Here is a 572,801-nt window from a genome sequence, read left to right on the forward strand (position 1 = left end):
TAAAGGAAAATAACCCAATAAAAATTTTTTCCACCTTTAAATAGACTTTTATCCTGAAAAATTCATTTTTAAATCAATCAAATCTGTAGGAAGAATATGGAAATTAATCTTCAGGAGCCTAGCCGCAGTAGGAGACGCCAACTGCTCGAGTCCAAATTTCCATGACAGCCGCACATATGGGCAGATGTGAGCGGGGTCTCGGCTGGGATATGTACTTGAGTGTAAAACAAAACCTGACATCTGCTTGATAGACAATAAATTAGCAAGTTTGTCTGCAACTGAGGAATGACTCTCAAAACTAATTGCTGGCACACACACATATACACACAAGGCTAGACAGCAAATATAAATTATGAAAAATATAACCACACTTTATTGAGACAAGCTGTCATAAAGACAGAAAATAACAGTTAACTCTTTCAAGTCTTTTTTTTGTTGCAGTTTTGCCATTAATGTTGGTTTAATTCTATTAAATGTTAAAATGAAATTTAAAAGTGAAATAAACATGAATATGTTTTTTTTGTGGTTTAATTTTCAAGCACCCAAGCACTGTTAAAATGATTTAACAGTATTAAATCATTTTATTAAGAAAGAAGATAAAGGGACTGCCAAGAAGCAGCTAATATTAACTTACTGCATATTTTATAACTCTGAACATCAAAGTGCTGAGCAGTTCTAATTTATCAGACATACAAAAAAAAACGTTTTCTCATGAAGGGAACATTTTTATTTATTTAGTTATTAAACAGATGTTTCAACCAATAACTCATAAAATGGGATCTCGTCCTCCAACTTTTCTCCATCACAGTGTCATCACTGAATGATGATTTGCCAAATCTGCTCCAACAATCTGGTTAAGGACCAGAACAAACAAAAAATAATTTAAAACATTTGCAAACCCTAAATGGATCAGGCAGACCTGTCAGCTTGATGGCAAAATGATTTAGTTGTAATTGCATTCCAGTTGTACATCTGCCGGTGACCCACAGGAAGCAGAAATTGAGAAAATGCATCCCAAAATGCTGCAAGATCATTTGGCGAGTCAGAAGATTGAAAATGCAACACAACTAGAGACACGGAAATAATTTACATTGCCTTGCCAAACTATTCATCGCAGCCAAGCCTGGTTAAAAGGTGAATTTTGTTAGAAAGGTTCAGAGCTTACTTTGAGCTTTCATCTTTTTCTGAAAAGAATCTTCCTGCCAGATATTCAGCCGACTTCTTGTTTTACACCGCAGGTTAGAGCCGGACTGTTCAACAACAGTGTAGCTCCTAAACAGGGCTTCAAATGGCTAACCTCTTTCTTCATGTTGTCAAACTGGCTGCTGTTTGACATTCTCTTAGCTCCTTCCTCTGTCTTTCTCCAGTTCAACCTGATCAGAGGCTGCCTCCACTAAGCTAAACACTTGGCAGCTTCAGAGCTTCAATCTCCTCTTATTAAAAACTAGATTTTCTTCTTATGGCTCATCTGCTTTACCATGTGGCTGTGATTTTAAATGCCATTGGAGTCTGAGATAAAACCCAAATCCTTGTTTGGCTCAGAGAAACTGGAAGCAGGAGGTTTGTGTCTCCCTCTTGCATTGACAGAAGCCCACTGTTCTGCATTCAGAAGGCTTTATGACGGGAATCTTCGCAAACATGAAAATTAAAATTATTCTTATTGACATTTATTACCCCAGATACATTCAAGCTAATCTAACTTTCTTTTCTGTGTTTAAGCTACTCGGGTCACCGCTTGTTGAAATTATCTTACTGTACAGCGTGGAGGATCCACCCACATGAGGAGTTTCACTCCTGTGATGACATTTAGGCCTTCAGTCATTGACTGGGAGAGACTATATCGTTCCTCATGGTGTTTATTCTCTCAGTAGGAGACGGGCCAAATCCCAGACTGTAGCACCGTAAATTAACATTGCATGAGTTGACTCTTCACTTTCACAGCCATATGAGCAGCTATCAGAGTGACACAAGAGAGTCTTATTATGCATGGTAGTAAATGACTAATCTTTAATGAGACCCACATTTAACCTTCTAATGGCTCTTTATTAGACTAACGAGCTATGCCCCAGTGTGATGTGCATGTGTGGAAAAGACGAGCCGTGTGTGTAGGCGTGTGTGTGTGTGTGTGTGTGTGCAGTGTATGTGAGAGGAGTAGCGAAACACTAATTAAGCTGTCGGATGGTACGGCAGATCAGGCGGGGCCCCCTGCAGAGTTTTCGTCCCCTGTAGGCAAACAGGCTCCATCTCTCAGCCAGCCAACCCAAATACATCCGAGCTCAGGAGCAACACACCTCCGCTCGCTATGGTTAAAAAAGTGAAACCCAGACAGGCTCTGTTTTCTCACGAAACATCTCAAAGGTATTTTGCTGGTATTGTTGTGATGCTGTGAACCTTTGCCAGCTTTGTACATTTACAAATAGAATTAGCTCACTTTTCTTTGCAAAATAGCTGCCATTCAGATTTGATGGAGAACATCTGTAAAAATCAATTGTCAAGTTTTTAACAAGAGCTTTAGCTGAACCATTCTAACACGTAAATATAATCTTATCTTTATTGTGCTAAGAGTGTGTCTAATGTCTAATATCACGGGCAAGAAGAGGGCCCTCTATGGGCCACACGAGGAACTACAAGTCCAACAGCAGACCAGCCATCCAATGTCTACCATCTCCCAGTGCCAATGGGAGCTGCAAGCTCCTGATCTACATTATAATGCAGCTTCTGCATTTTTAGACCATAATATTAGGATTTCTAGGTGTCGTCGACACAAGCTGGGATCGGGGTCGACTGTAGCAGCATAACTGGTCCCACTAACACTGAAGCATGTCTACCTGTCTACCTTTCTTGGTGCAGCCGGTTGCCAACTTTTAGGGATTATTCCCTTACCGCACATCTCACTGCATCTTCCTGGCTGCTTGGCAAGCTATCTATGAACAAACTACGAACAAATGAAAGTGTAGGTCAACCTGTGGATCCCCTCTCTTCCACTAGCAACGATGAAAGAAAACTACTCAAATCAGAACATTAAAATATACAACCATAATGGACCAAATTTTACTAAAATTTATGAGTAATGTATAGTGTAAAACTAACTGGAGAGATTGTACTAGAAGTATGCAGAGCTTTTGTTCCAAGTCTACAGGAGGCCAAATGTTTCCAGCATACCTATATACTACGATAGTGGGTGTTTTTATTTTTACATCTCCTTCAGATCTACAAGTTCATCTGTTTGAGAATAACAAAGATAAAAGTAAGCCAAAGATAAAGGGTGCAACAGCTGCTATCACTGAGTTTGTTTTAACACAGAGGGCTTTTTGAGCAAATGACTTGCCCCACTCATTTATTAGATTATTGGGACTAAATAACTTCTAACTGCACTCTAGAAAAATTCTCGTCTGATTCAGATTTGCACATTTTGTCACATGTCAAATCTTAATTTATTCTCTCTGGCCTAAACCTGTGGAAGTGGCTTTCATGTATGTGTCATTTTTGCTTCAATTATACCGACGCACTTGACTCTAATTGAATGGACTCATAGCTTGCCCTTTTTTCCCACAGGTGCTCATGAATGCTGTTCGCCCCACACGCAAATAGTAGTTTCCCTTTTCAGTTGCACGTACCTTTGTGTTTCATAGTGTATCCATGTGAAATGTGTGCATGCATCACAGCATATGGCATCCTGCAGTGGTGCTCTGCAGGCCTCTTAAAATGGCTGCTGGGAGGCAGAGGGCTCCTTTTTATTAATGGTACACCTTTGATTGATCTCAGCAAATCTGTTCCCCATCCAGTGGCTGTCAAGTCTGGTTCTGAGGCACGGAAATACACACACACACACACACGCACACCCCTACGTACATATATATATATATATATGCACACACACATACTGTCAGTGAGTGTTGACACAGTCCAGATGTTGGCAGCTCAGTTCCAAATGAAAGCAGGGCAGTCGTCCAACAACCTGAACCACTCGCCCCATCAAATGATATGTTTACAATAATACTGTTCGGAGACTCTGGAGACACATGCACATGTGCAAACACACGCACATGCCTAAACCCACACACGTGCATCTAACACGCACGCTTTAGAAGCAATGGGAAATGAACTAATGGAAATCCAGTGTTCCACCAGTGTGTGAACTCTTACTGAGACACGAGAGACGGGCGACAAGAGAGGCAAAGAGAAACATCTTGCTGGGACAAATCGTCCCATCTCGTAGTATTACAGTCCTGTTTGTCTCTGTGCTTCTTCTGAGCGCCGGTGAGACAGTAACATTTAGGGAATGGAAAGGTTATAGTCTAGGTATGTTATGTGCCTCAGAGTGCTGGAAACAACACAGACAGAGGAAAAGTGATACACCTCTGCTTCCATGGAGAGGGGCTTGCACAGATCAGATGGGAGCTACTGTTTTCTATAAAAATGGCACTTAAATATTTACCTCTACTGGACCAACAAACACAAATTTTTGACTAATTTTACATGTTGTAAAACCAAGCATTAATTCCAGATGCTGAGTTGTTGACATTCTTTATACTTGGGAATTGAGTAATTAATTTCTATGGATAGCACACAAGCTTTATTTTCTTACAAGAAACAGAACAGAAAATACACAAGACATGTCTGCTGCTTTACATCAAAGGTCTGAATAGTAACTCTTGTGTATTTATACCATTTATATTGGAATTATGTGTGAAAAAAATCACATTTTATCACAAAATACCTAAATAATGTTACTTTCTCACTGAGTATGAAACCATTCACTGTTTTTTTTAACACCTATTGATCGTTTGTTTATTATTTGACCATTTTGGTAAAACTTAACCATGTTTTGATTTGCAACAGATGGGTTTGGATAAAGAGGAAATATTATGTTTTCCCTAGCCACACAGTGCTATTTTATAGCCCAATCTAGTAACTTTGTTACATTCAGTCGTCAAAAAATGCTGTAAATATCAAACATTAAAAAAAAGGATGACTCAGCTCCACCAGACTAGCTGCTGTTGCTAGTCTGGTGAAGCTGAGTGGGGGAGGAGTGGGAGTGGGGTCTTCTCACTCCAAATGGGTGCCAGGGCAAATTCAAGGATTTCTCAACATTCATGAAAGAATCAAGGCAACACTTTAGGTAGGTTTGTGATGAGTGGATAACATTATGAAATCATATAAAGCTTAAAAACAGTTGATTTTATATAATTCACCCCAATCCTCTAAAAATATCAAAACACTCTAGTCCAGTGGGTGGCGGAAGTGCACCCTTATGATGTTTTGCCAAGTGGAAGAAGTTTTTACTTGGAGCCCACTTCCAGCTAAGCTGGCAGGAGCAGCGAAATGTAACATATTGTTTATAGAATAGAACTGGTAGATCTGCCTGGGAAAGTCTTGGAGTGACCACATTGTTCATGATATCTCATGTCTGAGAACATGAAATGATGCAATGTTTCTCCTCCTCCAACTGTAGCTGCACACTGCTGGACAGCTTGCTGTAAAAAGGCTATTACAATACTCTTAAAGGAGTGACAAATTTGACTGTTTGGAAAAAATTGGGGGAAATATGGTGTGAAAATGCTCTGTTAAGTATTTTACAGCAGGCTGACCACCGGAGCAGACAGCCCAACTAACTAAGCAGATAATTTTGTTATAGCAATACTTAAATTATTTTGTGCAGTAAACAGTTGAAAACTATTTTTAGCAGGGTACTCAAGGTTATGAAACTATGTGAAACTCACACCAACACAACTTGAAAACTTGACTCTCTTAATCTAACTTTCAAATTATGATGGATGTCCATCCTATAAATTCAACTAGTACATCTGGAAACATGTTCAACGCAAATTAAGGTGCTTTTGGGAATCACAGGCCAGCAGGGGGCCCTAAATATGCGCAATGTTTGCTGATATCTAGGATTATAAACTAACTCTTTGCTTAATTTATTGTTTCATTGCCTTTAAAGCCTGATTTGTTGACTTCTTTTATGGACCAAAATGTAAAAAATATTAAATTTTATTTCCAAAGAAAATAAGAAAACCTGCTGAAAGCTTCCTGTGTCTTTCTGGTTGATTCAAGAGGACTCTGATAGGTCATGAGCTTTAAACTTTCAAACTACTCAGTAGAGACACAAAACTCAGTTACCAAAGTCTGAGAACATTTTTCATACACAATGCTGGTACCCAACTAATTATCGTCACATGAGAATGCTACTGAACTTCTCTTAAAAGAGATTCCTCTGAAACACAAGCAACTTCAGGTGAACTTTAACACACACTCTCTTTAGATAAACAAATGTGGGCAAGAAGTATGAAGACACTTATTTTCAGAAACATTTTCCTCAAAATTATCATTTTCATAAAGTAATGTTGCAAGACATTCTTTGAGAATTTCTAATCAGAGCAAGTTTTGCCGTCACTGGAGACAATAAAGCAAAGAACATGTCTGATAAAGAACTTGATATAATCACCTGTTCCAATTCAACAAAACAGGTGCTATCTTGTACTTTCTAGGATGTTGTTACTCATAAAGCACAGATTAAAATGACACTCCCACAGGATGTGCATGTTTTTAAAGAACTCCACCAAACATATTTCCGTAACTACTACCACTGATGTACCTATTAAAAATAATTATTTATTTATTGCAACAGAAAATCTCAAAACTAAAATCTGCTTGGCTGCACAACATGAGGAAATATTAAAAACACTGTGTTGTAATGTGAAATCATTAAGACTCATGGTGCCTAGTTTGGCACAGGGAAACATGCTGTTTTAGGATATATTGAGAAATTAATAAGCAATTAAAGTTGAGCTTTAACTTTTTCTGTAAAATGTTTAAAAATAATGCAGTTTTACCTATAATATTTACATATAGTTATATTTATTCTATGAGTTTAAACATAAAATAATAACTAAATAAAAGTAAGTTTAATATCAGCATAACAGTCTACATGGCACCAGGACCAGTAAGCATCACCATTCCAGGCATATTATACTTCCTGAAAAAAGGGATTCAAGCAAAATGATCTACTATCAGGTGAATGTTGGTCACTAACATCCTGCCAAATTCAGTTCCACAGGAAACAAAATTAAAGCAACAGTCTTCTGATAGCAAACACGTCTGCCAGTCTCTCTAGAGGTAACATTATTTGTCCGTTTGTCAGTCCCGCCTGAAAAGTTGCAGGCTAATGGGCGGATTACAACGTAGTTTCACAATCCCCAGAGGACTAATCCTAATTAGTCTGGTGATCCCCAGACTTCTCCTCTTGTGGCTCCATGAGTTTTACATTTGTGGTTTAGAGTGAAACATCTCAACAACAGCTTAATGGGCTGCAGTGAAATGTCGCATACAGATTGACTTCCTGTCAGTAAATGATGATTTTGGTGGATTTTGGTACGTTTATTTTACACTTAATGCAGTGTGGGGGGGTGGGGGGGGTTTAGCTCGTGTAGCTTAAGCATACAGACTTAAGAAGTCTGAGTTTAATGCATATTAGTTTGCAATGGTATTCAAATATGAACTCTATTGTTCTGTCAAGCTAAAGCCACTAATTTCAAGAAAACATGTCTTTCAACATTGTCGTTGAAAACATTTTTCAAATCATATTACCCTCTAGGTTAATATTTCCTACCTTTTGCTGCAGTTACATCTGGAACTCATTGGTTGCTTTGTCTCTACTCACTTTTCACATCTTTAATCTGAAATTATTGCCCATTTGCAAAATAGTCTAAGCTCTGTCAGACTGAATGGACAGAATCTCATGACATCAATTTTAAAATTTTGCTTTTGAGTCGCAATTCCATTTAGGATTGCATTTTGACATGAATATGGTTTGATCTAAACCATCTCACTGCAGCTCTGCTGTTACGTCCAGCATTGTTAAGTGCCTACATAGAGGAATTTAACTAGTAGCACCTTCCCTATTCCTGCTGACAGAAAGCGTCCCCACATCATTACACTGCCACCACCATGTTTCTCCAAGGAGATAGTATGTTCTGGGTGTCACTTTTTTTAGTTTTCCTCAGTAACCTTATCCCTGACCTGTCTGATGTGTTCGTTAGTCTTAATTTTAGGGTAAAGAGGTCTGAATGCATTTCTATTGAGTGACACCACTGCACACCTGCCAAGACACAGCCGTCTCTGTTGTCCACCTAAATAGAAAAGGAGAGCATTAATCAGAGAAGCAGAGAAAAGATGCAGCTGGTGGAGCTGAAAAGATCCACAACTTGGTGGGAACATCTGATGATACCAGAACTATTAGTTGTGCAAATTCTACAAATTTGGCCTTTATGGAAAGAGTTGGAGGAGAGCAATTAGTGAAAAAAAGGCTTGTGATAAGCCACGATGGGGAGACAGTAAATATGTGGAAGAAGGTGCAATAACAAGGTCAGATGAGACCAAAATGAAACGCTTTGGCCCACATGCAAAACATTAACGCTACAGATTTTACTGAACACGCAACTCCACTGTTAAAAATGGTTGTGGCATTATGTGGGAAAGCTTTACTTTCACACAGACAAGGAATGTGGCTAAAGCAGGTGTGAAGATGGATCAAGATAAATACATGGCAATGCAGGAAGAAAATCTATTAGATGCTGCAAGAGATTTGAGACCATTGTGGACGTTCGCCTTTCAGAAGGACAAGTCTATGCATACAAGCAGCCAGCTAATCTGCAAAGACGAATGGACAAACATTTCAGTCTTTTTATAGACTGAAATACCCCAGAATATTTTTCTCTTTAGATACAGCAAAAGGCAATACTACAAAGTATTGGAAAATGCACACATCGATTTTCTCGATTTTATTTGGAAAACAATAAAATTGAAGAGTCATTAGTCTTTTGCTTTCATTTCACAATTAAGTACTGCCTTCATTTTCTATCACATAACCCCCCCCACAAAACACAATTAAGTTTGTGGTTGTAACATGACAAAATGTGGAAAGCTTGAAGAGTTACAATAGTTTTGCAGAGAGTGTAAATAAAATGAAGGGAGAATACATAGGACCACGATTTTACAACAAACAATGTGACTTTCTTTGGAGCAGTGGGCTATGGAAACAATGCGGTGTTTGTGGAAAAAAAAATATATCTTTGGAGGAACAAACTTCACCAGGATTGCATAAAATGGCTGGCACTCCTGAAAACATGTGGTATGAATTATCTGCACAGCGCTGTGGGAGATAAAGACAGAGAGAGAGAGAGAGAAAGAGAAAGACATGAACATTTCCAAGAAATCTCCTTGTCTATAATTGAACGCTGTCTTCTATTTTGCTGTTTTCTGCCTTTTGAAGCCACACTGCTCGGCGCTATCTGAGAGCTGATGGATGTGTAATGAAGTGTGGAGGAGAACGACGGCAACTTCAGCTGAAATGCTTGTCGCTCAGCCTCTCAGCCCCAAACACTTAACAACCAAACAGACAAACCTTGCAGATGAGAACTGAAATCATTTTTTTAACACAGACATGCTTCCCGTGCGTCACATAATCTCATCCATTAAAAGGTGCGTGTGTGTTCGCTGCAGGGAGTCCATTAATAAAATATGACTGTACCATATAATAGACTTGTCTGCCAAATTACAGGAGACAGAGAGGTAGCTTGTTAGAAGAACTGAGGGGGAGGCATGAGTGTGTACGGGAGAGAAAGAGATGAAGCCTAAATGGACAGATTAAGTGGACCGCTCTCATCAAAAAGGCGCATTAACTAAGTGTTGGTATCGTTAATAAGACACAGGCGCAGGCAGGTCTAACAAGGGCTTTAAATACAACTGAGTGGACAATAAAGTGATGGATAATTGCTATATGTTTCAGCTTGTACTTTTACTGAAATGTGCAGTGCAATGACTTAGCTCCTTGCAGATTTCTTCTGTCTTAAATTGAATCTATTTAAAATGCAGTTTTCACAAAACGGTTTCATTTATTTAAAAGAAAAAATAGAGTATTAAATAAACATTGCCCTGTGTGAAAAATTAATTCCTCAGCAATTGTCACCAAGTAATTGCCTTAACTGGCAATGAGGCTATTACATCGCTGTGAGGCCATTTGGTTCACTGTTCTTCATAGAACTGCATTAATACTCTCATATTGGTGGGTTTTCTGGCATATTTAAAGTCATAAAATGGCAACTCCATCAGATTTAAGTCTGAACTTTGACTAGGTTATTCTTCATACCAAAAGTTATTTTTTTATATCCATGCAGAGTTGGACATTCTGGTGTGCTTTGGATAATTTTCCTGCAGTTTTACACAAGTTTCCTTTACCGTACAGTCACAAACTGATGGCATTCTTCTTCAGGATATTATGCCAGAGCGCAACGTTAATGTTAATTATGGCAGGTCCATGTTCTGAAGGAGCAAAAATGTGGTCACCGTAATGCTTGTGGCCGTGATGTGAGACCGGCCCTGGTGACGGGCCTGTGATATGGGTCAGCAGTGTGTCTCATCTATTTCCACCTGGTTTCTTCCTTGTGATTGAATCATGATGCTTTAGCCTACTTCATGTTGTCAGACAGGTTCTTTTTAAGTGATTTCTTGTTTTTACAGGTCTGGCAGCAAACAGATCTGCATGACACTGAACTCAGCTTTCCAAGAAACACGGGTAATCATCATTGATTGAATAATCTTACAATTACTTTTCACATTGGGCCAAATTTGCATTTTGTATACACTCAGGTTGTCTTTGTCCAATATTTATGTTTGTTTTAAGGAGCAAAGACTCCTTCGCAGCCCTGTGGATCTAACACTGGGAGCTTGTACACACAGAATGGAGAGCGCCTCTCTAAATCCAAATCAAACTGCCATGAGTCACACTGTCACTGTGGCAACAGTGACCGACTCCATGCAGAACACATTCTGTCATCTCTCTCTTCATTTCCCCGTGCGCCACACACAGTCACAACCATCGTTCGGCGGCACTAATTCCTGCACAGATCCCTCAAGTGCATCAATGCATAAAGCACTTCAGGTGTTCACATGTGACTACCACAGGTCGGCGAGCAGATTTATGTCCCTCAAATCTCCAGAAAGCTTCTTCCCTTTAGACCCCGCATAAAAAGGGGTAACATTTTCTGCTTTAACCCCGGTAAAAAGCTTTTCTTTCTTTTTTTCTCCTGTGGATGTGACATGAAGGTTTTGTTGTTTTGTTTTTTTTAAAGGGGGGAGCTGGATCCGCACTCTTACATTTCAGCCACCAGATGGTGTCTCCCATCACTGCGCAGAGAAGAATGAGAGAGGAGGGAGGGAGGAGGTGCTTTGGTTGCTGCCTGCTCTATCCATCTTCATAAACACAAGCAATAGTCATCCTCTGAAAACAGCAACAGAGATAAATTGAGAGAACGCTTGGTTAGGGCAGGCTTCCCGGTTAGTTGGCCAGGACTGCAGGACTATCTGTTGTAAATTTATGGCTCTGTTTGTTGTTGGTGGTCTCTGTGGCTTTGGATGTGCTTGAAACAGTCTCTGGCATTCATTGGCATTCAGTCATGCATCTTCACTCAGAAAATCATCACTGAGGGCGAAAGAGTCTGTTTAAGAAAACACACATGTGAACATGCTCTAGTCTAGCAAAAAAATAAGATTTTAATCTAATCTGATCTAGCTGGCAGTCTCACCTAGAGGATGGTTTTATTTTGGTTTTTGGTTTTGACATGTGCTTTCTGGAGCACTTGGGAGATTTTGGATGGAAAAATACATCTAAACCAGATGGTTCAACGTTTTTAAAGAATGCATTTATTTAGAAGCAGAAAATCAAATCAAAGGAACAATGCCAATTTAATTTTTTTTTTGTTAATACGGTGCAGAAGACCTTCTCCTCAGTTTACATAAAGATTAGAAGAAAAAAATGTTTTAATGGCAAATCATGTAGATTATATGAAAATCATTTATCCACAAAAAGTAAATGAACCTAATTTATGATCAAAATCAGTGGTTTACAGTGAAATATAAATATGGAGGGAAAGAGAAAAATAAAAAAAATGGAACATTTTGGAAGGGATGCAAAAGTAGACCAGACCAGCAAGTCTGCCTCTGACAACAACAAAATGACTCTTTATCAGTGGCCTAGTCAAAGTCTAAACAAAGCTGTAGCTTTGGATAGTTTTTTTTTTCACTTAAATAAAATTATTAGCAGCTGTTATTTGTATTTTTTAGTATTATATTTGTCTCACGTTAACATGTTTTTGATTATTGTAAATGTTTTAATGTAACAACCAAAAGTACTGACCGAGCATGAATTTTTGTGTACCCCTGTTTTTTATTATCAAATCTACAGAAAGACGTAATCTAATTTCTTTTTAACTCCCTCTTGGTATTCTCGGAAGGACAATCGGAGGCTATAAAACATTGTGATTTGTGGAGATTTAAGAGGCCAGATTTAGGACAACACAACTCTGACATATTTCTTTTCTTTTGAGATGTATTGAGCAACAAAGCTTAAGATCCAAAGTTCTCCTTTGTTGGGTTCTTTCCCAGAAAAAAAGAAGAGAAAATTACTAAATCAATAAGAGAGGAAATTTGCTTTGCATCATTGTGAGAACACCTCTGATGATTAATACAGATTTGTTGAGCATTAAATTGTTTTTTTTTTAAGTGTACAAAAAGAAGCACATGTAAAAAAGTGTACTGACACAACAGTGGGTACGATAAAAGCACAAAGAGAAATACACAAGAACCACAGAGCAACCAGTTCATTTAGCTATCAGTACAAAACTACTGTATATCTGCCTAATACTTTTTCAATTTACTGATTAAGTGTTTGGTGACTTCTTGTGACTGATGAAGGCCTGAGTTGAGATGCTTTATTTTACTAATAAAGTTGTTTACTTAGTATTTCAAGTAGAATTTGAGTTTCCACCTCAGCCAACACTAAATCCAACATTCCTTGGAGGGGAGGATCCACAGAGAGTTGGGAGGATGATGCTCCTAAATTTTGACCCTTTTCTTTATGGCGAGACGGGAACATTGGACCTTAAGGAGTCAGATATATGAGACAATTTATAACACCTGTCCTCCTCCCACACTATCTGAGAGCTGCATTCAAACACAACAGCTCTGAACTAATTCTGCAAATATTCACTTTCGTGCAATGCACAGATGTTGTGGGAGATGCAGGTTTCCAAACTTCAAAACGTTATCGAGCTAAGGGGGAAAATGTTGCTTACAATAGTGAAACAATAAGTTAGAACTACAGACCCAGTAAATAAATTGGAATATTATTGAAAAGCCTATTTATGTTAGGAACTTTGTCACTAGTAGAAACACATTATAATTACACACATTTGGATGTTTCAATACTTTTATTTCTGTTGATTGTTGATTATAATGATTTTTCACCTACATGTAATGAAAACATGACATTTAAAATTATAATATCAGACTAATAAGAAACTCTTTATAAAAAAGAAAAACGTCAGCTTAATGAAAAGTATGCTTAATACCTCCTTAAAGGTTATTTTCAAAAGGTACTTTTAATCTGACTAACAAGCCTCTGAATGTATATAATAATTTATTGAATATGGACATAATTTTGCAGGTTGATGTAGCAATTTAATGTTATCTTCACATATACTCCAGCCTTTAATAAACTTTATTTCTTTAATAAACTCATGCTTATGGTTTTGGATGATTGCAATTTATTTCTGAGTGTTATTGATCCCTTCATGAAGAACATGGATCTGAGACACTGATCAATTTTCAAACTAGTTTATGAGTTTAAAAAAGCCCTTTACCTCACTGCAGAACTGTAAGACCCGCATTAGTTAATGATTTGTCAAAATAATAAATCATAACTTGGTCTCCAAAAATCTCCAAAAGGTTAAGAAACATTCTCACAAGTACTCGAAATTTGATTCTGGAAAAGTATAGGATCCAAAATTTTAGGGAGCCCAGTCCAAAATTATTCATACATCTAACAAATTTAGTTGAAAATCATTTTCATTCATCAAAGGAGTTTGTTTCTGATAGGAAATAAAACGGTCATCTCACACATTATATTCTATCAGATTTAATTCAAGACCCTGGCTCGGTCACTCCAAAACCGTTATATTACTTCTAGTCCGAAGAAACATGTTGCCAAAATAAAGTAAAAAATCTTTAAACTTAAGTCTGCAAGGGGTATTCTGTAGGTATTTCCCTCTTTTTAAAAAAAGACTTTACTCATCAAGTTTCATGCTGTGGATGTTGACAGTATCCACAGTATTCTGTGGATGCATGTTTGTGTCCATGGAGGATGGAGGGTCATGGAACGAACTTTTATAGCAAAGTTGGTGGAAAAAAAACAAAAATCCATGCATTGAAGCTGAGATTGATGAGCCTGTTTTTCCCCCTGGTTAAGGAGCGCATCCATCATGCAGGATACATTTAGCACGGCTGTTTCACCTTCATCCATCTCATCCTCTCTCACGTGCAGAGGAGGGTGGAGACGAGCCATGTGGGCTCGTTTGCAGCCATCAGAACAGAGTGATTTGAGTGCAGGATCGCCTCTCCTCTGACTTCTTTCCATCGGAGTGTTTTTTTTTTTTTTTTTTTGCAGCACAACACCAGTGGTGCCAACAGCTCCATCAGCACCACCAGATGCACTGAGACACATTTGGGCAGCTCACTCTGCAACCATGGTAACAGGAGATTTTTACTAGTTGGCGGCAGCCAATAGCGGGGCACTTTTCGCTCACCTCCGTCCAATGACAGGACAGCCTCCAGCCCGGCCCACCTCGAGCTGACACCGAACGGGTTGTGCAAAAACGATTTCGAGATTGGCTAACGAGAACGAAGAGAGGATGTGTGTGTGTGTGTGTGTGTGTGCGCGTGTGTGTGTGTGTGTGAGAGAGAGAGATTCTGCAGTATAATCTGATGAGAGGATTCCCTCTCATTTACCTGCAACACTGTAGAGTAGGACTCATTCTCAGAGAGAGAATCTTAAATTCAGCAGTGCAGTAACCCCGCTGCCTGTCATCTCGCTCCATCACACCTCCTCACACACGCGCACACATGCAGGAACAGAGGCAAATCTCAGCATGTGACCAAGCAGTTTTTAGGGGAACAGAATAACAATACAATCTCTGACAGGAGGAAGAAAGCACGAACCACTGCGAGCTGTCAATAAAGTCATTTATTATTTCACACAATGGATAACATGAACAACTTCAACTGTAGTTCTTCTTAATAAGTGCTCAAGGCTGCCAGCCAACAGAAGGGTAGCAAAGAATGAGCATTTCTTTTTAAGGAAAGAGGAAATAAAATAAAAAAAGAACCTACAAGATCATGAAAGAGAAACATGACCAAAAGCATGCCAGCAGACATGGATATACATATATAATACAGGTATATATGTGCTTAAGACATATATCTGTATGCTGGCAAATGCAAATACAAAATATATGTGTATGCTTACACATACATACTGTGAGGAATATATGCATATGCATGTGCATCTAGTATTTACTCTATATGTCAAATATTTGCAGTTTTTAATATTCATACAATGTACAAAAATGCCTCATGAATTAAAAAATCCATTACAAAAAGAAACATATCAAACAATGTACAAGTCTTGGTTCAAATTCAATTGAAATTCAACTTGTCTAAAATATTTATGCATACAATCAAAATTGAGCATGCAAATAAAGGAGAGCCACTCTAGAAAAAGGTTCAAATACACAACGTATACAAATTAAAATATGCCCACGCTGTTAGAAGAGCTCACTTTGTGCTCTACAGAAGTACGTTTATTGGTTTTCTCAGTGCCTCGTCTGCACTCTCAGTTCGGAACAACGTTATAGCTTCGAATGGGAAACAGATGCTGGAAGGATGACAACTTTTATGACTCCATGATATGACCCCCCCTCCCTGCCCTCCCTCTCTCCAGGTGTAAGACAACCATCACTGCATGCGATCAGGGGAACAAGACCAGAACGTAGTTGCCAGTTTGTCTCGTCCTACATGATGTCCCTGTGGACTAATTGTACATTTAATGCAATATTACTATAAGCTCAAACGCTGCTTACAAGCTTGATTTCAGTGCCTTACAAAACTATACATACCCTTTCACATTTTATCCTGTTAAAACTGCGATTTTATGGAGATTTCATGCGACAGAGCTACATAAAGCAGCTCTTATTCGTGAAGCAGAAGGAAAATGATACATGGTTTTCAAAATAGTTTCCAAATAAAAACCCTGACAGTGCAGCACGCCTCAAATTTGATACTCTTAAATAAAATCAGATGACCCCAACAGCCTTTAGAAGCAAATTGCTGAGCAAAAGGATTTCACTTATCGTCAGTGTGAAGCCAAACTTTCTGTAAAGGCCTCAGATGTTTGTTAGAAAACACTGGTGAACAAACATCATGAAGACCAATTCCATTTAATTCATCATATGGAAATGGAAAGACTAAAACCTACCAAGACATGACCGTCTATCTAAACAGACAGGCTGGCCAAGGAGAGCACTAACAGGGGAGCAGCTGAGAGTCCTTTGGTAACACTTGAGGAGCTGCAGGAATACAGTTAACAAAGAAGCGTTTATCAACGGGTATCTTCATAATGGTGAGATACGGTGGTGGTAGCATCATGATGTGGGGACGTTTTACTTTAGCAGAGACAGGAAACATGGTAAAGGTTCAATTCCAGCAGGACAAAGACTAAACACAGAGTGAAAGGTAGATTCAAGCATATTCTTGTAGTAGAATGGCCTAGTCAAAGTCCAGACCTATAAACGAGCTGAGCTGTATAGACCTGCAGCACAAGGTGGCTCTTCAAAATATTGACTAACAGGGGCTGAATGCAAATGAAAACCACAATGTCCAGATTTTTGTTTTTGTAAAAGAAAAAGAAAAGATAACCATGTATCGTTTTCCTTTTATCTCACCAACATTAGTCTACAACAACATCCACTGACGTTTACGGCTATAAAGCAGCAAAACGTGAAAAGTTTGACCAACTGAGCCAGACGGGCTGCGAACAGGAGAGCATGAATCCCACTCACAACTTCATCCCCTCTGAAGTCTCCGTGTCGACTGAAAGCTCTGGGTTAGGACAATACTTGTCAGTGTTAAAAGGCACCGGAGCATCGGCTGGTAGAGGAAGAGACGAAACAGACAAGACAGCACAGACATTACCCGGGGCCTTTAACGCCACCATCAGAGACCACCACCCCACCGCAGCACGGAGGCGTCGGTACACAGCTAACCTCCACCACAGACCCACAGAAAGTCCTCTACCAAAGCAAGGTTAAGCATGATGACATTAGGTTGAGAGTATTTTTGGTGTTTTCCTTTGAGAACTCCCCCAACACACAACCCTTCTTCACGCTACAGCAACGCACCTTCAAGCTGCAGGCGGAAGGAGCCAAAAGTTAGCCGAGATCCCTATTTTTGGTCCAGTGTACTGCAGTCGGGCCTGTAAGAGCTTTCGCAAGGAAGCAAGGAAGATTATTTTAGAATTCTTTGTAAATTAATGAGCTGGAATAATGACTGTACCAAATAGGCATGGGTCGGTACGAGATTCTGATGATACGTCAGTAAAAATATCAGGCTAATAACAAAATATGTAAATTATAACACCATAGCCTAATTGCTTTAAATCAGACCAAAGAAGCAGTTAAAATAATATATTATTACATTTAAAATAACATTAATATTGGATTTTATAGCAAGTACTTACTACTTTCAATTTGATACATAGCTTAGACAAAAACAAGTGGTATGATGGGCTTATTGTAGCTTGCTCACTGTGATTTAAAATCATTATCATATTAACAAGAGTGCTGGGTCGTGCTCCTTTCCACTACATGGCTGTTTGCTGATTTAACTTTTCTTGTGAGCAAAAGTGATGAAACCGTCTTCTGTGAATTTAACAATGTAGACGAGGGAAAACCTTCAGCTGCTTTTTGAAGCTGTAATTTCTTAGAAGCTCGGAAACCGACCCATGCCTGATACAAAGGTACTTTATTTGTGTGTTGGTGGAGACAGATGGCGCTCTGGCAGGCTAATGGGGGCGGTCTGTGGTTGGTATCCATGCGCGATGGACACAAAAACACTATTTACAACAAACACGTCAATACTGTAGTTTTAAGGCTGTACTGCATAGAGAGGCAGTAAGTATAATTTTCTTGAAATGATAGTCACTTTCTGCACAACTTTGTCATTATTACAAATTATTACTGGTATTATTCACAATTCTCCTTACATGAACTCACTTTATTCAGCAAATAAGACCACTTGTTTCTCTTTGTCGCAAAGTGGACCCGGAGCATGAATTTCATTTAAGGTCATTGCCAGTGTAAATGGCCAGATGCATAGCAAACAATATACGCAAACGTGTTTTTTATTTTCTCCTGACAGCTGCTTCTGTTCCTCCATTTGTCAGATATTTTACTTGTTGGGAGCAAGTGATGTTCAATTTCACATCAAAGACAGCGAGAAGAATCGATATCTCCGGTCAGAAGCAGATCTGACTCGGAGGGTTTTATCTTCTTCTGCCACCGCTGCGCGGCGGTTTCTAGGTCAGAACATGATGCGCATTAAATACAGCGAGTCCCACCCTTCCAGCTCTGTCAGGATGAAACGATCAGAAAATGAGAAGAACGTCCAGAAACAGAGAGATGTGAGGGGACACAGGCAGCGTCAGGGTTCTGATGACGTAAGACACGAGGGTCGATATGCACAATCGTGAACATGCTTGGGTCACTCTCGGGAGGGCACTCCTTGCCACTTTCTGTTCCTTCAGTCAAATGCAATCCGTGATAGAAAGGAAACATAAGGCACAAGTTGAGCTGCTGCAACTGAGAATATCACCCGACCCAAAAAAAAAAATCCAACAAAAAAAAAAATCCATCTATCTGAAAACATTCCCAAAGAAACACTGAACTTTTGTTTATGTCTGGGAAAATTCCAACCGCGATCCAAAGTCCCATATACTGATTAAAAAAAGAAGAAAAAGGAGTGAAACAAAAGGCTCATTAACACCGAGATCCAACATGGCTACATTCTACAGTGCACATAGGAATGCTTTACATTGCTGCCAATGTGGAGAGTTTGCCAAACTTTAATACTTTCAAATACTACATCCTTATGGAGTTCTGAGACTTTGGTTTCAAAGTCAAAACACTGGATTTGCTTCACTGAAATCAGCTTAAGTAGAAACATAAAAAGCGAGGATGGGGCTGTTAATTGGACTGTCCAATTGTGACTTACACTCAGGCTTCACTTGTTTTGTTTTTTGTCGTTTTTATTTTAAAATGCTTTTTGGCTGCGCGGCCTGCATATATAAATTGATTAAAAAAATAACGCATGCTCTCTGGACCGGACGCCCAACCCAGCGGATGCAAAGAACACATAAGGCTAGAACAAGCATGTAAGTGCTGCATTTTGATTGATGCAAGTGAACGGTTCTTCATAGTGCATTTAACAAACTCTAAAGGTTCAGCAAAAAACACATCCGACATTCCTCTTTTACCCAGCACTCCCTCCCCGCCCCAACCCCTGGATACAAACACAATAATGAGCATATGAATGAATATATGTGGTATTCTTCTGTCTGAAAACATACTTGTCTTGAGTCACACCCATGTCTGTTTTTGGTTATAAAACAATACACACTTTCATTATCTACAATTCTATTTATTATACTGGAAGCCAGTACACATTTATGAGCTGGTTTTTTTCCCATTGTACAAGGCAGGCAACAGTGGACTTTTAGTTCTATGTACAGTCGGGGGACAAGTTTTATCCACCGTATTGCCTTTGATTCCCTGCCCAGGAGAGGCCTAAGCGAGACGGGAGAAATGCATGACAGACAGACTGAAACAAGGAAGCTCAAGGACTGCAGATTGAAAACATCAATAGGAGCAAATCTGAGGAGAATTGGGGGTTAAACGGGGAAGATGATGAGCTGCCAGGAAGTGTGAATTTCTTCGAAAAGTGGGCGAGAAACCTTAGAAAATGATAAGGGGAAAAAAATATCTCAGACAGGTTAGGGAGGGTAAATTACTGATGTATTATCCTGCATGTCTCACAAGCTTCCACAAAAAGGCATAAAATAAGCAGAGCTGCACAGTTTTATATGAACCACCCCCACCCACTTCCCCTTTGCTGGTAAATATATGGCTAAAGCCACATTCAGATACTGTATCGTAAAGTACCATACACGTCACTGTATCAGATACATAAAGAATCACATGAAATCCTACTCTATCATAAGTACCACACACTTTTATAGCGTCAGATTCAGTATCGTAGAGTACCGTAGAGTGCCGATGTGAGAGCAGGTCCGGAGGACGTTTGAAAAGCCCGTGTCTGGTCGGGGTTTCTGTAGTCAGAAGGAGGCTGTCGTTCCTCCGTTACCGCTCCGCCGCCTGGGCTCCTCTCCACCGGCCGGAGGAGGAGATACAAGTCAAAGTGCATCAAAGAGTTCCCGCTTTAAGGGCACTGCATCTGTTAGGCCTGAAGCAGTTCTGATTCTGTTAGCTGCTCTACCTTCAGTTCAGGGCATCTACTGACCGCCAGGGGCCCACAGTTGATCCCTGCTGTGGCCCCTGCCTCTGCGTTTGCCCTCTTTATTCCCGGGAGGAGGGACGCATCGTGCCTGGTGCACCACCGTCTCGATAGTCGCTGCGATGGAGTCATGAGCGGGGAGCTCCTGAGACTCCAGGGCCAGGCTCGGCCTGAGGCTGTGCCGACCCGGCAGGTTGTCGCACCTCTCCAGGACGGGCATCCCCAAAGTCCTGCCGTCGCCTTTCCTGCTGGCCGGAACATCCAGACCTCGAGCGTCGGCCCAGACTTCCTCCCTCATGCTGGCCGACTGCGACTCCTCCAGGGGCTGCTTTCGAGGCCGCCCGGGCCGCCGCTTGATGACATTATTTCCTGTTTTGGCTTGTCGCTGCAGACGCTTGGCACGCAGGATCTTCTGCACATGATCAAAGTTCAAAGAATGCATCCTCCTGACGTCCTTCTGGATCTGTTCCACCTCACTGCGTTTATACCTCCTCTTAGCGGGGACACCTGGGGAGTAAAAGGGAGCGATTTAGGTGAGTAAATAGGTTGCAAAGCAAGCAGGAGTTTTCGTGCAAGCATCGTGTAATTTAGCTCATGGAAGAAGGTCTAATTTTTTTTTGCCTCAAGAGCTTCCTGCTAATTTTGAGATATTCATGTAAGCTTTTCAAAGCCCAGCTGAGCCAGGAGAGCAGATCCTATCCTGTAATTGTCTGCTAGAGAGCAGAGAGGAGGAGATCCTATTCTGCTTGCAGGAAACCCAAAGAAATGTCTCCTTCAACCATTTAATATGTCGCCACACAGAAACAAACTGGTGCATCTGGAGAACAGGCAGCCAAAAAGTCACTCACACACAAACACACACACGCACACCCCCACACATCCAAATATCCCCCAGCATCACATAGACACAAAGAGAAAAACACATGTGCACGCATGCAGAAGGCCCCAACATGCAGGAATAATGAATTCAGCAGTTCAGAATGGCTGAGCAGAAGAAACTCGAGCCATATTGTTTCCTTCACACTGATGAACTGGGCAGTGTGCCCTTTACACGCTGTTCCATTCTTTTCCCTTCCCTCTTTCCCATCACTCTCTTTCTCCTCTCCTCTCCGCTCTTCATGGGAGGCAATATGCTGCTCTCTCATTTTCAATTAAACTGGAAACACTGCACCGTTTCATTTCCGTCTTCATTTCACAAACCGCTTCCTGATCTTGGGTCTGTTTCAGTCTCTCTTTTTGTTTTCGATCTTTGTCCCCTACACTGTAACCCCTCCTCCACACACACACACCCCCGCCCACCCACACACACACACACCTCAAAAAAAATTCCTCGTACCCTCTCCTCCCTGTCTGGGCACCATTCCCGGTGCTCAGATCTAGCAAAAGCCAAAATGGAGGGAGAAGCACAATTGGCCGCTGGTTCCCAAATGGTCATTTCTTGTTTTGGTCCACAGTCCTGCTGTTACAGCTTAGATGGTTTTTGTTGAGATCCAGCACTTCAATAAAAGTGTGGTAGGATTATAAAATAATAAAGTTTATGCACAAGTTAAATGAGAATAGGCATGATATCATAAAACTGAGTAAAAATATAAAAAATTAATGTATCAAAGATAACATTAGGAACAACGTACAACATAATCTAATTGTTTTTATTTAAAGCAGTTGGTCAATTAGCCAAAATCTTATCAACTTGTAACATTACTTTAATAAGAGCGATGCAGGGTGCTCAGCTAGTACCCACACCATGTCTGTCCACGCTGTTCACAACCACAAATATCCCCAAATGCTCAGTTTGATATTTCCTTTAAGCAGAGAAAAGGTATAGTAGCCTTCTTTCAGCCAGCTCCCTGACCGTATGCAGCAACAGGTGGGGGAGGTGCAGCTCTGTTTGATTCTATGCTCCGCAGAGCTGAAGAAAACTCAGGTGACTCCAGAACATTTGTTAATGTCTTACCTAAAGGACTTTAAATGGCAGCAGCGGTATGACAGAAATATGTTAAGAGCTTTTGAGACCAGCCCATGCCTGGTCTTTACTTAGGTTATAAAAAGTGTATTAAATAATTTGTGAAAACTCTGCTCCTTTTCTGCTCATGTCTTCTTATGTCATCACAGTTTACTGTAACTGGGTGAAACATTTTGCATAAATCTACGTTCAGATCCGTGTGAGGCTACGAGGCTCGTCAGAGAACGGTTCGCTGCGTATGCGTTTATTTTAGATTACTCCCACTTTCATAGGTTTTCCTCCTACAGTTTTCGATGGAGATAAAGATACTCTTCAATAATTGAAAATAATTTTTCAATTATTTTTTTTCTAAATTGTTTGTTTAACTATTTTCCCAATAATATCCCCATTTAATATCTTCTTGGTTCCGTTTCAGAGCCATAAACAATCCAAGTAGTAGCTCTGTACTTAAACCCAAACCGTTTCACATGAGGTTTGTTGCTGAGTATTCCCACAAATGATGGTGTGTTAAATAGTAGAAAAATGCTTAATTGTCTTCATTATTTAATTTCATTGTTAATTTTCTCAAATCTTTGTATTACACTTTATTTCAATCTATTTTGGTCTAATTGATTCTATTTAAATGACATGAATCATTATAATTGCTGATGAGGCCAAAGTCATCTTACGTGATTTTGTACAAACACTTTATTTTTACGACTTATTTGAGTAATATAACTATACTTACTTTAAGCAGTGTTTAGAAAATAACATTAAATCACTGTCAAAGCACATTAAAAAAAATTACTGCGTGGCTGAAACATGCATCTCATATCAGACCAGCACCAGTTCGTAATTATGAGTGGAAGTGCTCCCGTTGTGACTTCACAAATAATACAAGGAGGTGCGGAGTTTTGACTAATAACATTCAAGCTGCTTATATCAGATCTATGCTGTAAATTTTCACTTTACGGTTGCCAAAAAAGTTAGAAGGGGCAGTGAAATTAGTGACTGCAGAAAGCACTCAGTAGCAGCGGTTTATGAGCTGCACAGAAGTGAGCACACACGCACACATGCACACTACAAAGTAGCAGAAATTTATGAGCTCCATACACGGAACATAAAACCGATGACCTTCACCGGCGCGAGGGACTCTACAACGCCGAGGACCTGTTCCTCTGAAGAGCAGAGAGGCATCCCCACAACCCGCTTGGTATCTGACTAGCAGAATAAAGTCATCCTCCAAGCATGGACTATGATGAAGGTTATTTCAGATTCTGTCTGCGTGCAGATGTTGTAGCGTCATGTGAATCGTCCTTCCTGGCTGTTCTTGCTTCATTCCAGATGTTTTAGATATCGATCTTCGTCCTCCGGCGTTCTACTCTCGCTCTGTCATATATGCGCCTGTTTTCCTTATCGTCCTCTTCCCCTCAATATTTATGTCTGTTTATGTTTTTAAAAGCTACCTCTGCTGCGGTTGCACTTTTTCCCCTCCATCAGGTTTTCATGGGAAATGTGAACTAATCTCATTTAAGGATGAGGTAAGCAGACAGTGTTCTATGCTTTACAGATATAAAGCTTCATTTTTTATACTGCACCTTGGCTCTTCTTACTTATTACAGGAGCATTCTGTCATTTAGTAAATGAAATTGTGCATTTATGCAGTTATTCATGCAATAGATTGACCGAGTCCAGAGTAGTAAACAAAGCCAATTATATTTTCCACCGCATCATTCCTGCGGTTTAAAATGATTTTAATGACATACCAAAAAAAAAAAAAAAGACAGAGAAGTGATTTTTTTCTGCACTTACTATACAACTGTTACTAGAGAAACTCCAACCATGCTGGGCACTAATTAGTAATATTAACAAAACAACCTCATCGATGTCAATGTGGAAAGCAACTTTTGACACATTTGCTACTGCAATAAAAACAATAATAAATCAAGTGATTAGAATAGCTGTTCCCAAACGTACATCTGCCGCTAGAGTCAAAGTTTTAAAAAGTTTCGGTTTCACACCGGCAGAAACTTTCTGACTGCCTTTCCTCTGGTTTAGAACCGATTTAATGAGATTCCAGAGTAAACGCCTAAATAAACAAAAATGACTCCATCTTCAAGAGGCTTAAAGGGATCCAGCAATGCTCCAGCCCGCTGTTGCTGCACACTGCTGATCAGATGACTGAATAGACTACTACGCCTTTTTTTTTTTTTGCATATGATTTGGACTTTTGGAAATATTTCTGAAAGTAGAAAAACATAAAGTGCAGAAAATACTCATTAACCTCACTGTAAGAATGTTGTTTTAAATCGGTGTAACAAAGCAAAAATAATTATTAAAGATAATAAAAATATTTAAGTAACTATAATATTTTTAGAAACCATTCTGAAACATTTTACAGAGCAGCTCTGCTATTTTTACTGAACGTAAAAATAGATTTTCTAACTCCTGGATTTGAAATCTGCTGTGAATTTTGCAGGTTGCGGATGATGTTTTTTTTTTCCCCCATCCGTTTACGTGCCTGCATGTGCAAGCGCGCGCAGCAGAACTCATATGCACACGCGCCTGAATTTTAATTGGACTAAGGTGGTGAAGTGAAGCAGTAAGTCATGCTAGAGAAGGGGCAACGGGAATGGGGAATAGGGAAGGTAATCTGGGAGGAGGGAGAGACGGGGGTGAGGAGCAGAAAGAAAGTAAGTAGGAAGGAAAGAAGCAGGGGGAGAAGTGGATGTGAGAGCTGTGGGAGCAAGGTAGAGGAGGAGAGCAAGGGCAAGAGCCGCAGAAAAGGCAAAACTGGAAAAAAAGGGTAAGGATGTGCAGGAGTAGATGAGGTACTATAACGACAATATGGAAGAGGTGGGGGTGGGCTGAGGGGCCGCGCATATGAGTCATCCGTCCTGGATCCCCTGGGGTGAGGGGGGTGCGTTCTACCCGAGCCCCTGGCTTCTCCTCCCCACCACTGGACTGGGCCCCAGTCATTAAATCCCTGGCTCCCAGCCAGCTCTTTTAACACAGGCAAGAGCCTTTTACGGCGTGTCTGTAGAAAATAAATCACACTGTGTGAATAATATATCTCTGGCGAACGCATTGGCAGGAGAGAAGGAAGAGAGGGAGGGAGGGGGACGGAGAGATCGGTGAATTATAGTCGTCTCCCATGCATTACGTTCTCTTTATCCCCAGCCAGATGTGCTCAAAGACAGCCAAATACAGAATGTAACAAATTACACATTGCTCTGTGAGAACGTGGACCTAACCTGCACCCGAGTTTATTTATAAACAGTAGCATTTACAGGTACCGCATCTTTAGTCAAGAAAGCCCTATTAGCTCTGCCTCTATGGAGACACACAGCATAGCAGATGTCCATTATCACTGAGCTAGAGAGTGATCTCAATCTGCCCATGTTAACAGTCCAGTAACCTTGGCAGGTAAAGATCCCACACAGCTGCTTTGTAACAACACATGTGCATCCGTTCTCCCGTCGCTGGCGTCGGAGCAATTAGTGGCTATGCAGCAGATTGGGCTTTGTTGTTTACATGCAGTATTCATCAATGAGCACATGCGAGAGGGAAACTTCATTTCACTTTGAAAACTTCCTGGCTGCATGTGGGTTCAGTCAGGATCTCAGTGCAACTCAGTGCATTAGTTCATTTATTTTTAGGAATTTGGTTCAAAATGTTGAACTGATGCACATATTTCCATATTTCTGTTGATGAATATGGCTTACAGCTAATGAAAAGCAAGAATTTAGTTTCCCAGGCTATTAGAAGGTCTTATGAGATCATTAATAACAGGAATATTTTAATGCTGAAATATCTGTCTACTGAAAAGTAAGTATATGAACTGAGCCTTCAGTACTTGGTCAGGGCTCCCTTTGCATGAATAACTGCATCACTGCAGCAAGAAGTTGCTTTGAAAGCAGCCCTCAGCTGGTCTGCATTCCTGGATCTGGTGTCTCTTGTCTTCCTCTTGATGATGCGCCACAGATTCTCTGTTAACCCTGAACATCAGGCAACTCTCCAGCCTTCCTTCAGACTCTGAGAACTTGATTTCCAAATGAATCAATCAATCGTCAGTGGGGAAAAGGAGCAGATTGCCAATCCATTGCTGTTGATACTCAAGTTAAATGTAAAATGTTCTTTCATCTGAAGACGAGACTTTTGGGTTCTGATGATTGTCTCTGGTTCAGCAGTACTTTAAGACACGGACTGTGACTCCAGCTGCACCTTGTGAGTCTTCCCCCATGGGAGGGCATTTATTGTGTTTTTTAACATTTCTTATAATGCTAAGAATGTAGATCTATTATTATGACAAATTTCACTTCTTGATGGTAAATAAAAAAACAAAACTGACAGTGTGGTCGGAAATGTTATTTTCGCTATTTTCTCCACTGTTCCACAAGAGCATCAATAAATATCAGTAAATCTGAAAACACGATTAAAAGCGGTTACTGTGTAAAAGTTAGTGCTATAAATCACACTTTTTAAGTAAGTGGTGTCCTGAAGATGCCTGTTTCAAATGGGAATGGTTTCAGGAACTGTATTTGTGTTTGGGGTGCTATTACTGCTGTGCCATGCAGTCACAGTCATACCAAAAACAGAAATAAATAGTTTTTTTCTCTATCATCGTCATAACAGCACAAAGAGTAATATATCTATATCGCTCACCCTTATTTCCCCTTCACTTTCCTTTGGACTTTCAATGTAGTTTGGTAATCTTGGTCTATTTGTGGTGTTTGATGCTGTATTGATGTCCTATGTATTATCTTTCTTTTCCTCAGCTGTTCTGTCATCTACCACACCTTTGCTCTCTACCATTTTCCTTCCACTCAACTTTCCACTAACATGCCTGGAAACAGTAATCTAAACAGTCAGCTTCTCTTATAAGTACTTTCTGTGACTCATCCTTCTTGTGTGTCAATGACAGGTAATGAAGCCTTATGACTGTGTATAATAACATTTTACATTAGTAAGAATGTATAAATATTCTAATTTTATGAGCCATTACTGTTTCACTTTTTAGACCAAAGTACTAAAATAAGTTAACCTTTTAATGTCCTGACATATTCAAATGCACCTGTAGCATGCTGCACTGTTTAAAATCAAAGAGAGTGAGTGCTTTCTCTTCGGAAACAAACAGGAAGGTCATAATGTGACGCTTACCAGTGAGAGCTGGACTAGAGTGCTCGTTCATCTGCTCCGGCTCCTGCCTGGCAGTTTGGAATGACATTAAGCCCTGATCTCCGAAGACAGCGAGCCTAGTCCTTCTGCTCCTCCCGGCACAATCATCCTCCCGTAACCCCGAGAAAAGGTCAGAGGCCGCCTCCGACCGCTGCGATTGGCTGCTGTAGCTGCTCATGAAGCCCTTCGCAGGCTGTGCAGTCTGACGGGAGTGGAACTGGCCGTCGGCGAGCGCGTGGCCGGACAGCTGGTCCAACTCGAAAATCCCCAGGCCGGATCCCAGGTTGGGGCCCCTCGCGTTACCCCTCTGCTTCTCCAGATGCTTTGAGGAACCCTGACCAGCCAAGTCCCTCCTCTCGCTCAGCATGCCGAGCCGCACGTTGGTCTTGGCGCCGCTGAAAAGTCCGCCCAACTCCTGGCGGTCCCGCGGGGAAAGGAGAGGCTCGTCCTTGTGCTTGTGCTTGTGTTTGTGCTTTCTCTTATGAAGGCGGACCCCGGCCATACCGCCTGCACTGCCGGCGCTCAGGGAGCCCAGAGCCTCCGATCTCACAGTGGGGCCCTGCAGTGGGCCACTGGCACTGCGGATCTTCGCCCCCACCTGCAGTTTGGGGTGCCCACTCGAGAGGAAGGCCTTTGGTGGTGGGACAGCGGGCCTCATGAAAGGAGATGGGGGTGCAGGGCCAAGCGAGTGATGGGGCAGGTAAAACGGTGGCGTCGGGGGGAAGTAGCCTAGATTCAGAGGAGGTGCATAAGGCATCGCATATGGCGCTGCATAGTAATTCCCCCCTCCTAGCGCATAGCCATATCCAGGGACAAACGGCAGCTTGGATGTGATCGGTTCGCCGGCTTTGGCCGGACGACCACGCCTCCGTTTGGCCTTCAGATCTGCACTCCTGCGCAGGTACGAGCCGGAGTCGCAGGCATAAGAGTCGTAGCTGAGCGGGTAGTAATGGTGAAAATTCAGCCGGAAGATAGACGGGTACGGATGCTGAGGGTAGCAGGTGTACAGCCTGTGAGAAACCCGCAGCTGCTGGAACTTTAACACAACCTGGAAGGCACAACAACACCACACCGGCTTAGTGCTCGCAGTTTATCACAGATGAAACAATGTTTCATAACGCCGTTACAAACCTCTTCCAGTTCAGAGAGAAAGTGAAGATGGTCCCGAGTCTGCATGCATTTCCTCTTCCTCCGGTGATGTTTCTGCTTCTTTTCCTGCTGTGACAGATAGCTGTCCACGGCAGTAACCTTTCGTTCACAGCGCGGTCTGCTCCCCCTGGTGGAGGTGTCCAGAGCGGCAGCCTCTGGGGACTCGAACCCGCAAAGATCAAACGAGTACCTGCAAATACATGGCATGAAGTTAAGAAATTGTAAACATTAGAATGACCGTAACTTGAACAACAGTAGTTAGCAACTTTTCCAAACTTTGTCAGGTTACAAACACAAGTTTTAATATATATTAATGGGATTTTATGTGGAGAGCAAATTCAATATCGTTTCTAAAATGTTCAACAGATAAAAATATGGAAATGATCTCTTTTTAGGATGATACCCCTAAATTAGTGGTATGCAACTTTCGAAATCGAAAGAATCATTTTGCCCTCAGTAAGGCTAAATAAAACTTGTTTAAGGTCGCAAATGTTACACAATCCTTTGAAAAGAAGGCTGAGGTTTAAATTCGTAATTGGACTTAATGTGGAAACAGTAAAGGAGAAATGCAAGGGAATAAATTTACCAATGAAGGTTTCAATAAGCAGTTTACTGTACCTGCGGCGAGAGGCAGGACCCTTTTCGGTTTGATCAGAGGTGCTGTTGTTGTCTGTCCCAATCCCGCTGTCACTGGGGATAGTCTCCTCGCTGTGGGACTCGCTGATGGGGGACAGAGTCACCTCCTTCACCGACGCCCCCTCTGACAGGTGGGAGGGTGAGTTAGCCAGGAGGCGAGGGGGAGAAAGTTTCCAGCCGCCAGAGAGAAATCCTCTTCCTGACGGTTTGGTGGGCAGGGCTGAGATAGGCTGCAAACTTGGCATGGTGGCGTCTGTGTTGCTGGCTCTCAGCGACAGAGCGCATGAGCTGGGAGACGAGTTGGTGGAAGGCACTGCAGGGCTGTCGTAAAAACTGGACATGGACAGAGACATCTGGGGCTTGTCCCTGCTAGCTTTGAGGGTGACAGAGCCTTGGGTTTCCGCTCTGGGCTTACGCCCTCGCTTCTTACCGATGTAGATGGTTCCTCTCTTGCTGACATTAATCTGCTTACCCAATCGAGCTTCGATGGTCGTCGCCATGGCGCTCATAGCTGAGGTAACCGGAGCAGACGCCGACTTCAGAGCCAGGGAGCCGTTCTGACTGGATCCAGAGAGGATCTCGTTCAGGATGCTCTGCATTTTCCCAAGCTTGGTCTTGATCACCGCCCTGGGATGACCTCTGCCTCGTTTTACCTTCAGACTGTTGAAACCGTCGCTGGGAGATGAGGACGCTGCGTGCACCAGTGGGTTCAGGGTGTGCATCTTTCTCCTGCGGCTTATCCCCGGGTTTGACTCCTTCGCCAGCGGGCTTGGAGGTGAGGTGGACGTGCCCTCGTGAATCGTCTCGACGGTCAGGAGTGGCTGCTTCTTGGGACGTCCACGCTTCCTCTTGATGGGGGCGTGGACGGTCAGGCTGTCGGTGTTGGTGTAGAGTGGACTGGAGGGGGTGATTGGGAAGGCAGAGGGTGGATCTGACAGAGCAGAGGGGCTGCCCATGCTGTCTCTCTGAGGAGAGGTGAGACTCGTATGACTCTTAGCTTTCAGGTAGGACCACCTTTCGTTGGCCTTGGTCGGCCTGGAAGTGGCTGCAGGGCTGCCCCCAGTACTGGGACTGGGACTCAGGTCCATTCTGGGTCTGGGACTTGGACTTGGACTGATGTTAATTCTGGATTTAGGACTGGACGTCGGACTCAAGCTAACTCTAGAGCTGGGGCTAGGGAGTCTGGGGTTCATGCCAAGACTGGGTTTGTTGATCTGATTGTATGTTGCCTCTCTGAGTTTCAGGGAGTCTGTGAGGCTCTTGGGTCGGCCCACCGGGTTTTTCTTCACCCTGTTGGAGTTCAGATCGGTTTCCTGGTCAGGTCCGCATGTAGCTGCCTCTCCTCTTTCTGCCCTCTCTGCTTTATCCCTCCTATCAGCTTTTTCTGCCTTTTCTACCCTCTCTGTACTGCTGTCCCTCTGACTTGAAAGTCGAGAATCGCTTTTGTGGGCCTCTATCTTGTGCGCTATTTTAGGTTCTGGGGGTCCAGCCGGGGGCTTCTCTGGAGTATCCAGAGTCTGCTGCTGGGACCGCTCCTCCATGGAAAACGACTCATCAAATGAAGGCCTCCTCCGCCTTTTTCTTCCTTTCCCGTCCTCTGCCTGCACAGGCATTCCTCTCTCTTCTTCATCGCCTCTCCTCCCGATGTTTGCTTGTTCTCGTTCATCTTTCCTTCGTTCCTCCCTTGCTTCCTGGAACTGCTCAGCCGTCCCCTCTTGCCTGTATCTTTGCCTCTCTTCAGAGTTAGCAGGGCTCTCCAACTCCCTTTCCGACTGCCTTCCCCAAGGTGCATCAGCGCTCTGGGGGTTCGCGAACATCCTCTGAGAGTCTTTCCTTCCATACTTCCTCTTGATGTTTCCAAAGAGCTGTTCACTGACCTCCTGCAAACCCTTTCCCCTATGGAGAGGGGGATGCATGAAAGAAAGATTAAGTTAAGACTAATAAAAAAAGAAGGTTCAATAATCATCTCAAACAGTGTATCTACAGCAGGGTTGTCCAAACGTTTTGTAACATGGGCCAAAATTGTTGGGTGAAAACAACTCGAGGGCTAAAAAAATGTTTTGTTTTACCTACACAGTAATAAACTGAGCATGCATTTCCGTCAATTAAACATATAAAGTAGATTTGTTGCTGAAAAGGAATGTGTAAATTATTCTAGATCCAAAACTTAAAAAAGGGTTATGCACATTTGTCTTAAAAATAATTTTGCACATTTTCTAGGTATCACTTGGGAAAAAAATAGAATGCAATTTAGTCAAATATGATCAATAACATTAGGCTTTAGGTCACTCTTTCTTTGAAAAGGGTTACTGTATTAAATTTACAAAGTTAATTGAAAGCATTTTGGGGTCCAGCAAAGTTTGCTTTTGAGCAAAAGTTACTGGTTCTAGCAAGAGAATGCAAAAAGCATTGTTATTTAAAAACAAATACAATATTTTACTGTGAGATAATTTTGTCCTAATTGATAGAAAGTTTTCATCTACGTCAAATATCTGTGTTGGGGGGCCAAATTTGTATCAAGTGACTACAAGTGGCCCCCAGGCCGCATATTGGACACCATAGATGTCCATCAAACCCTACCTGCTCAGTGATGTGAGGTTGAGAATGCTGGCGTCTGTGACCACCGGTAGCTGCAGGTCCGGAGTCATGGATCTCTGGGGAGACGGGCTTGAAGTCGCCGCCCGGGAGTAAGGCTGCGTCGCGTCGAGCGATGAGCCTCTGCTCCCTCCCGCCAAGTCTCCAGATGACTCAATGCCAGCCGGTTGGCCCGGCGAGGAAAAAGCTGCCCCAGACGTGATCCAATCCGGACCTATTTGGTGCTGCTGCGTGTGACTGTGCTGGAACTTCTGAGTGAGGCCATGCTGCGTTTGCTGGGCGTTGGAGAGAAGAGCGCCGCGCGGCTGGTGTTTGGGTGGAGCGGGATCACCCAGTAGCTGCAGAAGACCCCCCTCTCTCTGGTCAGGCATTCTGAACTGGCGCTCGTAAGTCTGGAGACAAGAGAAGACAAAAGAATCTCACTGTTTACTCAAGAGAACCAGAAAACAACTTACAGCAAACAGCTGCAAGGGACAGACTGATAGCTGCATGAGTAAATAGAAATGACTACCATCACCATTCAGCCAGTTTAGTGTACATTTTTCATTTTGTAAGCACACTTTGAATGACTGAACCACGGAGTTCTGATATGACATTCATCTCTATTCATAGTAAAACCGAGGATTTTAATACGTCTTTTGTGCGAGAGCAAACAATGCGCAACAAAACAAAGGCCTTGTTTACAGAGCAATTAAATTCCTGTGGCAAGAATGTTTCATGCTGTGAGCATGGAGGGTAGAGTTGGAGATGTCTGAGCTCACGCAGTATCACAGTAGCTAAACCCAGCCTCATCGCCTCACCTTTCTGACTCAGATCTGGACTTCATTTGTATCTTCTTGACTGTCAGTCATGTGTCAAACAAATCGAATGTTTAACCGTGTGAAAGTACTTTTCAAAGTCATTCATCCCTTTGAACATTTCCACATTTTGTCATTGATAAGCTTCTATGCATGTTATTGGGATTTTGTATGGAGAGAAAGAAAAAAAAGTTTCTTTTACATTGTTTACTAATAGGATTTGTGCTTAGCATTTGTGTTCGCTTATGCTTGCTCTGGTAGCTCTAAATTCCACGTTTGACAAATTGTCAAGCGTTTCATTCTCTAGACGTGCATAGAAAATATTTACTCAAGAAAGACTCATTACAAATGCATGCCACACGTTTCAAGTTATCAGTTGCAAAATATGTTGAAAACCTATCTATGCTTTTAATTTGAAACTACTTTGAGCTGGTCAATCACATAACATTCCAATAAAGCACATTGAAGTTTATGGGTGTTAAGTGGCAAAAGCAATTGGTTTTAATACAGTATCAAGGCATTGTACTTAATACATAAATTACATGTGTAAGATCTCAATATGCTGCATCAGACAAGACAACCGTGCCTAATGTATCACTGCTGCATAATCAGTGCACCGCTGGAAGATGAGAAATAGAGCAGCGGATGGCATTTGTGGTTTAGCCTGTTATTAACAGACTCAGTATGACGCAACAAGACACTGTTCTGCTGCACAGCAGGGAGATGTAACCTAACCACAGGTTTGCCTCTCATGGTCATGCACACACACACGTCGACGCGCCAGTGCACACAGAAAGACACCCTCACACTTTCATACAGTCAATTTAAGTTTTGAACAGTTTAAAAAAGAAAAACAAAACGAGTTCTCTATACAGAAACGCAAAATGCGTAAATGCGAGCAGGTACTCTGCAAATACATTGTGTGAATATGTGTAATGCACACACAGGGCATTTGTACACCCTCCATTGTTCACTGTGTTAACGTTTGCTCCTGCTTTCATCTGCTCAATCCCCTCAACAACACTTTTCATGCCATCTTGTCTTCTATTGGAAGTCAAATAGTGGGAGTTGTTTCCAGAGTCTGTTCACTGGCAAAGCACAGAAACACACACACACAACCGCCAAGTTGCACAGCACATGGAAAAAAAAAAACAAAAAAAAAACACGCCCAAGCAAACAAACAGTAAGCAGCGTAAATGATTAACAAAGCCAGCAAATGCATGCACGTCAGCGCACACGCATGCTGCCATTTATCTCAAAGCTCACAGACTGTGTGCATGCGCATGCACTGACACCAGAGAGGAGAGCTGGAGAGTCCAGAGAGGAGTAAGATGACAGGCACCTGATACACACTCGCTTTCTCATTTAACCTGTCCTAGAAAACCTGCTGCTCCGGGTTAAAGGAGGGCAGCCATGACAGAGACAGATACAAAGGGGGGGAGGAGGGGAGGTCGGTTTAAGACAGACAGTCTCACACATATAAGCACCATACACATCCTCCCCACCAACCACAAAGCAACCACAGAGAGATAATAAAAACAAGGAAACATGGAGGCAAAAGAGGGGAAAAATAAGAAGATAAAAATACAAATGGTGCTCCACCACCACCAGTACACATACCTCCCCTTTTTCCTGGTTGAGCCTGGGTTATATTGGCACCAGTTCAGCTTTTTGTTCTTAGTTTCCTCCTCTCCCCCCACCCCCGTCTCTGTGTCTCTCTGTGTGAGGCATTTTCAGGGAAAACGCACACACTGTCTGATATTCACACAGTCAGATGTAAATAGCGGTCATAAAGAGTGAGCTGCCGGTACTCACGGCTGTGTTTTAGTCAACAAAGTGGATCTCAGAGTTGTGCTGGGCTCTTTGTTTCCAGATAAGGTCAACGTCAGCCTCAACCTGATGGGCGTTCAGCTGAGAATAGGCACGGGCTGCTAGGAGATGGATGAAATACCTCAGTTTCATCAAACAGTTATCACTGTAGAGAGGATTATTATGTCTAATATCAATCCAAAACCCTCTACTACTAATTTCCAAAAGCTTCATAGACAACCAGAACTTCAGGGAAACATCAGTGGCTTCTTATAGCAGACGAGGCCATTTAAGTCCTTCCTTCAGCCACATCAGGCTCCCTCTGTCTGTCTGCAGGACTGGTCTCTCCTGATACTGGCTTTTGGGCAGCCTTGCTTCTGCCAGTCTGTCCCAGGGTAGCTTTGGTTACCATGTAGTTCACCACCATCAGTGTGTGAGTGAAAGATTTGCTACATTTTCTTTTGATGCGCTTTGCTTTCACTCTGCACTGTGTAAGATTAACCCAACCCTTTGAAGAACCCGTTCACCTCCTCGCCTGTGGTGGCGCTGCACCACAAACCAGTGAAGGAAACGACATGATAACCTCTGAAGAAAGCATCAGCACAACTTCCGTCTTTATGAAATGTAAACAAAAAACTCGCAAGTTTGTTTTGGATGAATCTCCCCAGGATTCTGTCCCCTGTAGTCCACCTTCTGCTTTTGGAGCGGTCTCCGGTCTGCTTGGCGTTCATGCGAATTGCGTCTGAGTTTACTTTAACCGAACAGAGAAATACGTCTTTAGGCGGACCAGAGTTTGGTGTTTTTGGTCGGGATCAGAGTTTGATTGCGCGTTCACATCTCCCAAACCAGAGTTTGACTGAAGTGTGAGTGAGATCATGGTGTGAATGTATCCATTGGGTCCTTGCCCCTGGTAGATCCATTATCCAAAAATTAGAGATAAAAAAATAAAACATTGTTTTCTTCTCTTCTTCTGATCTTTGTTGCTACTTTCTCTAACAGCTGTGAGTTTGGCGTCGTCCTTGGAATGGAAGTGTTATTGTTACGGGGCCCAAACATCACCCCTCCATGCTCTCTGTTGCCCTTTAACAACTCTGACAGCGGGCTGAAAACTGCTAAACATGGAGCTGTTGCTCCTAACCAGAATATTCACAATTTCTTTGTGTGTTACTGTTAACCTGTAGGAGGGGGCAGCAGTCAGGAAATTAGGACATCAGCACAAGCGTGGACTCTGACCCTTTAACAAGCACAAGATCTGCCGTCCCCAACCTTTCCCACTGCCATCTACAGGTCTCAACCAGCAGAAAGAAGATAAGGATAAAGATCGCTGAAGCACATTCAGTCCTCAGTTCCTGTTGTGCATTTTCCTTCCTGTTGACAGTCTGCTCTGGTCCCAGATCTATGAACACCTGTAAGACGCCGCCACTGTTCCAACATCGACTCCATGACACCTGAGCGCCCGCCGTTTCTGAGCCGCACACATTCCTCCTTCAGTGGTGATGTAACCATCAGATAAGGTCAGCACGCAGCAGCTCAGGAGGTCATAGATAATATGTGACTAAGTGCTGCAATCACCCAACTGAAAGGCACTTTGCAAATGAGTCAGCATAAATTTACGGACAGATATGTGGGCGTGCGCCTGAATGCATCACTCTCAGCCTCTCAGTGGGCTTTTATAAATTGAGATCTGATCTGAAAGTTAAATATTGCTCTCAGGGTTCCCACAAATGTTCCAGTAAAAATTTCCACTCCTTCCCAGACTCAAGCCTTCAGATTTTTATGGCAGATTTTATGGCATTATGGACATTTCAGCACAAAACATTTAACTAGTTGGGTTTTATTATCTATGTGTTCCACAAATAAAGAAACAACACAAAGCTGAAGTTGGCTTCTGATTCAGCACGGCAATTAAGGGCTATTTCTCTGCTTGTTGGGATCTGGACGGATTAAGATGAGCTCAGTTTCAAATAATACTTGGACTCGCATCTGGACAGGGACATTCCGAGCTGAGCAGAGGATGTAAAGCCGCTCCAGTCAGCTGAGACTAAAACCAAGCGTTTTGGTCTGCACCCAAAATCGTGTGGTGGAAAATTAACACAGTAGTGGCAGCATCATGAAGGGGATGTTTATCTTCATGACATACTGAAACAACATCGTGAAACATCACAATGCCTAGATTTGCTTCACAATCTGTATTCTCTTAAAGGACTATTTCACTGCTTTTTAGCCTCTGGGGAAACCTAAATAATCTCTATTTCAAAGTCTACAACTCTTAGTATCAGATCTGTTCTGGGATATCAAGGCGATATAAAATAGAAACAAGAAGAAGAAAGAGTAATGACTGACAGACAGCTAAAGTCCTTTCAGATTACACCTTCAATCCACGATCCAGTTTAGTTTTTTGCAACCTGCAACCAACTGAAAAGTCCCCCAGTGGGACCTGGTGTGAAGAATGTGAAGAATATAGTTAACAGAGAAATTCTGGGATTAGCTGGTGGCAGTATCATGCAAAGTTTTTTCATGAAAATATTAGCAAGATGTTGAAGTTGGGTTGTAATTCTGCTTTGTGGTGAAGAATTATTTAACATCTTTTTTGGGATAACAGAAAATTAAAGTACCGTAATTTATTTTTCAAAATCTTTATGTCCCACCCAACATGTGCCCTGGAAAATGAAACAAAGCTTTTTGACCTGCATGTATGCTACTATGTGTGACTAAAAACCAACACTGCACATCACCACCCCCACTGTGACGCATGGTGGTGGGAGCATCATGCTGTGGGTACGGGTTTCAGATTATTTCCTATACACCTGAACAGAGACTGAAGACTGAAAACTCAAATACATTTTTCCATGCTCAATTTTATTTTATCTAGCCTTGGAAAATAAAATTCTGCTTTTCCAGACTTTTCGTGATCGCATATGAACCGCGTTCTCTCCTCTCCCAGTCGGATGGCGAGCTGAAGCCTCTTCCTGTCTCGCACAGGCGGACCGATCAGCCCACTGCACTGGGAAAAGAACACCCTAAACAGGCACACCCAAATCTCAACATCCCACCACACGCACACCGGCCCACGCAAACACACACAAACACAGAAATCCTCGTGCCCAGACACACACAATCGCGCTGCCCTTCAAATAGTTTTTCGCAGCCTTTTATTTGGCAGCGCGCCCAGCGGTTAGAGTGTTTCATTTTTCCTGTGTATGGAACTGGGCAGCTGTCCAGGCAAACACACAAAGAGAAAGAGGGAGTGCGGGGGAGGGAAGGAGGCAAAGGAGGAGGAGAGGAAGAGGAGGGGGGGTTGTTAGTAAAAGAATGAGAACAGCAGAATGAGGAGAAGAGGAGGGGGGGGCAGAAAAACAAGAACAGAGGTGCCTGGACTCGTTTACCGCCACTTTCCTCTGAAACCTTATGATTGATATGATCCTGTCTTTTTCCCTCGCTCTTACCTTGTTGTCTTGGTTTTAACACCATGTAGGAACCCAACATCCCCCCCACACATACACACACACACACACCATGCCCCTGTGCACCCCCCCCACCCTTCCTTTCACCCCCATCTCCTCGTCCTTTTCTCTTTTCTTTCGTCTATTCTGGAGCTGACCATTCTCCTCCTGTGGGAACCGCCACCCTCCTCCCCGACATGCCCGCTTCTCTCCAGCTCCATTCAGAGCGTTGCTTCCCTGTGATCTGTGTTTCTGACAGCTCCATGAACACACACACGCACACCCCCTCCCACACACACACACACGCACACATGCAGCTCCTCTGCAAACAAACACCATGAATACTAACAGGGCTTTGTATCCACAGCACTTAAAATCGGGGTAGGAAGAGGCGGGCGGGGCAAGAGGGGGGTAACAGAGAGGGGAAAAAGGAGGGAAAAAGCAGCAGAGTAGAAAAGAGGAGCTGTGGCACTGTGTTGATCTTGTGGCCACTCTCACAGACCCCCCCAACCCTCACCCATCCAACCAGCCCCATTCACCCCCCTCCACCGCCACCCTCATCCCTGTTCCTCGTTCGTTCGTTCTTCCCACCAGTTCTCCTGGGAATAAAGACTTCCATTCATGCGCCTGAGGAGACCCACAGCGGGGGAGAGAAAAGAGGGAGGAGAGAGAGAGGAGGGGGTGGGAAGAGGAGGGGTTGTCAAGGTGAACGGTTTGAGGATGGCTGGGATCAGACCCGCCGCTGCCTGAAACTGTACGTCTGTTTTTACTCAGCATGTTCCACTTCGACATGCTCTTCCCTACCTCAGATTCAAGCGGCTTCTGGGAAAGTTGGGTGGGAACATTTGAAAGTTTGGCCCCGAAGCCGAAAAGCTCACAAACTAAAAACTCCCCTCGCTAAAGTATCTATATTTTCTTCACTTTTCAGATTTTGTCAAGCTACAACTTGAAACCTTGATGGGATTTTTTAGTGACAGATCAGCAGAATGTAGAGCTTAATTATGAAGTGGGAGGAAATGGTTTTCAACTATTTTTTCTTTAGAGATAAAAATCTGAAAAGTGTGGCATGCATATATAATACTGCATTTTACTTAAGAAAAAGAAAAAAAAGAATCAAGAAACTGGGTTAATTTTGATTTGTATTGTCAGTGCAATAAGCTTCATAATTACACATTTTGATAATACAACTCTAGATTTACTGCTGTCAGCCATGAGATGCTCAAAGCTTGAAATATTGTCTTATAGCCCTTATATAAACTTCTTCACAGCGCTCTCCCTGTTCTATCTGCGCCAGATCAGACAGATTTAATCTGAGTGCGCAGGTTAAATCCGCTGCACTGGATTTCAATTAGATGGATCAAAGTAAATAAAGCTGAAAAAAAATGGATGTCAGACTTTTCTAATTTTCATTTGAACAAAATTTTGAATCAAGCCACATTCAGTTGCGCTACACAATGAAGGCTGTTGTAATACGCAACAGAAATATAAATAAAAATGTAATCACATGATAACTGCATTGGTCTCAACAAGCCCCTTTTTGAAGAGCAATTTTGCTTACAGAAACTGCAGCATCCATTTCGTTTGCTGTGTTATGTATTTGTTTTGGATATTTAAAATATCTTCCAGTTCCAGCGGTAAATGTTTGTTAGAAATGAAAGTTTATTAATCTTTGGGTACTTACATTATTATGCCTTCATTATTATATTACTTCAAACGGTCTCAAAACAACAATATTATCATTTATTTCAATAACTTTTGTGGCAATGTATGATCTATCAAAATTTATTATTGTGACACGCCTATTTGCAACCACACTGAGTTTTATTTTTTTCTCTAAAAACCCTGTTCTGCAGCACCATTGATGCTACACGCCGTCATGTACGGCACATTTTGATCCTCTTAGACACGATCAAACGCGGGAGCTTCGGCGCACACGCGAGGCGCAGTGGTGGGTCTGGAGTAAAACGGTCCCTCATACACCCTCAGCAGTAATCCTTGAGACTGGAGTGCTCCTAAAGATAGCAGCAAACCACCAAAGAGCCTCCTTGTCACGCTTTCTTCCGACACACTGAAAAGTTGATGACTCAATTTAAACAAGAACCTCTGATTGGCTGAGCCAGAGCATGTTATTATGAGGCAGTTTGAGGTTTCTACTCGCGCCTTAATAGCACACACATTTACATGCTACACAAAGTATGCATCTAATCCCCACTATTACCATTAATGGCGTGTTTGGGCCTTTGTATGTGCAGCCCGCCACAGAAAAGCACTAAGAGGCGCATTAGAGTCGTTTCACAGCGATCATGTACCAATCGTTCCTTTCATGGGAGTCAGTGAACTTCAGCTGAGGAACAGCACAGATGACAATCGGTACACACTCTCAACACAAAGACAACACACACAGACATTTAATACTCTTTGCAAGCCTCAAGTCAAAATTCACTTCCCCAACGCAAACACTCATGCAGCACAAAGTGTACAAACCAACAGAAAAAGTTGTTTCCATTCTCTGGGCACCATATGATCCAATCGCACCGCTTCTCTCCAACAGGAAACAATTAACAGCCAATGAGCTGCTTTAAGGGATGACTTCCTGTGTGGAATGATTGGTAATTCAAGACAGAAGCTGTGTGCTCAGATTAAACACTTCCTCTCTGCGGTCTGCAACAGCAAAGCCCCACTCACTGATTAGTTATTCACAAATTATGCAATCTCATGTATTTTATCTGCCTGTCTTAGCGGACAACAAAGATCTGATAGGAGTAGACGGTCACCACAACCATGAACCATGACGATTAGTTCATGTGTTCATGAGAGACAGTCTGTCTTAGCTGGAGATGTGCCATGTGGAGTATTATGAAAACATGCTTTACTCATTTATCAGTGGGTAAAGTGCACAAAATGCAGGCACCCAAGAAAGATCTGGGTGTTTCCAGCAAATTTGGACATGTGAGTAGTTAATATACATTTTAATTATACTAAAAATAATAGAATCAAACAATAAAACCAAAGAAAATACCTTTTAAAACTTCCCACACTACTTTAAATGAATATGATAAGAACATTCACTACTCAGAGTTTTAAAGGTTTGTCTCACTTCAACCTTAGTTTGTCTGTTTGTTGTGTTCCTGACTAGTGAACATGGTCAGATCCAAACAGTTGTCTGAGGACTTTAGAAAGACATTGGAGCAACTTATGAGTCAGTTATTCTACGGTACCAAAGAGGAGGAGATTCAGAATCACTGCCAACATGCCCTGGTCTTACCATTCAAGCAGGTTCACCCTGAAACCAGACTGAGATACTAAAATATGTCTCCAAAAACCTACAGAAGGTTTTTACTGCTGTTGATGTGAAAGTGGATTCCTCTACAATCAGAAAGAGGACAAAAAAAATCTACCTATAAGAGGTGTTAAAGGAGCGAACGTTTCCTTTCTAAAAACACATGAAGGTAAGACAGAGGTCTGTCAGCAGGTGCTTCAGGAAAATATGGGACCATGAGGAAAGAATAGCAAAGCTGGTGCAGAACTGGACCATGAAACATAACACCAAACACACCAATAAATTCACAGAATTTTATGAAAGCTAAGAAATGGAAAGTCCTTTGTGTTTCCATTGCAACAAGCTCTGGCAACAACAAACTGGTTTTTTGCAGAAAACCAACAATGTCGTCTGAAGCTTGTGGGTAGCTTTAGGAGACCAGCAACTTAACTTAATGTTGTGTAAAAAGCCAAATTAACAGAGTCCCTCAGTTAAAAGTGCTCAAGTGTTGAACTATGAACATAAATTAATTAATTTTAGTCTGGATGAAACAAATCTAGAACTGGATCTTGTTTTGGGATAAAAAGAACATAATGCTGTTGGTGACATTAGGGCATCTTTTTATAGGGACACTGAGGTTAATAATATAACTTGTGTCATTGAATTGCCTCCCTGGGAGGATCAAACATGAACTGGGTGAGTCATTTATAGTGATACGATGATGCGCCTTTCCACAGGGTATCTGCAGGTTTCAGCGAGTCAAATTTAAGACTTTTCTTTTTTTCCCATTTTTTTCTCCGAAGAGTTTTTGCGGTGCTAGTGGCTCGTATTTTTTCTACAGTAGGCAGACAGGAAGGAGGGTGAGGAGAGGGGGGAAGACATGCGGTAAAGGTCGTCGGGACCGGGAGTCGAACCCGCGACGTCCGCGTCGAGGACTAAGGCCTACAAACGTGGGGCGTGCTAACCCCCTGCGCCTCCACAGCACGCCCCAAATTTAAGACCTTTTTTTAGTGCCACCTTGAATGAAATTTAAGACGGAAAAAACTATAAATGTAGGGGATGGTTGGGAAAGTTTTCTGCATTACAATCGGGCAAAGAAAAAACTGAAATTTCTGAGGTTTGTTTGTGGCTCTTGGCAGCAGCTTTATGCTTCTCACACTGCATATGGTTCTCTACAGCTTTAACCCCGAAGTGCCAAGCTTTCCGCACAAAGGCAAAGACCAACGTCATCCAGTCAATAAATTTGCACTTATGCCATGATAGACGCAAAAAAAGTTGCCAGTCACACAACGCTATGAAGATGTCTGCAGGCCACTGTGCTTGACAAAAAGAAAAACTACATTAAACAGTCATGCCTCTCTTTTTTTTTTTAGAATTAAAGACTTTTAAAGACTTTTTATGGATGCACGGATACTCTGTCTCCAGTTGTGGAAAACTAGATCAGTTTAGATTTGGCTCCAGCACAATCCCTGGTTTAACAACCCCTAAATGTGTCTCAGACTCTTCTGTCCACCTTTGAAGTTTTGCAGTTGTGAGCAGACAGTTTCTTCCTTGATCATCTTGTGTCCTTACATGATCTTCAGCTTGCCAGCAGCAGGAAGAGGGAGAGAGTCAGAGAGGCACTGTAATGACATCCTCAGTGACAGGGAGAATGGGAAAAGTGAGACACAATAGTCTTAACCAATCAGGCTGCCTGCCTCCCCTTAGGCCCCCTCTTACCAACAATAATGCCTTTGTGCGAGGCTGCACTCCACTCGTGTGTTCACAGACACGCACGCAGACCAAAGTGAAGCATCATACACTTCCAGCAGCCACAAAGAGACACGGGTGAAGGAGAGCTGCAGGTACAGAGCTGGGCCAAGGCTTAGCAGACTGCAGGAATTAAAGTGTGTGTACATGATTTCAGAAATGTCTGTGTATGCGTGCCTGCGTGTTTCTCTCCAGACCCGGGCACATGACTGCAGCTGCCCCCTCGCTCCCTCGTCCAAACCAACACCCCCTCCTCGCAGTGGGTGAGAGGTCACACGGAGTGGCATTCCTCTCGGTCTGAGAGCGGACGAATATTTCACTGAGCGGTTTGGTCCAAAAGAGACCGACTGAGAAGGAGACACTGAACTGGAGGGGGAAAAAAGCAGAAGGTGAAAAAAATCGCAACAGAACAGGGCAGAGAAACGCAGGAGGAGCTGCAGCCGTGGCTGTGTGTGTGTGCGCACAGGCGTGGAGATGTCTGTGTCTTGAAATGAAGCAGCAAACAGAAAACCCTCGTGGCTTCTTCTCTGCTTCATAAACACTGCTGTTTGTTTAGTCTAAGCCGTGCCCAGGGACAGACACTCAGACATAAGGACAGACAGACACGTCCTATTCATGCTGGGATCCACACTTAAGAGACAGAGCATAAATATGCAGCCAAACTACAGCAGTAGTACTTCACAGAGCCTGGAGAGAAGACATGTGGAGCAATAATATGGTGTTAAGTGTAAGTTATGGTTATAACACAGTTACGTTTTATAAAAGAGAAAGCCAGAAAGTCCCTCTCTGTTATCAATTATCTACAGACTTAAAAAGAATCTAAATAATCTAAATGTTTACATGCAAATTGATAAGTAATAACTTATCAAAGAGATACGCATGGAAATTAGCTATTGATTGGAACGATCCTTGTCCTGACTTGTATGAAACCCAAAAAGTCCATTTTCATCCCGTCAGTGAATATTAAATATTTCGCTGAAATGTTTAAAAATTAAATCGGATGACGCGCCCAACATGGCCAACGTAGCCAAAATAAAATCGATTCAAAATAAAATCTGATTTTTTTCATACTAAATACAATTTCTGATTTTAATCAGAATTTTTCCCCTCTCCCTTTGTTTTCTTAAAAATAAATTACAAATTACCTAAAATATTTTCAAAAACTTGCTTTTATTTCAATCTTCCCCTCTGGGAGTTGACCTGAATTCAAAGTCCAAATAAGTTCAAGCTGTAAAACGTGCTTGTAAAACGAGATGGAAGGTCCTGGGTGGGCCGATATCACTCAGAAGTTCAGAAACCCAACTAGTGCAATGGTGAAAAAAGTGATTTTTCATAAATTAAATCTTCAAAAACAGAAAATGTCATAAATCGATCAAATCCAGCTCTAACTCACAAGTCAGAAGCATTTTTGACAGAGATACATCGCCTGTCCATTTAAGCCGAACAGAACATGACGGATTTAGCAACATAGGTAAAGATCTACACTCTACAAGAAAAGCAGACAATGTTTATAATCAATGCTAATATAGAACAATAAATACAGTTTAAAATGTCAACCTCAAATTGTTTTTATCTTTGTTTTGAAACAACAAAACCTGTTAATTCACACACATGGTGTGACATCTCCTCTGTTTCTGATATAACAAATATCAACTTTTTAGGACAGTGAAATATTCTGAAAGTTGTTCCTACGTGTGCAACATATCAATACATATGTATAGAGATCATAGATCTTAAAAACTTATTGCAAAGTGTATCCACGGGTCAAAGCTGCACAAACATTGGAAATTTGCCACAGATCTCTGGTTAGCCCATAGATTCATAAAAGTAACATTAAAGTCACACAAATATTAAATGTATACAAGAATTTTTTTTATTTTGAAATAGTTTTGAGGGCCAAACTAGCTTGGATCAAAAGAAAGGAAGGAAGAAGGAAGGAATGGTGCTGTAAGCAGTCAAGCAAGGTGGAGGTGGTATCATGTTGTGGGCTTGCTTTGATCCCAGAGTGCAAGGATTAACTGTACAAAAATTATGAAATCTTTAGGAGAAAGTTTGGATTAATGAGTGAAAACAATGTCTGAAGCAAGTTCTTTGGTACAGATGGCTATTTCTGTCAGATATTAAGTATCCTGAAAAACATATCAATAAGTGCACACGTTTCTGGAAAAAAAAGAAGAAGAAAGAAACGCTTGGAGAGACCTAAGATCGTTTTATTACTAAAAAGCCTTCTGCAGACTGAAAACAAGTTGAACACATTGCAACAACAGACACCAACAACCTGCCCACTTAGGGTTTGTCCTACAAACAAAATGTCCTCAATACCACTCCTTTGTATGTTTTGCTGTAACACTTTCACTCTGACACACCATGCATCTATTTCTGGAGACAATTTGATTTCAGGACCTTGTCGTTAGATTTCGGACACTTTAACGTCTTTTCTTTCAGTGATTTAGAAACACACACACACTGAGACACACACAGGCGTGCTCCAGACAGCTGATGGTGCCATCAGATTTCACTGACAAGCGCTTGTAGTGGGACTTAGTGAAAGTCGATACTCAGCACTTGCTTCTCTTTCTCCTTTGAATCCGCAGCCGTTTCCTGCTCTCCCAGCACCAATTCCTGCTGGATCTCCACACGCCGCCCCTTTCCTCCCTCACATGCACACACACCCACTCACTGACCAACCACAGAGGCTTGATGAAGATAATGAAGTGGCCCCACAAGTTCAAGATGGTATGACTCAACGTTATCTATGACCACAGAGAATATGAAACAAGGTCGCCCTCCACATTGTCCCTCAGTGATGTGAATCAGGCTGAATCGCCAGAATCAAAAGCCAGAATCGCTCAGCATCGGTCCAGTGTGTTGTGCTCCCACACACATCCCGAAAAACGTCCCAGCACCGACCTGTCAACACAGCAGGTCTCAGAACGTCTCAGCACAACGAGCTGATTTGTCACAGAGCCATTAGCATTTCTTTAAATGCGAGAGAGCGAACGCCTCAGGTCTTTATTAAAAAACGCACCTAAAGCCGGACCGGCTTTTATAGCAAGTCTGCATCTGCCGGAGGAGGAAGAGAGACCTACTGGGACCCGGACACAATAGAGAAAGAATAAGGCTTGACCTTTTGAGACCAAGTGAGAAGATGGTATGTGTGTGTGTCTGATTGAGAAATTAGCTACAGTTCCCACCAAATGGTCAGCACAACCACACACACGCCGACAGACAGGCATCAAATCCAGCCCTGAGGGTAAGAAAGCAAAGGCCAGACTCCAGTTGTCTCAACCCTGACCCAATCGTACAAACAACAATACAGCAGACACACACACACAAACACACAGGCTGGAGCTCAGCTATCACCTCTGCTTTTGAATGTCCAGCAGGGTCAAAGTTCACCTCTTCTTCTGCTTCCCCTCCAGCACTTCTTTGTGTGGCTCTGTGTGTGTGTGTTCACCATTACTAACCATGCATTCATTCAGTCATTCATTATAAATCCAAAGCAGTTAGAGCGCTGCTGCAGACCTCATTCAGTCAACCTTGCAGCGTGAGTATGTTTGTGTGTTTGAGTTTATGATCATTACTCATATTCTAGAGTCATTAATCATCGAACGCATCGTTATGTGAGGACTTGCCACTGTTTGGGGTCATCATCATTCTCAATTAGGCGTAGGACGATACGAGACTCTCACAGTTTCACGTTATCATGGTTTTCATACAGAAATTCAAAACAAAACTATGTAACATTTCAACGTGGAACTAATGTCTTTGACTTTAAAACAAACCAGGGATAACCATTCAAACTCCCGCAAAAACAATATTATCAAACCTTTCTGAAATGAACAAAACCATATTGTTTTGACATTTTTAAAATTGAAAGAATGCCCCTGTGATATTTAGCTGCTCAGTTAGCCAGGCTAAGAAAGAGAGATATAGATGATGATCTGTACAAAAATACTTGAAAACTACAATAGAAGAGACCACAGACATCCGCCAGTACTGGAGACGACCCATATTGTTTTTCATTGATCCCTGTAACTCTACATTTTAATAATTCAAGCACCAATTAAACTGTACTATGAATTAATGTGCTCAGTCTTAGCACTGCCATAGCAACTAATATCTAGAGTCTTTCTTATGTCAACTCTTTGAAGGTGCAGGCAAGGAGCACCAAAGAACATCAATGTTACGCCTGGATTGGCTGTTTGGCAAACACCACCCAATAGCATGTAAAGTAGTGTTGCACGTAGCTATTTCTACTTCCTGAGCTGAATTCACTTTCAAATATTTCAGAAAAAATATTTGCAAATGGGTGAATTTTCCAAAAATAATTTGAATCTATAAATAGGCGAATCCCTGAATACTGAACTGAGACTGGGGTCTCATGCTTTGCTTGTGCATTCTCGGCCTAAATATGTTTCTGAAACATAACAAATACATGGTGCAGGCAACACTATCAGTACTTTGTTTTACATAGGTTATATATTACACCAGACATATTTCGGTATAGTTAGCATCATAATTTAGCATTAAGATATTATGAGATTCTCCTCTGGGGCCAGGTCTAGTTTTGAAAAGCAAAACCTGTGACCAAGGTTAGTGCGGATCTCCAGGAAATAGATTTTAGAGAGGAAAACCTTGTGGATGTGATTGGCGAGTGAAAGACAAGTGAACAGATTGTATTTTGACTGGACTTTCTGCAGATTTTGGAGATACCGAGAAGCAGATCAGAGGTTAGATGCGATATGTGTGTGTGGGGGTGTGCGTGGGGGTGTGCTGGTGTGTGTGCATGGGGGTCAGACACAGATGGACAGCTGGTGTTTCCGTGGTGCTAAATCACTCACCCCCACTACCCCCCTCTAGCTCACATGCACACAAACACATTCACATCTACCATCCCCCAATCACTAAAGGGAGACGCCCCTTAAAGCTTTCCCAGATCAGAGACTCAAAGGCTGCAAACACTGACAGCAAGCATCCACACACCAAAAACATCTAAATGAACAATTTGGGGCTTTTAACCAAACGGACAGACACCAGAAACAGTCAATGGGCCGGAGGGTCAGACCACAGCAGAGGTGATCATTTTATATTTATACATATGCATAAATCAATCATGGATTGCTCTCTGTGGGCAAAGCATGATGTATCACACGCCCACACACGTACACACACACGCAAGCTGACACAGACGCTGCTGCTTTTATGAGCTCATCAAGTCCCTCAGGTCACCAACTGCCATCTCCGACAGAAATAAGAAAAACAACATCCACATCAAACGTCCAAGCATTCCCTGCGCACACACGTGCACGTATTGCGTGTACACACACTTGGCGTTGCGACTGTGACAGCATTAATTTCCCTGCATGCACTTGACTAACACATAATAATCCCAAACACTGCTGGGAGAAGACCACCAAGCAACAACACACACGCGCACACACACAGGCAGTAGGACCACCAAGCAGAGGGGCTGTCAAGACAAGATAAGTGTGTATTTAGCGTCAAGCTTTCGGATGCATCCACTAACACACCCACACACGCACACACACCCCAACAGCAACAACACAGACAGCCTGGCCCAGACTCCTGAAAAAGCTCTGGCTTATCTTTCCCCACAGATAGCAAAATGGATTAAGAGCCACATTTGGCACGTCCAGGGAACTGGACAGATAACCAGGAAAACACTCCCTCTGACTGCAATCACCGCTCAGCATGATTTGTGTGTGTGTATGTGTTTCTCTCTGAGAGCAAAAAGCAGCAAATGCTCTTTAGGTAGCTTCTGCCAAGTGATGGCATCAAACCTGCAAACTGTGTGCCTGCATGTGCGCGGCTGCACGAGCCTCCTCCATGTCCGTAGGAGTGATGCAGCGGTTGACCCGGGATCCGATCTATTAAATCACACACATTCATCTTCTGAGCGCACACGGCGTGGGCCAGACAAAGAGCTGCGTGCGAGAGGACATCCAGCATGTGTGTGATGTCAGCTGGAGACAGAGAAGGGGAGCCCATCATACTGCGTTAATGTGGGCCCCGTCCCCTGACACGGCACGCTCGCTCTATGAAGCCTCTGGTTATGGATGCCTGCTATGAAGATGATAGAAGAGTGAGATTCCCTTTTAAAAAAAGGAAATTACCCCCTTTGCACCTCCCCTTTCTGCGCTCCCTCTTTCATAATCCTCTGACTAATAGAATCGTTTATTGTAAAAAGCAAATAATGCTCAACTGTTATTACTGATAGCTGTAAAATTACGTGTATTTCTTGAGATGAAGAGATACAAAACCACATCTCTTCCACATTTAGCAAATTGCTACAGAAGAAACACTGTTTGGAAATTGGAAGCTGAAGTAAAATGGTGTGTTAGGTATACTTGATGTGAAACGTTAACATATTGAGAATAATAAGTAATAGGGATGTAACATTGCATCCAGCTAACTAGACACAACTAAGCATTAAATTGGATTCACAATCATCATTTTTTGTTTATCACAAGTAAGAGTGAAGGTTTGAAAACCCACACTATAAGTCATGCTTTTTTTCATAGATTTGCTGGTCTATCAACATATACAGATGTATTTAACCAGTTAGAGTCAGCATCGGTAGATCAAAAATCTACAAAAAAAATTAGAAATTCGCTACAAAGTTCTGAGCAGGGCTCTTTTTGTTATTCTTGTCTAATTCTGAGCCCCTAACTGTGAATGACTGTGAACTAAGCAGGGAAACCCAAGAAGTTCTTCTTTGCTTTCTTCAGAATAAGAATCTACACCAGTAATAAAACATGGTGCCACGGCTCTAGACTAACTTTTTGCACTGGTGGTGCTGTGTTTACTAAAGAACTTTAATAAACAAAGTTCTTTATTCGAAGCAGAATTACTGAAAAGGTGTTTAAAGAGCTTCTATGCACTAAAATTTAACATCTTAAGCTAGACGTCTTATTACGTTCAAGTAGTTAGTCAACCATTTTATTCTCCCAGTGTTTACAAATCCCTCATATATGGTTTGTCACAGTTTCTTCCTTTTTATACCAAGTACCTCAATTTAAAATTGGATTGGTGACATTTAATGACTGATGACAGTAGTTGAGAGTATCAAAACAACAATGCAACTCATAAACTTCCTTCGCTCTTACTTCAAACTAAGAGTCTCAAGCCGGGTGTCGAGCTTAAAGCACTCACTTTAATGTCTCGTTGCACCCTTACGATGTTCACATTTATATTTTGAACTATAGTTGATCAAACGATATAGTCCTTTTTATGACATTGGCTGCTAACAGTTAGCCAGTCGTGGCATTCTCACAGTGCTTACAATCAGTCTCATATGGCATAGTTCTATTTTTTTTGTTCTACTGAATACTATAAATGCCACATGAACGATTTAGAAGTGGTTGAAGCTTCTTTAATGTGTCGTTGGCTCGCCTGATGATGATCGTTAGCAGACTGTCAACACTCAACGAAATTCTAAAGATTTTTCCTAAGAGTTTTCGTTAGAGGTAGAACAAGGTGTGACGCTTAAAGCACTCACCCTCAAACCCGGAGGTCATAATAGCAGCTTACACTTACTTCATCAGATGAAGTCACGTGCTGACAGAAACCGGATAGGACTTCATATGAAAGAGTTCACGCTGTCTTTACACACCTGATATTTAGGTTTCCCAGTCTGCACATGCATGTTTTCTGATCTTTAATTTACTGTCAAAGGTATTAATTATATAATCCCTATTTAAATCATCTCACCTTCTTTGACTGGGTGACACCACACAAGAAAATAACTTATAAAAAAAGGCACCGTTTTCATCTCTTCCTACATGCTTAGCTTCTAATCAGGCCGGCCGTCTCTCCCGTTCTCTGTCTATTAGAGGCAAATCTCCTTCTTAATGGATTTCTATTGTATCCTCCCTCAGCCCCCTCCCGTATTCACCGCACTACCGCACGCACAAACACGCTCCCTCTGAGGGGGCCCCTTAACCAGGCTCTCCATATGCCTGACCTCCACCTCCTTTCTCCTCCTCTTTCCACAACCCCCTTCCCCTTCTCCTGCTCTGCCGCCGCTGCCCCGTGCTGCCATCTGGTAGGGGCTGAAAAGAGTGACGGAAAAAGTGGAAGATGCGAGGGAAGAAAAAAATGGCAGGGACAAGTGTGGAAAGAGAGATGGCTAAAAGAAATAAAGAGGGAGAGCGGGAAAAAGAAGTAGCTGCGGACACAATACAAGAGCGAGTGGAGAGGCTGTCCATCTGCTCTCCACCTCACTTCCCCTCCCCTTCTGACACACAGCCTCCCGTACACCACAAAGAGAGTATTTAACCTCGACACACACACATATCCAGGCATGCAGAGAGAGAGACAGAGAGAGAGAGTCTCTTTAACCCGTTCCTCTCCAGTGAGCCTGCCTGGGGTGGCAGGTGATGGGTGGATGCAGGCAGACGACGTGAGGCGAGGGGCTGGGGGGACGAGGGGTGGGAGGGTGTTGGTAATTGGAGGACGGAGCGGGTGGGGATGAAGGGTTGAAACCGATCTGAACCAACACCAACACGTTCTCCCCTCCCCTCAACAAAGCTCAGAAGACACCGGCGTTTCAGAGCCGTCACTATGACAACAATCTGTCAATCATCGCCAACCGGCGGGCTTCCTAATTAGGGGGCTGATGGCGCTGGATTATGAGCGGCTGCCCGGGCTTCAGAAAGCGAGGCTCAGCCCACCGTGCTTACTAACGGAGATAAACACTGACGTTCGTCCGTGCTACGCATATCTTGTCACGCTTTTTTATTTTCCTGCCTGAACAATCTCACAGGCAGGTCAGAAGGTTTACTGTGTGGTTAGACGACGAGTCCAAGAGAAAACCATCAGGAACTCTGGCTGTGGAGATGGATAAGCTTTCTCTGCCAGCTTCAAATCAAAAACCACATTTTGATTATTTCCAAGCAAACGTTCCAAATGTTTAAAAAAGTTAATAAACATGAACACGCTACGATGTTTCCTTCCATCTTTGCACGACTCTCCGCTTACATTAATTGCAAAGATTTACGATCAGCTAAAAAAAAAAAAGAAATAAATCTAGCAGCAGCACATAAACCAAACTAAGACAGCAGGAAGGTTTACTGGACAGCTACTGTCATGCACACTCACTTCGGGCCTTTATAGAAGAATGGCAAAAAGAAGCTTGCTACAACTAAGGGCAAGCAAGAGTTACAGATAATGACCTTCATGAAACACGGTGGTAGCAGAATGATACTGTGGGGATTGCTGTTTAAGCAGGGACAAAAAAGCTGGCCCTGCTGCTCAGAGCAAATGGGTGCATAAAGGTCAAAGGTCACTTTTAAACCACAAACATTAATGGGTTTTATTTAGATTTTATGAGATACACCAAGAAAAACAGCACAAAGCTGTAAACTGAAGAAAAATTCACTTTAAAAAAATCCGATATATAAAGAAAAAGTTTATGTATACATGCTCTGCTCTTTTTAAATTCAAATGTACTTTAAAAACTTCTTAAAAACTTGTGTTCACAGACTCTCTCCATGCAGTCTGACCCAGCTTGAGCAGAAATGTTCAGTTTCTGTATTTAAAAACCCAAAAGAAACAAAGTTCAGTTGTGACTGAAGCAAAAGGGGGCTCCACAATATGACACGTTAAACAGTTTGAAAGCCATGTACTTCTTTCCTTTCACCTCTCAATTACGCAAACATGTCTTGAAATCGTTAAAGTTTTGGGTTGCAAAAGTTTAAGGGGTGCGAGTGCTTTTGCATTTCTCAAAGTCTTGATAAACATTTCTTCCAACGTTCCAACTGCTGATGCGACTGTGTCGACCAATGAAGCGCCTCAAAGTGTGTGAGAGGAAGCCGGTTCAGACGCCTACCGAGGGCCTCTTTTACCTTGTGAGCCACTTGAGTTGGAGCGCAAACAACAGAGCAGAACACGACTCTGCAGCATGTTGACAACATGACACCGTTAGTCCTGCTGGGCCTGTCGCGCTCAACGCCGCAGAGATGGCTGTCAGGTTTGGACACACACACAGCACCGTGTAGGTCAACACAGCCCGCAAACACTAGATTCCCCCAAGGACTTGTACATACACAGTGTCACATACACCAGAAACCAGTATAGTGTGGGAAGAGTGATGGGAGGCGGCGGGGGAGGAGGAGGTGAAGGCTGTGACCCACAAAGGCTGATTTCATTAAAGGAGGGAATAGGAGAGGAAAGGAAACAAGTGGTGAGTGGAGGGGACTGGAGAGGTCTCCGAGTCTATGACCACAAATGGAGAGGGCAGACACCAGCTGTCACTTGCTTGTGTCAGCCCTATTCTCAGCTGCTGTGTGTGTGTGTTACTGTGTGATCTCAGTCAGACTGGTTTCAGTTACAGCAAACTTTGACTCTTTGTAAACGTAGCTGGAGGCGACGATCAACAAAAGCTACGGATTGAGATGTTAGGGTGGACAGAAGTGTGTTTTTCACTTAAACCCCATAAAGCGTACACAGCGTAGCCTACCTGGTGATTTATTACTGACTCTAAGTGAGTAAAGAAGAAGCAGGAAGAAAAGGGGGGGACTTACCCTTTTTCTCGGGGGACCTCGTTCTTCGTCCTTGGGGCCCCGCCCTGCTCCTGCCCCGCCTCCTGTCCGCCCTTGTCGCCCCCCTTTGCCCTCTCCAGCCGGAGGTCGGATGGTCATCCTGATCTCTGGCGGGCAAATATAGTTCTCGAGGCTCTTGGGCGGCTTCTTGGTGCGCTTGGTGGTCTGGATCTTCAACTTGAGACTTCCCTCCTGGAAACTCGCTTCCTTGATGGAGAACTCCTGCTCCTCCATAAGCCCCTCCCCTTGCTCCTCCAGCCCCTCCCCCTCACTGGCAGCGCCGTTAATCACGTCATCGCCGTGCACCGGCCCGGCGCCTCCCGCCGCCAGTTGATGCTCCTCGCTGGGCCCTGCCCTGCCTCCCCGAAGGTCCGCCTCTTTGGGTCGGGCTGAGCCAACCAGGTCCCTCGGCTCCATCCACACTCCCGCCAGAGCCAGTCAGGATGGGGGGGGCGAAGCTCTGGCAGTCGGCCAATGGGAAGACTCAGCGCAGGGGTCTGGTGGGCTGCTTGCTGCTGTCAGTCAGCTACTGGTACTGCGTCTGTTGTCCCACAGGAACGCAGCGAAGCCAGGGACAATCTGTGAGAGAAGAGCAGGGGAAGAACACGATTAGAGGGAGAAAAGGAGCTCTGCATCTTCTGTTCGCGTACAACCTCTCAGCACAGGCTTGCACGCTGTCAACAGCCTCACTGGCAGCCTGTTGAACTCGCAGACAGACAGGATCATCACAGAGCTGCGGAGGCATGCTGCCAGACTCTGATTTGCATTTTGAATTTCACATAAACTGATTTTTCACTTTTGTAGTGTTGTCTCAGTAGCTGCCTTCATCGTTTCCAGCAGATCTGAAGCAGAGCAGTGCTGGTGCGCATGATCAATTTCAAATAAAACATTCCTCTTCTCTGCTCTAGAGCCAGGCTCAAGTTATCCTGAGGACACAGGGCAGAAAATATGAACAAAAATGACTTTCTGCTTTAAATCCAAAGCAGGGGGGCAGAGGGACGGAGTCTTGCCGTGGAGGGGGAGAAGCAAATGCCAGCAGAGAAAGAAGGAGAAAAGGAATCTAAATTCCTTCCCCAGATGTGGTTTACGAGCTGGTCTGGAAAAACCAGCGTCTGAACTGTTTTACACACTCACATAGCAGCATTGCTGCACACATGCATTAAAAACCCGTTATGCACATAAATACACATCCAAATGACAGTGTTGCTGTCATGGAGCAGGCTGCACAGACACCGCTATTTAGAAGAGGAGAATTTCTCACAAGATTAAGGATTTTAGCATCGGATCATTGTATACGTGCATGCACATTGTCATCACTATCACGCACGCACATACTTACACAGGCCAAATACGCCGAGGCATAAACAGAAAGCAACCAAAACAAACACTAGACTACAGTTCTTACTACAGCTCCAGGGAATCCCATCAGTCAATATGACATGAGGCAGGACTGAGTGGAAGTGGGGAATGCTGTCTCACATGCTGAGTTGAGTCTGGCACCATTTACACTGATGTGAACCCGGACTGGACCACGGTCTGCAAACATGACTCAAGTAGGAGCTTTGCTGCTCGCTGGAGACACATAAAGACCTCAGTGTTCACAGCAAGCAGCCAAAAGAAAACATCCTCAACCCCTATTCAGGATTACACACTATGAGGGTTACTGCTGGAATACACCATCCATCCATCCATCCATCCATCCCACATCAGGTAATGGGGGGGAAAACGTCCAGGATGGGAATCCCAGACATCTATCTCCCAGCGTCACTCTCCAGCTCCTTCTGACGGTTCCCAAGGCAAATCCAGGCCACAAGGGATGCACAGTCCCTGCAGTGGGCTCTGGGTCTTCCCCAGAGTCTCCTCCCAGTTGCACATGCAGAGAAACTTCCAAAGAGAGAAACCCAGGAGGCGTCCTGATCAGCTGCCATAACCACCAGGAGGAGAGCTCCTCTCTCCATCTCTAAAGGTGAGTCAAGCCATCCCACAAGGGAGGCCCATTTCAGCCACTTGTTCTCATCTCATGAATAGGCCTGTCATGACAACAAATTCTGCTGGATGACAAACTGTCCCATTAATTATAGTAATAAACGATAATATCAATTTTTAAGTAATAAAAGGATATGGGCATAACAATGCAAGTACGCGCTCTCAAAGATCAGTGAGCTTTAATTTCTAACGAACATTTAATACTGGAACTGGAAGACATTTTAAATATCAAAATAAATAAAACAATCAAAACAACGAATAAAAACAGACACTGAAGTTTCTGTAAACAACATTGCCCTTTGAAAAACGAGCTAATTGAGATCAACAAACCGGAGTGAAGCTCTTTGTCATCCAGTTTTTGGTAAAAAGAGAGAAAGAGACAAGAGAAAGATAAACAATCATACAAATGGAAATGATCGAGCTCGTTTTAATTCACCACGTGATTAATTGATTTATTCCTTATGGTGACAAGCTTACTAATGACCATCGGTGAGTCTCAATATATATATAAATCTGTAAATTCAGAGCTTTTTGCTAACAGATTGAAGAGACCGCTATGGTTGCTATCCCACCTTCCACCCCATGATCACTTGAGAACAAGACGCCAAGATAAGGACAGCATTGACCTCATTGACCTCTTCCGTTCAAGAACCAGACCAGCCCCAGACTTTGGGAGCTGACTGCTATCCTGAAACAGGTCGGGTAAAACCCTGACGTTCCCAAACCAGAAACTTTCCTCTCTGCTATTACGCCTTGAGATCCTAAGCTTAGCATTATCTGGATGAGTTTTCTCAGTGTGCTTTGTCTGAGCAAGAGTAAAAAATAAATCCTCACCATCACAATACCCAAGAAACCTCCATAACACAAGCTCTTAGGAATAAATATCATAATTCAGGGATTTCATTTAAAGCAGAGATTAACTGTCTGTGCTGTTTTAAAGTTGAAAATCTTAAAAAAAAAACTTTACTTCTCTAGACTGAAACCACTTATAAGCTTTCCTGATATGGTTTTGGAAAATTAGAGAACAGTGGTTTTAATGTTAAGATGTACTTTAACATTAAATGTGCTTTTCCTTATTTGATTAGTAATATACTGTGAAGCTTAAAAAAAGTCCAAAGTGTTTCTACTGTGCCTATAGAACAACACTGCTTTTTTTAAGAAACACTAAGTTATTAAACAACAATCATTTTTCAGTGTAAAAAGAGGGAAAAGAGACAAGCTTTCTGAAAGCATCAGAGTGCTAAATATATTTAAATCCCCAGATATCACAAGGCAATAGTATGAAATGTTGATTTTAACGACTAATAATGGTCGCAGGTTTTTAACATCACAGACTTGTTCAATTGTTTTATAACTGTGCTGCCTTGAAGCACATCTGTCTCCAGTTGTAAGTCAGGCAGTCCATCACAGAGACACACAGGACAACCAGTCCAGCATGCACACACTTCAGGGCATTTTAGAGAGGCTAGCTGATTGTGTCTCAATGAGAAGCATCGTTGTCTTGAATCCTAAGTGTGTGGGTTCAGATCCAGCGTCCTACAGTCACATGTTGGTGTGTCTCTGGGCAAAGGACTTCTAACCAAGTGGCCTGATCTGCATGCATGGGTATGAATGTGTGACACAGTAGTGATTTTTGTCAATGGGGCTCTAATGTAAAGCACTTTGAGTGGTTGGTATAGCTAAAAATACCCATTTAACCTAACAGTAATGTTTTGGACTGTGGGAGAAATCCAGACAGAACCAGGCGTGCACAGAAAGAACAAAAAAAGAATTCAGGTCCGTTTTACCACCATGCAGCTTCGAATTATTTTTTTTGTAAAATTACATTGAAAACTTTGTTTCTCAAAGTCAAAAATGATTGATTAAGACCAAAACTTACTGAATCCCTTTTCAACTAAACATCCAATAAAAAATAATAAAGAGTAGAACCGTTTTCATTAACCAGCATAACAACCTCAGACACAACCAAATCTGAACCTGAAGAGAGATTTAAAAGGGAAAGGTGGCAGAAACTATCAGCAAACAAGCGTGAAAAGCTTCAATAAGCATGGAGTAGACATTTCTACCAAAGCCTTTCTATAAGAGTCACTTATGAAAACAGGAAAAGTCCTGAAGAATTGGTTTTATTTCGCACAGCCTGAGAGCAAAATGATCTATAACTTTTCTGTAAAGGATCAAGGGGAGTCATCTTACATTGGTCATGGTGCTTGTGTTTTTCTCCTCGAAGTCAATGTCTTAATTTATAGATCCACTCTAATTTGTAAACCCTGCTTAAAAAAGCAGAGTGTTATAAAGTTAAGCTGAAAGTTGATTTAGAAAAGCTACTTTAAGCAGGATATATCAAGTGAAAGAGTTCTCATCAACAGAGCTGCCAAACATTTAAAGATTCATTAAAAAGTGAAACTATGACTGTCACCCTATGCAAAACCATTCAGTGCATAAATGTTGATATTTCAACAAACACTAGGAGCAGCGATGCAGAGAGAAACTGCCTAGCAACAAGAATTGATCAACTGTCAGCTGTGGCTGGCCAAGAACTCAAAAAGCTGATCTCTATCAATAAATGAAAGCTAAACAATAAGTGCAACCAGATGACGCTAAAACAGCTCTTTTATGTGGATTCTGCTACTGTGTGAAGAAGATTCAAAGCTAACAATTTTCAGGTGTTAAAAATGCACTTTAGTAAAGCCATTTTAAAATGTATTTTCTAAAGCATGCTGTGAGGAGTCTGTGGTTCATTCAAGCGGTGACCGAGGGAAAAAATACAACAGGGAGGTCGAACAGAGTACAGATCATTTGCTCTGTTTCATCTTTTGGAGCTTTCAGCCCCTGTCTGTTAATGAACATGCAAGATTTAGAAAAAGTGGCAGCATTTTGGAGTTAAATCAAGGAAATTCTCTCAGCTAAACACAGAGAGCAGATCTGGCAATGCTAACTGCACTAAACACTGATATCACAATCTAAAGATAATGTGAATTCTAATCATTCTCCTTTTGTTTCAATATAACAATAAAAACCTGGATTGATAATTGCCTACTTCCAGTAGACTTTGGGGAAGAGGAGGGTTACACCCTGGACAGGTCACCTGTCCATTACAGGCCTCTGCTCTCAACAGTAGTTATACACAATGATAACATTTTAATTGGTGACTGGACTCTTTAACATCACCTTCAAGTTAACTTCAAGATTTGCTGCCGTCAAGCATGACATATCAACATATAAACACTGACATTGATGGAGTCAATGTTTTTATGCAGCTCAAACAGAAAGAACTGGTGCTAAACTACCACCACCTCCAGTTTAGCTCTGAAACTGATACTATTAAAAAAAACGAAAAGCAAGAGGAAGCCGTAATCAAAAGGCTCTGCACCACAATAAGAATTATGGATGCTCACAGCAGGGAGAAGAAAAACCATTTCAGAGAAGGTTTCTTCTTTTAATGAATAAATAAATCAAATGCTTAATTGCTTGATGCATAAGTTTTACTCTTCAGATTCAAGGCTACAGATTACTCAGAACTTTTATTTCCTTTTAAGAAAACTTCGGTTTTTAACAGATTTCTTTTTTAAGTTGCAGAAAGTATCCATCAGTCTTCCTGTGGCGAACATTATTTTCCTCTGTGGTAGATCTCCACATCTTAAATGCAAAGCCTTTTTGGCAGCCTGAAGTCTCGGATGTCACAGCCTCCATGATTTAAGTCTTCCCCTAAACAGTTCTCCAAACAAATCCAGCTCACTGTACGACCGCACATTGGGAAGGGTTACATCAGTCTGTAACAATGATACATAAATAAAGCAGCCAAGATGATCAGCTTGATGGATTACCCATCTCAGGGGTGTCTTTCATACCCCTCTAGAAAGAATGAAAGCCGCTCGCTTCCAGGAAGAAATCACTGCAAAAAAAGAACAAAAAAAAAAAGCTCTAAACCACCGCTGTGGTCGCTTCGATGGCTTCTGGGTTTGACAGAAATAACAGCAGATATTAGGTCCAGCCTGATCTCTCAGAGTGCCCACATGACCCACTTTGGTCCTCATGCCAGCCGAGTGACTCGCCCCCTGTGGTATGTATGAAAGCCACCCTGGCCATCATGTGACTGCGAACAATGAAAGGAAGAAAGACACCGATGCCAACCACAATGAGACACACACACAAACACACCCCCACAGATCAAAAACACATACTTTGAAGATTTGCGGCCTTTTACCACAATGACCCTATATGACAGCAGAGTGGTATTAAGCATTAGTCCAGGCTATTACTACGTAAACTACTTAGCTAGGTCATGGCTCCTTCTCCTCCCTCCCTGCTCAGCTGCCCTAAGAAGTGTTTAGTACAGTTACTGGCAGGCCCGGAGAGTTTATGTAAGCCTGACCCTTCCTCGGGCCTCCCTCACTTACTTAGCCCGAGCCTCCCTGTCTCCTCTCTCCTACACACACACACACACACACACACACACCGGCATACACATACACACCTCAGCTAGCCTCAAACAGCAGGCTGATTGTGAGAGGCCAGACTTGCAGCATAAATAGCTTTATTATGCTCTCAGAACTGCCAGAGCTAACCAGCTTCGCTCTCAAACAGCATAAGGTCGAGCGAGGAGGGCCACGCAACGTTTTGTCTAATGATGAAACACCGATAATGGAACACAGATGGACAGAGGAGAGAGACGGTGCATGATGCAAACGTACAGACAAAACTGAGGAAGAAAAGAGTGTTAGCAAAAAAAAAAAACAGAGAGAGTGAGGCAGAAGGAGGGAAGGAGGGGGGGATGGCAGCAGAAACACAACCTTTTAAGGCTGCATACCCAGCAGCTCAGTGCCTGAGGTGGACTCGCAAATAGCTCATACACACATGGAGACAAATGCATGCACACACACATTTAAAGATTCAGATGCACACCAAATGGCTGTTGTTGTTTTTTTTTATTTGCACAAGCCGGTGATTTTTTTTTTCCCCCATCTTTCTTTTTCATGTGAGAGAACCAGCACAGTCTATGGCTGCAGATGAGTATCTTAATGAGATGCACAACACTGTCTTTTCATTCATCTGCTCTACTCTTTTAATACAGGGCTGAAATGTTTCCAACAGGATGCAATCTTAGCTTGGAGGAAAATCCTAAGAGGTGGGCCCAGTCTTCTTCTGGTGTTCACAAGCAGAGCCTGCCTGATACATAAGCAAACTAAGCAGCTGTCACAGAAGTCAGGTGTACAAATGTAAATATTTACTGTTATGCAGTAACTACAGTTCTCATCTCTATTTTTAAAAGGTTGTATGTAAAATCTAATTAGTGTATGTAAAATCTATTTACTTTTTCTGAGTAAAATATTTTGGTTAGCACTTTCACCATCTTACTTTTCAACTTGGTATAACCACCTTTACTACAGAAACACAGAGAACCTGCTGAAGGCATGCTGATGAGAACTAAATTTCTGATCCCAAAATCTGATTTCTCTTTGAGAACTATAATATACAGAAGGATATAGGAACAGGTAGGAAAAAACAGCATTCAGAATATTTTTTATTCCCTTCCTACCGATACTGTCCCTCCAGTACTTTAAAAGCAGAGATGATGTCAGGCTAAAAAACATGTTTTCCTCATATTTCAAAGTTAAAAGATTAGAGAGTTAATCTATCTTTTGTAAAGCCTTGGAACCCATATTTGCAATTAGCAGAGTTAGCTCAGCTAGCATTAACATTAAGGTGGCCTCCATGTGTATTTCCTGGAGCAGTGGCTCCAAAGGTTGAGATGGAGATCCCAGTAGGTGAAAAGAATCAAGAAATGGGCTCTAAAAATTTACATCAGAAAAAAATTGATTGGGGAAGGAAAAAAGCTGCCTCGCGATAAAGTGCTAACCCCCTAAATAGATCAAGAATTAACTGTAAATAACTTGTGTATTTTTTGTTGGTTTTTTTTGAAAAACTGGGTTCAATGCACAAGGCCCAGTTACTGCTAGATCTGTGCAATCAAGAAGTCATTAAAACATAGGAGAAATCTAAAAGATCTAAACAGTAGCACATTATGGCCCAATTCTGGAAAAAATGGAAGAAAAGATGAGAAAGTAGCTGACATATACTAGTCTGGAAAAGGGTTAAAAAGTCATTTCTAAGTTTTTGGGACTCCAGAGAACCACGGTGAGTCATTATCCACACATGGAGAAAGCATGAAACAGTGGGGAACCTTCCCAGGAGTGGCTGGAAAGAACACCAAGACTCGTCTCACATTTGCTAAAAGCATCTTGATAAGTGTACACGGTGCATATTGCATTGCATGTTAGTACACTGATGAGACGAAGGCAAAACCTCTGGATGGTGTGTGTTCTGTTCATCTGGCATAAAACTAGCGCAGCATTTCAGAAAAAGAACATCTTAATGAGAGCGAAGCATGGAGGCGGAGGTATTATTGTCAGGGGCTGCTTTGAAGCAGCCATTGAAGAAACTCTGAATCCTCATCTCTACATGAAAATCCTGAAAAGGAATTTCTGGCCATTAGTTTGAGACCTTGCCCTAGTCAAAGTCCAGACTTCCATCTGAATGAGATGGTAAAAAAAAACCTTCCAATGTGGCTGAATTAAAATCAGTGAAGTGGATCAAAACTCGTCCAGAGGGATGTAAAATAACTCTCAAATGAAACCTGAGCAGATATGAGCTGCGAGGTATAGAGATGCAGTTACTTTCTCACATAAAGCCATGTTGGTTTCTATAGCTTTGTTCCCTCACAAAACAAAAACCTGCTTCTTGCATTTACTATGCCTCTTTTTTTGTTTGACGTCAACATTTGTTTAGTGATCTGAAACATTTAAGCTACAACAAAAAAGCCAAACAAGCTAACTCTGTAAGGGGGCAAATACTTTTCACAGGACTGCACTGCTACTAGAGGTATAGTGCATTAATGTTTGAACATGGATGATATAAAGGGGATATTAGGCGGGCTCTGATGATTTATGGTTGTTTGAAGGGGCCCCAAATCAAATTCAGCTTAAGGTCCCGGACAGCCTTGGACAGGCTCGGATCACAAATCACACAAGCGGAGAAGCGAGTTTCTAAGTTAGATGACCGGCAAGGTGAAAGAAGCCATCAAACGGATTATTCTAAAAATCATGACTCCTAGAACAAACGCTCCCATCTCCGCCTGCTCAACATGGATGGCACATGCATGAGCTCGACTATAAGGTGGCAGGAAGGACGACCATAAAACTCCACATGTGGGGCAGCCATAATTGAAAATGATGGTCCTTGGAGTTGGCTCATGAAGAGATGCACACACACACACATGCTGAGACACACACACACACACGCACACGCACACGCACACACACACACACACAAATCCCCAGGACAAACCATATGCCAGGTAGCAAGAAACCCATCCTCACCTAACTACACCCTGCACAAGCAGATGAATGTTAAACCATTTTAACTGCAGCAGAAGCCACAAAATGGCTGTCAGCAAAAAAAACACCTCCCCTACTCTCCCACTGTCTTCCTCCTTCCCCTCACCTCACCCCCCACCTCCGTTCTCTCCCTGTCTTCTCCCTCTGCTACGACTTTCCTTCGCCCTCCACCTCGCTCCCTCTCCTACCCCCCACTTCACTCCCTCTTTCTCTCAGAGCGCTCTGCCAAAAGGTGCTCCAGTGCCGATATTCTGTTCACAGAGACTGCCAACAGTTAGATTTGTCCTTGGATCCCGTTCACATTCCCTCCCTCCCCTCTCCTCTCCCTGTGATCCTATTTCGACCTGAGGTCCTCAGCCCAGAAGGGGATACACCTAATCGATTTCTCATGCTTTAATTTAAAGGTGGCACAGGCATCTTGTTACCTAATAGGGAGTAACAACAGCCAGCTTGGTACTTTTTATGCCGGGGAGAAAAAAAAAAAAAAAAAAGGGAAAAAAAGATGAAATTGCTGCCTTGTTTTGAGTGGGAGAGGGGAGCTGAAAGTGCTAACGAGACAGGATCGATAAAATTACCTCTATTATCCATCCTTCAACATGGTCATGCACTGCTTGCCCTTTATCACCCACATGAGCTCACTTCCACAACTTCACTCCCACATGTTCAGGAGAGCTGACCGAACGTCGGCTCTGCTCCCTCCACCCTACAGCTGCGCTCGTCTTCAGGTGGACCTGGACCGGACTGGAGTTTTAAAAAGGCTGACATTCTCCTTCATCAACGGCACAACACTAGTACGTGTATTCACTCGTTTCTATTTTCTCGTACCCAGAAAATAGAAAACCCGACCAGGTATTGATCCAGGGAGCACAAACTGGAAGAAACGTGCATGTTCTAGCATTTCTGCACCGAGGTGTAATGCATTTATGCTATGATGTATCTATTATGCACTCATCTTTAGGCTCAATTCACAGGTTTTCAATGAGTTAGCACTGCAGACTGAGATGGCCAGTGAAGACGGCTGATTTTGTGTCTGGCTAAAAGTGACAGTGATGACTCAGTCATGCTTTTTCAGATCACTGTCCTGTTAAGATACCAAATGAACAGAACCCAGCAGCTTTTTAACTTTAAACGATTTGGTATATCAAAGAATTTATAATGTATTTCACTTTAACAAGGCCCCACACTGTTTGGAAGAAAACAGTCCCGCAGCATCACAGAACCCTCACCATGCTGTGCAATGGATATGAGATGCTTTTCATTCTTTGTTTCAGCCCTGACTCATTCCTGGTGTTTCTTGCCAAAACACTCAGTCTATGGCCGACTCCCATTTTGCTACTTATCCTTCATCGTTAGCCTTCAACCCTACTTTTCTCTTGGAGTCCAGATAGTTTCTGGACTCCCAGTAGGGAGGAGGCGAAGGGGCCAAAGCGCCAACAAAGTGATGTTTTAATAGTGGAAACTACAGAACAAATCAGATTTATTACAAGAGTACATGAGGGTTTAGATTCTGGGACTTTTGGACTCGTTTATGCAACTCCAACAGAACAAATAGTAAATTCAGCAACCAGAAGGAACTTAATGTTATTTTACAGCCTGAAAAAGTCAGAAACATCTGTGGGGTTTTTATGCTCCACATAATGTGATGCTGTGCGATGAACTGTCAATGATAAATGAAGATGAAGGAAGTAGAAGAAGCATCTGATTAAAGCGCAGTGTTTGATTGGTGAGGTGGACATTTCCTTGGACCAAAGATGCCAAGCAGAACCTTGAATCCCATTTCCTAGTGTCACCTCTGACCCTTCACACTGAACTCAGGTAAAGACAGACATTCTAATGAAATGTCAGGAGCTCCTCGTGTTAAGAAGCTAAAAATGAACCGACTTCAATGTAATTGAAATAGTCAAGATTGTTTCTATGATCCATTATCAATAAAACACACTATAAGGTTCATGAATTAAATAGGAGAAATTAAGCACAGTATTTTTAAATGTCCTTCAAAAAGAACTGAGGTTTACTGATCTGACCGCAAGTATTGTGAAGCATGTCAAACTTTAAAATATTGAATTTAGTACATTTTTACACAAGGGTGAAACCTGAAATTACATCTAAGTAGACCTAACCAGGTTTGAAACTTGTTATTGTGACTGAAATAAGTAGAAACTAAATACATTGACATGAATCAAGCTACATCCTAGCAGTGGTTTGTGTATCTGTATTTATGCTTTTATTTCTCAACAAGCAAGAAAACGACATCCAATGCAGGATTCATAACAGTTTGCATGTCACATAAAGCCGTACGTTCAAGTACATGTAATCAGTAAGAGCTGATGCTGCATCATCTGATCACTATCCTGCTAAAAGATCAAGAGGCAACAGAGGCCACCACATTTCTTTTAAATTTATCGGTACTTTAAAGAGTCCAAGGCCACTGGAACAGAAAGTGGCCCACAGCATCACAAAACCTCCACTCTGTACTTAAGAGTAGGCATGAGGTGATATATTCATCCTTTGTTTCATGCACCTGGATTGGGTGTTTGTTGGGGAAAATTCTGATCTTTGGTTGACTCTGGTTTCATTTAATTCCCCTTAATGTTACTGTTAGCCTCCGGTCGTGTGTTTCTCAGCAGTAAGTCATCCTAATCGTTTCTGCAGTGTAATTAAAGGGAGCTGTGTTTTGGCTCTAGCAGGTCATGGCTGTCCACCTGAACTGACCAAACTAAAGATAATTTATCAGAGAACCACCTAGACAAGAGAGTCATGTTAACCCCAGAGGAGCAGCAGGTGTGGACGACTCAGGAGAGAGAATATGTTGATATTTAGTTTAGAGTGGCACAAAAGAAAGTCATAAGAAGTGACAAGCTTAAACTTTCAAAACTTTCAACATGCAAAATACCATGTGGGGTTGAAAACTAACGCTGACCCCCCCCCCCCCCCCAAACACATCCTCCTTGTGGTGAAACATGGCGGAGGTAGCGTCATGCTGCGGGGATGCTTTTCTTTGGTTGCACTGGATGGAGTTAAAAACAGAGCCATCCAGGAAAAAGAAAACCTGACCGAGGCTGCAAGATACTCCAGACTAAGGACAAACTTCAACAACAAGGCTGACCAAACAGCAGTTCAGATCAAAGCATGTGATAGGGTGGCCTAGTCAAAGTCCAAACCTAAGTTCAACCAATATTCTGCAGAGTAAAAACAAATGAGAATTCGGAACCATCTTTGCGAACTAAAAGCGTCGCAAAGATGTGAAAAGACGACTTCAAGCGTTTGAATTTCTGGAATCTTTCACAAAAAAAAAAATAATAAAAAAATCTCAAAAACGCAACGCCACAACAACACATCAAAACCCATAGAGCCCAAATCAGTTCAGTACAACTAAACACCCTAAAAAAGTAACAAACACCCCGTCCTCTCACCACCTTGCACAATATGACGGATTATCAATGTCAAATGAAGACGCAGGAGGCAGAGCCCAGCAGGAAAATATCTGATCTAGCAGCGGTTTTTGATGAGTGAGGTGAACCTTTCCTCCTGTGTTGGTAGAGAAGACCCAATCAAAGCCGCACAAGCGCCAAGGTGCTACCCAGCGATAACAAATGCTGCCTCCCTGGGTGATGCAGCCTTGTTTGGGTTGCCTACGTGCGTGAATCTGCCCGCTTATTTTGTGGGCATGTGACTGCAAGCAGCATTGTCAGCGCGCTCCCTGCGAGGAGCCGTACCTGAAGGCGCGCACGGCTCTCGCTTCAGACCTGCATGCAAAACAAGAAACACTTTCAACAGCAGCGCAGGCACGCCGACATGGACAGAAGAAGAGGTGCGTTCAGGTGCGGGGAATGTGCTCAGTCAAGCGGGGCTACTTACCCATGTCTAATGTTGTCACACAGTCGGCTCTAACGTGTGAATATTTCATCAAGATCATTTACAATCCATTTAGCCAAGACACGTCTTTTACACAAGCGACGGATGGGATGACAGCCTCCCGGGGAGCTGTCAAACGGTGCCGGGGAGTAAATGTGGATGGATTTTTCTCTGACAGAAAACCCCGGGGAAAATGGCGTCAACAGCGCGTTGGAAAGAGAGGAGCGAGGGGGGAAATAGGACTTGCGGGCGATCCGATGAGAATCGAGGTTGCAAAAAAAAAAAAAAAATAGAGATTAAGGGGGGGAAGAAAGAAAGAAGAAGAAGAAGAATCCAGCAGGAAACTTGGCGGTCGTGTCCAGGTTCTGCCAGAAAGGAGAACCGATCGGGGTCTCCTGCAGGCGGGAGCAGCCGGAGAGCCGCAGCGGTGCAGAGAGCGTGTCCCGGTGCCTTGCGGGATCGCTGGTGAGTCGGCGCTGAGATCCCTCGCAAATCCGCTACTCGGCTGGAAGGAGGGGAGGAGGAGGAGGAGGAGAGGAAGAAGAAGGAGGGGGAGCAGCTCTGTTACTGCAGTCAAAACAAGCAGCCCGCATCCGACTACAAGCCAAAAATCCAAACGAGGGGGGAAAAGACTTTCTGCGACAACAGAGCGCGCTTTGAGCCGTGTCCGTGCAGCGGAGGACCGGGGAGCTGAGGCTGCACACCGCGGGTTAGCTCGCTTTAGGTCGCCGGCTGCACTGGATCAAGGCTTTCTCTCGCTCTCTGAGCCTGTGTGCCTCTCTCTCGCTTTGCTTTTCCAATCGGTGAATGTCAGGTCCCGGAGCCTGGTGTCTGGTAATGATCTCACCCAGCAGACTGGAAGCTCTGGCCAAGCTGAGCCGACCAGAGCAGAGGAGGAGGAGGAGGAGGAGAACGAGGAAGAGGAGGAGCGAGATCGCCTCCTTCTGGCTGCAAACAGCCTCTGCACGTCCCTCGTTTCTGTGTCCACCTGCTTTTCACCAGTTTTCTCCAAGGGGGACAGCTTATAGAGACATTCTGATAGTTTAATGTAATGGAAATGAGAGGAGGGGCTCAAGCTTTTCTCTGCAGACGCACAACATGCATCTACAGAAAGGCTCTGAGTAATAGAAAAAAATATTACTTCAGCTGGTTAATATATATGCATGAACATTGCAGAGTAAGGAAGTAAAAAAACGTACACGTTTAAAGGAGTAATTATGAAAAAATATTCTGGTTTTGAATTTCATAAATTGACCGAAAATAGCTCGGATAGAAGTGAAACAATTTGATTATGCCAAATAAGTTAATTTTTCTAACATTCACAAAAAAAACAGTCAGTAATTAAGTAAATTTATTAAAATCTTTTAAACTTTTCAACATTTTCTCTCACTACAACCATAAATCTAAATGTATGTTATATGAATATTTTAAACTTTGGAGGAAATAGGGGCCCATAGCATCACAGAACCTCCACTATACTTAATGGGCATTTGTTTGTTGCTAAAAAGCAAAATCAACGATTGAACTAAATCCTGTTTTACTTCTTACCCCTGATCCTCATCCAGCAACCCAATCTTTCTAAAGTGTACAGCTTTATAGCTGATAAAAACATATTTTAAGGAGTTAATGGACAGATGCTGAAAATATGGTGCAAAGTTGAATTACAAAAATGTCAAAGACATTTTCATTCAGCCTTCTGGATCTCATCTTTTCCAGAGACTTGTTGATTAAAATGCTAAATCATATTTTGCTGACAGGAGAACAGCATATCCTGGACAGAAGAGAGTCCAGAAACCATCCTGCAGCTCAGAGCAGATTAAACATCACAAAGCAAAATAGACCACCAGCCTACTGGTCTACAGTGGTCTTATAAAGTGATTAGAGACTCATCTCTTTGGAGAAAATTCTTTCACCTCCAAACAAATTCAAACAGGATTACTAAATGGTTCAACTTTACTCCCTTCAAGGAGACGACGAAACAGACCTTTGATGAGTGATAACAAATCTTACTATCTATGTGTGCGTACCCCAAGGGGGCGTTTTGACTTTTAACACCTCCTGCAAACGGATGAGTTAACCTAAAAATAAAATGATCACCTTTGACTTAACAGGAAATAGTTTGCACTCCTGGGATGACGTGCAGAGATGAGATCTGACAGCATCAGGACACTTCCTTCCAATTTATCTTGTGTGCCCAGTAAGACAGAAGCTGCAACATCTCACATCGCCCACACGTTTTATTCAGAGTAAAACAAGGTGGGCGTTCGCGTGGGGCCGAGCTGGTGAATGGAGGGAGACTTAAGAGGCTCTGTTGATGCGTGGGTGTTGTGTGCATGCATGTGAGTGCTGGTGATTTCCCCTTAATATGTCAGAATAAAAAAGGAGGATGGAAAACTCAACATCAAACCACCGTGAACGAGCTGCAGTTGTTCCATCGCTATCAGAGCTTCGGTTTGCATCACGGACCCATGCAAAACCTGACCTTCCATGCGTTGGAAACCTGCTTTAGCACTGACAAGCCATGCAAATGACCTCACACGACCTTTTTCCCTTGGTGAGCCACAGTTGCAAGCAGTTCCTCAGCCCAGCCCTGTGCATGTATGCGTGTGTTTGTGCAGAACGCCCACAGAGAGATGTTTCATTAGGGTGGAGGCTCTTTGAAGTCAGTAGTAGGTAAACACTCAACTCCAAGCTTGTAGTTAAAAATCTGCAGTGCCATCAGCAGCCCGTGTGCTGATACTTTTCACTTCCCCTGCTGAGATACACCAGATTCACAAACCTCGTGTGTTTGTGTGCTTAGATGGATGCAGTCTCTGATTCAAAGGAAGTGTTTTCACAGCTTTTTACAAACATCACTAAATGTTCTATTTATAAATACATGACCGGTTTTGAATCCCTTTAGATACTTATTTCACTTCCTTTTTAACGAATTATGCTTGTTATGATGTTAGATATATACCATTAAATGGCATATATCTAACATTTCTCCATATTTCTATATTGCATTAGAGCCTCTGGAGTTTTGTAATGGTTTCAATTATCGTGTATGAAATAAATACTTATCATACTCTAATCACAAAAACAACCAAAAGGATATACACTGGAAGTTTTGCCAATTTTTGTTTGAAATTATTCTGTTTAGTGGGTTCCCTGTGTTTCCCTTTTGTGTTTACCAGACATTCATTTTCAGTTTTCCATCAGTTCTCTGTATATCCTTGTTTTTCCCCAAACCTGCAACTTGCAGTCAGTTAGACCCACCTGAGTGCCGCTCCAGTAATCTCCCTCCACTGTGTTTATCCTTCGATTTGCTTTCAGGTTTTGTCATGTTTGTTCTTCCATTTTATACTCCTTCCATGGTGCTTGACATAATGACTTTATTAAACATTATCCTTTCACTATGATTCCTCCTCCTGACCGCATTCAGGTGCTCTTTCACTGTGACAAATACCGAATCACCCTGAAACAGTGAAACGGTAGTGAAAGCCTCGTGATGTGGAGATGCTTTTCTTCAGCAGGGAAAGAGAAGCTGGTGAATGGAGCTCAATATTGGGCAATGCTGCAAGAAGAGCAACAAACCCAAATGTGCAGGCAGAGCAACAATGGAGTGGTTCAGATTAAAGCACATCCTGTGACCCAGTAAAGGTCCACTCCTAGTCAATTGGGAATCTATGGCATGACATGAAAACTGTACTGACCTAACTTATCCATTCTGTCTGAGTTTGAGCTATTCTACAAAGAAGAAAGGCAACATTTTCCTTCCTGTGGAAGTGCAAAACTGGTAGAAACATACCCCAAAAGACATGTGTAATAATTGTAACTAAATGTACTTCTACAAAGATGAGTCTGGGCACCAAATACAGCCTTTTCAAAGTTTCACATGTAACAAATGTGTCCTTTGTATTCCAGTTCACAATTATGTACTACTTATGTGTTTTCTATCACATATAATCCAAGTGAAGTATATTGAAATTTGTGGTCCCAACGTAACCAGGGTATCATTACATTTGCAAATCACTGCATTGTGCATTGTGTTATGATCTACTGTATATGTATATTTGTGAATTTTACTACTTCTTTCACAAGAGCCTGATGTCTAAAAATAACTCTGATGATAATTTTTAAATGGCAGCATTTAAAATTGCTCCTAAGTTCTGGAGCCTTAGGGGTTCTGAAACTATTTTAATTATGTCAAATAAATTAAGTCATTTGTTCCAATATGGTCATAAAACCATAAAGCCACGGGGATTTAACTCTAAATTAATGCCACATTAAAATTTAGGTTGATTTTGATCATTTTGAAAACGACTCTGAAATACTGCTAGAATAGCAAATCAGGTGTGTGCGGTCATGTGTGTGTGTATCATCACATGCATTGATCTGGGATGTGTGTGAAAGCACAAAGAGACCCCAGAGATCGAGGGGTCAACAGCTGCTCCCTAACAACCAATCAATGGCAGTGTATCAGCAGAGATTACCCTCTCAGAAACACACACACAGACACACGAAGAAGGCCCTCTGCTCTCCAATCTGCTGCCATGGATACCGGATCCAGGAGGGCCGAGAGGGAGCCGTTTTCAGCCTAAACTGTAAATATTGAATTACGAGGAAGGCAAGGAATGGAGCAGCGTGCAGGACAGCCTTCCTGCCTGAGCGATCCAAATATCTGGAGAATCTTTTCATCTCTATTCACCGCTACAGGAAATCTGGTGCATCATTCATCGCTCGTGAGGTTCAGCATAAAAAAATAAAAATAAAAAGATTCAGTCATTCATCTAAGTGGCCTTACTCCCTCGTCTCTCTTCCCGCCTTTATTCAACAAGAGGGATGCATGTATGTATGCAACAACAAAAAAACTAGTTTCCTTCATTTCATGTGCAACTCAAAACGGAATTCAAGCATTCAAAGCACCTTATGAAAGGCTGAAGTTTTTATTTTACAACAAAGTATCAGCAGAGGGAAGGAGATGGGAAGATGAGGATGAATTGAGGGGGAAATTACCTAACAATTAATAAATGCTCTAAGTGGGGCCAGTGGAGAAAAGTGCTGGAAGGAAACACGAGTGAATGTCAATAGTAGGTTTGTGAAAAACAAGAACAGCAGAGACAGCAGGAGATGAAAGAACTCTGGTATTAATGACAAAGTAGCAACTCCTGACAGGACAGAAGGGGAAGGAGAGTGGACGCGCCAACCTTGAGCTGACATTGTGAGCGGGAGAGACTCGCGTTCGTTCAATCAATGAGGGGGATTTTCTCAGGGAGTCCACTAATCTCACAGGACAGCTGAGGGTTCATCAGAGCCAGGGGGACCCCTGGGACCCGCGGAGGTAATGGGGTTAGCCAACACAGGGGCAGAGGAGCGTGCTGATCTGAGAGTGCAGAAGGACAGGCTCTTTGGAAACGCAGACCGCGCGGTTGTGTGTTGCAAAACAAAATGAGATGCACGCATGACTGTGTGGGTGTCAGGAGGAGCGAGGGCCATCCTGATAGAAGGAGAAGTTAATGGGACGTGTGACGAGGCTGATTGCGGAGCCCTTGCTGATCTGGAGGGGTTAATGAAGTAAATGGCTTCTTGGGTCGCACGCCATTGAATGCCGTCTCTGGCTGCAGACACACACAGAAACACACAAAGGGACTCTTCTCCTTCATTTACCTTCCAAAGATAACAACGTCTACAGCCAACAGCTGCAGCAAACATGTTGGGTGCTCTTATCATTTTAGACCCATCTTGAAGCAGAGTGAATCCAGTATTGCTCAAGTAACATAAGTAGAAATCCGGACCAATAAATCTACATATTTTGTTATGATTATTTGGTTGCTTAACACAGAAAATCAGTGTTAAATAAGCTTACTAAAGTGCATTGAATCCTTTTAGGAGAGAAAACTTGCAGAGATCTTCTTTATGGAGAAGATAGTGACATGGATAACTCGAGTATAATACTCACCATCTCCATTTGTGTTTTTTAAATAAACTTTAACCTGAATTCAAAATACTCTAGCAGCCTTATTTATTTTCTTTGAAATCATCTGAGAGTCTCGTTGCTACTGTGTTTGGGCTCGATGTCTTGCTGAAAAGTCCAACCTTATTTCATTGTAAGAATATAATCAAGTATGTCTCACGGTTTGCATTGCTATCTAAAAAGTGTAATTTAAGTCTCACCTGATATTCTTCCAGCATTTAACGGACTTCTCCATCTGTTCTACAGCAAAATGCTTTTTCTTCTTCAGTGGAGTGTTGTGCTGTGAGTGAGCATAGAGGCCATAGTTGTTGAATGCATTACTTATCGTTTTTAATAGAGAAACTGATCCTACTAATTCAATGTGCTTCTGACGCTCTCCACAGCTGATCTTTGACTCTTAGAAAAATCTAAATATTCTACAACAATGCAGACGTAAAGTTCCCAGAAGAGAGTTGTGACGCTCTCCACAGCTGATCTTTGACTCTTAGAAAAATCTAAATATTCTACAACAATGCAGACGTAAAGTTCCCAGAAGAGAGCCCTTTACTTTCACCCAGCATGAAATGTTTCTCATAAAATACTTTGAAAATGAAAAAACCTTTGTAGAGGCAATCATTTAAGACTAAACCAGCAGATTTCAGCAGCTTTTTGTGTGCTTTTTTTTGGTTTTTGTACCTTCTCGACCCTCCTTTTCGTCCTGTTTGTATAATTCGTTATGTCAATCCAGGTTATTGAACATTTCCTCTCATTTGTATATGTGTGTTGTTACTAACATGTGGTGTGAAGGGCACGTAAAAAGCCCCATTAGAAATATATTTGTTGAGAAAACCTTGACGTTTTCCGTTCTTATTTGTCCCACTGTGTTCTCCTGTCATTTCTCTTTGCTTCTGCAACGACAACGAAAAAGACGACTAAGCCTCCATGACTTATTGGACAAACCGCAAGCTATTCAGAGCAGTTGATTAAAAAAGCGCAGCTCTGCAAGCAGTGTGTTGGCTTTTCTGGAACTCTCAATTGGACACATGTGCTTTGCATATGCAGCCAGACTCGAGGATACAGGCACACAGACAAAGGGGCAGAAAAACAATATGGCAAGACTTTGTTCTTCATTCAGGAGCTCAGAAAGAGATCATTTTAATGAGAGCGATAATGAAGTCTGAGAGAAGGATGCGGCCCGGAACAGAAAAAAACAATATTGACGAGGGAGCTCAGACAGCAACAAAGCCCTAAATGCAGTTGACTGTGGAGTCCCTGCTGGCTCTGTCTTTGTGAGGAGATGACACTGCACCCATCCCCCTGCTACTTATAGGGACATTATCATAATGTTGGCTCTATTTGAGATGAGCTATGAGAAGTGGGCTCATCTTGAAGTCCTCCACATGCCTGGTGCATGCTGAGGGAGGACATTGCTGAACGGGGGTTGATGCCCTAATGGAAATTCAGCCTGACAGTTCTTGCATGTAACAAAGCAACACAGGACTGACAGCGCCGATTTGATGGATCTGAACATCGCTTGTAAACACACCGCAGCAAGGAAGATACAGACCGTCCTTCTGCTGTCCTCTGTTTCCTCATTGTCTTGTCACCGCAGACATCTGAGAGGAATGAAGAGGACAAAGTGAGCGACAGTGCAGAACACGGTTGAGTGTCATGCAGTCGAGTTTCATAAATGTGGGTTTAAATCCCGGCTTACATGCTGTCACTCTGTATGCAGACCCAAAAAGAGCAATGGATTCAATGTGTTGGTGTCTATTAGACCACTGAAAAAGGAATAATACGTTCTGAGAATCAGATGATGTTTGTCATAGCTTGTGTGAACCTTCACACCTCGCACATCCACCCTGCAACATCCTGTTGTGTTAGAGCCCTGCCTGTGGTCAAATACAGCTGCATGTCTCTCTCTGTCTCTCTTACTGTGAGTGTGTGTGTGTGTGCGTGCGTGCATGTGTGAAAGAGTCAGAAAGAGAAACGAGGAAAACTCCCCAGATGAGAGAACACTGCCACTTCCCCCTGTGAGTGAAACAAAGACAGAACCATGCAGCAGGTGTATGAAACACAATGCTGAATCATTCATAGCTTACATGTCCAACAACGGGGTCAAAGTTTTGTTTAAAACTTTTATAACTGCATATGTCTCTTAAAAACATTTTAAAAAAATATGATAAATATGATAGAAAAAGCATTAAAACGTATGTAAAAACAAAGTCTGCTTTGCAAAGGAACAATTTGAAGCTATGGTTGCAAACACTTTTTTGTGCATGTCAGTGTGATGTACTTAGTTTAAGGATGGCAGGGGCTAAAAACAAGTCTATGTTAGGCTGTAATAAAGAGAAACTGCGAGAAATGTGAAATAAAACGTTATAGTATCTGTCATGGTACGCACTCGAACAACTTCCTCTTTGAATAATCAGATCTGTAAGGTACAATGTCGGAAGCACCCACACACCACACACTCACCCGTGCACACACACTATGAAAAAAAAGACATCTGGCCTGCATTTGTTGTTTACTGTACATTGTGTGAACACTGTCCCATCTAAAGCAGCTCCCCAGCGGCAGGATGTGGTGGTGCGACACGTCCTCGCTCAACAACAACCACTTCCTATGAGTTTGATAAACAGCGTTGTGGTTTCACTCTCCTCCTGCCCTGTCGTACATGGGGGAGTACACATAGCACACCTCAGCTCGACAGCGCCACCATCTGCTCATAAGACCAGAAGAAGTGAGACTGACAAGTGTCCTGAAGTATTAGGTACTTTGGAACAGTTCGAATGCCCTTTGAACTTTATCAGATTTGGTCACACATTTGTGAGGATTTCTGTGGGATTTTACATGACCAACACTGAGCAGGGTGGGATTGTGGACGGAAAACGAGAACAGAGTCCGCAAATAAAATTTTTTTTAAAAGATGTGTTAATTGGTCACAAGTAATTAAATAAAGGTTGTCAAAATTAACTGGTTTACTTTTGTTTCACTTAACAGCTTAATAAACCTAATAAATTAATTTGTATAAACTTAATTTGATTACTTGTAACCAACTACTGCAATGTTTCTAAGTTTGATCATGGTTTTCACAATTCCTGTTCAGTTGTGCATTTGCTATCCAGCCCTCAGGGGTATCTGAGTAAAGAGAGATGAACACAAATACATGCCACACTTCTCAGATTATTAGACAACAACAGCCTCATGTCAATTAACAAACAGAGGAAATCAATGTGTCACATTTACCTTAAATCTAAAAGGATCTGAGTTACAGCCACCGCAGAACAGCAACATTACACTTTAGTTCAGTCTCTGTGTTTCTGAAGGTTGATGATTTGGTGGCAGAAAAGACTGTAGCGCTGCTTCTCTCCCTTTTTTTATTTCTTCCTGTCTTCTCTCCTCTTCTCGGTTGCATGGGCACATACTGTCAGTCACATCTGTGAGCTGTCAGACCCAGAACATGCATACATCTGAAGCGGGGTGGAGGGAAGAGGGGTGCATTAGGCATGCTGATCCTTCACACTCCCCTTGTCAAACTTAACATTGAAATGAAAGTCAGTGGTGAGTGTTTAGAAAGTGTGAGCGTGCAGGGGGTGTTTGTGTGAGTGTGTGAGGCAGGAGACAAGTAGGGTCAAAGGAGAGGAGGCATGCCTAATCCTGTGGGATGTGGTGGTATTTTACTGTGAATGGGGATGGGATGTAGAGATGTGCTCAGTAGTGCATGGATCACAAAAACTTCCTAACTGACAGAACGGAGTCCTGGGGGACCATTGTCAAAACTGGTGAAAGGAAAGAAATGACAGGAAAAAGGAAAACTATCAGCAACACGATTCCATTATACTAGTAAAATGATTGAGAACTGAACAGAAAAACATTTTAATTGACATTTAAATTGCTTTGTATGAACAGACCTACAGTTTCAAGTTTCATGAAATTTCCTTATATGTTTCACAAACATCGATTTACCATGTCATTCATCGTTCCATTTTCTAATCCTGTCTCATGTAAGGTCAAAGGGGGCTGGGTGCCTAAGTGCAGGAGGCAGAGGCGTTGCAAAAGGAGCAAATCTCAGAGCTTTGGTTTATGCTGGACCTACAAAAAGATCTAAAGACTCATATCAGAGTCTAAGACCACCATATATGGTGCCAGGCAATGGTGCCAGGCAATGGTATAGTCCATGTTTAATGTGCATATATGCACATGTACTGGTCAAGCATAGCTCTGCGACATCCTTGAAGCTTTTGAAAAGAAAACTCCTTCAACTCTAGAAAAGAGAAAATAATTAAGCTGTTACTTCTAAGAAAGGCACACATTAACACAGTGAAACCCCTTGGTGGTCATGAAGAACTGGATCGGTCATGTTTCCTCTAATATGTTGTAGGCAACTATTTTTCTAATTTATTTCATATGATTGTACTGATTAATGTTTGTTATTTTATCTTTCATGTATGCTCTTATGTTAACAGTGTTAAATTATGCTCTTTAGGTATTGTAGAAAATTTGTTTGGCAAACAACATTAAGTAAATCACATTGGTGAACTCTGCCCTCATTCTGTTTGACCAATAGGTTTGTAAAATTACTTTGCTCTACTTTTAGTGACTTTTGTACACAAGTTGTCTGCAATTACTTGTCTTGTTCACTTATGACTCTGAGTGTGAAGACACAAAAGGTGTCAAAATGTTGGTCTCCATCAGGTTTGTGCAATAAAAATAAAAACTGACCCATGACCTCCAAACGTTTCTGGTTTTGCAAACTGGTTGCCCTTCAGCACTGCAGCACCTGATTCAGCCACTGTTTATCTGAAGATACCTCCCATAATCTTTTTCAACACAGAGGAACATCGGCCAAGTATCACACTAAAATTTTTAGCCAGTATGTAAAACTCTGTGTAGCGCTGTGGAAAACTAACTCTATGTCACACCTTGAATGCATCACCCCCTCTGTGAAACATGCAATGGGCATGCTACTCCTCAGCAGGGAAAGGGACGTTGGTGGGAAGATTGACCTTTTCTTCTGTCCTTTGGAAGGAAAGGGTAGACTTTGAACTGCAGTCTAACACATAAAGTGCCTGAATTCATTTTTGCAAAACTTTGAAATCATTCTGTATCACAAAACACACTTGTTAGAGTGATGCTGCAAAAACCCACCACCACTCAAACTCTTGAACACGAACAGGTCGTCCAGAAAATAGTGGATGAGGGCAAGTCAAAGAAAAACAGCATGGGAGACTTCCACATTGTGAAAGAAAGCGGATGGGGAGGATAACAACAGTGACTGTAATGACAAGAAATTTCTGATAAAATTACAGTAATAGTAATTAGCCATGTTCTGCACTGGCAGGACTGTGTGTCCAAAACTAAACAAGCAGCACTAGAGGCCTTGATAATCAGGGCATGCGGAGAAGAAAATGGGAAAAACATCACATCTTTGCTTCCAAAAGATCTAAGGTGCATCATTAAGTACACTCAAATGAAACCGTTTTCAGTTTTAGCCTGACTTCAAACATGACTTTGATCCAGAAACTGTCATAACTCACAAAAGGTAAACTACAAAAACTCAAGCAAAAAATCTGAGATAAAACTGTGTAATCTAATGAATGTAATTTGGACAGAGTAAGTAATCACAGCATCAAACATAATAAAACAAAACAAATTAAGAAAAGTTAAGATGCCGCTCAAAAGTCAACACAAATAAATTTTTCTTTTCTTTTTACTTTGGTTGCCACAAGAGAATATGGACCCTTGCCTTAATGGGTTATTGCTTCTTACATGAGAACCCAGTTTGGTTGGTTGGTCTGGTACTTCTTTAGATGGTTTCTGAAATGTTCTGTGAGACTTTATATAGACCAGAGTGCCCCATTCTAAATCGTATTTAGTTAATTGCATTTGTCACAGATGGACTCATTTCAAGTAAAGCAGAACTGAGGAACCACAACCCAAGAGATATATAAACAGTACAGAGTCTTTCAAATGATGTTGCTTTGGAGAAGAAATACCACAAGCAAATTAACATACAATGTAAGTATATTGAATATACAATTAAAAATAATATTAAAGTTAAGATTTGTTTTCCCCTGACATTCTCAGTTCACCTGACCTATAATAGTTGTGAAGGAAGTGAAAGTGTCATGTCTTTTAGGTGGAGTATGTGCAGAAAGTCACTGCAACAAAGGTTACATACATGAACATGTTCAGCATGGTGAAAATATATTTTCATAAAACACAATATTTTCTGAAAAAAATACTTTATTTTCCAAAAGATGTTGAGTTTTATTCTGGCTTTGAGAACTGTTTTTTTTTTTTTTCAATAACAGCTTTCAGAAAACTAAAGTTACTTGACATCAAGTTCTCACTGATTGCATGACAAATATAAGCAGGAGGTGGCGCAGTTGACACTTTTAAACAGCCTGCGTTAACCCGGTAGTAGAAGAAAACAGCGGCGGACCTTTAATAGGACAGGAAGTGTGTGTTGATGAAGCGGCGAGACTGTTAGCTGTCATGGCGCTTGATGTGAAAACTAGAGCAAAACGATACGAGAAGCTGGACTTCCTCGGCGAGGGTCAGGTAGGAAGACGAACAATGTATTAGTTCAGGCATTATCTCACAGGTTTGTTGCTTTTCATGTTGCTTTATTGGGTTAAAAAGGAGCATAACTAGCCTTAGCTGGTTGCTAATGTCAACAAAGCCCTGCTGCTGTCTTCAGGCAAAAATTATGAGCATATCCTGTTCTCTGTTTCCGCTCTGCAGTTCGCCACAGTATATAAAGCCAGAGACAAAGTGACTGACACGATAGTTGCAATTAAAAAGGTACCATCACACCCTGTACTGTTAAACTTTTACAGTAACTTCAGCTTAATAACAGCAGGCATGTTTTCATTCTTCTCTCAGATTAAGGTCGGACACAGAACTGAGGCCAAAGATGGTGAGTTGTGGGCTCCAGCAATCTTCTTCAACACTGACCTCATCCTGCAGGCTTTTTCACTGCAGGTTTGTTTTTGCAGGTATAAACCGGACTGCTCTCAGGGAGATCAAATTACTCCAGGAGCTGCATCATCCAAACATCATCGGGGTACAAAAAACATTTTGTTTTTAAGTCAGAGTAGATGTGTCAAACATTTGAGGTGTGCTTGGTAAATGTTTTTTTTTTTTTGTCTTTAATTTATTATCCTGTAGCTGTTGGATGCATTTGGACACAAATCAAATATAAGCTTGGTGTTTGACTTCATGGAAACAGACCTGGAGGTGAGACTTGTCTCTTTTTTAATTATTTTGTGGAACTAATTTGATCCTTTTAAATTAATTGAAGATATTTAGAGAAATTGCTTTAATTTATTGTTCTTAGCAAGAGGATTATGTTCAATATTTCTGCTAATCTACATTGAATGTTTAAGTACATTTCTAGTTGTTTCAACACAAAATGCATCAAGGTGGAAGGAATTTCTTTCTGTTTTCCACATTTATTGCAAAGTATTGGACAGTATACCATCATATATTTGCCTTAATTTAAAACAGAGTAGAGTAGAGTTAACCGAGATGTTGATTGTAGTTTATAAAATGTAGTTTCAAAACAGAATGATCTTAATAAGAATGATGGTTGTCACTCCCTGAGATTCACACCTGGACTGTACCGGATTTTGTCCCTGAAGGATTTCTGAACAGTCTCAGTCTATCTTCCTCATAACCAAGGACAAAGTGTAAGCAGGCCTCTTTCAGCCAGCTGACCAACAGTGCTCTGGATGAGGTGGGGGGTACCCTACACTCCACCTAACTAGAAAAACACCAGGGTGGAAACACCAAGATACGAAACAGTTTTGAGATGTAACACACACAAAACAGAGTTTTTTTTGTGAAGGAAAATAATTCAAACCAACATGTCTGCTTGTGAAAAAAAGTCATTATCCATAAACTTAATAGCTGGTTAGTCCAGCCTTAGCAGTAACAACTGCAATCAAGCGTTTGCGATGACTGGCTGTGAGTCTTGTGGTGAAGAAATTTTGAATTGAGGCCAGATGTTGCAGTGAAATCACGTCTGTGTTAAAGTTTGTAAAAGAACTTCAAGTTCTATTTTACTCTTTCTCTCTGATAATCGTGGAAAAAACACCAAAGAGCTTTTATGTCTGTTTCCTTGTTATTGAAAAAAGATGGAAACATTGATTATAAGATTAGATCACATTTAATTGTAGCAATTAAAACATAAGTGTGATGATAAAAACCACAGGCATGAATACACCTTGGCTTTTGTGTTTTCAGTCCTCCATTAACCTTTTTTTTTTTTTTGTACCAAGGCTCCAGATGGGCGGTGATCACTAATGCATTTAGACTTTAAGTGAGGGACGCACTGTTTGAAAGAAAATCAATATCACTCTCTGGTCTTGGCTCTGGAAATAAATTCATGCCATTAGCAGCTGGTGGGCAGAAGACGGTGAGGAGAGGGGAGGCTGAAGTACGATGCTCCATGTTTTTCACTAAAGCTAATGGACTGTTTCAACAGCATATATCCTCACTGTTATTTTTAATTACTGATAAGATTATATGACTGGGTAGAATAACAATCGCTCTGAGAACAGATATACCTGTGGAGGGTTAGGTTGATGTAAAGGCAAACTAGAACCGTTCTGTTTTTTGTCCTCAAACTTATTTCCTTCGGGTTGTACTTTGTTTTTATCTGTCTTTTTCGGTGATCATTCATCCAGATTCAGCTCTGCTTTTGACTTATGGGTCATTGTTTTGCTGTTTGTTTTTCAGGTCATCATCAAAGACACCAGCCTTGTCTTAACTCCAGCCCACATTAAAGCCTATATCCTCATGACGTTACAAGGGTTGGAGTACATGCACCAACACTGGGTCCTGCACAGAGTAAGAAACCAGAAACAGCCTTATCAAAAGCACATGTTTGATCCTGTTAGTATTTACTGCTTTTTGTTTTCATCTCCAGGATCTGAAGCCCAATAATCTGCTGTTAGACGGGAGTGGAGTGTTGAAGTTGGCTGATTTTGGTTTGGCCAAAGCTTTTGGCAGCCCCAACAGAGTCTACACACATCAAGTTGTTACCAGGTCAGAGATGTTGTGCTAATACACAAAGAACAACTAAAAGTCACACATTTCAGGGATCTATTGTTTTTTTTCCTCAGAAAAGATCATGTATTTTATCAACTTAAAAATGTCTTCAGATTACAGGAATTTCAGCTGACCTTGATATTTTGGATAAACGCCCAGAAAGGAGAAAATTACAATGATTGCATTGTGGTTTTTATTGGATATATAGTATTAATACCCACTTTGTCAATTTGTTGTGTTAGAATCCCAAATATATATATTTTAGTGAAAGACCAACACAAAGTAGAGCTGGGTACTAACTCTCATCGTAAAAGAAAATGTGGTTTTCTAAACCTTTTACGAAAAACTATCTGGATGACGTTATGTGTTTATATATTTAGCTCTCTTTGAGTCAATGCAGGTACAGCTGTGACTCCTGACTCTGTCAGCTCTGCACATATAAAGACTGAAACTGTTTCAAAAGTGGATGGAGGGCATTCATGAATTTAAAGTCTTATCACAGATTTTCAGTTGGATTTGGGTCTAGACTTTGACTAGGTCATGAATGTACTTCCACCCGAATCATTCAGTTGTGACTCTGACTGAATATTTAGGGTTGTTGTCCTGCTCAAAGGTGAACCTCTGTCTTGTTTCAAGTCCTTTTGCATCCTGGATGCCATATCTAGTCTCATCAGCTCTTATCAGCTTCCCTGTTGAACAAATTATTTCCCCAGCATGATGCTGCTGCCTCCATGTTTCACCATAGGGGTGGTGTGTCCAGTTTGAGTTGTGGTTTTGGTCTTGTCTAGGCAGATTTACTATTTTCCTCAAGTGACGTGACAAATTTCAAGTCTGACTTCTGGGAATACTTTGCTTTTCTCATTAATTCAACCCAAACGTGATAGTTATGAAATGTAATCTTATTTTATCCTTTCCTTTTCTCTTCCCCAGGTGGTACCGTTCTCCTGAGCTCCTGTTTGGTGCCAGGATGTACGGTGTGGGCGTAGACATGTGGGCTGTGGGATGCATACTGGCTGAGTTACTGCTTCGGGTAGAGAATCCTCCCTTCACTTAATTTTTAATTATTAGGCCCGAGCAGCAAAGCGCTGCGAAGGCCTATTGTATCTGTACTGTTTATTATTACGATTCTTCCCACCTCTTCGTGTGCCTTTTTGGGGGCTTTATCATATTCAAAAACTCACCAAACTTGGCGGTGGCGACTAGAAAATTTAAAAATTTTGAATTTTAAGGTTGTCGCAAAAATCGCAAAAAAAATTGCTCAACGGCGGCAACTAGCAATTTTCTGTTGACACAATGGTATGAACGTACTTCATCGTAGAGACATGAAATTTGGTACACTTGTAGAGCTCACCAAAAGACTCGGAACTTACATTTAATGTTATAAGCCAAGTATCACAGGAAGTCGGCCATTTTGTATTGAACGTCCATTTTTTACCTCGATTTTGCTGTTTACAGCCTTCGTATTTGATCAAACTCCTCCTAGGGATTTCGATTGATCGGCTTCAAACTCGGTCAGTCTTATCATAAGGCATGTTTGATTTAAAGTTATCAAATTGGTGAGTTTTGGAGCATGTTGAAGGGGGGTTAGCAGGGGTCAAAGTTCACCTACTCGCCATGAAACACGAAACTCTTATATTTCCTATACAAAAACACATAGAGGGATCAAACTTTCAGTGATTGATCGTCATCGGGTGTCCTAAAATACCCTGTGGTGAAATGATGACATCACTTAGGCCACGCCCCCTGAGAACAGGAAGTGTCATGTTTTACTGTGAACGGTCGCTATCTTAGCCCTTTGACTTAATCAACATGAAACTGTGTCCAGAGACAGAAGACATGTTGGGGTGTTGTGGATTCCAACACCGACCGGCTTTGACATAGCAGGTGGGCGTGGCGGCGTGGCGAAGTGACCTGTAACGCCGTTGCCATACGTTTGGCTCTGAATTCCACAATTTCGGGCCCAGCTGCTCCAAACTCACTAGGATGGATCCTTATCCACCCACCGACAGGAATTCATAACAAAATTTGGTGGGCGTGGCCTAATTTCTCTATAGCGACCCCTAGAGTATTTTAAATGAACAGCCCCAGGCCATGCTTTAACCTAGAATTACGAAACTTGGTACACATGTGTATCTTGTCAGGACGTACAAAAAAGTCTCTTAGAGCCATGGTCGAAACCCAACAGGAAGTCGGCCATTTTGTATTGAAGGTCCATTGTGGACCTCGATTTTGACGTTTACAGCCTTTGCATTTGATCGAACTCCTCCTAGGGATTTCGATTGATCGGCTTCAAACTCGGTCAGTCTGATCATAAGGCATGTCTGATTTAAAGTTATCAAATTGGTGACTGTATGAGCTTGCTGAAGGGGGGTTACCAGGGGTCAAAGTTCACCTACTTGCCATGAAACACGAAACTCTTATATTTCCTATATAAAAACACATAGAGGGACCAAACGTTCAGTTATTGATCGTCATCGGGTGTCCTACAATACCCTGTGGTGAATTTTTTTTTTTTCGTAGGCAACGCCCCCTGAGAACAGGAAGTGTCATGTTTTACTGTGAACGGTCGCTATCTTAGCCCTTTGACCTAATCAACATGAAACTGTGTCCAGAGACAGAAGACATGTTGGTGTGTTGTGGATCCAAGCCTTGACCGGCTGCGATGAAGCAGCTGGGTGTGGCGGCGTGGCGAAGTGACCTGTAACGCCGATGCCATACGTTTGCTTCTAGATTCCACATGTTTTGACCGAGCTGCACCAAACTTGGCCTGACTCATCCTGGTGTGATGCCTGACAATGCTATGTCATCATATTATGACGTCATCTAAGCCCCGCCCCCTCGGAACAGGAAGTGTCTTTTTTTTCCTTGGAAAGCTCTGTTTATGGCTCTCTTGACCTAATCAAGATGATTCGGATGATAAACTCTGTCAATGCTCGCTGCTGGCTGAACCGTGTGGGCGTGGCCAAATGGCGAATATCAGTCCCTCGCCTACGGTGGCCGACAGGTGCAAATGCGCAGCAAAAGAGAAAACATGCAAACAAAAAAGAAGACACCCCCGAATGAAATGCAGCAAACAAAAAGAGAGACGCAAACACCCCCGAATGAAATGCAGCAAACAAAAAGTGTTGAAAACGGAAGTGCTCCAGACCACTAGGGGGAGTCAAAGAAAATAGTATTCATTTCTATGGGACCAGATGCAAGATTCTTCTTCTTCTTCTTCTTGGTATTTATTGGCGGTTGGCAACAAACTTACAGTAGCATTACCGCCACTTACCAGTATGGAGTGTGGTTCGAGATGGTCTATAAACTTTCACTTTCTACCTTTTCCCTCCATTAACTCCTGATTAAACATACCCCCACACATACACACCTGCTTATATTATCCAACTTGCTTATAACTTTATATACCCCTCTTTGATATTCTTTACACATTCACACCCAACTTGCTCTACTCATATCCTATGAAATAGCTTTGTTTTTTTAAGATACCAAATAATTATTTGAATATGTCTACTCCCGAAATCTCTCCTCAAAAATTCTATTAAATTAAACCTTTCTTTAATACCTACACACTCTCTCAGCATGCATCTTCTCTCTTCTTCATACTTACAACACTCTAAAATAACATGCTCTATTGTTTCAGACTTCTCACAATAATCACACTTTCCAGATGCAAGATTCAGAGAGATACCTTTACTTTCTTTCAAATTTCATGCTCTGAATCTTGCATCTGGTCCCATAGAAATGAATACTATTTTCTTTGACTCCCCCTAGTGGTCTGGAGCACTTCCGTTTTCAACACTTTTTGTTTGCTGCATTTCATTCGGGGGTGTTTGCGTCTCTCTTTTTGTTTGCTGCATTTCATTCGGGGGTGTTTGCGTCTCTCTTTTTGTTTGCTGCATTTCATTCGGGGGTGTCTTCTTTTTTGTTTGCATGTTTTCTCTTTTGCTGCGCATTTGCACCTGTCGGCCACCGTACTCGCCATATACATACGTTTGGCTCTAATTCACACATGGATCATCCGATTGGCGCCAAACTGGATATGTATGATCTTTGTTCACCTCTAAAGAGCCCGACGGGTTTGAGATGTAATTTGACTCCACTGCGCCCCCTAAGGTAATACATCGGCCGTATCTCCTCGACGCATCGACCGATCTGCACCAGATTTTTTGACAGTCGTCGGGGAGCGCCGCCGAACGCATTCACGCCTGTCGCCCGGTGGACGGGCGGGGAAAATGCGCGACAGCTTCTGCGGCGGCTAGCGGGCGGCGATGCTGGAAACTGCGGCAGAGCTTCTGCGGTGGGGAGCGGGCTGCGACTCTGGAAAACGCGCGAGAGCTTCTGCGGTGGCCGGAACCCCCGCGGTGGCCAATAGGCCGGAGCGGCGCTTGCTGCGAGGGCCGCCCGAGGCTGCTTGCAGCTTTAATTGTTTTTAAAATCCCACTTCTGATTATCTTCTCTGCTGCAGATACCGTTTCTCGCTGGAGACTCAGATCTTGACCAGCTGACTAAAATCTTTGAAGCTCTTGGGACTCCCACAGAAGAGACGTGGCCTGTCCGTATCCGTTCTTTTACATTTTTCTTTTATTTGAAGTGTGAGAGCTCCAACATTTGTTTGTCGGATGTCCCTGCAGGGGATGACGAGCCTACCAGATTATGTCTCCTTCAAGATATTTCCTGGCACCCCCCTGGAGCATATATTTAGTGCGGCTGGAGACGATTTACTCGAGCTCCTGCAAGGCCTCTTCACCTTTAACCCATCAACAAGAACAACGGCCACACAGGTAAAGAAAAAAATACTCAAGCAAATTAACTCTTCTCACTTGCAAACTTGGGGGTGGGGGGAGGATAGTCTTTATAAAAAGAAAAGCTGTACAAGTTTTAACATATTTTTTTTTTCTCAAGTCTTTCCCCTCTCGCATGTAAGGAAATTGCTTTTAAAATAAAATGCTTTTCTTGTTTTTCTCTGTCCATTTTCTAGAATAAAGCTAACTACTAATGTGATTGTTAATAGTAAAACTCAAACAAAAATAATCCTCCTTATGGCAGGTTTTCACTCAATTATCAGTTTATTAATTCATGCAGTTTCCCACCTCATGTTTTCAGGAGAGGTCTGGAAATCTGGGAATCTTCAGCCTGGCTCAGATGAACAATATTGTAACTCTTCAGTTAGAATATTAATAAAGATTAAGCATTGAGCTCCGTCCTTTTTCTAAACTCCTTGGCATGTCTAAACTCCTCCCAGAAGTCCAGCAGAGCTCTGTTTCCTATAGCTGTTTAGTTTGTTGGCAGAACAACTTTACAAGAAACATTTTGTGTAGACTATATAGTTCATGCAGACTGCTTTAACACTTTCAGACTGGATTTGTTTTACTGTGGCTCCTAATCTAAGAGTTGGCTTGGCTCATCTGCCACCAGTGGCTGCCAGGTTTTTCAGACTGAAAATCCTTTAGCACCTACTAGTAGTTCATACATCCCCACTTAGACAGAGCTATTCATTTATTTTCTAAATTGTGTGTGTGTTGCTGTCTTTCTCCAGAGAGTTGACGGTGCTTTCCTCTTCTTCTCCAGGCTCTAAAGATGAGGTACTTCAGTAATCGCCCTGGTCCCACTCCTGGTGCCCAGCTTCCCCGACCCAACAGCTCAGTAGAGGCTTTGAGGGAGAAGGAAACTGTTGGACTAAAGAGGAAAATAGACGGCTTGGATACAAGTAATAACTAATGTAGTCCAGTATTTGCGTTTTTACACCCACAAGCTGGGTTTAGGTTCATTTGCTAAAAATCTAACAATTTACTTGCGTTTCCTTTTTTTAAAAAGAGCTTTAAATTTGTTTGGACAGCCCAGTCAGACCCTAAGACCTAATAAACCCTTGCACTTCTCACGGCCCACACACTGGTATAAATTTAATGGACCCTGACACTGAAACTAGCAATTCAGTGGGTGTTGGCTGTAATTACAGCCTCAGTTAGAAATGCAGAATATTCTGAAGTTGAACATGCACATAAAGTTTAGTGGGAAGGTTTATGTTACCAGAGCAGAGTGTTGGTGTTTCTGGGAGGTTCAAAGCATCTTGCAGCTCCTCCTCTGGTTTGGAAAATATCCGGGTTTGACTTCACGCTGTCTTCTGGAGCCTATATTACAGAGAGATTGTTGTAAGACTAATGATACAGTGTGGTGTTTTCTATATGTAGAAACATTATGTGGATATGTTGTTCGTAACATGACAATGTTTGTTTTTTTTCAGCTGTTATGAAGAAGAAGCTCATTTTCTGACCACATGGAACCTGGTAAATCAGACGAAATCCACCGATTTTTCCCAGGATGCAACAGGAATCTCCTCTGGAAACAAATAAAAATCCAGATTCAGTCGAGTCTGGCTCAGATGAGACTGGCTTTAGGACTTTGTAGTATTTATACGAGGATCGTGGCCTGCGGTTAGCTCCAGATGTGCGCTGCTGAACTCAAGACGTGTTTTCACGGATAATTCAGCTGTGGAAGCCCATTAGAATATTTCTATTTGTTACTAAAGGAAACACGAGTCTTATTCATGTCATGAATGTTTTATTTTTTTATGTATTGCCAATAAAAGGTGTGAATGCATATCTGACATCTTGCATTCTGTTATCTCCACGTGAAACTGTTAGTATTATTTCTGAATGTGTACCATGTTAATGATATATGGGATATTTTAAAGCTTCTTGGCAGTTTTTTGTAAAAATCAAACTCCTTTTAGAAAATGTTATTGTTGGTATTGTTAATTTGTGAATCATTTAGTCCAGCTTTAATCTGCTTTATTAAAATTAGCTCCATATACATCCCCACTGTAACATCACATAAGACATAAAGCAAGATTTCTCTTTAGTAGCATTTTTTATTTGCACATTTTCGGTTTAATTTCAGACAACAGCTGCCTAAATTCACAAAGTTTCAACATAGCATCATCAACTGATTATCTGAGCAGAGGGATTCGTGTGTTGCAGAAAGAGTCTTCCCAGTGATGAATGTCTTCATATAGTCAAAATAAAGCGTTGGCTTTTTATGGCAGCAAACACTGAAGTGTGTGGGAATGAGTCATATGACAGCTTTTGGCAAATAGCAACACATGGAGCTACGTTGGCAGCTTTATCAGTGTTGGCCATGTCAGGGAGGCTTCACAAGCTGGCGACTTGTGGCAGCTGCAACATGACTCAGGCGAGACACCCTGATGTGCCACAATCCAAGCAGACCTAAGGAAAGAAATTTAAAGTTTTAATTTTTCTCTTTATGTTTCTCAAACTGTGAGGTGTTATGTAAGATCACCTTTTTTGAGCTTTCCATCATATTATAAGGTCATTCCCTCATCAAAATCATACCTGGAGTGTTACTCCAGCTTCATTCATGTTTTAGATATCCTTGAAAGTCCTGTACCAGCCATTAAGTACGGAAGAGGATTAGGGCCACTGAAAAAGAAAGAATTATTTAATCTCAGAATTCTAACTTTAAACTCGGAATTCTGATTTTAATCTCAGAATTCTGACTTTAATCTCAGATTTCTCACTTTAAACTCAGAATTATTATTATTATTATTATTTTTTTTTCGGTGGCCCTAATCCTCTTCCGTAACACAAATATATGAAACTCCTTTATGGTGAGTTTCAACCACCTCTTGGTGCTGTCAGCATGTCAGGCGCAGCGCGGCTTTTGTGGGAGGAGAGACTACGACGAGGAGGAGGAAGAGGAGGAGGAAGGACGGAGGCAGCGGTCAGGGACATTACTGCGAACCAGGGAAGAACAGGCACGTTGCTCCTCGTCTGCTGCTGCTGCGGCGGGTGGTTTCATGTTGAAGAGGAGGAAAACGGCCATCCTTTCTCACCCCAAAGCGGATTTCAGTGACTCTGTGGAGCAGGATGTGTACTCCGTGCTGCGTCTCGCAGGTGAGGAATAATAGACAGGCGGCTGTCTGCTGTTGTCCACCGGGTATAAACGCTACAGCGACGCGGCTGTGGCGCTCAGCCTTGTTTACACTTCATGTCAGCATTAATTTCAGCTCGACCTTTGCTACCGAGACCACCTATTTTTGTCTCTCCTCGTGTCTGGTGGGGGAATTTTTTGCTTGCCAGTTGTCCTGATTCACGCATAGCATGAAAGAAATGCGTAATTCACGCTCTGGATCCACTCAGTAACGTCACTGCGGGATGAGGACAAAGCGAGCCGAGGCAAAGCTATAGCGCCGTAAACGAGTTACTATCAAAACTAGCTGGACTGGAGGGCGAGCAATGGGTTTTCAAAGCAAGTCGCATTCCTCTCGAAGCTGGCTGAGTTATAAACACCTCTTTGTTGTGGATTTGAGTTGTTTCATCTTTTCAACCATCTTCCTGTTGACTCCTAAAACTTCACAGGAAGCTGCTTTTACTCTTTTAGGACTATAATCTTGTTCAAATCTCTTATTCACACTATAGTGAAAGGATGGAGACAGCGTAGGCGAAATAATAACGTCTGCGTTTATATTTAGAGATGCACCAATCACTCCTTTCCTTTCCGAAACCAAGTTCCGATTTCCTTTGTGCTTCGACCTTCCAATTTTTGCCAAGAAAGAAGATTACTCATAATATCTTGTGTTTATATGATTGTGACAAACTTAGAAAAAGTGCAATTAGTACATTTTGTACTTGGATGTTTTTGTAAGCTGTAAACGGATAGAAACTTTTTTTTTTCTTCACAATTTGTTGTTCTGATTGTGGATTGGAGCCCAATTCTTCACCCTTTAACTTTAAGTGTATAATTAATTATTTGTTCTGAAAACAAATTTTGCAGAATATGTTGCAATAAGCTGTATGAAATGTATTTACATGCTGTCTGTGATAACTGCATTGTAGGAGAAACCATTTCTTTAGTAAATGTGATTGGACATTGAGTAAAAATCCTAGTTCTACTTCTCAACTTAACTAGCTTTATTCTGAATTACATAATATCAGTAAAAGTGTGATTATTAGTTATAGAAGGAATTGTGTTTGTATTTCAGTTGTGACAGCTATGTTCACAAAAAGACTATGATCACATTTTAAATAGTCTTTGGCATTTTTATGGTAATTATTACCATAAATTATGACATTTTAAAATCTGTAGCGCCCATCCCTTGTTTGTAGGACATGTCAAGACATGTCCAGAGTTCACTGAGATTTAGAGAGGAGAGAACAGGAAGGAAGAACAGTTGACAGAGAAGATGATGCATTTTATATGATTTGTAATTTTTAAATGTTGGCAGCCTTTTGGAAATTACTTTATTTTGATATTATCTTAGTAATGTCAGCCATGCTAATAAATAACTGCTTTTAAGCAGCAGGGTAAAATTGAATGCTTCTATTATAGTAAAACTCTTAAAAAGAAATTAAAATCAGCTAAAATAGGGAAACTTTACAGAACCTTCGATCGGAAATAGGCCACAAAATTCTGATCAGTTTGTCTTTTATTTGAACATTAAGATGCTAGTGCATGTTTGGTGTAACCTACATTTTCCTCCCTAGTTATTTTCTGTCGTCACAATGTCTCCAATACTCTTTGGGATTTTTAGCATCTTGTCTCATCCTCTAAAATCGGCAGCAATTGAGAGCAGGAAAAGTTTTTCAATTGGTCAAACACATTACCGACATGCAGAGTGGGACTGAATAACACTTGAAATATAATAGCCCTCTCAATATAGCATCCAAGCGATCCTCCATGATAGTGATATCCCGACGATTTGATTGTGCAGCTCTAATTTGTGATTGGATTAAAGTAATTGCGACATAATGCTAACCCTGAATTATGTGAAGAACCCTATAGTATCAGAAACACTTGTATACCAAGCCTGAGAGTGTTTTCTTTAATGCTTAGTGCCTTTTTCTACAACTACCAGACTGATACTGACCGCAGGGTCACTGCTGCTGCTGCGTTGGTCTGGGCAGGAATTTAATTACACATTCACCCCTCATCTAAGGGGGAGCTTATTTCCATTTCCTGTGCCTTTCAAAGAGCTGGGATGATGGAAAAGGGGCAGGATTAGGAGAAAATGAAGGGCAAACAATAAGACCAGTTGAAAGTTACTGCACGGGGAGTGTACTAATCCCTGCCACAGACAGTCCATTTAGTCCGTCACCATCTATTTGTGTACTTCTAATTAACTTTTTTCTCCATGCTTATGTGCCACACTTGAAGTTTTGAGAGGCCCAGCCTGATGTGTGGTCCGGCAATTTCCGCACTGCCTCCAAGGTTGGAAATTAGAGAAGAGCAAATGTTGTTTGGGTTGGATTCAAAGTGATAGAAGAAGTAACGGCGTAGAAGGAGATCTTTGAAATCTGTCGCTGAGTTTAGCAATCTATGAAATGTTGGATTGGCAACAGGACCCATGGATAAGCTTCAGCCGGGTGTCCAAAGTGCTGTGTATGTTGGGATGCAATGCAGCACACGTCTGTAAGCAGTGTAATGCGAAGGTGTGGTAGCCATGGTTGAGCCTCAGTAGTTAGAAGAAAATGAAAGATTATTCTTTGAGACTCATGTTTTGCTATTCTGCTCCATCCTCCTTTCATCTCACACTTGTAAACAAACAATTATGTATCCATCTTCTTAATCATAGTGTATTATTTTATTTGTATTTTTAGAAAAGTTTAGATCTCATGTTTTATTTTTATTTCAACTGTATCACATGCTAAAGCTTCATCTTACACCATATTTCTTTTGAATAGAACCCCCTTTTGGGCCAGTTGTGCCTTCTTACATGTGGGAGGTTAATATCCCTGCTGAAACAAAACAAAACAACAGAGCCAACCACCTGCACATAGACAGTATAATCATATAATACATATAAGCACATTTTTACTGTAAAAGTTAGAAAATTGCTTTTAGCCCTCGGCTGTAAAAGTTTGTACAAAATGCTGGTGGCTATGAACTGAGGCATGACGGGTGCAAGCCGTGTGATGGGAGTTGGCTCATTTTGTCTTAAAGTGTCCTTAAATAAAACGAACGTTTTTCACTTTTAAATCAGACATCTGTTTTTGAGGACAAAACACATTTGCTCTTTTTCTGTCATCAAGGTGGTCAAAAGTAATCAAACCCATTTAATTTAAAGGTCCTTTACAACTAAATCTAACTCTTTAACAAACAAAGAAAATGTGTTTTTATTTAGTTTGCAGCTCTCTCTGAGGAAAGACGGACAGATATTTCAATTAGTTTTTGCGATGTAACAAAATCTGCAGAGTAGTTTGCCTCACCCCGTTGTTGTATTGCCATAGCTTGCAGGATTTACGTTGCCCGCCGTCATAACACGGGCATGGCATGTCGTTAGTCTTCAGTTAACTCTCAGGAATTTTTCTGAAGTCAGCGGCAGCAGGGGTTTGTTTTCCCAGTGGGACATTACTGCCAGTCCTTCATTCCTGTAGTGTCCGTCTACTACCTGATGGCACAAATGATGTCTACAGTACTTGACTTTTCTGTTGGATTTTATGACTCGCAGTACAAAGAACAACATCAGCCAGACAAACCTTACCCATGCATCTCTAATTAGCACTGTGGTGGTGAGTTCACTGGGACAAACCCTGTTCTTTTCCAATCTGTGTTTTATTTCTTTAGGTTTTGTGTGTGCTTTTATATTAGTGAGCAAGATCTAAAGTCAATGATGCAACATGGTGAAATACTAGTTAACTCTTGTCTAATTTGTGTCTTTCCAAATGGAGGGCTGATAAAAACATTCACTTTCAATGTCAAACTGGCCTTTGTGTTGGCATAAACACAGCATGACTGTAGATTTTCCTGTGTCTGTTGATCTCATATTGTCTCGTCTTCCTGTTCTGGTTCAGTCTGTTTCCTTTGTGACAAAGAGTTTCATCTGTGAGGAATTTCATGATCATTGCCCTCAGTTATTCCTTTTTACTGTAACTCAATCCTCCTTTTAGTTCAGCTGTTTCCACTCCCAACAAACTAAAGTTTCCTAGCTGCTGGTTGTATCCAGGGGATCCGTTTGCAAAGAGTAAGCAAAGATCTCCCTGTGTGTATAGGGAAACAGAGCACTGATACATTTTTGCTGTGTGTATACAGCTGCCTGGATATACAGACAATAGCGGGACTGTCACTCACAGTATGTGGAGTAATGGAGTCGTATGTTAAAGCTCTTTTGTTTCGCCTGCATCACTTTTATTTCACTCTGCTGGTTTCCTGTGACTGCCTCCAGCACAAAGCATTGATGTAATCTGAGAAAAGTGGGTGGGTCAGCAGTTTTATCTGAACCTTTGGTCTGGGATGATTCATTGTGACCAACTTATTACAGATGTTAAGAAGTGTTGTCACTTTGAGGAACCATACTTGGCCACATGATGCAGGATAAGTGAGAGTTACTGTTTGCGGTAGTGAAAATATGGCTGCAGGGCTTTGCTGTGTCTGTACTGCTGCTTTTGACAGAGCTCACGTTAGGTGTGAGTCACGTCTTTTCTCACTGCCATGCTTTTTTTAATCTTTTTTTTTTTCAGGCCCAATGTGTTTAGGTGAAACAGAACGGTGTTGGCTTCCTACGACCTGTATTTAACAGTATTTTGACACCTCTGCTTGTTAGAGGAACTGCCAGAGGGAGAAGCCCCGTACTTCATTGTAAATCTGGCTGGGATTTTCAGCCTCGCTGTGCGGACAGTGGCTGACCTGAATTTGTGAGAGGCCTGTTTGTATTGTGTAAGCGGTTGCTTCTCTGTGGCTACGTGCCGCACAGCCTTCTGGGTTTGACTGAGGTAAACTTCTCCATCTGTTGTAGGCCAAACAGTGTTGTTGTTTTTATCACTTAGATTGGCATTAATAAGGGAGTGAAGAGTATAACACAGCAGGTATCATTAGTTACTGTAAAGAGGCCATACAGTCTGCTGTGTGTTGCAAAAACATCCACATTGGTTTCACGTTCTTTCACATCTTAAGCAAATGTGATAGGCCACCATCAAGAAAATTCAAATGTAGTAGAGGGGAAATCTCCTTTCTGTTTCAAATGGTGTTATCACATTGTAGCAAAGCAGTATAATAGGAGCGAGTGGAGAAGAAGGTGAACTGTGGGAAAAAAAGAGAGAAAAAGTCAAAGAGATAATGGTTACTGTCCTAGCAATGCAATAAGGACTGATGAAGGGAGTGAAACACAGCACTAAGATAAGAGAAAGAGAAGTAGACCAGAGTTTGTCTACACTGACTGTATTGTAAAATTTTCTCAGAATCTGTCCTTGGTTTGACTGAAGACAGGCGTGGAAAGAGCTGTGTGGGGGCCGGACTTGTGCAGTTCAGGATGAATAGCTGCAGCACCATGACAAACGGCTGGGAGGCTGCTGATCATATTTAGGTTGGGGGTTTGAATTGCAGACAGGCCAACCACCTGTCATTATACTGGTGAGGGGCACTAGCAGTGAGGGAGGCCGGGGGGTGGACGGCCTGTGAAGTGGGTAAGGTCAGCGTGGGTTGCTATGGGTGCTTCTTCTGCATCTGTGTGGAGGAATTCCTCAAGACATTCCCATCTCTCAGGTCCCTCTCCGTGTTCCCAGATCTGCTCCTCAGTCTGCTCTTTGCCCGCCTCACTGTGTGCAATCTGCTGGCGAAATACCCCCTAACTAATGAAATCTAAACAACATCAGATCCTAAATTGTTCTATTTTTTTCTCTACTTGTATGCAGCATTTTGTGGTTAATTAATTGCCCATTGAGAGAGACATAAGTCTGCAGCAGAGACTAAAGGTGACGGCTTACCCTGTTTAGCTGCGTGTATGCAAATGTAAACCAGAAGGGACAAGCATCGAATCAAGGCTAAACTTCATTCCTTCCTTTTTCTATACTCACGTATAGAACCTCTCACCAGTCGAGGGTGGAGAGGTGGGCTGGTAATTATGGTATTCCGGTTATCTTGTTTGATTAACCAAAGCAGTTGAGATTCATTCAAACATTTATTAAAACAGGAGTCTCTGTTTTGTATTGTCCAGAGCAGGTGTTGATGACCTGCAGCTCTTCAGAAACTCAAAACAGATTTTCTTGACTCCAGGGGCCTTTATTTGACAGTGAGTGGACAGGAAGTGGTTTGTGAGAGAAGACGAAGACATTAGGCTAAGGTCAACGGGTTGGGACTCACACCTGTGACAGTGACACAGACGACTCTGGGCCACATGATCTATGCCTGTCCCACCGCCGTGCCCAGCAGAGAGCTACTTTAACTGTGCTTTTACATATAAAAGTAATTAATGAGATTCTAAGTTTGCCAGTTTTTCTCTGTTTATGAATTTCTACAGCAGAATAAATCTAACAGTTTAAGGGATGCTTATTTAAAAATGCTCTTATAGTCAATGGGTCACAAATTAGGTGGGTTTTTTTTTAGTTTATTTTAATAAAATAAACACCCTTTTATTTGGAAATAAAAACAAAGTTCGTATTGTGTATATTATGCATATATTATGAGGATAATGGAGACGACGATGTACAAACTCAGAGTAGCAATCCTGTGGTGGGCCAGGCAAATTCTTCAGATTTAAATTTTTTGTCTCCTCCTCTTGGCCTTCTAGTTGGAAAATTATTTGAGTCTTATCTAGTTAAACATTTGCTTTCATCTTTACCCCGACTAGCTCTTTAATTATGAATTTGTTTCCTTCAGTAACAGCATCTACACCGAAAAGTATTTTCAGCTGAACCTGGTAGTGTTTACATATGCCGCCTACACCGATCAGAAAAAGATTGATATTTTCCTACTTGTTCACAAGCCAGGACTCATTTTGATTCAGCTCTTCTTCATAATGTCTGCTTTCCAAAGGCTTGATCCCATCTTTTAGACACGTTTTTTCATGTCGGATTCAAAAGGGTTTTGCTATTTCAGTCTGTTTAGTTTAATCTTGGTCTTATAGGCGTTCTCTTTGTCACAGTGTGTAAAGTAAATGCTCTCTCAGGATGAGCAACTGAGACAGAGACGCAGTTTCCCCTGCTCTAACAGACAAAGGAGACAGTTTTGGTTCTGCTTTCAATCAGGAATCTGTAAAGAGAGCCATCAAAAAGACAGCGCTCTGCTCGGCTATGAAAAGCCGGAGCTCTAAGCAACCATGTTGGAGCCTGAGGTGATGGATGGATAAATAGTTGGACTGGCAGCAGGAAGGCTAACGGGGAGATCTCTGGGCTGGTGAAGCAGGGAGACAGAGATGGAACGCTTGATTCCAACAACGTGTAAGTTTTGGTGTACATTTGTCAGTCAAGTGCTAGAGGATGTTTCCACCAACAGGCATTAATGCGTTAACCAAAAAAAATGCCATGAAGTGCAAAAGAGTGCTTTCCTATTAACAAAACTTACAAACACAGCAAATTCCTGCTCACAGGACAATGTTCTTGTAATGACACAAAGGCTTATTAAAAGAAAAGATGTAGCAATCACCAGATAAATATAGTGCTGACTTGTTTATGCTGGAAACCTACAGGAAGTGCTGTCCTTCTACTGCTCTCAGTCATGTGTTTCACAACTTCCCTCTGCAATATCTGTGAGTGACAACATTGTTTGAAATGCATTTAAACCTTCAGAAAGAATGAAGCATTATCCAAGTTAATCTTTTCTTTTTGTAGTTTTTGAATCAGAAGTGGATGGATCAGATAGATGTACAGATGGAGATCACAGGATTGACCTCTAACCGCTGAGTGAGGTGGCTTCAGAAAGGCCTTGCAAATCATAGAGCGCCTTGCTTTCTAAATATAATACAGAGACCTCTTTTATGTAGTTATCCTCCTCCTATGTGACGCCCTGACAGAGGAAACAGTGCAGGCCTCTGTGCTCAATTGGGTTTTCATTCTCTGTAGTGACGTGCAGGAGAGAGGCCGTTTGTCTTTTGTGGCTGAAACCATGAATGACCAATATGAACAGTCACTTGTGGTTGTCTCCAAGTTTACTACTGGTTATGGAGAAGCTATGACTTTGTATTGTTGGATAATTCTCAGGTATAGGAATGTGAAAGTATTTAGAAACTTTTCATATTTTTCAGGCCAGGTTGAATAATATGTCAGTGTTTTCAATCAATTGTTTTAGTTTGAGAGTAAAATTGGTTGAAAAAACTCAATTCCCTTCCAGCCTCTGATGAACCAAAGGTTGGTCAAAACAGCTTTGAAGCGTTGTGGGCAACTTTGACCCTCTTCAGTGTGTCTACATCAGGGGTCTCGAACTCCAGGCCTCGAGGGCCGCAGTCCTGCAGTTTTTAGATGTGCCACAGGTACAAAATACTGGAATGAAATGACTTAATTACCTCCTCCTTGTGTAGATCAGTTCTCCAGAGCCTTAATGACCTAATTATTCTGTTCAGGTGTGGTGCAGCAGAGGCACATCTAAAAGTTGCAGGACTGCGGTCCTCGACGACTGGACTTTGAGACCCCTGGTACATGGAGGCGACTCGTTTATAAGTGTCACTTATGAACGAGACGCACCAATCAGGTGATTGTGGTAGATTTCCAGTCTTTGACTTTTGAAAAGCCATTATCAATTTTTGGATGATTGGATTTTTTTCTCTAAGAGCTTTATTATGAGAATACATAAAAACAGACTCGCGTTGTAAAACACTTAAAGACAAAATATCTACATAGTTGAGATTTTAAGCTAGCTTTAGCGTGTTATTTTAGCGATTAATATGGTTAGCTTGGCCAACATTGCTAAAGCAGCAGCCTCCATATATAGTCCCTTTCTGCTACCAACTTGATCCACCTTAAATTTTAGCTGACAAGTCAAATAGTAAGGTGGATATTTTGACAGAGTGATCATCCTGTGTGAGGGTGTTAAGTTGCACACAATTCGAGACCAACCTTCAGCTTTAGGAGAGAACAAACACAGCTTTAATTAACATTTGCAAATGGAGAAAACATACAAAGCTCACATCTCAGTGAGAATCGGATGAGTTCTGACTTGGGGCTGAACGTCCCCTCATCTACGTAGGACACATCACAAATTACGTAGTCACACCCCCTGGCTCAAGTGTCAGGCAAAAATCTATAAGTTACTTATCTGTAAGTTTCAGTTGAGCAGGGTTGCATACACATTCACAGTTCAACTTTAGCCATATTATCTGTGTTTCTTGTGGATAAGACACCCTTTTAGGTTTGTCTAACGAAACATAGTAGATAACTTCTGCTTGCTTTCTTTCTGTGTCTAAATAGGCGTTTATCCAAAAAGGCCTCTCTGCTGATGGCTAAACAGATACTAGTAACTGAACTTCTACAAAATAGGCTTATCACCTTAGCCATGTCTAACATTTCTAACTGCTGAACACCCTGTTCTTAACTTATTTGAGGAGGGTCAGAAGAGCATATGTCCTGTTGAGCTGCAACTGAGTGCAAAACTTTAATAAAAACATCATAAAGTGTACATTCAAATTTAATTAAACATTGTTAATACATTTTTCCTTCAAGGGTGAAGAATTTTTTATTAGATGTTTGTGTTTTGCGCCCTGGAGTGGTGTCCATTCCCATCTTCCTTATGTCTTTTACAATAAAGATAGAGCCACCATGACAGACATTAGATCATTAAAATTGTTGATCAATCTGTTGTGTTCCTCCTCTGCACCTCACTGACTTCTTTGGACTTGTTCCTGCAGTCGGGGAATTTGTCAGCTGGTGTGAATCACCGTTTTTAAAGTGAATCCCCTTTTTTTCCTTCTGGTTCCAGATGAATGCTTTATTCTTGTTTTTATTGAACCTGCTCTTACTTTTTATTCTTTATGTAGATTTTAATTGAATTTGTAAATGACTTTAGAGAACTTCTCTCTGGTCCATCCACCACATTGTGTCTCCTGATTGCCTGATTGTCAGTATTCATTACGTCTGAAATAACAAGCTCAGCTAAGGGTGTCCTTATTGTGTTTGTCCAGCTGGCCTGTTGCTGCGGCTCAGCGGCCTGCTCCTGCTGCTGTAACTGCTGTCCGAAGATCAAGCAGTCCACTGGAACCAGAATTATGTACGCCTTGTACTTCCTGCTGGTCACCGTCATCTGTGGCATCATGATGTCCCCTACTGTGGAGCAGATAATGAAAGACAACGTGAGTACAATATTGAAATAACTGATCATTTAACAAGCACATTTAGAAGGATGCAGACAATAATAAAGCTAAACTCTGGATTATATCAATAGGATACCACTTTGCTTTTTGTTTTTAGTTTGCCGAATAAATCTCTGAGATGTATAGCATTCCTCCCACTCTTTAAACAGAGAGTGGGAGGAAGTGTTTACTTCTAATAAATAACTTCCTCTGTTGTTCTGGGATGATTGCATAAGATCTCTTTAATCAACCCAAATTGGAGTTCATCATTGTAACTTCCTGCAGAGTATATACTACAGCTGTTATCTCATGAGTCAGGCCAACAACCTTTAACCCAGATTTTGTCTTGTTGTTTTCTGTGTAGCTGGCCCACCGTCTCTCTCTCTGCGTCTAGTGTTGACAAAACTTTGGGGCAAACATTCCCTGAACATGAACACAAAAACACTGTGGTCAAACACGGTGGTGGGAGTTTGATAATCTGGGGATGCGTTGATTCTTCAAAACATGCAGGTTTTGTTTTAATTTGTTGAACCCTGGATCCTGCTATTTACCTGGAAATCCTTAATACAGAATATCCAGCAAGCAATTTCTGACCTCAAAGCTCAAATCCACTCAGGTTTTGCATCAGGACAGCAATCCGATATTTTAGTCAGTTTATATAATAGTATAAACTCACTTAATTTTATGTTGGATTTTTGTGATCCAGTAAAAAGTGATCCAATTCATACAGGGAGCAGTGCAATGTGTTCACTGCACAACAACACAGGACTGACCTACAAAAAAGGCCAGCAAATATATATATATATATATATATATATATATATATATATATATATATATATATATATATATATCTTTTTTTTCTGGCCAGCAAAGGATTGTATAAAGGAATACAATGCTGATTGTTACCATGACAACAGCCAAGCTTCCTTCTCCAGAAGAAGCTCCTTGGTGACAATATTTAACCACTAGTCTTTCTGTTTTGTGTATCCCCTTTCCAGTATTTGTTAAAGATTTTGACAGGATCCCCTGCTGTGTGTTGCTCTGTGAAACGAGGATTCTCTACAAAAAACCAACCCAAGCACAAAATGGCCTCTGATAAACCCCTCCACACTTTCAAGCAGACGCTGTCAGTGACACACTGAGCACAGTGGGAAGTCCCTCCTAAGAGAGCGGCCATTGTGTGTGTGGGAGTGCTGGTCTCCTCTAAAGAGATTTACAGCAGTTTGAAACAGTTCAGCCATTCTTCTTGTAATCACAACACCATGGACATGCTAATATGATCCTTAATGGGAGACAAAAGCTCCAAAAAAGGCTTTTTTGTGTGTGTCATGATCTGGCTCTACATGCTGAAGAGATGACGGCTTAATCTGCCTGAATCGAACATGTTCAGCTATCATTTATCACCTGTTGAAGTCCCCAAGCGGTGACTAGTACAGTCAGATGATATTTTACACCTCTATGAAGAGCGCTGGATTTCATTAATCTTTTCTTTTGAAAAAGACAAGCTTATTTTCATACATATTTATCTTCAAAAGCCTGCCTTGGGAAACCCATTTTATATAATAAACCATAATCACTAGAAGGATTGACAGGGTAAAATTTGTACCACAATCATTCAAAGTATTGTCAGCGTTTGGTGCTGCGATTTGAAGTAGCAATTCAAAGTTTTTGTAAAAAATGGTATATTTTTCTGACAAATTATACATTTTGGTTACTGCTTTTGTTATCAGAAAAGTTATTTTAAATGTAGCTCACTTGGAAAGAAAGGCTTTTTAAAATTATTTGTATTTTTATCCTCTTCGTACTAGTTACTCACTTGAATAGAACGTGGAGGCATTAATATAAACACTACACACGTTTTCCACTACTGACCTGGTTAGTAGCTGTAGAATGTCTTAGAATTGAGATTATTTGTGTCATTTACTGGTTGTTAACTGTGTTCAAACTGACATATACAGGTTAATATTTCATGTAACATCTGCTTACACTTATACAATCTTAGAGCTGAGAAACGAAGCACCAATGTATCTTCAAAGCATCCGCTTTTCTATCAGTAGGTCTGTTAAAATTAGACACACACCTGGGGAAAACATTCACACACTTTTGTGGTACATACCAGTGAGTTCATGTGTGCAGAGGCTGGGCTGGCGCCTGTATCACCATCTAGAGAGTTAGATGCAAAAATCTAGCCTGTTGTACAGGGTGTACTTGCCCAAAAGGATTAATATGTATCGTGCTCTAATTACCTGGCTCTCTCTTCAGTTTTTCAGTATGTTAATAAACTCCAGCGCCGTGCAGCTTTATATGTGGTCTAAGAAAATTACCCTTGAGTTTCTGAGAACTGAAGGCTGACTCCAGCTCCTTTGCTTGGGCTGCCAACAAAAGAACTGGGTGATAGAAAAAAGTTACCACTCTTATTTTGTTTTCCATTTCTTTCCCATTTGACTTGGACTCTCGTCTGTCGAGCTGGCGAGTTTGCTCACCATGGGGCGTGCTAGCCCCCTGCGCCACCACAGCACGCCCCATGGTGAGTGGAGGCCTTAGTCCTCGACGCAGACGTCGCGGGTTCGACTCCAGGTCCCGGCGACCTTTGCCGCATGTCCTCCCACCTCTCCTCGCTCTCTTTCCTGTCTGCCTACTGTCACAAAAAAAATACGAGCCACTAGCGCAGCAAAAACTCTTCGGAGAAAAAAAAACAAACAAAAAAAAAGTTTGTTACATGTATCAGTCTTCATTCTTTGCTTTTTAAATCCAGAAGTTGTCTCTTCTGTTGGACCTCAGCCCAATTTCCTATGAAAGCCATGCCAAGTTTCTCATTTTTATTACTCACCCTTGCTTTGCCTCTCCTCTTGTGATGCGGTTTTTGGAGCATAAACCGTGATTCCCCCCCCCCAGTGTAGTTTGTTCCGTCTCTTGTCCCTCTTCACATTTTTCTGACTTGGTGACAAAAAGCATTTAATTTATTCATCTGCGGCCTTTGTGTGTGTACACTGTCAGTTAGTTTTAAGGCCCCTCTAACAGGCTGCAGAGAACCGAGGATGAATGAGGGCTCCACAGAGAGACCGCGCATTTGTTGCTCCTGCCTGTTCCGTCTTTCAGCTGCTTTAGAGCCGTGACACAGAGAATAGACACTATTGGGCCCATTCACTGAGGCCATACTCAATACAAACATAAGCAGAGGTGGGTCTCTGTCCACTGCCACAATGATCTAATCCTGGTATTTTTTTTTCTTCTTTTTCTTTTTGCTCTCTGGTTTTGCCCATCAGATCCCTTTCTACAACGAACTGTGTGAGAAGATGAATGCAGGGGAGAACTGCAAGACTCTGGTGGGATACTCTGCTGTCTACAAGATGTGCTTTGGAATGGCCTGCTTCTTCCTCTTCTTCTGCATCTTCACGCTTCGGATAAACAGCAGCACAGGCTGCAGAGCGGCCATTCACAACGGGTAAAAATGAGCTGCTATAGTTTATGAAATATACAGTTGTCTTTAAGACTGAAATGCAGCCCCACACCTCGTGGCGGGACGCTGTTTAGAGAAAATACATGCTGACTCGGCAAGTTGTTCACAGATTTTGATTTCACATTTATTGACTTCCAAACAGAAAATGAGATTGAATAAAACTAAAATGTTTGAATAAAAATCTAATTGTTTTGGCTTGTAAATATTTTATGATGTATTCATTAAGTTATTGAAATATGATGCATTTATCACAATCATATTTACATTTTTACATATGAATATTTACATAAATAGTTTAACTGACATTGCATTAGTTTAGATTTTAAGATATATTTTTATTTCTTGCCTCCTTTGACGATCAGCTTCTGGCTGCTGAAGTTTTTCCTGCTGGCTGGTTGTTGCACTGGAGCTTTCTTCATTCCCCAGCAGGAAACCTTTCTGGAAGGTAAAACGCCTTTACTGCAAAACCAAAGTACTTTCTGCTCTATTCCTATAAAATCTGTTGTTAGGGCTGCAACTAATAATTACTCTAATAATTGATTATTTTATTGGTTATTCTGATGATTGATCAGTTAATCACATAAAAAAAAAATCAGCAAAGTTTTTATTTAACTGTTAAGGCCTTTGTATTTGTTATTAAAAACACATTAAAAGATGTAAATAAATAATTCTATTTATTTTTTTAATAAGAAAACAAGCATTTTATTGCCTAAAATTTTATAACATTCCTTTGGTGTTTGTTTGACCACTTGTTTTAAAGGAAGCATCTGGAGCTAAAAAATATTTCTAACATCAAGATGTGAAAAGCTCAGGACTTAATATCAATACTTGGACTAATCTGTGGAGTATTTTTTGGATTAACCAATTAATATTTGGATAACAAAAGGTGCATAATAGGTTTTTTTAACAACATTTGAGCCATGTGAAGCTCAAGCTGCCACTTGAGGAAGTTTGGACAGCACTTATTTACAGACGAAGTGTTTTTTCGTAAGCTTCTGCTTGTGGCAAAATATACACATTTTTGTACAGTTTTGGTTTAATTACTGCTGTGAATATGTTGTTCTTTCAGCAATTGGCCTATTTTGAGTCTGTATACTCAAATACAATTGTTTACAAAGTTTGTTAATGATTATTCCAATAATTGATTCATCTGGAAACCCGATTAATTTTTTCAGTCATGCCTGCTACATTAACACAATTTTGAATGACCTGAGTTTTAAAGTCTGCAAAAAGAAATATTTAATTTCTGATAAGGATGTGATACTAGGGGGTGTGAAAATACTCAGTTGGATAAAGTTAAAATAAAAAAATAAACTGGGTTTCATCCCTATTGTCGTATTGGAGAACGTTTATATTTAGTATTTTATCTTCACATTAGGTCATCTGAGAACCACAAACCTCAGTGTGTCTTACAGTGATTTTACGTTGCAGGTCAACATGAAGTAGGATGTAGTTATAGAGAAAGTGGGATTTTCAAAAGCTTTTACCAATAAAATGAGAAAAATTGTGTGAGTTTATATTCAGCCCTACTCTGATACCTCCAAGTGTGATGCAATGATGCATTTAAATCCACAATGACCATCCTTTCAAAACCTGCCTCTTTATTTGTTATTATTCAGTTTACCTGAGCTCAGAATGTGATCTTGTCACCATTTCAACATGTGTCCTGGTCTCTGTTTAACGTTACAGTGTGGCGCTACATTGGAGCTGCAGGTGGAGCCTTCTTCCTGTTGATCCAGCTCATGCTGCTGGTGGAGTTTGCTCACAGATGGAACACAAACTGGTGAGAGCTGAACAGTGTGGCTGTCATTGAAAGATGAGTGCTGACCTTTATATGTTAGAGAAAACCCTAAAATGTTATTTACTCTTTGGAGGCTCTTAAAAAAAGTTGTGACGAGAGAAGAAGACGGACAGCTTTGTATTTTAATGGGGCGCATTGTTCAGCAAAGATGCATCTTCCAGAAAAGTTTCTGGTGGATGGTGGTAGATTGTTTCCAAGATGTGTGAAGGTTTCAATCGACATGAAATAAAATGTGAACCTTTGCTTGTCTTCATGCCACTGTATTAAAGGTAAAACTTCCAGACAAAGTAAAATGAAAGAACCTGCGCAGCTGTAAACCTTTCCTGTCATGTTTCCATGGTGATGCTGCAACTCATCACACATTACTCTGTCTCCCTTCCTGTGAATTTTCCTTTAGGTCATTTACTCCTGGGTTGTATTTTTGTGTATTTTAACTCCTGGTTTTCCCCCCGTGTTAAATTATTTTCATTCAGTTTGTATTCCCTTATTAATATTCTGTTGTTTTTTCTGTTCCGCTTTTTGCTTTGTCTCCCCCCGACGCCCTTTCTGTTTCCGCCTGCAGGAGTTCAGGTGTGGAGTATAACCGTCTGTGGTACGCGGCGCTGGCATTGGTGACCCTGATTCTGTTCAGCATCGCAGTGGGAGCGGTGGTCTTCATGGGCGTGTACTACACACATCCTGAGGCCTGCTTTCTGAACAAGATCTTTCTGGGCATCAATGGCAGCCTCTGCTTGATTGTGTCCCTGCTCGCCATCTCCCCCTACATACAGAAATGTAAGAAACTTCAATACAATTCAGTCGTTATTATTTATAATAGTGTTTTTTGTTATTATGTAGTTCACCATATAAATGAACCAAATATCTAAAAACAATGTAGCTAAAATATTCTGATTTCTTGAACTTGCTGCAGTGACAGATGGAAATGTTTTGGAAATGTTTTGGCTATGTCTCTGCCAGCTTTGCACATCTAGAAACTATAATTGTTGGGTGAAATAGTCAGATTGGATCGAAAGGTTCTATGAAATGTCTAAGTTGGATTCAGGTCTGGCCTTGCACCAGGTTGCATAGTGTGGATCCAAAAAGTTAGATTGTTGGTCTTCTCTGTCCAGAGCTCCTTCTTTGATGTTTTCTATGTGGCTTTTGCTAAACAGAACTTCTTCTGGCTTCGTTCTTCGTTCGAATTTTAGCCTTGATTTAAAGGAACTCAGTTATGCACTACTTAGTGTTTGTCAAAGACTTAAAATTCTAATAAAACACACAGATATTTTTTTATTAGGATTGGGACGTGACAAAATGTGGGGTGTGAATACTTTTGTAAAGACCTATTTGAATATTTAATTGAAAATGTCTGTTCTTGCTTTTGCTTCTGCAGTGCAACCCAGATCAGGGCTTCTGCAGCCCGGCGTCATCAGCGTGTACGTCATGTACCTCACCTTCTCCGCTTTCTCCAGCAAACCAAAAGAAGGTAAGAACAGAAATATCTGTACCAATCTGTAACAGTCTGTAATTAATATTAACAATCTGTAATTAATTAATACTAACAATCTGTAATTAATACTAACAATCTGTAACAGTCCGTAATTAATTAATACTAACATTCTGTAACAATCTGTAATTAATTAGTACTGGCAATCTGTAACCGTCTGTAATTAATACTAACAATCTGTAATTAATACTAACAATCTGTAATTAATACTAACTTAGGTCAATTGATTCACAAGTTAGGTTAGCATTTGATAATTAGCTTAAGCTAGTATTCGTTGCACTGACACAGTTTTACGTTTATAAATATGATAATATAAGTCATAAAATGTAAATGTTCTACTCTACATTTGAATCCTTCATTGGTTGTAGATATGTTTTAGTTTTCACATATGTGTTTCCACATGTTTTCCTCTGCCAGTGATTGAAGTCGATGGCGTGAACAAAACTGTCTGCGTATTTCCCTTCAACTCCGGGTCAGAAAGCGACAAGCAGATCGTCACCTTTTTGGGAGCGGTGATCCTGTTTGCCTGCATCATTTACTCCTGGTAGGAAGCAAATATATTGCATGTTATCGGTCACAAAACGAAGCAGTTGTAAACATCTGCTGAGCTGTAGCCTCCATTAAATATGAACACATGTCTTCCTTCAGGTTCGTGATGTGACAGATTAAAGACAAGTTAGCAGCTATAAATAAACCAAACTAATAAAATACAAAAGATATTTTTTGAAGATTAGACAGAAAAAATGCATACAAAGATTCAGTCAGATCTGGTATACATTCTGATTGTTATTCACAAATTTTCAGAAAGGTGATAATCTTCCTGAAATGATAATCTTTATTTGGCAGGTTAAATTGTCTAAAAATGGAAAGTAAATGAGGAAACCTGAGTATTTCCACCAAAGCAAACACAGAGCTTTAAGAAGTCGTCTGCTTTCACTGAGCTTTAACAGAATCACCCGTCACTAGCTGGTATAAAAACACTTTTAATGGTTAATCCCTTTAAAAATGTGAACACAGTCAAAAGATATGTATTTTCTTTGTTGTGGCATTGATCCATGTATACTGCTTCCTAATTCCTAAGCTTAATGTTGACATGCGATCATAAACTGAGGCAGCGAAATAAATAACTGCAGTAGTTTCAGTTTCTGTTTCTAGGGAAAAAACAAAATGACACAGTTAGACTGTATACATGTATTTTCCTGGAAACCTCTGGCCCGTCTCAGCCTTTAGTTTTGTTTTTCTGAATAAGGAAGAGCAAACTGCTTTGCAGGTTTCTAGTTAAGTTTTGGTTACTAACTCTGTTTTTTTTTTTTGCTGATTTTTCAGACACATTGGTTTTACTAATGCACATGGTAAAACAATAACTGAGGATCAGTTGAAGAACAAGAATTGGTTAAGATACCTTTCTTATGGTGTTTTTCTTTAAATTTTCCTAACAAAACGAACGGACAAAACATCTGTAAAGCAGATACGTTTTTAACTGAGCCTTCACTGAATTCATACAGTGTGATGCTTATCTAAAGAAACCCAACTGAACCTCAGGAGCACTCAGGATGATGAGAGAAACGATTACGACACAGGCAGCTCAGTTTGTATTGGCTGGCTCTGGAAGGCTCCATCCAGTTGGCTGTATCTGAGCAAAAAGCTGGGGGAGACACAAACTGTGGCTCTATGTCTTTGTTCACATGTGTTTCCCATCAACTGGAGGCATCCTGTCTCTTGTGGTCGCGCAGGCTACTAAAACGGCAAATTATCAAGAAAAAAAAAACCAGGGTGATGGAATTATAACCTTTCTCTCTATTTTTGTTCCCTTTTCTCTCCTTTAGTTTAACATCGACCACTAAGCGCAGCTCTGCAGCGCTCCGGGTCTATAGGAACAGTGAGCCAGAAACTGAGGTAAACACACAAATATTCAGACCTCACAGGGTGCGTGAAGCTAAATTAAAATACAGGCTCGTAAAAAAAACCCACACAGCAACAGAAAACCCTCCGTCCACTCGCTTCAGACAGATGTGGCAAATTGTACGTGAGGCGTGTGTTTTTGTCCCACGTATCTGGTCCCAGCTCAGCAGTAACGTTATCTTTCCTCCACAGAGAGCTCGCTGCTGCTTCTGCTTCGGAGATGACACAGGTGAGGAAAGTCTAATCATTTGTCCTTCACAGTCAGAGTCCACAATCTAGCTGCTACTTTGCAGCTAGATTGGGGATGGTGAGAAAGCATTGGTCAGCAAACACAGATGATGTCACTGTTACTAGGAGGTTATTGTTACAAAGTAAAGCAGGATCTGGGTGAGGGAGGAGCATGTGTTGGATCACACCGCCACCTGCTGGAAGTACACATGCACTTAGAAATACCAAGTCTTCTCATTAAGGATTCAGGCGTTTTAAACTTTACATGCGCTGCTGATCCTCACCTTTCATGCATGATTGTTGTTTTGTCCTTTTCAGAGGATTATGAAGAGGAGAAGACCACCTCAGGTCAGAGCGTGGTGTACGACGAGCAAGATAGAACCATCTACTGCTATTCTTTCTTCCATTTTGTCTTCTTCCTGGGCTCTCTTTACGTCATGATGTCTATCACCAACTGGTTTCAGTAAGTAATGAGCTTTCTTTTTTTTCAATTTTGTTTCAGCCCTCTGTTTTTGTGTCTTTATGCTTTTTTCCTGTTTTGCGCGTGCTTTCTCGGGGGACTGTACCGTCGACTCTTTTACCAACTGCCTCTGATCTGATACTTTATATTTTATTGTCTCAGCTTTTACTTTGGTTGAAATCTGAAGTCCAGTTCCGATGGTTTTCCTGTTCCTCTGCCTTTCCCAGTTATGATGACCATAAGATTGAGAAGCTGCTGGATGGCAGCTGGTCGGTGTTCTGGCTCAAGGTGGTGTCCTGCTGGGTCTGCCTCTTCATCTACATGATGACGCTCCTCGCTCCCATGATGTGTCCGAAGCGCTTCGAGGCTTAGGTCACCTTCTTCTCTCAGCCTGAGCTTCTCTGATGGATGAGGCTAAGGGACCACCGCAAACCCCCCGCCTGCCCTTAAAACACAGCCCTACGTTACCCCCAACATTCAGAGTGAAGGATTATCTGTCGCCTTTTTGTTTTATATGTTACAGTCTTTGTTTTACAATGTTAAGCTGGATTATACAACGATGGTCATTTTTTAACTCTTTTAATACCACTGACTGTCTTTGTATTTCCAACAGGTCTGGAGTTACAAAAATAATACCTGGAGTTGAGTTACATTGAAAACCATTGAGCCTTTGTAGATTCTCTGAAGTGGACTTTTGTTGTATTATTAGACTTTGTTTTTATTTTATTGTTTTCCTTTTATAATCTCAGCCAGATGCTTCAGTTCTGTGAAATCAAACCATCAAGAAGTTGTAGCAAAGGTTTATATGTTGTGGGATACATTTAGTTGGAGAGATGTTACAGAAGACGTATTTATTTAATCCCGAATTGAAAGGAGATCTATGGTGTGAATTGAGCAGGTTTGGCCTCTTAACAATGTTTAAATCTCATTCCTCAGGCTTATGTTTAAGCTCTATGTGTTGTGATTTGTTATATATTGTGTTTTGTAGTTTTTCTATGCAATAGAACAAGTTGTTGATATTAGACACCCACCGTTGTGAAGTTTCCACTTAGATCACAAGGGTAAAGTTTTACTATCGCCAGTGCTCCCTTTGAGCCGAAACCTTTCTTAGAGAAAATCCATCTCACCTGTGTGTTTCCAGTCATTGTCATGCATGGCAGGAGGTTTTATATCTGTAAAGTGCCACCTCTCTGGAAGAGCTCCACTGAATCAACAATGCATTTGCCAAAGGTAGCCAGCAGTACTGCTCACATTGTTTGGTCTGTTGCAGAAAAAGATACAACTCTGAACATTATGTATTTGCTGACTCATGTAATCACAGTTAAACGTTTTAAGCTTCATCATCATGATGTCTATGAAAACGCCGGCACAGCTGATGTCAAAAGTGATTTATTCAACACTGGATGTTGAATTTAGCCGAGTTAAATTGTATTATAGAAAAAAAATGACATCACACTGCAAAGCTGTTTGCTTGTGCTGAACAGTTCCTTCAAACATTTCTTTGTCTGATCTCTCTCTTAACATGTTTCAAAGAAGGAGACAGAATTATACATAGCAACAGAGCTGACATTTTATTTTGAACGTATGCTTCATTGTAAACTCTTCTGATATTCATTTGTTTCTGCATTTCAGTGATTAATGTGAATGTAGAAATTTAATGGTGCTTTCAAACAGGGAAAAAAACCAATAAAGTAAGACATTGAAAACCACTGTAAACGAAGGTTTCTGACTGACAGTAATTTGACCAAAATGTTTGAAATGCAAAGTTGTAGATGACATGACGCTCGCGTTATTTCAATAAAACATGCATAACATGCCATCAGAAGTTGTTTTCTGTGTACAGGTCAGTAGAAAAGTTCAGATGAGACATACAGTAATTTAGGGCCTTTATTCATTATACAACTTCAATAAATTTTAATTCCTCGTGGATTTTATCTAGGTCACACAGGGTCAGAATTACATATTGTTAAAAACAAGGTCAGAACGCACAACTCTTGAGGACGAGCTGCATATCTGGTTCATCGTTCAGGAGAATATACAACAAATTATAACCTGCACTTGCTTTTCTTCACTTTTTAATTCGAGTCAGGAGAGAAACTTTAAACTTGTAGATGCAGAAATTTCTTCCACTTGCTACCAGTTTTAATAAGAGCCATCAGTGTCCATCTAAATTAAGCCAGAAGCTTGCTTAGAAACATTTAATTGAATACCAGTGAGTGTACTTGCATAGTGTAACTTAAAAGTGAAATTTGGAGTTCAAGCAAGCATTTCACCTAGTTGTCATCATTCCAGAGATTAAAAGATACTTAACAGTGTGTAGTTTTCCAGATTTATTTTACTTAAAGCTGCCGTATGTAACTTTTACTTAATAAAAAAAAAACCCTGTTACATATTTGTTAAAACTCTCACTTTGTCGTGACAATATAAGACAGATAATCTGTGAAAAAAATTGAGCTTCCTCATTTTATACTGTCATGACATGGTGACAGTTTTAACAAATATGTAAAAAAAACATTTTTACATACGGCAGCTTTTATTATATTTAAGAAATATTCATTGAAAACTTATTATGTTTGAGCAGCACTAATAAACTGAAGATATATTGCATAAACACGAGGAAAAACTACTGATTGACTTATTGAATTAACAAAGGATATAAAACACAATGTTCAGCTCCTCTAAATGCCGTCACTGAAATGGTTTCTTTTTCTTCCAACACTTCCGTTTTCCTCTGACCTGTGACCTACTACAGCAACACATCTCAGCGTCTTTCTTTGTGGTAAAATCCCCCTTCAGTGTTCGACCCCTTCTGTTGCTTGATAGTCATCAGGAATGTTGTCTGAAAGAGGAAAAAGAGAAAAAAAAATCTCACTTCTATAATCAGAGCTTTCATTTTCATTTACTAGAGCGTTATCAGTTACCAGGCACTCACCGTTACAGCGGTACTTCAGATTGGACCAGATAATGTTTTCCTGAGAGAAACAGAACACACCCAGTCGCCCACCTCTCATACTGGTGTCAATGATCACCCCTGTGTCCGCCACCAGTTTGGGCCCCTCATAGAAACGAGCTCTGAGTAAAACATAAAAAATCAACAAAAACAAGCCACTTCTGGTGAGAGATATAAATTCACTCAATATTGGAGTTATATGTAAAATTTTTTAAACGACGCAAAAGAAACAATTCTATCTTTAAACACAGATTTTCCGCATAATAATTTATTGTGAATTATTTCTTGGTTAAATTTTACACAAAGGTTGGAATTAATGCATGAACCCCCTAAAATGTAAGTTGAACTCTAACTTCAATCTTTTGTAGCAAAGAACAAGCGTGTAACCTAAACCTGACTGGATATTGGAAAATGCTTTATTTCATTCACATCACATTTTACATTATGCAGACACTCTTTGTCGTTGATTCCACATTTGGGAAGAATAATCTCCTTGACGTTAATAGAAAGTGACTCTCCCAGGTGATGCTGTGTTGAATTTCACAGCACAGCGTTGTGTTGCGAACACAGCGCTATTGTCGCAACAATCGCAAATCACGCTGTTTGTGATTTGCTACCGATTTACCATTTGGGTTTACAATCCAAATTACTTTCCTAAAAGTGTAACAGTTTGGGTCAGGTGGTAGAAACTTGAACACTTTTGGGTTTTCTAACTGAACAATCATCCCAAAATATCAAAACTGGTTTCTGCCATGTAAACCATTGAAAGCTTCAGGATTGACCTGGACCTCAGAAAATATGGACTTAACAATGGCCAGATGTACCTTTAGAGTTTTGCCAGATATTTGTTCATGGCAACAAAATCCATAAGGCTGAGATGCATTATGCTATACGGCTTTGGACCAAATTAAGAGTGGTAAAACATATGATTGTGCATACAGATTTTGATGGGAAAAACCCAAAATGAAAATGAATTTCACATCAACAATGACAGCAGGTTAGCCTTCCACTAAAACTGTGTTTAAAGTATGTTTGATGGAGCATGTCTGCTTGTACCTGATGTATCCGACCTGCGGTCTGTGCTGGAGGAACCAGCGGTAGGAAACCTTGTCCTTCCAGCCGACATTCCTAGGGTCCTTCCACAGTAGACGCACCTGGTCCGTCGTGTTTCCTGTGTGCCACAGGGAGTTCCTCATGTACTCACCAGGACCTGTCTTAGACTTCACCACCTGTTGAAGAAGAGCCATGTAGGATCAAAGAGGACTCCGTCAAACCGATGGAAACAGACATCACGCAAACCTTCAATTGTATTCCTGGCTCAGCGACAGCTCTGAAGGGCGCGGCCTGCCAGTAGGTCTGCTCTGTCTGTTTCCACATCACCACGTAGAAGGAGGACGAGTCCTGGTAGCCAAAAATGAAACCAGCATAATCATCGTCCGTCACTGTGTTCACGTGGAAGGTTCCCTCGAAGTCAACTCCGCTGAAGGCTTTATAGCCTGGAGATGCACATAGGAGACAAACAACAGCTTGGATCAGAGGATCCATGGAGGGAGATGGGAAATAGCTGGAGTTATTGTAAAACTGGACATGACAAAACAAAGATACTCAAGTTTTTACCAACAGCAAGGCCAGGATCAGAGTTCATGGTCTGGACTATCTCCATACCCTGGAAGAGGAAATATGCTGTCTATAAGGTCTAACAAAATAATTTGAAAGAGCTTTGATGAGGAAAGACATTCTGGAGGAAAATCCACTACAAATGGGCTTAAAAGTCTGAGGTAAGAAAGGTAAGATGAGCCTTGTTGCTGACCTGGTTGAGTACCACCCAGTTGGGATCTATCTGTGAGTCTCCCTCTGGGTCCAGCACCACGGTCTGGTAGGCTCTGAAGTCGGTCAGCGTGACCTCAGCGTTCTCGGGGCAGTGGTCGATGATGTCAATCACGTTGTCCTTGTCAAAATCTCCCTCACATGCATCTCCAACTTTGTCCACTAAAATACATCAGTAGAGTTTGGTTGTCATGGATACGCTAAAACTGAACAATTACATTCAGAAATGTACAAATCACTCATCATACAACATATGACTTCAAGTTTCAGTTTATTGTGGATTTTATTTAATCCACAGTTGATCCAAATGATACACACCGATTCCAATATATACACACTCAGAGTGTATATATAAGAATATATTGTATATATATTTAGCAAGCTACAGAGAAATCCCATGAGTTTTGTAGACATTGGGGGAGTCATAGACCAAGGTCCTTTGTAAGTGTACAGCACGGTGTTGACAGCATTATGCTGTGGGGGTTTTTTTTACTGTTGGATGGTACAGAAGGAGAACTTCCAAGATTTTTTAACTTCACCTCAGATCACCAGCTGGAAGGTAAAACGTGAACACAATGTGGTGATCCAACAGGAGAAAGATCCCAAACAAACATCAAAACTGGTTCTGAACTCGATAAAGCAGGTCAGTTTTACTGTGTTAAAGTCTGTTTGGTATCATTGCATTGTTGGCACACCCAACTGTGCCTACGTTTCACCTGACCCCAAGTGTCTGGCCCACATGAAGTAATACTAGTTAGCGTGATCAGAAACAACCTGAGAACCAACCAGGCCCTAAGTTTTCATGAACTGGAAGTGCTTAAACACCAGTGTCTATAGTGAAGCAAGTTTTATGTCGACATGTTATGGCATACAGAACAAGAATAAACTCCCTGAACAAGAATAAATCTTCAAGCTACACTGAAATTTTCAGCTGATCACATGGACAAGCCAAATACGATCAGATGGGGGAAAGAATTCACTTTTTGGCCAGGATGACAAAAAGTTTCCTTGGAGGAATTACAAAAAGGGGTTGAAACTTAAGAAAAGTGACGCATAGTGGTGATGGTGCGCTGCACAAAGTGGATGAAGTAATGACTTTGGTATGGATAAATCAGTCTACATTAAGCTGTTGCAGTGGCTCCAAGTTCAACCCTGGTTGATCATCTGTGGACTGTTTCAAAGCTAAGTCCATGCCTGGAAACCAACCTCATTTAACTAAGCTCTAAATACTTTTCCTGTGGCCACAAAACACATGCAGTTTCTCTGCAACTTGCTAGAGGGCATTTGTCCAAATGTAACTGAGGATGTTGATTCTAAATGGATGAAAAAAGTCCATCATATTCAAACCTAAGTTTTGCATGATAAGTAATCATTTCATGGATCAAGCATTATTTTTCAGATGATGAGTGTATGCAAACTTCTCCCCTTAACTGTACAAAATAAAAAAAAAATTAAAAATGAACACAAACTGTCTGAGTCCTTTTGATCTGAGTTGGGAACCAGTCTGCAATTATCTTCACTGTCTGGTATGCCGTCATTATCATCATCGTCATCACATTCATCTCCCTGCAAGAAAGAAACTACAGATTGGTTCTCTCTACAATAGTGATATGAATCGGTGATTATTACCAGATGTATAAAGAATTATTTGAAACCATTCCATCCTTGTCTGTGTCCAGCTGAGATGAGTTGATGACAATGGGACAGTTGTCCTTCGTGTTCTGGTGACCGTCACCATCACTAGCAATAATAATAAAAAAAAAAACAGGTAAAAAAAAACAAAAATAAAAACACTTTCAAGACAATCATCCAGTAACGCTGGGTGTACCTGTCTATGTTGTCATCACAGGTATCTCCTACTAGGTCATCGTCTGAGTCCGACTGCAGGTGAGTGGCACAAACTCAGTTGGATGATGGTGACATGGAAGAGAAATCTCTCTAGTTGTGTTTTATTGTTACCTGATTAGGGTTGGCCACATCAGGACAGCTGTCACACGCGTCCCCTACGCCGTCATTGTCCCTGTCTGCCTGATCTGGGTTCGGGACTCGCTGGCAGTTGTCAAGAACATTTTTCAAGCCTGGAAACATGATTAAAAGCACAGCGACTGGTTGGATGTAACCTACAGGGCAGTCAGAATGCATCACCAGATGGCAGCATTTGTTTCAAATTGATGGTGAAATAGTTTCCAATGGTCTTCAGTTCCTGGCAATGGCTTGCCACGGAAAAAATTATCTGAATGACGAGACAGACATGAGTTAGTTTTCAGCAATCCTACCACAGAGTTGAAAGCATTACCAAATGACCAAGATGAGGGAGAACCGCCAAGCCAAACACCGAACAATAAACTTCAAAAGGTAAACACAAAAGGAAGGCAAGAATTTTCCACCAGAGTTAATCAGAGTTCCCACTAAACACAGATTAACTGAAGTATGAGGGAAAAGTTTCTGGGAAAAACATTTTGTAGAGCCGTTGGAGTTTCTTTTTTTATCTAACACTGCTCTGTACTAGCAGTGTTACTAGTTACTAGTTACTGTACTAGTATATCCTGAAACCCAGAGATATAGCAGGTAGAAGATGTTGACTGAAACAGACACCAAAGAAGCAGGGGGATGTTTTTCACAGAAAGGCAATAACAAATGTTCCCGTCTGTATCCTCCTAACAGGAAGGTTCTTATGTCCAGACAGACTGCACTCTGGAAAATCCTCTCTGACCGGTAATGCTTTTATCAGATGACTGCTTTCACTCTTGGTTCCTCTTTTCTTTTTAACTAATTTAGGCAATAAAACCAGGGAAGGCCACTTCCCATAATCTGACCACATGTAAAATATAAACTTACAGTCCGATCTGATTAGCAGCCATCAAATTAATTATTCACACTCTTACCGTCTCCGTCCATGTCGTCATCACATTCGTCTCCCAGTCCGTCCTTGTCCGTGTCCCTCTGTGAGGGATTTTGGATTGTTCTGCAGTTATCGCAGGCGTCACCATGGATGTCTTTATCGCTATTTTTCTGGTCAACATTTGGGACCAGCCAGCAGTTATCCTGGGACAGACAAATTCAGTTGTTTTTTTTTAACACGTTACACACAGCTCCATGCAAAGATACCTTGTACTTTTTGAACCTTTTAACATTGTGACAGAGATAGGACAAAAAAAACTATACATGAAAACACTTAAGAGAAAATGGTTTTATCAGATTACTGCCTTCTTTGTAACTTTCTCACTTTATTATATCTAATTTAGGAGCTAAAGCCAGGGAAAGTCCACTTCCACTTCTACATTTAGAGAGCTTTATTGCCGTGACATGAATATTTCTGAAGTGAAGCTAAAAATGTTCTAACAAAACACCCAAAACATGCCATGCCCCTTAGTGAAACATGGTGGTGAGAGCATCATGCTGTAGGAATGCTTTACTTCAGCAAAAATGGGAAAGCCTCACTCAAATTTATGGTTGTAAACTCACAAAATATTAAAATTCAAGGTGCAAATATCATTCTGAAAGGCACCGAATCTACTCTGCATATGATGAGCTAAGTCACCTACATCTACGTTAATGATGCCGTCATCGTCTGCGTCATCATCACAGGCGTCACCAGACCCGTCCCTGTCTGCATCCTCTTGGCCAGAGTTGGGCACAAACACACAGTTGTCCTGGAAAATACACAAAAAATAGTTTCTGATGCAAGCTTGGGTTAAAAGTGAGTATGGGAGGAGGATGTAGGAATGGAGTACCTGGTTACAGTTGCCTTCTCTGCACACAAGACTATTGTCTGGATATGCATCGATATCTGTGTCCTTCCCACATTCGTAACCATTACCAGCCCAACCAATACCGCACTAAGATTACAACAACAAAAAAAGTTTATCATAACATATTACAGTGACAAATATATTCTTACATCGATGCCTGTTGGGAACACATACCACACAACTAATGCTTCCGTCTCTCTCCACAATGCACTCCCCATTGACGTCACAAGGGTTCGGCTGACCATTGGGGCACAGTCTGGTGCCATGACAGCCTGTCAGCTGGTCACCAGTGAAACCAGCCCTACACTCTCCACATCGGAAGGAGCCCTGAGGAGGACGACACAGTCAGAGACAACTGTCCTCATCTATTAAAATGGCACACTGTACATAAAGGGGTCTTACAATAGTGTTGTAGCAGAGGGAGTTGGGAATGCAGCCTCCGTTCTCAGGTGGGCCCAGACACTCATCTAAGTCTTCACACACCTGCGAGAGGAGGAAACGTCAAAAACAAATACTAGGAAGGGTATTTTTGTGAATTAAAAGATCTACAACATACAGCAGGGAGGGCTGAGTTAGACCTGTTTGTGTGATTTGGCATAAGACACTCCGACGCCATTTATCTCTGATCCTATGTATCCCATAGGGCATTTCTCACAGCGAAAACCAGGAGCGGTGTTCACACAGCGGACACCAGGGAAACATGGATTAAAGCTGCACTAAAACTCAAAAACAGAGAAGAAAGATTATGAATAGCTGAGCACTGCCAGGTGCTGCAGCGTTAATTAAAAAGTATAATCCATACCTCATCCACGTCGTCACAGTGAACCCCGTCTCCTGTGTATCCATCAGGACAGGGGGCACACTGGAAGCCCCCTGACTCTGAGGAAATGCACATGTTCTGTCTGAAACAGGTCCCTGGTGTGCACCCAGTCAGATGGGGAGGAAAGACCACCTGCTGAGGACTCGGACCTGGGACAGGGTTGGTGGGACTGCCTCCGAGTCCTGTGGGTGCATGGATGAAAACAGAAAAAAGTAAATGTCACTTGTTTCAACAGAGTTTAAACACTGCAATCAAGTTGGAAGACCTTTTTTTTTACTGCTTACCACAAGACAGACACTCAGCAATGGTGTTCCTCAGAAAGTTTGTTTCCTTAATCTACATCAGAGCATCATAAACATTGTTACAATATTATCTTTCAGCTATAATGGAAATTTTGAATGATGACATCTTAAACATCAGATTTTCCACCTAAAAAACAGCAGAATGTTTCTGCCTCACTGTCTGATATTCTAATCTTTTATCAATGGCGAGTTTTTACATGAAATGAACTCTGGGAAAATCTCTATATTTCACTGCTGCTCATTAATCAAGTATTGGGAGTTTCTTTTGGTAATTAAGCATCCTCTACATTTATTGAACCTAACACGTTTATTGCCTCAACAGCCAATATTTGAATTTTTTTTTTTTTTTTAAGTTCTTTAAATATTTTTTTACCAACCTCACTGTGTATGAGATTTATCTTGGGTGAGGTCTTGTTTGTTTTAGTTCTAATTGGTTTTCTCTTTTTTTAATATTTGAATGCAAAGATGGAAGAATAGCATGCGCTCTTGTCTTTCTGATTTTGAAGAGTGGCTGATAAATGTTGGCCTCTGCATCACTTCCCCCACCAGGGAAACAGGAAATAGAGGAAAGCAAATTAATAATTTGTTGACACTGTTCAACTTAAAAAATAAAAAAAAAATTTAAAAAGTCCTTCAGTTCTCTGTAACACAGGATTGTTTTGTGTTCCAATGAGTTTGGTGCCAGTGGCTTTGATTGAAAAAAATAAATCTGTTTAAACTTTTTCTCAGTCAGATTATGTTACTGCAACAAAGGATGGGATTATTTTACCAGGGTTGCTAATAAATGAGGTGTATACCACTTTTGTACTATATTGCTAGGTTATGCTTTGCTACGTTAACTAACCTTTGTTTGCTTATTAACATGTAATAAATAAACAGAAACAAAAAAATAGTCCAAAATATCTCAATAAAGAAGTTAAAATAAGATAAATTCTCTTGTGAAATTATTTACACTCAATTTTGTTTTTTATTTAAGTTAAAAACAATAAATAATGCACAGATAAGACTGTGACTAACTTTTACTGTGGCTCTTTACACAGCCTCTAACATCTACTTGATTAAACTGTATTAGCTTATTGAGTCTGGTGGGACAGATTAAGCAAAAAAAAAAAATTAATATCTTAATAAATCTACAGCTTAGAAACATAAGATTAAATGGTGTAATAATTATACATGATTTTTATAAATACAAATATTATTTAAATCAAAGTATTTATACATATAATAAACTATTGTTTAAATATATTTTTCTTTATTGGATCGCAGCATATTTGGATCTCCATAGTAACCAAATTGAAAAAAAAATCCTGCCAAACCAGAAAACTTCTAACCTTCAGTTGCTTCCTGTATGATTCCCTCAAAACTACTCTCCATTGTGATCCTTTTTACTTTATTTTGGAGCAACTCTGGGAGTTTTCTCCCTTTGCATGAATTAGAAACAGACTGACAAATGCAGACAGTGGACACATAACCTGCTTGTGGAGCAGCTCCCGCATCTCAGACAGCATGCTCTTCAGCTCCTGCATGGTGGTCTGACCCTGCACCACCCTGCCTCCCTGGAAACCTGAGCAAAGTTATAAATCAGCATAAAAACTCTCAGATACAACCAGTTTGGGACAACATACGCTCATGTCAACACACCCAGCAGGTGCAGAGACTCTGTAGGTTCCATGCTGCAGTCCTGCAGGGTGGCCACGTTGTCGATGGTGTCCTCAATAACCAGCTTCAAGTCTGTCAGATTATCCTAATAGAGAAATAAAACAGAGCGCATAAAAGCCTGAAGATCGGCCAGAGCCAAATTCTCACCACAGAAATCTCATTCACCTGTCCACTTGACTGCAGGGTCCTCAGTGCCACCTTATTGGGCCCAGGTGGGAGTGACCCGAACGCGGCCGGCAGGTCATTCACAGTATGAGCGAGCCTGCAGTCAACGTAGATGTTAAGGCGAGGTGGGCCGCGCTGGAGGCCGCTGGCGTGCATCATGACGTGATGCTCCCGTCCATCTGCCAGGGAGCCGTGGTTGAAACTGGTGGTCCCAAACCTGCCGTCGGTCTTCTGGTAACGAAGCGTCACTGGAGACGGAGAGATAAACAGAAACATTAAAACCAGATTGGACTCACAGAACAATGAAGCGTTGACAGAACAAACCCACCTTTGCTCAGTTTGGCTTGCACAATGAGCTCCAGGTACTTGTTGTTGTCTTTGGGGTTGAGCACACTGAACAGAGAGGTGGGGGCCCTGTTTTGGAGCCTGAAGGAGGAGAGGAGGAACGCCTCATCCCTGCCTTTGTTCTTCAGGCTTCCTTGGAGCAAGTCTGGCAGGCAGTCTGGAGACACCAGCAGGTCGTAGACTAACACAGGAGAGAGCTGTTAGAGGAGTGGGTTGTACATAAAATAACACCAAAGCAGTAAATTAGAGGGACCAAAGAGCTTATTAATCCTTTTTCAGTGTAATTTAGTGGGATTGCATGTTGCAAACACAAACTACTGTAGTGCATAATTCAGCTTTGGATACATGTGTGGCATCTTTAATCTCCACTTCAGCTTCAGAGAAGTTTTCACATGTATACCAAACTTTTCAGATGTCTATGTGTAAGAGAATTTAAAATTAAAACAATTTATAAGTATGCACCTCTTCATAAAGTGCAATCTCAATAAATCACATTCATTTTTTCAGTAGGGAGCAGATGAAGGTAAAGTACTCCATCTGGCAGACTTTAAGTGGTGTAACCCAATTACTGAGTCACTGTGCTGTGACCCTTTGTGATGTACATGCATATATGTATGTTTGTGTGAGCAAATGAACTTTCATGTTAGCATCCTGCTGTGTTTTTATAGAGCCGCAGTAAACTCTGTCCACTGGACCAAACCTCTTTGCTCTGCACTTACATGCACAAACACCAATGAAGGATTCAAAGAATAAAACAAAGTGACACAAAGTTGAATGAAAAAAGTTGAATACAGACTGTGGGAAAGCTTAGATCTCAGTAATGTACTCCCCTAAACTATCTCGTTTAGGTCGGTTTGTTATTAGATCACAACATCAAACTCTAAAGTTCAGGGGAAAACTTGCTTTAAGTTCACCCTCTACTTCATCTGCACTCATATTTTTTCTCATGTTGAAATGGAAAATGTTTCATAGATACAGACTACCAAAATCTTTGGTAAATCTGTTTTCCATGAGAGCAGAAGCGGTACTTACCAATACCCTGAGCTGCGACAGTGAGCAGCAGTTGCTGCAGCACCAGCCATAGAGCTGCTGCTTTAAAACACATTCCAGTCACCAAGCACACACCTCGAGAAAAGACTTCAGAAGTCTCCTGTCGACTGATGAAGGTGAACAGACAAATCTCACAAGGCAGAGGTAAGATGTTGTTTTTTTGTCCACAGACACAGCTTTTAAAGTAAAGGGGAGTGTCCTTTCTCACTGGTGGCACTGGTGAGTACTGGTGTTTGGTTATAATTGCGGGGGAGTTGCTTCTCTGTACTGTCTTATGTATACAGTTTGGTCAGAATATCATCACCATTACAGTAATTGCAAACATCTGAATGCAAAACAAGGCACTGGAGTGATTATTTCCATTGCACGGGTGAATTTTCTGTTCTAATGAGCATATTCAGTGCAAGATAAACATAGAATTTCTTGAGTTTTGTGTGTCTTGTATTTTAAAATGAAACATTTTAAAACTTCTATAAACAAACCCATCCATCTGAAAAAAAAAAAATTAATATTCTGGAAATTGTCATTTTTCCCAGATATTGCGAAACTTCTTCTCAGAAATGGATGTGATCCCCTTGGGTAATATTTAAACAGCCTGCTGATGTGTATAAATCCATGGCAGATGTTTTCAGTCTCCTTATGATTCCAGGTAATGTTCTCTACATGCCACTGCAGCCCTTTTTTTTCTCTAATGTAGTGCAGGCTTGCGGGAAAAGCAGGACAAACAGGGTAAGACTTGAGTGGAAATATGGAACAATCAATGTCTGGTTCACGCTTTCTCTACTGACCTCAAGTATATTTTAACAGCTGTTTTGTCTAAGTCAGAGAGAGACATTTACCATTCCTCGGAGCGTTTCCATTGAACATCCGGCTGAGTCTGGCTCTCTGGACTCTGACCAAACGGCTGGCAAACTTCAGCATTATATCAGCTGTGGGATAAAACTCGAAGTGCATTGCAAAGTATCCAAACCCCTTCAATGCTTTCAAGATTTATTAAATTACTGAATTTATGTTGTGATTTATATAGACCTATTCAATGTAGAATATAATGTTGAAGTTGAAGAAAAAGTGTTCATGGTTTTCAAAATTCCTTTTTCCAAATAAAACCCTGAAAAGTGCGGCACGCTTTGGTTTTCAGACCCTAAAATATAATCTCAGTATAAATTGTGAACACTCAGAGGTTTGACAGAGAATATTACTGAACAAACAGCATCATAAAGACCAGGATCAGCAGCCAGGTGAGGGATAAAGCTGTGGCGATGTTTAAAGCAACATTGTTATAAATCAGCATCTCAAGTTTGGAACCAACTTGAGACCATAGTTCATCTTCCAGTAGAAGAAAGCGACTCAGCCACAGCTGTATAGGAACGTTTTACCATGTGTTAAGATGGCCCGGTCAAAGTCTAGACCTGAATCCAATAGAGAACATACAGCAATTCATTCAATCTTGGGCGATTCTTAAAGACTGACAGACAAAAGTTTTGACTCAGGTAAGGGACCAAATATACACAAATGGTTGCATACAAGTGAACAAATGTAAACATTTTGGATTTTTTGTTGGAAACATTTGTTTTTCCCTTCAAAATACCATTTAGATACATTATTAAAAACATATTGTTTTTAATAATGTGGATGTTTTTGTAATCCAAATAAAAGATAAAATTGTAAAACTTGTGTACATTAATCATCTGATTTAAGTAACTCTATATGTTTTCAATGGACAGTTAAAAAGAAAACTATTCTGTACTTGGTGTAAAAACGCAGAGGAATGTTTCTTTTATAACTTTGAGCATTGTTTGCTCAACACAGTGATCGTATTGTTCACCTAATTATCCTGACCAAGTTCATGTCTTGTTTGTTAATGGTCGCCCGTGTTTCTTTGGTCTGTTTGTCTGAGGACAGCTGTGCCGTGACGTCATCAGCTCCATATGAATCAAAAATATGGCGGCTGCCATGGAGCTGAGATGCTGGGGAGGAGACTGGGGGCTTCCCTCTGTCCACACCGACTCTCTCGTAGTTCTGGTAAGATCCCCGTTTGCGCTCAACAAACTCAGCCTGTTCGTCCACGGCAGCTTTTAACAAGCCGGGGTCCCTTTTTCGGCTTTCGTTAAGAGTGCCTCCTGTTGTTACCTCTCGTTAGCTTCGATGCTAACGTAGCTGCTGCAGTTTTGTTAGAAACAGTGGGAAGGAAGCTCTGCGGGATGAACAGAGGAAATGTCCTGTCCGGCTAAATGCTGCAGCTGCACAGAAAGAGCTGCTGCCCGCAGAGGTTTGTCCTTCATGTGTAGCTGCCTGCCAGAAGTCACTCCTCTTTTGAATAAATGTTGTCCTTCAAGGTCAGCCTGATGAAACTCTTATTTTTATTTCTTTTGACTTCACGTCAGCTTATTTGTTAGCTAGTCACTGACCATAATTGAGCTATTAAACCTGCAGGAAGTGTACAGTAGCGTTTGATTGCTGTAGGACGTGTTGTTGTGTCATTGAACACATGCAGTAACAACTCTGGCCACAAGGGAGCACTTTTTCTTATTTATAGTCATAATATGGTCATTTACTGTTTTTAAAGTCTGTCGTATAAACTACAGTGTTAATGACAGCAGCACATTTCAACCTAATATTTGTCAAAATATTTTGACTAAAGTTTTACATTTTTTTCACATAATCTGTTCTCATTTTAGTTCTTACTCATTTTGCTCAAAAAATATTTAGTAAATGTCATCAACTAAAATATGAAGTTAAAATGTATGCACTTTTCTTAACCCCTCCTATATCTGTAAGGACATTTACTTCTTTACACTTACACAGATTAAATATGTGTCCTACAATGAAATGTAACTAAAGGTGTATTTGGAAACAACTTTAGATTAAATCTTATTCTTTAGTTTAAGTAAAAATACTCAGTTCCACATTTCTTCCAATCTGTGTAGAATATTTTTACAAATACAGTTTTTATTACGTTGTATATTTGATCTTAGTGTACAGTCTGTTGTATTTTTGTTCAATATTGTTTATCTTTATGTGATTCAGTAATAAAAAATGCATCGTATCGGATATTTTATGGTATTAATCCCTGTTTTGAAAATGTAATAAGAACTGATCTGAGAAAATTTATATTTATTTATTTTACATATTTTGCTACTTATTGTTCATGTCCAATCTGGATCTTTCAGTGGACATGGACGACCACTTTTTTTTTTATCAAACAAAATGCAGCAGCTGTAAAAGTTTCACTGTCACTGATAGCGAACCCCTTTCAAGTCAACGTTTAAAAACTCGACCTGCGGCTCTTAAACTGGCTTCTGTTTCAGATGCCAAACAGATAATTGAAAACCATTCAACTTTTTTTTTTGTAATTTTTTTCGTACAATAATAAAAGTCTCAAAGATGTCAGTTTGTGCTTTAAATGATCTGTATTGTAATATAATCCAGTTCAGATTGGACAAGTGGAGATGTTATCCATTCTGAAAAGCTGTGAAATAGCCCTTTACCATAGTGTAACGTATGAAAGATGAATATAACCAAATATGTAAATGTTTTGTCCTGTCTGGGAAAAATGTGGAATTTTGAAATGGATAAATTGTGAGAACCCTGCTGAAAATATTGACCTAAAAACAGTTCTTAGACAATGTTTTCTATCTGGATTTGTCATTTCTGCAAAAAAAAACCTTTTGATACAAATTTGAAACCTCAATTTTCTCTTTTTCTTACCAGTTTTTCCTTCTTTATTCCCTCCAGGCCTATGCAAAGTTTTCGGGAGCAAAGCTCTCAGTTTCTCCTGTGGATTGGACATGGAAAACCTTAACAGGTGGGCCGCAGCGTCTTGTTGACCTGACCTGTGCAGCTCTGTGGTCAGAGTACCGTAACAGGAGAGGAGAGTGCTCTTCCCTCCTGAGGTGGTTTGTGCATTTTAAACATTGGTAAACTGTTTAGACATCGACTTTATTCACATCTTATTCACAGAATCCGAAGTTTAGCTTCTATTGAGAATGCTTTATATCTTTATATCTGTATTATCACCTTCAATCTGCTCATTATTTTTTTCTCTTTTGTCCACAGCGAGCGTCCCAGAGCTGGTTTGTGGAGACACCGTTGTTCAGGAACCAACACAGATTCTGAACTTCCTGAGGAAACAGGTGACTGGGTCGGCTTGTTCAGGATCTACACAATGATGCAACTGAAACCAGTTTACACACCCCATATAAAAAGACATATAAGAAGGGGAGCACCAAGAAATCAGCCAACCGATACATGAAAAAACAATCTATTCTTCCTTCTGATAGGTCTGAAAATCAGCCACTGTCCCCCTTTTGGTCTGCTGTGAGAGAGGGCTGACTGACCGGGTCATGTTTGCACATCCGCGGTTAACAATAGTCCTCCCATTATTGACAATTTAGCGAGTCTGACCAGTATATCAGGTCAGACATTTTGAAGATCGTTGATCCGCCAGAAAACAGTAATTGGTGCACTCCGATGTGTAGCTGCTGTTTCTTACATGAAATCAGAATAATCTTATGATTTCTATTTGATCAATAACAGAATATTAGGATAGTATTAGCAGCTTTACATAGTTTACTTAGGCATAATGGTAATTGAACATATTTACCACTTTTGGGTACTATTTAGATTATTTCATTGTTGCTTCTATTGCCAAACACGGCTTTGAAATTTAACTACAGCATACACAGCCAGTTGTAGTTTGCACTCTGAACACTAGTTGGCAGCACAGTGCTTGCAACTTGACCCCTGCAATGTGAATAATAGACATCAGCAGCTCTTGTGGCTGCATTACTAACCAGAAGCAGTTTAAGGTGGTTTTGTACCAGTGCTGTTAAACCTAACAGACCTAAAAGAAGAAAATAAGATTTTTCACGCGAATTTGACAGAATGAGCAGTAATATGCATTAGTGTTGTTCTGTTCTTGCAGAGGTTTAATGCAGACTACGAGCTGACAGCCAGACAGGGAGCAGACACACTGGCCTACATCGCTCTACTTGAGGAGAAACTGCGACCAGCTCTGGTACCAGCGTTACCGCTCTCCTTTTTTTGTTTTCAAATAAAAAAAATGCAATGACAATTTCAAGATAATGTTTTTGTTTCCCACAGCTCCACACATTCTGGGTGGATGCAGAGAACTACAGCAACCTGACACGGCCGTGGTTTGCTTCCCGCTCACCGTTCCCGCTAAACTTTTTCATCCCGAGTCGCCTTGCAAATGTCGCCCTCGCTCGCATCCTGGTAACCAGAGGAGAGGGGCTGCTGCACAGAATCTCTGAGGTGGAGGGAAAGGTAAATCCGTCCAAAGCTCTATCGGCTCCGGCTGGTTTCCAGTCAGATGTCGGGATTTCATGGGTGATGCTTTTTTTCTGCTTCACATCAGATTTACAGTGATGCTAAAGAGTGCCTGAACCTCCTCTCCTACAGACTGGGAACTGCAGACTATTTCTTTGACAACTCGTGAGTTGAATCACCTTTTAGCAAATCGTTTTAAGCGTTTCTGTAAGTTATTATCTCTACATAGGTTCATATGTCGTTTACACAGCCCAACCAGTCTGGATGCCTTTGCGTTTGGTTTCTTGGCTCCGCTTCACAAAGCAGACCTGCCCAGCAGCCCTCTGCAGAGCCACCTCAGACAGCTGGACAACCTCACTCGTTTCTGTGACAACGTCCTCGCAGCCCACTTCAGTCCAGATAAACCCCGTAAGATTGCTGCATGCAGTGGAAATATTCTGTAGACCTAATCTTGTTGAAATCACGTCAATAACGAGGATGCAAAACTAACACAATCGCCTCTTTGCTTCTTTGCACCTGCTTTACTTTTCTATTCTAATTCATCAAACTTTTCTCATTTTGCTGACTTTTGTTTCTTCTTCTCTGTGTGTATCATCCTCCTTCTACCTCTTTCCAGGTCTGCTTCCACCTGTTCAGGAAACAATGGATGCCAATCTGCAGAAACTAACACAGCTTGTAAACAAAGAGTCCAACTTAATAGAAAAGGTGCTTCTGCTTTCCATTTCTCTTCTTCTGTTCATTGGACGCTCTCAGCAGGCTCCAACACAGTCGTGTATTTAGATATTAAGTCGGCAACACAACATTAAAAATAAAGCAGTAGTTGGTGTCTGCAAATTCTTTCTCATACATGATGTTTAACTAGTTCATACCAGTGTGGCTCTGTCTTCAGATAATTTTAATGAGGATTAGCTAGTAGGGCTAGCAACGCTCAGATTAACCTGATATATCTTCCTGTCTGCAACATGAAGGGTCTCATCAAGCAAATCTAATGAACAATCCAAACAATTCTCAGAAAAAAACCCTTTCCCTAGAGATTTGATTATACTGTGCATCTTAATGGTAGAGCTCTGAGCTGGAGAGAAGCGTCCACACCTCCAAATTGTACATGTAGACTGGCTGAAGGAAGCTAGGAGGAAATTGTGAATTTTTAAGGCCAGATCGTTATATTTAGTGATGCTAAGGGGAGTGGCAAAAGTTTTTAGCCTTGTTGTTATTAGCTTAAAGACACATTTAGGCAAAGCAAAGATTTAGGCAATATGAGCATCTTTTCATCTTATCTTGCAGATATATGTTCTTTGAGCCAAACTGACCTGATCTGACTGGAATATTTACACTTTAAAAACTCAAGACTTGACTTTACCCAGTGACTAAAACCTTTTTGTCTGTTTGCTGTTTTAGCCTGTGATGTTTACAGGTTTGTTATCAGCTCAGAAGAATCTGTTCCTGCTGCTTCATCATTTTTACCAAACTTCTTTTACTCTGTAACTGAACACTGTGTTATATAACTTTAGATCGTTGATTAGACGACATGCATGCAATGAGAAAAATGGACTTTTGAACATTTCTGATACAGAAAGTTACACCAGGTTAAAATAATGTGCAAAATGCCATCTGCTTCACTTAGGAAAAAAATCTCTTTATTTGCATATTTTTTTCATGCTGTTGAAAACAAAAGATGGTGTGTTCCTGTCCACAGTAAGGCTGAAATAGATATAGAATATAGAGACTACTGTAGATCTGCAGTGTGTGGCATAGTTGATGGTTGAGCAACAGTGAAGCATGAACACAGAAATTGTGTTTTCCTAATTTGTTGGGAACATTTGAACGTTGTTAGAGGTCCTGGAATCAGTAAGGCAATCGTTTTAATGGGGTTTTTAAGTGTCTCTTAGTAAATTTCTACATTAGATATTTGCAGAAAGAGCTGAATTGCTTTTTTTTAAATTGTAGATGGATGACAACCTTCGCAGCAGCCCACAACACAAACCTCACAGAACCGAACCCAAACCCTGTCTGTCTTCTTCAAAGAACTCTACCCCGGCGTAACGCCCGACCTTCCAGCTCTGATCCAGCTGCACGACTCGCCAGGCACCGCCGTGTTGACCTCAACCAAACCCAACATACTGAGAAGGGGGAAAAAGCTCATGAAACGGGACTACTGTGGCTGAAATGGAAGAATTTCATTAATCATGTTATTAAGACTGTATAATTAAGAGACTATTTTTATGACAACGATGATAGATTTTAAAGATGTTCATCAGAAACGAAGGAAAAGTGCATGTGAGATGTATTTATAAAAATGAAGAGAGCATGCATGTGGTCAAGAGTGGAAATCTACAAAGTGGTGCGGGATGACGAAGATGCGAAATATTGAAAGGGACGCCAAAGGAACCGAAACGTCCAGAGAGGATTATTAGTGGTGCAGACTGCCTTTCTTTTACCATTCTGCTGATTTTATTTAAAGGGATAAACCTCTAAGTTCTTCCTGTTTGAGTTGATCTCTTGCAGTCTGTGTTGTGGTGCAGATTTTTGTTAAAGCCTGAGAATATTTAATATCCGTCCATGTAAAAAGCGTTATTTACATTGGAGGGTAAATATCGAGAGCACAAGATGTTTTTTTCAGATTTTTGACATCGGCTGTAAAATGTTCAGTAATTTCTTTTGCAGTAGTAAATCTAAAGTCTGCATGCAAACAGGATGGCAGGTATTTAGTCTTTTATTTTTTTTGGTTGAGGGTTGCTTGCATAGTTTTAAATAGGATGATTATAATTGCTTTGTTGCGATTTCCTCCTATTAGGGCTGATCAGCTTTGTCAAAAACATTAAGGATTTGCACTTTAAATCGAGTTGCTCACGCATAACATTTGGGACTAATTCTGTGTGTGTGCATATGTGTGTCTTATTGTGACATTTAACAATCAAACCACCTCGTTTGTTGCCTTCATTTCTATGCAGCTGGTTTTGCACATTTATTTATGTTTTTCTGCCATGTTTTGCGTGATTTGCTGTGCCTGTTTATTTCCTCTGTTTAAACCCAAGTAAGTCTCATTAGCTGCTTTGCTTGTTTATGGACTGAGTACTATGAAGTTCTTCATGCGTTAACAAACCCCATCTTTTCCATCTTCTGACCAGACTTCCTCACATTCAGTGTTACATTCCCTCTACAGCGCCATCTTTTAGAAATATTTTTGCTGCCAGTCAACAGATGGTTGCAGTGTGCCTTCATGACTGCTGGTTTCTTCTTCCAAATGTTCCTGTGAGTTTTTATACACACTTCATAAATGATATTTCCCATGTTTCTTGATTTTGTTCATAACATGCCTTTACATTATTTAAATACAAAAAGTACCAAACAGAAATAACATCTGTGGGTTTTTTTTTTCTTTTGCAAACCACACAGATTTCTGGTGGCATTTCCAAACATTTATCCGTAAACAGCGAAAATGATTCCTTCAGTTCACACGGACAGGTTTTTGGACGCCTCATGCTTTCTCGTAACAACACCCACCTTTCCGATAAATGTGGTCCCTTGTTTGGATGTTGGAAGAGACACAGAACTTCAGTCTGGTTTTGGCTGCAGATGTGGAAAAATGACGCTTTTGTTGACATCAGATACAGGCTAAGTTGGTCTTGTAAAAGAGGCTCCTGCTGAGGTGCGTTAGTTTTGTAATGCCTTGCAAAAGTATTAATACCTCTAGAGATTTTTCATGTTTGGGTTCATTACGAATACAAATGTCAGAGTGTTTTTATTGGGTTTTTTACAGGGATTGTCCTGAATTTAGCTGAAACTATCTACCCATGAACTCTGACCTGCTAAAGAAAAACATCCTTCCTCACAGCGTGATGTTGAAGTGTTCAACATGATGTACGATGGTAGCATGAAGAGCAAAAAGTTACATTTTGCTCCTACTTGAGAAGAACACCTTGTATACTTTTGCTGTCTTCCATATATGACTTAGCCAAACTGAACTTGGCTTTATTTTAGCAATGATTTTTGTTTTCAACCAGTTGGGTGGATGTGCAGCTGTTCCACACTATTCATTTTCAGATGTGAGATGTTTGAAGCTTGAGATGTTGTTTTATAGCAAGAACTTCTCCGCTACTTTTCCCCTGGTCTTTCTGTTATGCCCCCTGTGTGTACTGGATTTTATTTAGGCGTGTCGGAATATAGAGGCAGAGTACAACTATTAGTTGGAAAAACTTATTTTTTCTTCCCACTTTGCCATAAGCACAATTTTTTGTTGGTTTATTGCGTAAAATCTCTTTGAAATACTCTGAGGCTTGTGGCTGAGCTGCAATACATTAAATGGCTAGGAATATAATTTCCCTTTGAGATTAATAGTATAAAAGTACTTTGAATTGAATACTTTCACAAGGCATTGTAGACCGATCCAACTGTGATCAATTTCAAGGTGTTCATTCTTTTCTTAGGAAAAACTAGAAAATTGAACTAAAACCGTTCCCTGTTACAAAACATTAATTTTTACTTGAGCTATACCAACAAAAATCTCCTAGCCACTCACCTACAGGAAGGCAGAAAGCATAATTTCAGAAACGTCAGGCAGCAGCAGAGCAGTCCAACTCCTGAAGCCGAGGCCACTAAGTGTCCTGATAGGTTGCATGTGTGTGGCTTCCTCTGTCCCACTTTCTCTCCCCGCTTAGAAAAGGTGTGAGCGGCTGCAAAATAACTGAACATTGTCGCCTCTGGAAAAGTACAACACTGGGTGATGTTAGCTTCAAAAGGCCTTTTTATTTTTTAACATAGAAGTTTGAATTAGTGAAATAGATCAGTAAGTAGAAGTGTTTCTACAAATGTGTGAGTCCTTTTCATCGTACTGGTTTAGAGTGAAGTCAGGCCTTGTTTTATTATTTCTTTTAGTGCAGGAGATTTCTAGGGAAAATGTACAGGGAAACATTACAGCAGACGGCGTGTTGCGGCCCTCTAGTGGTGAAATGATGTTAAACCAACAAAACTATCTCTTTTTTTTTTCGATGGAAAATATTCAGACTTTTCACAAAAGGAAATTATTTTACAAAATAAGAAAAATAAGAGTTTCAGTAACACATAAGGCTGACGAGACACCACTTCTGTTTAAAAAGGTTATTTACAAAAAACAAACAAAGAACCACAACCAAAAACTTCACAGTATGAAACAGTTTGAAAGGTGCAACTATCAGCTTGGAAGTATAAACTTACAGTCGTACTTTTGAGAAGAGAAGCCCTGATCTACATACACAAAATGCAAACGATGTTTGATTTAACAACATGCCCACCAGATCATGTAACGTAGAAAAACATAAAACGGTTTTAAAACAGTACAAAACTCAAACATGGATGAGTCGTTACAAAATTACCACAGCATTTCCATTGTCTCTTGAAAAAACAAAATAATCTGGAAACTTGGGTCACCCTCACTGAGACTCTCCAATGTCCAAGACTATTTGACTACAGTTGTAACAGCTTCACTAAATTTAATCACATTGGTTTTACATGGAAGATTTCTGCACCTCCACCACCACTTTGGTGATAATGTGTCGGGAGGGAACTACAGTCATAATGTTTTCTTCCTCTTCCTCATCCTCATCCTTCGTCATTGCTGAACATGCCAGGAGTTGTCTTGAGGAGCAAGAGAAACACATTTTGAAACTAAATTTCATCCCCACGAACTCTGTCAAACGGTATGTGAAATTTGGAGGTGTGCGCATCCAAATTTCACATTTTGCACATGTTGAGCTCTTTGTGCAAGAAGAGCGAGAAGAGGGAGGGTGTTTAGTGTTTTGTTTTTCAGAGTGTGAATTGTTCACTTCAGCAGTTTGGAGTCATTCTGTTGTTTTTTTGTTGGTTTTTTTTGCAGCTGAGTTATCACCATTTAGCTGGTGTCACAACCTCACCTTTCCAAACTCAGTTGCTCAAGACGTTTAGGTGTGTCTGGGCCACACTTCACGGCTAAACCACCACAGCTCCATGCAGCACCCTAACCCAGATAGTTAGTCACCATGACACCGACCCATGACTATCTCACCACAGAGGTTTGGAGCATATTTAAAACTGTGGGCGACATATTCTGGCTGATTTTATGTCACATTGCTGTCACAGTCTGGTGCGAAGGGGAGGTTTATAACTTTTGCTATAAGATATAATAACACATTTAATTTAGTTTGCTTCTAAGAAATCAGTTTTGATCGAGGCGTTTTAGAAAAAACGCACATTTATAATCAGGTTACTAACGGTATTCTCCAGCAGTGATCACTTTGAGTCATTACAAACTGAGATCATATAAAACCAATAAATGTCCAGTGTTTTTCGTAAACCTTACAGTGAGCGAGGCGAGTGTCAGAGCAAGCTGTCCTTTGTAAACTCGGGTATTTCCGGCACCATGCAGACCTGCAAGCTGCCTGGCTGATCCAGGGCCAGAGCAGGGCGGCAGGGCTGGCCGCAGCGCTGCAGGAAGGAACCCAACAACTGGCCGCTGTGGGCGTTGTAGAAAGACAGACATCCCAGCTGGTGGTCCAGGAGGGTTCCCACTCGCTCAGGACTCTCAGTGACAAACACGGAGGACTGAACGTCGCTGTGGAGTAACTGATACCTACAGCTGGACAGAAAGAGGAGCGTAAAGACTTTAGACTCCAATCATAACAAGAAGTTCCTTCATAATGAATAATGGTTTTCCTTTGCACACCCTGATGGTCCAGGACTGCACTTCAAGCACCACGAGGAGCTGGTTTCCCCGAGTGCGCTCTTCAGATTATCTGCACTGCACGTTACTCCAAGCCTGTAAGCTGGACTTTCTGACACCAGTGTCTCCCAGTAGTAGATCCCTCGTGGAGGCAGCAACTCACCCAGGATGGACAGACACCTGGAAACAAACAAACTGTGGCTACATAAAATTTTCCCTACAGGCTACGAAAAGCAGCTGTTTCTGGGTCAAGCATACTCCTTGTTTGTGGCGTGGTGAGCGTCATGGGAGTACTGCAGCGTGGCGTGGTCATCTGACAGCTTCAGAGACGGGTGAGCAGAGGACTTTAGCAGCTGGAATCTGGTCCCTAAAAACAAGACAGACGTGAGCAAAACTACATAGAAATTAAACAGCCACAAACAAATACAGAGATTTAAGGTTTTGGTACCTTTAGTGGAAACGAGTGCAGCCTCACTCTGCTCACTGGCACCAGCCTGATTCACAGCTTTGATGTAAAACAGGTAGTTCTCATTCGGCTGCAGGACGACCGTCTGCTCACACCCTTCGATTCCCGTGATCGATCTGAAAACACACAACCACACGCAGCACATGCATTGCTTCGACATGTATGTTCTTTATAATAAAATGTAACAGAAAAAATTGCACTGTAAAGATACAGTGCCTTGCAAATGTATTCACACCTTCTAAAATGTTTCACTTTTTGTTGGGTTACAACTACAAAGGTTCACTTTGTTTAATTGACATTTAGTGTGATCGACCATCACAAAGAAGAGAAATACTGAGAAACTGGTAATTAATAGAAAAACAAAATGTTTTGACAGTTTTTTTTGCAAAAAATCTTAAAAGTTTGCCTTTAACATGTCATTAGTGCCCTTTACTCTGATACCCATGAATAGTTTAATCTCAGTATCGATCCAGCAGGGCGATTAGTTGTGCACTCCACAAATCCGATGTTTATGTTCAATAAAGAACAAATTTATTGTTAAAATAAAGCCGCTAAAAGCTATTTTCAATTTACTAAAGTCATATATGTATGTGGATGGAAGAACATACCTTGCTCCAATGGGACCAAAATTGAACTTTTGGGACTTTATACAAACACCGAACCCTGAACGCACCATCCCTACTGCAAAACCTGGTGGTGGCAGCATCTTGCTTTGGATATGCGTTTCTTCAACAGAATCAAGCAACTCAGAGTTGACGGGATGATAGAGGGATCTAAATACATCGTTTGTTTCCCCCCAGAGTTGTATTTGTAAAACCAATTAAAAACTTTACATATCATTTTCTTTCTACTTTGTGTTGGTCCCCGAGATAAATTCCCAGTGAATTACATAGAAGTTTGTGGCTGTAATTTGACAAAATTGTTTGAGGAACATCCATATTTTGGCACCAGAAATGAACTGTTTAAGATGTGTGTCATTCCCACCAGGAGACCCCCACCTGAGTCCCTCTCCCTCCAGTTCATACTGTCGGCAGTACTCCAAAGTGTAACTCAGTCCTGGAGACGGATTAGTTGAGCTCCACCTCAGCGTGGCGGAGTCCCACATGACGCTGCTGCGCTCTGTGTCGATCGCTGGCACAGACGGAGCTGCCAGAAACAACAGCAGGAAGGCTTGAAATCACATTTAAAACACTGGATATAAAATTCAAGCTCTTTCCGGCAGAAAAATAAGAGAATTAAAACAAAAAGATCCTGCTGTTTTATCAGCCCAAATGAAAAGAAAATTAAACTTCAAGATGTGTGCGGACCTGTTCTGAAGATGAGTCTGTCACTGGGCAGAGAGCAGCCTGCGTAGTTGACGGCCATCACCCACACCTTGTACTTCCTGTCAGGCTCCAAGTCCTCCAGAACGCAGTAGCTCTCCTTCACCGTCACGCGATATTCCTCTGACACAGCTGGACGCAGTAAAATCCACCAATGGAAGTATATATATAGATATACATATATATAGAGAGACATTTTTAAAAATAACTAACTCCCTGATTTGATCAGGGAGTTAGTGGCAACTCTAACTTGCCACTAACTCCCTGTCCTCACCTCCTTGTGGATCCTCCACGCAGTAGACCTGAAAGCAGTCTATGATGTCTCCTGGACTGACTTTCCAGTAAACAGTGACGCTGCTGCCAGAGGCTGAGCCGCGCTCCTGGGGCTGCAGAGTGGGCCTCTGGGGCACTGAGGGAATCACACCATCAGCAACCGGAACAAATGCAACACAGACAGAGACATGCAGAAGATTCATGTGCAGAGAGAGAGAGAGCTACCTGGAATCCCTTTGCGCTGTGCGAGGTTTGAGCTTGAGGAGTTGGTCTTGGTGTAATCCTCGAACACCAGCAGTCCCTTAGGACCCAGCTCCAGCGTCAAGGCTGAGTCCAGAGCAGTTTGGAGTCTGTCCGTACAAATGTTTGGAGTCAGGATGAGTTAGTTTGGGTTTAGTTTCAGAAAGCCGGACATTTCGTAGTCTGTTAAAGTGATTTTATTTTGGGCTCTTTGAGTTTTTTAGTATTTATCAAAAAAGAAAATCTGCAAAGATTTAACACTGGACCTGAGAGAAGGAAGCTGTCAGCTAGTAGCTCTTCGGGAATCACCCTGTGGTGCTAAAATGTTATACATCTATCAATGTTATCTTTCATTGATTCAACAAAACAGGAGGGAAATAAGTGCCCTTCAGACAAAATACTGTAAAAAAAGTGCCAAAATATTTAATTTAAAAGTCATTTAAGTGTCTGAATGGTGCAAATGTCAGAGGAAATTAAATCAGTACACAATGTATCTTGTGGAGCTGAATAAGTTGAGCAAGTTTTGCATGTGCAGAGCAAGAAACGGTGTAAATACCTTGCGTGAATGTCTTCTGACGACTGGTGGCAGAAAAGATTAAAGATCTTTGTTACAACGTTTGAATCATTTACCAAACCGATAAATCCAGTCAAGCGAGTGTCCAGGACTTACTCTGGCATCCGTCTCAGCCTCCCTGGCCGTGGTATCCAGAGTGGTTTTGGCCGAGTCTATGTTCTCCTGGTAGGAGACGATCTTGTCATAGAGCTGCTCCAGCTTGGCTTTCTTCTCCTCCTCCATGCTGATGGACATGGTGTTGTACTGCTCCATCACCAGGGCCATCATCTCCTCGTTCTGCGCCCGCATGGCTGCCTGGCTCTCCGTGAACTGGTCCTGGACAACAGGAGAGTCGAGACAGAGAGAGAGCGTGTTTGGATTACACCGGCTCGCACGGCGACCAGCTGCTAAAAACACCGTACCTCTACAGAGTTGTAGGCCAGCTCCAGCTCGGACACCAGGTCCTCGATGTTCTCTGATCTGGCTTGAAGCTCTGAGATCCAGCTACCCAAAGTCTCCTGTCAGACAAGATCAAACATATTCTGTACCTAAGAGAACAATAAGGTAGGTGCAGAGTCGTAATGAGCATCACATAAAAGAACAATCAAGGTTATATGCACAATATATAGTGGCTCTATGTCCTATTTATACCCATATTTTACCCTCTGCAAATCTGATCATTTGGAAGAGGAGCAAGAAGGAAATCCTGACAAGTCAAATTTCAACTTTGCCATAAATCATGTAGAAAAACACAGCAACCCTACAAGAATATGTTTTGGTTACATGAGACCAAATTTTAACATGTTTGGCCCAAATAAAAACTCCATGTGGTGTGAAAGTAACACTGCATGTCGCCTTCAACACCATGAAACATGTGGAGCCAGCACTGTGTCTTTCATAAACGGAAACAAAGAAGCTGGTGACAGGAAGATGAAAGGTGCAAATGCAAGCTGACATGAAACAAAACCTGACAGAGGCTTTAGATTGAGGGATGAGGTTCGACTTCCACCAGGAAAATGACACAAAATCACAGCCTGAGCTAAAATAGAATGGTAAACATTACAGCATCTTCAGCTCAAGAATGATGTTCACAGATGCTTTGCCTCCAATCTGTCTGAGCTTTGTTGTGAAGAAGAATCAGCAAAACATTCTGTCTTTATGCTAGTAAATCTGATAGAGATGTACCACAAAAGACAAAAAAGAAAGGGCTCTGAATACAAATGCACATCTTTATGAACCACTTTGTGTTTGTTGTCACATGAAATCCCAATGGTAGGGGTATAGAAACTGTCGAACGGCGCTACCTCCTAGGACTGAACCCGTTCCAAGTGTTTCAGCTTCCATCCTCATCTGTAGCTTTAAGTTGAATCGTCGGGGTGGGGCAGAGGCAGCGGGAATCCCAGTCACCTCTCGAAAACAGGCAGTTCACATTTAATGAGCTCAAGCTCCGGACACTGATCACTCCCTGACAGCAGGAGTCCACAGAAGCGTCTTCACAGGCTACCCTGAATGAGTGAGCCTGCTCTCTCTGCCTGTGTTAAGAGGCGAGGGAGGGGAGAGTCCATTCTGGCCTCAGAAAACTGGCCCGGATTCAGATTTGCTGAGTTGTTTTGGTTAACTTGTCGGGATCGGTTTTCTGCTATGTGGAGGGTCTGAATGGGCTGCACTTCTTTCCGCTGCGTTGCACGTTTGATCTTTTCCTCAATCGCTGTCAAGCTGTCAAGAGTTTTAGATAAATACGGCGTCACATAAACACTCAGCCCGGTTCAAATATCATCTGGAAATTATAAGTTCGCATCAGCTTCCCTTTCTTTCATTTACTCTCAATTACACGATGAAATGTAGCAGGGATGCAATTGGAAAAGGCTGATTGCAGGGTCACGTTTCGTGGAGCAGTTTTGCAAAGTCGAAGCTTTTGCGGATTCTCAGTTACACGCAAAATCCTTTTCTCTGATCGTTAGAAGGTGTAGTCATAAATGAAAACACTTTTTTTGTGACGCCTTGCTGATCATGAGACAGAAAACAAGAGTGGGTGAACAGATCGCATGTCAGTCTCTGCTTCCTAATGTCACGCCGAGCCTTTTCATCCATCAAAGTGGAGCTTTGCATCATAACAAGTCAATGTGCTGGCTGCAGTCTGAGAGTCTCACAGGGTCAGTGGACGATTTATATCTGAGTAACTCAAGCCTTGTGAATTATGTGAAACGTAGCCCTGCTAATATGCACATTACTGACCCATGTTGTAATAAAGTAAAGGAAATGTGTGATAACAAAACTGCAGTTTGATTTCAGCTTGTCAGAAAGCAAAAAGGCCGATTATATTCTGTTCCATTCATTGTAGCATTGCGCAACAAAAATGCCTGAAAAAGCGTTTGTACAATAGAAGAAAATATTTTGCATTTCCAATGCAAAATCATCCAGATTGTACATAAAACTCAACCGCTCTCTGCATGTGCCTGTTGAGTTTCCATTTTACAATATAAACACCTGGAACTGATTGGATAGCGGCTGTTCAAACGGACCAATCAGAAGAGAGCTTGTTTTGCTGACCTCAGTCTCCAGCTGTGGGTTTAAAGAGGCCTGCTAACTATTTTAACTATACATTGAGAGAAGCTAGAAAGAGCTAATATGCTAACAACTAAAAGCACCCAGTGGAGCTGCGTTTACATGCACACTCACAAATGCACGCATTCATAAACTGATACACAGATTGGCAGGCAATCTGGGTGCTGAGTGCCTTGCCCTGAGTCACTTTCTCATGTTGCAGAGCAGGAAACTGGAATCAAACCCACAATCTATTGGTTGCAAGAGGACTACTCCCTCAACGGGCCACATTCATTTTTAAATAAAGAGCAAATTGTACAGAGCTGACACTGAAGGGGAAAAAAGCCTTTTTGTGGGATTCTGTAAAAACAAAATTTGGAAGACTAAACTCCATAGCGGGAACCTCCACCAGCAATACGTGACCTTTTATCACCCTTTTCAAATAGTCAAAGGTTGTAAAAAGAAATGTTAACCCCCCCAACCATTATCATTTGCTTGCATTAATCTAATTTGCTAGTCTTAGCTATAGTTTTACATGTTTTAAACTAAGTCAATTGGAGTTTAACAGATAGCAAATCCTGGGAAAGTTGTGTGTCGAGTACTGATGGATGTGGACAAACATTAACGGAAAAAAATAACTTAAGAGAACTTCAGTGTTCTGGTTATTGTAAAAGAGACACATATCTGCGCATATACCACATAAAAAAGATACATAATAACCTTTTTATACTACTCTATGACAATAAATTACAATACATTTCCTTATTTCCGAAATACTTTGTTTTTAATTTACAATTAAAAATGTTCACGAACTTTTGAATGTAAACCCACATTTTATTGGATACGAATATGATCAACTAACAGTTGAGTCAGTGGAGAAACTAATTCAAAATTATTAATCCTAATATCTTTCTTTGGGCAAAACACTGACTGATATGTGAGATATGAGCTGTTAGGCTTTTTACTTTGAGTTTACAAAACATAATCAGATATGTGGGCAAAACATATCTGAACAACAAAACAACATTTGATTCATGCAGCCTAGTTTTTATTTTTTAATATATTGCATGGATTCATGTTAATGAAGGACATCTGATGTAATCTGGACACTTTCTGTCTTTTGTCTTCCTGCTGTCAAAAAGTAGAAAAATGCAAATCTAGCCCCAAATAACTTCATATCCAAGGTTTAACCCCTTTCACTGACCTTGACATCCTCATAGGCCTTTTCCACTGAGCAGACCTGGTGGTCGAGATGCTCTGCAGACCTGCACTGATCCTCTAGCAGCAGACATCCACAGGTGTGACAGAACCAGTCCATGCCCTGCAGCTCCGCGGCCAGGCGGGCCTGACTCTCCTCCTCTGCATCAATAATTTCATAATCTGCTTCATTGAGCTCGTCCTTCTCTACCTCCATCTCCATCTTCTGCTCAGGTCTCTGATGGGACTCATCATCTTCATCTTCTTCTTCTCTCTGGTTTGCAGATTCAAGAATAGCTTTTGCATCTTCCTCTCCGATCACTTCATACCCAAAGTCATCCACCGCTTCTTCCTTACTTTCAACAACAACTGTGTCACTTTCCTCCTTAATTTGTTCTGCATCTTCACTGTGCAGATCAAGACAAGGCTCTGCTTCCTCTTGAGGAAGGTTTATTTCTGGTTTGTCCTCCACCTCCCGTAGATCTGTTTTTTGTTCTGATTCTTCTGCATGTACATCATCTACACAAAGCTCAGATAAATCCTCCTGAGGAGTGAAACTTCTCAGCAGAGAGTAGGTGAGTTTGTCCTCTTGATTCTCCAGGTCCTCAGTGCTGGCTTCTTCTGGTGCAGGTGTTAAAGGCTTCATGTCCAACTCATTACTGGAAAGTTCTTCTATTTCTGCGACTATTGGTTCTTCTTCGACTTGAGGCTCCGGTGCCTGAACTTCAGATGAGATGTCAGGTTCAGGAGTAGAAACCATCTCTTTAATAATGTCCTCTGACCACTGATCAATCTGTATGTCCATCTCTACAGCCTGTCCTTTGGGAACAAGGAGGATTAACTCATCACCTATATTCACTACGTCCTGCACACAGGTCCTTACGTCCTCTCCAGACAGTCTAGTTGTGGATTCTGCTGTTTGTTGCAGGTTGTCTGATTCACAGTCAGTTGTGTTTTCTTGCTCCGTCTGGTGATGTTTGTTGGTTTCTTTGGGCTTTGCAGGTTGGGTTATTTCCCCTGAAGTCTCAGTGTCAACACCAGACTCCAGATCAACAGCTGCAGGCTTACTCTGCTCAGAAAATTCCTCTGTTAGGGGCTTGAGATGATCTTCTGCCTCAGGAGCAAGCGGTATTGCCTCTATGACCTCCTGTACATCAGTCTTAACTTGGTTCTGGATCTCTTCGTCACCCATTGCTTTCTCCATCACCTCCTCCACTGTTTGCACTGCGCAGTCACAGTCAGTGATGACTTCTAGAGGGACCGCATCTGCAGACACTGCTTCTTTGTTCTCATGCACAGATACTTCAGAGGGTGCCTTTGATTCTGTGAGGAGTTCAGTTGAGGTGAGTGTTGCAACTCTAGTTTCTTTCATTTCAGCTACTACTTCAGGTGGATATTTCTCATCAGCAGCCTCCATCTTTGGCTCAACAGGGGCTCCTTCTTCACACGAGCTCCTTTCCCTGGTTTCTGACAGTACAGTGGGTTCAGTGTTGGCTGGAGGATCCACTCTGCTCTCAGGTAGAGTGGATGGTGTTGTGTCTGGTGTCACCCCAGGAAGCCCAGACACGTTTTCAGCCTCTCTTTGTGGCTCACATGGCGGTTCTGTTTCAGTAAAACTTTGGTCAGTGACCGTCTCATCTCTGCCCTGTGAAGTTTCATTCACTTTTGTTTCCATCTGGGGAGTTTCGATTGATTTTTCTGTGCTTGGCTCCACTGCCTGTTCCTCTTGTTTACTCTCCTTCTGATCCACTGATTTAGACACCTGGCATGGCTCTTCTGGGATTTCCCCTAAACCTTCATCATGGCGTCTCACTGATGATTGTTTTCTTTCTGTTTCTGTTTGATGTTCCTCTTTCTCTTTAAGTATTTCACGCTCCTCCTGTGTCTCCACTTCATCGCTTTTTATAATTTCTGCCTCTTCTTCATCTTTTGCTGCTCTGATTAAGCATCCTGTCATTTCAAACTTATTCTGTGGCCACATCATCCTCCCCCCAGCCTTATCCTCTGATGACTGTGACTGAACGTCCACCGCTGGTGTTTCATCTTTCAGCCTGAACTTCTCCAGGTACCCATCCGCCTCATCTGAATCTGACAGCCGCCTCTTGTAGGATTTCTCAGACACCACACTCTCTGCCTCTGAGTACTCTTCATCACTCCTTCTCTTTTCCCCCACAGCATCCTCATAGAGGTCTGAGTACATGAAAGACATGGCAGTGGGCTCCTCCAGGAGAATGGGGTCAATGATCTTGGGGGGCCCCGGGGAGATAAAAATAGGAGTAAGGATGGTCTCTTCACTTTCAAACAACACCAAACCACCATCCATCATTGATCGCTGACTCTCACGTCTTGATCTCATCCTTTCAATGCTTTCCTGCTTCTCCTTCAGTGCCTCTATGGGAGGTCCTTCTCCATAGAAGACCTCATCCAGGTGTTCCCCAACTATGTCAGCATCTGTGACAAACACAAAAGAGTCTTCGGACACAGACGCACCATCCTCGGTTGCCTCCTTTAAGGATTCCTGCTGCTCCATTTGGGCTTTTCCAGGCGACTTCTCTTCCTCTTGCTGTAGCTGTGGAGCTTCCTCTCCAGGTATTGCCACATCCAAAAGGGTGAACTTTTCGATGTAGTCAATGTCAGCAATGCTCTCTGTCTCTGACGTTGTGGATCCAAGCAGTTTGTCCGGCGATGGCTGTGAAGTTTCTTTTGAGGCCTATTGAGAGATTGAGATGACTCAAACCCAGAAAGACTTTCTCATGTTTAGATCTGCAGCATGAATAAAGTGAAAATAAAAATATCTCAGCTACTTACCTCAGCATGATCCGGTGTCTGCTCTGCTCCCATCTGGTCCCTGTGATGTGCCCAGTCATGCTGGTTTCTGGACCTGATCTTTGGAGTCTGGTCTAGATAAGACAAATTGTCCTGCAGGTCTGTAGTCTCCTCTTCATCCACAGTGGGAAGTTTGGATGGCACTCTGATGTTGAGAATCTCATATCCTTCACATATCAAACTAAACAGCTGCTGATCTTTGGATTTTATCTCCTCCAAGTCTTCCTCTGTTGGTGTTTTCTCCTCTTTGATGTTAGGGAGAGAAACTTCTGCCATCTCTGGTCTCTGTACTCCCAAAGCCGAAGCTGATCTTGAACTACCAGGTCGGCTTAGCCGGTCTCCCAACCTGCTGCTTCTTCCCCCGGATCTCGTCCTCCTTCGGACCACTTTGTCCTCATCGAAGACAATGGTGATCTTCCCCGCACCTCCTGAGCCTTCCATGCTGTAAGCCTCAGAAGTGGAGCTCGCCTCCGATGCCCAGGGTGTAGAGCAACGGCTGGAGGCCGTCTCCCAAATGATACCACTGTCCTCACTCTGAACTGTCACCATGGAAAAAGACGGGTCCACCATGAGGCACTGGAGTTTGGGCTTCACGGACTGGTCCTGGATGACTTCTCGCAGACTTGAAAAAGAGAGAAACAGAGTCAGAGGCAGGAGAGCAGGCTGTTTGTGCCATTCAAGTGCAAGAGGAGATCTTTCTGGCTCTGCTCTTGGAAATCCGAGCAGAGAACAAACTAATGAATCAAATCAAAACACATTTGATCAACACTGACCTGGATTCATGTCTTGCAGCTTGACAAATATGAGGTGAAAATAAGGTAGCACATAATTTTGCTTCTTAAGAGGATTACTCGAGCACTGTAGAACTGCCGTGTTGGGACAGATGTCTAGAGCCAGGCTGCCAAAGTGAGCGATACTCCAAAAACCCTGAGCTGTCCCCTGGGCTATGAATACACCTCGTCCCTTGCTGGGTTACGGTAAGGTGACGTCCACAAAACGTCATTCATGTAATGCTCGAGAAGAAATACCTGGCTTTCTCAGATATACCCAACATACCAGTGTCCTCCATTATTTATGACAAGGCAAGGTCAATTCAAAGCATGACAAATGAAAGGTGAAACATTGAGTCAGTGTTGCTGACGCACCCCAATGTGAGTTCTCAAGCATTTAGAGAACTTGACTGGGTATTTAAGTATTAATGCTCTGTATATTTTCCTTCTTTGGAAAAGTCAGTAATGTGTAACAAATTGAAAACACTGGTGTTTCATCTGCAAAGATAGGAGAAACCTCTCAACACAAAAACAAAATGACCTATTGGTGAAGTTTGTCAGCAAGTAAATCAGGCTGAAAAAGTACCTGTTCTGGAGTTCTTCCACTTCATCTTCATCATCCTGGCTGAGAGCTTCATCCTGAAACTCCTGCAGCTCAGTCATTTCAGAGTCCAGACTTTCAGATTCCTCCATTTTGGCAATTTTCTCTGGTTATCTTGCTTTAAGCTCTCCGAGGTTCGATCTTTTGTGTGTTTTAGACTACAGTTACTCCGAATTGGGAGTTGGTCTGTCTGTTTGTGTCATTCAAAGTTGTGAGCTTCGTCTCTGACTCAGAGAGGGACAGAAATAGCGTGGGGTATGAAAACAGGGGAGTGCAGATAAGAGAGGGGCAAAGGAGACATAAAGAAAGGCTATAACTAATTAGTTAATTAAGATAAACACACCTTCAGGTGGCCTGAAACAGAGACCCAGATTTTCAGTTGGTAGAACAAGTCTTTTATGACGCTGCACCCTTGTGAGGTCCAGTGGCTCATGGCCAACAGAGGTAATATAGCTTTAAATTCAAAACCCCCGTTTGCCAAGTTATAAATAGGCCTTGTGCTGAAACTGTACCTCTGGTCCCCTTGCTGCTGGTGAGATGGGGTACTTCTCAAAAGCAGGCACATGTTTCGTAACATATCTGCCACCTAACATTGCTGGCACTATGCTGGAGTCATAAAATTAGGCTTAATAAGCCGTCAAACCACCATAAGTAGAAACAATCAACTAACTGAGTGAACTAACTCGACAGATGATGACTCATAAGATTACCTTTCCTCAGACACAATGCACCATGCAAAAGTATTCATAACTCTTTAAACTGTTCACCTTTTGTCAAGTTACAGTGACAAACTTTGGTGCATTTTATTGGCGTTTAGACCAGTTGATACGTATAGTATCCAGTTGAGAGTTGCTGGGTTATCAAGAGAGCGTCTACAACTTTTCCAGGATATTACAAAAGAACTTAAAACAATATCTAAAGCACCTCTGGCCTAAATTAAGAGCAGTGTTGATGTGTTCTACAGCCAAATCCAATGGTGATCAAAGAGAACATAAAGGTTCCTCTTACATTTTATTAAAATATTCAGACAAACATGACTGACTTGTAGCAAATGGAATGATGAACTTGGTCCCTTAAAAGAAAAACCTGAAGGAGAAATATGGACATCAGCTTGTGACCATTAGGATATTTACATGTTTGATCGCCTGTCAAGTTCCCCTCTGTGGACAATAAAGGGTATTTATATTCTATTCTATGAGACATTTTGAGAGTTAATACAACTGCTAGATTGGGGAAACTTGTAACCTTAAACAAAATACTCATTTAAAACTATTTTGCGCATCTACTGTTATCTTTGTCAGATATTAAAATGTATTTAAAGATCTAAAATGTGTTGCCAAAAAATAAAAAAATACATTTTCATGACACTTTACCTGTTAAAGGTGGGTCATTATCAAATTATATCTATAAATATCTACATATTGTGTGTTTAGTAGCCTGGTTTTGTTAAGATGTCCCCATGCAGTCTGGAGCAGCAGTTGAGAAGATAATAAAAACACTTTATCTTATCACTGTAATGATATATGTTTATTTTGACTTTATACAGTCATCCCATTTTGTGGAAACCAGACTGAGCAACTTTGCATCATCATCCATGTAGTTGGTGAAATACACAAATGTATCGAATTGTTTTTGGCACTTCTACTAGCATAGCTTTAGTTTATACAAAAAAAATAATACTTATATGTCCTGGGAGATTTTTTTTTTTAAATAAACAATAAAACTCTACAAAGCACAAATGTGCTTTTGCGTTTGATTTCCAGAAAAATGGAAATCAACAGCAAGAACAAAAGCAAACAGCAAAAAATATATATATTCAAATTCTTTAAAATGTAAACTGATGTGTTTGCCCAAATAAAACTAGAAAGTATCTGAGACTCAAACCCTTAACGACAGCTGGAAGAGAAGTCACACATGAGGAGGGACGATCTCAAGAACTGTAAAATCCAGGAGAACAGTTTCAACGATGAGCTCTTTGTGGTCGTTTTAACTCAAACATCACAGAAGAGCTCAGGAGAAAACGCAGGGCATCATTAACTTAATGCAGCAGGAGAGAAAAAAAAAACATGTCAACATGTTTTGAACATAACAACAACATAACAAAAATCAACATTTCTTATAAAAATAGAAAAAAGGCTTCGACATCACTAAGTTATAGAAATCGCCGGCATAATGCAGATTCAAATAATTGTCTTCAGAAGGATGATGTTGAGAACAGCTGCAAAAAGAGGATAAACTCAGGAGAGAAGACAATGTTAAACCTAAATGCTGTCAGTTCCACTAAAGCCCTTACATGAGAGAAAATATCACTTCCCTCCAGGAAAGCAAAAAAGTAGCAGCTGTATATATATATAAAAAAAAAAAAATTATCTTGCTCCGATTCTCCATTTTCAGCCACTGGAGGTGGCCTTCATGTGTTCTGGTTTACCTCCACTCAGTGTTTATTTTCTTTTTGCTATGATAGCAGTAGCATCAGAAATTGCACAAATGTGGCGGCAAAAACATTCAACCGTAAAGAACATTAAGTCCTCCTCTCCTCTGAGTCTGTGCTGCTGAAACTTTCCTCTGTACAACTCCGATGTTTTCCATCGAAAGGCCAGTCAGCTCATCTCGTCGCCAACTCCTCATTGATGATGGCTCTCAACGCCAGGATGGAGACCAGGTCCTTCCTCTCGTTCAGTATCTGGTACGACTGCGTTGGCAGGGAGAGAGAGGAGAGAAGATCAGGAATCTGGTTAAGAACAGAGAACAATTTAAGGAGTCCTGATGAATGTTATCTACCTCAGAAAAGCACTTTTTAATGGTATCAAACTTGGTCTTCTCATGGACGGCTCTGGCAACATTACTCCCCTCGAAAGGCTCTGAAACGGAAAGATTTACTATATATATATAAAAAAACAGATTTCATGGTGATGCTTCATGTCACTTTGTTTATGTTGAGTCAGTTCTGACTGACCTAAATAATTAGATTTTTTAAATTCTATTCATAAATGCATGGTAACTAAAATACACCACAATAAAATGTCATTCTGCAGTTTAATGAACTTTAATTTTAAAAATCTGATAATGTTCAGAGACGCAAGTGTGGTGGGTGCTCCTCCCACCACCACATCGTGTTAGTATTTTTTCTTTATATTATATTACAGTTTACATGTTGATCTTGATTTTCACTATGAATACAGACCGTGAAAGCGGTCTGTATGTAACATGCATAAATGTCAATAAATCTGTCTTTCCTTTATTTTACTATTTATTAAACTAAAGGTTTATTGCAATCAATCATCATCTAAAGGTTCCTTTATTCCAGTCAAACTAATTTCAGGTTTCAGCTAAGGCATAACAAATGTTTTTCCTCCACATAACTTTCTATTAATTTGCTTAGATACTACATTATAAAAGGCCATTTTATGCAATGACATGTTGCGACTCGCTCTTCTTCACAACTTCCTCGTGATTGTTCAGGCCATAATTTAAGATTTCTGTATCCGAAAAGCCTTTATTTGCCCAAATGGTATCCAGTAATTTTCTGAGAAACCAAATGTTGGGTTTTCTTTACCTATAAAGATGAAACCACCAAAGCTAACAGGAGATTCTGTGTAAGATAAATGTGGATAAAACAATAGAATTTTACTTTTTGAAACAAAGTACTGCAATGAAATTTACTTTTTGATGTTATTCTAATTAATTGAAATTTTTAACTTTTAAATAATTAAAACAAACAGAAAATTGACAAAGAACATTTCTGGCGTTCAGTTCTGTCTGGATAACAAGATCTAGAGATTTTTGGATTTGAACTTTAGTTGCATTTTTAGCCTGCAAAGCATGAGAAATAAAATGTCAGATTTGAAATTCATCTTTAGTCGTGAGCCCCGCAGCACGGCTGGCACGGCCATATAAATGTTTACCTTCCACACATATGAATTTGTTTCTCCACTCTTTAGAATTGGTCTTGGGCAAAGTTGTGGCCTGGCGCACAGAGATCACCTGCTTGTCCCAACTGCAACACATCAAATCACAACGCAGCTGCTGTTAGGGCCGATCTGGCAGCATGGCCGCAGTCGTTATCGTTCAGCATCGGTTAGCAGACTACAAGGTCTGCGGATGGTCAAACTCTCCAGGTTCACATGAGCTTCTTCCACTTGCATAAAAATTTAAAAGGTGCCATGCGCTTTACTTCATCTTCTATTTCAGCAGAATGATCTCACACTGAAAAGCTTTGAAAATCCAGCCTTTAGATTGAGTAAATTTGTTCATTAGGAAAAATAATTGCCATTAAGAAAGAAATGTATTTTTTTTTCACAAAATAAATGTTATTGAACCATTTTGTTAAATTTAGCCTAAACGATGAGCTGATCAGAGTTTCTAGGGACTCCATAACTTTATGTGTGAATATGAAAGGACAAAGAGGTCTTTTTCTTTAAACCACGCTTAAAGGTTGGAAGGAAAAGGGAATGTGCCATTCAAGTAAGGAAAATGTGTGTTGACGTCTATAAGTCAGGAAATGGGTATGGAAAATATATACTCAATTAATTTAAAAGCTTAAAATAACCTAAACTGTGACAAACAAGGTCAGGTTAGGACTCAAGTATGTGGAAAAAATGGTTAAAAAAATAAATAAAAATTCCCATTGCCCACTGTTAGAAAAGTGTAGCAAAGAGGCGTGGTTCACATGCCAAACACTTGATTGCAAGCCTGCAAAATTTAACTGGCACTTTAACTTGAACTTTGTGCTTTGGTCAAATGAGAATAAAACTGATCAAAACAAAAGACCAAATCAGCACAGAAGTAGTTCCTTAGATACAAAATGAACATTCTCTAAAGAGAATCCTAGTCCGTAGAGCTCAGACCTAAATCCTGTAGAAAGCTGAGGAAAAGAAAACATAAGAGATGATGCAGGACTGGTTGATCTAGAGAGAATAATGGCAAACGCTAAAGGAAAAGATCAGGTACCATCCTGCTGGTAACAGAGGGTGTGTGAAATACTAACATCAATGCTACTGATGTCAAAAAAAATTTTTTTTTAACACTGGATCTTTACGGAAAGCAATGAATGCTCTCAAATTTAAGGAGGACTTTCTTAAAAGTATGAACTTTTATTCTAAAGTTGCTTTTTTTTGTACATCTTTAAAGGAGGTTTTAGTAAATTATTATATGGCTTGTTCTGATCCTGTACAAATATCAATCAACGTGCGGTCATGCAGCAGGTTTTTAGTTCAACTTTTCAAACCTGGCTTGGCACATTCTGCAAATACACGGATCATGTATGTCATGTTAGTGCTGGATAAGGCCAAAGGTCCCACCTGCTGCTGCCCCTCAGCCAGAAACATAAAACCAGAGAGTTGGAGGATGCAGGAAGGTGAGGACAGACGGAAGAGTCGAGAGGGGAGGAAAAAGTAGGCAGGGAGAGACGAAGAACGAGATGAGGAACGGGAGCGAGAAAATGAGCACGGGTCCATGAGCCTCACTTCAGCTCCGATACCTGAACCGCGTGGCGTAGTATCTGAGGAAGCCCAGCAGCAGCTCGCCCAGAGACAACTGGTTTGTTGAGGTGAAGAGCCGGACGTGTTTGGGTCCGTCTGGAACCTCGTCTATATCCATGAGCAGATCAAAACACTCCTAAAAATCAGGGCGCAGGACAAGAGGGTCACAGTTAAAACCTAGACATAACCCACTGATGTAAATACATTAGTATGACTTAATTTGAGTTTACTAGACGCAAAATCTGATAAAAAGGCAGTTCACACTTACAGGGTGAGTCTTTTGAAAAGATGGGAGGACAGGTTGTTCAAGAGCTGGTAAGAAAACAGGAAGTTGTAGAAGTTAAGACAGGCCTTATGTCTGAACAGACAAAGTAAACGTCGGCTTTTTCTGCATGTGCGGCTTCACTGACTCTGGAGATAGTGAAGCACCATCAACACCAGCGTGTAGCTGCTCAGCGTTCCTTTGCTGGCGTCGTTGATCTGGTGGTGCCCCGCCCACTTCTTCACGACCAGGACCAGGGGCCTAACCCTGATGTCGGCTGCAGGAGTCAACAAAAACACAGTTAGCCAAGAGACTCTTTCCCAGTCACAATGCTGGCTGCAGGTAAAAGGCACTGCTGACCACTTCACCCACCGTAAGCGTAGGTTCTCAGCAGGAATGTGTTTCTGATGCCCACCGTGTTGTTGACATTCAGGTCGAACTCCAGAAAACTAACGTGGGGAGGATTAGGATGGACATAAACTCATTCAGGATCAAACTGTGATACAAACACAAGCAAGTAACTTACGGCTCCTACCTGCTTCTCTCTTTGAACTTGAGGATGGGAACTTTAGCTTTAATCAGCTGAATCCTCGCCAAATATGCTACACGTCAAAACAGAGATTATGAGACTTACAGATGCTGATTTTGTGAGAACCTCAAAGAACTTTAAAGTAGGTAAACAGCTCCTCCTAGTGGTTTAAAGACAAAAATAACATTTAAAATATCTATCAGTTTGAACTGATGAAAGTATTCATCAGTTCAAAGCATCACAGAAGAAGGATAGTGAATATAAAAGTGGAGACATTTCATATTTTATTTGTAAAACATTTTGAATTCCACAGCAGATCCATTCAATACCTTATGGTTAATATCACATAAGGTCTTGAGCATGTAACCTTACAAAATTTGAAAAAGTTCAAGGGGGTGAATATTTTGAAGAATTTTTTCTTCAGGCACTGAAGAAATACAGTAGATAAAGTAAAATTAAAAGATTACAGAAGAAAGACAAGATGGTTTTAGAACAAAATGTAAAATTATATTGCCTTACAGAGTGATCTGAAATCCTTATGCAGTTGACGAAGGACATCCATTGGACGGCAGCGTCTCTGAAGCAGGAAATTATTTGTCATTTGGATCAAAACAAACAACGTAAGGTTGATGCAAACGTACATTTCCCTTAATCACAAGACAGAGGTCGGCATCGCTGCTCCGGCAACCCAGTCCACTCATAGAAGATCCGGTCAGGTACAGCCGTGACTCTGACAAAAACACACTTAATGAAAATTTTTAAAAAAAGACGACGACAAAGTACAAGGACAATTAAATCCATTTGAACCAAACCTGGAAATTGTTTCTGGATGTCTCCTTGTAGCCGAGCTCGACACGCCTCCTTCCTGTCCAGATCCGAAGTTTGCTGCTGGCAGGCCTCAAACAGCTCCACCATCTGACCACTCAGCTGGACGCACAAACACATTCAACACTAACTGAGACTAATCATGTCTTAATGGAAACATCTCCAGACTTTACAAAGATCAGGTCTACCTTGTCCTTGACGAAGACCTGAAGGCTCGTTAGGTTTTGTGGTTCGGAGAGCACCTCTGTGATCGGCGGACTGGAATGGAAGTGTTCAAACCCCACTGGGGCGAACATTGGGGGCTCTCCCACTGCCAGGTTATTATGAGGAATCCATCTTGGAGAGGAGGCCGGCGACGGGTTGAGGCGTTGGCGTTTGACAGCATGGGCATTGTACTCGTTGCGGTGCCTCCTGCAAGAAGCAAAGGTCAGCATGGGCAGAGGTCACTCAGTTCCAAACAAAGGATACTTACTTGCGCCCACGGATTACACCGGCTGGGGGCGGAGGGAAGGCTGCAAAGGTGGGCGGTGAAGGCTGCCACGCATAAGGAGGCAACCGCTCTATGTTGAGAAAATTAAAGCTGGAAAAAAGAGAATGGATAAATTATTATTCAGAGCATAAAATATCAAACAAGTAACCATTTTTTTTTCAACTGTATATGTGAGGGATTAGTGAAAGTGTCACTTTTTTTGTCTTGTTGGTTGTTTTTGGCTCTCTGGTGCAAAACAAGACAAACACACAGACAGTGAGTCACATCCGCATATGGATGCGTGTGCTAGAAAAGACCCCTGTTTGAAGATTGTGCGCAAATGATGGGCAAACCCAAATATGGGAAGCTATCTGTTTGCCATCTGTAACCTATAGAGAAACACAGGGACTGAAGGAAATGGGAGCTTGGTTGGATAACTTGGACAACATTGGAAAAACAATTGTACTGTGAACCTGTTCAGCGTTTTCCTACGTTGGGCTCACCTGTTAGCAGCTTCAGGTTGGTAGTGTTGGTAGTCAGAATACCAGGGGGCTCGTGGCAGAGGATACGGCGTATTATCCGTGGCTCCCCGCCGCGCAAAAATCTTGTTGCGGTGAAACATGCCGACGAACTCCACCAAGCTCTAACATCAACTTTGCTGAAGTTTTAGAGATTAAAAAAAAAAAAGAAATACATCCAACGGAATCAACTGAGGCTGAGGAAAAGCCCGAACATGTCTAACTATAGCAAACTCACAGAAAGCAGGACGATATGATACCTAGGAAACCGAAACTCGCCGTGCCTGTTTATGAAGCTAACTGGCTAATGTTAACCATCATTTAGCAAAAAAAAAAAAAAAACAAACTTAATGAGATTTAGGCGAGGAGTGCATCAAAGCTAACCTGTCACTAAATGTTTAAAATCATTTTGTTTTCCACATTCATACTTCCTGTAACACTCACCGAAATTCCAGATCACATGTAAACAGACCTAAGTATCCCAGCTGAAGAACTTCCGCGTTCATCTCATGACGTAACTGAAATGGATTTAAAGGAGACGTGTGTTTATTTTTTATTAAAAAAATGTATTTGAAAACTAAACTGAAAGAGGTAAACAGGGATTGAGATTAGAGATGCAGCTCCAATAAAATCCGCTCAAGAGCCAGAAATATTCTTCTAATCAGATCATGAGGCATCAGCCATTGACCAGCTATGTTTCTTAATTGGTCTGTTTTTATTTATTTTAACTTCTGCTTCTATAAATAGGTGGCTAGCTTAATATTTTATTCTTTTCTTTTTATGTTATTTTTTTATTTATTCATTTTTTGCAATGACTTGAGAATCACTGATATTTTTAATAACTGTACAATATTATGTATTATTATTACCAGTAAATTTGGTCTTGATGTAATTTAAACAAATTTTTTAACAATATTTCTGTTCTATTAAAATGTTTTAGAGAATATAATACATGGTAAATGCAATAAATATTTTTTAAAGAAATAAACAAAAAGGCGTGGAGTTGGACAAATTCAATTTAAAGCAGCACCAAAATATGGAAATCTTTTATTTTCCTTATGGCAGACATTTAACAAACATGGAGTGATTATTATGTGCCTGGTTTGCCTCAGAGCTCCAGGAAATTATTTTATATGAAAAAAGTTTTGATTTTATTGCAGACATCAAGTGGAATTTCCTTATTAATATCCAGCCAACATTTACTCATAGGACCAAGAAAGGCTGAAACATTAGAAACAAAAAGTACATAAGTACTACATAATCTGTACTCTGATTGGTTATTGTTGTTGACCCTTTCCAAGTTGGGACAGAAAGTTAGTGGAAATGGTCAAATTAACCTGCAGCCTGTGTGCTCCAGTTTACTGCCGCTAATATGCCTAAGCAGAATCCTTTTTACACACGTCCTTAGAGGACTATCTATACACACCCTTTGACATACTGCTTGCAGTGCTAGAGAGGTATTCTGAAAATATACAAATCAGTTTGATTTGCATGTGGGCCGTAAATCAGATAAGTTCAGTAAAATCACCATGGCTGCTATCAGCTTATCTCTCCTCCATTGCAATGAACAGAACATCCAGTTTTAAATCTCCTCCCTCCCACACTTCAGAAAGTTCTTCCACTGAAAAGCTCATCGCATGTCACGGACATGACTAATAATTGTTTTTCTTTACCAGCTCAATAAATAGGAGTTTTATATAGACCACAGAAAGTACATTCAATTTCTAAAATTATGTGTTAAACCACGAGATTATTGGTGACCCAAAAGAAAAAGGATGTTTTATGTTTGATCATTTAACAGATAAATTAGGCATTGCAATGGTATAAAGGTACATGTTTTGCTTTGCTTTTTGTCTTTTTTTATAATGACGGGATTGCTTCAGTCAGTCACAAACTGTATCTGAAAGTAAATATTAATAAATATTGATTTGCAACTAACCTGGCTACTTCTTCCTGAGTCTGTTCAGTATGTGCAGAGGAAGTGTCCTGAGTTTTACAAACAAACAAAGAAATGCTTTTAGCTGGTTTAAAACCCATAAAGACTGGCATCAGTTGGTGAGATCTGAAGGATAAAGTACCATTTGTGTTTACATTTCCCCACTATTATTACTATTTAACAAAAATAACAAAATTTATATTTACTTACTGAAAAATTTAGCTCAAAATGTGACAAACAGCATTACGCTCATCACAATAAGAGAAAGCGATTTCTTTTAGGAAATTGCAGGAAACAGTGCTTTTGTTCAATGATAGAGTAAAAGTTTAAAAAGTTAAAAAAATGCATCTTTAAAAATGTAAAACTATTGTAAAATAACATGTATATTATTGCAATACAATTTTGTTACCTCAATCTTTGTTCTAATGCCAAAAAGTTTGTTGTTTCTGTTTTATTTTGAGCTGTTATTTGAAATCAAACACAATGATTTAAAATCTCTTCAAATAGTTTTGAGTTTTATTATAAAATGTCATTTCACAACACATCATCTCAAGGCACTTTGCAAAATAAAAAAAAATATATAGTAATTTCAATCCAATCATGCACACACTCCAATGGGTCCTGGTTGTCAGACAATGCAGTAAACTTTAGTTAAATATTGAAACTGGTCCTAAAAGTTTTCCACATCAGCCCACCATGAACCAGCTTTAGGTATTGCGTCCGGTGGCTTAAGTGGGAGTCAGTCCCAGGATTTAATTCCACTTGGGGCCCACGGTAGGGTTGATCATCTCTCTGCGCTGGAAAATAAAAATGAGCAAAACACAAGCCTGGAGTGATCTTACTCTTTCAGACCACAACTGCTGCCTTCTGGGTCGTGTTGTTCAGTATTTTCATTCTCTCTGACAGCCCCAGTGAGCCCAGTGAGCCCATTTCACCTCGACAAACTTATTTTAAACAACAAAAAGCATCGAATGGCATCAGTCCCTTGAGCACGGAGAAACGTCACTGCGGAGGACGGTGTGGTGACGTCGACAGTGGGAGGGAAGCGGATGCATCACCCAAATGTGGGGCTTTTTTTTTTTGGGAGGAGGGTGCGGGGTGCAATTAGGGCTCTGTGGATTGTTGGGCTTGGATCAATAACACACTGCAGGAGAATTTAACACAGGCTTCTGTGGGACTTTTCACTCGCGTTCCAGTGGAAGGTGGGGAAAGCACGAACTGATGTTGCAGAAACACAGGAGGCAACTTTAAAAGGAAACGCTAATATCGCGTGCGTGAGGTAGCTGCGGCGTGGACGCGCAGGAGTGGGGGTGTAGCCTGCGAGCCTGTGGTAATAGGCTGCGAGGGAGAGAGAGGGAGTGGGAGTGGGGGCAGACGTGGACAGTGATGCTGCGCGCTGTCTTCTTGCTAAATGAGGATTGTCTTTTCCCAGTTTGAGCAGCAGCAGGGCTTCTCCACCTTTCCAGCGAGGATCTATAATTTACACAGCAACAGCGGGGCGTCCGTGGGATCTTCTCCATCATCATCATCATCAGCAGCAGCAGCAGCATCTGCGCTGGATCCAGCCCCGCGCTGCCGCTTGTTCTGCTGCTGCTCCATCGCCAGGCGACCAGAGGAGGAGAACATCTGACCAAGCGGGCCATGTGCACCACGACATGTATGCGTGAATTCATGCGGTGACACAAGAAGGGAGGAATGGAGCAGCTGTCAACGCATTCCTGTAGACGCACCGACGGTGATTCGTTGCAGACTGTCGTGTAGAGAGAGAGAGAGAGTGGAGGGGAAAAAAAAAACCTTCATACGCAGCAGCCCATCCAGCACATTCGCTTTTTATTCCAGCGAGAAGCGATCAGTGGTCAGGTGTCGCCTTTCATTTCAGCCACAACAATGGGGTAAGTGTGGATAATATACAACCTTATACAAGCTGCGTTCATTTACCTGCTTTTTAAAAAATTATTATTATTTATTTTTAGTACATGTTCAGCTTTTGGCATGGATACCTCTAAAGGCATAAATGGACCGGACCTTTGTGTGCTTCAAAATGTAATTTTAACATTTCCTAGACAGCTTTGGGTGGATGTATTTTTGATATGGAAGTCAACAGTGTGGCATCGCTCTCAGGCCTCTGATGTGCTACTAAAAACTCTAAATTAAAGTGGAAAAGGAGACAAAATACATGATAATTCTGTAAAATACAAAATGAATATATAAATGAAGTTCAGTGTTGGGGCAGCAGTTCACCATCAAACTTTTATGATTACTTGGCTGACTCTGGACCAGTGCTTATAGCTGGAGATCCTCATAAAAATGAAGCACAGTTTATTCTTTCTTATAACTCTGTAGAAATAATTTCTGGTGTTTCTTCCCCTCACTAATCCATGGTGACAGGCATACAAAAACAACAAAAAATAATAAAGATAAAAAAAAATGGGGGAAAAAAATCCGCTAAAAGATTTTATAAAATACTATTAAAACAAAAATTGACTGAAAATAAGCAAATTTTTTGCATTTTTGTAGATTAGGGTCAGTGACATCACCGGAAGTGACGCAGCATTTCTGCTATGAAGGGTTAATGAAAGGAATCTCCCCAAAGCATTTTGTTCTGATCACAACTTGGTTCAAAATGATCCCTGAAGATCTTTGATAATATGATCTGGCTCTTCTGGTTTGGCCTTGTCCTCCTCTCAAACTGTTTCACTGTTGGAAGATGTTCTCAGATCTGAGTTAAACGTTTTTCTGCAGCCAAAAAGGACACAACAAGTAAACATCTTTGAAAGAGGAAGCTGATTAGATACAAGTTGATGTTCTCAAAAGGATTCTGATGTGTTGCCTTATGTGATGTCATCCCAGTCACGTGACTTCGATGACATATCTGAGAGGGTCAATTTTACCTTGATTAACTATCAGTGTACAGCATAATAGAAAAAGAAGCAAAAAACATAACCATGACATGTTGCCCGGTGGGTGACAAACTGTATCTAAAGCAGGTTTGATTGATCTTTGAAAAAGCTCCAGCTAGCAGCTTTAATTCTACATATCTGCTTGGAAACTGGAATGATGCACAATTATTTCTACACTATTATGTAACCGAGTGCACGTCTACGTACCGGCATCCTTGCTCTGTTATATTCTTTCTCAGAGATGGTTCAGATACGAGCTGTACATCCTGTTCCTTATTCTGCTCGTCTGTGTGGAGAAGAGCCTAATGTCAGCAGCAGAGGAATGTCAGCTGAAGCTCCTGAGCTGCACTCTGCGCTGACAGAAAGCCGCTTTCCGTCTCTATGGCAGCACAAGCGGCCGCTGCACCCCTACCCCTCCACCTCCCCCAGCCGCAGGCACCCATAAGTGAATCAGCCGTGAGCCTCACACACAGGGAGTGCAGCGAGGGCTGCTCATTTGCATGTCCCCCTAACCCAGCGGTCCGTTTCCTCCACTCAGCCTGCCGTTCATTAACAGCTGTCTCTTGCTCTTCATTGTGATTAATTACACAGCAGGAGGTTAATAATAATGTGGCACGGCCACAGAGCGATTTCTAGATGCCAGCCAAAACTCCTGCATTAACTATTTACAATACACTGGAGAGCCAACCCCCCCCCCCCCTCCCCCCCACCTAACCCCCGGTCGCCCACGCTGTCCTCCTACGGTGTGGGCAGTGCATCGTTCAGCCATGTCCCACTCAGCTCCAGCTCTCCACTGGGCCCTGCCATGCTGGTGACTAACTTGCTGTTACGCAACAGACTCAATGACTCAATTGATCCACAGTGGAATTTATTGTTAAGTGCGATCCAAAGCCCTGCACTGCTGCCAGCTTGTGTGTTTTAGTCCTACAGTAACTTGCAAAAGCATTCAACTTTTCCATATTTGACTGCAAACGTCAAATTTCCTGTCACATAAAGCAGAATACATCGAAGGGTGAGTTTTCTAGCATCAGAAAATATGAAAAAGTTGGGTTGAAAAACTTCAGCAAAGCACTGCATATATGCAGAGGAGCAGATTAGATTAACACACATAGCTGCGGCTCAGTTCCCTGGCTGCCTGACTGGTAATAATGGCAGATAGAGTCATATTTCACTTCCAGACCCGTGGCTCAATACGAAGCCTGATGGAGCTCTGATAATGGCAGAGAGGAAAACTGCGGTGCAGGACATGCGGAGGTGATCCCTATCAACACTTCTGTTTGCAAATGCAATCAGATCACAAAACGGTAATCCGGCCATTCCCTGCCGGTGGAGCAGCAGAAAGCATCTCTTTAATAACCTCAGTGCACCTTGAATAAGAACTACTTTATCAAAACTTTGGAAGTACGTGGTTACAAGGGCAGCTTCTAGTGGTGAGGGAAGGAAAAAAGGGAAAGTGGAAAGTGAGAGTTAAGTAAATGTTTCACGTTTAAATGTGTTGGAAAAGAGGGCCAGCTGCATGATAAAAGAGGACACACTGAGGGAGAAATAAATCACAGCATTCTGAGGTACAACAGGAGCCATGTGTGTGCAATCTGTTTGGCTTCATGCTGTGAGTCACATCTGTGCATCAAACCCCTGATGCACAATAGGTACCACAGGCAGCACCTGTTGTCATCTCTAGAGCTTCACGTGTGTGCGTTTGCAACAGTGGGTGTTTTTTGTGGGGGCGTGTGTGTGTGTGTGTGTGTGGGTGTGTGTGTGCGTGGGTGTGCGTGTGTGTGTGTGTGTGTGTGTAATTGAAGCATTAGCAATCTGGTTTCAAACCGTGAAGTTCGCTCAGATCTTTTATCCACATGTTTGCGTCTCTTCATGAAAAAGTCCATTCAAAGGATGAAAATTTAAGCGTGCATCTCATTGTGACTGGTAGATTACGCGTCAGGCTGGACCTGTCCTTGCATAAATCATTTAAATGTAAAGTAAAGCTGTAAGACGAGGATCCAACTCATCAGGGGATTTTAAGACTAAATATCTGTAGCAAATGTAAAAGAGGGAAAGCTAAGGCCAGGTACGTCACCTCTTTTCATTTTTGCCGTATTACATCTGCTCATCACTGTAATGGCAGAAATAACAGTGCACTTTCTGACATCACAAGAAAAAATAACTCTCACTTTTCACACTTTCAGGTTATTGAATTTGAATTTAAAAGGAAACTTTCCACAAAAGACATTTCTGAAAATAAAAGGCAGAACAAAACAAACAATTTTGTTTCTCTAAATATTTACAGTGGATACATGGACATGGCTACTTTTAAATATATATATTTTCTCATTTCTATTCACACCAGATTTCAGTGGATCTGTGCACACTCAATTTCAAGAACCCTAAAGTTTAGATCTCAGGTCGAGTCCTTATCAAGTTCTTAAATTTATTTAAGTCTAATCTCATGGGGGAGAAAAAAAAACACACAAACTCTACCAATTGATATTTTATCAAACAAATATGAATCCAAATATGAAAACTTTGTGGAAAAACTCAGTAAACAACATTAAAAACAGCTGAGACACATACAAGATATGTAAAACCCTGGAATTTTTGTGGGATGTATTTTTTAGCCATTACTGTTTGCATGCAGGCTTCAAACCAGAAAATAACTGCTCTTTTTGTAGATTTGGTTACTTGGTTCCTGATTTCCTGGGTTTGAACAGAAATAGTTTGCAGCTGGATGGTCGATCATAGTAAAATAATGTATCAGTTCACAGTAGAAACTAGATGCCAAGCAATGCGCTAAATAACTATTCTGTTGTCTGCTCACGTGGCATGATAAGCAATAATTTTATGCCTAAAAAAAAATCACATCCACCAGCAAGAGGTCTGATTTGATCAGGGGTCAAAACATTACAGCGTATTTCAGAAGAGTTAATTCATTCCACACAGAGATCAGAACCCCAGTCAGTGTAAATAGGGCCTGATGGCAAAAACCATCTGAAAATAATACAATGAAATTAAATATGTGACATTCCAGCATCTTCGTGGTTAAATATGCTCGTAATTCATCTAAATCCTTCATTTCCTAAAATAAATAAATAAATAAATAAACAAATAAACATTTGGCAATGTTTCTGGTATAAAACAGCAGAACAAATCAGAGACCAGTAGTAATTATTGAATAAAATTGGTTTGATGATTAAATTTAATTTGCTTTTGCAACTGTTTACGTAACAAAAACGATGTGTTTTCTTTTAACTACAGCCCATGACAAAACCAACTACGCAGTGAAGAACTACCAACATTATCAACACATGCTGATGTGAGCAGGTTGTTTTGTGTGTTTACACAGCCATCTGCTAATTATTATCACTATCATCATTTCACAGAAACACACCTAAGAGTCGTTTAGGTGGGCTCTTCCGTAACAGAAGTGAAAGGATCTTTAGGATAAATTGATCTTTTATTACAGCAATATAGCATCACAACTTTTAGAAATAAAAAAAACAAAAAAACAATCTTCGATATATATGTTTATGTCTAGAAACTTTTAATAAGTATATAATTTCCAAGAGAGCATCGCGAAGTTATGGATTACTTTTAAAGAAAATGACACACCTATCCCCTCCTGTATTTACAAACTAAATCGCTAAAAACAAGCTGACAGTGGGACAGAAAACCCTGGAAACGGATAAAAGAATCTGGTATCCTCACAGCGAGGAGATCAGGGAGGAAAAGAAAACCCGACTAACTCTGAATGTGAGAACGTCCTGCTGAAGACGGGTTGATTTTATGGCTTCTTACATCTCTCCGAGAGAGGAGCCAATCATTATGGACAACACTGTACATAACTCCCAATAACCTTCTTAAAACTCTCACTTTGCATTTCCTCAAAGTTCCCCATAATTTCTTTCACCACACAGAGTTGCAGTTTAAAGCTTCCCACCGCCTTCATCCTCTTCTTCTCCCAGGAGATGGGAGGATTCTTCATCACTCCAGCTTCTTCTCTTACATTCATCACCTCCTCCACATTTCCCTCATTTCACTCTCTCTTTCTCTCTCTCTTCTTTTCTCACATCGTCCATCTTTCCTTCCTTTATCGCCCCCCCGGCCTCCACTCTCAGCTGCCCTTGTGTTGTGTGTTGCACTCACCAAACACCTCTCCTCCTCCTTTTCCTCTCGTTTTTCTCCCTCACTCACTCTTTCTTTCAGTCTGTTAAAGGAGAAAGGTGACCAGGCACTTTCTCTCCTGTCACGCGTTGATGAGCTTAAACTTTTTTTTTCTTTTTTTTTTAATAGAGCTCGGAAAAGACAGGAAGCGAGCGCCACGCTATACTAGGCCCTCGGCATCCTCGATTTGATGGCAGGCATGTTTTATCAGACACTTTCTGAGGAAATGAAAGAAAGCAGCGCTATTCAGTCCTTCATTTGTTTCCCTCTCTTTTCAAAGTTGTGTTGTGGGAGTAATTATTGCTTCTTTGACAGCTGGTGGGTGGCGATTTGAAACAAAACTGCTTGGCACAGGCCTGAACACGCAGAACAACACTGCTGCGGTCGGTACGATCACAAGAACTGCAAAAAAGAAAAAAGAAAAAAAAAGTAAAAGAAAATAAATTGCCTCGGCTCCGTCAAAATTATGCAATCAAATGGGAAAAAAAGAGGAGGAAGAAGGAAAAATACTGGCAGTTGTCAAGCGGCTACAGCAGGGATCATACGAACAGGCCGTGCTTTAGCGTGATGTGTGATGGAGGGACAGAGAGAGAGCTGAAATGACTCACAGTACTGCCACTTACACTGCTGTTGATGATTATGATAATTCGTGCGCAGCACTCCACAAGCAGCTTTGTGGAGCGGCATTAATCATCCCAGATTCACTCTCTGACTCGCTATGCTCTTCCCTTCCCAATCATCTTCTTTGTCTCCCTGTCCAACACACCTCTCGGTTTCCCTGTCTTCTCTGTCCCCTCGTCTCTTTCTTTCTTTCTTTCTTGGCTAATCACACACAGGAAGGGCGCTGCCGTTGAATTTTAATATTCATCTATACGGCCAGCCTTTGATGCCCCCCCCCTCCATCCCCATTCACCCCCACAGTGCAGTGTAAGCACTTCTCTATCTCGTGTTCTGCCAGCGCTGCCAGCCCAGAATATCTCCCTCAGCACCCTGCGCTCCGAGTGTGTGTAGCGACTGTAGATATATGCCCAAGGAAGCCCCAACAATGCAGCAATGCAGGAAGAGCAAAGTGAGCAGATTGATGAAAGCAAGGTCAGGAGATAACTCGTCCTATTAGAGCGCAGCAACAGCCAGACAGAGGTCAGGCAGGAATTAATGCACCTAAACTATAAACAACGAGTTTGTTTAAACACACACACATACACGCACGTACACACACGCACACACACACACACACACACACACGCACACACACACACACCAAGGCAGATCTCAAACTCTCGTGCAGTGATGTCATTGCTAAAGCAAAATTTTCTACATATTTTATTGTAATTTCAGGTGACAGATCAACATAAAGAAGTGCATATATGTGAAACTGATGAAAAATGATTTATGCTTTTCAAAATCTTAAAAGTGCGGCATGCATTTACATTCAACTTCCCTTTGTATACCCACTTTTTAATATTTCAGGACACACTCATTCGGGTGTCTCTGCCAGCTATACACACATGTTTATTGTAATTTGTGAAATGCACAGACTTTATTGAGCGTGTTGGTGAACATAAATGTTGAAGTTCTCCCTGGATTCTCAGATGGATTAAGATTTGCAGTGATCGAGCAAAACCACAGGTCCTTAAGACAGCGTCCTGCAGCTTCATGATGCGTCGCAGCTCCAACACACCTGAATCAAACAACCAGATCATCAGTTCTGTAGACCTTGACTGGATGCTGAGTGGGAATTTAGCACTTTCTTTATCACAGTGTGTTGAACCCAGAATAAAACTCTTTAATGCGAGCTGCCATTTGACACCCTTGATTTAAAGCTTTCCATTGTAGCCCTGGCTGGATGTTCAAGGTTGATGTCCTACTGGATGTTGTCTCAAATTTTCTGCAGCTTCCTGCTTTGGATTGTCCACCCAGGGTGGCAAACAGGCCAGGGCCGCCTCTGATCCTCATGATACTGTTTGTTCACTTATATTCTCTAAAAAAAAAGCCTGAAGTCTTCACAGAACATCTGGATTTACATTGGGAATAGATAACAGGCATGGGAACTCTTTATCCATTTGGTGACCTCTGAGTTAGGGGTGAGCATTTATCATATTATTTATCATTTATTATGATAAATAATTTAATCCCCAAATCTATCCATATTGTCGAAATTGCTATTTTCTTCACTGTTTGATCAATGAGTATCAATAAACATGAATAAATTTGAAGACATGATTAAATGCGGCCACTGTGTGCAGTTCAGTGACACTATTCACGCTTCTGCCACCTAAAACCCTAATCAATTACATTTGCATTTATAAACCATGGAAAAGTTGTTGCTGTTTATGCATGATGTGTATGAGTTCCTGTGGAAACTGCAGCTCTGTGGGGTGTGTCTACTGTAGTTAACATTGGCCTACTGTCTATATTTAGCTTGACACCCTCCGAGTTCCCCCGTGTGACCCTCACTTAGAGTTGCAGGCATTCCCATATCTGAGCACAGAGACAGTGCTGCCTGAAACAGAGAAACGCGGACAGACGGGGCGGGGGGTTCTGCTGCATTCACAGTGCTGGTTCTTTTTCAGCCAGAAGTACGAGAATAAGTGTGTGAAAAGTGAATCTAGTTTAAGTTAGGACCCAAACAATGAGAGCAGGGACCGCTGTCTGAGGTGTAACCATGGAGGACGGCGAGCTGGTGATCAGGCTCCCTGGGCGATCCGACTCCCCACTGGGCAGCAGGGGTTCTGGTGGTGTAGGCGAGACCCTGGTGCTGAGGCACAAAGAGGTTCACCACTTCTTCTTTGTCCCCTTCAGGGAGCAGCCCATCTACAGCACGAGGGCCCACGTCTTCCAGATCGACCCCAACACCAAGAAGAACTGGCTCCCCGCAAGCAAGCACGCCGTCACTGTGTCCTACTTCTACGACAGCACGCGCAACGTCTACCGGATCATCAGCCTGGACGGAACCAAGGTGGGCCGACGCCTCACATCATCACTGGATACTGTTAGTGTGTCTTGGTTGATGTCCAGTGTAAATAACTCTGTTAATAATCACTGCAATAAACTGTAACGCAGAGACGCTTCATAAAAGAGCTCAGGTTTGCAGGACGTTCCGGGGCCAGTGGGCTCATTATTCATTTTGTCTGTTTCTTTGTCTGAACTTGAAAGTCTTGAGTAGATCACGATTAGAGGATCTGAGAGCTAGAAACTCAGTCCTGTTGGGTTTTATTTAGGTAGCAGGGTTTACTAGAAGCAGACAAGGCAGAGAGTGAAGAAACTGGCAGGTAGCCAGGTGGACAACATGATCCAAAAATGTGAATGTGGTGATCAGAAAGGGCCCAAATACAACGTTTCAGAAAGCATGAAAACTTTTTATAAAAAGACAACACATTTTTGTTTTTATTTTTGTGGGTTAACTGTTAACCCACAAAAATAAACCGTTAACACAAACAAATTTTTATCGTTTCGGTTGACACTTTCATTTTTTCTGACATTTTCTAAAGTGCTTCTTTTGTTTGTTTGCTTTTTAAAATGCTGCATTGAATTATTTTGTGTTTCTTCCTCTATTTCTGCTTCTTTTATTTTATAAATGAAAAAAACATTATTTCAGTGGCAATCAATTATTGCCACTGATTTTTGTAGATATGTTTTGAGACTCAAGCTTAACTATCATCTCATATTGGTGAGAAAATATTGGACCTCTAAGTTGTGTGAAAAACACCTTGGCTTGCTGCTATCCGTTTCAAATTTATTTCTCGACGCCAACAGGAACGCCATCCATTACATAATCCTGCCGATAAGGCAGCCAATTCTTGTCTTTATTAGTAATGTTCTGTAAAGGTGGCATAATTACCCAGGAATTAGAAGTAAACCCCATTTCTGAGTAAAGCTGCATTACATTTCTGTTTTTGGTTGAACTAAAACTGGCTTCAGTTTAATGCGTTTTGCTTCTCCTGAAGAAGGACATCGTTGCACATCAGTCTGGATTTTCTGTTTCAGTTTTTACAATTGAAACGATTAAATCTGTTTTATTCTCCACAAGAATTTGCTCGCTCAATGCATAAATAAAGGGTTATGAAGAAGTGGCTGACAGAGATCGTTGTCACTTTTATCATTATCACAATAGTGTCACAAAATACTTTAAATCCATATTGCCCATAACAGAAAGTAACACTGTAAATGCAAATAATCAGCTTGTAAAATGACAGAAAACTCTTTAATGTTGCTATTAAAATCTGGTATGTTGGAAAAAAAAAATTGGTTACAAATTTTAATCTGAAACCGCTGACTGGTTTTATTTCCTAAAATTACAACGTTCTGAACAACCCACTGGATGACCGATAATCTTCCAACAAGAACATCTGTGATCTTTACAACCTGATTGAAGAGGTAGTTGTCAGGGGGGAAAAAATCTAATTGACCTGTTTATTGTAAAAGTAGACTATTTAACATCAATTTAACAGAAATAAGAAATTGAACAGCAATGGGAAAAAAAATTTGATTCCTTAATTATTTGATGCTTTTTCACAAGAGGTCATTTTTTAATTTAATTGTCTTAAAAAAATTGATTTTTGGTCAGTTTATTAAATGTTTATTTAATATTTCAGGTTATTTTTTGGGACCTATTTCTTTACCTATTGTAACATAAAAAATCATTCCCTGCTTTCTTAGTTATCTCTTGTGTCATATTGGATACATTAGGCTTTCTCTGTCATGCATATTCCATAATCAATAAGATAGAGTTTTTTTCCATATATTCAGCATTTTTATAAAGAATGCAAAAAAAAAACGTTTTAGCAACATAATTTCTATGTACACCAGGTTTTAGAAGACAGAACTACCTTGGCAAAGAACTAGATGTCTGATGAATACTTGTATCATAAACTATATACTTTTGGTGCCATAGGGTGTATCGCAATATATTCTGCTCATTAAATTGTATGGGATTTTTTTTCTTCTTTGCAGGCAATAATCAACAGCACCATCAGTCCGAACATGACGTTCACAAAGACGTCACAGAAGTTTGGTCAGTGGGCGGACAGTCGAGCGAACACTGTCTACGGACTGGGTTTCTCCACCGAGCATCATCTGTCAAAGGTACCGCTGCTAAAACAAACACTTCCACAAACATGACAAGCCATGTGTAATTTATTGCTTCCAAGCCTTGTTGCTGGATGGTTTGATTATCTTTGCTGCCTGAGAGATTGTTTTGTATCAATACAGTCCTTCAGTTCCTTCAGTTTGACTGAGTGGGACGTTAATTAGTGGAAAAAAGTGATAAAATCTCATCTTTATCTACAAACAGTGAGAGGAAACAAATCTGGGGAGAGCAGAAAGGTTTTCCACAATTTTCGGTAAAATTAGAGGAGACTCTGTAAAAGTTATTAGGCCGTAACGAGTTTTTGTGTCTGTATTTAATATAAATCCAGATTTATTGCACCTGGAGGCTGAAATAGCTAATCCGAGGTGGGCCAATGTCAAAGTGGACTCTCACTTTAGTTATTTTATTTTAAAATTGTAGATTTCCACCTAGTTTCATCCTCACAGACCAACTAATCTGGATTTATATAGGAGTAATCTATAAAGATATGTTTTTGGATGTTGTTAAATGATGAAATATCATTTTTATCCTCTGGCTGTAGCTCTTGTTAGAAAAAAATCCAGTTAAAGTTCTATTATAAGCTCTCTTTAACACATCAAAGAAGAATAGACAAAGAAAAATAATTTTTAAAAAGATATGACCTTGGCCAGACTCTGACAAAAGTGGAGTGTTGGGAGTGAAAAACAGTTACCAGGAATTGGTCAGTAGACAGTCTGGACGCCAATTAGAAAGCATTTCCTCTGAATCAAAATTTTAGGAAGAAACTTTCGTTCTCAGGTGTCTGTTGTGAGAACGACTCTGAAGCACTTAAACTGAGAACCACTGCATTTAGATCACTGGAGCACAACTCTTATGTTACAGCAAAGTGAAATGATATCAGGTTAGTTTTTGTAACTGGACTAATGGCCGACACAGGACCGGCTGGAGAGGAGTCTTGAATTTCCTCCTCAGCACTCAGCTTGCTACTGTATTTACACTAAATTACTCAGCGGTAGCCGTGTGAGTGATGAACCTCACCCTTATGGTAAACCAGGGACGTGTCTGTGAAACATGGTGTTAATATTTGCTTAAAGTACCTCAGCTGAGGTTGCCTTTCCACTTTGGATCAACTGGACATGACAGGACGAAAAATAACCAGAGATCGACATTATTCAACTTGTTTCAGGAAATGTCGCTGAAGGCAGGGTTGCAGGAGCAATGGCTGGTTGTGGGTATTGGTCCAGCTCTGATTGTTACTGGAAGCAGCTTTTCCATATCCTTCAAATGTGCCCTATTGGATGCTGACCTCTTCTCTTATGAAGGACTGTGCTGAGCAGATTAAACCACAGTGTAGGATTTAGAGCCAATATTGATGGCTGTCTTTCTTGTCCAGTTTGCAGAGAAGTTTGCAGAGTACAAAGAAGCAGCGCGGCTTGCCAAGGAGAAGAGCCAGGAGAAGATGGAGATGGCCACGTCTCCCTCTCAAGTAAGTTCAGCGCACTCTGTTCTACACAATCACTCCAATCTGAAGGGTTAAACAAGTAAGGACAATAAAATTCATTGTGCCTAGTATTGGTAAGAGAAGTGTTCAGATTCGTCATTTATATGAAAATAATGATGTTACTGCAAAAGCAAAAAATGTTTCCCACAGCTTGTATGTGTAGTTTTGCTTCACGGTATTGAAGTGGTAAAAATGGATGGAAAGAAATGCAAGAAAATTGAGTCTGGAAATTATGAATATTTGAAATCTAAACATTGTAGATTTCAGTAGTAACCTATAGGAACACTATAGGAACTGTGTAGCAGTTAACTGGTTCAGTTTCACCATTATGACCATTATATTATTTTATTTTGCCTCTCTCTCTCTCTCTCTATATATATATATATATATATAAAAAAAAATTCCCTTCTCACCCACCGCGGGTGGTTCTTATCCTCTGAGCTCGGGTCCTCTACCAGAGGCCTGGGAGCTTGAGGGTTCTGCGCAGTATCTAGGCTGTGCCAAGGACTGCACATTTCTGCACTGAGATGTCTGATGTTGTTCCTGGGATCTGTTGTAGCCATTGGTCCAGTTTGGGGGTGACTGCCCCGAGGGCCCCGATGACCACAGGCACCACTGTGGTCTTCACCTTCCAGGCCCTCTCCAGTTCCTCCCTGAGGCCCTGGTATTTCTCTAGTTTCTCGTGCTCCTTTTTCCTGATGTTGCAGTCGCTTGGTATTGCTACATCTATCACAACGGCTTTCCTCTGTTGTTTATCCACTACGACAATGTCTGGTTGGTTCGCCATTACCATTTTGTCTGTCTGGATCTGGAAGTCCCACAGGATCTTAGCTCTGGCGTTCTCCGCCACCTTTGGGGGTGTTTCCCACTTTGATCCCGGGGTTTCCAGTCCATATTCTGCACAGATGTTTCTGTACACTATGCCTGCAACTTGGTTATGTCGTTCCATGTACGCTTTCCCTGCCAGTATCTTGCACCCTGCTGTTATGTGCTGGACTGTCTCAGGGGCCTCCTTGCACAACCTACACCTTGGGTCTTGTCTGGTGTGGTATATCTGGGCCTCTATTGCTCTGGTGTTTAGGGCCTGTTCCTGGGCGGCCAGGATGAGGGCCTCTGTGCTGTCCTTGAGTCCAGCTTTTTCCAGCCATTGGTAGGATTTACTGATATCAGCCACTTGGGTTATTTGCTGGTGGTACATCCCATGTAGGGGCTTGTCCTGCCATGATGGTATCTATATATATATATATATATATATATATATGTTTATATATATATATATATATATATATATATATATATATATATATATATATATATATATATATATATATATATATATATATATGTATATACAAATAAAACATTTTATTTGCATGGCAGCCATATTGGATACTTACTGAGCTCAGAGCAGCTCAGCAACCTCCGACATTTCAGTTCAGAATGTAATCCTATTCACATTTACAATTGGAAACTTGAAAATCTAGTTTCCATGTACAAAATTAACTCCCAGTAGTACTTGTAGTGATAGATGCAACACTGGGTTCAATTTGTTTCTGAAGTTGGAGCTTAGAACTGGAAATGACTTTACAGTCGAGTAGAGCTTCTTAGATTTGTTAATAAAAAAATGGGGGCCAGGGGGTTGGTAACTGTTGTGTCTTGTTACCATGGTAGTAGTTTAATAAGATGACTTATTTCTCACCACATTCATTAAAAAAACCCAAAAAACATTTTTTCCATTTTGAATTTGTTGAAGTTGTACATTGTTGTGTCTGCCAGACAATTAGACCAGAGCAGGGGTGGGCACTCCTGGTCCTCGAGGGCCGGTGTCCTGCAACTCTTAGATGTCTCCCTGGTCCAACACACCTGAATCCAACAGCTGAATCACCTCCTAAGTGCAGTCAAGTTCTCCAGAGTCCTGTTAACGACCTCATTATTTGACTCAGGTGTGTTGAAGTAGAGATGCATCTAAAAGTTGCAGGACACCGGCCCTCGAGGACCAGGAGTGCCCACCCCTGGACCAGAGGATACTTATACTTATCTACCAACCCTGAATAGGAGTATCTAGTTTATATACTTTTGATCAACATTTGATCAAGTACTCATTTATTAGAGTACTTTTTAGACTCCTGTTCTTCCAACCCAGAAATGGAGTTAGACCAGAGGATACTTAGCAACTCTGAACAGGAGCACCTAGTTTACATACTTTTGATCAACATTAGATAATTTTTCTTCTTTTGCTCTTTCCTTAGGTTTGTTATTTTGTTTGTATTTCCTTGTAATTCGCATAAAGCATTTTGTATTGCCTTGTTGCTGAAAATGTGCAATATAATTAAAATTACCTTTACCTTACAAGTAATGATTTAATAAAACACAAACAGCAACCAGTGCACAAAATGCGCAGAGTCTGAATTGGATGCTGAACTTGGGGCTGTGATGTCACCTCGATGTTTTCTTGTAGGAAACCCAACTTGTGTTTCTTCTGACTAGAAACTCAGAAAATCACTGACATTTATCAACTTTTTGGTCTTTATGGTAGCCTGACGGTTTCATGCCCAGACTTCTCACTTGGAAAGCAAAATAACATTTTGATGAAAAGATGACATTTCCCAATGTCAACTTGTAATTTCAAAAGAATTAATGAGGAAGTAGTAGTAAATAATGAACTGTATTATACTTAATCCATCTACTTAATTCATCATTTAGGTACTTATCAGTCTTAAATACTCTAATTTTACAAACATGACGCATCATCTCTCTGCATGACCAACCTAAAGCTTAAAATGCAGAGCTGGGGATTGACTCTACATCAGAGAATACAGTTTGCTTTAGATAAGGCATTAGTGTGCACACAAAGTGTGGCAACAACACATTTCAAGGGACGTTCAGTCGTGTCTGTGAGAGAAAATTAACTTGTTTCAGGAGGAGGGAATCCCTGGAGACATCTGGGTTTTAATCCAAAGACCATTACCCGGCTTCACATCCGCATCTTTTCAATATGGAGGCAAGGTGGAAAGCCCCGCGCTGTGCTGCAGCCTTTGCTTCTCGCATGTCTCTTAATGAGACAGCTTCGCGCTCGCCGGGAGCTGAGGGCTGCATGTGCCACACGACAGAGCAGCGCTGCAAGTCAGAGACAGGCCGTAACTGTGAAGGCTGCAGCCTGGCTGATAGGAGCCTGCAGAGGTCTGCTTAAGCTTCTCCATTGCTGAGAGTCAGAGCTTCACCCACGGGCCAGCTGGCACTCAGATCCTTCTCTTTTCTCCACTCCAAATCGACTTAAAGCTGGAGGAGAAACTTTTTTGCTAAAAAAGACAAGGAAGAGAAGACACGGACCCAAAGCCGTCGCGCTGGTCCCAACAGGCCAAGCTCCAGTGGAAATACATCACAAACAAATACTTTATAAAGCGCTAATGAACTTGGAGCGCAGAATGTAAAACCAGCCATAATCGTCCTCTTATCTCTCTCCGCCTTCTTGGCCGTCAGAGGCGTGCGTTTCTGTGTCGTTGTGCTGCTGTATTGAGCTCCAGCCCAGAGTCCTAACAGCTTTGTTTTATGTGAGTGCAGCAACTAAATGATTTGTCTCTCGTTTAATTCTGTTCTTGTATGGGATATAAAGATAAGAATTAATCTGTACTTCTATAATTTCCCTGCGCTAAAACAAGCCAGTTTAATCGCCTGTGGGAATGTGGAATTGTTCACTAAGATGGACTAAATTTGTTGCGCCACAATTTCTACGAGCTTAGAGGACCTTCAGCTCCCTGACCATCACACAGCTCTGCCTTTCTACATCTTTGTCTGCAGGTTAATTTGCTGTTTCCAGTTCAGAATAAGACAAAAAGGGTTTTTTAAAGATACAAGTGAAGTGAGATGCAGTTTATTTTGTCAGTAAGATTGAAACGTTTCAATTTCGGATTAATACCTACAGTATTGACAGGTTTAATCATCCATGTTTTTTCCAAAAGTGTTTTGATTGAATTGCATACAAATTCAGTTAATATATATAAAAAAACAGAATTAGAGCACAAGGTTGGATTTATTGTAGATTTATACACACAGACTCAAATATATTTCAGTTTGGTAAAATGTAAACTGTGTTTTGATCGATGTTAGAGCACCTGTGTTTGATTCTGGTTTTTAATTTGAGAGGAAGTTGAAAATTTTCCTTCCTCAGTATTTTACTGAATTTTTTGCTGCTAAACAGAGCCCATATCATGATGCTGCCACCACTTGTTTTGGCAGGTGGTACAGGGTTATCTGGTCTAAAACTCCTCCAAAGACGTTTTGCCAATGTGGCCAAGTATTTCAACTTTTGCATCATCTGACCATAACAGAGTGTTTTTGGGGGGGCGTTGTAGAAAGCATTTGTGCTGCTGTCCATGTGGGCATAGAAGGACTCGGCTTTGGAGCTGATGCTTCTTTTTTGGTCAGCAGCTTTTCAGTTTACAGTGATGTCCAGCTGACTTTCCTGTGGATGCTCACACTGCTGTTCTTGAAGCTCTTAGTGTGTGATAGCTTTGAGCTTTGCAAGTTCATTAGTTGTTCTTATTCTAGCCTAGGACAGTTTGTGCCAGGTGGCTGAGAAATAGGCAATTATGCAAAAAAACAACAACAAAGAAACATCTAATACTAGTTTAGGATTGGATACAGGAGCCAAACATCAGGCTGTTGGACTGGTGTGACCTCAATCCTGTTAAAAATGTTTGAACATGTGAAAAGGTTTATTCTGTGCCTGGAAACCAAGAACTTTAAAGAGCTCAACCTGCTCTACCAATTAGCAGTAATCAAAAAACCTCACCAAATTATACCAGAAGCTTCTTGATGGCTAAAAATATTGCACATATTTTCTCTTCAACTTGCTAAAAGACATTTTGCCTAATAATAGAGAGGCTGTGGGTGTACAGTTCCATGAGGCTTGTTAATCAGATTAAAAGTAACTTTTGAAAATATCATTATCATTGAGTATTAACATTTCTGCATTAAAAGTTGTTTTATTTGTTAGATTATTAATTAGCTGTAAGAGGCAAATAATCATATTTAAATAAAAGTTTAACAACTTCAGTCTGTGTGTAATTTGAGTTTGACTCTTACATAAAAGAAAATTTACCACAGACTTCGACTTGTCCACCTAATTCTTATTCAATTTCTTGTTAATTAGATTTGAAATGAGCCCTTCATAAATGACTGATTTTCTTGTGTAAGCAGATTGTAGCTCAAGCAGGATGAAGATGACATCACGCAGTATAATCACAGCTGGCTTCTATATTAGTGCAGATAATAACGCTGTAAACGTTCTCCCACCTGTAGGAGTCTCCGGCCGGTGAGCTCGCCTCCCCCCTCACCCCTTTGACTCCCCCCATGGAAAACATCAACGGCACGGATGAGATCTGCGACACGACTCCCAACTCGGACAGCCGTCCGGAGCCGGCGCAGAACGCTCTGGCTTTCGCACACAGGTATATCCCGCAGTGCTCATCGGCAAAAGATTAGCACCAGGGTCACTTTTACTATTTCACCCAAGCAATGATGGTTGTGAGTTTTTGTCCTCTTGTCCGTCGTCTGCGGTACAGACGTAACAATCCTCTCTGTCGCTCTCCTTTGTGTCTGCGTTCACCTCTATATCCGTTCCATGTGAGCACAGAAGAGTGAAGTCCCTGTATTCACCGCTGCTTTCTCGTGTTTTTCCTCTTTAGGGAGCAGCTTAAGACTTGTCGGGTCTGCTCTTTCTGATAGTCCCGACTGCTGCGACACCGTGACTTCTCTAAACACACACACACACACACACGCACATACACAAATCACAACAGTTTTAGATGTAATGTTTTTCTAAAATAAGAGCCTGACTTCAGGTTTGCAGAAGGGTGGGTGCTGTTTTACAATACATCATGCACTGAATATTTATTACTCAAACATAAGAATAAAACACTGAAACTCCTGCAAGGAGGGATGCAATGAAATGGGTCATAAGACATTTTTTACTGGAATTATAGCATTTCCATACTGTTCAATTGTTCCAACCAGCAAGCAATGTAACTTAGATTGTTTCTCAGGACTGAAGAACCATTATCCACTTTTTCTTTTTTTGTCTAATCTGAGCATGCTCTCTGAGGAACCTCACACAGTGTTTAGCTGCAGAGCCTTGCTAATACACATACGCTCTCTTGGATTGGCTTCATATTTTGTCACGTTACAATCACAAAATTCAATGCATTTTGATGCATTTATTTGTTGCAACAAGGTATTTTCTTAATGTAGAAGGACATTTTTTTTTTAATAAATAAAAATCTAAAAAGTGTGGTGTGCATTTGTATTCAAACTATCTGGGTCAATAATTTGTGAAAACATCATTTGTGTTTTTTGGGGTGTATCGTGGACATGTAGAGGTTAATATTTGTGCCCATTCTTGTTTTCCAAATTGGATTTAATCCCGAATGTTGACATGTTGTTATAAACCAAGAGCTTCTTCCATTAATCAAGTTTTTATTGGAGAAAAGAAAATCTTGTGTTGGTCCATCACTTTTGGTAATTGTGATCGTAACGTGACAAACCGTGTGGAAAAGTTTCAAGGGGTACGAACGCGCTCGCGTATTTGTATGGCTACTGCAGTGCAATAACATGAATGCAAATTCAAATCTCTTGTCTGAGTCGGTGTTGCTGTGACACCTATGCATGCACAATTACCGCTGTACACATTCCTCCGAGTCTTGTGAGCAAACTGCAAACTAAAATGTGATTTCCAACCTTTGCTGATGTGCACCTGTCTCTGTAAGACGTCGCTCGGGCTCACTGTGGTGTGAAATGGCTCCGAAAGGTGCGGCTGCGGGGTTCGTCGCCAAAAATGTGTCGACGAAGTGTTTATGTAAGACTTATATAACACAATGTGGGTAGTGGGAGGCATGGAAAGAGCAAGACAGACACACAGATTGTGTGTGTCAGAGAGGATCTCGATTTGTATAAAGTCTGTACGTGAGTCACCGATACCTAAATGTCCAGGATCAGCGCACAGTGCATCGCTGAAGTAAATAAAGTGAAGAGAGAGAGAGAGAAAGAGGGCGGGGCATCAGTTTGAGTTGTTTAAAAGAGTAAAGTCTTATTTTGTCGTGAAATGTACACCACAAGCTTTTCCTTTTTGTGAAATATCTGTAACTTTGTGCCACTTCTATTATTGTCTGTAGCTGGGATTCATTTTAATTAAAGATGTCAATTCCTGACTTAAAATATGGTTGTTCTGGTGTTTGAGTGACGAAGCTTAGTGTGTTTTTAAATACAGCTCTGGTCAAAGGTTTGCATACACTCACTCCTGGCATGAATGTCTTTCATTTTAGGTCCCAAATGATGCATTCGGACAGTTTCCTCTTTCAGGGTTGAAGGACGGTACATGAGTGATTTTTAACAAGAACTTGAGGGAAAAGTTTGCATTTGCTCGTGGATTTCTTTTAAACCACACAGGGTCGAAATTGTACGTACAGATTCAAATGTATAAATACATTTTCACTATATGTTCTTCAGCACGTTGTAGGGAAACTACACACTTTCTTTCACCCTAATCAAACTTCAGGTGTAATTTTTGGCTGGATGACTACCTTTCTATGCAGAATTACCAGATTTTATCTAAATTGTTTAGTTTTCTTGAGTGGGTCAAAGCTTCTCACCCACTTTGCGTACAGCTGAGATTGGGGGCTTTCCAGAAAACCTTAATGTAAGCTTGTTTCATCCAATTTAATACCATTTTGAGTGTGTTTTTGAGGTTATTGGTTTGTGTTTAAGTTTCAACCATCTGTTTATTTTATATAAAACTTGAAGAATTTGTTTGGAATCCCACTTCCTTATCCTTATTCCATCTATTTTGTGCAATGGCCAGTGTCACTGTGTCAGGGGGGTTAGCAGAGTCACCCCCCAGCATGACTCTGCCACCACTATGCTCCACAGTTGATACAGTGCTCCTATAGTTTGAAAGTCTAAACTTTACTCATTTGACCGTGAAGTTTTTCTCCATAAGAGAGATGGTCATTAAAGGTAAAAGTGGCAAATTTGAGATAATATGAAAGCGTCATTTTGGCCTATTTTCACAGTTTGCAGCCCCTCAGGCTACGTTAAAATGAAACTTCCTTTGCTGTTCATGATAAGTTTTTTGCCGTGTTTGTTCCTAAGTTTTTCCTGAACATTTTAATGTCCAGCAAGTTTGGGTTTAATGGTTGAAACTTAATGCCAATTAGGTGTTCCAAGAGAGCAATGATCCCAAACAATCATCAAACTTGGTCTTAAAATTGATAAATTACGATTTAAGGAGCTCTTAGAATGATGCAAAACTCTATTGAAGTCTGATGCAATGAACTTTATCTCTACAAAGACAAGTGGTAAAAAATATATATATATATATCCAGATATATATATCCAAGTATTGATGACAGTGTATCTGTATATTTGAACCTGATCGTATTCCTGCGACTTTGTGAGGATTAAAGAAAGCTCAGGTATAATTTCAAAACTGAACACCAAATTCATGTCCAGGTGTTTGTTGTATCATCATTTGACTGTTAAGAGCAAACGCTTTGAATGCTTATCAAAATCAAAATATTACGACATTAATGCCCACAGTGAGGCTTTTGCAAACTCCTGACCATGCAGGAAAACATAAACATCCAGAGATTATCAGACAGATTTCTGGTTGTTGTTGAAGTACCCTACCATTATGTAAAGCTGCACAGATCAGTGCAGCGAGAGAGAGAGAGAGAGAGAGAGAGAGAGAGAGAGAGAGAGAGAGAGAGAGAGAGGGGGAGAGAGAGATATCTGGATGTGGAGAGGACACCCACTGCCTGCTGCAGCCTTGCTGGTGTTTCTATTAATGCTGCGTGCGTGGGAGACGGGGTCGACTCTGCAAGTGTGCATGTAACAAGCTAACCTCACTCACATTTTCACAGATATGCCGCAACAGTGGATGTGAGAATCATAAAGCTTTGCTGCTTTTATTTCTCTGACTCACATCTTCCTACATGCACCAGCTACACAACAAGGTTCATCACGTGTTATTTCTACTTGTTGAAACGTACATTGAATGAATTTTGAGTGTGTGTATGCTTTGTATGCAGAGCCAAACCCTCAAAAATGCAGGTGTTTGCAGCGCTACTTTTGTCAATTTTCCAGACCTCCCGAGCAGTCTTGGCACATCTGGAGTTGGATGTGCGCTCGTCTCTCGACGCAGCGCAGCGCTCTGTGTGGGCAGGTGTATGTGGGAGCGGAGAACAGATGAGGAGAGAAGTGGATGAAAGACGAGTTTCTTAAATCAGGATGTGGGCGCGTTTGGCAGGTCCTTCGCTGGAGTGGTTTTGAATGTTTTTTATTGATATTATAGGACCTTTTCGGTTTGGATTTCCTGGGTTGCACGTGAATGGTCCTCTGGTGTTGGAGGATGTAGGCGTCAGGCTGTGGGTTTGGGTGAAAGGAGATCGCTGCGACGTCTCCACCGTTCCTCCTCTGCTGCCATGGCAACTGCTGTGCCTCGCTGTTTTATTTATTTTTTTATTTTCTTGAATTGCTGTGTGAGGAGGAAGAACCTACTTGAATACCAACAGTGGTCAGGACACCCGGGAGGGCTGCGAAAGAACCTGCGTGTGTCACACATTTGCACTTTGCTCTTTAGTCTTTTTATTCAGAATTAGAGGAAACTTTTAAAGATGTTTTTATGTAGTAAAACACAAAACAAAGAGTTAAGATTTTATTTACGGCTGAGGAAATACTGGCAATATGTACAAGTAGCAACAATTACATTCAGAAATGAGAAAAAGTTTAAAGCACAACTTGTCTTTGGACATGTTAAATTTCTGTACTTCTGAGAAAAATCACACAATTCGGTCCTGAAAATTAAAAAAAAAATGTCCATAAAATATTTTTGCTTTGTATACAAATGTACAAAATCAGCAAAAAAAACAACAACAACATATAATCACGTAATTTTGTTTAGCAACACAGAAAATTAAACAGAAAACTGCCCAGTAGCACAGATTTTTATTATTTTTTATTTTTGCAATGATAAATCATCTTCAATCAGTAGTTCAACAACATAGCAGTTTCTAACTTACCCACCACGTGTCTCTGTCTCTGTCCTCAGCCAGAAATGGTCTCAGGCGACCCCCACCATCTCCAACCTTTTCAGCCTCTAATAAAGCGTCTCAGCGTCTTGTCCTTTGTCTCTGTCTCCCTCCGCTGATGTCCCTGCGCTCCCTCCGTCTGTCTCCATCCTCACATCTTGACGTCTCGCCCGCTCTCTGCCTCTCCGAGCTGCTGTGTGAGGTTTATACATTGGCGGGAGCGGTGACAGCGCCGCTCCGACTGTGTGCGTGTGCGTGTGTGTGTGTGTGTGTGTGTGTGTGTGTGTGTGTGTGCGTGTGCGTGTGCGTGTGTGTGTGTGTGTGTGTGTGAGCGTACGGCTGAGTGTCAGTTTTGCATGTGCATGTGTAGGACGAGGTGTCGTCTCCCTCGTATGCGTCACACATGCAGACACGCTTGCAGAGCGGGGTGGATGTTGCGTAAGGACTGAAGGCGAGCTGTAGGAGTTCAGTGGGAATTATATCAGGGTTTTCTCCATCTTTCACACCTCACAGAGTGGGTGTTGTGGCTCGGCAGAGGAATGCTGCAGTGTGAGAGGATATACGGGGTGTGTGTGTGCGTGTGTTAAGAGAAAGGATGGAGTGAAACTGAGAATATAGCCGCCTCCATCTGTCCTGGAGTCTCTTTTTTTATACACAAGTTAGTATACGAGCCTCTAAAAAGTTCGAGTTTTGCAAATACTGGCAAGATCAGATATTTAGTGAGCTGCATTTTAATGAGTGAATTTCAAATTCTGATCTGTTACAGTGACTTTGGGACATATTGAACCTATCCTTTCAATAAATTAAATGTCTTTTTGCTTTAAGGGTCAAAATCTTCAACCTTCTAAATTAACAAAGCTACATAATTTTTTATATAAATGGAATATGAAAATCATTGGTGATCTGAAATATAAAAAGGAGGCTGGCAGTTTGTCCTGTAAAAAAAAAAGACATACAATTTCCTAAATGTTTCAGGTTGTTTGTTTCCTATTTCCTTGATCTAGACTTTTTTTGTCTCTTCTCAGTATAGGAGCAATAGGAGCAGAGACAGAGATCTGTTTCTTTAAAAATTGCTGTATTTAGCGAAGTTTAATTAATGAGTGAGATGGAGTCAGTGTTTCAGTAAAAGCCACTGGATCTTTCAGTCCTATTTACTGAAGTCAAAACGAAAGCAAGAAATATGGCCCATAAAAATCCAATGCTTTGTGTTCTATTCATCATTTTAAGATTTTGTCAGTGAAAATTCCTACATTAAAGATAAGAAAGAGTATCTACTTGAATCTCTGAACCATAGATATCCGTACTAACCAAATTTGTTCCATTCTTGAATTGCACTTTAAGGCCACACAAAATCATTGTGAGGGCCACAAATGGCCCATCTACCGTACTTTGGACACCTTTGCCTTAGAGTCATATTCAGGAATTTGTTTCTCTGAAATATTATTGTAACCAATAATAATAATTTACCTGTTGTGCGTTTTTCCTCTTATTGTGATAACAATAGAGACAAAAGGAAAGTTTTGCTGAATTTTATACCTTCTTGGATATCGTGAATTTGTAATAAACAGTTATTCCTCACCAAGTTTGATCTCTACTAAATAAAAAAACTAAAATCAGACGCCATTATTTTTCTAAAATTATAAATGTATGTTTTATGTCAACATATTTGAAGTTTAAACTGCTTTTGAATATTTTTTATTGCATTTGTCTGTCTGTCTTGTTTAACTTTTGGTTGTTTCTTCCTTTGAGTCTAGATTTGTTTAAATTACAACATTGAACTGATTTGACTGTACAAGTCTGAATTATCACACTCTACTTCCTACTTAGATTTAATGAAACTATTCACAGATAACAACTTTGTTATCAGCTGTTATTTAAATAATGTTACACATTATGTTCCTCTAATCCCAGCTCGATTTATTACTATAATACAATAATCATTAACATACAGTTAAACTCTGCTGAACTGTATTGGTGCATTCAACTAAGAATATTTTATTACTTGCCTGACTTTGTCTCAGTAAATTTATTCAGTATCTCATTTATCGCATAATCTGTACATCTGCAAACAGTCTGGGATTATAATCAACTCATGAGATTCACAGCCAAAGAAAATCTGAAAAGTGACCAAAAGAGAGACATTTGACTCTCTCACTGGTGATAGCTAGTATGATTTCTCTGATCCGACCCAGCTTTAGTTGATTTTTTAAAGTAATCCCCAAACAGCTTGCTCCATATAATTGCAATAATGCTGTGGCTGTTTATTGATAATAATAATAAACAATCACACAAGAAGCACTCTGAAGCCATTTAGAGCTTTGGAGAGAGCACAGCATGTAAATGTAAATAAATGTCAAAGAATAAAACAGAAGCAGCAGAGAGGTAAATTGTTCTGGTGTTTATTCTTACCTTGATGGAACGAAAGTCTGGAGGAAATAACCACAGTAAATGAACACAGACTCAAATCCCAAATTGATCCTGCTGTTCCTGTCACTGTCAGTGCCTAGTCTGGGCATGGCATGCACTGTAACAAATGGCTGTAAAAACTGCAGCCTGAAAATACAATAAGGTGGCTGGGTTTTGAAAATACAGCTCTTTACTGTGATCTGAAATGCGTATGGAAAGTATATGGAACGTGATTGGACCGCTGGATCACGTGCGGAAATTTACACCTGTACTGTAAATTTTTAATGTACAGTTGCATTGTGGGATTTTTACCGGCTGGAGGCGAACGTTCACAGGGCCAACAAAGACTTTCACCGGGTAAGTAGTTTTAAAAAAAAACATTGTATTGCAGTTTTGTGTTTGTGTACGAAAATATATTTTATGTGGTTATATGGAGCTACTCTCGCTTGTTTGCTAAAGCTAACTTCGGTTATTTCTCAGCTAGCATTTTATGCAACACAAGTGCTTTTTAGTTCACCTAGAATATGCAGATTTCTGTATTCTGGTCTTTTTGCGGAAGTAGTTTGAGAGTAGGATGCCTCAACTGTTTTTGTTTTTTATATATATTTTTTCTCTCGCACACAGGACTGTCAACGTTAACGCGTTAGCGCACACGATTAGCCAGAACATTTTAAGGCGTTAATATTACATAACACAGATCAATCGGACTATTTATTTTGACATCAGAGTCTCTCTCCCGCGGAGGGTTATCTAATTAACAGCAGCGCGTTACACACGGGGAGCTACGAACAGCGAAATACTTTTTCCGCGACAGCAACAAGAGTTGAACAGTTTCAACTTTCTTGTGTTGGGTCTTTAGTCAACTTTGTGCACATCTAGTTTACTAGCCCGCAATTACACCGGTCATCACTGGCTGGATGAGGACAATATAGTGCCGCCTCATCACAGGAAATGAATAAAGAGGAACATTTCTAAACCAACGTTTAAAACAAACTGAGTTTCTATAAACCTTCCTAAATATAAAAACCTGGAAAACTAAGAATCTTTAGACATGGTTGGTTTGAGACAACAAAACATTTTTTTGAGAATGTGCATGTTTGATATGGGCTTCATGTTGCCCTTGGCGGTATTATTAAAAGGTGGGGCATCCAAGAACTAGAAATTAAAATAGATCTAATAAAATAGATCTTATCCATCAGTTGGCTCCTGAACAAGTTTGCTATCACTTGTATCCATGTGTTCTGGAGTAAATTTCTCTTAGTTGCTATTGAGTATGGGAGATTACAAATGCAAGATAAATGCTTGGATTTTAAATTGTTGGCGTGCAGAATGAGGGGTTTGCACAGCTGTGTGCATATTTATATTTCAAACTTACACAGTTAGGCATAGTGATTAATTGTGATTAATTAGCCAGAGCCAGATTCTGCTATGGGCAACCGCCCAGGGCAGCATCTGGTGGGGGGTGACAAAACCAACCCTTCACCCCTCTCACTGCTCCATATACTCCAATTGTCTGTGTCTCACTGTAACGTCCATCCTTCTGTCCATAGACTAATGGATGGAAGACATCATTAGATATTGCCATCTCACTGTATTTCCATAACTTAGGTCTACAGATATAGGCACAGAAGGTGCTTATTTACACCATAAAATAAAATTTATTTATTTACACCTTTATTTACAGAAGATGTCTCTGTCTGCAAACATAGTATATGGATAGAGACATCAGAATGTATCTGTCTATGGAAATGTCTCTGTACCTGAGTATTAAGTTAACATTAAAACTAATATCACTGAACATTGTTATTTTTCAGGAAACAGCATCAAGGGCACAAGCGGGTCCAGCAATGCCTTTTGCCACCTAGAGTATTGTTTTATAGGTGAGAACTATTTCAGTAATGCAAAACACTAGGACAACAGTGAACCTGCAGGAATCCATTCTCCTCCTTTATGAACCAGTGGAACATTTAAAATGGTAAAATTACACATTTACACACAATCAGTTCTCTTACTCCATTTCTCTCCCTGTCTGTCGTTTTCTCTGCCTGTTTCTCTGTATCTGTCCTGTCCATTTCTAATAGACAGACAGGAGGACAGCTACAATGAAGGAAGATCAGAGAGTGTCTGTCCACTAAATCTGTCCTTTTCAACCTGTCTGTCTTTAACTGACATAAATGCAGTTTAATGTTCTGTTTATCTCATGTATTAAAACATGTTTTTCTTTCTTTATCTTCCAGCAACCGTTTAATAATTTCTGGAGAGGTTCAGGACTGAGACCAACTCAGAACTCATCCATGTTGGTTTTGTTTGGCTGTTCACTAAGTCTTAAACTTGCCCAAATGTTTGAGATGTACTGTTGGGGTTCCAATAAAGGTTTGAAAAATATGTAACTTCAATATTTGACATTACTGGATCCCATCCTTCCTTCAAAGGAAGAAAACGACAGACATTTAGAATTTTGACTGCAAGTTTTACATCAAAAGCTGGTAAAACATTGTTTTTATGACTCTGACATGCAGTTTGCTTGGAAACTTTGACATTTGGGTACTTTTGTTTTAGTAAAGGTTATTTAATTTATTGCATTCAATGTAATATTACCATGAGGGTAAATGTATCAGTTATGTTTTTAGATCAGAGTATTTTTCACTTTGGTTGCAATACTTTGACTTCTATGTAACAAGCAAATATTGCTGCTGCAAAATGCTATATTTTGTTTTGCTTCAATTTGTCAGATTTAAATTGAGAATAAAATAAAGCGATTTTAAAACATACATGTATATTTTTTTAACTAGAAAATGATTGTTTTTTTTTTGAGAGTTTGGTAAATGAAGTTGCAAGTTCACATTTAAACTTTTAAAAGCTAGCAAAGTATGCAGTTTCATGAACTACTGTAAAATGACAACTTTTTTGTAATTGTACTACAGGACTACTGTAATTTTATTTAGATACCATGTTATACAATTACTGTGCTACTTTAAAGAAATCACAGTTAAACTAATCAAATTACAGTAAGATTGTAATAAAAATCACAGTAAAACTGTAATAGAATTACAGTACGGCTATTGTAAAAAAAATATTACAGCAAGGTTACTGTAAAGTTACTGTAATTTCTTTACCGTAAAAATTACAGTAACTGGCTGGCAACCCTGCTGCCAGTAAGTTACTGTAAATTCTACAGTGACTTTTTTTTACAGTGTGGGTGTTCAAAGAAATGAGATCATATGGGTTCAAATCGACAGATCCCACATGGGGCTCCTTAATGTGTTGTGATGTTCAGTGTGAATAGTCTGTTTTTTCAAAAGAGGGAAACTTAAGACATTTTCAGCACAATAATCAGCTGATCTCAGCTAAAAGAAGTTTTTTTTGACTACAGGAGATAACCTGGACTATTGGGCAGTGCTCATACAGGCAATGCTAGTTTAAGAATGAAGAAAAAGGTGTCACAAAATTATGTTTTACACCTCTATAGAAAAACTCAGCCACTTTCAAACATATTCATGTTCATATCCCACTCCACCTCATTTTGTGTACTCATACCACGTACCATGAAGTTCAAGTTTTTCATTGCCTACAATGCTTACAGCTGGCATCCACAAGCAGCTAATGTTGCCTAATTGAAAACACGGTCTGTACATGTCTGTGTTCTTCAGCCCGGCCATGACAAAACACTGGGAGGCTGAGCTGGAGGCGCTAAAGGGGAACAACGCCAAGCTGACGGCGGCTCTGCTGGAATCCACGGCCAACGTCAAACAGTGGAAACAGCAACTGGCTGCCTACCAAGAGGAGGCAGAGAGACTACACAAACGGGTGAGCAAAGGGAGCGCGGGAGAGCGTGTTTGTTTTCATGTGTGATTAAATCATTCTGATCAAATAGGAGCACTCGTTTAGGAGGGACACTGTGAAGTCGAGATGAAAGCAAGAAACAGATCAGAGGGTGGGGGGGGAGTAAGGAAAAAGGCATACTGGGAGACAGATTGAGATCAGGAGTTTGGTGACTAAATCAAAATACCCATCTTATCCCTATGTGTTTGCAGGTGACAGAGCTTGAGTGCCAGAGTAACCAAACCCCGGTGATCAAATCCCAAAAGACAGAACTCAACCAAACCATAGAGGAGCTGGAGAATGTGCTGCGGGATAAAGAAGAGGTGAGTTTCTGCAAGAGTAAAGAAGGGAGAAGTAATGCACCGTGTAGCTACAGTTAACATCACACATCCATGTTTTTGCCCCTTCAGGAAATGGAGAAGTTAAAAGAAGAACTGGAAAACATGAATGACCTCATGGAGCAGAAAGACACTCTGACTCAGAAGCTTGAAGTAAACCTCTCTTCCCTTTGTATCATGCAGTACCTGGCAAAACTGTTTACACTTGTTGAACTTTTTCACATTTTGTCCAGTAAGAACAGTAGCAATAATATATTTTCCTGAGATTTTGTGTGATAAACCAACACAAGTTAGTGGATACCTGTGAAGAAAGATTCTTCAGTTCTACCAATCTGTCTGTACTACTTCGAGTTGGTCTGTCACATAAAACCTCAGACTACTGGTTGTAACATCAGACACAATTGGATGTGGAAAATTTCAAGAGATGTAAATCATGTCATGAAGCACTGTGTCTTCAAAAGCAAACATCTACCTCGTTACACACACACTCGCCCACACACCGATAACTCAGTTTCGTCTTCTGCAGGAGACGGAGCTGCGCAGTCGGGTGCTGGAGGAGCAGCTAGCAGGAGCTGAGCAACGACTGGAGGAGAACCAGGAAGAGCAGGAGAATTTCAGGAAGAGCCTGCGGACGCTGCTGGAGCTGCTAGACGGCAAGATCTTTGAGCTGACGGAGCTCAGAGACACCTTGGCTCGTCTCATAGAGGAAGCCAGCTAGAGACAGAGGGTGTCGACCTTCACAGACAGAGCCATATGATGATTTATTTACAGCCCAGCACACAGACCAATCCCACCCTCCATAACTCCTCGTGTACCCTCACCCACAGAAATCTGAGACAATGCACTGCCCACACTCACAGTTTAAACACAAGGGGCAGCTGATCCCTGATTTTTACCTTGAAGGCATCAGGTTCCTACCTTCTGCAAGCACTCCTGTAGTTGAACACGATGCAGGGACTACCTCAGCTTGCCTTCTGATTGGCTGTCGTACACTCGGTCAAACCGGTCAAGCTCAGTTGTAGAGATGCCACACACATAAAAACAAACTGTGCCTCGGCGCCATCTGCTGTCTGAATGGGAGAGCTGCACCGTAGTGCGGAACATTCACTCAAACACACACATTGCACATTACTCCTCTTTAAAGCGGCCCTCCAGGGGAAAATGTTGAAAGTCATGTGGAAATAATTGCTGTTAAGACTTAAAAGAACTGCGCCAAAGCTGCCAAACCCCCTCCACCCCCACCAAAAAAATGTTGTCCTCTAACTAGCAGATGCTTTGATCCAAAGTGACTCACTGTACAGGGAAGTTTTGAACAGAAGAACCCATGTTTGAGCCCGGGCTGCCGAGGAACGCAACCGCATCGCTGAACATCCCCAGCCTGGATTTACGAGGCTGCTGGGAAATGGAGTCTGACAAATATACATATATAGTTTTTTCTTTTAGCTTCTGTATGCCCCCCCCCCCCCCCCCCCCCCCACCACCACCACCTTATTACAAAAACCTATATGACAGATAAGCAATGAATCTTCCAGATGGCCTTTTTTCATGCAACACAAAAATTTGAGTGCTATAGCTGAAATGAGAAATCTCGTATCCAGACAGCTTCCACTATCACAGTAGACATGACCTGTCTTCCTGCCAAACTCAGTGTGGCGTGTGTGTCCTGAGGTTTGATATGATCGTGTGCACTCGTATAGATGCATCTAAATAAATTGCATCAACAAAAAGTTATTTTAAGCTAGTAAAAAAAAAAATTAAAACTGGAATTTATTATTATTTAGCTTGGTTACACAGAGAATTATGTTTTTTAAGTGTTTATTTATGTTACTTTGATTATTATGGCTTACAGCAAATGGGACCCTTAAAATTCAGTTAAAATTATAATATTACATAAGACCAATAAAAAACAGTCTAAATACATAAATATTTTGTCCATATGCTGCGTCTAATATGCATTCACTAACTGGTTGAGGGTTTCTTCTTTTCATTTGCACAAATTACTGCATTAGAGCTGCGTGGCATGGATGTAATCAGCCTATAGATCTGCTGAGGTGTTAAGGAAGCCCAGGTTGCTTTAATAATGGCCTTCATTTTGCCTCCTTTCTTGGGTCTGAGATTGATAGATTCTTAGGAGGGTTTGCTGGCCAATTAAGTTCTCTGCAAAAGATCTGCAAAACATACTGAACCACAACTGAAAATGCAAAGCCAGAGAGAGTTATACTGCAACCTTAAAGCTTCACTCGGAAGAAATATTTTGTAGGTTACCATATTTCAAGTGTACTGCATTCACTCCCCCAAACACTCATACTGATAATGTATTTAGACAGTTCGACAAATTCTTGAATAGACTTTTCTGTGCAATTCAGAGCTCATTCCTGTTTATCACGCTGCTTTATCTTTGTACTCAAAAGTTTAACTTTCTGAGGTCCATGTGTAAAATGCAACCTCCCCTGAAGTTGGATTTTTAACTAGTAAATTCGGAAGTTGCTGAGTGCGACCGTGGGATTGTCTCTCGAGTGGGAAAGCCTCAAGTTCCACGGCAACCTCAAGATCAGAAACCAATATGGCTGCTGCTGCCCGTCAAAAACAGAGTAAACAGTTTTAATTGTAAAGCATTTACTTCCACTCCTGATAGTTTGTATCTCGTTAAACCAGAATAATGCTTAGTAATGTAGATGTTCATTTAGTGCTTGAACATATTTAGCAACACATTGTTGTCATCGTGCTAACTGTAGTTATCAACTAATAGCAAACACAAACTTGTGGCACCGAGCTCCAGCTCATGAGGCACATTTACAATGCATTATGCTTCTTTTTCTACCAAACTTTTTCCTTCCACTTAACTTTTCATTAGAATTCTTGGATGCAGCGCTCTGAACAGCCAGCTTCTTCAGCAAACTGTCTCTCTCTCTTTGTGAAGGGTTCCCGATAGTATCTGCTGAGACTTTTACATTAAAAAACTTTTTTCTTTTATTGTCTTGTATAACAATCCAAATTTCTCAAGAATTTTGTATTATTACAAACTGTGAGCCATAATCATCAAAATTAGAAATAAAATCTTGAAATATATCACCTTTTAATGAAACAAATGACTTTTTCAGTGGTATGCTAATTTGTTTAGATGAATCTGTACTTGGGCACGTTGTGCTGTTAGAGAGGCCTGCACACACCCTCACACCCACGCAAACACACACACACACACACACACACTGAGCAATATAAGACAGGCTCTATACAACACCAACTCTATCAGGTACTCTACTCAGTGGGCCCATCCTGAAGGGTCAAACATGATTAAGCTGATACGCCCCCTCTCCAACAGAAAGTGTACCACTGACCGCATTACTGTGTGGCAGCCCTGCGTGGTCCGAGTAGTGCAAACCGAAGGGCTTACAGAGCGTCATCCTCATGTCTGTAAATCTCCACCCTCAGTGAAACTGGCCACCGATTGTCACGCCTCAGAGGTGACTATTCAACCGTTCTCAGTTTATATTCTTTTTCTCTTTTTTTTTTTTTTAAGTGAAGATATAACACTGGTGATATAAATATAAAACTGTACAACACAACTGTCTTACTCTTGCTGGCATTGTAAATGAATGGATGGACAAATCAAAATGCAGTAACACCCTGCGGTGACTTATTGTTGTGTATTAACCCACGGCTGAAAGCTTTTTCTCTGTAACACCATGTAATAACACCGTGTTACACGTTTTATACTCTTACTGTATAAAAGCAGCTCTGAAGCCCTGTGAAATCTTCAATTCTCTCCCTCCAAAGTCAGCAAAATTGTACTTTTTTTTTTTTTTTTTTACAGAGCTGTATCTCGACAAGGTGCTGCTGGTCTTATATCTATCTGAGCGCCCTGTTTGCACTGTTATGACACCGTTGTAACTCCATTATATGCCGACAGACTTGCATTTAGCATTAGCACAGTATAATTATGTAGTTAAGAAACCTTCTGTAGTTAGTTACACAGGTTAATACACTGGAATAAGACTCATGTAAAACGGGGAATGTTACTTATTTTCTGTCTGATGTATGTGTAGAGTGGAGTGACAGAGATGAAATACTTTAATATTAATGCTATTGTTAATGAATGCCTTTGTACAGTAGTGGATAAAATGCTTTTCATTCTCCTGTTTTTGTAACTTATGGTATTTCAGTGTAGGTATTAACATTGTATTTAGAGGTATGAGAAGACTGGCAATATTTTTGACTATTTAAAGTAATTTTGAACTCATGACATTAAAGAGGTACCTCAGGCTTACGAGATTTCTCAGATTGGTGATATTTGGTCGTTTGCAGGTAAAGAGGTTTTGTTAAACGTTATGGTTGAAAACAGGTCAAGAGGCCCACCTGGTTAATTAAAGCTGTGATGATATGGTAGATGAAGTTCACTGCTCAGGGCAGCATTTTGTCCAGGGGCAACACGAGCCCAGGATGAGGGGTTTGGGTAGCTATCGCTCCGTCGCACCCCAAACAAGCTGAGGGTTTACATTGATGCCTGCCTGTCATGTTGTATTTAGCATCTGATTCAAGGATTCCCATTTGGAGCTAAATTAAAGGACTTTCACATTTAGAATTACTTGAACTGAGCAAACCTGAACTGGTCAGATATCGATTAATAAATATATTGAGATTATTTAACCTTTTATTGTGTTTGCAAAACCTCTTCAGGACCACCTTAGATGAGTTTGAAAACCACTGGAATAAATTGTTCTACATTGTTCATTTAATTTTAAAACACAAATTTGATTTCCAAAACCTTAATTTCTCTTGTAAAATCTAAAACTTGGAGATTATGGGTTTTCTTTCAACATTCATTCAGAATCCAGCTCTCACCACATCAGGCTCATGAATATTTTGAACACATAAATACTACCAGGCTTCTCATTTTTCTATTTTATCGGATTGCTGTCGTAAAGATAAATACATTTTATAAGGATTTTATGACATAGATACAACAAAAGTGCATAAGTGTGCATTGGAAGGAAAACAATCTCAATTGGATTTAGGTCTGGAATTTGACTAGGACATTCTATCATACTTATACGCTTCGATCTAAACCAGGGGTCTGCACCCTGTGGCTCCAGAGCCACAACTGGCTCTTTCGACTTCCCACTATAGCCCCTAATAACTTGGGCTACTGATAAAGAAACAACTAATGTTTTTAGATATAGATATAAAAATAATTGATAGTTGGTAGTTTTGTATGGGATAACTGCAATTAATTTCAACAGAATGACTTCAAGTACCAGTAATATTTTGAGGTGTGTTTTTCTTGTCATTAGGCTGAAATTCATGTTTTTTGAAAACCAATATCAAAACCTATCCAGGCTCTTTATGCAAATATATTTTTCTTTATTTCAGTGGCCAAAAATACAATGCTGTTTAAGAACAAAACAAAACAAAAAAATCATATAGAAGACATGTATCAAAAAATGTTGGTTGTGTTTTTATTCAAAGGGCAGGTAACATTTGCATTTCTAATCAAGTGTCATTTTCCTGGAGTGAGGGAAAAAATGGCTCGGTGGATTGTAAGGGTTTGCAGACCCTGATCTAAACCACACCATCGTCACTCTGGCTGCTTGTTACGTGTTGCTGTCCTGCAGTCTCAAATGTTTTGTAACTTCCCTGACCCTGATCAAGAAAAGCATCTCCACAGCATGATGCTAGCGTCACCATGTGTGAGTAGTTTGTCATGTGCAATGTTAGTCTTTTTCCCAGGCCTACACAGAAGAACTGGATTTATACTACATTACATGAAGGTGCAATGTGTTTAGTAAATAACAGAGGTTTTTATATGCAAATGATGTTGACAGCCAGGCTGACTTTTCCTTCCACTTCACAGTTCTGCACTACTTTGGGTTTGTCAGACAGAGTACATTAAAATGTTCTTCAATTAAAGAATGCATTCATTGAATTGTTCCAAAATATGAACAATTTAAGGGAGCATGAATATTTATGCAAGGCTCAGTGAATGACTCGAGACCATCTCTGCTTCTTTACAAGGATTTATTCCAATGCAAGGGTGAAGATGTGAAATAAGAATAAAAAAGACTTGAAAACATAAAAATGACACAACAAAAAAAAAAGGCAAAAAGGTACATTTGGATCAATTTGTGAACACTTCACAAGGTGTAAAAGCAACCGAGGGATTTACTAAGTCATTGTTTAAGACAATCAATCTAATTATCAACCGTACAATATTTTTTTTTATCCCTTTTTTTCTTCCATATTGTTATATTGCACATCGTCTCAAAGGAACAACAAAGGATCATACGCAGCCTGCATGGATAACAGGTGCTTACGGAAAATATTCGTAAGAAAAGCAATCACGAAACAATTTGGCTGGAAACAATTTCAGCAGAAGAAAAAACAGTCTGCTGATAAAGAAGCAGTTTTAAGGTTAGTTACGGGTGAAGGTAAGTGACAGGAACATTAGTTGAGGCAAGTTAGGGACGCTGACGCCTTCTGGGGCAACTTTCTCCACAGCTAAAGAGCAACCTAAACATTAACACTCACATGGGGAAAATATATGCTGCCATTATTAAGCCTGGTAAGATTTAACTGAAGCTAAGGATAAAGATTCAGGACAGGGATTAGAGCTTTGTCTCATGCTACATGATAAGGGTGGAAGAACATAGTATTCACAGCTAAAACAGAGATGCAGCAGATCTTCAAGTTTGCTTTGCCAGGAAAGTAACAGGAACAGATGGTGCCATATGTAACATGCATCTGATTGGCTCCACAGGTGAGAGACTGATGGAAAAACAAAGTATCTTAGTGAAGGACCCTCCAGATGAAGGGCTAGAACAGCTTCACTCATTCAGGGCTGGGATGACTAATGTCCAGAGACAGGGCTGTACACTACACCAATTTTATTAATGATGTAGTGAACAGCCAATACTGTCTCCAAAGTGACAACACTTTGGAGACAGTATTGGCGTCTCAAAAGATTTCGAGCCTCAACAATTAAGCTGGAATAAATAAAAATAACAGTGATAAATAAAAAAAATGGACTCAACACACTGGCAACGTATCCAGAAAAGTCCTGAATAACTTGGGCTACTTTTTTTTTTTTTACTATTATCTGAATTTATTAATGAATGAATTTTAAAAGAGAAAGTACAATACGCTGCATCACAGCTGTTCAACACAGTGCAAAATGGAGTTATTTCAGTGTTTGAGCTTCCGTTTGTGAATTCACATTTGTGAGTCTTATTGTGCTGCTCGGCGTCTGAGTGATCATGTTGCACATATTGGGGTCTGATTAAAGCTGCTTGGTGTTTTTAAACTACTAAAGATGCGATATACCCCTCAGCGTTTATTTAAACCAGAAAACTTTTATCGGACATAAAAGGGTTGAAACTGTCTCTGAGAAACGTATACCTCAAGTCGCTGCTGAAATATCTTTACACATATTGGCTGTGAAATAGATGTCTGTGTGTGCGTGTGTATATTCTCACGTCTAAGAGTAATAACCCCCTGTCTTTGTGCTACTGCCTACAAAGTGAGAGGGAAGAGAAGATGTGATGAAGGAGCAGAGAGTAAATGAATAAGAAAGCAGGAGGAAGAGCATAAATCATGAGCCCACGGTGGGGCAATCTGGCCTCCCACTGAACATCCGTCACTGGAAGTCGTGTAACTAGATCAGCTTCTACAATCCCACACACAGTTTGGGAATCACCAGCAGAAATGTTCACTTCTCAACACAGAGAACACATCCACTAATCAGGACCCTCGTGATCTTCAGCTATAACCAGCACCTTCAGTCGTCTTCTTCTTAAAGTTAACAGCCTCAGATCCGAGACCGGGAACAGTAAAACTCACTGGTGAGGAGTCCAGAGAGGAATACTAGAGGAAAATCTGACGTCGCCAACAAAAGCATTTTAATTATGAAAGCAGCAGCAGTAGTTGAATAGCCTGACATTCCCACAGCAGAGAATGAGGCTCAGCCGAAGTGGTTGCTGATATACCCCGGATGATGAGTTTGTGCTGTTGGGATGGAATCTGGAAAGTTTTTAACCAAACATGTGACCCAGTCCGCTTGGTTAGAGAAGAGATTAGAAGGAGCCTCACTGTATTTCTTGTACGACCTGAACAAACGTCCCTGAGTCTCTTCCGCAGAATAAAGTAAGAAATGGCAAGATGGTGAATGCATGATTTATGCTGTATAATAATGTTAATGTCAGTGGGTTGTGTTGATAACTTCCACTCACATAGGGAAGCAGTTTTAGCTTTTAACCCAGAAAGTAACAGTGGAAGAGATCCTTGACACCAACTATTTGTTAGGCCTTAAACAGTAAAACGTTACACCAGAGAGCTTGTTTACTTGAGATAAACTGTATTCCTGAGTATTTAGCAGGGGATATAATATGGTAGATATAATACAAAGGAAACATTTTATGTACTGAGTATAGATTTGGTTATCCAAACTGAACTGATTGTCGATCAAGTGTCCTTTGACATTATGGGGTTGGTTTTTTTATTGTTGACAGGCACCAGCACATGAGCCTGCAAGATTTGCCGGTTGTGGAGGAACCGCCAAAGTCCTTTTTATTCAGACTTAAATTGTTTAATAATCTAGTTTATTGTTTATTCTTTTCAATCCGCTCTTTGGTAGCAACATTCATAGCCCTATTAATCCTAACCCAGTATGTTGCGACTAACCCATAACCAGGACCGGTTTAGCAAAGTAAGATGATTTTCACCCAGCGGTTTTTAGAGTGTCCAAAAACAAAAAAAGAGAGTGATGTTTGATGGTGTAATGGTTTCCAATCTAGACAGTAAATCCAGTAATCCCAGTCTGAATCTTTGTCTAATCATGTATTCATTTTTTAAATCTCCTACAAAGCCCCCAGATTACCCTGCGCACTCCTAACATATTTTTTCCTGCACTCACTGTCGTTCACGAAGCTCCCTGGATGAACACAGCAATGAAAGCCCTCTCAGTTCTGTGAACTTCCCATACAAAGCATGTCAGTCCGCCAGCAGTCAGTTCAGTGGGTTGGTGACCAGTGTTAAGTGCAGACCTCTGACAGTACAAGTGATAGAAACATGAAAAAATAAACATGGCAACCGTTCAGAGTGATTAGACAGGTAAAATCCATAAAAACAAGACCATCTCTCCGTCATGATGGTGAATGTTGTGTAAAAATCCAAAGTAAAGCTGATCGTAGGCCTCTGGAGCATATGGTGACAAGGCCTGTGACCCTGGCGTTGGCTTAATCACCAGGTGATGAGTGAACGTGTGTGTTTACAGTACGCCGCTGAACTTTACAGTGCAGAACAGTCTGAGTGTTGTCTGTGTGCAGTTTTCTGTGTGGCTGCCTTATCTGAACCCTAGTTTTCCCAATCAGGGGCCGTCAGTCCGTCATCATCCGAGTCAGACTCTGGCGACGCCTCCTTGATGCGGCGCAGCGCCTCATGGATGCTCCTGGTCAGCGGATCGGTGGATGCAGGGAGCTCTCCCTGGTCTTTTCTGTCCTTCGAGGGGACGCGTCTGAGTTTGACCCCCTTGCGTATCTGAGCCAGGATGCTATTGGGGTCATCGTCGCCCTTGACAGGAGGCAGAGAGCGCTGGTCGACCTTCTTCAGGTGGAAGCTTCCTCTCTTCAGTGATGCAAGCACTTCGTCCATAGGTGAGCTCACTGACGGCAGAAAAGACACAACATGGCTGATTAGTGAACTTGGTGACCTGATACAGAAAATGTTAAGCTTGACTCGCACTGACCAGAGATCAGACGGCGGGAAACTCAAACATATTTTCTTTTCCCAATCATTGAACATATGTAAAATCTACCAACTTTTCCATAACAATACTTTTTGGAGTTGACAATTTTGCTAAGTTCAGACATGCCTGCAGCTGATTCAGGCAGAAAGAGAGCAAGTGAGCGCAACAACCAGGAACAAGGAAAATGCATCTGTTTTATCCTTCTTAGAGTTTTCAGCCTTGGACTGGAATGAAACCCGCTGGATTTGGAAATGTTGTTTGGAAATCTCAAAGATCTACATCCTGTATGGAAACTACAGAAAGTGTCCTGTTTTATTTGTGTTACGTCCACAAAGGGCACAACATATTTGAGGACACGAAGACAAAAATGAGGATTCAAAAGTAATTTTTATTTCAACTCTCTCTCGACCTTTTTCTTTAAGATGAGCTTCTTTTGATTTTTCTGTGAAGAAAAAGAGAGAATTAAATCCTCGGTTCCCCGTGTCCCAAAAAAAAAAGAAAACAAAAATCCCAAAGTATAAACAGAAAGTTGGACCTGATGAGCCGATCAAAAAGAACAAAACGGTACAGCAGGGGGCCAACCCTATACAGGGCCGTCGAAGCCCCTGCTAGTACCGGACTACAAGAAAAAAGAAACTACTGCTAAAGAAAAATCGAAAACAGGACAACCGGTCCCACCAGGTCAAAAATCACAACAACAAAAACAACATCAACCAAACAAACGGCTAACAGAACTACTGTGTGGCAGGCTGGAGACGTGCGCACCGCGTCAGAACGCATCCTGGGTGTTTGTTGGGAGTGGGCGTCGCCCTTTACCTGGCGCAACCCAGCCTATTTATAGGCGGTCCAACAGCGTCACAAATTAACGGACCAAATTACAAGAAAGAATTATCAAAACTCCAAATCATACAACTAACTTCTATACGAAATGATCCAAGAGAAAAAAAAAATAGACAGAAATAAATACAATGTGCCGAAGCACATAACAATTTGGCACAAATCGCTAAAATGAGATGCTAAAAAAAACGCATCTAGTCCTAATATAAATAATTAATGATCACTCACAGCTAGAAATCAAGAAAAGAAATTTCGTATGGTGTTATTAGATATTCATGTATTACAGACATAAATATGATTGGTAATCATGCTTAGTTAAACATAAAGAGCTTTCAGACTCCAATTTAACCATTACCTCTTCTGTTGTGGGAGTCAAACTCTGGAGTCTTCCTCAGGTTCTTGCGTGCGCTCACCAGCTGGCTGCTGTCAAAAAAGCGCGGGATGAACGGACCGAGTGGTGACAGCATGAGCTCCTCCTCCACGCTCCTCCCTTCAGCGATTTGGCGATATTGACCCATGCTGCTGGATGGAGAGAAATCCTCCTTCGTTGGTGGTGGAGGCGGTGGGGGCGGCGGTGGAGGAGGGGAGATGGGGGACGCCAGCAGAGAGGAGAGGGAGCAGGGGGAGCAGGAGGAATCTGCGGGGCTGGTGACGGGCAGAGGAGGAACAGGCGCCGTCAGAGTCGCAACGGGCTGAGTGGTGAGGGTGGCGCTGGGGTCCGTCTGCACGCCGGTGCTCAGGCACAGCGGCTGGTCCTGAGTCTGGACGCTGACCGAGTCCACGCACTCGTCCCTCCCGCTAACGCTGCTCAGCTCGGTGGCTCTGCCTCGCTCCCTTCGTCTGCTGTGGGACGCTCGGAGACGAGTAGACTTCAGAATCACCTGGCCCGGGTACCGCTGGGCAGAGCCGCAAGCAGGTAGAGCACAGTAAGAAAGATACTAAATCCGATAAAAAGCAGCCTGTAAATGAAGGTGTAAGTACCTGTTTGAAGGAGCGCAGTCTGTCCAGAGTCCGTTGCCTCTCCTGACTTACTCTGCTGTTCTTCAGCTCCTCATCTTCCTCCTTCTCATTTCCAAGCTGGGACATTTTGAGGATTAGAAAATGTATGGGCTACTGATAATGTAGACAATGCGTTTTACAATTCAAAAAAAATATTTCATAATTTGTTCAAATCTTTCTACAATTACAAACACGGGTATTATGTAGATCTGTTTTTTGTGTATTCTTCAGTCCCACAGTGCAAAACAAAGTTTGCACTGTGATAGTTTTCTCCACAGTGCGAAACAAAGTTTTGCACTGTGGAGAAAACTATCTGTGGCTTCATCTTGACCTGTCAGAAACCTGTAAACCTGAGTGAGATGTGTGCCTTAAACATCAACTAGCCTTAAAACGAGGAAATCAAACTGGATATTTGGGCTTCCTGACTGTGGAAAAACACATAGTCATTTTGGTAAATACTGAAATCAGGATTAATTAACACTCTAGAATTTAGAAACATGTTGCACTTCACAAGAAAATATGAGTTTACTCGCAAAAAAAAACGTGGACAATAATTTAAACAAAAAAAAAAAACAGTTTCTTGTTGTTTATTTTTGTGATTATTTGGGACCCAGATAAAATTTTAGATCCATATTGGCTCATTTGAACAGCACAACAAAACACAGAGAGACTCAAATTACAAACATTTGTGGATAATTAGCAGCTGACCAAATTGTTTGCTCTAAAAGTGTTAAATAACTCTAAGAGAGTTTGTACCTGTAAGACAGGGTGGGAGAATGTGTCCTTCAGGATGGTGTGGCGTCTCTGCTGTTTCTGGGTGTGGTTGGATACACAGATTTCCTGCAGAAAGACGGCAATAAATTGGTCTAAATTAAAACGTCTACACAAATAATGTAAAACCTGATTGAGTCATTCTTCATTTTCTACAATTTAAAACATAAATTATGTTGGTTTGAATAAAAGCCGCATAGTGGAAGCCGAGTTAAGCCAACAGATGTAGAGTTCAAGGTTCACTTCATGAATTAAAAAAAAAGAGAGTTTCAGGAACACACACCCTTTTGTTCCGCAGATAGGAGCGCTTGGTAGTGATGCGCCCCCTTCTGGCTTCCAGCTGTCGAGCGCTGACCTGAAGTCTGCGCAGCTCTTCTTTCTCTCCAGTATCATTCTGCGTTATATCGTCTGCACTTTCAAAGGTGTCATAATAGACAACCTCATCCTGACGCTCTGGAAGCACACACATACAGCACAGGCATAGTCATGTCTGGACAGAAAAGAAATGTGTTCTACTAAATATTTTGTCCGTTTTGTTTCATTGCATCTGTAGACCACTTTGATGTAGGTAAGTAACACACACGTTTAGCTGTTTCAGGTGAAAGACCAACACAAGAAGGAAATTTGAGTTTGTAACATAACAAGATGTGGAAAAAATGTAAGGGTATAAAATATTTCTCATGGTCAAATATGTCCAGTTTGATTTTAATATTTCTAAGCATTAACGATGATCATTTTCAAGTTGATGTATTGTTGAATAATCTATCCAGGCATTGGCTATGCCTGAATGTGTTAATTTATTCATTAACAAAATCTCCATTCAGTTCTATACTTCCCAATTTTTTTAAGTTTAGAACAAAATAAAACCAAACTTATTTCAGAGTTTTAAAATAATTCTTTGTTTACTAATGTGGGTAAAAGAAGGGAAAATAATCTAGTTCCACAATCATATTAAAACTCGAATACTGAACTGTTATTTTTGAATACCTCTTAAACTTTTATTATTATTATTATTGCCATCATTAATACTATTCATCATAGATTGACATGCGGTCCACCTGGGCTAATCTTCAAGTATCATAACAAAGAATTTAAACTTTGAATATTTCAATGTTTCAGGATTTGAAATATGTGGCTCATCTTAGTCATTTTGTGGTGAAATACAAACTGTTAAGGGAACAAAAACAAGTTTTATATTTGACTCATTAGAAAAGTTTTTCTGATTTTCTGTCAGCACATTAGCTGGTAATTAAATCTTGTTTCACAAGTTCAAAAAAACAAATCTAGTAATCATACCTGCCATCTGTCTGCGAATGCTGTCTAGTTGTGCAGTGAGCAGCAGCTCCTCACACTGCAGTATCTCAGCCTGAATGTCATACAGCTGGAGCTGGAGCTCATAGTACCGTGTCTCCATGTGGTCCAAGAGGGCCATCGCATCCTCACTGCTACACAGGCTCTGCATCTGAGGAGATGGACGAACAATCACGAGAATTTTAAAAGTCGACAACATGTCTTGATGAAGCCGTTTCGTCTCACGCGGAGCTGAGCGCAGCACACCTCCTCTCGAAGTGTGTGCTTCCTCTGCTCCAGACAGATCTCCCGGGCCCTCTGAAGCTGCAGGGTTTCCTTGGCCACAGAGTAGCGCAGCCTCTCCATGCGCTCCACTGCCGCCGTCCAAGAGGATTTCCCAAATTTCCGCTGATCCACCTTCATTCTCTCATAAACTCCTGCACAGAAAAAGGAAACCAAGATAGGACAGAAACTTTTAAAGAATTTAACATGATGCTTATGTGAATGAAGCCAGTAAGCAGATGAGTCAGACAGCTTTTATTACTAGAGTAAATAATGTCTTATAAGTGTTTCATGCTTAACCAAAGGGAGACATCTATTGGCCACATTTGGTAATTATTTTCTTGTTGCAGTCGAAGCCTCCATCTTAAAGAATATTTAAAATACAGAGACTCAGATAATACAGAAAATATGTGAATGGAGGTGTGGGCTCTCACAAATTACAGACTGGATCAACAAGTCTCCTCCTGATTCTTCTCACTGTGTGTCTGCTTGAAACGCCTCGTTACCAAAAACCCCATTAGCTGAGTGTGACTCGTATGAGGCAACAAAATCTCTGCTCTGCGGTGTTTGGCAGGACACTATCAGCAACAGTGAGGGTGTATTACCTTTCTGGGCTCTGGCAGTGATCTCAAAGTATTTTACAGTGAACTCCTGGATGTTGAGGACTGCCTCTTGAGCTTTCTTCTGCCAGTCAGTGTCCTCCTTCTTTAGTGCCTCAATCCGCCTGGGACCCAAATAGTCATTGTCCATGGAAATCTGATGAAAGAGGTTCAACATATTTATCCCCCTCAGTGAAAGATTCAAAGATGTATTCAGTGAAGAAAAAAAAATCTAACATTAAGCTGGTAGAAATGCATGTTAAGATATTTTTCAAAAATAATTTTTTGACTGTGTAGATAAAAGATAAAGCTCTATACTATAGGACTCATATTAAAAATATTACCTGAAATTGAATATGTATTATAATCACAAGAAGTAAAGAAATATATCAATAGCACAATTAAAACAGTCAAATTTGCCTTTGGGGAACAAAACTGAGTGAAAAACGCAGTTCAACGATAACAATGGTAACAGTCCAATAGCTTAAAACTGACATTCAAGTTATGCATCTGTAAAGGTAAAACAAAAAAATTACCGTAATTTAAAAAGAAAAATCTGTTTTAATAGAAGTTTTTTCAACACCAGAGGGAGATTAGCTCAATCGAGTCACATTCATCCCAGTTTGGACATTTGAGTACAAAAAAATTCAACTTGAAATGAAGCCAATAGGTTTTATGAAGCCAATAGGTTTTCCTGTTTTCGTAAACAAAACGTTTCCACCGCCTCTTGATTTTATTCAAAATCCACCCGGACTGCGATGAGTTGGTTTCATAAAATAGTTTTATCATTTCACTTTCAATTTCTTAAAAGGCTCTAAAGATAAACATTTGTGGATATTGTTGATAATAATCATTAAGGGTTTCTGCAGAGCTTTGGTGTTTCTAAGACCACCAGTCTCTTCAGTTCAACCACAACTTTTTGAACAAAATTAAAAATTTTATTCAAAGTTTTTGCTTCTGCTAACTTTTTCATAAGCAAAGCCTTATAAGTTGCTGCTAGGCTTTTCTCAGCCTAACACCGCCAATATTAACACATCTCTGAATAGTAACACTTAGAATACAGCAAAGTGAAATGCACATTTATTTAACAGAAGGATATTACCACATTTATCACAAGTATTAATGTCAGGGTCACATATTAAATCTGTCCCACTTCAGATCTACTGGCATTTGAACAATCTGCAGGAATGTCTTTAGATATTACACACCTGTGTACATTTCCAAAGAACAAATTACAAAAAGCAATATAAAGAATTAGCAGCTTCAAAATTAGGAGCTGGTATTGATGTATTGCTTATACTTCTTGTACTAAGCTACATGGCTACATGTGAGCGAGATTATAGCAGCTGCTGGTCATTCCCCTCCTTCACCATTTCGTAGGTTTGCAGAGTTGGTCTATTTTCTTAAAGGAACACAAAAAGAGGCTAATATTTACCATTTATAATGCTAACTATGCAAGCAAGTAAAGCATCAACTTAGAAAACTAAAATGTATCTTACATTTTACTAATAAGTAGTATTTTTAACACTCTAGATGAGCTCCAGGTTTTGGTTGTTGGAACGTCTCCCTGTCATCGTCCAAATCTTTATCTCCCTTGACAGATTGTCTGTCCAATTCAAGCCAGCAGTATGAATAATTTTGGGCTTAACTTTAGCCACAAGGTAGAAATATTCAATTGAAAGTTAGCATACAGTTTATTTTGCCTGTACAGTAATTGAAATGTAAAAGGACATGCTCCAAAAAGGTGTTTCAGTAAAAGCCTAAACATGCTCACACACTCTGCAGGATATAAATACACCCAGCAGTACGATGCTCACTCAAACCTACCCCTCCCCCAGAAGGGGTTCCATGGTGTAATGGTTAGCACTCTGGACTCTGAATCCAGCGATCCGAGTTCAAATCTCGGTGGGACCTTTGTATTTTGTGACCTTTGTAAAGATCTGTTCACTGCAGTGCTCAGTTAATGCACCGCAGTGAAAAAAAAAGAGTTTCTGTAACAGCAAGGAGGTAGAAAGGACGAGCGTTGCTCAGTGAAAACAGCTCACTAGTAAAAAAGTGTTTTCCATGTAAGGACAAATGCACAGCTGAATTTTATTTTTGGCCATCTACATGAATGCTCATCAAAAGTCTGTTGTGAGAATCTTTTTTTTCATCTTGAATGAAACAATCCTTCATATGAATTAAATATGTTAAAATTCTCAAATATGGCTAGAAAAAAACTACACTATATCCTTCTAAGGTGCTGGAGTTCAGGAAATAAACAACGCCTTAACTGGAAGCTTAACTTTGCTCTCCATCTTCTCATTTCTGACACTTTTTTGCTGATGTTACCCTGTCAGCATAAAGCTGAACCTGTAGTAAGCCTATAGGACCAGACAACACATGATTTATTTATGTTTCTCTGAGACTATAAGAAACTAGAGAGCCACTCCAGCTGACTGCACGTCACTGAAGCCACATCCTGTTACTCTTCCTAATACAGAGCAAAAATGGACTAACCTCAAAGCAATGTTGCAGAATGGATGGATGATTTATTGATGTTGTAGTATAAATTGAATGTTATGTCTACAAAAGTGTGACGTGGGAGTGAAAGACATGACTTGAAGAAGAATACGACCACAAACCTCTACGCATATTATTGAGATTTTGCATGAACGGCCAACACAAGATAGTGTGTAGTTCTGACCTGGAAAGAAAATGATGCATGGTTCTCAGTTTTTGACAAATAACCTATGCATTCAAAGCCCTTTATATGTCATTCCTAAATAAAACTCTTAAGCTCTCAGAGTTTAATCAATTTATAGGATTCATATGTGCATATTTACTTCTTAGTACAAGGTCAATTGTACAGTGAAGTCCAGCAGAGATTTGTTAGCAATCTTTAGGGAACAAACAGCAACAAATTGGCCACAGATCAAGTTTAAGACAATGTTAGATTATAAAACCTGTCCAGGTTTGAACATCTCACAGAGCACAGTTTAGTCCATTGTCTGTAAATGGAAAGTATGTCATCTCTAAGCGTGCTGCTAAAGCTTATCTAAACTGACAGGACAAGCAAGAAGGACACAATTCAGGCAGCAAGCAGGGAAGAGTGGCAAGAAAAATCCCTTTGTTTGAAAGAAAGCCTTCAGAAGTCATATAGGTTACAAAGCAAATACATGCAATAAACTGCTCTGGTCAGTTAACACTGGTCAACATGCAAAACTAACATTGTACTTCAGTCTGGATAATGTCATCTCCACAGTGACTCAAGGTAGTGGTAGTATGATGCTGTAGGAAAGCTTTGCAGATGACTGAAGGGAAAAGAAAGTTGGTCATAGTAGATGTGAAGTGCAACGTAAATCCTGGAAGAAAACGTAAGAGGGTCCATTGCAGAACAACATCAAAACAGCAACATTAAACATACAGCCAAAACTACAATGGAAAGGGTTAGCCCAGTCAAAGTCCAGACCCAAATCCAATTGCACATCTGGGCCAAAACTTGGAAACTGACACATAAAATCTGTTGGAGCTTCAACTGTTCTGCAAAGAAGAAGAAGCAAAACCTTTTGCCTCTGGATGTAAAATGCTAGTAGATACATACCAAAAAAAAAAAAAAAGACCAGCAGCTGTAACAGCTATAATGACTCGGGAGGGGGCTTGAAAATGTTTGAACATAAAACTTTCCAGATTTTATTTGTGACATCAATATTGAAAAACATTTATTTATTGCCATTTTCTTTTCTTTTTTTTTTTACTTCTATCAAATCATAACAAAAACATTGATGGTTTGGGATTTTGGGATTTCTTGGTTTTCTATTTTTAATAAATGTACAAAAAAACTCAAATTATTTTAAGAAACATGAGAACTTCCTGTGACCGTCAATTGTTTTTGATGACCTTTTCACATCAATGCCTGCTGAAAACCACAGTGATGCAGTCAAATCAGGCCCATCTACATTTAGCCAGCTTTACATGTACACAATACAGTGTCTCAACACATTCTGGACCACACTAGCTTTGTTTTTAGCATTTCTTCTCATCGCCACTTTGAGATTAAATTGGGTTGCAACTTCTGAAAGCAGAAAAGCTTCAAACGTAAATGAGTAAATAAATGAACAGGATCCCAGTTGTTAAAGTCTACCTTTATCTGCTGTCTGCGTAGCATTGCTAGTTCCCTCATGTCCCTGAAGGGCTGCAGCAGGTACTGGTACAGCTGTGTGGAAGCGTCCAGCAGACCTCCGTAGGCCTGGTCTTCTTCCTCATATAACTCCAGCAGCTCCACCATGCTGTCCATGGATTTGTGCTTCTCAAGCAGCTGCATCAAAAACAGTGTTTTACTCATTAGTAACTATGTACAGTACCAGACATACAATGGGTAATTCAAAGTGCTTTACATGAAAACTTCAACAGAGATTTAGAATAAACCACCTTCCACAACTGAACAATAGATGGAAACATCAAATTATGAGACATAATCACAAACCTTAAAACCGTTGATTAAATGACTACATTTCATTAAATTGAAAAGCTAAGACATGACAGGAATGATAAAGTACTCTATGACCTTCATGGGTAAACAGTAATGCTTCTGTGATGCAAAACAACCTCCCATTGTTTAGTTCATCAGAGACCCGTTCAGAGAGTGAACGGGTCTCATGAGTGGGTCTGCATGTTTCCTGTCTGACCAGCAACTTTGACATGCATTCAGATAAAAGACCAAAGACCAAGTCCTTAGAGAACAAATATAATATACAATATCTTAAATTCTGTCCTTTACAAAGAAAAAATCAGTGCAGTGTTTAGAGGACTGGTGGAACGTGATCCATTTTCTTGGTCTGAGAAAATGGATAACTGTCGTGATAGGAAACCCTTTATTCTGCAAATGTTAGGTAGCTGTTGGCTAAATTTACTTCTGGATTTTATCTTTGTTGTAGTTGTTAAAGTTTATGTCTCCATTACATGTTAACAGCCAGGTGTTTTGGCTTGATTTAAGTGCCTTTCGACTGAATGGCGGGCATGGAGGGCAAACATAAATATAACGTAGTGTAGTTGCAATTCTATTCAGCTTAAGTCTGTTTATCCATATTGTGGCAACGCAGCAAAATTCAGTTTATAATGTCATTTGGTCAAGGCTTGTAGCACTTTTTTCCAAATCCCATGATCAACTGTGTGCAGGAAGAATAACTATATAACATATTCAAAGGACAGTCGGCTCTAATTGAATAGACTTCACTGTGAAGCTTCTCTGTGGCTGTAAATAATGGAAGTCTAATACAGAGTAAAAGGCTCAATAAGTAAAGTCATATCTGGAGCTGCTGGGGAAAAAAAAGATCAATGCACACACACATTTGTAAGGCTGAACAGGCCTGCTGGTTACCAGCAACACTAAAACAGCCATTAACTTGGCCCTCAAATGGAGTGAGAGGATCAATAATCCAGTGTGTGAAACCCGGCTGCACAGCGACCAGCTGTACTGTGTGGATGAGCTGCAGGGGACTGACGACCTGATCACAACCTGTGAGTCAATGACTGGCTAAATCTGCTGCTTTATCTGTTTTTTTTTTTGTTGTTGTTGTTTTTGTTATTATTATTTTTCTACGTAACTGTGTCTAAGTTGACTGGGTGAAATGACGTGGATCGTATCTTAATGCGACTCAGACTCTTTTTCGATGCCAAAAGTAGAGCAGACAGAAAATGCCCTTGATGGGCACATTAGCATACTTTCATAAATATGCACTTTTCTCTAGCAACAGCTACACGACACAAGGAAGTCACACAAGGAGAAGAACTGCAATGCTGTGAAATAAATAACGGAAACATTAATATCACTCTCACCTTATCTCTCTGAGGACATGTTGTTCTGGCTCCACCACTCAAGAATGCATTAACCTACCTCCATTGATTAGAGAGACAAAATGAAAGCCAGTGTGCATAAATATAATGTCTGTTTATATTAAGAGCAGCTAATCAATAAGCAGCTGCTGCTGGGATGTAACTTGAGCAGGTCAGGAGTTTGTATTTTGTCTGCAGCACAGCTAGAATCAAGAGTCAGGAACATGGCATCTTTATTTAGTGCAAGGTTTTAGTCATGTTAAAGATCCATGTTAAACAATATAAGACAATTTTTTATATTTTATCATTTCTGATCATTTTTATAACTTATTCACAGATATTACCACACAATTTATAAAAGTTCATAGGAGCAGAAAGAAACCATAATAGCAATCATACAGCTGCATCTCAATGATCTAAAATATAAATGAAAAGTTATTTAAATAATTTTAAAAGGTTTACCTCATCTCTATTTTAAAAAAACAGAGATAAATTCTATTCTCAGACGTTATATCTGTTATTTTTGATCATTACAATTTTGCAGAAAATTTATATGTATCAGAACAAAAAAATTATTATTGTTAGATTTTTTTTACAAAAATGTAGTGATCACAGCAGTCCAGCAGACATTGAGGGTAAGTGACAATTACTAAACATGCTGGTTATTAAGGAGTGCCGTTTCCGACAGTATTATTAACAAGATGAGTGGAATGAAAAACTGACTAAAAAGATACACAACCAATAGGGTTAAGTACAGCCTGGTAAAAACCCACTCAAGAGTTTTGGGTAGAATGAGGCGTGGACTGCGGCTACAGAGGCTAAATACACAAGTTAAAATCAACACAGCTGATTGACAAGTTACAATTGCCAACACAAAATGTACTGAATCATGTTCAATTATTATTTACAAGACCAAATCCACTTTTTATAACTCTTTCTTTGCAATAATTTTTTTTTTTTGTGATGATAATCACATGGGGACTTAACGGCACAATATGAACACCACATATAATTTCATAATAACCAGCAACCTCTATGTTACCTGGTAATATGATATTAGCAGAACCGCCTTTGGGTTCATGTGCACATTTCAGACTCGTTCCACCACATATTGCAGAGATTCTTTATCAGAATCTGATCTAAAGCCGTTTAGGTTTTACGCGACAGATGCTTGGACCCGTTTTCATATTGAGCAAGCTATTGGTGAGCGGTTATTCAGGGGGCCACCAGGGTGTGCAGCTGTCATAGGCAGGATTGAGTCAGCAACAATACTTAAGTTACTGAAGTAAAGTCATAGAGACACCCAGGATCTTAAAGCAGAGTGTGGTGCTTTCCAGAGATTATTAATGTCCCTCACTTTACCTGTCAGTGGTCTTCATGTTGTGGATGATTGCTGACCATGTCAACCATCATCTAGATCAGGACACTGCAATCACTGTAAATGCTGCTATTAGATGAAAGAGTAGCATCAGACGTTCCATCACCGAAGACGACTCTACTTTATTTCAAAAAGCTAATTCTGAAAAGTGAAATGGACTAATTGTGCCTCTCTGTTTAAGTGTGGTGTGTGTGGTTCATGGGTTTGTGTATGTGGATGCTATTGACTCTGTCAGCTGTGTAAGCAGCCAGCAGCAGCCACGCTGAGAGCGCAATATCTCAAAGCCGACATGCTTACAGGTGCAGCCCAGTTTTACTAAATCTCCCCTTAGTGACTGTCCAGCTGACTCGCGCAATCCATTACACTGTGAATCTGGCACTTTTTGTTAGGTTTATTCTAAATCTCATATACTTTACTGTATTTAGCTCAAACTTAGACTGTTCTTGTAATTATAATCTTTCTTGTTGGGCTTTAATCAGTTTGGTTCTCTTTATTCTTCTGGATCAGTAGTTTCGAATTTTGGAGTCGAGACACTGGGCATACCTGAGCAGAGCTTGGAGACAATATTGCTGGAATGACATGAGCTACATTTGGTGGTATTCTGAAGGAGGTCTGGTATCAGTGCAAGGCAAGCTAGAAAAAAGTAGCTACTTATGATGTGTGGGTAATAAGCTCAAACAGCCGGAAGGCCTGTTCAAGTACACTGCCCTTCATTGGAAGGTACTCGAAAAACAGTGTATTGGAAACACTTTTGAGAATCCTTGTCTGAACTGAAATACCAGAAATAGGACGTGGGAAGAGCTGGTTTAAAAACCAGTGAGTTTTCCTGACTGATATGCTCCAAAATCGGTTAATTACTACAAGAAATAGAAACTGGTAATACTGCTTTTATCATTGCACTTTGTACTTCCAAACAGTGTGTACCAACTTGTTCACTAAATAAAGGCAGAACAGAAATGTGTGTGCAGAAAATTTCAGACACAAATTGTTAGTAGAGCAAATAAACTTTTTTTTTTTAAACCAAAGCACTCACTAATTTAAACTCCAGGGTAGCCATGTTTGATTTTGAGATTGGGGAAGGTAAGAAACCAACTTTCACACTCATATTTCCAATTTTCAGTTCAACTTTCCAGCTTGAATTAACAAAATGTCGACTTCTGAGTTCAAATACCAAGTAATGTGGTGTCAATTGTTACATTTTTTAAAATGAGTTCAGTATCAACATTATAATGTCTAACAGTATGGTGGTACTTCTTAGTATTGGAAGTACCTTTCTAGACCATATGTACACAAACTAACTTTAATGCGTGTTTTATCTTTATTATCAATCGTTTATTTCACTGGAGACTGCAAAAAAGGTGTTATGACTGGATCTTCCATAATGATAAAAATTATATAATCTTATACTTAACTGACATGATTGCCTTAGTGGGTAAACCCACAGAACCGGATAGGACCACCGTGACGCCACTGCCCATCTCACTTTTTAAAAACGTAATATAAATATATTTATATATACATATATTTCAATATAAAACCCTAAAGTGGATGGATATAAAATGAAACATGTTAATTTTATATATATATATATATATATATATATATATATATATATATATATATATATATATATATATATATATATTTTTTTTTTTTTTTTTATTTTTTTTTTTTTTTTTTTTTGGTCAGGGCTGCAGTTGGTAGCACTGTTGCCTTGCAGCAAGAAGGTCCTTGGTTCGATTCCCGGCCGGGTCTTTCTGCATGGAGTTTGCATGTTCTCCCTGTGCATGCGTGGGTTCTCTCCGGGTACTCCGGCTTCCTCCCACAGTCCAAAAACATGACTGTCAGGTTAATTGGCCTTTTTAAATTCTCCCTAGGTGTGCGTGTGCATGGTTGTTTGTCCTGTATGTCTCTGTGTTGCCCTGCGACAGACTGGCGACCTGTCCAGGGTGTACCCTGCCTCTCGCCTGGAACGTAGCTGGAGATAGGCACCAGCAACCCTCCCGACCCCATTAGGGACAAAGGGTGAACAAAAAATGGATGGATGGATATTTTTGGTCATGTAAATAAAATGTGTCGCATACAGTTAGATTTAGAGTAAAAACACTTTTTCACCTCCTGCAGATGTTTCGTTGCCCGGTTGACAGCCTCTTCATATCCGGACTGCCTCAGCTCACTCAGACTCTCATAGTACTCATCTGGGTCGTCGTTCTCCGTGAACAGAACCTGCGACAGGATCTTCCACCCGCACGTATCGAGCGCGTGGCCGAGGTACACCTGTAAGCCGTGGCACAGCTCGTCCATTTTGGTCTCGGACACCCCCGGCGGGCCGAACAGGACCGTCCACATCCCGGCTGGCTCCTCCGGAAACTCCGGCAGGCAGGGCTCCAGGACGGAGTTCACGGAGCAGAGCTGCAGGTGGATCGCCCGCAGGTCCTGGAAGGAGAAGAGTCCTGCCCAGCTGCAGTCCTCTCTGCTCAGGCTGTCCAGCTCCTGCAGCTCCAGAGAGTCCAATGAAGGGGGCAGCTCGTCCTCTCCCAGCATCTCTGCATCCGTCTGACTCTTGACTGGACTCGGTTTAGTCGCTGTGACGGACTTGGTTTTAGGGTTGCATCCTTTACTTGGACTCCGAGACACTTGATCCCTGGTGGGACTTTCAGGCCATCTTGTTTTGTTCCCATCCAGGCCGGCCAGTTCCGCCAGAGGATCCCTGCCGAAGCTTCTCCTCTGAACCGTCCTATCGTGACACGTAATGGCAAATTTCCCCTCCACCTCATTCCAGGCGACGATGAAAACAAATTTGTGCTTCTCCTTTTCCTCAAACGCGTTGGGGCGGACTGCTACCCACCCCGACTCTAAATTATCCTCCATAGTGAAGGACATTTCTGCCGAGTAATTAAAAGCAGACTTCCAGAAACTGCGGAAAACCCGGAGCGCAGTTAAACGGAGAGCATCACAGCGCTGAAACAAAATGAACCGTTTCTCTCCGGGGATACTTGTTTTCCTGCGAGGCTACCCTCCTTCGTTCGGGCGGATGGATTCGGAGCAGCGCGGTGTCATTTCCCATCTCTGGCCCACCTGCCTCTAACTCGGATGTCTTCCTGCCTGTTTCAGCCTCCTGCAGCCGCTAGCCTTGTTTTTAGCTCCATACACGGACACACGGCAACAGCAGGCGCCAGTGTATTTGTGTTTACCACCAGTCCAACGTTTAGAGCCGCCGCAGCCTCCGAGCTGCGTCCCGTTATCCTCAGTCCCTCGGCTCCAGACCTCCCTCCTTATCACAAAGCGCCAGCGGGGAGCTGAAACAGAAGGGCACATCGTTCAGAAACACCACGCCGAGGACATGCATGAGTGGGATGAATGGGTTTGCCAAACTGAAAGGCCAGCATCGTCTCCAAACTGACAGCGAGTCCCGAGTTATTCCTCATTATTTGCACAGAATGATGCTGCATTAAAGTGCTCTCCGGAATGAACGACTGACTTTTAAAAAAAAAGGTCGTTCATATACAATACCAAGCCAGAAGTTAGTAGTTTTCTATCGATTCCCTATAAAAAAACAATACATCTGTTCTATTTATGTTGCTATAGTCAAAGAATCTGCGTGACAGTATACGTCTTAAAATTAAAGACGGCTTCTATAGGAAGCATTTGAACGCAACAATGGATTCTCGACGTATCCAGTGCACGTAGACGCGCTGACGTCCTGGATTGGATTTGCAGATCATATTCCCTAACTGGGGTGGGAACAACACTGTGAGTCATAAAACATTAAGAGAAAGTACTTCGGTTACTCTCCAAAGAAATAAAATTTAAAAAAAATTAATTTAAAATAATTTTTATTAATAAAACTGTTTGTTATTTGTTAAGCTTTCTCTTTTTCTGCATTCTTGTTAACAAGAATTGCCCCTTAGACTTGATTACTAATCTAATCAAGTAATATTAGTATCTGTAGCATTTTATGTACTAAAAATACATGCAAACTCCATGTATATTTTATGTATCCATCCACTTTCTTACACCTTTATCCCATTGGGGTTGGGAGGGGCACTGGTGCCTATCTCCAGTTGTCAACTGGCGAGAGGCGGGGTCACCCTGGACAGGTCGCCAGTCCATTGCAGGGCAACACAGAGACGGACAGGACAGAACCCACGCATGCACAGGGAGAACATGCAAACTCCATGTAGAAAGACCCCAGGCCAGGAAGCGAACCCAGAACCTTCTTGCTGCAAGGCAACAGTGCTACCAACTGCTGCAGCTATTTTATGTAGTGGTGTTAACATCATTTCTTTGAACTATATGAAAATGTTTCTATGTCAAAAAGATTGAATCATTAACCCTAGATTTGGGTTAATTTTACAACATGTGTTCTTATCTCTCCAGCCTTTAATTCTGACATTGTTTTATGTTTTGCATTTTCTCTTCTTCATCTTTTACATTTTGTCATGTTCCAGTTTCGAACCTCTATGTATTTTAGTGATGTTTTATGTGATAGACTAATACAAAGAGATGTATTAGTGTGAAGTGGAGGGACAAATGATCCTCCATTTTCATTTTTTAAATCTAAACAGTGTGGTCTACATTTAAAGGCTTTCTTTTAAAAGCCTTTAAATGTAGGCTTTACCTTTCTATTGCACTTCATGCGGGGGGTGGGGGGGTTGGGTTGGTGTTGGAGTGTGGGGTGAGTGAACTGAGTGATAAATCTGCTTTTTATCTCCCAGGGTATTTTCTTTCTCTTATTTATGTTCCTTTTGACGTTTAAATTGTTAGAGATTGGTATTTTTGGTGGTTTGGCTTAAATAATAGTGTTTGTTTGTGACTGGTTGTGTTTTTCTCTGCAGGGACACAGAATGAGAGTGATGCCACAGCTGAATGCCTCTGCGGAGCAGGTGCTGTTGGCAGTTGGAGACAAAGTGGGCCACGGAAATATTGCATTAGCTTCTCATATGACGTGGGTTCAGGACTGTCAGTTTGGGTTGCAGGGATTCCAAACTTAACCACGTTCAAGTGTTTATGTGCTTGGATTCTAAACTCAGGTGTTAGATGTCTCTTTCCGTGTTAAACACAAAGAGGGTTATTGTATGGATTATGCCAGCTTAGGTGTGATGAAGTGTTTTGAGTGTGGAGATGAGGAAATCTGTACTCTGTCTTAGATAGCCTGGAGAGGGCGCTCTAGGATTTGCTCGAGACCTATCAGAAACAAAACAAAACAACACTCACTTCCTGGCGGGATTCAAACAGCAAGCTGCTTTAAATGAGCACGGGAATTTTAGAATTAAGTAACAAATATGAAAAAGGAGACCTCCGAAAATTTTTTTGCATTATTGCAAATAAAACGAATGATGTTACAATCATAAACACCGAATAAAAACTCGGGGCAGAAATTGTTTGAGGATATAGTTAAAAGTGTTGAATTGTTCATATGTCCGACGGACCTTGAAGGGGACATCATGCAAACAGAATCCGCGACATCTTAACTGCGAATTTATGACGGACAAGAGCTGTGTTAGTAACTAAGATAAACTATTTATAGCTAGCAAGCACTCCCTTAAAGCGTTTTTTAACTTTATGTAATTAAATTCTTAAAATAACTTCAGCAAAACCTTATCAATTCCTAAGTTGTAATATAATAGCTTGGCATATTGTGAAGCCGGAGTGAGATTTGCACGCTGTTTTAACGTCAACTCGGGATACTTGTAAAGTTAAGGTGAGATATGAGATAAAATAACAATAGTTGATCGTAGTAATGATGGTGTCATATTCAGATATCGGGGCATATTTCCCCATTTTTATGTCTAACAGAACATTTCTCGAGGATTTTTACATGCAAACATTTCATGATGTACTAGTCTGTTTTATTTAAAGGATATTAGTAACATACGTAGCTCCAACCCTACTTTTTAACCAGTGGTAAATTGTATGTAAAATAGATTTTGTAGATTAGCTTTCTGTACGCTGTAAAACATTTAGTGTGAACAGGACGTATTTTAAAGATTTTTATTAGTTCTTTGCAAATAAACAGGAACAGGACATTATCCTCAAGCTTTGCAAACTCAATTGCATTAAAATATACCTTAATTCACACAAGAATCATATCAATGCGACGTAGTTCAATCTCACGGTGCAACACAGGATATAAAAACGTGCCGCTAAGCACCCTGGTAAATAGTTCCCACTCCTTTTCTTGTTCTTTCAATTTTTTTTTAAGTGCCAACCTAAAAACTCTAGTTTATTCAACTCTTGACAAAATTAATAAAAAGTGAACACGACTTACTCTTACAAGTTTATCTTTCTCAAACTCACACATTTAGGTTCAAAATCTAAAACTCGCTAAATTTATGTGACTTAAAGAGTGGAAAGTAGTAGACACAACTAAATGCGGCTGAAATGTTTTACAGTGTACAGACTGAGTTGGTCATGGCTGAGGTTTGTTTCTGCATTGACAGATTTAAGATCATTAAATCTGTGCTTAACATTAAGATCATTATCCTACTCAAAATCACAACCTGGTTTATAGTTTACTAGCCGATTCTACTAGAAATGCATTTAAAATCTATCCTCTGATTTAAATCCAGGTGATTTTTTTTTTTATCAGTCTTTGGGATTGGTGCTGGTTTGACGTCCCGCACATGGACAACACCAGTTTAGATCAGACGGTGGAGACTGTGGGGCAGAATGAGGGTCCGGCTGCTGAGGATTACCCAGCACAAGAAGACACCTCACCAGCAGACATGCTGAGGTTTGTATCCTCTTCTTACCGAACATTTCAACATTTTACTCAATTCAATCCTTGCTGATCTGTTCTAATAATTTCAGAATCAAGCAGCAGATGGCGAACCAGTGTTTTGAGATGACTGTGCAGCTCAACGCAGGTATACGACGAGACATTTTTCTGTTTTATTGAATTGCTATGTTGTCAAGTTCACAAAGAGCTGATTTGAAACTTACCATCGTAGGAAAAAGCAAGCGGCCCTGCAGCACTTCTCAGGCAGAAAGAGAGCTGTGAGTATTTTTTAAAAAAGCCTCTTTTGTTTGAGTCTAGAATTTAAATCAGATGCAACATTAGGAGGAAACTAAAAACTGCCAACATTCCAGGCCAGACTGCGTCTCGGAGCTTGAACATGTGAAGACGGTTCATTTCAACAGCACCCTGGCTCTGCACAGGTGAGGCTAATCTTCCAGCGTCCAGCTTTAAATTGTAGCAAACCTCTGAAGATGACTTGTTTTCGTTTTGTTCCTCAGAATCCAGATGTGGAACGCTATAGTAGAAAAAATGAAGCAGACGGATCCAGATGCAACGCAAGTACCTTCATAACTTCACAAAATCTCCACTGTTTAATTTTTGTTTCCCCAGATGTTTTTGTTTGTAACGTACATCTGCTTTTCTTAGAGACCTGAAGGCTGTGAGTGCTCGCTGCATGGCTCTGTGTTCGCAGATAAAACGGCTCCAGATGGTAAGTTCTGGCTTATTTCATAGCAGTTTGGTGGCAAAGACTTCCTGAAAAAATGAATTTCATATCTCAGTTTTTCATGCTTTTCAATAGGAGACCAGAAATCTGCAAGATGAAATTACAGAAATACAGAAGGAGAGACTGGGTATGTTGTGGCATTCACCCATCCATCCATTCATTCATTCATTCATTCATTCATCATTTATTAATTTGTTTATTCAATCATTTGCTTATTCCTATGTTTGTCCATTTGGTCAGCCGTCTTTACAAACTGTGGTTTTTCACAGGTTCAATTATTTGCAGCATTGTACCCGTGTAAGAGGTTCATTTGAAGTTTTGCATAATTACCAATGACTTACAATTTTATCAAAAGTTCTCTGGCAGGTTTTGTTTATGTTGCTGACAGCTTACTTTAAATTACATTTGTATTTGTGTGTGTGTGTGTGTGTGTGTGTGTGTGTGTGTGTGTGTGTGTGTGTGTGTAGAGATTAAACGACTCACACATGAAAAAATGAAAGAGACGCAGGAGTTATTGTCCAACAAAGAGCAGCCAGACTCAGAAAAGTACAAAGCGTTGCTGGAGAAAGGCCAAGTGAACGTGGAGACTTATAAGAAGATGATCATAATGGCACAGAATGTCCTCAGGGTAAGTTACACACACACAAAAATCACCGAACAGCTCATTAGTAAAATTAACATTTAATTTATAAATCTGTTTCTTTCCTCAGGGCATCCTGTTGGCGTGTAAAGTTAACTGGCTGGATGAGCCAAACCTTCGTGAAATTGTAATGACGTTGGAGGACTTTCCTATCTCTGACTAGAGCAAACGTTAATTTATCTCAATTGTATGTTTTTAGTATTGTGTTATTTAATAAAAATGTGTCAAACCCCGTTTGGTTTCCTTGTTTTTTAAACAGTGTACACTAGCTCCCACTAGAGGGCAGCAAGGAGCTTCGGGACTTTTAGCTATTCTGTCATAGAAGAAGAAGAAGAAGAAAGGAAGACACGTGTGGCCTGAGTGTTGTTTAAATTCACTCGGTATTTAGACATTTGGATTAAAAAAACACATAGGAAACATTTTTAAAGCTCTTTGAATAGAATTAAAGAAGGAAATGCCAAAGGTTAAAGCGGAAAAGAAGAGCAGGCAGCACCAAGATGTTAAAAGCCAAGGTGGGTTTGTCCGAGCAGTAGCTTATTAGCTTGTGCATGTTAGCAAACAGTGGTCTGTCAGCTGTTGACCCAGCAGAGGGGTTATGTCAGTACGGGCAGATTTGTGTCCATTTATTGAAGGACACCAACATATGGCATGGTGGTTCCTTTCCAGAACTTTAATTGTGATATTTACATGATCATAATGAATGCCCAAATGAACTGAAATGTTACCTAATGTTTGGATGCCGAGTTCTTCGTTTAGGGGTTCAGTCATGTTGTGAGGACACTCAGTCACATCTGATCACGGAGCTGAAATTTGTCATTTGACAGTTTTAAAGCTCAGATTTCTCAATGTCTGAGGTACTGAAGTTAAATTGCTCAAACCAGGTTCACATGGATGTTTGAGCGTCTTTTATTTTGTCCTGCACTCTCTAAGCGTGTCCATCTATTATACTTCATTTAACCTGTACATCCTTGGCTCCGTTTATTTTTCTGTCTCTTTGTATGTGTAATAGTCTTTCTGTCCATCTATAAATCTCTCTATTCACACATCATCCATCCAATGGGCAGCTTGTCCTTCCCTTCATTCACCTGTCAGTCTGTGCATCCTTATATCCATCTATCAGTCACCTTAAAACTGACTGGGACCTCTGACAGTTTGAGTCAGTAATCGTGTAAACACCCTGGTGTGACAGATGAGTCCTTAATGAGCCCACATTGAAATAAATATTTGATGTCTGTTGCAGGGATTATGTTCAACACTGGCATTGGTCAGCACATCTTGAAGAATCCGTTGATCGTCAACGGGATAATTGAGAAGGTATGAGTGTCACAGCAGCCTGGTGGAAGGAAACCACACACTTCTACTGTTGGGTGTTTTAGCTGCTGAGCAAAATGAACTGAAGCCACAAGTCTGTCTAAATCTGAATATTGAAGTCAAAACTTAGGCTGACAAAGGATATTAAAAACTGACTTATAAAAGCGTACTTGTGTGAATTTGGGTATATTAGGACATATTGAAAGTCAGTTTATGATTTCCTTGATGCCCCCCTTTGTCTGACTTCACCTTGTCAAAAACGACTGACCTAAAGAAGCTTCAAAGAATCCATTCAAGAGTTTAGGGGATCTTCACAAGAGGTCCGCTAAGGCTGGAGTGGGCGTATCAAGAGCCACTAAGCACAACGAATCGGCTACTAGTGTCTTACTTGGGCTAAAAAGAAATAGAACTGGACAATTGTTCAGTCGTCCAAAATCTTATGTTTAGATGAAAATAAAAGAAGAGTTGAAAGGGACATAATGTTGGTTGAAATCCAGTGTGATGTTTCTGTGGTCGGTGATGGTTCAGGGTGCCATGTCATCTCCTGGTGTTTGTCCACTGTGTTTTCTGAAGTCCAGTCAATGTAACCATTTGCCAGGAAACCTTTGAAAATTTTCACAATATTTGAATTATTTTTTAGACATACATGCCTGTACATTATTCAACCATGAGATTATTCTGATTTTGACAGCGACTAAATTTAGTAGCACTGTGTCCCTATCCCAATGTTTGAACCTAAAGCAAATGGATCTACTCAACTGTCTTCATACACATGCTTCTTTTCTAATTGATTGGAGGTGATTTATAATGTAACTTATTTTTCAGGCTGCTCTCAGGCCAACGGACGTGGTTCTGGAGGTTGGACCCGGTACGGGTAACATGACAGTGAAACTGCTGGAAAAAGCAAAGAAGGTGAGCATCTCGAGAGTTTTTTCCCACTCCGTTCGGACTAGGAATGTGTAAAATGAATCAGATATCAAATACAGCAGTGCACGTTTATGTGCCGTATACACAACTAAAACTGTGGGGTGGGTGTTTTGTTCTGTAAAGCTTTTGCTGTCGATAGCGATTCCAGACTGTCAGTATATTCATCTTTAAAATCTATATATAACCTCGGCATAACTCCAGCTGTTCTGTGAAGGCCTCTGAGGTTTGTTGGAGAGTATTAGTGAACAAACGACATCAAGAAGACAGAGGAATACCGCAGACGGGTCAGATAGAAAGTCGTGGAGAAGTTTAAAGCAGAATGGAGTGGGGAAAAAGCAGTTCATTATCCAATGTATTTCACAACTGCAAAGACATTGACCCACTGCAGAAGGTTTTTAAGCCTTTAAGGAGAGCTCAGGTGTGAAACTGTTAATGGTGGAACTATTAGTTATGCACTCAACAAATTTGACCGAGGTGCAAAAGGTTTTATGTTGTGATTCTGTTTATGATGTCATGCCCATAAAATTCCTACTCTGATTTCCTCCTTGTGCAGGTGGTGGCCTGTGAGTTGGACTGCAGACTGGTGGCTGAACTCCAGAAAAGAGTGCAGTGCACGTGAGTGAGGACGGCAGTCTGTGCTGAAGTCTACTCTGTGTAGAGTAGAAGTCGTCAGATTCATGACCATTAGGAGACAAAAGTGAAGCTTTGTTTCCTTTGACAGGCCTTTGCAGAACAAACTTCAGATATTAGTCGGCGACGTCTTAAAAACAGATCTCCCTTTCTTCGATGTTTGTGTCGCTAACTTGCCTTATCAGGTAAATGCTTTATTTCCTGCTTAAGATCCAGATTTTCTTATTCTTATCTCAGTGTAACTTTTCTTACTCGCTTGTGCAGATTTCTTCACCATTCGTCTTCAAGCTGCTGCTTCACCGACCGTTCTTCAGGTCAGGATGACTGGAAACTCGCTGAGATGCAGCTGTCTAGTCCACGCCGAGTGTTAAGGTAGCTCTTCGTGTTGTTTTTTGCAGATGTGCTGTTCTGATGTTCCAGAGAGAGTTTGCGATGCGACTGGTTGCACAACCTGGAGACAAGCTGTACTGCAGGCTGTCCATCAACACACAGCTGCTGGCGCGTGTGGATCACCTCATGAAGGTCAGCTAGGAAACTCTTCAGATCACCGGCGACACTTTTCAATTATTCAATGTATGCAATGTTGGAAGAATCTGTCGATCCTCCCAGGTGGGGAAAAATAACTTCCGTCCGCCGCCGAAAGTTGAGTCGAGTGTCGTCAGGATTGAGCCGAAAAATCCTCCTCCTCCTGTTAATTTCCAGGTGAGCTCCTACTGCCTCTGGTTGGTTCTTAAGAAAAAAAAATGGTCATAAATGCAGCCATTTCTTCTTAATGTAACAGGAGTGGGACGGTCTGGTGAGAATCGCCTTCGTACGGAAGAACAAAACCCTCAGTGCAGCTTTTAAGTAAGTGACAACGTGCTTTAAGCAGAAAACTTGAGCTGCTCGGCCGAAGTGGAGGATCTAACAGGCGTTTTCATTTACCAGATCTACCGCAGTGGAACAGCTGCTAGAGAAGAACTACAGAATCCACTGCTCATTACACAACATGGTGAGTAAAAAAAAAGAAAGAGTGAAGATCTGGCTTCATTCATTTATCCGGTTCAAAATTCTTTCCTCCATCTTAACAGGAAGTCCCAGCTGACTTCAGCATCAGCAAGAAGATCGAGAGCGTTCTGCAGGAGGCGGATTTCAACGAGAAGAGGGCCAGGTCCATGGATATCGATGACTTCATGGTGTAAGCTGCATGATCCAAATCTGCACTGGAATTTTCTTTTTAAGTACATGGTCCAAGATTCATCTTTAAATTCTGTTGTTTGTTTTTTTTTCTTTTATCCTCAGGCTGCTGCACGCGTTCAACTCTGCAGGAATCCACTTTTCATGAAGAGCTGAGACAGAACTATAAATGGAGATGGAAATAGTTAGACTCATCCAACCTCTTGGCAGATGAGGACTGAATTTGCCATAGGATTGTGAATGTTTGGATAAAAACATAATGTAGTCAAACAGCTCATATTGAGCACCATTAAAATCATGTATAAAGATGCATAGGTTCCTTTTTGTTATTTTGAAGGAAGTGTGTGTGTGTGTGTTTTGACTGATTTCCATTCGTAGAGGGTTATGGAAACCATAAGCATCACCTTCCTCATTTTCCTCAGTGTGAAGTTTTCAAAATAAAATCTGGACCCATCATTTTTTTAAAACAAACTAAGGGTTTTTTATTCCCCCAGAAAATATTACATGCAAAGAGTTGTATTATTTTAAAGAAGACAAGGATCAAACACACAGGTTCTGTCGATTATCTGGATAAATATAGAAAAGTGAAAGTACAATATAGAAAATATAATTGTTTTTATGTTAAAATACCAAAATTAGAATTGAGGTTCAAAACGGTTTTATCCCGTAAACATTCCAATCATTCAAAAACAAAAACATCCAAAAATACTTTTGTAGACACATTTCTGGAGATTTTAAGTAGATATTTTGACCATTTTAAAGCATAAAAAGTTCAATGCGAGTTTGCGGCAGATATTTCCACAGAGCAGGTTTTAAAACGCTTCAAACTACAGCTACTTTCACCCAGTCAAACCTACACATTCATATGCAGATTGGTAAGCAACGCTGGGTTATAAGTGCCTTGCTCAGGGGTACCATTGAGGGGGAACTCGAATCAAACCTACAACTTTCCAATTGAAAGATCTCTCTCTGACTGAGCCACATTCACACCTAGTAATTAGTTGCCTAAACTAGAAAACTGATAAGATCCCATATGTAGATGGTATTCGCAAATATTTGGCAGCGAATACGTAAAATGGACAGTAGGGGGCGAAAGAGTCATGACTAGAATGCCTTCGAGTTTCGACTCACTAGTTCCATTTCCGAATAAAAGTTGACATGTAAAAGTATTAATTCCATTGAAAAGAGTTGGAAATCAGGCACCCGAATGAGTTTAGATGCAAAAATGTTTTTATTATAATTTGCCATAAAATGTGTTTCATTTTCTCATGCAGCTTTGGCAAAAAATATAATAAAAATGTACCAAGACCAAATAGGATGTTGTGCAGCAGAGACCACGGCCAGAGGGTCCTTTTTAATAAAATGGAAGTTGCTCAGTTTATTTGGAGAACATATCACAGAAAAGTCATTCAAATGAAACAGGATTTTCTCTTTTTTTTTTTTTCCCCATCCAGCATTACATCCAGTGCAAACTCTGAGAAACACGAACCAGTGGTAGGTCAGTGGTCTTCACTATACATTTATTAACAGTTCTTCTTAGTTCCTTTTTGTAAACACAGGTAAACGGGTGGAAAATGTCAGAGGCAGTCGTCGCCACGTATTAGAACAACATGGCACAGACCGAGCGATGCAAGCTACAGTTATAAACCTCGGAGGAAACGAAGACAAACGAGAGCTTCAAGGTTTCTCCTCAACCGCTAAAAACTCAAAGAGTTAAACAGAAGAGATCACTTACAATAACATACGACGTCACAATGCGAACCAAGGACTGTTAAGCAGAGGATAGATAAGCGAGCATAGAGCGCAGCATGCAGACATGTCAGCCAGAACCAGAAACGCTGGTTTTGTGTTAAAACTTCAGAGTTCGATTAGAATCTCTTCATATATCCAGTCAAAAGAATTTAGCTTAAAGTATAAAGAAGTATAAAAGAAAAAAAAAATAATTTAAGTACACAGAAGGAAACTAAACATTCTTCATGAAAAAAGACAAACATCTAAAACGGAAGGAAAAACGATTCCCTTCCTGAAATATCTAAACCGAGTAAGAGCAGTCAGTCCTGTTAGGAGACAAATACAGTTTGTTGAGCCTGTTGCTGTGTTAAATAGTCCTTTTATTTGTTTTCGCAGCTGCTGGAGACAGCCAGAGTTGTGCCAAACATCTAGTGGTGCTAGTTCTGAACGCGCCACCTAAGCATCCTCTGCCTCTACAGAGCTCGTGGTCTCTTGGGGTTGATCTGCTTACTGGCTTGCTCTTCCTCCTGGAGTGTAGAGCGGAATGACTTCACTTTGTCTGTTTTCAGAGGAGAAAAAAAAAAAAAAGACAACTTGAGTCAGCTTTTTTCTTTTTTTCCCCCCTTCAGTGTTCATGCTGCAGTCACACCTCTGAGCTCGGTGAGGATATCTATTTTCTGGTCGAGGATCTGCTCCAGCTGTGTGGCGTAAGACTCCACGTCGTAGTCCACCTCCTCGGTCATCTCCAGCAGCACCTTCTCGTCCTCCAGCCACCGGATGGATTCCTGACCCCAGGCAGAGACACACGGCTCAGTCTCAGGAGCGTTTTTAAGTGAGGAATCAAAACATGATCAGCTGAATCAGATTGTTTGTTCTTGTTTTCACCTGGAAGACCGCTCTGTGGTCCTCCAGAACCTGCTCCTCCATCTCAACCAACTGGGAAACGGCTTCATGGAACGTGAAGAGCTGCGGAGAAACCTCTTCCTCCTGGGACATTAAAGCATCATTAACAATTACATATGAAAACATTAAAATTAGTCATCACAAATAATACCGACTCCCCTTAAACTTATCCCCATTTTGCCAGATTACAACAATGATCTACAATGTATCTTTTTAGGATTTCATAAGACGGAGCTTTAAATGGAGGCCGGTTGTTGTGTCTCAATATTTGCCCATGCTCAGTCATACCGGATGAGGATTATCCACCAGCAACAGCTCGGATTGTAACTGTCAATTTGTTGCCAGAGATTTTAATTTGGCATAATGTGTCTGTTTTGATCTAAACCACTCCATTGTACCACAGAATGATGCTGCCACCACCATGTGTCACTGCGTTCAGGCTGATGTGCAGTTTTCCCATGGTTACTGTGTCAGCCAGTCGAGTTTAGGTTGAAGGCCACTTGATCCTTTTTGGATGACAGTTTAAATTCAACAAAGCTCAATCTGAAAACCTCAGCTTGCTAAAACTTCTAACTCCCCGACCTGTTAGCTACTTTTTAGGTTTACGGTTATATCGAGCAGTTCTCTGTGAAATTTCAGAACTTAACCTTGCAGTTCAACCTAAAAACCTTCATCTCTCATTTCAAACAAAAACTAATCTAATTCCCTTTCACAAATGTATACGACTTTGTGTTGGTTTGTCACCTAAAACAAACCAAATTAGACTGGAGTTTGTGGTTGTAACCTGGCAACATGGAACAAACATGACAGTTTAGGTGCTGTAGGACCTTTTGGTGCGACAACAAATAATTTAGGAAATTCCATTTTCAGAAATGTTCGTGCAACTTCTCAGGCCGTCTAGAAGCTGAACACGTCGAGTTTGTTTCATAAGTGAAACCTAGAGAATTCGCATCGTCTTTGCTGCCGCTCTGATCTTCCCTGCAGGACTTACATTCTGCTCACAGAGCAGTTTGAGGTCGTCTCTCTGCGGAGAGATGCTCAGCCACTCCTCGTCCAAAATGTCCAGCTGGTTGACGGCGTGGATGTTGGGTCTTCCTCCCTCCATCACCTGGTTGGGGTCAACTGTGAGCTCCTTCACCCTGGAGCAAAAACAGACAACTCATCAGGTCCAGTTCTGCTCTGAGGTCAGCTTCTGTTTCATGTAGTTTATGGAGATAATTATGGGTTGAAAGCATTTATTATTTGCTTATTATTACAAGGTTATTACAGCAGCAAAGCCATGTAATTATATATATATATATATATATATATATATATATATACTGTAAAGTCTCAGTCTTCATAACAAGAGTTTTAAAGCTAATAAGAGTCCAACGAGGAGTCATGGAGGTAATGAGGGACTACTGCCATGTCCCTGACCGATAAGTACCCAGTTAATTAATCAGGACTGAGAGTGGGATTATCTGCTGAGAGCTGGCTCAAACAAAAAGCTCATCCTGGCTGCATTACCAACGGCTAACGGTGAAGCTTTGACCCACGTTTTCATTCTGACTTCACAGCTTTCAGCAAGCCATGCAGATGTCACAACTACTGACAACACTGAACAAAAACCAAAAGACCAGATGAATGTGATGACGTTCAGAAATCACTGGTTGGAAATAATAGTGAAAGTGCAAACGCAACGGAAGGGGGGGGAAAAAAAAGTGATGGGCTGATGAAGCGACAGATGAGGAGTTGTGATTTTATTGGGAGGAGGAGCGTGCGGTATTTGACCTGCTGGGAGAGGTCGCAGCAAAGTCATCGAACTCAAAGGTATTGGTGGGCGAGTGGTCAGGGCGACTCCCCTGGCCGCCCTGGGAGAAGGGGATGTCTGACGGACTAATCCCAAACTCCTTCACTCTGAGTGGCGGCGCCCGAAGGAGCAGAGCGAGGGAGGCGGAAAGGAAGGAAGGAGAGAAAGCAGGAAAGAAGAGGAATAAGAGAGAGATCAAACCGACCATAGAAAACACACCGGCAGTCTGGACTATGTAAAGAGGGTAGAAGTGCTAATCAGGCTAAAATCCCCCCACCTGTTGGCGTAGCGCAGTGTGTTGAGCGTGTTTTCACAGGACGTCATTCCAGGAGAGATTGTTGCAATCTGCGGCAATACGGTACATTTAGATTAACGGGGATTATAGAGAACGGCCAACATGGACACAGACTTCCTCTGCAGGTGATGAGCTGACCATGCATGTGCGAGAGTTCTCCCCGATGAAGGAGTCTCTGAGGACCTGGGTGAGCTTACTGGCTCTGAAAGGAGTGTGCGGTTTGTTACGGCCAAGAGCTCGGATGCACTCCTGAAACAAAACGAAAACGATGAGAAGAAATGTGGCGAGAAGAATACCGTTCGGGGAAACAAAACAAACTGCATGAGCCTTTCAACATATTTCACGCATGACTGCATCACGGTCGCACAGGCCACGGACCTTGAGGGCCAGCAGGCTTTTGTTTATCTCGGCTCCCTCCAGACGAGTCTGCCGGTCGGCACTCGATGTGTCGGCGCCTCTCTCGTTCCCTGCGAGGTCGATGAGCGAGAACTTCCCGTGCATCTTCCCCTTCCTTCGAAGGATGATCTGGAATACGGCGTGGCTCCGCGATGAGTGAGCGTTGGCCGACGTCTGCCCAGATGTTCTAGGAGGAAACGGGAAGAAAAGTTTAGGGATAATCATCAGATTGGCTGCTAGGAAACAAACCGAGAAAGGATCAAGGAAATGTTGCCCCTTCAAGTTTCAGGTCAGGTTTGTTACAACCAAGAAGCTCAATGTGTTTTATTGGGATAGACCAGTATAGTGGTGCATAACTGTAAGTTAGAAAATAAAGCATAGTTTGCTAAATTGTCAAAGACTCTAAAAAGTGTTTTGCTGTGTCTTTTTCACTGCAGCATCATGCTGCCACTGCCATGTTTCACAATAGTATCTACAGGTTTATGGCCGTTTCAGTGCTGGCCGCCTTCTTGCCTTCTCTTCCATAAAATCCAGATTTGAAGAGTTTACAGCTTATAGTCGTCCTGCCAACTGATTCTCCAATGACCAGAGTTTCTATTGGCTGCTTCGCTGATTAATCTTTCACGTGTAAAGCCATGTCCCGATGTTTTTTTTTTTTCTTCCCATTTTCAGATGTTGGGTTAAACAGAGCTGTGGATACAAAGCTTTGGGTGTCATTTTATCACATGACCCTGCTCTAACTCTTCGTCTCCTACAACTCCTAGTCAGTTAACGTCTGAAAGTATCAATGTAAAGTGGTGTGAATATGTATTGACTCCACACTTTCAGATTTTTACTTGAAAAAAACAACTTAAAACATTTCTTCCACTTCATAATTATGATTATGTTGCTCTTTAAACTAAACTCCAATAAAAACGCATTAATGTTTGTGGTTGTAAACCGAGTATGTATGCATTTACTGCAGGAGCCTTTAACAGACCATAATGCATCAGCCTCCACCTCTGACAACCCAGCCCAGCTCTACCTGCAGCTGTTTCCCACTTCAATAAGTTTTAGGACGTCTTCTGTGCACTTGACTTCCTTCTCCTGGAGCCCCACCACCTGCACCTGTTGCTTCCCGTCCTCCAGCACCCTCAACTTAGCTTTACGATTCAGGAGGTCGAACACCTGGAGATACAAACGCAACAGTCAGCTTTGGGCGGTGCAGGACAGCGGACGGTCCAGCAAACCGTTAAACAGCTCTTACTTTTCCACTGTAGATTTCAAAAAAGGTTGCATAAACTTGTAGATCCAACTTCTTGTAGTTGGCTTTCTTCAGCATTTGGAAGACATCTCGGGCTGCGCAAAAGGAAACGCGACATTTAAATCCGTTCTTTGTCAAAACAATCCAAGTTTGTTCCATTCATTTGATTAAAAGATTAAAACGAGTGCTTAAAGATGCCTCATGTTTACCTGCTAATGCGTAAATTCCTTTAGAGCAGTCTTGGTTCTTCCCAGAGAAGTCTCCTCCCATAGTCTAAAACACGATAAACATTTTTACAAAGCTCACTTAAATATCCCATCCAAGTCCTTCTAAACGTTTCATTTTCGAACAAGCGCTCGCTGTTTCAAACTCACGTGTGTTTTACCGCTGCCTGTCTGACCATAAGCAAAGCAGGTGGCCATGCCGCGCTCAAAAATGGTCTCCACTAAAGGTCTGGCAGTAAACCTTCAGGACGAGACGTCGTGGTGTACATCAGTGAAGACGAGCCGCTTTTAGGACACACACAACCACACGAAAAGCTGGACGTCACACTTCTTCACAAACCTGTACACCATCTCATTGCTGGTGCTGTCGTCAAAGGCGTAGTCAAAGCGGAACGTCTGGTTCTCCAAGTAGCGGGTGAGGTCCACTTTCTGCTTGGGTTCATGAACCATCACCACGTCCTTACTGGGGATGGTGATCACGTCTAGATCCTTCATGGTCAGCTCTGGAAGCCAGCAGAAAGCAGCAACATGAACGGCGCCTTGCAGAAGTATCAACATCCATCAGAGATTCTCACTTCTACGGGTGTTTTGTTGGAATTAACACAAAATAGGGAATAATTGATAAGATGATAATGGTTTTCACACACAAAAAAATATATATATTAAAAATGAGAACATCCCAACACGGCTGCCTAGTCTATGGATTTAATTTGGATTCAGGAAGGGAAAAAGTTGCACTTCGGTCTCATCTGACCACAGCAACTTCTTCTTCCCACTTTTCCATAAAGATTTTATGAGTGGACAGCTAGTAGTTGTCCTGTCTGCAGATTTTATTTGATCAAACTCCAATAAAGTTCACTGAAGTTTGCAATGGTAATGTGGAAGAAATGGACTGGTTGGCTCTAAAATATGTCCTTACCTTTCTTGTTGAGTGGACGTTTCCTCACACAAACACATATTCTGTGCTCTTCAATCTACAAAGAGGAACAGATAAAGATTTTAAATGAGTTATCAACAACCTGCAACTTTCAAACAAAAAAGCAGCAGCTCTGGCTTCTGCTCACCACATCAGCAGTGGTTAGGGGCCGGTAATCCAGGCTGGCCCGGAAATCTCGGATCATGTACATGATCTCATAGTTGGGGATGGTGGTATCCACCTCCTGGAAAACAACATGGAGATCAGGAATTTAAAAAAAAAAAAAGCTTTATACATGAAATGTCCTTTTTGTCTGCAGGAAACAATGATTGAACGCTGCTGCACCTGAGCTCGTTTCTCTCTGAGCTCCTGCTGCTGAAGCCGGCGTCTTTCTCTCTTCTCCTGCAGTTTCTCCACCTCCTTCACGCAGTTCGACTTCCTTCTCGCTGCCATTGGGAAAGAAGAAACAGCAACACCTCCGGTTTTAAAACGACGCATCAGTGCCTTGTTTATTTCACCACATGTTTCACACTGGTGGTATTCCCAAACCTAAAGGGAACACCCTACACAACAAAGCTGAAGAGTGGTAGTGCAGTGGCTGGCACACTGTGTTTCCACCATTAAACACTAGCTGCTTTCTCTTCATAGCCAACAAAAGGCCTTTAGAGAGCCCAAAGCCTTCTCTTGTTATGTCTGCCTTTAATCTGTTCTATCAGGCACAAAAGAACTGGAAACAAGAATGTCTCATTTTTATTCCATTCCTTTATTACTTCTGCTAAATACGATTATCTCAATAAACCAGAGACCAACCTGAGTGTTACCCAAAACGCCCATCACACCCGCTGATTAGTGTTGCTTCAACTCAATCAGAAAAGATTAGTAACAACTACAGGATACATGTTAGAGAAATGTGAGTAAAAAACACTTCAGATTTGACAAAAAAAAAAAAAAAAGAAGAAACTGTTTGTGATTATCCGGTTGGCTCAAGCATCCCACTGCAAAGCCTGACAAAACCCAGTGATACTGCGCTGGCCCCCTGCTGGCTCCAGTCCCACCAAACCTAGACTATCAGAGCAGGAGGATTAATAATCCGCTTTAATCTGTGAGAAGATGATGAGCTGGGTCAGAACCAGGACATAAAGTCGGAGAGGAGTGCAGCACCACGCATCGCCCAGTTATTCAGACCAATAGAAAAGAGGCTGATGGGTAAAGAAGCAAAACGAAGGAGGGGAGTCCAGTCTTCCTCTGAGTCCAAACAGTGAGCACGTTTCAGTGCTTTAAGATTTAGCAAAAACACTAAATCTTAAAGCTTTTTGGTCTAGTTTCTACTGCAAATATCTTAGTACACTGGAAATAAGACAAAAGTAACTTCCAAGTATCTTTTTAGCAAAATATAGGAGCTTATTTTAAGTTCCATGACAGAATTGTCATGTTTCACAGGCAGATTATGTCACACATGACCAGTACTTTCTCATCAATATTAAGGAATTATTGACCTAAAACAACCTTGACGAAAAGTTACTTGTACTATACTAAGATATTTGCACTAGAAACTAGACCGAAAATAATTGGTAAAATGTTGTGTTTTTGAAGCATCTTCTCCATGCATGCATATGCGTGTGTGTGTGTGGCTGACTCAGCAGAAATCAGCGCAGCCAAACAGCAGCACTGATGTCCTCGTTTTGCTCCCTAATACCCAGAAAGCTTAACTGAGGCACGGATTGGGTGGTGCTGCTTCATCGCCGCACCACAGCGTAACTCGTTTAGGGCGCTCAGGTTCTAGTGGGAAAACTAACAGAATCACCATGAAGCACTGAGGGCCGGGGTGACAAGCAGGCGATACATACACAACTGTCCAAGCTCCTTTCTGGACATCAGTGAGGATTCTGTGATAAATGTGATCGATAAAATATGAAAAATTAAGCTTTGTCAAATAACCAGAAAACGTCTAACGTTTTTGATTAAATAAAAAATATAAATGGATACAACACATTTCATTTGCAGAAGTGATTGAGTGCTTTTGGCAAAATGAGAGAAAACAAAAGAAAAGCTTAGCTATGCTGGATTGAAAACCGTTTTGCTTTGTCCGTTTACCGTTCTGTTGCTGCTGCTGCGTCTGAAGCTGAGTGGGCTGCTGGACTGGAGGAGGTGGAGCCGGATCCGGCTGCTGAGGCTGTAGAGGTCTGGTCCGAGTCGGAATTGCTAAGAGCAAAAAGCCACAAAATAAATCTATACATCTATGCATTTACATTCCTTGTGTAAAAAAAAATTGTTATTCCAATCACTTGATTCAATCCAAAACTTATTCTGTGACTAAAACAAAAAAAAAAAGCTACATCTACACTTTCAAATGGTCTGAAATTGACAACATTTTGAGCTACGAGTTATACATATATACAACATGTTAAAACTTTATTGTGACTCCTTAAAACACAGTTTGAGATGCTGTAAAGTATTTCCACTAGTTATATACTGTATATATGAAGTGTGACGGTCTGAAGCAAACCTCTGTTGTCCTTGGAAGGAGTTTCATTTTTAGTAGGTGCTATCGTCCGCCGGTTCTGTAAAAAATAAAATAAATAAATTAGATACTGGGAAATAATCCTCTGCTTTTATAATGGAAATATGTTTTTGACCTCCAAGAGTCAGATTGGTTTAGAATACAGCATCTCTGCTCCTGGTACAAATGACTGACAGCATTTTCAGCATTTCGTTGTCCTTGTGACAATGACAATAAAGATTAATCTTATCTTATCTTATCTCTTAAATGTTAAAGTCAGTAAAGAACTTGCATCTAATTCAGCTCTGGATGGATCTTCTGTATTAATTCTGATTTCAAAGAAACATCAATCTGATTCATTTAGCATTGTAACATAAAGGAGTATTTCCAAAATGATCCAAAACAAGACTACACATAATTATCCAAATGACACTTGGTTATACACAAACAAGTGTTGTTAGGCCCTGCAACAGTGACCACAAAGCTGCAAAAAGAGTATTTTAACAGGAAATAAGAATATTTTGTACTAAAGTTGTCTTTTTGTTTGTTATTTGGAGTTGGTGTTACAATATTTACCTTTGCAATTTTGCTGACTTTCACAGATGTGGGTGTGGGAGGGGGAGGAGTCTCTGGGCTGGGGGCAATCTCCTCATCTGGTGCTACGTCTGGATTAAGTGCAAAAATACTCTCCAAGTCGATCTATAGTACCAAAAAAAAAAAAAAACCCAGTACATATTTAACCTAGACGAGCGCATGCCAATTATTTTATTTTTTTGACAGTTTACAATAAAACATTACTTTAATACAATACACATAAAAACACAAAAATAGAACTAAAATTAAAACTAAGCCAAATGTAAGAAATGGACCTCAGTGTGATTGTGTGAGTCGTGTCACTAGAAAAATAAAACATCTGATGTGTTTGGACACATTTCCACAGACATAAACCCTTCTCTTCACAGAACACACACATGAATACTAACATACTCAACTACTTTATTTGCATGGATTGATATAATTTAACTCTTTTTAAGAGTTAAATGATTATGAAAAAGAGAGAAATAAAGAGGAAAAACAAAAGACAAGCACAATAAAAACGTTAGTTGTGAAATTACACTTAAATGAACACATTTTTCAAAGCACTAGAAATGTTTTCACTGCGATAAACATCACAGGTACTTGACGAACAGAGAACAGCCCTCCAGTTAAAAATGATTGATCTGTAATTTAAAAATAAAAACAGGATTTGCAGGTTTACATGTAGAAGGTGACGTCTGGTGGGATCTCAGGACATGCAAGAAAGTTGCATAATCCTGGCAGCACTGGAATGCCTCAGGATGCAATATTCATCGCAATGGAAAGTAACAACAGCAACATGCTGCTGCTGGGGACCCGACTCTGAAAGGCAATAAATGGCTGGTAAAGTGGTACTTTTACCTCCTTCCCTTTTGTGTCCCCATTTTCTATCCATTCCACCGTGACGCTCTCATTGTCCTCATTCATAGACGTCACCATTGCCTGATGTATACGTCCTGGAAAAATGGGAAAGAAAATAAGAATCATAAGACAAAGTCTGGCTTAAGGTTTAAGTTGGGTTAAAGGTAAAGCATTTACCTTTATTTCCTTTGGTGTCAAGTATCATTATAACTCTACACTAAGTTTAATTACCTCTGGACAGATATGCTTCTGCGAATTTTATTACCAGGAAAGTCAAAGTTACGGCCGGTGAAAATAACGACAGTGTGAAGTGAAACAAATTTCATCCTGAGACAAGTTTAATAATTATTCTTAACCTAATAAAAGACAGACAGCGGAATGCGTTTTAGGCGCGGGTCGCTGTCATGTGAGAGCAGGAAAACAAGCTGGGGCTAATTTCAGTTCTTTCAGCTTATGAATGTCTGATTAACAACAATTAGAGCCACAGATAACGGAGCAGAGCCCAGCTGCTGCCGGGCCACAGGCTTCTCTCCGCCCCCCTGTCTGCAGTGGAACAGGAACAGCTGTAAAGAGCCGCTTTGCTCCTCGCCTCTGTGGATTTGACAGCATGCTGTAAGCTCCCCCTCTCAGCCCCAGGAAACACCGTGTTCCAGTATTTATTATTCAGATAAAGCTCAGAAGCTACCAAGCAAAGATGTTTTCAGTGTTCCTAACTCTTGTAGATTCGACTGATTTAACGTGCCCTCGTTTTTTCCCCTTAAAACAGTAAAAAATAAAAATAATTTAAAAAAAAATATATGTATATATAAATTGATCTCCTTGTAATCCCCCGTTTCGGTTTATGGAGACTAGAAATCTGCTTTCTAAATACAATTCCTGCATTTTTAACATATGAATGAAACAAACCGGGGAAGATGTGAGTAACCTTAACAGGAGGTTCTACCTTAAGGTAGACACTTTAAGGTAGTGTCTACCTGGACACTTTCTCTGCCTGGACACATTCCTTGAAAAACACACTTTCCTAAAACTTTGGATACTGTAAAAACAAAGTGTGTGGTAGTGAGGACCAACAGACCTGCTTCAAATATAATCTTGAGTAATGTAAACTTTTAATAAGTGTAACAAATAATAAGCACAACAAAAAAAAAATATATCAAGTTCAGCAGTCTGAAAAGTCCTGCCAGTGGTTTTTGCTCGTACCTTTATCACATACTTAGACTCCTGTAATTCTCTGAATAGAAACATTGATTAGTCATTTTTTAATGAGGCAACTTACAGGAAGTAAGAACATATAAACCCCATGTTGGACTCGCTCCACCCGCTTCCTGTCTGCTACAGGATTGATTAGGATTTTATTGCTGTTTTAAAGGTTCCTAATTGTCTGGCCCATATTATCAGCAGGATCTTTAACAATTAGTTGACTCTATAACACCGAGGTCAAACTTTTAAAGAATCAGCATTTCATTTTCTGTATCTTTTTATATTCATCACCCGTTGTATAATAAATGTATTTGTTTAATGCTCGGATTTCTCCCTCAGTTTTTCTTTTTTATTGTTACATAAAGTAGTAATTTGGTTGGGTTTTTTGCTCTTGGTTGTGTTCAATCATCACTGAATAGCACTTTTTCTATATTAAGTGTTTTATAAATTAAGTTGACATTGACTTAAATATTCAGATTCAAATACTCAGATTTTTCATATTTCCTTTTGCCAAGGTCACCTGGAAGAGGAAGCAGTTTAGCTGACCTAAATGTTTAATACTTTGAAGTGTTTTTCAACAATTAGCCACTGCGATGCCTGAAAATGGATAAGAGTTTGGCAAAAGCTGAAAAAATAAAAAAAGATTTGACTTACTCAGCTTTTCCATTTTACAATATAAAATAAATACTTGTTGCCTGGTGTTTTCTCCAAAGCTGTTTTTAGACATGATTTTATTTATTTTCTTCTGTAAATCAAACCATACAACTATAATATCGATGCATTTTATTACCAATGATGGTGAGTGTTCTGTCATAATATTTACTGAAAAATTCATGCATCAAAATCTAAAATACTTTAACCAATATATGATGATACCCTTTGGATTAGATAGATAAGAAGTTTATTTACATAAACTTCCCACAAATCAATGTGTCTCCTCCAAACTCAGCACTTGCTTGAACAGACATCAAGAAGTGCTGCCTTTACTCTGACAGGACTTCATCTCTTTGTTAAACAAAGATGGGGTCAATTCTCTTCATTTATAATAAGAGTTCTACATGTTTAAGACACAATGTATATATAAAGCAAACCCCAAGCCTGGTGATTGTCATAAACATTTAGAAGAAAACTTAACTCAGCCAAAAATGGAACAGAGAACGGGCAAACGATGCACTCAAGAGGTCTGTCCAACCCAGTGGTGGGCAATCCTGGTCCTCAAGGGCCGGTGTCCTGCAAATGTCTCCTTGTTCCAACACACTTGAATCCAACAGCTGAATCACCTCCTAAGTGCAATCAAGTTCTCCAGAGTCCTGCTAATGACCTAATTATTTGACTCAGGTGTGTTGAAGTAGAGATACATCTAAAAGTTGCAGGAGACCGGCCCTGGAGGCCTGGAGTTGCCCACCCCTGGTCTAACCTGTTAGCAGAAATGTTTCAAGATGTTTTTTGTCTTTTTTACTCTCAAATCTGTAGTGACTGAGAAACATTTTGTCTTCAAAGCATCCAGTGAACCCATCACTAGGGATGCATAATGTCACCATTTACATTGTTATTGGATAATTTTAGTCCCTTTTTAACATATCGGTTCTATAACTATAGATGAGGGCAGGAGAAAAGATAGACCAGTAAATCGAGAACAAGAACAGAATTAGGGCTGAAACGATTCCTCGAATGATTTGAGTACCTCGATTATTGCAATTCCTCGAGGAAAATTCACCTGCCTCGAAGCTTCGTTAATTTCATGTTTTGTTATTTAGCGCACCGTGTTCCGGCCGGAACATTATTTGCGTTGCACGGAGCTCTCACTTCCGCCTGAGTTCTTGACGAAAGCTAAGTGTTAGCGGTATAACGTCCAATTTTCAAGTTCGGCCCGTGGGGATTTTATTGACTGACGATAATGGCCGGATTTTCATCGTTTTTAGGGGACCAATAAGCATCCTTAACCCTCTATGGCATGACTTTTTATTTTTGTGGGGAAGAAATATTTTCCTGCATTCTTTGGGAGCTTGGTGGTCCCTAATTACATGTCAATCATAAAATCGGACTCTGACACCTCCTGGAACCAGATTTGGGTTTGTTGCCTCAGGGTAACATTGGTCTAGAACACCAAGATTGTCTACACTGATTATGAGAAATGAAATACAAATCAAACAAAAACTATATTCATAAAAGAACTATTTTTTGGACAAAAATATGTCAAAAATCATGCCCCCCAAAAAATAAAATAAAGGAGCAATGTGAGGTACAGCTATGTGGTTTGTTGCTTGAGGGCAACGCCATGCCATAGAGGGTTAAAATGACTGGCGCCATGCCTGGAGTACGGCAGCCTTTTGCTGGTTGAAAGCGAACGGCGAGAAGAGCGCTGCAGGAGTATAGATACAGGTGAGCCGATGGACTAAAGACGGCGGGCGGCTGAGTAGCTGATGGTTACAGTGTAAGTGTAGCTTTACGGACGAACCGCACAATAAATTTCATATCATCCCGGTCTCAACAAACGGGTGGCGGAAAGCATCGTGGCGGTACATGGCTGGTAGATGAGTTTCTGAATGTGACGAACAAAGGTGCCGTAAATATCCTGTATTGCTCCCCCCTCGTTCTTACTTTCGTCCCCTGGTCTGCCGGTCCCCGGACTTAGGTTCGTCTGTCCCCTGGTCTATTTCCTCCCTTTCACCCCCATCTTACGTTCGTTCTCCTGCCCCCCACCCAGGCAGTGGGAGTTTGGAGGGCAAGCGTCCCCACTCCCACCCCAAACCCGCCACTCCAGGTCACATTTCCCGTATTCTCAAACCCAAAGTTTGAATGGTATGGGGCAAGGTGTAAATTAATCTATTAAACTCACTGAAGATGACTACATAAACTAAAGGCTGGATCATAGACATTTTTTTATAAGGGTATTTGTGAGCCTGCTTCTTTATTATTAAATTGAATATAATTTCAGATCTTTGCATTACTTTTCTTCAGGTTAACTTAGAAAGTGAGCTATTATTGTTACAGGTTAGTTTTCTAAACTACAAAAAAGTAACTGTTAGGGATGCTTAAATATGAAAAATTGGTCTGATATTGATATCCGATAGTAACACTGGTGTGATGCCAGATTTACTATTTTATTTTATAAATATTTTTAATTTAATTACTCGATTAATCGTAAGAATAATCGATAGATTACTCGATTACTAAAATATTCATTTACAACAGCCCTAAACAGAATAATTTCTTCTTTCTCCTTAGAATGGAAGAACAAAACAACGTTGCTTGTTTTGTTCTTTGCTTGTTTTGTTCTTCGCGTATCATTGTTTTTAGTGCATCTACAACTCCAAATATTGTTATATTTATGCATGTGTGTGTTTAAGGGCATTCCTTTTGTTATTGTGTATTGTTAATAAAAAAAGAATTAAGAGACTAAAGAAATTCTAACACAATTATTATGAGGAAGGCAATATAACCACAACAATGTAGTGAATACATGCAGAATTAGTTTGAAAAGTAGATATATAAAGTATTTGATCTATAACCAGTGACATCATTTTCCACCTTTGTGACCTGATTGTATATCGGCGCTGCTTTATTATTCATCTGGTCACCATGGGAAGAGAATCAAGCGCGCAGCATATGCTCTTTGAGCGACACTGTACACCTGCATGGTCCGGACACACTGCTAGGAAGCAGCACATGATAAATTTTAAAATCTTCAACCTGTTTCTATTTAAGCTAAAGACCCAGAGCTTGAATATAATCAAACCCTTTACATGTATTTTCTGTGACTAAGAAAACTGAAAATAATGGTGCTGGTTAATTGGTTTTGTTATTCTGCTGTAACTTGTCCCTCATTTGTATCTAAATCTACCCATTCAAAAACTGGTTTTTACATCTCTTTTGGTGTCACATAAGGTAGTTTGTTTGATATGAGTTGCAGAGTCATTTTTATTTTGCATTAGTGTCATTTCTATTCATCTTAAGAGAAAATGATTGTATTCCATTTGTACTGAATACAAATAGTGCTTATTTGTATTCTGTACCGCTTCTGGGAAGCATCTGAGCTCTAGCAGTGTGACATAGATTTTTAAAGTTTGGCAACGATGAACAAAGTTGTTATTTTATAAAAATAAAATCACACAGCCTAGTCGATGTTCCACTATGAAGCTGGCCTGGAAACAACGATATATCTGCCAGGACACAGAACTGTTGCTGGGAATCAGTGCCAGCCAGACAGACTTGATGAGCCCAGCGCTACCAGTTAGCACTGAAGTACCTGCAGTATCCATTCCAGTCGACAGCGATGGGAAGAAAGAAAACTGAAAGATCACATCCACGTGTAGCCAGCGAGACAAAAAGTATTCAGGTGAACGTTGAGTTCAGAGTTCACTAAGATTAATTTGTATACAAAGTGATATTATCAAAATATGCCATCTACAATTGCTGCACGTCTTCCTTTATTTGATTTTCATCAAATTGAAAAAAGTGCTTAAAAGTGGAACCTGTTTGCTGATGTGTTTACAGACTGAAAATTTAAATAATAATAAAATAATGGCCAATACTTGATAAGATCATGTAATGTACTTTAACATTTGTTTAAAAATGTATATATAAAACAACTAATAAACTAACAAATAGTTACTTCAAATGTGTTTTGTTTTTTTTCAATCTTATATGAGGAATCATCATGAGATGGAAAATAAAGTAGGGGTGGATAAGCGAGAGTCCTGGCAGAAACAGGAACAGATGGGGTGGTGGCTAATAGCCTGAATCTGGCTCTAGTCTGGACCAACCCTGCCACAAACCCTCAGAGAGAGGGCAATCCCTGCTCTGGACACAACAGCTACTAGCAGAAAACAGCCAAATAAACTAACCCTTCTCTTCAAATCCTATCAGAAAAGAGAAAATGTCTTAGATGAATGGGGAAATAAAGACTTCAATTGTGAAAACAAAGTTTGCCCAGGGTGTTCCGTTCACTGGCTGCATCAAGTTTTTGTTTGATTTCAGCTTGGTGTTATGGCAAGACTGGGATCTCCTTATTTAAAAGAAACATCTTACTCAATGCAGCTTTTTATAAAGGCACTGTCGTCACTTTTGATCTAGATGTTAGCAGCAGGTGTGTCCTGAGAATACGCCTGTCTATTGTCTCGTCAGTGCTGAACATGGCATGGCAACGTTTAGGGAATGCCATGTTTTACTTTTGATCAATAATGTTTCCAATAACAACGAGTTCGCACGCTTACAGGATCATTTTCGACCTAAAGAGAAAACGTTACACAAATACGACACCCCAAAATGGGAGATGATTTTATAAAATAAGAGTTTAAGTTTGACTCCAGTAACTGGTGAAGCCGGGAAACAGCCCAGTTAGCCGTTAGGCTAACAACTAGCTAACGCCGCTCTCAGCAACGGTAATAAGTTAGCTAGCCTAGCTTGCCTAAATATAAATATTTGTCAAAATACATTATTATGGCTCAAAAAATACACGTAATTTACAGATATTTCATGATTTTTTTTTACTTCTATTGATATCAAACGATAAAATTTTACAGGTGCGGCAAAAATGTCCTAAACTGATCCAGACGTTTGCAAACAAAGATAAGCCTACTCCATTCAAATGCCAAGGCCGAGCTGAAACTCGCCGCCCAACCCGTCCTGGCGGCTTATGTTTCCGTCTGGATGTGGCTAATGCTAAAGCAAACGTTAGGCTCTGCGGCCGAGGCTGGGGAACAACGGTTGCTATATTCAACAGACCCACAGCAACAAAGATCCCCAAACAACTAAGTCCGACAAGAAGAAGAAGAAGGAAAAAAAGAGAGCGGACAGGGTGACAACTTACCATCACTCCGCTTAATCTCCACGTAAGTACCGACGACTATCTTCCCAAAGCCTGACGCCATTCTACATCACTTAAAAATAACAAACACAAGACTACAGACTTAATGTAAGCCGGGAGAATGCAGCGCCTTTCGGTGTTTTAGGTTTGGGAGGAAGATGCAGGGGCAGGCAATAAGATGACGTAGCTACCAGGAGTGCTGCATTATTTCCGGCCCGTATTTTCAAAATAAAAACCTCACATCAGAACTGGTCTCTGTTCTAATGATTGTAGTAAAGTATTATACACTATACTTACAGAATTTTCACTTTTGTCACTGCATAACAACAAACCACAGCGTATATTATTGGATTTTATATAACAGACCATCACAAGGTAGATTAGCCAGTTTTTTAAACGAGGGAGATCATTGATCAGAAAAACACCAAAAAAAGCCTGCGGTAAATCTGAAGGAGCTGCAAAGAAACAACTGAAGTAGGTAAATATTCAGGCTTGGGCTCTATAACTGACTTTTATGAAAGAATGACAAGATTGTTGAATTGTTTAAAAATGTGTATTTAATTCAAAGCATATTTGTATATTAGAATGGCCCTATCAAAGTCCTAAATTTAGCTGAGAATGCAGTACTTGAAATTCAATATTCACAGATCTTCTAATCTCTTGAGATACTTTGCAAACAAGAATGGGTAAAAGTGTCAGTCTCCAAATATGGTAGATATATACTCCTAAAGTATCCAAGCAAAGCATTGACTCAGAGCAGAATGCAAAGCACATCACACTTTTCAGATTTTTATTTAAGAAAAGATTAAAGCCACATACACTCTGTCAGTTTTGCAATTATGTACAACATTGTGTTAGCCTATCACAAAACATCCAGTTAAATAGTCTGTAGTTTGTCACTACAGACAAGAAGTCCTGTTCAGATGTGGAGATTTGGAGGTTAGTGGTGAGGTCATTGCAGGGATGAAAATTTAGTTATCAAAAATAACAAGTCAAGGTGGAAAATAAACATCTTCTCACTCACAACCAAACACTGTTCCATTTTGAATAAGAATATTATGTTTAATTATTCACACAAATCATGCACCCATGCAATATGATGCAATACAGGCTTACTGCTGCTTCAATGTGACGCCATAAAAATAAACAAATAAAACAGACTTCACCCACAATATATTACTGCAACTTCATATAGATTATTATTCTGCACGTTGATCCTACCCCAGTCCAGTATTCAGCAACGCAGTCAGCACACGATCTGGACAGCAGTTTAGTAACATGGCCTCCAGAGTCTGGACCTGACTGACCCATGTCTTCATCCATGTGCCTCTGCAAGTACTTGCTTAAGGATTCTAGTATTTCTATGAATCGTGCTTATCTTGGTCAGAGCATGGATAGCCAACAGAAGTTGTTATAGATCAGATTCCCACCATACATATGTTACCAACTTATTTATGTGATGGAAATACATTTTTTAATGTCAGATATCTTGTGCTCCTCTAATGTGTCCCTCAAATTTACAACAAACGAACAATTAGCTTGAAAACTAGCTTAAAAGACTTGATTAGTTTCCAAACTATCACTCTAGTGAAGTTTAATCACTCACAGCTTGAACTTCCTTCTCTGCTTCTTCATTTTTTCACACTTTCGCAACAGCCTCTGCTGAATGGAAAGAGTGGACAGGTTGACAAAATAGTCACCCTGTCTAAAGAATAGTGATGGTCATATAGTGACATTATGTAGGAAAGGGTGAAATCTTTACTTAATTTATATATATATATATATATATATATATATATATATATATATATATATATATATATATATATATATATATAAAACAGAACCGGATTTAGTTTATGGTAGGATCATGCCAACAGAAATTATGAACAGAATTATGTGATCCGGAAAATAAAGTTGGTAAAACTCGCAGGTTTCTCAGAGGGGACGCCTTCTTCTACCTCCACTTTCTTATGAAAAAGCTAGATAATGTCAATTCCACTTTTTTGTATATAGCTATATCACATATGGATGCAATACTTGGTTATGAACTGAAGAAATGAACAGCGAACCTCTTATTGACATTTCATTATCCCTTATGAAGCTTTAGTTACTGCGCGACTGAATCAGGAAGAATGGGAGAACATACCAATGAGAAGAATGTTTTCAAATAATTTTAGTCTGAAGAAATCCGAGAAGAAGAATGAGCATTAAGCTCCCTCTAGTGGTGGCTAATAGCAGCTTCAATGGATAAGATGTAAAACAAAGGGCTTATCTTAAATTTGTGTTGTCAATAAAAAGTACTTTTATTCAGTGACTGAAATGTTTCCAACCAAAGACCTCTTGCACATTTTAAACATATTGAGAGGATATTAGTTCAGCCTATTGCGTTACATTAGACTTTGTGAGAAGTAGCTCTGAGACACATCTTTAACATTCTTCATGTGGGCATTTGCAATTTATTGGGATTTATTGCCTATCAGTAACAGTCAGCAACAATCACCTAATGGCCAGGTTGCCAGACTTTCCATATTGCAAATTTTGTTTTGAACAGCACATCCTTCTTGATCAACAAACTCTTAAGTCCAAACGGATGTTAAACTCGTTTCACTGTGGAAAGTGAAATCTTCCAGTTGATGATCAATTTAAGCCTTGGAGATTATTGGCTTGTACCTAAAGCAATATGAACAATTTTCTTTCGTTTGAGTTACATGATTTTAAACTTCGATATAACAGGATTGTTCTACAAGACATTGACACAATGCTTTTTGATTCAAATTCATCATTAAAAGTTCAAAATCAGTCAGTTCTCGCCAATGATGAAATTGAATAAAAAAGAAATCTCACACTAAACCCCATCTATTATTTTCTACTTATGCTGTATTTATGAAACATGCATTGCTTTAGACTTCAGAGGGAAGCAGGATCTTTAAAAGCTACAGCTTGTTTACATTTTTCAATAAAATTGTCCAAACAGACACTCCAGAGACCCACCTTTAGACCTGATTTATAGCACTTTTCTCTTAATTGTCAAACATTTATTTTTTTATTTTCAGCTGGTGCTGTGGTGAGATCATGTTCTTTCCAGAAGGTACCAGTCTCTCCTGGTGCCACAGCTGCCAGCTCCCCACCACCCACTCTTGAACACCCCTCACCCCCCCTCCAAACCCATCAAGCATTTGCTGGTGAGTTCTCAGCTGTCTGCTCCCTAAATAGACCTTATCAGGAGCAAACCAACTTTAAGGGGTCACACAAACTTAAGTTCCTGTTTCAAAAAAGTTTTTCCTCACTGAGTCATCAATCAAACATTGGTTTCAATAGAAAATGTAGTACACTTTAATGTGTAATGATTTATACAGACCTGAATGCAGAGCTATTTTCCATAAAGCTTTGTATGTTTTGGAAAGTACCCCTTGTGTTTTGCGTGATCCACCTCAGCTCTGCCCCACCTCACTAAGATGCAATATAAATTGCAGCATTAGTGGTATTTAGGTTTGAAAAGACAGAAGAAAGCTGATAAAGCTACTCAAGACCACGAGTTTAGATCATCTCCATTGGGTAAAAAAAAAAAAAAAACCTAAACGGAGGAAAGGTTAGACCAAGAGAACAAGCTGAAGGTACAGTAGCATCTGCAAAGACTTTGTTTTTTTTGTTGTTTTTTTTACTAGTAGCGAAGTGAATGGAAGGTATTCAGGGTAGTGAGAGTATTACAGAATCAGGAGTGTGTCTTTCATTTAGAAATGACAGAGAATCATGAGGCTCACACTGGTGGGATAAAATGATGCCCAAATAAGGTTTGAAGGGAGGCCATTTAAAGTTGGAGATAACACGTGTGGGGCCATTTGCTTCTGGACCCCCAGGTCAGGACAGAGCAGCGCAACCGTGAGAACAAAACGTCACAACATTTATTGAATATTGTCATAATAAGAGATGGTTATTATTAAGTCTTCATCTGTATATGAGGTATAAGGGATGGTATTGAATGAGCCTTGGATAAATGTTGCACTGCTAAAAGCTACTTATTATTGATATTTTCTATAAATTTATGAAAATATGTGTTTAGCTCCTTTAAGTCATCTGTTCTCATCTAGAAGTTGTATGGATAATTTAGCTCTGTTACAGGTTAACATTTTCCGTTGCTTTGAAACACAACATTTTATAGTCAGAACAGTTAACGTATCAATTAAGCACCAATCTGACATAACCAGACTCAAAACATGACATAACTTTTATCATTTTTTTTTCTTATCTATGAATTATGATTTCTGTCAGATGGGTGATCCAATCACATTAAAAGATGAAGGAAACAAACACTTTCAGGCTGGTGACATCGACAAGGCCATTGAATGCTACACCAACGCCCTGAAGGAGTGCACAGACAAAAAAATGCAGGCCGTGATTTACAGGAACAGATGTGCATGCTACCTGAAAAAGGTAACGCAATTGGAGAAAACGCATACAAATATTTGAACTTAAAGGAAAAATTTTGCCATATTTTATTCCATCTATTCTACTTGTTGCAGGAAAGCTATTCAAATGCAGTTTCTGATGCATCAAAAGGTAAAGTAGTTCATTAGGAAATTTAAGCAGCCAAAATGAGGCATTTAGCATAGCAATTCAGTGCAAACCACTTGTTCTAGAGTTGACCTTTACTTCTGCCATACTGGTTCACAGCAATTGATGACGATGCATCAGATATTAAAGCCTTGTATCGCCGCTGTCAAGCTCTGGAGAAGCTGGGAAAACTGGACATGGCTTTCAAAGATGTGCAGCGATGCGCCACCCTGGAGCCAAAGAACAAGACCTTCCTAGAGACTCTCCACAGGCTGGGAGCAGAAATCCAGGCCAAGGTTTGTCCATATTTGTTGTGGGCAGAGTAGAAAAAAAGACAACAAATGCTGGCAAAAAACAACATTTTACCTAAACCACCTTGCAAAAGTATTTATACTTTTATAACTCTTTTGAATTGTTGTTAGAAAAAAAAAATCTGTAAAAGAAATAAAAGCTCTTTGCCCTGCTTTAATGACACTGAACACATAGGCAGAGCTTGCGTGGTTTAGATCAAAATACATTCATAAATTAGAATGGCCTAGTCAAAGGTGAGACCTAAATCCAACTGAAAAGCTGTGGTATAATTAAAAACTGTTTTTCATAGAAGCTTTCCATCCAAATCCCCTGAGCTTGAACTGTGTAACATCACAGCCACAAAACACCAGTGTCACAAGTTTGTGGTTTTGATGTGCTGAAATGTGGGAAGGAGTGTGAATACTTTTGCAAGACACTTTTACATGCAGATCTCCTTCAATTCAAGATTTGTTTTTATCTCTTCAGCTCAGGACAACGTTTTCCACAGATTCGAGAGTACAGAACATGTTTGATATTCTTCTTGATGAGGAAATGGACAAAGAAAAGAAGGAAAAGGTTGGTTCTTTCAGTGGTTTGTAGATTAAGGAACTTTAAAAGCGTGGTGTGGGTATTTTAGCTTATGAAAATTCATTGGGATTTTTGTATGATCTATTGTTCCTGTTTACACCTAGGCGGCCAACAACCTGATTGTGTTGTCGAGAGAAGATGCTGGAGCAGAGAGAATCTTCCAGAACAACGGGGTGACTCTGCTGCTCAACATGGTTGAGACTGGGAAGCCAGAAATGATCCTGGCTGCAGTCCGAACTCTGTCGGGAATGTGCACTGGCCACAAAGCTCGGGTTAGTCAAGCTAAAGGACGAAATGGGAGGAAAAATACAAAATTACAATAGAGGCTGGAGCAACTAAAGTTCTGTAATCCACATCGCTCTCCACTTAACAGGCCATGGCCATTGTCAACATGGTGGGTGTTGATAAGATTTGCAGCATTATGGCACTGGACAATGAAGAAATTGCACTGGCAACATGTAACCTCTTCCAATGCATCAACGACTCTCTCACTGGTGGAGATACAAGGGATTATGGGAAGGAAGCATCTTTAGTTTTGGGTAAGAGAAAAACTTACAACATTTAAATCAAATATTCAGTTTTTGATCTACAGCTAAAATATATGAAAACGAATGAAGGCCATTTTGTTGTTCATATTTATTTTTATTATAGAAATATATTTTTATTTTTACCTACAGATGCATCTAAAGATTTGAGAACCATTCTCCTTGCCCTCCTGGAGATGATATCCAATAAGAAGGTATCAGGTCATGGCAGAGACCAGGCACTGAACCTCCTCACCAAAAACGTCCCTTGTAGAGACAAGAAAGACAGAGACCACTCCAGGACCCTTTTCACCATTGATCACGGTGAGCCAGGCCTCTCCATATGAGATCCTCTGAATTTCTGGCGGAAGCTCAGGTTTCATAATGAGATGCATGTCTTTATTTGCCAGGTCTGAAGAAGATCCTGAAGGTCTGCGGTCAGGTTCCCGAGCTGCCGGATCAGCTCCCTCTGACAGAGAACACACAGCTGATCGCCAGCGTGCTTCTCAACAAACTCTACGACGACCTGAAGTGCGACCCGGAGAGAGCCAACTTCAGGGAGATCTGCGATGAATATATCAAGTATGTGTGAAGATGTGGGCCAAATTTTGAACCTCTGGGTAAAAATGTGTGAAAAGCCTTTAAATATATTAACATCATCATAAAACAAGTTCCAACTTTAAACATGCTGTTTTTACAGAAAGTCTCTTGTGATCCCCTTTAATCAATAGGACAGCACTTTGTCTTCTTCTATGATATCTTATATAAGCAGATCATACAGACGGGGATCTGTGACCATTTATCTTTCCACAATCTCTCCTGATTGTCAAAAGTACTCCATCCTCTCTAATACTCTTTTTTTCACTCATTACAGCTCCACCTTTCACTCATATATGACCAAAACCATGGCTCTAGTTAAGGTCCTGGTAGAGTTTAGTGAACTCCACAGGTTTATTCATGCTATGACAGGACACTAAATTATTTTCTCTAGCTTTTATGTAGATTGAATAACCACAAGATCCCCCTTATTGACGCAGTTGAAGGCATTTTTTTAAACCTCCCCTAGCATGCTATTCACTCTGCAAAGAGGATCCTTTCTCCATATACCTTTATACATTCTTACCCCAAGAAAATGGAGCAATTGGTTCACATTTAAGACCAACTCAAAAAGTGAAAGTTATAGGTTAACATAATGATTGTAGCACCAGTGATTCTGGTAAGATCAGATTTTATCATAAGAATTTTTACAGTTGAATGAATCTGCAAAAATTAAAAATGGATTTTTTCTAAATGCTTAAGTGTGAGGTAAGCCTGTTGTAATAAAATAGTATTTAAACACTTCTGACACATCTTAACCAGAAGTACCAACAATCTTAATTTAGAAGGATCCTCATTAAGAAACTTCAATTAAACAGACACTCAGGTCAATTTGCTATTGTGCACCATTTCTCACCTTCTCCACTTCTTTGCTGCAGATCTAAAATTGATCCCAACAACATGGATAAGACTCTTCATGCCATCAACACCATCTCAGGGCTGCTGCAGGGTCCCTTTGAGGTCGGCAACTCTCTGGTGGGACAGCAGGGCGTCATGGAGATGATGGTGGCGCTGTGTGGCTCAGAGCGGGACGTGGACCAGATGGTCGCCGTCGAGGCGCTGATCCACGCCTCCACGAAGATGAGTCGCGCCAGCTTCTTCATCACCAACGGCGTGTCGCTGCTTAAGGACATCTACAAGAAGACGAAGAATGAGAAGATTAAAATTCGCGCCCTGGTGGTGAGTGAACCAAAACCAGAGCAGAGTCAACTTTTCACCGTGCTTTGCAATAAGATTTATTTTGTCACATTTCAACCATTGATATCAGTGCACTGGTATTTTAAAAAATCTGAAAAAGTTAAAAATGCTCATAACACTTGACACGTTTACCCTTTCTTAAAGACTAAAAAGAAGAAAACTATGAGAAGTTTTGCTTGAGATTTACCTGTACTCATGTAGGGAACACAGCAAACATGGGGAAGAAGGTGGTTATGGGAAACTATGGGAAACTTTATGTGTGGTAGAAAACTGACAATGCACATAAGAATGAGCCCAGCATTAACAGAGTGACACAAATCAAAGACACCAGATTGAAATATAATTGAGAATCTGAATCCAGATGTGCAAATAATCTGAAGTTTTCTCAATCCAATCTGACTGAGCTTGACATGATTTGTCACATGAATAACTTTCCTTCCACTTTGCAAATATGCATTACTTGTTGGTCACACAAAGTACCATATAAAATATACAGAGGTTTGTGGTTGTCATTTGACAAAACTGGGTAAAGATTCCATAGGTGTACACACTTTTGCAGAATACAGTTTTTTGGGGGGTTTTTTTGCAGGAAAAATAGTAATTCCAGCTAAAATTTTAAAGTGATGGAGCAAAACACATCATCTCATTTTGTTTTGTTTTGTCTTGTAAACTTTGAAGCTAAATATGTCCATCTACCCTGCAGGGTCTCTGTAAACTGGGTTCAGCTGGAGGTGATGATTACGGCTTAAGGCAGTTTGCTGAAGGTTCCACTGAGAAACTGGCCAAGCAGTGCAGAAAGTCAGTACTCAACACTTGGATTTAATATAATATTAAGCATAAAATATGTATAAACAGTTGAAATGCAACTACTGCAAGTATTACTGTCTCATATCTCATTATTTGTTTTGCCAGGTGGCTTTGTAATCCCCAGATTGATTCCAAAACAAGGAAGTGGGCTATAGAGGGTCTTGCCTATCTGACTAATGATGCTGACGTTAAAGATGACTTTGTGGAAGATGAGCTTGCAATGAAAGCCATGTTTGAGCTGGCAAAGGTAAAGATGTTAGATTATATTGTTGTATATTGCGCATCCTGTTCATATCCCCCCAATGAGTCATTATGTGTCAGTTGGGGGGGGAGGGGTATACTTCCTGTATGTATTGGTAATAAACAAGTTTGTCATTTTAAGTACATGTTTTAGACATGATAGTTGAAGATGCATTGTTTTCTACCAAAAGAAAGCATTACAAAATGCATGTGATATAAATTCTTCCTGCTTATAATGTATGTGCACTCCACTATGCTTAAACTGTGTAATAATTACATTAATTATCTCAGAATGTTCCACAAATTATGAAGTAAATTCTTTAAAACTTTAATTTGAAACAGCTAGCATAGCTGCAAGCAAAATATATTGACAGCATAATTAATTTCCACTGCTTTTCCTCTCTGATTTTTAGTCTAGGGATAAGACAATTGTATATGCAGTTGCTTGCACTCTGGTAAACTGCACCAACAGCTATGATAAGAAGGAAATCATCCCTGAGCTGGTTCAGCTGGCCAAGTTCTCTAAGCAGCATGTCCCTGAGCAACACCCCAAGGTAAGACCATGAGAGAAAACTCAGCCCGCTGTTCATGAGTCACAGGAAACACCATGTGCATGCTGACATGTCTGCACAAACCTTTGCAAACAGTTTTTGTTCTCTTTCCTCAGGACAAGAAAGACTTTATTGAGAAGAGAGTAAAAAGGCTGCTGAAGGCTGGAGTCATTTCAGCTCTTGCTGTCATGGTCAAAGCAGACAGCGCTATCTTGACTGATCAGACGAAAGAGATGTTGGCACGGTAGGAAATACATGTGGAATTCCTTTAAAACATTTCTTGACGTCTTCATGTAGCACAAATAATACCCCCATTTCCACCCTCACCCAGCTAAACCTGTCTTTCCTGTGTCTCTCATCAGCCCACTTCTCTTTGCTGTTTTGTAATTTGTATTCATTTTTGACTAATTATTTTTGGTTACAGTGCTTACAGTGGTGCAGTACCTTGTTAAAGTATAAATGCTACTTGAAACTTTCCATAGTTTGTTATGGTAAAACCTCAATGTATACTGTTCTGATTTTATGTGATAGAGCAACATGTATCAGCTGAACACACACAGTGTACACACCATTCAGACTTTTATTTGCAAACATGTTTTGAACCATGCATCATTTTCCTTCCACTTCATAGTAGTACTGTGTGTTGCTTCCTCTAACATATAAATTATGAAGTGAAGCTGGTGGCTGCAAAATGTGCAAAAGTTCAAGTGATGTGATTAAGGCAATGCACCTCCTTGGACTTGTGAAGTTATTTTCTAAACAAATCTGCAGGGTTTTCTTGGCACTGACAGAGGATCCAAAAGACCGTGGCACGATAGTGGCCCATGGAGGGGGAAAGGTGAGTCATGCTCACATGAGATGAACACGTCAATTGTAATGGAAAGTGTTTCCAAACTGAAACTGTCTTAGAAAAACCTGTTTTGTTTCCTTTTTTTGCAAGCCTACTGTGCCTCCCTCCTTCTTCTCGTTGTTCTTGAATATATTATAATTTTATCTCTTGCGCCCTCAGGCTCTGATACCTCTTGCCCTCGAAGGTACAGAAAAGGGAAAGGTGAAAGCAAGCTTTGCACTCGCCAAAATAGCCGCTGTTTCCAACCCGGAGATTGCCTTCCCTGGAGAAAGGGTAAAACTCTAAACTTTAGCTGTTTTCTTCATTCAGTGGCCATCAGATTCATTCTTACGTCTTAACTTCCTATCTTCTCACATTTTAATTTGATCTTTTTGTTTCCTGTTCATTTGACAAGAGATGTTAGATTATTTACGTAGCATTGTATTCGACTATTTTCTTTTCCTTCATCCTGTTAAGTTTCACCTGCACAGTAGAAACAGTTCTCTGCTGTTAAAACTTCAGTTCTTCTGGGACTCTTTTTTTTAAACAGATATATGAAGTGATACGACCTCTAATCAGCCTGCTGCACACAGACAAAGAGGGAGCAGAGAACTACGAGGCTCTCCGAGGACTCACCAACATGGCTGGTTTCAGTGAAAAACTAAGGTAGCATTTTTAATGTCTTGTGATGCTGCGGTTGCACTACAGAAAAACGTAAACGAAAATCACTTCCCTAAAGTGCCTCAACTGCTTTGTTTAAATGTTTCCACTTGATTCTCTTGCAGGATAAAACTGGTGAAGGAGAAAGCTTTACCAGAGATCGAGAACCACATGTTTGAAGAGAATGAAAAGATCAGACTGGCCGCCACTGAATGCATGTGCAATCTCGTAACATGCAAAGAGGTGAGAACAAATAGGATAACGCTGAGGTTGTTTATGCACGGATAATGCATGCCAAATGCGGATCAGCAAAGGTTGACAAGAAAATCGATCCTATGCGTTGTAGGTCCAAGCTCGTTACCTTGAGGATGGCAACGATAAGTTGAAGCTGCTGGTATTGCTCTGTGGAGAAGATGATGAAAAACTTCAGATAGCTGCAGCTGGAGGTCTGGCCATGATCACTGCTGCTGAGAAAAAGCTTTGCACCAAAATGACTCGTGTGGTATGCACTACTAGAATCTGTTTTCGCTCCTATTTATTTATGAAGAGGGTCAGACACTGACTGAGTGTTCATTTTCTCCCAATCAGACAGTACAGTGGCTGGAGATCCTGCAGAGGTTATGTCTCCATACCAACCCTAGCGTCCAGCACAGAGGCCTGGTGATTCTGTACAACATGCTAAACTCTGACGACTTCGAGTTGGCTAAGAAACTGATCGAGAGTGAGATCCTGGAAATCCTCACTGTGATTGCCAAAGCAGAGGACAATCCCAAGAGGCAGGATCCTATTGACGTGGCACGCACATGTCTGGTCAAAGCCATGGATCTCGGTCTCATCAAGCCCTTCACAAGTCCTTCATAAGCAAAAATAAAAAAGGGCTCAAACAACAGCAAACATTTTTTTATTTCTTATTTACTTCCTCAGAAAGAGACTATTTGTTCAGATAGTTTAAGTACGCATCAGTCTGCAGCTAAATATCTAAATATGTTCCTCTAAAATAAAAGACAGCTGTTTTGTTTTCTATAATTATTGTTTTTAGTTAGCTTATAGTGAGAAACTGTTTTCCAGTGTGCAGCTTCTTTTCTTACATTTCTCTGTGCTTGCGTTGGTGAAATTATTTGTTAGTGCTGATTTGTAACTTGGCTTTATCTTTTTTAAACTGACTTGTTTGTGTAATTTAGGTTTCACGTTAATTAAATATATGTCGAATAAACAGCACCTACACTGCTGTGACTTTTGTATTTTATTTTTTCCAGTCTGTCACATAAACGTTTAAGATCATAAAAAGACAATTTAGTATCAGACAAGGTAACCTGGTGGACTTCTACATTGTGTGATTTTGTGTGGTGATCAGACAAACCACAAGACACCAACTCTGGATTCGGAGGCGGTTTCCGTTTATTCAACCTGACAATCTGGAGATATTAGCATTAGCACAAAGCATGGATCTCCAGCCCAATCTAAACAAAATAGTAGTTTTAGAACGCATTGCACATCGTGTTCATAACAAAACCATGTGTTTAGTACCATCAAATGTTATAATGGTGTAATAATGAGTTAAGTGACAATATTCAAACACCTACCATTAATACAGAAAGGAAAACATAAACATCTGAACAATGTAAATAAAAGGATTGTCTGTTTTGTACTGGAAGATTGAGATGTACAACGAGAAAAAGAATGGTAACTGGTCTGTTGGTCAGGTAGTCCAGGTGTTTATTGAGGCCTCCACCTGTCCTAAATACACTTAACTGGAGAAATCAAAGAATATGATCCTCACGTGATCTTCCAGTCAGATAACAGTGGGTTTGCTGAAGCAGGTGTTTGCTGCTTATCACCAAAGCCATGGGGAAACTGTAGGGGGTGCACGTCTGCTTACTCAGGGACCAACATAAGTCTACCTAGGACCGTCATGATGTGGGCAACAGAATGCATTATCTCCAGCCCAACACACACACACACACACACACACACACACATATATATATATATATATATATAGGTATAAAACCCCATTTACAGTTTTCCAGACAATACGGGAACACACAAAAACACACACAAATTACTAAAGTATTTTTTTGTACTGTTGTAACTATTAAACAATCTCCCCTTCAGTTCATCCTTATAAGTGGAGATACATTGTTGATATTACAATTGTAAAATAACTTGCAATAAAGGATTGGCAAAGGTCAATGTAATTTTCACAGGTGGCAGACCGTTGTTGTTAGCAGCTGCTGAAAGTAACTAAAAAAGTTACTTTTAATGTACCTTAGTTACTTTCCACATCAACCCCACATGGGTGTGGAAACCTGGTGAAAACCACACCCACCTCACCAGGTTTCCACACCCACATCGGTGTGGGTGTGGAATAGTGATGGGATTTTCGGCTCCTTTTCGAGATGCGGCTCTAATGGCTCTTCTTACTGTGGAGAGCCGGTGTTGTGCGCTATTCAGTTCCCCTGCGAAAATCTGTTCCCCCTGCTCTGTGCCAAAAGCTGGCGGAATACGCTGAGTAAATATTACAGTTCCCCTTATAGTTCCAAACTAGTGATGTGTCGGTCGCGAACGATCCGGCTCTAAGAGCCGGCTCTTTGAAGTGAACGATTGGAACTGGCTCCACAATGGGAGCCGTTTTAGGATCCTATTTGGGAGCCGGGTTTTTTTCTACAGTATATCGCTGTCTCTCCGCCTCCCTGTCGTTGTGCTTGTGCTCTGCAAGTGCCAGAGCCGATAGTTTTTCCCCACATTGTTTTTTTGTCCTGCGGTGCCTCGCTGTCTCTCCTCCCCCTTCTCCCTCTCCTTGCGCGTTTTGCTCTTCTGCTAGAGCGGAGAGTTTTTTTTCCCTCGGTCGGTCCACTGCCCTCATGTCAAGCGTGTGCTCCACACATCTGACCAATCACACATAGTTTCAATTAATGATGTGGCGGGAAAACACTGGAAAAAAAGTTTATCTCCACTTGTTTTGTGGAAACGGCAGGCAGTTGGCCAAGCTGTATAGGTTCGTCGGCAGGTGTTTATGCACAGACACTCACTCAGCGTCAAGAAGCACAGAAAGAAGGGGAGTCAGTGTGAGAACTGAATAGGTGAAAATAAATGAGTGACAGAAAACGGAGCAAGATTTGGACTCATTTTAATGCTACATCAAGTTCCAGGGCAGAGTGCAGACTGTGCAAAGTCAGCATTTCCTATCGTGCAGGCTCTATAAACAACCTGCACAGCCACATGCGGACATCACACGCATCGGTATTGCTATAGCATTGTTATGCGGCATTTTTACTCATCATAAGTGCTTAACAATGTCAATAATGACACAAAATATTATAAAATTAGGTTTAAGCTATTAATTAATTAATAATGTCATAAATATATATGGGGAGCCGTTTGGGAGCCGAAAGAGCCGGGACGAGGCGGGGCTCCCATCCTGCTGTAAAGCCCATATCAGAAACCAATACAGCTCAGAAGGAGCGACCACACGGACTACAACCCCTGGCAAAAAGTATGGAATCACCAGTCTTGGATGAGCACTCATTCAGACATTTCATGCTGTAAAACAAACTCAGATCAAAAACATGATACAATATTAAGGTCGTTCCAAAGTGCAACTTGTTGGCCTTCAGGAACACTCAAAGAAATGAAGAGAAAACATTGTGGAAGTCAGTGAATGATACTTTTATTGACCAAGCACAGGGAAATAAATATGGAATCACTCAATTCTGAGGAAAAAAGTATGGAATCATGAAAAACGCATAAACAAAAGACCATTCAAAATACATCACTAGTATTTAGTTGCACCACCTTTGGCTTTTATAACAGCTTTCAGTCTGTGAGGCATGGACTTGATGAGTGACAAACAGTATTCTGCATCAATTTGGTGCCAACTCTCTTTGATAGCAGTTGCCAGATCAGCTTTGCTGGTTGGACCCTTCTTGTGGACCATTTTTTTCAATCTCCACCACAGGTTTTCAATTGGGTTGAGATCTGGACTATTTGCAGGCCATGACATCGACTGAATGTGTCTTTCTTCAAGGAATGCCTTCACTGTTTTTGCCCGACGGCACGATGCATTGTCATCTTGGAAAATTATTTCATCATCACCAAACATCTGTTCAATTGAAGGGATGAGAAAACTGTCCAAAATGTCAATGTAAACTTGTGCATTGATAGAAGAATTAACCACAGTCATCTCCCCAGTGCCTTTGCCTGACATGCAGCCCCATATCATCAAGGACTGTGGAAATTTGGTTGTTTTCTTCAGGCAGGCCTCTTCATAAATCTCACTGGAACGGCACCAAACAAAAGTTCCAGCATCATCACCTTGTCCAATGCAGATTCTTAACTCATCACTGAAGACAACTTTCATCCAGTCATCCACAGTCCATGATTGCCTCTCCTTAGCCCATTGGAGTCTCGTTCTTTTATGTTTAGGTGTCAATGCTGGTTTTCGTTTAGCTTTCCTGTATTGAAATCCCATCTCCTTTAGGCGATTTCTTACGGTTCGGTCACATACATTGACTCCAACTTCCTCCCATTTATGCTTCATCTGTTTAGTTGTACTTTTTCGGTTTTCAAGACAAATGGCCTTAAGTTGTTTGTCTTGACGCTTTGATGTCTTTCTTGGTCTACCAGTACGCTTGGCTTTAACAACCATTCCATGCTGTTTGTATTTGGTCCATATCTTGGATACAGCTGACTGTGAACAGCCCACATCTTTAGCAACCATGCGTGAAGGGTTACCTTCCTCAAGAAGTTTCACAATCCTCTCTTTTGTTTCAAGGGACATTTCTCTTGTTGGAGCCATGGTTCTCACCACTCCACTTCGTCCAGCAGCCCTCCAAGGTGTCATGACTGCAGGTGTTTTGAACTGCACACTAACGGGCACATCTAATCTGGGGCAGGTGTCCATTTAGGGAAAGGAAATAGACTGGGTGTGTCCTTTTTTTTCTACCTCCAATTTGAGTGATTCCACACTTTTTTCCTCAGAATTGAGTGATTCCATATTTATTTCCCTGTGCTTGGTCAATAAAAGTATCATTCACTGACTCCCACAATAGTTTCTCTTCATTTCTTTGAGTGTTCCTGAAAGCCAACAAGTTGCACTTTGGAACGACCTTAATATTGTATCATGTTTTTGATCTGAGTTTGTTTTACAGCATGAAATGTCTGAATGAGTGCTCATCCAAGACTGGTGATTCCATACTTTTTGCCAGGGGTTGTAGAGGTAGCCACTGTCCTTGTCACGGTGCACGGTGCCCTTGTAGCTGAGTTAATCTTATTTATTTATTATTTTATGAACCTTCCCAAAACATTTTTTATTTCTATTTTGTCGAATTAACATGTCTGCTGACATGGCTATTTCTGTTTTGACTGCTTTTATTTTTTGTTCCTAATGTAAATATTGTTTTGGGGGAAACGTTATTAGTGTTGCACAGAGCAATGTTCAGTGACGTAGCTGCAGCAGCCAGGCAGAGGCTGCCTAACGGAGCTGTGGTAAGACGCGTGCTAAAGCTACCTCTCACTTTTAATAATGTTTATGTTGTTAAAAATAGTTTTCACAGCTTTTGTTCTGCAAAAATATAAGGTTAACTGTGCAAGTGTTTTTAAAACAAACTTTGGTGTTGGTTAAAGTTAATTTGTTACGTTTATTACGTTTGTATAAAGTTTCCCTCCAAAATGTGTTTGTTGGGCCGCAGGACTGTGACGGTGATCGTGTATCATACCTGGTGCTGAGTGTGTTCCACTGTCTTATAGGTATGTAATGGATACACAGATTTATTTTGTGGTTTGATGTTGATTTGTGCAAGATTTTACTTTTCTTTAGTCCATTTGTTGTTAATCTATAAAAAAGCAGAGGCTGCCTAACTGAGCTGCTGGACTGTGACGGTGATCGTGTATCATACCTGGTGCTGAGTGTGTTCCACTGTCTTATAGGAATAAAAAAAAAAAAAAACCAACGCAGAGTACTATTCCTTTCCACATCTGTTACATCTGGTGCCGTGACCCGGATCCATTGGTTAGCCGCTGCCGACCGCCGAGGGTTCAACTGTGTGCTAGTGAAGCCGACGTCATCAAGCTGGTCGACCTGTGGATCCTGTTCATTACTGTCGAGGTTACGATTGTTTTTCTGAATACAGAGACTTAAATCAACTACTCAAATCTCTATATTAGTTTTGTCAAAGCCATTTTTTTGTGAACTGTGGAACCCTTTTGGTTAACTTTTTTACATTACTGCTTTTGTACTGTGTGAAACATGGCAGGCAGAGGTCATAGTACCTTTAATATTTCCACACCAGTAGTTGGACGTGGCAGAGGGCTGTTAGCCCAGAGTAGTACTCAAGTGATTGATGAGGGTTCATCAGAAGCAGAGGGGATATTTGAAATTCCTCCGCTGGAGCCCCAGTTTTCCACCCCTGTAACTAATAATGAAAACACCATGCAACAGTTACGAGACCTCATTGGTGAAATAGGGAGCCAAATAGGTGAGGCCATTACCAGCCGTTTGTTACACAGTGGGTCTCACCCCACTCCAGAGAAGTCTCCACCATCACAGTGTGTGCAGAATGAGACATCCAACACCGTTATTGATCTCACAAAAATGAGCCTGGTGGTGAAACCAGACATTAGAGAACCCCCTATCTATCGTGGTGATGGTGATGATAGGATCTCTGTTCATGAGTGGATAGAAGTGATGGAGGTCTACCTGCGTAAGAAAGGATTCTCAGCTGAGGAAAAAACAGACGAAATCCTGAACCACCTGCTTGGCAAAGCAAAGAGCATTGTAAAGATTGGACTAAAGAGTAGCCCTTCTACCACACCTGTAAACCCTGAGGCAGTCTATAACATTCTGAGGCGCTATTTCAGTGACATTCCTGGGTCTTGCTTACCATTGGCTGATTTCTATGCTACTCAGCCAACAGCAAATGAGACACCAGTGGACTACTGGGTTAGACTTAACACAGCTGCTGAAAATGCTGACAGACACTTGAAAGATCAAGGGAGCAGCCTGAATAAAATGGATGCAGAAATAGCAATGATGTTCATCAGAAATTGTCCTGATCCGAGTCTTGCCTGTGTTTTCAAGTGTAAGCCCACCACTAAGTGGACACTCACTGAGGTGCAGGAGGCCATTGATGAACATCAAAGAGAGCAGCAAGTGAAGAGACCACAGGCAACTGCGGCAAAAGCAAAAGTTCTCCAGATTGCTACTGCAACAGCAGCACTTGACCACTCAGAGCCTGAAGTAGAACATAGGCAAGTGAACACTGTCAAAATTACTCCTGTCAGTTTTCCCAGCTCGAATGATCGTCCTGCAGAGTCAGGTGCTCTGGAACGGGTGTTAACTATGCTTGAAAGAGTATTAGAACGTACTGCCCAACCCGTTGGTGATACTCAGCTTCAGTTTTTCCCTCCCAATCGGTCTTCTCCATGTCAAGTATGTGGCAACGGTAACCACTCTACAAGAACACACTGCATGAGAGAGAGAAGATGCCTGGCCTGTCTCGAGATTGGACACCAGCGAAGAAACTGTCCAAAAATCACAGATTCTCAGCGAGTTGGAGGCTCAGCTGACCAGGGAAACTAAGCCACTCACACTTGGGAGGGCACTGTGTGAGTGAGTATGATGGGTCCCTCACCTCAAAAGAAGATATACAATCTGTGTATGCAGAAAGTTTGAAATCTGCTCCATCTAATACTTCTGTGCTGTTTCAAAACATATCCAGACTAGAAAAGGCTGACAGCCTCTTTTACACTGATGCACAGGTTGAGGATAAAGTGTCATTGCAAGCGCTTTTAGACACTGGCTCCATGGCCTGCACTATCAGTGCAGAAGCTGAACAACTTCTTAAGAATGCAGGGTTTGCATCCCAACCCGACTCTAACCATAATGATATTGTTCTTGTAGGCTGTGGAGGAGTTCAAGTAAAACCCAAATGCACCCATGAATTGAAAATGGAAGTATATGGCTGTGTATTTAGTGTTCCAGCTCTAGTGGTCCCTGGGCAGAAAGATCAGCTAATTCTGGGCACAAATGTCATCAAACACCTTCTAAACCAGTTCAAGCAGTCCCCTCACTTTTGGCAAGTCATGTGTAAACCAGAGTCTGCCCAACCACCAGAAGTAATACAGTTTCTTAGTATGCTGTCTGGTATTGAGAGATGGAGAGGTGATGTAATCCCAGATTTTATTGGAACAGCTGAACTGGTGCAGGCAGTCACTCTTCTCCCAAAGCAAGAACATTTGATTTGGGGCAGACTTCCTAAAAGTTCGCCTCTCTCCGAGGGCAGTGCCATTCTGGTTGAGCCATCAGCCAAAACACAGATCCATAAAAAAGACATTATTGTCTGTAGATCGGTGGCCTCCATGAATGGTGACAGGTGGGTCCCAGTGCGGATCCTAAACACCTCTGATAAGGCCATCACATTAAAGCGTCGTACCAAAGTAGCAGAGGTGTCCACCTGTATAGCCCTTGAAGACCTGGATGTGACTCCTGAGCAGGTGTTAGATGCAAAAGTCAGTATTAACAGTCAGACAGTGAAGAATGACGAAACAATCAGCTCTGACTCTCCCTGCACCAGCTTTCGCAACACCCTGAGTGACTTAGGGCTGGAAGTTCTGGACATTGACTCTTGTGAGGTGTCTGATTATTGGAAGTCAGAACTGTTGCAGCTGATTCAGAAATATGAAGGCATCTTTTCAAGAGGCAAACTTGATTGTGGGCTGGCCAAAGATTTTGTCCATCGTATCCGCCTTTCAGATGATCGACCATTCAGGCTTCCATATCGACGTGTTCCACCAGGGCAATATCACAAGCTGCGGCAAGTTCTCACAGAAATGGAAGAACGGGAGATCATTCGCAAATCCAACAGTGAGTGGGCGTCTCCTGTAGTGCTGGTGTGGAAGAAGAATGGAGATCTAAGGGTCTGTGTGGACTATCGCTGGCTAAATGCTCGCACAGTTAAGGATGCTCACCCGCTGCCGCATCAATCAGACTGCTTGACAGCTTTGGGTGGCAGTGCCATATTCTGTGCCATGGATCTCACCTCTGGTTTTTATAACATCGCCATGGCTGAGGATGATAAAAAACTAACAGCCTTCACCACACCCATGGGGCTGTATGAGTTTAACAGGCTACCTCAGGGCCTCTGCAACAGTCCCGCTGACTTCATGCGCCTCATGATGAACATCTTTGGTGATCAGAACTTCTTGACGCTGCTTTGTTATTTGGACGATTTGCTTGTATATGCTCCTGATGAGGCAGAAGCTCTGAGGAGGCTTGAGATTGTCTTCAGCAGGCTGCATGTCCATGGCTTGAAACTGGCCCCCAAGAAGTGCAAACTATTCAGGAGGAGTGTGAAGTTTTTGGGGCATGTTGTGGGTGAAAATGGTGTGTCAACCGATCCCGATAAAGTCCAAGCAGTTGTTGCTATGACAGAGTCTGATTTGATGATGGAGGATGGTGTCACACCCTCACAAAAAAAGATTAAGTCATTTTTGGGGATGGTGATGTATTATCAGCAGTTTATACCAGACTGTTCACGCATTGCCAAACCATTGTTCAGTTTGACAGCCGCACCCAAGGGAAGAAAAATGAATGGACGGGGTGCTGCAGCATTTAAGAAATTACATCCAAATGACTGGAAAGAGGAACATCACGGTGCATTTGAAGAACTAAAAAATGCACTGTTGGAGACTGTGGTGCTCGCACACCCTGATTTCAGTCACCCTTTCATTCTGTCTACAGATGCCTCTCAGGATGGGTTGGGGGCTGTTTTGTCTCAGGTCCAGGAGGGTGAAAGTAGAGCACGACCCATTGCCTTTGCCAGTAAAGCTCTAACGCGTGCTCAAAGTAACTACCCTGCTCATCGCCTTGAGTTTCTGGCGTTGAAGTGGGCTGTTTGCGATAAATTCAGTCACTGGCTAAAAGGGCATACTTTCACAGTCTGGACTGACAATAATCCCCTGACATACATCCTCACAAAACCCAAACTTGATGCATGTGAGCAACGGTGGGTTGCCAAGTTAGCACCATACAACTTCAGCATCAAATATATACCTGGCAGTAAAAACATAGTTGCTGATGCTCTCAGCAGAAAGCCCTTTGCCCAGGATCGTGTCTGTCAGCGGATTTTGAATGAGCCATATGCTGACCTTGTGGGGGAGTCGCAACAAGTTCAAGAAGCTTTAATTCAGGAAACATTCAGGATTGGTGTCAACCACCAAAACATTCATCATGCAGCCCCATTGAATGAGCTGGAAAATCAGTCCCTATCTGACTGTGAAGTGTCTGCAGTACTGGCCGGTCATATGGAGTGGGATGAAGGTTCCAAGCAGAGAGTGGTTTCATGGCTGGCCCAGGATCTGGAGAAGTTGACCCAGCCAGGTGAAGACCCTCTGCCTGTTTTTTCACTTCAAGAGCTTCATGATAGTCAGAGGACTGATCCTGTCCTGTCCCAAGTCATCCCATTTGTCAGCCGAGGGAGACGACCATCAAGACGAGAGAGAGCTGGGTTGCATCTGAAGGTGCTCAAAATCTTAAAACAGTGGGAAAAACTGAAGATGCACGATGACATCCTGTACAGAGTTTGCAAAGACCCATTAACAGGGAAAAAGCGACATCAGTACATGACGCCCTCCTCTTTGATCAGCCAAGTTCTCAATGGTGTGCATGATAATGCTGGCCACCAGGGTCAGAGTAGAACTTTATACCTTTCAAGACAAAGGTTCTTTTGGATCGAAATAGAACGAGACGTCAGAGACTATGTAAAATGTTGTAAGCGTTGTGTTGTTAGTAAGACATTGGAGCCTGAGGGAAGAGCACAGCTCGAAAGCATCAAAAGCACAGGCCCTTTGGAGCTAGTTTGTCTGGACTTCTGGTCTGCAGAAGACTCTAACGGGAAGAGTGTGGACGTGTTGGTGGTGACAGACCACTTCACTAAGATGGCTCATGCCTTCAAGTGTTCAGACCAGTCCGCAAAACAGGTCGCACGTCAGCTGTGGGATAAGTACTTTTGTGTATATGGCTTCCCGCAGAGAATACATTCGGACCAGGGTGCGAATTTTGAGAGCCAACTTATCCAAGAGCTACTTCAGATATCAGGTGTGAAGAAGTCCAGAACAACACCCTACCATCCTATGGGGAATGGTCACACTGAGAGGTTTAACCGGACTCTAGGAGACATGATTAGATCATTGCCTCCCAGAGAAAAGCAGAAGTGGCCTCAGATGCTGCAAACACTAACCTTCGCTTACAACTGTACTGCTCATGAGTCGACCGGCTATGCCCCATTCTTCCTTATGTATGGTCGGGTTCCTAGATTGCCAGTGGATGTTATGTTCCACAGTGTGGAAAGAGACAACAAGATCACAGACTATGACAGTTATGTTAAAAGGATGAGAGATGATCTCAAGGAGGCCCTTCGTGTTGCTCAAGTTCATGCCAGCGCAAAACAACAGCGGCAGGCTGACCTCTACAATAAGGGTGTGAAAGGTGCTGCCATCGAAGAGGGTGATCAGGTCCTCTTGGCCAACAGAGGTGAACGTGGGCGCAGAAAACTTGCTGATAGGTGGGAGTCGACTCTGTACACAGTAATTTCGAAGGATTCAAGATGTCACACCTACCGCATTAGAAACCCCGACAACGGACATGAAAAAGTGGTTCACAGAAATTTGCTCTTGCAAGCCAGTTTCCTGCCAATACATGTGGATCATGACACAGAGCCTTCCTTCTCCAGTGTTGGTCAGGAGTCCCAAGAGAAGGAAGAGGGCGATGGAAGTCTGTTTTTGGAGGAACTTGAACTTCACAAATCCGAGCGCACTGCTAGCTGGGTTGCAGAGGTCACCCCATTGGAGAACTTCTCAGAAGTAGGGCACACAGCCCTTGATTCCCCTCCAGTTCCTCTTGCTGATCCTGAGCCCCCCATTGCTAAGCCACTGACAAGTGACTACAATGGAATATTAAGTGTTAAGATTGGATCAGATGGTTGTCTTGGAGAAGCAGCAGAGGGTCCATTCAGCGTTCCTCTGGCAGATAAGGACAATGGACAGAATGACACTACTGGAGGACAACTGGACACAAGCAGCAGTCAGTCTCAAGATCAAGTCCCTGCAAGGAAAACTATTGTGAAAGTTGTTGACACTGACACACTGACAGTAACCGCACCCATGGACCAAATTAAGACCAGAGTGGGCAGGGTAGTGAAACCAGTGAATAGGTTGATTCAGAACATGACACAGAAAACTAAACAAGGAGGTTTTATGGTTGGTGGGTTAGCTAAAACCCTGTTCAAGTAACAGATTATTGTTCATTTTGGGATATTCCTGTTCATTACGGACATGAAAGCTTATTTTGTTATTGTCATTCTGTGTGTCAAGATAACAGTTATTTGGTAATCAAGTTGAGAATGTGTAGTCGGCACATTCTTATGCAAAGTGGACATTAAAAGTCTGGCCAACTCCTTAATGTCACTTTCTATTGAAATATGGAAACCCTTGGTTGCATAGTGATTATCAGAGAAATATAGCTATGTTTAGCTGATGTTATCTTGTATGAGACTTCTGATCTGACTTGTAACTGTTTTGAGAAGTTCAGGGGGGAGTATGTAGCTGAGTTAATTTTATTTATTTATTATTTTATGAACCTTCCCAAAACATTTTTCATTTCTATTTTGTCGAATTAACATGTCTGCTGACATGGCTATTTCTGTTTTGACTGCTTTTATTTTTGGTTCCTAATGTAAATATTGTTTTGGGGGAAACGTTATTAGTGTTGCACAGAGCAATGTTCAGTGACGTAGCTGCAGCAGCCAGGCAGAGGCTGCCTAACGGAGCTGTGGTAAGACGCGTGCTAAAGCTACCTCTCACTTTTAATAATGTTTATGTTGTTAAAAATAGTTTTCACAGCTTTTGTTCTGCAAAAATATAAGGTTAACTGTGCAAGTGTTTTTAAAACAAACTTTGGTGTTGGTTAAAGTTAATTTGTTACGTTTATTAAGTTTGTATAAAGTTTCCCTCCAAAATGTGTTTGTTGGGCCGCAGGACTGTGACGGTGATCGTGTATCATACCTGGTGCTGAGTGTGTTCCACTGTCTTATAGGTATGTAATGGATACACAGATTTATTTTGTGGTTTGATGTTGATTTGTGCAAGATTTTACTTTTCTTTAGTCCATTTGTTGTTAATCTATAAAAAAGCAGAGGCTGCCTAACTGAGCTGCTGGACTGTGACGGTGATCGTGTATCATACCTGGTGCTGAGTGTGTTCCACTGTCTTATAGGAATAAAAAAAAAAAAACCAACGCAGAGTACTATTCCTTTCCACATCTGTTACACCCTGAACTTACTTCTCTTAATGTCTATCTTATCCACATAAGGTGACAATTAGTCGAACATCAAAGTTAAAACTACCTTCACAGAGACCAAAGTGATCCGCCGGTGAACGCGCTCCTCTCGACTCGGGAGGTTAACCAGGTAGGCTCTTGATTTTACATTAAAGGAAATGTTGAGTTATAAAAATCTACTAACAGCTGACTGTGGGAGGATGAAATGGGAAGCTGGACAGGACAGTGGATGTTATGCACGAAGGAGAGCGTGTCAGCCGAGATGTGAGGCAGGCACAGAAAAGCTCTGATTCCATGCAGCTCCATATAGATTAGAACCTTCGTCTGGGAGTCAGGAAAATATAAGGAGAGCGAATTATACATTTGTTTCTTGTTTTTTTCCCCCCAAAATTGTTGCTGCTGAAGACACGTCTCATCATGCCCATATCAGCCAGACCTGACAGGTTCTCCTTTTCTCCTTCGTGCACTTTTGATGATCAGAGAAATGGGAACTAAACTAAGAGTAGCACTATGTCAACATGTATTTACTCTAGTAAAAGTAAAACTTTGCCATCCAGGAAATTTCTCAAGCAAGAGTGAAAAAGTATTTTGAAAAAAGGTTACTCATAATGATAAATTCTTATTTGATATCTAAAAAGCATGTCAGACATACAGTACACTTCCTGCAGACACTTCCTGTCAAGTCCTTCCAGGACAAAGCATGAAGTGCTTTGAGGGAAGTCAGATGTTGGAAAACTAAAAGAGTCACTTGAATCCCCACTGGACTGATACGTTACCAATATGTTGTGAAGACGCTATTATAGTAAACTGTGATGTTCACATTGTACTGTTTTCTGTTTGAGCCAATCCTAGTCACGCCCCTCATTTCCGTTATTCCTCGCACCTGCGTTGCTTCCTGATTGTCTCCCTTCTTAAGCCTCTCTCAGTCGCAACCACACTGCCAGATTATCGAACGCTTTCAGCAAGTAGTTTTCCAGCACTTTTACCTCGCCCTCATAGCCACGACCACGCTTTGTTCCTCGGACCTGCCCCTTTTGCCTTGCCCTTGTCGGACTGTTACTATCGCCCTTCTGGATCTCGACCCACGCCTGTTTCAGTTACACCGCTCTCGCCCACTCCCACGGATTCTACCCTTAGCCCCGATCGTGCATGACCTCGGCCCGTCTGACTAAGGATTCGGATCTGGATTTGGTTCTTCTGCTGCCTAGCTAGTTTGTACGCTGCCCTGCATCAGCGCTTCCCTCCCCAGGCACTTCCTGCCGAGCTCTGCGTCAGCGCAGCATCCGCGCTCCTCCTGGTTCCTCAGCCGATCACTTCAGTTACTGATCGCCAAGCCAGGTTAGTGTTCCCTTCACACACGCAGTAACAGATCCTTTTGTTGCTATTTGTCCAGTCACCGATCTCTCCTCTCCGCCCCCCTTCGCAGTGCTGCAGCGGACGATCCTGCGTGCCCGGTTTAAGCTGCCTTTTAATAAATATCAGAGTTTTCTGCTCACTCCTGTGTCGTGGCTGATTTTTTGGGTCCCTCTAGTGAACCATTACATAAACTGCCATTTATTACAAGATTTTTTAAAAAGGTGTAACATTATATGAATGTTAGAAGTTCATATAATCTGAACTTCTAACATTCAGATAGTGAGAAGCTATAATTTGTGGTATTGCTACAAATATGCTAAAACAGAAATCCTCCTTCAGGTGCAGTGGAGCAAAAATATTTCTCAGCCAAAATGCGTTTTTGCACCCAGTCGTCTGCAGCAACCTTTGCCGTGGAAAGTAAGTGTCTGAGAATTTTCCAACTTTAAACTTCACTCATTGGCCACTTGCTAACAACCTTTATTTTTGCTTCATTTTATTGTTTCCATAGTAAAAAGCATATTTTTGCTGCTTGCTTTTGGAGTCTCAATGAGTCTTCCAATCACCACAGGTCAGAAATGTCTCTATAACTCAGACTTATCTCATGATAATGCACCAACATCTTCATGTGAAACGTCTTCTACATGATTTTACAGGTGCCAAGGATTCACTGGAGCTCTTTTACTGCAATTTTGCAGGATGTGCTGCCAATGTGGTAAAAGTGTTTTGTAATGACACACTCCTTCAGCATGACCTCCTTCCCGATTGCTCAGGATCTCCGCTTCCCCATAAAGTGTGCCAGCATGATGGCCGTGCATATGTTTCCACCCCAGTAGGGACCAAGTGTGAATTTGAGGAGGAGAGCGAATACATTTCAACAGAGAAATGTACAGGTAATTTCACAAGTAAAGTGGATTAAAGATTTTCACAAATGATCCAAAAGAAAATGTGCATTTGTGTTCAGCCCTTCTGAATCAATACTTTTGTAGAATTAGTTTTATAGTAACCACAGATGCAGGTCTGTTTGTATGTCTTTAACAGATTTACACATCTACACAGTGAATTTGTTGTCAGATCTTCATAAAAAATGTACTTGACATTGTAATATATAGTATCTGGTTTTATAAATCAAATAACACTTTCCTGTGTCTTTCTTTCTATAAGACGTTGACCCCATTTGCCTTTGGATTCATGGTAAGTATTGATTGAGAATACACTATTTAACTGTTTTATCTCAACACTAAATGGAGTTTTTATCCAACATTTCAGCTACTTCTTCATCATCAACCCCTTCAAACAATGGGAAGAAAGCAGCGGGAGTTCATCCAGGATACATTGTCCTAGGATGCATTCGTGAGTTAAAATGATCATCTAGTACTGAAAGGTTATCCTCTATATTTATAAGCGAATATCACTGTCTATATGTCACATGTCACTTTGAAAATGCTTACAGTTGAAAAATAGAATAGAATAATGAGAAGATGGCAGGTTTGGATATGACATAAACATGCTGGTTTTTTGAACTGGTACTCTGTACTTTAAAATATTTATCTAAGTGACATTGAGAATGTTATACCCTCTCATATATGTTGTCAATGTTTCAGAATGAACACAAAGTGAGGTGTTATTCTTTTTTTTTTTTCCTTTTTTTTCTCCAAAGAGTTTTTGTGGCACTTGTGGCTCATATTTTTTTAGACAGTAGGCAGACAGGAAGGAGGGTGAGGAGGACATGAGGCAAAGGTCGTCAGGACCGGGAATCGAACCCACGACGTCCGCGTCGAGGACTAATGCCTCCAAATGTGGGGCGTGCTAACCCCCTGCGCCACCACAGCACACCCCCATTCCCATTAGGTGTTATTCTAACTTGCATGTTCTTTCTGTAGATGTGTGATTTTTTTTCTGGGTACTCAGGCTTTCTCCCACAGTCCAGTAAAATTCCTTGTTAGGTTTACTGGTTTGTCAGATTTTTCCTTAAGAATTATTATGTGTGTTTGCGTGTTTGTGTGTTCGTGTGCATGGTTGTTTGTTTTGTGACAAACTGTGGACCTGTGCAACGTATGCTTGCAGCCTGTCTCTCACCAAATGACATATGAAAGTTAAATCTGAGAAGTTTGGCTTTTTGTTACTGACCCGTCTTGTTTAGTGTGATCTGGCCACTTGCTTTACTGGGGGCCAAAATATCATTGTAAAGGCTGGTGTTAAGGTAAGATCAGAATTTTTATTTCTTCTCATTTTAGACAAGATATAAAAATTCTTCTCATTTTAATTGTTACATGTGTCCTAAATATTAGATTTTTCATCCCACAGTTGGTTTTGCTGCACTTCTGGTTGGTGGTGTAATATGTTACTGTGTTAAAAGATGCAGCCGAAGGCCAAACTAGCAGCAAAACAGGTACCGAGCTATAAGATCATTTTAATGTGATGGCCAGATGTGACATATTGATGCTAATTCAAATTCATTTCAGAGACCCTGAAGAGATGAGCAGTGATCCAACCTTCTTCGAAATTCCGTGAAAAAGGTGTACGGAGCCTTTTGCCAGAAGTTCATTAAAATGCTGTCTACATCGTTTTAAACTGTGTGATTGTGAGCGTGAGTGGGAATAAAAATAGCAATAGGTATTTTGTTCCATATAACACAGTAGGAGTTTAACAGGTAAACCTTCTATGGATGCAAACTCCACTAAAAACCCACCTGTTTAGGATTGTATTTGAAACGTAATCAATTACAAATTTATTGATGGAACTTGACTTAATGTCGTGTTTTGATTGTTGATTCTATGTTGCTTTGTGTTTCTGTGTTTGATATGATGTAAAGCACTTTGAAATGCCTTGCTGCTGAAATGTGCTATACAAATAAAATTAGATTTTGATTTTGGATGCACAACTGTGAGGTTAGTGAAAAATGTTAATTGTCACACCAATTTATTACATTGATGTGAATTTTATCTTTTAAAGTTCACATTTTAAATCTTCAGGGACGCTGAAGTTGCTTTTCAAGTGGATGATGACACCATACCTCAACGTGGACGTGGAGATTAGTTAAATTCACTTTAGCTAGTACAGTACAGCACATTGAGCTGCTTTAAAAGATATAATTATCATAGGAAAGGATTTTTTTAAAAGATATGTATAAAATTATGCATCTTATTATTCTAGGGTTTTGGAAATATAAATACAGTAATCTTGGCATTCCTAACTGAACTAAAACAGGGACATTTTGCTGTGACAATGAGATCAAAATAACGGTTATGTGTCTTTATTTTACAATACATGTGAGCTGCAAGTACTGGGCAACATAAACCTATACTTACTGTTAGACTGTTAAAACAAATCCCAAGAAGATTTTTTTTTTAATCTCACCTAAATGTGAAGTCCTGCCAAGGCATCAAACCAAAATTAGGCTAATGAAATTCTGTTACGATTTAATTTTATAATTCGGGTTCAGGCCTGGAGGTGGAGTTATTGAGTCGTTGTGTTTCTTCTCCGTGGTGCACTGAGGAAAAAAAAGCTGGAGGAAAAAAAAGAGGCAGGAACAGACAGAGTCACACACAGGCTGTCTAACTACGGCAGCACAGTACGGCGGATCTGCTGTGGAGGGAAGTACAGCAAACAGTACATGACACGGAACCGCATTCATTTATCTGCTGGAGATCCTCCGCTTGAAGAAGAAGAAGAAAAAAATAAGGCTCTGTGAGGACCGCAGCAGCCTCCCTGGGAAATATTTCTACGGGATTAACGAGAAGAAGACAATTTCTGCTCGGTTCATCAGGGAAACCCGCTGGAGGTACGATGTCTGTACTTGTTCACCCGCAAAGTTTAGTGCAACTTCGTAGAAACAGCGGCGACTGGGGAGACAGTAGGGACCGTGACGTGTCGTATCTCAGGTGCTGTGGCGACAGGTGAAAAACTGCAGGTGTGATTAAACGGAGACGTCAGATTCTGCCTCGATACAAGGTGTTCTCGACCTAATGTGGACACAGGTCCTCGATGAGAGAAGCCAGATTGTTTTCAGGTTTTGGATTGTAGGTTGGATTTCACTACAATCTGTCACTTATGAATTATAATCCATATTAGTTTTTCCTGCTTATTAGTGAAATACGTTTTTTTTTTGTTGTTGTCAGCTTCTCAGACTTGCTTAGAAACAATCGGATGGACAATGACGCGAGCCTTAAATTGTGCAACTTGTGTTTTGTAATGAATTCTTCAGAATGTGGAATATTTATAGTTTCATGCCAATGAGTTTCAGTTGATCAATTTCTCGGGAACTGAATGCAGCCTTCTTTTAAATCCTTTCGTCGCAGAGTGTGTGTGCGTGTTTGTTTTTGTTTTTTTTCTTCTTCTTCTATGCATCTCTTCCCATTATCACAGCTCTTTACGTTAACGTGATACATTTCTGTGCTGGTGACTGGATCCTGGGCTCTTCACATTTCCCTCTTAAGCCCCTCTGAGAGAGTCACCAGGCTGTGACAGATATAAAACAGCCCTGCTTGACCAAAGATACAGCAGGTTATGCTCTGAAGACAGATTGATCCCTTCCAGTGGCTTGGTTTGTTTTTGTTTCACGTTGTTAACGCAATTCTTGGTTGTAGTTTGCAGAATTGCTTGCTGTATCTCACCTTTTAATAATAATAAAAAAGAAATATAGCAATCATAAAGATTTTTCCACAATTATAAAATGTTACTAGCTTTTGCTGCATTCATCTCAGACGCCTTTATTAACAAGTATAATGAGGCTTAGGCTTTGCTGAATTTAAAAGACATTGTGGAGTTATCTTTGTGTACTTTATTGACTTTTCTTGAGTTTATCTAATGCTTATGCATATCTGGACAGTATCCATCTTTTTCAGATAGTATTTGCACCGCAAGGATCTAAACTAGTGAATACAATATAGTAAAAACATAGAACATCCACTGAAGCGTTTGACGTACTCGGGGTTGTAAAATACAAATCAGATCATCCCAAACCAGCCTGTATAAGTCGGGTGCTGCAGGTATATGCATCTGTGTTTATCTTTATGAAACTCCTTTATCATCCTCATTTGACTGAGAGGCTTTATGCCCACAATGTTTGAAAGGGAAAACATGCAAATTTCCCTCAGGTCTTGAGGTGTAACACGCTTTGCTGGATGTTGGTAAAATGCTGTTTCTTTTTGAAATTTTATGCAATAAATGAATGCAGCAAGGAAATGATACTTGGTTTTCCATTTATAGAAAAATAGTTTAGTTTGGATCTGTTTGATCCATCATCAAAGATAGAAAGAGTATGGTACAACTAATCTACCAAGGTTTTTTTACCTAAGCTAATGGGTCAGACAAAAAGAGCATTAATCAGAAAAGCAGCAGAGGCTCATGGTATCTCTGAAGGAGCTGCAGAGAATAACAGCTCAGTTGGGAAGGAAAAATCAACCTTGCACATCATCCTTAATGCACCATTCCAGCTATGCAACATAGTAGTGGTAGCATCATATTGTGGGGATGCTTGTGCTGTTCAGAGACCCTCTTTGTCCAATCTGACTTAGGCTGAAACATTTCGCAAAGAGGTTTCTAAATGTGCTAAGCTATTGGAGACCCGCAGCTGCAACTGTAGTAAAAAGGGTTTACAAATGATTGACTCAAAGGGGAGCTGCATAAAAATGCACAGTACACTTTGTACACGTATCATTTTCACATAGGGTTGGCTTCTTTCTTAAAATTATAATAAAGTACAGTGACGTTTGAGTTTATATGGTGATAAAGGGGTTTGCATGTTGCAGTGAACATATGTGTGCAGTTAGAGCGGTTTCCTACATAATTAGCAGTTGAGAGGCCATATTTGTTAGATGAACATAAGATCCTTTCTGTTCTTCATCTTTTCCTTTCATGAATAAGGCTTGGGCTACTAATGAACACTTTCAATTCAACTTTTTCAGAAAACGTCAGAAAGCCCCGTTGTGGAGTGAAGTTCACAGGTGTAACAATTAACTTCTGCCGATCCTTTCAGAGTAGTCTTATGATTTCTGGGTCAAAGAGCACTTGGTACATATCATAAGGTACCATGGGAACTCGGTGGTGATACAGCAAAAATAACAACAATATGAGATTTATTAAAGTGGTTACATAACTCACCAACATTCCTTCTGCCATTCCTGATGACAGCTTGACTAACACCGTACTGTTTGGACACACATACATGCAGTAGTGTCTCGTCACATTCATCATTATCGGATAAAAATGCCTCTCGGTCCTCCCAGAGGGAAATTCCTCTGAGAATTTCCTGATGTTTGCGTGCAGTCCAGCTAAAACTGAGGTCCTATAGCTGCTGTCAGAACATCTCTCTTAGAGCCAGGGATAATGCGCTCTACAAGCTGAAAACAAGGCAGGACTTTCTGCTACACTCAACATGAATTTAAATGAATTTATTTCCACTTGAATTCAGAACATAACAGCAAACAATTCTGCCAGGCCCTTGCAGAGATCATCTTTGTGCAGGTCTGTTAAAGGCTATCAAAATGTGTATTCCTGCTTTTAATAAGCAGGACGTCTCGGCTGCTGGATCACACGGCTGGTGTTTATTAACTAAAGAATTGTTGCTCAGGATATTTTATGAGACTGACATGCAAATAGAGCAGCCTCCGTGGTTGACAAATCACTTGTAAATATGCTGCATTTATGTCGTGTGAGCTAAAACCATCCCTCTCGGATGTAATAGCTGTTATTAGAATTGTTACCACCTACAACGTTTGGGTTATTAATTGCTAAAAACTTTAGAGGACAATCAAATTTATGATCAAGTTGACCCACTTCCTGTAGAGACCTGATAGCCTTTTGACGATCCACCTTTGTGCAGCATACGGGTGAGCAGTGTACAGTATGAACTAATGAACTGTTCTCTCACTCTCTTTTTATTTTTTCTCTCTCTCCCCCTCTCTCTCTCTGTGTGTGTGTTATCTGTTTTATTGTCCTCACTCGTTGGCCAGCCTCCACTCATGTCAGCACATACCTCATACGGATCTGACTGCCATTAGCACTCAGTCAGGAGTCACAGCTCTGTAATTAAGTCACTTTTTGTTGTAGGGGCTATTAGAAATGTTCTGGGGTTTGGTGTCCTCCTTGGGAATTCACACAAGCTTTATCCAAGTTATAGACAGAACCAAAACTAGCATGGATAATATGCAGGTTCTTCTTTATCTCTGTATTTATTGTAACTTAGCATTATATGTAAACAATAAACATTTTTAAAAATAGAAAATTCAGAATAAACATGCATTGTCGATCATCCTTTCACTCTTTCTATTCATCTCTTGAAAGGGAAAGACGTCAAGTCAATAATTAAGAGTCAGTCGTTTCACTTCTCATAATAATTAATATAACAGTGGGCAGCACCGCTAACTGAAAAAAGTCTCTGAGTTCACCTTCAAAATGCTTTGGATAAATCTTATCTTGGGCGCTCTAAAATGAGCACCAGCTCCCATAATTACGACTTTATTGAATAACTTCCACATAGCCATCCCTCACTACCCCTGACCTTTCAAGTACGACATCTGTGAATACACCAGGGCTCCTCGTGGGTTTGAGGAATTAAAGTTTATTCATCAGAGGTTGCACTTAAGGCTCTGTGGGACCAGAGTGGTCTACCCTCCAATTATCCACTTCTCTAAACAGCTACATGAGTCTATTTCATTCATAAAAGCGCACAATGTTTGATAAACTTTGATGCAGAAAATAACCAGACTTTGGGAATAAAACAAACTGTGCAAAATAGGGATAAGCCGGTTACTGGTATGTAGATATACCAACCAAAAATGACATTTGTTGTGCTATTTTTACAGTTTAAAGTTATTTTATTTAAATGCTAGAGAAAGTGCCTGAGTGAATGAAGTTTTCTCTAACTGCATGAGACAGAGTGTAACAAGGTCTTGGTCAAGTAGTTGAAACAATTGACACATATTTAATATTTTTTCTTCATACTATTAATGTTAATAATAATAATGCAATTAGATTACTTAATGTAGAATAATTTTTTAAGCATTTGTAAAAGACTGGCTTAGAAATATGCTGCAAACACGATAAGCCTGACATAAATCTGTCCAGTTTTCATGCTCATGTGATAGTATTTAAAACCAAAATGAAGTGTGTGTGCTCCAGATTTGTTGGACCTTGCAGATTTTTTGAACTTCACAAATCAAAGACCAAAACTCCCCAAAAATATTTTGTTGCTAAAAAATGTAGTGACCAGCAGTCACGTTCCTTTATGTAGTTTTTATCATCTTTAGCCATCAATGTAATAAATGGTCTAACTTTTTCATTTTGTCATAGTTACCAATTTGTACCTCCATTTCACGGACTCATTACTATTTCTTAGCCACAAGCAAAGTATTTCATAGCCATATATTTAAACCATTGTGGATCAGGTATTTTGTTGTATTTTTATGAATAATTTTAGTTTTTATGACTTATAAGGATAATAATTTTTAAAAGCTTTTTGTAATACACCATATCTCCACATACCTGGTTCTGATCCCTGTTCAGAAGGGTTAACCAATTAACCCTTCTGAACATTTCTGTCTTTTATTAGATTATGATTTCATTTCAGGGTGACCCCCTGCTGATAGATATTATTTATTCTATTCACGTAAACACACTACATTAGTCTACAAGCAGAATATAAAGATTTAAATTGTCTGATGTCAGAAGGGTGTGAAACACACCGCTGGCGGCTATGAATTGATACCCAGCGAGCCAGAAACGCCCACTGGCAGACAGCTCTTTTATAACGTCAAACAAGTTGGGTACAAAACGACCAGAACTTCAAAGGTGTGAAATGGCGCCGGGGCGAAAAGATCAGAACTACTCCAAATTTCTCACATGCATACAAACAGAAAGCTGAATCTTTTGAAGACTGTCCACAAACATCCGTGTGCAGTCTGGGATCTGTTTAAAATCCTCATTATTCACTTCAAAGCTATCCGTTCGATCTTAATGATCTCTGCTTGCCTGCTCTGGCCAATCGACTCATGGGCACCAGCTTTGAAAGGGCGAGGGAACATTGTCGGAGGGGGCCTGCAGGGACGTTTAGCTGGTAATTGTCCCGTACTGAATCCCGGTCGGTTGGTTGAAGGCTGCTAGCTGAGCATTAAGCTGGGAGCCTCACAGGAATGTATATCATTCAGATATTTGTTGTTGTTGTTGTTGTTTTAGTCCTCCATAGTACCCTTTCTCGCCCTTCTTCCCTCCCACTTCCCTTATAATGACGAAGTCTGCAGAGGCCCGCTCAGGGAGTCAGAGTGAGAAAGTGGGAAGGAAAGATCACAAGATGAAAGGGAGAGCTGAGTGAAGACAACTGGGGGGAAAAAACGAGCGAGACAAGAGGAAGAGTTCTCGTCTTTATCTACTGCAGCTTGTGTCTCCTTTCTTGATGAAATGATTAACCTTCTCTTAGCATCATTGGGCCATTTCTGTTTACTGTAATACTTCTAGATAATAAAACTTTCTATCTCCCTCGAGGATTTACTGAGGGAGAGTGGACCTTTGGACCCTGAAAGGGCCTGGCTGAGCTGGGAAACCCTGTCTCTCATTGTATTTGTGCCGTTTGTTTTCCCTGGACGATGACGTTAGGACACGAGGCTCTGCTGGATGCCTGGTGATGGATATAGCTGCTGTCTGAGGGGGAAAAAAAAGCCTGCTTTAATAGGTCGTCATCTCGGAGAGTGGAGTGTTGTTCTCTATCACGCTCATTGGAGCTCCTTTTGTTTGCTTCTGTATCTTTAGGGAACATTGTCTTACTTCTTTTCTCTATATATTCCTGCCCCTGTGTTTCACTCAACGCTCCCTCCCACTCTGTTCCCTCGAATGAATCATGTGACTCTCTCCGGACACGGAGGGTGACCTCCTCCTTGCTGCTTCCCATACAAAGAGGGACTCGAGTGAAAGTGATGAATGATGATCTGACTTTCAAAAACACAAGCTAAAGTCGCTGGGCATGCAAAATAAAATGAACACAATACTTCTTTAGTTGTTTAATTGTGTTATAACTACAGTTCTTCTTTTCTCTTATGTAAGAATAACATTGTTAATATGTTACCCAGTTTAGTGAGTGTTGCATTAACCATAAGAAAAGGAATGACTGAATTTTTACACACCTTTTGTGTCGCATTTCCTCGTTGTCATCGTCTTCCTCCCTTATGTTTACCACTCCCACCTTCTTGTTAGGCCCCTTTTTGTGTGGTCTTGTCATATTTAAAAGGTCAAATCCCTCTCCCCTCCATGACACACACACACACACACACATACACACACACACACACACACACACACACACACACACACACACACACACACACACACACACAGACACACACACACACACACACACGCACACCCCCACAGTCTGAGTACCTTCAGTTAGGCTGGTCATTGCCACAAGAGCCTAAAAAATAAGTGCAAAGTTTGGTGCTAATGGGATTAAGGGTTGCTGTTTTGTGCTTAGCAAAATGGATGAGGGAGTTTGTTGTAGAAAAACTAGCCTCACCTGTACAAAGTGTTTTGAGTGTGGGCAGATCTTCTTGTCCAACATCAGAGTCTGACCTTGGGGAAAGCTTTCTTAGAGGACGTAAAGCTGTTAATAGCTTCAAAGGTTGGGCCAACATTATATTAAACCCCTATGGATTAAGAATGGGATGTCACTCCAGGTCATATGTACATGAAGGCAGAGACAAAAATATAAATATTATCATACAGGATTACATAATCTACTGTACATCCACACTGGTTTTCTGGCCACTTCATGAATTTCTTGGTTTCGTTCTTTAGTTTAGTAAGACATCCTAAAGAAGCATAAACCTCAGGGATCCATTCAGGCATTTCCTCCAGCAGCAAGCTGACAGCGTTGGTTACCCAAGAGATTTTTCCTTATTTTCCTCACTGTACGATGAGGTAATATCCCAGGCTTTTTAAAATTTGGCTAAATTAACAAGCTCCGCCACTTAACTTCAGTTCTGTTTGCAACTCTGTCTGATAAGCTATCCTCAGCCTCCGTTGGTGCTGCCTCAGACTTTTAATCACATTCACACACATACACACACAGACTTCTTCCAAGATCTGCAGTGCTGCATAGTGCCTGCTGTTAGTGGGCAGACCGTACCCTGAAGCTGCGTCACAGCCTGTCCGTCAGAAAGGGGATGAAAACAAACGATCCTCCTAATGTAGTAAAACATGAAACAGATCAGTTTCATATGCTGAAGGAGGAAGGGAGGAGGTGTGTGTTGAAGAGGGGATTTGATAGGTTTCTATTGAAACAGAAAACACACATTCATGGTTTGCAAACTCTGTATGGGGTTGTTATTCTTTTGCATCTTATCTTGGATTAGTCCTAACTGAACGACTCTGTCAGTCTTTAGAACATGAATCAGAATCTGCCTCCTTAAGAAAGTTTCTGTGGGTCCTGGAGGAAGTTAACTCCCCACACTCAAAATCCATCAAGATATCATAATACATTTTGCAAATACTTCACATTCTTGGCCTGATTAATCAAAGTGTGTGACCAAACACACACTCCAAGTATGCCATTTTACCACACAAAATGATTTCTGTCTAAATAATTTTTTCGTTTTGCCGTGATACAAATCCAATCCATTAGATTTCTAGCATTTACCAATGCTGCAGCAGCCAACACAGTTTTTCCTTCACAGTCAATTTCATTGTAATGGTGATTTGTATAAAGATTAATGATGAAAACCCAGATATATTGGATCACCAAAATGTTCCCAGCTTATTGCAGTTTTTAAAGGTCTGCATGAAAAAATAGACCGTGATTAAAAACATGACTGCTTGTCTTACTGGCATACAGGTGACAGTAGGACAGAAAGTTGACTTCAGTCAGAGATAATGATGCCTTCATTGGGATCTTCTGCCTGTACTTTGTCCTGGATCAGGACATCCCAAAGTAAAAAAAACCCTTTTTCTTCTTTTCCTGTTCATCAAATTAATAAAAATGTATAAATGCCTCCAAAATCAACATGCTTTCCTGGTGACAGACGCGTGCTTGGATTCATAAACTGGGATTATTCTGTGATCCTTCCCATTTTCTGTTGGATTAAAAACTCATACCTCTAAATATGCACATTCTGTTTTTTATGGCTTTGAAAGAAAAATAGTAAGTTTGTCAGGAAAATATTTGACTGTAAATCAGAAAATGTAAATTGCAGATATAGGCTTGATCATTTCATCTTCATACATAATTGTATTGCTCATAGTCTGAAGAGACTATTCTTGTTCGTGTATTTAAAAAAAAACAGAAATGAATTAAATCAGGAGTTAATGTTGGTGTTTCTCTGTCTGGTATTTCAGACGGGAAGTTGACCAATCCACTTCCCCTCAGGATGAGCTAAAATGACAGCATGCGTCTTCTTGGTTTTTCTCCACTGAAATCCTTTTCTCTAACGTTATGGTAAGAGATTGTGGGGGTCACGGCAGCCAGGCGGCCTGATCCTTAGTGCTCTGCCTTGCTGTCTCAATATTGATTCATCATTTTGTTTACAGTCTGCTTGAGTAAGCCGATATTACTGTTTCTAGGGAGTGAAACAAAGCAGAGGGAAAAAAAGCCTTTGGGTTTGTTTGTATCCTGATGTCTACAGGAACCTCTGTGATTGAATATGTCTCAGCTCAAATGTCGCTGTCAGGGATGATTAATTTCATAATAATTGGACTTTATTTGGTTTGCATCGTTGGCAGACAGCTCTTGTCTCCTCTCTGCATCAGATTTCTGTCTCCCAGATTGCCTGGCTACGGCGCTGCTGTTTGACTTCCACTGGGGCCGGCCGGCATCCTTGGCAGTACCCTTGAAACCATGGAGGAGATATGGCATGAGAACGAGTGTTTGATCTGCACTCAAGTGGGCCTGTTTGCAGGGGGAAAGAATTTTGGACAAGGGGGTGGGACAAGTTATAGTGGAGCTGTTTATGAGCAGAGCCGTCCACAGTGTGGAATGAGCCTGTCGGTTCTTATGGGACCTGATTAGAAGAAAACACACACAAAACAATTTAAAAGTGCTAAAGAAAAGTGAGTCAAATGTCAAGAGTACATAGACTAGGTTATTAAAACACGGACACGTGAAGGTAAATTGTGTTTCCACAAACAATTTCCACCTTGTACAACACAATTCTGCTTCGTCCAAGCAGAGTTTGATGGTTGCATCTTGCCGTTGGAACATTGTTTTCCTCCTTGTTTCTGCTCCTGACCCGCATTGTGAAGGATTCTTCTTTTGACTGCAGTGTAGGAAATAAACACTTCACCTGGCTATCATAGCTGCGCAAAAGGGAACATTAGTGAATAAACTGTATAATAAGCAGGATTAGATTATAAAACGCATATATGCCAAGCTTTAAACATCACAAAGTGCACTGTTCAACTTCTCTTCTGAAAATGAAAAGAGTACAGCACAGCTGCAAACCTACCCAGATATGGCCATCCACCTGAACTGACAGGCAAGAAGCACATTCGTCAGAGAAGTAGCCAAGAGGACCACAGTGACCCTGGGAAATCCACGGCTCAGGTGGGAGAACCTGTTGAATTATGCACTCCATAACTCTGGCCTATATGAACGAATCGCCACTGTTGAAGGAAACCTATTGGAAATTCTGGTTGCAGAAGGTTCTCTGGTCAGATGAGACTAAAATTTGACTTGTTTTTATGGCTGCCAATGTTAGTGCAGAGACTAACATTGGCCGTCACCCTGAAAAACCTCATGCCTCAGTGAATTATTTCTTGCTTTAGCATCAGGCTGTAGGAATGCCTTACTTTAGCAGGGACAGGGAAACTGGTTGGAGTGTGAACAAAGATAGAGATGAACACATTCTCTCAATCCCATCCTTCTTTGAAAATTGAACTTCAGCAATTTTCAAAGAAGGGGCAAATATTTCAGTCTGTAGATGTTTACATCTTCTAGCTCTCTCTTGGGGTAGCCCAAAAGACTTGCAGCCGCAAAGAATTGATGCAAGTGGTCTGAATATAAAGCACAGCACACCTCTGAAATTATTCCTAATAAATGCAGAAAACCATGTATCATTTCTCTTCCACTTCACAGTTGGCCTCTTGCTATTTGATCTATTGTGTAAAATACTTTTAGGTTTTTGTTCGTAACGTGACAAGATGTGGAAAAGTTCAAAGCGAGTGGATACTTTTGCAGGCTACTGCATGCTAATATATTTAAAATTTTTAGACATTCATAAACAGAGTCTCCTTTGTATTAATCATTTGGATCTGTTTCTACACTTGGTTCTCATCCAGACCTCTAACATCTCCTCCACAATATAATCTATCCAAGACAATGAGGTGACAGAGCTGAAACCGAAAGGTCTTGTATCACTGACGTTTCACTTTGTTTCTGTTTTTCCTTGTCATTTTCCAATGTGCCTGCATTGTTTGCTAATGGTGTGGATGGCAGGACTAAGTCAAGGCTGGTTAAGATCATCTGTCCATTCATTTCACGTCAGCGTGTTCATACGTCCGCCTGCCATTTGTTATGAAGTGAACAGGAGACCTGCTGTTTGTTCGCTGCAGCTGCCGGCCTCTCATGGATCGTTCTGGAAACAGGGTACTGGTGCGTCCAGCTGGGCTGTGTGGGGTCAGGTGAGGGTGGCAGGAGGGGGAGTGGAGGGTGGAGTGGAGGGAAATGCGCACAAAATGGTGCTCAGGTCAGGGCAGCTCTGAGAGCCGGACTCATTAACATTCCTCAGCTTCAGAGAGCGCCAGGCCAGTCGCAGCGAATAATGGCTCAGGTGGATCAACACATCATTATCCAGATTTACCTCTATTGACACTGCTCATGATTGATAACAGGATCTCATTATGGCTTCTCCGGCTTCAGGCAAATGTTGCATCAGCGTGTTTCCTTATAATTGACGGAGTCTTGTTTTTGTTAAGGGAGAAAGAAAAGATATAAATGATGCAAGTTTCCAAACAGAGATGGATTAGTTTGCGCCTCAGGCCAAAGTATATTTTGTTGTGTTTATAGCAACGGTGGAGCTGGTCCATAGATAAGAATTTATCTGGAGATGAGCGCTCATGGTGTCGGCTGCATTCTTTTTTTATCTTCTTTATCAGTGCATGTGAGCCTGCATTCACCCAGAAGTATACATTGGCTCTATTTTAAAACACGTTTTCACCAAGAAGGAAGCACATTTCGGATTTCATTACAAGAGGCGGACCCGTCAAAATTTGGTGGTTGATTTTTTTTAGTCCGTTTTTTTCCCACATTTTCTTCAGAAGATCCAATTTCTTTCTAAGAAGTTTAATGTAAGAAGGATTCCAAAGATTTTTTTCCCCGTTACGGCATAAAGGATTATTATCCGTGTGTCACAGAGAGCAGTCGCTGTAAAACAAGATTTTACTAATGTTTTAATACAGAAAAATTGATTACGGAGGTGATATTTTGAACAATCTTTAGCACCTTAAATAAACATTTAGCACAGTCTGCATAGCTAACTTCATAAAAACTGCAGTCTAAGATTTTTAAAAGGCTGCTCACATTTCCAAATCCAGCATCTTCAAAGAGCGACAGAGGTAAACACTCAACAGGATACTACAGAGCATTTTTACTTTACTTATTCAGCCTTCCTGTTACCTGCTGGATATATCACTGTCTTGAAGAGGATAGCTAACCTTGAGGGCTTTTCCCTCAGTCAAACGTTTACACTGAAGAGTGTTACCATATCTTTTAAATTATTTTAAGCACTTGGTCATCAGAAAAAGTTTTACTTTTTAGTTTCTGACTGGTCAGTCTGATCAAGCTGAAATTCTGCTGAATTGGATCTCCAGCTGACATCTGTTATCATGGCCGCACTGTTTTATTTTTTTCAGAAAGCCGAAACAAAAGCATATAAAATGAACTAATTACTTTTATTTACAGCACACAATGCAACATTTTTTCCTACTGCTGCAAAAATAATAATGCCATCCTTAGCACCTATTTTGACTCTGACTGGACTTTTCAAGATGACAGTTCACATTTGTCTATTTTATAAGACAGATACAAGTGTAGGAGCCTTTTCTTATAGCAACAGGTGAGGGAGGGGCACGATGGTACTCTATCGTTCAAACTGTTGTAGAAATCTCTGGCTTTTTCTCTGGCGTCTATATATAACAGGATTTGAAATGAAATGTGAAAATTGCCACTTTTTAAAAACCTCGGTACCGGCAACTGGCCCACGTGACAGTATAATATCCCTAAAGATTGTTTTGGACTCTAGAGCTCTGAAAAGGCTTTCATTCAGATGTGCAGCGGCTCTGAAGGTGACGTGACCGCTGGTCACAGAACGGTTGGCCCGAGGACGTGCCGTCAAACGCTGATGAAGCAGAAAGTCCTTCAAGGTGCTCAGGTCAATGTCAATGTCAATGTCAAATTTATTTATATAGCACCTTACAGCAGACAGGACTGCACCAAAGTGCTGTACAAAAACAACAACACAAAAACAACAACACAAATGACAAAACAGAACACACATCATTTAAATGCCAAAGAGTAAAAATGAGGTCCTGCAGATGCATTTAAATGCAGGTGATGTGGCGAGTGCAGATACGCCACAGCTTTGCCACGCAAAGTCCTGGCTCAACCAAGATTTCTGTTGAGCTTTTCCAGCTTCCAGACCGATTTGCCTGCGATACAAACGCCGAGGTGCGATTTTGTTCAGTCACGTCGCTCTGCCGTTTTTTGTTTCATATCTCCTTGGAAAGTCAAAGAGCAAAACAGGCAGAGTGGGTTGGGCGTTGGGGTGGGAGGCAGTGGTAGCGATGGGAGGGGAGCAGCAGACAGATGGGAGTGTTGCGGCTCAGGAAGAAGTTGCTTGTGCTGTCAGCATAGTGAAAACTTTCGCCCCTGAGCTCTGACTCATTAACCGCAGCTCTGCACTTCAATGAGATACAGCTCAAAACGTTAAGCTGCCAAGCAGGATTGTTTTGTTGCTTCAAAACAAGAATCCAATAAAGAGTTACTACACACAAACAAGCCACAGTCGACCGACAAGAGGAATTGTTTCTCACGTTAGAAAGTTATGTAACGCAACAGCCTAACTAGCTCTGTCCTAAACTGATATCATTACTTTCAACTTGCTTTCTGTACTGTAATGCTGAGTTTATGGGTGATGTTTTGCCTCCAGTTTTGTTGCATAATGCTTTCTCTGTTCCTGCTCTCTTATAGAGACTCTCCTGATGATTGCTCAATCATCAGGAGATAAAGAGGTGTTGTCCTGATTGCTGTTGGCCCAGCACTGCTCCTCTGTAAGCAAGGTAAGTTACCCTCTTGACCTTATAGAAAGGTTATTTATTTATTATTATATTATTTATTATATAATTTATTATTAATTAAATAATAAATATTATTTATTATTAATTTGAGGTTATGTAGTAAGCACCAGTCCTCTGTTAGCAACGTAGCGGTTTTTGATTTGGATCCCCCTTTTCCTTCAGATGTCGACCGCCTCTGAAAACAGGATGGAAGGGCCTCGCACTACGAGCCGAGAGAAAACCTATAAGAAGGTAAAGCCAACCAGGGCTTTGCTGTGTGGCGATTTATTTCCTTATTCTGATGCAATAAACCTGATTCTGGTAAACGCTTCAGTTTTAGAGCCAGTGAGTCCAAAGCAGCTTTACTTCTGAGTAACTTGAGTGGGTTAAAATGTCCTTGTGCTGCAGCACATAATGTCCTGACCCCTGTTAGGGCTGGCTGCCAGAGACCAGTGCTGGTCCCACTTGTTTTCTTTGCTTTTTTTTTCTTCTCCTGTAGACGTCACTGAGAGTGGCAGCATTTATAAAGATGTAACCATAACGTTTACAGTAGCACAGCAGCTATCTTTGTCTTAGTTTGGTCGGAATATATTTAGTTATTTTGACTACCCACCTAACAGGAATATTTGTTTCCCAGCTTATAGGAGCTATTTTTAGTTGGGTTTGGTGATATTTACATTTATTTGCATTTTCTTGATGCACTACAAAACGATTTTATTCAACTCGGTTTATTTATACGCCTCCGGTTCAAAGCAAGTGCTATCCAATGGCAATTTACACACAAACGCGTCCAGTCGACATACACAGAAATATATTGTCACAAACACATGGGAGATTATTTAATTTGGTGTTGTCTTTAGTCTGAAACACACTAAAGCAAAACAATTTTCCCACAGCAAAATGGTGTCATGTTGTAAGAATATTATTCCAGGTGTGAGTCTCTATGGTGTTTTATAATTCTTGTTGTTTTGATTTCAGTTCCAATTAATGATGTTAATTACAAAAAATGACTTTTTTTTCCTTCCCACTATTTGTCCCATAAGAAGATCAATAAATATGTATCTGTGTTTTGTAGAACAATTATTTCTGAATTTTCACAAAGTATTACTGAATAATTAGATGCAGACAAAGTAATTGGCCACCAGTGATGATTGTGTCTAAAAATATTTTCATACATTTGCAGGTAAAGGAACTTTACCCTAAATGTTTTTTTTTAAATCAATTCGCTTCATTAGGAAAGAAAATCAAATTTTAAGAAATAATTGTTTTGAAGTGAAATTTTAGCACAATTATTTCTCCAAAACATTGCTTTATTTTAGGGCTTTTTACGCGGCTTTATCAAGAGCGCCAGCAAATTTGTAGAGCGCTGCAATTGTCTGCGGGGCGTCTGCTCCAGCAGGGCGATGTTTTAATCCTTGCTATTTTAGCGTTCCAAATAAACGTGCTGTTTTTCTCTCTATTTTCCCGTCAAGACCACGTCATCGGCCTTGAAGGGAGCCATTCAGCTCGGCATCGGCTACACAGTGGGCAACCTCACCTCAAAGCCAGACAGAGACGTTCTTATGCAGGACTTCTATGTGGTGGAGAGCGTCTTCCTACCCAGGTTAGTGGTGCACATGAGCAAAGCGGTGCACATACGTGGACGTACTCCGTTTTTAGTGTAATGTAAAATGCAGAGGCCTCTGAATGTTAGTTATTTGTACAGTGATTGCAGAGTAGCACCATGAGTTTCATCAAATCTCAAGGTTATTTCACAGCAGGAGGCCATGAATCAGAAAACCACTTCATAAAAAGCAGCTTACATGTAGGTGGAAACAGCCTGAAACAGCTGACTAGTGTCTGCAGATTTGTTGTGCTTTTTTGCCCATTAATATATTTTTTTTGTCTGGGTCTGTGCTACAAACAATAAATAACTAATCTTGCCCAGTGGGTAAACTGCAGCCAGAGCCTCTCCATCATCATTTCTCAGCAGTCAGTTCTCCTCGTCTGAGTCATGACGCAGGGATGCTACTATTCCTGCGGATTATCCTCCCAAGAGCTGGGAAATCAGCTTACTGCATGCCTCTTGCTGCTGCTGCGGCGCTCAGCAGACGTCAGCGTGTGTCCTCTCCATCTTCTCAGGCTGTCTTCACAATTACATCATCAGCTTAGAGAGCCATTTGATATGATCTGAAGCTCAACCAGGAATTGTTCAAAAGTGGGAACCTCTCATCCATCATCACACACCTGGAGCTCCAGCGATCTCCCTGTCTGGTTACAGAGATCAGAGATTTCTAACCTTTTGCATCTCACACACGTGACTTTGAGATGATCAGCAACGGTCGTTTTGCTATAAAATGAGACATTGATAAGAGTTTTGTGATCAGTTTTTGAATTTTCTGAAAGTTTTGTCATTCTGATTTCAGTTTTAGCCAATTCAGATTTTTCTTTAGACTGTTAGACTACAGAATTTAAAATATATATTTTCTTTCCTTCCTCCTGTGAGGAGCCATTATTTATTTAAATTGAAAGCAGAGATGTCACACCATGCGTATGAAAGAACCATCACTGTAAAACAAGATTTCACTAATATTTTATTACCAAGTCAAAATGAGACTAGTGTTGCTTGGTAAAACTCTAACAGCATTTTAGATTTAGCTTAGGGATTAGCACTGTTAGCAGCATTACTGAAATACCAGTCTCTGTGTGTGGAAATCTAAGTTCTTAACTCAGAGGTTTTCCAAAGGCCGCAAACAAAAATCCTGAAAATAATTCAGAGCAATTTTGCTGTTGTTTGTTCAGCCTTCCTGTTATCTGTTGAAGTATCGCTCTCTCACTCTGTCGAAGGCTGGATTAACCTCAGGTCAACATGTTGTATCACATACAGATTCCTTTTATATGGCGTCCTATGATCTTTGTAGGAATGATTTAAGACCCATCACGGGTTTGCAGAACCTGTGAGTCTCTGTGGAGGGATTTTGGCCTCTTCTTCCTTACAGGACTGTTTGAATTCAGTCACATCGGAGAACTTTTGGGGATGGAGAGCCAGTTTAAGGTCACACCTCTGGATCTCAGTCAGAATTAGCCCTAGTCACTCAGATGTGGCCCTGCTGGTGTGCTTTACGTCATCATCCGGCTACATAACCCAGGTTCATGTTGAAGGACTTTCTCCTTCAGCGTTGTCCCACAGGTTCTGTTTTAGTGATTACCTGCTCGTGCTGATCAGGCGGTAATCATTTGAAAATGTCCTGTTGTACTTACTGAGGCTATCTTTGTCCAATTCAACTTTATTAGATGAGCTGAAAGATTTCAGTGAGACAAAAAAAGTTCAAATAAAATAAATCTATTAGGGGGAAAATATTGCTTTAATGAACTGTTCCTTATTCCAAACAGCTTTTTCTAGTACAGATTTTACAAATCAATATTGCAATGTTGATATACTTGTAATATATTGCTCTGCCCTATTTATGTATTTTTTAGCTGTCTGGTTAGAGCTCATTTACTTCTGGTTTGTAGTTCTCCAGAGTAATTTTTTCTTTTATTCAAACTGGACTTTGCATTTCAAGTCTTCAAGCTAATTTATGATTAAAACTCTTGAAATGTCAGAGCTGACTGATAAATCATTACCCCAAGGGAGTCTTATAGTTATTTAGTCAAGAATGTGGTAGTTGAGAAACCTGCTAAGATTTATAATAGCCACGATAAAAATAGCTGTAATCTACTAAAAAGGGGGGCACTCAGAGTTGTTTTTGTGGACACACACATTCGTCAAACAAGGTTGTGGTTAACCCTCGGGTTTCAGGGAGAGAATGAGAGACCTGTAAGGAAGTACTTTGTGGTCTTGGCTTTTGAGATGCAACACCCGGATATGCAAACTCACTATGGTCTATGCAAACCTGTTCCTGGCACGCACACGTCTCCTATTTCTGAGCAACGGCCAAACATTACTCTTGTTGGTTCTGTGGCTTCTGATTGAGAGGCGGGAGTATAAAACCATCAGTGTCATCTGACATCATGTTTGGGTTGAATAAAAGATGCAGTTGTCCAGCTTTTCTTTGAAATGTAAAAGCCGGGAAGGAAGAAAATTACCCAAGACACAAGTCAGGAGAAATTGAATGTTCTACATCTAATACCTGACATAATCATTTCTTTTTTTAATTCTCTGCCTTCTCTAAGCAGTTCCCCTTTGGTGAAAACGTAAAACATATTTATTTCTTTTCTGAAAGACTGGGAGGAAGGTTAAGCGATGAGCTCTGAAGTTTTTATTTGTCTCTCTTGTCTGTCAACGCTCTTTCTCGTCTTCATCTTCCCATTTTCTTCTGGAGATTTATTGGCTGCTGTCAGTCTAGTTTTCACACTCGCACCCCGGCTTTGCTCTCCTCTTTCTGTTTCACTTTCCCTTCTTCTCAGTGGAACTGCAGGCGACTGTCTTTCTGATCAGATTGGATCAAACATTTCCATGTGCTGTTTGCGCTCGACAACTTTCCGTGACAGGTGAACACCGCTGCCGTCCTGCGCTGAACAAAGCAGTCAAATTACTTTGTGGGGTTATATTACAGGGCACAGCCCAGACTGTTGCCCCAGCACACAACAACAAAATAGTCTGGTTACTCGGATCATTGTTTAAGAACCCTGATTTAGAGTCGCCCTGGAAAACTTAATCTTTATTAACCTACTTCCATATTTAGGATCCACGAAAACCAGTTCCAGTGAGCTTACGTCGGCTCACTCCCACCGTATTACTGACACGCTAGTTCATGTGTCGCGGTTCTCCCCTGGAATGAAAGCTAGCTTGGGAACCGAATGGGGCCAACCTTTGTCAAAGCCTGTCTGAGAATGTCCCGCACTCCAGCCAAAGACGAAAAAAAAATCTAGGCTATTGTGTTATTTTAGGGCTTTTTGCAGGTCCTTTTTCTCCCTCTGAGGAAAGGCTCATGTGCTGCTGATTATTGCTTAGATCCAGTAATCAGACTCACCTTCAGCCTCCAGGCGAACTACTTTACACCGGCCTTTTTTCTTTTTTTTTTTTTTTTGTCACGCCAGCTGTTATGGATCCAGGTTCTTGTAGATGACTGAACTGAACTCTGTCCATGCATTAATGCAGCGTTTCTCAACCTGGTGGTCCTCAGGGCCCACTGTCCGTCATGTTTTAGATGCATCTCTGCTCCAGAACACTTAATTAAAATGATTTCATTACCTCCTCCGTGACAGTGGAAAAACACTCCATCCGTGGCTAAAAATGCAGTGACCCACTATACTGAAGGCCCAACCGTAATAATAAGATTGTTGTTTATTGAGATTTTATAGGAATAATGTGTCTTATGCATCTTTTTTTTTTATTTTTCACTCCTTCCCGGCTTGGTTTCATCATCACGTTACAGTGAGGGAAGTAACTTGACTCCTGCTCATCACTACCCAGATTTCCGCTTCAAGACGTACGCTCCGCTGGCTTTCCGTTACTTCAGAGATCTGTTTGGCATCAAACCAGACGACTATCTGGTAAGACCCAAAATCTTTCCAACACTCCAAGTAGTTGATGATTGATTTTTTTGTTGTTGTTGTTTTTTCTTACCGAGGCAAATCAGAAAAGTGTGCCATACTACCAAAACCTTGAAGAACAGTTTTTCACATCATTTACAGCTGCAGTTCTCTGCCAGTTCGGCACATTTAGAGTCAAAAAGTTTTATTTACTCTTTCCAAAATAGCTCAAGCTCATTCAGATCAGATGGTGTGTGTGTGTAAACATTAGTTTCCAAGTCTTGTCACAGATTCTGAAATTAATTATAGAAAGGACTTTGACTAGGCCATTGAAACACCTAAATGCTCTTTGAACCAAGCCATTCCACAGTAGCTCAGGCTGCATATCAAGGCCCATTCTCAAGGCCCAAAGAAGTTCACTGAAAAGCCATGATATTAAAATATGTGAATCCTTTTACATTTTTTTTAAAGTGGCAGAGATGCTCATAGAAGGTATTGTTAAAAAATTAGACAAAAACATTTTGTCTCATTTTGTGTGCAGTAGTGAACAACGTGTTCATGTGCTGACCACTAACAAATGGTGCCTTCTGTCAGTGCTGCACATTTTTTAAAGTAATTTGGTTTGTTTGACCCCACCCCTCAGTGATGTTACATCTAAACATTCCCCACAAAAACTCCTCATGTCAAGAACGTCCACAACATTCCTCTTAGGATGTTAGTGGCTCCCAAGCAAAAGCTTTCTTCCTGTTTAAATGCATTCATGGGAAAAAACAATCAAACAAGTTCAGTGTACGACTGTCATTGGTTGTTACTGTGAGTCGTAATCCCCAAAATGGTGAAACATAAGGCAGCTGGACTTCTGCTTCTGTTCAAACAGTTTTACTAAGATTTACTTCAAGGACACATATTCTGGTATTTTTAAAAAATATTCTGAGCCCTTTCAGATTCAATGTAAAGCCCAGATGCTACAAGCTAATTCAAACCGTTACACATTTTGCTCCGACAAGATATGAGCAGAGGTGATTAGTTCAAGAACTGATTAAAGAGTAAAAGTTTAGAAGTTTTTGTCAACCTCTTTTTTCGTTTAATCCTGTTGTTTTCCTTTTAAAACTTCTTCAGGAATCAAATAAGAATCTGCAGAAGTCCCCTGTTTTCGAGCTCCTCTTTATGCTTTGTTCTCAGAACCAAATTAGATTTTGTGTGATGTTATGACTTTATCCTGTTATGACGCCGTTTGCCTATTTCCCATCTGCCTCCAAGCCCTTTCATAAATCCAGCCAGCTGTATTCTTGTTTTTGAACGCTGACATTATTTCTGCATCAGCGACAAAAGACAAAAAAGAAAAGAAAAAAGGAATAACTTCAAGGCAGAAGAGCGAGGATTTCATTAGGCGCGACAAAGTAGAGAGGTTGCTACAGTTAGTTGTGGCTTCAGGTGGTGATGGATTCAGTCAGGCAGAGGCCACGCAGCCGAGGCTAATTAAAACTAGGAATTAAAGCACATATAAAAGGATGATAAGCTTCAGATGTGTTTGTGCCAGTTATTCAATGTGACTGCAGACGGTGGTCGGCTGTCTCCAGGGACAGGGAGCAGATGCCTCCAGTGTTTCTCATCTCCTCTGAACATGTTGCTCTCATAACGCACCGATTAACATCCAGCACTTCTCCACAGTCTGCTGCTCACTTTCGGTGCCACTTCTGGATTATAGTTTACCATTAATGTTAAGATTTTCCTTATTGCTGTTAAAATGTGTCTGATTAACCTAGAGCTGAAAAGATAATGTTCTGTCTTGGCAAAGTGATACTTGCTTCCTAGAAATAATAATATTCAAAAACTAATAAGAGCCTCGATCTGTCAGTCTGAAGGATGAATTCTTTTGAGGAGGATCGAGAACTTTTCTGTATTTTTTTTTAGATTTCAAGATTTATTTAAAGTTAACTATAACATTAACACTTTTGCCAAAATAAGAACGGGAATAAAAATCATTAACGGCTAGTAATCATGATATAATGTAAAACGTGGAAAAGGTGAAGCACTAGCAGTGCTTTTCCCACATGCACTAAAAGACTGCCTGGGTTATTTTAAAGCATGCATTCACACAAAGGTATTTTGACTATAGCGACTTGGCAAGATGTGGAGATTCTGGGACCCCTCCTGTGTAGAGTAAGAGGTTACCTTGGATCTACCTTTGCTCCGACAAGAACATTTTGAATAGACCTGGAGAATAGGTGTGTAGCAGCCAAATCTGAGCTGTGCTTGTGCACAAAAACAATTGACTGTTCATCTTAGATGGGAGATATGTTATTTTTAGCAAATGCCAGACTTTACTGTCTGTTATCATTGTTGGATCTCAGTCATGCTGTTATGAGAGAGGAAAAAAAATGAAGGTATGAAAAGCATTCATAGCATTTGTGTTTAGATGCCCCTAAGAGGGAAGAAAACTACAGAAATTTAGCTATTCCTCATTCCCGCTAAGTCCTAAGCTTCATAAGAGATTTATTGCCATTTATCTCTTGTAGTTTTAAACAAACAAAAAAAATGTTTGTCTTTTTTTTTCCATATAAACTTTTACAGTGTTTCCATTTTTAGTCTTCTTGTTTAGAGCTGCTCTAGTTTGATTACACTGTGGATGAAGCTGCTCTCCCAAAAGCCTGATCCTTGCTACGTGTGAAACGCTAAATTGATGTTATGATGTTCCTCCCTCAGTACTCACTCGTAAATGAGCCTTTGATTGAGCTGACCAACCCGGGCGCCAGCGGCTCGCTCTTCTACCTGACCAGCGATGATGAGTTCATCATTAAAACGGTTCAGCACAAAGAGGCCAAGTTTCTGCAGAGGCTGCTACCTGGATACTACATGGTGAGGAACACGGTTCTTTTTTCTCTCTTACGCTCGGATTATGAGGCCATTTACCAAAACTTAAAAATATAAAACAACAACAACAACAACCCCCCCCCAAAAAACAACAATGACTGCTGAGTTGTAAAGGTTTAATTTTTTATTTCTGGTGAAATAAAACAAAGCAAGCATGATGGGTATTCTTCTAACTGAAAACATGGAGGATAATGAGAATGAACACAAACGACTAATAACACCAGCATGAATGTTGGAATCAGCTGAAGTTAATTAAAATATATTAATTCCCAAGGGTTATATTATACTATATTGTTTTGTATTGATAACTGTGGTGAAATATCTAAAATAAAATCAGGTTGAATGCAGAAGAGAGAGGAGTTGTTAGGGCCTCCAGATATATTAGTGTGTTGAGTCGTTAGTGACAGACTTCACTGTGAGCAGGTGAACCGTGATTAAAGCCTGGATGGATGGAAATTATCAGTCAACAGTTTTATATCTGGGATGCAGAAATAATTTTTCTTGGTAACGTATCTAATGGCTACATCATTGCGTTACCATGCACAGTGAAAAATCTCTTCCTATGGTTTCTCTCTATTAAACTTAATTAGATTTATTTAAGCTGTCAGGGCATTATTAGTAAATATGGAACATGAAAATGAAAATTAAAAGAGTTTTATGATTATTGATATGATTGCTACTAAAAACTGATTTCTTTCGAAAAAAAAAAGATATTTCTACTGTAATGCAGCTTCCACAGATCAGGTATTCTTCCCTTTTGTCCTAATAAACAAAATATGCGTTAATAAAAGTGTGCCAAGTCTGAAAAGTCCTGCATGTTAGATCTGAATGTTGAATGCAAGCACTGTCTAAACCCACAGAACCTGAACCAGAATCCGCGCACGCTGCTGCCCAAGTTTTACGGCTTGTACTGCATCCAGACGGGGGGCTTCAACATCCGACTGGTGGTGATGAACAACGTGCTTCCTCGCTCGGTCAAGATGCACTACAAGTACGACCTGAAGGGATCCACCTACAAGAGGCGAGCGTCCAGGAAAGAGAGGGAGAAAGCCCGTCCGACGTACAAGGATCTGGACTTTCAGGACATGCATGAGGAGGGGCTTTACTTTGACACAGAGACATACAACAACCTGATGAAGACCCTGCAGAGGGACTGTCGGGTAGGTGGATGTTCTTCAGGGTGACAGTCGACTTACTCTGAAACACAGGTGTTTTATACTGGAAATGAATTCTTGAATAATCGTCTCTATCTGAGAGGTCAAGAACAGAGGAGACGTCACACCAGGCGAGAGAGCAGTTGATGTAAAACCGGGTTTTACTAATTTGAACAAAGACAAAATTAATCTTAAGTTTTAGAGTTTGATATTATGAGATTTAAAGGTTGTAAGCATTAGTCTTCCTGTAGTTGGCTGAAGTTGGCCTTGGTTCAGGTTGCCTTGTTCACTATGTGACAGCTGCTACGTAGCATAAAAGATCACAAGTAATGATTAAAACTGCACTTACCAGCTAGTAACAATAACATTTTCTTTCCAAATTGCTTCTCTGTCTTAATTTTTAAACCTCTAAAAATAACAAAAATGAAGTGTTCTGCCTCAGTAACAAAAATTACACCAAAGAATGTTGTTTTCACCGCCACCTGGTAGCCTATGCATGTTCAGATAAACATGGGATTGTTAAGTTTCCAATTGATCAGTCACCAGCCGATTACTCTGTCCATTTACTTGCAAATAAATGTTAACAAGTACCGAAAAAACAGTAATATAACAAGCCAAGATGCTCAAGGTGGTCTGGATTTCCTGGGGTTTGGTTTTATAATCTTGGTTTTAAACTGCTACACATCCTTATCATTTTCTGTAAAATTTCTAATTAGGTCATTAGCCTTACAGGATAACGCTCTCAGAAAACACCTTTACCTTGATTCAACTTCAGAGGGAGGCTGTCTGTTTGACCATTAAATTTGGTAGCAGTGGAATAAAAAGCTATTATTAAACAGCAAGGCACAAAGCAGGTTTTTGTGTGGTGATGTTCCTACACTGCAGTAAACAGCCTCTTGGGACTGCTTCATCCCCTGAATTACAGGAAGTTGTTTAAGTAGCTTTGTTTCATGCTCTTTGTCAGACAGTTTGAGCTCCGAAGGTGTAATATCCTGGTCAGTGTAGCGTTATCAGGGTATTACTGTAAACGTGGACTTATCCAGAGACCAGGAAGGAAGACTTCCTGGCAGAACCTGCCTGGCCTGACAGCCCTGCATCAGAACATCTAACAATATAATGATTCTAATTACACCAAACTCAATGTTGCCCGCAGTTTTTAAATATTGGGACCACATGGGCAACAATTACAGTAAATGAGCTTTGGATATATTTAGTTCGTCCTGTTACATAAGGCTCTGGTTTTATTTAGAAAGAAAACATTATGTGATAAAGTTCCTTTTTTTTCTTGATAAAGTTCATTTTACAATAGTGTTGCTGTTTTGGATCAATCAGGAGGTTGTTTCCTGGAAATGTTTGAACATGTGTTGATTTCCCACCTCTTTCCAACTGGTTCTATTTTTAAATGTGTTTGGATTTGAGTGAGGTCAAGCTGGAGAGATTGCTGTAAATTCAAAAAACCTTTATGCCACTTGCTATCTTATATGTTGATATTCCCGAAGGTTCCCTACTTTCATTTGTGAAAGTTTTCTTGAGCAAAGTGTCCAGAGTGACATCTGACTTTTTGAAAAGTCACTGCTTCTTTAATTTTTAACCTAGCTGCTTGAGGAAGCAGACAAACCTTTTCCCCAAAGTTTAACAGTTTTGAGATAAAGGCAAGAAAATGTAATTAAAATATATTAAAAGTTTTTGACTCTATTTTAACAAGGTGGTATGCTATTGTTTAACCAGACAACAACAGCTGTGTTGTGTCACTCATTAGCACCGACTCAGCATGTTAGCATGCTAGCAAGTTTGACTTAATACCAGCGTTGATAGGGGAGATAAAGTTGGTAAAAAAGCAAATTCTTGCTCTGACATTGAAGCATTCCCATCACAAGTCTTTCATTATTTAAAAACATTTACAAAGTTTATATCTTGATTCCTATGGTAATCTAAAAACGATCAAACAAATCAACATCTTCAGGTAAATTCAGTTGCAATTGAAATCAAAATCATTTGGTTGCAACTTAACTATTTTATTACCATTTCATTCACAAACAATTATGTTAATGTTGATGTTTTAATAATATTTAACTTAATTCCCCAACATCCATTTCTGCAGTGTGTGAACATGCTACATGTTTTTTAGCAGAACGTGTTGGAGCCTCAGCTCTGTGTGGTGTGTCATTGTCAGGGCTTCCTGCGCTCGCCTTCTAAACGGGAAGCAAAGTGCCCTCTAAGCAGAATCTCAGTCCATTTCCATGAGTAAGCAGCCAACCCCGTAACCCCAGAGGGGACCTGAACACAGGAAGGGCTGTCAGGAGCCAAGCAACAGAAGGGTGGAGGGAATAAAAGAGTTTTTTTTTTTTTTACAACAGTTCAGGATCACTTCCTTTTTTACATCAAGAGCTTAGATATTATGCATTTTAGCAGGTCAGAGTTGAGCTGGAGCCAGAGCGACAGCGAGAAGAAAAGGACAGATTGTCATTTGAGTTACACGGGACACTTGTAGCAAAATGCCGGCTGTGCCGCCTTCCTTTTAAGTCTCCTTCCCGCCGCAGCTCCCCTGATAGCGCCGCAAATGCCGAAACGTCATTAGGCATTAATAATTAATGTTGAACTCACAGAGATTGAAACAGAGAAGGTTAATGGGAGTGTGAGTGTGTGTTGGTACCACTGGTGTGATGGGGTTTGTAATTAGTGCGTTACAGCGAGACAAACACGACGGTGACAAGCTGTTCAGAGGACTTAACTCGCACCAACCCCGACACTGAAGATCTGCTTTCTTTTGGTTTTACAGCAGAAGCTACATTTATCATTAAATCATTTTTAAGTTCAAACAAATATAAGCGTAAATATCTGGGTTCTGCCTGCTAATACTCGTCCTGAGCTTTCCGATATAATTTTTGTATCTCGCCACGCTGAAAGCCTTCTGGCATAAAGGTATACCAAGATTTAAAAAAATAACTGTTTCAGCACAGCTAAAAATGTCCAAAATTTTTATAGAGCCATAGAGTGCACCTCTTCCCTTCTACACAGGTCCCTGCACACTGCTGGTCAGCAGGCTAAAAAGAAGGCTTCGTGACACACTTACAATTAAGAGAGACATATGCGCTTGTTTGAAAGTATTTCTAAATGCAAAAAAAAAAAAAAATACCATGCCGTGACGAATGTATTGATGGTGTTTATCATTGTTTCATATTATTTTATCTGCAGCTGGAATAGTTAATGCATTTATTTTCTTTGAAGAAAATGAACTGGATCATGTCATACTTTTTTTTATAAGTCCTTATAAAACTTGTTATACTGTGAGAATCTTATACGAGCCCAAGGAGTACTGTTTACTAACACACACTTATGAATGAGCATCTGGAGGGCGATGGGAGGACTCTGTGTTTTTCCCTGGGACAGTTTAATATGAGGATGAGATGGGGATTTATCACAAATTGGTTAAAAATGGGAAACTCTTGGTATTTTTTTCTCTACCGACCTGTATTCAGCTTTGTTTATGCCGTAACAGAGATGAGCGTTGTAACTATTGCAAACGGTGGGAAAACTTATTATGGTGCATTCACTGATCATGAACAGAACTTTTTTTTTTGACTGTCAAAGAAGAAGTTCAGGCTCTTCAAGCTAACAACCATCTGAATCTTCTCATCAGCTGATTTTTCTGCATGTCTCTTGGAAAAAAACAGGCGTAAGTTGCTCAAACATCCAGAACCTAAAGGTCATGTGTTTACCTGCATGCATCCAGAGCAGAAATAGTTCAAAGAACTAATGATGTGGCACTACTTTGTGAAATTCCCCCTAAGTGTCCTCTCAGAACCAGCATCGGTTTTTGGCTTCAAACATGAGCAGAATTGGCCGTGCGTTGTGCATTTGGAACAGGCAAACTCAAACTTGAGAAAGCTTTTAGTGTATTAATGTCGCTCCAAAATGAGACACGAGAACAGAGCTCTGGTCTACCATTACTAGAGAGGAGATTGATCGGTAGAGTGCTGGGAGGGTATGTGAGATGCATTAGGGATTCGGACAGAGAATCCAGTGACGGAGCCCAGCTGGTGTATAATTATTATTCCCCCTTCACTATAAGAGAAGTGAGCTTCGTTTGAAATGCGAGCAGATAACACATCCAAGGGGACATGCCCAGGTCTCTGGAAAGTCGGTCGCTTCATTTTCCGAAGTCAGAGAAATATCTTTCTGTGTGTTGTCATGGGGGAAAGCTGAGGCCTGAACATGCGGTAATGGCTTTCTGTAGGCAGCGTCGTTCAACATGGTTGCTGTTTGAATAGGCTGTGGGAGTTTTAGAGAGGGATGCAAATTGTTGATATGGAAAAAGCCAAAGCCCGGACAAAAGACTCTGTGTTTTGTTCCAGTCAGTCGGTCAGTCATTATGTCTGTCTTGTGTTTCAGTGTTAAAGACGGATCTGAGTTTGAAGGGGAAAGATAAAAGCTGTCCCTTCCCCCAGTTTTCTTTACACTTCTTCTCATACTCTGTGCTGCGAAGTTTATTTATGAGCTTCGAGCCAAAAAACAAGCGAGTGTTTGTTTTGTTGATGGTCGGTGTCCTTCACACTTCCTGAGCTGCTACAGAAACACAGCTCAGTCTGAAGGAGGTGGCCATCTGTTTTTCAGAGCCACTTGCTGCAGTTTGAGTCACCTCTTTGTGCAGCTCTTATTAATAGCAAAGACGCGTATTCAATTACATACCTTAGTTACACTTACAACTGTATTCCCATTGATTTCTCATCGCTCACTGTAACTTTACTGCTTTCTCCCTCACGGCCATTTAAAATGAAAAATCTTTGCGCTGAATTTTTTCAAGGCTAAACCATAGTGCAGCCATTATGCCTAAAGCATAACGGCGTTTATGTCTTAAGCATTTCCACTTTCAATGTATTTTGAAAAGCAGTGTATAGTTGTGACAAGAGAGTGAAGGAGTCACGGGTTTCAAATTTCCTGTCATGGATTTATTGTCATCCCCGTTTCCTCTGATACCTGTCAATAAAATCTAATGTAGCCAGTTGCCTTCAAGGACAATCACTAAAAAGGGACTCCTGTCTGTGACTTGGTTTCAGAATATAAATTCTGTATCGGCCTCAGAGGATTGTTAGACAACACAAACATTTTGCCATACATTCAAAACGCTTTGCGATTGAAAACTAAGTCTGCCAAAACACCCTGAACATTCTGTCTTCACTGTGAGACATGGTGGTGGCAGCATCATGCTTCTGGAGCTACAGGATAACACTAGAAGACTTGAGACTGGGATGAGATTCACCTTCCAGCAGAACAATAACAGTAAACATGCAGCCAAGGAAACAGTTTAGATCAAAGCGTATCACGCATTAGAATGGCCTAGTCAAAGTCTGGATCTAAGTACACACGAGAATTTACAGTATGACTTTTAAAAAAACAAGAATTGGCAAAACTTTCTGTGTGTCGATCTGTACATTTTGGAGTCTTTAAAGAAGGACATTTGTCTCTGTGCTGCAGTGATTCAAAGGGACTAAATACAAAAAGGTGCCTCTATTTTCAGCTTCTGACTTGTAAAAATCCTTTAAATCTGCATATCGTTTTTTTTTCAAGTCACATTTATGCAGTATCGTTTGTTGAGCAGTCGCTGAAACTCAGAAGATTCCTTAAATCCCGTGTTTGTATATTTGCAATCAAGCAAACATTTGGAAAGGTTTATTATTACAAACAGTTTGCTGTGCGGCGCTCCAGTCTGGGTCACCAAACGGAACCGGTTAGCTGGTTGTGACTCTGATCCTATTCCCGTCTGTCTCTGCTCCCGTCTCGCCCAATAAAGCGACATTTTCTAGAGGACATGAAGTCACAGGGCGTCTGGGAAAACTGGGCATAAGCTCCTCAAACAGGTCAACGTGTAACACTTGGCTCGCTGTGGAGAAACACCTTGTTTGTTTAGCTCAGAACTGGTTTAAACAGAGATTTCTTTCTCTGTTGACCTGGGAAAGACTTGGGAAAGAAGTGTGCAAAGAAATGAAATAATAAAAAAAGCTTTTAATGCTTTCTCTCTCAGTATTCAAAATTGTCCTTTTTTTTTTTTTTAAATATGTGTTGCAATAGGTGCTGGAGAGCTTTAAGATCATGGACTACAGTCTGCTGCTGGGTGTGCACGTCCTGGACCACAGGGAGGTGGGAGAGCCAGGCCAGACGGGGGGAGACGGCAGGAGGAACGTAGGTCAGAGGGTGCTTTACTCCACGGCCTTGGAGTCCATCCAAGGAGACGGCAAGGCGGCCGAAGTTGTCACCACTGACGACACGTGAGTTTGTTCAGCTGCGGGGAAACGCACGCTCACAGATGCTGCATTCTGATCACACATCCAGGCCCTCCGTCTCCATCTGTGTCTCCGTCTCCACTTCATCCCAGAGACGCCATTATGCAACCGCGCTCGCACCTCGCCCAGGGCACCGCAGCAGCGAGCGCGCGCAGACGGGCCCTCATATAACCATAGCTACGCAAAGATACAAACACAGCCTCCTGTTCTGCATATTTACAGCAACACACATGAATGTAAATAGTATAAGGGCCTCTTTTACAAACACTTGTAAAAGTGAGGCAGCACACTGGCTTTATTTGAACAAGACTTCGAGCCTCACAGAGAAACACTAGCTGTCTTCTCACCGCTTTTGTTTTCTCCACTTCAGGATGGGCGGCATCCCGGCAAAAACACACAAAGACGAAAAGCTGCTCATCTTCCTGGGTATCATAGATATTCTGCAGTCATACAGGTACCAGTCCTCTTTAAATTATATTGCTGTATTATTTTCTGGAATTATGCTTTCTGACTGTTCTGGCTGATTTCTTAAAGCTAAAAAGTGTCCATGCACGATAATGACTCACCATGACAGAATTACAGCTTTTAAAGATGCCAAACCTCCCATGTTGAGTTATCACAGGGGAAAAGCTACAACACATTTTACCATAAACCTCCAACCATCAGGATTTACTAGACCTCAGAGGTCCATTAGTCTTCTCTATTTACTAATTGATTCATTTTTTGTCCTGGAAGCAAAAAAAAGGAGAAAGCCCTGTGGATCAACAACAGCAAAAAAGACATAAAGCTTCATCAGCCTCTCTAATTGATGCTCTCTGAGTGGGTGGAGAAGGATAAATATGTCCAGCTTTTATTATAGCTGAATGTTTCAGATCAAAAAGGAGATTTTATTACCAGATATCCTGTTGAATTACAAAATTCTATTTTCTAAGCGTCACTTCAGTGTTTTAGAAAAATACAAACAACAATCCAAACCATCCTAACCCTATGTGAAAAAAATAACTGCCACCTAAACCTACTGCTGCTGGTTTTTCCACCCTCAGCAGAAGCACAGATTCAGGATGGAGCAAACCAGGAATGATCTCAGGTGGATATTTAGGTTGTTTTTCTTTAACTTCTAAAGTTGGAACTTGGATCTTAAAATTATTTTTTGTTATATATTGTGCTATGGGGCCAGGCTAACTGCTAACAAGGCTACAATAAAAATAGCATAAATAGCATAAAAATAGCAATAGGTATTTTGTTCCATATAACAAAGTAGGAGTGTGACCGGTAAACCTTTTATGGATGCAATCTCGACTAAAAACCCACCTGTTTAGGATTGTATTTGAAACGTGAACAATTACAAATTTATTGCTGGAACCTGATTTAATGTCGTGTTTTGATTGTTGATTCTATGTTGCATTGTGTTTCTGTGTTTGATATGTTGTAAAGCACTTTGAAATGCCTTGCTGCTAAAATGGGCTATACAAATAAAATTTGATTGATTGATTGATAAAGTATTTATTTTATTTTTAGGCATGTGGCATATTAGCTGCATGTGCAGCTAATATGGCTGCCAATCTGAATTCTGGTGAGAAAGACAATTAAACCACATCCTCCAGCCTGATATACTGCTGTTTCAAAATGTCTTTCAGTGATGAAGGTGTCTATTGAGGTGGCATCAGCTCTACACCATGTTCCAAATTATTATGCAAATTGGATTTAGGTGTCATAAAGATTACATTTTTTGTTGTGCTATTAAATGTATAGATGGTATTGTGTGTGTCAGGGCTCTTTGAATCACTATAATTAATTTCAGAGAGCTGGGTTGATGCGCTCAATTAAAGGAAATCTACTTAAGAAGGATGTTCCACATCATTAAGCAGGCCACATGTTTCAAGCAATATGGGAGAAAGAAAGGATCTCTCTGCTGACAAAAATCATCAGATAGTGTAGTGCCGTATGACAAGGTATGAAAACATTAATATTTAACGGAAACTGAAGCGTTATCATTGTACTGTGAAGAGATTTGTGGCTGATTCAGAACAAAGATGGGTTTGTACAGATAAAGGCATAATGAGGAAGGTTTCTGTTAGACAAATTCATCGGATTAAGAGAGCAGCTGTTAAAATGCCCTTACAAAGCAGCAAACAGTTATTTGAAGCTGCTGATGCCTCTGGAACCTCAAGGTGGAGGATCCTCCAGAGGCTTGCGGTGCATGAACCTACTATTGGCCCCCTAACCAGCAGAAACAGTCGTAGTGGGCCCAGTCGTACATGAAGATTAATTTTCAAACAGACTTGTTCACTGATGACTGCTGTGCAACCCTGGATGGTCCAGATGGACGCAGTAGTGGATTGGTGGAGGATGGCCACCACATCCCAACACGGCTGTGACGTCAGCAAGGAGGTGGTGGAGTCATTTTTTGGGCTGAAATCATGGGGAGAGAATCATTGAATCAGAGAATCAAATTCAGAGTCCCTGAAGTTGTGAAAATGACCTCAGCAAAGTATATGGACTTTCTGACTGATCACTTTCTTTCATGGTTCAAAAAGAAGAGCCGTACCTTCAGTAGAAAAATTATCTTCATGCATGACAATGCACCATCTCATGCTGCAAGGAGTACCTCTGTGTCATTGGCTGCTATGGGCATAAAAGGGGAGAAACTCATGGTGTGGTCACCATCCTCCTCTGACCTCAACCCTATGGAGAACCTTTGGAGTTTCCTCAAGCAGAAGATCTGAGGGTGGAATGCAGTTCATATCAAAACAGCAGCTCTGGGAAAATATTCTGACATCCTGCAAAGAAATTCAAGCAGAAATTTTCCACAAACTCACAAGTTCAATGGATGCAAGAATTGTGCTGTGATATCAAAGAAGGGCTCCTATGTTAACATGTAACTTGGTCTGTTAAGATGTTTTTGACTGAAATAGCTTTTGATTTTAGTACATGTGACCACTTAATGCTGCACATTCAAAGAATGACCGTTTGCAGTTCTTTATAATCCATAAAATGTTTAGAAAATCTGCTGGGCATAATAATTTGGAACAGTTCATTTTGAGTTTTTTATTTTTTGAAAAAAATACTGTTCTCATTGGGAGCTTTGTTCAGTTATAATTATACTGGCCAACATTTGCATTGACTATTTAAGAAAATCTGAGAAAATATAACTTACATAATAATTTGGGACACGGTGTAAATGATATTAGCACTATTGTATTCGATGACTGAAACTTTTGCTTTTGACGAAGATTAATCTTGTACTCTGGGTTTGAGGTTCCTCCAAAAAAAAAAAAAAAAGACATCTCAGTTGATCATCTTCAAGGGGAAATCATCAAAGAAGGAACATTTGTGACAATGCTTGTCGTCTCTCCTCAGATTCATTAAAAAGTTGGAGCATTCGTGGAAAGCCTTGGTGTATGATGGTGTAAGTTGACACCCTGCAAGAATCTGAAACTGCCGCTTTCATGAATGAAGCCCTTTTTCAGCCTATTGACCAATGATTTTTTTTTTCTTCTTTTTCTTCCCATGCCTGCCCTTCTGTAGGATTCGGTTTCTGTCCACCGGCCCGGGTTTTACGCCAGCCGCTTCCTTAAGTTCATGAGTGTACGGGTCTTCAGGAAGAATCAGCGTAAGTCTGCGAGTTGACATGTTTAATGCAAAGGGAACGGGTGAAAAGAGCAAGGATTGGGGAAGCAGGAAATCCTGGCCTGATAAAGACCGGGAATAAGAGGGCAGATCTTATTGTGTATTTGAGGTCATTTGTGTGCCGATGATATGTGGATCTCCTTTCTCCAAAGGCCATTGCAGCATAGAGACTGCTGCCTTGTGAAAGTAATGTCTTTAGCTCTGGGATTAGTTCATAAAATAAAGATTTCTATGGTGATTTAATAAACAAGAAGGAGGAACTCAGAAGAAATGCTGACTGGAAACAATATCCTGGAGACCAAACACACTCTGCCAACTACCAACGGAGTTAAAATGTTTTATGGCGAGCCAAGTCTGCACTTTATTCAACTTAGGAACTTAACCAGTCTGTGACAGCAATTGTAATTCATATAATTATAATTCTGGCAGTGTTCAGATATATGTTAATACTCCCGCTCCAGTTCTGACCATCGTTGTTACTCTTTATATTATTTCATTCAACAAATTCCAATTATTCAGGTCAATTTTTTCAAGAAAACAGTCTGTTTTTTTTATTTTGCTCATAATTATAGGGAGTCATGTTATGTAGGTTTAGACAGACCATTATCCATGCATGGTAATGGTTCCTGCTATGGAGAGATTTGGCTTCAAATGCTGTTTCTGTGTCAGAAATGTTTTGGGTTTTTTTGCTTTGAAAAATGGTGGGAAGGCGTACTAACATTTTGTCTTTTTTGGCCTTAAAATATATTTGACCTTCAAAATGATGAAGCTCAAATTATGACTTCAGCCATACTTTTGCTCTGGCAGGTTGTTGAAAGGAGCTCATAGATTTCCTCTGTTATGAGTCGTATGAAGATCTATAACTGTTCATCATGTCAGCGTAACCTTAGGTAAAAATGGGAAGCTGCACCTCTTATTTAGGTGACAGGAACATATTTTATTTCATGTCCTGCTTTGGGGGAACAATTCAATTCTGCTGATTTATAGAGTACAAAGCTTCAACTCTGTGTGACCTCTTCATCTGTCACGGTCTTCCCCCCCCTCAGCTTCTGACTCCTCTTAATCTCTTATTTTCTAACCCTTTTTTCCTCCATCCCTTGACTTTAATGTGCCTTTTTTGCCTTTTTTTTTTTTTGGCTCCACAGCAATTCGATTTTCCCCCTCAAAGAGGACTCGCACCTCCATCCCTGCTCTGAAGTCGTCCTCACAGGAGATCCTTTCATCGCAGGCGGATGAGAGGCGCGAGGACGAGAGGAGGGACAGGCTGGGAGGGGCCCGCAGCCTGGCCAGTCTGGATGGACAAGGTGCATAAAAACACATGTGATACCTTACCTTTAGTCATCCCCCCCCACAAACAATCTGGCAACATTCAGGCATATTTATAGAAGGGCCTCATTGTTGTTGAAGTTCGCTGAACGTTCAAAACTCTTTCCTTATCCTCGCCTAACCATCTTCTAGTTTACAGTTGTGACTTTGACGATGACTTGTTTTGTTGTAACTGGAGTCTTTTAGGAATAGTTGAGGGCCATAAAAACATCTCCTTTCATTCAGCCATAAAGTGTTCTGCTTCTGGCCAGGCTGTCACAGATTAATACTCTGTTAGGCCTGCAGGATAGAAAGCAGAACCTACCTTGTCAATAGTATCCTCTTGGATGTACCACGTGTGTATAAAACCTGAGCAAGTTGAGTGTTTTTCAGCTTTCCTCCTCTGCCGTATACCCTATATCCTCTATCTGACTCCAGATCAGGGAGTCAGATGAATCAAAGGGTAATAAAATGAAGTGCAGCAGCTGCAGATGACCTTTGTGTTAAACGAGTCTATTAGGCAAAGAGTCACCGGAAGAAACACGGGCGTGGTGCTGAGAGAGATATCACACAGTCATGCGTAGTCTTTCCATTTTCTTTTTTTTTTTTTTACTTTACTGCTGAGGGTAGACCAACCGAGTCCCCAGCTGTCGTGTAACACACAACAGAGTAAATTTAATTGTTCCACTTCCTGGTCTGCTGTTCATGGTTTCTGGATCGGCCTCAAACAAGACAGACGACATTTGTTTCGCTCTGATGTTGGAGTCACAGAAAACTGCGTCAGTGTTATTGGAAGCAGCAAATCGGTTGATTATTACCCTCAACTTTTATCGACATCCCTGGTAAAGACATAATGAATCCCTTAATCAGTATTAATCATTTAACCCTGTAGCATAATTTTGTGTTGAATATGAAAAGGTTCAGCTTTGGTTCATTGCATAATTTCTCAAAATTTTCCGGATTTATGGTCCTCTCTTATAATCTAGACTTCTCTTCCACCCCAACTGGATTTTGTTAGGATTTAGTTACAGATACGACTTTGGGAAAAGGTTCATCAGTTGTCTGTCTAACCTTTTCTGTGTGAATTTGCTCATGCACGTAGGATTATTCTATTGTTAAAAGACCCAATAACAAGCAACTTTCAATTCGTTGGGAGGGACCGCACGATTGTTTTATAAAATGCCCCGGAGTTAAGAATATAGAATACTTTAAGAAATCACTAAATTTTTGCCAAGACGTTCTGAATTACTCACAGCAGCAGATGGCTTATTTTCTCAGCCGTTTTGAACCAAAACTGCAAAAGTCCAAGAAAATTGTTGATGAATCTGATGATCAACACCCATCCCAACCACCTATTCACGGCAAAGATTGACGAATTATCTCACATTTCGGTTTGTATCCAATCTGAAACACACTGATCCTGTTTCTTCAATCTTGCGTCATTTGTAGACCATCTCCATTATGGTCTACATCGTTATTAGATGATGGTTTCACATTGTAGAGGTCGTATTTAGGAAACCGAATTGTGTTACTCTTCTTCATGTCTTCAGGTGTCTTTGGTTCATTCCTGCGTCCTGATCTGGTCCCTGCCAACCCGTCCTTCTACGAGGCGTACTCCATGGGGACAATCTCCACTTCCTCCATCTATGTCAATGTGGAAAGCCAAACAGAGAGGTAATGTCCATGCTTCGCCTTTATGTTTTCCTTTCTGTTCCTACTGATGCACACCCAGGAGCCACTTTATTAGGTACACTTTGCTAGTTCAAGGTTGGAGCTTCTTTCACTTTCAGAAAGAAGCTTTGAAAGTGCTTCTTTCAGAGCAATGTCAGAGAATAACTAATCTCTGACATTATTTATTCGTGTCAGAGATTCAATAAATTGTCAGAAATAACCCGGAGACTATGATTTATATTGACATGATAGCAACAAGCAGATGACAAATAATCCACTCTATCTCATACCAAATTGGATCTGGTGACTGTGGAGGTCAAAGAACAGAGAATTTATCGTTATGTTCAATAAAACAGGATGATTGTTTTACTCCAAACCGCATCGTCATAAGACGATGCGAGCGTTGGCCTCAGTTTCTAGGAATGACACGGTTTTGTCTTCTGCTTTCAGGTTTGATGCGTTGTTGGTTGAGAGATGTTATGCCACAATGAGTGATTTAATTAACTTGGTAACATTTATCTGATACACAAACTCTTCCAGAACACCAAATGGCCTCTGGTGTTGGGGTGGGTGGATGTTGTTAATGTTAATAAAAGATTAGGAGGAGCGTCTCAAGAGAAACTAATCACTGACCTTTACAAGGTATCTGTTGCCTCGTTAAACGTTATGAAATCAGGTAAACAATCCTAGCGATAGTTTCACATTAACAGGTTTTGTTACGCTTTCATTTCCTCGGTGTTAAACTCCGCCCCTCTGGCTGAAGGCCATTTAATGTCTCCCTTCCTAGAAATCTTTTTGTCCCCTGTCCTCTGTGTGCCTGTTTGTCTTTCACCTCTCCTCCTGTGCGCCCGCGCCGGCTCAGCCGTGCTCTCTGAGGCTCCATTGTGGGACTCGCCCCTCTTCGTTGGTCACCTGCTGCCGCCCTCACATTGTTCTCCCGGCTGTTTCCATAAATATTTAAACAGCAGCTTTGATACAGTTTTAACCCGGCGATGTCAGGCCACGCAAAGACTGCGACAAAGCAGAACAAGCGGCGCATTAGAGGCCGCACATCAGCTGGCGACGATCCCCGTCGGCCGGCCTGTTGCAGTAGTGGCCATGTCAGATGTGTGTGGGTGTGTACAGTTGGCCGTTTATCTGTTTTGCCTTGATGAAACCAAGAGTCTCTAAGAAAACTCTTTACGACTCTCTACCTAGAATTCATTTTCACTTTGAACCTAAAGGTTCCTCATCATATCTGTCATAAAATGATCATAACACATTCCTGCATTTATCAGGGAGTCACCTGTCCATGCTGAGAAAACATTGTTCTTGATGCCATCTAGTGGTTGAAGCAAAGACGCCTGGGAAAAAATTGACATGGTAATGCAAAGGTTTTATGGTGGTCAAGGTATTTTTTGGGGGCGGGGGGAGTTCCTGTTATCTTGATTTTATTCTTTTAAGTATATATTTGGATTCTCTTTGTTGCTAATATTTAGAGGTAGTAGTCTTTAAAAATCTCTTTGAATAATTCTGGTTGGATATTTGACTGTTAGGAGAAATGGTGGAGCTCGTTTTAAAAGCTTGGTTTTATTGCACACACCCGGCACAATTTAAGCACAATTCACAAATAGTCAAAATCTTAATGCTGGTCTGCTTTACTGATTCTAACACCAGTTTTGATCTGTACTGGTATCGTTGACAACCAACAGTGTTTCCATGTTTCAGCTATATAGCTGTTGATTTGAGGTGAAGATGGAGAATCTGAAGGTTGTCTTCATTCTCTGGCAGCTAAACATCCCCATTGCATGATACTGCCACCACCATGCTCAAAAGTTCTGACAGGGTTTTCCAGTTTAAACGCCTCCTTATGTTTCATCCAAATAGTCTTCTTGTCATTTTGGCAGTATTTCAATCTTTGCTTCATATGACCATTGGAAACATTTCCAATGGTCCTAACCCTAGCCCTATCCCTAACCCTAACCTTAACCCCCAAAAAGCATTAGATTTTTCCATTTTAAACCTGGAAAAGTAACTATTTGTAGCCCTGAATGAAAGTGACATTTGTGTCATTAATGAATCAATCAATCACGTTTATTTGTACAGCACGTTTCAGCAACAAGGCCGTTCAAAGTGCTTTACATCATAAATGAACTTCAAACCAGAACTGTATTCTTCCAGGATAAAGTTAGTCCCCATCATGAAACACACAGGCAGAACACACTCTGCTGCCTGGTGTGTATTATTTTCGACTGATTTCTGTGCCAAATCTTTTCAATCTGGAGAGGATTGGTTCACTTCTATTTAACCTCCTGAGACCCGGGCTTTTGTTTGATGTGCATTTTTTATGTCTCCTTACTATTTGGGATTAGTATGACCTAATTTTAGTTGAAATTAAATTTTAGCTTTCTATGTGCTCTTGAACTATGTCAAAACCAATGCCCTCATATGAGGACAATGGGTCTGTTTTTGCATATACATTTCTCCTTGTCATTTGGGATCATAAGGACCCAATTGGCCTAAAAATGAAATTTCAGCTTTCTACAATAAGTGGTCTATCTGTGTGACGATAAGACCATTCAATCAATGTTATTATTTACATCTGTGTTTACAAAAATGTAATGTCCTCATATGAGGATGCAGGGTCTCAGGAGGTTAAGACATTTCCGACACTGTGGAACCTAAAGGATACGAACCTAAATCCTGAACCCAGACAGTGTCTTGGGTTTAGTTTAATTCTGAGGAGTATTCCAGCTTGCTGTCTGTTTCAGACTGTGTTTATACAGCTGCTTTCAAGCCAGAGAATAAACTCTCAGGGCAAAAGTTCACCTCTAAATGTGTTGTCCTGCTGCAGGGATGATGTTGCATCCAGCTCTACATTCACGCTGGAGGACAGCGCCATCTGCCTCACTTCAGAGCAGAGCACCGTAGATGTGGACATCGACCGGGACGACGGATCCGTTCTTGACGTGTACTTGGTACGTTGTATTTTTGATCACTTTGGGCTTACTCTGAAAAGCATTTTCCTTATTTTTTTTTACAACTTTGTCATCAGAATTTATATTCATTTCTGTGACAAAAATCTGGATGTTAAAAAAAATAAATAAAAGTAGGTGGCAGCAGCGTGGATTGCTGCAAAGGAGTGATGGTGTGACATTTAGACAGCCATACTTTGGAATAGAACAATTTCTGCGTCTATTCCAGTTTCTACATCTGTTTTAAGTTTTCTGGCTCTAGAACATATGTGCTTTTAAAAAGTTTTGTTTTCTTCTCTACAGTAAAAGCTTTACATCCTTCATTTCCTCCTGCCACACAAGACAATCTCCACACGCCATCGGATGCTCCAGGCTGGAAGTCGGTCTCCACGCTGAGTTCTGCTCCAACCACAACGCCATTTGTTGTTTGCCAATTCCAAAGGAAGACCCCTGAACGCCTCTCTGGTTGACGGACCTCTGCACAGTTGGAACAGTCACAATGTGCTGAACTTCAGATAGTGTTGCTTTTCTGGAGCATGCATCAAAGCAGCACTACTTAGTTTAGTTTTTTTTTTTACATGTATTTGATTTTCATTGTGCTCACCAAGATTTCATAGTCTATCTAGATATATGAGAATATATGCATAAGGAAACGCTAGATTAATGTCATACATTTCTTTTCTGGTGGCCTGAAAGACTTTAAATCTTTGCTGCAGCACGAGCTGCTGATAAGAAATGTTTACAGTGAATTTAAGGAAGCATCAAAACTGCTTCACGAAGGACCGACTCACTTCAGCCGACTTGATTACGAAGCTCCTGAGGCCAAACACAGACTGCGACGTGGCCAACTGTTCCCAGCAAGGTGACCATTTGTGCTGCCTTAGAGAAACATGATGCTCAGAATGAGAAAAGACCGTTTGTTGATCTTGTATGAGACACTTGCGCTTGAAAAAAAGGCACTTTTGACACCGTTTATGATTACTTTAGGAAATGTTTTCTTTTCTGAGGACATTGCTTAGGTTGGTGGTTCACGGGGCAATAAGCACAGAGTTGGCTCTGTGAAAATGCACTTTTTTTTCTTCTTTCCTCTACAAATGCACGTGTTTTCTCATTGATACTACATGTAGAAACGAAGGAACGAACACTGTGGATCATGTTTGATGTGGAACTACTAGTTTTGTGAGGTTGGCCTCGTGACGAGATGGTTCTGTTCAGGAAATAGTACGTCCTCCTGAAGAAGTCGAGACATACTTACCGCTGTCTGATACCTCATCGAGACTGCAGCCAACTATAAATGTTCAAACTCTACAATCAAGACAGATGAGAATAATTTATTACACAACTCATGATAATTCACCATCTGCTGAAATAATAATAATAAAAAAAACACTTTAAATCGCTGAATGTAAAGAAAACGCATATTTATGTACAGAAAAGCTTCCTATAAATAAACTATAAAATTCACTCAGTGGCCTTTAGGGGAAACTTCAAGTGTTGTAACGTGATCAGTCTGTTTTTTGCTTCGACTGGAGAAGAGTGTGTAGAGGTTTTTGTTAAGGCATCATCCTTTACTAAAGACTCAACCCTCACATTACGGAAAGGAATGGCAGTATTATGGTTTGGGAATGTTTGATGGAATCTGAGCTTAATGCCCCTCTGTGTTTTTGAAGAAAATATTAACTCTGAATTTAGCAAAGAATATAATCAGACATTGCCTTTAATGATAGTATGGTACCCCTTGTAAATATGTTAAAACCCTTAAAACAAGTAAAGGTTTTATTGCAGCAGCAAAATTTTACACTGAAAATGTATGAAAAAAAATTAATTTATAAAAAAGATTTTACCAATGACAAAAGAAAATCTGTTTAAAAAATATTGAGTGTATTTTTCAGATATACCCAGTACATATCTGAAACATATTTATTTTTCAGGTTTTATGCTTTTTTGTAATTAGGTAACAAGAACCCTTTTCGTATCCAAGTTGATTGAAAGATTTATTTATTTTTTTACAGAAACCAGACTTGTTTGTTGCCATTAAAATAGTTTTTAGCTCATAAAAAGCAGGAAAAAATTCACAAGTTAAAAAGAAAATGTAAATTTTAGTGGCCTGCAAGTACTTTTAAGTTGACTATTTTGACCTGCCTGGCAAAAAAAGATGCGACGACTATTAAGTTTAATTTTGTCTGATGGTTTTTTATTTGGCTGTACTATGAAATACCAGATGAAAAACTACATTTAAAATCTTTGAAATGCGAAAAATATTTCAAATAGTCCAGGATACCATGAACTTGTAACATTCATTTAGCTCTTCAGCAACAGTAAAAAGTACCACACCTATGATATTTATATTTATGATGTAGAATAGAAAACGATAATAGTGTTTACAGATATAACATTTCATAAAGTGCAGGGGACTCCACAGCTGTGAAGTTGCCATTTAATTTTTCCCACGCTGAACACAGGAACACAAAATTTAAAGTTGGCTCATTTAAATATTTCAGTATTAAGCTAATGCAATAAACGCCAATTTCACATGTTTTTCCACATATTTACCAAAGGGGTCAGACAGTAAGAAAAGTGGTTTGTCTCCATAAACAGTACACTTTTATTCAGCTCTTGTGTAATAATTTTACTTTACAGAACATTGTCAAATGCAAATACACTTAGTGCAAATAATAACACTTCAGATGTACAACTTAGAAATATACAAAGTCTGTAGATTGCTGACAAAATACAATTAAAAACACTAACTGTATTCTTCAGATGATATAACATGTTGATCTAGCTTGTGTTATCAACAAAAACAATAATCCAGAACGGTTCCAAATCTCTGAGCTCAAAGATTATTAAATCTGCGGGCGAATTTCCCAGCCGCACAGATCAGCTGATTGAAGAACTCCCAACGCTTGCTGGCGTTAAACACAATCTAAAAGTCATGAGGTACGATGACGTGAAATGTCGACCCATCACTCCCTCGCCCCCCACCTCCCAGTTTCAATGCAATGTTGATAAATGCACATCTGGTGGCTGTAGAGAACTGTAGAACGTTTTAAGGGTCACCCTGGTGTCTAAGGCATTCTGGGGGTGGTTCATTTATCAGTCAAATAGCAGGATGCCGCTGCACCGCAGTGTGGCGTGTGAAATGTAAATTCTCCACAACTGATAGCTGAAGATGTGAATGATATACTTCCCATCAGTTAATAATTTCACTTCTGTAGCACAAAGGCGTATCTCGTTTTCAAACTTGACACACGGAAATGGCTTTCAGTGCCTAGCAAACAATTTACAAAAAAACAAACAACAAAAAAAAAAAACAGGTGTGCAAAGTGGATCTGATTATCTCTCAACGAAGGAGAGGAATCCTAGCATCACACCGAGGCTGACCGTATGCAAATGTCCATCTGAAACACTGAGCTGGAGGTTACAGACAAATGATGATCGCAACTTAGCATCTTCAGACCACAGTTGGCCATATTATCAGTTTAGCATTAAAAAAAACAAACCAAGAAGAGTTAATAAGCAAAGTCTCTCAATCTTCCACTGCCCCAGCTAATGGCTGTCATCAGATTCAAGCGTTTAACAGTCGATTCACATTTGTCATGTTGGTAAACTAACTGAAAAGTTACTCTCTGTACAATACATTGTGTCTATGTGCTCCCCGAAAAACTAGTTTATAACAATCTGGAAATATAAAGATTTCAAAGCAGTGAGCCCTGACCCCCCCATCAAACAGTAAAGAGTCGTCACAAGAAGGGCAGGGCAAGGCAAGAAAGGGGGAAACAGTGGGCAGCTGCTCCTCTCTTGTGGTAGTTTACTTTAGCAGCAGCAAAAACAAATAACTGTAATACTAGTGATTATAGCACACCCAAAAAAGTCCAGAAGTAGGTAATCATAAGAAATGTACAAAACAATTTACAAAAAAAAAGAAGAGGAAGAAAAAAAAACACAACAAATCAATAACATTTCAAAGACTTCTTCAAAAACTCTTGAACTGACTATTAATGCACTTTCATGGCCACTAGATGGAAGCAGCCAGTGAGATGCAGCTGGGGTGGAAACTACTGAGGCGTTAAAGCTCGCTCATCTTCAGGGACGTCCTGATCATATGCTGTCCTGCTGGAGATTTGTGTAAATGAAAGGCGAGTGGGCCATGTGGTTTCTGACAGCGTGTTGAATGAAGGGCATCATCCCTACGATGGGAGAGCCTGACATAGTTAGGGAGAATAAATCAGTAAAAAAAAAACAAAAAAAACTGCAATTAAAGAGGATATTAGCTTTTTATAATATTAAAAAAAGCTAAATGTTTGTTTCAGATTACCTCTTAGTGTTCAGAAGAGGATGGGGTTCCCAGCTGTTTTTTCCTGAACGTAGGAGGTGAAACGTTTGAGGAACTTGGGATACTCTCTCTTGGCGACAGCTCTCAGGACTGAAGCTGGAGCCCAGCCTCCAGGGTTTACTGCAGCCGCACACAGGAGGGTTACCAGCTCACTTTGCAATTGCTCACAATTTGTGACCAGCCATTAAGAATTGACAACAGTAAATCAGTGTAGAGATGGTGGTGCAAGGCGCCCTCTAGTGAAAAGAAGGGGGAACTGCTCTCTTTCTTCATAAACATTCAGCCCCTAAAGTCAGAACCGACTCTCCAGTGAGGAAGCTTTTTGCTGCAGCCTCTTTGCTTACAGGAAGTGACGGATAAGGTACAGACGTTTGGGCTGGGATTTCAGAAAAATATGATATTCCATATAAAGTAGAATACTTTATATAGAATGTTATAGAGATACAGGTGCAACTCAGAACATGGTACTTTAAAAGTGAAACTGGTCCATTGTTCCACTGGACAAAGTGATTAGTTTCAAACATTTGTTATAATTTTGAGGATTACAGTTTACAGGAGCTAGAAACCCAAAACATAGTTGCTCAAAAATAAAAAAAATAAAAAGTCAAACAATTCCAAATTGCCATGTTTGCTGTTTTAGATTTATAGAGTGGTTAAAAGCCAACAAGCTGTGCAGACAAACACTGTATCAATCCACCTCATCCACTGAAATAATCAGATATTTGTGTCTTCACAAGAATACAGACAAACACCATCTTTGTTGCTGCTGGACAGCTGATGACTAAACAAAATCCAAGCGATTGTTCTCTTCTGACAGACAGCTACACTGATAAGCTCATCCAACCTAACCCTACAGAGAACCTGAGAAGCATTTGGGTTTCCATTCAATGTCAACTATTAAAAATCAAATTTAAACAGGAAGCTTATGAAATATATCGCTATTTGCAAAAACCTAATTCATTTTTGAATTAGCTTATAATTGCACTTTTCGCTCTTGTTCTAATATAGCAAAGTTGCACATGGGATTCATAAAGTGATAAAATGTGTTTTACTTTTCAATCATCAACCAAAACATATTATCTCAAACTTACACTTAAGTTATTTTCTCGGGCAAAGAGTCACACAAAGTAAACTGTACACTACGTCACACCACTTAGCATCTTTTCTTTTGTTAGTATAATCCTGGGATCAAAACCAGAAGGCTTGGAGAGGAACTTACCATTGGCAACATATGTGATCTTACAGAGGATGTTGTCTCTGCTTATCTCTTTGTCGCCCTCTGGTGGGCTGACCAGCGTTTGGCAGATCATGGCCACATTGATTTTGGCACGAACGCACCGGTTTGTGGGCTGGAAGTAAAACAAAAACTGTAAATGCAAACACTTCCAGGCTACCAAGCTGCCCTGTGAATAGTTTAGGTTAACTATTGTTGACTAAACCAAATGCATTTTATTTGAGACATTTGAGTTAAAAAAGCAAATGATTAGCACGAAACACAGCACATAAAATCTATTTTCTAAAAACAAACAAACACGCTCACTATGTTGCACTCTTATGTACAGCTTTAATTTTACAATTTACCCCACTAATGCAAATGGAGTGGGTCTTTCCACAGTAATTTCATCACAGGCAGAAAATATCTGACTATTAATGTTCACATGCCTGTCTGCTTTACAGAAAAACTAAGTTTTAATTGTATTAAAACATACTCCAACCCACAACTTCTTCTAGAATATACGCATAATTAGACAAAAAGCATACCATCAAAATTACATTTTGACAATTACTTTACACTTTACATATGGTCACAGGTTAAAAGCTTACATTTGGAAACCACTGAATGGCTCACTGATACAAAGTGAACTACTTTGGTGATAAAGTTGTTAAGGAATGCTCTGCTGTTGTGCAGATTGGAGAAACAACTCCACCGTTGAAAGGATTTAAATTTTTTTAATTACAGTTTTTGTCAAAGGTAAGCAGACTGCCACACAACGCTTTTAAATCCCAGGGTAGAGTGCAGGTTTGCTATGTCTCTGAGCTACTGCCCTCAGACCACAGTTCTCCTGACTTTCTTCTCCTCACCAGATAAATCACAACATAAGCTCTCACACATTAAGTGCTTCAATCTGGTGACATTGCTGTCACTCCTTTCTTCTTCGGTGGACTCCGTCTTATGCATTAATGCCTGATTTCCAAACGCAGCGTCATCACTCTTCTGCAATTTCAGCTGACTCAGCTACATTGTGGTTTTTCTACAGCTTTTCCTACTTCTCAATTTCAGTCATGGGAAAGAAGACAACTGTTGTGGGTCACAAGAATAGAATAAAGGCAACTGGAAATGATCATTTGTGGAAATGATGGTGATTCGTGTACAAACCCCTACATAACACTCAGACCCCTGACAGGTTTAATCTTTTAAATTCATCAACGTGTTTCTTTTTAGACATGAAGGAATATTAAAGTTTTGGAGAGATAAAGCCAGACAAAGTCATGGATCTGATAGAGAATCCGAGGAGAGAGATGGAGATTAGGGTGATGGCAAGGAGGCCTCTCAGACTTGTCGGCAATTCTAATTAAATCTGTGATGCTATAAGATGTTTTTCCGCTGATTTTGAAAGGATAACAATAATTTTTGACAGACTACACATTTGCTAAAAGAAACTTAAAACATATGTTTTAATTACTTCCCTTAACACTGATATATTATCTTTTGGGGAATACTTGTGTCAATCTCTCTTTGGTAAAAAGCTTAATTTTTGTTTATTGCTATTTTAAATGAATAAACTCTTTATTCTCTTCTCTATGTTATGCTGACAGTTGTTTGTATTGTTTATGAGGTCTTTCACTTATCTTAACTTCTTTGGTAAGTGACTCTATAACAAAAATTTAAACTGAACTGACATCACTTAACATTATTTGTCAACTTATAACAATATAAAATATTTACATTTTCTTTTGACACTTTATTTAATCTGCATTTTACACAATTTCTTGAAACAAAGGATGAAAATGACAGAGGAAAAAAATGCTGTAAACAACTAAGAGTAGCAGTGTGAGTTCTGTGTACTACGATCAGTGTTTTGTGTCAACACTTACTGGAGCCTTGTCATGGTCGACAGAGAAGTTACACACCAGCCATGTGTCAGGATCGTTTTCGTTTGTTGCCAGAATCTTCCTGATGGCCGACAGATAAAGAATGTCCCTCTGAGAGGCGGGCCACACTCTCTGAAACACAACCCAAACACAAACAGCTGCAGACTAGCGCTGAAAAAAATGTGCAGCCTGTTTCGGTTAATATCCGTATATTGAGTCTGAATCTACCTTGTGCGTTTGGTAAACAATGATGGCATTATCGGAAAGTGTTTCCACAACATTGAAATTGTCAATGGTGGCTGAGGGAGGAAGAAGCTCATGTCAGTCAGGTCACAACATTGAAACCAGAGAAGCTAAACAGGAGTCGGCATGACAACCCTCCCTGTCGCTGCAGACTTACTTTCCCAGTCATTTCGAACATTTGTGTCCCAGAAGTAGTGGCAGACCTCATGTCCTGTTACGCCTTTGACAGCGTGAGTCGCTTTAAGAGGATCCAGGACGATGCCGTTCTCCTCCACTTCTCTCCTGTAAACCTTTTAGCGCCACATTTAGAGAAGGAGATACAGTTGTGTCAATATACCCACAGCAAAACCTAAACTAGAAATAGAACAGCCCTATGTAACCTTTTAAGGTTGTGAATTACTTTTTTACTCTTGTATAAAAGTTTGACATTAGGGAGTAGTTTTCACTTTTTCTTAAGAACACTTCTGTTACTAATGAAAAAAAGTTGTGTTATAAGTCACAGCTTGCAACCAAGGGAAATGATTCATAGACCGCTTGTTGTCTCCTCTGTACCCACCTTCATCTCTCCTTCTTCTATTACCAGCTGCCAGTTGGCATCTCCACCCACGTCCTGAAGAGAATAAATCATATGATTCTGCACCATCTCCTCCACCTGAGACACAGAGAGACATTTAATAAGCTCAGGTTAGACAATATTTTACATAACCTGCCTATTCTAGGCACAATTCAGCAAGAGTCAACCTATATTAACCCATTCAAACCATTTCAGTCTTGAACAATCGGCAGTGTGTGTGTGTGTTTGCAAACAGGAGAGTTGCTAACTTCACTCAACAGAAGGTGAAGGTAATTTTATTTATGTAGCACATTTTCAGCTACAAGGCAATACAAAGTGCTTTACAGGAATTAAAGGAAACACAAACAAAATAACAAACCCAAAAAAAGAGCAAAAGAAGAAAAAGCTAATAATGTTGATCCAAAGTAAATAAACTAGATACTCCTATTCAGGGTTGGTAGATAAGTATAACTAAGTATCATCTGGTCTAATTCCTTTTCTGGGTTGGAAGATTAGGAATCTAAAAAGTAGCTGCTAAGGTAGTTTTTCTGGGTTCCAAGTTCTAATCCCTGTTCTGGGTTGCTAAATAAGTGTAAGTAAGTATCTTGTGGACTTCTGGGTTGGTAGATAAGTATGAGTAAGTAAGTATCCTCTGGTCTAACAAGTATTTTGGCCTATAAGTGATTCAAGAAATGTCGCCACAGAGGAGAAACCAAATAAAAATGAGCCGACTGGTCCTGCCTGAAGAGAATCCTCAATATCCAAACAATGTCATTAAGCAACAGCAGCACACGTCTGCTCAGCTGCATGCTCGTGCCGTAAAACAGGAAAAAGATGGAAGGATGAGAAATGGTTCTAAATTAGGGGTTTTTCTCTAGATTCCAGCCATGCAGCTTTAAAACAACTTCCAGGAATAATGCCTGCTGGACCCTCAGGAAAGCCTTTGAGTTCAGGAATGTTTATGTTCTGTAGGTGCTCTGCTGTTTTTGTATTTCTGCAAAAAAATAAAGCTTTGGCTAAAGAATTTCACTCCAATAGACTTCAGGCAGTACAGCTAATGTTTCCAGCATCCTGGATAGAGTTGTTATAAGACATTCTCATGCAAGCTGCTCATGCTCTGTAAGAGTAGGAAAAAGGGAGACGGGTTCCTGCATCCAACTACAGGGGTCCACGATTTATGTGGCAGTACCTGAGAGCTGAATCTGTGAACGTCATCTGAGGCGGTGACTAGCTCAACTGAGGACACGGAGGAGGAATAGCTACGAGGCTGCTCAGCAGAGAGATGTTTGAAAGAGAAAAGAGAGAGGAGGAAGAGCGAAGCAAGCAACTCATTTAGAAACTGGAGAAGCAGAAGCTCTGGTGAAAATGTTAGGGAAGCCATCAGAGCAAGAACTTGAATATAATCTAGGAAAAGATATATTTCAGAAATTTAGAAGTGAAATTTACTCATTATATAGATTCATTACACTCAGAGTGATTATTTCTGATAATTTGGGTGATTATGGTTTACAGATAATGAACATTTAAAAAATATTATGCGCATTATATTCACTCAATACTTGGTTCAGGGCTCCTTTTGCTTTAATCATTGCATTAATGTGATCAGCCTGCAGCTGCGCTGAGGTATCAAGGAAACCCCTGTTGTTTTATTAGCCGCCTTCATCTCATCTTCTCGGCTCAGTGACGCCGTGGTCACTAAACCAAAGTCCTGCTGGGAAATAAAATCAGAATCTCCAATAATCTCTTCAGCAGGAGGAAGCATAAATGGTCTGATATGTTCTGACTGGCAGCTGCACTGACTCCGGACTTGATGAAACAAAGTGGACCAACACCTGCAGACGATGGTTCCACAGAAAATCACTGACTTTGGAAACTTCACAGTGAATCAGAAGCAACTTCGATATTGTGGCTGTCCACTGGCCCTCCAGCAAGTTGGACTTTGATTTCTAAATAAAATAAAAAACCCTGTTCTCACCCCACACTCGACCCACTTGACTCCAGCTGCAGTCCACACCTTGTGATTCTCCCACAAACTCTCAAGTGAGGTTTGCTTCCCAATCCTTGTAAGGCTGCCGATATTCCTAACGCTTGTGCATCTTCTTTCCATCACACATTTTCCTTTCACTTAACTTCCCATTAATATGCTTGGATACAGTACTCTCCAAACACCCAGCATCTTTAGAAAGGTCATTTAATTGTTTATTTTGGACTTCTGCAATCTGCTAATGCTAAGAAACTGAGTTTGAAGGTTTTATTAGCTGGAAGCCACAATCAAAACAATTTACGTAAATAAGAGCAATATGTGACTCCATGTGTAATGAATCTCTACACAACAAGTTCCAATTTTGACATGTATTTCTAGAATAAATTTAAAAAATAACTAAGGGAAAGGGAAAGTGATTGACACACTGCATACACACACTACTATAGACACTGGATTGACTAAACCAAGAAAATGTACTATAGATACTACAAAAAACAAAATATTGCTTACCTTGTCTGCAAATCGGTGTGTACTAATGGCGGAAAATACATCAGTAGGAGAAACAGGAGGCGGTCGCGGTGTCCTGACCTTCTCCGACTGGCACTGAAGCAAACAGCATTTCAGTTCAGCACAAGACCAGAGATTTTATATATGCACACTAAGCTGTAGCTTAAACTACACATCTTTGTTTTCTAAAGATCAAAACAGAAGAAGCTGAAGGAAAAAGTCAGCTTTAAAGGGTACCAGACTTCATCGCACCTGTTCTTCAATTTTATCCTGTCGGTCCAGCTCGGCTTCCACCGCGTCAAAAAATTCATCCTCATTGATCAAACTGTTGGGCCCCTCCTGCAACGAGCCAATGAGGACAGCTCAAAGCAAGGTCCACCACGACAATCAAAAAGCACATCAATAAATCCCTCTGCTTTCATTCTTAAGCTGTTTCAGCTCCAGTGATCTTATCGCTTCACCTCATAGTCTGGGCCTCCATAGTGGGACTTTTTCTTCAGTTCGCTCATTGCACATCTGTAGGCATCTTCTACCCTCCTCCTCTTCTCCAACTCCTGCACACAAGCACAGGAACAAAGTGTGTTTGATGTGGCTGTAGCAAAAACACTCATCCTTGACTGCTTTAGTTCTTCAGATTAGAGAAGAAAAGTCTGGGATAAAAGGTGATGAAAATGTGGGTTTGGATGTCTCAAATTTAGCAAACATTGCAATATTCAGCTGCATTCTCACACCTACAGGTTTCTTCCTCGTCAGAAGTCGTCGAGAAAGAAGTTGTGTCAAGTTTCTTTCTGCTGCCAATCAATTATTTAAAATGAAAAAGAAAAATTTTCCTTAAGAGTAAGAAAACAATAAAATGCACTAAGTTCTGCACAGTTTACCCATATCGCAATGATTACAAAAATAATACATTGGTTAAATGTAAACTTAAATACATAAGAAAACAAAAAAAGCAGCAGAGTAAAGGCCAAAGTAAACTAGCCAATGTCATCAAGCAGGGTCCAAAGGAAGGTGTAGACATACAAAACCTGCCACAAAATAAACATAAGCTGGACTGTTCCAGCTCTGTACAACAACCACACACACACACACACACTCGCACACACAGAAAGAGACCTACTTTAAAGCTGGAAGTTTGTAAAGGTATCCATCTTTGTGTTTGGTGTTTGAGCAGCTCGGTGCTCCGCTGCTTTGAATGTTTCCACCAAGAAGTCAGTGAAGTCATTTTCTAAGATTCCTCTCAGAAGGAGTCCAAGCTGCGTTTCTCCCTTTAAATTCTTCTGATATCCAACTCCCCCTAACTCAGAAGGTCAGCTAGCCATCAAACTCGCAACCAAATGTATATTTGTGCTGGTTACACCTGACCGTAGATTAAGTGAGCTGCTTTTGAATTGTAGCTTTATGTGGCACGCCTTTAACACAAAGCGGGGGGAAAGAAACTGGTTTGACAAGCAGTGAGCTCTAGAGAGCGTACACTTAAAGGCACAGTGACATTTATATCACATGGAAAAGAAAGTTTTAAGATAAGTAACTTTTGTAGTCAACACTCATTCGCTCAATTTTTATATTTTTAAAAATAATTGCAATAATTGAATGATTAATATTTTTAACACATACATTGGATCATTTATGGTCACAGGAGGCAAGAAGCAATCCAACAAGAAACTGTTTTTTTGAGATCAATCATATTTCTGACAAAATTTGAAAGAAAAATAATACTAAAATGTGGAGATTAAAAAAATAAAGTGAAATAATCAATATATAATTTGTTGGTTACGCAATGTGCAATACATGTACACCCTTTAATTTTTGTCACAGAGCACTACTTCAAAATGTAATTTCAATTGATTTTTTTAGTGCATTGCACTGAATACGTTTTCCCCACAGTACAACATGGTGGTGGCAGCACCATGCTGAGGATGTTCTTCTTTAGAAGGGACAGAAAAGCTGCTTAGAACTGCTGGGAGGATAAAAGGTTAAAACTGGAAGAAAACCTATTAGAGGTTGAGGGGAAAGTTCATCTTCCAACAGGACATGGACTCTAAACATACAGTCAGAGCTACAATGGAATGATTCAAGTGAAATCACATTATTAAGTTTGGTTGGCCTAGTCAAAGTCCAAAATTCCTTCAATCAATTAGAGTTTGAAACATTTTTGTAAATTGACATAACCGTAATAAAGTACTTGTTAGGGGGCACGCCACACTTTTAAGATTATTATATGTAAAAACATAAAAAAACAACCCCCGTCACCAAAAAAACCCCCAAAACAAACACACATAGACTTGTTTCCAGTTATGCTCTGACTGGATTGGATCATTTAATCACGTCTATGTGATTAAAATAGAAAAAGTGAAACTATTTTTTATTACTAATAACTTTTTAAAATCTGCAAACACTGTCAAACGTAAAGACCTGAAACACATTTATGTTTTTCAACCACAATCGTCCCTGTACCTTGTCGAGTCTCTTCTGCCAGCTGTCTTCTCGTTTGACCATCAGCTCGATGCAGTGAGACAAAGTGGACAGGATGCCAGCAGTGGTGGCTTTAAAGGTGATGGCTTCTCCCTTGAAGTCAATCCCGTTAATAACTTTGGGACTGGCCGGAGAAAACACTGCACCAAACAGAAAAGGAGGACATATTCACATGTTATGCATTTATTACACTAAAAGAAATATGCTTTTGCTGCTTGAGTGGATCCTTCATTTAAATCAGAAAAACTCACATTTCTCTTTGCTGCCGTTGTTGTTGTGATTGTGTTCACCGTCAGGTCTTGTAGTGGTCAGAAATTCATCTTCATCTTCCTCCACAACTGAAAAGGAAACAAAAATAACTTTATGCAATGAGGCTTCATTTATATTTGGTTAGGTTATTGAAAAAAGCAACAACAACAAAAAAACCTCAGGACATTATTACTTTCTCAGATGTTTTGGGAACAAATTTGTGCTTTTCAAACAGATTTCAAGCTGCACCCTGCAGGTTTAATATAAAAAGGAATTCTGAAGATCATAAAAAAGGTTCTGCCTCAGAGATCAAACTAGCCACAAAACGTCCTGTAAGCAGATATCGATTTTTCCTTTCTCAGCAAGCCACTTCAACCACTCTTCTTCAACTCTAATGCTGCATTAAACAAGAAGCTGCCATCAATAAGTGCTTTCCTTCGCCAGTAAAACCAAAGGTTGAAACCCGATGTGCAATTCTGAAAATGTGATCATTACTCTTAAAACATTGTTCTGGTGTAATATAAGCCAAACATTACCTCTGTCTCTCTGAAATTCATCTTTGGAAACCGCATCACCACAGGAGTCAAAATACTTTTGAAGAGTGTCCACCTGTCGGCACAGAATGTCCCGGAAAGTTTCCATTTCTGCGAGCTTCTCGCGCAGCCTGTGGCCCTTCTGAGCAGAGAGAGGACGACATTCAGTTCAGTTGGACTTTTTTTTGCAGGAGATAAGCAGTTTAATCCATGCTGCAAAACTTCAACCTGACATTAAAATGTAATTATTTAGGTTTATTTAGTTAAATCTGGTGTTTTATTTGTAGACACTACAGTTTTCATAGCCTGAAAATACAAGACCTGATCAATGACTAATGTTTTTACCTTGAAGGAGGATGTGGAAGTGGAAGACAAGGCACTAGCAGCTGAAGTGAGAGACAACATGGAACCATGACGCCTCAGACTCGTTTCTGAACCGTATCCAGACTCAGCCTGCGGACACAAGTGAACGGAAATCAAAGAGAGGCAACAATGAAAGTAGAAGAAATCAAAGAAAATCAAACAATAGCTTTAGTCAACCTACAAAACTCGGGGCTTCAACCTACAAAAACAAAACACTGATGCACAACAAAACGCTACAGGACACAAAGACAGCACAGTGGTTCAGAACATTGAATAACACTGGATCAACTCGGCAAATTTTCCTTTGATCGAAGTTCTTTAACAAACAGAGTAGGAGAAATTGTATAATCCCTTCATTTTCTTTTGGGTAAAAGTTCCCACCTCAAAGACCCTGTCCAACATTTTTTTCCCCCTTTTATGAGTCTCCTTAGATGTGAATCAGTTTAAAAGAAGAATCAGCAGGTCGAACCTCAAACATCAGCCCGTTAAAATCCTGATCGGTGCATCTCTCTTTACAAACACTGTCAAAGAAAACCAGTTGAAGGGTGAAAAATCAAAAATACACATGAACACAATAAAAAAACAGAAATAAAAAAACACCTTAATGAGGAAAGATTAAACGGTATTTAACATGCGAGTATAAAACAAAAAAGGGTTTGTTTAATTATAACATTCTCACAAATTTTATAACACTATAAACCAATTTAATTAATGCTGTCATATTTAATATCAACACAAGATTATATTATAATGAGTAAATTATAGCCATAATAATAAATTAGCAACAATTTATTTTATTACAACCCAAATAAATGTTTAAAGTTAAATAATTGGGATTATGATGCATCAGTTTTTAATAGAAATAAATACTTTACTAGCCAAGTTACAAAACCATCAAGGTCTACTCTTGTTTCTCATTAAACATTTTAAGAGATAAGTTTTTCTTTTCCTAATGCAGCGTCTTATGTAGCAACTTTTTATGTAGTGACATGTGTGTTGTATATCTGACCATTATCTAAAGTAGGGCGGCTAAATTTTCTGCTTTAGGCCAACATTTTCTTGAGAACTCGTTGGCTTAATATAAAATCTGGACCCCAAGAGAGCACTGTACTGGAAAACAGATCTATGACCAGTCATATGGGAGTAGCTGCGGGGGCATTTGTCCCATTAACTGGCCGTCATTGAAATAGGCAACGCCTCCGACTGCCGGCTCAGCACAGTCGGAGGCGTTGCCTATCTATATCCGTTTTATTACAGATATCATTTATTCGCCAAATAAATGTCTGTTTGTCCCACCAGCAGCTGCGAAACAGAGGCAGTGAAGTCATGATCCGAGAACAGAGTGAGTAACTAAAACTCACACCTGTGCACAAGCAGTATCAACTGTGAAATGTTGAACATGTGAATCAGGACGCAAACATGCGGAGGGAGGATTTCTGTCTTAAGGTATTTGCTCAGGTTTAGTCACAGCTTAAAAGTCCAATTTTCTCTTGATTACAAAATCAGCTAGAAGCTGCGAGCCGGTTCTGTTGGCCAATGGGAACGAATGAAGGAGGTATTCTTAAAATCAGTGACTAAACTGAAGGAGAGTCAGGTGACGATACTGAGAGACACCACATACTCGGGCTTCAGCTGCAGTTTCTCCTATTGCAACAGAGTGACACAGTAAGGAAACTGACATAAAATACAAATCAAAGAAACAACATCCGGAGTTCATTATGGACCAAACAAACGGGTTTCCTCCAGAAAAAGGAAGCTTCTTGTGTTCAATGTGGTTGCTGTGAAACCAAGATGTTTCTGCAGGACATTTCATGATACACTGAAACATTTTTAAACCACAAAAATTAAGATATAAACACAACAAATCATTCCAGAAGGTCCAGTACTGGGATGAGTGCAAGCATTTAAAATTCAAAACTCAGTGAGTGCCTCTTTAAACTGAAACGACGGACTTCATGATTAAATACACGTTTCTGGAATCCACAGAAAAAGCCCACGTAACTGAACAACCACATGTTGTGCTCATTTTTTGCAACATATTATATAATCAGAAAAAAAGACACTCTTCATTAGACCAACGAAGTGAAACAGCAGTCAGGCTGTGAGACAGAAGTGTTTGCATTTCAAATGTCAGTCGTGATTGTCAAGTTAACCTGACCTGTGGTTTCAGGTGCCACGCCCGATCCACAGATATCAATAAGGTAATTGTAAATAAGATTATTTGTGCTTCGTCAGCATTGATAATAGGCCCTGTTCATATTTTATGCCGCTTGCTACTGATGTGGAAATATATAGCGGCAATTAAAATTTTATGTCAGCTAATTTTAGAACTATAAACTCAGATAGAAAAATTCTGAAAAATACATTTAAAAATTGTTTTAATTTGAGACCATTTATTCAGCGAAGGAAGAAAATTCACATTATGAATTGCTTTTACAGAATCAGTTGTGGTAGAGTTATTGACACTCTTAGCAATTGATCTAAAATAAAATGAAATGAAAGTATGAATTTTTTATTCATACTTTTTAAGGCCAAGCGGAGTTTCAAGAACATTTTATTAATAAAACCAAAGACTTTTTATTTCTCTTCCAAAAGTCCTGAGATGATGCAGCCCTTTTAGGTCATGGTTCCACATGGTTCCAATAATCACACAACCACAATCCCAGCACTATGGATCATTTTGTCCTGTCACATCATGCAAGGCGATCCACTGAGATCCTGTGTGCTTTGAGACAACGCAGAAGAATTGAGCAACCAAAGGGGTGTGGCTTTTCACTCACCAAAACATTTGCTATTTAAATGAAAGGTCACTATGCGCCATTATCGACATGTTATCTGCATCAAATTCTGCTGATCAACACGGTTATGAAATCAGACGGGCTCTAAGAACATGAAGTGCCTCTGCTCCATACCCACTGCAGACCGCTATTGATTCTTCAGATGTACTTTTCTTTGTAACACAGATAAATAAAAATCTAGTGGGCTTAATTAGACTAAATATGAGTCGCCATCAGATGTTTCAGTAAGATAACGATCCAAATCACTTGCACTTATGAATGTGATAATGCTTAAAAAGTTAAATCCATGAAGAAAATTCCTCAATGTATAGTAAAACTCCACTCAGCACCAAAACATTGAACGCTGTTTGACAGAAAGCACAGACTGCCATTTTAATGCACCTGCTCAGCTGCATGACAACCATGCAAACTGAGCACCCGTTCATACACCATATTTGAAATGGGATCTTGTGGTTTTACAAGTTAAATGAGTGATCAGAGGGTGTACAGTCACACACACATGCACAACAGCAACTTCTGACCTGGGTAGATTGCTGCTTGAGAAATATCCACATCGTGTACTACAAGCTTCATCAACTACAAGCGGTGTGCGGGCGTTCTGTACAGCAGAACCTGGATTCATGTCAAAAACTGCATGCAAATAAACAGTATGGGGTGTGGAAAAATAACTCCATGTCAGAACAATGGCACACTAGGTAGATACTGTTGAGAGCATGGCTGATTTACAGCGAGCAGGCAGCATGCCAAAATGCTTTAAGCCCACCATTCGGTCATTCCAACAGCCAAAGCAGAGCAGGGCACTGCTGCAGTCCTGACGGCTTGCTGGCCCCAACATGGCCAGGCGATCCCCAACCACTCTCTGACACTGACAAAGCAGATGATTTAATCCAGTTTCCCCGGACACACCTCACTATGAGACAGAGAGGAAGAGGAGGTGAAGAAGAGAAACAGAGAGATGCTTAGCTCATCATGTGAAGGAAAACAGGCACAAGAAGCAAAGAGAGAAGAAGAGGGGAAAAGTAGCCGTTTGCTTCTTAGCAGTTAGATGAGAGGCAGACACTGGATGCTCTTTGAAGCAGAAGAAACAGACTGAGAGGCGACTTCTGCTTATAATTAAGTTGTCTCCTTTCACACAAAGCTTTTCAAACACACACTCATAAATGGAGACCTCTTCTTCGACATGCATATATCAGGAAACCACATACCCTGACATGTGAAACCATTTCATCTTGTCCATTTTTCTTTGCGGCATCCATCGCTGTGCAGGCATCAGCGACTCTCTGCTCTTGCAGTCAGAAAAGTGAATGTGGAGTAAAAGATGATGGGGGCATGCATGCATTAGAGAAAAGACGAGTGCTGTCTGGAGCTGTTTGTGTAACAAACCAATGAAGTACTAAAAAGGTGGGCGAGTGAAGCAGCCTACTGTATATTATGACACAGCAAAAGAGAGAGACTGAGTGTAAGAGTGGGAGGCAGGGAGCAACATTTGTCTGGATCTAATACTTTAGGTCTTGCTGCCCGACTCATCTTTCATCTCCTTTTATTCAGCTGCACCCCGAGTTAAAGTTATACTGTTGACATGATCGTTCTAAAACGAGAGATTTTCCCAATTCTCTCAAATTCAAGCTCTCTAATATTCATCAAAATCCATTTTCTCAGCATAAAGTGAAGAAAACAACAACAAACAAAAAAACATGCAATATTCATTAGGAGCTGCACTTATCACAGTAACCAGCAGCAGCACTTTTCTCACCACCAACACAAACACACCCACGTACAAAAACACAAATGAACTTGCACTGAAACAGTTTTCCCAAAGCAAGCTGATGCTCCAACACAGATATGAAAATGGCAGCAGATTCCCTTTGAAAAGTGGAAACCAATACATGTTTAACAGCTGAACTTGTGATTATCGGCCATCTTTAAGCACCTCATCTTTGCAGGGTTTGGTCCCCATCCCCAGTTCTTTAACCCAGAGGATTATCCTCATGATTTGCACAATCAATACTTATACACGCGTCTATAACAGACAATAACCGGTATTTTAAAAAAGCCAAAGAAACAACCCCATTCTTAAAAGTGTATCCTATTAAGTTGAGTTGATGGTATAAAGGTGCTTAAAAATGGACTACTCAACTTATAGAAATAATAATTATTATGTTTCAACAATACAGCCAAAAATAAGAGCTAAAAAATAAGCCAGTCAGAATATTTGTCGTTGTTGCTATGATGGAAGCAATAATGAAACTATGGGAGGTTGCACAGAGGAAGTCCTCATTTGTCCAATTGGGAGCGGCACAGACACACTGCCTAATGTAATGATACTTTAACCTCTACAAGGTCACAAAATATTCACACTGTGACTCTAATAGATCAAACACATAAAGTTACTCACACCTAAACTAAAACATCCTGCATAATAACACAGGATGTGTTATTTTCTGTAACAGTGACAGCACAAAATTTGTAAAAAGTGATAGACTGTTTTTATTATAATTTCTGTGATCTATTCTGGTTAATTAAGGAGGGAGCAAGTCTGAAAGTAGATAAACGAGGCTGCAGAGAGAAAAGCAAAGTTGCTTCACAAAAAACAGTTTGGTGAAATCCTACTGGGAATTAAGTTAAAAACTAATAACACAAACTTTTATTGTTCAGACATGGAACGGGATTACACAACGGGTCTGAAGAGACAGCAGCTTACACCATCATCAATCCAGGAAATCCCAGATGATGATGTCATGACTTATAAGCGTCTCAAACATTTGAGTTAAATAGAGGCACACCCCAGGATGTTTTAAGCCAACCCCTCAAACAAACTGCTTCCTTCATCCAGGGACAAATCCAAAATAAATCAGGCAAGGTATTAGTGAGAATTGTGGACCTCTATAAGTCTGGTTCATCCTCTGGTACAATTTCCAGAGATCTGAAGATCTGACACGTCCATCTATTTAGGGCACAGAATAAACTCCGGGAATATCGATCCTATTACACCATTCAGGAAGCAGACGGGTTCCTTGTCCAAGAGATAAATGTGTTTTGATGCATCAATCCTAAAGCAAAAGTAAAAGGTCTTTCTTTGATGTAAAGACGCTGCCTGAAGCTGGTAAGAGAATGTCATTACCCACAAGGAAACAAGTCTAGTACCAACATGGATTAAAAGAGCAACTCGTAGAGGAAGAAGCCATTACTTCCAAAGCAAAAAAAGAAATAAAAAAGAAGAGGTAGATTACAATTTGCAAACTCACTCAGGCACAAACCTTAATTTTTGGGAGAAATGTCTTGAGGTCTAATGAAAATCAATTTGAAATGTTTGGTCATTAGGACCAAACATTTCATTTGGAGGAAAAGAGGGAAGCTTGTAAGGCTGATAACACCATTCCAGCTGAGGAGGGGTGGCGCCCTCATGTTCATGTGGTATTTTGCTGTAAGAAAGACTGCTACGGCTCACAAAATAGATGACATCATGCAGGAGGAACATCATGTTGAAATGTAGAAGAAACATCTGAAGACATCAGCCTTGAAAGTTAAAGTTTGAGCATAAATATGGAGGTCTTCCAAATGGACAATAGCACCAAGCACACCACCATATTTGTCACAAAGAGGCTGAAGGACAAAAAGCTTGATAAAAAACTTCTGGAGAGAGCTTTCGTCAGGCAGTTTACAATCCTGACCCAGTTCTGTCAGGAGGAATGAGCCAAAATTTCAGAAAACTTTAATGAGAAGTTTGTGGAAGGACATCAAAAATGTTTGACACAAGTTTTAAATTTTGAAGGCACTTCTACCAAAAACTAAGGAAGTGCATGTAGACTACTGACTTTTATTAAAGTATGTTTATAACATTATCACTCTCATTATTCTGGTATTTAACAAACAATGTGTGTAAATATCTGGTTTCAATAATGTACATAGTTTTTGCCCTGGGAAAGTTAAATTTTGGTGAAGTTAGTACAATGTTGGTGATGCACTACCAGAAAAATACTACACTAAATTCATGGCTGCATCTAGTACTTTTACTGTGTAAAAGTCAAAGTCATGTGATCTTCTTGTGTTTGCAGCAAACGAAGTGCATCACAAAACATGTGACTCCAGCCAAGTGAACTCTCCAGACGGGGATTTTGTTTGCAGAAGAGACATTAGGCCTGTAAACAGATGAATCTAAATGCAAGCTTTGACCCAAAACCTGAACAAATTCAATCTGGCCTACATACTTTTACTGTGAAGCCAAACATCCTTTAACATGTCTCTAAAGGGAGCAGCAGCCTACTATCAAAGAGAGGGAAGCCCCCGCCTCATCACCTCACTTAGATTCTTCACATTCCCAGAGTACCAAACTCTGCATGTGTGTTCGAATCCTTCTGCTATCACACCCATCTCACAGAACAGAAAACACAGAACTCCATGTCGGATCTGAAAAACTGACCTCTGATTCAACCTGAATGTTGGAGGTATGTGAATACGGCAGCCAGGAAAATATCTGATAGCAAACAAAGATTATTCAGTTTATTGTAAGAAAACGTGTTTTTAATCTTGACAGGGGTCACACAAACTACATGCAAACACATGAAGAACTGGATTTAGACGCCGTGAATGGACCCGTTTCCCGAGTCTCTAAATTCGTAACTATGCAAAGAAAGAGATCAAGAGTGACGCGAAAGGAAAACATAAATATAGTAAACTTATTAAGGAGAATCAACAAGCTACTCACCTTATGCAGCTCTATGGACTCGATCCACTCCTGCCTGTGCTCAGGGTCCTCTGCTCTGAGGTACCAAACGCTGTCATTCACGCTGATGTCAAAACGGCACTCGTCAAACTCGTGAGGCTGCGCAAAGAGAGGAGAGGCCTCATGAATAATAATGATGAATGTTTAGAATCAGAACGGACTATAGCCAAACACAAAATCAAATAACTAAATCTGAACTTTTCCCTTTACCTTAATTAGAGTAGTGGGAAATAGGAGCAAAAATACTACTTCAATAGCTCTTTGTTTCCCTAACTGAGTAGGAATGACACATTCTTGAAACACACGGAGTCAATCAGTGACAGAAAGCCATATGTCACACACGATAAACAGACATTTTAATTGAGAACTGATGGCTCGCGTCTCCTGTCCCACCCCGAAACAACTGGAGCAGAGCTGTGCGGAGAAAAAAAAAAAGAAAACTAAACATTAATTATTACAGGAAGAAGCTGGATCATTTCAACTTTGTTTTCTCCTTTTGGGAGGAATTATTCAACTTATTATGCTCCCCCGCCCTGCTCCACTCACCGACAGCCTTAGGCACCCAAACACGTGCAACAAAGAATTTTATCCGTTTCCTCTCAGACTGGAATTTGACTACTGCACTCAGCTGAGACGAGTGCAGCTTTGCAAAAGGTTCACAGGAAGGAATAACACACAGGAATATACAAGTTTTCTTGTCAGATTTTTCTTTTTTTTTTTCCTCCAGGACCAACAAGACTCCAGCTGCTCTGTCAGCTGACACAACCTTCCGCCAGCTAAGTTTAATTTCATTTGCAGAATGACACTCATGTGCTGCCTTATTTGCTCCTGCTGACAACGGTCACATCCCTCCAGAGCCTGATCCCCAAGTCTGAGCCTGCAGAACTTTATGCAACATTGATTGAGACACTTTCATGTTGATAGATTTCACAAGCTGCACTTTGCAACTGCCAATTGGGTCAAAGGTTTTCTATGATATTTCAGTGCTCAATATATATACAGTACTGACCAAACGTTTGGACACACCTTTTGATTCAATGAGTTTCCTTTATTTTCATGACTATTGACATTGCAGATTCACACTGAAGGCATCAAAACTATGAACACCACATGTGGAAATATGCACTAAACAAAAAAGTGTAAAACAACTGAAAATACCCCTTATATTCTAGTTTCTTCAAAGTAGCAACCTTTTGCTGTGATTACTGCTTTGCACACACTCTGCATTTTCTTGATGAGCTTCAAGAGGTAGTCACCTGAAATGGTTTTCACTTCATAGGTCAACCTGCCCTGTCAGGTTAATAAGTGGGATTTCTTGCCTTATAAATAGTCATGAAAACACAGAAAACCCATTGAATTAGAAAGGTGTGTCCAAACTTTTGGTCTGTACTGTACAGTATATATATATACTGTATATATATACTGTATAAACATATATATATATATATAAATAAAACAAAAAACCCCTCAGTAATTTCAATTTGTAGGCTGGTGTTACATTAGAAAAGCTACCCTGTTTCCAACCAGAACCTGAAGATAATCTGGGGAGAACATTTAGGCGCATTGAGCCGTGACTGTTACTGGGGTAGAGAGAGAACAGCCATCTATCTTACTGTGCAGTATCAGACACGGACCATAAACCTCTGCTTTACACTCGACTTTATGGTTTGTTCATTTCTTTTTCTCATTGTGTAAGCACTGCTGTGCAAAAAGGCTGCGTACAGGAAAGAAAAACCTCATCTGTAAGCACACGGGAGGTCGTAGTTTGAGTGTGTTCTGTTAATATTGGCAATAATTAGTCATATTTTCAGTCATTTTTCTTTTAATAAATTATTCTAAGCAACCAATTCTGTAAGAACGGAGAAGGCAAAAGAACATTTCTTCTTTAGTGGACTTTCACATTTATTGCATGCCACAAAATAAAGTATTGGCACATAAAGCGTGACATATAAGTGTAAAGTTCCTCCTCCAGCATCTGACTTCAAAGTACATCACAAACATAGTGGCTTTGTCTTCACTCTTGGCCTATTATTAGACCTCTAGTGTTGTCTATATAGATGCTAATTACCCATGGTGTTTGATTAGCTTTCCAAAAAACTTAATGTAACGTCCAAACCACAATTTAAGAGATTAATATTTGCCAACATAAATGTAAACAAAGTTTCACATGAGCTTCCCCAATAATACACACATGTGAGTAAATGGAAACAGCAACTACAAATATTATCACAGATTATCTAAGAGTTTAGGTTGACAGACCTTTCAAAAGTTTTGTTTGCAATGCTTTTATGGTTTTAGTGCTTAAGCATAAGGGCGGTTTGCTGCTCATTCATTGCTGGCCAGTGAGTAACAATCTGATAAGTTAAAAAAAGAAAAAAACAAGTTTATTTTTTTTCTGCAAGTACTCAGACATCACTCTCACAACACCAAGATGTTAAATATTCACAGAGAAAGAGTTATAATAAAGCTGTAAACAATTAGGTTCCTGTAACACTCTTAGCAGACCCTGGCTGGACGGGGTTTCCATTCTGTTCACAGCTGAAAGGAGCTTGCTGAGAGCTTTAATTGTACAGTTTTAATCCAGTTCCAAAACAAATAATCCCAGAGGAGGAAAAATGTGCAAAAATCACAGTAAGACCATTTGTTTGGCTCCTGCAGCTCAAACAGGAGTGAATATTTAACTAGAGTGTGGAATTTCAGCATGTCTCGCATGTAGAGGGAAAATGCCAGACCAGGGACAACACTGTATGGACCAAACTTACATTTAACAGGAGAAAACATCAATTTCAAGTAAACAAATCGTTTTTAAAACGCCTGAGGCTGTTGTTAATAAAACAATCTCAATGACTGACTAAATGCCATTGTGATGTGAATAACAAGTGGAAATTAACAGGTAATTTTATATGGGTCATTTAAGGGACTAACAACTTGTGCTCCTAACATCTTCATTAGCCTCTTATCTTCATACCCCAAGAGTACATGGATTAAAGAAATCGAACTGTCTACTGAAACAGAATTAAAAGAAATTGGAAAATTAAAACAGATGGAAGAAAATCTCCTTAAAGATCTGTTACTAGGACGAGTCTTCAGCTGCCATTTCGCTCCAGTCACTTGATCTATGATTAACCTACCGGCTTCACTGTACCATCAGAAACAGTGATGTACTTACAATATATTAAGAACTTAGCTTGATAAAGCAGAATCTCTTTTATAGTAAGGCAGATTTTGATATTGCCTCTTTTTACAGTGAAACCTTTATTCTATGAAAAAGGAACATGACCTAAAGGACTATTGCAACTTAATTTATAGAACCTCTAACTATATAAAAGGCAGCGTATTCACAGAAAAGCATTTATTTAAATCTTCATTGCAATCCTCTGTGAATTTGATTCACAGGTTTGCCAAGATTTCAATGTAAATTGAGGGGCATAATTACTCCATAATGTTGGCTTTTTAAATATAATAACTCTCCCATTTTATTGGTCTTGGTATAATTTAAAATCATATATTTATTCTTTGAGATTAAACTTTTTTTTCTTTTTTACAACATATTAACTCCAAGATATCTGGTTAAAAAGCAGACATGGTGCACAGATGCAAAATTGCATGACATTTTGTTTTGATGCAATATTAAGTCACAAATTTCCTTCCTGCCCCTGAGGTTGGCACTTACTGTGATAACAGCCTTGCTGAGGCACAGGGAACCTCGGCACCCATACTCCCGCTCATCCTCCGACTTGTAGTAACTCAGTGTGTTGTTTTTTAGCACAACCCATCGGTCCTGCCATCCGTGTATATAATTCGTCCACTGAAACCACAAAAAAATAGCAGCATGCAGTTATTGCTCCAAAATGCAATTAAAACATTTTTCAGTAACTAATTAAAATGTACTTTTCAGGAGGTGAATTAAAAGTTAAAACCTCATAATGTCATACATAACAATTACATTTTCTGAAGTAATTCACAACAATGTTGGTGTCGCTTAAGATACTTTTCATCCTGTATATGAATTACTTTAAAGTATATATATATATATATTCTGTTACTTGTTAGATGTATGCAGATGACTGAGCAGTGGAATAAAGAAGGACTGTCTTTTGTAATAGTTACGTAAGGCAAGTTTGCATCTCAGGATGAATAAAATTGTTTTCCTGTCTATAAATAGAAATCCAGAAGTTGCAGCAATATATAAAGGACTTTCAGCAGTACTTTATATACGTGTTTAGGTGTAATAATGGATTCACAACTTGTACATAATTAAAAAATTCAATTTAATTGTGAACTTAAGAAATATAAGGAAACATAAAGTTAAGAAAGAGTTTCACTTATGAGTCATCAAGAATATACATGACAGACAGGACTTTGTTATATTTGAAATACAGTCTGGTCAACACAAACCACAATGCCAATTAATACAAAAATCATACACAAAAACTTAAATATTAGTCAAGCTAAGGAATTCATTGATTGTTTTCCAGAGGAACTTTATTTAAACATTTTAAAATAAAGTTTGTTAACCACACAGTTAGTTAACTGTGTGGTTTAACTTTCTAATCTTGATCATCAACCTGCCATGTAAGGGACCTTAAATCGAGATTAGCCTTCATGTCCCAATCTGGCACATTTACATGCACTTCATTACTTGTGTTAATCAATGAACATTGTGATTTTTAAAATGAGAAATAAAGACAAACAAAAGTCACGCGGCCATTAACTCGTGAGTCTTGTAGGGTTGTGTTTACATAACCTTTTGAGACAATATGCGCGTTAATTCGCCAGAACTTACTTTGCTTAAAACTCCTCCGAACTCCACAGGCTGCCCGGATTCTGGGTCCACGTCCTCATCCGAACCGGACGACGAACTCTTCTCGGACATTGATTTCCAAGTTTCAAGAAAGCCCGTCTCTGATTTTATCGACAGAACACCGCAGCCCAAGGTTAGAGGCTTGATTAGCTATCAGTTTAACAGCTTCACGGCCAAACTCGCATTCTCTTCAAATTATAACCCTAAACGTCAGCAAAATAAAGATAACGAGGCATTAAGCATACGTGCAAAACATCTCGAACTAAAGAGTGTCATTGCGATTTTTCCTTGACAGTTTCAAACAGCTAGATTTACTCATAAAAAGTTAGTCTACAAGTGACAGCTGGGTCTCGGACTCTCAATTTTGCGGGCTTTGTTTTGAAACTGATGTCGAATACCAATAAGCCTAGCTAACTAAGTTAGCTAGGCAAACGACGAAACTAGCTAACAGTAACTACAAATGACAAACAAATTGGTGCAATTCACCTTAGGGATGGCAGCAGTAGTCGACAATATGTTCAAAAAAAGGCCTTCGTGTTAGTGCAGCACTGCAACTTCCACCTACTAGTAAGGAGCCAAAGAACAGCCTCCCTGCTGTAGTCCGCAGTTCAGTTAGCAGTAGCGCAGCTCTGACTAGCTCTGTTGGGGGAGGAGCCGCGGCCACGCTTTACTGTGTACCTGTCAAGTTAACAAGTAACCGAGGTTACAGTCTCACCGGAAACACTGCAGCCGCTTAAAATTAAAAGCCTTTCGACAAGTACGACACAAACCAGTTTAACTCGCACCAGTTTATTTGAGGGTGTTATGTTACTATGCATAAAAAAATAAAAATTTTGTACAGTCTGTCATGAGGCTTGCTTAAACCAAGGTAAATTTAAGCAACTTATCTGCATTTGATTAAGCCACCCAAGTGGCATTTTATTAAGCTACACAGGTGTTCTCTTACATAGCCAGTAATACACACGGGTTACAAAAGTTGCAGTTTAAAAACTTTTGAATCATTGCCTACTGTTCCTGAAGTCATTTTAATGAGATATCAGAAAAGACACTAAAGTTAGTTCAATTTTGAATCATAGAGGACACAGCACTGTCTCTGCCCACTACTGTACACTGCTTTTCGGATGGCATACATTTTTCACTAAAGGTGTGTAATACTGCATATTTTGGTATCAATTAAATACCAAAATCAAAATGGTATCACTGATGCAAATACTGATTCCAATACTTTTTTATTTAAGTTTGATATATCATGAAACGTCTGACTTTGAAGTGTTTTTGTGTTTTTTTCCTTTGAGTTATTTAGTGTGAACTTAGGACAAAATTTGGACAAAGTTTACAACATTTTAACATGAGTTTTGTGCATTTTTCCTGAGTAAACAAAGTAAAAAACATTATCAAAACAAAAGCTTTTTTGAGGTTGGGTTGAGAAACAGCAGTAAAAAATAAAATAAAAAAATTCAGACCCATAAAGTTTTGTTTTTTCTTACAATTCCTTTATGATGATGATGATGATGATGATAATAATAATAATAATAATAATAATAATAATAGTAATTATTATATTAGAATAATATAATAATGCTGATGATTATTATTATAAATATAATAATACATATTATAAATATAACACATATATTTATTATAAACATAATAATAAGCATTGTTATTACACAAACAAGAAGAAGGCGAAATTTATTATTTATCTTTTTTTTTCACTTTCACTTCCGACTTCGTCGAGGATGACGTATGCGGAAGTGCCGCCAAAACCGCCTTCGTCATTAATTTTGAAAACATGTAGCGACATAAATGTCAACTGCGAAATTTATTTCGTACTTACATATTTCGTTTCTTTTTGTTTTTGTTCGCATCAAAAGGGTAACAGAAAGCCCCACTGAACTGCGATATTGATATTTATAGAGCTTGATAAGTTAACACGATCCAACTCGTTGTCAGAACAGTGGCAGAAACAAAACCGATTCAGGATGGAGAATGGAGTGGGATCTACTAAAGAGAATAACCTCCTGTCCAGAATGGCGCTCAATGACAACAAGGCTGGGATGGAGGGACTTGACAGGGACAAGATCAACAGGATCATTATGGAGGCGTCAAAGGTAGGCACATTTCTGCTACCACAGATACTCCATGTATTCACATTCACTGAGAGCTATACACCTGAGATTATGTAACTAACTTCGATATGCGTCATAAAAGTTGAGCACATAAATAGAAAGCTGCAGTTTGCTATGGATCATTTGAGCGGAGAGATTCAGACATCATTTTTACTCCACTGTCCCTATTTATAACAAAAAAAGCCCCAATGGTTTGTACATAGTCTAGAAAAGTGTGAAATTTTGTGTTATTAATAAAAATGGAAAAATAAAATACAAAACGGAACAAAATTTGTAATTCCACATTATATTTTTTTCCCAGTATCTAAAAGTTCCATCCATCTGTCCATCCTTCTCATGTTTCTCCCAGGTTCTGTAGCTAAAGGGGGACAGTTGTAGAAAAACCGTCACCCTCAGATTTTACAGTCACTGAAAAGCAACTGAAGATTAAACAATTTAAGTTAGGAAAAACATTGAACTTTCACTTGGAAAAACGTGTAGGAACGTTGCATGCTGTTGTAAATGTCTACAGAACTAAGGCAACTCCTCTTTGTGATTGTCTTTTTCTTGCAGGGATCCAGATTTTATGAAAACGAGATGAAGAAAGAGCAGCAGGTGAACCAGCGAATTGAGAAAATGATGCAGCAAAAGGCTCAGATCACAGAGCAACTCCTACAGAAAGCACAAGCACAGGTTAGACATCATAGATAACTTAATTATAGAATTATTTAAATCCAACAAATTAGTAAATAAAAAATTACAAAAAATCTCTGCGTAGGTGGAAAAGATGGCCTCTGAGCTTGAGAAAGGTCGTGATCTGAGCAGAGTAATTGTGCATGTGGACATGGATGCCTTCTACGCGGCTGTAGAGATGAGAGACTGCCCCGAGCTGAAGGACAAACCCATGGCTGTAGGATCTATGAGCATGCTGGTGGGTTAGGATGTCGAAGAAACAATTTTCTTGCTAGTATTGGTGGAGTAGAACAAATATAGTTTTGCTCCCATTTATCTAAAGTCATAATTCTTTTTTTGCTTTAACTTCTTAACTGGTTTCCAGTCCTGTAGCAAAGTCCTGTAATTTTAACTACAACTTGCAAAGTTCTTGAGATAAAAATACACATTTAAAATCACTAAGCTACATAATGTATTTTTTTTTTTTAAGAAAGCAATGGTGAAGAACTATTATTGTTATGAGAATGCTCACACATGCCGTGGGGAAGCTTTTATTTAGTAGAGCGACGGAAGATGTTTCAGAGTTGACTGGAACATTGGTGGGGCTAAATCCAGGAGAAGACTGGAGTAATGAAACCTTTATAATGTTAAAGTTAATTACTTTTTTTTCATTTTCAGTCAACATCAAATTATCATGCCAGGAAATATGGAGTCCGAGCAGCCATGCCTGGCTTCATTGCAAAGAAACTCTGCCCCAGCCTGGTCATCGTTCCTCTTAACTTTGACAAATACAGAGCTGTGAGTGAGGAGGTAAGATCAAAAACACACACAAAAAAACAACAATTTCCACACTGGACTTTTGCAACCTTTGAGGAGGTGATCATATTTTTTATCTTTCAGGTTAGGGAGATTTTTGCAGAATACGATCCTAACTTTCAGCCAATGAGCCTGGATGAAGCCTACTTAGATTTTACAGATCACCTGGAGCAGAGACAGAGTTGTCCAGAGTCCTCACTTACGCACCGCTACAGATCCAGGAGCAACACGCCAGGCATGCACGCATTACATAATAATACTGAGATGATAGACGGGTGCATCTCAGTAAATTCAAATATTACTAAAAAGATCATTTATTTCCGTAATCCACTTTTTTTCGATTTAAAAAAGTGAAGCTCATGTTTTCTACATAGATTTATTAGATACAGAGTAACACACTTCAAATGTCTCTTTTAATTTTTGATGATTATAGCTTACAGCTAATGAAAACCCAATATTTGTATCTGTGAAAAATGTAATATTGCGTAAGACAAATGCAAAAAATGATTCTTATTGCCCTCCTGAAGAGCATGTTTCAGTACTGCAGAGTCTGTAGTACTGTACTCTGCAGTACTACAGAGTACTGCAGGCTTTACTCATGCCCCAACCAGGTTTAGCAGTGCTTTTTTATTTAAGTTTTTTTTTAAATGTTTGCATTTTTTTAAAAGACTTTATAGTTGGTGTTCAGATTCTAATCTTTCAATCTTCCAGTAATACATAATTATCAAGTGATATTTTGAAATTTCCTGTCAACTTTAAACATTTTTTAACTAAAAAGAAATTATTTAAATTTTTTTGCCTACCTCCCCAACCATTGGTCTTAACAAGTTTCTAGGGGAAAGTCTTTAAGTTTCTAGGGGAAACTTTGTACTCTGGAATTCTGTGTGTGGATTCTCTATTTGGTCAGGGCTCCTTTTGCATTAATTACTGCACCATTGCAGGCTGCGGCTCATCTAAAGGGGTCGAGGTTTCTTCGGTTCATAGGTTTTCCTTCATCTCAATTTTCCACTTAATTTGTTTGGATGCAGCACTTTGTAGCAATGAACTTTTTTGGGACTTGCCTCCCTTGTGGAATGTGCCAGTAACTGTCTTTTTGACACGTCTGAGTATGTAAGACACAACGTAGCATTTCTGGCATAAAAATGATCCTGTTTTGTTTGTCTTGTGTGATATTCGACGAGATCTTCATTAGCTGTAAGTCAATTATCAAAATCAACACAAATAAGTAATTGAAATGTATCCCTCTGTACTATGAATTTATATAAAACACAAAGGTCACTTTTTCAAATGAACTACTCAAATAAAATAACTTTTTAGATGCACCTTAATGATGATTTGTGATGAATATATTTTATAAACCTGGAACCCTCATCTCTTCCTTACAGCTGACATGCAGATCGAGTCTGATCAGACAGAAGAAGGGTCAGACCTCTCCCCAGTCCTGTTTGAGGACAGTCCGGTCTTCTCCGAAGGGGATGCCGGTGGTCCCTTCGAACAGTTCGGGACATCTGTTGAGGAGGCTGTGAGAGAAATGCGCTTCCGCATTGAGCAGAAGACCACGTTGACTGCCAGCGCAGGTGAGAGGGAAGAAATCACTAAATCAAATTAGTGTTTTTTGGGGTTTTTTTAGTGCATCTAATCACAATATGAGTGCAAAAAAGAATAAAGTTTAGTTTAATCAGTTCTACTTCTTCCAGATTTAATCAAAGCAATTGAAATAATAAATGTATTAATTGGTATTTGTTACATTCTCTAGGAATTGCTCCAAACATGATGCTTGCCAAGGTGTGCAGCGACAAGAACAAGCCGAACGGACAGTACAGACTGGCCCCCACCAGAGAGGCCGTCATGGACTTCATTCAGAAACTTCCTGTTCGAAAAGTAAAGCACAAATGACCCAAAGTTTTATGTCAACATATGCGAGAGAACATGTTAAACATTTCTACTCTGAACCTCTCTAACTAGTGTCAATTCATTGTGATCGTGTTGTTCACACATCACTCTAGATGAAATCAATGATGCATCGCTGTTACTTTCCATGAAACAGACATGGATTTTTTGTCTTATCAGTTACCTGATATTTAGTCAGTTTTTTTGGCACCAGAAGGACCTGTTTGGTCCTTAAATATGTTTATGCTCAGGCAGCTCTTTAGTTAAAGTATTTACCCCTCAGATATTAAGCTTCTAGATTCTGTCCTAGATATTAGATAATGGACTGCAATCAGAGGGTATTCACATCCATGGAGACCATGTAATATTTTTAGCTCTGAATGTGGATATTCAAAGGCTAGAAAAGGTCATAGCTAAAGATTAAAGTCTGAAAAGTCTTCTGACCAGAGCACATCATAATTTAGAGTTTATAGCTGGATCAGGGGGTTTGTTTGATAAAAAGCTGGGAGTTGAGGCTCACAGATCTTGCAGATTTCCCAGCAGAACTGTAAAAGAGTACAGAATGACTCAACGCTGAAATCTAGGCTAAGACTGTGCAATGTGCTTGCTCAGGTTTGTGGCATTGGGAAGGTGAGTGAGAAAATGCTGAATGCGCTGGGCATCACCACCTGTTCAGATCTCAGCAGGCAGATGGCGCTGTTGTCCTTGTTGTTCTCCGAGACGTCTTGGCATCACTTCATCCAGATTTCTCTGGGTTTGAGCTCCACACATATACCCAGGTATCGTGCCGTATTTAATGCAGTTCAACACAGACCAAAAAAAATCATTTGATGCAAAATAAGAAGAGCTCATTCTCCCTGTTCTTGGTTCCTTATAGACATGAAGAAAGAAAAAGCATGAGCACTGAAAGGTTTGTTTTCAAGTGTACATCTACATCATGAGTGCAGTGCAAGTATACTATTTGTATCATTTGATTTTTAACTCTGATTTTTGTTGACAGGACTTTTAAAGAACTGAGTAAACCTGAGGAGCAGTTTTCTTTATGCAGAGAGCTGTGTGATGATCTGGCAGAAGACTTAAAGAAAGAAGCCCTGAAGGTATGAAATAAGAGCTTGCGTTTTGTAGTTTCCATGTGGAGAAAAAGGTTGTTTGGTTTCTGCACTCATTATTGGGCCCAGTCTGGGTAAAGATCTGTAAAACGCCTTAAAATAAATCAAAATTTTATGGCAGGAAAATAATCTGGCAATTAAAAAACTAATAAATAAATAGGCCTCTCTGGCATATTTTCTTCTTATAAAAAAAGCAGAAGTTACATAAAAGTATTTCAGATCAATAATAATGTAAGAACACTTTTCTCTGGAATATGTGATTGTCTCAGAAGGCGCAAGGATCACCAGATTTAAACACAAGTAGAAATGTTAACTTGACACACATGACTGTAGATTCATATTGGTAAGAAAACAATGTCCTATTCTTGCCCTTCCAAGGATCACCTTGACTCTCTGCTGAATTTCATGCAATATCCTTAACCTGTCCATTTCCTTTTGAATCGATAGAGGAGGAAGTCGAGGTCTCAGTACAACCATCACCCCCCTGCCTGAGTCCCCTGATAGCAGGAGAAAATGGAGGCCATTAATGAGACAGCAGGGGCAACTATCAGCCTAGGAAGCATCCCCCCTGGAAATGATCACATGACTATGAAAACTGACAAAATGCACAAAGACAGATCAGTCAATGATATGCCACATTACGCAGATTTCCATCTCCCTTTTATTTCCAGCCTCTTGGGAACAGACCTATTGATTATTGGGAAATCAGAGAGAAACATGTTTTTTTAGTGCGTTTTCTGCTTTTACTCTCTGTTTTGTTAAGGGTAAGACGGTGACTCTGAAGATCAAGAACGTGAACTTTGAGGTGAAAACCAGAGCACAGACTCTCCCGTACGCCGTGGCCACAGTGGAGGACATCTTTGCTGTCGCTAAAGACTTACTGAAAATGGAAATAGAAAATGAAAGCCCCCAGCCGCTCCGACTGAGACTCATGGGTAAGTTCATTCAACATTACAAAAAGGCACATCTATTACCACGCTTCTAATAAATTTAAATGAACCGTCCTGAGCTGCACATTACCTTGCAAAAGTACTCAAAGCTCAAAGACGTCTGAGTACTTTTTTAGGATTTAACCACAAAATTTAATGTGCATTGTTGAACGTAAATTTTGATTTTATGGATGAGTGGAGCTCAGAAAGTCGTTGCTGAAATAAGCCCAGGAGAAGTCCAACTTACAGTTTGCTGCATCACAGGTAGGAGACAAAGCAAAAATGTGGAGCAAACGTTTGTGCTCTGGTCAGATATCAAATCTAACTTTTTGGGCAACATGCAAAATGTGGATAGAATCTAAAATAATCCATTGGCTTGATTTAAATAAAAAATCTGAGCTAAGAAGAATGGGCAAAACCGTCAATTTGGAGATGTGGAAGGAGATGAACCCCAAAAAGACTTGCAGCTGTAAACGCAGCAGAAAGAGGTTAAAGTACTGAAACAAGGAGATGAATAGGAATGCAAACATTTTCTTAAATGTATCCCTTTTTCTTCTATGTCACAGTTCTGCACTACTTTGTGTTGGTTTGCCACATAAAATCCTAATAAAACACATTAAACAGTGGTTGTGACATTATGTGGAAAAAATTCAGAGTTCACAAATACATTTCCAAGGCATTGGACCTGGCATTGCTTCCAAAGATTTAAATATTTTGCCTTTGTGCTTGCAGGTGTTCGAATATCTGCCTTCGTTAGCTCAGATGACAAAACACCGATGCAGAAAAGCATCATTAGCTTTCTCCAACCGGGCAAGACAGACCGCAGTCGCTCTTCCCCAATAATGCATCAAAAGCCGGAAGTTGGGAACTTGTGCAATCACTCAGTCCAAACCTCACAGCTTGCAGATGATCCCCCAGTACAGGATGGCCAGAAACAAAACAAGGTTTTTTGGAGGAGTAAGCAGAGGCCCACTGGTGAGGAACCACAGCAGTCGTTCTTTGAAAGAGCTCATGCCAAAAGACTAGAACTCCAGGCTGCAAAGCCAAGTCCACCAGATGAAGGATGTGAGGGATATGTTCCCGTGGTTACCTCTAACAATGGTACAGAGTCATTGAAACAAGCAAACACAGACGACTGCACTGTTCAGGATCTTTGTGAAAATGAATTGGCTTCACCCGTGCAACCTCATGCATCCACGTCAGGCTGTGGGACTCTCACAGAAACCTTCACATGTCCCGTGTGCTTCACAAAAGTGAAGACAACCGATCTGAATGTCTTCAACAGGCATATAGACTCGTGCCTCAGTGATGCTGCGAGGAGAGAAGACGAAGCCTCAGGCTCCGAGTCAGACCTGGATCCAGAAAACGACCATCGAAAATCTGTAGTTGTGACCCAACAGGAGAAGCCGTGTGACCTTAAAAACGAGGCGTCGGCAAGCAGTGGAGAGTTGGACTTATGCAGAGTATTACCTCAAGAAGGCCAACAAACTTTAAAGAACAATTTGGTTTCACTGATTAAAGTTGACAAGAAGCCTGTGGCGTTACAGCAGCAGTCATCCCTCAGTAGAAGTCCTCTGCTGACTTGCCCCGTATGTCAGCGGACCCAAGACACGGACGACCTCGCCATCTTCAACCACCATGTTGATCTCTGTCTCAACCAGGAGGTCCTACATGAACTCGGAGGACAGACGACCTTTACTGGAAAACCATCTGCCGTTAAAAATAGCTTCAACATGGGTAAGTTGGTGTCCTTTACTACACGTCTCATTAGTATCAGCTTTATTGATCAAATGTGAGCGTCATTTAATTCTAGGTTTTCAGAACGTTATGAAATGATCCGTTCTTACCTGCCTCTATTAACATGTAACATGTACAAAACACAAAGTACGAAAAATAAGTACAACCTTTAAGTTGCAATGGGTTTTAAGAAAACCGAAAATCATTGAAAAACGTTAAATCTCTTATATAAAATATGATCGAAGCATGTGTATTTATGTCTCTCTTAATATTTTATATAAATTTAAGTGTTACTAGAACACTTAAATTTGTTCTATCATTTTTTTTTATTTAAAATGCATCAATAAAAATTTTTTTGATGCAGGGTACATGTCAAATGCATCCTGCATCAAAAAATGTTTTATGAAAAAGTGAAAAGGTAAAACTGGTCAGCAGCAGAGAGAGACATATACTCCTCTTTATCTACTGAAAGGTTCATTTTGTTCAGCAGCTTCCTAGATAATCAATTAACTGCTAGTTGAGCTCTGGTGTTTGTCATTTGCTTCTTTATAGGTCTTAAGAAACAGTGATGTTAAAAATGTCCATAACCTATAAGCGCACCCTGAAGAAGCATTGTCTAGTTTCAAAGGGCTCTCAATGACCTGTGACCCTGTTATTTACCGACTGTGGCACTGTATGAGAAGTTCTTATTGATCCCGACTGAGGATGGACATCTCATTTCACCCCATGACCCCCACTGGCCCTGGCCTCTGAAATGGCTAAATCACTTTCTATCCTATCTATCTGCAACAATGAACCAAAGCCTGGTTTCCTCTTAAACGATCCTGCTTCTGGAAGTGTGGGCTTTATGTTGCTGGAGATGTGTTACACATGGCTGTTTTTTCATTGAAGAGATCAGAGGAGTTCCTTTTCTCTTCCATGTAACTAACTGGTTGTGTGTCTCTGCTTGTAGACAGTGGACATCCCCTGCCAAGACAAGCAAGTAAAGGCAAAAGCAAAAGGTGAGGCAGTTTGTTTTTCTATATGCTATCTTCATGTCTGAAGTTTCTTGCATTTTGTCATACTATAAGCATTCTTGAATGCTTTTAATTTTGTTTCTATGTAAGATACCAGCACAAAACAACATAATTGGGCCCATGAAAGGAACATTTTACGTAAATGAAAACGAGATAGGCAAGGCTGGTGCCCTTCACCTTTCATTGTAGTAACAACTTTAACTCTTCTGATCTAAACCATTCCATTACAGCTCCAGATGTGTGTTTTGGACTTTTGTTATGCTTGAAGATGCACATTCATCTCATTCTCAGAGTCTTTTTCAGCCTCTAACAGATTTTCTATTTGAATTTCCCTGTGTTTAGTTCCATTCCTTTTCCCATCATTTTCTGAGTAATAGGGGCTGTACGCAAATGCATGTGACAGATTTCAGATTTTAATTAGTTTTGTTTCTTTTTACATATGCAGCTAACCCTTGACTCGGACTCCTGAACGTGTTTACGAGCCAAATGTTTTGTTTTTTTACCTGCCGTCTATATTATTGTTGGGAATACAATTTAAAAAATATTTTTTCTTTCACTTCACATTCATGTATAATGCATAGAATCCCTATAAAATACAGTGAAGTTGATGATTATAACATGACAAAAAGTGCAAGATCGATACTGAATATAATTTCCTTCGCAAGTGCCATAATAACAACCATTTCCTGTGCATTCACCTCTTGTCTTAGACGAGACACGCCGTCCTCTCCTCCATCTAAAAAAGCCAAAAACCTTGGACTTTGCAACACCATCGACAAGTTCTTCAGGTGACAGTAACCGTGAGGAAAATATCAGTACTGCAGTCAAGAGACACCTGGCTCTTCCAGTCTGAGGGTTTTATGTTGACTAGTTTTATTCATGCCAGGGCCTGAGCATCTCCACACACAAGGACACATATTTAGCTTTCTGCTGCAACACAAAGCTGAGCATTTGCACTGATTAACTGCTTTTAAGCCATAAGCAAAAGTACAGGTGACAAGAAGTAGTTTAATTGCAGAAAAGTAAGGATTTTTAAATGACTCTGAAGTTTTCTGATTCCAAATTCTTTTATTTTTCAATGAAGATAGATAGATAAAAACTTTAATAATTATTATAATGTTATAATAATAATAATGTTATATTGTATAAGTATGGTAATTTAAAGATGAAGATATTTGCTACCTATTCTATCCCTAAGTTATTTTTCTTCTATTTTCATCATTTATTGTTGTATTTCTTTCAATTAATAAAAATTGAACTTGAAATGTCACTGTTGAAATCATTGCTCATTCATTCTCCATTAGCTACTGCTGTTTTAGCAAGGAGGTGGGAATTCAGATTGCTGCGTCCAAAGAATGTTTATGGAAAGTTGAGCGGAAGGAAAAAATGTGGTAGATAAAAGTACTCAAGTAACAGGAATAAGAACACATGTGAGAGAATTTTGAGGTAAAGATTAATCAAGAGTTTGGGGAAAATTTTCTAGTCTTGGACTGGAGCAGGACTTGTAGCTTCATATTTATCTTGGACCTGGACTACAAATATCACTTTCTATGTATCTTGGTGCCTTTAAAACAGATGCAACATCCAAAGTTTTTTTTACCTGGGCCAAAAAGAAAAAAAGACAGTAGTGCTGCTCCTTTACAAGCGTAGGCTTGCATTTGGATGTGTTGTCTGCAGTAAGCCAAAGTTATTACTATTAGAAATAGAAGGCCTTTAAAAACAGCCTGTTGTGTTCAATGATTCTGTGTAATTTTGCTTTTTGAATAGAATCACTGAAATAAATTTCAATATTTTAATTTATTGAAACTAGCATATCAGCCCAAATGATATGAAAACGAGCATTTAGTTGATCTATGTAAATCCTGCACAAAAGTCAACAAAATGCTGAGCATTACATTGTTATGCTTTTAGTGGATGGTAAATACTGTGGTTCTGCCACCCGTTAGTCATATACACAGCTGAGGCAAATAATGTTAAATATTATCAGCTGACTTTTTGTGGGTGTGAGCAGCGAAAGCAAACATGGATCAACCTTTAGAAAACAAGTGAACGCTTCCATTTAAAGTCCTGCTGTTTTTCTCCAGACTGTGAAGCTGGGTAAAACGGTTTGCCTGACCTTTTACAAAGAACTTATTCATATTAAGTTAAAATGGAGAGAAGAGTTTTGTCTGTGAGGACGAAGATAAAGGATAATTGTCCCAAGAAGGAAAAGCTGGACCTCCCAAAGTGGATGCAACGGGATAATTTCAGGGGACTGAGAAAGCACTCAGACAGAGAGACTGATGATGAGAGTTTTGACACCATTGAGATGTGTGAGTATTGCACCAGCAAGCAGAAAAACTGGAAAATAAAAAGGTGTGAGAGTCAACATGGCCTTAACAGTATTTATTTAATTTTAAATCAAATGTCTCTCCATGCATGGCTCTGGACGTGCTTTCATAGCATTGTGTATTCTGGATGCTCAAACATGTTGGTGAGGGATTTGATCAGAAGATCATAGAAGAAGCAGTAAAGACGGACATTTGCATTTTCATTAAATTTCCTTTCATAAATTGTCACATGTTACGTAGATGTATTTATCTAAAGTTAAGGACAAAGGAACAGGATGAGTTTCTGCTAATTTTCCTGTTGATTGACAAGTTTGTGGTAAAATAATGTATAGTTTGTGTGAAGTCTCCTGTTGTGTTGAACAGTACTCGACACTGAGAAGCAGTTTATGGAAGCAGCAAAGAGGAATGATCTGAAAACCTTGAAATATCTTGGAAAAAGTCTGAACGTCAACGCAAAGAACGTGGTGGGTAGAAAAAGTAGCGAGGTCTTTTTGATTTTGAGGGACATAAATAAAGTATCATCAAGAATAGTGTTTGGCAGAAACTTTCCACAACGAAGCAGTAACGTGATCTGTAACTGCAAAACAGCACCACAGGACAGCCCTTCACTACGCAGTAGCAGGCAAAAACAAGGAAGCAACTCAGTTCCTTCTGCAGCGCAGGGTCAAAGTGGACCAAAAAGACAAGGTGAAAGGGTTGGAAATGTTTTTTTTTTTTTAAAAAAAAGAACAATAGGTTACATATCTAAGTATAATTTTGTGTTCTGGTTATGGCAGTATGGCATGGCACCCATTCATCTAGCTGCCTGGTTTGGCAGCTTGGAGATCCTGAAATTACTGGTGCAGGCTGGGGCTGAGCAGAAGGTTGAAAATGAGGTAAAACATTATGATGAGATTCTCTGACTTACACAGAATACACACATGTTCCTAATTTAACGTTTATAGCAATAAGAAAGGTGAGGTGTGTACATTTTGTAAAAACTAGCTACTCACAGATTTTTTTCTTCTTCAGGACGGACTGAACATCATGCACTGCGCTGCCATCAACAACCACACTGAAATTGTAGAGTATATTATCAATGATATGCAGATGAAAGAATTAAACAAGGAGGATCAGGTATATGTTTTATTACAAAATAGACTTACCTCATTATAAAAAACAGCATATGTATAAAGTTCATCTGGAAAATGAGGAATCATTTAGTTCAGTTGCATTCAGTGCTTTTAAATTCACATCTGCATCAGTTAGTGAGTCTGATGAACCTGAAATACATTTATCTGTCCCACTAGTTTTATTAACATTTGCATCATTTAACTAATGTGTAAGACTGCAATATGGAAGCCTTTTACTACAAAAACAATGAAACTTTACGATCATCACAGTCACAGTCTGTGCACATTTATGCAGCAAAGTGATTGCAGTGATCATTTTTTACTTTCAAAAGTTTTTGTTCTCAGTTGAATTATGCAGAACATGTGAAAAGTGTAATACATATCAGAAAGAATGATTTACTTTTTACAGGGCATCTTTAGTCACACAACTCTGTTGGTAAGGTTGTGGATTTTTTTTAGATCCATTGTGTTTTGCTGTCCTCGCCTGCATTTATTTCTCTGTATTCCAGTCAGGACATCATCCTTTTGCACTGGCAGCAGAACATGGGAGCACTGAAATGTTAAAGATACTGACGGAGCCATACAACATGGCCGCAATGAAGCCCAACAAGGTCTGTGTGTCTGAGCCACCTGTAGGATGTTGATGCATCTTGTTCCTAGTAAAACTAAGGCTGTTTATGTTCATGCATGTCTTCATGCATATCTCTGTGTCACACCTGCAAAGAAGCTCAAAGTCAAACCCTCTTTGATGTGCTGCTGTTTCCCTCCCCTCCTTCTGGCAGAGAGGGGACACTCCCCTGCACTTAGCTGCCAGGAACGGCCACTTGGACGCCGTCCAGCTGCTGCTGCAGACCTTTGATTCTCGGGATGAAGTCAATATGGTAGACAATCAGAGTGAACGTTCTCTTTTTTTCTTGGTTTCTGTGGATAATCCACTGCTGAATGTTAGTTCTACTTGGGATTAATCAAGACTGACGAAACACAGTTGTGTTCCTTCAACCACATACTGTGATCTAGCATCAACTTGAACTCTGACCTGTGGGTTGTAATGTGATTTCATGGTTCACAATTGCATAATAGACTGTCCAACTTGCTTCAATGATTAATTTCTGACTCAAGGTTGTTTTTCTAAGCATATTATACTAAATAACTAGTTGCATTATCTTTGCTCCTGTGTTGCAGGATGGTGAGACAGCTTTGTACCAGGCGGCAGATAACAGTCAGGAAGAATGTGTCCTGGCCCTGCTGGAGGCCGGCTGTGACCCCAACATCCTCACAGTGGTACCGACAGATCTTAGATCAGAAGAATGATTTTTATTCTACTGCTATTCATTTCCTTATACTGTTTACAAAACATATACCTGCCTAAAACCTGCCAATAAGTCTGAACTCTTGTTCTTTGCAGGCCAAATGCAGCGCTCTCCATCCAGTCTCAGAAAGCGGAGACTCGTCTCTTGTCCAACTCCTTTTAGAGTACAACGCCCATACAGATGTTCAAAACCAGGTGAGAAAACACAAGCCAGCTGGGAACGGTACATTTCCTTCATCCTTCTCAGCATTGTTGAGTCTTACCTTGAATTATTTTTTTGGGGGTGGGGTAATATAAATAAATTTGTTTGCTCCAAGCAGCTGGAAGCTCCTCTCCATCTGGCAGTGAAGAACGGTCACATCCCTGTTATCCATTCTCTTGTAGCAGCAGGCTGCAACATTAATGTAGCCGACAAGGTAGAATCAACCTCACACAGACAAACAGCAGCACATTATGTGGCCAGGTCACAAACTTTCCCACATTAATTAGCAGAGATAATTTTCTTCTTTTGGGAAAGAAGAACATTTTTCCCTCAAACCTATTTTTCAGTAGGTTTGAGGGAAGGAGTGGGGAAGGAAATGGAAAAAGACAGATGAAAGAAAAGGACAGAAGGAGAAAACGAAAAAAATCAGAAGAGTGCAGGTTAATAAGGATGGAAGAGTTAAGAGGAATATAAGAAATTAAAACAGGAAGGGAAGTGAGAAAAGAGTAAAGAATGGTAGGGAAACAAGAAGAAGCAAGAAATAAGGGAGAGAGGATTGAAATTATAAAATTAATGACAAAAAGAATTAAGGAAAAAGTAAAATAATACTGATAGCTAATACAACATTTATTTGAGTTAACAGAGAATGAAGTGAAATATATATATATATATATATATATATATATATATATATATATATATATATATATATATATATATATATATATATTTTCTATGCAATCGTCTGTATCTGGACTTTGAAAATACTTGAGTTATCTAGACAAAGTATGAACCCTGATAAGATGCCTTATGCTGTGTCCTGTTAGAGACTCCAGACTGCACTGCATCTCTCAGCGGAGCTCGGCAGGACTGAAGTTGTGGAAATGCTCCTAAAAGCTGGTGTGGATCTAGAAATCCGGGACAGAGTGAGAATACACACATACTTACAACACAAAATCACCTTAAGACAGTCTGACGTATCATGCATTTATGTCACAGCACAAGCAAAGTACATCAAAATAAAGAAAATTGTGTCAAAAATGATATAACTAATGTTGCTATTCTGATTTACTTTATCAATCTCATTTTCTGTGCTGGATTTGGAGTAGCAGGGTAAAACTGCTCTGGGTGTGGCAGCCAGAGCAAATGAGGTTATCATTGTGGACATGATCATTAAAGCAGGAAGATACTACAGCTGGAGAAAGGTGAGGGGGGAAAAAAAATCCAAATATGCATGTTAGCTGATGCGGTTATAGTCTTTATATGAGCTCCATGCCATCTTCAGGGCTTGAAATTCATCAGAAATGATTTATTTGGCACCAACACATCCTCAATTAGCTGCATTCCCTCTAATAACATTAAAGGATCCCATGTGAAAAATAAAAAACATTTGACAGGCAATTTACCACAAATGTAATTAAAGATATGCATGATTCACTAACATGATTGATTGCAGACATGCTTAGCTCTGACATTCATATTGCTAATCATTTGTTTTGGTGCTTTGCCAATAATCTCTTCCCATAGCGCTGTGTTTTCAGGGGCCAATGGCCTTTATCAGCCCTCTGACATGATTTAATTGCCCTTTCAGGCCAACCCTGAGCTTAATGAAAGCGTTCACAGTGAGCATCCGCTAACGTTTAAACTTGACCACCGGAATGAAACCAAGCAGCTCCGTTCTACTGCCTGGCGCCTAGCGTACGAGCTCCTGAAACCCGGAGACTGGAAAAGACTGGCAGAGAACTGGGCCTTCACTAAGGAGCAAGTGGCTGCTATTGAGGATCAGTGGACAGGTGCCACAAAAACCAACACACAGGACTTTAAAAACTAAAATCAGTTTTCATGTAATCACTGTTCAAGTTTCAAGTTCAATTCACAGAGCATTGACTATAAAAGGACGTGATGTAACAGGAGTCCTATGCATTTTTACACATCATAATTCCATAGTTTCCCAGACTCATAGCCAGAGTGCTCTTTAGCTAATCTTTAAATGGAAATAGAAAATATTCTAAACTAATACTTGTCTAATATTTCTAGGTCAGACTTTAAATAAAGGAGCAGATAAAAACCTCAAAATGTAAGGAAGTGAGTGAATGACTGACAGCTGATTGGATAAAAGGATGAAAAAACTGGGACATGTGGACAGATGAATGAGTAGACAGATGAACTACTCAAAGAGCGCGAAGGTTATAGTCAGTGGTTAGATGTATGATGAAGGGAATGAAGGCGAGATGCACTGAAAGTAGAAAGATAACAGGCAGAAAAGCATAAATTGATAGATTTATGGATAGCTGAACGAAGGAACTGATGGATAGGTGAATGAAGGATTTCACACAAGGCATTTTAAGCCCTAGTTAACTACTGATCTTCATATCAGTGTATAAGTGTGATGTGTTTGAGTGCAGCTGGTTAAAAACACTCATACAGCACATGGGCTGTATAAACTCAGCCCATGTGCTTATTTTTCCTGCTTATTCAAATGCCAGACGACACAGGAACCCTGTAATCATAATACCTCCCTATTGAACTCACGGCTCTTGCTTCAAAACGTCTCGACAGGTTGACCAGCTTTCCTGACTCTAGACTGTTGTATTGTTTGGTTCCCAGGTCAGCACAGTTATAGAGAGCATGGCCACAGGATGCTGCTGATCTGGCTCCACAGGGAGGAGCTCGCTCAGACGAATCCTTCCAAACAACTCTACCAGGAACTCATCCTCACTGGGAACAGGAAGGCTGCTGGTACCTTCAACGCTTTGTCACAGAAGCCAACATGCATGTAAACATTGCTCTGTGCCGGTGTACAGTGTTCAATCAAATATTATTTCGTCTTGCAGATAAGATTCGGACGGAGGCAGAGAACACCAGCAAGAGTTGCTGCATTTCATGATCAATTTTGTTTACATAATTATCAACCATTGATTTCTGTAATAAGTTAGTGGTAAAAGCATTTATTTAGAAAATAGCAATGTGCTGCTGATCCGTAAAATATGACTTTGCATTAAGAAAGTAGGCAACCATTGCTGCTAGATTGTTTCTAAATCATGAATGGATGCACACAAATGATTTTATACAATAAAATCCACGTTCATAATGTGCATAATTTAAAAGCAAACATCTGAAATGAGTTAAAAGTCAATTTATAACCCTAGACTGTAAATAATAAGAAAACATTTCTACTAGTATATCTGCTATGCCTTTACATAAATGAAAGCCAACTAAAAAAAAAAAAAACAACACAGAGGTAAATCTGTTGTAGGATATCAAACTTCATATGAATGTTTACAAGACAAATGAGGATTTTTGCATAAAATAAATTAAATGCTATCACTAAATTTAATGCACCAGGGGTGATCATTCCACTTCCTTGATTGAGTGGACGCTGCATGTGCTGGTGTGTGTTCGCGATGACGCTCTGCCTACAGCAGACGTGTGGCTCTGCTGGAGCGGCCGAGGAAACTTTGAAGCCAACGCCTGTCCAACTGTCAGCTGAAAGAACAGAGAGAGACACTTTACAGCTTCAAACAGCTGGAGGCTACACTTAGTATACGCTTTTAAGTGCAGATCTCCACCACCTGTCATACCTGTGTAATAGGATGATGGCGTTCTACTACGACAGAGCTCATTGGTGGAGCTACTCCCATCACCTGAAGGCCGCCGTGTGGGACCTTACCGACATCAGATCGCGCAGTGATGCGAGCCGTCACAGTCTTTGAGGATTTCTGTTGACCTGCCGTCACAATCCGAGCACCAGACTGAAAGAACATGATAACAGCTGCTTTTAGAAAATAAAAGCATTTCTATGGATGTAACAAAGAGGGAAACCGCCAGTAAATGTTGGCAGGAAAGGTTATCTATTTTCGCTCAAACATATATTCCATTCCCATACATCTTTAAACATTTCTGACTTCCCCAGACTTCTTAGTACCTTCACAGCCATTTTAAAATATAAAATGGTTCAGTGTGTGTACTACACTGCTCAGTCCCTAAATATGGAACTGGAAAAAACAAAGACTTGAAGAAAGCAAGGAAAGAAAGAATGCAAGAATGACAGTAAAGAAAGAAAGAGGAAAACGCGCAAGAAAAAAAGGACATAAGAAAGGAAAGGAAGGAGGACAGAACAAAATAAGATGGAGAAATGAGGGAAGAATGTTAGGAAAAGAAAGGAACAAAACGAGGAAGGGCACAAGAAAAATGAAAAGAACGCCAAGCAGAAGGATACAACATTTAGCCAAAGGGAATACAGTTTGGAAATATAAATACTTTTCAAGCTCTTATTTCACTTTTCCATACTTATCCAGACCTGGAAAAACACGGACATAAAATTTCATACTGTCCAGACTGAACTCTGACTCTATGCTGATGTGAAAGTGGACTTCCCTAAAACCTTAGGTCCCCTTGACCACGATCATGTTTCCGGCACTAACCTGTTTGTGGGTGCTTGCAATGCCCCCTAATGGGAGAGAGCTGTGCAAAACTGTGGTGAAAGGAAGCATCTCTTCCTGGGAGGTGGAGGCTCTGGGGCCAACCTATTGAAAATACAGAACATGCTAATTGTTTGAGATCATAAAGAAAAAAAAATGTCAAAGACCAACATAAACTAGTACAAACTTTACGTGCCGTCTTCCAGGAATTCCCTGTGTTTAGCTCCACTATCTCTGAAACGGCCTCAATATTCCTGGTGGACAAAACAGACCCACAGCATGATGCTGCCACCACCATGTACTAACATTGTGGCGATGGGTGATGTGGATTTTTTCAAGCCAGCCAAACAGTTCAGTTTTGCTCTCACCATTTCAGATTTGTATTTGTAAAAAGAAATTAAAAACACTCATTACTTTTCTTTCATTTCACAGTTATCCACTGCTTTGTATCAATATATTTCATACATCTGAAGTTTGTGACTGTAGTGTAAATGAATATCTATAATGAAATCAAAAGCACATTGTTTGCGTGAAAACCTAGATAAGGTTAAAATTTGTGCACACTGGCTAATCTAAGAACAAGAAAAAAAAAAACCATGAATAAACTCACAAAAGTGTAAACAAAATGAGAAAATGAAAAGAAAGCTAGTATATTATCAGTCTCTCACCATATCATCAGCTTCCCTTTGTGTAGGTTCAAGGCGTTCAAAGTGGACTGGACTAAACCTTTTCGAGGTAGTGGGAAACGGCTGGTGCTTAGGTAACGTAGCTGATCCGCACTCGTCCTGGCCAGGCGAAGGATCTACAAGAAAAACAGAAGGTGACATTATTACTAAATAAATATATATATAAAAATTCAAACACCTGTGTAAGACTAATAGAGCCTAATTACTCTATGTGCCTATTCAGTTGGCAAAAGTGGCACATTATTGACAAGACCATGAAGAATCAGGACAGAGTATTACATTAGCAGCCTGCACTGACAGTAAGATAACAGCAAGCAAAACGCATTAAAGCCGAGACCAGATGGATGAGCAAAGGAACGTGCTAGAACAAGCTGATAATAATGGAATCCACCTCCAGCCGCTTCAGCAGAATGGCTGCTTAATTTGGTAAATCCTGATATTTTTGTTACAGCGTGGTGTCACCGTTTGAAATATTGAACTAACAGGATGAAAATATTTAGAGATTCTGGATTGAGTCCCTGAGGTAAAGTGAAATTGTGCAAGAGGGGACATCAAGTATTAGTATGACATCAAGTCTCCTCTTGCAAAGTACCAATAATGACATCCACTAATAAATACCGCAATTATATCCTTCTAATAAATGAGTTCAGGAGGAGACACTAGCCCCCTACTGTTATTCATGTCTTATTCACTCAAATGTCAGTACCACATAGCTGCACTGCTGGAGAGGTAGACCTCAAGTTTCTCTCAGTGTTGATGTCTGTGTCTAATCAATGCATCTCAGACACAAAGTTAACATTGGAACAAAGCATGCTGTGGGAGTTAGCGAGAACCACGTTTATTAGCACACTTGTTAATAAATGTGCATCAGCATAATTTCACACACAGAAAATAGAAAAATCGAACGTTTTTTTGTTAATATTTATGAGGTGTAGAAATACACTTCATTATAAATTCTAGTAGTTTAAATTAACTAAATATTTAAACTAAATTCAATAAGCGCTAACTGGTTGATCAGGAGTAATGCCCGGAAAAAAGCTTCCTCCGTTCAACCATCACAAACACAAACATGTGGATAATCATACATAAATCAGAGGTTTGATTTTTCAGTTTTTTTCCCCCATGCGATGTTTTGCTACTTTAATAGAAATCCTTCAAACTGGGCCTGGCTGTGAAGGTGCTGTTTCCGACGGCCCATATTACTGATTAGAAATATGTCAGGTAAGGGAATTTTGCTACAAACCATGTGGTTCCTGTGTGGGTAGCTGCTCTGTTCGTGTTTCAGTGGACTGGAACATGTTGAGAGCCTCCATGTTGAGGGCACAGACGCCCCTCATGAAGGCTTTCTTCATAGACTCCTCATAGCGCTCTCGCTCAAAGTGTAGCCTCTGAATCTCTGCCTCAGACTTATCAAGAGCCTCGGATTGCTGTAGAAACAGACGGGTGAAGGCGGAAGGAAATCATAGGTTCTTTATTAATAAACCTGCTAACATTACCTGAAGTTACTTTCAGTCAAAAGTCATGCTGGCAAAGACAGAAACACTGTCAACACTAATTTACATTTCCCGATGCTCCATTTCTCTTTCATTTAAGTCAGCTTTACAAAGTTCTAACACTCCAAATACTTATACAATTTAAAATGCCGTAAGTTTTGTTCACTCAGATGCTGAAATGAAATATATTTCTAATAAATGACTTCATAAATCTTAAGCTGTATGTTTAAAGAAGGAGTTGAATAAAATTGGTTAGCTTCATATGACAAGATTTTGTATAGAACATTGAGACCAACCATACATTTAGCTAAACGAAATCAGTGTTCTTTATTATTTTATTTACCTCTGCCAGCTTGGCCTCATATTCTGCGGACAGGTGGGAGCAGACCTCCTCAGCCCTGGAACGGCACGCTCGCTCCACCTTGGTCTTCCAGCGTTTTTGGACCAGACCATGCCAGCCCTGCCACACCTTCCTCTTCAGCTGCAAACTGTAGTGCTGCCGAGCCACCTGAACAGCATGAGCCTGCCAGCGGAGCACAGCTACATGAAATATTGACACGGTAATAATTGCACGTTTCATTTCTTCTCGGGCGGCTTGGGAACATTTTCCTATGCTGCAATTTGTCTGGTATGATTTTGATGTAGAAAAATAGTACATTTGTTCAATGTAGATTAAGGATGTTTAAAGTTACTGTGTCGCTGCTGAGTAAATAGCTAGTGGAGAGGATAAAAATGTTCCATAAAGATTTAGAGGTGGTAGTTACAGTGCCGTGCAAAAGTATCTCTTTTGCTTGAACTCTTTAGATCTTGGTGTAACTGCAGACTTCGGTGTGTTTTATTAGGCTTTCATGTAGAGACAAATATACAAAATATAACTGTGGATAGGATGGAAAATTGGAAAGTGTTTTCAAATCACTTTAAATATACAAACAATGTAGTCTGCATTTGTGGTTAGTCCCCTTTGCTCTAAAACCTATAAATAAAATCTAGAGCAACTTATTGTTTTCTGAAGTTACTTGACTGGTAAATAGTCCTCCTACATCTATTGTTATTGACTGCTATGTCATGTTTTCCTTCCACTTCATGGTTATATATTTTGAAAAATTTAATAAAATCTATAAAAACCATTGAAGTTTGCTACTTTAATGTGGGAAAGACTGAATATTTTCACAAAGCACTGAATGTAGCTTTGTAGAAAACATTCTTTAACAATAATTTTGATTCAAATTCTAATAAATAATAAATAAAGAATAAATAATATACTTCATCCTTTAAGATTGGTATCCACTAAAATTTATTAGGGTTTTTTAAGATTTTTGTGGCGCTAAAAGCTTTTATTGAGCTTTATCAGACAGTAAAGGGTTGGAGAGAGAAGACATGCTCCAAGGACAGCTATGTATGCAACTTTATCCACACAACAATTTAAGAAAAATAATCTCTTCAATAACAGAAGGGTGTGTGTGTGTGTGTGTTGTCTGGATTTCTACTAGGAAAATCCCTTAAGTCTCAAAGCAGGTAAGTTTCAAGCTTATAGGAATGCATACTTCTTCTTTAGCCTCAGCATGCTGGAGTCTCCAGTGTGTGAAGGTTTTCATCTTTTCCTGCTTCTCTTTCTGTCTCTCCAACACCTGGCTCAGATTTCTGATCACCTGCAAGAGGACACATCACACTATAAGCGTGCAAGTCTAAAAAGTTCACGGTATGTTCCTCATCTTCTTCGTGATGACCATGCTAATCGGGTTAATGAATTAATGAAAAGCGTATCAAGGAAATGGAAGATTAAAAGATGATTGCTCTAGTTTGGGAAAACGTGTCAACCTCAAAAAAAATCATCTTGGTGCAATAAATTGCATCATTACTGAAGTGAAGTGTGTTTTGTTGTTTTCAGTCACAATCCATTTCTCACAAACCGTCACATAAAAGAAGCCGATCAATACAAATACCTCATCCTTTCTCTGGTTGGACGTCTCGTAGGTGCGCAGCAGCCCTTTCAGCGTATCGAGCTCTGACTTCAGGCCAGCCATTTGGACTGCATGCTTTTCCCCCTCCTTCTTCATCTCCATCCTGTGCCGCTCCATGAAGGCATACTTCCACTTCTGGAGCTCGGTTAGCACGTTTGACTGAACAGGAAACAAAGGGCAGGATGTTAACAGAAGGTTTTCAGATTCCTTTATGGGGCCGAGGTTTGTTAAATATACTGACGCATACTGAATTCTCCTTTAACTTGGGAAATATTTATTCTTTTGTTCAACACAATCACAAACTCATGCTGCCTTTCTTGATAAATGCCAATATTGTGATTTCACCTAACCAAGGACAAACAAAGCTTTCATTGGTTATAAGTGTGAAAGTAAAATAACAGCGTTTTGCTACTGGCACATAAAAAGAGCCTTACTAAAACCTCATTTAATGGATCACAAGATCAGAATAGCGCTGGTTCTCTGTGCCTTTTCTCAGGACTGATTAGCAGCTGATTGGTTGTCACATGCTCTCCATGAATGAGCTGTACAACAGCTAAGGAAAAGGGCAGGGTGAATACATCCCCCTCATCTAAAGTACTTTCACCAGCAGACACTTGTATAGTTAAAAGGTCACCATTTCACAGAAGAAAGGAGCTGTCACCCTTTTCTGGAAAGTATCATTAGGACTCGGTCCCTTCATAAGCTAAGAGAGGGATTGTTCGCATTCATTTTTTTCACCCTTTTAGTAAAGATTTAATATTGGCTAAATATACACTAAATACAATAATATTTAAATATCTGGAGTTTTAAAATTGGTTATTTTGTCATGATTAGCCCTCAGTTTATAAAAAGAACTGAAAATAGCTATTTATTATATAATTTTTGATGGAGATAACAATGTCATCATTCTAATAGAATTTGAGACTTTTGAGACAAATTTCCAATCTCCAGTTTTTGTAAAGCTCTGAAACAGATATCAGTCACTTTTTCTTTCAAAGCAGGAATCCACACATTTCTTGCCAACATCCCTCAGTATTCTGTTCAGTTCTGGATCGGAGATCAGTGAAATTATTGAACATTCTATCAAGTGCATCTATTGATATTGATCATGTGTCTATCGGAACATATAATGCTATTATTGGTTTATTGTCCAGCCCTGCCTCCCACATTAAAACTTTCACACCAGATTGCCAATGTTAGAATACATCACAAACATTGCTAACATTGTGCAATAAATGTTCAAGTGTCAGGTTCATTAAAACTGAAAATCAGCTGATCCCTCGCTGCATAGATTTTAGTTTATTCCTGAACATCTTCCAGTTCATACTGAGAGTAGTTGTCACTTGAACCAAAGCAATTACAATTGAGCCATGTGTAACCCCTACTTAGCCAACCAACAAAATATTTTAGCTAAAGTTAAAAGACTGATGGATTATGGAAAGAAACTTCCATGGAAGAGGAACCAAACTAACCTTGAGGTTGTGGCTCCACGTATCCAGAATATTTTCCATTTTGCCAAGATTCTCTTCAGAGATAAACATCTCAGTGAAAGCACAATCATGGGACTCCTGGTTGTCTGAAGACTTGGATGCTGCCTGAAAATCCTCTGATGGCGCATTGGAGCGCACTGAAGTCTTGTTTGATGACGGACCTGCTGTCCTCTCAGCTGGAGGAAGAAATTACATATACTGAGAATATGCATCTACAGACATGTAGAAAAACTATAAGCAAATTCTCATCACAAAAAAAGTACCGTAACATTTTATGCATTTTTTCTTCAGCTTACCCTGAGAAAAGGCCTGTGACAATCTTATACTTCTGATGGAGAGCCTCTCATCTGCTTCAGGTTCTGGGAAATGGTTCACAAAGGATCAAAATTTACTGTTCATTAAGCACACACTCACACACCCCCACACAAAACTCTCTATTAAAACTATTAATGTCATTGTGAAAGTGGAATTCTAAAAACAGAAGACAGTTTAAGAACAGGATAAGTGATGGCAAGAGTGCTGAATAAAAAGAGCACGGCTCTCTCCGTCCAAGAATGCATTTATGTCAATATCTTAATTAAATTCTGCAAGGAGAAACGAAAAAGCCTGCACTCTAAAGATCAGAGCGGGCAGAGTTCCAGGAGATCATTACTTATCAGCCTGTCTGCCTTCTGCATCGCCATGCGTAGCTCAGTGAAAGTTAGAGCACTAAACCTTCAATGAGAGATGGTACTGGGGAGGGGGGCTGATTGACTGTTTAAGAAGGGTTATTATACAGAAAGACTCAGAAAAGTAATGTGAGACACCAATATCTATTCTGTTACGGTGAACTGCAAGCTGAAAATGCAGAGTGCATGAAAACATACCCTTGCCATAGGTTGAGATGGGAAACCCTTTTTGAAACCTAATCATTAGATGGGGGCTAATGCTCAGCTTCTGCTAGAGAAATTGAAGGAAAATGCGTGCATATGAACATTTTCCTTATACAGATCTTACCTTGTAGATGCTGTCCACTTGGTTCATCTGTTCTCTGGGAACTTTGACCTTGACCAATAGAAAGCAGGTCATGTTTGGGGGTGATAACAGCATAGCGAAAGAGCTCCTCATACTCATCCTGTTGATTAAAACACACAAGCAAACAAATATCTATGAGACGTATGGAGGACCAAATTATTTGCTGCACATAAAGAACATTAGGCTGGGTGACAAAGCAGCTTCTTGAACATGAAATCTAAACAAAAACTATATGATCTAAAAATAGAAATCAATTTGTTTATTCCAATTGTGAAGAAAAATAATGTCTAACTTTTGAAGAAATTTGCCTTAGTTTTACAGCTGACAATGCCTGTTTTGAGATGTGACCATTTATGCCAGTGTAAGGTTTCAGGGGTGGTAGACTATAGAGTCCAATTTCAAACATGAGGCATGGTTTAAACAAAAATTGCTACTGTCCCACAAAGCATGCCTCCAGATTAGCTTGCATTTTCAGCTACAGCAAAGGATTATTTTAATCAACCTGAAGCTCAGAAGACACAGAGCTGCCCCGGTCTGAGTCTTTGGGGAGAACAGGACTGTCTTCATCCTCCTCTGATGACATCTAGGTTAAAATAAACAAACAACAATGACAATTTTATTACTTAGGAAAATATTACGGGTTACTGACTGGCGAAAATAGATCATAAATTTTATATTTTTTTCACACCCATGCCATAATAAAAGGCAGTCTGATGACAAAGTAAAGGTCCTAACTTAATAAAGGTATTAAACTCCACCATATACAGTAACTGTAAAAATAAATCCCCCATTTTTTTTATTCCAAGGCCAGATTAATTAAGACATAATCAGGTCTCTACCTGGTTTCTAAGCAGTTTCTTGACTGTCACCGTCCCATGCAAAAAGAAGCCCAAAGCATCACTCCTCCTCTACTATGCATGACCCGTTGGTTAAGAATTATTAGTGCCAAACAGAGAACTGTGTGTTTTGGTCAATCATTTCTGACTTGGCCTTAATTTTTCTAAAGTGACAGTGACCTGAAAACCATGTGATTCATGATATACATATGCAACTCTCCAAACCAAAGTCTTGTTGCTTGGCTTTGTACTTGAATCTCTTCCAAACAAACTAGGCAATACTATTTATGTTGTAAACATTAACATTTAGCAAGCTAATTAAAGCTTATAGAGTCGAGGACAGTGTGAACTGATGCAGCTCCTTGGTTTTTTTTTTGTGCCTTTAATCTTTGTAGTCTGAAATTGGGGTAAAATTTCTAGAGAGCCCACTCACTGACAACATATAATGTTTCTAAGTTTTGAATGATAGACGCCATCTAGTTAAGAAATGAGTCCTTATCCCATCCCGGATTGACAGGTAGAAACATTTGCCTCTAAGATTAAAGCAGGAACTTTGGCAAGTTCCTGCTTTAATCTTCCTGATCAACAGTAAAAGGAGTGAATTTGATAACAATCTTCAGTTTGCGACTTTCTCTCCTAAGATCTTACGGTCTAGGGATGTACGTAGTTTTTCGCAAGTAGCTTCAACACTCGTTTTCATTATTAAATCGTGACCGTGAACATTTCTGTGTTTTGTGTGGTTTGCTGAGAGGTCAGATACCTAATGGCTAAATAACTTCCAATCAAGTGTTTTGACACAAAATCAAAAGTATTGTCAGCTGAAATATTCGCTATAAGCCCCAAAACGCCAAAACAAATGGTACCTGAATCATGAGATTTAAAGCAGATTTGTAGTTGAGATGAATAGGAAAATTAGCTAATGTTAAATCTGCATAACTCGAAGCACAATTCTGTAGCTTCTACAAAACAAGTTTAGCTAATAATGCTAGAACGTTTGGTCGGAAATCCCTTCTTGTTTCATTAAAGATTCAAGACAAAAAAAAAACCACTACCGTAATCTCAAACGAGTCGTCAGTTGGAAAGTGCTTGCTTTGCCGTTTCAAATAAACAGACTCCCAAACAACAACATCAGTGATTGGCTTATGCTTCTACAACTCCCGCAATCTCGGCTCTGGTTGGTTTAATTATTTCCAGGGTAACCATAAGCGGAAGAACGCTAGCTTCTGCTACGTTTAAAGGGGACTTGTTCAGTTAACGTGAAGTGTTGTATACACAGGAGAAATGTTGGCAATATTATTAGCTTTACAATGGGTAGAAGACATAAAACCATTAAAAACAGTAATTTGTTCAGATTCAAGCTCTGCATAATTAAGTTTTAAATATAATCAATCAGATCGTAGGATGGACATTTTATTAGAAATATCTCATACATTATTCAAAATACAAATATGGGTTTGATAGTTATATTTGTGTGGGTTCCAGCACATATTGGAGTAGAAGGAAACAAGAGGGCAGATAAAATGGCAAAGTGGGCAATTCAAAATCCTATTAGTTTAACAGTTAAAACAAATAAATCTGAGGGAAAGAGTTTTGTTAAAGAAAAACTGATGGAAAAATGGCAAAAAAGGTGGGATGAAGAAAAATCAGGAAGATGGTTTTATAACATTCAGAAGATAATAGGAGAAAGAAGAAATGGAAGACGAAATAGAAAGGAGGAAAGAATGATAACAAAGTTACAGGATTTGGGCATACAGGACTTAATTATACACTTTTTAAAATTCAAACGCATACTCCTGGCAAATGTGATTACTGTGGAAAATATGAAACAATAGAACATGTTGTATTAGAATGTCCTAAATATGAAAGAGAGAGAAGATATATGAGGAGAGAGTTTGAATGTATTAAGGAAAAGGTTAATTTGTTAGATATTTTGAGGAAAAATTTGGTGAGTAAACATATACAAATAGTTATTCGATTTTGAAAGAAAACTAAATTATTTAATAGAATTTGATTATAGTAGGTATGTTTGTGATGTTTGGTATGGTTGTGTATATATATATATATATATATATATATATATATATATATATATATATATATATAAATAGATAGACCATCACAAACCACACTCCATACCAGTAAGTGGCAGTAATGCTACTAAAAGTTTGTTGCCAACCGCCAGTAAATCCAAGAAGAAGAAGAAGAAGAAGAACGTGTTTACTAAAAATAGGTCCAGAATAAAAATTATATGGTAGCACAGTGTTTCAGGTACTGATAAATAACAGCTAGCAACAGTGCTTTGAGAGAGTATTCTTTACCTTTGAAATTCTTTACAATTTGTCACACAATAGCCTCAAATACAAATTTTGGCAGATTTCATTTGATAGACCAAAACAATATAACTTATAATTGTGTATAGGACACAATATTACATGCAGTTTCCTTTCGTCCCCTTTTTCTTCCCCAAATAAAAATCAGAAAAAATTGGCATGTATTGCAACCCTATTTGTCAACATGTTTTTTGGTTGTTGTCAGGTTGTTGTCAATCTTTTGGGGTGTGTCTCAGCGAGCTTTGCATAGCTAAAAGCTACGGAGTCAATTTGCATTCAGCACCCATTGCTAAATAAAATCCAGTCCAACCAAATGACTTCTCCACCTGACCTCAGTATAAGTCCAGCTGTTTCATGAAGGCCTCAGATGTTTGTTAGGGAACATTTGTGAACAAGCAGCATCTTATAGACCAGTGGAACAGATTATTGAAGAGAAGGACAATAAAAGCCCTCTTTAAGATTTACCATAAGCCATAAAGACATTACCAGACATTACTGATAATGTCTTAAATATTAATTTGCATATAAGGTGGTACGTGTGTTAACAAACTAACACTGCATATCAGCTTGAACACACCATCTCCATGGTGATAGTATCATCAAGAGACCTGGGCAGAAGTTCACCTTCCAGCAGGACAACCACAATTGACATGTGATCAGAACTACTAAAACCAAAGTGTTAAATTTGGTCCACTCTAAGATATACCGCTCAAGTGAAAATCTGGTGCTTGAAAATTAATCTTCACAGCGTGCAGTGTTAGCTTGTTACCACAAAAACATTCAATCAGCCTAAGTTAAAGCTAAGTTTGCAAATAATAGACAAAAAATCAGTCCCTATGTTTTCAAATAGAGGCACACCTTCAAGACATGCAGCTGTGAATCACTTTAAATCATAAGACAGTTCTACTCTGGGTAAAAAGTGTATAAAGTCTTTGACTATACTGTATTTTGTAAAATGCAGAGTCACATGATTATATGCTAAATAAACTGAACTTTGCAGTTTGAATGACTGATAAAGGTTATAGGTTTCAACTGAGAAAAAAAAAAAAGGTAAACTGTACGTAGTCTATTTCTGTCACAATTGTAGAAAATGTTATATACATTTTGTCTTGGGTTTGAAGATGAAGTGCTTAATAGTATTACAACACATGGAATAGGTCTTAATGACCTGGCACTCCTGAGCTCTGACAGACTCTGGGGAGAGGAGACATATGGTCTCTCTCAGCTGTGGCAGTGCAGGAAGAGGAGCTGTTGGACTCGAGCCTCCTTACCACATGGTTGATGGTACTTTGCTGTCTGAGGATGCCCTGTCAGCACCGGTACAAGACTACAAAATGACCATAAAGAATAAGCAGAAACTTGCCTGATTCTGGTGAGGTTTGGCCTAAATCTAGTACTCTGTTTAATAACCAGCATTGATATTTTTTTGTAAGCAGCACCAGAAACGCACACACACACACGCCTACGCACACACATTTTACTCTGTACACATGTTGACAGCCGAAGCAGGCTTTAAACTGAAGGCATAACTGTAAGGATAATCCAAGCTGCTCGGCGGGGAGTGCAGGTTTCCTGTTGTATGACAGGAAGCTGTAACCTCCAGGGATTACTTATTTCCATTTTATAGCAAACAATTCACACATGTGTACGTCTGGTAAAATGATCATTTTGGGAAATTTTTTACACCTTTATGCAACATGTCTGAGCTTTCGTTCGTATCTTCTTTTTATATTACATAACAATGGCAATTGTCTATATTTATGTTCCTTTTGATTAAGGCAAAAAGTGTTTTCTCTTTCCAAATTCTTTTCTATTTTTGCTTTTTTTTTTGTCATACTTCAATGCACAGATCAAATAAAGATAACCAGAGTAAATGCAAGAGACAGTTTTCAACTGATAATTAAATTTATTAAGAGGAATATGCTATCAAAACCAACTTGGCCCTATGTGAATAAGAAATCAACCCCTTAAACCTGAATGCGCCATACACCCTCGGCAGCATGAAGTGCTGTTAAGGATTTGTGGTGATGACTGGTAATATCTTCTGTACTGCTTCTGAATAGGTTTTGGACCGCTCTTCTAAGCAAAATTTCTTTCCTTCAACTACATAAGAAAGTTTGCAAACCTGAATATCTGATGAAGGTCATGACAACATCTCAATGGAGTTTCATCCATTCAAAGGAGGACTTGCTGGTTTGCTTCGGATCACTAGCCTGTTGTGCAACTCTAGTGAACTTGAGCTCATTAGGATCACTACCTGAAGACTGGAGATTCTACAAAAGGATTTCCTTCTAATAAAATATTAATTCATGGTAACAATCCATTTTTTCATCAACTGTGATTGGTCGACCTGCAACTGAAAAGTACCACTACCATGTTTGACTACTGGGTTGTGAGTGTCTGAAAATGTTATTGTTGTTAAAGAAGCAACAGAACACATTATGTCTGTCCTGATCTTTCCTTCTTCTTCTTCTCACGTCACAGCATCGTTGTTCCTCCAGTCTCATCACCATTCTGGTCCCAATATCCAAACCTTTGTGTTTCTGTCATGAAACCTTACATGTGATTTGTTCCTGCTCAGTATCCCCAACAGAAATGTTTCTCTTTTTGCTCCTTGATGTTTGGTCTTTGCTTACAACAGTAAGCCAAGAGGCCTCTGTGACCAAACTACCATACTTGCCTGTCTACCCTCCAACAATAAGTCATCTGTCCTTAGCCGCCACCTCCACTTCAGGATCTACTGCCACCTGCTGACCTCCACACTGCAGCCCCCACTAACAAGATGATCTCATCCCCAATGTATTAACCACCTGAGCAGTTCTAATCTTCCCCTCTTTTTCTCCAGTGAGTCTGCTGAATGAATCCCTGGAGTCTAAGATCCATACATTTAACATCTGTGTTTTTAATGAGCTGTTAAGCTTTTTTCCTGTCTCATCTGTTTCCTGCACATTAGTCACACTTCACAATTCTCACACCTTCCAAAATGTTTCACTTTTTTTTTTTGCCAGTCTGCAGATGATTTTCCAAAAGTCTTGGAAATCACCAAGGTGTTTTTTGTGGGGAGGGGTTGGCAGTCTGAGGTCTCTGTGTTTCTTTTGGTCAACAGTATTTTTTTTTTGCCTTTGAGTCACTCTACGGAGGCCATTTTTTCCCAGTTTCTTTGTTGTTGTTGCATGATGAACATTAACATTAACAAATGTTGCCTGTAGTGCTTTAGATGTTGTCCTGGGTTCTTTTTTTGGCCACTCCTGGGAAGGTTCTCCGCTATTCAGTATTTTCTTCATTTGTGGATCATATCTCTCACTGTGGCTTTCTGGAGTCTCAAAGTCTCAGAAGTGGCTTTGTTACCATGTCCAGTCTGGTAGACAGTAATAACTTTGTTTCTTATCTGCTCTTAAATTTTTGGATTTTTTCTCCATTATTTTTTAATTTAATTTAATTTATTTATTTTTAACTTATTAATCTCAGATATGTTCTGTTTAGGAGATTTCTTGATTTTATGATTCTCTCTATAATCAAACCTTGATATTGTTACAGGAACCTAAATATGACTGATCACTGTCAGTTCATAAGTTAACAGCTTTCAGCTCACACAACACAAAACTATTTATCACATTATAAATAATCAACATTTTGTTTATATTGTGTTTTATTTATATCAGTCTTTCTGAGATTATAAAGGGGATATTAAACAAGTGTACAATTCATGTATCCGTTATCAAAACAAAATAATCTGTATACAATTAATTTACATAAATCAAATGAATCTAAATTAATTCCCCTTTACATTATAAAGGGCATATTAAACAAGTGTGCAATTCGTGTTTCCATTATTAAAACAAAGGAATCAGCATTACGTATTAATTCCTAATCAATTTATTATTAATCATATCAGTATTTAGACAAAGTAGAACATCCACTTGTTTAATGCAAAGTAACAGAATACATCTGAGTTGCATTTACTCACAGACGACAGAGAATGACTTCAATTAAAAGCTCACAGACAGTAGACAAAACAATAATCGGGTACTTTAGATGATTGTTAGATTAGAGCTAGAATTACTCAAACCCCATTTTAAAGCTGTGCCTTCCTACTGGAAAACAAAATGCATCTTGTGTAATTGAAATGATACTCAGCTCACATTCTTGTGTATAGACTGTTCAATCTGTTCCAGGACAATAATTACAATCCATTTAGCTTTCCTCCCTCTGGTATTTAAGCTCAGCCAAGTACACACAAAAAAGAGACCAAAGAGGACCTTGCAAAAGTAGGTGGAACAAATGTTTGCAGTAACGTAGTGTTTTTACAGTGAATGGCGTACAGTATGTGTTACTGTTTCTAATCTTTCCCCACATTTATCATGTTGCAGTCATAAACTTTAGTGTTTTATTGGGAATTTTTGCAATAGATCAGTAGAAAGTAGGGAATAGTTTTGAAATGGAATGAAAATTGTGTGTGTGTGACTTTTTTTACTAAATAAAACTAAGAACTCTGTTGTTTATTTGTATCTTTCTTGATCGTGCTCAGCTGAGCAGTAAAGAGACATAACTCACCTTCACAGCAAGACTACACAACAGATTTGTGTTCTATCAATTTCAAACCAACTCACCTTTAATACTGTTGACATTGCAGATCCCATTGTGCGCATATTAGCTTTTCTGTGAAGATCAGACGATAATACAATGAGAAATTGTTTGAATGTAGCTAGAGGTGAACACTCATTCATTAAATGAACGTACAAATCTGTGAAGCTTTCTACATGTTGCATGAATAATTCCCACTACTGACGTGCGCCAATGTTGTTTTAAATGCATTCGCTTAGACTTGTAGTTGTTCATGCATTTGCTGTAGTCCAGAGATCCATTCAGAATAACTGCAGCACCAGCTTTATTGAGAACATGAAAGAAACATTGGCGATGCATCTGTTTGCTGTGCGTCTTAATTCAAATAAACAACAGCTAATCTGGACACTGCAGAGCTTCTGCTTTGTTGAGACAGAAGCTCGGGCTGACTGGTGAGCTCTCTGCGTTTAATGTCGGCTACTCCAGCTGATCCCTTCATCTCGTTTCATCATTTTCATCCACATGTAAAGAAGGAAATATTCTGTCTTGTTGCATCTCATCTGTTGTTTAATGCTGTATAAAATGATTCCAGACTGCACAGTGCAGTCCTTAACAGCTATGATGAATTTAATGCAAGCATTATCAAAGGACATTGGTGTCACTGGCAGAAAATAAGTGATGGATTAGACTGTCCTAAGGGGGAAGTCCTGCTCCATCAACAAGTAATGAAAACTAATATGAAAACAGCAAGCAGGGACAAATAACTCTACAACACGTTCAGGTTCCACTGTCTTTCAGAGAGGGGTCATTATTGTCTCATATGTGAGAAAAATGAGTTGACGATGTTACGATTGATGACAGCCCATTAGTGGTTGTCCTGAAGAGTTATGGCAGTCTGTGATTGTGTCTTACTGAAAATCGATCACAGGCAGAAGCAGCGCTACATCCAGTTTGTGATCAGTTTCACGCATGGAGAACAAATAAGAACAGAGACAACAAGGACTGGAATTTGCTTCACAAGAAATGCAATGAAAAAAAAAAATATATAAATATATATTACAATTAATAAGAGAAGGTGATTTTCTAAAAGTTAACTTGTAAAGGCATTTTTATTATTTTTTTTTACATTTTTTTTTTTTAATATCATTTAATATGACAGAATGTGGAGGAAGGTTATCTGATTAAATGAAACCAAAACTACCCATAAATGTGAAAAACTGTGAAATATCCTGGTGGCAGCATCATGCAGGGGAAAACAGTTTTCTTCATCAGAGATGGAGAAAATGATGCAACCAGCTAAATACAGAGAATCTCTGGAAGAAAACCTGTCAGAGTCAGCATAGCCTGAGACGCTGGGGTGTAATTCAGTTGGACGGAACAAGTTAGGTACCTGAAGTTAAACACTGAGTAATAAACAAAAGAGAAACATATAATTTACAAAGCTAGAAATTATACTACAAACATATAATTTACAGAAAGTGCCGATTCTGTATTATTTAAGTTTAACTACCGTAATAACACCCAATATTTTAAGTTAATATTATGAGCAGGAACTCAGGGAAATATGCTGACATCTGAGTTGGAAAATGGAAAATATTTTTTCTACTGTCATTTATTGCTAAGGCAGGAGTAGCTGTTGACAGCAAGGGTGAGCACTCCACAATTCTGGCTTTTATTGGAAAACAAAAAAGAAGACAGCTACTGTTAAAAAAAATTGCCATAAGAAATCCCATTGGTATTTTGTCACAAGCTGCATAGAGACACAACAAACATGAGGAAGAAGGTGCTCTGGTCAGGTGAGACAGAAATTAAACTTTACCACCACACAGTACATTTAACTAGTTAGCTTGAAATTAATTTCTTTCATTAACATATACATATGTTTGCATTATTTACCAAAAGAAAAACCTGAATGAGCTATTTTTATTGCACTTTTAGTTAGAAACAATAAATTCAACTGGTGCTAAAACAGCCAGATTTTGCCAAACAGGACTCATTATGTTGACTTGACTTGCTTAGCTGCAAAGGCTATCTGCTCACTAACGGGGTCAGTGCTCCAAGCTTTATCCAGGCTGTTGCCTTACAGCCTCAGTAGAAGTGTGACAAATGAGCCAAGTCGAGCTGGTTGTGCTTACAAACATTTGCACAAAATTATCTGTTGTTTTTTTTTGCGGTTGTTGTGTGCCGGATATGTGACCCCTCAGTTCAGGCATAAAGAACAAAAATTATTTGTAGCAACAATCCAGATTCTGCTGACATAGCAATCAATTTGATAATTTTGCTTTGAATGTTTGCATGTCCTGCACTTTACACCAGATCTTTATCAGCTATGGTTCAAACATGTTAGAAGAGTGTTTTCATTGTAACACTGGAAATCCTTTAGCATCTCTTTTGCGTGTGTGCTTGCTTTAGTGACCAGGATAAGAGAGAGAGCAGTCTCTTTCGTGTGCAGTGTTCTGCCTCTTTACGTGCGTGCGTGTGTGTGACAGTCATTCTACTGTCCTGTACATTAAGCTAAGTGCTCCCCACTGCTCCTGCAGAAGTAAATGGAGTCTCATGGCTTGAGGGAGATTTGTTTTACAACAGAAACAATCAGAACAAATAATGGCACAGTCCTAAACACCAAGTCACTACTTCCTGGCTCAAATTCAGGTAATAAAAACTGCACTTTTCTTTTTATCCATGCATTTGCAAGCTTTTGTTTACACAGTGTTACTATATTATCCTGTGATGTTTGAAGTGAAAATGATGCACGCGTAATATCACTCTGCTATCTTGGTGTTTACACCAGAAATAGCCCGACCAGATACACAATCACTTTTGCAGGGGACAGTGCAGCAAAATCTCTAACTGTGTTGGTGTAGCTTCAAGCCTTCAGTGATATAAATACTGTAGAGCTGGATGTCCTGGTGCTTGCATCAGTCGGCTATTCCCCTCATTCCCCTCCCTCTATTCTCTCAGGGAATCAGTCCTCGGTTTCAAAGGCATTAGGATCGGAAGTACCAGGTTTAAAGGGAGTCACTGTTTCACACTTCAGCTAAAGAGTCAGCTCATCTATTGAGACTGCTATAATGTATGAAATAGTTGTAAAAAAAGAAGATAGATTTTTTTTTTTATCTCTGTTATGTGATATTCAGTAGTTTTACTCTCTCGTTGGTCAAGCTGAGAATAGTGTATGATGGCGTCTTCTGGGAACTTTATCTATGAATGAAGTTAGAGAATGCGATTTTTTTTAATGTGATCAGATTCCCGGAGCAAAGCCTGGAGCCAAAAACATGTTTTAACTTAATTTGAGAGAACAATAGCTATACATTTTAATATTAGCCTTATGAATTGTTAATAACAACAAAGTAGTCAATCAATTTCAGTAATGTAAAAGTTGACGATGTTTCTCAAATGAGTAAAACTTTTCTCAAATTGTTCAACATTTTTCTTCAGTCCCAGGAGATAATAGAGGAAATTATACTGTCATTCACATTCCACAGCCAATTTTGTAATTACAGATTCTGGAGGAACGGGAGGGATATGTGGGCCGTGGGGGAGAGTTGATCTGTGATGCAGATGCTCAGCTGGAGTCTTCAGCTCCAAGGAGGAGCTGCGTGGAAATAGGTGGCGTTTGGTGAGAACAAACGTTTTACGCACTCAAACATCCATGAATGAATCAAAGCAACTCAACATGTATATTTTTGATGAGGGAATAACATCATGATGTGATATGAAGCTGAAAAACAAATCTATTTTGCATCATCATTATGAACTTTATATTATAGCTCTTTATTCAAATGATTTATCCGTTCAGTGTTTTTTTTCTAAACACATTTGTGATTTTTTTTTAGACAAACAGCTATTAAAACAAAAAAAAGAAAAAGAAGAAACAAAATATTATTTTCTATAGATCAAATCTAGTGAATGTTTATGGTGTTGAGTGTATTGTGCTATCTTTTCCCCCACCAGATATACCGCTGCTCTCTTTTCCATTTTATTATTCAGAAGATAATGTGCAATTAGGGAAAAGGCTTAAAAAGGTGTTTCAAAAACGTGCTCCTTTAAGAATGATGCACAGGACATATTTAATGGTGCACCTGGATTTTGAGAGAAGTGGTGACAGTAATGAATAATACATAACGAAAGCTTTTAATTGAGTCCCAAAACTGAACCACTCAGCTGCTAAAACGCTCAGGTGTTGATCTGTTAGCACTATGGACGGTGGCAGAAATAAATATACATGCAACGTGCAGCTACAGAGATGCTTCTAATGTGCAAAGCGAACTTCCAAATAGTGTTTAGCATAAATGATTAAGGCTGATCCAGAAAATCACAGAAGGGAGGTTAAAAGCAGAAAATATACACGATTGAAAGAATTTGCAAAATAACCCTCTACTTATAGTGAGGTCAGTCAAGTCAGTATTTGCTCAAAATAATTTAAAAACTTTGCTCTGCAGCTGATAAACAACAGAGCTCAGCTATATCAATTCCGAGCAGCTTCTCAGGTTCATTAAAAAAAAAAAATAAATAAAAAAAAAAAAAAATCCACATTGCATGCCACTGCCGCTACCATGCTTCACTAGGGATGTCTTTGAGACTTGCAATTCATTTTCCACCACAAAACGCACATTGCGCCTTTGCTCCTATTAGCCCAAAACATACTGAGCTGGAGTTCAATATGTTAGAGAGCCAGTAGCAAGCAGCTCTTCCTAACTTCCAAAATGTCACATTTCCTTCTCTGTTTAGCATTCATGCGTTGCAGCTTTCCACGTCAGTCTCCTAACGAGATTGTTCCATCAGACGGAATTACCCGCATCACTCAATGAAATACAATTATTGATTACACTGCCCCCTCTCTCTGGCTCTCCTGCAACCACACTCTCTCATCTCCCGAAGTGCTGCATGCAGCCAGAGAGGACTGCATCGGAGGGGAGGGGGGGGGAAAGAAAAGAAAACCCTGTCGTGCGCTGGCAGTTTCCTCCGATCCTGCTCCTCATCGGGGGAAAAAAAAAACAAAAATCCCAGAAAGAGCTTCACTACTTACCACGAAGGGATAACGGAGTGTGCTGCAATGGGTTACTTTCAGCTCAGTCCACTCTTCACGCCATAAAGACGGTAGGAAAATACTTTTTTATTTTAAAGCTGCTGAACGTGATGACTGAAGAGCATGAGTTGGTGGTTGTGCGTGCCACCCTGTTTGCACTTTTTCAGCTTCATTTCCAAACATAGCAGATGTTGGGCTAAGTTTTTATTTTTCATCTTAATTTATTAGACGTTTGTTTGTTTCCTGTTTTTAATCTCCCTAATGCGAAGACGTCTGCAAAGAAACAAACAAACTGACAAAAATGATCAAGTACATAAAATACGCGTTGTAGAATCCACCTATAGTTTTGCCTAGTTGCAAATATTTCTTATCTCGCTCTAATGTCCAGGTTGTGTAGTTTGTGATAGCAGCCCCGCTATACTGTAAGTCTTATTCGTGGAGCGGAGCTGGCTGCGGATCGTTCATGCTTTTGTGCCGTGAAGCCGCCTGCCCTGAGGCGGTTAAAGCACTCTGCACTGCCGCCAAAAAACAGGAGAGAGGATGTGAGAGCAGGCAACTGAGTCATCCCTGAATTGCACCTGAAGAAGCAGCGAGCGATTGACAGGCGCACAGCCGGTGAACTGGAAATCTGTGGCAAAGTGCTTTGTTTGCATCGCTATGGCTGCCCTGCTGGGTTAACACTGATGAGAGCACTCGAAGAAAAAGACAAAAAAAAAAAAAAACTTTGGGTAAAGTGACTGCAAGCTGCTGAATGCATTATTTATTCTTACTTAAAATTCATTAAAGGTTTTTCCTCTAAACAGGAGTCTGTTTAGTTACTCTGTGGTGGTTTAATATGGACAGTATGGGTGTCCACTCAGGGTGTCATCCCTTGGGAAGGGCAAAAGGAAGCAAAAAAGAAAAGTTTTAGTCAGTTAAAGTTATTTTTTCATCAAGGAGGTTGAGTGTTTACCAATCTGTGTTATTCATGTTGTAAGCTTGGTAAGAAAGGATGGTCTTACACCTCTGCGACAGACTGGCGACCTGTCCAGGGTGAACCCCGCTAACCCGGAACATTAGCTGGAGATAGGCACCAGCGGCCCTCCCGACCCACTAGGGACAAGGGTGTTAGACAATGGATGGATGGGTCTTACACCTGAGCTGCCTAATGAAGCTGAAGTTAGTATCCGATTCACACATCCTTCCTTCCATCTATCCTTCTATCCTGCAAGTCACCATTGCAAGCAGCTGTGTTGCAATGTGTCAAGGCACACTCTTACTCTGTCTAAAGAAAAAGTACTATTTCACCTTTTTATTGTTTTTCTTGAAAACATATATTAAGAGCTATAAAACATTCATTCTGTTGGTGAAAAAAAAATATTCGATTTAATTCAGCCATGATTCACATTCATTGAGGTATTCATTGATACAAGGAAAGACAAGTGACAAATCATTGATTTATAATCTAACAACAGTATTTCAAAGTCTGTAGAACTGGGGTGATGTGCTCTATCTTCTTGGTTTTATCGAGAACTTGAGCAGCAGCACTCTGGCTTAACTGTCCTTTTAGGCATTGTTACAGTATTCAACTAAAAATTGCATCTAGTGGTAACTAAGACAGAAGTGGACTTACACTTATTCACGTATTATGAATAAGTGCAAACCTATTAGTAAGGAATGGTGAAGACCAGTGGTGAGGTTTTAGTGTAGTAGCATTGCTTGAAGTAGTTTAGTGGGGTTTCTTTGCTAACTTGCCAGCAAGCTTAGCTTTTGAGACGGTCATTACTAATAATCTTAATCTTAGCAGTGGTTAAGTAAAAAAAAATACTATTTCTTGATTAAGTACATTTTATAAATTATATTAAATTATTTTTAAAATGTATTTTAGCTGCTGGACCTATGCAATTTCTACACATAGATGTTGAATAAAATGACAAAATATATTAAAATTCTACATCAGTTAGTTAAACTCCACCAGTTGTAGTGTATAACACATCGGTGACAGAGAAGGTTACACTTATATTTTCCTTTATGTTTTATGATTTAAATTCTTTTTTTATTATTTTACTTTGGATCAGAAAATTTCATAATAGAAATTATTAACCCTCAGCTGAAATAACAGAAAATATAGGTTTAATATTAACATTTCTTACTTTAGAAAGACAAATGTCAGCCTGGTCTGGGGCTCTGCATATTTTGCATGATGTAGCATAGCTTAAAATAATTTGAGCTTGTGAAGTTGCTTATAATTTGTGGCAAAGTCCAGGGATGATATAATTCCTATGAAACACCCAGCGTTAAACTTTTCTTTATTTTCCACAACCGTCCTCTCTTCTTTCTCTCTATAGTTGGTAATAGCATCAGTGTTTGATGAAATCTCCTGACCGGAGACGTCCCAGGCTACCTCCGCTTTCCAGATGAGGTCACGGGCTTTCTGTGTCGATGGGATCATGTGTGGTTCTGTCCACTTAGGAAACGGACCTGCTTTTTCTGATGCTGATAGAACAAACTGCCCATCGGATCTCAGCGCGTTCGCTCCTGTCTGAAAGCAGCAGGATAGGTCGGATCTTATTGAGGTTGCAAGAATTCCTGTTTCAAGAGGGACATTAAAGTATTCCACTATCCCATCACAGAGAAATAGTTTTAACATGTAGGAAAAGGAATTGAAGGACCTTGCTTATCGAAAACCATCACTGTTTTGATTATTTATTTTGTATTTCTTCCTCTCTTTTTTTGAACCTCCATTGTTCTGTCACTTTTGACAAATCTCTACAGAGAAACTGTCAAATAGATCAATTTTATGAAAAACATAAAGGGTCTCTATAACAAGTTTAACTTAAATTTTCTCCTGAATGAAGACAATTGGATATGCAGCTCTGAACCTCGAAAATCTAAATCTTTCGTCTTCTCTTAATGGCCACATGGTACTTAACGTAAAGTTTCTTTAAAATGCATTTCTTCACCTAGCTTACTTAGCTTTACTATAAAATAAAATGATCATAACATCCATTCATCCATGGAAATTAACCTGTAGAAAAGGAAAATAAAAGATAGAGAGGTACAGATTGTGGTTTGAGAAAACAGAAAATAAAAATGGCAGTAGTGGCGTCACAGAATTTGATTGTGATTGCTCAGGCTGTCTGAGATGTCGGGGTCTCGTCAGCTGCGGTCAGGTGAGGGCGGGTCGCCTGTGTGGTCGAGGGTGTCCTTCATCACGGCTGACAGCACGCCTAACCGTACACTCGGTTGATTCTCTGAAAGACAGGGTTCACCAAGATCCACCACATGCCGTGTTTATTAAGCTAAAATTGTCCATTTTGCCTTAATCCTAAAGCAACAGATCATTCCAGTTCAGTGACACTGCCGAACTTTGACATGTGCAATTAAGGAGCTCTGCGGCCAGAATTTAGTATGTTTTCCTTAACAAACTTCACTATTTAGATAGGAGGGAACAATGTTTCCCTCAACACACCTAAAATGTATCCATTAGAACATTTCTGGTTGTTTAAAGAAGGGAAAAAAACTAAACAGTATGCATCTATTTGGAAGGATCAGGAGTGAGATTTAAAAAAAAATAAAATAAAATTAGATTCCAAAAAAAAGCTGCAATAGTTAATATTGAAGGCCAACCTCAATGCAGACATCATCAGTCTTTGAACAAAGGGGGTAGTCGTTACTACAAAACCCTTCCTTTGAGCCAGAAGAGATTAGCAAAGTCACCTTGAATAAGCAATGTCATTTTGCCCAGTAAAATTGCATTATGGAAGCTGGAGACGGTCCTGTGATTTGTGTCCTCCTGACAGGGCTTCAGTGTTCATTAGAGGCAGCAGCAAGGAGCTCTTAGACTCAATGGAACCACAGACACTTGGCAGCTCTGAGCATCCCCACCCTTCGCATAATTATGCAGCTTACCTTATGAAACGTTTTTGACAAAAACATTTCATAATTCTTTTAATATATTAGAGTCTTTGATACATTAACAATGGGGCAGGACTTTTTTAGTTTTTAATGTTAAATGTTTAGTTGCCATTACTCTGAACGTTAGTTCCCAGTGCAGACTCCTCATGAAGCGCTTTATAAATAAAATGGCATTTTATTGAAGTCTGCACTTAGGAAGGAGAACTTTATTCATTCATGATGTTTAAATTCATTTACAAATGGATGCAATTGCTTTATATTTTTTTGGTCCATAAAATATTTGGTATATTTTCTGTAACAAATGAGATGTAACACATGTAACTCTTCAAATACCCTGACTGTATTTAGACACGTTTAATGACTGCCTTTTGATCAAAAGCTGCTAGATGTTTTCTATCATATCTACCATAAAAACAACATAAAAAAAACTGTGATTAATAAAATACAAATATTTTGCATTATTATTATTTTTTTGTTTTAAGAAGCTTTTATTTCGTCACTGAATTTATAGCCTTATAAATTTTTTAAAAAGTGTTGATCTGCATCATCTGCCTGTTCTGACTTCCCAAATCTGTTCGTTCCCTGTTCAGCGCTGTTCTGCCACAAATAACCACAAGGCATTTTGGACAGACCTGGCCTTTTATATTCCACATGATCAACACATGCAGAGAGAAGTTTTCTATGGGATTTATGTAAGATAGCCATGAAAGAATATAGATTTGTATCAGATGGACCCTGTGCAGATTAGGCCCTATGTTTTAAATCAATATCTAACTGAAAGACAATATATTTCAGCTTTTTGATAGAAGCCACCATATTTTTTTCATGTGGTGGTATTTCAAATGACATGCCATGTACTCCTTACAGGTTGGCATGCAGATAGTGTTTAATAATTGTTATTAAGAGTTTCTGACACCTAGATGCCTATGAATAGTGAAGAGTACTAAGCTACAATAAATAAATAACTTATAAAATAATTATTTAAATGTGCCATTAATACTGCACAAAGAACAAAAGACAGTAAAGACATTAACCCAGAGTTTTAGCAAACTTGTAATAAAATGTCTAATCCTGCCCACTGAATTTGATGGGTGAAGTTTGCAGGTTAAATTATGTAATGTTGTGATCCAGAACAGGAACATGAAATGATTTATTAAATCATGAAACAATTACACCTAGCCTTTAAAATAAAATCAAAACATTTAATTGAGGCACATATAATTAATTCTGTATTTTTTTATTTTGTCTGTATTTATTTCTAGTTTTACAAAAATAATGACACATTTAAATAATTATTTAGTAAGTTATTTATTTATTGTAATCTGGCACTTGTCACTCCCCGTAGTTTCCACGCTTTTCTGCTGCATCCTGCTAACTGTGTAGTTACAAGATAAATATGGTTCTTAGTCCAGATTAGTGTCCGCTAGCTAAAAGCAACATTCCTCTGTCTCAAGTCATATTTACACATTTGTAAAACAGAACGTAGTTTACTTATTGGATGTTTTAATGAAATGCTTCAGGCTAGCAAAGTCGATTCTGTAGGAAATAATTATGTCTTAATGTGGTATTTCCTCAATCCTGTTGATTAAATGTTTCCAGTGAAGTTTGAAATTTTCTAGAGTTATTTAGTGTGAGTTCATGTTACTACAATAATGTTTTTTGAAAATTATTATTTTTATCTATGGTTGAGCGCTCTACAGATTAAATAAGCACATCACGCTTAGCCATGACAGTGAATTGGTATAGAATGTTGACATAGCAAATATGTATGACGTACACATTAAGTCATTTGACAATAACATTATAGATAAGCGCACAGATGGGTGCCTGCGTCCCATTAATTGAATTTCATACTGATCCTTGTTTATTAGATTCCTTTTCACAAACCCGATTGTGAGTCAGCAGATTCAGCATTTCAGCTTGAAATAATCACCGCCTCAGAACCAATGCCAGCTCATGAAATATAGAACAAGGAGAGACTCTCTGGAAATTGAATTTTTATTTAAATAAAAACTGAGCTTTACAAAAAAAAGTGATGCTGTCTCACATCAATCCAAATGATTAAAAGGCCTGGGAGAAGAATGTGAGGATGATTAAAGAGGTTATGAACCATCAGTGGGAAGTTGTCTTTTATTAGAGGATGATTATGGGTGTAGTGCTGGTATCTATTAAGAATCTCACTAGATCTGACTTTCTTTCTCTTTTGTCTCCAATCTGTTCTTCCCTGTTCCCTTCTTGTACTTATTTGTCTGTAATTTATCTTTCCCCTGTGTCTTTTAGCCCAGCTGATGACGGTGATTGCTGGAGACTTTGAGGGTTATCTCCTGTTGTAACTCAAGAGTGCAGCATCTCTAGATCCTCCGATAGCCGCAAATCTCCATCCTTCTGCATTCAGCCCTCCAACCTGCCAGAAAAGGTCAACATTTAGAGCCACTATGGAGGACACGTACAATAACAGGACTTCTCTGGTTAAGGGAGCCAAGGACATGGTGAAGGAGGCCAAGCGGCACACAGCAAAGAAAGTCAACAAGGTGGTCGACCGCGCTGCGGACGAGTACTCATCTCATCGCAACTACACGCGATTCCAGGATGAGGAGGACGAAGATGAGGATTTCTACCGCAACCAGAAAGGACACGAAAGAGAGAGTTACCGTGACAATGAGGAGGGCTCCAGCGATGCCACGGAGGGCCATGATGACGAGGATGAGATCTATGAGGGGGAGTACCAGGGGATCCCCTCAGCCGGAGACAAGAAGCATAAGGAAGGACAGGTGGCGCTGGGACAGCCAATGTCAGATGCAACGAGGGACCACAGTGAGCTGGAGCAGGAGAGGGAGGCAGATGAAGAGGAGCTGGCCCAGCAGTATGAGCTGATCATGCAGGAGTGTGGCCATGGGAGCTTCCAGTGGCAGCTGTTCTTTGTACTGGGACTGGCGCTCATGTCAGATGGTGTGGAAGTGTTTGTGGTGGGATTTGTCCTGCCCAGTGCAGAGACAGACATGTGTGTCCCAAACTCCAGCTCAGGATGGCTAGGTAAGATCCCAGTTGGTGTTTAGATTTTGCTGTTGGTATATTCTACTGATATCATCCAGGAAGGCAGGCAAATGATCAACACTATTAAAGTACTTATGGCACTAAATGTTTTTTTCACATTTTATCACCTTACAGTCACAAAGAGCAATGTATATTATCGGAATTTTATATTAGACCAAAGCAAATTAGTGTTACTTGTTCCCTGAAAGGAAAATAACACATCGTCTCAAGCTTATTAAATTGAAATTTGAAATGTCTGATTTGCATTTGAGGTGGCAAACAACACTGCACCTGACCAGGAGGGATGTTTATACAGCTAGTATGATTATGAATCAGGGAAATGTGTTGCATTGATCCACACAGTTGCTGGAGCTCACAGGACAACGTCCACCTGGCTGAAAACAATATCAGTGCAGGTTAAATGTCAGCCCAGCTGAAGATTGGCTACAATCCTAAATGTCGTGTTGGAAGTGTTTCAGTCCAATGGTCTCTGTGTGTTTTGTGTGTATGGGTTTCTGTGTGTGTGTGCAGCTTAAGAGACAAGCTGGTATTCCCTGTGTACTCTGTGAGTTGAAGTGGAGTTTCAGCGTTCCCAGTAGCTGCAGGTGTATAATCCATCACTGCAGAGCTGTTTACAGCATTTGACTTGCTGTGTCAGAACCAGAGTAGAGAGGACATTAAATCGGACTTACAGCCCTTAGATACTAACCGCTACAGCAAGGCATGACAATGCAAAACACCTGATGCAGACAGAGTCATGGAAACGTTGAAAATCTGAGTTACAGCCAGGAAATCTATCAAAGACGGGCATGCATACTCATATTTATTTTTATTGCTTACTCTTTTTTTAAGTCAGCTTAAAGAATTTGAACACAATTTTTTAGTGTTCCAAAAGAGAAACAGAACAAATTGTCATGTTTTGAATTGAAGTGACAAATGTATCTGTGCAGCAACTTTATATTTTAAAAAGTGCCTTTTGAATTATTACTGTATACTCAATTCTTGTAGCAATATAAACCTAGTAGATATTCGTATTCTCTGCCTCCCCTTGTTTGTACCTCTCTCCTTTATCCCCTGTCATCCTCCATTCAGTGTGCCTCTCTTTTCATCTTCTGTTCTCACCCATCCTTCTCATCTTTTTTCCTCTGATTGCCCCCCTAGGCCCCTCCTCTAGTGATGATCACAGTAGGTGTGTGTGCGTGTGTGTATGCGTATGTACTCACATGATTGCTGTGACCTTGTTGCTACCCATTTTATGGCTAGTTTGTTGTGCAACTGTAGCATAGTTTAATCTGCTTCATATTTTGTGAGTGTTTTAAACATTGACATGAACAGCTAGTTATCTTCTATATCTGTGGGTGAACATACAAAATGAACAGATTTAAATGTTTCATCAAGTGGAAACACAAACCAAGCTAAACTGGAGTTCAAACAGTAGTTATAGTAGAGATAGTTTTCACCATCTCAAAGTTTGTTTTAGCAGTTGTATTACATGATGCTTGGTTTCCGTGTACCATTTAGCAGATTTAACATTTTGTTTTTGGCACGGTATGGGAAACGACAGAAAAATATGGAAGCAGTGTGAAATAAGTTTGAAAAAAGCAGCTCTTTTGTTTGATGCATTGCAAGTCTTTTCTTCCATTAACATGTCCACTGTGTCGGTTTTAGATTTTCCATGATTTAGCGTGATTTTATTGAAGTGGAAGTACTGATTATATAATAGGAAAAAAAAAAGCCGTTTCTGCAGTGTTTGTTGCTCTGTGACTGAGGGCAGTCTGGACATTTCACTGACATGGAGGGATGGTATAAAAATACACAGGCAGAGAACTTGGTGATCAATAGACAAAGCACAACAGATAAGTCTGACACAAAGTAAAAACAAATAAATATCATGATTTTGTTACATTTGATTTTTTTATTCTTTTAATTTAAAGTCAACCTGTAGCACTGGAATAATATTCAATATAAAGTACTTACCAAAGGCATTTAACTCTTTGAACTCTTTCACATTTGTTATGTTACAACCACAAATGTATTTTATTGGGACTATTTGCAAAATGTTGCCTAAGTAGGAGGATAATTGAAAAAGCGCAATGTTTTTCAGGATTACACAGTTTGTATTTCTGGCTTGGAAAAGGAGGCAGATGAAAAGCTATTGTTGAAGAAAGCTACAGGAAATCCTGATGAGTGCTCTCAAATATAAGCATCACAAAAAATGTGTTCTTTCTTATGCCATAAATGTCTTTTTATGTACTGAATACAGTTAGATCTTTTTCCAGAACTATAACAGTAGACTTGTTCCTAATAATACAAACATTTCCTGGGTTTTGCTGTGCAGCTTGTATTTCTGAATAACCTGGGTTCATATGCGTTTCCAACATTTACGGTGACAGATGGAAATAAGGAAGTGGAATACCATGTGTTGGAGAGCAGGAGCGTGTCTGCATGTAGAGTTAGCTGTGAAGGTAATTGACCCATGCAAGTTTACCGCAGGCAAAAAAGATTTTCCTCTGCTTACCAAAACATTAATACATTTTAAAATAAATTAGTGACTAAAAGGCGAATTATATTTTCATTTTCTGGACAAAAGCAATACAGATATTGAGAAATGTACGTTTTGAAATGCTATGATTGATTCTATCTGCACTGGTGTCGTGTGAACCTCAGTTCACCATAAAACAGTCACGCAAGCATAAGGACTCAGCTAAAATAAAAGGGATAATTCACAAAAGCCTCTGCCGTTGGCTCAGAATGCATGATGGCATGGCAGGTTTGCAGGGGGTGGATGCTGTAAATACCATAAGCAAGAATTATGGATAAGGAAAGACATAGAAGGGAAGAAGAACCATATGCAGTGCAACACGTGAAAAAACGGGGAGGGATGTAACTGGAGAGAGCTATGAAGAGGAGAGATTACCAACTCAGGAAGGAGTAATGGGGTAGGAGGTGTAGGCGGACTGAAACGATGAGGTGGAGACTGATAGTATGTAGTACACCAACCCAGTGAGGGAGAGGCTCAGCTATTATCTTTGACACAACAGACAAAGGGATTGCATCACCCTATCATTACTTATTTCTTCTTGTAGGCTGACTTTTCCTTCCTGAGACTCCCCTCGGCTCATTTAGTTTCGTAAACTTGACTGTTTTTATTTCCTTTCATCTTTGTCTTGTGTAAGCTGACCTCGTGTACACTTTTTGTACTCTAACTTCTCTCTTTGGCTCCATTGCTACAGCACTCGTACTATTTTTCACTTTTCGTCCCAGTGTGAAGCCTGCTGGTTGAATGTGTGGAGCTGTGTGGCCCTGGTGCAGCTGAGCATGGCTAAACTGCAGTAAGATCCCAACATCGCTGCAGAGATTAGGCTGCTTGAGTAGTGCAGCTAGCTCTGGATTTTGTGTGCATGTGTGTTGAATTAAAGTCAAAGAAATATATATTTTTTTCATCTTCAGGGTGTTGGAGGGCTGGGCATAGAGAGGGTGTATGTGGCGGGACTTAGTGTGGTATCTTAAAGAAGACAGCTGATGTCTCCAGCACCCTCTGCAACAATCCTCCTGGACAGATTTTGTGGCAACCCTGAGAGTGTGAAAATCCTTAAAATGAATTCCCATTTTACTATATTTGTGCCATTTCACATAAAAAAATATATTTTTAAATTCTGACCTTTAATCTGAATATATTTATTTGATGAAAAAAATTACTTTGTTAGAAAATAATTTTTATTTTTTATTTTTTTCAAAATCTCCAGTGGTGCAAATTTGCTTCCCTTAAAAAACCTTTTAAAATAAATCTAACTGAAGGAATCATACTTTAGTTTACTTTTAAAGTTGAGCGGAGTTTTGCGAATTTCAGTACTATTCAATAAATGTCTTTTTTCTTGGGGCAAAACTATGACATGACACATGAGGCCATTTTTGCTAGCCACTCTTCAAAATTGGGAAGACAAGAGATCATTCAATTCAAGTGATGTGTGTTGATCTTCATGAGTTGATAAATGGTTACAATAAAATTGCTTACTGCTTGGACAGTCAAAGAGTGTATCTTTGATTCTATGGGCTTGAGAGCACCAGATCACAGGTGGTTCAGCACCACTAAATAAATCTTCTTTCATGATATTTCAGTCCCCAGACCTAAGTCTGGTCTGAGCCACAGCATCACAAAAGTAAACAAATTAGATTTTAGGAGTCCCTGCTTTGTAAAATGTAATTGTTTTATGGTTGAATTAAAGAAGAACAATCTTTAGGTGATATAACAAACTTTCACAGGACGACAATGTAAACAAATGTTAAGCCTTTCTGCAAAACTTTATAATGGATTTCTGCCTCTGTCAAACTGCCTTATTTTTCTCATTTTTAACCATGCCTGTATTTGTATCTGGAGCCTTCTGCAATGACTGGCTGAACACTTCAGTTTTGCTTTACTGAAACAAAACTGGCAGGAGGGTGAAGGGATGAATCCCATCAAAGTGGCACGATGTAGTACAAATATGATTACATGCTGCTCAGCATAAAGGAGCCGCCGATGGTGCAAAAAGCAGAGAGGAAACTAAAGCAAATACTCTAAAACAGAGAGGAGATCAGAGGAGTGTAAACTCTGTAGAGACAAGAGAAATAAGTAAAAAACAAACTGGATGAAAGAGAAAGTGTAGAAATGGAACATAAAACAGAAAGACTGACAGATACAAGTACCAAGGCGATGCCACAGGGAGTACAACGTACAAAGTTATATGAATAAAACAGGATGGTTGTTTTTGTGTGGTGCTGAAACAGTTTGTGGTGCTATGAGTGAAGAGCATCAAAGCATGAAATCATAGAGGGGGTCGTGATGCAGCTCGGTGCTCTTTCGTCTCGGAGGGCTCCTTGGTGACAGGGCAGAAAACAACGAGCGAGGGTCTGCCCTCACCCTTCTGTCATGGTTGTGCATCTTTTGCTTCTGCCTGAGAAGTCTCCAGGCTCTGACAGACCATACGGGTCTCCACCTATAAAGTCAGGTGTGTATCTTAGGAGCAGCTTCATCAATGCAGAGATATCGAAATATTGAGCTTTAATCTATAAGCTTGTCTTTTTGAAAAAGACAGCAACTAAAATTCACAAACTGTGTCAGCTGACTTCTGGCTGCATGCAGTCATCACTAACACGAATGTTGCGTTAATTTTGGGGTTCTGGTAAGTTTTTGAGGTTGAACTGAGAAAACATTTAACCATTTGTTCCTAAGTGTTCAATTAATTAGAAATTTTCTCTAATCCAAACAGATTCAGCTCACATCCTCAAACAGATGCAGCAATGAACTGCAGCAATGTTTGATTAAATGTCTTTTTAGTTAGAGCCGGTTGAATTGGTTCATTTCCTTTAAAAAGGTATTTCCATTTATTTTAAAGTAAACTATCCAACGCCAGTTTTGAGGTGAATTTGGTATGATTACTTCTTTACCAAACACTTGTCTTCAAAATGACTTAAGGTGTCGCTCAGTTCACCTAGTAAAATGAACAGTTATTAGAAGTTAATATAGATTAAATTATCATCTACATATAGGAAAATATACAGACTCCGAAGATCTAGTGGAAGTTTAGGGGGAGGTGGTGCATAATATCTTTGCAGGAGTCTCATAGAACACAAACTGAATTGTGTTAGAGGATGTCTGTGCTATTTTTGGATTATATTTCACTACAGTGCAGTAGTCTCCTCTTGGTTGGTGTCAGCCCTGCTGACAACATGCTGAAAGATACTGTGGAGCTCGACTGGGACAGAACATCAATAAATTCATTATGCAATTGAGTGTGAGCAATGAACTTACAGCTCCACTGTTTGGGGGATTCTCAGGAGTCTAAAAGTGGCAGGAAATAGATCCTTTTTTTGGTCCACTCTGTACCTCCCTAAAATGTTCACTGAATGTTACATATTGTGAATATATGATTTTTTTAAATCTCACGCAAGTCTGGTGCATCTACTGAAGAGGCCTGTTGTATTTGAAATTGAATTTATGTGGACTTCTAATGGGCAACTAGAAAGATGCCACATTTTTCAGCCAGCTCAGCTAAAAGATCTGCAGTAAAACTGTCAAAAAGGTGTCTGCTCTCAGCAGAGAATACACCTGCATGAATGAAGACTGAAAGTCAATGCTTTTTCTCCTTAATACACTGCAATTGCAGTTGCTTATAAATCAACTGCAAAGAAAAAAAAAATGTCCAAATCAGATCTCTTGAAGTTGATGACTATTAACGAAGGTAAATGCATGTTAATGTTCATTTCTAAAATATAATGTTTCTTTCTGAAAATGAAGCATATAAAATAGAGAGAAATGCAGCTGGTGTTGCTCTTAGCAGCACAAAATGACACACAATAGCAACCGAAGCAGCACTGTGGCCTTTTCTCCTCAGGGCAAATTCATGATGATCACTGAAAGAAATCAATGCTGTTTTGTTGGAGCATTGATCTTGTCAGTGATGACCAAGATTAAAAGAGAGCTGAGGGCTCTTTTTGTTAAACTAACCTGGATTGTAGTTCACATTTCTCTTTTTATTGTTCAAAGTCTGTTTTTTTTATCCTCTTCGTTCTGTATTTGTTGTCGCATAAGAAGATACACACACCAGCACTTTTTTCTGTGTGTTCCTGAACAAATTTTAAATGAAAAAAAAAGTTTTGCAGAAATGGGTTTGTAGTAGAAACAATCGTGACTCCAATACAGTACCTTGAAAAAGTATTCACCGGCCTTAACATTTGCCACATTTTGTTAAATAAAATATTGTTCAATCAATATCCCTCAAGATGCATCAATTTTCAGTTCACTTATGGTTAATTTAAGCCCAGCCTCTGAGTTTTATTTGAGAACTTTTGTGAACAGCAAAACTTCGAACATATTGAGACAGGATTGTCCACCCAAACCAACAGACAAACACATATTATGAAGGAGCTGCAAAAATCCACAGCTCAGGCGGGACAATCTGTTGAAAGGTTGCAAATGGGAGTGAAAGAAAAGTATTAGCAATCCTGTTTGCAGTTTGCCACCAGACTTGTGACACGTGGAAGAAGGTTTTATGTGAAAAACTAACTGTCCCCCTGGTGGAACATGGTGTTGGCAGCATCATGGTGTGGGGATGCTTTTCTTCAGCAGGAGGAGGAAAGATGGCCAGAGTTGATGGCTGAATTCAAATCCATAAAACGCCTCTGATTTGTATATGTGTATCCTTTTATATAGCACACCTTCAGCAACAAGGCAATACATAGTACTTTACATGACTTAAAAGGAAATACAAACAAAATAACAAACCAAAGGAAAGAGCAAAAGAGGAAAAAAAAATCTAATAATGTTGATCCAAACTATATAAACTAGATACTCATATTCCGAGTTGCCAGATACGTATAAGCAAGTGTTCTCTGGTCTAATTCCCTTTCTGGGTTGGAAGAAAAGGAATCTAAGAAGTAGTTGCTAAGGTAGATTTTCTGAATTCTAAGTTCGTTCTAATTCCTTTTCTGGATTCCAATAATAGGAGCCTCTCTGCATAATAATCTAAAAATTAATCTAAGAAGAATAATTTTGCTTTCACACTTTTGTGGTTGCAATGTGAAAAAGTGTAAAATGGGTCAAGAAACAAAAATATTTTCGTAATATTTAATATAATATATTGAATACATGACAGGTTATAATAACAAATATAATAGAGTTCAATCTGTTAGTATATACATTGTGTAATTTGTAAAGGGAAATAAAAACGCTGCTTTGTTTGTTCTTTTTCTAGGCAGCATTGTGTACCTGGGAATGATGGTTGGAGCTTTCTTCTGGGGAGGAATGTCTGACAAAGTGGGCCGCAGACAGTGTCTCCTCATTTGCATGTCCACGAATGGCTTCTTTGCCTTCCTGTCATCTTTTGTCCAGGGATACGGACTCTTCCTTCTCTGCCGTGTAGTCGCTGGCTTCGGGTAAGTCTGATAATGTCAAGGTTAAGACGCAATCTTGTAAAGTAGTAGACGGCGACACTAAAGAAATCTGCTTCGACGTCAGTGGGGCAACTGGCAGCTCACTCATTTCAGTCAGTCAGAGATTTAATTTGTGAGACAAATAATTTAGATGTGGGCTTCCCAACTTTTCTTCGTTCTTGCGTTCAAAAAAATTCAGCAAGATTCCTTTGATTATACTTTCACTTCATGCATCATTTTTGATCCTCTGAAACTTTGCTTCAATATTTATTGGTGTATCATGTTTTTTTTAGTCTTAAACAATGGTTATTTCTCGTTCGAGCCAACTATAAAGGGTGTCTTGCACTTTCATCAGACACTTGACAGACTGTGATTTAATGTCTTGGCAATATTGCTGTTTGTTACAGAGCTAATTCAGTATTTGCACCTGCATCATTCTCTCCAGAGACTCTCAGAGTTATTGAAACAGCGGCCAGAAGGAGATCTGTCCCTGAATGGAGGCAAATTCATATTCAGGCTTTTTTTCTGTCATGTTATATGAAAACAGGCCAAACAGTTTCACAGAAAAAAAAGCAACACCACCAAAAATAATCTTTGCAATCTGACAAATTTGAATATCAGTAAACATATCATAAAACAGATGAAGCAAGTGTTGTATTTGCTGATGCAAAGATCTGTGAAAACGATGCCTTTTCAGAATTTGAATATCAGGGACAAAGGAGACAATCTAAGTCCTATTATAAGAATATCCACATATACCACTATATCCCTACACAACCTATGTTTTCATTAAATCTTAAGCAAAGCAATCAATGGTGGACCTACCTATTTAATCACTTTTTTGTTGCTAAACAAGTTATAGAAAGTATTCAGACAGCTTGAGTATTTTCAGTACTTTGGATTAATAAATGGACACAAACTCATATGATGCCCTTTATTTTGTTGCACTTTTTAAAATTAACCTAGTAATGACCACATCATTGCCATGTTTTCATGCTTAAAAAAGAAATGAAAGAGGGGTGCTAATTGCATTGTAAAACCTAGGTATTTTAGGGAAGTTCAACAATTTTTACTGATTGGTGCAAAGTCGCTTTTTCTAAAGGGATTTTTCTCTCATTCTTGCAGGATAGGAGGTGCCGTGCCCATTGTTTTCTCCTTCTTTGCTGAGGTGTTGTCCAGAGAGAAAAGAGGAGAACACCTCAGCTGGTTGTGTATGTTCTGGATGATTGGAGAGATCTATGCATCTGCCATGGCCTGGGCCATTATACCGCACTACGGTGAGTTCACAGGTCCACCCAAATAAAGGAGTCACTTACAGATGGAAAAAATAGCTTAAAATGAAATGGTTCTGTTAGTTTCTTTTACAGACAATCAGCTCATTAATAGTAGAAAGCACCCAGACCTAATAAATAAAATAAAAGCTGAAGTAAACTGCCGGTTATGCTTTTAAAAAGCCTTGTTTTACATATTGAGTGTAGCAGTACACAATTTAACTTAAGTGTCTGACTACAGTTACTCATCTGCCCCTGCTCTCTCCATAATTAAAGTTTGAGGTGTTTGTTTTCTCTGCCATGTGAATCAATCACCTAAAAGCGCTCAGTGTCATCCAACTGGGAAAGTTGAGAGTCAGGAGAGAAATATGTGGAGGTTATTATAAAGACAGGCTGCAGGGGCTGCAGGGATGTCAGGAGATTCCAGTTTTAAATGTGAGGTCATTTCCGAATACGGCCATATTTCATTGAACCCTGGAGGCTGCTGTTAACACTTTAACAATGATTATCATGTCTTTTAACTTGGACAGCTGTTAAAAATATGGGAAATTGTGGCAGTACAGAGAATGAGAATATTGTGCTACAAAAGTGTAAATGTGGCCTTGAAAGCATAATTTAATATGTAAAGTGGGCTGTGATAACATAAAATTCAGGATGCGATGAAAACAAACTTATTGATAAAGAATGCACTGTCCTGCCAGCTACTTTACATTTATTCGTCTTTCAGTTCTGAAGGAAGTTATTATTATTATTTTTTGCTTTGTGTTCTTTACTTCACATAAATAAAATGTTTCAATGACTTAATTCAACTGTACAATCCTGAACATTTTTTTTATTGCAGTGCAAAGCAGTAAAATTAGTTAAAATGTTAAAATGTGTTTTGTACTTCAATGCCAGGAAAGTGAACATTTTACACAAGAGCTCTGATAAGAAATACATGAGGATCATTCTAATACTCCTTTTAACAGTTTTTGTTCTCCCAGTTAAAGGCAATAATATGATTTACCAATTTTTTCAAACAAACAAAGGTTCAGGTGATCCCAAAGGCTTGTTAGATCTTTAAATTTGATGCTATTAGATTAGAAAGCAAATGGACCATGTTGAAGTCAAGGTGGCAGCATATACAGAAGTAGTGGTTCTATTGCTTTCATTCTGCTTTATTCTTTTTTAAAAGCTATCATTTATTCTTTTCTTGCTAAAACATTGCAGTTTTTTGATGGTTATTTCTTCTTGTTTTGGATGTTGCATAGTTGAAAGGATTTTTACTTTTGGACAGCTGTTGTGATGCGTAGCCATAGCAGCAGGGTGTTTGTTTTACATTCAGGAGCAGCTGATTAACATTTCAAAAGACCAAATAAAATCTCAACTTCAGGTCTGTTGCAGTACTGACAAAAACAGGAGTTCCTACATCTACAACTCTTTGGAGAATGTAGGATAATATGGGTTATAACAACGTTCAATTTCCCTTCGGGATTAATAAAGAATTTTTGAATTAAATTTGACATGAACTGTATTGCATTTCCTGCACTGAATTATCCCCTCTATCATGTTTCAATAGGATGGCAGATGTTATTTTCTGGTGATTTTACAATTATCTCTTTGTGTAGAGCATGGTTTTCACACTAGAACAGGATGATTTAAAAAATGCTGTTCTGGATTTTGTTGAATTTAAATAGCAGAATAATAATAGCTAAAACAAATATTCTGTTGAAAGAAGGGATTAAAGAGTTTAGGTTGCACGTCACCTCATTAAGAGTTAACTAATAAATGCCGGTCTATCTCCCTCCACCACGTGTTGTTTTTATTTCTTGCCTGGTTTTAAACCTGCTGTTCCTTCCTTTTACTGGATCCTATCTCCTCCTGCTTTGTTCTCTCCACAGCTCCCCTCCTTTTATTACCACTCCTCTCTCCGTCTCTGCAGAGTGTTCTTCTTGATCAAGCATAATTAGATTTTTCTCCTTGCTCTAATAGGACAAAGCTACATCTAGAAGTGATTTATGACCAGCCTATGCTTTAGCCAACCTGTGACGTCACTCAGACAGAAGCGCAGTGTGTGTGTTGTGGGTATTTGTGTGCTCATGCACTGCTACACGTTGCAATGGGGGAGATTTTACGAGTACAGCAGACACACAGGTCTTTCTCTAGGAAAGTGAAAGAAATAAAATCTGACACTGGAAGAGGTCAGTCGAGTTAAAACACACACACACACGCACAGAGAGAGTGAGAGAGAGCGAGAGGACCACTGATAGAGTTTTAGTTGAGGGCTTGTTTTATTACATGCTATTGCCTGAGCTCTGCTACATATTCTTTCATCAGGATGGGCAGAAGCACACTGATATAGAGTTAGTACGATAGCCCTCTAAAAACAGAACTTGACACGTCTTTAGGAGGTCACTGTGCTGTCAGGTCTTTTGTTGTCATATTATAAGGATAGTAGTTGCCTCACTGTGCTCTTATTCTTAACTCAGGTACTTACGTAGATTGTCTCTAAAGAATCTATGTATATTCTGATAGGTATAAAATTGCACACAAGTCAGTCGGCACTTGCAGTTTAGTTTTTTATTTTGTCGTGTTAGTTAAAGAACGATCTACATTCTGTACCACCAATTTAAGGAGGCGTTTAAAATTTAACCCCGCCCCCAGTACATCCAGGCTCTAGCTTAAAGGCAAATAAAGTGAAACAAAACATTTTGCAAGGAATTCTAAAGACTAAAGATATACAGTATTTCCAAGCAACAAATTTAAAGGGTATGTCAGATGAAATATGAGGTGCAATGTGTAAACCATGACTGCCTCCTTCATGACTCTGCAAGGATAAGCTTGTTAGATAATAGATGGATGGATGGATGGATGGATAAACCATCTTAGTGGTCTTCCATGCTCACTTTATCAATATTTTGCATGTTATAAGACTGATTGGAGCTTAATATAACCTCTATGTTGAGAAACTGTCTAATAGCTAGGATGACAAGATTTAAATGGCCGGGCTTAATTTGGCTTTATTTTCAATTGCACATAAAGAACCTCATCAGATATTGTTGGAAATGTATTCGAACAAACGCGTTATGAAAAAAATTGTGTTGGAATTTATTTTGCATTATATATTATTCTCTCTTGACACAGCACTGCTCAGACTGGATGACAAAGTTTGGATCACCTGTAGAGGTGATGAAAATAGTTTGATCTCATATAAGACCAAAGAAAAAGAGAAATTGAGAAGAAGCTCAGCAGATAGGAAGGTGTGCACATTGTTTTACGTGATATTTTAGGGGAAACTATAGGAATTCCAAGTATGAGCTACAATCTGAGTGGAATTGTGTGACTTAATTAAAAAACTTTATTAAGCAGGATCACACAGAAACTATTATCACTAAATACTTAATTTTAAATAACTCAGATCGGTATTAAGGGGAAAAATTAAGATAATTACATGCTGAGGATGGTGCAGAACAAAACTTTGCTTGTATTTAATGCGTTGAATGAAATATGTGGACGAGAATATCAGCGTAGGACTCAAGTCTGGGAAAACCCTCCGGTGGAAGGCTGTAAATTGTAAGCCATGCCTCTTTGGTCCACCAATCACAGCAACGTGACATGAATATTTACACAACCTGCGATCCTCGGGTATGAAAAGGATCCACAAAAGGGGTATTTCTGATTGTGTTTTTATTGGGGAACCCTGATATGAAACAAGCTTAAGACATTTGTGCTTTACATGTATTTGAACCTCAGACAGTAAGCAGATATTTCCAAGTGTCAATTTTTTTCTTCCAAGACATCAGGGCCCAAAAAGACGAGGTTTCAACATATCCCGAATACAACGAAGGTACTTTCTGCATGTCTATAAATTACATAAATCCAGTCCTACATATAACAAATTTTTTAAAAACACCCCATTAAGCCTGTAGATGTAAACTTGAGACTGTAAAGAATGGATCCATCTGCCCATCTATCTGTTCATATTTAATTCAGCTATCCGTCTCAGCCTGAGACTCGGACATCCTCAGACAATTATGTGCCTAATTCCTATAATGAGATTTCCAATAGTATGAAGGGAACACTGTCCCGTGGTGGCAGGAAGTTGTACTACATTTCTGGAGATAGCTGAATCTGTTTCTTTATCTTAATCAGATATAAATATCAAAGAACTTAAAATGCTAAGCATGAAATTCTGTTGATGCAGTCAAAAATTGGTTTTGCCTGCATAGTTTTGGTGCAAGATTTACAAAAATAGATATTTTTTGTAGTTGTAGTATTTTATTTTCAATTCAAATGTACTACCTCTCCCTCAGGATACTGCTGCAGAAGTACCTCTATAAGAACTTATCTTGCATCTCCTTTAGTTTGTTTATTTTTATTTATATGCGAACAGAATTTGTGAAAAAAAATATTTTAAACTGTCAGCACATTCATCAAAAACTCTTGCAAATGGATAAAAATTTGCTTATGCTATTTGATGTGTTTTAGGGAATGAGGCAATACTGTACACTTTAATGAAAATTATTATGAGTGTACATTACCCTGTAGTTTGAGTACTAAAAATACTACCAAACTATTAAACGAGCATAACATGCTAATGTCTTATTTATTTATTTTTTTACTTTTGCAAGCCGTTTAGTTTTTACCTTGATAACAGTTGTTTTTAGCTGCTATCGGAGCTGGATTTTAACACACTGTGGGATTATTTCCAAACAGCCGTTTTCTGGCAGAACCATTAGCATTAACCCCCTCCCTACCCTGTGGCTCCCCTCCTACGCCTGTTGATGGATAATGGTGCCGCATTCCCTTTGGAGCTGTATCTCCATGAGCCACGATCTGTGGAGAGACGTGGGAGGTCACGACGAGCATGCGGGGCCCCGATTTTTCTGCATCCTGTGTAATTTTTTAAAAAAGTGCAGTCACGAAGAGCACTCACAAAAGTCAGCGGGTGGCAGACTGTTCATGTTGAAGTTTATCCTTGCTGCTTTTAAACCTACTCACACATTTACAAGTCCATGGATAAAATGGGTTTCAGTGTACAAAACGCAACTAAAAATGTGTGACAAGGCAGCATATGTACAAACTTAAGGGCATTACTTTGTTTGTTGCAAAGCTCCAAATTGTTACTAAACTGGAAAAGATGCAAATATAAAATGGTTTCATAAAATATCCTACACTTTGTGAAGTGATTTGCACAATAGACATAAAAAATATGTCTTTGAAGTTGCACAAAAACTGAAAAACAATTTATGACTTGCATATACATCTATTTGTGTTTTCGTAGGTGGAGAGTTGACATGGCATTATGGTGTGTCAGTATAATCTCTATGCGGTTATCCATCTTATTTATTTCAGTTCTGGTATTCTCTGTTAGAGTGTCAACCCACACATTTACACGCACCAGTGTGTGTGCTTTTCCCCCTGCATGTTGCAATGATTAATGAGTCTGAGAGACTGCCTGTGGGCTGAGATCAGGTGCAACAAGATTTAACTCAGCAGAAAACACTCAATTCTATTCCTACGCATTCAATTAACCCGTCCCTGTGTGTGTGTGTGTGTTTTTTTTATTACTTTTTCTCTGCTTACCCTGCAGACTCATTCATCTCTGAGTGTTCCCATCACTGTGCTTAGTCAGAGAGCTATCATGTAAATGTCATTTTTATTTCAAGTAATTTCTTTTCTCAGAATTAGACTGAAACTTGTACATGAGATGGTATTTACGTAGCTCTTGGTTTCAGCACATAGTAAATATTCAAAATTGTTTTGTCATCTCCATACATATAAATTTTCACTCCCCTCACCTTTGTCTTCTTTCCAAGTAGCCCATTGTTAGCTTTGATCCTAACTGCATTGTTAGTTGTTTTGAATAAAAGCATCTGCCAATAGCCTAAATATAAATATTTTAAACATCTTTATTTGAGTAATTTATGTTTACCTGTTTTAGGCTGAGCAAAATATCTAGAAAACCAACAAAATAATTGCTTTCCAAATCCTAAATATGTGACAGAAAGACCCATTTGTACATTATGTTTTTTTAATTTCTTTTCTGTTCAGCACTGCTGCCCACCGAGGGAAGCTAAGGTTCTTTATTGATAAGACTCGATGAGATTTAAGGTAAATAAACTGATTTTGAAAATGACTCTTTCCTACAAACTGCAGGTTGGAGCTTCAGCATGGGGTCAGCATACCAGTTTCACAGCTGGAGGGTTTTTGTCGTCGTTTGCGCCCTGCCATGTGTGTGTGCTGTGGTGGCTCTTACCTTCATGCCGGAAAGCCCCAGATACTACCTGGAGGTAATGAGCCCTTTCTGAATAACTAAAAACCTATTATTGCTGGGCTGCATGTACTTTGTTAGTCATTTCTACAAAAAATGTTGTCCACAACTGTTTAAGAGTATGGATTTTTATAAATTTATGGATTTGACCAGACTAAAACAGTGTGACTCATGCACAACTGGCCTTCTGCATGTTTGGAAAACAAAAGCATCGAGATTTCTAACAGCTGGTTGTTCTGCTGGTGGATCATTATCCTGTGAAGCGAAGTTAGTCACCTCTGTCGTGAATCACCACTGACATATCAAAGGACCGACTTCATGTACAGTAATTGCTGATGTTAAGTGGTTGCTGGAAGACGCGTCCGGTAAATGTGTCTCGTCTTTGCTGTCACTCGTTTCTCTCTCCTTCCTGACAGGTTGGGAAGCACGACGAGGGCTGGATGATCCTCAAGCAGATCCACGACACCAACATGAGAGCACGTGGGCAGCCGGAGAAAGTCTTCACTGTGAGTGCTTGCCACGGATGTTTCACAGTCTCGGCTGGGTTTTCCTATGCTTAAGGAAGCAAAGAGGCTTATTTTCTGCCACCACAGGGACAGGTTTGGATTCTTTCACTAGACAGGATCATGTCTGAATTACGACGGGGTCTAAGAGCCGTTTCTTGTCATTCAGACTTATTTGCTGCTTGGGCTGCACTTTGGGAAAGCTGCTTAATCAAGACAAGTTTCTTGAATTAATTCTGCGCTGCATATGCCTATTTTTGACTTCACTGATATTTCACATTGAGTCACATGGAAAGAAGAAATTATACTACTGTACATAATAAGCTCACAAATTGTCTAATTAGGTACAATAGTACTGTCCAGCACTCTGTTGTCTAATTAGTACATTAGAAATTGGAAAAAATGTAAAATGCTTCACAAAAAACAATTTGCAACCATAGAATATGATCTATTTGTTGTTCCAGCATAAACTGGAAAACCCCAAGTAGGATCATTTAAATGGGTGGTGTTGAGTTGCCTTTATCCCTCTTTACTCCAAAAACCCAAAATAAAACCCAGTTCAACCAATTCAGATTCAAATTTCACTACATGTTAACTTTTAGATGCCTTAATGGCTTAATGGCACCACATTACTTAACTGGTCTGCTTCACTTTCACAATCCAGCCAGCACACTTAGATCAACTCTTGCTATTAGTGGCCCCACCCATCAAGGCTAAACAGCAGATGTTGCAAAACTTTTTCTATGGTGGACTAAAAAATCAGAGCTTCGCAAACTGCAGATCAATTTAAGTCTGCTAAAACAACATTCAATTTCAGTGGCTTTTAACTCGAGTTAAGTAGTTATGTGTGTGATTATACTGCAACTTTTATTGATTACTCAGATATTTCTTTTTGCTTAGTAGTTCAACATTTATTTTAAGCACATTAGTCAACATTTGTTATTTTTTAAATATGCTATATAAGTTTATTGACTCAACATTATCATATTGGATCACATTGAAATAGTTGTTCTTGTAATACTTTAATGTTGAATTGCTGTGCGCCAATTATTAAAATATATTATAAGACATTTATGCATGTGAAATATATAAAGACACAAACCTGAACTTAACTACTGTACTGTAAATATTTATGCTACTTTTTTATTACTAATTCAACAGGTAAACAGGATAAAAATCCCTAGACAACTGGATGAGTTGGTTGAAATGGAATCAGAAACTGGAAACCCAGTTTCCAAATTTTTCTTCAGGACAAAAGCTGAAATACATGGGGTAAATATATTTGCTTTTCGTCCTCCTCTACTCTAATGACTTAATCACAATATAAATGTGAAACATAATCAGATTTTTTTTTCTCTTTCGTTTTTAGATCTATCTAAACCTCATGAAGTGCTTCAAGTATCCTATGCAGGAAAACATGATGCGATTGGCTATAGTGTGGTTCACGCTGTCCTTCGGGTGAGGTGTTCTTCTGATCCAATCTTTGTTATAGATAAAAACACGTTTCTTTTGGGTCAGATAATAGCTCCAGGGCCACATCACAGTTCTGTCATCTTGATCTCTCTGCTGTTGAAAAGTTGAGCAGTCCAGACATGAATCATACTCCGCGTGATGATAAGGATCCACTGGAGAGGCGGAAAGACGAACAAATAAAAACCATGAAATCACTTTTTAAAAAATGGTGTCCACTGGTCTTCTACCACCTGATTGTTTTTTTTTTTTTTTTTTTAATCAGACCGTAGTCTAACCTCAACAATATTTGGTTTTACCTGATATTTGATGTGGAGCAAGACTATTGTCTTTATCATTGCAGGTATTATGGTCTGTCTGTTTGGTTCCCTGATGTCATCAAACACCTTCAGGCAGATGAATATGCTTCCAAAGTGCAGTTCCACAATAATGAACGCATTGAAGGCTTCACCTTTAACTTCACCCTGGAGAACCAGATCCACCGAAATGGCACATTTATTCATGACCAGTAAGATGTCTGCTCAACTACATGAGTAGTAGATTCACTATCTTTAAGAAGTGTCTATATTTAAGTATAACCATACTGTATGCCCTGTAAATTTAATTAGATGTTAACCGCTTTACCAATGCTGATTCATTTATTCATAATATAATGGTTCTCATTTAGGTTTGTCAACATGAAGCTGAAATCCGTCACCTTCATTGACTCCACATTTCGTTACTGCACCTTTGATGATGTGACATCGGTGGGTTCCTTGTTCAAGAATTGCACATTTATTGACACTTTCTTCTTCAACACAGGTGAGAATTTTCCTTTAAACATAAAATGCTGTACAGGCTGTGTCAAAATAAGATAAAACCTCACTTTACATGCACATGATACCACACCTCATGTCATAAAACTCATGACTGACACTATCACAGTTCTAAAAAAGTCTATCCTGGTTTAAGAAGTTGCCTCTTTCAGGAAACATTTAGCATGTTTCAATAAGACAAGTCCAAAATGTTTTCTTTTCCATGCATCGCAGAAACATTGGTTCTTCAAAAAGGCTTTGCTGGAATCAAATTCAGACAAGGACTCAGTTTTTAACACAGAAACATATTTGCTTCAACTGCACTATTCCTGCTAATGATAAAATAACTGCACTAAAATTAACATTTGCACAAAAATGGGTTTCATGTTTTATCATTGCTTGTCAGATTACTAAGTATCCATAAGATTTGCTTTGCTTCATTCTCTCTGCAGATATCGATGAATCTAAGCTGGTAGAGGGCACAGAGGTGATTAACAGCACTTTTACCCACAACAAGACTGGCTGCCAGATGACATTTGTTGATGACTACAGTGCCTACTGGGTTTACTTCATCAACTTTCTGGGAACACTGGCTGTTCTTCCTGGCAACATTGTGTCTGCTCTTCTGATGGACAAAATCGGGCGTTTGTCTATGTTAGGTAAAATAATGGGTTGGAAGTGTCATTGATTGGCCATTTCATTTAGCACAGTTGAAACCCGATATTTACATACACTGAATAATAAAACAAAATATTTTTTCACTCTGGTGTAAATCAACCCAAACTTATTTTTTAAAAGTTGGCTAGGGTTGTCAAATATTAGTATATTTTTTAAATTCCAGAATAATGAGACTCACATTTTTATTCTTTCTTCAAATTCTAAATAATTTGGAGGAATTACCTTTTAAACTTTATGACTTGGATCCTCTGTCTTTGGAATCCGTCCTCAAGCTTCTCACTAGTTTACTGGAATTTTGGCAGATTAATGTTGCTGTTACTGCCAGCAATTTTTCTTTGGGACTAAAATCAAATCTTGTTGATGTCCACACCAAAATACAGACTTTGATGTCCTTAGGTCACTTTGTAACTAATTCAGTTTTCCAGTTTTTAAAAAGACTGTTTGGTCTGTTTGACCAAAGTTTAACCCACTGGATGATGTCTTGGCATGTTTTCTTTTTCAAATGTTGCTCTTTCCATGATGCTGCCACCCCTGAACTTTATAACTGTGTTATTTTCAAGCGTGCAAGCTTCATATTTTTTCTTAAAACTCCTGGCTTGTAGTTTCCAAACACTAAGTTTGTAGTTTCCAAACACTTAAGTTTTATCAGAAAATTTTACATGCACTCAGGGACATTTGCTTATTATACTCAGACTTTTCATCTCATTTTTGGAGTAATGACTTATTCATCTTGGAGTGGCCTTTTCTTCCAGATCTTTAACTTAAAGACTTATAATACTAATGAGTCTAAAACAGGGTAGGTTTATTTGATTTAATCACATATATCTGTAAACTTTCTAGTTCTTATTTTTAGGTATTGACAATTAAATACTAAACTGGCTGAGATTAAATAAAGTGCTTTTATCTGGTCACTTCTATCAGGTGGCTCCATGATCCTGTCTGGTATCAGCTGTTTCTTCTTGTGGTTTGGCACCAGTGAGTCCATGATGATTTTCATGTTGTGCCTTTACAACGGTCTGAGCATTTCGGCCTGGAACTCCCTCGATGTGGTCACTACAGAGTCTTTCCCCACTGTCAGGAGGTGAGAAGGAATGGTGACACATTGGTGGACAGGCAGATTAATCAAAGATATTTTTTGATCAACTGACATTTATGATTTTTAAAATTTTCCTTTTTACCTTTGTTTCCATTAACTCTCACTTTGTTCCTGATGTTTCTCTCTGCAGAGGAACAGGCTTCGGTTTCTGTAACGCCTTGTGTAAGCTTGCTGCTGTCCTGGGGAACCTGATCTTTGGCTCACTTGTTGGCATCACCAAGGCCGTCCCCATCCTCATGGCCTCTTCGGTGCTCGTGGGAGGGGGGCTGGTCGGACTGCGGTTGCCTGACACTCGGTCAAATGTTCTTATGTAACTCCATCAACTTTGATAAGTCCTGTGAGTTCTCAAGAAGGCCAAAAGAGCTTTTCATAGGGAGTGCAAGTGGCTTGGTTTGCCCTGAGTGTGTTAATTTTAAGAAAAATTCAGGATTCTTTCAACATACTGTCATATTATAATAAACTTTATTTTGCTAATTTGAACTTACATGACAAACTAACACAAAGAGGAAATCTGAAAATTGTGGTCTTCATGATGATGTTTGTTTACTAATGTTCATAGAGGGCAAAACAGAGCAGTTGCATTTATTTGGAGATTAAATTACACACAGGTGGACTATATTTAGCAGTGTCTACAGTCAGCTGATTGCTCTGGATTGTATTAACAAGGATCAAAGAAAAGGAACTCTGTACTTCTCAGAATTTTGAAAATTTAGAAAAATCATCCATAATTTTGTCTTTCATTTTGACTATATTCTTCTTTGTGTTGGTCTATCGCACAAAAACCCAATACAAGCATTGAAGTTTGTAAGGCAAAGCGAGTGGATATGAAGCACCATGCTGTAATGTTTGGCTCTAGGTAGGAGCAAAGTGCAGATAACAGGAGGCAGCAGGTGGGGTGCAGAGGCTTTATTGCTAAATCCAAAAAGACTTGTTGGCAGGGAGCCAACCAGAGAGCTTGTGAAAGGAATTGCAGAATATCACAGAATGCAACAGAAGGATCCAGTGGAGACCCGATATGTACTGAGGAAGGAGTGCAGAATAATATGACCACCAGAAGAGGTAATCATGAGTAGGGACGGTTGGGTAAGCGAGGAAAATTAGCAGATATGCATCAGAGAAGCCAAGGGAAGGAGGAGCATAAGTAAGGGAGAAAATCAAACTAAACGAGAAACGATTAGCTGTTATTATCTGTTTTTAAAGCTAACAACAGCAACAAAAGGAACACTGATCTAAGGAACCCAGATCTAATACTCAAATAATAATAAACTAAGATGTAAAACACACAGAATAAGGAAGACCAGATCTAAGTAAATATTAATGATTAAAACTGAAAACACAAATGAAGCTAAAAGTCCAAACAGCTACAGATCATTACAACATAAGGGAGTAAAAAGTTCTCTACTAAACAAAAAGAAAAAACATGTTTTTTTGCTCTAACATAGAGCTTAATTTGTCAACCACTGAAACAATTGTTAAAATGCAGATTTAAATCCAAATTTGAATTCCAGTATAATTTTGAATGATCAAGAAAACAGTTAATTAGTCAGATTTTTGAGTTGAAAGCTGCAATTTTAAAATGCTTTTTGGTCATGATCCGAAAGAAGTGACACTTTCTGCACATCTCAGGTTTCCAGATATAAGGGGCATAGAAACAAAATGCTTCCCCTATGTCTAGTTCAATCTGGAGAGACTCAGACGGAAAAAACAGCGATTAAAAAGGTTTATTGACATGCATGAATTTAAAGTTCTTTGGCGCTCGGGCCCCGGCTGAGGACATTGAGCTGTGAATTGCGATCAGCTCGGATGAGCATTCCCGATGTAGGTTAGGAATGTCATCCCCCGGGACCCGACACTGGTGGTGGGGGTCGGTGAAGGATGGGAGCCTGAAGAGTGGAGGTGGAAAAGGGGTGGAGGAGGGTTGAGCGCAGCTGGAAAACGGAAGATGCCATGGATGGAGGTCCTTATCAACTGGGCCTTGGTCGGTGATTGGACGTGACGTGGCTTCGTCCAGCGTTGATAGGTCAGCGGTGATGAGCGGGACACGCCGACTGGATGATGCAGGTGGGGCTAAAGAGTCTTCCAGTTTGAATTTGCGCCTAGGCTTCATTTCTGGAAAAGTTGGTAGTAGTAACGTGACAAAATTTGAAAATGTCCAACTTTTTTTTAATACTTTAGCAATCTGCTGTACTTCTATTAAAGCCACTCACTAGTAAATCACATCTTCACAAAACCAGAATATTTATTTGAAGGTTAACATCTGCTCAGTTTTTTTTTTCTTTTGACTGATTGCAGCCTCCAGGTCCAGTCACAACCTTGCATAGAGACACCTCATGATGGAAACTTGAGGCTTTTAATATTGATACAGTCTTATTAAGATAGGCCAGATGGGGAGAAAAGTGAAAAACAAGCTGTAATGAGCACAACCAAGCTGTTGTGTGACAGCATGGGAGCTCCTGATCAGACAGAGAAGACTCATTGACACCTGGCTCACCTACAGCACTCACAGTCTGAGCACTGAACATTTGTGCAGAAAGTTGCTAGATACGTAAATAGTGTTAGATGAGTAAACATCTTACATATTGACACATTTTTATTAATCTCTAAACCTGCACTTCTTAATATTTTAGTCCATATTTGCTCAGACTAAACCAACGTTTGAGAGTAGATCATTTATTTAGGAAACCAAGCCATTTGCATAATCTCAACTTTGAATTGAAAAGTCCATAGTATAAATTATATTTTCTTGTACCATTAAATGTAATGTTAAATATGAGGATGACACCTTTATTACCTGGTGTGTGACTGTGTAAGCTGAAAAAGTAGTCGTTTTACTCCAGATATAGATATTTTACATTCTGTTTCAGAACTTTTTTGGTGTACGTTTTGTGTTGAATCCTGTCTCTGTGACTGTTCCTGCCATTTTCTTAAAAAAAAAAAAAAAGATAAATACTGAATGGCCTTTTTTAGGATGTGCCTCTCTTTGACAGGATCAGTCTGCCCATAGTCTTGCACTTTCCAAAGGTTATAGAAATGAGAGAAATAAACCTGAGAGTAAATGGATATACTTTATTTATTTATTTATTTATATTCTGCCCCATACTGTCTTGGATTATTCAATTTCCGGTAATTTGCCAAAGTGTTAATACTCTGTGATAGACCAACGCCAAGTATTGCATAATTTTGAAGTAGATAGAAATTTAAAAATGATTTTCTTTAATTTATTTTAAAACATTTTGAAAAGTGTGACTTTCATGTATATATATAGTCATCTGGATCAATTCTTTGTAACTGCCAATCAATCTCTATTGACATGTCTCTTCCAGCTCTGCACCTTGAAGATCCTGTAATTAGCTTTTATATCCCTGCTGAAGAAAAACCTCCCCAAACAATGACCCTACCACCACTATTTATACGGTGGGCGTGGTTTATACAAATTGTAAATTTTCTGTTATTTTACTTGTAGGTCAAAAGGTTACATTATCATTTAGCTCTGATTTGTTTCTCCCCTGGTGCATTTTATTTTGTACACAATTCCTCCGCTGCCAGACGGTCTTGGTATGGTTCCAACACTGTACCAAGACTGTCTTGGAGCCATCTTGGAGCGGTTCATTTGTTTTGTGAATGTGATCTGACCCCAAGTCGACAGAGCTGCCACCTAGGTATGAGGGGCCGTTTAGGACAAAATTTACGTTTTGTCTCTCACACACTACCAAAAAGTCTCGCATACTCCAAAAAAGTAGCCACGCACACTCCAAAAAATTACGTTTTGTCTCTCACACACTACCAAAAAGTCTCGCATACTCCAAAAAAGTAGCCACGCACACTCCAAAAAATTACGTTTTGTCTCTCACACACTACCAAAAAGTCTCGCATACTCCAAAAAAGTAGCCACGCACACTCCAAAAAATTACGTTTTGTCTCTCACACACTACCAAAAAGTCTCGCATACTCAAAAAAATAGCCACGCACACTCAAAAATTACTCACGCACATTCAAAAAATACTCAAATTGCGTATACACACACTACTAAAATGTCACACACACACACACAAACGTTAACTTTCTCGCTCACATACACTACTACCAGCTCGCTCACATACACTACTACCAGCTCGCGCACATACACACAAACGTTAACTTTCTCGCTCACATACACTGCTAACAGCTCGCTCACATACAGACGTTTATCTCTCACATACACAAGACTAAAGTTGAACACACACACAGTACTAAGACTCGTTTTATGTATGTGTGAGAGCGACACTTTTTATGAATGTGTGAGAGCCAGACTCTTTTTGAATGTGTGAGAGCCAGACTCTTTTTGAATGTGTGAGAGCCAGACTTTTTTTGAATGTGTGAGAGTTGTCACGGAAGAGGCGGGGCATAATTTTTGGATCAAACTGCGCATGCGTAGATCCTAAACTATAAGTTTCGATTGTTGACTCACTGTATGTTCTATTACTTAGTATATTTGTGCTTTTAAATATATATAGAACGTTTAACTTTCTTGTAGATTAAATGTGCTATAGAATGGCAGCTGCCTGACCAATTCTCTCTCGTTTCGAATTAGAGTTAGCCATGTTCGGTATAGCAAACTCTTTCTTCTTCGGCACTAGTTGGCGCCGGTTAATAATTCCTGTAATACTGGCACCCAGTGGACAGATTGTACTACAGCAATTTTGCTATTTTTAATCAATCAATCAGATTCATTTATTTCTATAGCACATTTAATCTACAAGAAAGTTAAACGTTCTATATATATTTAAAAGCACAAATATACTAAGTAATAGAACATACAGTGAGTCAACAATCGAAACTTATAGTTTAGGATCTACGCATGCGCAGTTTGATCCAAAAATTATGCCCCGCCTCTTCCGTGACAACTCTCACACATTCAAAAAAAGTCTCGCTCTCACACATTCAAAAAGAGTCTGGCTCTCACACATTCAAAAAGAGTCTGGCTCTCACACATTCATAAAACGAGTCTTAGTACTGTGTGTGTGTTCAACTTTAGTCTTGTGTATGTGAGAGATAAACGTCTGTATGTGAGCGAGAAAGTTAACGTTTGTGAATGTGCGAGCTGTTAGTACAGTGTATGTGAGCGAGCTGATAGTAGTGTATGTGAGCGAGAAAGTTAACGTTTGTGTGTGTGTGTGTGACATTTTAGTAGTGTGTGTATACGCAATTTGAGTATTTTTTGAATGTGCGTGAGTAATTTTTGAGTGTGCGTGGCTATTTTTTTGAGTATGTGTGAGTTTTTGGTAGTGTGTGAGAGACAAAACGTAATTTTTTGAGTATGCGAGGCTATTTTTTGAGTATGCGTGAGTTTTTGGTAGTGTGTGTGAGACAAAACGTAATTTTTTGGAGTGTGCGTGGCTACTTTTTTGGAGTATGCGAGACTTTTTGGTAGTGTGTGAGAGACAAAACGTAATTTTTTGGAGTGTGCGTGGCTATTTTTTTGGAGTATGCGAGACTTTTTGGTAGTGTGTGAGAGACAAAACGTAATTTTTTGGAGTGTGCGTGGCTACTTTTTTGGAGTATGCGAGACTTTTTGGTAGTGTGTGAGAGACAAAACGTAAATTTTGTCCTAAACGGCCCCTCATACCTAAGCATTCACTACAAGCAAAATGCCAGTCTGCTGTTTTTCATAGAGCATAGACCCCCATTCAACTTTAAGGATGTATTCTTAAAATACATTTAAGAATAGGTATAAACAGACTCAACATTTTTGCCTAGTTTGTAACGACAATTTTTGTTTTGCTTTGATGGTGTGAAAAAAGAAACTAAACCACAAAATAATTACAAATAAAGTCGATGAATTTGGAATAAAAATATGAAAATTACAGGTGAGAAAACATCCTAAATTACACACACAACTTGACTAATTTCAAATTGCCAAATTCAGGTGACTTCTTAAGGGCGTGGGTTTAACTGTGATTTATTGGTACCAGAGTAAAAGGGGCTGAATACAAAAGTATGGCACACTTCAAAATATTATTTGTAAAAACATTGTGAAAACTCATAATGATTTCTCCTCCACTTCAAATATTCAAGACTTTAAGTTGGTTTATCACATAAAATCCCAATACAATCCAATGAGGTTTGTGTTTTTGATGTAACAAATGTACAAATATTGCAAGGATGAATATTTTCACAAGGTACTGTGTGTGTTATGTGTATGTTTGCAATTTCAAAACAAAAGTTGTTAATTTCAAGTAGATTGTTGTGACAGTTTCCTATAATGTGCTTTTAAAAAAGTGACACACTTGTAAAACTCATTATGTTACAATATTTTGTTCTGTTTCCTCAATTCTGAGACCTCCAATACACTGTTGAAGAGAAAATATGAACAGAGGTAACTTTAGGCTACGTTAAGGTCATGTTGCTATTTCCATAGTTTCATAACTCCAAAATTGTATTTTCTCACACACTGTTTCTCCTTCTGTTTGTAGGGGTAAACTGATATTCTCATTCTTTTCTTTCATTCTTGTTTGTTTAGTTTGTGCCTGTGAACTCTGTTTTCTGTATTACTCTATTTCCCCACATTTCTTTGTCTTTGTGGTAGGTTGACTGTAGTTGTAGAATACTCTTCACTGAAGCCTTCTTACATAGGGCCACTTAAAAAAAAAAAAACTCCCCTCAGGCCTCACTACTGTTTGTGCAACCTTCACATTTATCTCTATTTTGTAAAATGGGTTGAAAATATATACTGAAGTATTGTGCTGTTGCTCAGCCAATCGCTGTTGAACTCTTGGTTTAATTATTCCTGAACCAAGAGCATTGTAGTCAACAAAAATATAAATACAATGCAATCATTAATACCCAGCACTGCTGACTGCTATCTGTAGCATAAGTGTGAGACAGAGCGATCTGCCTGGTTGTGGATATATTAAAGGCTCAGTGGCAGATCAGGCGGATGGGATGGTTTGAGACAAATGATCTATTACCTGTCAGGACTGAAGGATTTGGTATAAAAGCTACATGTACTGTATTCGTGTGTGTGTGTACATATATGACTGTATTGTAAGAAAGACAGAAACTGAGCAAACTGTGTGTTTGTGTGTGTGTGTGTCTATGTGGATGAATGAATGTAAATATTCTGTACATATCAAAGCTAATATATGTGAATTTCTGAGTTAAATGTGTGCAAGCTTCTTCTGATTCATTTTTCTCCTGGTAATAGTCCCTTTATTGTCCTGTATCTCTGTTGTACATCAATATGTGTGTGTGTGTCTTAGGCTTTCACCTGCTATTACTCTGTGTGTGCGTGAACAAACTTGCATGTTCGTAGGACCAACTCCAGGGTTCATTTCTTTTTACCTTTGTGATGTTGCTGTAAATTTTCCTGGCAGAAAGTGATGGCAACATTTTGAGTTTGTTGAGGAAAAATGTGAATGTATCTCTCTTGTAAGTTGTGTTGGTCCATTAATTTTTTTGAAGGTAGTTGAACGTATGTGGAGAATTAAGCCGTCAATAATATTGCAAAGGCAGCCAGAGGATGACTGAGATGTGTGTTCAGGTGTTTAAAAGTGTAAAAAAAAAATGTGAATAAACATTTGCCAAATAACTCGCTGTGTACGATATGAGACACTGGAAAGACAGAGTCTGCTGTCTGGGCTGCTTTTGAACATATGCAGTATAATAAAAGTTATGTTCTCTTCCAAACCATGTTGTGCTTTCATTTTACTGCCTTAACTTGGTAAATCATATGATGACATAATATTTGTTTTGATATTAGCCACTTACATTTTTCACCAATATGGAGTTCTGTTTGTAGTTTGCAGAAAACACACAATATAACTGACTAATACAGTTCCTTCTTTCAACTACTGATTGGTTTTGCACATGCAAACATGTAGAAAACCTTCCTCAAATTTTTTTAAAAACTGAAACTTGAGCGAGGTTTGTTGAAAGACTTCCTCATAAAAACCTGATTTTAAAATAAGCATTCAGATCTGAAAGTTATATCAAACTCATACATTAAATTAAGAACTTTTATATGTGAACTGCCAGATGACAGAATGATGAGACGTTTTAAAGTGTTACATTTTCTGTAGTAGTGTCCATTAAGCTTGAATTATGCTGCCACCTACTGGATAAAAGTTGAGTAATTAAATACAGTTAATTGCAGCAGGATTCATATACTACACCCAGAAATATATTCAATGTATTCCATTTATGTGCACTGTTTAGAAACAAATCCCTTGCATTGTCTTGTAAATACAGGTAAAGTGCATAACTCTTGAATCTTGAATTCAGCTTCATTCCCAGCTGCAAGTCTTATGTATAACTTTACCACTTTTGAAAACTTCGAGACTGAAATTTTCTAAATTTTTCCTTTTAAAATAGCTTGAGCTCAGTCACATTTAGTCACAGAGCAGGAACAAATTCTCAGTTGGTTTATGTTTAGGATTGTTGTCCTAAGGTCAAACTCAGCCTCAACTAAAGTCATTTTAGGCATCTTACAATTTTTTTTAAAATTAACTTGTATTTAGCTCCATCAATTCTTACTAGCTTCTGATAAAAAAACAAAACAAAAAAAATGCATCACCATAGCATGATGCTACCACCACCATGTGCTTTGGTGGGAATGGTGTACATGATGATGTGCAATTAGTTTCCTGCAACATATAGTGTTGCAGGAAACTAATTAAAAGTTTCTCCTTTTGATAATCTCTAAAGGTTGCATAATCTCAACCTTGAACACACATCTCAGTCATCCTCTGGCTGTTTTTGCAATATTATTGACAGCTTAATTCTCCACATACATTTGACTACCTTAAAAAAATGGATCAACACAATTTACAAGAGAGATACATTCACATTTTTCCTCAACAAACTCAAACAGTTTGGCCGAAGCATGTCTGAAAAACTGTATGCAAAACTGACCAGAAAACCCTTTTTCGCATGTTTGCTGTGTATGTGGCTTTAAATGGGGTTTCAGCTCATGAAGGCTCCAGTTCTGCAAAACCTTCATTAGGTTTGTGCTCTCGTTGTATATTTTGTGTTGCTGACTTCAAGGTTGTCAGACTTTGTGAAACACAACAACACAAGTCATAGACACAATATCAATAACATCTACCATAAAGAACTTCACTATACAGGCCCTTTTAAAAATCAATTCTTGTCCCAAACCTTTTCTTGATGTTCTGCCAGTTTTGCATTTTACCTTGTCATTGAGTTTATTCCTTTATATATCACATTATATTTTAGGTGTTCCTCTGAAGTCAAAAGTAAGTGCTGCTAAATGCAATATAAGGTTTTTCATTATTAGATACTTAGGCTACTGACCATATAAATATGCTCTATTTGTATATGTTTATCAGAAATGTATTCAATTAATTACAAAGAGCACTGATCCCAAAATGCATACTGGTTCTCATATTATGGTTTTCAGAAACATGTACAAATTTAGCATCTGATCCACTGGGAAGTCATTAATATGAACAGGTGCAACTGTTAAAATAAACAAACATGCTTTTATTGTTAGACTATAACTTACAATTATTGTGAACATAACAATATTTTTTGTATTAGTAATATTTTTCAGATTAGTTCATGGGTGATGAACCAGTCATCACCCATTATCAGTGCATCATGGGCGAGGAACTAGTCATGTTCATCACCCATGATGAACTAATCCATGATTAGTTCATGGATTGGAAAATACAAACATATTTGTATTTTTTGTAAGAAATACAACCACATTTAGAACGACTTTTTTTTCAACCCAACAGCTGATTAAAAACAAAAAGAAAAAAAATCAATCTTGAGCGAGATTGTAATGATTCCTGCCTGGAGTTTCATTCCTTAAAGTGTTATCACACCTTTCGGCCACCAGGTGTTGCAAAGGTGCTAAATCTGCATTGACTGTCCCGTCAATCATCTCATGTCAGCTCGTAGTGGAGGACAGATAACGCAACCAGGAGCACTTTGGTCAGAACTCAGACAAAAGTAGTGCAAACCATGGGGGCTTAACCACAGGAGGTCGTAGCGGGCACTTTATGAAACTTTTTAGTCTTGTTCTCGGCGCATTCCCGTCCACGCTCCGCCGTCCCAGCAGCTTCTGATTCATCTCATCAGTACATCCTGAGAGAGGCGCGGCTGCTGCTGGTTGTCTGGCTGAAACGTTAGCTTCTTGGCTGAAGTTGTTTCCAGTTCAGACGAGTTTACGAGTGGAGGAAGCGAGGCAGGATGTACCATGAAGAAACCACAATGTTGCAGAGGCCACGCTATGGAAGTAAGTTGCATATTTTCTATCGGGTTTTTGGCGTTGAAACGCGTTGACTGGCGACTTTACAATGAGGCATAAATGCAGGCTAATGATAGAGGGATATGATGAGCAGCAGGTGGTTCACCTACGCCTGGTGGCACTTAGCAGCTGGATGCTTTTACAATACTTCTCTCATTAGCTTTTATTTAATAGGAAAACATATGAAGAAACTAATTATTTGCGATAAAAACGATATAACATTTGACATTTAATTTCTCTTCTTCCCACATGGTGTCCCTGAATGCACCACCATCATTTTTACCTGTGCATTTGGCATGTGACAACACCCAATAAATCAGCATTTCCACACAGCAGGCTTTTTCTCATAGGTTAACCATTAACTTTAGACTTCTGCTGCTTTATTGAATGATTCTTGAGAGTCATTCTTGCAGCTGACTCTGAAGAATGCAGGTTAACTGATACGATTGTTTTGAAAGCAGCAAAGTACAGCATTGTGACACTGATCAATGACCATCAATATTTTTTCCCCCTGACGGGAATCTTTGACACAGAGTTGGTTGCATTTTACATTTTCAGAAAAAAATGGGCAAAAAACACAAACAAACCAAAGTTACCTCTGTCATGTGTTTTAACTTTACAGCATTATTGTGGGACAAGTCACTCCTGTATATGGTGATGTCATAACCTGTAGTTTATGAGTTTCTTTTCAGCATCCCTATCTTTTCCAGGAAAAAAGAGGGGAAAAAATGATCAAAGGGAACCCACTGCAGCCAAAAAAAAAGCATTAGTCATATTGACATCCCCCTGTGATCCTTTGACATACAAAAGCATTGAACCCATCCTGATAGTTAAATATAACACTCGGTGCAGTGAGGCTCTTCCAGGAAGTGTGTGACTGAGTCACTTTAGGCTGTTTATAATGGCTGCTGCCACTGCCTCAGCAGTGAGCGCTCACACACATTTCTTTTCACCCATGTCATCTGCACAGCTGGGTTGGCTAGCACAGGCAAATAATATGTTGATTTCCGTGTTGGACTTTTCAGCCAAGTGGCGGAGGCAGCCCTGCACATGCGTGGCTTGTGTCTTTCCTAACACGTGAGGATTGTATGTCAAGCCTCTGCTAAGACTTGGCAAATGGATGACTCTGCAGGTGGCTACCAGAATTTTACAGCGTGAACCTAGAGAGGTTTAAAAGATTCAGACTGACCTCAAGCAGAGTTTAGTTTACTTTCTCAGCTTTGAGAATGTTTTAATTTCCACTTCATAGTTAAAGATGTAACAACCACATACCAGATCAAAATGTAAAGCAAGAATGTAATATAAAATGCATCATCTGCTCAATTTTATTTATTTTATTTTCATTTATAGTTTTTGTTGTTGTTGAGGTAAACCAATTACCAATTTTTGAAATAGATGCTGTATATTTTGGAGTATTGTCACAGAAATTGAGTGTTCTTCATACACATCAAAGAACCGGATGGAAAAATATTTCTTTTACCAATCATGTCATTATGAAAATATTCCATAGAAAACCTCTTAAAGTTTGTCTTTATGTAAAATTATTGATCCTTCCATGTTGTAATTGGATAGATATCTAAAGAGTTTGGAGCCATAGGTTACAGGTTCCAAATCTAAACTATTCTCTTTTTGTTCCCGTTTTATTTTTATAGTTTTCTTGGTAGGCCATGAATCTGCACCCAGGTCTAAAGCCTTTGACTGCCTTTAAACAGGCTTTCTTTCAGGACTGCAGTGCATCTAGCTCCATGTTCTTCCCATCAACCATTCATATACCTACTCGATAGAAGTATCTCCACAGCATGATGTTGCCTTCATGGGTCATCTTTAGCATGGTGTGGCCAGACGATGATGTGAAGTTTAGTTTCCTGACACGCATTCTTTTGCACAGAAGCCCAAATGTTGGATCTAGCAGACACAAAAACAACAGGTTTTTGTTTCAGCTGATTATTCCATATGAACTGTGAGTTGCCATGAAGTGGTTGCTGTTTACTGGTTAACGCGCCCAGTATTTTAAGTGAACTGACATACATTTGAGGCTGATTGTTATAAATATGGCACAATTTAAGTGTATGAATACTTTTGCCATAGTAGTATGCTCAAATTAGCTGAGCAGAGCAGCCAGTCTTCATGCGTGCCTTGACTGCTATACTGACCTACCTCTATTTGTGTATGAGCAGAAAGCAGAAAAGATATTTTTCAATACTTTTTTTTTCCAGATTTGCTTCTCTTAAAGGAGCTTACAGCTGGGTTGGTTTGTGTGAAGTCCTTTATTGGCAGACTAAGAAAACCCTTTTCCTACTCTTAGTCCCTGGATCTGAGATTGTATGTGCGCTCAGTCAGAAGTAAAAGGATTTAATTGGATTAGAGTTGAGGTAAAGTGCGTAGGGGGGAGGAGGGGATCTCATTAAGCTGCAGGTGTCAGTCAACTCCCAGCAGAAGTCACTAGGCACCCTAGGTTCCTACCCATGCTATAACTATTTGGCACACAGTTTTTCATTGCAGCTTCTAATTTAAAGCTTCAAACCCACTTTTACAGAGAAATGCTTCCATAGTTTTAGTGATCTGGTTGATCACTAAAACCAAGCAGTTTTAGTGATCAACTAAACAACAAAAATGGAGCATCAATAAATTTCTGACTGAAGCTGACATGCAAAAGGAATTTGTGATTCAATCATTATTTCCAGAGCCGGGCCAAGATAATGCAAGTTGAAGGGCTGCTTAGGCCCCAACACTATCAGGCCCCCCAAGAGCATCTTTTGATTTTATTTTGTAGTGATGCATTAAGGTATTCACATTTTACACATCTGTTCCAAATTTACCAACAAAAGTGTTTGTCAGCAGATGTCATTCAAAATATTTAAATGAATATGCCACACTTAATTACCACTGTGCATTTCAAAATTAATTAATTAGAGCATCTTTGCTTGCTTGCTTGCTTCTATTGTAAGGTTAAAATAAACATCCATAGTAACACCAGTATGATATAAGCTAATTACAAACAACACTAATAATAGTAGGTACATTATACACATCATAGCGAAGGAATGATAAAATATCTGGTGTTAACATGTTGGTATGGGGGGGGCCCCAAATTAAAATTAGCTAAAGCTCCAAAACGTCTTAGGCAAGCCCTGACAATTTCAGTATTAAACTTGTTTTATTGTTTGACTGCAGTTTTACAAAAAGCTGCTAAAAGCAACAATATATCAATTGAAATTGTTTGTAGGTTTTCAGATTATTGTTAAAAATCTAGTTGTGATGTATTATAGTGTGAATGTGAAACAAATAAAGCTGACCTGCCAAAGAATAGGACAGTAATTTTTTTTTTTGTCTGCTTGTTTTTTTCCAGCGATTGAGGATGATGAGAGGCTGTCAGCAGAGCAGATGGATGAGAGGAGGCGACAAAACATTGCCTATGAGTACTTGTGTCACCTAGAGGAGGCCAAACGGTATGACGTAATCCCTTTTGCCCTGGTTCATCCTTGGCTACAGTTTTTAGATGCCTGAAAGTTCAACAGATCTGTGTGAGGCCCAGTCCGCACGTCTTTTTAAAACAATGTAGCAGAGATATTTGTTTCTATAAAATAATGTCGTCCAGACTTGATTCATTTAAGAAAGGTTTTCAGTGTAGAGCAAAGCAAAAACCTATGTCGGCCAATCACGATTCCTTTGTGGACAGATCTAAAAAGACGTGTGGGAGCGAGGCGGCCTACAAACCTGACTCATCTACGTCAGGTCTGTCTGGAGGAATAGCCTAAAATTAAAGAAAACTATTGTTGGAAGCATATGAAACTATGCAAAAACATTTGACTCAAGTCATTCAGTTTAAAATTAAATCCTACCAAATACTCAATATGTACAGTATGTATCTTTTTGAATTTTAAGAAAATGAAATGTTTTCAAAACATTCCTTCTTTATCCCAGGATTTAGGAAATTGTAATAATAATCCTCACAGACCTAAATCAGAAAAAGTGTAGTCTGGTTTAATGTCAGACAGTTGGGAATAAAAGTTGTCTTTTTTTGGTGTTTATTTTAAAATCTGTATGTCCATTCAAAATTTAGAGCTGCAAGCTTTCAGGAGCACAATAGTGAAGTCAGTGAGGTGTAAACCTGATAGAAAAAGTTGTCAAACTGTAACAGCAGCACTGATTACATCACAAACTTTGAGTTTTATTTTTTTTTTAAGAATTGGGCATGCCTCTCCGATTTCAAGTCAGCATAAGTCTTGTGAGTCTTACAGGGACGCCTGAACAAAGTTTAAACAAAACCACTTCCTGCCTTCTATTCAAAAGCATCCTACTGCACAGGAAGAAACAGGCAGTCTGCTTGTGCCTCTTCTGCCATCATGACACTCCCTTTTAGACAGATCCCCCCTCAGCTGCATTGCATCTCTTTGCTGTCTAGTGGCGACTTCTTTCTCTCTACATTTGCTCACAGACATCTGAATGCACATTGACACCCTGGGCAGTCTGGCTAACCTGGATAATCTGCTTATGTCACTTGAAAGTGACGGTTTACAAGAGATAAACTGAGCAGATTCAGACTTCCATTATAGATTATGACACTTTTTATTGTTTACTGGGTGAGCTGTAACAGAATTGCTCAAAACGGAAAGCTGTCTGATGAAATACCAAGGCTAACCAAAGAGACCACAATCAGTGGTGTCACTTTCATTCACCTGCTTCTCGAATTTAATCTCAACTGCACTGACTTTCTGGCATCTTTATAAATTGTAGAGTGGACCTTGTTCTCTTTAATGCGTGCCAAGTTGAATTGGGATTAAAACAGCCCTCAACCACAGGGAACAGGGGATTAAGCTCTGCGCTCGCAAGTCTGTCCTCTAAAGTAAGATTTATGGTTGGAACAGCAATTTTGTTAGTCGCTTCTGCTGACCAATTAAATTCTTCAAGGGATTTTATTTCTTGATTTCTGTTTTGTTGTCACGAGGAGAGTAACTGTAAATAAGACATCTTAGGAAAGACGGTTCATCGTATTTACAGTTTTTTAACCCAACATTAATAGTCTCTCCTAAGATAAAGAGGCCAAAACCATAAGCTTAGTGTTGTCCAAATCTTGTACTGTCCTACTAGATTATTGGTGCCCTAAGGTGACAAATACATTCAGAAACACTCTGCCTGCTGTCGCTTCCATGGAGAGAAAAACACAGAGAGAATATAAAGTTATTGTTAGCAATCACTGCACAAATGGAGAAGAGTAGGAAAAACAACAGAGAAGCTAAAGCTACTCTAACCAAAAACTTTAACAAAAAGAAATGCTTTAAGTCTAGTCTGAAAGATATATGGAGTGTCTGCTTCTCAGACTAAAACTAGGAGCTGGTTCCACAGGAGAGGAACCTGATGGGAACCATCAGTAAACCTCCTGTCTGAGAGTGAAATGCTCTGTTAGGAACATGTGGAACAATCTGATGTTTGATGAAGACTAATTAATGAAGCAAATGAGAAGATTAAACTCAAAACACAGAGATGCACTGATCAGAGAAGTGCCAAAACCAACATTTAGCAGATTGGAATTTTTCAGTAAAAGCTATTCATAAAAGTGTTTGAAATATGTCTTTCTATGCTTTCTGCTGTAATATAGCATCTGTAATGCATGTAAAAATACAAACATGACTTGTTAATTTTCCTGTAACTAGTGGCTTCATTATGCAGCTATAATTTCAGGATCGAGCAACAATCATTCTGCTTGATTAGTTCAGTACTGAGAAGGTATTTGGTGCCAAACTAACTCTGATACACAGCAGATGTTTGAAACACATTCACTGAAGTTTTTGTCTTACCAATTCCATCTTGGGCTGCTACTTTTGAAGTTGTTGAGTCAGACTAAGGTCACTGTTGCATCACAGAATGTGTATGTACATTTTGCAAGTATTAAAAAATTTTTGAGATTGAGAATTTCATTTAAGTGATGAATGATTCAGCTGAGATCTTTAACAGAAGTCATAATAACCTCCATTTTCCTGACCGTTTTGAACTGCGTTCCTATCTCACATAAATAACCTTGTGTAAAAATTCCATATCTTTTAGTTTTTAATTCTAATTAGATGGTTGTTTGACTGCTCATTGATCAAAAAGTATCAAGAAACCGCTAAAATCTCTGTACACCATATTTACTGGGTCTAGGGTCGGAATTAGTTCAGACAAGTTTAAAAAGTAGAATTGGGTTTTAAGTAGATTGAAGTTTTAGATATAAACAAAATCATTTTAAAAACAACTTCTGTATTTGGTGCCAAACTTGTGAAGTTCTCTGTGTGCAGGAATAACACTGTTAATCAGTCAGCTACAGACAAAGCCAGCAGAGACTGGATATTAGCCTAGTTGCCACAACCATTTATTTTAAAGTTATTACGTTTGATAACTTTTCTTTGCATGGTCAGGACAATTATGTGTAACTTAGTATTCCAAGAAAATCATCGGCTGGATTTTGCAAACATTTGAAATGTCAGGAACCTGCTCCAAGATGAATGGGATGTTTTTATTTTCAAACAATCTGGACAGGCGAGAAGGTTGTAGAGCTGGTTGTTCTTATTGGTGGCTACTTTGTCGTAAGAATGCGTAGGAGAACACAAAGTTGCATATTAAGGTTGTTCTGATCTTTGTTAGAAGATTACTTTTATTGTTTAATGTCTTAGATCTATAACTTCATTGAAGAGTTGTTAGTTTAAAGACACACCCTCCTAAGGACCACACATGCTCTGGTTTCTAACAAGAGACTTTGTACCCTCACTGGAGAGTAAACAAGAGATGATTTACGTTCGTAGCATGTTTTGTTGGCTGGGAACCTTTATGACTTGGATCATACAGAACCACCCATGTCATCTTAAAGACATGCCCACTTTACAACATGTGTTGAGTATTTCTCATGATCCTCACATGTTGGAATCATGGTTTGGATCAGGGATACTGCACAAGTACAGTCTGCCTGATGGATTTGGTTGAGCTTATGCATTTAGTTGTTTTTTTGCTCTGTATTATCTGACACTTTTATTCAAAGATTCCTCTTTTTACCCTGCTGATTTTATTTTGGAAGTTCTTTCAGGAAGTTGTGATCCATATTTTCAACAATTGGGCTCTTTTTTGTCAGGATGTTGGATTACTTGCTCTTTTATTTAGGTGCCATATAGGCTTCTGTAACTGGTCAAAAGTAAGTTTTGCCTTTATTTACTGGACATGGTGGGTCCTCTGAACTTTGTTCTGATCTTGCCTCAACCATTCAGGCTATGCTTGGTTCATGTGCAGAAGGAAAGACTTTCATAAACAGTTTATCCTTTTTAATACTTCAGTCTGGGAAATTTATCTGAAAGGCAGATAAAACAGCAAATTAATATTGTCACTTGATACAAGGTCTTCAGATGCATCACCCCAAGGCGTACACACAACTCATGACCAGCATGATGAAGCTATGTGACGCAAGCTTTCGCAGATTTCCCTCTGTGAACAAAAATACTGCTGCTGAAAGCAAACGAGAGTCATTTACTAATAAGGTGTCAACATTTGGAAATACCTGGGCTCTCCAGAAGGTGGTGTTTTGTTTTCCACTTTGGGTCGCAGCTTAGACAATGACAGGAAGGCCTGCTTTTTGGGACTGTTGTGAACACAACAACAAGCCTGTCCTGCTTCAGGAGACAAGTCATTCTTTGTTTTAAGTACAGGAAGTGAAGTTTAACTGGATAAATGTTTAACCCATGCAGCATGTTCCTAGGATGTACTGTCAAGCTTCAGTCAGCTCCTTTTTTTCTTTGCGTTTTTGCCTATCATCAACATTATTTATTTTATTAAATTTGTCTTCTGTAGAAGATAAAATCAGACTATATGTTTGAATTAGCTGCTGCTTATTACATCTCATCATTCTTTTATGCTTTTAGAGTTCTTACTTGGTACTCCATGTTTTTAATATGAAAATGAACCTTTGTTAACGTGATGCTTTGCACCCTAACCTCATTATGAACTGGGTTGCATCTCTGCTTTGATTACATTGGCTGTGAATATACTGCTTCTATGTGTTTGTATATTAGTTGCACCATAGATACCATATTTTTCGGACTATAAGCCGCTACTTTTTCCCCACGCTTTGAACCATGCGGCTTTTAGCCCAGTGTGGCTTTTCTGTGGATTTTTCTTCAACCGCCAGGGGGCGCTTTTGCAGGAAGTGAATCATTGGAAGTCAAAATTGGAAGTCAAAGAAGAAAACGCTAACTTTCATTTAAGCACATGCTAGCAGCAGGCACGACGGAGAAATGTTTTCAAACTCATACCCCCTCATCAAGATAACAACACGAAGAAGTTCATGTGATGTCGCTTTTAAATTAAAGGCTATCGATCTGGCAGTACAGATCGATAGCTGCTGCACGTAAGCTCGGCGTGAACGAATCCGTGGTTCGGCATTGGAGACGGAGGGCTGCGTCCTTAATAGCAGATTTATTAAGGACACAGCCCTCTGCTGCGTCCTTGTGAAAAACCGAGAGCGGTGGAGATGCTAGCGGCTTATGACCCTGTGCGGCTTATATATGTACGTTTCCAGTTTTTTTTTTATTTTTAAAGTTTGTGGATGCGGCTAATAGTGAGGTGCGCTTTATAGTCCGGAAAATACGGTTCTTGTTTGCATCAGTGTTGTGTGAATGTTGAACAATATCAGATGTACTGTATATGAACTGTGCCTTTCAAAAGTATTCATATTCAATGAGATTTTTCATATTGCAACCACAAGTTCCAGTACCTGTTACTGGAATTTTAGGCACATTCTTTAGGTACGTGGAGTGCTCCCACTTTCCTGGTAGGAAATTCGACTTTGGGTTCATTCCAGTTGATTATTATTATAACTTTAAAAAAATTTTTTTTTTATAGAGACACACCCAAATAGACATGTAGTGATAATTGCAATAAAATCAGGAACAGCAAAGTATTCCATCAGACGGACTAAGCAGAAATACATAGTACATTTTTAAGAGTTTTGCTTGTAAAAAGCTTTAAAAACCATCATCATCCATTTCCTCCCACCTCATAATGACTGTCTTGTGTTGGTTTGTTGCTCAAAATCCCAATAAGACGCATAGGAAATTGTGGCTGTAATGTCACCACAAGTTGAAAGATTTCAAAAGGGTTGAATAGTTTTGAAAGGAAATTTATTATGATGAAACATCTTGTGAGAATTTAAATGGGAGCCAAAATTGTGAACTCTTCAGTCACCTTTTCCTTTCCAAATATTAGCCTATGACAGGAGTCGGAAAGTAAAGGTAATTGCTGAATATATTTCATGGTAGGTTACTAATATAAAAACATTCATGTTGGGTGTAGAAGACAAAAGCAGACTTTCCATTTCAGTGTGTAGTTCAATTGTGCTTTGAGTCATCTGAACCATTGGTTATTACCATCAGGCTATTTGAACACATTATTCCTTGGGGAGCCTGATACACATACTTCATTGACTTTGATTTGAAAGTACACCGTGCACCTTAAAATGCTGACATAGTCTGGTAAACTGCCTCTGAGCACCTGCACAGCCTTAATGAATCTAAACAAGGTGCTCTGCATGCATGTGGGAGAGATGGCTAAAAGTGAAGGGAGGTTTGATTATCTGGCAAGAATTAAACCCATAAATGCAACATAAGCAAGTTAAGTCACCATGAACTGCTGTGTCCTTGCAGCCTCGGGGTCATGAGCAGCAAAGTAATCCCTTGGTAAGATTTAGTGTTAAAGTTATTAGGATTGAGGTAAAAGCATTGTAATAAATAATGACATCACTTCCGAGCTGAAGGATAACGTGTAACATGCTTGTACCACAATGATTCACCATGCTCACAAATCATTCACTAGTTTTTGGAATAATTTTTTTTTTCCCCTACTGATTTCACTGGAGATAATCTGGCAGAGACTGTGTCCATAAAGCAGCTGTTAAAAGGAAATTGCATCAATTTTAAGTGACAGAAGCAACCACAAAGCTCTGGTAAATCTGCTCAACATTTAGTTTTCAGTTTGAACAAATGTTGTGGATCATTTTGTAATAATAAAATAAAATTCACTTTTTGCATTTTTGTCTCTATCAAATGCAGAGAGCTCAAAGGAGTGACTGTAAAAGTGTCTGCAGCCTCCTTTCCAAAGCATGCAGGACTCTGTGTGGGTGTTGTCTGTAACAATGCCCTTTTCCTCTACACTAGTGGTTCAACACAGTGTTTAATTTTACAGAGAATGAATCATTATGGCTCTTGCAGATCTGGAAATGACCTTTTAATATACGTTCTAGGTAGTTTTTTGTTTTTTTTACTTGTGCAATTCAAAGGACAAACTTAAGAAATTGTACAAACATTTGTTTGTATTTTGATTTAGAATTTATTTGGCTCTGCACAATTTCTTTGACATTATGTTACCATCAGATTTTAGATATATTTTGTGATTTAGTTATGGATCCACATAGCAAAAAATATTCCAGTTTTGTTGGAACATACAGGGCAGCAGGTGCAGGAAAATTCAATATTGACTCGTTGACGACATGGAGGCATTCAGCCGCCAAGTGTCTGTGAGCTGGAATGTATGGATTTCAGATGGTTGTGTAAAAACAGAATAGTAGCTGAAGCACTGCTTGGAAAGAAGTAAAAAAGTTCACATCAATTTGAACACTTCCATATTTTGATACATTACAACTACAAACTTCAGTGTATTTAGTTGAATTTCATGAGAAAAGAAAAACAAAGTTATACTTAACTGTGAAGAGCACAGGAAAAAAAGAAATTTTAGTTTTCACATTTTTCTCCTACTCGAGTGTTTCTAGGGGGGGAAAAAGTTTTTCCACTTAAGTGGAATATAAGTTTTTTTTCCACTTAATTTCCCGTAAGTGGAATTTTTTATTTATTTATCTGATTTGTCAATATGTGCAAAACCACTTCTTTTGAAATTTCAGCTAAAAGTTCTTTGGGGATATATATGGGGATATTGTTATAGTGTGTCACATTAAATCTAAATAAAACACACTGTGACTTTGAAAATGTTCAAGGTGAGCGAATTCTTCAGGAAAGTTATGTACCTGTTTTACATAAACTAACTGGGCTTTTCTTATCCTGTGGATGAATTATTTTATGATACTGTCGTTTTTCATGTCGAGAGTTTACAGTAATTAGTTCAAAGCAGGTTTACGCTGAATTTGCTTGGGTCTCTTAAAACCTTTTGCATTGGTGTTTTTCTCTGCAGGTGGATGGAGGCCTGTTTAGATGAGGGCTTGCCCCCCACCACCGAACTGGAGGAGGGACTCAGGAATGGAGTTTATTTAGGAAAACTTGCTAATTTTTTTGCCCCTAAACTGGTCTCTGCAAAAAAGATCTACGACAGAGATCAGGCTCGTTATAAGGTAAATCTTTCAACTTCTCTTAATCTGCTTCATCTAATCAGATTATAGACTGCTTGGTTTCACAATCGTTTTACACTTCCTGACAGGATTCAGCCAAACTGAAACATGCAGCTTTTATGCTGGGAACTTTTACATTTTTTACTTGCACGTTGAGTGTATTCTGGCATAACTTTTACATCATCTAATAGGCTATTGCTTTTAGCTGTCTCAGATTGAAGACTAATTGAGCACATGCTTTATTTCTAGTTCTTCACTGTTATTTTTTTTTGTCCTCAGAGCAAAGGGCTACATTTCAGACACACTGACAACACAGTGCAGTGGCTCAGAGCCATGGAGTCAGTGGGCCTTCCTAAGGTAAGAAGCTGGTTTCTTTTTAATAAGCATTTATGTGAACATAGGCTTTCAAGAAGATCGAGTTAGTTTTGTTAAAAAATTTGAGAAAATTGGAGCAGTAGATTTATAGACGGGTTGATGCAGTGTGTGCCGTGATGCAAGGACTGTACCAGTCTGTCGTTTTGAAGAGAGAGCTAAGGTGAAACATGAAGCTCTCGATTTACCTACCAGTTGATCCACATTCCTGCCCTCACCTATGGTCATGAGCAGAGCTGGACTTTATGGCCCACCATGAGTACTTACGATATGCAAAGGTCCATATCTGCAGAACATACCTGCACGTTGTGTTGTTTAAAGATCAAAATAAAGTGTAGCAGTCTTCAAGGAAGAGAGTAACCATGTTAAAAAATGTATACACTCTTTGTCTACTCAGAGACTTTCATCTTAGGAGAGTTGGCTACAGTGTCACAATTCCTATCTTGAAAGTGGAAGAAACACTGATGGAGATGAAATTTCATTGGATCAACCCAATGTGTTTCAAGAAAATCCACCAAATGGCTGTTGTGGTAAAAAAAAGAAAGAAATAGTTCTAATCTGATTTTTTGATCAAATTATGACAGCCCTGGGCCCATAACGTACAGACGCCTCCCTGGTGATGTGTTCTGGACATGTCTCACCTTGAGGAAAACTCAGGACCAGTTGGAGGGACTGGGAGCACCTTGAGATTTTCCCAGAAGAACTGGCCCAAGTGGCTTGGGAGAGAAGTTAGGGCTGCTTTACTTAGGCTGCTGCCCCCTCGACCTGACCCCTGCTTAAGCAGAAGATAATAGATGGATGGAATCTGAGACAGAAAAACAGCATGATGACCCGTCTCCTTCCTGAATATTGTATCTGAGAATTCCCATGTTGGAGATCTTGTATTTGTTATTCTTGTACTTTTACCTTATTATTTAAAGATTAGCTAATTTAGGTCTTCAAAACCTACTGGAACATTTGTTGTTCTGTTCTTACTGGAAAGATGAACATAGTTCCCCTGTGGCAGCATATTAATTTATAGTACCAATTATGGTTTCTTATTTCAGATATTCTATCCAGAAACCACAGATGTGTATGACCGCAAAAACATGCCCAAGGTGGTGTACTGCATACATGCACTGAGGTAAGACTGAAACAGATTCTTTTTCTTTACACTTTTTATGCATTTCTTTGTTCTTTCAGATAAAATGGAAATTAGTTACCGAGTAGATGCAAATAAAAAGTAGTCTATTTTATGCAGCTGTTTTCTTTTTATATTTTTGGCAGTGACACTTGGTCTAAATAAGATTATGTTACCTTTACACTTTTGTTGCTGTGAAAAAAAATATTTTGGGCCGTCATGAAAAGATTTTTCCATCCATAAAAACAGAGCCAAGGAATTTAAGTGTAGCCATGTTTCAATACTGAGTTTTTGTTTTTGCTTTAAATACAACTCACAAAATGGCCTAGGATAAAGTTTTGCAATGAGGACCTACAAAATTAGGCAAAACCTTCTGCAAATTGGTTCACTGGGGGTGTGTAGACATAAGGATCAGACTGTAGTGTAAAGTCTGATGGAATCATGGATCAGGAGTTGAGATTAGTTAGAAATACCTTTACCCATGTAAAGATAAACAGTAAGGTAACCCATAAGTAAATAAAGATACAGTTTAAAAATACAGACCTAATAAGCACCCTGCAGGACCTACAGAAATACAGCCTGTTCAATGTTATTTGAAAAGAAGAAATGGTGCTGGGAAGGGATATGAAACAGAAACTGAAAAAAACTGTATTTCTGCTCTGATAACGCAATGGGTGCACTTCCTGTCCAACAGACCTTTTACAGTTTGTGGCAAGTGGATACAACTCATACATGACATCATATGGAAATAGGGTTAATTTGTAATACAATTTTCTGTTTCACAGTCAGGTCACTTTCTGTGTTAAACATTATGAACAATAAATTAAATCTTCCAGCTGATTTAAAAAATACTTTATTCTTTATAAATTTAAATTTAAGCAGTTTATTGTTTAAGCTGCAGAACAATTCTTGTTCTTATAGTTTCATTACTTGGTTTCCTTTTTGGTGCTTAGAAATGTGTTCAAGATTAAAAATAATTCTTACTGTTGTAAGCAAATTTGTCCTTATGTGAGCCACTTACTTTTGATTTGTGAAAACCAAATTACTTACAGGATCTATTTTAGTCTTTATCCATGTGCTCATCCAATTTGAGTTTTAGGGAGTGGGTTTGTGAGCTGCCTGGATTGTTTTCTGTGTTGTAGTGCTTCGGTCAGGTCCTGGGAGAATTGGTTTCCTTCCCTCCATATTCACACACGTGCACTTCCTTCCTGCATGTCCAACTAAAGTCCTGCAAAGCAGGGAGACAAAGTAAAAGCAGTAGGCGTTTCACACGTGGACTGCTGTTAAAAACTGAAGTGAAACTAAAATTCACTTGAGAAACATTGTGCATTTTGAACCTCTACTCTGGGCACTAATGGAAAATGAAAAAAAACAAACGAACCCTAAAATAATAAATTGTTTGTCTGGGGAGAGGCAGTCACTCCAACCCCTGTCAGGTAAGTTTTAGAGCTGCCTTCATTACCTCGAGTCAGCTGTTAGTACCGATATCTGAACCTAAATCAGCTGCCTGTGTGTCAAAACACTACCCTTTGTATAAGCAAATTTTAAATGGGTGTTTGAACCTCCACCCCCCCGTGTTCCAAGGACAGAGTACAGCGTATGTTTACTCAGACACACACAAAGTGATCAAAGGGCAGAATAGTTACAAGCTGCTGACCTACAACTCCTCTGCTTAGAGCTGTCCTGATGCCAAACCTCCACAAATATCTATAATTCATCACCACTTATCAGATACCTGAGAGAAGATGAAAGTTTAATGCAGTTTCCAGTCACCTGCCTGTTGATTTCACAGCTTTGTATCGAGTCTGCTGGCTGTCTTCAGGTAGTGCACTGTGTAACACGATCCAATGCTACCCTCCAGTGGTGTAAGGCAGGTGGACCTCAGTAGCAACAAGCATGAGAGAAAAATAATTGTTTAACTTTGTGTCAGTACTCCTTATTGTTGAGGCTTCTGATTGCTTTTAACCCAAGTGTTTTATGTTTGTCACGATTTGTCTCAGCTTGTACTTGTACAAACTGGGGATTGCACCACAGATCCAGGATCTGCTGGGGAAAGTCGCCTTTACAGGTAAGAGCTGTTGAAAACATAAACGGCATATAAAATATATATTTTTTAAAAACACTAAGACAACAGAAGTATCATTTTGTAAAATACAATGTCCTTGATGACAAAAGTGAACTATTTATTACTACCTTTTTAGGTAACTGTGTTGCTGTGACTGCATTACATAACAATTATAGGCCCACAAACACAAATACTGGTTTGAAACATCCATTTGTAATAAGTTTCTTCAGGACAACAGTCACATAAAGAAGTCTGATTTGTTTCATTAAACGGCTCATATTTTCACATTTATTGATACGTAATGATGCCCTCATTGACTAAACAGTGGAAAAATACTGAAACTATACCAATAATACAGAGAGTTTTGGGGATTTTTAAACATCAATTGGAATGTATTGTGAAAACGATGAGTCTAAATTCTTATCATGATTTTTATTACAATAAACAATACGATAAATTCTCACCCCTAACAGAAGCCATCATAAACTGTTACCATGCAAGAGGACAATGGTCTTTTTGATCTAGTTTTCTTTGTTTTGAAATTTATTTTAAAAACATAAATCACGAGTGCTTTCAAGCATACTTTCTGTGAGAGGGTACACCTATTTAAACAGCTTGTTTCTATTGGCTGTACTTAACTTAGAAAATTTCTCAATGACAAATGACTTTGGTTTTTTCCTCTGTGTCCTATTCTGAAAATTCGTAATAAACTCTTTAAACAGTTCTAAAAACAACCTGCTACAATTAATTCGCCTAATAAAGTGGCCAATGAAAGTATCTGGTAGTTTAATGAAACAATTTTGAAAATAATGCGTACTGTCTCAGTTTAATTTTTTTCCCCTTATAAAGGAAGTGTAAAATGGAGCCTAATGTTTTGAGAAACATGTTCTTAAATCTATGGTCCCTCAGGAAAACTGTAAAAGTAAAATATATATCCCTTCATATAATATATTGCAGCATTTAATACTCATATTGTGACTTTCTGTCTTGTAGAGGAGGAGATCAGTAACATGAGAAGTGAACTGGAGAAGTATGGTATTCAGATGCCAGCTTTCAGTAAAATTGGAGGTATTCTGGCCAATGAGCTTTCTGTGGATGAAGCTGCTTGTGAGTCATTGTTGCTTTTTAAGAATTTAATGACATAATAAATTATCTATACAACTAAGACTAAATATTTTAAATGCACTCCTGCTGTAGTACATGCTGCTGTAATTGCCATCAATGAGGCAGTCGAGAGAGGTCAGGCATCGGTGACAATGGGAGCGTTAAAAAATCCCAACGCAATGCTGAGGAATACACGGGAAGTCCTGGCTGAAGACTACCAGGATACACTGAAGCAGGATAAGGATCGGAAGCAGGATCAGTCATCAGGAAGGGTGAGAAGACGAACCTTTTAGCCCATTTCATTGTTTTGTTTCGTAGCATTTAGGTCTTGATGTAAAAGATGGAAGTTGTAGCTCTTTTTAACTTCTTGTTTAGAAATGGCGACGCTATCACAAATGAGCCAAAATTGAATTAAACTCTAAAGTATATGAATCTGAAAAGGAAACCTGGAATTATTTTGGCTTACCAGTAGAAACAGTTTTTGTCCTGCAGTTTTTATGCTGCATGACTATGACTGGCAGTAATGTAAGAATCAGCTAACTTTTTCTCCAACATAGCCCTTTGAATGTTTGCTGACTAGTTCTAAAAAGGTTAATGTAAACATTTTAGTCATAAGACATGTCAATTTATGTTTTATGGAACCGATTAGTTAGATTGTAAAAGGAATCAGTCTGAAAATACACTTCTTTCTTATTAGCAGCCTGACACTATGTCTACTTTCCATGGACTGAGTGTTAATAATATGATTTAAACGTAGCTTTATGGACAACATCTAGATATTTTACTCTAAAGCCAAGTCACAAAATAAAAACTAGACAAAATTCACTGTTTAAGGCCAACTAAGTGATTTTTTTTTTTTAATGAATTATATGAGCGATCACATAATTTAACTGAAGTAGTTTTTCACTCCACATCCTCTGTTAGCACATTCCAGTCTCTGCAGTGTCAGCTGTATTTGCCAGACTTTAGACCTCCACTGTGCCTCCCATCTCTCCTCCCACTCTCTTTACAAATATTGTACAAACAGCAACTTTGCATTTTCTTCACATGACTTCAGATGTGATATGTGAAATATGAAAGCCACGGCAGCTTCATAGGAACTACAGTTTATGGAACAAATGTATGACAAATGCGAACCAGTATATATTTTTATTTTCTGTGTTAGCGATCTTCAGTTGCTACAGAAGAAAGAGATGTTTATGAGGAGCTGCTGACTCAGCAGGAAATCCAGACTTGCATTGATCACGTCAACAGTAAGGATGTGCACACATGACATGCTTATTTGTTTCCCAAAGCATTCATCTTTGCATGAAGACATTATTCCCATGTATAAAATTTAGCTACTTTTAAGTGAAACACAAGAAAATTGAATTGGATTTCTTTTTTTATGTAATTGTTGAATGAAAAGTATGTTGTGCATAACTAAGTTTTGTCTCCAGCCCAGGCAGCAGTGCAGAAAGTGAATGAAGCCGTGTTGCTCCAGGATGAAGCTGCTCTGTTGGCTGCTCTCAGACTTGAAGCCCTTTCCCTGCTGGGGGTCCAGGATGCAAACGGTGGCTGGTATCTGGAACACTTTACGGCTTGCATCCAACAAAAGTCAAAGGTACAATTATTTTGAGTCTGTTGCTGAAATTATTACATTTTAAGGCTTCAGTTTTTTATTGCAGTTTTTAGGGAAACTGCAATAAACCTTTAATTAGTAATCAATGACTTTCTGTGTCACTGGGGTATAAATACGACCATGAACAGAAGCACATCGCTTCTATCTACTGCCTGCTAGGCTGGATGATGATCCATGTTTATTCTGCAGTTGCATACAGTGGGAAGGATGATGGGGAGCTCTGTATTAGAGAGCTGAAGCAAAGAGAGGCATCATGTCATCACCAAGTCTCCATAGTAACCATTAGAAGTTTCCTACACAGCTTGATATTTTTATCAAGAAAAAGATTTTTCTGCTAGCACAAGTGTACATTTCTAAAGTTTGTTAAACTCTTGTAGGTCTGTGAGATTAACAGTTTGTCAGGTGACATGAAGATTAAAACACTAGATGCAAAAGGGGGACAGACCTTCTCTTGCTGATTTAACAAATGCGGAATAACTGATTGAATTGTCTTACTAATATGTTTGAACCACAGAACGGAGGGAGGTCGGTAGTCTTGGACAAAGAAGAGATTCACAGAATTATCAGCACCTGCAATGATTTTGCTGAGGCAGAAAAACGAAGTAAGTCCAGTTTACAACTTACCCACTTTATTTCCTGGTGATAAAACTTAAAGATTTTCTCAAAACTTGCTAAATACAGAAACAGATTGCTAGTAAGGTTTAGTAAAATTCCCATTAATACTTATTTTCCATTCTGTGTTTCTATGTGAGATTTAATGTTCACACTACAAGAATAAGTCCAAGTCCTTTTATTAAAAATGTATCTTTTTGCAACAATTTACTGAACAGAACTTGAGGCAGTTGCACGCATCAACACAGCCATTCGTCTAGGCAGTGCTGTGGAGACGGTGGAGGAGCTGCTGAACCCCGAGGCGCAGCTGCCAATCATCTACCAGAGTGCTGCTAACCTCTATCAGGCTGAACTGTTCAGTTTGCAGCTACAAGGAGGACGGGTGAGATTGAGTTTAATACTGCAACTCTGTGCACATATAAGTGCTAAAACACTGTTGCGTTTAATAGCTTTTTTTCCGTTTTTAATAAAAGGCAGAGTGTTTTTCAGTGATGATCTGTTTGTGATTCATCACTTTGTGTCTAACAGTCCGGACTGAGTCATGAGGAGCTCAGCGTAGCTGTGGAGATGCTGTCGGCTGTCGCGGTTTTAAACGAGGTGCTGGACACTAAAGACCCGCAGGCTGTTATTGAACAGCTAACAGACTCTCCTCTGGGTTTCACAAATATAGAGCCTGACAACCTCAACAGGTATGATGGATGGGAGTAAATTACTGTAAAGTTTATTTTGTCAGGAAGATTTCTTCGTGGGTGTTAGGAGTTCAGTAGAAGTTTGCTAACCCCTGGTTATAGTGGAAATTAGTAAATTTTAGAAGAGGAAGGAATTATTTTATGAAAAATGTTTTGGAACCTTCATAAGGATGCAAATGCAATTCATGATTCCTGTAAGGAATCTATTTTAAATTCTATATAACTCTTCTTTATAGGTATGCTGACATGCTAATTGAAGAGCGAGCTGAGGCGCTTTCCAAAAGCCAAGAGTTTCTCACTTGGAATGATGTTCAGAAATGCATTGACATGGTTAACATTCAAGTCCAAGAAGAGCATGAACGTAAGAAATGCTCATTTTTGGTTCTAGTCACAAAACGGAGCATGTTTTTTTCTTTTAATAATTAACCTGTGTAACCCTGTGTTAACATTGCTTTTAAGCATCCAGTGATATTTAAGAGAATAGACTTTTTTTTGTTTTTTTTCTCAAACTTTCAGGTATAATAGCTATTGCAGAGATTAACGAGGCCCTCAACTCAGGAGATCATCAGCAGACTCTTGCAGCTCTGCTTCTCCCTACAGCCAAGCTGACAGGAGTAAACCCAGCCACATCTAAGCACTACCATGATGTTCTTCATTATTCTAAACATCTTCTCTGCCAGGTAATAAGACAACAACCATGATCGAAATATTTTAGTTATTTAGAAACGGGCATTTGAGACCTTAAAGTGCATATGAAAGTTTTAGCTTGGTGTAGCTTAAATCGGCAGGTTTTTAAAACTTCATCCACATAACTTACTGCGCGAAACACATGTTGTGTTTTTATTAGCTGTTATCAGAAATTCATCATCAACAGAAAGCTGGAAAACATCCGTCTGTCTGCATTTAATCTATATAATGTTTTTAACTCAATTCCAGGTGTCCACACTGGAATTGAGTTACTTAATTTTTTTTTTTTTTTTACCCCTCCAGGGGGTCTTTTGTGGGCTCTAGTGTCCCTTATATGATAGTAGGCTGACAGGAAACGGGGAAGGAGAGGGGGGAAGACATGCGGCAAATGTCGTTGGGTCCGGGAGTCGAACCCGTGACGGCCGCGTCGAGGACTCGAGGCCTCCAAATACGGGTCGCACTAACCTCTACGCCACCACGGCATGCCCCTGAGTTACTTAATTTAATACACTTTTTTGTAGTATTGAAATTTATTTAATATGGCTGTATTACTGGCAAAATGAAACTTTACAGATTTTTTTGTCACAATGATTGATATGTTTGAACTGTAGAGTGGTTTTCTTCATCTCTCTTCTCTACAATATTCGAGGAAACAGTCTTTTTTTACGTCCTGTTGGAGATAGAAATATTCAGTATCATGCTATAACTGCTGGCCTCTGTAGTATCCAATTACAAGAGATGAATTGTATCTCTGAGTCTCCTGTCAAGGAGAGGAGAATGCACAGGAAGGGATCGAGGCAACTGTGGAAACAGCAGAGACAAACGGCTAATCTATAGTATCCATACAGTGTGTCATCCCCACTGGAAAACAGGCGGATGTAGTGGGCAGCATGCAGAACGCCACTGGGGAGAAAACACACCAGGAAGATGATAAAAACCATAGTGCTCACTCTGGTGAACAGTTTCCAGTCGCAGGAACTTTGCTCCAGGTGATAAATCACTGCGACGTGGGTGTAAATACAAACCATGAACGGTAGTAAGAAGCCTAGAAAAAGTAGGATCAGTTTGTATGGCACCAGCGGCGAATGGGAGGGTTCTTCTAGAGGAAGTACATCATGGCACGTCGTGATCTCCAGCCTTCTGATGTGGTAGCTCTGCTTGACCAGCAGCTCAGGCACAATAGCTGCTCCATACAGAAGCCACACAACCATGCACATCCACACTGCCAGGCTGGTTTTAGCCATCCGTCTGTACAGAAATGGCTTGACCACAGCCAGATAGCGCTTCAAGCTGATGCACGCTATAGTCTGAGCTGAGCAGTAAACATTTCCAAAAAATAAAGCTGTAATAAGCCGACAGGAGATTTCACCAAATATCCAGTTGTTTCCACTTAGGTGGTAGTGAACTCGCAGAGCAAGAGACAGGACGAGCAGCAGGTCCGACAGGGCCAGGTTCAGGTACAGGACCACTGTGGATAAAGTCTTTGAAGTGAGTCTGACTCTGAGGAATGCCAGAATGTAGATGTTAGATGGGATTCCCACGAGGATCGTAAGGATGTATGATGAAGGTATGATCCAAGTGCTGATGGCCCCTGTGGTGTATACTGCTGCTGAGCCCTCAGGCTCCACATCCAGGTGAGGGTTCATGCTGGAGCGGAAAAGGTCAAGCTGCTGGTTTGTGTAGTTAGATATATCAAAGAAGCCCCTAAAACTCTTTGGTGGAGCAGTCATTCTCCCATTTCCTATATTGAAAGAAAAAACATTTAAATAGTTTTAATTAAATTTTATGAAAACAATCCTGAACTTGAAATTGTTTTTACTCCTCATAATTTCATGCCGTTTATGGCTTTTTAAAGCATAGATACCTTAAAATTATGCATAACATCATTCATACGCCCGACAGGTTTAGTTGTAAAGTTGTTTTTGTTTTACTATTTTCTGAGAGATACATTTCCTACAGAAATATATTTGGTTAACCATGTGAAATAAATATATATATTTTTTTACGTTTTATCAAAAAACAGACAAATGATCAACACCCTTCTCAATGACAAATGAAATTCTTAATTTGATTTAGACTAACCACATGCTGTTGACATATTTGCTAACCAGCCTTTTGAGTGTTTTCGCTGTTATTTTGATGATTTAGCTTTGATGAGTTTCTGCTGGTGAGTGTTTGTGATTGTAAGGCCTCTTTGACATCACCCTAATCTTTAATGTCTTATAGAAATTCTCCATTAGAATCAAGTTGGGACTCTGGCTTGAGCTCCAAAGCATTTTGTATTACTTCGTGTCATAAGAAACCTTGATTTAATGTAGATTACTTTAAAATAAATCTGCAACAAGAACAAATACTTTTCAATTTAACCCTAAATTTGACCCTCTGTGAAGACGTTTTGCAGTTATCTTGTTAGTAAAATCAAAATTTAATTACTTACCATCGACCTGACTGGTCTGTGCCACCACTAAACATAACAGGAGTCCCCTCAGAAAGTTAGCCATAACGCTTCCAGACTGATTTTCCACGCTTCTCAAACCTTCTGTTCTTCACTTCTCTTGATGGTGGTTCCCCTCAGCAGTTCTCCACTAGTGAATTTTGCTCTTCTACATCTCTGCAGCTCAACAAGTTGAATCGGTCGTTGTTTGTTTTCCAGTTCAGCTGTTCGTTTGTATGTGTGGCGTGCTTATCTGTGTGTGATGCGAGCACTTTTCCTACTCTGGCCTGAAAACTGAATTCCCGTCTGCCTGTGTCAGGAACTTCCCTCTGACTCACAAAGGGTGAGGAGTGGCTTTGTGGCAGCCTACCAACAACTGTGAACAATAAGCAAATGACAATTTCTTTCAGCATTTCTTTATAAGGTTTGGTTGTTTTTAAACTTTTTATTTAAATTTTTTTTGCCATTTATTATTGTTTCTGGAATATAGAATGATTAAAAAAATTCATTTTGAAAGATTTAAAATTTTCTGATTTAAAAGCAACAACATTTTGAACAGTGAATTTGGATACTTGCTGATCTCGCAGCTTTTTCTCAGTATTGAGTTTGTTAAATTCAGACAAACAGCATCTGTAGGATGTCTTGGGGTTTTATAGCAGTAACTTCCTTTCTCAGGAATCTGTGGTCAAGGAGTAACCTTTGACTCAAACAGGGGATTCTAAAATTAGCCGGAAAGGAAACGGCCTCTAAGCTGTGTAAACAAAGTTTGTACTGGTGGGGATCAACAAAGAGTCGTATTTTCTCATTTTTGAGATCCCTTAGCTGATTATCATTTAGTTACTGTGATGCATATCACTTATGCAGTCAAATATAATTTGTGTTGTGCATTAAAATGCCATACCACAAATGCACTAATCAGAATTTTGTCACTGATTTCTAATCTCTGGTTTTTGTAAAGTTTTGGCCTGTTAATAGCAATTTTAGCAGATTGTTGTTTAAAAACTATTTTAAAAATTATTTATATTATTTTACTAGCATACCGGTAGTGAGCTCAAAAATTATTAAACTGAATAGCTTTCTAGTCGCCTGTTTGAAGTCTTGTACTCTATTGCTCTCTATCTTTCTGAATACACAGCAGAGATGTCTTGACATGTCAGAAAATAGTTTTTTAAATGGCCTCTGACGTCTCCTCTTACTCAATTTTAGACGCATAACCAAATGCAGAACCAGGCTAACTTTGAGTCTTCTTTCCTCAGTGACTGTGTCAATGCGTTACTGTCAACACAACTCCGATGGTCTGTTCACAGACTGGAAACAAATTTGTATTTTTGAGTTTCCAACCAGCTGATCACCAGTCAAGGCCAGTTGAGCTGGAAATTGTCCGATTCACATTTCTAACTTGAACAGAAATTAATTTAGAGTTTGAAGTTTATTTGACTTAAAACATTGTATATTTTTAATGAACTTGGTGCAGTTTGAAAACTGAAGTGACCTTTCAGCTTTTTCCTTATTGCAGAGTTCTGGAGATGAATCTGCAGTGCTCTGGTTGGACCAAATCCAAGACGCTATCCTAACAGCCAATCAGGATGAAGAAGAAGCCCTCACAAGTATGCATTAATAGTTTTGGTCCCTCATGAACATCTAAACTAGTTAATTGTTGCTTAGTTGTTTTTTGTCTGTGTCAATCACACCTGAGTGTGTACACTGAAGTTTGTTTCAATTTGGTTTTGATAAAATAACTAGCATATTTTATTGAGTTTTTGAATCTCTACAGCAGTTAACAGCTTACACTACTGCTTTAAAATTTGGCATAAAATTAAATGTATTAACCTAAACTTTTCTACACTTTTGCTAAACATTTGTTGTTTTAAACCTTTTGTGTTCAGTACTTACAGTATCTTGTTTTGCTTCACCTTTAACATACCCAACCCTGCTTCCTTTAATGAATTGGTCCTTATTCATTTGACATCCTTCCTCTACATCTACCTGATCTTAAATGTTTCTAGTGGCTGGAGCTGTTGCTCATATTAACGAGACTGTGGAGGAGGGAGACTCCCAGAAGACCTTGCAAGCTTTGCAGATCCCCACTGCAGGACTGAGAGCTGTGCATCCTGACTGTGCTGACGCATACCAAGTTGAACTGGCTCAGAGACAAACAGCAAATGCTAGTAAAGGTAAAGAAGCAGGCATCATGTAGTAGAAGAAAGTACACCAGATAAATTTAACTTTCACCCTCATTCCGTTAAGTTTAACTTAACCTCACAAAAGAGGTGATCTATGCTAAGCAAAACGTAACAGTTTGCAAAACGTAACTGACTGTTACGTTTTGCTTCCTGCAATAAGAAGGTTCAGGTAAAGAGACACAGTTTAAGAAAAAGCAAGGATCTAACCATGAATGTTTTATTTCATGAAAACAATATGGTGGTTGTGGGAAAATATCCAGGTTACAGAGTGAAAAAATGAAGTTTGAGTAATTGCATGTTGATATTTTTACATTCTCATTTTTTTATACTAAATTAATGGATTCACAGGAGATGAATTCCTCTGCTTGTAATTATATTTCATATTAATTTTAAATTCATAATTCATCAATACTACACAAAAACTAATTTAATATAGTTTTTTTCACAGCTCTGGTTGAGAGCAGTCAAGTGTAAAAAGAAAAAAAAATCCAAAATCAAATCCAAAACAATTTGAAATGCAAACAAAGATTTAAATATCAAACTTAAAGTCTGGGAAAATGTTCATAAAACTTGCTAGATCATGATTTTTAAAAATTCTTCCAGAACTTATTACTACAAATTTTACTTTGTACTCTAAGTAGCCTCATCAGTTTCATTTGACCTAGATTTGTTTGGAGACTATTTTGGGTCATCATAACATTTATTGTATCACCATGAAAGATGCTGATTGTTGGGTAAACTGATCCAGAAGCAGTGGAAATTTGTGAAATATTGAATTGTCTACTTTGCTCCAGGCAGCAGTGATGGTGTTTGGGTCAAACACAGCATCAAGGACAGATACGACTACTTCTATAATCTGGAGACTGGGCAGGGCAGCTGGGAGGAGCCTGAAGGATTTGAACAGAAGGCAGATCAACTCAGCAAAGAGGAGATTCAGGTACAACTCTATGATTTTAGCAATTAATAACATTTTACACAACCAAGTAAGGATGTTTAATTGTTACATTCACAAAGATTCAGTAGCGAGGCTCAGATTGACATGAACATTGGTCTCACTACTTCTGGCGCTGACAAAACTTGTTTTCCCGTTTCTGTCAGAGTGCAGTCAACTCTGTGACTGCAGAATATAACCGGGAACAGCTATGGTTAGCAAATGAACCCTTCGTCACCCAGCTGCAGGCGAGGATCAGAGGTCACCTGGCCAGAAAAAAGCATTTGCAGAGAATGGAGTATCTACGCCAACAAGAACCTCATGTAGTTAAAATCCAGGTAATTAAATTTCAGAAGGTAGAGCATGGACTATTTTTACTTTCATCTTTTAATATAGTAAAGTGTTCATGGACCAGCTGATGAAGCTCACATTTCAGCTTATGTGCTATTCAGTTTGCTATAGGGGATGATGTAATAAGAATGTCTTTGTGTTATTGTGTAGAGGGCAATACGTCTGCTATTATACAAAACTATTACATACAGTGGCAATGAAAAGCTTACAAATACTTACATGGGCATGAATTTTATACCTTTAGGTATACGCTTCAACAGTCTTTTTTGTGGGTACAGCAAAAAAATCTACTGCTGTCTTATTTTGGCAGTAGATTGTATTGCTGTCTTGTGGCATTTTGTCTCTGACCAAACACATGAGGTGTTTAGGTAGTTCTGTGGGCAGCTGCAAATTTAGGTCATGCTTAAATCTGTCCATTTTTGACCAAAAGATTCTGTTTTGATTTTCAACCTTTCAGATCTATGGTGATGTAAAACTGTCCTTCCTGTGGAAACTGATGCAGATGTTTCATCTTCGCCCATTTTACTATCAGCTAGAGTTATTTTCTAAGCCAGGATTCGAATGCATAAAGGCTGATTGACATTAAGTTTCTGAAAAAGCCCTGACCTTGATGATTGATCATAATTTATGAACTTTGCTTCAAAGTAGAATCTGTGCAAACAACCTTAAAACAATTAATAACTTACAACTTCTGTTTAGAAGAGTGGTCATCCAAATATCCATCCAGAATTATACATACTCTGTACAATAAATTGAAATTGATTCAAGTATATTAATTGACCATTTCACCCTGAAAAACATTTGACCCATAAAGAGTGCATGTAAACTCTTTTCTGATACAGTCGAGTTGCCATCTCGGAAACCTATAAATCCTGATCCATTTTTTTTTACCACACATACATTTTAGATTTATTGCATTTTAAACAGATTTGATAAATTGTGCTGGCTTTTATAGGTTTAAAAAAAGACCTATAACATAAGGAATGTTTGTCCCTTTCTAACTTTACCAGCTGATCATGTGATGCCATTTATTAAATAATTGTTTCTGTTTTTTAATGCATCTTTTTCTATTTTTAGGCTTGCTTCAGAGGTTATAGACAGAGGAAAATCTACATAGCTAGGATCAATTTGCTTCAGAAAAGTGTTGCATCTGTGGTCAAGGTAATCTTTACCTTTAATAACGTCTTATTTTTTTATTTTTAAAATACATCTGCAATTAATTATACAATTGCTAAAAAAAAAATATACCAGCAATATATGTATGGCATCAGATATTTATAACTTAGTAAAAGTGTATTTAAATGAATAATTTTCCAATAAACCTGACAAAATATTCTGCTGTTTTCAGATTCAATCTATTGTGAAAATGTGGAAAGCAAAACGCAAGTATAATCAAAGGCTGCAATTCTTCAGAGACCATGTGAGCAATCATAGTTCACAAATGTGTTTTTGAATTTTCTTACATTTTTCCTTCTGTTAATATCACTGCTCTTTCTGTATATAGGTAAAGGAAATTGTAAAAATCCAGGCTTTCCTAAAGGCAAACAAAGCAAGAGATGACTACAGAACCCTAAGTGAGTCAATAAAACATATATACGTTTTAATCACAGCACCTTGTTTATCACTGCAGCTGAGCTGTTTTGTGATGTTAGAAATACTTTATCTTTTGTCAAAGTTCTTAAATTCATATTTTCTTGGTCTAACTAAATAAACGTGAATATAAAAAATCCCAAGTAGTTCTGGATGATCTTGTAGATACTAAAGTATTTAATATACAGCTACGTATATAAAACATCTTGAGTAATTGTGAAGCAAAACCCATTCAAGTTTGTTTTTTTTTTTGGGTGTGGAGGGAGGAGATTCACTTGCTGGACTTGGAGCCGAAGCTTTAAGATCCAAAACATGGGACCAATTACTCAAATAAATTAAATGATCAATAATGTTCTAATGTTTTCTTACACTTGTATGTGAAAAATTTATAACAGTAGAACCACTAAAAGGAAACCTGCGGTCCTTGTTTTTAACATTTTAGCTGGAGCCAGTAATCCTCCGCTGTCAGTGGTCCGAAAGTTTGTCCATTTGTTGGAGCAGAGCCCCCTGGACCTGCAGGAGGAGCAAGAAGTGACTCAGCTCAGGGAAGAAGTCGTCACAAAAATCCGCTCTAACCAACAGATGGAGAAAGACTTGAATCTGATGGACATTAAGATCGGACTGCTGGTGAAGAACCGGATCACCTTGCAGGTTGAGAACCTGAAATTGTTTGGATAATTAGTCTGATGTACTGGAAGTACAACATGTATTAATTTAATTTATTTATTATACAGGATGTCATTTCACATAATAAGAAAATGAAGAACAAGAAAAATAAAACAAGCAAAGATGACCAGACCACTGGAGATGGACTTGGGATTAAAGGTCTCAATAAAGGCAAAAGAAGGAAACTAGAAGCCTACCAACATCTCTTTTATCTGCTGCAGGTATGATGGCTCTGCAGCATAAACAAATGGATTTGAATTAGGCAGTGGCAAAAAGCTTACCTTTTCTGTATTCAAACAAACAAATTTTTTTTTTAATCCACCACTCTGTTTCAGACGATTCCCTCCTACCTGGCTAAACTGATCTTTCAGATGCCTCAAAACAAATCGACAAAATTCATGGACACAGTGATCTTCACTTTGTATAACTATGCTTCCAACCAAAGAGAGGAGTACCTGCTGCTCAAGCTCTTCAAGACTGCCCTGGAAGAAGAGATCAAGTGAGAACTTTAACTCTGGCCTAGTGGTCATAATCTCAAATTTTCAGCTAATGATCCGCATTTATTGAATGTGTGTACTAAAGAAAAAATGGGTAAATGCTCACCTTTACTCTTAATTTTTTAATTCATCTTATCTTGATGACGGTACTGTAAAACTCCACAGCAGGACTTTGATTTGATACTCAATATACATCACTGTGGAAATGCAATCAGTGTGTAACAAAGATTATGCGGCGTAAATGTGGATAAATAAATGCTAAAATTGTATACTTACCTACTTGCTTGAACAGAAGGTGATCTTAGAAAAACAATCTGAGAAGGTAAATCACTCAGATAGTCGTAACTTGGGAGGACACGGTTTACCGTGACAGATTTCTCAAGTCATCAGTTGCTTAAATTGATATAGTTATTCAAGACATGCCATGATGTTGTTTTGCCAAAATCTAGAGTTACATGTATAATAACTAAAGTTGCCTCTCAAACACCAGAGACTTTAAATGGAATATCTGTAATGCACATTTATACTCTGGCCATTCTGAGCAACTCCAAATGTTGTGAAACACAGGTAGATCGGATCAACAGGTGGAACTTAGGTTAGATACCCAACAACAAATGTGACATCATCTTGACCTGTGTAGGGATGCACCATGTTGCACTGGACAGTCGGGTCCAGTTTGATGCTGTGCAACATGGTGGACTGATGTGGGTCAGAAGAAAGTATGCTCTTATTTAACATTTCTAAAGTGTGACTGTTGAATAGTTGGATATTAACACTATTAAGCAATATCTGCAGAGACTTTGTGTGAAAAGCTACATCATACATAACATCTATCATTTATTAGTGTCACAAAATTTGTGTAAATTCTTGTTTCTGAAGCACAATTTCTATCATGGGTAATTTTTTTTTTGTTTGTCTCAGTTCTAAGGTGGATCAGATCCAGGACATAGTGACGGGAAATCCTACAGTCATTAAGATGGTGGTGAGCTTCAACAGAGGGGCACGAGGCCACAACACCCTCAGACAGCTGCTGGCTCCAGTAGTCAAAGAAATTATTGATGACAAGAGTTTAGGAATCAACACCAATCCTGTGGATGTGTACAAAGCCTGGGTCAACCAGCTGGAGACGGTGACCGGAGAGGCCAGGTAGGAGCAAAGACAACGGCTCAAAATGCTTAGCTTTGATTGGGTGTAATTTGGTTTCTGCCTTTATTTCTTCTTTGAATATACACAATTTCCTATTAATGCTTATCAGGCAACCATTGTTTTTAGCCAAGTAGATTCTAAAAAGAATTATAATAATGAAACATTATTCATGCTTAAACAGTTCATAAGCCTGCTTTTCATTGCTCCCCTTTAGCAAACTGCCATATGAGGTGACTCCTGAGCAGGCCATGTCCCATAAGGAAGTGCGTAACAGGCTGCAGGCCTCCAGTGTGGCTCTGCGGTCTGCAACAGATAAGATGTTGAACTCCATTGTGTCCTCGCTGGATAATATCCCGTAAGTTTCAAGATCTGGTAACCATAACTGGTGCCTTTTAACCTTTTTTGTGTGACAAATTTGCATGTTTGTGACTGTGAATCTCCATTATCTGCTGTACTATGTGTCTGTCTTTATGAGTTAATTTTATTTCTGCTTTTGTAGCCCCTTATCTTGCTTTTGTTCAGAAGGCTCTGCTTTTTGCCAGGTCAAATTTGCCTTGTTAAATAAAATTAAGATAGAAAATAAACGCAATTTTCCTCCTTTTCCATTTAAAGTTTGAAAAAGTATCATCTTGCTAAGCATTTGACATTTTTTCTTAGCTTTTGTTTTTATTTTAACACATTTTTTAAATATTTTTGCACTTGTTGCTAAGGTCTGACCAACCTTTTAGGGAAATTATTGGGGATTTAAGTACGGTACTCTGCATTGTGCCTGTTCTCTAAACTTTACCACCAGGTGGTGCTGTTTCACTAATGGCAACGTAGAAGGAGAAAACACTGAAACCCTTCTCATAGTTGAAGACCTAATTGTAGTTTTAATGGGCAATATACCTCCTTGGTTTCCCTCTTGCTGGGCTTGTTTTACCATTTGCCTTGTTGCATGTAACTGCATGTTGTTTTGTGTTTGATGTCCTACCAATGTTTTTTTGTTTTGCATGCAGTTATGGCATGAGATACATAGCAAAGGTTTTGAAGAACAGCCTCCATGAAAAGTTTCCAGAAGCCTCAGAGGATGAGCTGCTGAAGGTAGAAGCATTAATATATTGAAATCAAATCACAGAAAAACAGTTTTGATGCTTGATTTGTGACCTCTTTTCTGTATTAGATTGTGGGAAACCTTCTGTACTACCGCTACATGAACCCAGCCATCGTGGCACCGGATGGCTTTGACATCATCGACATGTCAGCAGGAGGCCAGCTTCATGTCGACCAGCGACGCAACTTGGGATCCGTTGCGAAGATGCTGCAGCATTCTGCTGCAAACAAGCTGTTTGAGGGCGAGAATGAACATATGACGCCAATGAACAACTACATATCTCAGACGTATGAGAAGTTTAGGTAAGGCGGATTAGATGAATGTGCCTAACCTTGCTGTACTGGGAGAGATTTGTACGACTTCATGGCCGTATTCCAAAAAATCCTTAGAGGAAAAACATAAGTTGCAAAAAAAAAAAAGACCTTCCTACAAAAACAAGGTCAGGAATAATAATAATTTCAAGGTCAGGAATAATAATAATTTAAAAAAACAATGTGACACAGTGGATGCAGAGGTAACCCTGGCAACAGAAATAGCTATGTGCTGTATCAGCAGATTTTAGGCAGTCATCTGTCAACATTAACTTCACTTCCAAACGGGAAAGAGAACAATGTGAGTGTGTGTGTGTGTGTGTGTGGTGCCATCTGCCCCACTTTGTAAAAGTAACTGACTCATCTTTACTGGAAATCCACTTTCAACTCAATTTTCCGGGAATCTTTCAGTTCGAACTATTCACCCTGTCTGGAAAATAGATCATCAGATGTTTTGTTGCTGATGATGGTTTTTTTTTTTATTATTCTAGTGTAATGCTGTTTACTTTAACTCTACAATATGTTAGTCTCTGAGGCAGCCTAACTATTGATCCTCTCCATCAGGTTATTTTTCCAGGCTGCATGCGACGTTCCTGAACCAGAAGAGAAGTTTAATGTTGACGAATATTCAGACATGGTGACTCTGAGCAAACCAGTCATCTACATCTCAATAGAGGAAATCATCAACACTCATTCGGTAAACCCTGACAAAACACACCGATCCTTCAAAAATTCCTGCAAAAAATCTAAGCAATTTTTAAATTGTATTTCAAACTTCAATGTATGGTTTTGAAAGGCTCAATGCAGAATCAACCTAGAGTTGTTCTGAGGATATTATTTAATCTTTTATTACTTATTCTGTCTTCTTCTCACTGCATCAATACTCTGCTTCCTTTGTTATATTTCCTCAAGTTTTCCTTGGAAAACAATTAATGGTGAAAAATTTGGAATTAAGCTAGCTGTGTTCTTTGTCATAAGATTTGCTCTACTCAGGAACTAAATTGATAACTGTTAAAACTGATGTTTTCTTTTCACATTAGGACAAGTTCATAAAATATTCATTCACTAAAGTATTTAGGGAACAAATAAATTTGAGTGGCAACATGTATTCCCTGTATATCCATATACATTGCTCAACTATTAAAATATTAAGTAGTTTACCTCTGTGCTGTGATCTTGATTTTTGATTTCCAGCAACCTTGGGAGCACTCTGTTTATTTTCCTGGTTCTTTATGGTTTCTCTGTTGTTTAAGTAGCGAACTCCAGGTGTGTAGAAAAAAACACATATCTGTTTTTACACAGCTGCTTTTGGAACACCTGGAGGCCATCTCTCCAGACCAAAACGACTTGCTGCACGAGCTGCTGCAGGACCTGGGAGATGTGCCTGATGTAGAGACTTTGCTTGGTAGTGTAACCAATTCTGATTTTATTTAATCCCAGTTTGTCCACATTTTTCCTAGATTTACTAACCATACTGCTGTATTTTCAGGTGAAGGCGCCGTAGACCCAGATGACTCAAACAGAGAAGCGGCTCTGAGTCAGCTGGCAAAGACCGAGATTTCTCTAACATTAACCAGCAAGTTTGAGCTGCCAGAGGGAGACGACAAAGACCTGAAGACTCTTATGACAAAGTAAATTTATGGTTGGAACTCTGCTAGAAAAACTTAGCATAATAATTTTTCAAGTATGTTGTACTTAAAATTATTTCATTCTGAGGCTTCAGACCTGGGACACTGCTGTGGTTATAGAACCGTTGCCATGAATCACACTTAGTCAGCACTACTCTGTTAATATTCTGTGATCCACTGACTGTATTAGCACAGTTAGTGCGTCTTTGTGGTTGTCACTCAGTCACATATCTGTGTTGTCTTTCCTGCTCCTCTATCATGTCCTGTCACAGAGGAAGGAGTAACAAGGTTAGGACTATCTACCCTGTAAACCTGCATCCGTTTGGACTGCTTTCTGAAAAAATCCACTGCTCTTTTCCTTGCTTGCTCAGCAATATTTAATTTTTTCTTTTACTGACTGAATACACATGCCTTTAAAAAAAAAAAACATAAAAGGACTATCTTACCATGTAGAATGCAAAACAAAGTATTAATTTTAACAAAGTAGCAACTTGTCATCAGCCTTGTTTTTGTTTATCTTGGAAAACAATTGTAACTAAAATACAATCTATGAAAAAGTAAAGTAATAAAGCTAAACATAATGCAGAGTGTAACTGTGATAAGATAACACTTAAAATATTAAGTACTTTAATGAAGCAAGGCTGATCTGAGTGCTGCATTGGACAACCAAGAAAAGCCCAGACCAAAAAGATAAAACATACACAAACACATAAGAGACATGAAACATGTTTTGAATAAAACACTAAAAAATTAATTAATAAAAATTAGGTCACAGTCAAAGCCTGAAGAATAAAAATGAGATTTAATACAGTTCCTGTCTGACATACAATGAGCAATTCTCAGTTTTGATTTTAAATCATTACCAAGACCATAACTTTAGTCTTGTTCTAATTCAAACTAGCATTTTGTTCAATCTAAAGTTGCTTGTTTTTTTGTTTTTTTTTCTCAGGACAAAAAAGCTGATAGTTGATGTGGTTCGGATTCAGCATGGAGAGACGTTACCAGAAATACTTGAGACCCCAGCTACTGCACCACAGGTCATATGTTCTCTTATCTAAACTCCAAAGACCAACTATTGTTTACCAAAAGGAAACATTTTATGCAGTTTGCATTATTCATTCTCTCTTTCAGCATAGTGCAATAACTTTTTAGAACTTTTGTTTCTGAAGGAGTTGGAGCATACAAAGATTGTCCAGCGCAGGGCGGACCAGGATGCTCAGACACCAGAGGGACTGAAAAGCAGTCCAGCCGTGTTGGAGGACAGTCAGCTGCCTCTGGAGCAGAAGAAGAGGAAAATATTGAGGAATCTCCGTAATCTTGAGCAGGCTGGACTCGTCACCGCCAGTAACAAATACCAAGACCTTATAAACGACATAGCGAAGGTTTAAAAGCACTTAATCCTTTTTTTGTCTGAAAATACCGGCTTTGTGTTCTTCCTATAACTCTGTTCAGTATCAAAATCTAAGTGAAGTCTCAATCTCTGATCGACAGGACATTCGCTACCAGAGGCGCTACAGGCAAAGGAGAAAGGCAGAGCTTACGAAGCTTCAGCAGACGCTGACAGCGCTCAACTCAAAAACTGACTTCTTCCAGGAGCAGATGAACTATTATGACACCTATATCAAGACCTGCCTGGATAATCTCAACCGGAAGTGAGTGTGGATGTCCAAAATGAAAACCTTTATAAAATAAGTCTTTTTTTTTTTTGTAGTGTATTATTTTTGCAGAATTGTTATATTTATGGCTGTTTTGTCTTCAGGAATACACGCAGATCCATAAAACTGGACAGCAAAGGGGAAGAAAAGGGCAGTAAGAAGTGGAAGCCACAGTCTCTGAAGTACACGGCGGCCAGACTGCATGAGAAGGGAGTCATCCTGGAGATAGAAGGCCTTCAGACAAACCAGTAAGTTATCTTGTTATGGTGACATAATCAAATCTACAGTGCTCTGCAAAAGCGTTCATATAGCTAGATTTTGTCATGTTACAACTGCAAACCTTAGTGTATTAAATTGGGTTTGGTTTTATGAAATAACACAACACAAAGTAGTGCAAATTTATAAAAATGATTCATGGGTTTTATAATTTTTATAAATGAAAATCAAAAAGTGTGGTCATTCTAAATCGGTGCTATATAGAAATTAACAACCTTTCATTGCCATCATGTGAAATTCCAACAAACTGCATTGAAGTTTTTGTTTTGAACTGACAATTTGTGAACAAGTTTATAAATGTGCAATATGTTAAAATGCATTGCCTTTCAAAACTGAACAACACGCTGTATTACATCTAAGAACAGGTCTGCCTGTGCATGTGGATTGAGAAAGCACTTCAGGTTTTTTTTTGTTAAATAGATCTAGTATAATGAATTATAACTGAAAGTTAGGTCTTTATAAGCATAGTCAAACTTTGAACTACTTTCAATCTTTTCCCTGAACCAAAGGCAAAGGTGTGAAACTGAATTAAAATGATAGTGATTTGCTTTCAGCTCTTTTTTTTCATTTTGCGGAAAGAAGGTTTTTAGGATAAGCTCTCCCACCTTTTATTCTCACTGCAAAATCATTGTTTATTCAGGTGTCGCCAGAAAGGAAATGGAGAGCAATTACATATCCACTGTCAAAATCTTAAATATTCTTTACAATTTAGAACAGATAAAACATATACACATTGGAGATATGTTTTATGTTTTTATTAAAATTTGAGATTTTGCCATCAAAGGTATTATTTTCCTCCTGTCATTTTCTGAATTTTCATATTTATTGTCTTTCTCACCTCCAAAGGTTCAAAAATGTCATGTTTGACATTTCCCCCACGGAAGAAGTTGGAGATTTTGAGGTGAAGGCCAAATTTATGGGGGTTGAAATGGAAAAGGTCCAGCTTCATTTCCAGGTAATTATTTTCCAAGTGTGTCTTGAGTTCCATGGAGAATAGCCAAAAAAAGACATAACTAGACCAGAATGACAATCGCACAAGTTTCCTGTTTCTGTCAGGGGATGATGGCAGGAAGTGCGCGGAAATGAAGGCATTGTTTGTTTTTTTTGGACTCTCCTCATGAAGGAATTAAAAAATAGATAAAAAAATAACTGCTTTATTTTAGTTCACGAGCTAAATGTCTTTAAATCATTCATAAGTTTTTTACTTTGTGTCCAGGACCTTCTTCAGCTGCAGTACGAGGGCGTGGCTGTCATGAAGATGTTTGACAAAGCCAAAGTAAATGTTAATTTACTAATCTTCCTCCTCAACAAGAAGTTTTATGGAAAATAAACGTGGAAGAGAAAGCAGGAGAACTGTTGAGAGGAAACTACTTGTGCCTTCACTAAACATCTCGTTGTTTCATCTGCTTTTAATTTAATGGATCACATCCAAATGAAATGTCAATTTATTGTCTGTCCAGTTTTTTTCTGTCTTGATTGTAAATGTAATGTACTTTTAAAAATGAAATTGTAATGATATTCATGTTTTATATGTAAAAGACACACGCCTTCCAGAAACCTTGCATTTTGAGAAAACTGTCATGGTTTTATGAACGTTATAGAAAAAAGCTGCAGCACCATCAGGTGAAAAGTGATGTTGCAACATAAAAATATGTAATTCTACAGTTTATTAGTGCCTTTAAAATATCCAAATAAAATGTTTTAATTCAACATTAAAGCTACAGGAGATCTATTTTAATGTTGCTATTATTACTTTATAATTATTTCTCAATCTTTGACCAATGTCCAGAATAAATTACATTTGTGAATATTTTTTACTTATTCAACCCAAATACCTAAATTGGTATTTAGGTTTCTAACGTTAATTCAAGGTTGGCTTATTATAAGGCATTTCAATAATAAAGAATTGAGGAAATGGTGCGTTTCAAAGATTTTGCCATTTCGGGAGAAAAATATTTTTGGTCTTGGATTGATGCTTCCTTTCTAAAGGGGAGGAGATCTATGGGGCTGAGAAGAAGGAGGATCCTCATGACTCTCTAATTTGCTAAATGCTCACAGACAAAAACACTTTAGAAACTCATCTGGGAAACTGATCATTTTAGTTCACTGGTTATTTGGAGGATGTACAGCAACAGCATGTTCCCTCTAGCATTCGGCTTGCTGGTTTTGTCTTTAAGTCAAAGCTCAGCACACTCAGAAAATGGTGAGTACTTCTCTTAAACCGCCTGACATAATGAGAGCATAATGTGTGCAGATTTAACATTCAAACTTTCATTCTTTGTATAGAGCGATCCTTAAAAATGACTTAAGTTGACCAAAAAGACATTTTTCTTTGTAAAATAGCATTGTCAAAATGAGTGTAATGTACCTCAAATGTCAGTTTCCATTCACTACTGGTTGGTCAATTTGGACTGAAAATGAAGGTGAATTCAAGAAAAACAGTACATTTTATATAATGTATTGCAGGAATGTAACTTTCTGGTGCAGAAAGAATCTATTTTGAATTATTCTACAGAACCATATCATTCTGTGTAGTTAAAAAAACAACATAATTCAAAGGTTTAGCCAAAGTCCACTATAATTCCCTTATTGTTTTGTGTATAAACCATGCCCATCTGTTTATATGTGGCGTAAATGAGATGGGACATGGAGAGCCATTTTCATTTAGTTTTTAGCGTGCTCGCTTGTATTCATCTTACTGTTTAAACCTCATTTTTTAAATAAATGTTTTCGTCTTGGGGTCGCTAACAACCATTAAACAATGTTGGCACAAGCAGATTGTATAGGAGAGACGAGACCAAATCTGTTTCTGTCCTACCATCGTGAACTGTTTTTGCCAAATTGAGATTAAAAATTATATGTGGAAAAGCATCAGATGCCCACTACTGCAGTAGAAAGTATTCACCCCTTTGTCAAATAAGTCAACAACATTTGGGTTATTTGACAAATTTTGCAACAAAGATTTTTATGTCGAAACAAAAACTGATTTCTAGAAAATCATGTTTAAATAAAAAAAGTTTACCTCCTTTAAGGTGATTGACCTAATTCAACAGAAGTCCAGCCAGGTGGTGCTAGAAGACTCAGTGAGTGTTACATCATTTGAATGCAGTGACAGTAGCACTTGACTTTCAGACATCTGTGTTTGGCAGTAAGCTTCCATTTCCATTGTACCATTAAATATGACATTTTTAAAAATATATATATTTGGCATTTTCCAGCAGGATACAATCTAACCATTTCACCCGATCCCAACCAAATCCGACTTTCAGTATGATTGAATTCAGAGAGTATTTAGAAGTTGTTTATACTAGCCAAATTGCACTCAAGTGATAGTGATGTATTTACACTTGAATAAATACATCTGAAACAGGTTGACGGTTATTTCATTATCGCTTTGTGTCTCTCTAAAGGCTCCATGTTGCTGCCTCGGACTTTCTCAGGTCGCTTTGTCCTGGTGACTGAAGAACCCATGGAATACATTGACCTGTCTGCGTTGGACAGTTTGAGTGATACTGTTGATGATGACGGCTCAGGTTCTGAGACGGAGCAGAAACTGTTGAAGAAACACGGCCAGCACGATCGCTTGCAAAAGCACCTTGTCGTCTCTGAGGAGGCCAAAGAGTTTCTCCAGGGTCACCTCGCGACAGCATTTGTCCCCACTGTTTACATCCTGGTCTTCATCACTAGCGTGCCTCTCAACCTTCTGGCCATGGTGATGTTTGTCCACCGAATCCGTCCCAGAAAGCCTGCAGTGATCTACATGCTGAACCTGGCTTGTGCTGACCTTCTGTTTGGCCTGCTCCTCCCCTTTAAAATCGCCTACCATTATAATGGCAACAACTGGATCTACGGGTCCTTCATGTGCAGGGTGGTGACAGCAGCTTTCCACTGCAACATGTACTGCTCCGTGCTGCTCGTCATGTGCATCAGTGTGGACCGGTTCCTGGCCGTGGTTTACCCCATGAACTCCCTGATGTGGCGGAGCCCTCAGACTGCTGCAGCCGTCTGTGCAGCCATGTGGCTCCTCTCCCTGGGAGGAGTGTTCCCCCTACTGATCTCAGAACAGACACTATATTTGTCGGACCTTGGGATTACCACCTGTCATGATGTGCAGGATGTGGAAACCCTGCAATCCTACTATCGCTACTTCTTCCCCGTATACTCCTCCATCTTCTTCTTCATACCTCTTGCCTTCACTACTGTCTGCTATGTTCGAATCGTTCAGGCTCTGGCGGCAGCCAACTTGGAGAACCGCTCCAAGAAGACGCGGGCAATTGTGATGACTGTGGTGGTGCTGCTTGTGTTCGTGGTCTGCTTCGCTCCCACAAACATCATCCTGATGATTCACTATGTTCAGATCAGCCACACATCCAGAGACGGTTCTTACCAGGCGTACCTGCTCTCTGTGTGCGTAGGAAGCCTCAGCTGCTGTCTGGATCCTCTCCTCTACTACTATGGCTCCTCTCAGTGCCAAAAGCAGGTGGCTGCAGTACTTAGGTGCTCACCACTGGCACCAGCAGGGAGCAGCATGGACACACGCATTACGCAAACGAGTGGATCAAGCACCAGATCCTGCAAGATGGAGGGCATGTATAGTGGTCATTATAACAAGCTGGTGGCTTAAGGAGCCTGTTTCTGAGAAATAATACAAACTTTCACAAAAGTTGTCATAGCTTTTTAATTTTTTAACATTTGGTCATGTTCTAGCAATATTTAATGTATCATTCTGGGAGTTTCATGTAACACAAAGTGGTGCATAACTTGGAACTGGAAGGACAAGGACATGTGGTTTCAGTAAAATAGATGAAGCTGGAAAAGTGAAACACGCATTTCTTTCCAGCTTCTCAGTCTGAAAAACATCAAGTCTTGAAGAGTATGTGTCTGCTGGCTTTGTTCATCAAGAGGCTAAAACTTTTGCCTGTTCTTCTTTGCAAAACAGCTGAATCTCAAAAAAAAAAAACTTGGGATGGAGAACATCTGTGCAGAGCACCTCTTCCCAATCCTCATGTCCAGACTTTGACTGGACCGTTTAGTCTTATCTACCGGCACTGATACAAACCCATCTATTCTATCTCTGGCTGGATTTCAGGGTTAACCCATATTTGACTCCTCTTTCTCATTAACACTGGTTATCTGGTTTTCAGTTGTTTCATACTTTTAACATTTTTGTATGATGGATTGGACTACGATGTTCACAGAGCAGCTGTGGTTATACTGAAAATAATCATACACAGGTGGAATCTGTTTACTATATGGGGGTGTCATAGTAAAAGGGGTTGAACACACGCTGCAATTTTTTATGTGTAAGAGAGAAAGCCACCCTTCCACTTTACACTTATGCACAACTTTATCATAAAATCTCAAAACATTAAAGTTTGTGTATGTAATGTGACGACATGTGAAAAAGTTCAATAGTGCTCAAGTTGGATAAAATAAATTCTTGGTTTTGGTTTGTGGTTCATACAGAAAACTTTTACACTGTATCTACCATATAACACTGTCACTGATTTTGCCTTCCTTGCCTACTCTGTCAGGGAATCAAACCATCAGTATCTGTTTTAGTATCACACAAATTACAAGTTGCAAACATAATGTCATATTTTATTTTATTTTTTTGACAATGTGTAATTATGTACAGGAACTACGTAAGTAAAAACAAACAAAAATGTAATTTGAATCATTAAATTTTTGTGGTTGTAGATTATAGGCTCTGCATCAGAAGAGTAACGCTCCTGGCCTGTTTTTTCATTCCTCACTTTCTGAATGTTGTGATTTTTAATTCAAATGACACTGACATAATATGGCCAGATAATATCAAACATCAAATAGAAAATTTCTCTTCTGAGAGGCAAATTAGTTCATTCTTGGATTCTGACAAAACTTCAGAGTTTCTATGATAGTTTAAGGTAATAAATGGTATCAACTTTAGGTAATTAATTTAAAAATTATGTTAGGAGAGAGCTTCACTAAACTGTGAATGAACTTGCTGGTGGAAGTCCACCTCAGTTTGAAGATCTCTAATGGAAAAACAGCGACAGAGTCAAAGATAAAACTGTATATTTGGGTTTCTGAATGGATGTTGTTGGGCCTCTTTGACTCTGCATTTTCTTTTATTGCTGCTCAACTTTTTGTTTCTTTGTCCGGACACAATTCTGTAAGACAAAAGAAGAGAAGAACAATGCTTCATCGAATAAACAATACATTTAAGTGCTAACAACACTCATGTCTGAATTCTTAATTTCCAGGTATAAGATCTCCACCTTGTGGTGGTTTCTGCATTGCCTCAAGACACAATCTGCTGTCGAGTCACTGACCTGCTGTGGTGTCGTAGCTGTGAAAGTTCTTTGGGAAGTTCAGACACTTTGCTTGCTTCCTAAAATGTTCTACATCTGTGGGATGTATTTGTCCTGTCCTTGCTGTGAAAAAAGGAATAAATATAAAATATGCATGTATATTTCAAAACTTTACAGAGATATGCAGCGGACAGCGTCTCTTACTAAACTGCATGATGTATCTGCCTGTGATGTCCACATTACGAAAAGTGTCTGTCCACAGCAGGCAGTCAGAACAAGTCTGCAGGAGGTGTCCTTTGTGGTCCGACAGGTTTTCTGAAAGTGCACGAAAAAGTCGAACTTATTATGAAAGCCCATAATCTGTTGGAGGCAGATTCTTTTTTTGTTTTGTAGATGAAATGGAGGGCTGATGTTTGTGGTTGACATACTGCGAAATGTGGCTGAGAGTCCAGAGACGGTTGCATTTACTTTTCCAAAGATGCACCGCTGACTGAAAAACAATATGACAAGTTTTATGAGGCTTAAATCAACCTTACTTATGCATAACACTGCAAACATTGCAACATTTTTATGGCTGCCAGAACATTTTGTCATGTTACAATCATAAAATTAATAGCATTTTTTAGAATATTTTGCCAACACAAACAGAGTAGTACATAAATGTAAAACAAATATATATATTAAAAGATTGGTGGGAAGTTCTGTCTATTAGGACTATGTGGAAAAGAGTCAGAAAGTCTTACTAGCAGTTATCAGGTAGCCAGCAAACATGTGGAGGATACTTTAATTGTAAAATGGGATCAAATCTGAACCTTTTGGCCCACATGGGAACTGTAGCGCATCACAATGAATTCTCCATCCTCACTAAAATGTGGTAGTGGCAGCATAATGCTGTTCTTTGACAGGGACAGTGAGGCCAGTCAGAGATGACGGGAAAATGAATGAAGCTAACTACAGGTCAACAATAGAGGTAAAAAAAATGGGACAAGCTGTTTCAAACTTGAGTGGAATGGTTTAGATAAAGTATATTTATGTGTTTGCTTTAATTCAAACCACAATATGTGAAAATACTTGGAAAATGTCAAAAGTGAAAAACAAAAATTGAGGATACCCCAGAAGACCAACAGCTGTATCTGCAGTAAACGTTGTGTTTACATGACCACTCTGAATCAGATGTGTTCAATACACATGCACACTACCAAAAAAGAACCATTAATTTTTTCATTTCCACTTAACAATTACAAGGTAAATTTCGTTTACATAAAGTCAAAATGTACATAAAATCCCAAGCAACTGCATCAAAGTTAGTAACTAGACAGACTACTCACAAGCAGTAATCCCCCCATCGCAGGGTCACAGTCAGGTTGTCAGAGGTGGGCTGCAGCTCAATCCAGGAACTTTTCATGTACTCCAGTGCTTTGTGGTATGTCACTGGATCGCCTGCTCCCATCACATAAATCCATTTTCCAAATAACTTTAACCAAAATGTGAAAGAAACATCCACAAGCTAAATGATTCCCTGAAACTGTTTTTAAGAAATCATTTGGAGAGGAGACAAAAATGAGCAGGACTCACCTGTTCTGGCTCCTCTGGCATGTAAGGTTGGACCAGCTCCTGGCAGTCCGGAGCAGACGCTGCACTCAGGGAAACGAGGGTCAGCAGAAAGCCGACGACAGACAGAGCCATGGTCAGACAGCAGATGTTACTGATCCTGCAACAGAAACCTTCTGATGCCGACTCATTTCCCTCCAGGCTTTCAGACAATAAAAAGGAGTTGTTGTGTAAGTGCTAAAAACAAGGGAGGAGGGGGGTGTTGTACTTTCAAACGCTCCTGCAAAGCCTTTTCAGGAAACACTCAGAAATATGCAGATTTCTTTTGGACAGCTCTGAAAGAACTGCTCAATGGTCCTCTGTTGCAAACGCCTTAGCTCCTGAATGAACTCCGGCAGAGAGCCACAACCTTTCAAAAGTACCAATAAAGGATCAGACTGAGTTTTGCATCAGCAGAGGAAAAGGCAATTGTCTGTTGGGCATCTTTCTCTCTCCCGCTGGGTGTTACCCAGCGACAGTCTGTCGCTCTTTGGAGCTGCATTAGTTTTATTGAGTAGGGAACTCGGCACAAGATGATCAGACTGTGAAGAATGGAAAAATAATTTGCCAGGACATCATTCAGGGGGATTAAAAACTGCTTTTATTCACCGACAAGTACATCAACCGGGAAAAAAATAATACAAATTAAATCAATTTTAATGAGATTTAATTGTTCAGGCTAAACTACAACGAGTTGATCTACTGCAACATGATAACTCAGCTTAGTGCATGTTAAACTGGATCCATGGAGGCTCCCCACAGAGCTGGGACGACTGTGTGCTTTAATTCTCAGCTGGCTGATTCTCGGCTTGATCCGTCTCTGTTTTCCTAACAGCAGGTGATGTTCTCTCCCCCCTGTCATCTGGACACAGATCTGAAAGAGAAAGAATAACAAGGAGAAAATAATCACAAAATAATTAACTGTTTCCTCTGAGACTCATCCTACTTTGAGGACTTGGGAAAATGGCTGACCTGTGCTTACGAAGTGATACTCTGGGAGAAATCCAAGACATTCTGCTTGCTTTTTGAAGGTTTCCAGCTCAGACGGCTCCAGAGCTCCAGTGCGTGCTTTAAAGAAAGGAGACATGTCAAATTGTAACCCAAAACACACTGCATTTCTGTCTCAATGACTTGGTAGAAAGTATAGGTAAACTATCTCACTGAACAGAAACAGGTATCGGCCTTTTGATTTCCCATCAGGCAGTAGGGTGGTGTCCTCAGACAGGAGGCAGTCGCTACACGTCTCATAATACTTCCCATCATGATAGGAAGTGTGACCATTGATTATAACTGTAAAACATGGGAGAAATTACTCAGTTTATCCTGCATGTGTGAAGAATAAAGAAGATGCTTCCAAAAGCAAAGCTGCAAAAACAGCCCAAAAATTGTTTGTACATTAGCTTGTAAAATCCACCTAAACCTTTTAAATGTGATTTGTAAGCAAGACATACCACATATAAACGAGTCAGTAAGACAATGTTTCAAAATACATACAAGTGGTGTGACTTGTTATTCCCGATATGGAGACATTTGCTGCACCCTGAAGGCACTTCTCTTCACTACTGTGATGAAAAACAACAAAAATCAACCCTTTAATTCACACAGGAGATCATAAACCATGAACTCTGCATGGATCAGTAATGTATATAACTGGACATTCAGCAGAGCTCTTACAGACGGTCGGCCCAGTACAGGGAGATGACTCCGCTGTCGGAGGTGGGGGACAGTTCCACCCAGGAGCTGTGCACCGACAGCAGGTCGGTCTTCAGGTCGTGCTTGTCCCAGGAGCCGACGTGGAGCAACCACTTTCCATAGATCTGCACATACAGTCACTGCACATGTAACTCAGTTCTAATACGCTTTCTTTATTCTTTAAAAAGCGAGTTATTGCTGTGATTTTGAAGAGGTCTGATTGCAGCCTTTTTTACTGGCTAACTAAATTCTAACAGTGTGATTAGTCTCATATAATACTTTTATTTGTTGTATTTCTTTCTTACCTCACTTATCTTAGTCACCCACCTTATTGTGTTGACTATTGACAGTATTATTTTTCTAATATTCCAGGCTTTGTTCGTTTCATAGTGCTACTGTAGATGGTATGTCTGCAATACCTTTAGGGTTTTACAGGCGCAAAAACAATCATTTCTATTACTTTAAACACCAAACGCCACACTGTGACCTTGGAAATCGCAAGAAAAGAAAGAAAAAAGGAAAGGGAAAGAAAACAAACAATAACAAAAGAGCTAGAAACTTTAAAACAGTGGTTTTACATATGTCCTTGAAACTGAAGTTTCCATTGAGAATAATAGAATAAAATAATGATTAAGTAAAAAAAAAAAGAGAGATTAAAAGTTTTTCGATATCATAATAGATCCTTCCTTGGAAAAGTAAATAGACAAGTACAAGATGTCGTGATGCAGGCTAATATAAAACTGTATCTATGGCAGAATTTAACAGTCAGACACTTTAAGCTACATTTTGCTTGAAATAATGTTTAAAGTAGCTATATTATTTATAATGTCTGCTTTTATAACAGAATGTGAAGCACAATGTTGCATGGTATTATTTTCAATAAAAATCACTCCCCACTAATTAGTTATTGAAAATCCTCTTTCTGTGTGTTAGCTGTACCCTCCCAATAAATTACTGAGTCCTTTAATCAGCGCGAACGGTCAGTAGTCGGTGTTTGGAGGCTCTTCAGTCACGTCATTATCTCCTAGCAAACCATGTCAGATATACTCACAGGGCTGTGGCTGTCCAGCACCAGAGGCTTCACCAGCTCCTTGCAGACCGGCTCGGACGCGGCGGCGCTCAGGGAGGTGAAAGCCAGCAGAGCTACAACCAGCTGTGCAGCCATGGTTGGAGACAGCAGGCAGCCGGGGAGCAACACTGATGTCAGGGATCCTGCTGCCAGCCACAGACCCCTCAAAGGAACCGAGGGACGCCTTCTAACAGGGGGATGGGCCACACACGCAAGATGGGAGCTTTGTACCAAAAGATGTTCATTACCCACCCCTCCCCTCTGCTTGTCCTTATGCACCCCAAAGAGCTGATATCTGTTTTAATTTCTTAATAATTTCTTAATAATAATAATAATAATAATAATATGCTGTTCCCGACACACAGTCACACAGATGCACAGCTGAATACACGTGCTTGGTCTCTGTGGGAAACAAATGTTTGACTTTTCGCCTCCACTCAGCAGGAGTTTGAGTCCTATTTATCTTGTTACATAACAAGCAGCTGGCAAAGTGTGAATAGCAGGACCCCCACATGTCTCAGTATGTGAACAGAATGTCGCACAAAGTGTCAGGCACTTTCAGATACACAGAGACACAAGCACATGGAAATTCCCCTCCCATTCTGGCTTCATCTCTTCTGTTCCTAGCAGCAACAACAAGAAAAAAATCTTTTAAATTGTTGTAAAAATGAAAGACAAACTGACCAACTTTTCTTATTTACTCTGTATCAATAAAATAAGTTTTGGCCTCCGATGAAACTCAAAAACAAAGCACAATACAAATAAGCAGAATTTTCTCGATGCAAAGCGCTTTTCATTTCTGAAAGGGTCGACATGGCTGGCTTGGCGCAGAGAGAGAGGGAAAGCAAAAACAGACCAACAAACTCTGCTTAGCATTCATGTCATGATCCTTAATATTAGAACCAAGATGGAGACATTTTCTGATCTTGTGACGGCTTTGTTATCATAGAATATTATATTTCTGCATCTCAGGACTCTTGTTTGTGATAGCAATGAGAATCTGCTTTGAAATTTAAACTCTAACCTCACTACAAAGCTCTGTTTGTAAGCATTATATCTTGTAAAGCACAAACTGCTTCTTTGACAGTTCTTTAATTATTATTTTTTTGTAGCATACCGCTCTGTTTTGCTGACTGATCTTGTATGAATAAATTGTCCAACAAGTTGCAGTTCTGTCATCAAAAGGAAACTATTTGTGCACATTTAGTAGGAAAGGAAGGCAAAAGCTGGAAGGATAAAGATACTGAAAAACATTTTTATAAAAAGGCCCACGGTGAATGGAAAGCCAGTGGAGAGATTACATGTTGTTGTTTATTTTCTTTTATCTCTTTTCTCACAAAAGAACAGAAGATGCAGGTCCTTCCTTTTATGCTCTGTAAATCTGCTTATTGAAACTTAAAAGACTTGTCATAAAACCCCTCGCTCACAGAAAAGACAAAACTGGAATTAAGGCTTGTCACAAAGTATCCTACAATGCCACTTCCTTTCATGCTTAGTCAGACAAAATCGTAGAGTTTGAAGTGTAGTTTGTTACAAGCAGGTTTCCCACACACTTTTTATGTCAAAAATCCATTCTTTTTGTTGTAGCTAACATTTTTTAGCCAATTTAAAACTAAATGCAAAACCTAAAAAGTTATTCCCAGCCGATACTTGTGCATAGGTTTGCGCAATCAACAGATTGAGGGATGGATGGATGGATACTGTTCAGACATTTTGACAGGGCATAAAGTCAAGAAACATAAATTTGTCCTCACTAAATTTCTTTGTCCATACTTATCCAGGCCTATAAAATTGTCCAATCAAATTTAAGACATTTCCAGATTGGTAGAAGCTCTACTGACAAAATAATGTTCCTCATAGGCGGGATGAGGTACCTGTAAGGTAAAACTCACGACTTCTTTACCGTGAAAGAAAAGATAACAGCATAATAATTTCTGTTTTACATGCATTGCTGAGGTTTATCTTGAAATACATTGAACAGACAGCAGTGAATGGTTTGCAGCACACTACATAGTTTATTTCCAAACAATTAAAACAAGTTATGCTTCAGAGAGTTAACTAGGAAATCACATGTGAATAGTGATTAGATCCAAAGAGTTCAGGAACAGCAGGCAGGAGGGCGGAAAGCAGACGGTAACTTGTGTTCTTCTATTGTTCTTCTGTATTTCCCTCTGTAGGTACAGTGGTAGGCTCCCTTTCCTCAGCACAAAGGTCTGAAACACAAAGGAAGTCAAGTTGTGTTAAATACTACATACTGCAGTCAGCTAAGTACTGACAGAAAGACCGAATCTTACCAGTAGTCTCCAGAAAATACAAATCAGGTAAGAGGTTCAGACACTTCGCCTGTTTCTTGAAAACCTCAAGATCGGAGCCATCCAGTTTCCCTGTCTTTGCTGATATTTGTGAAAGGAGAAGTTGAACATTACTAGTTTACAAATAACTAATAAATCTGTTTTTTGGATTGTAATTGTTGAAGAAATAAACCTGGAACTCACTGAAGATGTAGAGGTTTTTGCTTTTCCTTGTCTCCCCGTTCACCTCGGCCACCGCGTCGTCTACCCACAGGGCGCAGTCAGCGCACGTCTCCAAAAAGTGCCCGATATGCTCATATGTGGTGGAGTTATAATAAACTGAACCAGATGAAACATAACATTAACATGTTTTGCTACGAGAGTTGGTAATATAACGCATTAAAGCAGGGATCTACTTACAGATTATCTTGGTCATGTTTCCTGAAGTGCTGGAGTTAAGGGCCCCACAAACACATTTTCCTTCACTGCCAAAGGGAATTAAGATAACTTACACTTTAAAATGTTATCTTAGTAAAGCATTGTTATTAGAATTATGTAATTGTAATTTCCAAGTGAATATACATTTTGTCCATGTAATGCAAACTGAATTCATCGCTGTCAGGTATGGTGGCGAGTTTAATCCAGGAGCTGTTCACAATCTTTTTTGCATTCAGGTTCTGTTCGCTGTCTGACGCTCCGGCATGTAAAACCCATTGTCCATAAATCTGTTCAGATGAGAGAACAAGTGTGAAGTTACTTTTCAGGAAGACACATATTGTGATGCAAGAAAACCCCCAAAGGTTAAATCATCTAGTTGTTGATTTAATGATTTGCTGATTCTGAGCAGCTGCTGCCCTGCTTACCTTGCTTCGGTCCTCCAGAGGTTTGATCAGTTCATCACAGCCTGGATCAGATGCGGCAGTCAGGGAGGAGAGAGCCAGCAAAGCGAAGCAAAAGTGAACAAACATGGTGGGAAGCTGAATGGAAGTCAAGTGGATGCGGTTGCAAGGACAGGACAACTGAGCTCTTTTGGGAGGGCCTGGATTAAGACTAGGAGACAATAATCACGTAACAGAGAGAGAGAGGTTTGATGTGGGCGGGCTGTACGGAAATGGGACAATGTGATATAATCATTTAAAGTTTACACCAGAGACCAGCTCTAATGCCAGGTGCTTCTGGACCCCTTCTCCATATTGGACCCCTTCTCCATATTGACTTCATCTAATTTATTCTTGAAAAATGTCACATAGTAAAGTGTTTAATCTCATCTTTCTGTAAAGGAACAATATTTTTATATCCATCTCAGAAATGCATAGAACAAAGACCCGGCAATACCTGATAGAAAGCTGCATCTTATGAGATTTCATGTGGTTAAACATTTCATAAGCACAACATTAACAGCATGTCTGTGATATTTTAGCCCAAGCATCAATCTCATGAGTTTAATGAACTGTGCATTCAGTCAGTCTGAGTCACTTTAACTCAAACTGGCTGCACTGAAACAAAGAAGATGCTGTTTACTGCGTTTCGCAGTTATGGATCCAAACAACAAATCCTTATTCTGAGCTTCTACAGTAGCTTTAATATTTCCAAATTGATACCAATATTTAGACATGTCACTTATTGTTCTCATATTTCTTTTTAAAACTATTCGTAAGAAACCAATTTAAAATTCATACATTTGTATTTAGTGTAATTTACGAAAGGAGGATAAATAAGACTAGTAATAATAAAATAATACTATGCCTCTAATATGGGCTTTAATTACATCCTACCTTTGTTGACCTGTGTAATCGGAAGTATCTTTTGGCCTGAAAGTCATATTGTAGTTTCTAATGCGATGAATTAAGTCTGGAATAAATGATCATGAGTAATATTTCAACTTACATAACATTTAAATGAATACTGATGAAGTAATTGAGATGAAGTGAATGCACTCACTGCAGGTCACACCCTCATTTCAGAGGAAACAGGATAGTAAAGAAGAAGATGTAACCAATGCATTGCTTACATGCAAACAACACAAATACAAAGTGTGAATAACATGAGTTATATCATGGAGTGTTTCACATATTGGCCTTCCAGGGTTTTCCATCCAAAGCTAATCATGTTCATTTGCAATGTTTCTATTTTCATTACCTTTTTTTTGTTCCTAAGTACTTGGAAGGTGAAAATAAATTCAACATGTATGCTGAAAGAAAGCAGAAACACATCACAAGGACACAGGTTGTTTTCAGGAATAAAATGATAAACATTTAATCACATTAAAGACCATGCTTTAAAGTAAAATTAAGCTTGCAGGGTGAAAGAATCACAAGACGAAAAACATATACTTGAAATAACCTCTAGGTGATTCTAACAGTAATGTTTAAATAAAGTCAAAACAATATTTTCATACTAAACTTTTGCAGCATAAGGAATCAACGCAATACATCGAGAACATAATATTGGATTTGCACCTGACAAGAGATTTCTGCATAACTAGAAACAATTATGCATGAGGAGTCTAACTATGAATGGATATTTAAGCAGATTCATTTCAGACTTCAGAAACAGTAACAATGAAGGCGATAACTTTATTGTTCTTCAGCGTTTGCATTTGTTGAGGCAGCGATAGGCTCACTTTCTTCAGGACACCGATCTGAAACAGAAAGGAAATCAAGATTCATTACATATTAGAAAGCACAGACAGTTTTGGTACAGAGACAAAGAAGCAATTTTACTTGTAGTTTCTGGAAAATAGAGATCTGGAATGAGGTTGAGACACTTGGCCTGTTTGTTCAAAGTCTCTTGATCGGATGGATCCAGTTTGCCTGTCTTTGCTGAAGGTTATGAAAGGAGAAAATGGACATCATTTCAAAACCGAGTACAATTTTTTTTTTAAACAAATAATTTCAAACAATAAAATAACAATAAAACAGAAAACTCACTGAAGAGGCAGAGGTTCCTGCTTTTTCTAACTGCCTCTGTCAAAGCCTCGTCTGACCAGAGGACACATTCAGCGCATGTCTCCAGATAGTTCCCAACATGCACATAAGCAGTGGAGTTAAAGTGAACTATAAAAGACAGAGCAGACGGTCAAACTTTCTTCATGCAGCTCTAGTATTTACTGGTTACGGCCTAAAGATGTAAAGCACTTTGAAATGCCTTGCTGCTGAAATGTGCTATACAAATAAAATTTGATTGATTAATTGATTGATAAAGAGCACTGCTGTCTACTTACTGATCACCTTGGTAGAGTTTCCTGAGGTGCTGGAGTTAGCATAAAAAAACTATTTCCTTCACTGTTAAATAGAAATAAGAAAATAAACATTAAAGATGTAAGATAATATTCTTCGGTGACAATCATTGTTTAATCAACTAATTATAATAATTATAGTAACTTTTAAAGGACCACAGCTTACATTTTGTCCACATAGTGCATGATGAATTCGTCACTATCAGGTATGGGTTTGATTTTAGACCTGGAGCTGCTGGAGATTTTGTATGAGTTCAGCTCTTCTTCATTGTCAGAAGTTGCATTTTCTATAAACCTACATGTAAATAGGAAGAGTGATTTTTCAGGAAAGCTTCCCAAAAAAACAAAAAAAAATTGGTATAAAAATGCAAAACAACCATAGTTTTAATTTTCAAACCAGATTATTTTAACAAGAAAGTTATCAATCCGTTCAGCAAATTCTGACATTTCTTCTGTTCCTTGTGTTGACTCAGATTATCTTTGAATATTTCGACACTTCACCCCATTCAGTGGTTTGTGTTGTGTGAATGCATGAAACTACAGACCCACCAAACTGAACTAAATCGATGTCATTGTTGGACTGAACAGGACCTGAACTATCAATGGGGCTTTTTGGACAAAATGGTACTAAAATCTGCTTCACACTGTCAGTGCAAAGCACTGCTTACCTTGCTTTGGTCCTCCAGTGGTTTTATCAGTTCATCACAGCCTGGATCAGATGCGGCAGTCAGAGAGGAGAGAGCCAGCAAAGCAAAGCAAAACTGAACAAACATGGTGGGAAGCTGAAAGTGGATGGTGCTGGAAGGACAGGACAACTGAGCTCTTTCAGGAGGGTCTGGACAAAGACTAGGAGACAATATCTTATGTAACAGAGAGAGAGAAATGGGAGTTGGCAGTGGGAGGTCTGTGCAGCAATGGGACTGTGTTACATAATCACAGCAGTGACTCAGATGCCCATTTATTTAGGTCATTTTTTCTTTCAGCTGATATTTGTTGCAGAGAACAATGTTTAATATCTGCTCACAATTTGCAGGGCACTCACATGGAGTTCTTTGCAACTGGCCTGTTGGATGGACATTTATGGGACTTTCCTTTTTAGTCTGCAAAATTTGTGGAGACCATAATCAAAATAGAGCATGCTGGTTTTAAAACTACGGGTTTTATTTTGTTTCATTCAATGGCAGGTGTAGTATTCTTCAAGGCTTGCTCAGGGCTTTAAAAATTACATAATAGGACACAGAAAGTTTTATTTTTTCCAAATAGTTTCCTTTTCTGCTCCTCTGATACTTTGTATCTCTTTAAACCAAATGTACACTGTGACGTAAAATCTGTATTTGTTTGCACATTTCATTAGTGTTTAAACCCATAAAATTAGGCTATGTTTTACAAATTAAGATCTGTTTCGGGGTCATTTAGAAACAAGATTTGCAACCCAATTTATTGTCGCCATCAACCTGTATTTTAAAGTGGTACCATCATCAGTTTATCTGACCAGGTTTATTATTTCAGAGTTGGGTTTCACTGATATCCTACTGCATGTCAGCTTCCTGCTCTTTCAAACATCACTGCTCTCAGGGGCAGGCAGCAAATCTGTGATGACATAAAGTATCCTTTAGGTGTTTTCAGGTTTTAACAACCATAAGACAAGATTAAGACCAAACCAAGACATGATGATGTAAACTGCCTTGTTGCTGACATGTGCTATACAAATAAACTTGATTGATTGATTGCTTGATGACATAACTTGGAAGGAACATAATTTCTGCTAACAAGCTGCAAACATTCACTTGCAGCCACATCAATACAATGATTAAAAAGACACAAATGACTAAGGGAAGAGAAGCTTTATACCAGCAAATTCGAAACCCATGAAACTTCTCCGCTTATCTACAAAAACATAATACAAGAATAAAAAAGAGAAAAACGAACACATCACAAATGAAATCCCACATAGCGTCACAAAACAGAAATGCAATCTAATTTACAAACTTATCTTCTTGTACTCCCACTTTATGGCTTCGGTCTAACACGCGCGCACACACACCCACACACACACAAAATAAGATTAAAATGTCTCTTTTCAGCTGTGATGGTGGCTTATCAGTCCATTACTCCCACTTCAGTGATTCTCTGCAGAGTAAAATTCAAATAATAATTACATCAAATACACATACAAGAGAGAGGAGCTACATTTGTGACCTGTACATGTTGAAGCATGGAAAGGAGCATGTTCACACAAATATTGACCTTTGTACATAGTGGCAATCATGGGCACTGGAAAGTTTTTTTTTTTGAATGAGTCAAAACAAGCTTTTAGCTTTTTGTACCAAACCACATTTTAAAATCATATTAAAATCACAGTTTAACCGGATGACAATTGTTTAGGAGTAGTCAGTGCATTCCGAGATTGACATTTGCCATTCATCTGTGTCTCAGCTGAATACAGAGAATTAGACCCACTGTGCATTTCGTGGTTCCAGGATGTAGACGCAGGAATACTGTGAAGCAATATTAAAAGCAGAAGAGGTCAGAGAATCCACAAAAAAGACAGTATTTTACTAACTCTTGTTCAGATGTTGTATTGCAGGTATGCCGTGAACAGAGCCCAAAGTCCAACACTTTGAGCATATAGCTCATGAGTTACATCACAACAATGATTTTCAGTTAAATACAGAAAGAGGCCAATTCCCCTTGCTTGGAAAGCAAGTGACAACTTTCTAACTGCACAGTAGTATAACCTGAAAACTATAATCAATTATCTTTGCTGCTCTTCCAAGTTGTTTTTTTTTCTTTTACAAATGAATTAGTCAAAGCATAACACAATCCATTACATAGAGGTCAAGTGGATATATTAAAAAAATAAATAAAAAGTAAATGTGGCAGTCTTTTGTTTCAATAGTGACTGATTGTTGTTACAAAATTATATTCAGAGTGTGTTGAAATCGAAATTTGGATAATTGCTGATTGTAATCTTCTCTTATTTTACCTGTTTTGGTGAGACAAACGGAAGGATGTGTGCCATATTTGTGGTCAAGTTCAGAAAATATTCAAAAGCATTTCTTCAAAGCACAAATAAATAAAATGATGCAACGCTGTAGACAACCACAGGTGTTGAAAACGCGTCTTAAATAACTGCAAAAGTCTGAAATAAGGCTAAGAGGCTTGTGACTGCGGTGGGTTTGCATTTATGTTGTAATAAAAAACAGAATTTATCATAAAAAAGCTGAAAATATGTTTAACAGTTAGATAAATTAAAGTAAAAACAACATTCTGGATACTGTGGTCTGTTTCCAATTATCTTCAGTAGAATGTATTCTATCAGTCACTTGTTGGATGTGCATATCCTGCTCCATACACATCGGATGTAAATATACAAAGAGTTCTCCTCTTGCTTGATTCAGTTGGTTTCCTTTGTACTGTCTCGTAGTTGTAAGAGGAAGAACTGATGAATGTAGCAGAGTCACCACTTTGAAGAAACAGAAAAGAAGAGACATGGGCAGAAACCACGGAGGGTTTGGGGTAACGGGCGCCTGGAGGTCGGGGGGCAGCTATGGCGAACGATGAGTCACTGGCCTAAATGATGTCAAATCGTGTCTCTCTGCTTCATCTGGATCTCCCCAAAGACAGGTTTGTGAGCGACTGAGAAAAACCTGCTTTCTGAGTCTTCACACGCTCATTGTCATGTTTGGAGAATACTGCTGAAAGGAGACAAGGAAAGAGAAGAGAAGTGTGAATGTTGCATTTATGTGTAATAAGAAGCCAGTCAGGATTCACAACTGCTTGGCGAAAAGTATCCATAACCATTTTCACATTGTATCATTTTACAATTACAAACTTGTGTTATGTTTGAATTGAACCTGACTGGTCAATGCAAAGTAGCACATTCTTATGGAGTGGAAATAAAAGAATACTTGGGTTTATAAATAAAAAAATGAAAGGAAATACCAGAGCCATTTTTGGTATTTCTCTCTCAAAAAATAAATATTTAAACAAAGAAATCTGGTGTAAACAAATTCCTATATATAACTATATGGAACCTACCAACCACATTAATTAAATGTTAATATACATGCACCTTTTCTGTGAAGGCCTCATAGGTCTATTGGAGAACATTGGAGAATAAGGAAGGGCAAGAATGCAACCTTTCATAACGTAAAGGCCATGCACACACAAAAATGAAACTATGAATCTTTATTTCTTCCACTTTGAAATTATGCACAGCTTTGTGTTGGTTTATCACGTAGAAATAAATAAAACTCATTAAAGTTTTCAATTGTAGCATCAGAAAATTGAGCTTTTGCTTGAACTGTTTTTCTTCGATAACAAACTTTCTCTGTGGCAACCTAAAGGCTAAAGTCAGGAGTCGCTGAGCTTGGCAAAAAGAGAAAGTTTGTTTCTATCGATACTAATGTCAGCAAATCAAAGTGCCACATCGTGTTTGTGATTCAAAGTTACTTTGTGGATCTTTGCTATTGCTGTGAGACTGCTAGGCAGCCAGCAATAGATTGTACAACAACTCACTGTTTGCAGCCTAGGTATATCAAGTAAAAACAACATCTTTGAAAAAAAAGTTACTCTCAACTTTTCTGAAACATCTGAGGAAAACCTCCTGAACAATAAGTAACTTACACTTTCATTCTGAAATGGATTAAGGAAGTTTCCTCCCATCTCTCCGTCCTCTCTGGGTGTCCCTGGTTGGTTGCTCATACTTAGGTTACCAGGAGAGTTCTGTGAGGAGTAAAACATGTTTAAAGAAAACTAATTTCACGAGCTAGAAGAAAACACCTCGAGTGCTTTACTAACCTTGGAGAGACTGTCCATGTCGCTGGACCCTGAAACACAGAGTAGTATATCATAACCCTGCATGGATTTTATGTGACGCATCAGGAACAAACATGATCACAAATGTGCAAAAATATACAAATTGCTCATCCTTTTACCTAAAGATCCGTTCATGTGATGCGGCTCCATCCCTGCCATTCCCCCCAATGGACCGTCACTCCCGCCTCCCATTGGGAACTGAGCCGCATGTATGCAGGAGAGACAGAAGCAGCAAAACACACACATCAAGATCTGACCTCATTCTTTAACAGATCACATAGTGTAGAGCAAAGAGATGAAAAGGTCTCACATTCGGCCGGCTTCCACCAGGAGGGACTGTGTTTATCATGGTGTACATGTTGTCACCAGAGTTAGTTGAATCTAACAGAACAAAGAAAAAAATCGTAGAGGGAAAGATCTTCAACATACAGACATGAAAAGATGGATGCAAGGCTCACCTGCTGGACTCGGCATTATTGGGGTTCCAGGTGCACCCCCTCCTCCTGGAGGTCCCTGGAATAAAAAGTTTGTTTTTTGTTGTATAAATTACCAAGCAGCAGGCCATACAAAGAGTGCAGCACAGTCTTATATCTGTCATACATACCACATAGCTGCCTGGGGATGCAGACGAGTAGGGAGTCTGGGAAAAAATGGAGAAGAAGAAAATCAAAGTTATGAAGTCAGAACTTTTTAAGGCCTTTTTGTTTGAGGACTTACAGAGTTTGAATTTGGAGGATTTGGCCAGGGTCTGCCACCTACTGGTCCCCTGCAACACACACATACACACACACATCGGAATTCTGCTTTTATGCGGGCCTTGCTGTTTCTGGTCAGAGTTGGCAACAACAACGTGTTCTGATGCCAGAAGAAAAGGTGGTGGGAACAAGAAGGGAAAAAAAGAAAATAACTTTGACAAAAGAAGATAAAATAGTGGAAAGCCAACTCCTGGGTCCACAGTAAATAACCAGAGAAAAGAATAAAAGCCTGAGTGTGGGGACAGATTTAGGATATCTGACATTTGTCTCGCTCTTTAACTGAGAGAATGTGTCATTTAATTTACGGTTTGAAATGCAGACCAAGATGTGCTCGAGCAGCACAGTGCTACTTTTATGCCAGTCCCCGTAGTTTTGCACATTTTGTCACATTCCACAACACAAGCTACAATTTTTTTATTTATATCCCTCCAGGGGGTCTTTTGTGGGCTCTAGTGTCCCTTATATGATAGTAGGCAGACAGGAATCGGGGAGCAAGAGGGGGGAAGACATGCGGCAAATGTCGTCGGGTCCGGGAGTCGAACCCGCGACGGCCGCGTCGAGGACTCAAGGCCTCCAAATATGGGTCGAGCTAACCAGTACGCCACGCCGCTACAATTTATTTTATTGGAACTTTATGTGATAGACCAACATAATGATCTATCAGATAGACCATTATGCAGTCTTTTGTTTCATTCTGCTTTTCTACCATTCTGCTTCTGTAAAGCAGAAGGGAAAACTCTCTGACAGGGTTGTGTTTGTCTAGTTTGTAAAATTCAAATAAAATACATGAAGTTTGCTGTTTTAATGTCACAAATTGAGAACAAGTTCAGGATGTTGGAATACGTTTTCTACTAGTATTACATAATGATGTGTCCATCACTCACATGCTCATACCAGGCATCCCAGGACCAACCAAAGCATTCAGCGGGGGTCTCATCCCACCTCCATAGCTCTTAAGAGCAAAGAAAAAACAGACAGACACTCAAAAACACATTGCTTTGTGTAAATCCTCGTTTGATGGTTTCCCCATACCTGGGGCCCCAGAGGTACCATTCCTCTAGGTGGAGTCATCCTCTGCATTGGTCCCCCCATGCTTGGATGCCCTGAGACATGAACACCACACAGTCAGTGTTAATTTGAGACTTTGGACTGAAGGTTAACAGGATTATCAGATCAGAAACATTTTCAGCAATCATGTACCTCTAAGCTGAAGGCCACTAAATTGTGCAATCTCTTTGTCAAAACACTAGAACGTCACCATACATATTTTACATTTGCTCCTTAAAAATTAAGAAAAAAAGCAGCTTCCTATGGTTGATGTTATTCAATACAATATATTTGAATAAATCTTCCAAGAGATTTGGAAAATTTTATATTTGAAATTCAGCCTATATCTGACAGCCCTGAATAAAAGCCTTTTTGCACAGCGAGCTCTATGAGAGCCAATTTTGCTCTCCAGTGATCAAAGACATAATTATGCAACCAAGCTGACTCTGATGACAAAAATTGCCTACCAATGCAGGAGTGTCACTTTTCATCTTTTTTTTTTTTAAGTCAAGCAAACTTTTAGCTTTGTCAAACTTTTTAGACCGATTTTTAAAATTTTATTGATTATTTGTTAGAATTTCAGGTGATTTGGGTTTTGCAAACTCACAAGGAACCATAGAGGTTATAATTCTCCTGCTGCTTTAAAATCACTTTTGTTTTAGAGCAAGTATGATTGATAGTTATAAACTTTGTCTGTAAGCTTTGAGTTTCACTCCCATGCCAACACTTCTATCCAGCATTGATCTCAAAGAAGATACTGGAGCAGAAAAGTGAAGTCATGCCAGCTCTGTGCACTGTAATAGTTGGGACCTTGCTGTCTTGTGGGGTCCATCCCAGTAGGTAACATAGGCTGGCTACCTGGAACTCCTCCAAGGCCCTAGAGAGAGAACAACATCCACAAATCAGTCACATCATCAGAAATGCACCAGAGACTTCTTGTAAAAAAATCCAGTTATTGTGGCTTGCAAAAGCATCAAGAGCCCCACTTTTTTTTTCTCTTTTACCCTGAAAAGTGAGTCATGCATATTTATACAGCCTGATACCTCTAAATAAAATACAGTTCAGCTATTGTGTTCAGAAGTCTTATTAGTTAATAGTAAAGATAAGTCATCTGCGGGTAAATTTAATGCAACTGTTCTATGAATGTCTCAAAGTTCACTAATGTTCTCCAACATTAGTTACCTAACATAATTATGGCGACCAAGAAACACTAGCAGCTAATATCTTAATATCTGGCAGCAGAGATGGTATTCCACAGTAACATGTCCTGGATGACACCACCTTTTGTTGGTGCTAAACCAGCCAAGTTGCTTTTGCTGCTCCTCTTTAAATCGCTGTTAGAAAGCACGGCCAGAAAGCCAGATCATAGAGACGTTGAAGTTGGGGATATAATCTTTACCCATTATGACAACTGGGTGTAGTTGTTGGAACTTCCTCCTTCTCTCTCTGCTCTTTGGTCCAAGAGTAGCCTGGTCAAAATCTAGACCCAATCCCACAGAGAATCTGTACAAAGCCTTAAGAAGTGACACTTTCCATTCATCCCGGCATAGTTTGAGATGTTTTGTAAAGAAAAATATCAGTTCTAGATGCAACAAGCTGATAGAGACGTACCCAAAAAGACTAGCAGCTGAAATTAATTGAAAATTAAATATTTATTTCCTTTAGTTTTTTTTCACTACTCTGTGTTGGTCTATCTGCGATGTGTCAAAAAGTGAAAAAGTTTAATAGGTATGAGAAACCTTTGCTATAGGCCTGGAACTGCAGGTGTCAGAGCAGCCCTCACCTGATTGGGTAGTCTGAGGGGCGGCCTGGGTCCTCCAGGGTATCGAGGTGACATGAAGGGCTAAAAAACAGGAGGCATATAAAGCATAAGTGTGTCAGATTTTCAACAAAACAACCACCAGGATAACCTAAAACCTAAAAACAAACAGCTTGAGTTGTCAAGCAAGAGGATGATTTTCCTAAAAGAAATTTATACAAATCAGGGATGACAGTACAGATAGAAGACAGTATAGATAATATATACAGACCAACCCAGTGAGTTATTTTTGGCTGCTTTCTTATGGAAAAATGGGAAGCCAACAAATTTATTGGAATAAATTTGCCCAAAAAGTTCTAGGCAACAAAGTCTGATGATTTTTGACAATAATGTCCATGTATTTGTTAACTATTAAGGTTTTGGCAGTTTTTGTCGCCGCCTTCTCATTTTGAGTGGGTTTTCACTGAAGTTACACAGACAGCAGCAATTCTGCTGCTGTCAAGTTAACTTCAGTGTGATCAAAAAGGCCCTCCTGCAGTGTGTATGTGTGTGTAAGGGGGGGGGGGGGAGCAATGCTGCAATGTTCCACTAGAGGGCAGTAGTCTTCTTTCTTTGATCAGGATGAATAATTGAAAGTAAGAGTAGAATTAGATCAAATCTGAAATATGTTTGGTAATACTGTACATTGAAGTACCAAACCAGTCCATGTAGATATGAAAGCCTTTTTAAAACTAATAAATCTTAAGAAAACCTTTCCTACAATACACAACTCATCTTCTGTCCAGACTCATGTTTGATTTTCTAAATGCAGGAGTGGAAAATCTCTTGCAAAGGCTATTGATCTGGATGTCTGAAGCTGTCATCTGAATTTGACTGATAATGACAGATAATCGATCAGGGAGCGTAGAGTCATCCAGAGCTGACATGAAGCACTGCTGCAAGTACTTACTACCTCGACTTTATTTCCACTTTCAGACCATTTTTCTTTACATCATCTAGGTTAGCTTACACATACAGAAACTGAGACTATAAAAGCCCTTTGTGTTTAGTGCCGCGAAAGATTTAGAAAACTACAAATCCCACAAACTGCACCATTGGGAGACGTTTTCTTTCAGAGCAGTTGTTCTGCACTTTCTGAAATGCCTTGTTTGCTGTTGAGGTATTTCCTCCTTTGCGAGTATCATTCTGAAATGTATACACTGAAACAAATAATGAGTTGTTGCCTTATCACTCTAGGATCAGTGGCGGTTTCTAATACGGGCGACATGGGCAACAGCCCAGGGCGGCATCCTGTAGGGGCCAGCATGAGCAAAGCACTGCCAAAAAATATGTAAAAATGATAACTCTTATGTTTTGCTTGAAGTAATTTTGTAAGACAGACAAAAATAATAAAAGAAAATTGGCTAACAATTTATTCTAAAGACCTAGGAATCCCAAATGCCACATGTTTACTAAAAAGTAAAACAAAACAGGCCGGGGTGTGTGTGTAAATGTGTGCACTGCACACCTGAAAAAATCCTGGAGGAACCGGCCCCACTGGCATGCTCTCTCCTGGGGGAAGGTTCCCTAGGACAGGGCTGGGAGCTGCAGCAGCGCTCTAAACAGGTCAAACACACAAAAACAGAGTCTTAAGGAACCTTTTTGGCCACATACGGCTTAAAAACTGCAGTACATTGCAAAAGTATGCACACTTGGATTGGGGTGAAAGGTAATCTTTCAGCAGTGCCATGATCCTAAACAGACATAAACATACAAACCCCAACCCCACAGTGGAATGGTTTATATCAAATAATATTCAAGTCATAGAATGATCTAGTCAAAGTTCAGCCCCAACTCCAACAGAAAATCTGTGCCAAGTCTTTAAAATGATGTTCAAGGCCCTTCTCTCAAAAGACTCTTAAGCCTAATAATATTTATTCATCTCAAGAGCTAAGATTTTCTCAGTTAATTGTTTGGACATCCCAGCAAGTATTTCGAAATGAAAGGCAACAAATATCAAATGAAATGTGCAAAATGGGTGTCTTCTGTAGCTTTTCAGCTGTCTCTCCCTTAATGGGGTGTTTCCTGTTTCTACCGGTGCCCAGCGATGCAGGCGCAGGTTTATTTTTGTACATTGTAATTTTTTTTTGTGTTGTTGTGCTTGTCCCAGACGGGTGGCGCTGGATCATTTCAGCAGAGCCTCCCGACTGCTTCCTGTGGTATTGTGCTACTAACCCCGTGCTACCACCAAGTCCTGGCCTCTCGCCCGTCCTATTCAGGAGTTCAGGGCAGGAAACATCCAGACGTCTAGGCAAAGTTGCAGGCAAAATTCACAACTGTGTCTAGATGAAAACGTATGGAGTCTGTGTACATGTCCTTTGTATCTGCTGTGAGTTCTGTGTTTCTGATCTTCTGTCTCGCTGTGATGGATGGATAAAAAGAACTCCGGTGAGTTCAGTCAGCTGAAGTTTCCTCCAGCTGACTTTTTAGGTCAGACAGGAACAAGGTTTAATCAGAGCCGAGATAAAAGCAGACTGACGACACTCCTGTATCCTGCACTGCTCCACCCCGCCACCCTCGCTGCTCCCTCTGCCTCCTTCACATCTCTCCGTCATTAATGTCGGGCAGCAGGGAGCAGGATCCGCAGCAGCTTTTGGATTTCATGTTCTGCTGCAAACATAGCCTGGGTTTGTCCCAGCGGACGAGTGTGCAGATGGACACAGATGGCTACTGTGTACTTCCATTGGTTCAGCGATGACTGGCTGGATTTGGTTTGTTTTTGAGCTTGTGTGTGTCTGTGTTTCGGTCTAGTGTTTAACATCATGCTCATCATGCTTTTTGTAAGTCACCCTCTTCTTGTTCTCACACTCTATTCCCATGCACTGTGGATTACCCAGCATGCCTTGGCTCCCCAGCAGCCTGGAGGTCTGCTGAGTTTGCCGTCACGCTCAGAGGAAGAGGCAGGGAAAGGAGGACAAAAAGGAGATTACAAGTGTATGTGTGCCTGTGGAAGAAACTGTGTGCAGGATCAGAAAACTTGAAGGAGAAGAGGAAAAAAAAAACCAAACATCTACCTGACCTGCTGACAAAGCAGCATTTTCTGAATACAGCAACTAGCAAAATGTAAATAGCTGCAACAACAAGAAGACAGGGCATGTTGGCTCCCCCAGACCAGCGAAACATTCGATCTTCTAAAGTAAAGAAGGAATCATGAATTCAAGCAGAAATAAATTAAAGGTTTGTTCTGATGGCATGGATAAATTGTGGGAGTCCACTGGTTTCCATGGAAACAAACATGTACAACTCATATGATGGAACTTTGAGATCCCATTGGTAAAATCATTGCCTGTCACACAAACTGGAAACTGATAGTGAAGATGTGTGAGAAGGTAAAAATGATCTTGCATTGAAGAAGTATAATCAGTAATTTTGTGTAGTGAGTCAAAGCCAAGTGAGGACATAAGGCTCTGGATGAACTACGTTTTGTTAAAAGAGGAAGATCCCTTTCTCTGTATACTAAAAACATACAAAAAGAATGTAAAAGGAGGGGCTAATTGGTGTCCTATTGTTCAAAGTATTGATAGTTTAGATAGCAGTGGCAGTGCCACAAATGATTTTATTAAAAACAAATATTCAGTTGCATGAGATGTTCGTCCCACTTACTAAATGTACTCAAATTAAAAGTTGGATATACATATATATTTGTTTTTTTTTTTATACATTTTTACTGCAAGATTCTCCAACAGCAACAGAATGTAAATTTATTTTATGGTCATTATGCTTCTCTACCAGGTGTGCTAATAAATGTTCGAGCACTGCAGGCTAATTTGCATCCTCACTGATGTAATGGAGAATATTAGTAACATACTTATTCTCTTAGAGCATAAACATTTGACTCACTTCAGCATGTAATGAGAGTTTTGAAGAAAAATGGATTAGTATTAACCTACTAAGGCTGCTAAAGCCCTCTCATTTGTTCATATAGTGTAAAAGTAGCTAAAAATAAAAATAAATAATGACGTCAAACCTCAGAAGTACCAATAAATGATCACAACATAAAACTATGTTGTAAGTAATTCTGAAAATTACTTTTCAGAATTACTGTGAGCAAACAGTCCACCAACTTGTACTGATGTGGAAATTCTCCCTACTGTCACATAATCACATAAAAGCAATTCGCACGTTTTTGAAAATACAGTAATAAAATGCAGCAAAAACTATTAACCTGGTAGAAAGTCAGTTCACTGAGTGAAATTTATAGATTGATTACATAAAATGTGATGTTTTGATGTCTTCATTTCTGTTAATTATGATGATCTTTCACTTTCAGTGACTGTAAACGCAGCATTTAAGATTAGAAAATTCCATCAGACCAATAAAAACACTTATTTAATACAGAAATGCGTTAATAAAATTTATCTTTAATACCTGCTTAAATAATGTCATTTTCAAAAGGTGTTTTAAACCTTACAAACAAGTCTTGTTAGAACCTATATTCTAAATTTTTTGAATATAGCTGTATCTACATCTCCCAAAGGCTGAATGCTGCAGACACTGATCTATGCTCACATTAAAAAAACCATCCAGATGTAATATTTGCAAACAAGTCACAATATTTTTTTTTAACATCAGTTTTGTGTTTTGCCAATTATCTTTGCAAACCTTGCAGTTTTTTTCCAGGCAGCGTTGAGTGTGACCTGGCTGTGATTGCTGCTGTATAAACAAGGTGCAGACATCGTTCAGCACCAGGAGGAGAAGAAAGGGAGACATTCATTACTTCAGACGCAAAAGAAAAAAAATGTTTTCTATCCCTTAGCAGTGCAATATATATGAGCAGGTAAAACATAAGAACATATAGAAAATTCTTGCGTAATCACAAGAACAATTTAATCTAGAACTGTGGTTAAAAATAAAACTCAGTGTGGACAGATTTTTTTTTACCCATTTTGAATGTCAGTGAAGATGCTATCAGGACTCAGAGATTGATGATTTATTTTAAACTAACCACAGTAAATGGCAACTCCAGCTCTGATGCACTCTGAGTTTTATGCAGCTGGGATGCCAATGTAGACACGTTCACCCATGAACCTCTGAGGGTTTACATTTCAAATGCCTAACGTTTCTGGCAGGATGGCTGTTTTAAGGATTTTTCTGAAAAGCAGGCTTCAATAATAGGCAACTGTTAGAGAAGTCAAAAAAAGTTTTTACTATCTTTGTTATTTTAGAGTATTTTAAGGTTTTGTATCTTTGAAATATGTAGGAAATTGTTTTGCATTTGGTTAAAATAAGAGAAGGTAAGAAATGATTCCTTGACTACTGTAAACTAGAGTTTTTTGGGGGGCTTTGGAAATCTAAGAAAAGAAGATGTAGAATGTTCTCTCCCAAAAACGCAGCTTTACTCAGATCACAGGAATTTAATTAAACCTAGCCGCATTTGAACAGCTTTAGTTTTTCATTTTAAAACAATGTCAGTATTTGATTTGTTAAGCTCTTGTTTGCCAGCTCTGTGTAAATACCAATTCCCAGCCAAGCTCAGCTTATTATAGCACTTAACCTCTGTCAACACAAATGGCCCACAGATTGTTAAACACTGTTAATGAGTCCATCATTTGCACCTCTCTTGCATGAAAGTTTGCCATCTGAAGAAAAAAGTGCAAAGTGAGAAGAACAGCAGCAGAGAAAAATGTGTGGCAGCTGAACAGATCGTCACTATAAGACGGTGGAATGGTGGTAAAGAGTCTTTAGGTAAATCTCTGGGTGAATGTAAACTGCAGATTTTTTTTTTATCACTCTTGAGCTGATCAAGTTCACTGCACTTTCAATTTGTGCACACATTATAACAGCCATTACAAACCCTGATTGTTCACAAATTAAATTCTAAGCTGTTAAATGAAAACTAACTTATATTTGTTTTTTTACACTTCATTAGATTTAATGAAGCAAGTTGTTTCAACCCTCCTCCAAGTTATCTGACCAAATATGCCCTTTTTTTTTTTTTTTTTTTACAGTTTTAACTCTCTACTCTTTGTGCATTTGAAGCTTCGCTCACTCCTTGCAGATTTTCTCTCCCTGAGCCATCCCCCAGAGAGAACAACGACTTGACTGAAGTGCAACACTTCTGACAACGAGCTGATCTGCAATTTTGTGCAACGTTGTACACAATAATCCATGCAATCAGTTTTCCTCATCAAAAGCTGTTTGCAATAGAATCTGAAGCATTGCAGAGGCACCAGTCTGTTCTCAGATAAACACCTGCATCTTCTGGTAAAAAATGTTTGTTTCATAAATTATTCAAAATACCATCCCCGAGGCAAGTATCGCATACACGCAACAAGACAGATCCTAGTGAATACAACAGCCACACGAATGGATCTGCAGTGATAGTTCAGAAAACAGTCAAATGAGATTAGTGTATTAATGATGTAAAAAATAAATAAATAAAATAACAAAAATCAGGTGATGAAGGATTTTTAAACCAGGGAAGACAGTATTCTATTTTCCCAGACAGATAACTTAAGACCCAGTTAAATATTTTTGGTAAATACTGTCTTGGAAAAAAAAAGTCTAGGAATGTTTGAACACTGTGCTGTTATTAGTCTTACAAAAGGATGCAAACCCTTCATGGTATTTTTTCATTTAGTAACATTGCTATCACAATCTTCTTCTAAGGTTTGTAGTACTAGTGGTATTTATTGCTTAGTAGATGGACAGGAATGGGGCAGAGAGAGAAGAAGAAGAAGACATGCAGTAAATGGCAAAAGGTTGGGATTCCAAGCAGAAACAGCTGCGTCGAGGACTTTAGCCGCAGCATATGGTGAGGCTGCTACACCATGGAGCCATGTGTGGCAACCCGAAAACCACGGTCTCCACATTGTGTCCTACTGGGATGTGATGTGACAGACACAAAGTAGGATGCAGTTATGAAGAGGAAGGGAAATAAAAATGCAAGTACAACTTTGAAAAGTGTGTCAGTGCATTTGTTTTTAGGCCTTGTTATTTCAACACTGTAGAACCGCCTTGAACTGCAATTACAGCTGCAGATCTTTTGGGGCATGTCTCCACCAGCTTTGTGCATCAAGTAGTTTTCATTTGTAAAATATCTCAAGCTTATGAAGATTCTATAAATTTGTAATAAATGTAGAAATCCATAAATCTTTTTCATTCAACTTTGCTGAACTTATTGAATTTTTTTGGTTGTATTGTGACAAAATGTGAAACAGCTCAGGGGTTATGAGTAGTTTCTCAGAAAACAATGAATCGCGTGATGAAATCCAAATAAATTACTTGGGGAATAAGATTCTGCTGAAGACATAAAACATAAATGATCCAATGCTGTAATCACAAATAACTTTACAAGCTCATTAGCTTCTTTTATGGAGCATTTCTGCCATTATGGAAGGAACATGTTCAAACATCCACTTTCAATTCTGAAACAAAACTACATTTCAACTCTATTCATTGAATGTTACTCTACTTCAGCTAGTCACTTTACAACTTCATTAGGCTTTCTTTATACTGAACTCATGGTACGCTAACCCCATTACATCACAGGCACAGTAATACCGAATGAGATAACTTACAAATTCTTCCATCCCTATACGTGACCAGATACTGTCCTCTTTAATGCGTATGCTCAATGCATCTGTATATATGCGTGTGTGTGTGATGGTGGGGAGTCATTTTCATTCAATACTGCAGAGACTGAGAACGAAGCGTGGGCGGAATCTCAAAAGACTGTCTGTGTCTATCTTCCCTCGTCGTCTCAACCTGCATCGGTCGCAGTCTGCTTTCTCCACTCCGCCGTCTCTCACGAGAACACAAACCAGGCCGATCTCACTTTTGTGCTCATATATTGGCCCCTTACTGTAACCAATGACTTCACATTATGAGCACATAAATAGAAACACACGAGGTCGTGCAGTATTACGTGCTTTTGTCTGGCCGAAGTCTGTCTATTTGATTTTTGTTCTTTAAATAAGGAGTCAACAACGTCACACCTGCTCTGGCCTTCATTGTGTGCAGTGAATCTTTTTAGATATCTATCCACCGCATGTTGTTCAGCTACAGAAATTAAAAGTAGAAAAGATAAAAACTTGAAAACTGACAAATCTAATTGTATCTTAAAAATACAGTTAATCATTCCTTGGATACATATAAATCCAAGGAAGCAACAGTGAGCTAACAGTCTTCCAGTTAAATTGGCTTGTTACAAGCAAAGGTTTGCTGCAGGGCCCATCAACAAAATTTGTGCAAAGCCCTGAGACAGCATGAGGGCCAGGCTGGGATTAGCCATATTTCTGCTGATGATGCCTGAAACAGGCTGCCTTTAATAAATGGCAGCTGCCATGCTGTTTTACTAGTTTTTACTTTTCCCTTTTTTTGACCGAGACGCTTTGTGACTTTATTACTTAATAATTGTAAGGAAGAAATAGTAATTCATCAGGAGACATCCTAAATGAAAAAAATATGCAAGCTTCATAGGTTTCAGCTTAGCAGAAACAAAAAGCAGACTTTGGTTAAATTACAGGGTAGAACGTATTGGGTGTGCAAAGGAACTTACTAGACAACTGGGATATTAGCAGTGGCTAATCACACCGCTCGAATGATTGATGCCAGTATCAGGCTTATTGCACAAGCATAACATGTAGTGACAAAGTATTGTAGGTTTCCCCCCGAATAACTCATAAATCTAAAACTCCTTAACTCAGCAAAGATTAGGCAGCGAGCATTTTTGAGCTCAAGTGATTTCTATTTCTATTTTTCTATTTTACTTAAAATCAGTCTAAATTTTAACTTGAAAAGTCAAGAGGGAAATCCAAACGCAATAGTGAAAAGAAGGTTTCATTTAACCAAAAACTTAACCAGTCCTATTGATTTCCTGAACTCACCTGAATTGTGGATTTAGTGTTTGAGATGGAAAAGCCACAGCTGTCAAGCTCTGAGTTCCTAAAATTAGACGGTGTGTAAATTTATACTTTGCAGGGCAATAAGAATGAGTTTGTGGGCTCGACTTGGACTGGGGTCGACCGGTTGATGATCACCCTCCATTTTGTGAAAGCAGAGCTTTTCATGTAAAACTGCAAAAAAGGAGATTTGCTAAGATTGCATTTCAGATATTCAAAAGAAAATCAGATTATACATTTTTGACACCACAAATGTCTTGACTTTGAATATCAAGAATATACATTGAAATGTATTTCAGGAAAACCTGTAAGATGCATGCATACTTTCTATTACTGTTCAGTGTCATTCATAAAGCTTCCTCTTTCCGCTGTAGCAGGTTTTGTGTTAGTTTTTTCTTAGAATATTAGCATAGATATTTGTTCTATTAGAAAAGCTGATTATATTACTTAAAGGTATGTTTTTCTGATAACCCCTATAAGAAGTGTATTTTTTTAAAGGGAAAATTAATGTTTATCTTAAACTTACACAACATTTTGTGGGTTCTTTAAATGTTTAATGGACTTTGTTTAAGAAGAAGGAAGAAATCATCCTTCAGAAACATTTTAAAAACATATTATGACACTTCGTTATTCATGTTCTAGCAACTACAACTCTATTAATAATCCCAGTTCACACACATTTCCCTCCTCTGACCTAAGCCTTAGCAGACAGCCTTTACTATGCTAAAGTAAGCTTGATCCTGCACATTTCAACTCTAGAAATTAAAGTGTTATGATTTTGATGATGACAAGTTAACGACTTGTCATAATGCCATTTAAAGTGAGCGTGCTCATTCAGCAGATTAAAAACTTAGTTAGCTTTTCTAATGAGCCATAATTAATTTGTGATCAGTTACAACTTAAAATAATGATTTAGATCAGTTCTGAATGCACACTTTAATTCAGATTTATTCAGTTTATTTACAAAGCACTAAATAAACACACTTTACAAAAAACCTTGAGGCAGACACGTGTCTGTTTATTCTTAATGTTTGAGTTTCCTGAAAATATGCTGATCAAATAATAATGAAAAAGTATTTCTCTAAATCCATTTCCAATTTTACCTTTTTAATAAGGACATGATGTTACCACGGTCAGAGCTGTGCATGGTGACAAAGAAAATGGCCGCACGCTGAGACGGACAACAGAGCCACAGCACCAAAACAACTAAAACGACAAAAAAAGGTCCAATCCAAATTAAATTATGCTTTATCACTTTTGTGGAAAAACTGATTGCAACAAATAACTGTTTTTCTTCACTGTAATTTTTATTACTGTATTTTCGGGACTATGGCTCAAACTTCTTTTTCATAATTTGACTGTTTCTGGTGTGGCTAATATATGTTTTTTTTCCTCCTCGTGACACGTTTTTATTTGACTGATGCATTAAATGTTAGATCATACTGACGGACATGAAACAAGGATAAAACACTTTTGTCTCCAGCCACAAGGAAAGCTGAAAGCAAGATGCCCCGAGGTGAGGAATGATGCTGTGTGTCTCGTTGTTACCGCCAGCGCAGCACGGCCGTTCTGGACCACCTTGATTTAGAGTACAGATATCAGAGCATCAGAATCTGCCAGTAGACTTTCAAACCAAGGTTGACAGTTTTCACAAGTTGGTTGAAAAGCAGCTAACAGAATACAACTTGCCACCGGATTATATCATCACCATAGACGAGGTCCCCCTCGCATTTTACAATTTCTAAATAAATGCAACCTAAAGTCCAATGTTGCTATATTATTTCATCTTCTTTTTGAGTGATTCGGCTAATATTGGCTAATATAACTGACTTATAATCTCGAAAATATGACATATGGGGCTTCTTCAAAGCTTCTGCAAAGTTTTGTCTCGTTTTACTCCGTGGCTCAGCATTCTGATCTTGGCTCTGTGGCTTTCTTTAGGAAACTTCTCAATTGCATCTGAATCCAGAGTGAAGAACCACCAAGACATCCAGAGACTGTACCAAAATAAAAACACACTTTAATTCAGATGTTTTTGTTGCACTTCTAGAGCGACAAAACCGCTAACAGACGTGAAGGTGGTTTAGAGCACATGAACAAACACTTCTGACCCAGTAAAGAACCACTAATATAAGTTGTATGTCTGGTGATTCTAATTCTGAAAACTGATAAATGCAATTTTATAAAAATTTAGTTTTTACCTATTTGTTAAAACTGTCACAATGTCCTCACAGTCAAATATGAAAGAGATAATCCATGAAAAAAAAAAAAAAATCAAGCTCCTCTGGCTGCTCCCTGTGGTTCTACTGCTATTTGTAGAAATGCACTGCTGTCACAGAAAACATTGTAGCTGCAATCATCAGATTATTTGAGCTGAAGCATCGTAACATCTCTTCTACACACCCTGTCTCGGCTGAGAAACACTATATACCTAAGGCCAAAATTATTCATACCCCTGGCAGATTTCTTTTGACTTCCTGAAATATTAATATTTTGGAGTGGCTCAGCCAGAGTGTCAATAGAAGGAGCTGGAAAAGATTTCTCCAATGATTTATGAAAATGGTCAAAATAATTTGACATCCAGGATTTTTAGTTAGAATGTAATCATTTTTAGCTTAAATGTAAGATAAGCTAGACAAACCTTGATACATTATTATAGTTTTTGTAGTTTATCCTTTGTTACAACGTTCATTCATATAGTTTAACATAAGTTATCAATGCTACACACAACAACTAGTACATGTGCCTTTAGAGCCTATTCTGCACTCCCAGTGGATCGGCGTGGTTCCTCCAGGGTGTTGGGTTTCCGCAGCTCCAATCAGAACTAGAGTCAGTAAACACCCACGGGAGCAACGTCATTTGAAGTGGGACTGGATGCTGATTAAAGCCAATTCCAAATAAACAAAAATCAAACTTTGGCATGCGTCTGAGTTTGTTGTGTTGTGTGAATGAAGTTGCTTAAGACAGCTTAAAATGGTGTAGAGTGGTTAGTGTTAAGTCTGTGGGCCACATGGAGTGCATCAGGATGTTTAAATGACAAACTACGCAGGAAGGAACTCCATCTCTCCTCCCTCACGCTTTTTCCCTTTCCCTCCATCCTCTCAAATGCCATTAGTCCACTTCCTGAATGAGGGAGGTAGGAATGGAAAGGGGAGTTGCTGTTATTCTGCATAGTATACGGTCTCACTCACATGAGCATATATGTGGTATCAAGATGAGCACTAATTTAAATGTGTATATTAAAAGAAAACAAGACTTAAAAACAATGTTTTGCCAAACATTTGATCCAAAAAATAGCCAAAAATGCTCCACTGAGCGCTTACATCTACTCTTCCAGGTAGGAGGTCCTGGCCAAGGCCCCTGGACTTAACACATTAACACACATCCAGAATCAATGATTACCAAAACTAAAGGCTCAAATTAAAAAACAAACATGGGACTCTCTGATATTCACTGCTCCCTTTCTTAAACAACACATGCCATATTGTACACCAGGAAAAAAAGTTGCTACATGAACAAAAAAGGGCAATTTATATATAATTATGCCATGACTTCACTGTTCAGCCATACTGTACAAAAGCAGCTAAATTACAAAACAAAACACTAAACTCTGTTGAATCACTGTCACACCTCAACTCGTTTTGTCATGATTTAATAGAGATCATGACAAAACAATTTACATCATGATGTAAATTAAAAAAATACATTGTCAAAAAATAAAACTAATAAAAACTCCTTATCCCAAATCATACCACATTCATATTTAGAAACAAACAAAAACTATCATCTATCAGCACAAAACAAAACAACAAAGATCACAAGGTATACAAAAAAGTAGACTAGAATTAGCATTCGTTTTAGTCATTAATTTGCTGCAAACTTTAGGATACTGTAAAAAAAATTAGACATTTTAAATACATTCAAGGTACAACTGATTGCATTTACCAGGATGCAACCAGTCTTCCATGTAAATGCTTCTTTTGATTAACACCTCTTAAGTGTGTTTTTAATGACAAAGACTCCTGTAACTTTTGTAAAACAATCTCAGAGTAAGAAAGAGGAAGTTACGTGAAAAATAAAATGATACATTTTTGAAATTTTCCAGCTGCTTTCTGCTGCCTTTTCTGTATTAAGTTCTCCACACGCTTGCTGAGATTAATCACAAAAGGAAAAAGTAAATAAAAAATTTAACAAAGCTTTAACAACATCAACATGTATATGATTCAACCATACAAGCTCTAAATATGTTTGAGAAACAACTTCAAAGGAGGGCTGTAACTTAAAAATGTCAGACTTTTGCAAAGATTAAAGATACTTACTTAGCTACCACGGCTTATTTACTTTATTGGTTAACATACGATGTGAACTTGAGGTTTCTATGTTAGCTAGTTTAATATCATATTTTTTATTACTATAACAAAATACAGTCTGGCCTTATAATATATAGATCACTGTAATTAGTTCTAAAATATTACATTAATGTTAACTTAAATACATAAAATAGGACTGAACTATCTAAATAATTACTTTCTTAGAGCTGACAAGAGACAAATAAAACACACATGCAAGAAAACATTCCTAAATATTCAACTAATGGTTTTTGCATCCTTATATCTATATAATAGCGCATAATTAGGGTGTAGGGAAACTAAGTTTGTGTGTAGAGGTTTTAAAAAATCCAGCCTTACCTTTTATGCATTTCAAAATTAATCTTTATCCAATCAAATCCTTGCAGCCCTCATCACCTCTGGCAAACATTACCCTGTTCAACAGCATTCCCTGCCACATTTGACACTCTCCTGTGTAACATTACAGCTGATTACCTGGTAAAATGGAAGCAGAACGCTAATCTACTTGGTCTCACTGGGTGACTGCAGGTACGGTGATATGAGCTACACAGTGGGATGGCAAGGAAAGAGGGGGAACGTTGGCCCTGTTTCCCTCATTACTAACATCATTATCGACCCATGTAAACATCCCCGAGGCTGCAAGGAGCAGCATGAGGGGAGCCACAGGTTGATGCACTGTCAGATACTCATACAAAGCTGAAAATGATAGTCACTTTGTGTCTGGGGAGTCACTACTCCTGCTACTATCTCACGTAGTTCCACAACAACTGAAGAGATAAGCGAGATGGAGTGAACACAGAGGAAATACAACACAAGGAGATTTAAATGTCACAGCTGGAGATGAACAAGAGGGACTATCAAGGTCTTTTCTATCTAGCAGATCATAGCAAAGGCAGAACACTGACTCTTAAATCTACAGATGGTGTCTGGTTTATCACCATTATTTAATTTATTTTAAAATACCAAGCTGCTAATTCTGAAAGTGCAAAGTTCATGATGTTTCTAGAGGGACACTAAGTGAAAAAAAAAACCTGCCATGTTTAAAGGTTTCTCTAGTGCTGGAAGGCCAGGCACAGGAGAAAACAGTAGATAAGAATATGGATGTCAACAACAGTGAAAAAGCCACAGAGGTTAGTTGGGGTCAAAGAGATAACGTGCCAGACTGATCGAGTCAGCATTCTCTTTTTACTCTTCTGCTTTCCTGGTAACGTTCAGCCACAATTTCAACAGCTCAAAGTCATGATAATTCACCTGGCTTGCCAGCAGAAACAACCTTTGAAGGTGCTTCAGATCTTTCACATATTTAACTGCTTCTTTAGACAGGCCAGACATGATTGTAGAGAAAACAAAGTGGAAAATTACTGAAATATTTGGTTTAAAAAAACACAGCAATATCCACACCTGTGCAGCATATTTTTGGCCACAGAATCTAATTTTGACACTTGACACCAGAGTCTGAGGTCTTTCTGACAAACAATACAACATGGAAGTGTCTTATAGAAGCAGTAATTCAGAGTATCACAGGGAGCTTTGACAGGTCTTGATGATGAACATACTATTAATATCATTGTTGGGACACAGCAGGGGTGGCTATATGTGTATGACGCACAAATATGAGCCGTGTAGCTTACATGGACCCCTATAGGGATATTAAGCTGTGTGCCATTTGTTGTAATTTTACTGACTTATAGTGAGATAGTGTAATAATTTCTTAGAAAGGTTTTAACTTCTGAAATGCATGCATGATTTGTAATCTGAAATAAAAGGCTTGACACAACCTCTTATTTTAGTAGTCAGATCGATTAGGACCAGGTAGGAAAGTTTGCTCTAATAATTTTTTCTCTTTCTAAAATTGTTCTTTTTAACTTTTTTTGGTTGAAATAACTATAACACAAAATCCTGTGTTGAAATGCTTATTGCAATAAATACTCCATGACAAAGGAAGACTATTGAACTGGTATTATTGGGGAGAGCCTGATATATATGATATATATACAGTATATATATGGTCTCTTTAATTGATATTAGAATAAACTTACAATAATGTTCAGAAGATTGTACTGAGCAGTCACATAGCTTCACATAGAAGAGGCAGTGGAAAATGATGTACATATTGTGGCTCGCTTAAAAAACAACTACATACAATGCTAGCTGGACATATTAGCACAGATTGTCAACGTCCTTTTCTGAAACATAAGAGCTTCTGCAACTTTCCGCTCTGAACTTTTCACAGTGATGAAGTCGCCTCCTTAACCATTTCTCACAATTAATCAGTGCGTCCTCAGATCCATTTTATAATTTTAAACATAAACAGCCACTAGTGACGACTTGAAACACTTTCTGTGGTGTTGTTGGAGTCTTTGTTGTCTCAAATGTAAAATCTCATAATGAGCTTATTCTTCAAACAGACGTAGTGGACGATACTGTGGCCCCTCTCCAGTGAAAGAGAAAGAGAGAGTGTTTGTATGTGAAAAATTCAGTGATGACATAATTTATAATCTTCTAGTGACTTTTAGGATAGCCAGCAGATAATCTCCTCACTGTTGGAAACACCGTCAAACTTTGACCTAGCTGTTACCTCGCTTTCCATATATTGTAGGAATTACTATTTTTGAGATCCAAAGAATGTTCATGTTGAGATGGAAAAAATGCTTTCCCAAACACTGGTTTCAAGCCCATTGACATTTTACACACACAAAATATTTTAATGCTCTCTTCCCTTGAGGTGAATAATAACATTGGATATCACCTTTAAAGACCCTCATTTCAAAGAAATGCCCTCTTTAGACGCTGCTGCTTTAATCAAGCTGTAGTATGATTATTAGTTCAAATGAAAAGCTTCTAATTGCACCTGTTCTTAATTTTGGAAACAATCAGTATTGCTGCAGACAAACCAATAATAACTGCTCCATCCTAAAGCTCCGTCTTACTCTCACACCTTCCTTTCTTTCCTGTCCTTATTTAACCTCTCCACTCTGCAGCATGGGTTCATCTTTGCCCCAGCCCACTGCAGAGCAGCAAAGCATGCACAGATCAGCATCACACAAACACTCCATCTTGGCATGTTTAAACACGCATTTGACATGACTCAGCGTAATCCACCAGTGGAAAACACACTCCTCTGAGACTGGAGGGTTGCGTGCGACAGGCTAACAAGAAAAAAAGAAGAAAAAAAAAAAGAAAAGAAAGAATGCACAGCAACAGACATTCAGGCAAATGTGAAGCAGAGGGCAGAGGGAGTAAAGGGTGCAACAACAAAAAAAAAACGCTGATGTAAAAGAGAGAGAATGGAGCAGAGCAAAGAAGGACGGAAACAGAGCAAGTGATTATAATAACTTTTAATTTTATTGTAAAGAGACACTAGAGTAGATTCAGATCTAAAATATAATGATTTTGTAAGAAAAATGATCTGAACATCATGATGACCCTTTCTATCTTGGTAAACTTGTGGAAATACCCATTCTTTTCTTGCTCCCCTGTCTCCCATCGCACTTGGCTCCCTCTTCATTGCCATGGCAATGATGTTACAGTGAGTCACCTCCACATCTCCCTCCTCCTCCACACAGCCAAGGAGGAACATGGGAGCGAGAGAGGGAGACAGACAGAGAGATGTGGACAGAGAAGACGAGAGAGAGAGAGAAAGAGAGAAACAGAGAGAGAGAGCTGGGGGTGCAGTTTCCGTGGAAACAAGAGCGCGGGGGTCTCTCCCCAAACCCCATTGGTTCCCTGCTAGTTGGAATCAGCTTTCTTCCCACAACATATGCAGCCAACAGAGTTACTGTTTCTGGGTCTCTGTCCACTCTCCTTGTTTCTGCAAATGTTTGCAGATAGGAAAAGGAAATGGTCAAAATCTAATTTTCTCTTTCATTCTGCAAATTTCTAGTGTTAGTTTTATTCAGTTCCCCCCTGAACAAATAACATTATTCCCAAAAAGAGATTTCTTTAGGATAATGCTGCTTTCCAGAACAAGATTTGCAACTCTTTAAGCATTGTTTAATCATACATTACAACCAAAAAAAAGCAAAATCCCACAATTTTTAATTTTGTAAAATTGAGAGTCTATACCACAATTTGCTCCTCTAGCCTCCCATTAGCAATGTGAACTCATCCTGCAGGGATTGGAGCATATTCCATCCTTTTACCTCTCGGTTGTTATGTAAATATGAAAAACAATTTCCATGGGTGAGAAGAAGAGTATGAATTTAGGATGTATGAGCATGAAAAACATCATTTTCATCAAAGACTGATGCTCTCGGCAATCGCTCTTGATCTATCCTTCTCCTCCGACTGTGATGTGTCTGCCATCTCCCACAGTGATACCACACAATGACACCAGGTCCCTCCACCCCGGGTATAATACGCCTCCTTATAACTCTGCTGTCAGTCTGCAGCACACTTCATGTGTGCTTCTTCTCAGCTTCATCTACCTCTCTCTTTGTTCAGCTTCAACAGTTTAACCTTGTGCAGGACGCCAAAGACGGACTTTCACTGTTGCTGTTTTACAAGTAAAGAACTTTCCAAAACTCTAGAGATGCATTGATCAGGCTTTAAGTGGCCATTGCTGAATAACAGGTTTTTTACTTATTTATGTAAAAATTACTGTAACTGAATAATTCATTTGTACATCACTCTTGTTGTGTATTCATTTATTTATCAGCTCTTCAAATCAAGTGGTTAAAGTCAACTGAAGTAGCTTACAGTTTGCTTTCCAGACTTTTCTAGGAACTTATCTCATGTTTACACTCCAAGAAAAAAACAAAAAAACTCCACAGCTTGATGCCAAGTGACGTGGCAAAAGATCTCCACAAGTACTTTTCACTCACAACAATCACTTTTTCCAACCTCCGACTTGCTTCAGTTACTGAACATTTTTATCTTGAGGCTGCACTGCCCGAACAGTACGGCTGCCAGATACTGATAATCTGCTGAAATCAGATGGAAGAACTGTTTCTCTGTGGAACCCGTTAACAGTCATTTTCCCCACCGACACTTTTTGCACCTGGATCTTAAGAATTAATGTCGACTGTGAGAATTGTGTACTGGTGGAAATTTACTCCAAGCTCCTCAGTCAAGCACATAAATACACACAGCAATACATTTTCAAATCAAGAAAGAAATTATCTAACGCAAATGAATCAGGAGTTCTGCTAAAAGTTGTACAAAGACAGAAACAAACTGAAAGGCTTAGATCACACATGAAGTTATCACTAATGGTAATCCATCCAGGCGTGTCTTTCAGGTAGAGTACAAGGTCTTGCAAACTCTTTATAATTTCTGATCATTTCCTCATTCTGTAATATAGTAAACTTAGCTGCTACCAAATTCTGGAAAGTGTGATTTGCATATGTTTTATTTATATTATAATGCTCATAAATAAAATCAAGTCCAATTAATTACCTTCAAAGGTAACATGTTTGATGGTGTTTGTAATTTGAACTAAGCAAAAAGCAGCTGCTGCTTAGGCCTCAGATATTTGTTAGAGAACATTAGTGAGATAAATAGAATAACTAAGATGGAGGAAAGTTTTGAAGAAGATTTACGGAGAATTAGGTCATAAAACCTGCATCTGTATTTTTAAATACCTCAGAAGCACTTTGCATTCCACCAAATGAAAATGGAAAGACTGTGGCACTTGCAAATAGCCAAAATATGGCCATCAATCTTAGGACAGGAAAATTTCTCTGCCTAAAACCATCAACAGTAACTGTTGAGGAGCTGAAGGGATCCATCAGTCTGATAGGGAAACTGTTAGGTCAACTATTATTTGTGCACTTCAAGAATCTGGACTTTGGCCCTCAGAGGAGTGTCAACAAGAAAGCCATTAGTGAAAGAAAGTCAGAAAGAGTCCAGCTGAAAGTTTATAAAAAGCCACATAGTGGCCACAGCACAGGAACATGCTCTCGTCAGTTTAAAGCAGAAGGGAAGATGAAGCTAAACACAAAGTAATCCTTAGAGGCTACAGAAAACTTGAGACCATGACAAACATTAACCCTGCAGAGGGACAAAGTCTTAAAAACACAGACTGGTTAATAAAAGGCCCTGTCAAAGTCCAGGCCTAAATCCACCTGCGAATCTGTGACAAATTGATGTGCAAAGATGCTCTCAACCTAATCTGAATAATTTTAATTCAGTTTACAATTACGCTCTACTTTGTGGTGTTAGTCTTCCACATAAAACCCCAAGTAAATACATGAAGGTTTGTTGTTTTAAAGGTGAAATGCTTTTGGAACTACATGTTCAAAATAACAACACATGCATTAAGAGTCTAAAAATGAGCACAGCTTTGTGTCTCATTCCGTAGAGTTAGGTTTTGACTTTTGTCTCTAATAAGGCCATTTCCGGGGCAGGAATTTAAAAATAACTTGTTTTTATGACTACAGTGGCCAGAGCAAATGGAAATTGCTCATTTAGTATTGAGTACACAATTTACAAAGCACTTAACCGAACTGTAAACGGCCTTTCTGATGTCTGCAGAGCCTTGTCCCAGGACAGAAATCAATAACATTTCTTCTGCTTTTTTTTCTTTCATCTGACTTTTCTTTTTCTTCTCTTTTAACATTAGACTAATGTCCCAGAAGGCTCAAACCTAGCTGTGGGAACAGCATCTCCATTAACCAATTTCCAAGAAGTAAACAGAGACAAGATAAAAATCCAAATGAAACTCCTCTCTAAGAGAAACTCAGAAAGCCAATCACAGAAGCAATAGATGGTTAAAAGTGGGATAAATGAAACCGATGACAGTGTGATAATTTCACCAGTTGTAAATTAGAAAGGAACAAAAGGGCAATTCATGTGAGCTTTAACATCTCCCAATAATTAATTAGGATTTTGCTCTTTAATTAGCATTCTGAAAATAATTACTAAAGCAAATGTCTGCTAGACATCTCTATTTGTTTTGATGTTGATAAACTGACAGGGAGACACAAAATCTGAACCAATGTTTGCTTCTGCTTTCCTCTCAACTTCCACAATAGGTGTCCACTCCTGGTTTAAGTGAGGGACGGATACGAGCCAAGGCAATCTGACTTGGATGTGCGACACTCAGCAGCACTGAAACAGTTCATTGAATGTGACTTTGCTCTAACTGCAACTGTTCTAATTGTAATTTCCCTGTTACATCCTGGTAGTAAATGTAAGAATAAGACACTTCTGATGGCCTTTTCTATTGATTTGAAGATGCACTGATATATCCTCAGTGATATGTTTTTAAATTAGGCTGACTCTAATCGGAAAGTTAAAACATTTCTAGTATTATCAGATTGAATCAGTTCTTTTCGTTGGTTGTCTCCCTATTCTTGTTAACTATACCAGTGCTCCTCTGCTTTTTCCTCCCCAGGATGTTTGTTTCACAGGGCTGAGGTTATGCTGCCCTCCAACTTTAATTCCCAGAGCCAGAATGACATCATCACATCGCTGCCTCATTCAAGGAGTGCCTATTCATCACCCTGATCATCATCACCAGCATCAGCAGCTTCACCTGCATGCACACCCATACGCAAAGCGCACACACCTCACTGGAAGCAGATAAAAGACAAGAGAGCCTCTGCCAGAAGCAGACAACTGCAAGCTGCAAAGAAAGAAAGAGGGAATGAGGAACAAAGAGCGAGAAGATCCTGCTGGGGTAGGCAGAAACCCCTGAACTTTGCACTTCCAACAATATATCTCAATAAAACCTCTGTAGACAAATCTGATGAGTCAGACTTAAGGCTGCAGAAAGAAGAACAACATAAAAAGAAGAAGAGAGAGAAACCCTGCATCCCATCTAAAACATAAAAGATTCACAATTCCTCCCTTAAACATCCAAAGCTCTGTATTTGAGTTAGAGAGCACGGAGCATGATTATTTGTATAATCCAATATTTCTTCTTTTTTTTTTACATGCATGTGAGCATCATTTTGTGTTTTAGTAACTTAATCTTTGACAATAACCTGAAGTCAGAAACATCAGTGTAGACTCACGTAGTCATGGAAGGCCTTGGCTTCACTGGAGTGTTCACATGTGTCTCTCCTCTCTGGAGCTGCACAGTAAAGGTCCCAGAAAACACTGCAGCACACAGGAAGTGATGCAGAGTCAAAAAAATAAATATCAAGAGAGAAGGACAAAAAAAAAAAAACACAAGGAAAGAAAAAAGAAATTTGGTCTTTAATGTCAGAAAGGAAATAGAGAACGTTAACACATTTGCTTGAAACCTAACCTTGAAACCTTCGTTCTAAAGACAAACTTACCACCACCATGAATGGAGGAACCCTGGAGGTTCTCCTAACGTGATGTTCTTCTCCCATCGGATCTTGACAGACACAAAGAAAGAGAGAGAGAGAGAGGTACTTCAGAGACATCCTGTGTATAAAACATGTCTGACATCTGAGTGACATGCTCTAAAGGATTGAAAAGGGTGCAAGGAAATATCTATAAGATGTGCCATTAGGTAATTATGTTATGAATCTCTTGGATTCAAGAGAGGAGAAGTGGGTCTATGTGTGCCCTCGAGCTTATCGACACATATTTGAACGCGTGCATGCACAAATGAGTGTGTGTGTGGGGGTGAGCAGGCGTGTGTGTCTCTTGAGTCGGAGTGTGTACAGAGCATAAGGTCAGAGACATGTACCAGCCTGAGGAATCCACTCAAATCTCTGAACACCCCCACACACAAATCAGGCGGCTCCACGCCACCTTTAATTTCGCTTTCAGATCATTTCAATGTTTAGGCTTTCCCAAACGCATGGCCTATTTCTATCCTAGCTTAAATATGTAGTTGGATGTTATTTACTTCAGAAATGATCTCCATCCTGAAGATAATTCATGTTGACACACAAAGACCACAGTTCTGGATCTAAAGAATACAAATCCATGCAACTATCAGTGGCAGACGACTCCGATAAGACCCGTCACTTATTTTGTCTGAGGGTGTCTCTCAGACTTTTCCTTCCTAGAAATGTTAGAAATGTTTTATCAGTGCCAAATAATAAGACTATTGTACCACCTGCTCCACCAGCAGCATGACTAAGCACTAAAGTAACAGGAAAAACTGAATCACCACAGTTTCAATCAGACTGTCCTGACCTCAGTTCTCGATCAGATGATAGAATGGCATGCTTTGAAGTCTTTCTCAGGGAGGGTCAGGAACTGCCTCCATTTGTTTATTCCACATTCTTTCAGATCCAGCAAGCAGTTTCGGTAAGTTCATCTGTCGGCTCGAGATACCGGCAGGAAATTTTCCTTAATACTTGGAAAAAAGTAGTTCTTTTTTTATTTTACAGCTGAGTAAATAGCACAAAATATATAATTGTAAGAGCTTCAGCTCAGTCCAAATAAGATTACAGGCAGTTCATGTTAGGACATTCTCTTTCACACTGCGGTCATTTGGAGAACGTTTAAGAGAAAGAACGGTGTGTGCCCACATATCCTGTTTTTTTGTGGTCTGAAATCCTTGGAGGTTCTTTCATTTACCTTCAACATGCTACAGTGAGATTCCCTCAGCGTGATTACTGGCAGATGTGGATAAGCATTGCACAGTTACGGTTTTCTGTTTACCTAAATTAAACTGTCTTACCCTCTTAAGGCTTAAGCTTACAGTATAATATACCTGAGCTGCCGGTTAAATTTAAAAGCATTAGCTGATTTTTTTTTCATACTGCTCCTCTATTTGGTTGCAATATCACATGTTAAGTGTGGGCATGAGGGCCTAATTCGCAAATATCATCTAGGTATCTTCGAGGATACACACTACAAAAGATAACAAAAGAGAAGAATACACCAGGTAATTTGAGCCACACATTTTCCTTTTGCAATGCACTTCACAGATTTTGGAGTGATTCCTAAGTTAAATTATATGAGGTTTAGGGATTCCAATTCAATAAACTATATAATGACAATGTACAACACTAAAGATCAACTGGTTTGATACATTTGGTCACATCTTTGTTTCTGTTTGTAGTCATAAAAATACAATTTTTATGGTAATGATCTTAACCTTTTGGTTGACATTTATCCAGATCGCAACTTTTAATGTCAACATACCAACTAGCACAGAAAACATTTATGCAGTGAGCCTCATTTTGATCATTTTTCTATTATTCTCTGTATATTCACAGTATTTTTAAGTGTGTACTTTGAAAAGCATTTTTTAGCATCTATTTCAGTCATCAAAAATTGGAGAGATTTGTAAAATGCAACAGAAAATATTTGTTTAAAAAATATCAGCATTAGCATGGACAGTGCCGTAAGCAGTAAATCCCACTACTCCAAAAAGAGCTGCATTTTAGCTAAATGCTTACCCAGTTCGTTTGCACTAGTTGGCATGTGAACTGTACATCAGCAGCCGTGTTTATACTTTATGCATCAATAGCTAATGTGTTCCCACGCTTGAATGTAACACCACCTATACTTTGCATCTTCTGCTTTTGCAAAACTGTGGACAATTGATATGGCAGAGAGGAAAAAGTGTCAGTGTGAGCACACACACACACCCCCACGCACACAGACCCCCACGCGCACTCACACACATGAACTCAAGAGTGATGAGAGTCAGTGCCAGCTGATGAGGTAACCCTTTCCACCCTCTTCTCTCAGTTGCTCTTGTCCCTCTGGCTGATGTACAACAAGCCTCTAGCTGCTGTCTTCTGAATTGTAATTTGCAATAATTTACTCCCAGAGCAGAATGATCAAGTGGCCTCAGTTTCACCTCGTCCCCTCTTAACCCAGCAGAATTAAACTGAAAATGAGATTGCATCTCAGAGCAGAAAGAAGAGCCATGAACATTGTGAAAGGCAGAGTGAAGGGGGGTAAAGCTGCACCCTAAACATCAGTTTTAGGCATCAAAAACTCCTCTCATGCTCCAGTACAAGACAAACTAAATGCGGCGTTAAAAAGCCTCTTTGCTGCACCAACCTGCTGGCACAAGCCCAAAGCTGAGCCGATTCACTTCATTGTAACGTTAACTGGACATATCAAAAGAGACAATCCTAGAAACATAAAGTCTGTGGCCCGCTGCCTGACAGACACAAACACGAAAAGCATTTTTGTGACTTACCTCTGAGAGAAAGGTCTGTGCTGACTTCTGTGCTCCTACATGCAGCAGGTACTCATACACGTAAAGAGCCAATCTGTGAAAAGAGAAACGAGAGAGGATGAGCCTCAGGTTGTTTATGATGAGTGTAAAAGCTTTTACATGGAGGCAAAATAATTTGTTCTTTTGCATTTGGAAAATATATGGTCACTTATAAAACTATTTATGCCACTTGAACGGGCACATTTTGTCACATTACAACCATAAACTTCAATTTACATTATAGAGGTTTTATGGTAGAGACTACCAGAAAGTAGTCCATAACTGCAAAGTGGAAAGAAACATGTTCAATTACAGCCCTTCGCTCACTAAATACAATCCAAATGAAACTAAATGCCTGTAATAGTCCCCAAATTAGAATATAGAGTCAGTCTATGTGTAATTTCATCTCAGTATAAATGGAGGCGTTATGTGAAGGGCTAAGCGGTTTGTCAGAAAACAAACAGCTTCATGAAGACCAAGGAACACAGTAGGCAGGTCAAGAAGAACGATTTGGAGAAAGCAGGCTATAAAACACTCTTCCAAGCTTTTAACATCTTAAGGGACCACTGTTAAATATCTCTTCCAAAAACAGTAACAATACAGCTGAACTGCAAATCTACCAACACATGACGGTCAATCCAGACTGGAGGATAAGGACAACAATAATCAGAGAGGCTGGAAAGAGGCCTATGGTAACTCTGAAGGAGTTCCAGAGATCGACAGGTCATGTATGAGAAATTGTTGATTGGAGAACTCTTAGTTGTAAAGGCAAAGAAGGCGGCTATGCTGAAAGAAAGGTGTAAGAAGTCTCTGCTTACTGTCAGCTATATACAGTACAGACCAAAAGTTTGGACACACCTTCTAATTCAATGGGTTTTCTTTATTTTCATGACTATTTATAAGGCAAGAAATCCCACTTATTAACCTGACAGGACTCACCTATGAAGTGAAAACCATTTCAGGTGACGACCTCTTGAAGCTCATCAAGAAAATGCAGAGTTTGTGCAAAGCAGTAATCACAGCAAAAGGTTGCTACTTTGAAGAAACTAGAATATAAGGGGTATTTTCAGTTGTTTTACACTTTTTTGTTTAGTGCATTTTTACACATGTGTTATTCATAGTTTTGATGCCTTCAGTGTGAATCTACAATGTCAATAGTCATGAAAATAAAGGAAACTCATTGAATTAAAAGGTGTGTCCAAACTTTTGGTCTGTACTGTAGGTGACATGTGTAACACTGTGTTCTGGTGTGATGAGACCAAAACTGAACTTTTCCTTTAAACCACACTGTGAGGTAGAAGGTCAGAGCTGAAGGGAAGATGAATGTAGCCAAACACAGGGTGCAAATGTTCTTAGTTATAGATGTAATTGCAGCAAAAGGTAGTTTCACAAAGTGTTAACTTACAGAGCTGAATAAATATACAAGACAAACAATTCATTATTTCATTAAAAAAAATAGAACAGTGAAGAATTTTCCTCCAGCTAAACAATTATGCACTACTTTATTTCGCTCTATCACATAAATTCCTAAAAATGTGTTGTAGAGTTAAATGTGAGCAAACATTTGGATAAAAACAAGCCCAGAATGCAGCATATGGTCCCAAAGACTCTAATGGTTAATCTAAAACCAACAAATTTAAAGAAAAAAAATCAAATAAATGGGGCAGTGATGATGCTGTGAAGACCTCATCTACGTTGTCTACATGGACTTCCTCCCACAGGTTGGAACAGAGTGAGTATTAATTATACCCTTGATTTGTAAATCAATGATCCTCCCAGTGAATCTGTGCTGGTCCTTTCTTAAAAGCAATTTAAATGCCTGTGGGACAGGTTGATCCAATAGTCTATAAACAGTACATAAAAACTGAGTAGGATCCACAGCACCTACTCAGTTCTGTTAAAATCTATGTGACACTTGGAATTAATAAAATATTAAAGGGAACAAAAATAATGCTTACTCTAAATCAAGAAATAAGATAAATGACATCACGCCTTTTATTTTGTCTCACGGAAGAATATGTTAAATAGCTCTAAATATCAGATTTCAGATGTGTGGTACAGTGTTTCAGACTCCTTCAACATGCACAAAAGATATGTGGGAGTCTGGCTTGGTTTGTGATCAAACTGCCTGCTACAGCATCAGAAGAGAAAGAAGGTGAGGTTAGAGCGTTATTTACACCAGTCACATTCTCAGGGCATATCTATAATAAGCAGGGACATAAAGTTATAGCTGGTACATTAATAAAGTGTGTATGGCGCAAGTGGAGAGACTTGGAAGTGTGTGTTCTTCAAAGTGCTTTTATTTCACAGCTACAACCCTCTATACATTCAATTAGTTTACTTGAAAACTTGCAATATATCAACTGGTGTTTAAAGTTCAGATTTAGACTCACTAATTTTGTTATTGTCTACATAAAGTAAGAAAATTTGATGTTATGTAAAAGGAAATGTTAAACAGCTAAAACACGTTTTAGACTTAACAAAGCAGCACAAGCTATGACCTGGGACTTTTTATGTTTGTCCTTGTGTGTTGGTGTTAATACTGAAAGTCATGAGAGATGTTCACACTGGGACGACATCTGTTCAGGAGCCCCCACTGAAAGGTGCTACCAGCTTGGCAACCCTGATCCAGACTCTTGCCTTGAGGTAAAAATAAACTCAGATGACAGACTGAACATTATCCTGCTTCTCTCACAGGTACAGTCCACCTTCGTCCATCTCTCTCCATCCCATTTTTCTTCATCTTTTCTCCTCTTCTCTCCTTCAGTTTGTTTTTGGCCGTTTTCCACAAGTTACTTTACTCGTATGCCTTCTTTTTTTTTAAAGGAAGACAGAACAGAAGCTATCTTTGCTTTTGTCTTTCCCTCTGTCTTTCATTCTCTTATTTCCTTTCCCTTGTGGCCTGAAAGTGATGTTTAACCAAAGAAACAGCGACAGGACATTTTACAGGGACAAGGTTAACGGAAAAATGAGAGGATTGACAAAACTCTTGACACCTTGTCAACCGAGCATGAATAAAAGATGTGCTCTTTTTTTTTTTCCAAGGCACTGTACAGCTCAATGTTCAAGGAACAAACGTTTTCTGTCTCTCTGCCCTGCACATCGTTTTCCTGTCAACCCATCAAAATCTGTTCCCCCTCCTGTGAACCGCAGTGCCGACAACAGCAGCGTCAGTGTAGAGCAATTTAACATCACTGATAGAGGTCACATATCTGCAGTGGATACTTTGTCATCAATGATGAGGATGCTGACAGGCTGCATAAATGAATTCAGTGCCTCAATAGGAAATATTAGGAAACAAAAGCACGTCCCTAGGAGGGATGCAGTGAAATGTATTTAAACATAAAAACACATCTCTGCCGCCTTGGAGGCAGACTAAGAGGTTTAACCTGTAATTGATTTCACAGAGTCTCTAGGATGTGACCTTTGCAATTATGATGGGCGAGAGGAGATGGATGTGAAGGAAGTCAAAACAGGTGAGGCCAGAGGTATGGATCATTCTGACACTGTAAAATAAATCAGAACACTAGTGAAGCAGAAATAAAAGATTAATGCAAGCTTAAAGACAAAGGTCAAAAAGAGAAATAGAAAAGATGGGCTGAAGTTTTGATGGATCTCAGATTCACATGACCCACATGCTTGTGGTTATTTTGGCACTCTTTGTGAGTTTATTTACATAGCTTAATAATCATGATAGAAGTGGGAGAAAGAAGAATAAATAATGTGTGATTTTCCAGGGTTCAGTTTCAGCTTAAAGACTAAAGAGTTTAACTTTAGAGCTCAGCCATGTTAAAACACCCAGCATCTCACTGGCTGGCGTCAGGCGCTTCACACTGAGTCCAAAACATATTCATCATCTCTGAGACACAGAACCCATCTCCTTCCTGAACGACATCTGGACATTACATGGTGTTTATACTCACTGTTTCAACAGACGAAAGGAAATTTGGAAATTCTTCCTGATATTGTGGCTGATTTCTTTCTATTTTCTCACGATTTCAAAATAAGGAAGAAGTCTGTCTGATGTATGGCCTTAAACTGCAGCCAGGTGGATCTACTTAGCTAAAAATATTCTAAATTGAACATTATGTGAGATTTCCTAAATTATTTGAAGGCATACTTTAATTCTCCAAACTATTTTTTCTAGAATTATTTTAGGATTCTATAAACAAAATTGCCTAATGTGTTATAATATTGTCAGAATCAGAGATTTCAATAGTGGGGTCAAACAATTTCTTCCTTTAGTCTCTCTTTTTTAATTTATCACAAGCCAACAATAGGAGGAGCTGATACAGGACTGATGAACAGAAAGTAACAAAACAGTATATTTTGCTAGCATCCTGTAAGTTCTAAACTTTACTTAAAGCTTTTAATATTACAGTAATATGCTTTGAAAACAATACAACACCCTTTGGTCCTTGTTGATCTGCCCCTTGTTAAGGTCAACCCTCCATGCTAACAGGAAAAAATAAGTACATTTTTTCCTGTTGGCTGGACTGACAAAGCAGTGAGCAGAGATAAGGTTTAAGCACAAGAGAAGGGAGAGACGTTGAATGTTAATAAGCTGCAAAATGGGGACACATTAAAAGGAAAACAATTATTCTAGTACATTAAGCAAATGATCAACTTCAATTTTCTTAGCAAGCAACAGGGTTAAACTGAAGAATGCTTGTCTGTAATCTGTACAAGCTCTATAGGACTTTATATGCTACCCAGATCTTGTGGAAGCACGTCAACGTTTTCATTATTACCCGTTCATCCATGCAGTTTGTAACTGACTTATTTTCTCTCAAATTCCAGTAGTCAGGTTTTTAAAGAACATCCTTTACCAGGCCCTTAGCTGTAAATCTGACCAGACAGCTGCAGCGAGCTAAAACAGTCGGAGTTGATCTTAGTTTAAAGCATGCAGCTTGCAAAAACACCAACTGGCTTCTGTGCTGGGTTGTTTTGAAGCCAGTGGGCCGCTTTTGCTTTTACTGAAAGGTTGTGCAAAGAGATTTTGAAGCTCAACCACAGCGTCAGCTTAAAGCAAATACATGAACTTCTTTTCCCAGGATCAGCATTTAAGGAGACCAGTAGATCACTGCTAATCAATTTACCGCTGAGGCGATCAAAGTCTGGCAGCACTTCAAATCACAACGGGCATTTGCTTCAGTGATTGGATTCGCCTATTATAGATCAGCCCCGGATTATTTCACCCTTGTTAGAGATGAAATGGAAAAGCGCTTATCTGAATCGACATGTTAAGTGACATATTTACAGGACCTGCCACTATGCTGACATAAGAAAATGTAATTAAATGCTTAGTGTAAGCAAGAAGAAAAACAACAAAAGTCGGGATACATTTTTGGAACAAATGCAGCATAAAAACAAAAATCTTTCTAAGCAGGCAAAAATCCTATCAAACATTAATGTTGAATCACACATCTGTAACCACGCTGAAAAAGTCATAGTAAGTCATTTGAAGTTTAGTCTTTTTGCCAGTAGTAAGAGGAAATAAGTCCTTGTCCCAATCCGTTCACCATCCCTCCCTGCATCCTTCATCAGTTCTGTTCAAGACACCAAAACACTAAAACTCCTCCACTTGAGCAGAAAACTGACCCCCAACTCGTAGGAAGCCGTCCACCATTTCCTGGTGGAGAGCCATGGCCTCAGGCTTATAGAAGCTAAACGTCATGCTGGTCTCTTAACGCTACCGTCATGCAATTAATCAAATTCATTGTTCAATTTAGCTTTTTGCTCCAACCAATCACAAAAACAACCTAATCTTCAAAAAACTATTATTTTTAATATTATTTCAGCATGTTCCTTGTAGTAAGTATCTTATTTTGCAATGTCTCCCATCTGATGTAGCTGAACTCACATGCTTAGTGCAGTCGTTTTTTGAATAGTCAGCAAACGTATACATGGCAGAAAGAGGACAGGGGAGCAACAACAGCTTCACAGTGAACAGCTAAGAACTGAGGCATAGTCGGTGTAAAATACAGCTTTTCATAGCTTTTTCATAGCAAAAAGTGAGGGCCAAAGAACAATAACCAAAATGGCAGAGGAATGAAAGGCCATCTGTAGTAGCAGCATTTAGCTACCAAAAGAAGAAAGTGTGTTTATTTCTGTGTATTATTCAAACACTCGGTTTGTAGCCACAGATGCTTGATAATGTGCAAGATTTGCTACTCTGTTTTGTCTGCATAACTTGACAAGACAACAAATCTGTTTAGCGACTTAAAATTCATAGATGCAGGGATCTATGAGTAACTAATACGGAAAGTGCTAAAGTGTACTTTGCCTAAGAATGGCAGAGTATATTTGTCATTCTTAGGTAAATATAGCTTACTGAACTAATTTGTGAACAGATTTATTTGGTAAAAACACATCTTTTAAAATGAATCTTTGAAGAAGCACAAAAACAATTATTTTCATTGCTTATTTTTATACTACTTAACATGGTTAGGGACTTTGCTATTTACCAAGTGTCATATTTGTGTTATTTTTCCATATCCAATGAATAATTTTCTAAATAATTATTAGTTTAATTCTAGCCTAAGTAAGCTTGATGGTAATTTTTTTCTTTAGTGGATAGGGCACCAAAATTGGCTCCAGCCCAGGGACCCATCATCCTTAAAAACCCAACCCTGCATGGGACCACAGAACAGAACGAACATGACAACGACTGGAGCCACAGACCACCAGTATGGTGTCTCTACAAAGAGGTCAAACACATGTTAACACTCCTGTTACCTTAAAGTCCCCAAAAATACATCCAGTTTTTTAAATTTGGGTAAGATATACCAAGTGAGTTATAATCATAGACTACTGAATATAAAAAAGTAGAAGCACGAAATAGCCAGAGATTGAACTACACAACTCTCTTTACGTCCAATATGGAGTCAAATTAGCAAGATATTTGACAGAATGAAGAGTGGTAGAGACTAAGATAAAAGGATGTGAGACAGAGGACCTGGGATTAGAGAGAGAAGGAAAAATAAGATGGGTTGAAGGTTCTGAGTGATATTGGGTGAATCCTTAAAGGAGTACTCTTTGACTCTATAAACTTTCATATTCTAATGTCGAATTTTCTCACTGAGCCGATTCTCGGTTAGCCCAGCATCCCTGCTGTGACTTCCTTCGGTAAATTAACACAAAGCGCTGTGCTGCGAATACTCAGACTGAACCAGACAGCTTTTCTACTGTTTTCAAATAGGAAGAAAAAAAATTGCTTGTCACATGCACAAATGAAGTACTGAAAATGATCAATATAGCAAGGTTAATCTATCTATATGGGACAAACTTGCTCATATTTTTCTAAACAAATGCCATGGATTTCTGGAAGAGGTGATTATAATTGCAAAATAACCTAAATTCGGTGAGGAAGTTAAATAATGCGATTATCTCTTGCATATTCATCTGACATTACTGTTTTTTATTTTATTTTATCCTTTCACGACAAGAGTAATAAAGAATAATGTCTATAGAATTACATTGTAGAGCATCTGCATCAATGTTTTTGAAGCACTTTGTTTTCAGTGAACAACCAAACCAACACAACAAATCATAGAGAAAGTTCAAACAGAATTGCTAAAATCCCCTACAGCAATGATTCTCAAACTGGTACAAGAATTTCAGGATCAAAGTAATACAAAATAACAATAACTGTAACAAACAAAAATATATAAATACATTAATACTTGCTTAATCTGAAACTATTCAAGGGTATGACATACACATTTACCCCTTGGATCAAGAAAATACATCAAATTCATCCTAACGCTGCCATTGCAATATTGTTGACGATGCTGATTGCAATTAAAACACATCTAATCTTTTCATCATGGATGTACGTATCTTCACAACTCTCCCAGAGGTTTAGGATCTAGATTAGCAAAATTTATACAAGTCCAGGGCATTAATTATGGTGAATGTCACCTAATAAATTATTGGTGAGCAGAGTTTTAATGCAAAGCACCTGAAACATTATGGCCTATAAAATATTGCATCTAAGCAATCTTTTACAGTTGCAGAAGCAATGCAATAGATTGTGTAGTTCAACTGAGGGGGAAGTTACTAAAATAAGTTTAAGAACCTAATAAAAATAACACTTCCAGATTGATATTAATCACAATACATTTGCAAGTCCATCTTTCTAACTTTAAATTAGATAAGGCTTTGGGTCTGCAGTTCTCCAGTTGGGAAATGCCAGGATTTTTCCAACTTCTTTCATTGCTATGTTACATAAGTTTGCAGCATATTTGACTGATGCAATACAGACAGTGACAGCTGTAACTGCAAGTACAAAGGCAGCAAACTTTTACCAAACTGGGGCAAAGATAAACAAGTTAAATATATGCATCAGCTGTATCAATCCAAAACTGCCAATAAAATGCAGCCTCACTGCTGCGCATCTTAAACAACTGATTCCGATACATTTTTGCCAATCACTGAAAAATATCAGGTTCTTTTTTAAAGAACTTAACTTTCAGACGCAGACTGAGACTCTTGGACTCAATCTCCAGAAGCGTTAGCAACTAGGGCCCCTGACAGCTTTGGTGAGAACAGAGCGGGGACCCCGGCGCTAAAATAAAGAGAGTACAGCAAGTGAGTTGCTGATCCTGCACAGGACAGCCCTGCGCGCGTGTGTGTGTAAGAGAGAGAGACAGAGAGCCAAACACTCTCCCTGATTAATCAAACCCAGCAGCAGGGCTTTATGTGCCATTAAGAGTCCTGCTAAATGACTTCACTTCATTCATTAATGTGGAGCATCCTCTGTGGGTGAAGAGGCCCCTACTTGCCAAACAGACAGAAAAACAGACATGTAAAAGCTGGAAGAGACACTGGCGGGGCAGCAATGATGGTGGTGGCAAGATAAACAACGACAAATATAGACCCATTACGTTGCTGAATAATTCATTGTATGTACGCAGGGTTCAGGAAAACAACGGAGGAAACGAACAGGAGCAGAAACAACCATGGGGATTATGGAGCCTTTACACCGAAGTGCAGATTCAAGACAAGACGTTTCATGCACACACCTTGCCTGCTCTAACCCCATCAAAGGTGAATCACTTGGTATAAATTATTGGGTTAAAGTAGACGAAACAGCAAAGTTTTTTTTTTTTTTTAAAAGTCAAAACTTTAGCTTTACTGAATGTAGAGAAGGGTTAAGCATTTGTATGTGTAGGTGATGCGCTTTAATAGCTTCCTTCGAACAACTCCATTATCTTTTGCAAAAAATAATGTCAGCCCTTCTTAAACTAATAAAGCCGACTGGGAGGATCTGAAATGATGAGATCTATATGCACAATTAGAAAAAAACTACAGGACATTAATTTGAACAGCTCAGGAATGGAGACCCAACAATATGTCTGAATTCATTGGAATATTATTGAAAAGTTTTTTAAATATTATTTCAATAATTCTGTTAAAAAGGCACATTACATAAATTCAGTACAAATACGGTAATAAATTCAACGGTTTCTATTCATTTTTATGATTATTATTTATTGGAGATGAGATGTTAAGAAAGGCTGGGTGACTTTAACTATGGCTTTGTTGACTCATTGTGTCTCTTGCTCTTGACAAAACTCCACAGAGTCTCTTTGGGTGTTTAAGTAAAGTAAAATCACTGGTCAAGTACACACAGTAATACCTTGGTCATGCAACAGATTATATTTTAATAAAACATATTTTGGGATTTCACTTGTAAGCTAAAATATTCAAAATTAATGGAGACAAATGTCTTAAATGAACCGGTTTGTGTGTTTTTGAATCAAAATGGTGTTCTTTTAAGTGATACTCTAATTTGTTGAGACGTCCTTGTGGATCTGACAAAAAGAGAAAGGTTGGGAAAAAAAATCGCCATTCAAAGAAAAGATACAGAGGCTGAAGTGAATGAGAGAGACATGAAGGATAAGGAGACTGAGAGGAGGAGAAAGACTTATGTGAGAAGTAAAGTAAAAGAGTGATGGTGAGTGTAAATGATTGATGATATAAGCTGAGGAAGGAGGGGAAGGGTTGATGCTGCAGCATCTGAACAGAACCAGGAAAGCAAAATAAACAGCTTTCTACTGACTGTAACGCTGAATTTTCAAAATTACAACAAAAGTCAAAGAACAGCACACCTTTCCCCTCTCTTTTATGAAATAGTCTTCATACCTTTGTTTTGTAATGTAAAAAGCTTTTATGAACATGGATCCAACATAAAAAAATAAACAAAGACGAAGTTCTTACATCTATTTTTTGTAGATGTAAAAAGCATGCTTGACATTAATCACCTCCTGGCACTGCTTTGCAGCCATCTTACTGGCTATCCCCACTGATGCTTTTCTAATTGGAATTTTTGCTGATGGTCACAAGTTAAATCTATATTCTCCATTACCTTTGCATAGTGTCCCCTGGGATTCCTCTAATGGCTCATTCTGAAGACAGACCAGAATGAATAACAGAATGTTATTCATATCAAGTAAACTCCCTCTATCTTCAATGCTGACTTTCCTCTGACTTCAGCTGCTGCTGCTTTCGTACTGAAAGTAGAGAGAAGCAGTAAACCTTTCACTGCATCATTGAGAATTAACAAAGAACATGTTGAAATCCAGCATAAAAAAAGCAGCTCGAGGTGAGACACATGCAGTCAAATAAATGTTATTTTTTCATGTTCTGTTTTGTTGTTGCTGTGTAAATGTTTGCCACACCCGTTATTCCTCTTCAACATTACATAAAGTGATTAAAGCTGGCAGATCTTTAGTCACTCTGCTCTATCATATGTTATCACTAACACAGAGCTGTTGCACATACGTACATATACACAACATGATAGGGGGGAACCCAGACTTTACACACCGACAGAAGTTTTTACTACTACTTTAAGACAGAGTATAAAAGGCGCAACGCATGACAGGCATGGGAAGGGAAACACACGGCTTCCATATGTCCCTCCTCTCTGCGTCAGACTGTTGCTCCAACAGTTTGATGTTCTAGTAGAGGAGTGGTCACCAGGGGAACACCCCCAAAGTCACAGGTGTATCCCACCTTCAGTTCAGTCTGAATTATAGAGACTACAGCTGGACTACAGCCACTAACTAACACTTTTGCTCAGAGACTTGTTTAATTTCTGATAAGTAATGTTAGGAGGCTGGTAAGCTCTAACGGTTGATTCATATCTTGTTAGTGTTAGATGTGCTTAATGTTAATTTGTGTTGTAGGACACATCACCAGTTAGCAAATATTTCATGATGTACTTTGTAAGACAAAACAAAAAGGAATTTATTTAATTGTTTATGACTTTATGAATGTGATATGTTTAATCCCAATTCTGAATTAAATTCAATTTAATTCCAATTTATTTACTGCATTAAGTAATAAAGATCTTCAAAAAAATAATTTACTTGATATATAACAATTTCAATATTTTTTTTATTAAATTTGCATCACTACTAGCTTAAAGTGGCAAGAATATAATCTAGAAACTCTTCTAAACAGGGTAGCAAAAAAAAAAATCCAGTTTTTATTATGTTTCTCAATGTCAAATAAAGCATATATAGTAACATGAAGCATGTGACCACACACTATTTCCACATATTAAGGATAAAAGGCTTTTTTAAACTGCCTAAAGATTTATTCTGTAAAGAATTAAAAATCATCCTGATTTAAATGAAAATTTACACTACATTTCAGGAATATGTGTGAATATGTCACTCAACAAAAACCTAACTTGACTTCAGTTAATCCACAAAACAGCAGTCCTAAATAAACTCAGGTCACAATAACAAATCTGCTTCCTTTGTATTTTTACAAGATTTGTTGCCAATTTGGCTAATAACATATTTTTATGCAGTTTCACTGAAGACAAAACTTAAAGGAAATAGTTTGTCTGTTTAATCAATTGGTTTGAATGTCCTAATTTTTACTTTTATTCTTTAACAGTATTACTACTGTAGTACAGCTTTACAATGGAAGAATCTAAACATAGGCTGACTGGCTAAAACTGCGATAAAAACATACTGAAAGTGGTTCCAGTGAAAGAATTCACCAAAGGTGAAAAGTCACACATAAAAGTACAAGTCAAAAGCACGAAGCTCATATCCTGACAGAGAGGGAGAGCATTCCTTGGATCACCTCAGAGCAGACCTTGTGTTTACCTTTCATTAACTGGAAATCCCACAACTATCTCCTCATCCCTTTGCCCTCAGGACAGTCTAGGACAAGGTGAAAATAAATGCTTTGAGAACTACTTTAGAAGCAAATATTATCACAGCAAAGTTTGACTTGTAAGCTCTTTTAAGGGTACCCCTCAATGCATAAAGGACAAAAGACAAAGTGGCACCTTGTATTAAAGCAGAGCTTGACACAAGATGTAGCTGGAAGCCAGAAAATGTGTCTTAAAAAATTTAAACTACTTATTATACTTTGTTAAAATTCAAATGTTTCCTTTTTTCTTTAATTTTATTCCATTTCGCACTAGTTGATTATTTCTTATTGCAAGGTTCCCTTCAGCAAAAGGGTTATTATTTTCAATACATAATGTTGTCTAGATGGAATTCAATTTAAACTGATTAGTTTGTTTGTGTGGCAGTTCAAATACAGGCGACATTAAACAGGTACGCCACGACTTCCATACTGACGACAACAAATTAGAGCAGATGCAATTAAAAACTTGAACAGACAATACATTAAAAACGAAGAATCTCCCCCCTTCTGCCCGATGCGGACCCAATCAGACAAAGTGAAACAGCTTTAGTTCAGTCAGCGTTGCACAGACTCCACTGTCTCACAGAGCAGACAACAATGGCCAGAGCCGAGATAACAGGAAATGCCTACTTATCCAAGGGAGGGAGAGGCAGAGAGATGATGAGAGGGCGTGACGGGTATGCTCGTTGTTTACCAACAGACTGAGCTAAAAAAAAAAAAAAATATATATATATATATATATATATATATATATATATATATTGTCCTGTCTATAAAAATCTGGCATTTATTCAATGTTTTTCTACAACTGTAATTTGTTTGCAGAACATGTAAAGTGGATGAATCAAATAAATGCGGAGGGAAATCCATCATTTTCTTAATTTGAGTTCCATTTCATTGGCTTTGATTTGTTTAGATTGAGTCACCTCTCATAGGGAGTTTGTTTAATTTCACAGTTGAAAGAACGGCAATGATTTCCCCCCCCTCCCCATTTTTTTTCTTGTTCAACTTTCTCTACAAGCTATTACAGTAAATCTCCAACACAATCCAGCCATAAAGTCCAGAAAATTAGACACGTGTTTACAGACAGAACTTAAATGGCAACACCTATTGATCATAAAAGGTTAATTACCATGTTATTTAACATTTATTTATGTTATTTACTTTTAGAGGCACATTGAGCTGATCAAAATGCAACCAAATATCTCCAACTGCGCTTGCTTTCCAACAAACTCGTTACAATATTTCATAGCATGTACTAACAACTCAGATTGGATAATTTTCCTGTAAAATCGGGTGTGTAAAATGTCCTTACCGGACTTCCAGATTTCACCAAGATAACTTCTTACTCCTGCTTACTTTCCTAGGAATCTCCAAAATATGAAGACTATATGACAATGCTTGTTGTTAATGATGAGACAGTGTTGTGCATGTAAATGGTTGATTGTTTTGGTCCCTCTAAGTCATGGATGTAATAGAAAAGATTAGTAAAACATATTCTTCTAATTGGCTCCCTAATGTAACATATGTCTTGCATTACTTTGCATATATCTATGATTGGCGATGACTTCGCCAAGCATATATCTATGCTTGGCGAAGTCAAGCAAAAGCGTTTGAGTAGAGAATCATCTTCAAGTTCACAAAGACAAAAGCATTGAATGAAATAAGAGGTGGAAAGGCCTCATCAGCCTTTGAGAATCAGTGCATAAAGATTTTTTCTGCAGCTTGCTTGCATCATATGCTACGCTGCATTTTTTTTATTATTTCAGACAAAAGTAAAGTGCTCAGTACTTTTTCTCTCTTTGTGGTACAGGAAGTTCTAATTTTTCCTCCATTTATTCTCCCCTTTTGAGATTAAACATGAGACTACAATCAAAATTAGGCAATCCCAGGCAATACTGAAAATAAATTTATTCCCAGGAGGGATCTTTTAAAACATTAGATGTTCAATCAGCTAAAAAAATCTGCCCTTTAATTTGAACTGTAGTACTGGAGGCTGTTTTGCTCTTTAGATGAGTTTGTGTTTGGTTTGTTTTAATAATTATTAATGAGTAGTAGTAAAGATGAAAATCTATTACATCATTTATCATCATCCTGAGAAATTATCTTATTTGTAGAGTTGTATTCAATTGAGTTATTTTTGTTACTTTGCCTCATGCAATTATGTAATCCTCTGGTCACTCAAACACTTTCTGTCGCGTTTAAACATATTTGAACAGTAACAACACGTTTTCAAGGAAATTTCAGCAGCTTTAAAACAATACTTTAAAACTTTTTGATTTTTGTTGCTTTGATGAGATGAAATCACACACTAATTCCAGATCCATACACCATTGTTCAGCCCATCAACTATTATTAAAAGAAAATTTACAAAAACATAGAAAGAAATGGATGAGAGTAAAAAGCACACCACAGTAACTTCTGCTGGGCTTTAATATGTCTCTACTCTTTAAAGAATAGAGGAGATAGATCTAAAAAGCTGATATAGATTAAAGCCATCTGAAGCAATTTGGGAAAGAATGGAAAATGATCATGCATGCATCTCTGCTGAGATTACTTAAAATATATTTTTATTAAGAATCCAACAAAGAGGGAATACTTAAAGAGGCCATAAAGTCAGCAATTTAAATACTCCAAAAGTGAACTACTTTGTATTCATTGGGTAGAAAATGCGTTTGTGGATTTGAGATGTTTTATGTTGTAGGAGGATAGTGCATTCACTGAATTTAGTCCTTTGCTTGAGATAAACATGGGGAGAAGTGCAAGACACTGAGGAACTGAGGTACGGTGAAGGCAAAGGAAAATAATCAGCGTTTTTAGGGGTGAAAATTGGAGAGAAGTATAAAGAGAGAGAGAGAGAGAGAGAGACTGTCTGAAGCAGTTCCTAAGCTTGGGCGTCACGCATGCTTAACCTTGCGCCAGAATCTGTGCGATGCGTCTTGCATGTCAATGACAGAGAAATAGCAGCAGAGAAGCTTCCAATCAACCTCCAGGGTACTTGGCAGGGGGTGTGGGGGGAGTGCACAGCAGGATGTGCAGTTACGCTAAGGTATTTAAAATTACAATGTAAGTTACACTGGTATAACATAGAGTAGTGGTCGCTACCACTGAGAGCGATGCCATACAAATTACGAACTCTGGAAAAACAGCAAGCAGTGCTACGTGTCAAGTACTTTGAACTTTTTTGTATTTTCCCGCAGTACAATCACAAACAATGTATTTTATCAAAATTTTTTGAAATTAACCAATACAATTAGCCATGAGATGTAAGGAAAAGGTTACATACAATCTAAAAATTGTGGTATGCATTTATATTCAGCCCCCGTGAATATCAATATTTTGTACAACCAATTTCTGTTGAAATTACAGGTGTAGGTCTTTTAGAGACTAACATTTTTACCCATTCTTCTTTATAGAATTGTTCTAGTTCAATCAGATGGGATGATAAGATTGTGAACATCGACTTTCAAGCTGTGCCGAAGATTTAGGTGAGAACTTCAACAGGGTCATAGTGTAGTATTTTTCATGTGTTCCTAAGGACTTTGATGGTCTAGCAGTATACCTGTGTATTTACTAACAAATGCAACCTGTAAATAAAATTGCTCACCCTGTATTTCATGGAGGAGCATCAGATTAAGATACATTTAAAAACGATATATCCTTTTCGTTTGCTATTTATAGATAGATAAAAGGGTGTATGACTATTGTTGAACAGAAGCTTAAAAAAACTCCAAGAAATTCTTTCACCTCACCCGACAGAGAACAGTTTAACTGAGCCTGCATGTTCACCAGCAGCTTTCTGTTTTGGGAGAATCTTCTCAGGTTACAGGAAGTCTCAGGGAGGGAGAGCATCTCTTACTGCGCTGTGGTCTTAGGGCAAAGCTGAACATGTTTGGAATCACCATGGGCAACAAAAATACTTCCTGACTAAACCACAGGAGCAAGCACTAACAAGAACAAAGCCAGATAGTGGTTTCCAGTCAAGGTCGGCAGAACCTCGACCTCATGCATGGCACACAGCTCTGAATTCTTTACTCCCCAAATGTCAGTATCTTTATCCCACTGCTGAACTTGGTACACTCACCACTACCAAAGATAATGTAAGAGAAAGAGCAAAGAAGAAGACAGAAATGAAAAAGGAAGTGACTGCATTTCTAATTAAAACAGGAGCTTTCAGGGACAAGGATGGGGTCCCCAGGGAGTAACGTGGTGTGATAAACTCACTCACCCATAAACCTCTTTTATTTCTTTTATTTTCTTTTTTAAGGGTCGTGATGAAAAATTACCAGGATCCTGAGCTACCAGATTGAAACAGAACACTTCTGTCACATCATTTCACCTTAAAGACCACAACCCATTTTGCAAACGTTTTAAACAAGGCACTGTGTTGCCTGCCATCCTATTTTCCTGCCTGCGTCGATCCCAGCCTGTCTCCGTTTGGCTCAATAAAAAAGGGCCCCTGCTTTGATAGCACTTCTGTGGAAAGTTACATCTCTGACAATGGGGATAAGAGGCAGATAGAGGGATGCTCGAGGATAAAAGAAGACTATTAACAGCCTCTATACATTAAGAAAGCTGTTTTCTATCAGTCATTGCTATAAAGGGGAGAATATGAAGGCTTTTTTTTTTTGTAATTCCAGACAAATGATAATCTGAGGCTCTTCAGTTGTAGTTTGAATTTTGTACCCTCTCACAAAATATCAGAGCCAGTGAAAGACAGCAACAGAGTGGCGACAGTTCCCCGTGTTCTCGCCACTGTTCACAAGCATCCCTAGAGAGCTGGAGAGGCTATTAACTGTGTAATAATCGCTGGATGTTGTAGTTTGCAATCACACAGAGGCAACGTGACAGACAGACAGATAGAGGATGATTTTTGAGGGCCCAAACATATGGGTAAAGTGCTACAAACAGACGCCCCAGATGGGATTAGAAATTTACACATACAGTATGGAATCCATTAAAAGTCACAACAAACTTGTGTTGTTGTATCTGGACTAAAACTGAGAGGATGTTATTTTCAAAATAAAGTCCAGCAGGTAGATCATCTTTATGGGATGCAGAAACTTATATAACCCAACTGAGCGAAATATATAATAGACTTTATTGTCACTGTGCATCAGAGTACAACAAAACTATGGACACAAAAGAGAAAAAAAACATTCAAGAATGCAAATATGTACAATAAAAAATAGGAACAACACACAAAAATGACAAAATAGTTAAAAAAATACACATAATCTAACTTCAGATAGTGCATGCTCATCAGAACAATTAGGATTTCTGTCCTAAGTTACCGGTTTTCCTTTTTAAATGATTTGTATCCAGATTTCAAACAAAATTTGACTCGGTACTTGTTGATGTTTTTTCTGTGATTTTGTCATCTGCATCTCCAGTAAGCCAAGCAACTGTGTAACACACAAGTTTTTAGCAATCTGGGCCTATATACAAATGCACAGCTTGCAAAATTGTATTTAAGACTGTGCCTATTATTTTATTGATGTAACAAATCTGTGGTGTTCCTTAAAAATCTAAGTGCCTCCTTTGAAAGACAATCTGTCTTGTCTTCTGCAGCTTCCTGTCTGCCTCTGTCAAGTGGCCTGCTCTGCATACTGTGTTCAGACAGCTTTCATGGTGAGGTTGAGCAGCTGGAACAATAGACTCAGGATGCAGCAATTAGTTTTCATAATCCAGGACATCCACTATAATAATCCCATTAATCTAATTACATCAATATTTTTTTATTTCTTAAACTTTTCTCCAGGAGTAACATTCACCTCTCTGTGAAGCATAACCCTCAATGACCCCCTAACCCAGCATGCAGCTTGTGTTTATGCTGATTACTTCAGTTAAGTTCAACAGCAGTGATTGGTCAACTCTATCCAAACTCTATTTTAATAACAAACATGGCTGACAGAACGTTTTTTGTTTTTTTTTAACATTTCGGTATGCGAGTAATTTAAGTGGAGTGATGATAAATGGATGTTTTCGGCTCCTTGGAGAGTTTAATGGTTTAACATGGAACAAATTACCACCATAAATGCCAGATGCCAATATTGAGCAGACAGAAAAGACATTTTACTAAGCTGCTGAATGATCTTATTGTATTTCTAATGCATTTTTCACTGAATTTATGTTTGAACAATCTTTTAGACAAGAATGTGGGTCTATATGTGGCTGTTTAAAGTGGTGTCTGTCTGTTTTGTTGTGCAGACATTATGTGATGTAGCATACCACATTTGTTTTACTTTTGTATGGTTTCAGCACATTAAAAGGTTCATGTGCAATCTTAGTGCAAAATATTTAAAACAAACTTATTTGTAGGGCTGCAACTAACGATTGGTCTAGCAATAGATGTTCTGCGTGTGCATGAGAGGGTTCCCTCCAGTTAAATCACTTTCCTCCCACAGTCCAAAAACTTTGCAATTAGTTTAATTAGTCTCTTTAAATTTTCCTTCGATGTGTGCATGGCTGTTTATCATGAGTGTCTCTATGGAAAAAGAGTTGAAAATTATCAACAGCTTTGCACAGCACATCACATATTCTGTGCTTTGGATCCATGTGTCCCTATTAAAAATACATTCTATTCTATTTTATAAAGCATTTGGAAGAAATAATCTACTCAAAAACATTCAATAATTTAATTTTAAAAAGTAATTGTTGTTAGTCGCTGCTTTACCTGAATCATAAAATTTCACAATGCTTAAAGTGATAACTTCAGGTGAAGAGTGACAAGACACAAGTCGATTGAAGTGCGTGTCAAGTCGCATGTATTTTTGTGCACTAAAGATAAAGCAGCGTCTGTTTTAGGTGATGTGTAGCCAGAAATTTTAATACTCTTTTTAGCTGAGTTGTCTCAAATTAGAGCAGCAAATTAAAGCTGACCCGGAGCAGCTGCAGTTGGGACAAATGATCAGGCGCTGATCAGAGACTGTAGCATCATGAAGGTCATTGGTGAGTGGCTGTAACACTGATGAAATACAGGGTAATATTTTAATGTAGACAGCTTTGATTTTATTAACTTTAAGTACTATCGGTATCAACAACGCCTAAAGTCAAGTTAGTATTGGGGAGAAGAAAATCCTAAATAAAAAAAAACCCAAAACAGTTCCATATTGTTTTTCTAGAAATATATTTATCCTCTGGGTACAATATTGTATTTATGCTACAAATTGCAATCCTGTTTGTTCTAATGAGCACATCTGTGATAGTTTTCAGAGCCAATGAACAGCATACCAGTGTATTTGTGTATGCAGATTTATTTTTATTGTAGTTCTCCTGTAATGCGACTCACAGAGAAAGCCAGAGTGGCAGCCTGAATTGCTTCTGTCAGATAAATGCTCCCAGCATGCACTGCTCTGCCTCAGTCTGTCAAGTACTGCATTGGCAGCCTACTAGAAAGATCCTGAGGTGTTTCAGTTGAGAAGTAGATGTGTGTGTAGAATGATAATCCTTACCTAAACCAACAATCCATTATCTTCACCAGATTGACGGATGGCAGATGAACTAGAAACTTAGCAAAACGACATACGGTATATCGTAATAGTATTAAAACTACAAGTTAGCCATTTCACATACTGACTTAGAAAAAACAAAGTGAAGAGTTAAATTTGGGAGGGTGGGGGGATTACATGGTACAAGACGTGCTCTAATAAAAGTTCAGAAATAAAGACCCTCCAAGTATTCTTGTGCCTCCCAGGCAAAGTTTGCTTTTTGTTTCGCAAACACAGAGAAAGGAGGAAAAGAGGAATGTGCATTATGTGCTGCAATGCTGCTCAGTCAGGACCACAAACCCAGAGCTATGTGGAATGTGTCCTCTGACAGCCAGTGACTGAAACCTACACTCATTGAACAACTGCAGTACACAGTCAGTGGTTGTGTACTGTCACTTCCAATCAAAATCAAATGCAGACCATAACACAGGTACAGACAGAGGAGGGGGGTGGGAGTGCCATCTGAACGCTATGGAAGGTATTCTTTGGACACACAGGTGTGAAGACTGCCATATACTCTGTGATATGCTGCCACAAACACATGCAGGCTGGTTAAAGTTGGATATCAAGGTTTCATGAAACATTAAGGGTGTTTTTTATTTACTTTACACAGGATAGAGGAGATATTGTTGCCTGCATTTTGGGAATGAAACTACAGTAGAAAGTACTGATATACAAATGGCGAGGCAAAGTTTGCTTATTTTGAGGATCTAAAAAGATATGATTGACACAGTGGCAAATATACATACATACATGTCTGTCTGTATGTATGTACATGTAACCAAACATACATACATACATATTTCACACACCACCAACACATTGTAGAGAAATCCATAAAGGCCAGCTGCTTTCAGAGCTCTACATCTACATGGGCTAGATGCCAGAGCCCCTTGTCTACAGGGGTCCATTCTAAGGTCAATACGACAACACTGTAAACTAATGATCCAGCAAATTCCCTCAGTCCCGCTCTGTCTCCTCCTCCTTCGTTTTCCTCAATCTGTTGCTACTCTCCGTCTCTCCCACTCTCCGATCCCCTGCTGCGCCGCAGAAATGAGAAGCAACTGAGGGCTCAGCAGTGGCGGGCCTGTTCTGCTTCTCTGATACAGACCACAGATAAACAAGTCTGCTTGTTAACAGACAACAAAACTTTGCCTCGCTTGATTTTCCCCCCTTTTCATCTAATGTCTCCTTGCTGCCCATTCCTTTCTTCTCCTTTGTGGCTTTTGCACTAACAGCCGATCGACCGTGACTTGTACAGTGAAATGTAAACACAGATAATGAGCTGACCTGCAGCAACATTATTTGAATTATTAACTGGGAAATGTATACATTATTTGCAGTTTTTTTTTTCCTCTCTTATTGTGAAATTTAAGATGGTATCAATGAATATATATGTAGGCAAATACATATAAGAAGTTTATATACTTTTGATATATTAGGGTTATACACTTTTAATTATTCCATCAGTTTGTTATAATATGCTCACTCAAAGTGGGTAGAATGGAATATGATTGCTGAACAGCATTATAAGTACATTGATTTTCATGTGGTCAAATTTTCCTAATTTTTAAAAATCAAACAAAGAAAATATTCAAAACCAAAATAAATATGGAGAAACAGAAGTTAAAACGTTTTTGAGGACAGTGCAAGAAACTTAACATACTCATGTTTTTATCTAAACTATTCTATCATACTCAGGTTATAAAGCGTGCTTGTCCTGCTACAAGGTAAAACCCAGTCTCAGTCCTTCCCTTCCTTTAGTTCCCATCATCTTCCCATCAACTCTGACGTCTTTCTCTGCATCTTCTAAACAAAACCACTCCCACAACATAATGCTGCCACCACCACATTTCACTGTGGGGGTGTTCATGGTGATGTGCAGTGTTAGTTTTAGACCACTTGTGTCTTGCATGGAACTAAAAAATGCTTTCATTTGGCCAGAGACGTCCATAAACCTTTTGCAGGTTTTCCCAAATTCCCAAATATGTTGGAATTTTTTTTCCCCAACATATACTTTTTTCTTACTGCTCCTCAATAAAGGTCTGATCTGTGGAGTGCAGGACTACTACAACAGATTCTTCCACTGGAGAGGTTTTGGCAGTATGGCCACACAAGAAACTAAGAGACGATTTCGGCATATCACGAAAGAATGAACAGTGTTCATGTACAAAAAAACGTTTATGCGTTTTACCTATTGCTTGATATTGCTGATAAAATATAAGTTGTCATCAATATCAGTCACACTGTTTTCTTTATAAACACATACAGATGTTATTTGTCACAAACCCCATGATATGAAGGCATCGCTGTACGGATGTGTCTCTAAGCAACTTCTACAGAATAAGTATCATTTCCTTCCAGCAGAGATGCAGTGTTCACGGGAAGTGTCTTTCTGGCCTGCAGCAAGCTTTCCATCACTGCCTCAGTCAGAACACGCAATAAGCCAGTGGCAGAGCAGAACCCACTGTTCAGTCCTTTTTATATCGATCTAGAGCAAAGAACTTGGCTAAAGGTCTGAGATGAATACTCATCTGTTTACCTACTGGATTCAGAACACACAACAAATGACCAACAGTCATTAATCGTGCATTAATGACTTTTATAGACTTCTCCTTGGATTTTACCTAAACAGGAGACACAGAAGCATTTTTAACACACACATATAGTATATATGTATGTTTAAAAATGACAGTGTAGCAAGTGATTGACTTCCTCACAATCCAAGTTCAGTCCTCAGTTCAGGAGGGTTGAACACTTAGCCTCATCATTAAAGCATCACCCAAAATAAAGAAAAAGGTGAATCATAGAACTTCATAATAACAATAAAATGGATATCTGTTCAAATTCAAGGGAGCCAAAGGGTGATTTTCGATATTCTAAAAATAAAAATTTAAAACACCCTTGTCTATTTTAAATCATCATACTAATGGTAGTCAAACCTCACTGAGAAACTGTCTGATTACCATCAATATTTCACCTCAAGCAAGCTTGGATTATTAAAGTCTTTCCTCAGGAGAAAGAAATGATTTCAAATAGAATTTGCAAAAATAATTTAATCCCATGTTTCTTACATAAAGCAAAAAACATGATGTTCATATAAAATGAGTGTTTTCATAAGTGGACCACAAAATTAACTGGGGTGTCTTTTTTTCCGTGTTAAACTTGAACCAGGCTATAATCAAACAAAAGATGTAAACTGCAAAGTAGGAATCAGCTGCAAAATTTCTGTGTTGTATGTGACCATGGTTTGGTCACCTATTATAGGTGTGGGAACTTCACTTCACCTTAAAGTTAACTATATGAACTGAAGGCTCATGCCTGAACCACCAAAGTTATAGTATTATGCTGGGCTGCTTTTCTGTTCCTTGGTTTTGCAACACTGTGTAAGAGCCTTCTGCGGGCAAGAAGTACGTCAAGCTGCGTGGGTTTGCAGGTACACCAGAAATGAGCAGAGAAATAAAGTCACATCTAAGGCCATTCTGTCACTACTGACTTTTGTCGCTGACAATCATACAGGCAAGTTCAGTTAGAAATAACTGCTCAAGAACTGCTCATTATTTTTACCTAAAAAGAATTTGATAAATGAATGAGAACTAGTCCATGTGACTGTGAATTATGTGTGAACTTATAACAAGTTCATGTTAAGGGTAAACTGGCACATCAATGATAATCAGTCTGGTCAAATTCTCTTCAATTACTGGTCTCACACACCATCCACCCTGTCAGAAAGGTTAATTTACTGCCTTAATCTTTAATCAACAAACTCTCTTATGTTGCCAGGTTTACTCTATCCTTCCTTTAGTTGTAAATCACCAAGTGGATTTTTCAAGTTTTTAAGTGGTGTAAAACAACAACAAAAATTGTATTTCAGGCAAACACAAACAAACCCAATCCTGGCGATTGCCTATATTTAGTTTTGTTCGATTCTCATTCCCCTTCAGTGCTCCGTCTAGGATTTCTACCATTGTACTTGTTAGGATTTCTACCAGGCCAATCATTGAACAGAAGGAAAAGTTGTGAACGATTGGTGTTAATTTTCTGTGCTCTTTTTGAATTGCAGTCCGCCTCTGGTTGTAGTTTGGAAATTATGGAGGAGGAAGTGAATGAGCTCACTCAGTCTGCGTTGGCCACATTTCCAAATACCAAGCAATTAAAAGCAGGGCAAGAGGAATGTATAAGACATTTTAGATATGGTCCAACTCCCCACGAGGTTGTTTACACTTTAGAGCATGTGCAATTTCTGGTGAGCTGTCTTAAGCGGATGCATTACATATATCACTGCCAAACGATGACAACTGCATAAAATCAAATCCAATCATTTAAAACTTTAACACAGTTCACACATCCAGCAAGCAATAGCCCAAGGTACAAACACTTTGTACAAAATAAGCCTAGAACCATGGGCTGTTATTTAGCAGGCTAATAAACTCTAACATTTCTACAGACTTCAATACGAACATATTTGTTTCTCTACAACTTAAACCAAGGGTGTCCAAAGTGGAACCTTTGGGCCATTTGTGGTGCTTTGACTGAATTTGAGCAGCGATCTCAAACTACAATTCAAGAGTGATACAGAATTGACCCATCCAGCACAGGCGCTCGATGCAGATGGAGACCTTTTATTTGTAATAATAGTAAAATTATGACAGAGATAGTTTTATTAAAATGGAAAATGTTAAGTATGACACAAATATAATTTCTTTAATAACCAGGTTTTTCTAATAAGTAGTACCATGTTTATCCAGTGACTTTTACTGAAAAGCTGACTTTGCTGCACCAAGCTTTTATCTGATTTATTAAACTTGGCTAAACATAGCTAACATTTTTGAAAGAAAGTGATCCGAGATGTCTTTCTTTTAATACAATTTTTTTTTTTTTTACTTTTTTGATCTACAATAAATAGCATCCCTTTCCTGCAAAAAGGACAACTTTATTTACTTGATTTTTTCCCCTTTTTTTAGGTTTGTTTTTATTTTTTTGGTCCTTGAGTACACTTGACTCAAAGTTTTGCCACAAGTGACAAAAAGTTTAGACACCCACAGACTTAAACAAAAAAAAAGTTCAACAGGATAATTAAAAATGCACATTAATATATACAGATGTACTAGAAAATTGGCTAAATCTAAAATGTTTATATCGGTGCAGAAATAAAGGGCACTAAAGAATTAAAACCCACAGCCTTACAATGGTGATACACTAAAATGTTTAGCCTCTAGCTCACAGAATCAGACATAATACATCACTGCAGGTTAAGTATGCATAATAACAATAAACATTCTTTTATATGAGCAACTTTAAGAACTACAATACAAATAGCTGAATACAGGGGCACTTATATAAAGTTTTCCAAAAGGTGAACTGAGGAAAGGGGGCACTAAAAGCTTCAGGTTGGTATACTAAACCCAGTGATTTTATGATGCTGTAAAATCTGGTAGAGAGCAGAGCTGCGATGTTGTGATAGCTATTAAAAAGTTTAAATGCTACACAAAACAAAAAAGACATAAAGAATAAATACTTATATAAATACCTCACTTATAAAGCTAAGTAAAAACAAAAAACAAAAACTTACTGAACAATCTTCTAAAATTAGTCACGATGTTAATTGGGTAATTTACAACATATGCAAAGAAGTAAAAAATAAAAAAATAAAAACATTCCAAGTTTACGTTTATCATTCTCATGAACAGATGTTTAAATTGTCAAGTTCCCCTTTTTACTGAAGCTACAATAAAAGCTCCTGTCTGATGGGCATCCTGGGTCAAACTCAATTTGAAGATAATTAAGCGCAGCTCATACATAATAAACACAAACACCATTTCAGATATTTTCAGGACAGCCGAACAGAACAACATCTCGGTCTGCTGCCACACACTTCACCCATCGCTGCAGGTGAACTGACCGGCGTTGTCTTAGCGAAGCGACCCCCAAAGAGCCACACAGCGGCTTCTGGGAGCCAAACGCTCCGACTTTCTCTTTGCTCCAGTCGACTGTGAGCGAGCAGAGTTTCGCTCCGCATGCTTACAAATAAACTATTTATGCAGCTACCATCAAATCCATACCAGTGTCGCAATGCAAAAAATACACCAAATAGAAATATTACCAATACATGTTGGATTACAACATTACAACACGGAGGAAAGCAAAGGCGTCACAAAGAAGGACGCTGCTGGATTTCAATTAAAAACGTCTTAGAATAAATAAATTTTAAAAACCCTGTAGCTTAAACTAAAGACGGCTTTCTAACCTTCCATCCCTACCACCGTCTTGACCTCCTGACAAAATGTCTATATTTTCTTAAATAAAGGAAGCGGTGAACTTTCCAGGGCTTGCAGAGCGCTGGGCACAGAGCTCCGTGCAACTGAGTGAGTCTCCTTGCGCCCTCCCCTGCCGCAGCTCAGTGTGTGACTGCCCCCCGGCCGCTCATGAACTTCCCTCACAGCCGCTGTTTCCTCCCCCATAAATAAAACTTACTTTTCTCTGGCTTGGCTGTCGGACGGCACGTTGCTGCTCTTGCCTTTGGCGTACATGCTTACAGAGAGCCTCCGATTGTCACGCACCTGTCAACCCATCACAACCTCCTTGGGCACAGCCCCGTCACCATAGCGACACAAGCAGCGTCGACTCCCATTGGATGTCCCGCTGTGCAGGACCGCCCGCTCGCCAAACAACCACCGCTGATTGACAGTTTTAGCCCCGCCCACTTTAAATTAACCCCACCTCTCTCTCTCTCTCTCTCTTACTCTCTCTCTCTTCTTTCTTTTTCTCCCTCTCTCTACCCTGTAGATCTGTGTCTCTTTCTGTTTGTCTGTCAGCGTCTCTCCCATTCCTTCAGTGACTGGAAAAGCTTTACTGACATATAGAATCCGGCACACATGTACTTCTAGAAAACATGCTCCCATCTGCAGTACCTCCCTCATATTCTTCACTCTGAGCCTAGTGGGGGATTTGAAACCGTCCAACAAGGATTTTGAACGACTGGCTTTGGCTGTTCCCTTTATAGTCAATCACACCCTCTGCTGACACACACACACGCAGCACAAACAGCACATTTCCATTATTGTTTTACACACAAGTGTAAGGTCATCCATTAAAGTGTGGAGCATGGTAGGAACCAGACAGAAAAAGCATAGTTTATATATTGCTCCTGCAGTGTGAATGGATTCTGGTCAGTTCCAACCTCCCTTTTGCCAATTTGTACCCCTACTTTTTTCCCCACATGTTGCAGTTTGTTGCCATCATTGCTTCATCCATTTCAGGTTGATTTCAAATAAAAAATATTAATTTAATGTTGTAAATTGTACCACGTCAAAATCCCAGCCGTAACACTGTGTTGTACTCTGGCTGCACACTACTTACTATTTGAAGGTTCATGAGATGCAGCATAAAGCTATTTCAGAAAACTGGTTGATCACTGACTGGTTGAAAGCTTCATACACGTACCTTCACTGGAGAAAGTTAAAGACTCACCTAGCAGAATTTTCCAGTTCAAGACAGTTTTAGAAAAAAATCTAATTGAAATGTACAGTACATACTGTACATGCTTTACATGTTATAAAAATTTGTTCAAACATTTTGCATGTGCAATGACCTTAAGCATACATGTTGTGGATGGTGAGACTATGCAGCAGATACCAACACAAAACATTTTGATCAACATGAAGACAAAAGCAACTGAAAATGTAGGAAATGTGTAGCAGAGAATTATACAGTATCACTCTCATGGATGTACATCACACCATTTGCAACTTGTTCAAAAAATTGAGAAGCACCTCTTTTGATGTACGTAAGTGACACAATAGTTTAAAGATTGAACAAGTACTTTTGAGAATTTAAATTCTGATCCAAAAAAAAATAAATGACCAGAGCGACTAAGAAAAATGCACCTGAGCTTTTTCCATAGGGTGGAGATGCACCTATATCTATGGTTCTCATCGTTCCAGATAGAGTGAGGAGCTCCGTCATTTGGGTGGTCTCAGACCAGAGCAGTTGCTTCTAGACACTGAAAGGTGTGATTTGATGTGTTTCAGGTATAGAATCAGATCAGAATGATTCCTGGATGCCTTCATGTAGAGGTTTTCTGGACTTGAAAAGCCAGAACAAGTTGGAAGGACTTTATTATGATTGTGGCCAAGCAACACCTTGGGTTCCCCAGGACTGAGTGACGCCGGGGAAAGGAAAGCTGGAGTTTTCCTCCCGATCTCAGTTAAGTGGAAGATAGTTGATGAACAATACACCAATTGCCTTACAACAATCTAACATCTCCAGAACCAGTGGTGTGGGTGTGCTTTCTGATATGGAGCATCAAGTGCTGTGTCATGCTCCTGTCCAGTTTGGCAGTTAACAGACAAGACAGTTCACTGTGCTGCCATAATGTACTCAAAATAGTTCATCCAAGAAAAAGGGATACAAGAGAGAAAGATGAGCAGAAAAACTTAGTTTGATGCCATTTAAATGTTGTGAGCAAGACAGACTGTCATACAAGGTGACTGATTCCCAGACAGAAGTGAGTTGTGGGAAGACACAGATTGTTGCAGTGTGATTGTGTGAGCGTGCGTGCACTAAGGGTACAGCACAGGGGCAGCAGTGTTTATGCTTACGCAATGCTCCTGCGATGTGACCTAGTTGGAATGGATGTATGCTGCCTCATTCCCTCCTGTTTTCTCTCTCTGTGCCTGTCTCTCCCTCTTCCCCTTAATGTCTCATCCATTTTTTTTCCTGGACTGAAACATATCACGTTCTCTCTTCACCTCTTTTTGTTTCACCCCTCTTCCTCCTCCTCAAACATGCAAGCACAACGCCCAAACCGCGACCCCGGAAAATTAAAAATGTAAAAAAAATTTGTGTTTCAGACGATCCCAACTTTCGGTTTTGGGATCAGTCCCCGAGGGTCTATCACCATGACAACCAATCAGAGGTGATAAGCTTGAGTTTCAGAGGACGGAGGAGGAGAAAAGAAGACAGACATAACAGAACAAACTGAACTGAAAGTGGAATATAAAGAAAATATAAAGGTTATTAGGTCATCTTTGGGAAAATATGTCGCAGGCAGGCAGGCAGGCAGGCAGGCAGATAGACAGATAGACAGATAGATAGATAAAACTCAGTAAACTGTAATTCATATTCTTATTTGTTGAGAATAAATCTAATAGTCAAATTCAGTTGTTTGTTGAGAAATTCCTGCAAGATATTTATTCCTTTGCCTTTTCAGTTTTAGTGCCCTACCTGACTTTTTCTGAAATGCAGTGAAACCATCTACTGCAGGCGGTTTTGTGTTGACCATATGTCAAGTTTTGCTGACAGGAGGACATTCTGTACCAACCTTAAGAACAAAATAATTGGGGCCTGCCATGCAAAGCAATGGCAGGAACCTATTACTATTGTCGGAGAGAAGCGTCTCTTTATTTATTTTTCTTCCGTAACCGTTAATGCGGCTCATACCGCTGGGTGCACACCTACAAATGAGGTATCAAAACGTGCAGAAAATTCACGCCATGATTGCTATTACTTTTGGTGGGATTTGGGCTTAACGTGGCGACATAATTCGCAAAAAACTACGAAAAAAATCCCATAATAAATCAATGGGAAAAATCCTAGAAATACCCTATTTTTGAGGATTTGCTGTGTCGTCACAAATTCACCTAGAAATGCCATTCAAATTTCATTTTGTAGATACGTCTGTGATCTCTTCGAAAGTGAAGACGGCTCGTCGATACCAGTTACGGTTTGTCCACAATTTGCCTCTAAGCGACCCAAAGTTTCTCATTTTTGGTCATATTAGAGTGACAGCCGACCTCGGATCAGATATGGGCACAACATTTCTTTCTCTCATCACTGTAAATGCTCTGAGTGAGGTACAGATATGAATCTCGGGACTATCGCAGAAGACACATTGAACTGTCATACGCTTAAAACGCTTTTCGAATATGTATTACGGTTCCCGAACAAGAAGGATTTGTTTCCAATGCTTTTTTTCAGTAAAGTGTGTTTGCTCAAACACACTTGTGTGTTTGAGAGCTCACAGCTCAGAGCTCACACCTGCTGAGACCATTATTTGCCATAGCAACGGAACTCAAGAGGCTATTGGCTGGTGATTTGGACTACAAAAACGCATCACTGTAGTTCTATCTATCCTCAGTTGAAACAGATCAGGACTGAGAACTGGCCTTTACAACTACTTGCTGCTATGGGCTGTATATAACTGATTTAACTCAGTAACTGTTACACATGGGATTAGTTTGGAACTTTAAAATTAAGCATATTGAAAATTTCACAATAAAAGCCCTGAATATTTTTACATGACGTAATTGCTCTTTTTTGGCTTTATTTGACTTTTTCATCCAAAGCACTGTTACACATGGTATTAGTTTGGCCCTTTAAAATGAAGCTTAACAAAAATTTCAAAATAAAAGCCTTGAATATTTTACATGACGTAATTGCTCTTTTTGGCCGTATATGACTTTTTCATCCGAAGCAATGTTACACATGGGATTAGTTCGGAACTTTAAAATGGAGCTTAATAATAATTTCAAAATAAAAGCCTTGAATATTTTACATGACGTCATTGCTCTTTTTGGCCGTATGACTTTTTCATCCAAAGCAATGTTACACATGGGATTAGTTCGGAACTTTAAAATGGAGCATAATAATAATTTCAAAATAAAAGCCTTGAATATTTTTACATCAGGTAATTGCTGTTTTTGGCTTTATGTGACTTTTTCATCCAAAGCACTGTTACACGTGGTAGTAGTTTGGCCCTTTAAAATGAAGCTTAACAAAAATTTCAAAATAAAAGCCTTGAATATTTTTACATGACGTAATTGCTCTTTTTGGCTTTATTTGACTTTTTCATCCAAAGCACTGTTACACATGGTATTAGTTTGGCCCTTTGAAATGAATATTAACAAAAATTTCAAAATAAAAGCCTTGAATATTTTTACATCATGTAATTGCTCTTTTTGGCTTTATTTGACTTTTTCATCCAAAGCACTGTTACACGTGGTATTAGTTTGGCCCTTTGAAATGAAGCTTAACAAAAGTTTCAAAATAAAAGCCTTGAATATTTTTACATGACGTAATTGCTCTTTTTGGCTTTATTTGACTTTTTCATCCAAAGCACTCTTACAGGTGGTATTAGTTCAGAACTTTAAAATGAAGCATACTGAAAATTTCAAAATAAAAGCCTTGAATATTTTACATGAAGTAATTGGTCTTTTTGGCCGTATATGACTTTTTCATCCAAAGCAATGTTACACATGGGATTAGTTCGGAACTTTAAAATTAAGCATACTGAAAATTTCAAAATAAAAGCCTTGAATATTTTACATGACGTAATTGCTCTTATTGGCCGTATATGACTTTTTCATCCAAAGCAATGTTACACATGGGATTAGTTCGGAACTTTAAAATGGAGCATAATAATAATTTCAAAATAAAAGCCTTGAATATTTTTACATCATGTAATTGCTTTTTTTGGCCGTATATTAATTTTTCATCCACAGCACTGTTACACATGGGATTAGTTTGGCCCTTTGAAATGAAGATTAACAAAAATTTCAAAATAAAAGCCTTGAATATTTTGACATCATGTAATTGCTCTGTTTTGGCTTTATTTGACTTTTTCATCCAAAGCACTGTTACACATGGTATTAGTTTGGCCCTTTGAAATGAAGCATACTGAAAATTTCAAAATAAAAGCCTTGAATATTTTTACATGACGTAATTGCTCTTTTTGGCTTTATTTGACTTTTTCATCCAAAGCACTCTTACACGTGGTATTAGTTCAGAACTTTAAAATGAAGCATACTGAAAATTTCAAAATAAAAGCCTTGAATACTTTTACATCAGCTACTTGTGTTTTGAGCATTATATAACTATTTTAACCCAAGGACTATTACGCATGGGATTAGTTTGGCCCTTTGAAATGAAGCATACTGAAACTTCCAAAATAAAAGCCTTGACAACATTTTAAATCGTACCGAATGGTGCACGTCCGCCTCGCTTAACGTTCTTGCGGTTCTCCGCGTGCCACTGATTAAGTCGCGGCGTTCTTTGGCGTCGACGCCGATTTGTGGCGTGACGACGCCGGGCCCATGCCCGACGGGCGCGCCTTGGCAGGCCCCGGCTAAATTTCTTCCGAAATTTTCTAGTTAAAGTAAATTCTTATGTTCTCCTGATAGTCTACTACAGTCATCTCAAACCTGCAGGTCCAGAGTTATGTGCAGTTCTTTGACCTCTCCGCCGTGGCTCTTAAGAAAAAATCTAATTAGAAAAGTTTGTAATTATAAAGGCAATAAAAAAGGGTGGTTATACATTTTGTGATATATCTGCATCAAAAATTTGCAACAGAAGGGTAGCAATGGTAAAAAGCTTTTGGAAGGAATTTTATGGGGGGTTTTGCTTCCGTCTTTGTTTAGTTTAAATTCTTTAGCTTTCAGAAATATTTTCAACACGTATTTATAAACTCGGTCTTGTTTTATGGCTCTAGACAAGATACAAATACCAAGGTGACCAGAGCAGGAATGAAGCTGGCAGCCCACCAATTGCATGGCGAACTTCTACTGCCATCGCCCTCAGGGTCACATGCATAATATAACTAGACCCAAAATTCATTCAAGATTGCACAGTGGACCGGTTATTAGGACTCGTACCTCCAGGTACTTAATCCCAACAAACTAACCAAAACATGCATGCTTTGGTTAATTTGCTGATTCAATCTGCCATTAGGTGTAACAGTGTGGATGGACGGTTGTTTTTTCTGTGCGTTACTATTATGCCCTTTAATGGATAGGTACACTGTACAAGGCGGGCTCCATCTCTTTGACATTGACTTAAAGAAGAGCATTAACTTCCCATGGCCTTGCAACGTCAGATCTGCATGAAAAATGGATGAATGGATAAGGTCTTTTCAGTCTTGTCATTGGTAGCACTAAGCTTAGACAATGTGCACTTGATCTTTGGAATTGAAAGATCAAGTCTGTCTCTCAATCCTGTTGTGTCAAATCAATCCAGGCCTGGATCACTTCATATTTGTCCAGCATTATGTAAATAACCCAGATTGGGTTGATTTTCACCCAGAAATGTTTACAGTGATTGGAAAAGTAAACTGAATCATCACATAGTCATATTACTAGAATATTGAGAGATATATATTTAACTAAAATAAACTGTAGGAATATGATTACTATTATTATTTCTTATCCTTTACCAGAGCATTTTTTATTTCCCTTTTAATGCCACACACCTTCCCCATCTTTTCAACAACTGCTTTGGAGTTTTGGCAAACAGTCATTGTTAACTGAGCCTGTCGATGGGCTATGTAATCGTATATTTCCACTGAGAGTGTCAGTTAGTGAGGACGCTAATTAGCAAACGATTAAGCCTTCACACTAAAGAGCTTCTTGAGATTAATTGTTCTGGAAGTTTACAGAAACATGAGGCTCAAAGAATAAATTTTGCTCCATTGTGGACGCCTTATCGCCTTTTTGTGATTTTCGGTTTTGGTTCCGACAAGGAGCCAGTAATAGTGGTTTTCCTCTTCGCTCAGTTTAAATCAAGGCGTAAAAACTTCATTTCACAGTGAGAAGTGGGGGAACTACTCTTTCAAATGCAAATATTACCAGCTGCACTTTTAGGATCTTCCAGCATAAACTCACTGATAGAATACTGTTGGGTTACATCGTCACAATTTACAGATTGCCATGTATGACTCACAGTAACAAATATGTACAGATGTGGTGACGACAGATGCAAGAAGAAAATGGAAAGGACACAGAAAGAAAGAAAATAGCCCCTTGATCATAGCCTCCTCTGGTCATGGGGCATCTTGAAACTGCCTCCTCCAAACAACATTAGCTGTTCCCTCCACCCTCTTCTGTCTGCTGATAAAACACCAGCCCCAGCCAGAGCTTTCTGTTAATGACGGAAAAAGTTACAAATCCCTTACATCTGCCTGTAAAGACTAAAATTGGATGGTATGAAAACTGAAAACTTCCAATACAGCCTATATAAATAGCTTGCCTCTAGAGGTGTTTGCTGCTTATCTACAAAGTCAACTTGTAGATAAACTCCACAGTTTATCGAACAGGATTCAGCATGACAGCGCACAGCAGGAGGTGAAATAAACTCAGCATTCAAGAAAAAGATGTTTGCTCTCAAAGTGTGATGCAACAGGAAAGCAAGAGATGAAAATATTCTAATAAGTGTGAATCCGAACCTCGCTGATTGCGCGAAATGAAAAAGTTGACCGGTCTTCTGTTTCCTGCTGTGCCAACCCCTCTGTTCTTATGCTGGTTCACTCAGCAGATTAACGCATGTCAGGTCTTTGCAGGGAGTCAGCCGTCTGAGACGTGTTTAACTTGGAAGACTAGTTCAAGGTGGCGTGTATTACACATGCAGTGTCACACATTGTGCATATTTCTGTCAGTGCCAGATTGAGTTCAGCACAAAGTCAGACATTCATAAAGAAAAAAAAAAAACCTAAACAAAACCAAACACAGTAGTTCTGAAAGCTGAGCAAAAGCATTCTCTGTACATGTGCCTCTCGTACAGCCAGCCACATCTGCTACTGATTTCTAAAGAGATGCAGCACATCCAGCTCTTAAGGTGCTTTGGTTGACAGAAGCATAAGAAACAGGAGATCATAATAAGAGATGGGTGCATAAACTTATTGTCTATGTCACATATAATGATTCATATAGAAACAACAATTTAGAGCGTCTAGTTAACCTAACAGTCATGTTTTTGGACTAGGATAAACTGGAGTCCCAGCATGTACAGGAAGCACATGTAAACTCCATGTAGGAATACTGCAACCAGGATTTATGCTCCAGATCTTGGCATACCATACAATTTGTGCAGGAATAATTGACATATAGACCTGCTGCCTCATTTCTCCATGATTTCTTCGCTTTGCAGGAGTTCTCCAACTGTGAGTTTTTGTCTATGGAAACTGAGAGGGCCAAATAAAAAGTGACAATAGCAACTGTGCCACCAGTAATTTTTCTCAAAAATTTTTTTGTGTCCCTCACTGTATAAATTGGTTGTCTTATTCTAAAAGTATAAAACTATACTGCCATAAAATAACATAAAAAAACTAATATATTTTAATTTCTGAGACAACTTCATCTCAGGTGCCAATTTTTTGTTTGTATATAAAGAATTATAATAGCTGTGATGCAGATGTTTACATAGCCTATGAACCTGTTGTAATCATTACATTATTAGAGTGAACACTATGGTCACAACTTGTCATTGTGATTCAAATATTCTGCATGTAATCTATCATCTTATCAAGGAAGCAAAGAATCCAATCACTGTCATTTCAACATGCAAAGCAGACGTTTTGGAGATTTAATGTCTTAAGTTAATTACACTGCTGACATGAAAGAGCATTTCATCCCGGGAATAAGTTGAGAAAAAGAGCAGTTGAGCCAAGCTGGAAAACTCCAACACAATTAGATGCATGCAGAGCCCTATTCTGAATTCTGAGCAGGCTTTCCATCCGCGAAGCTCCTGATGATCTGAGCCGAGGAGAGCGTGTGCTGGGTGCTGATGTGACTGACAGAACAGCAGTGGAGCGCTGGTCGGGCTGCCGCAGAGGACTCTGGGTAATTAGGCTGCAGATGAGTGTGACCCAAAAAACAATGCAAGAGAGGAGGAAATGGATGAGGGCATCTGTTCGTGCTTGTGCGTGTGTGTATACAGAGAGGGAACCTCTTGTGCTGCTGGTCTAAAGCACATTTTTGGATTTAGCAGCACAAAAAGGACAACATGCCAAAGGACTGGATGCAGTCTTCACGTGGTGCATATGTTTGTGAGAATACTGACCTTAATTTCTTAATTTCAATCCTTTATTAAACGTAGCAACATGTAAAACTAATCCAAGCATTCTCCTTAAATTCTAGCACAGCAGCTTTTTCCCCATGTGTGCTAACAAAGAAATCAGCTTTTCTTTTATTCCTGTTTGTCCGAACTTGCTATTTTTTAATTGTTAGAGCACAATTCAGTTATTATCAGTACTTTAAAAGATTAAAGACTGAGTTTCATAATGTATGTAGTAACAGAGGTATACAATTGTGTCAGAAATTTCCTTCAACATTCTGACCCCCAGTAGTTATTCTTGGTCAATCGCTCAGCTTTGTAAAGTTTTGTTTGTAGAGGCTATTTAGTGTACAAGCCATACATACCGACTCTACACTGCAAGACAAGCCTCTGCTTGAGTGATGGTTACCACTATTTCCTCAAGTGGCAGTAAGGATGTGTGAAGTATATTGTTCAAATAACATTGGCACAGCTAGCATAATCAAGTGTTTCTTTCACTTAGCCAAATAAAAATAAATAATGAACTGAGCTGTAGCAATACACATGAAGATTACATGAAATATTTTAGCTTTTAATGGTCACAATTACAAACCGGGATGAATAAACAGAATAATCTGCTTGCAAGAAAATCACATGGGGGTTTAATTTAAATCTACACCATGTCCATATCTGCTCATTTTATTTCAAATTAGTTTACTCTTTTTCTGTTATATTTACTGAAGGAATGGAGGTTATTGCTTTTTGGACATCACCAGGCCACTGAAAAGGCTGGATCTAGGTCTAATCGTACCAGTGGCGGGCCGTGCATTTCACACCTAGGCCTTCAGTAGTGCTCCGTCTGAATCAATCCAACCCTCAATAACTATTTTATGGCTATAAAACCTCTACAGCTGCGACACACATAAAAAAGGCATCAAAAATAACTTGATAAAATTGCAATATTATTTAGGAATATAGCAACATTTTACTCACCAAAAATCCTGATTATTTGTACACAAAATCCATCCTCCTTTCCTTCCTCAAGAACATTTCAATTACTCTGTTGTGCAGATTATCCATGCGTTTCACTTCCATGAAGATGTCATTTTCTATCGCCGTCGAAGCTAATGCTGGAAGTCGAGCCTGAACTGTCGTATTTCTGGCATAAGTTTTAGTTATACGACTGAAAGTGGCGGACAAATCCTTTTCCCGGTTGTGACAGGCTTGCTAGCTTCGGAGTTGCCCGACCTAGCTTAACAACGTCCAGCTTTTCTTGAAAATGTCTTTGACAGTAAATCTTCAACCAAATCCATTTCTTCTCCTCCTTCACCCATTGTGGGTTGACAAACCAGCTATTAAATCAACACAACAATATCTTTGCTTGTGCTGCTCGCTACAGATGCAGTTTGCTAGCTGTGGCTAGTACACTCTTTGACTAGCCAATCAGAGCGTGTGAATACGCTGACGTTACGCCTGCTAGAGGGCCTCGCCAACTCAAAATCTGATTGGCTGATGCAACAGTTTGGTCGACATTTATTTTATGCTACAGGGCCTCCAGTCAGATTTCTTTGACCCTGGCAACAAATAGCGGCTGAAATGTGATTGGTTAAATGCTTAAATATGAAAATACACGTCTGGAAGCAGCGCAACCAGGGGCCTAGCAATGAAAGGAAGCGGACAGACCATTTGGAATTATTTAATACGTATTCATGGACAAAATATAATTAACATCAGTCTGTGATTCAGATATTTTTAGGCCAGCAGAGAAGGCCTTGCAGGCCCCGACGGCCCACCACTGAATCGTACCGATAATGCCTCAACAGGTGTGAACTAAGGATATATTTTCGAAACTGAAACTGCTTAAATTTTTGTCTGACCCTGTCCACTTTTTAACCTCCTTAGTGGTTGATGGCATGCTATTCTTTTAGTGGAAATTGAGTTGTTGCTGCATAAGCATCTTTTCCATCAGAGCAATAATTTGAAAAGGATGTCTAATACTTTTGGAAATTTTGAAACTGATTAGTCACCACTGGGCCTTTTAAGAACTAGAGATGATGGATAATCTGGTGTCAGAGTCAGCACAGTGGTTGTGCTCCAATATCAAGCACTTTCTTTGAAAATTTGAGGGATCAGCATGAATGTGCTGTTTGTGTCAGAGTGACCAACACAAGCACACTGGCTGAGTGGTAACAAATACAAGTTGAGGAACGAGATGACACCCCACAGCAGTGTGTGACCAATCTGCTGTAGATCATGAAGAGCGGTGTCAGGGCTGTGTATCATTCTCCTACTGTGATCTCTGTTTGTTCAATAAATTTGTTAAATAGCCAGTTTGACTAGTTTCTGAATTTTGATAATTTTATCCAGGAAGCGCCACCAAACCCAACTCAACAGCAGAACAAGCTGTTTGGCATTGACAGAGCTGACTTTGGAGGTTTTTCATAGGCCCAACTTACAAATTGAAACCACAAACACACTTCCTTACAAGTGTGGCACTATTTCAAGAAAAATAAGTAAAATTTCCAACCACACAGCATTTATTGCCATGAGGGATTGTTGCAACAACAAACAAAAATAACCAAGCAAACAATTTCCCTCACTTTTTGTGCTAAGTATACAAAGATCACTCATTAAAGCTGCAGTATGCTGCAGGAAGTTCAAACTAGTTTTTACATATTTGTTGAAACTATCACAACCTTACCATTATCTAAGGGGGCACCACTCCCTGCCAACCCCAAGAAAGTCGGCATGCAGTAATTGAAGGTATTCACAGTTAAAGTTATTGACTTTATTATTGGGCATAACTGATGCAAGCATGCGTCATTTAGAAGCTATGCCCAAGCCGCACTGCTAGTTTGGCTAGCACTAACTGATTGTGAATTTTCTAAGCGCCAACAACAAACTTGACAAAAACTGAAAGAAAACGTGCGCTTAGCCCTCATGTGAACGAAGTCAGCTGCGTTTGCATACGACTTAGCTAAGTTATGCGCTTCCACATGACTTTGCACCTTTTTATGTAGGTGTGCAAGCACACATCTTTCCTCTTCCACAGTAGACAGACAGCCACAGAAAAACAATTGCAAAAACTTTCAAAATAGGAAGCTACATCAGGGTTTTTTTAAATGTGCCAAATTTTATTTTGATGGCAGCACTTGCTTTCCTCCAAGCAGCAGCAAAAGATTTATTCTTCTACTTCTGATTCATCTGGCGAAGGTACAAGGACCTAGGAGTTTTTATTGCCCAAGACATGTTCAAGTACTTCTTCAATTTCTTCAATAGTTGTTAAATATGTTTTGTTTATATTAATGGTCATTACTCAATTGCTCTTCAGACTTATTGTTGTTATTAAAGAACGGCAGATTATCTGTTTCTTATTACACCGTCACAGCATAGTGGTAGTTTTAACAATATATGTAAAAGAATGGATTTCTCCTTTTACATAGTTAGTTAGTTACTTGCTGCAGATTTAACTAACATTTCCAGTGTGTTGTAAAATAGTACAATGATTTTCTGACTCGTATCTTTATTTTGGTCCACCATTATTTAGTTAGTAGATAGTGGATTTGTAACTGTTCAAAGTCCCCAGAAGGTGAATCTAAATCAAATTAATGGTTTTAGAAAAATAATATAGCACTGGAATTCTGTAAATATGGTAGTCTAATGTTTTGGATTTATAACCACTGAGCACCGCTTAGTCCACTCAAATAAAAGAAAATGTAAAATAAAGGTCAAACTTGGTATTTGGGAAGACTGATGTGACACATTTTCTCAGTTAAACCCTTCTATAATCGGTACCAACCAATCGCCACACATGCTGCTGGAGGAATAAAGGGAGTCGTAATGTTTTGCAAAAAGCTTGAGTTACAGCCAACAGAAAAAGGAGAGCGGCTCAGCTTTGCCTGTGGAGCGGCAGTGTCTTCATGCTTCACTGGCTGCTTTAAAAGAAAGTGTTGCTCTGTTCCTCACCGAGGTCTTTGGAAGGTGAACGGTAATTGCTTAGGGAGGATTTAGAATGACGACGGAACAAAGCACCTCCTTTGTCTTACAGTCCTAACTCTCATGATTTAAGATGGAGCAGTGATTCAGACACAAACTACAGACAGTAACATGAAGCTCTTCTTCGTGCGGCTGTGTGAGGGAGTTTGTGTGTTGACCAGAGACTAACAGAAACTGATTTGCAGACTGCATGGTATTGTTTCTGACTCATTAGCTGCTGCGCCGGCGCTGTGCTAACATGACATCATGGTGGCATTGGCTTTTAAAGTCTGACCACAGGGTATGATGCTCTGTTAGGAATGACTTCTTTCAATGTGACTTCATCATGTAAATCTAACTGGAAACCCCAAACAGGTCGCCTCCATTGTCTGACTTGTGCATAATAAAGTTGTTGGAAAGACAAACAGTCGGGTGGTTCAGAAACTGGCTGACTTAATCAAATCCCACGCAAAACAGAGGAAAAGAAGTATATGAAAGACATGCTTTTATGGATAATGTTCTCAAAAAAACAAGAACAGAGAAAATTGTTTAGCATATAAAGAACGTATAATACGCACATATAATGTGCTGCAAATTAAAAAAAGGAAAGAAGCAGACAGAGGGAAAGGAGCAACAGAGGATGTGAAAGACTGGGAGGCGAGACTGTTAATGCCATCTTTTCCTGCTCCTAAATGAGCCTGTCTACGTGTTAATCAGCCAGAAGCTGACAAAGAACCGGGTTCTGCCTGGTTGTCGGATCTTTCAGCACCCTTCAGGAGCCTCCTCTGTCCCGACCAGCATTGTTTGGGAAGAAGAAAGCTATCAGAGGATCTGAGCAAGATTAGGGCTGCCAACTGTTCCCTCTGTGGCTTCCTGTTTTGCCGCAGGAATTCTTTTAGCGGGTGAAAAAAAAAAAAAAAGAAAGAAAAGCCACATAAGTGAACAAATCCAACAGATTTAACCCTTTCCTATCCAGCAAAACGCTAGATATGTAAAAGTGCTGGTTTGAAAAAAAGTCCTCTAGGTTAACAAAGTCTACAAAATAAATTGTTTCATATTCAGAGGGTTTTTTCTATTTTATTCTCAAAGTGCATGGAACATTTTATTTTTTTTTCAACGCCACATAATCTTGAATTATAAGGAAAATGATTTGTAGTTTTTAAAACTTTATTGGGTATTTTTTCATACCTGTGTTTTGCCACAGATGACATTTTGCATATATGCAAAATAGGCTCACATCATGCCAGAGCACCTTTCTTCAGATGTTTGCTGTGTATCTTCTACTAGTATGTGGTCATTTTAACCAGGGCATCTTCTTCAGAGTTTCCTTTAAGGGGGGCTTTCTTTTGGTCTCTCCTCCATTAAATCCAAATATGTGGAGTGAACAAAGAATAGTTGTCATGTTAGCAGATTGTGAGCTATGCATATCTACAGTTTTCCCAGAATTACCATGGACCTCTTAGTATTACTCTCCTTGTCATACTTTAAATTTTTGGGGGAGCCTAATGGATGAAAAGTATTCCAATCTTGTCTTAAAGAACTTCACAACTTTCTCCCTGACCTGATAATGTTTGGTATCTCTGATGGTACCTGTTCACTAATGTTTGCTAACAAACCTCTGGGCCTTCAGAGAAGAGATAAATTTATACTGAAACTGAAAGCCATTTCAGAGGACTCTATATACTAACTGTGTTACTTCTGAAAGCAGTTAGGTTAATTTGATTTTATTTAGGGGCTTCGGAATAAAGGGGATGAAAGGCAGATACTCCACATTTTTCAAGATGGTATTATTTGTAACAACATGTATCTTTCTCCTACTTGCATCTGCTACATTGTATTGGAATCCCAGTAAAATTACATCTAGGTTTGTAACTGTAATGTGACAAAATGCATGAAAGACAGAGAAGTATGAACTTCTTTAATGTACTTTCTAGAAATTCTGAAAAATTGCTTTTATTGTTATAAATGCAAAATATATGAGAAATTTGACCACCAAATCTAAAAAGTCAGGCGTGTGGTTCATCTTATATCATTCTGTTTCTCTCACTCCATCTATGTTCCACTTTACCAAATTTTTTTTTGTCTTGCAGTGCTTCCACACTACCTCCTCTTTCTTTTCCATCCTCTCTTCTCTTCAGCCTACTGCTGCTCACTGTCAGACTTCTTCATTTTCCTCCAGTTTTTACCCACCACCTCCTGCTCTCCCCCTTCCTCTCCATCTAAATTGCAAATAGCAGCAGTGCCGACTGCCAGAAGAGCTCCTCAATGTCATTAGAGCTGACCCTGTGGATTAACCAGCGGAGGGAGGTGCTGTGCAGAAAGTACAGATCAATAAAATGCTTATCCTCTGGGCTCTTTTACTTCACTGTGGATTTAGATCTAACTATCTCAAATGTTTACTCCAGTCTTGAAAAAGCAAGCAGCCAAGGTTATAAGTGGCTGGTGCAGTTTGAATATTAGTAAAAAAGAATAAAGTGTGAGGAGTGACAAAAGGAGGGATCTCTATCATGATCATTTGGCTGCAACGGAGAGCTTTGTAATAATGACTGAAACAAGTTGCATGAACCTGAGGGATCAATCAAAATGCCAGTCACTGTTGTCAGGATCAACCAACTATTTCATGAGAACATTTAAAAGTGAAGATGATGAGCTATGTGTCGGCGTGCATTTGTCTGTGGACCTAGACGCCATTATCAGAGACTGATGAAGCTACGTGCAACAAGAATGCAGTAAACCACTTTCTACAAACACATAGAAACACGCCCACACAAACCAAATGGACATGGGGAAAATTTATTGCCACTATAATTAAGTAGTCCTTTATTGCAGTAACAAGACGTCACATTGTTGTTTTTTTTATAAACCTTACCTTTATTCTTAATACATTTGCTTAGCAGGGACAAAATGTTGAGAATAAATATTGTTTAGACCATCGTCTGTTGTACAATTACGCATGTGCACGGTTTTCTAAAATCTATTGGCACTAATTGGAACCATGTGCTTTACTGATGGATATTTGGGAAGTGAGGAGGATCAGCGATGCTACTTGTTTCTCTTTCAAAGAGAAACATTGGAATGGAATGATACACTTTTTGAAATATCAACATCATAGATAAAAATATGAGAATCCTGCCTGAAAGCTAAACATTTTGGATGGTTGAGTCATGAATAAAAATCAAATCTACAGTAATCTAATCTTTTAATGTCCAGAACTTCAACTTTACAGTAAATGCTTTTTCAACTTAACTGCACTACATATGAAGTACAATGCCAATCAAATGCTACTACTGTATGTCCACACACTTTTAAAAAAAATTCTAGGTCAGTTTCATCTTGTTCTTCTCTCAAAGGACTGGACTTTGAGAAAGAGACAGGAGGTAAACTCAACAGATCAGCAGACTGTCACTGTAAAGATACTGACTTCAAGTACAATCAAGATTTATAGAAACCCATACCAACAGATGTGTTGTACCAAACCAGTGTGTTAAAACACCGCTCTGGTCTAATCCTGAAATATATTTAGTTTGGCAAGTCAAAAAAGGAGAGCAATAAAATCTTATTGAAAAAAAGTTTTATTTTTTTGAAATTGTTGTTGAAAAAAGAGCAGGTAATAGACTAAAAGTAAAGTGAAGGTTTTTGTATAGAAGACTCCTTGGAGGTCCAGTTTGTAATTACCAGTAGCATAGAATGGCGACTCTGTGACACATAGTCCATCCAGTTCTGTGCTGATACGCATACAGTTTATTGAGTATCTAAGTGTTTAGGGCCATCTAGTGGTTGATTTTAGTATTGTCAAACAAGTACAGAAATAAAATAGAAAAATAATTAATTAACATACTTCAGCTTTTATATTATTATTATAATTTTTATTCGTAGTAGTAGTATTAGTAATACTCATAGTGGTATTAGCATTATGAACAAATAATGAAATTAAGTGTCTGTTTGACACTGCCGAAGTTAGCTTCAGGGTAGCAGCTTGAGTGAATGTTTATTTCAGCTCGTAATAAATGGAGTTCCTATGATCAGTCCAAACTCAAGAAAATATTTCAACAGTTTTGAAAACTATCTGAATTATTATAAATTAAAGCCAGATCTTCTAAAACACAGTGTGTGATTTTTGAAACCATTTTTATTTAAAATAACATGAAGGTTTGGCCTGAATTTATATAGCACTTTTCCAGTCATACTTACGCCTTGTAGCTCTTTACTCAATAGCCAGATTCACCAAATTACACTCACAAACTCATTTGCACACCAAAGGAAACTTGGGGCTAAGTGCCTTGCCCAGGGGGACATCAGCATGTGGATGTGGAATTGAACCCACATCCTTCCAATTACAACACAACTACTCTGACTACTTAATGAAGTAATCCACTCTAAGCTGAAATTCAGACAACTCTGCAGTTGAAATAAATGTAACCAGAAGGTATAACGTCTTGTAAACTCAGCATGCACAGTTTAAAACAAACGGTACTTTATAAGGCCCAGTCTAATACAGGTGCATGAAAAAGACTGTTTTGATTTAATGAGATTTTACACTACCTGTAGTTGTTGGACTTTAGAGATAAATAAAGTACTTTTAAAAAAATGCTAACTATATCCCTGCTGATGCTTCCATGTTGTCTTTTAACAAATGATTTGACTTTCAAGAGGGTCAAGAGGGAAAACCTTAAAACTGCCTTATTCCCAGGACTTAGCTGCATCAAGGATTTCTTCCAGGGTTGACCTGGAAGAAACTCAGAGTTCATCTTCCCATGAACTCTGAAAGCACCTCCTTTCCAGTTCTCCACTCTGCCTTTTTTTTTTTTTGGAATATTTTTTTTTTAAATAGATTCAGTTTTGAAAATACTGAATCTGTATTTTCAAATACTTGTCCTTGTTTTGTCCCTAATCAAGGACAACATATATGTTGTCTTTGTTTATTAGGAGAAAAAAATACTAAGGAGGGGACAATTGACTTTAGAGTTTGTTTAGTTTTGGGTGGCTGGGAATTTGCTCCGCCTCATAACAAGGTTCCTGCCCGGATGTTGCCCAGATGTCCTCCCAGTTGTCTGTTTTGAACGTAATTTTGTTAACTCTTCCCTTTACAATTTTAGTATTTACCGAGAAACTCGTGAAATTTAAAATTTACAAATTTCCCACGGTCCACGCAACTTCGTGATTAACGATGTTTCAAGATACGATCAAGAATTTTAGCATCAGCTTTGATGAGAGAAACACGTTCTCTGCAGGCGACTTTATAACAGGAACTATCAGTTTTGACTTAACAAAGGAGATCAAGATTAGCGCCTTAACGATAAAGATAAAAGGGGGAGCGAATGTGCAGTGGTCTACAGCATCACGTTCGGGATATCTGAGAAGAAGAAACTACCGCGCAAGGATGGAGTTCTTCACTTACAAAAGCGCCATCATACAAACCAACACGGGTATGCGCACTAACTAACTTTCTGCGCTGGTTTGCATGCATGATATTAAGTCATTTGCTTGGATTTTTACAGCTGTTAACGGGACAACAAAACTCGCTGCAGGCACGCATGTTTATTCGTTCTCATGCCAGCTTCCAGAGGGGTAAGTGCAGGGCCGGCCCAAGCCTCCATGGGGCCCTAAGCAAAATTTGGTTTTGGGGCCCTCTATTTCTTCTAATAATGTGGATTTCTGCGATCAACAATGAGATGATTAGCTCATTCAAAGACCTGCCATAACCTTAGTGCATCTCCGACAGTGCTGGTTACATTATATCATATGTATGTGCATGTATCATACAGAATATATTTGTCGACCAGCCAATTTATTGGTGCCAGTTTCCTTAATTTTGGGAGATTGGTGATCAGCCACTACTCAAATGTGAAGCTGATTCTATCCTCCAATCTTATCTTCCTTAGCAACGGTAAAAAAAAAAGCCACTGTACTCTTCTTCTCTGCTATGAGAAAAGTTTGACTGATAGACCGGCCCACCAAGTCAAGTTTCCACGTTAACAATAGTCACCCCAATGTTGTCAACTCAGTGACTTCCTTGCTAGATTTAGCCACATTTCAGACAAAAAAATATAAAAATTAGTATTAGCCAAAATCATAATCGGCAGGTCAAACTCTGAAGATCGGGAATTGACAGTTGGCTAGAAAACTGCAATCGGTGTACCCTACTTAAGATGGAATATATACACATATGTTAATGACATACTTTGATTAAATTAATTTCTCTTAAGTGCAATACCAATAGCTAAAATTTGAGTGTGTACTTTGAATTCGTCTTGCCTAAGAATATGAACCGGTATTGGGCTGATTCTGTCACCTTCAAATAATTTGAACAGCTTCTGGAGAAGTTTCATGTTGTAATGGCAGTATTGATGCGTAAGTCTGTCATTAAATAATTCACCTACTGATGCATTCATATACCTGTGGAAGGCATTTTGTGACAATATTTGTTGTGTGCTTTCTGTACATCATGGTTTCATAAAGAAATCAGTTTTTTTTTTTGTTTCCATTCACGTTCCTAGTGGACTCCTTGTCTCTTTTCCTCTCAGATATGTGTTCCTTATATATTCCATCGAATGTAATTTTGTTTGTTTGCATCAACATAGAAACTTTCCTTCTTCTTTTCGTGGAATACATGGACGGATATCCTACTCACTGACAGTGAGCATCGACAGACCGTGGCATTTGTCCAAGGACTTCAGAACAGAACTGAACTTTGTCAGCTACATTGATCCCCACCAGCCAGAGTTGTGGGTAAGTGAAACAGCTCCTGACACATCTCCTTTTCCTCAGGAAAATAAATGCTCTCTGTTGTGTAGATGCAGTTTATTGATGGACTTAACTGCAATGTTACATGATAGACAGGTCATGGTCAAGTTCTTAATTTTAATGTTTTAAAATGCCATGGGACATTACCCCATGTTTTCTGTCTTTGCAAACGTGAGAGGAAAGTAATGTTTTCAAATGAATGTACCTTAGAAGAATCAAAGTCAGTGATCCCTCTTCTGCTGTTTCTGCACTCAGAATGTGGAGTAAAGCTGCCCTCCAACATGCACGCAGCTGTAGCTCCAGCACTTTTTAAGTCTAAACTTAAAATTTGTTTATTCAAATTGTTCAGACAGGTCATATTTTCATCCATCTGAAAAAAACACCTTCTTCCAATCCCAGATTATGGCACTGTCATCCTCATCTTTAATTATGGGTATGTTGTTCTTTTGCTCATTTTCAATTTTTATGTCAAACATGCCTTATCCTCCTGAGACCCTGCATCCTCATATGAGGACATTACATTTTTGTAAACACAGATGTAAATAATAACATTGATTGAATGGTCTTATCGTCACACAGATAGACCCAATGTCCTCGTCTGAGGACATTGGGTTTTGAGAAAACCACTTATTGTAGAAAGCTGAAATTTCATTTTTAGGCCAATTGGGTCCTTATGATCCCAAATGACAAGGAGAAATGTATATGCAAAAACAGACCCATTGTCCTCATATGAGGGCATTGGTTTTGACATAGTTCAAGAGCACATAGAAAGCTAAAGTTTAATTTCAACTAACATTAGGTCATACTAATCCCAAATAGTAAGGAGACATAAAAAATGCACATCAAACAAAAGCCCGGGTCTCAGGAGGTTAAGGAATATCATCCCAAACATTTTCTCACAAGTTTGATGGAGATTGTTGCCAAGCTTGAATATTTTCTTTAAAAGAAAAGGCGTTTGTTTTACAGTTCTGCTCATTTTTCTAGAGAAAGCCAGAGATTTGTGTCGTATGTGGAACTCAATCTTAATTTTGCTGCAGCTCCATTGCATTGCTGTTCTGCTCTTGGTGCCATCTTTTAGCTCTTTAGTGTTTAAAATGGCACTTTTCTCAGGAGGAGATTCAGTGCTCCATCCAGCTGCAGCCTAGGGCTGAGCTCACGCAGAACATTTCAGCTGGATTCATAGGAGGGATTTACTTGTGTCTGACGACCTTCTTCTAGAATGTTTCTCCTCGCTTCCCTCCTTCTGTGGGTTAACTTACTAGGTACCAGAGTTAAATTATCTCCCACAGATCACAACCGTTAACGGTCGTTCTCCTCATTTTCACAACATGCTCTTAAAATTTGCCCAAGTTAGGTTTTTGCAAACAACATGATTAAACCTGGTAACAAGCCATTCATTTGATTCAGGTGTATTGAAGCAGGACTGCATCAACACATCAATATCCATTATAAAATGTGTTATTAGAGTGATCAAACTTTTCCTGTTCTTGTTGCTGCCCTTTTGTTAATGCATGTTTCCACAGGTGTTTTGATGATTCATCTTTGACGATGAGCCCCAAATCTGAGGTTGGATGACCTCTCTGCCATCACTGTGATCTTTAACTCTGTCTAACAATACTCTGGGGTATTACCAAATCTTCATTTTATTTATTGTCAGAAGGAAGATATTTTTTTTATGGCGAGGAGTAATTTACAGTTAATCTCTCTACACTGCTGTAGATTCTTTTGCACCATTTCTGACTGATGTTTGTGCGGGGGAATCCTTTGGAGCTTTTGTAACCTTTCTTAAAATCATGGCTTTAGGTAAAGGTAAATAAGCAAGTGTCAAGAATGAGAAAAAAATTGTGCTCAATAAATTGATTACATATACAAAATTTTTAGTGGGTCTAGAGATAAGGAGATGTTAATTGTAGGACTATTGAAATTCATTTTTAATACCAACAGATTGTCTTAATTAGGCTTCAATACTTACATTTTATCCAGTGCTATGGGATAGATTTGAGCATTGTGTTTGTAGCTTTTTCTTTAGACCAATATTTACCTTTCTTCATAATTGTAGCACAAAAGAAGAGGGATTTTAGAGTTTCTGTGTCGTAAAAATGTAACGTCATTGAGATTGGATTTCTTTTGTTTGCTCTGCATGACTTACATGAGCTATTATTTCAGAAAAGATAAACAAACACTTGGAGAATAAAACTTTTCAGGTTTTCTGCAGCACCTCTGTCATTGTGATGATTTTCTGCAGGCCCCGCTCTCAGGATCAAACTTCAAGACATTGTGCTGCCTGTGGTGTACATCAGGTCCCATCACAATGACAGTCAGCTTGGAGAGGAAAGCCTTTAAACCGGGTATGATTGCCTTCCCTGGATCTGTTACTTAACATACCACAATGTATAATTCTTTTAATGAATCTTTTTTTTCCATCAGGAGAAACGGTAAAAGTAATGTGCAGTTTTAGCAATGCTTCATCTAGAACGGTTACTCCAAATGTGAAGCTCCAGCAGAAGCAGATTTACTACACCCACTACAGGACGAATTGGACAAAGGTGGTCAAGACTCTAGCCAGGTTCACTGGGAACCCTATCAGTGCTCACACGTCAGATGTGCAAACTGAGATCCTGCTCCCTATTCCCTTAAATGCACCCCCAACCATCTCAAACTGCATGATCCTGGAAGTTGAATACATTATAGAGGTTAGTTCCCCAGATTGATTTATTATTTGATAACTCAAAGTTGTAAGGTGATCTGGCTTGCCTCAGCTTTGTCTATGCTGTTTTATTTGACAAAAGCTAATTTCGATTAGCATGATGGTATTGATTTTCCAGATCCTCTGGGTGTTCTTGTTTCTTGTAGGTAAGCCTCTGTCTTTGGGGATCACCTGACCTCATTGTGGTGTTTCCCATCGTGCTGTGTGAATTGCCGGCATACTGGTATCTAACGGAGTAATCGTGAAATGCATAAATGATGAAATGAATTCTAAAAGTTACAGAATGTAAGAGGAAATCCACTCCTATCAACTCTGTCGTGCTTACAAGTTGAGATGGTGTATTTAAAAGTTAAAGAAAACACAATTGTTGTATTATTACAGTGTGTTCAGATTTTTATTTTTGTGCTGCTTTTATGTCTTTCCTTTGCTGAACATCATCTATGTCAATTTATATTTGAGTATAATTTGGAATACCTTTATAGTGTCACTAATTTGTTCTCCTCTATTACTGCATAATGACTGTTACATTATTTTTTTTTTACCACAAACCTTCTTCACAGTGCCTTTAATCTCTTCAGTTATTTAAATGCTTTTGTAGATTTAGATTTTAGTCTGAATGTAATTCCTAATGTCTGCAGTTTTACAAGGGCAACATGCCAAAAGGATGTGGCTGTATGTTAAAACGTTCATCCTTACTTCCTCTATGCTATTAACTGAAGGAAGCGAAACAAAAACTGCTGATTACTAAATGTCTAAAAGTAACACTGTGGGCCACCAACACAACACAAGCAGTGCTTTCATTGTTGATCCTTGCATTGTGTTGGTGGGAAGTTTCTAAACATTGTTCAGTAAGCCTGCCAGAACTCTGTTACACACATATAAGCAACTTTTTAAAAAACAGTTGTTTATATGCAACTGTTTTAAAAAGTTGCATATAAACAACTTCTTACATATCATAGTAGAAAAAAGAAATTGTGCTCTAACTTAAAGATGTGCTCTTATATGAAGTTAGGGAGGGAGAGGATTGTTTGTTTAAAAAACCCCCACATTTTATCAATTATGATTTGTAATAGCAATAAGAACGGTAAATTGTTTTGAATGTTTGTCTTCTTAGAAAGAAATACAGTTTGCAAATTCTTCTGAACTTGACTGGAAAAAACCCATTTATGTAGTTAATTCTCAGATATAAGAACAAATCCAATAAATTGATGAAAGACACATCCGGGTGCATTAGAGGTGAAGGTAATTTTATTTATACTGCACATTTTCAGCCACAAGGCAATACAAAGTGCTTAAAGTCTGTTGCAGAGTAAAAATAGATGTGGTCACATTTACTATAAAATTTAAGAAAAAGAAAAAAGATAGTTAAAATATGATAGATGAAAATAGTTTAAAAATCACTTGACAATAATATTTAACATTTTATTCAATATTTAACTTTACATAAAATAATCTCTAGATAAGCATCTAGAGAAAGAAAAAAGAAAAAAACTTAAAGCACATTTTTGCTAACTCTCTTTACTGTCTATAAAAACTGGTTTCTACAAAATCATAACTCAAATAAAAACATTTAAAATATCAATTTGTTTTCCCGCGTTCATTTTTCAGTACCTTTTACAAGCCTTAGTAATTTTTGAACCATCCCCTGAGTTGTGCTTATATTCTTATTTTGTATTATTTGTCAAAGAGTAAAATTTAAAAGAAATTTGCCAGTTTCTTTCTAGTGTATTTTTTATTATTTCATAGGAGTGAGGTTATTCCAGCCTGCCGTGACCTCTGATAACGTTTCCTTATTCGTTCTCTCATGCTCTTCAGCGACGTTGAGACACATGATGTCTGCTCAGATTACATGTGTAAATATCTAAAGCACTCCCTGCTTTGAACGTTCAAGTTGCATCATGTGGCAACACACAGTCAGTCATGTAGCTAATACCTACACATTCAAGGGCTTGTTTTGTAAAATTCTTTACCAACTAGACATAATTTAACCTCAGTCAGGTTCCTTGCTCAAAGCAATAAGTTGCAAACCAAAATAAATTTTGGTTTTATGCATTTTTGCATGCTCATTAGTGTGTCATGCAGTATCTCCAGCATGATTTGCAAAGGGTAATGTGGTTTAATTATTAGCAAGGTGATTGTATCTTTATTTTCCGGCACACCTTAGAACATAAAATCTGACTTTAATATCTGACTTTATTGCCTTGCACGCCTTTTGTTTCTTGTGTCGTCATGTTTGCTACTCTGAAGACCTACTTCTAAACTAACATACTGTATAAGGATAGTTGTTTCTGTGAAATTGCTTCCCGTTCTGTATTTTTATATATATGGGAGTTATGATACATGGCACCACTTTGGAGCTTTTCATCTATTTTATAAGTATATTGTAGTAAAGGGGAATGAATACAAATAAGGACATGCCACAAGTTAAAATATTTAAACATGTAGCCTATTTCTTTTCTCCCAATTTTGTGTTAGTCCACCCACAAATTGCCATTAAAAGACCTTAGAGATTAAAGTCAAAATATTAGAAAAGTTCAAATTGTAAGGCACTCTTTTCTGAAAAATCTCCATTTACTTGAGCAGCTACGAGCAAATAATAAAATTACTTATTTCATTAATGAAATTACATACGTTTCTCTATGATCAGTCATTAAATCAACTTTTAATTTCTAATATTGTAAGCAAAATGATTGGAAGCCATTTCCTCATTCAACATCCAGACCCTGTTTAAATTGACTCACAAACATTCATACAATTTACTTTCAAATGCCAAAGTATTGGAGATAAATTATAAACAAGTCATTAAATACTAAAGAGTATACATCACATTTACAACAAATGTTCAGTCATTACCTTGAACACACATTTATTGAACAAAATCTGTAGCTCTTGATTTTAGGAACATAGCAGCTGTGGGAATACATGATCTATTAAGGGCAGGTCATTAAAAAAATGTAATTTCACAATAGTACAAAGTGGCTGATAGACCATATGGAAATCTTTATCACATGGAAAGTTTTTATTGTATGAAGATCAGATAATATCTGAGACGTATTGGAAAATATTGACCAATAAATGCAAAATAATATGTCCTAGATTTGACTGATAAAGCTTGTTTTATTAAAGAGGGATAATCGACTGCAGAAAAGGTAATACATTTGAGTCATTTCTTAATACAACTTTTTTAATGACACCACAAACAAGTTCTAAGTAAATATTTGCAAATGCTGTGAACACAAGGCTCTGAAAAGTCTACATGTGTTTAGAGAACATTGCAAATATTTACTAAAATCCAGGATTACATAAAACAGTTCAGAGTAAGACTGCTTGGAATTTAGAACATAATGTTTTCAAAATAAAAACCCATGAGTGTCAGAGGAGTAATGTTTAACATGACCTTATTTAAAGTTATACGGAAGAGGATTAGGGCCACCGAAAAAAAAGAAGAATTCTGACTTTAAAGTCAGAATTATGAGATTAAAGTCAGAAAGTCTTTAATTTTTTAATTCTGAGATTAAAGTCAGAATTCTGAGATTAAAGTCAGAAAGTTTTAATTTTTTATTTCGGAGATTAAAGTCAGAAAGTCTTTAATTCTTTAATTTTGACTTTAAAGTCAGAATTCTGAGATTAAAGTCAGAAAGTCAGAATTCTGACTTTAAACTCAGAATTCTTTTTTTTTCTGTATGTTTACTTTTCTGCAGTGCAGATGCAGCTTTCTCACACCACTGTCCAAAATGGAGAATTAAGCTTACTTTAAATTATGTTAATGATATGGACTTGTCCAGTCAAAGATAAAAAGCTGAATTATGTTACCCTGGCTTTTTTTTCTTCTTAAATACATGTTGGTTTAAACAATCTGATTTTAGTTAACTGCGATGCATTATGTTGTTAGTTTACTGCACCTTTAACCCATTTTAAAGGAATGGGTTAAACTGCCCTGTCATTTTTAACCTTACATGATCAAGCTTTGTTCACACATACAGTTCAGACCAAAGGTTTGGACACACTTTCTCATTGAATTCAATGAGAAAGTGTGTCCAAACCTTTGGTCTGTACTGTATGTGCCAGTTAATACCAACTCCTAACAGCGTGAATTACAGTACAGACCAAAGGTTTGGACACACATGTGTCCAAACCTTTGGTCTGTACTGTATGTTTAAATTTTACTTGTCGTTTCGAAAGCTGTTTTTCCAAATACAATTAGATATGCAGATCTGTATACACCTATTGTAAAACACAATGAAACTGTGCAATCTGGACAAAAGTGAAATAATGTCCATAATAAGAGCAGGAAATGTTTGCATAACTCCCACCAGCTGCTCATTTTGTGAATTTTAGCATCTTAGTATGCTGTAAGGATTAGCAAGGATGGGCTCAGGGTTTAATTCTTTTCCCACAGTCTCACCTTTTATTTTATTAAAAAAACAACAACATTTAAGATAAGACAACCGCTTACTGTGATGGGAGGAGGCGGCGCCGCACATAAATCAAGCCAGTCCTCTTCACTGTACAAGTATGCCCTCCTACTGTAGGCGGAGGGAAACGCCTGCTTATAGTGTCAGGTTTCCTCATCTGCCAACGACTTTAGGTTTCCTCATCTGCCAACGACTTTAGGTTTCCTCATCTGCCGTCGACTTTGGTGCGTAAATCCTCTGTCACGATGTTGTCGACAATAAAGAAGATAGAAATTACTTATAACTCCATCAATGCCAGCAATACGTTTACAAACGGAGACATTGTTTCTGGTCATGTTTCGGTGGAAGTGGCCAAGGATTGCCAGATCAGCTCCTTCTACATCAAGTTTAAGGGGAAAGCTGACGTCTTGTGGTCGGAGAGGCACGGTCAGACCACCCACGTGTACCACTCCAAAGATAAGTACTTCAGCGTGCGGCAGTACTTCATCACAGACCCAAACAGCAAGGGTAAGGCTTATTTCTCTAGCTTTCACTGCAGGAAGAAGTTGGAAACTGAAAAAGTAGCAAGTGGTAACCTGTCGTTGAAATAAAAGGTCCGTGCATATTTTTGATTGGATTTTCTTCTGAGAAACAAAGATGACAAAAACAAACAACCCAGAAAAAAAAAAGTTGTTCGATTTTATTTTAAGACACAAAATAAGAGCTTTTAGCTTTATTTCTTTTTGTTACCTAAAATGAATAGGAAGAAACTTTTAACGGTAGCTCTATTTTCTTCATGTTTAAATCATGGTTAACATGAACCAGAAAAAAAGAAGATTTTTGTTAAGATCGCTAACAATGCAACCAATTCTGTGAACCATCATGTATTGTGACTTTAGCAGGCGCTGTTTCTCCTTTGACCTGCCCTTCAAGTGATAAGAGCAGAGCTAAGGGTCAACAATTTTGTCCTGATAACAACAACAACAACAACAACAACAACAACAACAACAATAATAATAATAATACATGGTTTCAAAGTGCTTTACATTACATTGTAAAATAAGAATGCATAAAATACATAACATAAGTAAAAATGTTGTCAAAAATCTGCGGTTAAAAATCAAGCTTAATAATAATAGTTATATAGGGATATAAGTGTAATTGATATTAGAAGAATATGAGATGGTCCATAAATGAATCTTCTGATCTTGCAGATGAAAGCTATGGTCCGTTTTAAAAATGGCTGAAGCTAAAAGGAAAACAAAAAGCTAAGAGAAGAGAGGAGAGTTTATTAGATGGATCAGAGGTTTTAACCCTTTCATTTAAGGCAATTATACAACAATTTCTGTTAACAACTGTTCAACATGGGTTTCACATGGAAGTAATGACCAGCTGTATCCAGAACATGGAAATGATGAGAATGAATCACAGCAACTTGCTTTCTCACATTAAATTTTTTTGCATGGTGGTGCAATGTTCTGGATTGTTTATAATAACAGGTCACACTGTGAAACATTCATAAAACAGTGTTTTTTGTTTTTTTGCTGTTGTTAAGAAATATTTATTTTAAATTCTGACTTTTGGGCCAAGCTGGTTGTTTTTTATTTATTGTATTGTAATTCCTATTTCTCTGCAGATGACCAGCAAACCTTGATTACACACCAAAGTGGAGAGACTTGTAAGTCTTTTGATTTCTCTGTCAGGCTTTTTTTTTATTACAATGAAAACATGCCAGTGATTTAACTTTGCTTTTTGTAATAACAACACACATTTTGATAGGACATGCGTCCAGTTTAGAAAAGCTTTATGTGCGTTGGTTTAAATGAGAGCTTCAGAGCTTAAACTAGATTTTATCTGAGATCTGGAAGGCCATCCCAAAGCCCCCACAAAGGAAAATGAATTGTGTTTTCTTACTTTTATATTCTTTTGTTATACTTCTATGTTTTTTATTCCTTGTTAGACTCCAACGTTTTGCCTCCAGGAATCCATGTGTACCCATTCTCCTTTCAGTTCCCTCTCCAGTAAGAATCAGTTCTGATTGTTTCTTTTGTTGTTGTTGTTGGTTTTCGGTTATTATTAAGGCCACACTGTCCTACATATACTTTATGTTGTGTTGGGGTTAAATAAGGACACTTGAATTAATATACCATCTAACTTTTTTTTTTTTTTTGGTTTTTTGCTTGTCACTGTTGAACTTGTCTTTCATTAAGCCATTTATAAAAAATGAACAACGAAAAGTGTAATGCATGATTCTCACTGTTATCTGTCTCCATGTTTTTCCTCGTTAGGAATATTCCTTCCTCCTTTAAAGGTGAAAACGGTAAAATTGTGTACTTGCTGGAGGCTGCTTTGAGCAGGTCGATGAGGATGGACAGCAAAGAATCAACCATGATCAACTTTGTGGGAAGAGGAGACCTGAACCCAGTTCCTGGATTAATGGTATATTTGACTTCTGTGCCATGTTCTGTCTCTTTAGATGTCAGGGGAATTAATTTGGTACTACAACATGCTGTATGCTTAAATCAAGAAAATGTGCACAGACTAATCCAGATAACCCCAGACACATAGATCCAAGCACACTCCTTTAGTATATTCAAATCACTGTGAATTTGAGAGCATATGAGGAAATGCCAGGCAACCGCAAGGCTAGTTGGTTCACATCACACATAATTTGTGTGGAGGAAATGTTTCTTGTTTGCATTGGAAAATAAACAGTTTTAGCTGTATGTGTGCAGTTAGTAGCTTCACTTGCATTTGGAGAACTGTCTCTTGCTGCAAATGATACCTTAATGTCTGCTTGTACAACAATCCTACTTGGATTGACCAGGCTGACAAATGGTTTCTCACCATGCCGTGCTGTGACTGGCCACAGTCCCAAGCACAGATCCAACATGATTGCTCTAGAAAACCTAAACAGCTGATGAGTCTAATATTTTGGACCAGAAGATCCTCTTGTACGGTATTTTAACTAGAACCAAACAGAGAATATTATCTTTCAGCCTTTGCAAAGGGGGAGAATCACAGCAGTGCCTCAGGATAAATCCAACTTGCCTCCTTGCAGCCTTGGTGTTATTGAAAGCGGGATGGGGTCGGTCATAAAACAGAAACATAAAGATAAGGAATAGAGAGGTCTCACTGAACTAGCTGAAACCGGTTTCTCCAAGAACAGGATGGTCCACCTCATCCTGTTTCAGCTTAGATCAGAGAGACAAATAACTTATTCATGAGATAACTGTTATGGAGGAATTTAAAGGTGCCTAAACTCATGGAATATATAAATAAAGAAATTATACAAATTCCCTCTGCTCATAGCCAAAACGGGAAGAGATTTAATGCACATCTGCGGAACCAAAACATCACATCTACATCGTTACAGGAATCCAAAATCTCTTGACTTCTGCTTCATACATCAGTTTTTTATAGAGTCCCAGCTCTACTGATGTGTATTGGGAAGCTTCGATCAATAGCTTTACTTCCCTTCATAGCAATTCTGGCTCCGTTTTACACTGGATGTGTATTTGGAAGTTCAGAGAATTAGGAGTTGACTTCCTGGAATCAAATCTACAAATCTTAGTCAAGTTGTTTGTTCCGTATCTGTCCAAGCAGAGATTGTTTCCCCCCCAAGTCTTGGGCTCCACCCCGGTTCCGTTGCAGGCGAGCTGGGGAAACGTCAGGAGCCAGAACTATCTTGCACAACATCTTAAAACTAACATCTTTCCCCTCTTAAGGTGTATATGAATGTGGATTGTTATTCCACATTTCTCAATCTGACTTGAGGTCAGATTGACCCAATCCATTTGACACAGTACATTTCTTTTAGGTGAAAACATATCTTAGTGCGAACCAACCAAGCAACATAATGTTTAACTATTAATATAATTATATTCCTCTACACTATTTGCAAAACTCTGACACCTCTCGTAAAAAACTTTTATGTAATTTTCCCCCCCAAATAGTGCCTTTAGCAATATCTTCTAATTTGAGTTGAAGCCATTGTCAATAAAAGGTATTTTCTGCGCTACATTCCACATCCTTTTAATATGAACTCATCCAAATGTACAAACATAGATCTGTAGTTATTCACCTTGTACTTCGGTTTTGCTTATTGTGCATTTTCACAACTTTAAAAGTTTGCGAGTATACGCTTTGAGTGTTACCAAACTAACGACTGTAGAAAGCTACAAATGATAGCCATGAAATTTTCACTTGGCTAAAAGTGTAAGCATGAAATTGGTCACTTTGTGCTCTTTGTATTTTAGATCCTGACCTGACCAAAATGCATGTTACCTGTGTTGCCTGCCCCTTGACATATATCTGCAAACTTTACAGACATAAGAAAGACTGTTATGTTGTTTAAGGTTTCTACCTGTTTTCTATTTGCATTTACTGTCTTGTAGGAACCCCAACATGAATCTAAGGATAAGAAAATGAAACTGTTCACCTCAGGAACTGTTGCCATGGATGTAAATCTTGAAAAGTCCGGCTTTTTCCAAGGTGAGACACTTTTATAGTGACAATGACTGCAATTCTGGAATACTCTTATACCAGCTACTCTGACCATTTTCTTTTTCTGACAGGGGAAGGATTAAAAGTTAAGGCGTTCATTAAGAACGATTCATCTCGTGAGATCAAGCCCAAATACTGCATATACCGGAAGCACAGCTTCTTTGCCAGTGGGAAGAGAAAGGTTCACACAAAAGACCTCATTAAAGAGGTTGGGAGACCCATCCCTCCGTCAGCCTCAGAAAACGTCACACAGGTTATTGCCATTCCTCAGGATGTGGAGACCTCCATCCTCAACTGCAGCATAATCAAAGTAGAGCACAGACTCAGGGTTAGTATCAACATTAAACGTATTTGGAAAGCTGAAGAAATGCATTTATGATTTTAAATATTTAACAGCAAACCAAGCCAAACTGATCAAATCAGCCAAATGAATGGGTTTGGAAAGTGAAAGTAAATGGACACTTTTTACTTTTTTTTTCATTTAAAGGCTTGCCACAAAAGTTGTGTTGCAGATGCCACATGTCAACTCAATGCTTTTCAGCAACTCCTTGTATTATTCATGGTGCTTTTCCAAAGGTGTGCCTTATGTACACATGTGAATACAAAACCAGAGCATAGTCTGATTACCGCAGCTCATTCAAACGGAGCAGATAAACAGCAGCTGTAATTGTAATAACATCTGCAATTCCAAATTATATTCAGTTCTGTTCTGAGGTGAAATATTTCCAATTATCTAGAAATAACTTTTAATTATTTCTAAACAATTTAAAGGCCAAGAGAAAGACCATGTGACTGCAACCTAGACGTCTTGTTTTTACTTTTAGAGATTTGGTACCTGTTTTTAAAAACCAGAGCATTTTATAGCCTGAGCTCTAACTTTCTTTGAATCCAAAATGTTAGATTTCAATGCTTTGAAAATATAAACCAATTTTCTTAGAAGCTGGTATCCATATTAAAAACAGCGTCCCTCTCCCCAGGTCTACCTTGATGTGAAATACGCTTCAGACCCAGAGATCAAATTTAACATCGTCATCCTGCCGGCCCAGCAGGTCCCTGCTGTGGCAACAGCACCAACAGCTGCTTCTGACTTTGGAATCGAGCCATTTGGGAGCTATGGAAATCCAAACCCTCCCGTGTGGGGCTTTGGACCCCAACAACCACCACCGGGGTATCAACCTGCCGGTCCTCCTCCTTCTTATGGGGCACATGGAATGTACCCTCCTCTGAATGAATTTGCTAATAAATATTAAACACACCAATTAAATATTAAAAGCATAATATATTGCTTTTAAGGAGGAGAAAGATAAAACCAAAAATATATAGAAATTTTATGTAGACAGAAAAAATGTATCACTGTGCTTTCTATTTATATTTGTATAAAAATGTAAACTGCACAGTGCCATGCCTTATAATAAATTATGTCTTTCTAATAATCATTGATTTCAAGTTGTTGTGCATTGGCAATTTAATGAACATTTCAACAGATTCTATTTTTTATCCTTTTCCATGTGGTTTTTCTTTCAGTTAGGTACGGTGGCCGACAGGTGCAAATGCGCAGCAAAAGAGAAAACATGCAAACAAAAAAGAAGACACCCCCGAATGAAATGCAGCAAACAAAAAGAGAGACGCAAACACCCCCGAATGAAATGCAGCAAATAAAAAGAGAGACGCAAACACCCCCGAATGAAATGCAGCAAACAAAAAGAGAGACGCAAACACCCCCGAATGAAATGCAGCAAACAAAAAGTGTTGAAAACGGAAGTGCTCCAGACCACTAGGGGGAGTCAAAGAAAATAGTATTCATTTCTATGGGACCAGATGCAAGATTCTTCTTCTTCTTCTTCTTCTTCTTGGTATTTATTGGCGGTTGGCAACAAACTTACAGTAGCATTACCGCCACTTACCAGTATGGAGTGTGGTTCGAGATGGTCTATAAACTTTCACTTTCTACCTTTTCCCTCCATTAACTCCTGATTAAACATACCCCCACACATACACACCTGCTTATATTATCCAACTTGCTTATAACTTTATATACCCCTCTTTGATATTCTTTACACATTCACACCCAACTTGCTCTACTCATATCCTATGAAATAGCTTTGTTTTTTTAAGATACCGAATAATTATTTGAATATGTCTACTCCCGAAATCTCTCCTCAAAAATTCTATTAAATTAAACCTTTCTTTAATACCTACACACTCTCTCAGCATGCATCTTCTCTCTTCTTCATACTTACAACACTCTAAAATAACATGCTCTATTGTTTCAGACTTCTCACAATAATCACACTTTCCAGATGCAAGATTCAGAGAGATACCTTTACTTTCTTTCAAATTTCTTTCTCTGAATCTTGCATCTGGTCCCATAGAAATGAATACTATTTTCTTTGACTCCCCCTAGTGGTCTGGAGCACTTCCGTTTTCAACACTTTTTATTTGCTGCATTTCATTCGGGGGTGTTTGCGTCTCTCTTTTTATTTGCTGCATTTCATTCGGGGGTGTTTGCGTCTCTCTTTTTATTTGCTGCATTTCATTCGGGGGTGTTTGCGTCTCTCTTTTTGTTTGCTGCATTTCATTCGGGGGTGTCTTCTTTTTTGTTTGCATGTTTTCTCTTTTGCTGCGCATTTGCACCTGTCGGCCACCGTAGTTAGGAGCAACAGGACAGTTCAGGCTATGATTCAATTTCGTCTTTCTTTATGGATTTATTTGGCCAATTACAAGCTAATGTAACTTTTGTGGTTTTGTGACCCCAATAAAAAACTACCCAGTTCAGCCACTGATCTGTAGATCAATTGATCTAAGTAGATCAACATAGAGGTTAAATTGCTTCTTCACTCCAATATTAGTGAATCATAGGGATGCTTCATTAAAAGAAATGTTTTTATTTGAGAGTTTATCTGCACTTCAAATGATTCAGGAATTGATCTGAAATAATTTTATTCAAATATACAGAAAAACCAAATGACAATTTTCAGCTGCCCAAGACCAAGAGTGTATATCTACGCTATACACCTTCAACTGAAATTATTCACACAGTTCATACATTTGGACCTGGTTCACACTGTATCAGTCTTAGAAACTTGTCCTGCTGCATTTATTATGAGTTTATAGACCATCAGATAACACATCTGACTGACAAAGGAAGTCTATCATGTGACACCAACTAAAATGGAAAATTTGACCAGCAACGTATCTTGTGACCTGATGACTGTGACGTTACACATTCATTACTCCTCACTGGAAAACATGGCAGGCTTTCCTTATTCCCTGTTTTCCATTCAGGTGCTTGTCATGTTTGCCACAGCAATCTGATATTTGGACTGCAACATTCAGTTTCTCTACTCATGCTCAGGTTTTATTTTCTTCCCAAGTTTCATTGTTTTTCCGAGATAGTATTTAGAGTATGCTAACAAGGTGTATTTGTCATCAAACGTGACGCAACCAAAACTGGTTACTCAGGTCCTGAAAGTTTGCGGCGGGGTATAAGACGAGCTGTGCTGGTTTAACACAGGCTGATTTGTATCATGCTCGGCTGAAAATGACCATCAAAAAGCTTCTTATTGAATACGACGCTGTAAACAACAGGAACACTTTTACAAATGGAGATACCATAAATGGACGGATAATCTTGGAGGTCTCAAAAGAAACAAAAGTTCAGTCGCTTCTTTTCATTGCTAAAGGAAAAGCAAGAGTTTGCTGGACTGAGCATTATGGCCAGAACCAAACTCATGTATACTGGTCTAATGAGAAATACTATAGTGTAAAACATCATATGATAAGGGAATCAAGACAAGATGGTAATGTATGATTTTATATTATAAAAAAGCATGTAATGTCTTGAGTTATTTAATTGTTTACGTGCTAATTTGATTTATTTTTTCTTTTCCAGGCACTGAAGTCATTAGTGGGGGAAGACATGTTTTTCCTTTTACCTTCAAGATACCTGACAGGTATTTTTGTCTTTCGTTGGTTTACCTTTACATCTCTTTTTCGTCTTCTGCAGTAATCCTTCTTTGTTACTTTACTTAACAGGAAAATGCCATCCTCTTTTCAGTCATCTGTGGGCAGAATTGTTCATAAGTTGAAGGCAGAGCTCAAACAGTCAATGAAGCTGAAAAAGAAAGCTAAGATTCATTTCATGTTTGTGTCCAAAGCCGACATGGACACACCAGGACTCTTGGTGAGAAACAGAATGACTGAAAGTGAATCTTGATAAAGTGCTGCACACTGCAATTTTTTTTAGGAGATGGTAAGATGGTATTCAAATGTTTATTTAAGTAAATCTGTGTTTCAGGTTCCCCAACAGGAAAGCAAAGATAAAAGTCTTGCATTTGGTTCTGGAAATGTTTCGATGGATGTCCATGCAAAGAAAATGGGATACACACTTGGTAGGTTTTTAGCTAGAGAAGAAAAGCACTTCATATTTTGATTTGCAACTTTGCACCAAAGCAGAACCTGCGAACCATGCTGTCATATCTCAGTACCAACCTCCTCACCAAGTTCAATCCTGTCATATTATTTTCTTCACCCCACTGTCTATATTTTATGTTTCCGTGTAAATTTGTGCCTCTATTTTACAGGTGAGGCCATGAATGTCCTCATTCAAATCAATAATACCTCAAGTCGTTCAGTAAAACCCAAACTTGAACTATATGAGAAGAGGAGCTTCTTCGCTCAGGGTCACCGGAAAGTTGAGACACGCACTATCCTAAAGGAAAAGTCAGATGTTGTTGAAGGACGATCCGGCCAAAAAATGGTTACGAAGATGATCAACATCCCCAGAGAGCTTACCCCGTCTATTCTGAACTGCTCCATCCTGAAACTGGAATACAGACTGAAAGTAAGCCTCACCAGTCATTCCATTGTGACTGTATCTGTTTTGATTTTACAGACATTAGACCTTACATTTATTTAAAGAAAACTAAATCAAAAAGTTGTCACATGATGAGGAAATGTTAACATTATTCAGGAAATTGTCACTAATACAAGACAATGAGCACAGAAAGGAACCAGCCTTCTTAGTATTTGATACTTCAATTAATTTTACAAACACAATAATGCAGAAAATCTTTGTCTAATTATAGAGAATATTAACAAATCCCTTGATATGATGTGGTATAAAATCTTCAAATATTAAGGAAATTAAACTAAGCACAACATTTATGTTTCCCCCCTGACTTTTTCTCACAGGTGTACCTTGATATCAAATGTGCTGCAGACCCAAAAGTTAAACTCCCCATTGTCATTCTCCCTGAAGATAACAGCAGAGAGTTGGGTGAAGTACAACCACTTCCTCCTGCTGGGATTGGACTTGAAGCATTTGGAAACCCAAACCCACAAATCTGGGGCACCACATCAGGAGCGATGAGTCCTCCACCTCCCTATGAAGCATCTGCCATGTATCCCTCCTTCCCCTCAGATTATAAGACTACCTTGTAATATCAGCATATCATATTTTTCTTCTGTAATGACCACAATACTGTTGTACCTGCACTATTTACTTTCCACTTTGTGGTTAGACACTCTTGTTATGTGCAGAAACTTTTAAAAAAATTTTCTTTCTAAATCGTAAATTAAATCATGACAGATTTAACAAACAACCATGACAGTTTTGAATGACAGTGAATGTAATTTTAACAAAGCAGTGCATTGTTAAAATGGTTGTTTGTTATTTTAACTACAGAGAAAATATTTCAGAAACTGTGCTTCTGAAGCAAAACTTTGGTAAAAACTTAACTGAAATTAGCTATTATCAGTAAAAGGGGAAAAATTAGACTTAAAAAAGACATTCTCTACCAGAGATGAAGCTTATATTTTCTCCAGAGAAGTTATGTTCATGAACTAGTCACCTCTAATCAGGTGACACGATAATGGGCGCTCTGATTGGTTGAGACGCTGAAGATGTTAACCCTTTCCGAGCTGGAGTACATGTTTACAGTAAAGAGTACAAATATTTCACAACATATTTTTGATGATATATCATGTCAAAGTAGCTCCCAATGATATTATGAAATATATTAAAGTCTCATCTTTAGACTTCTACTTCTTCCAGCCTGTGAGAGTTGATAGGTATCTATGCACTTTAAACATCCCACTGTCCTCATACAATCGCGGAGATGTTTCAAGTGAAGCAACTCCTAACACAATTCTGCCATTTAAATGGTCCTATTTTCAGGCAACTTTTTTACAGCTTCTAGTAGATACTATTTTGCCATTTGTTATCATCTCATTTTCACACAATTAAAAGAGGCACATAGAGCATACATAAAAATAAAAACAAGCTCAAATAAGTATGTAGTAGTAAGGGATGTTAATAGGATATGCATTTACATGGTGCACATGGACATTGAGGTAGAGATGAGTCGGTTGGTGACTTCTGTGGACAGTGCCCTCTGCTGATTGGAAAAAGTCATCTCCGTATCTGTAGTCTTGTCCCTCCCCATCCTTGCTCTGTAATAACATAGATGCATTGCTCAAGTGTGCCTTCAACTAAAATAATTTAAAGACAACAAAACTCAAATATTTGTAATTTTTTTTTAATTATAATGTAATGTGATGCCCATGTCCTGTTGTATAAACGATTTATACTGACCACCTCTTTCTGTTAGGCAGGTGAAAATCTCCATGTCACTGCTAAAATGACCAATCTTTCTAATCGTTCAGTCAAACCCAAATTTGTACTGGACAAAAAGAAGACATACAATGGAGGAAATTATATCAAAGTTGATAAGCATGACATTCTTCAGGAAAAGGCTGATGCTTTGAAGTCATGGAGTGGCACAAAAACTGTGACTAAGGTTTCTACCATCCCCAGAGAGTTACCTTCATCCATTCTAGTTTGTCCTATTCTCAAGCTGGAGTACAGGTTCTTGTATATTGTACTAATATTTATGTAATTAATGACATCAAAATGAAAATATTAAATTAAACAGTACTGCTGCTGTTTCAAATCACAAACTGCATTGTCGTCATGGTAAATTGAAAATGGTAAATGGTTTTTACTCGCATAGTTTCTTATCCAGAGGAGCCTAAAGCTTCACACTATTCACCCATTCACCCACACATTCATACGCGGACGGTGGGGAGCTATTAGATAGTAGCCACACAGATCCGATTGGCAGTCTGTCATGCGCCGGTGCCACCGGGCTCTCTGACCACCAACAGCAAATGGGTTAACTATCATCCCCAGACACAAATATGCCCATCAAGTCCAACCAATTGGATTTTATTTCTGGTGGTATATTTAAAAGGTCTAATTTTAACTAGGATAATTTGAAATAATATAAATACTGAAACATTTCGTCTTCTAATCATTTGGATGTTTTTTTTTTCTCATAGGTATATCTTGACATCACATGTGCGCCATACATAGTGCTTAAACTCCCCATTGTCATCCTACCTGACCTTTCCGAAGAAAATCTCTTACCTCCTTCCAGTAGCTACAGTTGTGAAGTATTTGAAAGTTCATATGAGCCAAGTATTTCAACACGCAAGATAACCAAGTCTTTCTATCTATCACCTCTTCAAAGTGTTGTCCCTTTGTTTATTTCTCCTGGCCTGCTTTTAATATCTCATGTATCAAAATGTAACAGTTTCACTCCACTGTCATTTAAATGAGATTTTTTTTTCATAAGAAAACTCTTATGTCACAATGACACAGCATAACAAAGTTTCACATTTTTAACTCCTATATAAAATAAGGCAATCAAAAGGATGTTTTCAAAAACAATATGCGCTACATAGCTGAACACTGAATTTCAGCTAAATCTGCCTCTATTTTTTAAAAAAAAATACTGCCGTGTTTTCATGGCTTTATGTTTTTTCCCCGAATGCACACCTCAAGGTGTCCCAACCAGTTTCACGTTTTGTCATCAGACAACCTGAACAGGTTTGTCAGGATTTACAAGCACACCTGCAGGGTTTATTCTTTAGCATAATTGACTAAGGAAGACTATTGGATTCACACGGTTCAAACTTCAACTTGGTTTGAGCTTCTCACTCTGATGAAAATGACCATCAAACACTTTCAGATTGAATACGATGCCATCAACAGGAGGAACATTTTTACCAACAGAGATACCATAAATGGACGGATCATCCTAGAAGCCATGAAGAAAACAAGAATCCAGTCACTTGTTTTTAAAGCTACAGGAAAAGCTTCACTTCGCTTAGTTAATTATTATGGGAACATAATAGACAGGGAGGATGAGAGAGATGATCATAATCACCTGGACAAAATAAAATATTATCGAATAAAACAGGATATCCTGAAAGAAGGAGAACAAGATGGTAACGTATGATTTTAATTTACTGTTCATATAATTTTATTTCACTAATTTAACAAGAGTTGATGATATTGATTAAACAAAAGCTTTTTCTGTTCCAGACTGGAATGTCATTGAAAAAGGAAGGCATGTCTTTCCTTTCAGCTTCAAGGTACCAAACAGGTATGATTCATTTATTTATTCTACAGTTCATGTTGTTGTCTCTTGTCAGACTGTAATCCTTTTTTTTTTTTTGCAATTTTGTTTAGCCGAAGAATACCTTCATCTTTCTGCTCAGTCTTTGGTCAAATTGTTCATACGTTGAAGGCAGAGCTCAAGCAACCAATGAAGCTGACAAAAAAAGCTGAAACTCACTTCACATTTGTGTGCAAGGCATCCGAATCAGGACTTATGGTGAGAGAGAAAGAACTGTTAAAAAATTGTCACACTTTAGTGAACTAAGAAATAGAAAACAAACATTTATGTAAATCACAATGATGCAATGCCATTTCAGGCCCGTCAACATGGAAGCATGAACAAAAACATTGCTCTTGGCTCTGGAAAGGTTTCAATGACTGTCCACACAAGGCAGAGAGGATACAAACAAGGCAAGTATCTGGTTTGTGAAACTGAACATGCTGACTTACAAGTACAATTAGTTCTTCAATACACCTTATGCACTGTATTATATTGTTATATTGCAGGGCTTTGAATATTTAGTCTGTTGTAGGAAAAACAATGTTGGGATATTTCAAATAGTATAAATTTATGCATACATTGCTCTGGATGTTATCTAGAGGAAAAAGAGGAAAAGGGACTGAACATAGTCCTAGTTTATACAAAAACCAAAAGATTTAAAGTAAATGTGTCCAGTGTGTTCGTCGCTCCAAAAGCATGTTCAACTATGGAAGACATGTTCTAACCTGTTAATTGTCCCCTTGTTCAATCCATTCTGATCTTAAATTATATTTTTATTATATTGTCTTAGTGTGTGATGATGGAAGCTGACTATGTCTCTTCATTGTATAGGTGAGGCCCTCCGGGTCCGGCTTGAAATTGAGAATCTCTCAAGTCGTTCAGTCAAACCTAAGTTTGTACTTGATGAGAAGAAGAGCTACTTTAGCATAAACCGAAGTAAAATTCAGAAACATGAGATACTGAAGGAAAAGGCAGATGCAGTTGAATCATTCTCTGGCAAAAAAACGGTAATAAAGGAAATCACCATTCCTCGGGAGCTTTCCCCGTCCATTTTGAACTGTTCCATCATCAAGTTAGAGTACAGATTAAAGGTAAGCTTCACCTGTGGGACAGTGTTGCTTTTTGTTTACACAGTCCAATCTAAGACATTACAAGATGGTGGGACTGACCATCCAAGCATAACCTAAAAAGTATATATATGTGTGTGTGCATAGAATCTTGCTGAAAAGAAGGGATTATTTACCATTTCCTTCCTCCCAGGTATATCTAGAAATCACATGTGAGGCAGACTTAGTGGTCAAACTCCCCATTGTCATCATACCCGAGCTATCTGAGGAGGATCCTTCTGGACGTCCAAATCAGCCAGCCTGGATGTCACAACCAATGGGTGCTCCACCTCCCTATGAAGAATATGCAATGTACCCTTCTTTCCCTTTTGGAGTTTAAAGAACTCAATTTTTAAGGCTTCCTTTAAAGGGAATATTATGGTTTTTGTATGACACACCAGCAGCAGTTTTTGCACCTCGTCATTGCCTGTGTGACGGATCATCCTAGTAAATTGTGTCTACAGCACAATTTCACAAATTTGCGGCACAAATGAGCCAAAGAAAACATGACTGAGATAATTTCCTTTAGAGAACACAACAGCTACTGCAGGCGACTTTAATATGAATTCAAACTAGGTTTTCCTTTTAAAGAAATATCTAAAGTATGTAACGTAATGTTGATAAAAGGCTTTGTGATGGGCTAGAAATGTATACAGCCAGGAAGACCACCTCCTCTTCCCACTGAATGCTGAAGATAGGCAATTAGAAGCCATTGCATCCTTTGATGCACAGTTTGAAATGTGTCTACATCCAGCTGGATCACAGAGTCAGAAATGCTGTAAAGACAGGGAAAATGAAACCCAATCCTTGTCTTACTTGGGGGTACTGCAGCTGTAAATAATACATTTTTCTATCCAATATAATATAACATAAATTGGACAAAAGCAGTGTTAGGGTAGTTGCAATAACTGACATTAAAGATACCAGTTTGATTGTAATCTCTCAGCTTCACTCTACAACTCAACAGAGAATTTCATCCTGATGATATTATAATTTAAATCTTTCTGTAGGAGTCTCCCTCACTATCTTGATTGTACTAAACCAATAGACAGGTTGACTTGGGTTTGGTTAACTTTGTATACATTTTTACTTTTTTAACAACTGTTAGAGTTGAGATCTTAAAATGCAATGAGAATGACTTAATTTGGTTAAGATGTATCTTATTTAAGTCATAATGAGTGGGCTGTGGCAATGCCACCTATACTAATTAACCAATATGTTTATAATGACTGTTTTTGTCTGAATCTGGTGCAAAATAGATAAAGTCTTCTTTAAATAGGCTAGAAAATACTTGATGAGATGGGAATAGTGAGGGCCTTTTTCTTTTGACTTCTCATTTTTAAGATTGTACATCATTATTTTAGCATCTCAGAAGTTACCTCTTTAGACTAATGTTTGATTCAAGTAACCGTTTACCTCAACTTAAACATACTATCCTCATATTTGTTTACATTTTAATTTTATTTGATCCCTTTTGATCCCCAGTTTTATTGATTTTACATGTTATAATTAACTCTGTTTAGGCTGAATAATGTATTTTTTTTTGTTAAACTGCACTTTAGTCCAATTTGTGTTGTTTCAAATGTATTTTTAATAAACTAAAAGTTGTAATTTTTGAATCTTTAAACGTTGATTTTTTTTTCTCCACCTTTTTGTTTACAATAACTACATAATACATATATAAACTGGTCTACTATTGACTGACTGATTCTTTGTACCAACTGATTCTTGCTAGAACAAAAAGAAACTTGCACACATGCTAAACATCATCCCCTTGCATATTCACTTAAACTAATGTAGCCTTCACCATCCTGGCTAGAGTTACCTCTGTGAAAAGGACACCTGCAGGATTGATTACGTAATCTGTTCTGACACAGTTACCAGTTCTGAACTGCAGTCCACTGTTCCAGTATCACCAGTATCCTAATTTATCAAAGAGAGGTCATCATCCTAGTTTTAACTCAGTTTAAGCTGTCAGGAGAAAGTATTTAAGCGCATAGATCTTTTATCATAGGGCTTTGCATCAACTGTTGGATGTTGTCCTATCATGACTGTGAAGCATTTCTCAGTGGAGTCTGACAGAGTGAAGGACCAAGGCACCTACTCCCCAGGGGACATTCTTTCTGGAAAAGTAACTGTGGTAACCACCAAGGAGATCAAAGTGCAGAGCTTTTTGGTCCGAGTTAAGGGAAAGGCTAAGGTGATTTGGTATGAACAAGAAGGACAAAACTCTGTTGTTCGGAGCAACAAGAAGAAATACTTCTATTTTGAGCATATAATTCTTCAGGATAAAAACAAGGGAGATGGTAAGTATGCTTTGTAATTTATTTTCTGAGATTTTTTTTCTTGGTGAATTCCCGTTTAGTGTAACATTATTTCTCTTTTAAGGTTCAGAAATCATGGGTGCTGGGATTAATGTTTTTCCGTTCAGCTTTGTGATTCCAAGCAGGTATGACTTATTCCCAGATATGAACTGACTTTCAGCTGCATATAACAACTTAGATTAAAAAATAATGTTATCTTTGGGTTCCCCCCTTACAGAGACATGCCCTCATCTTATAAAGGCAAATGTGGTGAGATCACATATAGTTTGCGAGCTCATTTGACTCAATCAATTTGGCTTGTACACAAAACCAAGACTGAGTTTCCCTTTCTAACCAGCTCTGAGTTTCCTTTTGCCTCCAAATTAGAAATGATAATCATTGGGCTGAAGGTGAGAAATTATTTTTGATTTCCTTGTTTTCCACTTCATCTGAAAGGAGATCTGAAAGTCTGAGATTATTTTCTCTGAACGCGTTTGTGTTTATATGATATGGCAGGAGCAACAGCATGCAACCAGGATTTCGTTTTGTGGCTCTGGGAAGGTTACTATGAATGTGACCTCTGAAAAAATGGGCTTAAAGCAAGGTAAGTAGATTTCACACATGCATCAGGGAAAATAAGTATCTACACTTACAAATAAATTAAAACAAACAATAAACAACTTAACAACAAAAGGCTGGAAAAGAGAAGAGAAAGGAAGAAAACCAATTAAATTTGTGAGTGTTTGGTAACCATCGGTAGTTATTCTTAAATAGTTTACGCCAAGGTATGATATAATAAACATTTTACAATGTTCACAAGTAAAGACCTGTTACAAGAACTTCACAATTGTGGCTAAACATATTAATGCCATTTTTTCTTTTTTTGAATGACAATTAGGGCCATAATTTAAAAGTGGAAAGAATATTTTTTTCACCCATAAACTGGTCATGACAATCTGCTCCTTGCAAGATTTACGCCGCACTTCCATTGAACCACCGACCAAAACTAAAGCTGATTATTTTTTTCGCAGAATGCCAGGGCAAGTTTCAATCTTCAAAAATCACACTGCTACAACAGGAAAATGCATCCATATTTTCAAAATAATTCACCAGGACAGACTATATTTCTCAAAATATTAGCTATATTAATGAAAATATGGGTATATTAATACACATGCTGTCAGCACGCATCTGTTATGGCATACACACAAAACACGCGGATTAAATTCTGAAATCTATTCAGTCAAGATTCAAGGCAGACAAAGTTAGACAACAATGGATAAAAAATATTAATTTTGGAAGTTGAGAACTACAGCATTTTATATGACACCACACATCCTTTTTATCACTGGCTTTATTGTGCGGTTTCAGATTTCCTACATGCTTCTTGGAGCAAGTGCAAAGGTTTAAAAGAAAACAGGTAATGCTGTGAGCACCATTACCTCCATGCTTGCCAAACACACAAGACTTCACTGCTGAAGAAAAAGCACAACGGCAGTTCAAACGTTGACACAGAGCATTTAGAGAAGCCAGTGAAACAAAGGAAGAACAGAATCTATTGATGAGATTAAAATTAACACTTTCAATGTCACTGCATATACATATAAGAAATGGCATTTCACATTACCCACAAAGCAGCATGCCAATATGGATTGTGGGAGATAAAAACATTATGGTATGGGGCTTTCTTCAAGCACAGCACTTGTAAATTTATGAATGTGGGAAGGAAGGATGAACTGAGAAAAGGGCCTGAAAGACAAATTCAATTAAAAAATCTTTGGCAAGCACTAAGCATCAGAGAGCTCAGAAGAGCCCACATCCCATTATTTTTAAAGATCTGTTGTACTAAAAGATTTATTCAAGAGTTTTTAATAGTTTTTTTTTTTTTATTTAATTCCACGTTTAAGTCCTCAGATTTATTTATGCTGATTTCTTTGTGTATGGATTACTTGAACTTTATGATATTCTCAGAAATATATATTAACTGAGCTAAACATTAACATGATCAAAACTCATTGACCCTCAGAAATATATTCCTTCAATGTCTATTTCTAAAATGTTTTTTTACATCTGTTTGAATGTAAAACTGTAGGAGAGGCAATGGGAGTCTTTGTGGAGGTTCTCAATGAGTCTGCACACTCTGTAACACCAAAGTTCTACCTGTGTGAGAAGCTAACCTTTGTGGCCCATTCAAAGAAGAAAGTGGAAACAAAGGACATCTTGTTCGGGATAGGAGACGCTGTTCCAGCTGAGAGCAGTCACACTGTAACCAAAGTATTGATCATCCCTCCACACCTTCCTGCTACCTTCTTCAACTGCAGCATGATGAATCTGGAGTACAGAATCAAGGTATTTATGGTTGTTATATAATAAATTCAGACAGCTGTCTCACACGAGTGTTTATTAATATTATTATGCAATATTAGAACAATACATGAAATTAGAGGGCTGCTGTTTTCAGAAGTCAATACTGTTGCTTAATGTTTTCATTTATTTCACAAACTAAACATTTTTTAAGTGCTTGAATCGAATCATGAAAACAGCTCCAGAAATTGACTGCATGATGGGAAAGACAGAGTGAGGAGGAGGGGTTAGAAGCCTCATGCCTCATCGAGGGAGGCGTTTCATATTACAGCTCAACCTGTTCCATCTTGCCATCCACTCAAATAGATTTGCATGTGAGCTCTCAGAATACAATTGTTCACTGGGGTAAGAGACAAAGTGAGGCATGCGCTACTATTAAATAGTTTAGTTATCCAAGAGTTGTCATTTGTCCTGTGTTCATAAGATACAATCTTTTATTTTTATTATTCTACCCTTTACAGATCACTCTTGGTGTCCCTTTGCTGAGAGACGCAGAAATTAAACTTCCTCTGGTCATCCTCCAGGGTTCGCCAAAACCTCTTCAACAAAAACCAAAAAGATCCATCTGGTTTAGAAAACTTCCTGATTAAAAGAACATTCATGAGCAAGAAGAAAAGGGTATAAATACGTACTTTACTTTCAGGTAGTAATGCAGGGTCTATGGCCATGTATGTAGGTATTGATATTTTTGTAACTTGTTTACATTGCTTACAAGAATGATTTCTGTTGCTGTCTAAACTTGAAATGCTGTTCAACGCTATAGTGTGCATGTCCACTAGATGGAGATGTCAGCCACAGTAAAGTAATGGTAGCATGTTTAAGTTAAATGATTTTGTTGAAAATTTAGACCTGTTTTGTTGTTTTGATATGTGTTATAAATCACTTGTATATCCCACATAAAACATCAAAAATACAAACTTGGGTAAAAGTAAATAATTCCGTTTTACTTGGGTCAAAAACCAAATATCACATTTTTAAAGAGGAAAATGTGCAGAGCAATCCGATCTCAATTGAAAAACGGAACCATGCGTTTTGGGGATAATTTATCCAAATAACCAAAATATATGATTTTTGAAAAGAAACATTTAACTATTTAATGAATTAATTTGAAAATGCAAAAGATTGGGGTAGGTCCAATGCCTCCAATGCAAAAGTATTCATAAATATTTCCAATATGTTTGTGTATCAATATGCTTCATTGGGATTTCTTTTGACAGAAATGTCAAGAATAGACTTTTGGAGAATGTAATCTCCAAATCTCAGGTAGAATCTGTGAAATTGAAAGGACAAATGTGCCCTTTCTATAAATGTGGCAATATGAAAACAATTGTTGAAAGAAAGGCAGAGATGTTTTGGTTGCATCAATTTTTTCTGGCCTAAATAAAGAACGCATATATAGTTAAGAGAAAAACTAACACAGCACATTGCCCTGAACACAACATCCCAACTGCAAAACATTGTGTTGGGAGAGTCACACAGAGGGGATGCTCTTTGTCAGCTGGGATATTGAAGCAGGTCAGAGAGTTGATGAGGTGATGGATGGATGGATCTAAATTGAGAAAATAAGAAAACCAATTAGATGGTGTAAATGATTTGAGACTAAAGCAGAGGTTCACCTCTCAGCAGGATAATTAAAATGAATAATATGCAATTAAGATACAATAGTTTCTTGTGAAATGATTTGAACTTACATGTCCTTTCGCTACATATGGTCCAGCATCCAATTTCAGACACTGATTGGGAGCCAAATTGGAGTTACTGCCTTGCTCGTAGGCTCTTTAAAGCAGTAAAGGAGGCTGGAACTGATCCCTCAACTTCTGCCTACCAGATAGTCATCATCTTGTGTCTTCATACTGACCCACAGCTGCCCTATCATAAAATCTTAAAAGTTTTGCAAGGCACATTTTAGGAAAAGAATCCACTTGATCAGTTGGGTGTACACACAAAAGTGTCAATTTAGCTTAAACTAACTTTTTATCTAGAAACTCAATGTAACATGACATCTTTCTACAACACATATGGAAACTATTACAGATAATACCTCTACAGAACCTTCTCAGTCTTTAAAGGAACCAGGTGTTCTTTTAACTTACTGGTTAAAAGAACATTCATAAGTAAGAACAGTTCGAGTCATTAAGTTGAATAAGTCATCTGACTTATTCATACATACGAAACTATTTGTTTACAAGTATAAAACAGAAGATGAAATAAAAACAGCTGTTGTGAAATGACATGTACAGGCATATAGACAAATACACCCAGAGGTGAAATTAATAAGTTCATCTAAGTCCAAATTATGTGATCTGTCATTCATATCACCAGTGTAAATGATAAGGTCACATTTTTCACATGTATCTGGTTAGACAATAAAAGTGTACATTCACTGAATAAAAATATATACACATTTGTTTCTATCTCTGTCTGAAGTTAAGTCAGACTAAACTTTTCATTTAAAGTCAGTCAGACTTACTAAAATTGTTTTCTGTTTCCTAAATTCCATAGTAATCAGAGGAAATAGATTTCCTCAGTATGTAGACTTGGGTTAAATGTTTTGTGTTTTCTTCCATAAGGCACTTACAGTAGTTTGCTGGAAGTCTGATGCATTCCTCCTGACAAAACTGGTGTGAACCACAAATTCTCTAATGCAGGAATCTTTAATTCCAGTCCACAATGCCCAGCGTCCTGCAGGGATGTGTCTTTGGACCAATACACCAAAACCAAATGGATGAATTATCTCCTCCTGCGATGGACTGGCGACCTGTCCAGGGTGTACCCCGCCTCTCGCCCGAAATGTCTCGCTGCAGATAGACACCAGTACCCCTCCTAACCCTGCTGGGGACAAGGGTGTCAGAAAATGGATGGATGAATGGATGATCTCCTCAGTCAAGTTCTCCAAAGTCCTGCTAATGTGTGTTTGAACACATGTAGGTGTGTTCAATGACACCTGAGTGAAACAAGGACAAAAAAATGTTATATATTATTTTCTTTATCATTTTTATAATTAAAGATAGAAATGTTTGATACATTTTCAGCCTTCAAATTAAATCATATGGGTTAGTATAGACTACCGTAGTTTTCTTTACTAAATATGCCTGTGTTAAACTCTATACAGAATATGAGTCAAAAAACTAAAATTAGGATTAGATTTAGATGGTAAAGCTTTTTCAGGATCATCCTTGTCTAAGCATTCATATTGCAGCAGAGGAAAGAGTTCCTCAAAGGAACATTTATGATTTGACAGTACATGTAAGTGAAAGCAGGCCCATGTTCTTGACATAGACTCTAAGATCTTCCTGGACCAGAGACGGAAAGCACTGCACATTTCATGGTCGAGGTTCCTCCAGGAAAAATTGCGTCCAGGAAACAGAAGGAGTCAGCTTAGACAGAACTCCATGATTCACACAAAAATAATAGAAAGGAAACACTGTACTCACATGTTTTGTTGGAATAAACTTTTTTTTTTTGGTGCCGAAAAAGGCCATACTATTAGAATTATATTAGAATTTAAAAGTTTGATCGCATACTGCTCAACTGAATGTGTTTGAGCATCGAAGCTTTTGACTTGCACCATAAATAACCCAAATGTAGCTTAATCTGCCTCATCCGTCTTTGTGCAGGGGATGTTGATTGGGTATTACGAGGGACACATTGAGATAGATTCATCTAATCCCCAGCAACACCTGCATGAAGACATTTCTAGAAAATTACACTGGCTCAGATTTGGCAGCGGCTGTAGTCTTGACTGTGCTTGTAGTCGAGCCTGCCTGGTAACCATTCTGGCTCTGCGCAGGGTGTGCAGGCTGCGAGCCAGTCAGCTCCTACAACACACACAAACACACACAGCACTACACACCACCATACCACAGCCCTCTGTACTTTTGGAGAGCTGAGCACGGAGGTGTGGCCTCTGGCACCTCCCATTGCCGTAGCCAGAACGAGCGCCATGACAACCATGTGGGCCTGCCGGCGACTCCCTGTCTTCATCGGCCACGGTTGCCATGGCAACTCCCCACGGGGGCTCCCGCAGATCAGCGGGATGGGCGTCCAGTTGACTAACCCTCTCCCAGCTGGGGAACGGCTGAGAGAGAGAGAGCAGGAGAGCGCAGTGAAGGGGAAGGGAGGGGAGGATGTGTGTGCCTCTGTGTGATATGTGTGCGTGACTGGGTGTGTGTGTGGGTGTGTGTGTGTGTGTGTGTGTGTGTGTGTGTGTCTGTGGGATGGCACAGTAGAGCCTGGAGAGAGAGAGTGATAAAGAGATAGACAGCTAAAGAAGGAGAGAGACCTCAGACGGAGGCACGCTGGAGACGGGTAGTCTGCCCTGCTGAAGTGGCCTATCTCTGCCTACATGCAGCCTTAGCAGCAGCCTACAGCAGAATAAATGCAAAAGCTCTTCTTAAAAGATGTTCAAAATCTTCAACTAAACTCTCTTGATGGCTACTGCCTGATCAAGCAGCTCTTATCCAACCCGTGCTTGTTTAAATAATTATGTACAAACTTAAAATGTCATTATACCCTATGTGCTTCCTCTAATGTGCCCATCAGAGATTATTGTATCAAAAGCACAGTGTTTATTCCTTTCCACAGTTTTGTCAGTGACAAGTACCACAAGTTTGGATATGTTGTAAATGGGCCACAGATGGCTGCTGTTGGAAGGAGAAACTGAATATCTTAGTCCATTGGCTGGAAAGACTGAGGGGCTTTTTCTACCCTCTAATTGCTCCAAGCTGTGTCCCCTCAAAGGTCCCAACCAAAAAGTATTTAAGAATATTCATTAAAGATCTGATTCTCTACAGGGTCTAATCTTGTTTGCTCATTAACCTTGGTGTTGCTTTTCATGCCTAAAACCACAAAAACTGAGGTTAGGGTTCAGTTACGTTCATCAAAATGAAGTCTTTATTTTGGAAAAAAGAGAAAGATAAACTTCCCATCGTAAACATTTTGTGAACTATTATGAGTGCAGAAACATTTGCTTTCTTGTTTTTTTTCTCATATAAAATGTTTACAATATTTAAATGTATAAAAAGAGATACAAGGCAATTTTGTCAGTGTTACAGAAGGCAAGATGCCAAAAACATTCAACTATTTAAAAGAATCTACAGCTTTTTTAATTATTTTCTCTATTATTCGTGCAATAATACCTCTAACCTAAAACTATCTCTACATAAAGTGTGTGGCTATACTGCGCACTTGTAGTGGTAACCTTTGGAATTACATTTCTTTTATGGTTTAAAAAAAAACAAAAAAAACATTGACAGGAGTTGTTTGATTACAGAAATGTAAAAAACAAACAAACAAAAATCAGTTCAGAATTATTTATGAAACTCAGAGAAGCAGCCGCCCCTGCACAGGTGGACGTTGCATATCTTGCAGCCAAACACACTTTCATGTCGCAGCCCCTTGTTTGTGCAGTTCCTGCATCGCCGAGAGCGCTCCGACATGCGCTCCAGCCGATGTCCATACTCTATGGGTGAGTCTGCGTGCCTCTTGCGTGCTGCCCGCTCCATGCCCCTCGCACCCTGGTAGTCTCCAATCAGCTGCTGTGCTAGCCGTACGCGGAAGTGGCGCTGGGTGAACTGCTTCCCGTTGAAGCCCGCTGGCGGTGTGCCCCCACGGCTCTCCCTAAGTATTACATAGGCGTTGACGATGCACAGGTTCACATAAAACCACAAGAAATAGCGCCACCACTTCTTGCATGGCCTTCCGACCTGGTAGCATTCCCTCAGCTGGTCACACAGGTCCACCCCCCTCATGTTCTCCTGGTACAGCAGCAGCGGCAGAGGTCGGGGTACACCGAAGGAGAAACTAGAACCATCCAGGCTGTCGCTCTCCCCGTCTCCATCCGTGTCAAGCTGCTGACGGCCCGGACTGATTCCCACAATCCCAGGTGTGGAGTTGGTGGAGAGGCAGCTAACCATCTTGATATCCCGGGTCACCGTAGCAACCAGGTTGCCACGCTGGCACTGGTAGAATTCTCCTTGACACAGCTTCCCCACGTTACGAGGGCGGAGGACTTCTGGGTAACCTTTTCGCCCGGCCTGAGTGGGCCCACAGGCGTACAGTCCATCCCTCAGCAGTCTCTGGAGGAGGGGCACAGAGGTGAAGAAGCTGTCCATGAACACATGGTGGTACTGACCCTCCAGACCTCGCACTAGAGAGGTCACCACCCTGTAACCCAAAGAGGCCGCTGCTTCATCATCGCTGGGTTTACCTACATAGATTTTCGTCCTGTGGCAGTAGCCTGAGCGGGAGTCACACAGCATCCATACTGTCAGCCCCTTCTTCAGGGGCTTGGAGGACATGTACTGGGTGGGAGAGAAGCGCCTCTTTGTGGCAATGGCGCATTTATCTATGGTCAAGCAGCGGTTGGGTGAGTACGCATCCCACATTGTGTTCTCCACCACATCCAGGAGAGGCCTGATTTTAAAAAGGCCATCATATCCACGCTCCCCACGCACAGGCTCAGAGTCCCGGTCACAAAGCTGGAGATACTGGGTGAGTTTCTCAAAGCGTCTGGCTGTCATAGTTTTTTTAAAACCTGCGTTCCCAATAAAAATATCACTGGCCCAGTACATGCCAGTGTCTGGAAGCTGATTGATACCCATCAGAATATTCAGACCCACATAAGCTTTCATCTCTCTAACATCAGTGGGGTGCCAGTGGGGGTCTGATTTCCCACTCCTTCTCTGCCGATAGAGGGCGTAATTGTTTGTTTGTTCTACCATGTGTTCAAAAAGAGAATCTGGGAAGAGTATCCGGAAATAGTCACGGGTGTCAGCTTCGTCCCCGAGCGAGTGCTGAGGGCCACTGGCGGCGGAGAACGGTTCGATCGCGATCACCTGGTCCGGTTCGCCCCAGAAGTCTGGAGACGTGCAGTCCTCCTCCAGGTCCTCCTCAAAGCCGAAAAAGCTCCTGCGCTCCTCCTCCTCCTCCAGATCGGAGAAATCAATATCCGAATCGTTAGAGTTGGTGTCGGAGCAGTTAGTGGAGGTGGAATAATAGCAGTCCTCCGCGTAGTCCTCATCGTCGTGCTTGATCCCGTTGCTGCCGGTGACCAGAATAATGTTGCAGCCTCCTCCCGCGATCAGGCTGGCCGCGTCCGCAGTCTCCGCCGCGGCTGCCGTGCTCGTCACTCCATTCTCTCCCTCGCCGTCCTCCGCCGCCTCCCGCGTCTCCTCGTCTTCCTCCTCGTCCGAGTCCGGCTTTCTGTTGGGGATTTCAAACCACTTCACATCGGCCGAAAGATTAAGCGGGGCGTCTTGGCTGTCGCACTCCGTGCTACTTTCTGTGTCCGCGCTAGTTTCCAAAATAGTAAAAAGCTCTCTCCCTTTTCTTGCCGTCGCCATGTCGGGGTATTAAAGTGCCCCTGCATGAGTCTTTTTATGTATGTGGGGTTTTTTTCAGCGTGAAAAAATGAATAATCTCACGAACCGCTCACCCGAAATGAACTGATGCGCTCTTAACAGCAGCCTGTTCTTAAAAAACTTGCAATTTGCGGACCTATGCGGCGCCTATAAGCTCGGTTCTCATTGTTTCCGCTCCTGGGTTTTTCTGGGCTTTGTAGCGCAGTGTGGCCGCAGACGTCAGAAGCTGCATGCATGTCCTGCTTTGTAGGGCGTTTTGCGACTGCAGCTGGTGGGGTTGCTAGTTCGTTAGGCTGGCAGATGGCCGCTCGCTGTTCTAATGCCCGCTGGCATTCACCGCCATCAATAAGCCGTATACCCATTTATGCAGAAAGCATTGTTAATAATACAAATGATCAAAAAAACAAATACATTGTGTGTAGTTGCATCTCAAGTGACAAAAACTTTACAAGCAAGCAGATGTGACAAACAGACACAGATCTTAATCCCTCTCCAACATTTGTTGCATCAAAGTTCATTAAATCTCTTTTATTTGGCATTCTTTGCAACAAAACGTATAAAAAAATGCACATGTGATGAAAGTGCAGCAGGTGCCGTTTCCCCACACCAAGCACACCTCCCCTTACTCATCCGTTTACTTAAAGGACTTCTCCCTGAACTCGGGCAGAGGAGCACTATGTTCATTCATAAACATGCTTCCTCCCTCTGACAGGTTTCCACATGAATCTGAAGCCCTATAGGCTATTGTAGAATTAGGAACCTCCCTCTAATTTATGAATGTGGGAAGAATAGTGTTTAACTTCAGAACTGAGGATTACCCCTGCAGTGTGTGTCTGCTGACCAATAGATATCCTGGTTATTTATGAGCAACACTCTGGTTACATTTTCTGGGGGAGAAACAGAACTTGAGAGATTCAAATGTTTCACAGTTACTGTTTTCTTCTGCACCGGGCATGAGTCAGTTTGAGCTTTTTACTGTGTGATGACTTTGAGGAAAAAACATTCAACAAAAATGTTTGACATGTACTAGTTACTTTTATGCCTAACAGAAAAGCAGTGATGATTCCGACTGTTGCAATATTAATATAGCATATTAATCATTGCAGTTCTTATATTAGTTATTTATTGTTATTTTATTGTAACACAAAAAGTAACAACTGAAACACCTTCTTTACTTTGCAGATTATATTCGTTTCTTACTTTGCTAAATTTAGAGCAACACTAATGTAGCAAGCCAACGTTCAGGGCTGAATCTACGAAGATGTAGAGGCCTGGGCTACAGACAGTTTGGTGCCCCATATATATACAGTATATATTTCAAAATGGTGTACAGTGTTTGCCACCTTCCTGATTTCCTATTATTTTGGATGCTTATCACACTTAAAGGGGATATATAATGTAAAATCCACTTTTTTAGCCCTTAAATGCATTTTTTGTGTATATTGAGAATGTCCATTTATTCTCTCCCGGTGCCATGTAGATGTATTTTTATTCTTTTTAGGTTATATCTTTCTGTCTGTTCATTTTTTCTCTATTGCCTATGATGGTATTTTTGTCTATTTGCTGTGGAACTGCTAAACTAGGTCATGACTTGCAGCTAATCAGTTTGGTGAATCTGCCATTTTTTTTTCTCACAACAATTTTGTAGTCCAAGTTCAGTTATGCCAAAGTTTCATGTGGACATGTCAAAATGTTTGCTTCTAATGTGTATTAACGCACACATTTTCCTACATCTTCCCCGGCATCAGAGCCTCTTTGAAGTGTCTGGTTAATTTTTTATTTTCTTTTTTTTTCACTTAAGGATAAGTTATTCAGCAACCTCTGCCAATAT

The 572,801-nt window shown here is 39.4% G+C and overlaps 31 protein-coding genes and 1 non-coding gene across 54 annotated transcripts; 20 read left to right on the top strand and 12 right to left on the bottom strand.

The window, feature by feature from the left end:
* Window positions 1–15,064: 15,064 nt before the first annotated feature.
* setbp1 (SET binding protein 1) lies at window positions 15,065–71,564 on the bottom strand. 2 transcript variants are annotated; one of them, XM_023344102.1, is made up of 7 exons: window positions 66,824–71,564; window positions 53,568–54,164; window positions 31,949–32,355; window positions 29,351–31,264; window positions 28,715–28,922; window positions 27,566–28,631; window positions 15,065–20,970 (listed from the first exon to the last, which is right to left on the bottom strand). In XM_023344102.1, the coding sequence occupies exons 2-7, from the start codon at window positions 54,000–54,002 to the stop codon at window positions 20,462–20,464; spliced, it is 4,539 nt and encodes a 1,512-aa protein (XP_023199870.1). In that variant the 5' UTR covers window positions 54,003–54,164; window positions 66,824–71,564; the 3' UTR covers window positions 15,065–20,461. The 2 variants fall into 2 exon arrangements, with proteins under 2 accessions (XP_023199870.1, XP_023199871.1); XM_023344103.1 differs by lacking the exons at window positions 53,568–54,164; window positions 66,824–71,564 and adding an exon at window positions 34,381–34,725.
* A 7,637-nt stretch (window positions 71,565–79,201) lies between these two features.
* Window positions 79,202–88,415, top strand: cdk7 (cyclin dependent kinase 7). Its single transcript, XM_005803996.3, has 12 exons — window positions 79,202–79,322; window positions 79,506–79,565; window positions 79,647–79,680; window positions 79,760–79,827; window positions 79,932–80,000; window positions 81,504–81,614; window positions 81,694–81,812; window positions 82,746–82,845; window positions 86,284–86,370; window positions 86,450–86,599; window positions 87,387–87,525; window positions 88,060–88,415. Exons 1-12 carry the CDS (start codon window positions 79,257–79,259, stop codon window positions 88,086–88,088), a joined length of 1,032 nt encoding a protein of 343 aa, XP_005804053.1. The 5' UTR covers window positions 79,202–79,256; the 3' UTR covers window positions 88,089–88,415.
* Window positions 88,416–89,515: 1,100 nt separating this feature from the next.
* Window positions 89,516–110,881, top strand: serinc5 (serine incorporator 5). The gene is made up of 12 exons (XM_005803995.2): window positions 89,516–89,728; window positions 99,658–99,825; window positions 103,095–103,273; window positions 103,651–103,733; window positions 104,978–105,071; window positions 105,652–105,863; window positions 106,462–106,554; window positions 106,993–107,119; window positions 108,402–108,471; window positions 108,670–108,706; window positions 109,024–109,168; window positions 109,393–110,881. Exons 1-12 carry the CDS (start codon window positions 89,702–89,704, stop codon window positions 109,535–109,537), a joined length of 1,380 nt encoding a protein of 459 aa, XP_005804052.1. The 5' UTR covers window positions 89,516–89,701; the 3' UTR covers window positions 109,538–110,881.
* A 763-nt stretch (window positions 110,882–111,644) lies between these two features.
* On the bottom strand, window positions 111,645–122,194 carry LOC102223727 (thrombospondin-4-B). Of its 2 annotated transcripts, XM_023344163.1 has the most exons (23): window positions 122,018–122,194; window positions 120,969–121,166; window positions 120,641–120,888; window positions 120,458–120,560; window positions 120,289–120,380; window positions 118,799–118,850; window positions 118,497–118,696; window positions 118,273–118,410; window positions 118,097–118,177; window positions 117,869–118,021; window positions 117,677–117,781; window positions 117,488–117,595; window positions 116,828–116,987; window positions 115,902–116,020; window positions 115,771–115,823; window positions 115,598–115,682; window positions 115,412–115,508; window positions 113,926–114,104; window positions 113,733–113,781; window positions 113,415–113,611; window positions 113,172–113,344; window positions 112,098–112,237; window positions 111,645–112,004 (listed from the first exon to the last, which is right to left on the bottom strand). In XM_023344163.1, exons 1-23 carry the CDS (start codon window positions 122,088–122,090, stop codon window positions 111,958–111,960), a joined length of 2,850 nt encoding a protein of 949 aa, XP_023199931.1. In that variant the 5' UTR covers window positions 122,091–122,194; the 3' UTR covers window positions 111,645–111,957. The 2 variants fall into 2 exon arrangements, with proteins under 2 accessions (XP_023199931.1, XP_014326081.1); XM_014470595.2 differs by having other exon boundaries at window positions 117,488–117,781.
* A 1,754-nt stretch (window positions 122,195–123,948) lies between these two features.
* mtx3 (metaxin 3) lies at window positions 123,949–130,670 on the top strand. Of its 2 annotated transcripts, XM_014470619.2 has the most exons (9): window positions 123,949–124,057; window positions 125,771–125,840; window positions 126,092–126,168; window positions 126,960–127,052; window positions 127,139–127,321; window positions 127,413–127,489; window positions 127,575–127,732; window positions 127,941–128,029; window positions 129,272–130,670. In XM_014470619.2, exons 1-9 carry the CDS (start codon window positions 123,977–123,979, stop codon window positions 129,365–129,367), a joined length of 924 nt encoding a protein of 307 aa, XP_014326105.1. In that variant the 5' UTR covers window positions 123,949–123,976; the 3' UTR covers window positions 129,368–130,670. The 2 variants fall into 2 exon arrangements, with proteins under 2 accessions (XP_014326105.1, XP_023199932.1); XM_023344164.1 differs by lacking the exon at window positions 127,941–128,029 and having other exon boundaries at window positions 123,950–124,057; window positions 129,272–129,360.
* Window positions 130,671–132,050: 1,380 nt separating this feature from the next.
* Window positions 132,051–145,158, bottom strand: LOC102223474 (cardiomyopathy-associated protein 5). Of its 2 annotated transcripts, none has more exons than XM_023344150.1 (14): window positions 144,775–145,158; window positions 143,401–144,040; window positions 140,600–143,302; window positions 137,274–137,369; window positions 136,969–137,187; window positions 136,855–136,877; window positions 136,284–136,408; window positions 136,060–136,194; window positions 135,771–135,917; window positions 135,462–135,609; window positions 134,446–134,579; window positions 134,256–134,364; window positions 134,001–134,177; window positions 132,051–133,913 (listed from the first exon to the last, which is right to left on the bottom strand). In XM_023344150.1, exons 1-14 carry the CDS (start codon window positions 144,879–144,881, stop codon window positions 133,655–133,657), a joined length of 5,022 nt encoding a protein of 1,673 aa, XP_023199918.1. In that variant the 5' UTR covers window positions 144,882–145,158; the 3' UTR covers window positions 132,051–133,654. The 2 variants fall into 2 exon arrangements, with proteins under 2 accessions (XP_023199918.1, XP_023199919.1); XM_023344151.1 differs by lacking the exon at window positions 144,775–145,158 and adding an exon at window positions 144,192–144,325.
* A 1,143-nt stretch (window positions 145,159–146,301) lies between these two features.
* papd4 (poly(A) RNA polymerase D4, non-canonical) lies at window positions 146,302–153,390 on the bottom strand. Of its 2 annotated transcripts, XM_014470594.2 has the most exons (15): window positions 153,317–153,390; window positions 152,858–153,012; window positions 152,358–152,465; window positions 152,074–152,296; window positions 151,873–151,987; window positions 151,702–151,790; window positions 151,580–151,637; window positions 151,067–151,133; window positions 150,904–150,980; window positions 150,680–150,808; window positions 150,538–150,581; window positions 150,269–150,405; window positions 148,695–148,786; window positions 147,571–147,650; window positions 146,302–147,481 (listed from the first exon to the last, which is right to left on the bottom strand). In XM_014470594.2, the coding sequence occupies exons 2-15, from the start codon at window positions 152,974–152,976 to the stop codon at window positions 147,395–147,397; spliced, it is 1,425 nt and encodes a 474-aa protein (XP_014326080.1). In that variant the 5' UTR covers window positions 152,977–153,012; window positions 153,317–153,390; the 3' UTR covers window positions 146,302–147,394. The 2 variants fall into 2 exon arrangements, with proteins under 2 accessions (XP_014326080.1, XP_023199937.1); XM_023344169.1 differs by lacking the exons at window positions 146,302–147,481; window positions 147,571–147,650 and having other exon boundaries at window positions 148,696–148,786; window positions 150,255–150,405.
* A 2,395-nt stretch (window positions 153,391–155,785) lies between these two features.
* Window positions 155,786–186,535, top strand: LOC102231851 (homer protein homolog 1-like). Of its 3 annotated transcripts, XM_005803992.2 has the most exons (9): window positions 155,793–156,700; window positions 164,666–164,822; window positions 166,817–166,948; window positions 168,325–168,417; window positions 173,734–173,882; window positions 184,571–184,727; window positions 184,955–185,065; window positions 185,153–185,233; window positions 185,607–186,535. In XM_005803992.2, exons 1-9 carry the CDS (start codon window positions 156,696–156,698, stop codon window positions 185,796–185,798), a joined length of 1,077 nt encoding a protein of 358 aa, XP_005804049.1. In that variant the 5' UTR covers window positions 155,793–156,695; the 3' UTR covers window positions 185,799–186,535. The 3 variants fall into 3 exon arrangements, with proteins under 3 accessions (XP_005804050.1, XP_005804049.1, XP_005804048.1); XM_005803991.2 differs by lacking the exon at window positions 155,793–156,700 and having other exon boundaries at window positions 164,411–164,822; XM_005803993.2 differs by lacking the exons at window positions 184,571–184,727; window positions 184,955–185,065; window positions 185,153–185,233; window positions 185,607–186,535 and adding an exon at window positions 174,120–180,168 and having other exon boundaries at window positions 155,786–156,700.
* A 2,337-nt stretch (window positions 186,536–188,872) lies between these two features.
* Window positions 188,873–209,683, bottom strand: LOC102222954 (junction-mediating and -regulatory protein-like). Its single transcript, XM_014470632.2, has 10 exons — window positions 208,902–209,683; window positions 203,718–203,891; window positions 199,601–199,751; window positions 198,981–199,150; window positions 198,720–198,885; window positions 197,707–197,876; window positions 197,409–197,492; window positions 196,635–196,730; window positions 196,009–196,549; window positions 188,873–194,733 (listed from the first exon to the last, which is right to left on the bottom strand). The coding sequence occupies exons 1-10, from the start codon at window positions 209,667–209,669 to the stop codon at window positions 194,426–194,428; spliced, it is 2,628 nt and encodes an 875-aa protein (XP_014326118.1). The 5' UTR covers window positions 209,670–209,683; the 3' UTR covers window positions 188,873–194,425.
* On the top strand, window positions 201,437–201,508 carry trnaq-cug. Its single transcript has one exon. It is a non-coding gene; the product is annotated as a tRNA-Gln (tRNA).
* A 550-nt stretch (window positions 209,684–210,233) lies between the features above and the next one.
* cenph (centromere protein H) lies at window positions 210,234–215,125 on the top strand. Of its 4 annotated transcripts, none has more exons than XM_023344174.1 (11): window positions 210,234–210,309; window positions 211,625–211,672; window positions 213,379–213,522; window positions 213,600–213,655; window positions 213,740–213,785; window positions 213,879–213,947; window positions 214,026–214,082; window positions 214,174–214,237; window positions 214,328–214,379; window positions 214,720–214,880; window positions 214,963–215,125. In XM_023344174.1, exons 2-11 carry the CDS (start codon window positions 211,656–211,658, stop codon window positions 215,053–215,055), a joined length of 759 nt encoding a protein of 252 aa, XP_023199942.1. In that variant the 5' UTR covers window positions 210,234–210,309; window positions 211,625–211,655; the 3' UTR covers window positions 215,056–215,125. The 4 variants fall into 4 exon arrangements, with proteins under 4 accessions (XP_023199942.1, XP_023199941.1, XP_023199943.1 ...); XM_023344173.1 differs by lacking the exon at window positions 210,234–210,309 and adding an exon at window positions 210,459–210,539; XM_023344175.1 differs by lacking the exons at window positions 210,234–210,309; window positions 211,625–211,672 and adding an exon at window positions 211,685–212,490 and having other exon boundaries at window positions 213,359–213,522.
* A 93-nt stretch (window positions 215,126–215,218) lies between these two features.
* Window positions 215,219–219,248, top strand: dimt1 (DIM1 dimethyladenosine transferase 1 homolog). Its single transcript, XM_005803990.3, has 12 exons — window positions 215,219–215,404; window positions 216,133–216,206; window positions 217,029–217,115; window positions 217,684–217,745; window positions 217,852–217,945; window positions 218,025–218,074; window positions 218,159–218,282; window positions 218,370–218,462; window positions 218,542–218,606; window positions 218,688–218,751; window positions 218,831–218,937; window positions 219,042–219,248. The coding sequence occupies exons 1-12, from the start codon at window positions 215,347–215,349 to the stop codon at window positions 219,082–219,084; spliced, it is 921 nt and encodes a 306-aa protein (XP_005804047.1). The 5' UTR covers window positions 215,219–215,346; the 3' UTR covers window positions 219,085–219,248.
* A 1,194-nt stretch (window positions 219,249–220,442) lies between these two features.
* kif2a (kinesin family member 2A) lies at window positions 220,443–237,573 on the bottom strand. Of its 4 annotated transcripts, XM_014470604.2 has the most exons (22): window positions 237,386–237,573; window positions 230,374–230,468; window positions 229,513–229,635; window positions 228,943–228,997; window positions 228,531–228,638; window positions 228,284–228,322; window positions 226,782–226,882; window positions 226,585–226,680; window positions 226,440–226,494; window positions 225,861–226,023; window positions 225,671–225,761; window positions 225,506–225,569; window positions 225,300–225,391; window positions 225,078–225,220; window positions 224,036–224,240; window positions 223,796–223,906; window positions 223,640–223,707; window positions 223,344–223,469; window positions 222,562–222,709; window positions 221,553–221,654; window positions 221,317–221,452; window positions 220,443–221,226 (listed from the first exon to the last, which is right to left on the bottom strand). In XM_014470604.2, exons 1-22 carry the CDS (start codon window positions 237,444–237,446, stop codon window positions 221,141–221,143), a joined length of 2,268 nt encoding a protein of 755 aa, XP_014326090.1. In that variant the 5' UTR covers window positions 237,447–237,573; the 3' UTR covers window positions 220,443–221,140. The 4 variants fall into 4 exon arrangements, with proteins under 4 accessions (XP_014326090.1, XP_005804043.1, XP_023199780.1 ...); XM_005803986.3 differs by lacking the exon at window positions 228,284–228,322 and having other exon boundaries at window positions 237,386–237,572; XM_023344012.1 differs by lacking the exon at window positions 223,344–223,469 and having other exon boundaries at window positions 237,386–237,572.
* A 3,312-nt stretch (window positions 237,574–240,885) lies between these two features.
* On the top strand, window positions 240,886–249,453 carry unc45b (unc-45 myosin chaperone B). The gene is made up of 20 exons (XM_023343152.1): window positions 240,886–240,999; window positions 241,655–241,816; window positions 241,906–241,942; window positions 242,057–242,232; window positions 242,714–242,803; window positions 242,920–243,087; window positions 243,189–243,354; window positions 243,493–243,663; window positions 243,750–243,921; window positions 244,815–245,115; window positions 245,837–245,931; window positions 246,046–246,187; window positions 246,594–246,734; window positions 246,848–246,975; window positions 247,503–247,569; window positions 247,741–247,854; window positions 248,111–248,226; window positions 248,346–248,463; window positions 248,567–248,722; window positions 248,809–249,453. The coding sequence occupies exons 2-20, from the start codon at window positions 241,655–241,657 to the stop codon at window positions 249,079–249,081; spliced, it is 2,793 nt and encodes a 930-aa protein (XP_023198920.1). The 5' UTR covers window positions 240,886–240,999; the 3' UTR covers window positions 249,082–249,453.
* Window positions 249,454–253,673: 4,220 nt separating this feature from the next.
* LOC111610319 lies at window positions 253,674–256,296 on the top strand. The gene is made up of 2 exons (XM_023343944.1): window positions 253,674–253,707; window positions 253,911–256,296. The coding sequence occupies exon 2, from the start codon at window positions 254,468–254,470 to the stop codon at window positions 255,797–255,799; it is 1,332 nt and encodes a 443-aa protein (XP_023199712.1). The 5' UTR covers window positions 253,674–253,707; window positions 253,911–254,467; the 3' UTR covers window positions 255,800–256,296.
* A 10,155-nt stretch (window positions 256,297–266,451) lies between these two features.
* Window positions 266,452–306,979, top strand: LOC102222446 (phosphatidylinositol 4-phosphate 5-kinase type-1 beta-like). Its single transcript, XM_005804042.2, has 15 exons — window positions 266,452–266,690; window positions 280,077–280,165; window positions 280,346–280,414; window positions 281,635–281,765; window positions 285,523–285,640; window positions 288,326–288,478; window positions 289,354–289,653; window positions 295,717–295,913; window positions 296,299–296,382; window positions 299,289–299,337; window positions 299,457–299,541; window positions 300,704–300,862; window positions 302,414–302,537; window positions 305,368–305,491; window positions 305,792–306,979. The coding sequence occupies exons 3-15, from the start codon at window positions 280,346–280,348 to the stop codon at window positions 305,792–305,794; spliced, it is 1,596 nt and encodes a 531-aa protein (XP_005804099.1). The 5' UTR covers window positions 266,452–266,690; window positions 280,077–280,165; the 3' UTR covers window positions 305,795–306,979.
* Window positions 306,980–308,102: 1,123 nt separating this feature from the next.
* col4a3bp (collagen type IV alpha 3 binding protein) lies at window positions 308,103–332,788 on the bottom strand. 7 transcript variants are annotated; one of them, XM_023344210.1, is made up of 19 exons: window positions 332,633–332,788; window positions 332,129–332,247; window positions 331,016–331,150; window positions 327,325–327,441; window positions 319,804–319,911; window positions 319,462–319,600; window positions 318,928–319,014; window positions 318,659–318,816; window positions 316,666–316,758; window positions 316,457–316,543; window positions 316,208–316,300; window positions 314,903–314,980; window positions 313,717–313,812; window positions 313,318–313,450; window positions 313,146–313,216; window positions 312,921–313,049; window positions 311,044–311,173; window positions 309,807–309,944; window positions 308,103–309,678 (listed from the first exon to the last, which is right to left on the bottom strand). In XM_023344210.1, exons 2-18 carry the CDS (start codon window positions 332,216–332,218, stop codon window positions 309,817–309,819), a joined length of 1,872 nt encoding a protein of 623 aa, XP_023199978.1. In that variant the 5' UTR covers window positions 332,219–332,247; window positions 332,633–332,788; the 3' UTR covers window positions 308,103–309,678; window positions 309,807–309,816. The 7 variants fall into 7 exon arrangements, with proteins under 7 accessions (XP_023199978.1, XP_005804040.1, XP_023199979.1 ...); XM_005803983.2 differs by having other exon boundaries at window positions 308,103–309,693; XM_023344211.1 differs by having other exon boundaries at window positions 308,103–309,693; window positions 332,129–332,349.
* Window positions 332,789–333,900: 1,112 nt separating this feature from the next.
* On the top strand, window positions 333,901–343,612 carry polk (DNA polymerase kappa). The gene is made up of 14 exons (XM_005804041.2): window positions 333,901–334,257; window positions 334,828–334,947; window positions 335,033–335,185; window positions 335,605–335,736; window positions 335,827–335,977; window positions 337,128–337,319; window positions 337,499–337,623; window positions 338,245–338,411; window positions 338,510–338,542; window positions 338,633–338,729; window positions 339,505–339,676; window positions 340,403–341,407; window positions 342,360–342,408; window positions 343,134–343,612. The coding sequence occupies exons 1-14, from the start codon at window positions 334,129–334,131 to the stop codon at window positions 343,213–343,215; spliced, it is 2,607 nt and encodes an 868-aa protein (XP_005804098.1). The 5' UTR covers window positions 333,901–334,128; the 3' UTR covers window positions 343,216–343,612.
* Window positions 343,613–344,498: 886 nt separating this feature from the next.
* On the top strand, window positions 344,499–350,612 carry ankdd1b (ankyrin repeat and death domain containing 1B). 2 transcript variants are annotated; one of them, XM_014470624.2, is made up of 15 exons: window positions 344,499–344,735; window positions 345,117–345,217; window positions 345,342–345,440; window positions 345,530–345,628; window positions 345,765–345,869; window positions 346,375–346,476; window positions 346,648–346,746; window positions 347,048–347,146; window positions 347,271–347,369; window positions 347,492–347,590; window positions 348,204–348,302; window positions 348,486–348,581; window positions 348,968–349,169; window positions 349,984–350,115; window positions 350,211–350,612. In XM_014470624.2, the coding sequence occupies exons 1-15, from the start codon at window positions 344,573–344,575 to the stop codon at window positions 350,261–350,263; spliced, it is 1,647 nt and encodes a 548-aa protein (XP_014326110.2). In that variant the 5' UTR covers window positions 344,499–344,572; the 3' UTR covers window positions 350,264–350,612. The 2 variants fall into 2 exon arrangements, with proteins under 2 accessions (XP_014326110.2, XP_023198906.1); XM_023343138.1 differs by having other exon boundaries at window positions 347,495–347,590.
* Window positions 350,305–360,374, bottom strand: poc5 (POC5 centriolar protein). 2 transcript variants are annotated; one of them, XM_005804039.2, is made up of 13 exons: window positions 360,330–360,374; window positions 358,944–359,024; window positions 358,424–358,541; window positions 357,724–357,786; window positions 357,410–357,603; window positions 355,920–356,096; window positions 355,521–355,625; window positions 354,320–354,499; window positions 353,727–353,910; window positions 352,466–352,599; window positions 351,801–351,902; window positions 350,958–351,128; window positions 350,305–350,862 (listed from the first exon to the last, which is right to left on the bottom strand). In XM_005804039.2, exons 2-13 carry the CDS (start codon window positions 359,022–359,024, stop codon window positions 350,728–350,730), a joined length of 1,644 nt encoding a protein of 547 aa, XP_005804096.1. In that variant the 5' UTR covers window positions 360,330–360,374; the 3' UTR covers window positions 350,305–350,727. The 2 variants fall into 2 exon arrangements, with proteins under 2 accessions (XP_005804096.1, XP_023198905.1); XM_023343137.1 differs by lacking the exon at window positions 360,330–360,374 and adding an exon at window positions 360,141–360,181.
* A 10,655-nt stretch (window positions 360,375–371,029) lies between these two features.
* Window positions 371,030–399,850, top strand: LOC102229862 (synaptic vesicle glycoprotein 2C). Its single transcript, XM_005803982.2, has 13 exons — window positions 371,030–371,270; window positions 377,377–378,129; window positions 385,863–386,043; window positions 387,166–387,317; window positions 393,450–393,583; window positions 393,981–394,070; window positions 395,229–395,339; window positions 395,437–395,525; window positions 395,881–396,045; window positions 396,205–396,338; window positions 396,784–396,990; window positions 397,931–398,090; window positions 398,236–399,850. The coding sequence occupies exons 2-13, from the start codon at window positions 377,532–377,534 to the stop codon at window positions 398,417–398,419; spliced, it is 2,205 nt and encodes a 734-aa protein (XP_005804039.1). The 5' UTR covers window positions 371,030–371,270; window positions 377,377–377,531; the 3' UTR covers window positions 398,420–399,850.
* An 8,152-nt stretch (window positions 399,851–408,002) lies between these two features.
* On the top strand, window positions 408,003–444,549 carry iqgap2 (IQ motif containing GTPase activating protein 2). Its single transcript, XM_014470607.2, has 38 exons — window positions 408,003–408,345; window positions 411,707–411,806; window positions 419,557–419,713; window positions 419,990–420,067; window positions 421,129–421,205; window positions 423,203–423,270; window positions 424,261–424,374; window positions 424,465–424,643; window positions 425,537–425,624; window positions 425,811–425,974; window positions 426,507–426,594; window positions 426,823–426,986; window positions 427,133–427,293; window positions 427,530–427,654; window positions 427,810–427,973; window positions 431,931–432,021; window positions 432,421–432,588; window positions 433,392–433,534; window positions 433,696–433,866; window positions 434,957–435,040; window positions 435,228–435,299; window positions 435,384–435,453; window positions 435,912–436,120; window positions 436,204–436,356; window positions 436,471–436,634; window positions 437,554–437,778; window positions 437,993–438,133; window positions 438,777–438,861; window positions 438,941–439,173; window positions 439,747–439,879; window positions 440,485–440,587; window positions 440,672–440,813; window positions 441,760–441,847; window positions 441,980–442,192; window positions 442,302–442,462; window positions 442,570–442,713; window positions 443,588–443,696; window positions 443,958–444,549. The coding sequence occupies exons 1-38, from the start codon at window positions 408,300–408,302 to the stop codon at window positions 444,069–444,071; spliced, it is 4,989 nt and encodes a 1,662-aa protein (XP_014326093.1). The 5' UTR covers window positions 408,003–408,299; the 3' UTR covers window positions 444,072–444,549.
* f2rl2 (coagulation factor II thrombin receptor like 2) lies at window positions 428,404–430,779 on the bottom strand. The gene is made up of 2 exons (XM_014470608.2): window positions 430,418–430,779; window positions 428,404–429,721 (listed from the first exon to the last, which is right to left on the bottom strand). Exons 1-2 carry the CDS (start codon window positions 430,479–430,481, stop codon window positions 428,676–428,678), a joined length of 1,110 nt encoding a protein of 369 aa, XP_014326094.1. The 5' UTR covers window positions 430,482–430,779; the 3' UTR covers window positions 428,404–428,675.
* Window positions 444,550–444,714: 165 nt separating the features above from the next.
* Window positions 444,715–448,828, top strand: LOC102221386 (proteinase-activated receptor 1-like). Its single transcript, XM_005804038.3, has 2 exons — window positions 444,715–444,944; window positions 446,152–448,828. The coding sequence occupies exons 1-2, from the start codon at window positions 444,863–444,865 to the stop codon at window positions 447,363–447,365; spliced, it is 1,296 nt and encodes a 431-aa protein (XP_005804095.2). The 5' UTR covers window positions 444,715–444,862; the 3' UTR covers window positions 447,366–448,828.
* Window positions 448,829–451,202: 2,374 nt separating this feature from the next.
* LOC102229081 lies at window positions 451,203–453,628 on the bottom strand. Its single transcript, XM_005803980.3, has 6 exons — window positions 453,368–453,628; window positions 452,299–452,441; window positions 452,119–452,186; window positions 451,786–451,914; window positions 451,597–451,692; window positions 451,203–451,498 (listed from the first exon to the last, which is right to left on the bottom strand). The coding sequence occupies exons 1-6, from the start codon at window positions 453,479–453,481 to the stop codon at window positions 451,407–451,409; spliced, it is 642 nt and encodes a 213-aa protein (XP_005804037.1). The 5' UTR covers window positions 453,482–453,628; the 3' UTR covers window positions 451,203–451,406.
* Window positions 453,629–455,375: 1,747 nt separating this feature from the next.
* On the bottom strand, window positions 455,376–457,877 carry LOC102228820. The gene is made up of 7 exons (XM_005803979.2): window positions 457,816–457,877; window positions 456,540–456,726; window positions 456,259–456,401; window positions 456,097–456,161; window positions 455,881–456,015; window positions 455,680–455,778; window positions 455,376–455,598 (listed from the first exon to the last, which is right to left on the bottom strand). The coding sequence occupies exons 1-7, from the start codon at window positions 457,860–457,862 to the stop codon at window positions 455,534–455,536; spliced, it is 741 nt and encodes a 246-aa protein (XP_005804036.2). The 5' UTR covers window positions 457,863–457,877; the 3' UTR covers window positions 455,376–455,533.
* A 2,866-nt stretch (window positions 457,878–460,743) lies between these two features.
* ssbp2 (single stranded DNA binding protein 2) lies at window positions 460,744–517,919 on the bottom strand. Of its 2 annotated transcripts, none has more exons than XM_023344339.1 (17): window positions 517,719–517,919; window positions 491,557–491,629; window positions 488,753–488,814; window positions 488,486–488,570; window positions 468,804–468,893; window positions 467,321–467,380; window positions 466,348–466,414; window positions 465,523–465,593; window positions 465,375–465,442; window positions 464,453–464,501; window positions 464,340–464,375; window positions 464,194–464,248; window positions 464,046–464,116; window positions 463,855–463,933; window positions 463,718–463,746; window positions 463,544–463,642; window positions 460,744–462,609 (listed from the first exon to the last, which is right to left on the bottom strand). In XM_023344339.1, exons 1-17 carry the CDS (start codon window positions 517,772–517,774, stop codon window positions 462,580–462,582), a joined length of 1,080 nt encoding a protein of 359 aa, XP_023200107.1. In that variant the 5' UTR covers window positions 517,775–517,919; the 3' UTR covers window positions 460,744–462,579. The 2 variants fall into 2 exon arrangements, with proteins under 2 accessions (XP_023200107.1, XP_005804094.1); XM_005804037.2 differs by having other exon boundaries at window positions 460,744–462,612.
* An 18,126-nt stretch (window positions 517,920–536,045) lies between these two features.
* LOC102220605 (arrestin domain-containing protein 3-like) lies at window positions 536,046–541,882 on the top strand. Its single transcript, XM_023343040.1, has 6 exons — window positions 536,046–536,446; window positions 536,519–536,588; window positions 537,602–537,749; window positions 540,010–540,112; window positions 540,192–540,457; window positions 540,618–541,882. Exons 1-6 carry the CDS (start codon window positions 536,188–536,190, stop codon window positions 540,708–540,710), a joined length of 939 nt encoding a protein of 312 aa, XP_023198808.1. The 5' UTR covers window positions 536,046–536,187; the 3' UTR covers window positions 540,711–541,882.
* A 3,138-nt stretch (window positions 541,883–545,020) lies between these two features.
* On the top strand, window positions 545,021–550,804 carry LOC102220342 (arrestin domain-containing protein 4-like). The gene is made up of 7 exons (XM_005804035.2): window positions 545,021–545,393; window positions 546,502–546,543; window positions 546,826–546,886; window positions 547,154–547,304; window positions 549,263–549,359; window positions 549,443–549,699; window positions 550,349–550,804. The coding sequence occupies exons 1-7, from the start codon at window positions 545,132–545,134 to the stop codon at window positions 550,619–550,621; spliced, it is 1,143 nt and encodes a 380-aa protein (XP_005804092.2). The 5' UTR covers window positions 545,021–545,131; the 3' UTR covers window positions 550,622–550,804.
* A 1,141-nt stretch (window positions 550,805–551,945) lies between these two features.
* Window positions 551,946–556,308, top strand: LOC102220085 (arrestin domain-containing protein 3-like). The gene is made up of 6 exons (XM_014470593.2): window positions 551,946–553,171; window positions 553,264–553,324; window positions 553,407–553,554; window positions 553,669–553,762; window positions 553,955–554,214; window positions 554,565–556,308. The coding sequence occupies exons 1-6, from the start codon at window positions 552,913–552,915 to the stop codon at window positions 554,811–554,813; spliced, it is 1,071 nt and encodes a 356-aa protein (XP_014326079.2). The 5' UTR covers window positions 551,946–552,912; the 3' UTR covers window positions 554,814–556,308.
* A 139-nt stretch (window positions 556,309–556,447) lies between these two features.
* On the top strand, window positions 556,448–560,504 carry LOC111610372 (arrestin domain-containing protein 3-like). The gene is made up of 6 exons (XM_023344329.1): window positions 556,448–557,663; window positions 557,761–557,821; window positions 557,908–558,052; window positions 558,153–558,246; window positions 558,668–558,927; window positions 559,097–560,504. Exons 1-6 carry the CDS (start codon window positions 557,378–557,380, stop codon window positions 559,280–559,282), a joined length of 1,032 nt encoding a protein of 343 aa, XP_023200097.1. The 5' UTR covers window positions 556,448–557,377; the 3' UTR covers window positions 559,283–560,504.
* Window positions 560,505–560,586: 82 nt separating this feature from the next.
* LOC106699766 (arrestin domain-containing protein 3-like) lies at window positions 560,587–564,497 on the top strand. Its single transcript, XM_014470630.2, has 6 exons — window positions 560,587–561,248; window positions 561,331–561,391; window positions 561,484–561,655; window positions 561,762–561,849; window positions 563,338–563,594; window positions 564,071–564,497. The coding sequence occupies exons 1-6, from the start codon at window positions 560,990–560,992 to the stop codon at window positions 564,197–564,199; spliced, it is 966 nt and encodes a 321-aa protein (XP_014326116.1). The 5' UTR covers window positions 560,587–560,989; the 3' UTR covers window positions 564,200–564,497.
* Window positions 564,498–572,801: the final 8,304 nt, after the last annotated feature.

Source organism: Xiphophorus maculatus, chromosome 12, assembly GCF_002775205.1.
Source record: "Xiphophorus maculatus strain JP 163 A chromosome 12, X_maculatus-5.0-male, whole genome shotgun sequence".
Lineage (NCBI taxonomy): Eukaryota > Metazoa > Chordata > Actinopteri > Cyprinodontiformes > Poeciliidae > Xiphophorus > Xiphophorus maculatus.

What these genes read in the sequence shown, in the direction of transcription:
- cdk7 (XM_005803996.3), top strand. Translation starts at nt 79,257, where the DNA reads ATGGCGCTTGATGTGAAAACTAGAGCAAAACGATACGAGAAGCTGGAC. An exon ending in TCATGGAAACAGACCTGGAG is followed by an intron (nt 80,001 to 81,503) that starts GTGAGACTTGTC and finishes TTTGTTTTTCAG; the next exon opens with GTCATCATCAAAGACACCAG. An exon ending in CCACAGAAGAGACGTGGCCT is followed by an intron (nt 86,371 to 86,449) that starts GTCCGTATCCGT and finishes ATGTCCCTGCAG; the next exon opens with GGGATGACGAGCCTACCAGA.
- LOC102220085 (XM_014470593.2), top strand. Translation starts at nt 552,913, where the DNA reads ATGACCATCAAAAAGCTTCTTATTGAATACGACGCTGTAAACAACAGG. An exon ending in GAAAATGGGATACACACTTG is followed by an intron (nt 553,763 to 553,954) that starts GTAGGTTTTTAG and finishes TCTATTTTACAG; the next exon opens with GTGAGGCCATGAATGTCCTC. An exon ending in AACTGGAATACAGACTGAAA is followed by an intron (nt 554,215 to 554,564) that starts GTAAGCCTCACC and finishes TTTTTCTCACAG; the next exon opens with GTGTACCTTGATATCAAATG.
- LOC102222954 (XM_014470632.2), bottom strand. Translation starts at nt 209,669, where the DNA reads ATGTCCTTCACTATGGAGGATAATTTAGAGTCGGGGTGGGTAGCAGTC. An exon ending in CATTCGCAGACAGATGGCAG is followed by an intron (nt 197,877 to 198,719) that starts GTATGATTACTA and finishes GTGTGCTTCCAG; the next exon opens with AGCGTCAGGATGAGGTTGTC. An exon ending in TCTCCCACCCTGTCTTACAG is followed by an intron (nt 196,731 to 197,408) that starts GTACAAACTCTC and finishes AAAATGTCCCAG; the next exon opens with CTTGGAAATGAGAAGGAGGA.
- ssbp2 (XM_005804037.2), bottom strand. Translation starts at nt 517,774, where the DNA reads ATGTACGCCAAAGGCAAGAGCAGCAACGTGCCGTCCGACAGCCAAGCC. An exon ending in TTCCTCCATTCATGGTGGTG is followed by an intron (nt 488,571 to 488,752) that starts GTAAGTTTGTCT and finishes TGTGTGCTGCAG; the next exon opens with TGTTTTCTGGGACCTTTACT. An exon ending in CTGGTGGAAGCCGGCCGAAT is followed by an intron (nt 463,934 to 464,045) that starts GTGAGACCTTTT and finishes CATGCGGCTCAG; the next exon opens with TTCCCAATGGGAGGCGGGAG.
- mtx3 (XM_014470619.2), top strand. Translation starts at nt 123,977, where the DNA reads ATGGCGGCTGCCATGGAGCTGAGATGCTGGGGAGGAGACTGGGGGCTT. An exon ending in GACATGGAAAACCTTAACAG is followed by an intron (nt 125,841 to 126,091) that starts GTGGGCCGCAGC and finishes TTTTGTCCACAG; the next exon opens with CGAGCGTCCCAGAGCTGGTT. An exon ending in TCTCTGAGGTGGAGGGAAAG is followed by an intron (nt 127,322 to 127,412) that starts GTAAATCCGTCC and finishes GCTTCACATCAG; the next exon opens with ATTTACAGTGATGCTAAAGA.
- col4a3bp (XM_023344210.1), bottom strand. Translation starts at nt 332,218, where the DNA reads ATGTCCGAGAAGAGTTCGTCGTCCGGTTCGGATGAGGACGTGGACCCA. An exon ending in TGAATTTCAGAGAGACAGAG is followed by an intron (nt 319,015 to 319,461) that starts GTAATGTTTGGC and finishes TTTCCTTTTCAG; the next exon opens with TTGTGGAGGAAGATGAAGAT. An exon ending in TGTTCGAAATGACTGGGAAA is followed by an intron (nt 313,217 to 313,317) that starts GTAAGTCTGCAG and finishes TTCCTCCCTCAG; the next exon opens with CCACCATTGACAATTTCAAT.
- LOC102221386 (XM_005804038.3), top strand. Translation starts at nt 444,863, where the DNA reads ATGTACAGCAACAGCATGTTCCCTCTAGCATTCGGCTTGCTGGTTTTG. An exon ending in CTCAGCACACTCAGAAAATG is followed by an intron (nt 444,945 to 446,151) that starts GTGAGTACTTCT and finishes GTCTCTCTAAAG; the next exon opens with GCTCCATGTTGCTGCCTCGG.
- serinc5 (XM_005803995.2), top strand. Translation starts at nt 89,702, where the DNA reads ATGTGTACTCCGTGCTGCGTCTCGCAG. An exon ending in GCAGGAAACCTTTCTGGAAG is followed by an intron (nt 103,734 to 104,977) that starts GTAAAACGCCTT and finishes TTAACGTTACAG; the next exon opens with TGTGGCGCTACATTGGAGCT. An exon ending in CTCCAGCAAACCAAAAGAAG is followed by an intron (nt 106,555 to 106,992) that starts GTAAGAACAGAA and finishes TTCCTCTGCCAG; the next exon opens with TGATTGAAGTCGATGGCGTG.
- ankdd1b (XM_014470624.2), top strand. Translation starts at nt 344,573, where the DNA reads ATGGAGAGAAGAGTTTTGTCTGTGAGGACGAAGATAAAGGATAATTGT. An exon ending in CTCGGGATGAAGTCAATATG is followed by an intron (nt 346,747 to 347,047) that starts GTAGACAATCAG and finishes CCTGTGTTGCAG; the next exon opens with GATGGTGAGACAGCTTTGTA. An exon ending in ATCTAGAAATCCGGGACAGA is followed by an intron (nt 348,303 to 348,485) that starts GTGAGAATACAC and finishes GATTTGGAGTAG; the next exon opens with CAGGGTAAAACTGCTCTGGG.
- LOC111610372 (XM_023344329.1), top strand. Translation starts at nt 557,378, where the DNA reads ATGAAAATGACCATCAAACACTTTCAGATTGAATACGATGCCATCAAC. An exon ending in GCAGAGAGGATACAAACAAG is followed by an intron (nt 558,247 to 558,667) that starts GCAAGTATCTGG and finishes TTCATTGTATAG; the next exon opens with GTGAGGCCCTCCGGGTCCGG. An exon ending in AGTTAGAGTACAGATTAAAG is followed by an intron (nt 558,928 to 559,096) that starts GTAAGCTTCACC and finishes CCTTCCTCCCAG; the next exon opens with GTATATCTAGAAATCACATG.
- LOC102231851 (XM_005803991.2), top strand. Translation starts at nt 164,529, where the DNA reads ATGGAGGACGGCGAGCTGGTGATCAGGCTCCCTGGGCGATCCGACTCC. An exon ending in TGGCCACGTCTCCCTCTCAA is followed by an intron (nt 168,418 to 173,733) that starts GTAAGTTCAGCG and finishes TCCCACCTGTAG; the next exon opens with GAGTCTCCGGCCGGTGAGCT. An exon ending in CAGAGAGACTACACAAACGG is followed by an intron (nt 184,728 to 184,954) that starts GTGAGCAAAGGG and finishes ATGTGTTTGCAG; the next exon opens with GTGACAGAGCTTGAGTGCCA.
- unc45b (XM_023343152.1), top strand. Translation starts at nt 241,655, where the DNA reads ATGGGTGATCCAATCACATTAAAAGATGAAGGAAACAAACACTTTCAG. An exon ending in ACGAAAGAGATGTTGGCACG is followed by an intron (nt 246,976 to 247,502) that starts GTAGGAAATACA and finishes ACAAATCTGCAG; the next exon opens with GGTTTTCTTGGCACTGACAG. An exon ending in ATCTCGTAACATGCAAAGAG is followed by an intron (nt 248,464 to 248,566) that starts GTGAGAACAAAT and finishes TATGCGTTGTAG; the next exon opens with GTCCAAGCTCGTTACCTTGA.
- kif2a (XM_014470604.2), bottom strand. Translation starts at nt 237,446, where the DNA reads ATGGCGTCAGGCTTTGGGAAGATAGTCGTCGGTACTTACGTGGAGATT. An exon ending in GGGACACAAAAGGGAAGGAG is followed by an intron (nt 229,636 to 230,373) that starts GTAAAAGTACCA and finishes TTGGTACTATAG; the next exon opens with ATCGACTTGGAGAGTATTTT. An exon ending in ACACTGCGCTACGCCAACAG is followed by an intron (nt 223,470 to 223,639) that starts GTGGGGGGATTT and finishes GCCGCCACTCAG; the next exon opens with AGTGAAGGAGTTTGGGATTA.
- LOC102222446 (XM_005804042.2), top strand. Translation starts at nt 280,346, where the DNA reads ATGTCGACCGCCTCTGAAAACAGGATGGAAGGGCCTCGCACTACGAGC. An exon ending in TCAAACCAGACGACTATCTG is followed by an intron (nt 285,641 to 288,325) that starts GTAAGACCCAAA and finishes TTCCTCCCTCAG; the next exon opens with TACTCACTCGTAAATGAGCC. An exon ending in TGCTACCTGGATACTACATG is followed by an intron (nt 288,479 to 289,353) that starts GTGAGGAACACG and finishes CTAAACCCACAG; the next exon opens with AACCTGAACCAGAATCCGCG.
- LOC102228820 (XM_005803979.2), bottom strand. Translation starts at nt 457,862, where the DNA reads ATGTTGAATTTATTTTCACCTTCCAAGTACTTAGGAACAAAAAAAAG. An exon ending in TACTTAGGAACAAAAAAAAG is followed by an intron (nt 456,727 to 457,815) that starts GTAATGAAAATA and finishes ATTGTCTCCTAG; the next exon opens with TCTTAATCCAGGCCCTCCCA. An exon ending in CAAAAACCTCTACATCTTCA is followed by an intron (nt 455,779 to 455,880) that starts GTGAGTTCCAGG and finishes CACAAATATCAG; the next exon opens with CAAAGACAGGGAAACTGGAT.
- poc5 (XM_023343137.1), bottom strand. An exon ending in ACCCACACAGGAACCACATG is followed by an intron (nt 352,600 to 353,726) that starts GTTTGTAGCAAA and finishes TTTTTCTTGTAG; the next exon opens with ATCCTTCGCCTGGCCAGGAC. An exon ending in GCCATCATCCTATTACACAG is followed by an intron (nt 350,863 to 350,957) that starts GTATGACAGGTG and finishes CTGTTCTTTCAG; the next exon opens with CTGACAGTTGGACAGGCGTT.
- papd4 (XM_014470594.2), bottom strand. Translation starts at nt 152,976, where the DNA reads ATGTTTCACCGCAACAAGATTTTTGCGCGGCGGGGAGCCACGGATAAT. An exon ending in CATCCAGAAACAATTTCCAG is followed by an intron (nt 151,791 to 151,872) that starts GTTTGGTTCAAA and finishes TGTTTTTGTCAG; the next exon opens with AGTCACGGCTGTACCTGACC. An exon ending in CTTTTCAAAAGACTCACCCT is followed by an intron (nt 150,406 to 150,537) that starts GTAAGTGTGAAC and finishes CCTGATTTTTAG; the next exon opens with GAGTGTTTTGATCTGCTCAT.
- LOC102220605 (XM_023343040.1), top strand. Translation starts at nt 536,188, where the DNA reads ATGTTTCAAGATACGATCAAGAATTTTAGCATCAGCTTTGATGAGAGA. An exon ending in CATCATACAAACCAACACGG is followed by an intron (nt 536,447 to 536,518) that starts GTATGCGCACTA and finishes GGATTTTTACAG; the next exon opens with CTGTTAACGGGACAACAAAA. An exon ending in CCCACCAGCCAGAGTTGTGG is followed by an intron (nt 537,750 to 540,009) that starts GTAAGTGAAACA and finishes GATTTTCTGCAG; the next exon opens with GCCCCGCTCTCAGGATCAAA.
- LOC102223727 (XM_014470595.2), bottom strand. Translation starts at nt 122,090, where the DNA reads ATGTGTTTTAAAGCAGCAGCTCTATGGCTGGTGCTGCAGCAACTGCTG. An exon ending in CCCTGCAGTCAAGTGGACAG is followed by an intron (nt 120,561 to 120,640) that starts GTGAATGAGATT and finishes TTTCTCTATTAG; the next exon opens with GATAATCTGACAGACTTGAA. An exon ending in ACGGCATCATTAACGTAGAT is followed by an intron (nt 116,988 to 117,487) that starts GTAGGTGACTTA and finishes TGTCTGTCCCAG; the next exon opens with GATAACTGCTGGCTGGTCCC.
- LOC102229081 (XM_005803980.3), bottom strand. Translation starts at nt 453,481, where the DNA reads ATGGCTGCACAGCTGGTTGTAGCTCTGCTGGCTTTCACCTCCCTGAGC. An exon ending in TGCTGGACAGCCACAGCCCT is followed by an intron (nt 452,442 to 453,367) that starts GTGAGTATATCT and finishes CTGTATGTGCAG; the next exon opens with ATCTATGGAAAGTGGTTGCT. An exon ending in GTATCACTTCGTAAGCACAG is followed by an intron (nt 451,499 to 451,596) that starts GTCAGCCATTTT and finishes TTTCTCTTTCAG; the next exon opens with ATCTGTGTCCAGATGACAGG.
- LOC102229862 (XM_005803982.2), top strand. Translation starts at nt 377,532, where the DNA reads ATGGAGGACACGTACAATAACAGGACTTCTCTGGTTAAGGGAGCCAAG. An exon ending in GGCCATTATACCGCACTACG is followed by an intron (nt 387,318 to 393,449) that starts GTGAGTTCACAG and finishes TACAAACTGCAG; the next exon opens with GTTGGAGCTTCAGCATGGGG. An exon ending in TCTTTCCCCACTGTCAGGAG is followed by an intron (nt 398,091 to 398,235) that starts GTGAGAAGGAAT and finishes TTCTCTCTGCAG; the next exon opens with AGGAACAGGCTTCGGTTTCT.
- LOC111610319 (XM_023343944.1), top strand. Translation starts at nt 254,468, where the DNA reads ATGGCAGGCAGAGGTCATAGTACCTTTAATATTTCCACACCAGTAGTT.
- LOC102223474 (XM_023344150.1), bottom strand. Translation starts at nt 144,881, where the DNA reads ATGGAGGAATCTGAAAGTCTGGACTCTGAAATGACTGAGCTGCAGGAG. An exon ending in CTGGAGGGAGAGGGACTCAG is followed by an intron (nt 134,580 to 135,461) that starts GTGGGGGTCTCC and finishes GTGTGTTTTCAG; the next exon opens with ATCGATCACGGGAATCGAAG. An exon ending in TGCAGTCCTGGACCATCAGG is followed by an intron (nt 133,914 to 134,000) that starts GTGTGCAAAGGA and finishes CTTTCTGTCCAG; the next exon opens with CTGTAGGTATCAGTTACTCC.
- f2rl2 (XM_014470608.2), bottom strand. Translation starts at nt 430,481, where the DNA reads ATGGCTAACTTTCTGAGGGGACTCCTGTTATGTTTAGTGGTGGCACAG. An exon ending in ACAGACCAGTCAGGTCGATG is followed by an intron (nt 429,722 to 430,417) that starts GTAAGTAATTAA and finishes CTTTCAATATAG; the next exon opens with GAAATGGGAGAATGACTGCT.
- iqgap2 (XM_014470607.2), top strand. Translation starts at nt 408,300, where the DNA reads ATGTACCATGAAGAAACCACAATGTTGCAGAGGCCACGCTATGGAA. An exon ending in TCCTCGCTGGATAATATCCC is followed by an intron (nt 438,134 to 438,776) that starts GTAAGTTTCAAG and finishes TTTTGCATGCAG; the next exon opens with TTATGGCATGAGATACATAG. An exon ending in CAGAGGATGAGCTGCTGAAG is followed by an intron (nt 438,862 to 438,940) that starts GTAGAAGCATTA and finishes TTTCTGTATTAG; the next exon opens with ATTGTGGGAAACCTTCTGTA.
- LOC102220342 (XM_005804035.2), top strand. Translation starts at nt 545,132, where the DNA reads ATGTTGTCGACAATAAAGAAGATAGAAATTACTTATAACTCCATCAAT. An exon ending in CACAGACCCAAACAGCAAGG is followed by an intron (nt 545,394 to 546,501) that starts GTAAGGCTTATT and finishes ATTTCTCTGCAG; the next exon opens with ATGACCAGCAAACCTTGATT. An exon ending in AAAGTCCGGCTTTTTCCAAG is followed by an intron (nt 549,360 to 549,442) that starts GTGAGACACTTT and finishes TTTTTCTGACAG; the next exon opens with GGGAAGGATTAAAAGTTAAG.
- LOC106699766 (XM_014470630.2), top strand. Translation starts at nt 560,990, where the DNA reads ATGACTGTGAAGCATTTCTCAGTGGAGTCTGACAGAGTGAAGGACCAA. An exon ending in AGCTTTGTGATTCCAAGCAG is followed by an intron (nt 561,392 to 561,483) that starts GTATGACTTATT and finishes CCCCCCTTACAG; the next exon opens with AGACATGCCCTCATCTTATA. An exon ending in TGATAATCATTGGGCTGAAG is followed by an intron (nt 561,656 to 561,761) that starts GTGAGAAATTAT and finishes ATGATATGGCAG; the next exon opens with GAGCAACAGCATGCAACCAG.
- setbp1 (XM_023344102.1), bottom strand. Translation starts at nt 54,002, where the DNA reads ATGGAGCCGAGGGACCTGGTTGGCTCAGCCCGACCCAAAGAGGCGGAC. An exon ending in GAGGTCCCCCGAGAAAAAGG is followed by an intron (nt 32,356 to 53,567) that starts GTAAGTCCCCCC and finishes TCTTGTCTCCAG; the next exon opens with ACTTACGAGCGCCAGTTCAG. An exon ending in CTCTAGTCCAGCTCTCACTG is followed by an intron (nt 20,971 to 27,565) that starts GTAAGCGTCACA and finishes TTTACTCCCCAG; the next exon opens with GTGTCCCCGCTAAGAGGAGG.
- cenph (XM_023344174.1), top strand. An exon ending in TCACCAGCAGACATGCTGAG is followed by an intron (nt 213,523 to 213,599) that starts GTTTGTATCCTC and finishes TAATAATTTCAG; the next exon opens with AATCAAGCAGCAGATGGCGA. An exon ending in TCTCAGGCAGAAAGAGAGCT is followed by an intron (nt 213,786 to 213,878) that starts GTGAGTATTTTT and finishes CCAACATTCCAG; the next exon opens with GCCAGACTGCGTCTCGGAGC.
- dimt1 (XM_005803990.3), top strand. Translation starts at nt 215,347, where the DNA reads ATGCCAAAGGTTAAAGCGGAAAAGAAGAGCAGGCAGCACCAAGATGTT. An exon ending in TCAACGGGATAATTGAGAAG is followed by an intron (nt 216,207 to 217,028) that starts GTATGAGTGTCA and finishes CTTATTTTTCAG; the next exon opens with GCTGCTCTCAGGCCAACGGA. An exon ending in ACTGCTCATTACACAACATG is followed by an intron (nt 218,752 to 218,830) that starts GTGAGTAAAAAA and finishes CCATCTTAACAG; the next exon opens with GAAGTCCCAGCTGACTTCAG.
- polk (XM_005804041.2), top strand. Translation starts at nt 334,129, where the DNA reads ATGGAGAATGGAGTGGGATCTACTAAAGAGAATAACCTCCTGTCCAGA. An exon ending in ACAGAGCTGTGAGTGAGGAG is followed by an intron (nt 335,737 to 335,826) that starts GTAAGATCAAAA and finishes TTTATCTTTCAG; the next exon opens with GTTAGGGAGATTTTTGCAGA. An exon ending in AGTAAAGGCAAAAGCAAAAG is followed by an intron (nt 342,409 to 343,133) that starts GTGAGGCAGTTT and finishes CTCTTGTCTTAG; the next exon opens with ACGAGACACGCCGTCCTCTC.